The 576716-nt window shown below is 41.7% G+C and overlaps 3 protein-coding genes, 8 long non-coding RNA genes, 1 other non-coding gene and 1 pseudogene across 17 annotated transcripts; 8 read left to right on the top strand and 5 right to left on the bottom strand.

Annotated features, from left to right (window-relative positions):
- The first annotated feature begins 86825 nt into the window (after positions 1 to 86825).
- On the top strand, positions 86826 to 94617 carry LOC110741107. Its single transcript, XR_002516807.2, has 3 exons — positions 86826 to 87541; positions 90692 to 90834; positions 94528 to 94617. It is a non-coding gene; the product is annotated as an uncharacterized LOC110741107 (long non-coding RNA).
- Positions 94618 to 131383: 36766 nt separating this feature from the next.
- Positions 131384 to 133683, top strand: LOC103877183. Its single transcript, XR_636778.4, has 2 exons — positions 131384 to 131558; positions 132622 to 133683. It is a non-coding gene; the product is annotated as an uncharacterized LOC103877183 (long non-coding RNA).
- A 27468-nt stretch (positions 133684 to 161151) lies between these two features.
- Positions 161152 to 161280, top strand: LOC116270416. Its single transcript, XR_004178454.1, has one exon. It is a non-coding gene; the product is annotated as a small nucleolar RNA SNORA72 (small nucleolar RNA).
- Positions 161281 to 199202: 37922 nt separating this feature from the next.
- On the top strand, positions 199203 to 199899 carry LOC116270342 (annotated as a pseudogene).
- Positions 199900 to 235109: 35210 nt separating this feature from the next.
- LOC101011360 lies at positions 235110 to 281711 on the bottom strand. Of its 4 annotated transcripts, none has more exons than XR_636780.4 (3): positions 281619 to 281711; positions 239956 to 240141; positions 235110 to 235381 (listed from the first exon to the last, which is right to left on the bottom strand). It is a non-coding gene; the product is annotated as an uncharacterized LOC101011360 (long non-coding RNA). The 4 variants fall into 4 exon arrangements; XR_001894378.3 differs by lacking the exon at positions 281619 to 281711 and adding an exon at positions 279880 to 280145; XR_001894380.1 differs by lacking the exon at positions 281619 to 281711 and adding an exon at positions 271645 to 271713.
- A 2422-nt stretch (positions 281712 to 284133) lies between these two features.
- POU3F3 (POU class 3 homeobox 3) lies at positions 284134 to 287039 on the top strand. The gene is given in 2 exon segments (XM_031655507.1): positions 284134 to 284221; positions 284224 to 287039. Coding segments are annotated over 2 exon segments (1341 nt in total). The 3' UTR covers positions 285477 to 287039.
- Positions 287040 to 295198: 8159 nt separating this feature from the next.
- On the top strand, positions 295199 to 297341 carry LOC110741020. Its single transcript, XM_021924549.1, has 3 exons — positions 295199 to 295250; positions 295329 to 295800; positions 296929 to 297341. The coding sequence occupies exons 1-3, from the start codon at positions 295199 to 295201 to the stop codon at positions 297242 to 297244; spliced, it is 840 nt and encodes a 279-aa protein (XP_021780241.1). The 3' UTR covers positions 297245 to 297341.
- Positions 297342 to 310336: 12995 nt separating this feature from the next.
- Positions 310337 to 316564, bottom strand: LOC116270326. Its single transcript, XR_004178360.1, has 3 exons — positions 316460 to 316564; positions 313620 to 313784; positions 310337 to 310906 (listed from the first exon to the last, which is right to left on the bottom strand). It is a non-coding gene; the product is annotated as an uncharacterized LOC116270326 (long non-coding RNA).
- Positions 316565 to 320703: 4139 nt separating this feature from the next.
- On the bottom strand, positions 320704 to 469277 carry LOC103877189. 2 transcript variants are annotated; one of them, XR_004178359.1, is made up of 4 exons: positions 469208 to 469277; positions 367890 to 368034; positions 321874 to 321993; positions 320704 to 320781 (listed from the first exon to the last, which is right to left on the bottom strand). It is a non-coding gene; the product is annotated as an uncharacterized LOC103877189 (long non-coding RNA). The 2 variants fall into 2 exon arrangements; XR_636783.4 differs by lacking the exon at positions 469208 to 469277 and adding an exon at positions 401951 to 402246.
- On the top strand, positions 357896 to 367892 carry LOC103877187. Its single transcript, XR_636781.4, has 4 exons — positions 357896 to 357933; positions 360373 to 360456; positions 361776 to 361967; positions 365387 to 367892. It is a non-coding gene; the product is annotated as an uncharacterized LOC103877187 (long non-coding RNA).
- Positions 468250 to 525095, top strand: MRPS9 (mitochondrial ribosomal protein S9). Of its 2 annotated transcripts, none has more exons than XM_031655408.1 (11): positions 468250 to 468997; positions 479123 to 479302; positions 496590 to 496652; positions 496736 to 496766; positions 505233 to 505312; positions 514192 to 514277; positions 515118 to 515193; positions 517586 to 517754; positions 518719 to 518827; positions 522310 to 522479; positions 524808 to 525095. In XM_031655408.1, exons 1-11 carry the CDS (start codon positions 468863 to 468865, stop codon positions 524897 to 524899), a joined length of 1191 nt encoding a protein of 396 aa, XP_031511268.1. In that variant the 5' UTR covers positions 468250 to 468862; the 3' UTR covers positions 524900 to 525095. The 2 variants fall into 2 exon arrangements, with proteins under 2 accessions (XP_031511268.1, XP_031511267.1); XM_031655407.1 differs by lacking the exon at positions 468250 to 468997 and adding an exon at positions 469083 to 469259.
- Positions 525096 to 533347: 8252 nt separating this feature from the next.
- On the bottom strand, positions 533348 to 534639 carry LOC103877191. The gene is made up of 3 exons (XR_001894386.3): positions 534557 to 534639; positions 533706 to 533807; positions 533348 to 533439 (listed from the first exon to the last, which is right to left on the bottom strand). It is a non-coding gene; the product is annotated as an uncharacterized LOC103877191 (long non-coding RNA).
- Positions 534640 to 542755: 8116 nt separating this feature from the next.
- Positions 542756 to 544891, bottom strand: LOC108581717. Its single transcript, XR_001894385.3, has 2 exons — positions 544036 to 544891; positions 542756 to 542993 (listed from the first exon to the last, which is right to left on the bottom strand). It is a non-coding gene; the product is annotated as an uncharacterized LOC108581717 (long non-coding RNA).
- Between the last annotated feature and the right edge of the window lie 31825 nt (positions 544892 to 576716).

The raw sequence follows: 576716 nt of genomic DNA, 5'->3' as shown, positions 1-576716 counted from the left end.
TTATTTATTTATTTTAAGTAGACAAGGGGTTTCACCATGTTGGCCAGGCTGGTCTTGAACTCCTGACCTCAGGTGATCCACCTGCCTCAGCCTCCCAAAGTGCTGGGATTACAGGTATAAGCCACCACACCTGGTCAAGGATAACTGTTTATAAGCCAGCAAGAGTGGCCTCACCAGGAACTAAATTGGCCAGCACCTTGATCATGAACCTCCCAGCCTTCAGAACTGTGAGAAATAAATTTCTGTTGTTTAAGCCTCCAGCCTGTAGTCTTCTGTTCAGAAGCCTGAGTTTACTACGACAGGCAGTAAAGTCCAGCAGTTAAAGGCAAGCACAATGAAGTGGAGCTAACTTGCATTTGAATTCTGACTTGGACGCATTCTAGCAGTGTGACATTGGGCATAGCATTTGACACTAAGCCTTTTGTTTCCTCGCATACAAAATAGACATAGCATTGCCTGTCTTTTGGAATTGTGGTAAGAATTCAACATACCATATCCTACTGAGCCTAAGCATAGTTGTGGAATAATTATCCGTAGGTCCACATTCACTGTCAAAGTTTTCCTGGTTTGCATGAAATACTATACACCCATCCAATACTGAAAGTACTTAGCTTCAGGTCTCACACACAGCTATGAAGTACCACAGCTTAATATACTAACGTTTTCCTAAACTTTGCATTAATTTTTTTAAAAATGTGTACATTTTGAAATTATTTTTAGCATAGTGCCAAAAAAAACGATATCACAAAAAAGTTAAAGAATATGCCATGTTGTCATGCCATTTGGGCACCAGAGCCTGTGAAATAAAATGTCATTTTGGAAAAGGAAAGCACCCATAACACCATCTTCATTTGTGTGGTAATGATGGAATACTAACGCCTACATTGGGCTTTCTATGTGCCAGGAGCTGTTCAAAGTGTTTAACACTTATTAACACTTCCTAGTTCTCACACAACTCTCTAAGGGAGGCACTTGAATCGTCATCATTTTATGGAAAGGGAAACTGAGGCACGTAGGTCATCCATGTCAGCAGCAGAGCTAAGACTGGAACACGATCTGTCTGACTCCAAAGTCTGTGCTTTTGACTCTGCTGAATATGTTAACAAGGAAACTCTTACCCCGTTGGTTGTAACATTTCTTATCTGTCAAGGGCTGGGAAACCAGGTAAAATTAGGCACTCTTCAACAGGAGAAAAGCGCTTCTATGGAGCTCAGACTTTGCAACATCATTTTGACCCCTCGAGGTCTCTTTTTGTTGTTTCTTTCCAAGTACTCAACTGTGTTCTAAGTCAGTTAGGTTCTGGATAGGTAGAGTGATTGGCTGGAAGAAAGGATTAACTTTCCCTCTCAAAAAAATCAACATATTTTACCCAAGGGAGGATTCAGAATATCCTACCTCTCCATAAGGCTGATCATTTTTCTAATAACTACCTGGGTTTTTTTTTTTTTTTTTTCTCCAATCACACCTAGAGAAGACATGAGCTATACTCTAAGATAATAGGAATGGCTCAGATTCTACTCATTAATATAATGATTCCATAACACAATGACAGATAAAAGAACTCTCTTTTTATTCTACTCAAGGCTGGTTTTACATAAAAATAGACCATAACTCAGAGTCTGTAATGTCTATGAAAAGGTTATACTCGTTACCATCCAAATAGGCTGAGCTAATAAAAATTATATTTGTTACAATCCAAATAGATTAACCGGCCTTAAGGGCTTAGCTATGTATTACACTTTTCAATTTTCTTATAATTAAATTAACATAAAATAGTCTTCACAAATAAATGGCTGTTTCAGAAATAGTGAAGCTCTGTTTAACAAAAATAGCCCTTCTGTTTACATGTGCAGCCACTGAGGTAGACCTGAGAAGTGGAAGAAGTTCTTCTCTGTAGAGTGGACTCATGATCAAAAGATTAATAGACAGATCCCCTCTCACATGCCCTGCTGACGCCTCAGGCACCCCCAGAAGATGGCCCAAGGAGAAACCCAGGCTCCTCTCACATTCTCTTCTGGACCGAGGGCCTCCTGGACCACCCGCCTGTTCTTCCCTGGGTGCTCCCAGCCATGCACCACAGGGTGGAGCCTCAACTGGCTCACCTGTTAAATGGGAGACCCATGGCGGGTCTCCTCATTCCTAGTGCTCGGTTTCCTGCCAGCCTCGAAGCTCATGAATAAAGGTTCTGCTGAAATTTTCTCAGCTCATCCCCCACTTTCCTTCTCCGGAAGCCTGGTCTCTGGGTATTTGCCTTCCGGCTGGAAATCCTGTTGAAATGTTGCTTCTGTTTGTAAAATTCATGATTCAAAATGTTGATGTTTTTGTTGAGGTGCCATTTTGTAATTCTGTCCCAGAAGCATGCTGAACATTGAATAAAGAACGACTTAAGTCTCTCAGCTGAAGTGTTGAACAAAAGAATTGATGCCTTTAAATTAGTTGAATTCCTTAAATGTCATCATGCTCGAAAAACTAATTAGTTGTCGATCAGCTTTTGTTTTTTTCTATAAATGTCTTAAAGAATGGAAAGAAGTGGAACAAGTTATGTATCTGTTGCCATTTGAAACAATCAGAAGCTTGAGTTTCCTCAGTTCCTAAAGTCAAGAGGGAGAACACTCACAATGAAGAGACGGGAGCTCATGCTGGCTGTGAGCTCAGATGTCAGACATGGGGCTGGGTGCTGTGTTGAACAACTTTAATTGCTTCATCTCATTTAATCTACTCATCATCCTGAGAATTAGGGAAACTTACTCAATTTTGAAAGGAGGAAATAAAGGTCACAGAGCCAGTGTGAGTCAGAACAAGTCGTACAAATGCAGAAGCAAGGAGACAGATTGGTAGAGGTGGGAAGCCCAGTGCATGGAGAAGCCCCATCAGAGTATTACTAAAACCAGAAGCAGAGTGTCCATCCACGATCTCATCATATACAGGGGTTCTACAGATAGCCTAAGCTTGACAGTATGGTCAGTTCCCATCACTCTTGAATGTTCTTCTTTGACCTCAGTGGCTCAACTTTATCAATAGTAAAATGTAGTCTCATTGAGCTATGTGATTATATAATGTAAACCCTCACACCAGCAGCCCTTTGTTTATCATTGTGATTATTTCCTTGGAAGTAAATAGAACTTAGAGGATATCTTGATGGCGTTGGGGCAGATGGCAGCTCTGTCAATCTCTGTGAGCCCACAGCAACTGCCCACATTTTGGACAATCTAGTCCTTCCTCCTTGGCATCTCCACAAAAGGATGAGCAAGAAAAATAAAGATGAGGCTCAAATGAGTCCATTTTGCTGCATGTCACCAGCTTTTATTGAAGCTATGATAAGGGAGGAGGTCAAAAGTAATGATGCAATAAGATGCCTAAATTATCTGGGGATCACTCATTTATGGCACCCCTATTCCTCGTCATCATGGATGAACAAGACCTGGATGCACATTTAATAAGATTTTAATGCTTTCATTCAAAGCGTCCCTGTGAAGCAAGTAGGTGAGAAACATTGCAATCTGCATTTTGTAGCCTTTCCCCTTTCTTGCTGTAGACAGTAGTAAAGTTACTCATCTTTACCTCCCAAGTGCGTAGCCCAGAGTAGATTCTCAACAAATGTTATTTTGAAAGCACAGGTTTGTGATGTTGTATACAGGTTCTCAATGTTGGCTGCACATTGCTGTCCCCTAGGGAGCTTTCCTTAGAGATCCCCAGGAGACCATAACATGCAGCAAAGTTGGAGAACAATGAGAATTACCTGTGTTGCTGGAGGGCAGCTGTGACAGAGCGTCAGGGCTCAACTGCAGGGTCACATGCCTGTTACCCTTTCCCTATAAGGATCAGGAAACAGCACCCAACTGACAAGGCAGTTAGCTAGTGGGTGGGTTAAAAAATAAAACACCTGGGCCGGGCGTGGTGGCTCAAGCCTGTAATCCCAGCACTTTGGGAGGCCAAGATGGGCGGATCACGAGGTCAGGAGATCGAGACCATCCTAGCTAACACGGTGAAACCCCGTCTCTACTAAAAAAATTAAACAAAACAAAACAAAACAAAAAACTAGCCGGGCGAGGTGGCGGGCGCCTGTAGCCCCAGCTACTCGGGAGGCTGAGGCAGGAGAATGGCATGAACCCGGGAGGCGGAGCTTGCAGTGAGCCGAGATCCCGCCACTGCACTCCAGCCTGGGCGACAGAGCGAGACTCTGTCTCAAAAAAAATAAATAAATCAATAAATAAAAATAAAACACCTGGCACACTAAGACAAGAAAAGGGAGTGAGATAAAACTTACTTCAGAGGCTGAAGGCCAAGCTTTGTGCTGTTTCTGATGGACCTCAACACCCTCAGCATAAAACAGGTGCCTCCTAAGTGACAAGATTAGCCTCACCCTGGAGCACTGGAATGGATAAGTAGAAAGTGCATGGGCTTTAAAGACCAAGCCGTACTCCAATTCCACCCCTACTCTGCAAGCCTCGTGGCCTCAACGGGCTCATCTTTGAGATGGGGTCTCTCAGGGTTGTGGTGAGGTGGACTGAAGGGTCAGTCTGCATGAGGAACAGACACACAGTGGGCACCTGGTCTGATACATGTAAAAACACAGCATGTACATGTGTGTGCACACACACACACACACACACGTGTGTCCTTCCCAAGCTTGTGCTGGCAAAAAAATAAAAACCTCAAGAGATCATTTTGGCAGAAGTCATCCTTGCCAAAACTCCTTCCTTTTTCTACACATAAGCCAATGTAAAAATGTCTCCTGCAGGATCTCCCGGGGAATAGTTGGGAAGGAGCTGTTGCTGTGATCCCCAACAAAAGCAACCTCCTCACTGCCATCCTTGCACTTCTTAGCTCCTGCTGGCCCCAGCACATACCCTCAGGGCACTGGGACGGCAAAGCCCCTAGGAGTCCACTCTGAGCAGCTCCAGCCACGCCTGGTAGGAGCCCTCCCTTCCCACCACCCACTTTCCCTCTCAGCTTTTCTTCCACTCGCTTGCTGTGTGGTCCTTTCAGCCCATGCAGGGCTGACAGACAGGTCCCTGGCCTAAAGCATCTCAGTTTATCCCACTTATCAAAAGCTAAATGACTCACCCCTGGCTGGGCATTTTCTTTTTTGACTTTTTTTCCTTTTTTAACGGATTCAGTAATTCTCCGTTTCACCAGAGACCAAGCTCTCTGGGCAATTCAGCATCAGTCTCCTCATTCCCAGAGCTGAGATCGATGTGTCCACCCTGTCCTATTTTAAATGCACAATGTTCCTCGTGAGAATTACCGTGTGCCACAGACCCGCTCCTCACATGAAATTAGGCCACGCTGAAAACAAACAGCGTCACAGACAGCGTGGGAGGAAAACAGTGGCCTATATATTAAGAAACACTCGGAGCCTTCAATTTGAGATCTAAGCAGGATGAAATCCCTCCCCACACACCTGTGACATTTATCCTACGAATACTTGGTAAAAATCGATTGACAGAGTTAAAAAAGGCCCTTGGGATGACCTAGCCCAGGGATTATTAAGTCGGGACAGACATCAAAATCACCTGAGGAGGTTTTTCAACCTGAGCAAGAGATTCTGATTCACTAATTCGAGTTGGATTTTAAAGGCATTAAAATGTTGCCAGCAGATGCTGTATTTTGCATTCACTATTTGGGTGGGTGGCGGAAGGAGGTTATTTTTATCATTGTCATTTTCTGCAAAGGGAAAAAGCACAAATTGTTCATGAATGATGGTTGCTCCTTTCACTTTTATTTTGTCATATGAATTCCCTGCACCCTCACAATCTTCGATTAAGTAAAGGAGCCAGAAAGTGGAAGAATGGTGGGCACTCATATAGGAACAAAGGAAAGCCAACGAAGTTGAAATATTTGATCGTTTCCCCAGGTCTTTGATAGAGGCCCTGTAACATTTCCTCTCCTGCCGCTTCAATGGCTCATTCATGTCATTTCTTTGCTTCATTTGCCTTTCTCATCTTATAGATTTTTCCCCTTTGCGGACTTCTTTTGGTCCCATTTCCCTCTCACCTTCCCATTCCCCTACTCAAATCCGCCTGGATAAAAATGAAAATGACTGCCTCATGTCAGACACTTGGTATTTCATGATGTAGGACAAGGATCCACCCTTCAGGAAACTCAAAAATGTGACTTTGTCCTGAGGTCCCCTCCAGGCCACTCCCTGTATAAAGTATAGCTTGGTGGTTCTCAAACTTCCGCAAGCTTGAAAAAAGTCACCTTGGATAGCTTGTAGAAATGCAGACCCCCAGGCTTCACGGACAGAATTTGACTCAGTGAGTTTAAGGTGATGCCCAAAGGTTTAAAGAACACAAAGGGATTATAATGCAAGTAGCCTGAGGAAGAAACATCAAAGAAGGCTGATGTGGTCCCAGAGCCCTCGGGTTCCTGTTTGCAACCTTAGTACCAAAAGCTCAACCACTGGCTCTGAGCTCTTAATGTCTGCTTTGGTCCAGTGAGGATTCCTGTCACACCCGCCTCACGGGGCCAGGATACTGACTAGATGAGAGCATCATATAAAGCACCCACATAAGGCCTGGCCTGAACAGGCAGCCGCTTTATTATCATCTCAGCTGTTCCACACACATTCTCAAAAATCAAGCAATTGCTTCTGATGAGTGTGATTTCAAGAGAAAATAAACTCTTAAGAAAAACTTTTGCCTTAACGTCTATGATGTTCTTCCATGCAGTGCCAGACCTGAAACTCGGGAACTTTAAATGAGGGAAATGGTTTCCTTTAAGGCCTTCCTACCTCCAACATCACTTTTCTCTGTCAACTCTTCCGTGTGGGAAAGAGTCATCTTTGTTAAAGACAATAATACATTTGCATTTGGCCTTTAGTTCCGATCTTCTTCATCCGTTAAGGAATAAAGTCCAGGAAATGACCTCAATTCATCTGGCTAAGCTCCATTCCCCACCCCCCACCACCTATCTCCTTCCCAGATGCATTTCCCTTTGTGCTCAATGCCCAGCTCAAATATCTTGTGTAGATATCATCTCTAGCTCTTTTCCCCACAATTTTATATAACTTTGAGTTCCATTGTGGTTTTCACACATTCTCTAGTCTTTTGCTTTTCTTTTTTTTTTTTTTTTCTCAATGTACATATCCATCTCATCCCCTGGGCCTAGCATACTCTCTCTGTACTCTCTGGACAGGAAACACATCCACGGGAGCCCTCAACCCCCAGCTCCTGACCCACAGCATGATGGGCATTAGACCCTCAGTGATGTGTAAACAGGACCTGAACTTCTGACTCCTTAGGATCAGAAGTGAGAAATGAAAAAAGGACTGGAGAAATACCTAACGTTTGGATGAGGGCACCTGACACATAAAGCAAAAACAACACAACTCTTCTTTCATAGTTTTAGCCACATCTCCTCCCACTTCAGTCGTTGCAATGCTTAATTACAAATGCATGTTTGACTCCTCCCAGAGTTACAGAACAGACTGAAAAGAATCAAGCTCTTCAATGACTTGGAAAATGAAAGGTAGAAACAACTTCCCCAGATGTAGCTAGGCCTAATGTGTCCCTGTTTTGTGTGTGTGTGTTTGGGTTTTTTTGTTGTTTGTTTGTTGTTTTTGTTTTTGTTTTTGAGACGGAGTCTTACTCTGTCGCCCAGGCTGGAGTGCAATGGCACAATCTCGGCTCACTGCAACCTCTGCCTCTCAGGTTCAAGTGGTTTTCCTGCTCAGCCTCCCAAGTAGCTGGGATTACAGACACCTGCCACCACACCTGGCTAATTTTTGTATTTTTAGTAGAGACAGGGTTTCACCGTATTGGCCAGGCTGGTCTTGAACTCATGACCTCAGGTGATCTGCCCGCCTCGGCCTCCCAAAGTGCTGGGATTACAGGCGTGAGCCACCATGCCTGGCCTATGTCCCTGTTATACATAATTTCACTGCCCAGGATATTGCTTAGCACACCATGGGTACCCAATAGGTATTTATAAAACGAATAACCATGCATATTTGTCACTTTATTAGTATCCTTCCAAGCCTCAGCCATTGGTTACATGGTGTTGTTTGGGAACTTTTGCAATATGGGGGGCAATTAATTTATGCAAAATTTTATATATTGATTCCAAATATAAATAACTTGCGTTTGTGGTTTATTTAACTCTTGAACATTCTATTTGTTTCCCGGGGCTGGCATCATGAATTACCACCAGCTGGGTGGTCTAAAACAACAGAAAGGTATTCTGCATGGTTCTGGAAGCTGGAAGTCTGAAATTAAAATGCAGGGGGACCATGCTGTCTCTGAGGTCTCTAGGAAAGGGTACTTCTTGGATGCTTCTAGCTTCTGGTAGTTGCCAGCAATCCCTAGTGGCTGGCTGGTAGATGCAACACTTCAATCGACATCTCCAGTCTTCACGTGGCCTCCTCTCCTGCGTGTCTGTGTCCCAGTTTCCTTCTTCTTAGAACTCCAGTCGTATTGGAATAGGGCACACCTTGGGCCCTACAGGAAGTGGGGCCCTGCGCTTATGATCCCATTTAACCTGAATTACCTCCTAAAACCCTTGTCTCCAAATACATCTCTTCTTAGCTTGATTACATCTGCAAGACCCTATTTCCCAATAAGGTCATATTCACAGATTCCCAGTGAACATGAAGTTTGAGGGACACTGTAACACTATTAAACCCACTACAGACATCTTCTTGACCTGAGAACTGTGAATATGTAGTACACTGAAATTTTCCTCAGCCAGTCCTTTTATGGGGAAAAGCAGTTTTATTGCCTTGACCTTAACAGTTAATTGGAGGAAGGTGTTAGGGTAGGAGATGAATGAGATGACCATTCAAGAGTGTGTCCATCTGCACTGGGAGGAGGGTCTCATCACAGAGAGAAGACCCTCAAGTCATGGAGCCAAGACAGTCAGGGAAAGGGACAGGATAGAAAGGGTTAGGTCTCTACACCCTGGTGACCACCTTTAAAATTTCAGAGTTGGAAGGTTGCCGTAACAAACTACCATAGGCCACATGGCTTAAATAATGAAAACTTATTTTCTCAATATTTCTGAGGGCTGGAAGGACAGATCAGGGTGCCGGAATGGTTATTTCTGGTGAGGCTCCTCTCCTTTGCCGTAGACGGCGCCCTTCTTGCTGTGTCCGCACATGGCCTTTGCTCTGTGAGTGCCCATCCCTGGTATCTCTCTTCTTTTAGGAACATTAGTCCTGTAGGATTAGGGTCCTGCCTTTCTGATCCCATTTAACCTGAATTACCTCCTGAAGGCCCTGTCTCCAAATACAGTTACAATGGGGGTTAGGACTTCAACATATGAGTTTGGGGACGATGCAGTTCTGTCACAGCAGACAGAACCTGGAAGTCATTGCACAGACGAGGACCGTTCTGCCAGGTCCAGAAATTTGATAAAGGTCTCCCCAGTTGGAAAGGGCCTCATGTTCCTGATGCTGCTCCATTCTGCTAGAGCCTCGAGTTGAGTCTTTTGACTTTCCTTTTTGCTTTAGTCTTCTCAAAACACAGAAAAATAAGTAAATCTCTCTTAAATAAGCAAACATTGATGGCAACCCCTTCATTTTGACGTATGCCTAAAGATGATACATAGGAGTTTGAGCTAAAGTCTCCTTTGAGGCAGAAACCAAACAAAATGCGTAACCCACGTTGGATTCCTCATGAACCCAGCACTGGTCTTACACATAGTAGGCATGCATTAAGTACAGATACTAACAAAAAAATTGTATTTAGTACTTATACTAAGTACTTTACATATATTCAGTCATTTAATCCTCTCTAGAATTTAATAGGTAGGTTCTAGTATCAGTGGCATTTTGCAGATAGAAAAATCAAGGAGGCCAGGCTTGGTGGTTCACGCCTGTAATCCCAGCACTTTGGGAGGCCAACGTGGGCAGATCACGAGGTCAGGAGATGGAGACCATCCTGGCTAATACAGTGAAACCCTGTCTCTACTAAAAATACATAAAAAAAAAAAATTAGCCAGGCATGGTGGCAGGTGCCTGTAGTCCCACCTACTGGGGAGGCTGAGGCAGGAGAATGGCATGAACCCGGGAGGCAGAGCTTGCAGTGAGCCGAGATCACGCCACTGCACTCCAGCCTGGGTGACAGAGCAAGACTCTGTCTCAAAAAAAAAAAAAAAAAAACAATAAAAAATAAAAAATAAATCAAGGCACAGGGAGGTTTATTAATTTATTCAAGTTTCATTAATGTATAAATGAGTGAATGGATCAAGGTATTTAAAGACTGCTCTAAGTTCTATGCCTCAATGCTGCATAGCCATATCTTTTATTTTATTTATGATATTTGGATATAGATTTTTTTATGTATTTAGGAGGGGATGTTATTGTTTGATTACTGTTGTTAAAGGTAAGAGAATACCAGGCAAATCACACTAATAATAAAGTCACTAACTATAAATATTCAACTCTTTATGTCAGTGTATTTATATCATGACCCAGTATACATACTTACTTATACTAAAACAAGTTTCCCAAAAATAATATTTAGCCTCACTATATACAGTAATGTCTTCTGCTATTTTCTCTTGTATCCTATTTTAGTCTATTTAGTTTGACTATTCAATGTCTTTTTTTAATGCAGATCATGACCAACCAAGTAGATTCCAAGAGCGACAATCCAGTCACAGTCAGCTGTTTGAAAAACAACACTACTATGTATATACAGCATCAATTGTATCTCATATATAGCATCTATATTATATATTTATATACATATTACATTTTTCTCAACAACATACACGTGCATATATACACCTAATAAGTAGATTTTTCTTTTTCCCTCAGTTGCTGAAGTTCAGGAGTATAAAGATGTTATAATAGGTATACATTTTAAAGCTTTCAGAATGTTAAAAAAAAAAAATGCTTTGTTGTTACCCTGAAGTAAAAGGGACTAACATATTTCAGAGGTTTAGGCTTTGGAAAGTCATTTAATTTTTCCTCAGTCCTCTCTCACAGTATGTTTCCTTTTGTGGGATGTGACTTTCCTAATAGGAACATATTTTATAGTTAAACAATTCAGGTCAGACATCAGATTGTGTCTCCATTTAAGTACTAAATTGCATCAGACACCAAAATGCCTCCTAAGATTCTGGTGGTGAATCTGAGTTCCTGTGAATGTTTAGAACCGCAGAAAACCCTGTTTACTTAACATGAAATCGGTTACGTAATGAACTTCTGCAGAGGGTAAGATCCAAAGCTGAAAAAGTGATGTGGTTTGATACATTGTCAGAAGCAATAGTGCAACATGGAAGATTTGATCTTCCAATGCTGTGGAGAAAAGAATAAATAAAGGAACAAATTAAGATGTGTCTTGGAATGGTGTGCTCAGGAAAGGGATATATTAACAGGCAGGTATAGAACAGTAATAGCGTAGGAAGAGCTAATACATTAAAAGGGACGATAAAGAGATAGGTTTGAAGTCTTCCCTATTTATATATTATTTTTAAATATGCCAAAGAAAAAGAACCAGTGCACACCCAGTTGAACTGAAATGTTGTTTCCTGAAAATATTCAGATCTTATTTAGAGTAGTAAATGTTTTAAGAAGACCAGAGGCATACAAGTAAGCATATCACCACAGAATTTAAAAGTTGTGAGAACTCCTTTTTAAAGAGTCCTATTGATAGCAGTTTCCTTTCCCTCAAAAAAAAAAACGTTAGTTCCCTTGCCCTTTTTTCTTCCTAAAGCAAGTTACAGTTGTCTTTGGATGAGACATGCCGAGAGAGGCTTCTCCCGGCACTGGGTCATCCAACACGTTATTTGTACGCAGCACTGAGTCCACTTCATCAGAATAGTGCTCCTAAAGCTGGCAAATTTGTGCACTCCACTCCCTGAGGATCCTCCTGGAAGCCTGGGGTAAGTCAGGGAGGGGCCGACAAAAGATGCTAATACTGCAAATAGATCACCTGTTTGTGGTTTATCAAGACTTTAGTCCATTGATTCTCAAACTTGAACCGGCATCAAAAACACCTAGAGGGCTTGTGAAACCCCGGACTGTTGAGCCCATCCCCAGGCTTCTGATTCAGTGGGTCTGGGGTGGGACCAGAGACTTTGCGTATTCAACAGTTACCAGGTGCTGCCTGCTGTGCTCTGGAACACACTTGGAGAATCACTGCTCTGGTCCCATTCTGTGGAGTTAGGACACTTAATATCAAATTAAGGTGTAGCGCCTCCCTGATTTCTTTAGAGACACCAGCTACAAGCTGGGGATCCAATTGACTGAAGGCCAAAGATCACAGATGAAAATGACCAGCAAATAAGTACAAAAGGCAACTATTATAATCACAAAAATGCTGTGAGGGTCTCAAGGTTGTATCTTTCAAGAAAGGAAGGGAAAAGAAAGTTGCATGAGACTTAATGACCATACAAGTACATGGTGCGGAGCTCATTCTCCCTTTTCAATAAATAGCTGACATATCCTCGTGTCACCAAAGAGCAAGAGAGGTAGCACATGGATCATACAAGCAAAGTGTAATTTATCTGCAGCTAAAAATAAAGATGTCAGAGTACAAGTGCTGTGAAACACAGGAGATGTTAAAATAGAAAGAGAAAGAGAGATAAGGAGAGAAAAAGCGAGAGAAAGAAAGGAAAGTGGAGCAGGGTCATTGAAAGAAGCAGTCCTCTGGCGAAGACAGCCCTGTCTCTCTGAAATAGTTTATCAGCTGATTCGGGGGCAGGAGGCTGACTTGCAGCAAGCCTAAATGTGATTCCATTTCCCACAATGCCACAGGGTGGTTCACACAGAACAAAGCTCCGCTTCTTTACCTAAGAGTGCCAGGTAAGCCGTCGGAAACAGCCACCGTCAGTGGGAGGAAAGCAGATTGCTTTAAGAGAAAAAGGCTTTATTAAAATTCAAAGAAAAAAATAAGCTGAGATGATTTAGAAAGCATTATGCATTTATTGAACAAACACTGCTAAAGACATTTCAGCAAACTGTGTGTTTAAAAAGTAATAAATAGCTATTGTGCTTACTTCATAAACTTGTCAGACTGTCTTCATTTTATTTTCCTGAACAAACTGAATTTCTGTACTGCTCATCCCCAGCCAGTTAATAAATACATCACCCTAAAAAGTGCTGTGGTATTAAATTTACAGCAGATAAAATATGGATGAAGTTGCTGTGCCTCAGGTACGTCAAGTGTGATTTAATATCTCACACTCCTCTTATGAGGAGTAAAAGATTATTCGGCTGCCTCAACCGCCAGAGAGCGAGGTGACCTTTGCCCCCCAAGTAACAGCCACTCAGCAAATAGCACCAAATGAAGACGGAGAATAACACATACATTTGCCGTAAGAAAAAATTGATCTAAATCCATATATCAAATCTGCTGATCAGAGCTCTAGAGAAATGCTTCACAATCCTTAGCAAGCACTTGCTGGAACTTTGAGCAGAAAGAAGACCTTCCTGAAGGTATATAAGATATTTTGGTTTTTCAAATTTTTACTTTATTACTAGTATCCTTATTGGTCTTTCATATCATTGGAATAAAATCTCCTTAGAAGAAAATGCTCTTTGACTTAATGTCTTAGTGGTGAGTATTTTCTTCTCTCTGGAGAAACTGTAACCTCTTTGAGCATTTCAGAGATCCAGAGAATCTTATAAATGAAGGCGTTGTTCCCCAGCGAAATTTCTCAACAATCTGATTTAATTTATATCTTTTTTAAAAGTTCCATCTAAAATGATAAAAAAAAAAATCTCCAAGGAAAACATTTGTTAGCACAGAAAATAAATTCTTATCATTAACATTCTGCCATCCAAAAAGGCTGGTGACTGAGAGAGTCCTCTACACTTCAAAGGTAGGAGAGGAATGAGTTTTAAAATAAGGGTAAAAAAAAAAAAGAAGCAAATTACTGCTGAGCTATTTTTATTTCAAATATATAAAAGTAGAGTTGGTAAGTGCCATGTATAAATCTTCAAAGTGCGGATTGCCAAGGGTCTTCCTCTAAAGACTGCTGTGAAAAAATAAACTTCGGCAATTAAAGCGGCTTTTTCCTTTCGCCATGAAGTGAGGGAAGTGGCCGGGTGTCCCAGGGGCTCTCGGTATCCTCTATGTTCCCAGGCAGCGGTGAGCCTTTGCTAATTTCAAAAATCTCTTCAGCTCTGGGCCTTTGCAAATAAAAGCTTCTGTTGCCTCCCCTAAAATGTGACTGCACCACGGTTTGAGGTTTTGTGTTTGTTTATTTGTTTTTCACTGGGCACTTTTGTGCTCAGTTGGTAATTGGTTTTACTGAGCCAGAGGGGGCTGGGGACAAGGCTGTTTAGTTCAACTTCCTTCAGTGGTGAATAGTGAGGCATTGGCACTAGCGGATAGGTTCACACAAAAGCTATGATTCTTAAAATACATGAGTTTGGAGGGAAATCGTCCAAAAACAGGTAAGAGAGGGGATTGAGTAGGGTGGTTTGGTTGGGGGGTGGAGAGGGAGGTGTGTATTTGTGTTTGTGTGTAAGAACCTATTTATAACAGAAGCTTTCCTACCATAAGTGAACATTCTCTTGAAAGCAGATGTGCTGTACAAGCCTGCACCCCCTTCCCAGACTGGCCCAGATGTCAACAGCTGTTCATCTCTGCACCTTTCCAAATAAGCGCTTTCCCCATTCCAACTGTACAATGGATTGGTCAAGGCAGGGTGACATTTCTTGAGTGACAGATGTGCCTACTGCCATGGCAGCACCGGCCCTCCCACTTGCTGGCGATCTCTGGTTCCAGGAGGAGCAGTAATGTCTCCTTTGTTTGCCTCTGTGGGGAGAGGTGAACATGGCTGGCTCAGGGTGGGGTTTAAGAGAAACCACTGGGAAGAGAGGAAAACAGAGACCACCTCCTTATGCCAGGGATTATTTTCTTTTTAAAATATATATGTGCAAATTGCAAACATAGAAGAATTCAAGCCAACTGGCAAGGATCTAGAGGTTGTGCAGGGCTGGGAAGCTTTTAAAGGCATGCAGCTTCAAATCCCATGACAGAAAGCCTCCTCATGTCAGTCTTTTTCAAATTGACCAGACAGGGAAGGAAAATTGCAATGGGACCACCGATGAAAGGAAAATGATGTCCTGATTTCTAAATATCAAAACAGACTCCAAAGGCTAATTTCTCCTTTTCAAGCTGCTATTTTATTTTTATTTTTTGTTTCCCTCCTGTCCCCAGCTTATATTAATAAATCATCTTGTCAACTGTTTCTCAGTGTGGAATGTGTTCCTCAAAAATCTTCTGGGAAATCAGGCTCCCAGGGGATTTACATGCACCTTGTGCTGTGATGACCAGCAAGAGCCCGGCCTGAGTAGGTCCTGCAGGGAGTCTCTTCAATTAAGGGTCTTCCTTTTTCTTTTCATATAGGTTGAATAGATCTACATGTGAGCAATATTGACTGAGGTTCTGCCCTGTATTTGCAAAACTAGCTTTGGGAGGAATAAACTTGACTAACTGGAAATGATCCCATGGTACTCAATTAGCATTTCAAAACCAAAGTGGCCATTTATTTTCTAATTTTTTTAAAAAGCTAACAATACCATTAATTATTCCTTTTATGAGTCTTGATAATGGCTGTTTACTTCCAATAAATTAATATTACACTGACAGGGACGTAACACTCTTGCATATCACAGCATTGTTGCTTTCAACAGGCCACAACATCCATTTCTGAAGTTCTATCCTGAGAAACCCAAATACAGGTGTCACACAAAATCTTGCAACTCCTGGTGCTTCAGGTCAGAGGCACCAGTTTTGATTTTTGCCTACCTCTCCTCTGCTAAGGCCCTTCCCTGGAATGTGCCCTCTTCGCATCAACCCGTGACCGATAAGACATGATCTCAGCACTTAACGTTTCTAATCCAAAAACCTACTCCGGTCCTACTGTCAAATGAAGTTGCAACTAATCGTTTATTGTTTACAGTTTTGCTTTGTTTTTAATTCAACTTAAAACCCAGGTCACTTGCTGGTGTACTTTTTAGTAGGTTTTATTTTTTAGAACAGAACTTTAGAGTCTTCCTGGTACATTTTTAATATTGTCTTTAGATTTGTTTTGTCATTCAATCAATGTCACTGAATATATTTAGAAATTATAAATCATGACTTTTGAGCTGTATGGACGAGAATTTGCAGTCCTGAAGCAATGATGAAGGAAAAAATATCATTCAGAATTGTAACGATGCTATGATTAAAAAATATATATATGGAAAGCTAAAGAAAAGAACAGACATAGAAATAAAGATCCTTAAAATTTATAAAGAAACTACATTATTCAATGTTGTCCTTAGGGGGAAAAAAACCTTATAGATAAAATTAGTGGATGAAAAGGAAAAAGTATTTTTACAGTATTTACTATATGTGTATACACACACATCTACTGGCCCCTCTAAACTGTTGTACCAAATAATACCCTTCATATCCATTTAGGAGAGAACACCCACTTTCACAAATATGAAAAATGCTGATTATTCTCATTCTTTTAAATTTGTAATAATTTGTATCACGCTTTATGTTGTAATTAACTGATTTCTGATGTTTGAAGTTTTTTGCATGTATTTTTCTCTAGTGACCTTCTTCGTGACCTTATTTGTCTGTTGGGATATTCCTTTTCTTCTTATTGATGTAGAAAAGCTGTTTTATATTTAAGAATGAATGTTAACTTTTGTCATTTAATTACAAGAATGTTCTCCAAGTTTGTTATTTGCCTTCTATTTTTAAATTAATTTTGCTTTGTTAGTTGTTATTGTAATATAGAAACTAGGGGCGGGAGTTGCTTAATTTTTGTGAATTATAATATGGTAGAATGTATTAGACTTTCCTTTACACTTTCCGTCTCTAGTGTAATTCAGTGTAGGTTCTCCCATCCACTTCAATATTATGTATTCACCTTGTATTAGTCAGGATTCTCCAGAGGGACAGAACTAATGGAATACATATATAATCACAGCACTTTGGGAGGCTGAGGCAGGTGGATCACAAGGTCAGGAGATAGAGACCATCCTGGCTAACACAGTGAAACCCCATCTCTACTAAAATACAAAAAAATTAGCCAGGAGTGGTGGCGGGCGCCTGTAGTCCCAGCTACTCGGGAGGCTGAAGCAGGAGAATAGCGTGAACCCAGGAGGCGGAGCCTGCAGTGAGCTGAGATCGTGCCACTGCACTCCAGCCTGGGCGACAGACCGAGACTCCATCTCAAAAATAAATAAATAAATAAATAAATAATATGTATGTGTGTATATATATAAAGGGGAGTTTACTAAGTATTGACTCACACAATTATAAGGTCCCACAATAGTTTGTCTGCAGGCTGAGGAGCAAGGAGAGCCAGTCTGAGTTTCAAAACTGAAGAACTTGGAGTCTGATGTTCAAGGGGAGGAAGCATCCAGCACAGGAGAAAGATGTAGGCTGGGAGGCTAGGCTAGTCTCTCTATTTTCACATTTTTCTGCCTGCTTTTATTCTAGCTGCACTGGCAGTTGATTAGGTGGTGCCCACCTAGATTACAGGTGGGTCTGCCTTTCCCAGCCCACTGACTCAAATATTAATCTCCTTTGGCAACACTCTCACAGACACATCCAGGATCAATACTTTGTATCCTTCAATCCAATCAAGTTGACACTCAGTATTAACCATCACAAGTCCACCCCTTGTCAACTTGAACCATATACATTTCCTGAGATCATACATAATCTTCAAATAAAGACAATAATAAGGTCATAATTACACCTAACATAATACAGCTATGCTTTGTACAACCGGAAACATACCAATCCCCAACCCAAATATTATTACATAAAGTTAACAATACTTAAATGATGATGTGAACTCAATAAATTTTGTATCACATAATAGAGAAGAAAGGAAATAAAATATTTTCCTAGTCCAAGTGTATATATGCACAAACATATTTTTAACAAAAAAGGAAGGAAGAAATACTGACAATTACAGTCCTCACTTCTGCACTGGGTCACGCAGTCGTAGCTGATATTGATGACTACCTTCTTCTACCCATTCTGTATTCCCCTTTGCCTTCAGCAAGCATCTCAGCATGTCATGGTTTTTTTCCTGGTGGAGTGACCCAAATATTCATTCCTGAGGGGTCTGGGTCATTTATAGTCCTGCTGGATTGGGATATTGTAGTTCCCCATTGACCTTAATCACAGGGCATGGTAATACTAAGAGATGCCCTAATGGATCTCCTGTATTCAATGCATACCCTTCCTTATCTCTGTTGTGGAGTAGTAGACTGATTTCATCTTGATAGTCGGGTTGATCACCCCAACCAATACCGTAACTCCCTACTTAGCCTGTTGACTTAAAGGTAGGAGGAACCCAAAGCATCCAGGTGGTAATCTTATCTTCCAGTTTAATGGAATCGTTTTGTGTCTCCTGGTAGCAATGTTCATCCCTCTGGAACTAAGGCGTCTAGGCCAGCAGAATGTAATGTTGTGGAAACAGGAAGCAAAAATTTGCTAGTGGATCACTAGGGGTGATGGTGAGTGGTGCCACTTCCACTTCTACCCCTTGATTTCTGGACCTCTGAATCCTGGCTATGGGAGAAACAGTACCATATATTGGACACTGATTCAGAGCATACGTGGCCTTCTGGAGAACTTTGTCCCAGCCCTGAAAAGTATCATTACCTGGTTGGCATTGTAATTGTGACTTCAAAAGGCTATTCCACTGTTCTATCAATCCAGCTGCTTCAGGATGATGGGGAACATGGTAAGACCAGTGAATTCCATGAGCATGAGCCCACTGCTGCACTTCTTTAGCTATAAAGTCAGTGCCTTGGTCAGAGGCAATGCTGTGTGGAATACCATCACCATGGATAAGGCATTCCGTGAGTCCACAGACGGTAGTCTTGGCAGAAGCATTGCATGCAGGATACGCAAACCCATATCCACAGTAAGTATCTATTCCAGTGAGGACAAGTATCTGCCCTTTCCATGACGGAGGAGGTCCAATATAATCAACCTGCCACAAGGTAGCTGGCTGATCACCCTGAGGAATGGTGCCATACCAAGGGCTCAGTGTTGGTCTCTGCTGCAGGCAAACTGAACACTCAGCAGTGGCCATAACCAGGTCAGCTTTGGTGAGTGGATGTCCATTTTGCTGAGCCCATGTGTAATGTCCATCCCTGCTACCATGGCCATTTTGTTCATGGGCCCACTGGGGGATGACAGGGGTGGCTGGGGAAAGAGGTTGAGTTGTGTCCACAGAATGGTTCATCCTATCCACTTGATTATTAAAATCCTCCCCTGCTGAGGTCACCCACTTGTGAGCACTCACATGGGATACAAATATCTTCAGAATCTTTGACCTCTCAGAGAGGTCCATCCACATACCTCTTCCCCAGATTTCTTTGTCACCAATTTTCCAATCATGCATCTTCCAAGTCCCTGACCACCCAGCCAAACCATTGGCTACAGCCCATGAATCAATATATAACCGCTCATCTGGCCATTTCTCCTTTCATGCAAAGTGCACAACCAGGTGCACTGCGTGTAATTCTGCCCACTGGAAAGATTTCCCTTCCCCACTGCCCTTCAGGGACATCCTAGAAAGGGGCTGTAGTGTTGCAGCTGTCCAGTTTCAGGTGGTACCTGCCTATCGTGCAGAACCATCTGGGAACCAGGCCCTAGCCTTCTCTTCCTCTGTCAACTGATCATACAGAACTACCATTGAGGCCATCGGAGCAGGCTGGGGGAGAGAAGGCAGGGTGGCAGGAGTGGAGACCATGGGCATCTGAGCTATTTCCTCATGAAGCTTACTTGTGCCTTTGGGACTTGCTGGAGCCTGATCACATATATACCACCTCCATCTGATGATGGAATGCTGCTGTGCATGACCCACTTTATGGCTAGATGGGTCAGAAAGCACCCAGTTCATGATAGGCAGTTCAGGTCGCATGGTGACTTGATGACCCATAGTCAAACGCTCAGTTTCCACTAAAGCCCAGTAACAGGCCAAGAGCTGTCTCTCAAAAGGAGAACAGTTATCTGCAGAAGACGGCAGGGCCTTGCTGCAAAATCCTAGAGGCCTATGCTGTGATTCACCTATGGGAGCCTGCCAAAGGCTCCAAACAACATCCCTATCTGCCACTGACACTTCAAGTACCATTGGATCTGCTGGGTCATATGGCCCAAGTGGCAGAGCAGCTTGCGCAGCAGCCTGGACCTGTTGCAGAGCCTTCTCCTGCTCTGGACCCCACTCAAAACTGGCAACGTTTCAGGTCACTTGATAAATGGGCTGGAGCAACACACCCAGATGAGGAATGTGCTGCCTCCAAAATCCAAATAGGCCCACCAGGCATTATGCCTCTTTCTTGGTTGTAAGAGGGGCCAAATGCAGCAACTTATCCTTCACTTTAGAAGGAATATCTCAACAGGCCCCACACCACTGGATGCCTAGAAATTTTACTGAGGTAGAAGGCCCCTGAATTTTAGTTGGATTTATTTCCCATCCTCCAACACACAAATGTCTCACCAATAAGTCCGGTGTGTTTGCTACTTCTTGCTCACTGGATCCAATCAGCATAATGTCATCAATGTAATGGACCCGTGTGATATTTTGTGGAAGCGAAAAGCAATCAAGTCCTCTCCGAAAAAGATTATGACACAAAGCCAGAGAGTTAATATACCCCTGAGGTAGGGCAGTCAAGGCATATTGCTGGCCTTGCCAGCTGAAGGCAAATTGCTTCTGGTGGGCCTTGTTGACAGAAATGCAGAAAAAGGCATTTGCCAAGTCAATGGCTGCACACCAGGTCCCAGATGTGTTAATTTGCTCAAGCAATGAAACCACTTCTCGTACAGCAGCTGCAATTGGAGTCACAGCTTGGTTAACCTTACAATAATCCACGGTCATTCTTCAAGATCCATCTATCTTCTACACAGGCCAAATGGGACAGTTGAATGGGGATGTGGTGGGAATCACCACCCTTGTATCTTTCAAGTCCTTGATGGTGGCACTAATCTCCATAATCCCTCCAGGGATGCAATATTGTTTTTGATTTACTATTTTTCTAGGTAGAGGCAGCTCTAATGGCTTCCTTTTGGCCTTTCTCACCATAATAGACCTCACCCTACCAGTCAGGGAGCCAATGTGGTGGTTCTGCCAGCTGCTAAGTATGTCTATGCCAATTATGCATTCTGGCAGTGGGGAAATGACCACAGGATGAATCCAGGGACACACTGGACCCACTGTAAGTCAGACCTGAGCTAAAATTCCATTAATTAACTCAACCCCATAAGCCCCTACTTTAACTCAGGACCCCAATGATGTTTTGGGTTCCCCAGAATCAATGACTGCTCAGAGTCAGTGTCCAGTAGTCCCCAAAATATCTGGTAATTTTCCTTTCCCCAAAGCACAGATGCCCTGGTAAAAGGCCAAAGGTCTCCTTGGGGAAGGATGGGAGAAAGAGTAAATGCATAAATTGTGGGCAATGTAGTGGGGTCCTTCCTCAGGGAGACCTGGCCTCCCCTTCATTCAAAGGGTTCTAGCTCAAGTCTGGAAATTGATTGAGGGTCTGTGATTCTCTGTCATTATAATTTGAATTAGTCTTTTGTCCATTCAACCTAGAAGTTTTCTGCTTGTATAAATTAAGTAGGATTGCAGTAGACTTCTTATTGATTTCAGTTCTAAGAACACCATGATTAATTAGCCAGTGCCAGAGTTATACATGAGTCAGACTATTCTGATTATTCTGATTGCCACTTTGCTTCTGCTGTCCATTATGGTAGCTACGCCCACCTTGCCTTTGATGACTAAGTGCTGCCACTTGGCCCCTGCCACTTCAAGATCCAATTATTTCCATTGTATTTAAATTATACTGTTGAGTGACTGTGGTTCCCACTGTTAGATCTAACATACAGAGAAGAGCGATTACAGGGCTCTTCAAAGATGCATGTTCTGCCGTCGCAAATCTATTTTGCAAGGCATTGGGATGAGTAGCTCTAAAGTGACTAATCCACTCCACCATCCCAATCTCCCTAAGCCTTTGGATCCCTTCCTCTACATTAAACGAAGGGAGATAAGGCATTTCCAGCTCCCTCACAGTGGGCCACAATTTAATACATATTTCAGCTAACCAAGCAAATAAACTATTAGAACCTTTTTTTTTTAACTCCCCAAGCTGCAACATTAAATGCAGAGTCCCTACTTGGTGGGCCCAAATCAATAAATTCAGCCTGATCCAACTATATGTTCCTTCCACCATTATCCCAGATCCTTAATATCTATTCCCATGACTGTTCTCCGGATTTCTGTTCATATAAATTAGAAAACTCAAGCAGTTCTTATTGAGTGTAGCACATTTCCTCATGCATCACACTCTCATCCTCACCTCTAGGGGCCCACCAGGACTTTAGCCTAGTTATAGGTCTAGAAGCAAACAAGGGTGCTGTGGGTGGCTCCCGAGGAGAATCAACATTATCTTGCCTGGAAACTGCCTCAGGGGAGGCCATCATTGTTGCCTCAGGCAGCACAGGGTTGATCTCCTCAGACAAAGTTGTAAAAGCTGATGGCAGCATGGTTCAGGGAGGGGATGTTGCCAGTACTGGAGATGGGGAAGCTGTTCCTTCTTGCAAAAAGAGTTCCTCAGAGTTTACAAACTCAGTGTCCCCAGTTTCATCCAGGTCCTCCCACACATCTGCATTGCAAGTTGCAGGGTCCCATTCTTTTCCAATCAATGCCCTAACTTTAACAGTAGACACCTGGTGAGGCTGTGCATGAACCTTTTGTTGCAGGTTAGCCACTGGCATGATAAGAGTTTGTGTCTGTTTTTCCACAATTTCAGTTCTTTCTCTATAGGAGATAGGACTCTCACTCAGGGGCAATCTTAGCAGATTTGAGGCTTAGTATCTGCTTCTGAGGCCAGAAGATAGAATTCCTGAGTTCATCATTTTCTGTCATCAATTTGTCCACTGAACTTAGGAACAACCAACCAGCTTCATTATGTTCCTTGGTTCTCCGCATATGGTCAAAGGTATTATGTACAGAGTCACTAAACTCCTTGCTTCTCATGAGTGATGAATCAGGAGTGTCAAATGCATCTATTTTGCGTAACTCTCTGAACAGTTCATGCCAAGGACTATCAGTGTTCTCCATACTATTAGAAGTAGAGTCCTTAGCATTTGGGGGTCTACTTATATTAAGCAGCCAAATCCAGAAACCCAAAAACCAACAAAATAACTCCATCCTTAATATTCTGTTCCTCTAGAACCACTTCTGGTACCAAAATCTGTATTAGTCAGGGTTCTCTAGAGAGATAGAACTGATGGAATACATACATATATATATATATACACACACACACACATTCATAAAGGGGAGTTTATTAAGTATTAACTCTCATGATCACAGGGTCCCACAATAGGCCATCTGCAGGCTGAGGAGCAAGGAGAGCCACTCCAAGTTCCAAAACTGAAGAACGTGGAGTCCAATGTTCCAGGGCAGGAAGCATCCCTCACAGGAGAAAGATGTAGGCTGGGAGGCTAGGCCAGTCTCTCTTTTCACATTTTTCTGCCTGCTTTTTTTCTAGCTGCATTGGCAGATGATTAGATGGTGCCCACCCAGATTAACGGTGGGTCTGCCTTTCCCAGCCCACTGACTCAAATGTTAATCTCCTTTGGCAACACGCTCACAGACACATCCAGGATCAATACTTTGTATCTTTCAATCCCATCAAGTTGACACTCAGTATTGCCCATCACACACCTATATTTTCTTCTCATATTTGGTTGCAATAATCTGAATATTTTAGTGCCATTGTCATGCTGTTTTCATCCCTGTGGTATATTTTGATATCTGTTAAAGCAAATTTTTCCTCATGTATATTTTCAAGATTTCCTTTGCATTCTGGAGTATTTAGTCTTACAACTGGATGATTTAGAATAATGTTAGATTCCAAATTCTGATTGACAGTTTCACTAAAATTTTATGAAATTTGTTTTTTTACTCGAAAAATGTTAATGTTTTTGCCATTACTGGGTCTTCCCATCCAGGACACTGACATCTTTTTATTCATGCTGGCCTTTTTATCATATTATTCATTAGAGTTTTCATACCTTATTATCAGTCTAGTACTTTACTTTCCGAACATACTCCTGACTACAGGGTTTTATACTATTTTTAAAGAATTATTGTAATGATATTAACAGGGCACAGTGGTGTGCACCTATAGTCCCAGCTACTTGGGAGGCAGAGGAGGGAGGATTCCTTGAGCCCAAAATTTAGAACCTGCAGTGAGCTGTGATCACACCACTGCCCTCCAACCTGGGTAACAAAGCAAGACCTTATCTCTAAAGAAATTAATTTTTTTAAAGAATTACTGTAATTATGGGAGAAAGTTATCACTTTTTGTATTTATTTTCTTGCTAGCTGAAGTTTCTTTTTATTATTCCACATAGCTGTTCAGCTGCATCCTTTTTATTTCACAGGTCCATAGTCATATCATCTACAAATAATAATTTCATCTCTCTGTTCTTAATATTTACATACCATATTTTGCATTCTTATCTAATTGCATTGGCTGGCTTTTTCTGAAAAAATAAATTTTAAAATGAATTGAATAAATTTAAAAATTAAATAACAAGGTGTGTGTGTGCTTGCTTGCTTCTGCATTTAAAGAAATACTTTCACTATTTCACTGTAAAATAGGATGCTGTTTTTTGGTTTGAGATATTCTATATCCATTTTGCTGTAAGTTATAATCAAGAATGGAGGTTAAATATTGCTTAAATATTCATTAACTTTATTGAGATACTGTTTCTTTTTTTCTATAGATAAAATGAATGATACTAATAGATTTGAAGACATCTTTACATTTCTGAGATAAACTTTAATTGCGCAAGGTGGATTAAAATGAGTAAACACTGCTGAATTCAAGTGGCATCAATCAATGGTTTCCTCTTTTCTGATCAGTTCTTGGCAAGATTTGTTATCAGAATTTCTCTACCTTGATAAAAAATGTTGCAAAATGTGCTTTATTTTTATCCTATACAACAGTTTATATAATTTGAAAAATAATTGTTTCTTGAAGTTTTAAAGAGTCCCTCTGGGCCTAGAATCAGCTTTTTCCAAATGAATACTATTGGCATCATGACTGGATTTCTCATGTTTCCCAGACCTCGCTATATAATTTTTCTTCTGGGAATTTTATCCCGACTTACTATGATTCCATTATTATGTCTTTCTTCTTTTAGACTTTATAATATTTGTATTCCCTTGATCAAATCAGCAATTGTTGCTTACTGACTGATTTAAATGTTAATGTGGTGTGTATATTTGTCCCCTTCAAATCTCATGTTGAAATGTAATCCCCAGTGTTGAAAGTGGGGCCCAGTGGGAGGTATTTGGGCCATGGGGGCAGATTCCTCATGAATGACTTGATGACTTCCTCACAGTTATGAGGTCACAGGAGAGCTGGTTGTTTAAAAGAGCCTGACACCTCCCACTTCCCTCTCTTGCTCCCTCTCCCACCATGTGATGTACCAGCCCCACTTCAACTTCTGCCATGATTGTAAGCTTCCTGAGGTCTCACCAGAAGCCAGCATATTCTGGCACCATGCTTGTACAACCCACAAAACCATGAGTCAAATAAACCTCTTTTCTTTGTAAATTCCTCAGTCTCAGGTATTCCTTTATACTAACACAAATGGACTAACACAAAAGGTACTATGCTCACTACTGATTCTTTTACATTTAGACTTCCCAGCTCACGAGTTTCAAAACACATTGTTCACTTAGTAACTCAATTGACTTTATTATATCTGTAAATATATTTTTCAGAAATGAAACATTATTGCTTAATTTCCTCCTTGGCTCCTTCTACCTCTGATATCTTTCTGTGGTTTTCAGACATAAACATCATCTGCTTGGTATAGAATTTAAGGGACGTATCACTTTTTCCCCAAACTCTATAAATAATGCCTTATTGTTTTCTGGCGTGTAGTTTGTGTAAAACACAATGGCTAGCTTGAGTTTGTAAATATTTTTTCAAACCTGTATTTTAATCATATTTTACATTTTTGCCTGCCTGAGAGATTTGTATAGACTTAAAATTCAACTGTTTGAGCAAGATATTTCCAAATATTGGTGTTTACTTGATACCCAGAGAGTCTTTTTAATCAGGGTGACTAAAGAACAAAGAAGAGAAATCATAGCCCTTAGGAAATTCCAATGCCTTTTCTATCATTACAGTTCTGTTCTTATCATTAGATTCTTTTTAGGCATCTGTGTATTGTCTCATCTGGAGGAAAATGTATACTGTGGAAAAAAAATGTTTTACCTTCGTTTTCCAACTATAACTTTGAATAGTGTTTCTCTTCCAATTCTCCCATTTATTCTGCCACATTTCTTGTTTTGCCTTTTTATACGTAAGTTGGTTCTTTATTGCCTAGCTTCCATGTGCATTATTTTGTTTTATTATTTATTTTGTTTTGAGATGGAGTGTTGCTCTGTCACTCAGGCTGGGGTGCAGTGGCACAATCTCAGCTCACCGCAACCTCCATCTCCCAGGTTGAAGCAATTCTCCTGCCTCAGCCTCCCGAGTAGCTGGGATTACAGCCATATGCCACCATGCCTGGCTAATTTTTGCATTTTTAGTAGAGACGGGGTTTCACCATGTTGGCCAGGCTGGTCTTGAATTCCTGACCTCAGGTGATCCACTCACCTTGGCCTCCCAGAATGCTGGGATTACAGGCGTGAACCACTGCATCCAGCCACCCATGTGTGTTATACTTATTGTTTTCACCTGATTGTTCTTTACCTCTGAATTTTAAGAAATTTTCTCAAATTCATCTTCCAGAAGACTGATCAATTTTCTGCAATATCAATATTCTTTTTAACTCTTCTACATTCTACCATGGCAGAAAATTTTTCTTATTTTTTCTTAAATATTTTCTTTATCTCACTGGTATTAATTTTTATTTCAGTTTTTAAAATTACCCCATCTTTTGTTTCCTGTTTCATAGAACTATCATTTTAAATTGGCTGTTGCTATCCAAATTATACCTCTGTTTCTTGGAATAATACTTTTTCCCTCAAAAACCTTCTGTTTAGCTATCTCTTGCATATCCTATTATATTTTTCTTTAAGATTGCAGAACTTAAAAAATATCTAATTACTCATCTGCAATACCTTTTTTCTCATACCACTTCTGACACTAAATATGCAATTATTTTCAGACACTGAATACTTGTCATTTTCTACACCAGTTCTCCAATTCTCTGACACCAACTTGATGTTCAACAATTTAATTCAATTCAATTCTGACAGTAACCAATAGAGTTAGCACAAACCTAACAGGTAAAGGGCTCAGTCCCTCAAGATTGCCCTAACTTCAGATGATAGCTGGATGTCCCAGGAGCTACCCATCCTTCTGACTGACTGCCTATAGATTTCTGAGGTTTGATAATCCACTAGAACAATTAACAGAACTCAGGAAAGCACTTTACTTATTATTAGTGCATCATTCTAAAGGATACAAGTCAGGAAGAAACTAATGGAAGAGATGCAAGGGTCAAGGTATGGGAGAGGGGAGAAGCAGTTTCCACGCCCTCACTGGGTGCACCACCCCCTCAGCACCTCTGTGCATTCATCAACCAAAAAGATCTCCAAACCCCATCATTTTGGGGTTTTTATGGAGGTTTCATTTTGTAGGCATGATTGAAACTATCATTGGCCACTGGTGATTAAACTCAATCTCCAGCCCCACTCCCCTCTTCAAAGGTAGGAGACTGAGGTTGAAAGCTCCAGTCGTCTGTCATGGCTTGGTCTTTCTGGTGACCAACCCCCATTCTGAGGTCCTCAGCCAAGAGTCATCTCATTAGCATACAAAAGATACTCCTCACTCAGGAGATTCCAAGGGTTTCAGAAGCTCTGTGCCAGGAACCCTGAACAAAGATCAAATATATATGACATATGTAAATCATAGATAGCTGTATTTCTTATTAATAAATACACATATAAAATGTATGTAATATACAAATATTACATATAAATGTATAATATGGATAAATAGTGTATAAATAATAAATACATGTATTTATTTTACGCTACATCATCTTTAAATAAGAAATGTTTATTCTTATCCTCCTAGTTTCTAAAAATCAATATGGTTAGATTCTCCTAGGTCTCCCTTCTTGTTCAGCAGCAGTCTCCAACCTTTTTGGCACCAGGGACCAATTTCGTGGAAGACAATCTTTCCACAGACTGGGTAGGGAGGATGGTTTCAGGACGATTCAAACACATTACATTTATTGTGCATTTTATTTCTATTATTATTACATTGTAATATATAAGGAAATAATTATACAACTCACCATAATGTAGAATCAGTGGGAGCCCTGATCTTGTTTTCCTGCAACTAGGCAGTCCCATCTGGGGATGAGGGGAGACAGTGACAGATCATCAGGCATTAGATTCTCATAAACAGCATGCAACCTAGGTCCTTCAAATGAGCAGTTCACAGTAGGGTTTGCACTCTTATGAGAATGCTGATCTGACAGGAGGCAGAGCTCAGGCAGTGGTGTGAGTGATGAAGAGCAGCTGTAAATAGAGATAAAGCTTCGCTTAGTCAGCTGCCCACTGCTCACCTCCTGCTCTGCAGCCTGGTGCCTAACAGACCACAGACCAGTACTGGTCCATGGCCCAGGGGTTGGGGATTCCTGTTGTGCAGGATTACTCTCTTAACATTTGTATTTAAGGGCTAAAAGGGAGAATTTCTGTTTTCAATTAGCACTTTCCCCAGCTGGCAGCTGGAGAACAGTAACTGTGAAAGCTGGTCACCAGAAAGAGCCTGCCAGCGTCAGAGTTAACTGGTCCCCATGAACTGCCATCACTAACAGGTTGCAATCTTCAGTTTGGGAACACCAGCTTAAAAAGTAGAAGTCACAGAATCTGGTAACTGCTTGAATATGAAAAATATAAAGAAAGAAAAAATTAAAATTAGGATTTCTAGCTTGGGCATCTGGATGATGAAGGATGTCTTTAACCAAAATAGGAACAGATAAATAACTGGGAGTAGATACATTTTGATTTGTCGGTGTAGAAAAGTCTTATTTTGTGCACACTGCATTTGGAGTTACAGTGAGAGTTGAAAATGTTGGGTTTAGAGACCAGGAGGGAGGGAGAGGCTGGAGAAAGAGAACTTTTCGTGCTTAATGCAGTAGAAATGGAGGCTGTGGGATCAGGTGAGGTCAACCCACAAGAACACTTAAGGTGAGATGAGAAGAGCACCAAAGACAGGATCGAGATAACGCAAAGCTGTTAAGAAGACTGAAAAAGATGGGCAGAAAGTTAAAAGGAAAAGTAGAAATAGGCATGAATACTATTAATAACACTGGCTGATATTTAAAGAAATGGAGCAACTATGTGCCAGGCACTCTGTGACGCCTTTTAAATTTATTATCTCATTTAAACCTCTCGACTTAAGAAGTAAGTATTATTATGCCCATTTTGAAAATGAAGAAATAGAGGTTCAGAAAAGCTATGAGTCATTTCCACAGTTACACAACAACCTAGCAAAGAAGCCAGGATTCAAACGCTTTTAGCCTTAACTTGGAACTGTGACATAGCTGTGCTTGAAACGGAAAGACTTTATATGGTTTCTGTACAGCAGAGGCCCATCCCAGTGTGTGAACTGCTCAGAGTGCAGCATGAGCCCTAGTGGAATGGACTAGTATGGAGAAGGATGAAAAGCAGAGCCTGAGGCAAGTATCTCAGAGCAAGCAGTTTATTTGAGAGGTGCGAGAAACATGGGTCGGGGAATGGGGAAATGAGACAGAGAAGGGAAGGCAGCCAATATATTGTGCAATAACAGGCAAGCTATTACTGTGGGCAAATAAAACTTAACCCAGCATGAAAACTCTGGAAAATGAAATGCTTCAGAGTTACTCCAACAGGGTAAGGGAGTTGGGGTATTTACACAGCCCTTCCAGTCAGTTACTGTTTGAGGGCTGTTTCCATGGATTTTAATTCACTGGACTTCTGAGTAGAGAAGCCGACCATAACATGAGGAAAGCACTCTGGTGGAATGTGATGTTGACAATTACAGTAGAAGTCATCAGTGACACACCATGGCCATAACGCATGCCAGAGGGATGAGAGTGGGCACCTGAAAAAGTCTGCTAATGAAAGTACCTATCAGATCTGCTGACTGTAGTAACTAAGATAAGAAAAGAGGGCCACGTACATAACCAAGATAAGAAAAGAGGGCCAGGTACAATGGCTCACACTTGTAATCCCTACCCTTTGAGAGGCCGAGGCAAGAGGATCTCTTGAGGGCAGAAGTTCGAGACCAGCCTGGGCAACGTAACAAAACTCTATCTCTACAAAAATAAATAAAAGCAGAGAATTAGGAGGCGTGGTGGTGTGCGCTTGTAGTCCTGGCTACCCAGGAGGCTGCGGTGGGAGGATCCCTTGAGTCCATGAGTTCAAGATTACAGTGAACTGTGATCCAACCTAAATGACAGAGCAAGACCCAGTCTCTAAAAAGAAAATTAAAAAACAAACAAACAACAACAACAAAAATAAAACAGAAAGAAAGAAAGGAAGATAAGACAGCTTGCAGTCTTTTGACATTAAATCTCACTGGACAAAAGCAACCAAAGTTCTCAAACTTAAGTATACCTGAGAAAAAATTTTAAATGATATGGGGCTTCTGCTTGGAAAGATGGAATAAATGCATTCTCTTTATTTTTTCTGCCAAGTACAACTAAAAGCCCTTGATGTAAAACCAATCTCAGAAAAGTCTGAGAATTGCAGAAAGAATGCAGAATGGCAAGTGAACTTGGGACCAGAGGAAAGACACGATGATAGTCCTCTGGATTTTCTTTGTGCCTCATATACCCCAGACTTGGAGCTGAAGAAATTGGAAAAAAGGAAAAGTCAATAGATACAAACAAAATCCCCAAGAAAAGCCTATTCTTTCTAGCCAAAATGACCAGAAAAGGTGAAAATTATCAAGACTAAATTTTAGACAATAATCACTCTATTCCAGCCAAACACCACAAAAGAAACTATATCCCCAGGCCTATCCACACCAGCAAATGCTGAATGGGGAGTCTAGCCTTCCACCCTCAGCAGGCTGTAATGAATGCCCTAAATCTTCTGCCAGGGTGATATCAGAGAAGGCCAGTAAGGAGCTGGGCCTTTAAACCCTGCCAGCAAGTAACAGGGCACCTCTTCCTGCAGAGTCAGTGGTGACTACTTAGGGAGCCTGAACTTCTACACCTACCTGGTTGTAATGAGGCACCTTTCCCTTGTCTCACTGGGGTGATATTAGAAGAGGCCTGCTGGAGAGTCAGGACTTGTATTACTACCCAGCAGTAATAGGTCACCCCCTGTAGCAGTATCAGTAGAGAGAACACATGGGGAGCTAGAAATTTCAACCATAACCAACAGTGACAAGGACATCACCTTTGAGGATCAATAGAGGTCACATGAATAACCTGGATTTCTGCCTCCATCTGCAAGTAACAAAACTGCATATTCTTTTCTCCCCACTTTTTTTTTTTTTTTTTTTTTTTCTCCCCACTTTTTCTTGCCAGAGTAATATTCAAGAACATCAAGTAAAACAGAAAATTTAAATAAGATCCAGAATCTCATAATCTGACGTGAACTAAGAATGAGGATCTCAAATGAATGAAAAGAAAATCATCAATAGGCACCAAAACCAAGAATGGGAAAGATGTTAGAGTTGTCTGACAATGATTTTAAAGCAACTATATAACAGTGCTTTGAAGAGCAAATACGAGCATAATTGAAACAAATTCTTAAAAATAGAAACTCTCAGTAAGAAAGTAGAAGGCATGAAGAACCAAATGGATTCTTTTCCTTTTTTTTTTTTTGGAGATAAGATATCTCACTCTGTTGCCCAGGCTGGAGTGCAGTGGCTCAGTCATAGCTCACTGTAGCCTTGAACTTCTGGGTTCAAGAAATCCTCAATCCTCCTACCTCAGCCATTCAAGTAGCTAGGACTATAAGCATGTGGCACCACATCTGGCTAGTTTTTTCTGGTTTTTTGTTTGTCTGCTGTTGGTTTCTTTTTTTGTTTTGTTTTGTTTTTTTGTTTTTTGCAAAGATGGGGTCTCACTATCTTGCCCAGACTGGTCTCAAACTTCCGGTCTCAAGCAACCCTCCTACCTTGACCTCCCTAAGCACTGGAACTACAGGTGTAAGCCACTGAATCCAGTCCAAATTATAAAACTGAAAAACACAACAGCTGAAATAAAAGCCCAGTGAATGAGCTCAACAGCAGAATGGAAGGGACAGAGGAAAGAACCAGTGAATTAGAAAAAAAAATGTCTGATCTGGAAGATAGAGAGAAAATAGACTGAAAAAATAAGAGAAATTTAAGAATCTGTGGGAGTATAACAAAGGTTCTAACATTTGTGTCATTAGTGTTCTAGAAGAGTATAAGGCTAAAAAGTTTGTGAAGAAATAATGGCAGAAAATCCAAAATTTGCCAAGAGCCATTTGCCTACAGATTCCAGAAGCTGAGTGAAACCCAAACAGAAGAAACCCAAAGAAATCTACACTAAGGTAAATCATAATTAAATTTCTGAAAACTAAAGACATAGGAAAAGTGTTGAAATTAGTCAGAGTGAAATGACACTTTAACAGTAGGAGACAAGGAGAAGGAAAGCACATTTCTCAATAGAAACCACAGAGGCTGAAAGAAGTGCATGATATTTTTCGGGTACTACAAGAAAAGAACTGTTAACCCAGAATTCTATGTTCAGCAAAAATATCCTTCAGGAATGAAGAAGAAACCAAAATATCTTGGATGACGAAAAACTAAGATAATTTGTCACCAGCCAGACTCCCATAAAAGGATAACCAAAGGAAAATTCCTACACAGAAAAGGAAAGATAAAAGAAGGAAATTTGGAACATTGAGAAGGAACAAAATATGGTAAAGCAAAATGTGAGTAAATACAATTTCCTTCTCCCTGTGAGTTTTCTAGATAGTTTTTAACAGTAGAAACAAACATTATGATATTATCTGATTTTGTTCTATATATATATGTGAGGGAAATATTTAAGTACATTATATAATAAATGGGGAGAGAAAAGAAACAAAAGTGAGTTAAGATTTCTATAGTTTATTAAAAACTGACAAAATGATAACAAGAATAACGTGTGATAAGTTATATATATAACATAAGACCTAAAACAACCACTAACAAAGGTATATGAAGAGATACAGGCATACCTGGTTTTACTGTGCCTCATTTTATTGTACTTTGCAGATATTGCATTTTCTACAAATTAAAGGTTTGTGGCAATCCTGTGTCAAGCAAATCTATCAGTACTATCTTTTCCAACAACATACACTCATTCATGTCTCTGTGTTACATTTTGGTAATTCTCATAATATTTAAAACTTTATTATATTATTAGAACTATTGTGGAGATCTGCTGTCAGTAATCTTTGATGTTATTAATGTAATTGTTTTACATTACCACAAATGCACCCATATAAGATGGCAAACAATCTACAAATGTGTGTTCTGACTGCTCCCCTGGTTGACCATTACCCTCTCTCTCCTCTCTCTCCCTCTCTCTCCTCTCTCTCTCCCTCTCTCTCCTCTCTCTCTCCTCTCTCTCTCTCCTGTCTCTCTCCCTCTCTCTTCTCTCTCTCCCTCTCTCTTCTCTCTCTCCCTCTCTCTCCTCTCTCTCTCCTCTCTCTCTCTCATTTCACTGTTCCTTGAGAAACAATAATTTAACATTAGGCCAATATATAACCCTACAATGACCTCTATGGGTTCAAGTAAAAGAAAGGGTTACACATTCCTCATTTTAAATCAAAAGCTAAAAATGATTATGTTTAGTGAGAAAGGCATGTCAAAAGCTGAGATAAGTCAAAAGCTAGGCCTCTTGCACCAAACAGTCTCTTAGGTTGTGAATGCAAGGTGAAACAGCAAGTGGTGATGTAGAAGCTGCAGCAACTTATCCAGAAGATTTAGCTAAGATCATTGATGAAGGTGGCTACATATTCTTAATGCAGACAAAGCAGTCTTATTTTGGAAGAAGAGGCCATCTAAAACTGTCATAGCTAGAGAAGAGAAGTCAGTGCCTAGCTTCAAAGCTTCAAAAACACAGGCTTGACTCTCTTGTTAGAGGGTAATGTAGCTGATGTAGCTCTAAGATGAGCCAAGGCTCATTTGCCTTTCCAAAAATCCTAAGGCCCTTAATAATTATGCTAAATCTGCTCTGCCTGTGCTCTATAAATGGGACCACAAAGCCTGGATGATAGCACATTTATTTATAGTGTGGTTCACTGAATATTTGAAGTCCACTCTTAAGATCTGCTGCTCAGGGAAACAGATTCCTTGCAAAATATCACTGTTCACTGACAATGCACCTGGTCACCTAAGAACTCTGATGGAGATGTACAAAAAGATTAATGTTGTTATTACTTCTGTTAATAGAATGTCATGCATTCTGTAGCCTGTGTATCAAACAGCAATCTTGACTTTCATGTGTTATTATTTAAGAAATACGGCTGTGGCTTTCATAAGGCTGTGACTGCCATAGATAGTGATTCCTCTGGTGGATCTGGGTGGATGTAGTGGAAAGAGCAATAGAACTAGAATTACACCAGGCACAGTGGCTCACGCTTGTGATCCCAGCTCTTTGGGAGGCCGAGGTGGGCAGATCATTTGAAGTCAGGAGTTTGAGACCATCCTGACCAACATGGTGAAACCCCATCTCTACTAAAATAGAAAAATTAGCTTGGCATGGTGGTAGGAGCCTGTAATCCCAGCTACATGGGAGGCTGAGGCAGGAGAATTGCTTGAACCTAAGAGGTGGAGGTTGCAGTGAGCAGAAATGTCACTAATGCACTCCAGCTTAGGCAACAGAGTAAGACTCCCTCTCAAAAAACAAAACAGAGCAAAACAAAAAAACTGAAATTAGAAATGGAGCCTGAAGGTGTGACTGAATTGCTGCAATCTCATGATAAAACTTGAACAGATAAGAAGTTGCTTCATAGGGATGAGCAAAGAAAGTGGTTTTTTTAAGATGAAATCTACTCCTGGTGAAGATGCCATGAACATTGTTGAAATTCCAATGAAGGATTTCAACTATTACATAAATTTATTTGATAAAGCAGCAGGAAGTTTTGGAGAATTGACTCCAATTTTGAAAGAAGTTTCACCATGGATAAAATGCTATCAAACAGCATCACATGCTACAGATAAATCTTTCTTGAACAATGACAAACAACATGTCAAACTTCAAAACTTCATTGTTTCCTTATTTTAAGAAATTACTGGCCAGGCACATGGCTCACACCTGTAATCCCAGCACATTAATTCAGTTAATTCATAGTAAAGCGGGAAAAGGTAAATAGAAAAATGAAAAACAGAACAAAAGAAAACGAAAAACAAAATGGCAGACTTAAGTCCGAACATACTAGAAATTACCGTATGTGGGCCAGTTGTAGCGCTTTGGGAGACCGTGGCAGGCAGATCACTTGAGGTCAGGAGTTGCAGACCAGCCTGGCCATCATGGTGAAAACTCTTCTCCAACTACATGCTATCTACAATAAACTTATTTCAAATATAACAAAATAGGCAAACTGGAAGTTAAAACGTGTGAAAAAAGTCATGCCAACACTATTGAAGGAAAGCAGAAATGAATATATGAATATCAGATAATGTGAACTTCAGAGCAAAGAAAATTACAAGGACCAGAAAAAAATACTAAATAATGATAAAAGGTCAGTCCACATAGAAGACACAGCAATCCTAAGTGTATATGCCCCAAACAAAATATCTGCAAAATATGTAAAGCAAAACCTGGTAAAACTATAGGGAAATACATACAAATCCACTGTAGGAATTGGAGACTTTTTAACACCTTATTCTCAATAATTGACATAAAAGCATACAGAAAATCACAAGAACATAGAACTCAAAAAACCAAAAACAAAAACACGTACACACATCAACCACCAGGGTGGAAATATCATTTATAGAACACTACAAGGAATAACAGCAGGCAGGCAGCACATTCTTTTCAAGTGCCTGTGGAATGGAAAATATACCAAGATACAACGTATCTTGGGTGACAAAACAAACCTCAATAAATTTAAAAGAATTGAAATCATACAGTGTATTCTTTGACAACAATGTTCTCAAACTAAAATCAATAACAGAAAGATAGCAGGAAAAATCTCGACACTTGAAAATTAAACAATATACTTCTAAATAATCCATGGGTCAAAGTGAAAGTCTCAAGGAAAATTTTTAAAATACAAGAAACTACTTCCCTTCCAAGATGGCCGAATAGGAACAGCTCCAATCTGCAGCTCCCAGTGTGATCAACGCAGAAGATGGGTGATTTCTGCATTTCCAACTGAGGTACATGGTTTATCTCATTGGGACTGGTTGGACAGTTGGTGCAGCCCACGGAGGGCAAGCTGAAGCAGGGTGGGGCGTTGCCTTACCCAGGAAGTGCAAGTGGTCAGGGCATTTCCCTTTCCCAGCCAAGGGAAGCTGTGACAGACTGTACCTGGAACACTGGGACACTCCCGCCCAAATACTGTGCTTTTCCAATGGTCTTAGCAAACAGCACACCACGAGATTATATCCTGCATCTGGCTTGGCAGGTCCCACACCCACTGAGCCTTGCTCACTGCTAGTGCAGCAGTCTGAGATCGAACAGCAAGGCAGCAGCCTGCCTGGGGAAGGGACGTCCACCATTGCTGAGGCTTGTGTAGGTAAACAAAGCAGCCAGGGAAGCTCGAACTGGGTGGAGCTCACCGCAGTTCAGGAAGGACTGTTGCCTCTGTACATTCTGCCTCTGCAGACAGGGCATAGCTGAACAAAAGGCAGCAGAAATTCTGCAGACCTAACTGTCTGTGTCTGACAGCTCTGAAGAGAGCAGTGGTTCTCCCAGTACAGTGTTTGAGCTCTGAGAATAGACAGACTGCCTCCTCAAGTGGGTCCCTGACCCCCATGTAGCCTAACTGGGAGACACCTCCCAGTAGGGGCTGACACCTCATACAGGCAGGTTCCCCTCTGGGACAAACTTCCAGAGGAAGGATCAGGCAGCAATATTTGCTGTTCTGCAATATTTGCTGTTATGCAGCCTCCACTGGTGATACCCAGGCAAACAGGGTCTGGAGTGGACCTCCCGCAAACTCCAACACACCTGCAGTTGAGGGACCTGACTGTTAGATGGAAAACTAACAAACAGAAAGGAATAGCACCAACATCAACAAAAAGGACATCCACACCAAAACCCCATCTGTAGGTCACCAAAATCAAAGACCAAAGGTAGATAAATCCACAAAGATGGGGAGAAACCAGAGCAGAAAAGCTGAAAATTATAAAAACCAGAGCACCTCTTCTCCTCCAAAGGGTCACAGCTCCTTGCCAGCAATGGAACAAAGCTGGATAGAGAATGACTTTGACAGGCTGACAGAAGTAGGTTTCAGAAGGTTGGTAATAACAAACTTCTCTGAGCTAATGGAGGATGTTCGAACCCATCTCAAGGAAGATAAAAGCCTTGAAAAAAGATTAGACGAATGACTAACTAGAATAAACAGTGTAGAGAAGACCTTAAATGACCTGATGGAGCTGAAAACCATGGCATGAGAACTACATGACGCATGCAAAAGCTTCAATAGCTGATTCAATTGAGTCAAAGAAAGGGTATCAGTGATTGAAGATCAAATTAATGAAATAAAGTGAGAAGACAAGTTTAAAGAAAAAAGTGTAAAAAGAAAGGAACAAAGCCTCCAAGAAATATGAGACTATGTGAAAAGACCAAATCTACGTTTGATTGGTGTACCTAAAAGTGACAGGGAGAATGGAACCAAGTTGGAAAACATTCTTCAGGATATTATCCAGGAGAACTTCCCCAACCTAGCAAGACACCCCAACTTTCAAATTCCAGAAATACAGAGAACACCACAAAGATACTCCTCGAGAAAAGCAACCCCAAGACATATAATTGTCAGATTCACCAAGGTTGAAATGAAGGAAAAAATGTTAAGGGCAGCCAGAGAGAAAGGTTATGTTACCCACAAAGGAAAGCCCATCAGACTAACAGTGGATCTCTCAGCAGAAACCCTACAAGCCAGAAGAGAGTCGGGACTGATATTCAACATTCTTAAAGAAAAGAGTGTTCAACCCAGAATTTCATATCCAGCGAAACTAAGCTTCATAAGTGAAAGAGAAATAAAATCCTTTACAGACAAGCAAATGCTGAGAGATTTTTGTCACCAACAGGCCTGCCTTACAAGAGCTCCTGAAGGAAGCACTAAACGTGGAAAGGAGCAAACAGTACCAGCCACTGCAAAAACATGCCAGATTGTAAAGACCATTGATGCTAGAAAGAAACTGCGTCAACTAATGGGCAAAATAATCAGCTAACATTGTAATGATAGGATCAAATTCACACATAACAATATTAACCTTAAATGTAAATGGGCTAAATGCCCCAGTTAAAAGACACAGACTGGCAAATTGGATAAAGAGTCAAGACCCATCAGTGTTCTGTATTCAGGAGACCCATCTCACATGCAGAGACACACAAGGGCTCAAAATAAAGGGATGAAGGAAGATTTACCAAGCAAATGAAATGCAAAAAAAAAGGCAGGGGTTGCAATCCTAGTCTCTGATAAAACAGACTTTAAACCAACAACGATCAAAAGAGACAGAGAAGGCCATTACATAATGGTAAAGGGATCAATTCAACAAAAAAAGCTAACTATCCTAAATATATATGCACCCAATACAAGAGCACCCAGATTCATAAAGCAAGTCCTTAGAGATCTACAAAGAGACTTAGACTCCCACACAATAATAGTGGGAGATTTTAGCACCCCACTGTCAATATTAGACAGATCAGTGAGACAGAAGGTTAACAAGGATATCCAGGACTTGAAAAATACAAGAAACTGAAATAAAGAATATAAAGCAAAATTTATAGAATAAAGGTAAAGTACTTTTCAAAAGGAAATTTATAGTATTAATTGCATACATTAAGAAAGATATATATTTCTCAAATCAATAATTCAACTTCTCACTTCAAGAACCTTGGAAAAAGAGAGCAAAGTAAATCCAAAGCAAGCAGTAGGAAGAAAAAATAAAGATTAAAGCAGAAATCAATGAAACTGAAAACAGAAAAACAATAAAAAGAATCAATGAAACAAAGAGCAGGTTAATTGAAAAGATCAATACAATTAAACTTCTAACAAGGCTGACAAAAACAGAGAAGATACAAATTACTAGTATGAAGAATAAAATGTAATATCACTACAGAGACTGCCATATAAAAAGGACAATGTGGGAACAGTAAGAAAAACTGTACATATGCAAATTTGACAATTTAGATGAAATTGAACAGTTCTTCAAAAATTACATATTATCACAACTTGCCTACATAATATACATAATTTTAAAAACCTTATACTTTTCAAGAAAATTAATTTTGTATGTTAAATTCTGTAAAAAGAAATCTCTAGGCCCACATGATTTCACTGAGGATTTTGTTTCAAATATTTAAAGAATTAACACTGGGCACAGTGGCTCACACCTATAATCCCAACACTTTGGGATGCCAAGGTAGGAGGATCACTTGAACCTGGGAGTTTGAGACCAGCCTGGGCAACATAGTGAGAATCCCATCTCTACAAAAAAAAAAAAGTTTTTTAAAATGCCAGGCATGGTGGTGCACACCTGGGAGGTTGCGACTGGAGGATCACTTGAGCCTGGGAGATTGAGGCTTCAGGGAGTCATTGCACTCCAGCCTGGGCAATAAAGTAAGGCCCTATCTCAAAAAAAAAAAAAGAACGAATATTGATTTTGCACAATTTCTTCCAGAAAATAGAATTGGAGCAAATGCTTCTTAATTCACTTTTTGAAACTAATATTACTCTGATAACCAATCCAGATAAAGACAGTACCAAAAAAAAGACAAACCAAAAAATTATAGACCAACATTCCTTATGAATGTAGATGCAGAAGTTCTTAATAAAATGTTAACAAACAATTAGCAAACAAAATATTAACTAATCTTAACAAATATTAACAAAACAATATTTGTTAATATTGTAAAAGGCAATTAAATGGGTTTATTTCAGGGATGCAAGGCTAGTTTAGTATTTGAATATTAATCAATGTAATCTACCACATATTAACAGGGTAAAGAAGAAAAACCACATGATCACACCAATTGATATAGAAAAAATATTCAACAAAACTGAATATCCACCCATGATAAAACCTCTCAGAAAAAAATAGAAATAGATGAGGATTTCCTAAGCCAGGTAAAAAGCATCTACAAAATACCTATGGTTAACATTATACTTTTAGGTGAAAGACTGAATTATTTCTGAAAGACTGGAAACACAGCAAGGATGTGTCTAACCGTTGCTATTGAACATAATGTTGAAAGATCTAAACAGTGCAGTACGGCATGAAAAGGAAATAGTGGGCATGTTGATCAGAAAAGAAGAAATAAAACTGTCTCTATATGCAGAAACATAGTTGCCTGTGTAGACTACCCCAAGGAATCCACCCTCAAAAAACTTCTAGAACTAATAAGTGAACTAAGCTTGGTCACAGAATACAAGATAAATACCAGAAATCATTGTATTTTCATCCACTAGTAATAAATACTAAAAATGGAAGTTAAAAATGTAAGACCATTTGTGATTACTTAAAATGAAATACTTAGGTATAAACCTAACAAAACATGTATAGATCTTGCAAGCTGAAAACTGCAAATGCTGATAACGGGAAACAAAGAAGACCTACATAAAATGGAGAGATATACTTTGTTCACGATTGGAAGACTCAACCAGGTGAAGATATCAATTCTTTCCAAATTGATACACGGGCATAATAGTTGGATAGGGCTGTCATAACAAAACATCACAGGTTGGATAGCATAAACCATAGAAATTTATTTTCTCAGAGTTTTGAAGACTAAAAATTCAAGATCAAGGTGCCAACAGGGTTGGATTCCTCTGACGCCTCTCTCCTTGGTTTGCAGATGACCACCCTCTTCCTACCTTTTCACATGGTCATTCATTTGTTTGTGTTCATCCCTGATGTCTCTTCCTCTTATGAAGGCACCAGTCGTATTGGATTAGGGCCCCACCCTAACAGCATCATTTTAACTTAATTGCCCTTTAAATATCTTATCTCGAAGTATGATTACATTCTGAGGTACTAGGGGATCACAGAGTTAAACGTCACACATGAAAATATAAAACTTTTAGTAAAAAGATAAGAGGAAATCTTTAGGATCCAGGACTAGGCAAAATGTTCTTAGACTGGACATCAAAATCACAAGCTAAGAAAGAAAAATTGGAAAAATTGGATTTCATCAAAATGTATAACTTTTGCTCTGTGAGAGGTTTTTTAAGAAGATAAAAAGATAAACTACAGAGTGGGTGAAACTGTTTGCAAACCACATACATAACAAAAAAGAAACATCTAGAAGTTTTTGTTTAAAAACCCTCAAAACTCAACAAGTTAAAAAAGACAGATCGAGACCATCCTGGCTAACACAGTGAAACCCCGTCTCTACTAAAAAAATACCAAAAAATCCCACAAAAAACTAGCCGGGCGAGGTGGCGGGCACCTGTAGTCCCAGCTACTCGGGAGGCTGAGGCAGGAGAATGGCGTGAACCCAGGAGGTGGAGCTTGCAGTGAGCTGCGATCCGGCCCCGGCAACAGTGGGAGACTCCGTCTCAAACAAAAAAAAAACAACCAAAAAAAACCCAAAAAAACAAAAAACAAAAAAGACAATTAGGTCATGAACAAAAGACATGAAAAGACATTTTACCAAAGAAGATACAGTCATGTGTTGCATAAAGATGTTTGGGGCAATGTTGGATCACATATATGATGGTGCTCCCATAAGAGTATAATATGAATATTATGCTCCTAATTTTTGCCATTAAAAGTAATGGCAAAACCCGCAATTATTTTTGCACCAATCTATACCATATTTTTGCTGTATGTTTCCTATGTTTAGATTCACAAATACCATTGTGTTACAACTGTTTACAGTATTCAGTAGAGTAACATGATATATGGGTTTGTAGCCTAGGACCAATTAGACTGTACCAGACTTGTAGCCTAGGTATGTAGTAAGCTATACCATGTAGGTTTGTGTAAGTACACTATAATAATCCCATAATGACAAAATCACCTAACGATGCATTCCTCAGAATGTATCTGTGTTGTTAAGTAACTCATGACTGTATACAGATGGCAAATAAGCACATTAAAGTATCTTCAACATCATTAATTATTAAGGAAATGCCAATTAAAACCACAATAAGATACCACACTATACAGCTATCAGAATGGCTAAAACAAAAAATAGTGACAACACCAAGTGCTGATGAAGATACAGAGAAACTGGATCATAAATACATTGCTTAGTTTGCCTTAGTTTGGTGGATGCCAGTATAAGACATGAGATTCCTGAGTCAGCAACAAAGGGCAATGTGCTACTCACAGCTGTAGAAGTAGCCAGATTATCAGCATTTGGATACATTCTCTAAGCCTCAATTTCTACAATGTAACACCTGTATGCATCATGGACTGTGCTACAAGAGAGAACCTCTGAGCTTAGGGAATGTAAATCTTTTTTTAACAGGCACTGATCCTGCCTGTCCTTTGCTCCACAGTAAGACATGATCTTCATTATACTACCCACATCCACGAAACTACGGCAAACTAACTTGTTAGCTTACAAGTAAGGTAAAATCTCCTTTCCTCTCTCTGTCTTCCAGAGCTGCTTTGCTATCCAATGTCCTTGAAAAGATGATGCAGAACAAAAGCAGCCAGTGCCTCTGCTCACAAGATGCTTAGAAGCATGAGAGGCCTGTGGAGAACTGATCCTAACACTGGTATTCTGAATACAGAAACTTAAACTTTCCTTGTGCTCTGAAATATTGTTCAAATTATTTACCTTTTATGGGTGGAGAGGTATTTTTTGTTGTTGTTGTTATTGTGGTTGCTTAAAAAAAAAGAAAGAGAAAGAAAGAAAGAAAGAAGAGAAAAAGAAAGAAAGAAGATAAAAAGAAAGAAAGAAGAGAAAAAGAAGGAAAGAAAGAAAAGAAAAGAAAAGAGAAAAGAAAAGAAAGAAGAGGAAAAAGACAGCCCAGGAGAATGACCACTTCGGTTTTTTTGTTTGTTTATTTGTTTAGCTTTTGAGAATACATAAGATAGAAATTTAATGATGTTTTCAAAGGAAAATAGGAAAAACTTTATACATCCCTATTCTAGTTATCTATGGCTGCCTATCACATCACCCAAAACTTAATGATTTCAAACAATAATGTATTATGCTGTCTCATGGAGCTTGGCTTGGCTGGCTGGGTGTTGCTCGAGGTCTCTCCTGTGGCTGTTATTACATAGTGGCAAAGCCTGAGTTTTCTGGAAGCGTCTTCACCACCATTTCTGACACCTGGCCTGGGATGGCTGGAACAGCTGAGGCCTGTCAGCCACTTCTATCTGTGACCACTGAAGTGGCTGGGCTTCCTCCCAGCATGGTAATCTCAGTGTGGTCAAACTTCTGAATGGTAGCTGACTCACTAAACAATGAGAGTTCCATAGGACCAAGGCCCCACCTGCCAAGTATCCTTAGAATTTAGCCTAGATTCTAAGAAAAGTCACATGGCATTACTTCCATCTCCTTTGATTAGTGACAGAGGGCAGCCCAATTCTTGGTAAGAGGAAGCTGCAGAGCGTTGGGAAGGGATAGGTCATAATCCTGAAAGACACGATCCTGAACATCATAATCCCAAATTTTGCACTCTTGACAACAAAATCCTGAAAATCAAAATTACGAAAGATCAAAATCCCAAAAATATAATTCTGGAAGAAATAATTTTTAAAATTCTTTAAAAGATGTGTATTTACATTTTAAAAGTGGATTTATTTGAGAAACATAAAAACACAACAGAACACTTTATAAGCCACTTAACACAATGAAACAGGCAGTAATAACATACTAATAACAGTTAAAAGATTGATCCAAAATGAAGTGGGTCACCATTGCATACGTAAGTTGTCCAAAGGTCCGAGTTTTTGAGAAATTTTAATTTTCACAAATGCAAATGTACAAAAAGGATATGTCTTCATTTATTGGGGAAATTTCAACATTTTTACATACACACACAAAACACTTACATACAAAGTCAACATTGTGATAATGTACTTTGCGGAGTCAAGTTTGCAAAAAAAATACATAAAACGAACTAGAACTCTAAAAGTCTCTATATAATTTGTACCTCTAGTATTGGAAATGATGACAAAACGAAATATATGGGACAGTGAATTGTAAAAAATAATGTTGATAATTTAAAATACTGGGGAAAAAAGAGAAAAAAAAAAACGAACAAGAAAAAGAAAATTGAACATATGAAAGAGTATGTTACGGGGATAGATTACGGGCAATTGCATGGAGATAGTCCATAAGAGCTGGCTGACTCTCACTACCATCAACTGCATTTTGAAGTTTTGTATCTTGATGAAGAGCTGCTTTTTTTTTTTTTTTTTTTTTTTTTTGAGACGGAACCTTGCTCTGTCACCCAGGCTGGAGTGAAAGATTCTCGACTCACTGCAACCTCGGCTTCCTCGGTTCAAGCAATTCTCCTGCCTCAGCTTCCCAAGTAGCTGAGACTACAGGTACATGCCACCACCCACAGCTCCACAGCTAATTTTTTTGTATTTTTAGTAGAGATGGGGTTTGCCATGTTGGTCAGGCTAGTCTTGAACTCCTGACCTCAGGTGATCCACCCACCTCGGCCTCCTAAAGTGCTGGGATTACAGGAGTGAGCCACCATGCCCGGCCAGCTGCTTTTTATTTTTTCCTTTTAGGGTATGGCTCTCCTTGGAGAATATGTTCACATTCACTTTCTATGTGGCTCTGCTCTTGCTGAAATTCTTTTATGATTCAATATACACCAACATGAGCATTCTCTATTAAATTTTCCTATCTTCTGTGCCATGCTTCTAAGTTGTTTTGGGCATGCAGAGACCCATTTTGCATGCACGCCTGTGTAGACCACAAATTTAGCAGAAACAATCCTCGTGATTGAAAAGCACCACCGTTACTTAAGTGTCCTTTTATCCTACCATGCCCATAATTATTTTTGAACCAGTCAATAACTTCTCTGGCTTCTTCAAGCAAATGCAGCTTTAATTTATTAAAAGGTCTGGAATTTCAGCAGGTGGAAGGAACGCCAATGTAGACAAATGATGAATGTTTAAAGTGAAGTTTCATCATTGCTGTATCTTGTGACTAAGCCACTCATCTGAATTTTCCACCAAATGCATAGGACTGAATGGAAAAGAAAACAAACTTCACTGGTGGCAACTAGAAATTCACTTTTAGAAACCTTGATCACGCCTAATTCCAAATCTGTCATTGTAGTTTGGGATTCAGCTGGACATTACAGATTTTAGACTGTAGACTTTAGGGATTTTGATCTTTAGGAGTTTTAGCATTTGGGATTTTGGCTTCCGGGATTGTACCTTTCAGGTTTCTGATTGGTACCACTGCACAGGAGTGTGAGTAACAGAAGACGTTGTCCACTGGGGCCTTCACTTTTGAATCTGCCACTTTAATAACAGAGACTTTATCACTGTGTATATATACACATTTACATTTGTATACTTCATGTTAAACATGTAGAAGAGAAAAATTGGTGATCTGGAATCATAAGCTCCAAGTCTGAATCTTGAATTTTTACACTTAATGATTGTGTAATCGCAAACAAGTCATTTGTCTTCAAGCAAAGATAATATTACCCACTCACACCAGTAGACAGTGAAGGATGCTTAAGATGACATCAAAGTACTTTGAAAACCCAGCAGAAATATACGTGCTAATTCCCTAGCTTTATCCAGACCAAATTCTCTCACCTTGCCTATTTTTGAAATTTTGACTTTTCTTTTACAAAATGGAACACGCTTCTCTACTCAAATCACCCAAATGTAGTATGGAGAGTGCAAGTAAACGTGAATCTTGGTTACATTTCACAGGGTTTCAAATCTTTTTCAGGCTCACTGTATCTGCATCCAAGCGGGATACACAGTGCCCCACTGGACAGGTGATATGGCGCCTCTGTGTGTCACAGGGTGACCAAAGTGGGTGGTAGAATACAGGGGAAGGTGGCTTGCTCCCAAGTTGTGCTATTCAATTACAGTCTGTCCAAGGAGAGTGATCTCTTGTTTTGGCAGCAAGTACTAATTCTGGAAACTATAAAAAGCCCAAGCATTCAAAAATAGGCTGTCACATAGAAAACCATAAATTACTGCAGCCAAGTAGTCCATCACCCTCATTCATGCTGCTACCTTAAGCTAAGAAGAGTGGTCTGCCTGAGGGGGAAAAACACAAAACCAAACCTTCTTTCTGTTATCTTTTGATTCCCTTTCTTGCCCATTTCAGAAGAAGCTAGAAGACAGCTTTATTTAATTATGTAATACCTTTTTTTAGTTTTATGTGTTTAAAGGCTTCATGGAGCTGCTCGGCATAGAAAAAGGAATCTATTCCAGGAGCAAGAGTGAGATCATCATTCTTAGATGCCATACAGCTGAAAATGTCACAATAGTAAGGGATTCGTATGTCAAGCAAAATATAGAGAGACAAATATATTCTCACCTTGATTTCCATTATAATTTCTAATTTGAATACTCACGGGAAATTGATCTGAAATGCAATACAAATCACTTTTTAGAATAGTGCTGTCTATTCCAAGGCATGCTTTGCCTTTATGGGCATTTGCTCTGTGTACAAGGAAGTCCCCTCGGGCCACCTCTCCTAGAAGAGTTGGTCAAAGAAACACATGACCATCAGATTTTGACACACTCACTAAATGTAACATATATTTTCATGTATCCCTCGGTGAATATCCATTTGTTTGAAAGGTCTTAAATAGTCTATCAGTCTTACGTGTACAAGTACACAGCAGCCACACCATTGCTCCAGATATTCAATCACATGGAGGCTGCTTTGGACTGAACGTAGGCTAGACCACCTTGTTTTTATCACACAGTCATTAAAAAACCAGGACGGAGTGAAAGTGTCTCACCATCTGGTTACCGGATATTTCCTTTAAGTGTTTTCTATAGCAGAACCCATTCATGTAGAAGTTAATTACAATGGCCTTTCTAAGGTGAAGAAAGACAAGAGACGGGGAAGTAAACTGAAATATCATTTCTATAATTTTTCAAAGTTTATCTGCAACAAGGAGAAAAGTCAAGATAACTATCAGATTGCACTACAATATAGATAGATGATAGATACATAGATAGATACGTAGATACATAGATACATAGAGATAACAGGTAGAAATAGATAAGTGGAAGAACTTTCATTGTTCTTAACTACACAAAATAGAAGTTGTCCTAAGTTGATATGCACAGATCAAGGCGGACTTATACCAATGAGAAAGGAACTTGTCAGTTGCCAGAGTTTAATTCTAGTGACCCTGGCATTCACCCATACATTCATTTATTTGTCACACATTTATTGTGTCAGAAACTGAAGAGGAATTCAGGGATGTAAGGCTTAGTCCCTGTCTTCAAGTAGCTCGCGATCCAGAATGGGAGAAAGACATACAAGCGTATAATTATCTTGCAATGTGGTAAGCATGATGATGGCCACAGTGAGACGGTGGGTCCTGGGAGTGAGACTCACGTGGAGCATGAGGGGAGTGAGAATCAGAGAAGGTGGATTGCTAGGGAGATGAAGGTGAGTTATTAAAAAACCTCTCTCAGCCTAAAAGCACAGCATGGCAAAGTCGCAGAGTTCTGAAACAGCCTGAGGTCGTTCTGTAGATAGTTCAGGAAGACATAGACAGTGGGTGGGGGCTGGGGAAACATGGTAGAAGAAGGATGACCAGATAGGAGACTTGGGCCGGGCGCAGTGGCTCACACCTGTAATCCCAGCACTTTGGGAGGCTGAGGCAGGTGGATCACCTGAGGTCAGGAGTTTGAGATTAGCCTGGCCAACATGATGAAACTCCGTCTCTACTAAAAATACAAAATATTAGCAGGGCATGGTGGCGGGCTAGTAGTTCCAGCTACTTGGGAGACTGAGGCAGGAAATCGCTTGAACCTGGGAGGTAGAGGTTGCAGTGAGCCAAGGTCGCACCGCTGCACTCCAGCCTGGTCAGCAGAGCAAGATTCCGACTCAAAAAAAACAAAACAAACAAACAAACAAAAACCAGGGAGACTGGATGACGAGCCACGCCCAGCACACCAGTTGCTTCCTGGGCTCTGCCGTGGACTCAAGGCTTGAGCCTAACAATAATAGGAAGCCACTCATTGAGCAAACCCATCAAATGCCCCAAACAGAGCTTTCACCACTATTTGGACAAATAAGCTCTGATTTTAAAAAGCAATACTTTTTGAAGACCAAAAATTCCATCACGACCCTGGCCATGAAGCTCGCAGGCTCACAGACCTGACTGTCAGAGGGCGGGGTAAAAGAATGAGAGAGTCAGCACAGTGAGCACCGTTCCTGGCTGGTGGAAAATGACAGGGGTCCTCAAACTGCATGTGCTCTCAACTTTGAGGGGACATCAACTTTGTAGGTGAAGAAAAAGGCAAAATCATTGTCTTTTGTGGAGTAACTTCTTTTAAACATGGGAAAACGGAACACTCAAAGTGTTGAAACAATGTTTAAAGATGATAAACTCCTCATGTATTAATATTTTGTGAGAGTTCCTCCGGCCAATAGAGGGAAACAGTTTGTGTGTTGCATACGGCATTAATTCCATCAGAAAACTGCACAAAGAGCATGGAAGTCACTAATATGATGTGAAAATCCTAGAGTCTTCAATTATATTAGAGGCGTGAGTCCATTATATTAATCTCTTACACAGTTCCTTTCTATCAAATCAGATTAACAAATTTGGTTTAAACTAGTGTGCTATAAAAATCTTATCATTTGTATCAAGTATGAGAAAATTGTGGGGTTTTTTAATATTGAATGGTTGATCTAATTTATCCCTCTATGTCAGATTAATGATAAAGGAGACATTTGGTGGCCTGTGTTCCCTGTCTCTTAGTAATGAAGTCAAGAATGTTATTACTCTTGGAGCAACTTTGGATAAATACAAAGGGATGGTCCAGGCATGCTGGCACTTGCCTGTAATCCTAACACTTTGGGAGGCTGAGGCAAGAGAATCACTTGAGGCCAGGATTTCAAGACCAGCCTGGGCAATACAGCAAGACCCCATCTGCACAAAAAATGGTCAAGCACAGTAGCACGTGCTTGTAGTCCCAGCTACAAGTAGGCCCAGGTACTTGGGAGGCTGAGGTGGGATGATTGCTTGAGCCCAGGAGGTTGAGGCTGCAGTGAGCTCTGATCATTCCACTGCACTCCAGGCTGGGCAATAGGGTGAGACCTGGTCTCAATAAAAACAACATCAAACAAACAAAACAAACAAAGAAATGATAACAGGACACTTACATGAAAACTACAAGTTAGAGAAAGGAGTTTATGACTTTCCATTTTGTTTACTGTCCAGCTTCAAGCCAAACAAGGTATCGGTGCCTGTCATCATCTGAAGAATGTTACATGGTGATTCAGCCCATGGCAATCCCTAAGACATGTTACTTCCATTGAATTAAGACACAAAAAGTTGCTTGGTGGCTCTTCTCACCATGCTAACTGGAACGCCTGAGAAGAAAATCACTGCAGCCGGCACTCCCTACTTCCCCATCCTCACCCTTACCCCAGGACTGTGCCTCCTGCTTCCCTGAGAAAACTGAAGCTATCAGAGGAGAACTTCCACAAATTCCCACCACCGTAGATGCTCTCCAGATGGTTAAATCCAACTATACTTGGTGTAACTGCGTGGAGCACAGTGGATCACTCACTCCTCCTTGATACACGTGCTTCCCTGCCCCCTCTTGGGTTTCCACTTCCCTGTGGCTCTTTCTCAGTCCACACGACTTCTTCATCTCTTTCCCCAGATGCCTCTGTGTGTGACTTCCCCAGGCACAGTCCTTTCCCTTTTTCTGCTGCTACTCTCACTTCTTGGGTGACCTGGGCAGCACTTGCCGCCTGCTGCCCTATCACATGTGACATCAACTCTGTCCTCCCAACTGCTCAATTCTTAGCTATCTTTGACCCTTCCCTTTCTCTCACACCCACATCCAACCCATCAGGGATTCTGCCACACTGCCTTTAAAATGTATTCATGACCCAGTTTCTCATAGCTTCCATGGCTGCCCCCCTGGCAGAGCTGCCCCATGCTTACCCACGTCACCACACCGGGCTTCCTGCTAGACAGCCAGTGTCTGTCCCTGCCACTGCCACCTGAAAGCCCCTCAATGACCGCAGGAAGCCTTTAAAAGCAGAAGTCAATGATCTATTCAAAACTCTTTCCTGGTTCCTGTTTCCATTCAGAGTAAAAACCAAAGTACTTGCAATGGCCACCAAAGCTTGCTAATGCCTGTCCCAGCCCCCTGCGAGGGTCTCTCTGATCTTGTCTACTACACTGTCCATCACTCACTCTGCACTACCCCTCCCGGCCTCCCTGTTGCCCCCGCACTGCAACCCCTTGTCCAAGGGCTTTTGCTCTGGAAGTTCTTTCTGGCAGTAAAAAGAGGTCCTTTTCCCCAGGTATCCACATGGTTAATTTCCTCACCGGCAAATCATTACGCCTATGTCACTTTCCCAGTGAGGCCAGTTGCAATCACTTAACACCTCAACCTCTCTCCCTTACCCCCACACCCCTGCTTTATTTGATTTTTGATCCTTCTTATCCTATTTTTCTTTTTACTATAACACTCTTATCCTAACATACTATATAACTCACTTATTTGATATGCTTAGTGTTATTTTTCTGTCTCCCACTGCTACCATATAAGCCCCACATTGGTTGGGGGTGTGGTGGGGGGGGCTTTATTTTGTTCATTGACAAACCCTAAGCATATGGAACAATGTCTGATATATAATGGAAGTGAATAAACGTTTAATAATAAATTCTTACACTAAGCATTTCACCATCCATAAAAATTATTTGTAAATATGAAACTTTTATTTGGTATTTTCCTGACACTTAAAGTAATACAAACCCATTCGGAAAACGCATCACACATTAATGGAAAGAAGATATAAATAAAAATCATCAATAAGTTCACCAATCAGTTAAAAAAGTTATATTTTCATGCATTTTTCTATAAATGTTTAGATCATATTGTAGGCACAATTATGTATATTACTTTTTTGTTAAATACTACATCAGAATCATTTCTATTACATGAAGAATGTATCAAAACATCTTTTCCAAATAGCTGTATAATATCCCATCGTGCACATTACCATGTTTCATTTAACTACGGTCATTTAGATTGCTTTTACGTATTTCATATTATTTGCCATTGCAATGAACATTGTTGTATAGAGTCCTTATTCACAAATATGATTTTCCCGTGTGACTAATTCATTGAGAAGAGAGCCAATGACATGAATAGTTTTAAGGATATTTATCTATGCAGCCGATTTGCCTTTCAGAAAAGGGATGCCAATTTATACTTCCACCAGAAGCATATCTGTACCAATGAGAGGTTATGATAGAATTAAACATCATAAAAATATTTTTTTCTCAAAAAATTATAAATAGATTTTCCATATATTCCAATAATCCCACTTCTAGGTATATATCCAAAAGACTTGAAAGCAGTATCTCCAAGAGATATATGCATAACCATGTTCACAGCATCATTATTCACAATAGCCAAGAGGTGAAAGTAACCATATATCCACTGATGGATAAGAAGATAAACCAAATGTGATATATACCTGCAATGGACTATTATTCAGCCTTAAAAAGGAAGAAAAATCTCTCAGATGCAACAATATAGATGAACATCGATGACATTATGCTAAGTGAAACAGGCCAATCCACAAAAAGACAAATACTATATTATTCCGCTTATGTGAGGCACCTAAAGTACTGAAATTCATAGGAGCAGACATTAGAATAGTGATTACCAGAAGCTGGGGGAGAGAAGAAGGGGGAGCTGTTTAATGGGTATAGTGTTTCTGTCTTGCAAGATGAAAATGTTCTGGAGATCTGTTCCACAAAAAAAATGTCAAGATACTTAACACTACTGATCAATTACTGATTAAGATGATCAATTTTATGTGTTTTTACTATATTTACAAATAAATTTTTAAAAAATATTCCATAGGATGGGCGCGGTGGCTCACACTTGTAATCCCAGTACTTTGGGAGGCTGAAATGGGAGGATTGCTTGAGGTCAGGAGTTCAAGACTAGCATAGACAACCAAGTGACCTCATCTCTACATAAAAATTTAAAAATTAGCCATGGAAACAGTGCATGCTCGTAGTCCCAGATACTCCAGAGGCTGAGCCAGGAGGATTGCTTGATCCCAGGAGTTTGAGATTTCACTGAGTATGATCCCACCACTGCACTCCAGCCTGGGCAAGAGTGAGGCCCTATCTCTTAAAAAAGAAATTATTTAATCTTTACTAATTTTGCTAACTTTAGATAATTAAAACCGTAATCTCATGATTGCCTGATTGCCAGTAAAACTGAACATTGCTTGCTGTTAACTATTTATATTTTTCTTTTGAGTGTTATCTTTCCATTTTCTTTGCCAATCATCTATTGAAGTTTTCTTTTTTCTTTTATTTCAATGAGCTCTTCATATATTAGAGGTACTAATCTTTCACCTTTTATATTTGTTTCAAAGATTTTCCAGTGTTTTCTTTTCTTCAGATATATTTTTGCCATGCAATTATTCAATCTTTATGTAGCTAAATTTATTAATATTTTCCTTAGTGATCCTTTTTGTTTTTAAGCCCTTCTCCATTCAAAGGTCAAGTAGATGTTCATAATGATATTTGTATAAGTTTCACTCTTTAATTCCTCCAGAATTTGTCTGTTGATATAATGTGAGTTGAGACTTCAATGTGACTTTTCCCAAAAAACTACCTAATTGTCTTAGTATCTTTTTTTATATACATAAATTATACTTTAAGTTCTGGGATACATGCATGAATGTGCAGGTTTCTTACATAGGTATACACGTGCCATGGTAGTTTGCTGTACCCATCAACCCATCATCTACATTAGGTATTTCTCCTAATACTATCCCTCCCCTAGGACCCCATCCACTGACACACCCCAATATGTGATGTTCCCCTCCCTGTGTCCATGTGTTCTTGTTGTTCAACTCCCACTTATGAGTGAGAACATGCAGTGTTTGGTTTTCTATTCCTGGGTTAGTTTGCTGAGAATGATGATTTCCAGCTTCAACCATGTCCCTGCAAAGGACATGAACTCACCCTTTTAAATGGCTGCATGGTATTCAGTGGTGTATATGTGCCACATTTTCTTTAACCTGTCTATCTTTGATGAGCATTTGGATTAGTTCCAACTCTTTGTTATTGTGAACAGTGCTGCAATAAACACACGTGTGCATGTGTCTTTATAGTAGAATGATTTATAATCTTTTGGGTATATACCCCGTAATGGGATTGCTGGGTCAAGTGGTATTTCTGGTTCTGGATCCTTGAGGAATCGCCACACTGTCTTCCACAATGGTTGAACTAATTTACACTTCCACCAACAGTGTAAAAGCATTCCTATTTCTCCACATCCTCTCCAGCATCTGTTGTTTCCTGACGTTTTAATGATTGCCATTCTAACTGGCATGAGATGGTATCTCATTGTGGTTTTGATTTGCATTTCTCTAATGACCAGTGAGGATGAGCTTTTTTTCATATGTTTGTTGGCCACATAAATGTCTTCTTTTGAGAAGTGTCTGTTCCTATCCTTCACCCAATTTTGATGGGGTTTTTTGTTTTTTTCTTACTTGTAAATTCGTTTAAGTTCTTTGTAGAGTCTGGATATTAGCCCTTTGTCAGATGGATAGATTGCAAAAATTTTCTCCCATTCTGTAGGTTGCCTGTTCACTCTGATGATAGTTTCTTTTGCTGTGCAGAAGCTCTTTAGTTTAATTAGATCCCATTTGTCTATTCTGGCTTTTGTTGCAATTGATTTTGGTGTTTTAGTCATGAAATCTTTGTCCATGCCTATGTCCTGAATGGTATTGCCTAGGTTTTCTTCTAGGATTTTTATGGTTTTAGGTCTTAAGTTTAAATCTTTAACCCATCTTGAGTTAATTTTTGTATAAGGTGTAAGGAAGGAGTCTAGTTTCATTTTTCTGCATATGGCTAGCCAGTTTTCCCAGCACCATTTATTAAATAGAGAATCCTTTCCCCATTGCTTGTTTTTTCAGGTTTGTCAAACATCAGATGGTTGCAGATGTGTGGTATTATTTCTGGGGCCTCTGTTCTGTTCCATTGGTCTATATATCTGTTTTGGTACAAGTACCATGCAGTTTTGGTTACTGTAGTCTTGTAGTATAGTTTGAAGTCAGGTAGCATGATGCCTCCAGCTTTGTTCTTCTTGACCAGGATTGTCTTGGCTGTACAGGCTCTTTTTTGATTCCATATGAAATTTAAAGTAGTTCTTTCTAATTCTATGAAGAAAATCAGTGGTAGCTTGATGGGGATAGCACTGAATCTATAAATTACTTTGGGAAGGATGGCCATTTTCACGATATTGATTATTCCTATCCATGAGTGTGGAATGTTTTTCTATTTGTTTGTGTTCTCTCTTATTTCCTTGAGCAGTGGTTTGTAGTTCTTCTCGAAGAGGTCTTTCACATCTCTTGTAAGATGTATTCCTAGGTATTTTACTCTCTTTGTGGCATTTGTGAATGGAAGTTCACTCATGATTTGGCTCTCTGTTTGTCTATTATTGGTATATAGGAATGCCTGTGATTTTTGCACAATGATTTTTGTATCCTGAGACTTTGCTGAAGTTGCTTACCAGCTTAAGCAGATTTTGGGCTGAAATGATGGGATTTTCTAAATATACAATAATGTCATCTGCAAACAGAGATAATTTAACTTCCTCTCTTCCTATTTAAATACCTTTATTTCTTTCTCTTGCTTGATTGCCCTGGTCAGAACTTCCAATACTATGTTGAATAGGAGTGGTGAGAGACGGCATCCTTGTCTTTTGCCAGTTTCCAAAGGGAATGCTTCCAGCTTTTGCCAATTCCGTGTGATATTGGTCATGGGTTTGTCATAAATTGCTCTTATTATTTTGAGATACATTCCATCAATACCTAGTTTATTGAGAGTTTTTAGCATGAAGAAGTGTTGAATTTTATTGAAGGCCTTTTCTGCATCTATTGAGATAATCATGTGGTTTTTGTCATTGGTTCTGTTTATGTGATGGATTATGTTTATTGATTTGTGTATGTTGAACCAGGCTTGCATCCCAGGGATGAAACTGACTTGATCATGGCAGATAAGCTTTTTGATGTCCTACTGGATTCGGTTTGCCAGTATTTTATCGAGGATTTTCGCATTGATGTTCATCAGAGATGTTGGCCTGAAGTTTTCTTTTCTTGTTGTGTCTCTGCCAGGTTTTTGTATCAGGATGATACTGGCCTCATAAAATGAGTTAGGGAGGAGTCTCTTTTTTTGTATTGTTTGGAATAGTTTCAGAAGGAATAGTACCAACTTCTTTTTGTACCTCTGCGAGAATTCGGCTGTGAATCCGTCTGGTCCTGGGCTTTTTTTGGTTGGTAGGCTAGTAATTACTGCCTCAATTTCAGAACTTGTTATTGGTCTATTCAGAAATTCGGCTGCTTTGTGGTTTAGTCTTGGGAGGTGTTTGTGTCCAGGAATTTATCTATTTCTTCTAGATTCTCTAGTTTATTTGCGTAGAGGTATTTATAGTATTCTCTGATGGTAGTTTGTATTTCTGTGGGATCAGTGGTGATATCCCCTTTATCACTTTTTATTGTGTCTATTGGATTCTTCTCTGTTTTCTTCTTTATTTGTCTGGCTGGCAGTCTATTTTGTTAATTTTTTCAAAAAACCACCTCCTGGATTCATTGATTTTTTGAAGGGTTTTTTGTCTCTATCTCCTCAGTTCTGCTCTAATCTTAGTTATGTCTTCTGCTAGCTTTTGAATTTGTTTGCTCTTGCTTCTCTAGTTCTCTTAATTGTGATGTTAGGGTGTTGATTTTAGATCTTTCCCACTTTCTCCAGTGGGCATTTAGTGCTGTAAATTTCCCTCTAAATACTACTTTAGCTGTGTCCCAGAGATTCTGGTATGTTGTGTCTTTGTTCTCATTGGTTTCAAAGAACTTATTTATTTCTGCCTTCATTTTGTTATTTACCCAGTAGTCATTCAGGAGCAGGTTGTTCAGTTTCCACGTAGTTGTGCAATTTTGAATGAGTTTCTTAATCCTGAGTTCTAATGTGATTGCACTGTGGTCTGAGAGACCGTTTGTTATGATTTCCATTCGTTTGCATTTGCTGAGGAGTGTTTTACTTGCAATTATGTGGTCAATTTTATAATGAGTGTGATGTGGTGCTGAGAAGAATGTATATTCTGTTGATTTGGGGTAGAGAATTCTGTAGATGTCTATTAGGTCAGGTTGGTCCAGAGCTGAGTTCAGATCCTGAATATCTTTGTTAATTTTCTGTTTTGTTGATCTGTCTAATATTGACAGTTGGGGTCTTAAAGTCTCCCACTATTATTGTGTGGGAGTCTAAGTCTCTTTGTAGGTCTCTAAGAGCTTGCTTTATAAATCTGGATGCTCCTGTATTAGGTGCATATATATTTAGGATAGTTAGCTCTTCTTGTTGCATTGGTCCCTATACAATTATGTAATGCCCTTCTTTGTCTTTTTTTATCTTTGTTGGTTTAAAGTTGGTTTGGGGTTGCAACCCCTTCTTTTTTTTTTTTTTTTTTTTTTTTTTTCTTCTTTCTTTCCATTTGCTTGGTACATATTCCTCCATCCCTTTATTTTCAGCCTCTGTGTGTCTTTGCACATGAGATGGGCCTCCTGAATACAGCACACCAATAGGTCTTCACTCCATCCAATTTGCCAGTCTGTGTCTTTTAATTGGGGCATTTAGCCCATTTACATTTAAGGTTAATATTGTTGTGTGTGAATTTGATCCTGTCATTATGATGTTAGCTGGTTATTTTGCCTGTTAGTTGGTGCAGTTTCTTCATAGTGCTGATGATCTTTACAATTTTGTGTGTTTTTGCAGTGGCTGGTACCTGTTGTTCCTTCTCATGTATAGTGCTTCCTTCAGGTCTTGTAAGGCAGGCCTGGTGGTGACAAAATCTCTCAGCATTTGCTTGTCTGTAAAGGATTTTATTTCTCCTTCACTTATGAAGCTTAGTTTGGCTGGATATGAAATTCTGGGTTGAAAATTCTTTTCTTTAAGAATGTTGAATATTGGCCCCCACTCTCTTCTGCCATAGGGTTTCTGCAGAGAGATCCACTGTTAGTCTGATGGGCTTACCTTTGTGGGTAACCTAACCTTTCTCTCTGGCTGCCCTTAACACTTTTTCTTTCATTTCAACCTTGGTGAATCTGATGATTATATGTCTTGGGGCTGCTCTTCTCAAGGCGTATCTTTGTGGTGTTCTCTGTATTTCCTGAATTTAAATGTTGGGCTGTCTTGCCAGGTTGGGGAAGTTCTCCTGGATGATATCCTGAAGAGTGTTTTCCAACTTGGTTCCGTTTTCCCTGTCACTTTCAGGTACACCAATCAAACATAGGTTTGGTCTTTTCACATAGTCCCATATTTCTTGGAGGCTTCGTTCATTCCTTTTCATTCTTTTTTCTCTAATCTTGTCTTCACGCTTTATTTCATTAAGTTGATCTTCAGTCTCTGATATCCTTTCTTCCACTTGATCAATTTGGCTATTGATGCTTGTGTATGCTTCACAAAGTTCTTGTGCTGTGTTTTTTAGCTCCATCAGGTCATTCATGTTCTTCTCTAAACTGGTTATTCTAGTGAGCAATTCGTCTAACCTTTTTTCAAGGTTCTTAGCTTCCTTGCATTGGGTTAGAACATGCTCCTTTAGCTTGGAAGAGCTTGTTATTACCCACCTTCTGAAGCCTACTTCTGTCAATTCGTCAAACTCATTCTCTGTCCAGTTTTATTCCCTTGCTGGTGAGGAGTTGTGATCCTTTAGAGCAAAAGAGGCACTCTGGTTTTTGGAATTTTCAACCTTTTTGCACTGGTTTTTCCTCATCTTCACAGATTTATCTACCTGTGATCTTTGGTGTTGGTGACCTTCAGATGGGGTTTCTGTGTGGACGTCCTTTTTGTTGATGTTGATGCTATTCCTTTCTGTTTGTTAGTTTTCCTTTCAGTAGTCAGGCCCCTGTGCTGCAGGTCTGCTGGAGTTTGATAGAGGTCCACTCTAGACCCTGTTTGCCTGGGTATCACCAGTGGAGGCTGCAAAACAGCAAAGATTGCTGCCTGTTCCTTCCTCTGGAAGCTTCATCCCAGAGGAACACCCACCAGATGCAAGCCAGAGCTCTCCTGTATGAGGTGTCTGTGAACCACTGCTGGGAGATGTCTCCCAGTCAGGAGGCACAGGGGTCAGGGACCCACTTGAGGAGGCAGTCTGTCCCTTAGCAGAGCTCAAGCCCTGAGCACTGTGCTGGGAGATCTGCTGTTCTCTTCAGAGCAGGCAGGAATGTGTAAGCTGCACCCACAGCCACCTCTTCCCCTAGGTGCTCTGTCTCAGGGAGATGGGAGTTGTATCTATAAGCCCCTGACTGGGGCTGCTGCTTTTCTTTCAGAGATGCCCTGCCCAGAGAGGAGGAATCTAGAGAGGCAGTCTGGGTACAGCAGCTTTGCCAAGCTGTAGTGGGCTCTGTCCAGTTCCAACTTCCCGGTGGCTTTGTTTACACTGTGAGGGGAAACTTACCTACTCAAGTCTCAGTAATGGTGGACTCCCCTCCCCCCACCAAGCTAGAGCATCCCAGGTTGACTTCAGACTGCTGGGCTGGCAGTGAGAATTTCAAGCCAGTGGATCTTAATTTGCTGGGCTCCATGGGGTTAGGATCTACTGAACTAGACCACTTGGCTTCCTGGCTTCAGCCCTTTTTCCAAGGGAGTGAATGGTTCTGTCTTGCTGGCATTCCAGGTACCACTGGGGTATGGAAAAAAACTCCTGCAGCTAGCTCAGTGTCTGCCCAAACAGCCACTCACCCCCTTTTTGTGCTTGAAAGCCAGGGCTCTGATGGTGTAGGCTCCTGAGAGAATCTCCTGATCTGTGCATTGTGAAGAAAAGCATAGTATCTGGACTAGAGTGCACTGTTCCTCATGGCACTGTCCCTTATGGCTTCCCTTGGGTAGGGAAGGGAGTTCCCCGACCTCTTGCACTTCCCAGGTGCACCCTGCTTCTACTTGCCCTCTGTGGGCTGCACCCACTGTCTAACCAGTCCCAGTGTGATTAGCCACGTACCTTAGTTGGAAAGGCAGAAATCACCCACCTTCTGCCTTGATCTCGCTGTGAGCTGCAGACTGGAGCTGTTCCTATTTGGCCATCTTCCTAGTATCTTTTATTAACCTTCCTTTCCCCTTGACTCAGAAGACCATCTTTGTCACTTATCAGATCTTTATATGTAAATGTCACCTTAATGGCTGCATGATTTGCCATCCTATCGTCATTATATCAGATGTTACCTTAGCATTTTTACCTGATTTCTACCACAGCATTTGTTGTTCTGTATTATAACCATTTGCTTTTTCTTTGTCTCCTATTAGATTCTGAGCTTTCTGATTTTCTTTTTGTTCTGTATCCATTACAGCAGTTGATCTGCAGCAGCTGGTAAACAGAATTTTGGTGACTAGGTGACAATTCTAGACCCCACTGACAAAGAGCCAGGTAGACTGGATGAGGTGGGAGAATCAAAACCTTCCAGCTTTTCTGTCCTTGGGGGCTATAGAATGGGTTTCAGAAGCAAAACCATAGCATCTCAAGTTGGGAAGAAAATTAAGAAAAGTAGGAGACTTTCCACAGAGCAAATATCAGGAGGAGGTGTAATATTCAGATTTTAGGAAAGCTGTCTGGGTCCAAAATACAATTTTTAGTGTCTAAGTTTCAAATGTCTAAACTTCTACAGCTACATATATATTCCTTTGACTTTAGACTTTAACCTGGGCAAAAGCCATCTGCCTATTTAACTAGCTCTATCCCTTCTAGACTGCAAGTCACCATAAGATTGGCAGAAACCCTGACTGCCTTGTGTATTGTTGTATTCTGATAGTGATTCACATGTGATTAACACCCGGCAGACAATAAATAAAATTTTTCCTAGTGACACAACAAAGGATTAGAGATCAAAGCAATAAGCCTAAGCAACCATTTGACTTAATATGAATAAGTCTGTAGTACACTTTTTTCAGAAATAGATAAAGTCAAAATAAACATAACAAATTAATGATCTGAGGATGGAGGGGAGAAACTCAGTCAGCTGGAGAAAAACAGCACAGAAGAGCAGGAATGAGGGCTGGCTGTCACCTTAGATCATGAGCACTGTATCCAAGTGACCCCAGACAAGATAAATTATGCTAACTATTTGAGTCAGATATTGTTTATCATATTCATAATCTCCAGATAATGATATTTTACACTCCCAAGAGAATTTTTCCAAGTTTTAAAAGTACCTACTATTCCAGTTATCTATCACTGTATAACTAATCAGCACCAAATTTTGTGGTATGAGCCATCGATTAGCTGTTATCTCTCAGCTCTGACCAGCTCAGTTAGGTGATTCTCACTTGGGTCCCATACAGCTGCAGGTAGACGTGGCTGGGGGAGTGGATCAGTCCATTTTCACACTGCTCTAAAGAAATACCCAAGACTGGTAAATTTATAAAAGAAAGAGGTTTAATTTACTCACTTACAGTTCTGCATGGCTGGGGAAGCCTCAGGAAACTTACAAGATGGTGAAAGGGGAAGCAGGCACGTCTTACATGGTGGCAGGTCAGAGAGAACATGTGAAGGAGGAACTGTCAAACACTTATAAAAACCATCAGATCTCATGAGAACTCACTCACTATCACGAGGACAGCATGAGGGAAACCTCCCCCATGATCCGATCACCTCCCACCAGATCCCTCCCTTGACCCACAGGGATTAGGGGGATTACGATTTGAGATGAGATTTGCTTGGGGACAGAGTCAGACCATATCAGAGAGGATCATCTGAAGGCTTCTTTTTCACAGTCTGGCATCTCTCCACACAATTTCTCTCCATGGTTAGCTTGGGCTTCTTCACAGCGTGGTGCTATTGGGAGAACCAGGCTTTTGAAAACTCAAGCTCCAAAAATGACTATTCTCAGAGACCCAGGCAGAAGCAGAGAGGTTTCTTATGACTTAGCCTCAGAAGTTCCAAAGTGTCACCTCTACCACATTCTGTTTGGTCTATCAGGCCAGGGCAGATTCAAGGGGAAGGAATTACACTCTGCCTCTCAAAGGAAGGGATGTCAAAGAATTTTGAGCCATACTTAGTTCCTCATATCTTCCCTAAGAAAAAATGCCTTGTAGAGGCTGAACTTACACCTCTGTGAAATCTTTCTTGTAATCATAAGCTATTTTTCTTATTTTTGTCTTCTTAAAGATAGAAAAGAGATGACTAGAAAGCTTTCATTTGATAGCAATAATTTCTATAATTACAGACATTTACATCTTATCTTGGATTGGAGTTTTCCTTCCATAGTATGGGCATCTAGAACTTATATGGCACATTCCTACTTATGTGGAGCCCTTCACCCAAACTTTAGTCTTGTACAAAGAGTCTAAAAATGTTTCACAATAAACAGTTATTTTTCATGACTGAAACTCAACCACTCAAATTACTGACAAAACATTCCTTTCCCTCAATTGTTAGCTACTACTGAATTATTATTGTCCAGATAGGAACAGTTCTGAATTTACACATAAAAGATGAAGTTATTACAACATTTTGAAGAAAATCTTTGAAGCTAATTATCTAAAGATTAGAGAAAGGATATCTTTTAATTAATTTCAAACCCTGGATTGAGTGCTAAGCAGAAACATGAAAGAAAGATTTCCAATAGGAAGTGATAGTTACGGAGGAGCCCCCCAACCCTTGAGGATTACCATTTAATTTTCAATATTGATTTGAAATAAATGCTGGTATGATCTCCAAGGGAAGACTGTTGCAGTTATAAATCTAAAGGAGAAGCAAACGTAGAGTAAGCAAAATATATGCCGTGCTCTGTGTTAAACCACCTTCCACACTCTATGCTTTGGTTTCAAGAGGAATATTAGCTTCTTTATACTCACTGTCTCCATAGATGTGATGGACGGTGAACTTTAGAGGGACAGACCTCAGGCCTTTGCTGATCTGTTATTTGCCTTCTCTCCAACCAGCATCCAAATCACTACTTGGCACACTAATGTTTGATAAGTGAATTGCCACAAATATTTTTATTTTCCTTATATTATGGAATAAATGTAAAAAACTATTCAATTTAGATTTTGGAGAATGAGGCACACTTTGTGTCAGACTAATCTAAAAATTACCTACAAATTAAATAATGTATACTTTTCTGGACTTTTTTTTGTTTTTTGTTTTTTTTTGAGATGGAGCCTCGCTCTGTCACCCAGGCTGGAGTGCAATGGCACGATCTTGGCTCACTGCAACCTCTGCCTCTTGTGTCCAAGCAATTCTCCCACCTCAGTCTCCCAAGTAGCTGGGACTACAGGTACGCACCACCATGCCCAGAAAATTTTTGTGCTTTTAGTAGAGACGGGTTTTGACATGTTGCCCAGGCTTATCTTGAACTCCTGGCCTTAAGTGATCCACCCATCTTTACCTCCCAAAATTCGGGCATTTACAGGAGTGAGCCACTGCACTTGGTTGATTTTCTGAACTTTTTATGTATCTTAATTTCTCAATTATTTTAAATGTTTTTCTTAAAAACTCACACACACACACACACACACACACACACACACACACACACATTTACCAAGTACCTACAGGATGCCAGATACCAAGTAGAAAATAGTCTCTGGTCTCAAGGAACTTCCAGGATTCCTCAGGCTTTTGGAAACCAAAATTGCTTTTCCCCACTAGTCTGTGTAAATGCAAGTGTCTTCCCGACTTCTATTTCTTTCCTTTTCCTTTCAAGGTTGGTTTTTTTATATATACACTACTTTATCTTTAGAACTGATGTATAACCTATGCTCTTGCAGACATGATGCTTAAATTTTAAAAGCAATGGGAAACGGTTCTTTTCTTCAGCAGCCTTGGCCTTCCACAAACTCAACTGCAACCTCTGCAGAGCACTGCTTCTGTGTTCCATAGGCCAGACAGCCTGCCTAGACTGAAACAGTGTGCTTTGCACAAAGGGCAGAAATCTTCGAGACAGTCTCATAGCAATATAGTACATGCTGATAAGAAGTCCACACCATCAGTCCATCAAGTCCAGTATCAATATGGATAAGCAAAAAAATTCAGAGTGATAGAGCCATGCCCAAACTGAGCCACAAGAAATTTTCCAATCCAAATTAATCCCCACTTTGATTTCATGTCACTTTATTGACACAAACTAAATTCAGGTCCTCGTTCTTTCTCTCTTAGGCTATTAAATGATTCCTAACTGGACTCCCCTCTTTTATTAAGGCCCTCATTTATTTACTCATTCATTCAACATTTATTTTTTAACAGCAATGTTGCCATCATTTATTTATCCATGCTGGTTTTTTTGTTTTGTTTTGTTTTGTTTTTAAATCTGTCGACCCTGTATTTCCTAGGCATGAGTATCTAAAATTTGGATGAGGATAATTTGGATCCAGGAACATTCTGACTCTGCCTAAAAACCTAGTAACCCATATGTGTTTATTATCAGATAATGTACACAAGAGAAAGCCTCTGCTCATCCATGACTCTTGCTTCCACCTGACCCAGAGTCCCAGCATCTTGACATGCTACACTGGGGAAGCAGAAGACACCATCAGAGAGGTTTGTGGAGACAAAATCATGAACATCAGTAGATATCCTGCCAGTGCCATTCTGCAAACTGTGGGATCCACTGAAAGGTTTGAGCGGGAGGATCACGAGATTGGATAGGAGCTTGGATTGATGGAAGGAACGTTAAATAGTATGACTATTGCAGTCCCCCAGGATGCTGGGAGAAAGAGGGATGAAAAGAAGGCTGAGAACAGGGACTAAAGCCCTCAAAGGACAAGGGGAGGAGGACGTGAATGCGAAGGGATGGAGAGGGCCGAGCTGATGGCATGATTTTCAAAGGACAGCATTTTACAGGAGTTGTGGTGGCAACAAGGAGTTAGCAAACGCAATTGCATCCTCCTAGCACACTGCCTTCTCTACCCCACAGCTCCCAAAAGGCTAACACACTTATCTGTGCATGTGTCTCCACTTCGTAAAATTCCCCATGTCTCCCATTTCCTCTAGGTGAACACCATTTACGAGCTTTGCTTCCCTCCCCAACCCAGAACTGTTGGCTTCTATCAGCGTGACTGAGCCCCAGCACTCTGCCTGTGCACATGCTGGTCCTTCTGCCTGGGGCCTTCTTAGTAATCCTAACAGACTGCCCCTCAGCCCACCTGCAGCCTCCTGGAAGCCCATCCTGACCCTATGGCCTCACCCATTGTCTGCCGGATATGCCTGGGAGCCTCTGTCCTTAATATTCTTGCGGTACTTTCCCCATTGTAGTGATTAGTGATATAGGGGTCTCTTCTCCTACTAGACCGATCACTTTGAGAACAATAAATTTTTATCTGTTCTCTGTATCTCCAGACCATAACCTTGTGTCTGAAATGTAGCAAGAACTCGGTAAAGATTGACCAAAGTGGCATTTGCCTACCAAGCTGCTGAGTTGGTGCCTTTCATAAGAAGACTTTGATTTTATTTGATTCAGAATCTCAGAAAGTCACCTCTAACTCACACACGGTTTCCAAAAATGACTGTAAAGATCTCGTTCTCAAATGGACATATATAGATAACAGGTAGGGGCCCTCACCCTAATGCTTGCATGGAGGTAATAAAATGACACCTTTCCAGAAGCAAAAGGAAGAAACTTCTCCTACTTCACTCCCTTTAAGTGCCCTTGGCCTCCCCCAATAGTTACCCAGCAAAGAACTTTGCTTTACTTTCAGCTTCTACATTGAACTGGCCACGCCTCTGAGGGTGTGGTTGGTCACCTTCCATTATGTCTCTAGTAGCCCAGCCCTTGTTGATGATGGCCCTTTGGAGCCTGCTGAAATGACATATGCCTGTGTGGAAGGACAGGTGGAACACTCATACGTAAATAAGGAAAGAAGAAGACACCACCATCCTGCCCCACCTACCATCCCCAGCCTGCTTTTGTTATCTACATATTCTGTGTCAGATGAAGCTGTGTCCAATTCATTTGGTTGGTTTTTTTTTGTTTGTTTGTTAATTGGTTGGGGTTTTTTCTGTTTTGTTTTGTGTTTTTGAGATGGAGTCCTTCTCTGTTGTCCAGGCTGGAGTGTGGTGGCGCAACCTCGGCTCACTGCAACCTCTGCCTCCTGGATTCAAGCCATTCTTTTGCCTTAGCCTCCTGAATAGCTGGGACCACAAGTGCCCACCACCACGCCTGGCTAATTTTTGTGTTTTTTTTAGTAGAGTCGGGATTTCACCATGTTGGCCAGGCTGGTCTTGAACTCCTGACCTCAAGTGATCCGCCCACCTTGGCCTCCCAAAGTACTGGGATTACAGGCGTAAGCCACCGCACTAGGCTCAATTTATTGTTTTTAATTTGCCTCTACTATAGCTCCCTGGGTCCTTATCTCTCTGTTAAACTGCATTCACCAAGGTCTGGCTATCAAAATTACCACCAGTTAACTGGTCCTGGCATGGGTAGAAATCTCCTATTGGTGGGAGCAAAGAAAGTCATTACCTGAAAAAGCATTATTTTCTGGCACCTCTAGTGTTGCTGCTATATAGATTTCTAAATGCCATATCATAACTGTGCCCTATTTTAATACAAACATTAAAATGTAGTAAACATTTCTCCTCAAAGACAATTCCTCAATTGCCATATTTTATGATACAAAGAGGAGACATTCTTTGGAAGGGCCCTCATGTTTCATCAACTTTATCTAAAGAAAAGTATCAGCACAAAAAAAGCGAGATCAGTGTCAATGCTTACTTCGCATCCCAAAATGTCATGCCGTAATTATTTATTTTTTAAAGGATGGCTGTACTTTTGCGTTCTCTCACTGGGGACAACTTCATGGACCTTATTGTGTTAAGAGTCCAGGAAGTTGTCTTTTGCTCTTTCAACTTCTAAACTTAAAGCCAGATCCAGACACTTGAGGAGAGGCCTCTGAGGCAAGCGGCACCAAAGACTTTAGGAACACGTGTCCGGTCTCCTGGGCTTTCCTTTGCTGTGAGACATTAATACTTCATAGAGTTTTGACAATGGTTGTTTGGCCATGAAGGTATTTAATTGGGGTTAGCCACTGCCCTTTCGGCCAGAAGTTTTTGAAAAGGAAGACTGCTGAGAATAGGTTCATCAGAGCCTCCAGCCTTCTTTGTGGAAGGACTCTCTCCCTAAGGAGTTTGGTCTGTGCCCTTGAGCATTCCAGAGCCTGCAACTTCCCACGGCTACATATGGCCCATTGACAGTTAGCAGCTGTCAGGCGAACAGGCCGCGCACACCCAGCTGGTCAATTGAAGCCATGTCTAGACAAAATGAATGGACACAGCCCATCAGTTCCATTTGGCCATCACAGTAATTGATGCAGATCAACTGGGCTCATTGCAACTACAGAGATGAGCAAGGGAGCCTGGAGCTCATCAAAGTGAAGCAGACAGCCACACCGCAGTCCTGGCTGCAGGGCGGGCTCCACACACCTGTGCCGAGAAAGGGGAGGACCTGCTCCACAACTGTTGTTGTTCATCTTCCTTTTAGCCAGAGACTCATTGTGACCTCAAGTCCCCACCACCAAAGTCTCTCAAGAGGCATTTCCTAAAATGTCATTGCTGAACATCTGGTCTAGCAGAGGAAGCCAACTCGAGACTCCAAAGAGATCTCAAGAGACCATGAGTCTCTCCTTACCAAATGCAGGCTGTAGTGGAAAAGGAGAATATACCTTATTTCCTCCATCACATGTTAAATAATTGAAGAAAACAACTTGTAAAATGTAATATAGCCACACATGTAAAACAATCAAGGTGCTCATTCTCTCTAAAACAACCAAGGTCCCCATTCCCTCTACTGCCTAAAATTTACAAGATTTCAAAAGACCAAATCTCTTTTATAGAGTTAAAGAAAATCACATAATCCACCTGCAGGCATAAAATATTTTTCTATAAACTTATTAGCAGTTCTAGTGACAGGCTGGCCTTCGTGGTGAATAAAGAAAACTAGTCATCAAAATAGTTTCCGCATGTTTCAAAAGAGGAAAAAGACAGACGACACTTCAAAATCTGTTTGAGAAAACAAAAGTTGTATTGCATCCAACAACTCCAGGGCTGATGCGATGAGCTCCAAGCTTCTCCCCAAACATGTGGGCCCCTGCAGAAATAAGCCAAAACAACACAGTTTGGGCTCATTGTATCCTAATTAATACTATAATGAGTTTCCTTAGATAGCCAAATTCTTAATCAGCCCTATCAAAACTATGTCTGCCCAGAAAAAGATTCATGTTAATTCTGCTTAATGCCTAACAGTGGTTAAGCACCATTAATACGCCATAATTTCGTTGTATGTTATTGTAATCATATCAGCATATATCTCAGTGGCTATGCAAAGCTCAATAGGCTGCCTTGAATTATCAGTCACATGACTCTGCTTCACTAAGAGACTATCTTCCATCACAGCCAGACCTCCTTTTGCCCTCCCCGCAGTCAGTAGCCTAAGCAGGTATTAATAAAGGTCTCCTTTTTTAAATTGCACAGCTCTAAATGGTCTTTAAGGGACCCAGCAGTAATCTCAAGATCCCTATATTTTAGCAGGAAGGCAGGACAGAGGAATTAATAAGAGCCCTTTCTGTGTAAACTGCTCCCTGCTCTAAGGCTATATCGTGATGTCAGGGCGCTAAGAGAATTTTAAATGCACAGGATGGATTGTTTGTGTTGCAAAAGCGAAACAGGGGGCAAAGGCTAAGAGACTTGAGAAAATTGAAAGACTGCCAGGATGCTGGGATGCAAATAGCAACAAAACAGGGATAAATGCTCCTGCTCACATATGCAGGAGTCCTGCAGAAGGGGAAAAAAAAAAGGTTATTAATTTTCACCAGGCTGTATCTTACAGCTGGTGGCTCAGCATCAGTTTTTGGTGTAATGAAAATGGTCTGAGCAGAAGATAAATGGTTCATAAAGTGGACCATTTAGATGCAATCGAGGCTCAATCTGCCCAGTGACTAATCACATCCCCCCAGTAAAGCTGAATTCCACTAACAGACCTTTTTTTTTTTTCTTTTTTTTTTTTTTTTTTTTTTTCCGGCTGTACCAGTGAATTGTAGCCGGGTCTAAGTTCAAGGCAGGCAGAGAATTATCTTGATTTATTAGTGCACTCCCTAGCTGTGCCACTCGCTCGGCTGTGCCTTTGTGGGCTTCTGCCCTGTTGCTGTCGGAGTGTAATTTTTACTGTTCCCCTGTGACTAGTACACAGCATCATTTTCAGCTGCTAGAAAAATGGGCTGCTTTTCCACCTGTAATTTTTCTTCTTTTGCTGCTGAAGGTATATAATATATCTCTAAAGTGCGTAATAAGTTTCTGAAAAACGTGTTTTTAAAAGAAATTGATTCCAGTGGTTTATAAGCCTGGGCAAGGCCACATAAGGAAATGCACCAGATTGCAAAGGTATGCATGCTTGGCGAGGCAGCCATTTTTTCCTTTCTGTTTAGTAAATTCTGACTCCTAGTCCAGAGTGTAATTTCAGACATTTTTCTATACAGTAGTGCTTCTCATAATGAACTCTGATCAAATAAAAATGTTGTTTATATTGAGACTTTACAAGTCCTGATTACGTATAAAATAGAGTAGAATCCCTCATAATGACATTTAATTGTGAGAAAGAAAAGATTCCAATAGAAGAGCATTCAGCTGCATTTGTTCCATGTTCCTTTGCATAATGCCGTTTATAGATCGTTCAATTATGACATTATTATGAGCTGCGTAAGAGTAACTCACTGGTTCCCCATATTTTTAGACCTATGGAAAATAAACTTGGGTGCGATTTTCGCTATTTTGACTGAGACTTAGTCACAAAAGGCCCTTCGTTTTTAGAAGGACTAGCTGCACCCATTTGGCTAACGAACTCTGATGCTTCACCTTTGATCTTGCAAGCATCTCCAGAGAAGAACTCACATTGCTGAGGACACTCGGAAAAGTCAAGTCTCCTCCTCTTTGAGATTCCAAAGATTCTAACAAAACATTATGAATAACCCAACCAATGACATGGGGACTGTTCTGAGCTGGCTTGTGCTGAGCCTTCCAAGGTTATTTTTCTGTTTTCTGAAGGACCTGACAGATTTGATAGGTAAATTATCAGGCAATAAGCAGGGGAAAATGCTGCCTAAAACCTCAGTGATCATACATCTTCTCTAAAAGGAGCCCAGGTTCTCAGATACCGCCTCCGTGGTTTCATTCTTTCAATAACATCAGTTTTCTGAAGGTGGCAGAAAGTGTAATTCATTACTTTCCAAGCAGCCTCTCAGAACTGCAGGTCTATTTAGCAGTCTAGGCGTTCACCTGCCTTCTTCCCTTTTCCATGGAGCTTTGACCAATTCAGCCGGGAACTGGCTTTTGCAGCACAACAAATGGGCTTAGATGATGCTGACCACACCCACAGTCTGGCAGCAAAAAAGGTGGCGAAGCATTACAGTCCTCATTTGCAGCCACATGTATTAACAGCGCACATTTTGTAATGACACAAGCAGAACAACCAATGCTTTCTGTCATTCATATAACAAACACTCATTGCATGCTTAGTATATGTCAAATACTATGATAGGTTTGCAGAACACACAGATGAATGAGGCAAATCTCCTTCCCTCAAGAACTTGCCATCCTGAATGGCTAATGACTACATGACTGAATGGATGCATGCCTCTGGCCTGCACAATGCTCAACGAATTAGAAAGAATATAGTGAATGGTCAAGAAGCCTCTGTTCCTAGTCAGAGTCATCTAGGATGGGTGTGGCTTTGGGGGAGTCACTTAATTTCTCTATACCTTGCTCCCATAACTCTAAAATGAGGATAAGGATCTCTGCTCCATTCACTCAAGATTGCTCCAGGAATTAATGAGAAGGCATTTGTGCAATTGCTTTGATTCACCATGGAAAGATAGGGAATTACTATTATTGCCTGGAAGCTAAGAGGCTGTCACAGAGTTGTGGACATTGCTTGTCCAAGGACACTTGAAATACAGCCCACCCTGGGCTCACGAAGCCCTACGATTGGGCATGGGCCTGGGTCATTACTGGAGAAAGGAGCATGTTTTCCTAATTTGCGCAAAGGCACCAAATGGGCTAGTAACAGTGTGTGCAAATGTGCAAAGTATGTCAAAGCAATTCTTGGAGCCATTCCATCACTGAGCATTTCCGTAAGCTGTAACTGCTCGGGCCTCCACTTGCTCCTGTTACAATCTACGCTGGGCTCTGACACCAAGCTACGATATCTTGGAAAACTACTCCTCGGGTAAATGACGTGATTCTTTTTTATTTAGCCCATGCAAATAGAGCCTCGATTTTTAATTCACAAAAATATAAATGTCCATGGAATGAGAAGGTTTTCATAAGTACAAGCATGGTTGGTATAGTGGGTGGATAAAATTTCTTAGAAATAATCCTTGATTGATTCACACTGCTGAGAGTTAAATCAGTTTGTTTGGCCCTCATCACGGGATGCAATAAACTTGGAGCCAGAATGATCTTTGCTTTTTCTAAGCCTCCCCCAACAATCCAAACTCACAACCCCGCCACATCATTAACTCTATCCCAGGCCGCCTCATAGTTGTTATAGTGCTGATAAATGCTGAAATTGCATTTTTTGTTTTGTTTACATTTTTGTTTTTTATTTTCCCATTTAGAGAAATCCAGCAAATCGTGAACCTGCTTCCTTACCTGTCAAATAAAGATGCTGAGACCCAGCAGGACCACTAGGAGATGGGAAAGGTAAAGAATCAGATAAAGGCTAAGATGAGCCCTTGACAGTACCAGGCCAAGGGCCTCAAGAACACCTGAATCCTGCCAGAAACATAGCAAGTCTTACACACAGATCCCTGTGGGGCAGATAAACCTCAATGGCAAAGCAAATAAGATGAAAGTAGCTGCCCCCACCATGAGTCTGGAACAGTGGCAAGACCCCAAAACCAATCTGTTGGTTAAGTCTTCCTCCAAGAAGAGCAGTGGATACAAGAGATTAGAGTGTCTGGGCACAACCAAGAGAAGAGAAAGCAGAGTTCCCTGCTTGGCATCACACCAGCCACAGGAAATGGAGAAGGGCCGGGGGTTGTGTGTGATGGAGTGGCGATGGGGCTGTTGGAGGGAGAGGTAGACCAGCAGTCTGATTACCCTATCTGCAGCCAGCAGGAAAGGACAAACAGAGTACCAGAGAGAAGCAAACCCAGGAGCCTAATTTGAACTTACAGTGGCTTTACCCACTGCAAAAACAGCGTTCTACAGTAAAACCAACAAATAACAACTCCTTCTCAGAGGTGGTAAGTTGGAGGCTGGGAGATTAGATGCTGAAGTGGGTCTGGAGCACCTGACACCTACTAGGTACTCAGGATCCAACAGTGACTATGACCATGATGATCTCTGTGTGTGTGTGTGTGTGTGTGTGTGTGTGTCTGTGTTTTGTTTTTTGTTTTTGTTTTTGTTTCTTTTTTAAGACAAAGTATTGCTCTGTCACCCAAGCTGGAGTGCAGTGGCACAACGTCAGCTCACTTCAACCTCTGCCCCCCAGGTTCAAGCGATTCTCCGGCCTGCCTCCCAGGTAGCTAGGACTACAGGCGTGCACCACCATGCCTGGCTAATTTTTTGTATTTTTAGTAGAGACGGGGTTTCATCATGTTGGCAAGGCTGGTCTTGAACTCCTAACCTCAAGTGATCCGCCTGCCTCGGCTTCCCAAAGTGCTGGGATTACAGGCGTGAGCCACTGCACCCAGCCACGATGATCTTATAGAAGGTTTTCCAAAGAAAATGGACTACAAAGAATTCATCCCTTCTGAGTGACTAACTGAGGGTGACCCTCAAGACTGCAACACAGAGATATGTAGGTGGTGGTCCTCGGTGAAGCTGCCCCACCTCACTCCATGGTTGTCCCACAAGGGGGTGTTTTTGGTTTTTTGAATAAATCTTGTGTGCCCTGAAAGGACTGGCAATAATGAAAGACAGAGTTACATGACCTCAGAATTTCTATTATTTTTTAAAGCATCTGCAAAACAGAGAGTGGCCCAGGGACTCTTGGCTGCCATTTGTGTTGAAAGACAAGTCCTTATTGCTTCCACCATCTAAGTCTTCAGATGCTGAATGGGTTATGAGTTCCATGTTTACAAGTAAAATCAACACTTCTCTCTAGAAGTTATTGGCTTGTCTCTAATAACACTTGGATTAATCTAGTATCTGTTTGTCTCTATGCTAAGATAATCATGACGACTGGGTAAAATATTTATCAATAGAAACTTGAATCCAAATACACTAAAAAAATTCACTGAGCAAGTTTTACAAGCCAGTCGAAACTAGGTGTAAGACCTCCACTAATGGTGACAGCATCCTACATGATAAGTGTTGGAGACTAGGTTGCTACGTTGGATCTGAGGACAAAAATAGGGGGAAAGAATTCACATGGACAGAGACAGTACTGCCAGGACCTGGCACATTCGTAGATTCTTTATGTTTCTGTGAACCTCTTTATATATACTGGTGTGACAATATATTTGTCCTGTCAGTAGGGGAGTGTGTGTGTGAGAGAGAGAGAGAGAGAAGGAAGAGAAGAGTATGTGTTATTCATGCAAAGACACGAGTATGTTAATTGGCTAATTATTTATTGATTAGACAACGAAAGATGATGTTTAAAGCCCAATTGGCCACATATTATTGACTTTTTTCCTGTACTTAGGAAAACGTTCTCTAAGTGGAAAATTATATTAACAGTAATAATAAAAATAATAAGCATCATTCCAAAAGCTGACATCTTAATTTTGTCTTTACATAATGTCATGTTCTATTACAGTCAAATTTCTTAAAAATGGATCCATACATTGTTTCAAGTTTTTCTCCAGCTTGGCAAATGGTACAGTTTAGCCAAAGCCTGAAGGGCTCCATTCTCTCCTTACCTAGAATCAAGATGGACTGTAAGAACTGATTGATTGACCAGGCAGGAACTTAGAACACCCTCCAGGTTTCAGGTTCTGTTTTCCTTTGTGCTTTCTGCCAGAGCCTGGCTGAGACTTCCAATGGTGAAGGGCAGGATATGGAAGCTCCAGGGGGATTTATCTCAGAGGTGCTGCCTTAGCAGTTGATAATATTCAAAACGACTTCTCAGACACTGCTTTACCCCACGACGAACTTGGTGGGCAAGGGAAGAGCTTGGGCAGAATCCTACTTGCCAGTCACACTTACCCTTTCTACTGCCCTTTCGAATCACATGCTTGGCAAGAGGGTCCTCTGGTTAGGTTCAGAAACCAAGGTGGGTGCTCAGTCCCCATTTGTCCTTGTTTGGAATATAGCTTTTCCTGCTAGGCAGCAAAAGAAGGCAGGCATTGATCCGACACCTCACCTTTCTACTGAGATTTCCAAAGCACTGGCATGACCCATATCCCACACGTGATTGTCAACCACAAATATAAGATATAAGATTGTCAACCAAGATATAAGCTGACAAGGGAAAAAAATCATTATATCCCATCTCCAAAGTCTAACACCTGCATAGTGTAGGCATTGAAGACAGACTGGAAGAAGGAAGGACATGGGATCACGTGGTATTTTAACAGCATCAAGATCCAGGCCTTGGGTATGCCTTCTGAGGGTGAGAGGGTGCATTCTTTACTCACTAAGTACCCAGCAAGGGACCTGAAGTCTATAGGCCTCAGCGGGAATTTCAGTCCAGCCAAGCCATTCAAATGATGTGTAGAAAGAGCATCAGTGAAAGAACTAAACATTCTGGCATCTCTGAGTTTCAGTCAATATTTTTATGGACCTGATCGCTGTAACCTCATAAGGAAGTGTCACCATGGAGCTCCAAGATACCTAAGCAACTGCAAATACCAATTCCTAAAAAGTTTACAACCAGAAAGAAAAGAAGGCTTCCTTGTGTTAGCACTTGATTCTCCACAAGGGAGAATTTATCAAACATTGACGTGATGTTAGAGCAACCGTTGGAACCTGCTGCTCTCAAAAGAATATTTTACATAAGCAGGGTCAAAGAGTCAAAATAGGATCTGCCTGTGTAGACTCAAGTTTCTTTTTATGGACCAGGAGTAAAAAGGCTCAACTGCTTTAACGTATGGAAACAGAAGCCTTCAATTTCCAGTTCAGTGATGGTTGCTTGGGAAAAGCAATGCACATTTTAGGTTTAAAATCACTGTTCAAACAACTGATTCTTGCCTTCAGCCAACAGATCTTTGTTGAGTTTATATGATGTGCCTGCTACTGTTCTGGGTGCTAAAGATATGTCAGTAAACAAAACAGACAAAAATATCTGCCTTCGTGGAGCAAAAAATGCCTGTGTATTGATTTGATAAAAGGTCCCCACCCTCAAATATCCCCGCAAAGAGTGTGACCAAGACAACCCAATTTGGCTTTTTACAGTATTAATTTCCAAGCTTCACTTACAGTCAAAGACACTTTAATACATACACTTCGATGAGGCAATAAAAATGGCAGCAGTGGCATAGAACACTAAAGTCATCTGTTTCTGCAGGGTTGAAATTGTTGACGCAGTGAACTGGTAAAAATCCCAGGGTTATGTTTGGAGTGGTACTCAGCAATCCTACCCTGGACCAATTCCAGGAATGAAGTGTACAGGTCAGAGTTCAAAACCCTTCAGTCAGTCCTCACATGGGTCCCGGTTCTGAAGGAGAAGTCTGTCCCCTTGGGAATTTGACCTGAGCCCACCAACTCACCCCACAGTCCATGCCCATGCAAGGATGAAAAGTATCTCTTGGGGGCTTTGCAGGTTCTGATTGGATGTCAGCCAGTCATTCAGAGGTAAAAGTTGTCCAACTCTGACAACCCCCAGCCATCCAACTCCCTGCAAGGAAAATGGCTTGCCTGTGCTTGCCCCGTTCCTTTCTTCCTCCTTCATTTTTCATTTGTCTTTATCAGCGGACGTCTGGAAAACCTAATTGCTGTTATTTCCATCTTGAACAGGCTAATAGGTATCAGAGAGTCAGAGAAGGAAAAGCTTTTTTTTTTTCCTTCTGCATTTATAATAATAATAATAATAACAACAACAATACGATAAAAACCCACACTGATAAGGGAAATATAACTCAGTCTTTCACCTTAACAAAATTTGCTTTCATTCAAAAGGAATATGCAGCCCAGCTCCTTGATTACTTTGGTGCGTTGCATTCACCAGCGTAAATAAACCTACCGCGTTAGAGCTGGGAAGGCTGCTATTTTAAAGATGAAAAAATTTCAGCTTCTGGATGGCTGCTTTCATTTAACACAGCTTCAAATGAATTTATGAACTGTTCTATAATGTTTTCTGCATACACCAAATGGCAGACTTTAGGCAGAAACCCAATATATGTTTAGTTAGTATATAATAAACATAATATTTACATGGGCTATGCACTGTGTGAAGAATCAAGAGCAGTTGCTCTATAAACTGTTATTGAATTCTCTAACATAGAGACCTAAACCAAGGGGTCCATCAAGATTCCAGAAGAATTCTTAAGAAGAGGCCCTGACCTCCTCCCAACGCACACACGCACATGTGTGTTTGTTGGCACATACATGTGGGTGTGCAAACCTATGCCTCCTTCATTTAAAAATATCTCTTTAATCAAAATCTTGACAACAGACTCATTTTCTTCAGCCGCTAGGATGACAATGTAGTTTTAGACATTGCTTTTAACTCTAAAGGTGTCTCTGTGGTTTTGAAAAATGTTCCAGGAGCTTAAAAAAAAAAATTGTTAAAAAAAAATTAAATCCCAGTAGATAGAGAAGCCAGTTCATTTCTTAGGCAATAAACAGAAAGCCGGGGGAGGGGTGCTGAACAAGCATGCTGATACGGAATTTTTCCTTTGAAAACCCCACTAGTTAGGCATTATAACAGTTCAGTTGATATTTCTACAGTGCAAACACGATAGTGGAAATTAAGTTGCCCCAGAAAATTCAGTTTAGGGGAAATTTGTTATGAATAAAATGCTGCTGTTGGCCCTAGAACATTGAATTTATCCACCAAATAATATCTCAGAAATACCACTTCAGAAGAAATCAGCTCTAAATAATTGATAAATTTGGTTTGTTTAGAAACCTTTCGACCTCTGTAATAGAAAGTAAAAACACATTTCAGTTATTAAAGTCACATATATTCCCTCTGGCGGGGGAACTTTTAATTTTAAGCTGGACTCTGTAGGGGCCATTTGATAAAGCTCAGAGAAATTTTTCAACTGCTGCTGCCGGATTTGGGTCAGCCTCCTTTGGGAAAATGGCAAAAGATAAATCTGTAGTTTTTCATAACACACTAGAAAACTTCAGAGATTTTAAACATTAAGACCTATTGGAAGCAAAAGAGTTTTCTTGGTAGTCCCTTTTCTTGACTACCTTCCCCCATTCAAACTCTCTTTCTCTCTCTCTCTCTTCATTTTGTTTTGAAAGAAGGTTTAAATGTTCATGCTGTTAAAATAAAGGAACAGTGAATCAGCATATCCTATTAATGTAAGACATTTCTTTTTAGATAAGAGCTGTGTCTTTTATCTGCTGTATTTAGTGCAATTCTTCTGAAGTTTCATAGAGAAAATAGCAAGATACTATTTAAAGCGTTTTCTTTTTTGAATTTGTTTTCAAATATACTTATTAAATAATTTTATTGGCCATATCTATTTTATAATAAAAGCATAGCATAGTGAGTGCGCCCCAGCATGCCTTTCTATGTTGGAAAAAAATGCACAAGCGATACAAAGGATTTACATTTTGTAACATTATTATCAAGATCATTAAGACATACTTGAAAACACAGCCCTCTACAATATTTTTATGATGAAACTGTAGGAAAAATTCATCTCTCTCGTTATATTTACCTAAGATAATGTGTTCAAATAATATAGCTCAGGTAAGAGGATTTCTATGAGCACTTTATAAATGCTGTGTCTTAAGAGCATACATTTAAATTATGTCTCTACTATCCGTGTGTGTGTGTGTGTGTGTGTGTAGCATAGCCTCACTTGCATTTGGGCATTACTTTATTGCATTATAAAGGCAAAGGATTATATCTGATCTTTATTGTGTTTCCTAGGAAGCCAATTCACCCTTTGTACCCAATAGATGATTAAAAGTATTCACTGTTAGAAAACGTTATCCTGACTCAAATATCAGACATGACTAGTGATGCTTATAAAGCCCCTCCCCAGTAGCCCATTGCCTACTGGGAAAACATTAAATTTCCCATAATTCTTGATCCTGCTTTCCAACGTTCTCCTACTAGGAACTCCACGCTCCAGATTTCTTTGTTTCCATGAGTTCCATCCCCATGACACCCTGTCCACTCCCTCTGGCTCCTCTTAGTCACATCACAGGCCTGTGTGCTCTCTTCTGAGTAGCCTTCTTTCCTTCCACATGTACTGGGCACTGTGGCCAATCACAGGGGCTGGATTCTCAGGGCTTTTGGATAAAGATACAGATGTGGAGTTCCCAAAAGATGGGGAAAGGGTTCTTATCTTGAAGTGGTGAAACACAAGTGGCAGTTGACAATGACCTAGTCCTTCAGCTTGATTTGAAAGCCACCTGACTGAAGAGTATTGGGAGTTGGTTTAGAATTGATGCAAAAAAAAAAAAAAAGTATGTATAAAATATTGTGTGTATAAATAAGAGAAGTAACTTCTCTGTTTCTCAACTGAGTATGAAAGTGGAAGGTTTGAGAGGGAGGAAGAGAAATCGCTGGGAAAAAAAAGTGAGTATATATCTCAGTGTCTGAAGAAAGGAGAGTTCACCAAGCACCAGGTAATGCGATTGTCCTTAATAACAAATATCCTCATTTCTTTAGATTTCAAAGAGCTACTCAGAGAAGCTCTGAAATGAAACAAGACCATGCTAATCTAGTGCTTTAGTACCTTCAAGGCAATGGAAAGTCCTGCCTATGGGCTCTTTCCTCCACGCACGGGCACATATGACATCATGCTTGCATGACTACATCTTACTCTGTTGCAAAAGGAAAGAATCAAGTCTAGTCTTCATCATTTGGGATTTGTGCTTCCTCAACATACATTTAGATTTTTATCTTTAGGAAGAAATTGGCTGAAAATAAATGATGTGTTCCCCGATTCACACAGAAAGGAGGATTCTAAAGGACCAGGGCCTACACAGATGAGGATGGCTGTTATAAAGAAAGAAAAAGAAAAGAAAAGAAAAGAAAAGAAAAGAAAAGAAGAAAGAAAGAAAGAAAGAAAGAAAGAAAGAAAGAAAGAAAGAAAGAAAGAAAGAAAGAAAGGAAGGAAGGAAGGAAGGAAGGAAGGAAGGAAGGAAGGAAACAGGGAAGAGAAGGGAAGGGAAGTGAAGGGGAGGGAGGGGAGGGGAGGGATGGAGGGAATGAGGAAGGAGGGGGAGAGAGAGAGAGAGAGAAATAAGAAAGAGAGAAGGAAAGGAAAAAGAAAGAGAGAGAAAGAAAGAAAGAAAGAGAAAAGAGAGAGAGAGAGAAAGAAAGAAAAAGAAAGAAAGAAAGAAAGAAAGAAAGAAAGAAAGAAAGAAAGAAAGAAAGAAAGAGAGAAAGAGAGAAAGAGAGAGAAAGAAAATAGGGAAGAGAAGGGAAGGGAAGTGGAGGGGAGGGAGGGAGGGGAGGGGAGGGTTGGAGGGAAAGAGGAGGGAGGGAGAGAAAGAGACAGACAGAGAGAGAGACAAATAAGAGAGAAGGAAAGAAAGAAAAAGAAAGAAAGAGAGAGAAAGAGAGAGAGACAGAGAAAGAAAGAAAGAAAGAAAGAAAGAAAGAAAGAAAGAAAGAAAGAAAGAAAGAAAGAAAGAAAGAAAAAGAAAGAAAAGAAAGAGAGAGAGAAAGAAAGATGGATGTGAGGTTGTAGAAAAATTAGAGCCCTTTTTATTGCTGATGTGAGTGTAAAATGGTGTAGCTGATGTGGAAAACAGTATGGTGGCCTCAAAAAATTCACCGTAGATCTACCGTATGATCCAACAATCCCATCTCCGGGTACATACCGCAGAAATTGAAAGCAGGATCTCAAAAAGATATTTCCACACCCATGCCATTAGCAGCATTATTTGCAATAACTGAAAGGTGGAAGCAACTCGTATGTCGACAGCTGAATGGATAAACAAAATGTGGGCTACACAAAGAATGAAATGTTATCCTTGAAAAGGAAGATTCTGACACAGGCTACAACATGGATAAATCTTTGAGACATTATTCTAAGTGAAGTAAGATAGTCACAAAAAGAGAACTACCATATGATTCCACTTATATGAAGTTCCTAGAGTAGATTCACAGAGACAGAAAATAGAATGAGAGTTGCAAGAGGAGGGAGGGAGGAAGGAATGGGGAGTTAGTATTTAACAGGTACAGTGTGGTTTGGAAAGATGAAATCGTTCTAGAGATAGATGGTGGCAATGGTTGCCCAACAACTTGAATGTACAGTGTGAATGCCACTGAACTGTGAACTTAAAAATAGCTAAAAATGTAAATTTTGTGTTATGTGTACATAACCACAATTTTTAAAATAAGGACCGGTACATTTTCTTCTATTCTTAATTTCCTATGAATTCTTCTTAGGCATGAATAGTTTCTTCTATTACATTCACGGATGAAATTTGTTTGTTTCTCTTTGAGGATATCAGTATTCTTTGGCTTCATATAACTGTTTTTTGATTACAAAGATTTTTAGGATATTCATATGACCTCACACTTAAAATAAGCTCAAGGTTTAATAATTTGAAAGTGCTTTCAGTTAATCTCAGCAGGTCAGATGTCCTCATCTACTGTGTCATAGAATTTTAAATGAGCCCTAAGTGTTTTGTCACAAATATATTTTTCTTTCCTTTTTTATTTTGTTCTTGTGTCTATGTCTGGTAGGTCTCCCCTATTATAACTTTAGTTTTCCTATCATTAATTCACAAATAATTTAGAGTTCTTTCACCCAAGATCAGATCAAGCCTTCTGGAAAGGAGAGGACTGTCACTTATGACTCTATGCATTTGCTTTTAAAAGGGTTTCACGGTGTTATTATTATAACTAGTTTGTTGCTATTTTTCAGTTTTACTCAATATCAATTACTTCAGTCTTAAGTGGTGTCAGTTCAAATTAAAATTAAAACATTCTTTATACGAAATACTCTTTTCACAATGGAGCTGGCAATACTGTCAATAGCTAAATTTCCATTGTCATTAGAATGCTTGTCACATAAATAACTTTATATATTTTTTTCATTTCCTACTGTTAATTTTGGCAAAGATTGAAGTAAAGGTACTGTTTGAAAGAACATAGCTCTCCTAAACAAACCAGGCTTTGAGAAGCACCATGGTGCCTAGTTACATGCCTGAAATGTGTTGCCTGGTCATTTGACCCTGAGTGCTGCTTTTATTACATCAATCACTCACTCAACTCCTTTTTTCCTCAAAAAATGTTTTCCAGTGTTCATAAACTCCTAGTTGTGAAACATGAGTGAGTGTGGAGAACTTTCAGTATAGGGCACTTTGTTTAGCAGGATGAGATGTTGCATTTTTCACATTTCTCTGTCCACACATCTTTATGGTTTATTTTAAAAATGCTAAAATGGGATGAGTCTTTTACTCCCAAAAATATAATAATAGAGCCTGCTTCAGTCTAAAAAGATTTCATTTTGCTTATTTTAGATTACATACATTATATTTGTATGCTATTTCTATGCTACTTTAATCTGCATATACTACTTTCATAATTAAAAATAAAAAGTTATGTGACTAAATATAGCCTGTTCCTCTTCAAACCCAGATTAAATGCATGTAGATACAGGCTACATGCAGGATTTACTGATTAATATAAGATCTTCTTTTTTTTTTTTGAGACAGAGTTTTGCTCTTGTTGCCTAGGCTGGAGTGCAGTGTCGTGATCTCAGCTCACTGCAACCTCCGCCTCCCAGGTTCAAGTTATTCTCCTGCCTCAGCCTCCCAAGTAGCTGGGATTACAGGCATGTGCTACCACGCCCAGCTAATTTGGTGTTTTTAGTAGGGGCAGGGCTTCTCCACGTTGATCAGGCTGGTTTTGAACTCCCGACCTCAGGTGATCCACCCACCTTGGCCTCCCAAAGTGCTAGGATTACAGGCGTGAGCCACCACGCTCAAACGAATATAAGATCTTCATGACTTCACACAGGTATCTCCAGTTCTACTCTTTTAACCAAAATCTAGTCAATGTTTAACTTTCTATTGGATGTTTTACTTGAAATGTTTACAATTTCTTCCTCATACTTGCCCCAAATTGTGTACTTCTTCCCCAACCAAATCAGAAAATCCCCCCCTGCCAGTGGCACAACCATGATGTTAGTCTCCAAATCTGGGGCCATCTCATTTCCAGTACTCACATTAGTCTATCATCAACCTCGTTTTGACTGCCCACTGAGGGCCAGGCTTTTTTTGTCTCTGAAATTTCTGAAACATTCTCTTTTCTCATTTCCACTGTTATTCTATTTCAGGTTCTCATTATCTGTCACCTGATAACCGTAACCATTGCCTTTTTTGCAGTCTCCTGCCTGGGCTCCTTCCAGCCACATATACACACCCCAACAGACAGCAAGCCCACAGCTGTCTAAGCAGTATCTTGAAAAGGTCTCTTTCATTAAGCCATGCTACTGCCCAGAACTACTCATTGGTTTACATTCTACTGCCTCAAATCTCAGCTCATTTACTTAATCACTAGACATTTATTCAACATCTGGTATACCCATTAAAACTCTTCACAAGCTGGCCGCCTATCCTTCCACCTTGTTCCCATCACTACACGGTGCATAATATGGGTCCATCTCAAGACCATGGCGGAGTCATTCCTTCATTCACACCATCTCCTATGCTCTTTCTTCATCTCTAATCCTCTCCATTCTGATTTCCTTCAAACAAAATTATTTCTGTCTTTGACATCAACACTCTCCTGAAAAACACAGAGTCAGTTCAACCAATTTCATATTTACTCTTTACTCTTGAGCACAATTTCTTCCCAACCAATTTATGAGCTCTTTCCAGTAAAAGTCCATGTCTTCCATTCTTCTGTTACTGCTTTGGGGCTGATTAGCATGCTTTACATGCTGAAGAAACATGTTGGTTGATTAATTATGTAGCTCCCTTCCATCTGCCTACTGTATGCACTATGAAACAACCTAGAGAGCTTTATTCATAACTATATGTACTTTAGCTACTTCAAGAAAAGCAGAAACAAACAAATAAGGTTAATGGTTATTGAATAGGAACTGATTGTCTTAAGCAGAGAGAATGCAGCCAGCTAGCTCCCACGGAAAGTCATGTGGCCATATTTCTACGTAGTTTGGCACCCTCCCAAAATAAGGTACATTCTGGTAGACTATCATGTCTGGTATGAAAACACATTTCTGAAGCTTTGAAGTAGGGTACTTCTGATTAGTTGCGAATTCAAGATCAGAAGTATCTATAAATGTTTGCATTGATAGGGTGAGTGGGATTGTTGGAAATGTTCCTGTAATTAGGATCTTGGCCTCGCATCCCTTGATGATTTGCGTGCACAGACCCTGTCAATATGTTCCCAGAGAGCATAGTAAAAAAATGTTTAAAAAATATATATACAGGAATAAAAATCAGAATTGCATTTCCTGCTTGGATTAAACGAGGGGAGACTTGAAGGGTGGGAGTTGCCCTTGCCTTTGGCCATGAGACAATTGTATCAGGGTGTTCTGTTTTGTTCTGCCTGGATAGTGTCTACTTATCAAAAGCAGGAAATTGCATTTTAACTTGGATCTGTAGGAGGCTGGGGAGGGGCTGGTCTGGTTAGGAGGGTGGAGCTGGGAGGAGGACTGGGGCAGAGAACAGTCAGTACTAGACCACCATAGGGCCCGCAGCCATCAGGAGAGTGGCCGGAATGGAAACTGCATTTAGGGGGGGAGAAAAGACACGAGTTGAAGATAAGAGCAAGTTTGTCTTCTCCAGCTGTGAAAAAAATCGAGGACTTATTTCTCTGATCTGGAGGGAACATTGCTCCCACTGGAGGGTTGCAGCGTTCTTCCCAGCTACATAACATGAGTGCTGATTCCGCGAAAGCCCTGAAGAGGAAATAAGCGCAAAGTTTTCTGATGCCAGATTACAGGCATCATTGATATTGAGATAGGAATATCCACATTCCATGAAAGAGCTTGGGTAGGGGGAAAATGAAAGGAAAGCATATTTTGTGAGCAGTCTTTTGTTTGTGTTCAGTTTATAATGAATGCGGTGAGAGATTTGAGGACTAATTTTAGCTAATGAAAAGACAATGAGAGCTATTATGTAATTTTAATATACAGAAATATGAAAGCAAAATCACATTTATTCACTCTTCTGTAAACAAAAGCAAATAAATACTAATTGGACATTTAGCAATTAAAATTCGATCTAATAGCATGCATAAAACTAGTCGATTCTTACCTTTTAAGTAGGTGTTCAGAAACCACAGGATTCATCCATCTTCCAAGTAAAAGATGTGTGTGTTTTTGTGTATGTGTGTATGTTTCCCACGGAAATGAAAATGGCAACAACAGGGTTTAAATATAAAAGACTTGGCGCGCGTGCACACACACACACGCACACGCTCACACACAGAAATGTGGAATCTGTTAGAAAGACAACCTACATGAAAAAATATGACTAAAATCATAACTGAAAGTCTACACTGGAAGTTTTTCTTCTTAGACTTTTTATTCTTTTATATTCTTGTAACTCAGGCCACATCATAATTATCATTCTGACATTATATGTTAGTGCAAATAATAAACACACAAAAACATTGATATTTTTCTAAATCTTGGTTGCTTTATTTCTGCTTGTTATTATAATAGTCTTTCAATAAGAAAACCACCAGAGTTTTTTTAATGTTACTGCAAATGATATTCCATCTTCTATAATAACATTAAAGAATCAAATCAGAAAATAAACCAATTCAACTAAAGGTTTATCTTCATTTGAAAAGTTTTATATTTGAGAATGGTGTACACAGACTTGGAACTAGATATTTACTAGATAGACTTTGCAGAGAATATTTAATATAAAAAATATAGACAGAGGACATTTTGAAGGTAGAATCAAAAAAGAAAGATCAGAGAGAGAGAGAGAGAGGCCTTCCTAGGATTTAAAGCAGCTTTAGTGTCATTTAAAAAATGTTAATGTTTGTAAATTTACTTAATTACAGTGTTAAAGGTACAGGAATCTATTTTGTATTGTAATACCTATAGCAAGTAAAACCAATATCAACTTTGTGGTTATTTTAGGTGTTTTTCGTGGGACGTGCCTAGGCTTGCCTTATTTTTTGAATCTACTTAGATCCCAAACAGTTCTGGTTAAAACACAGTTAATGTACCAACTGCGATTAACCAACTGTCATAAGACTCAACTCCCAACCGTCGACAAGCTTCATTTAACTAATTTGAGAAGTAGAAGTTTGAATTTTTTTTTCCAGGACGGTAGCTTGTTTCCTTATTTCCTGTCAAGAGAGCCAAGTCCTGTGACCTATGGTTAAAAGGGCTCTTTGTAATTAGGACAGGGAGTCTCCAAGTGAACAGTTCTCACAGTAGGAGGGAAAAATTAAAAAAAAAAAAAAAAAAAAGAAGAAGAAGAAGCATGACACTGCTTAACGAAGTAATCGGAGCGCAGCCAATGCCGGTGGGCGCCCGCCGGGCCCTCTCCGCCGTCACTGGCTCTGTGTCCACTTTATGGAGCGCGGAGTCTATTAAGACCTGGGCGAGTGGTGGTGCTGCTCCCTCCGCCGTGCCTGCGCACAGACAACCAGAAACCGATCAACCGTGTTATATCAATAACATTCTCACACCAGGTTGTGTAAATTGATCTTTTACAATTTCTCTCGGTGACAGTCTCTGTAACCAACAAGATAAATCATTCCTCCTGTGGCTTTTTTATTGATTGCTGAGACCTGTATAAAAATTACACTGCTCAAGCTGCGAAGTGAACATCCTCATAAAAGAAGACTTTTCATTTACAATCAAAATATGTTTGGGCCCAGATCAAGTGCAGATATACTAGCTCAGAACTACAAGAACAGTGAAATTTAAAGACTCAGAGAAAACTCAAAGTTACAAAGAAACACTCCCCAAGACCATAAACCGGCCATCACAAACTTTAAGACTACACACAATGTACCTCAAATTAAGATCACTATTTTCTTTTAAATAAAAAGCTTTACACGTTTGATTTTAAAGTTAACAGTCGATAGAAAGCCATCTGCTAAAAACAAGAAAGGAAAACTGCCACAACCAAAATCATCTTTGCAATAGATTTTATAAACTCACACAAATTGTACCCTAGTTCTTGTTATAATATTAAACACGAGAACCTAAAACCCTTTTCACCCTGTCAAGAAAGCTTGGGACAAAATAACAGGACAACATGCACCTCAAAGATGAGACTTGGTCTTTTTTTAAGAAGCTTAATTCACATTATTTTTCCATCATGAAAATATCTTTAGTTCCGTTTTAAGAATAATTTAAAATTCTGGAGTACTTAGAATTTCTCAACCGTAGTTTAAATATAGACAATTGATATCTTTCGACATATTCTATACAAATCTTATCTTGAAATATAAACTCTTTTCTTTTCAATTCTAGCTTTATATTCTGTTAAAGGAATAAACACATTTCAATTCAAACACACAGTTTTGAGAAGAGTTTTAAAGTTAAAAGTCTGTGCACAGCATCCCTGAAACTTCTCGAAGTTTTCCTTTGGGTGTGCAATTTTGAATCACCTGCTAATAAATGTGGTGGCTTACGGCCTTAGCCCCAGAATTCACTTTTTTGAGAAAGTGCAAAGAAACGTTGAATCTTTTTGTATTAACTCATAAGAGGAGCTAATGATGTTTATAAAATAGAGAGAATCACCCTAAGTTATTGCCGCCTAAAATCACTTTCTATGCACGCCCTGTAGGCGGGTATTGTGTTTCAACTCAAATAGCATTTCACAGACCTAAGAATCTGAGCGTAGCTTTTTGTATACATCTAAGCGCCAGGACAGACAAGACAGAGATAGTCCTTTTTGTGCCTTCCCCTTGAGCCTTTGCCCGGTTTCTCTGAAGCTGTGCTCTTTATTTGCAGTTTTAGAGAAGGCCCTTTCAACGCAACAGGCCGGTGGAGGAGGGGGAGAGAGAAGGGCTGTCTGGGCAGTGTCCTCGCTTGGTCGGCCAGGAGGAAAAGTGAGAGCGTGGAAAGTGTGGTGTTCAGGGTGCCTCACCTCTCTGGGAGGCATTTTCACTGGGAAAGAACAGCAGCAACAGGCACAGTGGGGCAAAGAACACGAAAGCGAAAAGGATCAGCTGGCTCCTTCTAGAAGCAAGGCTGGAAAAGAGATTGCTACACTGCGGATGGCTCCTGCTTGTGAAGGCAGCCTGTGCCAGTGCTGATTGCCCTAGGCCTGCTTGACGGCCCCGCCCGCTTCCTTCCTGCTTTCTCCACGTGGCCGCAGCCCCGGCCCCCGAGAGTGCACAGTTCAGCCCCGCTTGCATCTGGGCACTTCTTGCCCCTGTGCACAGAGCTTTCCTCTGCCCAAGTTCACCGGCTGTCTGGCTCTTTGCAACTCTTGATTTAGGGGTGTGTGTGTGTGTGTGTGTGTGTGTGTGTGTGTGTTGGTTTGGTTTGTTTTTTTGTTGTCGTTGTTGTTTTGAGACAGGGTCTCACTCTGGGCCCCAGGCCTGGGTGCAGTGGTGCGATCACAGCTCACTGGAGCCTCGAACTCCTGGGCTCAAGCGTTGATTTAGTTCTTTGGAAGGCGCTGTGGAGTCTTCCCCTAGGGTATTTCCTGTGAGTCTTGACAGCCGCCACCAAAACCCCAGAAAAAAACTACACCACGCGGTGCAAGGTCTGCAGTTTGGATTTGGGTGTTTGAATGGTGGCTTTCTCCCCGTTCCTTGCGTGGGAATGCGATGTCCCTTGCGCCCCACTCGGTGGCACATCCTCTCCATTTCTCCTCGCCTGCGACTGTGACAAGCCTGCGGTCGCACATTGTCAGCGATTGTGGGAAAGGGCCGCGAGCCTTTCCGCCGCTCCCGGCCGCCCTAATGAGGGAACAATCGGGCTACACGGCGCTGGCGGCGGGGTCAGGCGCGGCGTCCCGCACAATGGGCGCGGCGCCCGAGCCCCTGACAGCGCCATAAATTGGCCGTGCAAAGCCGAGCGCTAGGTGGTCCCCCCTGGAGAAAAGAGCCGCCGCCGAGGGCGCGAAAAGGCGAGTCCGGGAGCCCGCCAGGGAGCGAGTGGCGCGTTTTCCAGATCACCTTGTTGGAACTTAGCGTAGCAGAGGTCAGACGAGAGGGACAATAGCAGGGTCCCGGGGTGAATTCCAGGAGGGAAGCTGAGCCCAGCTCCCAGGTCGAGCTGAATGAATGAGGTGAGAGCTGAAGTCGGAGAACCCAGGGGGCCCCAGAGTCAGAAGGTCGCGGGGTCTCAGAGCTGGAGCCCCAGGAAGCCCAGGCTGAGGCCCCCACCCTTGCCCCGGAGAGAAAGGAAAGGCCCCCGGCCTGAGGGAGAGATTTCTGCTGCTCCCAGTCAGCTTTTCCCCCACTTTTTTCTTTCTTATCTTTTTTTTTTTTTTCCTTTTTTAATATATTTTAGTACAGATCTTGTCAGACGGGGACAAGATGAGAAAATCACTAGATGTGGGTGGTGTTTCTCATGGAAGACATACATATAATGCAAAGTACCTTTTGAAGTGTTTTTATTTTAAACCAGAACAGTTTTCTAAGTGGAAAAAATGATTTTTTTTTTTCAATTTCAGAGAAATAAATGACATAAGGTTGCTCTTTCTGGTTTTTATTTAGCGTCAATATGCTCTTTTTTTTTTTTTTTTTTTTTTTTTTTTTTTTTTTTTTTAATTTCTCCAGGGAACAGACAGAGAAATAGAGGGAGAAGGAGGGCTGGAGAGAGAGGGACTCTTATATGAGGCTTTCAGTGAGATTTTAACTGGGAAAAAAATGTATGTTAAAAAGAGTTAGACAAAATAACATCGATAAATGTAGCCAGGTATCTGGTTTTCATAGTGTGGTTCAGGAGTTTCTGTTTATTGCAGGCTTGGGGCTGCCAAACTCCTTAGCCTGTCATATTCTCCCCAAACTCATGAATTTCAATCAAATGAGCCCAAAGAGTTGATTGCTAGACATGGTAACTATTTACCTCTGAAACTGTGTTTGCACATGCTGAGGTTGAAGGAGCTTCTCTTTTTCTTAATTATTTTGGAGGTCAGAATATGATCATGTAGAGGACAGAGCTGAACACAGGACAGGTGATGAGAGTGTGGGAGATTTACTACTACCCTAAGCAATAGCACATTCTGCTGGGTGCTGAGAATTTGAGGGGCCCCTGAGCTCCATATCCTCTTTAAGATTTCCAAATCACATCACACAAGGACTCGCACGAGGCCCAAGCTATGCTGTTAAAAATGAGAAGAGCCGGGGACGGTGGCTCAGGCCTGTAATCCCAGCACTTTGGGAGGCCGAGGCGGGTGCATCATGAGGTCAGGAGTTCGAGACCAGCCTGGTCAGCATGGTGAAACCCCATCTCTACTAAAAATAGAAAAATGAGCCAGGTATGGTGGCGCACACCTATAGTCCCAGCTACTCCGGAGGCTGAGGCAGGAGAATTACTTGAACCCAGGAGGCAGAGGTTGCAGTGAGCCAAGATCGCGCCACTGCACTCCAGCCTGGGCGATAGAGGGAGACTCCATCTCAAAAAAAAAAAAAGAGAGAAGAAAGACAGTGATTATAAAGCCTGCCTTCCTGGTCTACTCTACTGTGGCTGGACAGTTCGATTTCCACAGCTCCAAGGTACAAGGTGCAAGAGTTAAGGTGGTTGATTGGTCCCCAGCCTCAGCGACAAGAGGTGAGCAGAGGGGACACAGGCCAGTGACGTTGCTTGTTCAACCTGATTCCCTTCACCCTCCCAGAGGCAGGGGAACCGCCCCCCCACCCCACAGTGATAATGTCTCTCAAGCTTCCTCCTGTGTTGGGTAGAGAGGAAGTAGTCACACACAAAAGAAGAGGTGGTGGGTAGGTAGGGAAGGGGGAACTATAAATAATCCAAAGAGGTGGCTAGAAAGGCAGAGAGGAGATGATGGGAGAGAGAAAGGTTATGCTTCCATATAAAAGGCATGAGCCACTTGACTTGGGGTAATCTGAAGGATCTTTTGTTTGCTTCATTGATTTTCCTTTTTTATCATTCTCTGAAATCTGAAGCCTAGGGTTGCCTAAAAGACGGTGAGTTCTTCTTATCTCCAATTTTTCCTGAGGTAGGAAGAACACTGTGGAGTAAGGAGAAAGCAGATATGAGTAGCCTCTCCAGGAAGCAATGTGACTGAATACTCTATACAAAACCACAAAATTAGATAAATACGTATTTAAGTGTTATTCCTGAAAGCTGGAGAAAAAAATCTTACTTCTAAAGTAAGTCGGATTGAGTTTCTCTGTTAATCTGATTACGTTTGAATACACGTGACTTGCTTCCTGAGGGTGGGTAAGAATTGATAACTTCTTGGAGCAGAGGATTACTAAAAAGCCATTTGGAAGCAAAAAGAACATGATATATGTTCTAAATTAGGGTCCTAAATTAAGTTGAACAACAATTCTGTTCATATCCTTCATGTTCTTTCCAAAGATCCCTATTAAAATTATATTTTTAAATAATGTACATAAAATAGGAGCTAAAACTATATCTTTTAAAATGTAGGGAAATTATCCACAAACAGTATTCTAAATAGGACAAACACAAAATTTCTTTAAAATGGAAAATGGGGGCATGAGAGAAGGAGGAGATAGGAATTTCTAAGTTATAGCATGTTATTCTTTCTGAATACAGTATTGATTTGACATCCACAAAATCAATATGGAAACATATACACATGCAAAATTCCCAAACTCCCCCCAAAATTTGATCTTGAAAACAATACTAGTCTATACTTTAAGAAAACATTGCAAAGGATAATTCATTCTGTTCTTTGATTACTTAAAACTGGAAAATCCTTTTCCACTAATAACCTGTTATTTCAACAGTTTAATTAGTATAGTTTTATACCATTTAACAGTTTTATAGTACCTGGAGTGGTTAAAAAAATTGTAGTGCCAAAATAAGTTTGAAGGATCACTTGGAATTAATATCCCTACAGACTTTGCATTGTACACTGTTTAGTCACTCTGAAGAATTACAAAGACTTTGAAATCACAGCACTTATTTGTGATACTATTAATATTTCTTCTTCACCTCTTATTATGTAAACATACATGAGTGTACAAAAGTACACAGTTTTCCTTTTCACTTGAGTGCATTTCCCATCCCCTAAGGGAAAAGACAAGATACACTTTTGGATTCTTCAATGATGTCATTCAATTGTTTTCCATGTAAATAGCTTGAGTGACTTCTCTGTTTCCCACCTATTTCCAAGTTGTTGGAATAATACATTTAAGTAAGAGAAGGAAAAAATAGAAGAAAAGATATTATTATTCTAACCTTGTATTATAAGCAGGTCACATGTTCTTAAATAATTGTTTAGCAAAGGAATAAGAAAATGTGATGCTTGGAAGAAAGAACGCACTGCCGAGAGGCCTTGTTGCTGAGTGTGCTGAACAATAGACAACCTCTAAGGATGCCTGCCCGCAATTCCAGCTCTGCCATCAATTCACTGTATGCCTTTGGGTAAGTCACTTAACCTTTCTGGGTCTCAGTTTCCCCATGGGCAAAATGGTGGTTATTATAATAGCCCTCTTACCAGTATTTTGCAAAGAACAATGATTACAAATGAATGCAAATCATCTTGTGTGTGTTAAGAATGACATACAAGTGCTAAGAAATAGCATAAGCTTGTAGTTCACAATACATTTTTCCAGAAACAACAGGCACATGTTGCAAGCATAGAATGATAACAAGAATTAAGGACCACCAAGCCAATTACAACCAAGGGAATCCTTTAGAAAGAATTCTTGAGACACTGGACCAAAATGGCCAAGTGGGAAAGGAGAATTAACTCTCATTTTTTAATTTAAATTATTATCAGGAGTAATGTTGGTGTAACAAACCATAACATATACTTAGTTTGAGTTAGTCTAAATTTCTTCTAGAAATATTGATTGAGCATTACATGTTTTCTATGTAGAAAGCAAATACACAACTTAGAGAAGGTATTTCATGTAAAAAAAAATAGGATGTCTTGTTTAGGATTCATAGTGCATATCTTGTTCTGTAATGCAGGAAGATTTCACAGGTAGCTTTTTAAGAGAATGAAAGAACATGTAATGATTAACTAAAAATGTTCAGTAATGCTTTACTTTTGTTTGGACCTAAGTGGAGCAGTCTTTATTTGTACTGTATTTTTTATTAAAATTGAATATTTGACATGCAATAACCTATGCTTTTGCATTCACATTTACTTCTGAAGAATCAAAATTTTCAGGTTTAAAAACAAGTTGTATCTAAAAGCACGCTCAAAGTCATATGCAGTCATATATTCTTTTTAATTAAATCTCAAAGATGAAAAAATGACAAATGAAGAGCATATAATACTTATGATAGCAAAAGTTTCATAGTCTACACACAGACAGAATTATTACAAATCAATAAGACAAACAAGTCAGTAGGAAAAGACAGTTGGAATGAACAAGCAATTAGAAAAAATAATAAATACAATGTCTAACTCACATATGAAACAGTATTTAATCTAAATAATAAACTAACGTTAATATTCTGTGCTACACATCAGGTAGTAGATGAATACATTGATACTTTCTGAAGAAACAACCAGAAGTAACTATCATTCACTATAAAAAGTGCTCTGCCTTTATCCGGACCACTTTATTTCTTGGAATCTGTGGTTAAAAAAAAAAATCATCATCACTATTATTACTGTACCCTAAGATTTAACTATAGGGATAAATATTACAGTGTCATTAAATTAAGTAAACGGGAACAATTCTAAGTGTGTGACACTGGAGTAGTTGGCTAAATACAGTAGGATATGTGTATACCATGCAATGTTATAAAGCTGATAGAAAAGATGCTGTGATGGAGAGGAATGCATGACAAATAGAAGGATATTTAAAACGTGTTAGATGCAAAAACAAGTGAGAAACAACAGACAGTGCATGGTCCCATTTTGAAGAAAGAAAGAAGTATCAGGCAGGATAGGGTAGCGTATGCTGTAATATAACAAAAACACAAAAATGTTAGAGACTTAGAGCAACCAAGGTTTAGTGCTCATCATACTCCAGGTCCTCTTGGCAGCAGGGAGCCCTGCTCCGCATCCCCTCACTGTGTGATCCAAGAATACAACAGTCACTACCTCAAACATGGCCGCACTGCAGCAGAGTCAAACAGCACACCCGAACTGGCCTCCCCAGCCTAGTAGCCACTTGGCGCATGTTGCTATTGAGTACTTGAAATGGGGCTTGGGTGAATTGAGATGGGTATAAGTGCTAAATATATACCTGATTGCAAAGACTTTGTCCGAATTAAAACAGTAATTATAAAAGGATATAAAATACCTCAATAATTTTATATTGATTTCATGTTGAAATTATATTTTCAATATGTTAAAGAAGATATATTGTTAAAATTAATTTCACCTGTTTCTTGTACATTTTTAATGTGTTACCAGAAACTTTAAAATTACACACCTGACTCAAATCTATGGGAGCCACAGTGCCCTAGAGGGTCTTGCACTAGCAATTGAATGCTGTACCTCATTGGCTCGAATCTGTCACATGACCACACATGTGAGGCCAGAAAATGCAATCCCACAATGCAGCTGGAAGACCGCTAACTGGAAATCAATGGTGAAAAGTCCTAAGAAATGCCATAGAAAGAGAAAGAGGCAGGGGGCCGGCAGGGGCCAGAACCAATTTTGGAAAGTATATTTAAGATCATCTGGGTTAAATGTGTGTTACTTGACACCCAAAAATTTACTTGGAAAGCCCTTGAGAATACCTCCAGGATCTGAGCCGTCAACCTCTAAAGCAACCATTAATAAAATGGAGTCATGAGACTGCCCTATAACAGGTTGTGGAGCAAGAAATGTCTCCCATGTCACAATAGTGTGGACAAAGAAGAAGATTAGCAACAATTCGGGCAAAATACGTACACACACACACACATACACACACACACACACAAAGACAGACATTTGAAAACTTTGGTTTGCTGTTGAGCTGCTTCTTCTCTGGGCTACTCTGGGTGGAACACTCCATGGTGAGAAGCAACAGGGATTTATTGACTGATCAGTCAACGAGTATTGTTCTCCTGAGAAAAGCTGAGAGGTCGGCAAATGTACGCAAATGTGCAGGTATGTCCATAAGTATTGAAAACCCTGAAATACACATTCCAAAAACTACACCATCATTGTCATTGGATCCTGGAATCCCATGTCATTTTAAATTATTTTTCCTTATCTTTATTTTCAGATCATCTATAAGATATGAATGATGTTCAGAATTACTTGTCATGCCCTTTGCTTGGGGCTGGAAACAAGATGCAGTCACATAGATTTCAATGGAGTGTGTACTCTAGAGGCAGACTGCCTGGGATCAAAATGCTTGCACAATAACCATTGACAGCTTCCATAATTTATCTCTTCCCAGGTTAATCAACCTGTAAAATGGGGTAATATCTGTTCCTCCCTCATAGGGTTGTGCATAAAAATGTGATGAGATTATAGGTGTAAAGATGTGAGAGCCCGCAGACACCTTTCCATAAATGCTACCTATTATTATTAAATTCTAGCTTTCTTTCAGTTTTCAAATTTAAAGTAAAGACTAAAATCAGCTGAGATATACTCCAATCTCCAGCTAATGTTTGGAGAAGCATTAGTAATATTCCCTTCGTCTTTCCTCATCCTTCCTTTTAAAGAACTCTAACTGGGAACATGCATTTATTTCCCTCATATCTGTACAAGCCATTGATTAGTCAGGAGAGAAATACAAAGACTTTCACATTTTTGCTGCTCTCTCTCCTGAATTAACACTCCACTTCTGAATTTAAGGCAGCAAAACTCCATTCAGTGTTTTAAGAGTGGGTAAAATATATAGAAATGAGAAAAGGTTTGACAAGCATCAATGTGAATGAGACTAGAGAAATAGCATTCTGTATATGAGTGCTTTTCTTCTAAACAGTCTTACCAACTTTCAAGTGATTAGATAGTTTTGTTTCATTCCCTTCAAATTTACAAATTAATATTTTTAAGAGATGGAGTTAATAACCAGTTAAAAACTATAAAGGCTTCCTCAATTGAAGTTCGGAGTTTTGCTATCTGAAACTGACTTAGAGTTACAATAAAAATAGCAATATCATGCAATACTATATTTGTATTTCTCAGTTCAATTGCTTTTTATTTTCAAACAGTATGCAACTAAGACATGCCTGAGTGAAGTTTCCTAGGAGCCAAATAATTAATCCAACATTTATCTGAAATGCTGAACTAACTTGCACAATTCTTCAAATGACTATCACACCTTTGATGGGGATATACAAATTGTTTCAACCTGAGGCTTGAAAAGATGTGTCATAAAGCATTCTGATTAATCAAGAACACGTTGTAATTTGTTGCATTTGGAATGTAGCTACCTAACTTCCTGAATACTTTAATAAAATACCTGTAAAATTACACAATCAAAACTATACCTCCACCAAGCAAAGTGACAGAGATGGTATAACATTTACAAAAGGTAAGAGAAGGGTAAATTTCAAAAGGTTCTAGCTGTTTCTGTACTCTCTGTACTCTTACAGTGAAATCAAGAGCTGAAAAAGATTCTAGGTTTAAAATTCAATTAAAGCAAACACTTTTGACAATTATTTTACTAGTTGATGTAAAAAATACATTTTTTTGGTCTAGTGCTTTCGTTATTTGCCTCTTTTTAATTTTTTCCTATGTATGGTTTTATTTTAAAGTTCCACTGAGGCAATATACATATGCCAGCCAGAAAATGCAGATATTAAGGGATTTTATTCATAACAGGCTAAATTTGTCTCTTGTGAAAGATAAAAACACTTTAAAGTTGATGAGTCTATGATTTTAAGTAAAATCCTCATTCAAATGTGATTGCTTTATAGGTTTAACTCTGGTCAGAGTAATTTGTGTTCTTTCTATATATTACTCCAACTATAATAAAGCTGTTTATGCAAATGTGAAATTGTTGCTATTGCAGAATCTTTCCAACCATGTAAGGTTGTAATGTTAAATTCCCATTCACGATCAAAATTCCACATATTTACAACCTGCAAACATCCAAAATTCACACTTCAACATCTGTGTGGCTGCCAACTTCTCCTGAAATCTACAGCATGCTTTTTTAGAAGTGGAGGAAAAAGAATAAAAAACCTGAGGTAAGTGCAATTCAATAAGTACGCTAAATATTTACCAAATGTTTGTTATGAAATACATTTTATTAACTGATAACACTTAGAAACTGATTAGGGATGCAAAAGCCTTATGAAAAAGTTTGCAGAATTTTTATAGCAGACTCATGAATTTAAAGCATGCCAAAAACACACAGTATGCACAATTCTCGAACACGAGCCTTGGAAGTTTTTCATTTACAATCTTCAGTTTCTCCAAATTCCTTTTGTTCTGCTAACTTTGAAATTGTTCTGACAGTAAGTATTGCGGCACTCTTAATAAAACCTTTATCTTCTCATATTCTCTCTTATGGAAAAAGTCAAAAGTTTCTGTCATATCTAGTATGCTAAATACCTTCAAAGTAAATAACTTAAAATAATGTATAATATTTTCCCAGATCTTTTAAAAATAGTTTAAGTAATGTTTCATGTTTCTGCACATGTTAAGTGGATTATGAATTAGTATTTTAATGGGATTATGAATTATTAAAACTCAGACCATAGTAGGCATAGACAACCCAATTTCTTTTCGAACATCTTTCTTTTCTTTATCACATCTATTATTCCTTCAACCGTATTCTGGTCCCTCTGAATTTGGAGGTATTCGAGGAAGGTGATAGGTTTTGCAGGGAAAGTGCGTAAAACTGTACGCTGCTCCAACACAAGAGCCAGTTGCCGCCTTTTGGAGGAAAAGGAATTACAAGTTACACACAAAAAGTGACTATGTGCTACTCTGCCGCACATCTGGTCACTCTGGAGGGTCTCACTCTGTGTTGGAGCTTGCATCATGATGTCCTCAGTGACTACAGCTCTCTACCCTGGAATCTCTCTATTTTCTAGTCCGTTCCCTACAAGACTCAGATAGAGACATCTCCTCCATCAGGGCTGCCTTGTGTAACACCCCATACTTAACCACTGTGTTTCAAGGACAGCTATCATTTCCCCTGAATAGCATGTTGTAGTCTTATTTCTGCCATTAAATCTGTGTTGCCCTTCATCATGTGGCCTCAGTTTGCTCTTTTGTAAAACATGAATACGTTATAATAATAAGTAACATCTTCCTTGTTATTTGGTCATTATTGCTTCTGTAAATTCCACTGCACCTCCTTCGCTCGCAAGTAATTTTTGTCTAAATGACTAAATGCACATGGAATATTCATACAAGTAAGTTATATCACTGCATTCTGCTGAGGCACAGTTTTGTTATGTTTTGTTTTGATTTTTTTTTTTTTTTTTTGGTTGTATCTTCCAACCAAGTAAAAATAAATACCCCTGGGATGTTGAGGCCCAAAAGGTAAAATGCAGTAGAAATAAATACGAAGCTATGCATTTTAGTTTGAAAATCAGTTCCAGAGAACAGTATTTATGCATCTGACAGGCATTTGTATTAAGCACTCACTAGGTCCAGGCTGGGCTCTGAAGACACAAAGCTTTTTTTTTTGTAAAGTCCCCATAAGTAATAAGCTCACAGGCTTACAGTATTGGCAAGAGGGAAGAGACAGATGATGGACATTTAAAAAATGCAGTACACATTTCAATAAATACTATGAGAGACAAGTACCTATTCTATGAGAGCACAAAAAATGGAGAAATTAATTTTATTCCTGGGAGGGTGGGTGCAGGTTAGGGAAGCCTGAGAGGATTCTAAAAGGGGAGAAAGCTGTCAGGCATTTAGCTAGTAGTGGCTGCTAGCATTGATTCACCCAGCTTCTTGCTAAGATAATTATGAAGATGGAGAAGATAAGAATTCATACTATCACCAGCTAATAAGTTACAGATAGTAATTTGCAGAGCCTATCCAGCCAGGGGCATCCTACTTTTAACCAGGAAACGAAGCTGCCTCTCAGTCTAATAAATGACAGCATCCTGTTCCAGCTAAGCTGATGACACAATTGAAACACTAAGAGAACTATTAAATTACGAAAGCATTTTTTCTTCCAAGAAATATGTAAATAAAATAATGTGGTATTTTTGGCATTAGGGCATTTTTGTTGCCAAAAACTTGAGTAATGTTGTATTGCATCTTTAGAGGAATGACCTAAACCCTTTAGGATTGTTTTCTTTTAATCAATAAAGACTACTAAGGCACCCCGCGGCAGCTGTTACCTACCGCTAAACTCCCCCTTTACGTGCTCTTCCATGTAGAAGCTGTGACTATTCTTGTGCCAGGTGTTCCCAAGAATCATGCCAAAAGTATGCTCTTTAGATGCGCCTAGAAAAAAATGTCCTAAGGAAGTACATTGAAATGTAGGGTGAAATTCTAGGAAATATTTTCCTTTGGACCTTTCTATGTATTTTAAATATTCTACCAAGAAAACACTTTTAAAATCAATCAAAGAAATATCATGTGCTGTTGGGGATTTTTAAAAATTCTATAGGATTATGGCCGGGCAAGGTAGTTCACGCCTGTAATCCCACCACTTTGGGAGGCTGAGGCAGGTGGATCACGAGGTCAGGAGTTCAAGATCAGCCTGGCCAAGATGGTGAAACCCCATCTCTACTAAAAATAAAAAAAAATTAGCTGGACGTGGTGGCACATGCCTGTAATCCCAGCTACTCAGGAGGCCGAGGCAGAGAATTGTTTGATCTCAGGAGGTGGAGGTTGCAGTGAGCCGAGATCGCGCCACTGCACTCCAGCCTGGGCGACAGAGTGAGACTCCGTCTATATATATATATATATATATATATATATATATATATATATATATATGTATACACATACACACACACACACACACACACACTATAGGATTATGATTTTGCTTTTTAAAAACCTGGGGAGGGGGGGAAGTAACCTAAGATACATATAGAACTATAGTGACTTCAGTTTTATTGCATGGTTTGTTTTCTCATATTTTCTTTCCTTTCTTTTTTTTTTTGAGATGGAGCCTCACTCTGTGGCCCAGGCTGGAGTACAGTGGCATGATCTCAGTTCACTGCAACCTCCACCTCCCTGATTCAAGTGATTCTCTTGCCTCAGCCTCCCAAGTAGCTGCGATTACAGGCACACGCCACCATGCCCGGCTAATGTTTTGTATTTTTAGTAGAGACAGGGTCTCACCATGTTGGCCAAGCTGGTCTCATGACCTCAGGTGATCCTCCCACCTCGGCCTCCCAAAGAGCTGGGATTACAGGTGTGAGCCACTGCGCCCAACCTGTTTTCTTGTATTTTCTAAAAGGAGCTTTTACCACTCCTAAAATCGACTGTATGTACACTAACATATTAAGAGCAAATGTCAATGAATGACAATAGACACACAAAAGAAGAGGGAAGACCTAGCAGGGTTGCCCAGGCAGAGGATGGAGGCTGGAGCAGCCTTGGCACAGCACGGGGTACAGCCTGCCCAGAGAATGACTCAGTCCCAGCATCACGAGGGATGGAAAGAATCCTCACCCTTGAGGGCTGGAAGAGGATGGGATTGAGAGCCTAGCTGAAGGTATCTCTCCGAGAAAGGAATAGGGATGGCCCTCGCAGAGAGCGAGAGGACAGACGGGTGAAGATGCTCTGCCTAGAGGTACAGAGTGAGAAAGCTGAAGAAATGTGTACCTGCGCCAGGAGACAGAGAAGGGCAGAGTGGAAACTTGAGTGGTGCCGCAAATACCTCCAAATTCAGATGCACCAGAATAATAAATAAAAAATAAATAAATAATACAATAAATACTACAATAAATTAAAAAAACAAAGGCGGGACCAGAATAATAAATGAAAAATTGAACCAGCATGAGTTTAATACTCGGGGCCAGGATGTAACGTGATGGAATTGGTTGCTCCTTGGGCCGGCATGGTTGGCGAATGGATGCAGAATTGGGAAGCAGCATCCGGATGCTAGTCCTGATGGGCCACTCACCAACTGTGCAAATGTGATCAAGACAGTCCTCCCTGCCTGCAGCCTCTTCAGAGCCAGAGCCAGAGCCACTAGCTCTCTAATATATGAGAGAGCCTGCCTTGTTCTCACTCACTTTTTACTCACTTCTTGCCCTTATTCGAATTTGTGCAGTCATCCCTTAAACAAATGTAATTGAATGGATCAGGACCCCCCTGCCACCGTCCTAGAGGTGCTCACACAACAGCTGCCTCTTGAAGGCACTATGGATGGAATAAGAGATGTTGCATTCCAGAATTCCACGAATGAGTGACAATCCATGTGTGTTGCTGAACTCTGTCCAGCTCAGAGTTGACATACCCAATGTCTCCTCCGGAAGACAGGCAGAATCTTATCAATCCATGTCATTTTCACAGGACATTCACCTTCTCTCCCTTTTCAGGAAGATGGTTTCATAATTTCATCTGCAAATTTGTTTATGTATTGAATCGAAGAAACAGCTTACTTCATTTTTTTCTTTTAGGTAAACTGCTTATTCTTAATTTACCTGAATTTTCAAAACAGTCTGTAACTGAAAACCCCACTGTAGCCTGGTAGGAACGGGACTTCCTGAGCATTTTGCCAGGAGCAGTTGGCCTCTGACGGACTGGGAATTCTATAGTGCCCTTCATTACTAGGTTTCAGTATTTCCATTTCAAGCCCTGGTAAATACAGGGCTATGAGAGAAAAAAAAAATTAATGGGAATATTTTCAAACCTTTGGAAAAGTTAGGATTTGGTATTTGGCAGGAGGGCTAAGAGGGTGGTTAAAGAAAAAAAGTGCAAATGTTCAAAACGTTCTTTAAGGTTGCGTTTGAGTCCAATTTATTCTGTTCTTTTTTCACATTGGAGCTAGCAAGGTTGCATTTTTTTTTTCCCTCGCTAACAACTCTTTCCTTATTCTATGGAATGTTTAATTTGCCCTTTGAAAGAAAGTATGATTTGTTCCATTTTTCCATGTGTAATTTCTAAGCTATTTACAGACTAAGATAAGAATCAAGAAGGATTCATGTGCCAAAAGCACACATTCAAGCCTGGGAGAGGAAATCAGAGTCCTAAGCCCCAACTTGGAATGACTTACTAGATGATTGTAGTGACAGAGCCATCTCCACGCCGGGCTCTCATCTGAGTCAGTGATATACTCTGTGCTAACACAGACGATTATCCCAAGCAGCTAGTGAATCAAAGCACAGTCTAAACCAAAATCAAAGACTGTGTCTGGCAAAGCATCACAACTTCCAGAGGATTTGCTGAACAAAGCTACCAAAAACTTTAAAAACTGCAGTCTTAATCTAGTCACCCCTTACACCTAAATGATGACAGTGTGATATGAAAACACCAGTCATTATGCTTTACAAGTCAGCATGTTCATCAGCAAAGGATCTGAGTTAAAATTAATCCCTGTCAATACAGAAGACGGTATCAAACTGGGGCCTTTAAAAAAAAAGAGGAAATATGTAGACTGAACAAACTCAAACTTCTAACCAAAACCAAACTGATAAACCAGTTAATCAAGCTATGAGGAGAACCACTAAAATCTGATATGAAACCACCATTTTACTGGAGCAAACTCTTACTAAGCTCTGTTTACATCAGCTCTGCCTTTTTCTCTTTCTCGGTAGCTCAGCCATGGATTGTCTCGTGGACTCTCACCAACCGGAATGATTTGCTTTCTATTCCAGTCTGTTCTCAGCTGTCTGGCCCTGCACAAGTGTTCGCAGAACTTACTAATACCGACCACCTCCCTACCCGCCTCACCCCATCTGCTTTTTACTCTGAGCATGCAGGGCTCTAATCAGTTCTCCATAGCACAGAGACTACTTCTTGTTTTTACAGACAAACATGTTAATTGCCATCACACTCACAGGCAGAATGAAGGACTGTCTTTTTACCCTCCTCGGTCCAGCCGCCTGGATGCCACACAAACTACAATCTCCATCTCACGCAAGGACAAGCCCCCTCTTCTCTAAACAGCACAGATTATTTCAAGCCAAAAATCCCCACAGCTTAAACACGCACATACGCAATTAACAAACGTATGCATAGGAAGTGCACCATTGCAGTGATGGAGTAACTTATTACATTGGCCTTACTAGCTAAAGAGTAAGTGGTAAAAGGGATTCAAAAATAGGAGTTAGAGCATCTGGGCAAGTCCAGCATCTTCAGATGGGGGTCAGTATTGCTGAATTCTGTTTTCTTATCTGATCCTGTAACCAAACTCTTTCTCTGCCACTGACTCTTGGGATGAAGTGCATTTTAAACAAAAAAGGCCTCCCTTTGATCCCTCTTCAAATGTCAAGAGTAAGCCCTTACAAGCGCCCAGTAGTCAGTACCCAGAGTTGGTGCCCACGCGTGAAAGAGATTAGAAGAAGGTCTTGGTGTGGAAAAAGCCATGGACTCCTTTCACTTCTGGGGGACACGCTGTCCTCACCCACATTACAAGAAAGGTGAGGTTGCTAAACGATTATTGGGTGGCTGAGGACTCCAGATTAATTACCTTAAATAAATCGCATGATTTTTATCAATGTTTTCAAGCAGGTATAATATTTGTCTATAAAATGAGTGTCGAGAGCTGCATTTCACCTTTCATACGTGTATCTTGAAGACTTTCAAGTTCATTTCCATACTCTGGGGGTAGCCGCCTCTGGGAAATCGGCTCCTCAGATTTACTCTCCTGACATCACCCAAAAATCACTCATGCAACCAAAACCCGCCAGTGGAAAGTGCTGTAAAGTCTCCTTCATCGAAGAAACAGCCAGTTTCCAAAACGAGGTCTTGTGCATTATCCACCAGTGGCCAAGGTCTGGTGAAACAAAGGCTCTCTCCCATATTGAAGCAGAGAATATAAATGAGGGCAAACTTTCTGCAGAGCAGATTGACCACATAGATCAAGATTCTTACAAATGTTCTTATCCTTTGACCTAATAATTACAGTTCTTGGAATTTATCCCAAGGAAATTATCAGAGAAGCAAACAAAGAATTATGTACAAGGATGTTCACTGCAATGCTATTTATAATAGCAAAAAATTGCCACTGCCTAATTAAGCAACAATAGGGATTTAGTTAAGTAAATTATAGTAAATCCATAGAACAGAATGCTATTCAGGCATTAAAAACCATGTGTTCAAAGAATGCAAAATGGCTCAGGGAAATGCTGACAAGATAATGTTAAGTTAAAAAGGAGGCTACAGCATGTTAAATGCAACGTGACCCCAGTTTTATAAATATTACATATGCATATGACGTGTAATATGTGTATATAAAATTTGGAAGAAAGAAAAACTACATCGAAGTTTACTAAGTGCCAAGGAATGCAATAAAAACTTCACAGAATTATTTTACTCACTCATCAAAATAGTTCACAGAATGAACTATTTTGATCTCTATTTTAACAGTGAGAAAACCAGAGCAAAGAGAAATTAAGTTGTCTAAGATCATTCCACTAATACATTGGGTGGCCAGTGGTGTTTGATCCTAGATGATCTATGCCCTGCATAACATTATCCATTGTGTTGTTCTATGGGTTATTTTCTCCCTTGTGTTATTTGTGTATTTTTCCAATTTTTTTAGTAAACATATTACTGTTATAACCAGGTTTTTGAAGATTCTTAATAGTGTGCAAAGGGAGAGTAATTAGCATAAGTATTGAAATTAAACTCATATTCTTACTGAAATGAACAGGGTATTTTTGATTTGTTAAAAGCAGAACACAGTTTTGTTTTGTTTTGGTTTTTTTTATAAAGGATTTTATTTATATTTTTATTTTTTTATTTTTTTTTTTGAAATGGAGTCTCGCTCTGCCGCCCAGGCTGGAGTGCAGTGGCCGGATCTCAGCTCACTGCAAGCTCCGCCTCCCGGGTTCACGCTATTCTCCTGCCTCAGCCTCCCGAGTAGCTGGGACTACAGGCGCCTGCCACCTCACCCGGCTAGTTTTTTGTATTTTTTAGTAGAGACGGGGTTTCACCGTGTTAGCCAGGATGGTCTCGATCTCCTGACCTCGTGATCCGCCCGTCTTGGCCTCCCAAAGTGCTGGGATTACAGGCTTGAGCCACCGCGCCCGGCCTTGTTTTGTTTTTTAAATCTATTCATTAATTATTTAGATTCTGAAAATGTACCACTTGCTTTGCCTTTTATATGTTTTGGCACTTTTATGCTTAATATGGCATTTTGTGAAGCAGAAGGGGAGCACTGAAGTAGGGATTTCTTAAAAGATAAGTAAAAATACAGACAGGGATTTTCTAGGTGTCTTCAATCTTCCTAATAGAAGGTAAGGTAAGCTTTTAGGAGTGAGTTGAGCAGGGGTGGAAATTAAAATTAAGGAGCATAAAAACCACAATGAGATACCATCTCACACCAGTTAGAATGGCGATCATTAAAAAGTTAGGAAACAACAGGTGCTGGAGAGGCTGTGGAGAAATAGGAATACTTTTATACTGTTGGTGGGACTGTAAACTAGTTCAACCATTGTGGAAGACAGTGTGGCGATTCCTCAAGGATCTAGAACTAGAAATACCATTTGACCCAGCCATCCCATTACTGGGTATATACCCAAAAGATTATAAATCATGCTGCTATAAAGACACATGCACACGTATGTTTATTGCAGCACTATTCACAATAGCAAAGACTTGGAATCAACCCAAATGTCCATCAATGACAGACTGGATTAAGAAAATGTGGCACATATACATCATGGAATACTATGCAGCTGCAAAAATGGATGAGTTCGTGTCCTTTGTAGGGACATGGATGCAGCTGGAAACCATCATTCTCAGCAAACTATCACAAGAACAGAAAACCAAACACCACATGTTCTCACTCATAGGTGGGAATTGAACAATGAGAACACTTGGACACAGGAAGGGAAGCATCACACACCGGGGCCTGTTGTGGGGTCGGGGGAGGGGGGCAGGATAGCATTAGGAGATATACCTAATGTAAATGACGAGTTAATGGGTGCAGCACACCAACATGGCACATGTATACATATGTAACAAATCTGCACATTGTGCACATGTAACCTAAAACATAAAGTATAAAAAAAAATTAGAGAGTGAAAGATCTGAAATAACTGCTATGATATGAGCAATAATAAGTAAATAAAGGATGGAATATTATGGTTATTAATAATGATGACAAAGGATACATGAACAGGGAGAAGGCTCCAGGTTTGCGTGTGCTTGCATGGTGGGTGGAAGATGGGAAGTCTGGCCGAAGATGGATAGATTTCTTCACAGAGCATCACCTGTGCAGCAGTGTGGTTTTGGCCATGAAGCCTGTGATGGGCAGAGGAGCAGTGCCCATCCAGGAAGGGCCCGTGCCAAAGGCAGATGCAGGGCAGAGATGATGATGGGCAAGGAGAGCATGGTACCTGAGACCCTACAGACCATAGTTGGAACTGTTAGGTCGACTGGCAGTGTACAGAAGTGAAAGGACATCTAAGAGTGGACAGTGGAAATGCAGGAGCAGGGGAAGGAGCACCCATAGGTGGATCTGATGCCCTCGAGGAAGCTGGCTGTGGTCCAAGAGGGATCGGGGGCCCTGCTGCCATGAGTTTTTGTCAGGTGGCATGGATTTCCAGTAAGGAAAAGGAGTAAATTGGGGTATAATTGTGATGCATTATGAAAACAAGGGTTAGACAATGCATAATACAATTCCTTTTTAAAAGTTGAATGCTGAATGGCAGTACTACATCAACAGGCCACCCTAAAACAGAGTAAAATATATGTGAATTCTGGGATATTATAGAGCCATTAAAATTTTGCTGATTAAATGGTAAGAACATATGCAAGGAAATTTATACAAAGCTATACATGTGCAAATTTATATATAAATTTATAACACAAAAATTTATAATAAAGAAAATATTCAGAACATGTATATAATATCTTATTTGTCTCTCTTAAATTCATAAAGCAGAAATAAGCAGGAAACACCTCTGAAGATCAGTGGCAATTTCTATCAAGGTCGAAGGGTATCTTAGTCTGGGCTGCTTTAACACAACACCATAGACCAGGTGGCTTATAAACAACAGAAATTTGTTGGCCAGGCGCGGTGGCTCACACCTGTAATCCCACCACTTTGGGAAGCTGAGGCGGGTGGATCACCTGAGGTCAGGGGTTCAAGACCAGCCTGGTCAATGTGGTGAAACCCCATCTTTACTAAAAATACAAAAATTAGCTGGGCATGGTGGTGCACACTTGTAATCCCAGCTACTTGGGAGGCTGAGGCAGGAGAATTGCTTGAACGTGGGAGATGGAGATTGCAGTGAGAGGAGATCGTGCCACTGCACCCCAGACAGAGCAAGACTCTGTCTCAAAAAAAAAAAAAAGGCCAGGCGCGGTGGCTCAAGCCTGTAATCCCAGCACTTTGGGAGGCTGAGACGGGCAGATCACGACGTCAGGAGATCGAGACCATCCTGGCTAACGCGGTGAAACCCCGTCTCTACTAAAAAATACAAAAAAAAAACTAGTCGGGCGAGGTGGCGGGCACCTGTAGTCCCAGATACTCGGGAGGCTGAGGCAGGAGAATGGCTTAAACCCGGGAGGTGGAGCTTGCAATGAGCTGAGATCTGGCCACTGCACTCCAGCCTGGGCGACAGAGCGAGACTCCGTCTCAAAAAAAAAAAAAAAAAAGAAACTAAATTTGTGTCTCACTATTCTGGAGGCTGGAAAGGGAAGTCTAAGACCAAGGCACCAGCAAATCTACTGTCTGGTGAGGGCCTCCTTCCTGATTCATAAATGGCGCCTTCTCATTGTGTCCTCACAGAGTGGAACGGGCTCATTTAATAGCACGAATCCTATTCATCAGGGCTCCACCCTCAGGACCCAATCACCTTCCAAAGACCCCACCTCCGAATACCATCACCTTGGGGGTAAGGATCCCAACATATGAATTGGGGGCTGGTGGGGGAGAACAAGCATTCAGAACATAGAGGAGGGTTACAAGGGATATTTTTCTTCTTGATGCCTCTAAGTTGTTTCTGAATTTTCTCAGAAAATAAAATATTTGAAAAATCCTTTGACAGCTCTGATTGAGATCATAACCACCATCTGGGTCCACCACAATCAACCACCACCACACCCATCACCTCTCTCACAGCCCTTCTTCTTTCCCCACCAGTACGCACACACCCGCTCACATATGCATGTATGCACACATGTAGTCAGTGTCAGTGCCTGGGTCACCACTCCATGCATAGCATTTATCATCCTACTTGTTTCTGATTCCTGGTTGTTTTGGCCTTGGTGATCTTCCCCTGACACCCAACCTGTGATCTCTAATAACTGAATCCCAGCCACATTTCGAGGCCCATCAGAAGTACTACCACCCCCGTGAACTTTTCCTCCACCCTTTCATGGAGGATAATTTAGCTGCCTATTCTGTAGCTCTGCAGCACTTCAAATCTCTTTTCTATTCTCACATTGTGTCCCATACAGTGATTTGTGTGCATATAGCTTTTCTCCACCCAAGCCTAGCCTTCTCCATGGCTGGAACTCTCATCTCTGTATTTCCGTATCTACTTCCTTCCACCAGTCTCTAGCATCTAGTATCTGCAATATAATAAGCATGCAACAGGTATTTACTGAATTGATTTGAAAATCTTCCCCCAAAGAACAATGAGAGGTGTGGTTTCCTTCTTTCAGTTTGGCCCTTGGGGCTCTTGAATGTGGAAGCTGTAACCTCCCCAGGAAAATGAACAGAAACTAAAGTATCTTTGGAGAAAGACAAAGTCCAGTCTTGTTAAGAATTTAAAAGAAGAGACGAAAAATGTGTTTCTGATCTATAGGCTCTGCCCACCATGAGGCAGCGAGATTCCGGAAGACAGACCAGAGTCTGGGGAAGGGGATGATAGCAGGAATACAACTTCACCCCAGGACAGCAGGGTAAGAGAGGTGCATTTAACAAAGTGGTGCTGAAGGCCAAGAAGGAAGCTCCTTCCTCCCCCAGAGTTGAAGCCAAAGCAAAGGCTCTGATAGCCAAGAAGGCACTGCTGAAAAGCATCCACAGCAACACAGGCACACACACACACAAAAGATCCACATGTCACTCACCTTCCAGCAGCCCAAGACACCAATGCTCGAAAGGCAGCCCCAGGAGGAAGTAGCTTAACCATGCTTCCATCAAGTTCCCCCAGCCACTGAGTCTGCCATGAAGAAGCTAGATGAAAGAAGACACTTGTGTTCATTGCGGATGTTAAAGCCAGCAAGCACCAGATCAAACAGGCTGTGAAGAAGTTCTCTGACATTGATGTGGCCAAGTCCACATCCTGATCAGCCCTGATGGAGAGAAGAAGGCATATGTTCCACTGGCTCCTGATTAAGATGCTTCGGATGTTGCCAACAAAATCGAGATCATCTAAACCAAGTCCAGCTGGCTAATTCTAAATATGTATCTTTACACCATAAAAAAAAGAAATGTGCACTCAAGGCTTCTTCTCCACCACAGGATGATGTGCTAAGTGGAATGAAAATGAGTGAGAGAAGAGGAGAGGCACCTGTAGTGTTTTAGGAGATAACTAAGTCACTGAGAAGAAGGAGAAGGAATCACTGTGCATACTGGGTCCACAGTCAACACATGCAGGTAACCACAGCCCACTGAGTGGACCGCAGGAAGTAGAATGGAATGTACCTTTGGATCCAGAATCTTCCTCTCCTAACCAATATAATTTTAATCAGAATTTTTGGCAAATTATTTAAATCCAAATACTTAGTTTTATTTTCCCACAATTATTTCCTAATCTGGTTCTTCACAATCATATCTTAAGCAACCTATAGTCAATGCAGTCACTAAAATTCTAAGTGGGAAAATGATATCCAGCTTTTTTGTTTACCTATTATTTAAGACATACAGGGACTAAATGCTAACAGTAGTATCTTCTGTCATCCTGCAGCTGGTACTAGAGAGTCTATTTAACCACACTAACATTTTCCTAGGAAGCTACAGTTTTAATATGGAATAATTCAACATATTCATTATCGCCTATTTACACTCATGTAAACCAATGCTCCCTGAGTAACCAAACTTTAAAATGTTAATATAAACATTATGCCTCTTTTAATTGCAATAGACACATTCCTAAGTAACTTAATTCCAGCAAGACCCTTTACCAATAAACAAAAAACACATTTTGGGCAGCTTTCCTGTACAGTACGTAATAAGGAAGAAAGGAAATGATTTCCACAGCAAGGACCAGCAGGATGACTTGTACTCTCTGGATTCTAAGGCCAAAGTTGTAGATTTAAACTCTCTCCAATCACCAGTTCGTTCTCAGAACATCTAGAACCTAAGGGGAGGTTTGAACTTGGCTACCTATGGACTTACAGGTCAGATCTGGAAAGTTATAAAAAGGTGCAAGCCATCAGGGTTTATCTAAATGTTGGCCTCTCCAGAAATTATTTCCATCATGTTGGAGAAGGAAAGGCCCAGGCCATTTTCATGAAGGCCAGTTCCTGAACTGACCAACTTGGCTGGGACCACACAGCCTGCAGCAGGACAGACCCAGTCATCCCTGGGAGCCACCAAGCACAGGTTGAGGTGACTGGCGTTTATTTGGATCACTGAAATAATAAGCGATTCCAAAGGAATTTGTTCTTACTAACTAGTTGGATAATTTGATGTGACAGGGTTGCATTCCCACATAGAAAACTGAGAAGAATTCTTGGTGTCAACTGAAGAGACTGCTTGACTTTTTATTACAATGGATTTTCTTTCTCCAAAGCCCAAAGTCTTTTAAGTGTATGTGTATGTGTTCCAATTTAGGCTTTAGTTCACTAATTAGCCGACAGTTACCATAAAATTGCTTTCTTCCTTTCCAACCTTGATGAAGTTGTTACTAAGTCCATCATTACTCAAACCCCATTAAAGCTGCTAAGTTTACAGAAGAAAGAGATCTCGAAAAAGATAAGGCTTTATTAATATTTTAATCAGCGTTTTTGGTACAGTATTTATTCCTGAACACCAGCATTTATTCTCACAATACCAGTGTAGTTTAAGTATTTGGTTTTGAAGGTTTTTGCTTTGGGCACCAAAGCTACCACCATACTTGTTTTTGCTTTTGTTTTTGTGTTTCAGAAAGTGTATATGAAAACTACTAGACAGGTCTTCTTTCACTTGGAGACTTGTGTGCTACAGCACACACTTGATTTACGTGGGCAGAACCACTTAATCACTGGGTATGGGCTTTGGTAACTTTGTGTGGCCCAGCTGTCTTTTTAAACTGATCTTGGGAGTAGTTTCCTCTTCCCCTGCAATGGAAAGAAATTGAATCCTTGTCAATATGACATTCATGTCATCGTATTGAGTAACACAGAATAGATGAGGGTTGATCATGTTTCTCTAAACTTTGGAGAAAAATACAACAGTAAGAACTGTAAACATTGACTCTACAGGCACTTTGGTGTTCTCCTAAGTGGTCTTCAATTAACACTCTATGACAGTTGGTAAAATCCGTTCAAACATAATTTTTAAGATTGTGTTAACTACATACATGGAAATTTTAAATATTTATAAAGTGGCTTATATGTAGACTATAAACATTGTTAGGATAAAAATCCTATTATTTATGGAATTAATGAAATAAAGAACAAAATAGTATTTATTCTCTTACCAAGGTACTAACCTTAGAAAGGCAAATAGAGACATAGTTAATGTTAGGGCTGGGATTTCACTGAGAAGTTCTACAGTGGCAAACAAAGCTTCATTTAGAATTTGTAACAGTATACCATCCTTACGATTCTTTAATTTTTCTGTGGTTGCCATAAGGTACGTGGTGTTTGCCAGTAAGTAATTTTATGACAAGGCCAAAACTAAAATCCAAGCCCCAAGTGACTCTTAGTCCAAAGGCTGTGGAAGTTAATGTGGAACAGTGTCAAAAACCTCCGAACTGGAATTCAGAGAACTCAGATTGGGTGCCTATTTAGTCCCAATTTTTCTTTTTTTTTTTTTTTTTTTTTTTTTGAGACGGAGTCTCGCGCTGTGTCACCCAGGCTGGAGTGCAGTGGCGCGATCTCGGCTCACTGCAAGCTCCGCCTCCCGGGTTCACGCCATTCTCCTGCCTCAGCCTCCGAGTAGCTGGGACTACAGGCGCCCGCCACCACGCCCGGCTAGTTTTTTGTATTTTTAGTAGAGACGGGGTTTCACCATGTTGGCCAGGATGGTCTCGATCTCCTGACCTCGTGATCCACCTGCCTCGGCCTCCCAAAGTGCTGGGATTACAGGCTTGATAGTCCCAATTTTTCACATGGCTAATTTGATATGGATTTAGTAGTTACTAATTCACGCTTAATCATAGATAGTAATTATGAGGAAGCCAGATCCTCTCTGGGTCTGTTTCCTTAACGGAGCACCCAACGCTCCATTGCCCTTGAGCTCCTCTCAACAATGACGTCTTTGCAGCAGTCCAGATCGACAACCAGAGTGTGGCCCAAATGCTGCGTGTATCTTTAGAAGGTTTTTAAGACAAAGGGAATGGCCCTAGGAACTGAAAAGCATGAGGAGACCACTCTAGACCTCAAAGGAGATGCAAAGTTGATGGAAGATTAAAGCTGCTGAAAAGAAAGAAAGAAAAGATTCTTTCAGGGCACAGAACGTCAGAGTGTCATGAAGTAACCACCGGAATGAGAAAAATAACCAACAAGATAGACAGAACCATCGCCTTCCATCTGTTGTTGTCTGCTGAATGTCTGTATTTCACGATCATTTGCCGTTGATAATGATTAATTCATGTCACGTTATTTTCTCCATAGGCAAATGCCCTCCTATATTCAAGAAAAAGTGTCCTTGTGAAATTGAATTCGACTACATTCATTAAGATTTAAATGGGCCGGGCGCGGTGGCTCACGCCTGTAATCCCAGCACTTTGGGAGGCCGAGGCGGGCGGATCACAAGGTCAGGAGATCGAGACCACGGTGAAACCCCGTTTCTACTAAAAATACAAAAAATTAGCCGGGCGCGGTGGCGGGCGCCTGTAGTCCCAGCTACTCAGGAGGCTGAGGCAGGAGAATGGCGTGAACCCGGGAGGCGGAGCTTGCAGTGAGCCGAGATTGTGCCACTGCACTCCAGCGTGGGCAACAGAGCGAGACTCCGACTCAAAAAAAAAAAAAAAAAAAAAAAAAAAAAGATTTAAATGTATCTGTATCTTTTGATGTAACTATAAGCCTTCACTGAGCACTCACTGTGTCCCAAGAATTGCTTTAAATGTTTTCACTGCACTACTCTTCGCAACAGTTCTATGAGTGAACTTCATTATCGACCACATCCTGCAGAAGCACAGAGAAGGTCAGTAAGTCACCAAGCACTGCCCAGTTGGTGAATGATGGAGCCAGGATGCAAACACAGGCAGCTGGACTCTCTGGCTTGAACTTTTTCACAGCTACATGTTTATCACACGTATCTGCTCACATTTTATTTCTAACTGGAGTCTGGGAGTATGGGACATTTGGGCATAATGCAGTTCCTTTCAAGGACACAAGAATTAAAAATATAAAATGTCACCTGTGAATCAATGAAGAAAAATAATTGAGGAAGTGAGGTAATGTTTTTAATGTGCTATCTGCTGAGTTTGAAAATCAACGACAAAATTTTCAAGAATCTTTGCCTTGCCACGGATGTTACCATAGCGTGTTGTGAAGCTAGCAAGATGAGTTCCTTCTGTACTTGAAGTAGGTGGACCCTGTACCTCTGGACTTGATTCAGTAATAAATGGACTGCATGTCTGGATAGCAAATTGTGTGCTGTTGTTAGATATAAGGAGCAGAGACTAAAAGACTGAGCTGTCACCTTTCCCCCATGGCAGTGGCTCAGTGCCTTCATTCACGTGCTCTGGGAACTTTCCCTTACAGACAGTATCCTGTAAAAAACCTACTAGTGCTCTCCAGAGAATCATTTCTACGAGTCCAGTGTTTAATGTTTTTCAATGACAATAGGTGAATGTCAGCAGCAAGCCAAGTACCATTTCCTAGAATGGTGTGGCAAAAGATTACACTTGGATGCATTTTTTTTTCTGTTACATATCACATAGTGTAGGCTCTCTATAAATACTGGCTAAATTTAATAGATTTGATAAGCAGAAACGAAGAAGCATTTTCTATAGGAATCATCCTCAGACTTCAAGACATAATTTTTGAATATCTTTCTAATAGTTTAATTGATTTTCTTTCATTTTCCAAAATTCATATCTATTATTGGTCACCTATTGGTATAGATCTATAGACAGATCAAATTATTGTGATTTGGAGAGGAGCATTGACAATACAAACCCAGATTTTTATCCTATGAGAAAATATCCAATAAGTACTGATGTATTTTTTAAAAGGCCAATTTAACAACAAATCAAAATTCTGTTTTGTTTCAGAAAGAAGAAGCAGAATGATAATTCTCTTAAGGTAATTAAGAATTTTACAAATGAAAAGGTTCCTTCATAGTATCTGGATAAAAGAAGAAAGGGAAGGAGAGAAGAAGGGAGGGAAAATGAAAATGAAAACAAAAAGGAGAGGGGCAAACACAAATTTTCTTCCCAAGCAGCAACTGTGGAGGAAGGCCAGTGTCCTGACAGTGTCGATTGTGTGGATGTGTGCTAAACTTTGTTTTTATTTTTCACTTGTCTTGTTCAACATAATGGAAAATCTATGGCAAAACTTTAACCAGTGTTAATTCACGTCCACCAAAAGAATTGCACAACCTCTTTATCCATGTAAGATGGACCACATAACACTAAAATGCTCAATAATATCTCATTAAAATGTTTTGGGTTTTTTTCTTTCTGTTTTTGAGACAGAGAGTCACTCTGTCACCCCAGCTGGAGTGCAGTGGCACGATCTCTGCTCGCTGCAACCTCCAGCTCCTGGGCTCCAGCAATCCTCCCATCTCAGCGTCCTGAGTAGCTGGGACTACAGGTGCACACCACCATGCCTGGCTAATTTTTGTATTTCTTTGCAGAGATGGAGTTTCACCATGTTTCCCAGGCTAGTCTTGAACTCCTGGACTGAAGTGATCTGCCCACCCTGGCCTCCCAAAGTGCTGGGATTACAGGTGTGAGCCTCTGTTTGTTTTATTTCATTTTATTTTTTAAGAAAAGAAGAGCTACCATTAGCAGTAGAGTAGTATTTTCATTAAAGAATGTGCAAGAAAAAAATTAAAATAAGACCCAAAGTAAGCCTGAAAAACTCACATTCAAGGCTAGGGACTAGCAGAGAGAAAACATGTCAGGATTCCAATAGAAACCTCTAAACTAAAGAAGAAACACACTAGATTGCTTTCATTGATTGATTTTCGACAAACCATTTTTCCTAACTCACCCTTGTGTTCTAATAAAATTTGTAATTTGACATACCTAATACCCCTGGTTTGGCCCAGGCCTGTTATGCCGCCCTCTTCCCCAGTTGTACAGGTTTCTTATCACCTTCCCCATCTTCAAGCTCACAGAAATCCTGTAGAGAGGCCCGACCCAGGAAATATGCCTATTAAATAGGTGACTTTTTAAAATAGGAGAATTTGGTACCAATTCAGAAAAAGACTTGATGACAATGTTAGGTGTTGAACAAAGGTTATCCCAAACTAAGCAGATCAAACTGGAATGCAGAAAGGAGCAGGCTCCCCCTCTAGGAATTTCTGTTGGTTAGAATGTTCCTGAGCTTAGCATCTCTATGTACGGTCTCCAGAGTTAATGTACCATATTTTCCATGGTTTGATGAAGACTCCAGAGCCCTTAAGATATGAATTGCTATAATTCCTAAATCAAACAGCATTCAATTCAGTTCCAGACCATTTCAGGGTAATAAGACCGGTATTTCTTATTTTAATTAGTCATTTTATACTTCTAACAACTTCTTTGACAATCTTGGATTACTTGTTTGTTTATATGTGATAAAAGCCATGTTTCGCTAAAAATACGAATGCTACATTTGAATGTCCATTTACATTTTAGTAGTTATGGAAATAAACTATCGAGCCCTTTAGATTATGGCTTTTTATAGACACTGAATACAATCACCTAATCTATTTTAATATTATCCCTTTCAGCTGTCTCGTGAGCATCCCCCTAACACGGCAGAGATATCAAGTTGATAACATAAATTCAAGACAAAATGCCTGAACGCTCATCAGAAACTGTCTTTTAGTTTGCAGAGAAATTTGTGCCTGACATTTGAAATTTTCAAGATAAATAAAAAAAGTCATGTGGCCACATAGAAGTATTATGTTCTATTTCTAGATTTTAAACTCCTTCGGTGTGAAGAATATTTCTTCTCCTTGTATCCTGAATACAGTCTCTTTGTACACGATGCTTACCCAAGAAAAATTTTATTGCATTAATAAATACAAAGACAAGCGGGGTTCACGTTGTGATTAAAAACTATTTTTTCTCCAAGTCTTTATGCTAGTTAGTGAAAACATCCCCCAAGCACAAAAAACAACTAAAATAATATGAAAACGTATATAAACATATAGATGTGTGTCTAGATACATAGATCCAATGATATATATTCATCCTTTGATCACTGACAGTTACATATTTCCTATTGATTATATATCTACTATGTTTAATGTTCCACATCACATGTTTTTTAATAAATTAATTCCAGCTGGGCACGGTGGCTCATGGCTGTAATCCAGGTACTTGGGAGGTCATAGCAGAAGGATTGCTTGTGCTCAGGAGTTCGGGACCAGATTGGGAAACATGGTGAGACCCAATCTCTACAAAAAGTGGGGGAAAAAAATTAACCTGGCATGGTGGTGTTTCTGTAATCCTAGCTGCTCGGGAAGTTGAGGTGGGAGAATTGCTTGAGCCTGGGAGGTCGAGGCTGCACTGCACTGAAGCCTGGGTGACAGAGTGAGATCGTCTCAAAATTTTTATTGTTATATAAAATAAAATAAATTAATTCTTAGCATAGGCATACAAAGGGAATTACATTCTCCATGTCACAAAGAAGCAAAATAATGCTTCTTTTAAAGCTTCTTTGTGCATTATTTTGCATAGCTGAAATGCACCAGAGTCAGGATTTGGTCTAAACTATACCCGCCTATCTTCAGGTAGCACAATCACTCATTTCAGCCCTCGCTCCCATGGCTGGCAGAATGTTGGAGTGACTCATCCTGAGTGCAAGCTGAGCGGCCCCAGATGCCATGCCCGTGAAAGGGAGCTGAGACACTGATCCAGTCTCTCCAAGTCTTTCGGTGTTTGCTCAAAGGTTATTACTAAACTTTAAAACCAAAACAGCTCTAAATATACACGTTCCTCAAAATTAGATATGCTGGCAAGAGAAATGGAGACCAAGTTTTTAAAGCTCAAAATGAATTTCAGCGTTACAGAGTTCTATATGCATCGGGGCCATTTGGAAGCCCCAAGGAGGCAACCTGCGATGCGAATCAAAGCTCTCGTCGCCACTCCTCCAGCCCCCAGTGTGTGACCTTAACAAGTCACTTATGTTCCTTAGAATGCAGTGTCCTTCCTTCTGATGAAACTGTACATAAAATTAAAATGTAGAAAACAAATACAAGAGGAACTGCTGGTTGCCACCCAGGCAGCCTCCCTCCCGATGCCTCAGTCACAGCTTCTGGGCCTCTCGGTGAAACTCTGGGATCCTGAGTACTCAGGTACCTGTCAGTCTAAGCCATGTGATCATGAAACTCCTAACTACAGCCACGACTAATGTAATTTTTTAGAATTCCTATGGGAACCAGTTTACAAAAACAGAACCCGTGAGTCATGATCATGATCATATGGGTCACCAAGAAATATAACTTCCAGAATGTATTCTTGGTTTCTGTAACTGCAAGTCGCAAATGCCCTGAAAAGGTATGATTTTGTTCCAGATACAAAGAATAGATGTCGCTGCTTTATAAGCTTGAGAACCACAGATGCAGGCCCAACCTTGCTAGAATCGGCTAATGAAATGCTGGATGTGGAGGCGACCTCACGAGACATTGCAGGCCCAGAGAGGCGAATGTAGGGGCCGTGGTCATGAAATGGTGTCAGATCCGTAAGCTGAAGGGTCATCTAGGGAGTGCAGGCCAGTGAGAAGAGAGGAGCCCAGGATAGACCCCAGGGACCCAGGATGGACCCCAGAGACCTGAGGGAGCCTCCTGCTCACTCAGGAGCAGCCAGCCTGAGTGAGGCCAGCAGGAGAGGATGCTGTGTCAAAGGCCAGGAGTTCCAGAAGGAGGGAGCTTCCTGAGCTTCCAGAGTTGCTGAACGTGCTGAAGGCTGAGTAAGGGGGCGACAAAGCAGCCCAGCCTGTGGCAGCCTTGACAAGAACACAGGGAGAGCAGCAAGGGGCGGAAGCCTGGCCCCCATGGGTCCAGGAGGAGCCCGCAGGGAAGAAGCTGGTCTGGTGTGGTCAGTGCCACCAGCAGAGCTGCCTGCTCTGACACCCTGTGCTTGGAAGTCAGTGCCCCATGCCAGCCTAGACATTCTTATGACTTTGGTCTTTGAATTTGCTTTGTAAGTGAAGTATGATGGGACGATGGGCAGAAAAGCAGGCACTGGGGCCCTGGGCCCTCATGTCTGCATAGTCCCACCTCTTCCTTTGGCCTCCAGGGGAAGGGGCCTCCCCAACCCCCAACCCCCAACCCCGAACCCCAGGCTCTGCCCGGCCTCCTCCTCTCCCTCCTGCCCATCACCACCACCACTGCCACCCTCCACCACATGTTGACTAAGACAGACCACCATTCTGCAGTCATCCTCCACCCCGCCCCCTAATCCCCAGTGAGACCTGGGCCAGGATGTGTGAAGGCTGGGCTCAGTCGTGGGCCTCATGATATCTCGGGCAGGGGCCCACGGCCATCTCCGTCCCTCAGTGCATTTGGGGGCAGCTCTGTGGTGCTTTCTTGCCCACCCACGATCCAGGTCCAGAGCACATCTGGTGCAGAGGCTGCAATCTCTGGAGAGGTGTCCGCCACAGGGGTTGCACAGCCACCTGGGAAGGGAATATTAACTTCCCGCCTGAGCGGGCCCTACATTCTTGTTGTGCACGGGGTCCGGCAAGTTATGTAGCTAGTGAAGGCAGTAACTTCACCAGGTTCAACTTTGAAAAGGAGCAGAGAGGTGGCACAGAAACTGGCAGGAAATGTAAAATCAAACAACATTTCTCATTTTTTAGGGTGGGCAGTGCTGCGTATGTCTGTATGGTTTTGGGGATAAACGCGTAGGAGAGAAAGACTGAGGCAGCGAGAGGGGGATGGGAGGACAGCTACAGGTGGGAAGCCCTTTTGAAGCAACAAGAGCTAGCGGTGAGCCAGGTGGCCTTCGCCTAGCCACGCAGGAAGGAGAAAGGCAGAGGTTTGGTGACGGCAGGATGAGGAAAGGTGAGGCTGCCCCCTTCCATTTAACACATCACATCTAAGTAATTGCCCTGTCTGAGTGTGAAGGTGGAGGAGGCATGTGGAAATCAGTGGAGAGATGCCAGTCCGGGCAAGGGGAGAGCAGGAGAACCAGAGGGTCTAGTGGAATGGACGGCTTCCTCTGCACCACTTTTCACAATGTTTAGTTCTTTTGTCTCTTTACCTGTGTTATTTGCATTTTTGTCTCTCTCCCTGATAAGAATGTGAACTCTGTGAGAAGCCCTGCCCCCAGGCCCAGGGCCTGGCTCATGATGGAACTCAGCAAAGTTGTTAGTAGAAAAAGGGACCAAGGAAGGCAGGTGAGGAGGAGGTGTCAGGTCTCATAGCCTAATGTAATCATTATTCAGGTTTAGCCTATGTCTCCTAGAAAAAGGTGTGCATTTGACAAAAAGGTGTGCTCCTCTGAGGTGAACTGCAGGCCAGGATCATTTCCTCCCCATTTTAATGTAAAGAAACTGAGGAATATATGTGTGAAATGGATCACAGATTGATTGATTGATTGATTGAGATGGAGTTTTTGCTCTTGTCGCCCAGGCTGGAGTGCAACGGCACGATCTTGGCTCCCTGTAATCTCCGTCTCCTGGGTTCAAGCAATTCTCCTGCCTCAGCCTCCCAAGTACATGGGACTACAGGCATGTGCCACTATGCCCGGCCAATTTTTTTTTTTTTTTTTTTTTTTTTGCATTTTTAGTGGAGATGGGGTTTCACCATTTTGGCCAGGCTGGTCTCGAACTCCTGACCTCAGGCCTCAGGTAATCTGCCCGCCTTGGCCTCCCAAAGTGCTGAGATAACAGTTGTGAGCCACTGTGCCCTGCCCAGGTCTTTATATTGTAGAACACTTTCCAAATTTACAAAATACATTCACGTGTATTATTTTATTTTGCTTCCACAACAACTACAGCAGGTGACCTAGATGGTTATGACTATTCCCATTTTGTAGAATTCAGAGGGACTAATGTTGCACCATTGATTCATGGTAGATTTAGAGCCCAGGTCATTGGGTTTCTAGTTTTGTGCACTTTTGACCTCACTGCCCACCTTTATAACCAGATACTGGCCAGAGATAGTCACGGTTCTGCAGTCAGCTGCCCCAAATCCCTGAGGGAATTAACTGGGGTTAATTCCGAGTTCCCTGGGGACTAGGGATCTCTTACTCTTCTCTCCAGAACTGGGATCTGCTTCTCTCCACTCTAGCCCGAAAGGCTGGCTGGAAAGTAGGATACTAGCCTCAAAAGGGGAAGAAACTCAAATGATTTCATGATAACTGAGTGGCAAAGGGAAATGGCCACAATCCAAATCCTTCTTGCTCCATGCACATCTCCTAGATGGAAACAGTGAATTCAAAGAGATATATGGCCAAGGGAGAATGCCCAATTCCCCAGGGCTGCTTCTAGGACCCAGATGTCAGTAGCGGTGCTGGAGAGGGACGACTTATAACCATATGCCAATAACTTCAAACAGAACTTCAGATGGCTTTCATGGACCCCAGACACTTTTGCCTGTGTAAGTCCCTTCATCCATAAAAATAAGATTAAAAATAATATTTTCCAACTGTGTTGATATAAAACAAATATATTAATATTTTATATTAAATTTTTTTCTAACCTTAAACTGTATTTTTTTTTCTGAATTTATAAGAAATGAAAACATTTTTGTGCTCTACTAAAAGTATTGCAGACCTTAGGCGCTGCGCCCTTAGGCCTAATATGTTGGCCAGAGCTGGCTTCAGAATTCCAGGCCCTCCCCGAGCCACATGCTCTGCCTTCTCTCCCTGTTGTTTTTTGCTGTTGTGTTTTAGTTTTCAAAAATGATGACTAATCACAACCATGTCATAATAGAAGAGCAAAGAAGGAAAACTTGTATTTCTTCTCTATGATGTCAGAGAATTCTCAAATCTCTGGCTACGGTTTTAATCCTCTGCTTTTGTTAAGCTTCCAAGCATTGCGTTGTCACCAAATACGTTAGTGCTACAAAATATCATTAAGTCAGCTGAACTCACCCTTCCAGCTGTTACAATAAATGGGCAAAATAAAGGAAAACCAAAACCCCAAGCGGTTTTAACAACGTGATGATTGATGATTGAGTTCTATTTCTCTTTCCTCCTCCCCTGTATTTGGCTGCAAATGACTTACACCACCTCCCCAGCGTTTTTGGCCCTTGAGTAGGAGTGTGCCCTTGCCAATGTAGAGAAATCGAGCTAGGCTTTCATGCTTGGAATCCACTATGTACTCAACTCCCAAGCCTTTTGAGCTTCAGCCATAATTAGTTGTAATGTGTTTATGGGGCCAAGAGAATTTAAAACATGCAAGACATGAGTCAGGACAGGATGATATCAAAACCCTTATTTATTCTGGGTTTTAGTCTAATCTCATTGGGTTCCACACGCATCATTGTTTTTCTTGAATATTAGCGAGGTAGGGAAAGAGGGAAAATCCCCGCAGGATTTAGACATTCAGGCCCGTACCCAACCAATCCTTGTGGAAGGGTTTATGTTCCTTAAACTCATATCCTAGACAATGGGCTCAGCCCTGGAAGGTCATGTTTTGTTTTCCTTTCATTTGGCTAATAACCCAGTAAATATTTGCTCTCATGACCAAAAATCATCCTGAAATATATGCAAGCGTATTGAATGTCAAAAAAAAAAACCATGGGCATATGTTGAAAAGTCATGGAAGAGGAAGAAAGAATGACATTGCAAAGCTGCCTTCACTCTCTGCGGCCACTGAGCAGTTCTAAAGGAACTGCTAATACAGTGATGCAAAATCTGTGCAAGGACCCCTTGTAAATTCTTTCCATTTCCATGGCCCGTGCATTCGATGAACACTATTTGCTAAAGACGAAGCCTGGACTGGCTTCAGAGAGCAGCCAAGTAGGCAACACATTCCACAGTATTCCTTGAAAACCTTTAAGAAAGTACACTTCCCCTCAGAGAGATCCCAACCTACGCCCATCTCTAGCCCCACTCCTCAGACCTACCATCTTCTATCCTACTACTGTCCGTTCATTCATAAATGGACACTTGTGTTACTCCCGTCTTTTAGCTATTGTGAATAACGCTGCCATGAACATGGTGTACAAATAAGAGTTGTTAGTATTATCTTCATCTTGTAAAGGAGGACATGGACACAGAGAAGGAAGTCACTGTTAAAAGTCACACAACTGGTGGTAGTGGAACCAGGATTTGAACCCAGAGTGGTGGACCCCAAATCCCATACCAAGTACGTTTGTGCCTTGATCTATTTATTAAAAGCAAGCAGAGCAAGAGGGTCAAGAACTATCATATATATGTTAAATTTCTTTCTTCTTAGCCCATCAATGCCCAAAAAGTACTTACAACTTACTAAAATAGTTAAATAGATAACACGTAACATTGAAAACCATTACAAAAAGAATGAGCCAGAAGCAAGTAATAGGAGAATGTTGGGGGAAGGATATAAGAAGCCCTGGCTGCTTAGCTTAATGGAAATGGTGGCAGGTCTTTCTGGAACATCAATTTTTCTCCAATATTTGGGGAAAGATACTAGTTTATTTCATTGGTAATATAAAGTCATGCTTTTATATTAGAAGAGATACTGACATGACTTAAAAAAGAAGTTTACATAAATTTTCATATTTTGTAATTTTTTTTTTTTTAAGACAAGGTCTCGCTCTGTTGCCCAGGCTGGAGAGCAGTGGCATGATTATGTCTCATTGCAGCCTCCAACTCCTGGACTCGAGTGATCCTCCCACCTCAGCCTCCTGAGTAGCTGGGACTGCAGTCACACACCACCGCCCACCACTCCTGCCTAATTTTTTTGTAATTTTTGGAGAGATGGTGTTTCACCATGTTGCCCAGGATGGTTTCAATCTCCTGGGCTCAAGGTATCCTCCCACCTCTGCCTCCCAAAGTGTTGGGAGTACAGGCGTGAGCCACCAGGCCTGGAGAGTACATTTTTATTTTGCAAATTTTATCATAAAAATTTTCAACTATAAGCAAAAGTATAGAGATTTTAATATAGCGAGTCCCCGTATTGCCTCTCCAAACTTAACAATTAGTGAGATTTTTGTATCGTTTATTCCTATTTCTCTTTCTGCCTTCCTTCTCCCTTTCTTCTTTTCTTTTTAATTGGTAAAGTCATTTAAAATAAATTCCAACCTTCATGTCATTTCACACCTGTGTACTTAGCATATGTGTCTTTTAAAAAAAGACAGATATTTTGTTACATAACTAACATGCCATTACCACATCTTAAAAATTAAAAACTAATTTCTTCGTGAAATATTACACTCCTTCCATATTCAGACTTCGCTGAGTGTATCCGTTTGTCTATTGCCATTTGGCCTGTGTGAATCAGGATCTCAACAAGATTCGTATATTTTGTGGCTGATAGCCTCTTAAGACTCTTTTAATCCACAGCTGGTTCCACCCCGTTTTTGTGTCACTGGTTTTTGAAAGGTCAACCAGGTCAGTTGTCCCATAGAAGTCTCTCTCCCTGGGTGCTTCTGTTCTCTTCTTCTCGATGTCATTTAACTGATATTTCTGTCTCTGTATTTTCTGTAAATTGAAGGTTAGTGCTAAAGAATCCATTGGATTCTTCCAATTCAACTCTAAATCTTCCGTGTTTTGCTTTTTCTACAAGAATATTTCTCTTTTTTTGAGATGGAATTGCGCTTGTCACCCAGGCTGGAATGCAGTGTTGCGATCTCGGCTCACTGCAACCTCCGCCTCCTGGGTTCAAGCGATTCTCCTGCCTCAACCTCCTGAGTAGCTGGGATTACAAGCGTGCACTACCATGTCCAGCTAATTTTTATATTTTTTGAAAAGACAGGGTTTCACAACCTTAGCCGGGCTAGTCTTGAACTCCTGACCTCAGGTGACTCGCCCACCTTGGCCTCCCAAAGTGCTATAATAATATTTCATAAGTGAAACTGGGCACTCCTTATTACATCCTATCAAAAGACCCCTACTGCCAGGCTGTCCCTCTCTTAGTAAGGTTCAGATGGTGACAGCCACTTTTTCCAATATGAAAATCGCTACCAAACTTGCATTTATTGGTTTCCTCGTTGATCATTTGTGCCCCCCTGAAGCAGCTACTTCACGATAGTTCCAAAACAGTGACTTCTGAATTATGCAGTAGCTCTGCATAACAAACTATCCCAAAACTTGACGGCCTAAAACAATTATTTGTGCACAATTCCATAGGTCACAGTTTGGGTAGAGCTTTGCTGAGCAGTTTTTTCTGATACAGCCATGTGGCATTAGCTGGATTCCTTCATTCTACTGCATCCAGCTGGTACCTGGGCTGGCAAGTCCAACAAGGTCTTGCTCATGGGCCTGGCTCCTCAGTGGTCATCCTCTCTTTCCAAATGGTTAGTTTGGGCTTCCTTATAGCATGATGGTCTCCGGGTTGCTCTTGTGACTGGCTTTGAAGAGGGTGTTCTAGTGACAAAGGCAGAAGCTATGGGTCTCTTAAGGCCCAGCCTTGAGAGCTACAGAGGGTCCCATCCATCTCATTCAATTGGCCAGAACATGTCATAGGACCATTGTAGGTCAAAAGGATTTGAAATAGAGGCTACCTCTTGCTGGGGAGGTCACAAGGTCACAGTGCAAAAGAGGATGGGAAGTACCATTGTGGCCATCTTTGGGAGCACAATCGCAATTATGTCGGGGCACATGAGGTGGTGACAGTCTAATCGCTCCACCATAAAGTTCCCACCACACTTCCATCTCACTGTGTCCTCCACTTGTGTGCTTTGCAAAGTCAGATCATCCATTACAGGTCATAAAGGGTGACCTTCTAATTTGGTTTATTTTTCCACCTTTTTTAATAAATAATTTTCTTTCATTAACTAGGGCTATCACATTAGCCCTCGCAAGGCACGATAAATGGTTTGTTCCTTTCCTTCCATTGCCAACATTCAATTACCTACAATGGTCACCAGTGAATTTTTTTTTGTTTCATGTGTGCACTTTGTTTCGTTTTGTTGTTGTTTCTAAACTCCCCCTGTCAGTAGCATGGAGAGTTCATGTTTTTACACATTTAGTGTATTTTGGTAATTAAGCATCATTTTTTGATGCTCAACTTGCTCTGTCTTTGGCCAGTGGTCCCCTTGCATATTGTCTAGTGTGTTATTTTGACATATGCCCACTAGTCCTCTATAGCTTCCGTTTGTTTCTGACACACCAAAATGTCCCACTTCATTTACATATTTTCTGTACCACAACTGATTTCTTCCATTGGGAAATAGTATTTACAGACCACCCTTTAGGCACTAGGAGTAGTTAGTGCTGCAATGTTGCCTTTGCTTTCAGGTTGGGCCAGTAAAAAAAAAAAAAAAAAAAAAAAAAAAAATTAAATCATGAGTTAATCCTGATAGTTTCAATTACATTGCAGGAATTTTTCTTATCCCCTTTGGCTTTACACTTGTCCTTTTTTTTCTCTTATGTTAAAAATATTGGCTTCAAATTATTCATCTGCTGTATCATACAAACTATGTAGAATTAACACAAAGTATTATTACTAATGTTGCTACTAAAAGTAAGACTGCAGAATGGAATTGAACACTGTGTGGCAGCATTATTTGCTCCTATAAAATATTTCATCATGCATGCACAGGTTAAATAATGTCTTCTAAAGTCACTTGAAATCATTATTTTCTCTGTGTGACTATGTCACCAAATTGATGTAGAGCTGGCTCATTCATTTAAAATGTATGTTTTTTGAATCTACAAAACACTGACATGATTCAAAGGTGTCTTCTTTCCTTCTGTCCCCGTGCCCTCTTCTACAGATAATGATTTATATTTATTTTTTATTTATCTCTTCAGGGTTGCTTTTTGAAAATGTAAGCAAATCAGTAAATATATTTATATCATCTCTCTTTCTTACACGAAAGGTTTGTGTTCTACATTTCTCACTTTTTTTTTTTGCATCAACTTTCTTTGTGTAGATGCTCTATAGTTTATTCCCACAGTCCCCTATTAATGGAGACACCTGGGTTGATTCCAATCCTCTGCTAATACGAATATGCTGCAGTGAATAATTTTGTGCATATGCCTTATAGTATTTTTGGCTGTGTGTCTACAGGATGGATTCCTAGAAGTGAGAGCTCTGTTTCAAAGGGTCAAATCCTATGTAAGTTTTCTGGATGTTGCCTAATTTCCCTCCATAAGGGGTAATACCTTTTACACCTTTCCCAGCAATATAGAATAGGGCCTGTTTCCTCACAGGCTCATCCACAAATGATGCTGACAAACATGAGTTTTTGCCAATCTGGTGGCTAAGTGTACTCTTAATTTGCATTTCTTTCACTCTAGCATCTTTTCCTGTATTCCAGGGCCATTTCTTTTCTCCTGGCAACTGCCTGCTGATGTCCTTCACACATTTTTCCATCAGATTCTTCATCTTTTTCTTCATAAATCTTAGGAGCTCTTTATGATGAATGGCATTAGCCTTTATCCTACAAGTCTGCCAAGGTTTGCCTTTGGAATCTGTTTGTGGTGGTTTTTGCCCTCACAGATTTTGAGACAACACCTGACATCTTGAAGCAATTCCATGGTGACAGGGCCTCCCAGGCCAAGACTGCACACCAAGGTTCTGTGGAAACATCTGAGAAGTTGCTTCTCAGACTCAGTTAAGCTACTGAAATTTATAATCAGACTCAACTCTAAGTCTCCTGGATCCCACTTCACAAGTGAATCTGATCAGAAGTGTCTTACCACAAAGGGAGGCTGAGGCTTGTCCCTTTGCTTAGAAGCAATGGAAGTGTCAGGGAACCCTTAGAGAGGGCGGCGGCTTCAGAGACCTTCAGGAGGTGCCCTCATTCCTGCAGCTGCTCAGCTTAGATGGGACCTGTGGCTGTGGTTTTCGTGCACTGTCCCTGCCTGAGTCTGGGGGGAGAATCATGTCCTTCTGACACAATGCTCAACTGGAGTGCATTTTATTTACGCTATGAGGGCTCAGAAAACTGGTTCGTGGGAACATCACCATTTTATATGTCCAGGCATCCCATCAATTCAGTATGACACCTTCTCAGTGACTGACTCGCTCATGGGTCCCAGGACTAGAGAAAGCAGGGACCCATGACACGGGATAGAATACGGTGGTGGTTTTCGTTACGGAGAAGAACAAGATGGTCTATTCATGTGACCTGCTGCCCAACGAGGCTGAGAGGAGTATCGAGTCACTTCACTCTCAGGCAAGAGAAAGAAAAGTGAAGACAACATTGGATTGATGACGTCATGATCTTGTCTGTTCCCAATCCTAATCATGACCTAACAATTTAAAAGTAATAATGAAATAATGATATCCGAACACGTGATTTGACATCATATTCCGGAATTTACAAAGCACTGTTGCATTTTATGCTCACAAGCACCATACCAGTGTGTGGTAGAGCATGCTTGAAAGTCACAGAAAACCCAAGCTACGTGAGGTTAAGTTGCCAGGATCACACAGCTAAGAAAGGGGGAGCTTCAGCTGGAATCCAAACCAAGGCTGGCTGTGGGCGTGTGCCGTGCCTGCGGTCACACAGGACCCTGTGCCCAGGAGGGCCCGTGCTTGGTGTAATGCTCTGCTGTTGCAGTCATGAGATTCACTTTTACCATGTTTGTACAAGGGGAACTGTTCATTTTGCACAGAGCTCCTCAAATTGTGTAGCCAGTCCTGCCCAGACTACATGTGATTTTTCTCCTAAGAATTAAAGTAGCAAATCTAAACTTTTTGAAATACGATTTATTGAATAGTCTTTGTTTCAAGTGGAATTGATACTTAGGTTTTGTGTAAAGACAGGGGCCACGTTATTGAAGACCTTAACACCCACCAGATGAAGCTCTGGGGGCTTCATGTGTTAGCCCCTAGCCTAGGGCCATAAGACCACTTCAGATAACACTTTTTGGTGCCTAAGACATATAGGAAATAGCTGCTTTATTATTCAAATCAGGCCAAATTCCCCTGCAAAACAAATAAATGGAGTAGAAGGATTTGTTTTAAAAAAGACAGAGAGGGCCAGGAGCGGTGGCTCAAGCCTGTAATCCCAGCACTTTGGGAGGCCGAGACGGGCGGATCACGAGGTCAGGATATCGAGAACATCCTGGCTAACACGGTGGAACCCCGTCTCTTCTAAAATACAAAAAAAACTAGCCGGGCGAGGTGGCGGGCGCCTGTAGTCCCAGCTACTCGGGAGGCTGAGGCAGGAGAATGGCGTGAACCCGGGAGGAGGAGCTTGCAGTGAGCTGAGATCCGGCCACTGCACTCCAGCCCTGGCGACAGAGCGAGACTCCGTCTCAAAAAAAAAAAAAAAAAAAGACAGAGAGAAGAGAAATGTTTATTTTACTGGAATTTTATTATACCAAATATTGTTCCAATATGTAAGCCATGATGTGGAGCTCTAAAACCTATTTCTTGTAAAGAAATATATAAGAGTCATGTTTGTGTTAGTAAGATTTAATCATCAATCCCCTAGTGAGCCAGGGGAATTCTTGCCACTTTGAAAGACACCTGCCTTAACTCTAAGACCTATGGAAATCTCATTTGTAGTGTCATTCTGGGATCACAAAAGGCTTCCATTTAAAATGTATCTTTAATTTTTCTACAGAAATATATATAGATTGCCATCTAACATTTGGAAATTCATAGATTAATTAATTTAAAAGATGTTCAATGGAAGGAAAGAAGAGAAAATGAGCAGTGATAGCTAAAGATAAAGAAAGTCTGATCAATGTATATTCACTTTTTCAAAAAGCATTTAATAGGAAACCTCTTACACTCTGGGCCCCTTACTGACCACTGCAGTTCCGGGAGAAATGATGGAAACACAAAACGTTTTAGTAAATATAATTATAATGAGTTCCAATTACTTACAGAATATGTATTTTTCTTTGCATCATGGGTCATATGTGAAACTGTTGTATTAATTTTAAAAGAGAGAGAAATGCTTCCTAACACACATTAGTTGGAATAGCATAATGACCAGTATAACCAGTTTCTTAAACAAGTCAATTAGAGGAGACGATCTTTCAGGTATCCAATTTGATGTATTATTCACTTGGGAATTAACAGAGAATGGATCTTGATATAAATTCCTCTGTAGGTTTTATTATATTGGCATTTTGGTGGATAGATAATATATAGAACCCCTGGGCCTATCACTATCAAGGATGCTATTGATTGTATCAGCAACATTATCCTGCGATTTTCCCTCATAACTATTTATGCAACTCTCTGTGATTTGTAATTCAGCAGTAATCATTTTCTGTGGCTGCTGCAATTTTCTTTCCATGGGGTACTTAGGCTGTGTACTGAAACAAGGCTTGATTTTAAGCCCAAAGATTTGGGGTTTCGTTTTAGAATAATGGAGGGGAGATCAAAGAAGTTTTAGAATTAGAATTAATTGTTAAGGATGAGAAGGAAACATTAGTCCTTTATTTTATTAGTTCCATGGGTGGATCAGAGATAAGCAGTGGCAAAGTGGGAGAACACAGATAAAATCAGAGGTGATTTCATCAGGGTTGCAGGAGAGGAAATTAGCAGGAACCTGATGCTTGGACGAGGTTGAGTCTACTTTTCCCTGCTGGCTCCTTTCGGGGCTGCTTCTGAGCACTTCGTGGGCTTGGAAAGGGAGTAGAATCTTTTTAAAGCCCTGCTTATCCCCTCAGGCAGAAAAAAAAAAATCTCTGAGGGTCCTGGACTTGGGCTGAAACAGAGTTTCAAGAGGGTTGAAACCTTGCTCTGGGAAGAGGCACAGAGCAAGGTTGGGGAGGAAGGGCTAGCTTTTACTTGCTTAACTGAAGAGTGGCAACATGAAGGTGACGCACAAAACACACTTGTTTACTTTTCTCCATCCATAGTGAGGAAGAAACACACAGAAAAGAACGGTTGCAGCACCCAGGTTGCAGGTGCATCAGAAATAGAGAAATGTATTCACACCCTGAAGCTGATGCCAAGGCCTTCTTAAGGAAACTCTAGGGGATCAGAAAGGAGTACTTCGATTAGGTCTCCCTGACTCAGGATAACTAACACCAGAACTTTCACTCGTAATTTTGCTCCAACTTTGTCTCCAAGATCACACGTTCTCAGTCACAGAACCATGAGTCATTCTATTTCATCCAAAGATGACTTGCAATCCTGCCATGTTTTGCAGCTGCCACACCCACAGCAGTGCACCTGATTTTCTGTGGATTAAAATGGTCCAACAGCGGGCGCCCCTCCCCACTACCTCAGAAGAGCACCTATTTGTCCTTTAGAATCTACCTTGTGCAGGGCTTTTAGATGCCTGGCCTTTGAATCGATCATCAACTCTTTGTATCGTGACTAAGGGAGAGGCTTTCTGGCAAAATCTTGTCAGCGATGTTGATTTCTCCTCCACATTGCTGCTGAAACTGGGATGCAGTCTTCACATTGGCTTTCTTCTTCAGGAAATGCACAGGAGCCTCTTGCCTTGTAATACACAGTCTGTCTCATTCATAAAGTCTTGTCCTGGAAAATGCCTCATTCATCCCTGCAGAAGACCCGCCGTAGGGAGGGCAGGGGCGTTCGAAACCTTGGGAGACAGAAGACAATAGTGGAGTGCTTGGCAGCAGTGCCTGGGCTGCTTTAGCAACACGCACCCACGCCAGGGAGAGGATAAAACGCTGCAGTTGTTTACTTGCCTCTCTGGAGCAAAAGAGTCTCTTCGCCTACAATATAGATGCCAAATCCTCAGGTCCTGAGTGAGGAAATGATGAGCTTCACCGGGGATTGGCATGAAGTCCTGTGCTCCAAGATAGCACGGCGTTTTGCTTGAAAGCATTCGTTGTTTAAAGAGAAAAATGAGAATTGTGGGATTTTTTGTCAATCAAGAGTCAGCCAACTTCCTCTCCCACTGGCCACTCACGCAGAATGCCCACCGTGCCCTGCGGTGCCCTGCCACGGAGACAGGCTGGCCCGCTCTCTGACCACCAAAGGCATTTGCTTCCCTTTCAGAATCTGATCACAGGCAACTTAAATGTGCCAACGTTACCCGTATTAGTAATTGCAAAATAATAAACATGGCAAATTTCATATTAATAAGGCATCCAGTGTAACTCCTTTTGCAGAAAGAGCTCTCTGGAATCCTAAGCCTAATAGATCTGTGTTTATTGCTCCACCAGCAGCATAATGTGACTGATTTACAAGAGTTTAACTCAAGTGTTAGTCTGACAGTGACGAAGAGCTCCTCACTGGTGCAGTCACTTACACGATCATATTAGTTGCCTCCTCTATTAAAGCAGTGTGGTCGATAATTGGAATGCTTTTATGTCTAGTGGTTCTGACAAGCCTCTTCTTCAGGTCACATATGGGCGGTCTAGCTCTCCGCTCAGCCCAACAGTGGCAAATAATTTAAACTGAGAAAGTATTGTTCTCCTCGTATTGTGGAGCAAGGGCAGTTCAAGGGAAGTGAGACTGCACTGGCTACCTGCTGGTGTGCAGTAAAATAAGGTGGACATGATACAGGGTTGGGAGTACAATTAAATCTATTTTGCACCAATGTGTTGCTGGACAGATGAGTTTCCACATGGCAGAGCTTTATGATCTTTAAGGTAGACTGAACTAATAGATTGGTGTGGAGCGCACTGAAGTTACCAAGGATGAGAAAGCAGGCAGTAGTACATTTGAACTACAGGTTTCTCATATGCTCCACGTCATGCTGAGTTTTTATAGCTCCTGGCTTTCAAAAAGCCTGTTTCAAAGAGGTTTGCGCTAGACTGGGCATGCAGTTTTGCTCTGCAGATATTGTCGCTACCGATTTAGTGGAATGCAATTAGGAAGCCTAAATTAAGTGGTAATGGAGAACCAGCTCTTGAAACTGGGGTTTCCACGGCAACCACTGCTTACAATACAGCCTTCAGTTAGTTTTCCCACTTTATCTGCAAAATGCACAATTGAGCTTTAAAACAGCTCGGCGCTGAAAAACGCACTGTAAACAACTGTTTGCAATGAGAGTTTTACACTGTCTTTAAATACAACAAACTATCACATAAAATTTACTTGCCCTCCCTAATAAAGCAAAATCTGGGTTGCCAATCGGTTAGCGATTTTAAAATTTATTATTCCTTTCCCCTGTTTGGATTTATTTTTAAGGGAAGGTGTCATGAGTCATTAGATCTCTTAACTTTGGTCATTCTTGCTGCATTTTCAGCTCCCCTGACAATCTGCCTATCCCACGGTCCCTTGTTAAAATGTGTTTCATCTCAGCAAAGAATTGTTTCAAATAAACATACAATGTGCTCCTTTTCTAGGTTCTTTTCGTATTTTGGTAACATTTTACAGATTCTGCTTGTATTTTCCCTTTGTAACATGTCATAGATTTGCAAGACTTTCCTATTCACTAATTTGTTATTTGTCTTCTTTCCAGCTTACTACTCTTTTAAAAGTCCATGTTTCATTTCTCTATACATTCGGTGATTAACCATCGAGGCTGTCTTTTGCCAGCCTAAGTAGCAAGAGGAGACAGTTAAAAGACAATATGAAAGCAGGTGTATTGCTAAACACACAGTTGTTTAAAACAGCTATGAAGAACTTGTACTTTTGTAAAACTCATTTTCTTTCATGGCAGGAATTCATATTGTTTTATTGTCGAGTTGTCATTTTTGCTTAGGTGCATCAGAAATGCATACACTCAGGCACACGTATACAGCTACACTTACGCATGCATTTTTTTAGTGGCGAAAAAATCAAATTGGGTTCTGTAAAGAGGAGAAGAGGATGGCATCAAATTTGGGGTCTCCTAGCTGTAATACTCCATTTAATTGCCAGTCTTAACAGGATGAGCACTGGAACATGTCCGGACAGATCCAGGCAGCTGGTGAAAACTCATGAATTCTCCACAGCACAGAAGGTAATGTTTCCCAGCAGTTTGTGCTCTCTCAAGGTTGTCGCATTATACGTGTGTTATTTTCACTGCAAGAACATGCAGAGAGGGAGGGAGGCAGAGAGCATGTGTGTGTGTGTGTACGCGTGTGTGTCATTACAGTCCCTCCCATTTATGTGGCATTCGGTGAGAAAACTCGATTCTGGTGTCAGTGATCATGTCTGAGTCTCTGTCTGATAGGTTCTCTGTAGACGTGGAATATGTCAGGTGGGGAGTGTGCCCTTCACAGTAAGCATGTACCTTCAGCAGCGTGGCCTGGCTGTTCAAATTCTGATTTGTTTCAGAGTCGTTGGTTTTGGCCTAAAGCTGATTTAGGTGGTACCAAAGCTTTATGGGAAAACCCCGGTTTTCTTACTGCTCAGTGATGCTCTCGAGTGGTTCCTACACTTTTCACATTTTGGGAATATAAATGTTGAAGACAACCAAAGAGCCACATTAAAAAAAAAAAATGGTTGCTGTTTTAATTTTCGGCTCATGGTATTTTCAAAAGTGTCTTTATTACATATCTTGACATTGTTTTAAACACCACCAAGGCTTCATTGTAGATCTTTGTTATAAAAATATGTCTGTCATCTTAAATCTTTAAGAATTTAATCTTGGAGAAGTTATATACATCTTTTTGTTTAGTAATTGATAAACTTGAGAGATACTCTCCAATCTCATTTCAACTATTGATAAGGCACATTGCATATCTTTCCCGTGCCTTAAAATAAAATGTTAATTCAGTGAGTTCTAAATTTAAATCTTCTATGGGAAGAAACCTGGAGTAGTAATGTGCTCACAACTTTTGTAAGGCATCTTGTTTCAACACGACTGGCGTTTTCCACAAAATACACAAGGACACACAGAAATGGTCCTAGTCTGGCAACAACGTGCAGATTGATGTGTGTGCATTCAATTCCACTTGATAAATCTTTGGGGCAAAGAGAAGGTTCTACTGTAGGGAAATGTCTTAGCGCATTCCAAAAGTGCATTTTTTGCAAGCTATATTTTTAGACTAAACATATGTTCAATGATTTGCCCTCTCCAGGGAGCAGGTTTGCATTCAGGCCACTGAGAGGATGGAGGCTACATCACAGAAGAGGCCGTGGGAGGTCACAGGTTCGGCCTCTCCTTCTGACTGTACAAAGAACTCCGCAAGCTGTGTGGTCAGAATGCCAGGGACAGCCAGGAGCTGCTGTCATCGTTCCAGGTGGAGCTGACAGACTGTCTCTGAAGCGCCCACCTGCGCGTGCGCCCCCCTCTTCCCAGCACAGGCTAGAGATGCGCAGAATCCTAACCACGGCCACTGTTTCCTGCCTCAACGAGCCATGCCCTAAAAGAAACAAATGCATCGCCCCAGAATTCTTATAAAGTTACAATCATCTGCTTAATCCTTTTAATTGCCTTTTCCTTCACCTTAAACTTTAATTTCAGGTATCTTCTGTACAACACAGAAGTCACGTTCTGGATAGAATTAAAAGGAAATTAACTTGGGGTTTAGGGTGGACTTTTTTGCCTTATTTTGCTTCTTAGTAACTGAAAATGAAGTCTTAATAATCAGAATATTATTAATCCATCTCCATTTTTCTACTTTAAAGGCACAACATAGATTTTGGTTCCAGTTGGTGTTACTTTAATGAGAGTAATGAATATTCCATTTGAAGGCAGCGTGTATGAAAGTGTGCTGGGAAAGTTCTAGGGGTCCTTGTGTTTTGTTTCGGTTTTGAAGATTAAATGCAAGTTTAATTCTTTATGAATATATAAGTCTGTCGATGCCCTTTCTTGAGGAAGCTATGGTTAAATTATTGTGTCAAATCATTGTATTTCATTCTGTCTCCAGTGTGGGGGTAGCACAGAGAGGTGGTGGGTAGGGCTGGGGGTGAATATGTGTGCTTTTCTTAAGCGACACTAGTTTGGGAACATGTAAGGATTCCAAAGGTTAATGTGGATTAAAATGCTATCTGCCATGAACTTTAGAAATTCAAATAAATGTGGTTGGTAAAAGAAGATCTGTGTTTTGATTACACGGAAATGCTTTTGTAGGCCTTTTCTTTCAGGTGAAGTAAACATCTTAAAAATAAGCACAATAAATATGTTTCTAAGCACGGTGCATTGTAATTGTAATTAGCTCTTCCTCCTTTATGAGGTTGCATGCATCAGATTACCTCTAATTACTCCCAAGCAGTTTGCTGGTTTCCTAGTTTTGTGAAAAGTCTCACAATACATCTTTACAACCATAAAAACACTCATTTGCTTATACTGAGGCCTTTATGGGCAACTCGCTTTCTTTTTATTTGAGGGGAAAAATTAAAGGTGAGCATCATTAGGAATCTCTCTTTAAACCCAGCAATCTATGCACACTGCAAAGAATCAATGCCCAGTAGGCGAGCTGGAGTTCTACAATACATTCTTGCACTTACAGACTTCTCCTTGACCAGGTAGCTGGTAATGCCATAGAAATTGATTATTTGTGATATTCTTATCATTGTTTAAAACATCTCATTGCTTTTCCTCCACAGATTAGGATTTAGCTTGCCGGACACAGGATGACTAATGAAAGAAGTCCCTTAATTAGACAGACGTGTCCCAGAGCTCAAGGTGGTGTTGATAGGAAATCTGACCTGAATTGTGTCAAATTCTATTTCAATAGAATTTAAGGTCTCATTTTAGTAGAAATGAACACGGAACTGAGTTTTCTCTGACTCAAAAACTTCTTTTGATTAACTCTTTCAACCCTATAAAAAGTACTCAGGGTTTATAGCTTTACCTAGAACACTTAGACATTTTCAAATCCATTTTCCATAGATACATCTTAGCATTTTTATTTTGGTTAACATATGGAGGCATGTGACTTCAAATTCTATGGATGATCTTAAATGCCTAATATACAGGTTAACACAAGTTAAAACTAAATTAAAATAAAAAACAAAACTTGAGATACAAAGGACTAATTATCCAGAAAAAAAAAAGTAATCTTAAAGCAATAATCTAATAGTAGCTGCACTTAACCTCATGCATGTTTTTATCTAATTTTATAGTTCTGGATATTACTTGGTCTCCTGATTGGAGATATATCAATTCATAACCAAATATTGTTTCATATCCTTTTATGCCTTTAGACAAGCCTTTTTGTTAGAGCAGCATATGCTTAAAAAACCAAAAAAAAAAAAAAAGGCACAGCAATATGCTAAATTGGTGTCCAGATAATAGTTACTTTGAGTTCACCTTATTATAACACTCTGACAATTTTGGTTGAGCCAAACAAATTGTGGCTGAGCCAAACAAATTGTGGCTTCTGTCCTAATTGAAAATAGCTCTGTTGATCTCCCAACCTGAGCACACCCTGGGGGAGGACACTTAAGCCCTTGTTGAGCTCAAGTGAAAATTTTGCTCTTGCTAAAAACTACATGGACAAATCTTCAGGTAAGTTTTCCTAAAACATCCTGTCAGGCAAAGCCAGTTTGGTCTTTGTGAAAATGCCAAGTCTGCAAGCATCAATATGTTTCTCCTCATTGCACTGTTTCCTATGTAGTATACTGCTTTTTCAGAGCTCGGTTATTTCTGCAACTCCAGTTCCTTTGCACACGGTCTGTTGGCACTTAATAAGTATTTTCTGCATTTAATTGAAAAAAAACTAAATTAAAAGAGTTTCATAATAATCACATTGGCATATCTTACCGTCTCATAAAATTATTTGCTAAAGTAACTGTCTTCTGCCCGATTATACCGTAAGCCCTTGGAGAGTAGGGATTCTGTCTTATTTATTTTTATATCACCAACATCTAACAGAGTACCTAACATAAAGGTGCTGAGTGAGACTGGGGAATGAATCCCTGAGCGCGTGAAGAATGTGCTGGCCCGATAGCTAGTTCTGTCCCTACCTGAAGCAGAATGGGAACGTTTTCTTGAGGGTAGATGGTTGCATTAAGAATATAAAACTATGATATATTGAGAATGAATCATTTTCAGAGCCAAGTATGATTTTTGGAGCCCATGGGATTGCATGTTATTTGTCAAAGATATGTTTAGGATCTGCAACCAAACAGGGTAAGTTCACGCCTTCTCTCCAGCATATTCCAACTGGGTAAGCCCAGTTGGAATACAACTGGAGGAAGTTACCACCTCCTCCAATTCTCTGTTCTCTTCCATTAAGTGAAGAAGATAAAATCCTCCTCAAAGTTGAGAGTGAAGATTAAATAAGATTGAATATGGGCAACGCATAGATTATAAACACTATATACACGTTAGGTTTTTTCTTCTCTTCTGATTTTCAATGAACTGTAATCCCTGATTTTTATACTGAGAAATCGGGGACCCTGGACTTCATTAAAATGGTTTATTCTTATTTGTAACAAATGTTAAGTCTTTTATATTTTTCTATTATTTTGCTTAATTATTGCCTGGGCAGTCTTCCAGGATTATTTTTTTGTCTTATTTTCACACCCCTCATTTTCTGTATGCTTATTTCCACAAGGGTAGACCCTGAATTTCAGCATCTGATAATGACCTATGTATCTGGGTAACTTTTATGACACAAAATGCAACATAAAGATTTGGTTTCATTCATCCCACATCCACACATCATTTGGGAGAAGGGAACTATGCATCATATCTTGTGAAATATGTTCTCTTCCAGAACTTTTTTTTTTTTTTTTTTGAGACGGAGTCTCCCTGTGTTCCCCAGGCTACAGTGCAGTGACGCAATCTCAGCTTACTGCAACCTCCACCTCCCAGGTTCAAGCAATTCTCGTGCCTCAGCCTCCCAAGTAGCTGGGATTACAGGCAACCACCAAGCCCAGCTAATTTTTGCATTTTTAGTAGAGAGGGGATTTTGCCATGTTGGCCAGCCTGGTCTAGAACTCCTGACCTCAAGTGATCTGCCCACCTAGGCCTCCCAAAGTGCTGGGATTACAAACATAAGCCACTGTACCCGGCTCCCCCAGAATTTTTTGAGTCCCCATATCTGGGAAATTGCTTATAAAAAATAAGCTACCAAGTTGTTCTTTAGGTTTTCAGAAGTGTTTTAGGAGGGCAGGAATCTCTGTCTCCCAAGCATCTAGAACAGTGCCTGGCACACAGGAGGCACTCAATAGATACCTGTTGAATGACAGCTGAAGGAATATTAAAAAAATCAAATCTAAGATATCTTTTCAAAATTCAAATAAAATTAAATGAACAAAAGCATATGTTACTTCCTTCCTTATGAAATGTGTATTTCAACATTTAAACACTAGCAAAACTTAGACCCTATCATACCGAATTTCACAAAAAGTTAAAAGTAAGGGCCCGGTGTCAGTGCTTCTGAATATGTAAAAAGTCCTTATGTAATCGTAACCCTACACTGGAACAGAGCACAAAATTAATGGCAAGTACGATACATCAACTATTTATGTATGTATGATACATAAAATATGTACTATGCTAAATACATAATCTATACATAATAAGTTTATACCTAATAAAAATAAACAAAATAATAGCGGTCATATGGGCTCTGTGCTTTACAAATGTTAGTTCATTTCATCCTTGTTACAGCCCTGGTTTTACAGTCCCATTGCACCCGTGAGAAAACAGACTGAAAGATTTAGTCATTTGTCCCAGGAAGAGGTGGGACCAGAATTTGAAACCTGGCAGTAGACTCCACAGCTATGCGATACACCATGGAGTCTCACAGCCAAATGACAATGATAATAATAAAATAATATTAAAAAAAAACATATGTGCTTATTTCTCTGTCTTCATTGTGAAAGACTATAGATGTGTCAACCCCACCATGGGTGCTGTGGCTTTATAAGCCCTGTCTTGCCACTAGAAGATGAGAACCGTCACTTGTCCATGTGCTTCATCTGCCTCTCTTGGAGCCGTCCAGCCCGACGCGTGGGTCACCTTGACTATTCTGCCCACCTAAGACCCTCCTAGGTCCCTTTAAGCGATCTTCTGTTCTAAAACTGCCATCAACCACTGTCCCTTCCAAATACCTACCCCTAACATTTCCTCTGTTCTAATTTACCCCAATGTCCTCAGCTTCCAGTTGGAGGAACACTATTGTACTCTTTCTGCTGTGTCTCTAAAATAACCTATTATTGACAGCTGGATTTTTTTTTTCTATTGACTTGCTTAAACAATGTATTCACCTCTATTGGGGGAAAAGCTTTTAAAATATTAATAAAATAATATGTTAGATTGTCTTGTTCACTAAAACCTTGTCCTGAAAACTGAAGTTATATTTCATGAGTTATCTAACCTGCATTGATGCATTTCAGGAAAGGAAATGCCATCCCCATTTTCATAACTGTATGTGAAAGGAGACTCTGTATGATGCATCACGATGCTTATCCTCTGATTCCATTATCTGAAGGTGACAAAGCAGATGACCAAATACGCTCTTCAGTGCTGTGCATGATTTTTTTTCCTCCACTCACCCTTTTCTCTTAAGGAATTTCATCCTTTGTATAGTTGGCCCATGTTCTTCCAATATAGAAACTGCTTTCTTCTGCCATGTGCGGTGGCTCACACCTGTAATCCCAGCACTTTGGGAGGCCAAGGTGGGTGAATCACAAGGTCAGGAGTTCAAGACCAGCCCAACATGGTGAAACCCCGTGTCTACTAAAAATACAAAAATTAGCCATGCGTGGTGGCAGGCTTCTGTAATCCCAGCTACTCAGGAGGCTGAGGCAGGAGAATGGCTTCAACCCGGGAGGCAGAGGTTGCAGTGAACTGAGATCGTGCCACTGTACTCCAGCCACAAAGCGAGATTCCATGTCAAAAAAAAAAAAAAAAGAAATTGCTTTCTTCACATTTAAATCATGCCTAAAAACATTCAGTTTGCAACTTATACTTTTTTGGATTTTTTAAAATTTTTTAATTTTAATTTTGTGGAGACATAGTAGGTGTGTATATTTATGGGGTACATTAGATGTTTTGATACAGGCATGCAAAGAGTAACAATCACATTATGGAAAGTGGGGTATCCATCCCCTCAAGCATTTATCTTTTGGTTTACAAACAATCCATTTATACTCTTCCAGTTATTTTAAAATGTACAATGAAATTATTATTGACACACTATTGTGCCATCGAATACTAGGCCCTATTCATTCTTTCTGGTTTTTTTTTTTTTTTTGTACCCATTTAACCATCTTCAACTCCCCCACAATCCCCCACTCTTTTCCCAGCCTCTGGTAACCATCCTTCTACTCTATGTCCATGAGTTTGTTTTGATTTTTAGATCCCACAAATAATTGAGAATATGTGATGTTTGCTTTCTGTGCCTGGCTTATTTCACTATAGCATAGTGATCTCCAGTTCCATCCATGTTGTTGCAAATGAAAGGATCTCATTCTTTTTAACGGCTGAATTATACTCCATTGTGTATAACCGCTACATTTCTTTATTCATTCATCTTTTGATGGACACTTAGGCTGCTTTCAAATCTTACCTATTGTGAACAGTGCTGCAACACACATGGGAAATATCTCTTCCAATACTGATTTCCTTTCTTTTGGGTATATATCCAGCAGTGGGATTGCTGGATCATATGGTAGCTCTATTTTTAGTCTTTTGAGGAACCTCCCAACTGTTCTCCATAGTGGTTGTACTAATTTACATTCCCAAGAACGGTGTAGTGGCAGGGGCTTCCCTTTTCTCCACAGCCTCCCCAGCATTTGTGATTGCCTGCCTTTTGGCTATAAGCCATTTTAACTGGAAAGAGATTATATCACATTGTGGTTTCAATTTGCATTTCTCTGATGATCAACGATGTTGAGCACCTTTTCATATACCTGTTTGCCATTTGTATACCTTATTTTGAGAAATGTCTATTTAAATCTTTTGCCAATTTTTAAATAAATTTATCAGATTATTTTCTGATAGAATTGTTTGAGCTCCTTATATATTCTGGTTATTAATCCCTTGTGAGATGGGTAGTTTGCAAATATTTTCTCCAGTTCTGTGGGTTCTCTCTTCATTTTGCTAATTGTTTCCTTTGCTGTGCAGAAGCTTTTAAAGTTGATGTGACCCCATTTGTCCATTTTTGTTTTGGTTGCCTGTGCTTGTGGGGTATTACTCAAGAAATTTTTGCCAGACCAACGTCCTGGAGAGTTTCCTCAAGGTTTTCTTGCAGAAGTTTCATAGTTTGAGCTCTTAGATCTAAGGCTTTAATTCATTTTGATTTGATTTTTGTAGATGGTGAGAGATAGGAGTCTAGTTTCATTCTACTACATAAGGATATTCAGTTTTCCCACCATCATTTTTTGAAGACACTGTTTCCCAGTGTATGTTCTTGGCACCTTTGTCAAAAATGAGTTTCCTGTAGGTGCGTGGATTTGTATCTGAGTTCTCTATTCTGTTCCATTGGTTTTTGTGTCTGGTTTTACGCCAGCACCACGCTGCTTTGGTTACTATAGCTGTGTAATATAACTTGAAGTCAGCTAATGTGATTCCTTCAGTTTTGTTCTTTTTGCTTAGGATAGCTCTTGCTATTCTGTATCTTTTGTGGTTCCACATAAATTTTAGGATTTTTTTTCTATTTCTGAAAGAATGGCATTGGTATTTTGATAGGGATTGCACTGAATCTGTAGATTGCTTTGGGTAATATGGACATTTTAATGACTTGGACTCTTCCAAACCACGAACATAAAATATCTTTACATTTTTGATGTCTTCTTCAATTTCTTTCATTAGTGTTTTATAGTTGTTATTATAGAGATTGTTCACTTCTTTGATTAATTCCTAATTTTATTTGTGGCTATTATTAATGGGATTACTTTTTTTGTTTTTGTTTTCGTTTTTTGAGACGGAGTCTTGCACTGTCACCCAGGCTGGAGTGCAGTGGCGCAATCTTGGCTCACTGCAGCCTCCGCCTCCCGAGTTCAAGTGATTCTCCTGCCTTAGGCTCCTGAGTAGCTGGAATTACAGGCGCCCACGGCCACACCCAGCTAATTTTTTGTATTTTTAGTAGAGATGGGGTTTCACTATGTTGGTCAGGTTGGTCTCAAACTCCTGACCTCGCGATCCACCCTCCTCGACCTACCAAAGTGCTGGGATTACAGGCGTGAGCCACTGCGCCCGGCCGGGATTACTTTTATTTCTTTTTCAGATTGTTCACTGTTGGCATATAGAAATGCTATTGATTTTTGTATGTTGATTTTGTATCCTGCAACTTCACTGAATGTGTTTATCAGTCCTAATAGATTTTTTATGGTGACTTTAGTTTTTTTCAAATATAAGATCATATCATCTACAGAAAGGATAGTTTGGCTTCTTTCTTTCTAATTTGGATGCCCTTTATTTCTCTTGTCTGATTACTCCAGCTAGGACTTCCAGGACTATGTTGAATGACAGTGGACATCCTTGTTATGTTCCAAATCTTAGAGGACAGGATTTCAGTTTTTCCCCATTCTTGTTACTTGTTATTGGTCTGTTCAGATTTTGTATGTTTTCATGGCTCAATCCTGGTAGGTTGTATGTCTCTAGGAATTTGTCCATTTCTTCTGGACTTTTCAGTTTATTGACATATAGTCGCTCATAATAGCCTCTGATGATCCTTTGAATTTCTGCAGTATCAGTTGTGATGTCTCCCTTTTCATATCTGATTTTATTTATTTGGATCTTCTTGCTTTTTCTTAGTCTGCCTAAAGGTTCGTCAATTTTGTTGACCTTTTCAAGAAAACCAACTTTTGCTTTCATTGATCATTTTTATTGTTTCCTTTATTCCAATTTCATGTATTTCTGCTCTGATCTTTATTATTTCGTATCCTCTACTAATTATGGGTTTGGTTTGCTCTTGCTTTTCTAGTTCTTTAAGATGCATCACTGGATTGTTTATTTAAAGTTTTTCTCTTTTTTTGATGTAGGCACTTATAGCTATAAACTACTTAGTATTGCTTTTGCTGTAGCCCATAGGTTTTGGTATGTTGTATTTCCATTACCATTTGTTTCAAAACATTTTTCAATTTCCTTCTTAATTTCTTCATTGACCCACTGGTCATTCAGGAGCATATTGTTTGATTTCCACGTATTTGTATAGTTTCCAAAATTTTTCTTGTTATTGATCCCTAGTTTTATTCCATTGTGGTCAGAGAAGATGCTTGATACTATTTCAGATTTTTTTTTAATGTTTTAAGACTTATTTTATGACCAAACATATGCTCTATCCTTGAGAATGATCTATGTGCTGAGGAAATGAATGTGTAGTCTGTAGCTGTTGGATGAAATGTTCTGTAAATATCTGTAAGGTTCATTTGGTCTATAGTGCAGAACAAGTCCAGTGTTTCTTTGTTGATTTTCTATCTAGAAGATCTGTCCAGTGCTGCAAGTAGGGTGTTGAAGCCTCCAGCTATTACTGTATTGGGGCCTATCTCTCTCTTTAGCTCAAATAGTAATTGTTATGTCCTCTTGCTGAATTGACTCCTTTATCATTATGTAGTGACCTTCTTGCTCTCTTCTTACAGTTTCTATCTCAAAATCTATTTTGTCTGATATAAGTATAGCTACTGCTGCTTTTTATTGGTTTCCATTGCCATAGAACATATTTTTCCATCCCTTTATTTTCAAGCTGTATGTATCTTTGCAGGTGAAGTGTGTTTCCTATAAGCAACTGATAATTGGTTCTTCTTGTTGTTATCATTTATCCATTCAGCCACTCTGTCTTTTTGTTGTTGTTGTTGAGATGGAGTTGCACTCTTGTCGCCCAGGCTGGAGTGCAATGGCACGATCTCAGCTCACTGAAACTTTCGCCACCTGGGTTCAAGCAATCCTCCTGCCTCAGCCGCCAGAGTAGCTGGGATTACAGGCACCTGCCACCACGCCCAGCTAATTTTTATATTTTTTTAGTAGAGACGGGGTTTCACCATGTTGGCCATGCTAGTCTTGAGCTCCTGACCTCAGGTGATCCGGCCACCTTGGCCTCCCAAAGTGCTGGGATTACAGGCATGAGCCACCGTGCCCGGCCCACTCTGTCTTTTGATTGGAGAGTTTAGTCCATTCACATTCAATGTTATTATTGATAAGTAATGACTTACTCCTGCCATTTTGTTATGTGTTTTCTGGTTGTTTTGTGATCTATTCATCCTTCTTTCTTTCTTTCCTTTTTTCCTTGCAGTGAAGATGATTTTCTCAGGTTATATGATTTTGTTTCTTGCTTTTCATTTTTTGTGTACCTGTTATATGTTTTTTGGTGTTAGTTACCATGAGGTTTGCCAATACTATCTTATAACCCATTATTTTAAGCTGATAACAACTAAACACTGTCTGCATAAACAAACACATGAGCAAAAAGAAAAGTATTAATGAAGATTCTGTGCCTTAGGTTCATACCTCTGCTTTTTAACTTTTTGTTGTTTCTATTTATATCTTACTGTACTATGTCTTGAAACATTGTTGTAGTTATGATTTTTTATTGGTTCTTCTTTTGTCTTTCTACTTAAGATAAGAGTACTTAGGCTGGGCACGGTGGCTTATGCCTGTAATCCCAGCACTTTGGGAGGCCAAGGGGGGCGGATCATGAGGTCAGGAGATCAAGACCATCCTGGCTAACACAGTGAAATCCCGTCTCTACTAAAAATACAAAAAAATTAGCCAGGCGTGGTGGCAGGTGCCTGTAGTCCCAGCTACTTGGGAGGCTGAGGCAGGAGAATGGCGTGAACCCAGGAAGTGGAGCTTGCAGTGAGCCAAGATCACGCCACTGCACTCCAGCCTGGGCAACAGAGAGAGACTCCGTCTCAAAAAAAAAAAAAGATAAGAGTACTTTACACACTAGAGTTACAGTGTTATAATATTCAGTGTTTTTCTGTGTGCTTAGTATTATCAGTGAGTTTTGCACCTTCAGATGATTTCTTATTGTGGCCGGATCACCTGAGGTCAGGAGTTCAAGACTAGCATGGCCAACATGATGAAACCCTGTCTCTACTAAAAAATTCATTAACGTCTTTTTCTTTCTGACTGAAATACTCCCTTTAGCATTTCTTATAGGACAGGTCTGGTGTTGATGAAATTCTTCAGCTTTTATTTGTCTGGGAAAGTCTTCATTTCTTCTTCATGTTTGAAGGATATTTTCACCGGATATACTATTCTAGAGTAAAAGCTGTTTCTCTTCAGCACTTTAGATATGTCATGCCACTTTCTCCTGGCCTAAAACAGTTCCACCGAAATGTCTGCTGCCAGATGTATTGGAGTGAATCAATAGGTTATTTATTTATTTTTTCTTATTGCTTTTAGGATCCTTTCTGCATATTGACCTTTGGGAGTTTGATTATTAAATGCCTTTGGGTTAAATCTGCTTGGTGTTCTATAACCATCTTGTACTGGGACACCGATATCCTTCTCTAAGTTTGGGAAGATTTCTGTTATTATCCCTTTGAAGAACACCTGTCTTTTTCTCTACCTCCTCTTTAAAGCCAATAAGTCTTAGATTTGCCCTTTTGAGGCTTTCTAGATCCTGTAGACATGCTTCATTTTTTTAACTTTTTTTTTGTCTTTTCTGACTGTGTATTTTCAAATAGCCCATCTTCAAACTCACTAATTCTTTCTTCTGCTTGATCAAGTCTGCTACTAAAAAACTCTGATGCATTCTTCAGTATGCATATTGCATTTTTCAGCTCCAAAATTTCTGCTTGATTCTTTTTTAATTATTTCAAGCTCTTTGTTAAATTTATCTGATAGAAATCTGAATTCCTTCCCTCTGATACCTTGAATTTAATTGACTTTTCTCAAAACAGCTATTTCAAATTATCTGCCTGAAAGGTTACTTATTTCAGAGTCTCGGGGCCTTGCGAGAACATAATCCATAACCTGGGAGTGGTTACAGCAGGCTCTGGGCAAGACTCAGTGCTGTACTGGCTTCAAATGTGACCCAGCATAGTTCCAGTGGTGGTGGCCACATGGTGCTTGTGTCCCTCCACCCCCAGCTTCAGGTGGCTCAGCACAGACCGTGAGAGAGAGATTGCATTTGTTTCAGAGAAAGTAAGGGGAAAAAACCAAGAGTTTCTGCCTGTTAATCCAGAGAATTCTTTCAGATCTTGTCCAAGATTGGTCTCTGGTGCCTTGTTTAGTTCATTTGATGAGGTCATGTTTTCCTGGATGGCCTTGATACATGTAGATGTTCACCTGGGGATTGGATGAGTTTGGTATTTATTGTAGTCTTCACAGTCTAGGCTTGTTTGAACCTGTCCTTCTTGGGAAGACTTTTCAGATATTCAAAAAGACACGGGTGTTGTGATCTAAGCTGTATCTGATTTAGGGACATCCTAAGCCCAGTAATGCTGTGGTTCTTGCAGACTCATAGAAGTACAACCTTCATTGTCTTGGACAAGATCTGAAAGAATTATCTGTATTACTGGGCAGACTCTTTTCTTCTCTTACTTTCTCCCAAACAAATGGAGTCTCTCTCTCTCTCACTGTCTGCTCAGCCACCTGAAGCTGGGGGTGGAGTGAGACCAGCACCCTGTGGCCACCACCACTAGGACTATGTTGGGTCACGTTTGAAGCCAACATAGCACTGAGTCTTGTCCAGGGCCTCCTATAACCATTCCCAGGCTCAAAGCCCTGGGGCTCTACAATCAGCAGGTGGTAAAGCCATCTGGGCTTATGTCTTTCCCTTCAGGCTGGTGAGATCTCCTAGACCCCAGGTGGGTCCAGAGGTGCCACCAGGGAGTCAGGGGCTAGAATCAAAACCTTTAGAAATCTATCTGGTGTTCTATTGTACTGTGGTGGAACTGGCACTGAAACCAAAAGATGCAGTCTTTCTCATTCTTCCCTCCTCCTTCCAAAAGCAAAGGGGTCTCTACCTATGGCCACTGTCACCACAGGCCCACAGGGATACTGCCAGACTACCACCGATGTTCCCTTATGACCCAAAAGGCCTTCAGTCAGCTTGTGGTGAAGGCTGCCTGGTCTGGAACTCACCCTTCAGGGCAATGGGCTCCCCTCTGGCCCAGGGCAGGTCCAGAAATGCTGTCCAAGAGTCAAGACCTGGAATCAGAGAACACAAGAGCCTGCTTGGTGCTCTATCCCCCTGTGACCGAGTTGCTACCACAGGTGCAAGACAAGGACCCCTTTACTTTTCCTTCTGCCTTTCTCAAGTGGAAAGAGTCTCGCCCCATAGCCACCACAGCTGGGAATGTACTGAGTCTCACCTGAAGCCAGCAAGTCTCTGAGGCTCACCCAAGGCCCGTGACATGGTACCTGAGTGTCACTGCTGGTTATTCAAGGCCCAAGGGCTCTTCAGTTAACAGGTGATGAATGCTGCCAAGACTGGGTCCTTCCCTTCAAGGCAGTAGGTTCTCTTCTGGCCTAGGATGTGTCTATGTGTCTAGATATGTCATCCAGGAGCTAGGGCCTGGAAAGGGGCCTCGGGACTCTAACCAGTGCCCTATCCTGCTGTGGCTGAGCTGGTACCCAAGATGCAAGATGAAGCCTTCCTCAATCTTCCCTCTCCTCTCCTCTCCTCAAGCAGAGGGAGGTGGTATCTTTTAGAGCTATGAGCTGTGCAGCTTGAGGCTAGGGGAACGGTGATGCCAGCATTCCTTAGCTGCCCCAGCTGGTGTATCAGTAGGTCACGTGCCCCCTAGTCCACTGTCTATTGATCCAGTTCAGCACGAGGGCACTCCTAGGTGTTGCAGTCCCTGTGGCCCAGACTGTCTTTCAAGTTTATTTGCAGCCACAGAGCCCTTTAGCCCACAGTAGCAAGGCTTGTGGGAACTCACTTTCAGACCACTGGAATTGGTGATTCCGCTTTGTGTAGGGCTGGTTTCAATACTTCCTCCTTGGATGGGCCTCAGTTGAGTATGGCCCAGTTTTGTCTTCTGTTATAATAAGGCAGCATTGAGATTAATGCCTCACAGTTGCTGTGCTGTCCCTCTTCCCAGCACACAGAAACACTCTGCACCATGCTACTACTGTCGAGGGATGGGGGAAGGGTAGCACTGGTGATCCAAGACTCTTTTCTACCTCTACCTCTTCAGTGCCTCTTTCAGTAATAGAGAGTTAAAACCAGATACTGTGACTGTTCACCTGATTTTTCGTTCTTATGAAGGTGCTTTATTTTGTAGATAGTTGTTAAGTTGGTGTAATTGCCAGAGAGATGATCAGTGGAGCCTTGTATTCTGCCATCTTGCTCCAACCACTAGCAACTTGGGCTTTTTAACAAAACAATATGATCACTGGAATACAGTAGGCATTCTTCCTTTCTATTGCCACCTTGTAGGACTGCCTATTGTAGAATTTTAACTGTAAGAAAGTGTTCTGAGGAGACTATAAAAGAGTAGTATTGAAAATGTTTGCTCCCCTCTGAACCAGACAAATGTATCACCATTCTTAGTCCTCAGTCAAAGGGCAGAACTGAGCTTCATGCATTTATTCTATACCCATATGCCAGGAACTGTGCTGGGCAGAATCTACATGGGAAGGCAGATGTGGGCACACACAAATAAGGTTCAAAATCACCAAGAGGTCAACTGGAAAATGTTATCAGCCTAAGTGAGGGAGTGACTCACACTGCCAGTGACCCCTCTGGAAAGTTTTCTTGTGAAAAGTCTTTGGATGACAGTCTTCCAGTTGACAGAGAGGTACAAAGACCTGACACCAAGAAGAAATAGCATGTGAAAAGGCACAGAGGAATAAGTATCTTGGAGTGTTCAGGAAAGAACAAGAAGCTTGATGTAGCTGGAAGTCTGTAAAGGTGAGAAAAAAGAGGCAAATTAGATGCTTTTGAAGAGATGTCCAGGTGAAGCCATTTATTTGTTCATGCAAATATGTATTGAGCACATACTAGACCCAGGCCCACAGGGGACACATGGCAGTGGAAGAGGTCATAGCAGCCCAGGGAACTTGCAGCCCAGTGAAGAAGTAAGGCTTTAAAGAGACAATTAAGCATTGACCAGAATGTGGAGTTCTGAATAGTATTATCTTCTATTACTTTCAGGCTTCATAATGTAAGATAGATTAAAACTAAGATTTTCTAAACCAAAAACAGAGACATAATATAATTTATTGAACTTTTAATCTTATACATCTTCCAAAGTGTGGTGTTTTCTCTGCTATTTGGCACACAACAGCAATAACAAAATACCAAGAAATAAATGTACTGAAGAATTGTTCATCACCTGAATGAATGAAGATACAACATTCTACTGTATGCCTTTGATATGGTTTGGCTCTGCGTCCCCACCCAATAATCTTTACCTGTTGTGGGAGGGACCTGGTGGGAGGAGATGGAATTATGGGGGCAGGTTTTTCTCATGCTGTTTCATGATAGCAAATAAGTCTCATGAGTTCTGATGGTTTTATAAAGGGTAGTTCCCCCACACATCCCTCTCTTGCCTGCCACCATGTAAGACATGACTTGGCTCGTCATTCACCTTTAGTCATGATTGTGAGGCCTCCCCAACCGTGTGGAACTGTGAGTTAATTAAGCCTCTTTCTTTTACAAATTACCCAGTCTCAGGTAATTTATTAGCAGTGTGAGAACAGACTAATACAGTAAATTGGTACCAGTAGAGTGGGGTGCTACTGTCAAGACACCTGAAAATGTGAAAGCGACTTTGGAACTGGGTAACAGGCAGAGGATGGAACAGTTTGGAGGGCTCAGAAGAAGACAGGAAAATGTGGGAAAGTTTGGAACTTTCTAGAGACTTGTTGAATGGCTTTCACCAACATGCTGATAGTGATATGGACAATGAAGTCAAGGCTGAGGTGGTTTCAGATGGAGATGAGGGACTTTTTGGGAACTGGAGTATGTCTTTATTAGCAGCATGAGAACAGATTAATACTGTCTTAAAAATAGTATCATCATATTCATCAAGAATGTTGGCAGGACATGCTGGTACTACATTTTCAGCCTAACTTTGCTCCAGGTACTCTTCTGAGAGTTTTACAAGTACCCGTTCATTAATCCTCACCACAACTTTTTAGTAGCTGCAATATTTCTTCCCATGTTACAGATGAGAAAACTAACAATTAAAAAGATGCAGTACTTGCTGGAGACCTCACAGTATAAATCCTGGCAGAGCCGGAACCCAAATGGATGAGTTTCTCACACAGCTCATACCCTTAATCATCAAGCATTACCACCTCCCATATTCCTAAGAAAGAAAACATCAAATATGTATGGGTTGATCCACAGTTTTTGTTAATTTCCAAATCAAAATACTGATGGAATTTTTAAATTCTTGACAAAAAATTCCTAAATTGCATTGACACGAGTTAACCTATTAGTATAACCACAGCACATTTTAGAAACAAGAATGCTAAAGTGTGATACGGATCCAGAAACAGAAAGATCAACGAAAGAGAATAGGCGATTCAGACTCAGGTGCATATAGGAATTCAGCATATGATAAAGTAACACCTTCAGTCAGTGATAACGAACAGATGATTCAAATAGTGTGAGGACGATTGGATTACTATTTGGAAAACACAAAGTTGGACTCTGAATCCATATTATGTTCCAAAACACATTACAAATGGATTAAGTCCTTAATGTAAAAATAAAGCCAAAATCTGTACCCAAAAAATTATTGAATATTTCCATAATCATAAAGTAGAGAAGAACCTTTAAAATTAAACTCCAAAAGCACTAGCCATGACAGAAAAAAAGTAAAATGTTTGAGTATGTAAAAAAAATTTAAAACTTTGCCACGACCATCTTTCAAAAAGATAAAATATTTAAAAAGCTTTTATAAATCAATATGGTAGAAATAGACACACCTAAATAGAGAAAATGAACAGAGTTTAAAAAAAAAAAATAAGAAGAAACACCAGAATTGGATAAAGCATTCAACTAATAAAGTGCAAGTTAAAATAACAAGAAAATAGCTTCATTAACTAAACTCACCAAAATTTAAAGGATGCTAATATCTAATAAGGTGAAAGTTTGAGGAAACCCTAACTTCCAAACTCAAGGTAAAGGCTGTTGTTTGTTTCTTTCAGTATCCATGTCAACTCCCTCCTAGTGTTCCTTCCTCTACTGCAGAGGCTGCAAAGCTCAAAGTTGTGCCACCCGTATTCCTTGTAGCTAAGATATGAATGTGATTTAGGATCCACCAATCATATACACTCATCAGGTAAAGACATTAACCTGTGTGGCATCGACCTGGCTGTTGAAATAGACATTTGCTGCAGTGGTAAAAAAATGACTTTCTCAATCACAATGGAAAAATGGCAATCCTAGACCTTACAAATTATTCCTGGGAGCTTAGCTGGAACATCATCCACCACCATTATAATGATTTTGAAAGACACTTAACACAGTGATAAATACAATACCCTTCTGATTAATCTACCCGAGATGGCTTCTTTTGTCTGTAACTAAATGCTAATCTGTTGAGTAACTGGTCCTCACCAAGTACTGAGTAACACTCAGAGAGTGGGAATCTGGGATTAGATCCTGTTAATATAAAAGGACAAGACACTGTAGTTCACAGTAAGCCATGACAAAACATTCACATAAATTGTCATCTGTGGTCACCTGGGAAGGCAAAGCTCTGGACAACTGAATGCCTATTTACACAAGCCAGTGCCATCAGAAATAGGAATGCAGGGGCTGTGGGGTGATGGACTAGAGCCTTCTAATCAGCTAGAGAGCTTAAAGAAAGACATGCCGCATTCCGGGCATGGTCAGAGGACCCTAAAATAATCTCTTTTCTTGTAGCAGGCCTAGAATAACCCAAAATTGGAGCAGAATCTGGGCCTGATGGTTGTTAAATTATAGTAATTGACAGCCTCACAATGTCTCTTATATAAGTGTTAGAGAATTGACTGCAAATGGAGGAATCCCAAGAATCGGCATAGGGAATTTTGGGTGGACTTGAATGACTCCAAGTTACCTCAATCCCGAGAACCCTGGCCAAGAGATGTAGGTCCTCCTCCACTGTGGAGGGAGGCGGTTCCTGCCTTGATTGAGGACGCTGTAATGACCTCTCCCGGGGTTGTTATTTTGTAAGAAGATGCCAATTCTCCTCGCTCCCTGCCTACTATCTGTATTCCTTCCAAGGCTGTAAGTAGGTAATGGGGAAGAGTGGAGATGAGACGGGGAGCATCATCCCACCAAGGAGATGGAGGCTTACATGCCAAACGAATGGAAAAGAGTTAAAGAGTTGTAAGGTTTTCTAACTGAGACGATCAGAAACTTGGAGAAAAGTGTGGAAATGAACTGTGAGAGGGCCAGACCGTGGAGGGAGAGATATCACTTGATCTCGGGCCAGATTTACTAATATAAGTGCACTTGCCGAAGATTCATTGTACTGTCTCAAGCAGCTGGGCTGGTTGGTTCAGTCGTATACTAGGCAAAAACAAAAACAAAATAAAAACAAAAAAATGATTTTTGGTACACTGTGGAAAGAAATAGAAAGACATAAAAATATGGTAATCATGGAGTGGATTTATTGCATGAGACTCACCCAGCTCCCCTTTCACTACATTTCCAGAGAAACCCAGCAGAGTTCCCACTCACAAAGGCATTCAGACATGTATTGCCAAGGGACATTTCCAAAGCCTTAGAAAATGCTATATTGTAGTGACTGTATCTGCATGCGAGAAAGAAAAGTGAGGGATGCTGCCAACAAAATGGGCTAGCTGGTTTCACCAGGCATCATGAGATCTCAGATTTATAGAGGCCAAGCAACAGCCCTTCAACTGCTAAGTAAGAGGCGTGGCCACCATGATAACCAAATACAGCCAAGATGACAATCAAATTACTGTGACATGATGGGTTCTTTGGCAGGAGCTTATAAAGAAGGAGCCCCTCGGACTGAAATGAATTGGGAGCCCACTATGATCCTACTTATACTGTATGTCACTCCACCTCAAGCTCCAAGAAAACCCTCTAAATTTGGTTAACAGATGTCCAACTGGAGCAGCAAGATGTGGAGTCAGATCAGCTTTTTCCACTTTCAGACTAAATTTGTTCACAAAGCAAGAACCCTTGTATGCAGAGAATCTGGATACTCTGTATGCAAGAACCCTCATATGCAGGGAATCTGGATGCGGAAAGAGCCTATCATAATACACAAACATATGCTGTATACATTCTTCTTGCATCCCTTTGAAGAGCCTATAACTTCTGATTTAGTTAGCTGTGCATTGAGGAAAGAAATATCCTCAGGCCGAGCATGGTGGCTCATGCCTGTAATCCCAGCACTTTGGGAGGCAGAAGCAGGCAGATCACCTGAGGTCAAGAGTTTGAGACCAGCCTGGCCAACGTGGTGAAACCTCGTCTCTAGTAAAAATACAAAACTTAGCTGGATGTGGTGGTGCATGCCTGTAATCCCAGCTACTCGGAAGGCTGAGACAGAGGAATCTCTTGAACCTGACTGGCAGAAGTTGCAGTGAGCTAAGATTGCACCACTACATTCTCGCCTGGGTGACAAGGTGAGACTCTGTCTAAAGAAAAGAAAGAAGAGAAAAGAAAAGAAAAGAAAAATACATCTTTCAAGGATTATGAGATACTGGATCTGAGCTAAGATCAATTCCTGGAGACCCAGAATGCCATTGTGGTCCACCAATCAACAGAAGTGTAATGAAGATGAGGTGAGAGTAGGTCTTTAAGCCCATCCTGTGGTTAGGATCTCTATTCCCAAGCGTATAGCTGGAACAGATATGCTGGGAAATTGAACCACAGCATAAAGAAGGGCCAGGTGGGAACCTTTGGAACTGTATTCTCAAGCCGTGTCTTCATGGAAAATAACAAACCAAAAGTAATGCTACCATACATGACAGGTGGAATGATAGAGATAGGACCCACCATTACAAACCCAAAAGGTTCAAGAGGGTTTATTCTCACCTCATCCTTATTGGATTCACCTATTTATTCTATAAAAAAGGAAGATAGGCCTTGAAAAATGATGTTGGATTATTGCAAACTTGATCAGACGGTAATGTCAAATGCTCTTTCTGTTCCTAAAGTCATCTTGTTACTGAAGCAAACCAACAAATCCTGGTACCTAGTATACATCTGTCAATCTGACAAACTTTTTCTTTCTCAATAACTATAACTAACCAGAAGCAATTTGCTTTCACCTGGAAGAAGTACACCATCACCATCTGATCTCAGGGTTACATCTGTTCTCTGACTTTTTCATAATTTATCCCACAGAGACCTTGATCATTTCACCATGGAATAAGATGGAATGTTGATAGTAGTTACCCTAAGTCCCTTGGTAAGACACAGGAGTACCAGAGAATAGGAGATAAAAATCCAAAGACTTGCCCCCATATCCAAAGCTCATCCGCTCTAGTTTTCTGGGACGCATCAGAGAAGCCTCTCCCAAGTGCAAGGAAATGTGCTGCATCATGAACCCACTACCCCAAAGAATGTGGCTTCTTTGAACTTTAGAGACAATAGATACCATATTCATTTGTGCTGCTTAGATCCATTCACCATGTAACTCATAAGGGCACCACCTCTTAGGGAGGCCCAGAAAGAGAGAAGGCTCTTGAGATGGCCCAGCAGCTGCAAACATTTGGACCTTCAGATACAGCAGATCCCATTGTGCTTGAAGTGTCTAGGGCAGAGTGGAATATTGGACAGAGCCCATGGCAAACCCTGGTAGGGAAATAAACAGTCAAGGCTCATAGGACTTTGAAGCCAAGTTACATTCCCAAGAACATAATTACTGTTCTTTTGAGAAACAGATCTTGGCTTCCTTCTGGATCCTGGTAGACAAAAACCCTGATTATGGAGCAACAAGTAACCATGTGCCCTGAGTTGACCATCCAGAACCACATGTTGTCTGCATCATCGCACCATGAAGGTCCATGTGCCCAGTCTTCAAGTATGTCAGGCTCAAGCCTCATGGGGAGTTCAGTATGGACAGTTGGTTAAAAAGAAAATAACAAAAAAGTAACTTGGTTTACAGTCCATTCTACATGATAATGTAACAATCTTGAGTCAGCTTTTCCGATCGCAACAGCACCCCCCAAAAAATGATGGAAAAGGAAGCCCCCCATTAGGCAAAACTTCAAGTAGCACTTCTCATTTGGTTTGGTTTGGTTTTGCTTTGTACCTTGTCTAGAAAGAGAAATAACCAAAGGTACAGATCTATACTGATTCATGGGAGATGGTTAATCGTTCTGCCATATGGTCAAAAATTTGGAAAAACCAAGAGTGATGGATTAGTAACAAGGGAGTTTGGAGAGCAGGTATAGGAGTGCATACATTACAACAGACTCAGTGTGAGAAGTGAATCCTCTTCAAAAGGTCTTCTTGAGAAGGATGTTCTCAATAATCAGGAGAATAAGATGAGTATCCTGTGGGTGTCCATGATGCCTTTCCCCAACTACCCTAATGCTTTGCCATGGACTCATGAATTAAGTAGCCATAGTAGCATGAATGAAGATAACATATAGATTGCCTTTCCCAAGGCAGGTCTAGCTGGCCTCATAGCTCAAAGGAAGGGTCCAGCCAACCACTAAGTAGCAGATCAGTTAGAACTGGATCCCTTCCAAAATGGCAGGGGCAGCAATGTCTTCCCTGGCATGGAGACATATGGATCTGAATGTTTACTCTGCTGCCTACTTTGCTTCTGCCAACAACTCTCCATGACTTGATGAATGCAACAGTCACAAACGCAGTGTCCAACACAATGCTTCTGATTAAGAACTGATTTTATAGTAGAGCAAGTGAGACAATGGAACGCCACTTAAAGAATACCAGAATGTCCTATTGAAACCTCAGTTGTGGCACTAACTGATAAACAACAACCTTGTACAGTTAAGGTGCTATCCTACAGTTGCATTGTGTGCTCTGAACCACCAACTAATATAGGGCATTCTTTCTTTCTTACTAGAAAACATTGGTCCAGAATCCAAGGGCAGAAAGTGGAGCTGATATTCTCACTTTTCCACTGAAAAATGCCCCCCAAAAATCTGCTTCCTGTGCCTGCAGCTTTGGGCTTTTACTTTACTTTTCCAAAGTAAAGTACTTTTCCAAAGCCTTTAATATCCAGAAATGAATGCTTCCAGAGGGTAATTTAGCCTATGGCATAATGCTGTGGAACTTGAGACTGCTACCTTGCCACAACTCCAGGGGCCTCTATGCACCATCCTTGGTGACCGTGTCAAGGTATCTGTTTGGTGGTGTCGATTTTAGTGGAAGAAGTTAGGGTTTACTACCAGCAGTCTCCTGATATGGCAGAACTGGCTGCTTTCTTAATCATGGCAAGGTAATTAAATTCCAGGGACTAGTTGTTTCCATAGAAGCTTAGCCTAAAGACAGGTCCTCCAGCCCTCCAACAATTGTAAACACCAAAGAATTAGTAATAAATTCCTTTCTGTTTAAACTGGCCATGTTGGTTTTGGTTATTTGCAACTGATCAATAACCAAACGGTGGAAGTACATGTTCTAACATGTATCAAAAAACCCTTAAAATATGTATGCTTTTTATTGCAGAATTCTCTTCTAGAAATTTATCCAAAGAAAATAAGTGGACAAGCACACAAAATTCACATGCACAAATGTATCTTTTTCTAATTCCAAAAAAAGCTGAAGTCACTAACAAATGGTAATTGATAAATCAACGAGGGTAATCAGTATGATCAAAATCATCCCAGAAATGTCATAATATTTTACCTTTCAATAAAGAAGAAAAATCTCATGGAATGTAGAGTGAATATGTGTTTCTCAAAGAAGATGCAATCCATGAAGACATGTAGCTTAGCATTTAACTTTCCATAAATGGTTATTCTTTTGTCTTATATTTGGAGAAGAGGAGAAGAAATAGTGAATAGCAGGCAAGACTCTAAAATGCTTTGAATACAGCTTGCCAGATTCCCAATTAGAAAGTGAAATATGCATTTTTTGCCATTTAAATTAGGAACTAAAATTATAGCACACATTTTGGTCATTATCTATTTCACAACCACTTATTGAGTGCTGGGAAGACTAAGATGAAAAAGACATGGGTCTGTTTTCTGGAGAGAAGGGGGACTGAACTTAATGGTTAAATTTCAAAAGTTGGTCCTAAATACACTGGTGCTCTCCTGGCTCTCACCCCTTCTGCCCAGTGGGCATGTTATAAGGAAGCTGCAGGTAATATCAGATGTGGTCACAGTTCAACTGTAGCACATGACAAATGTCTTCAATTATTTTCCTCCTGCTACATTTTAGATCTAGTGATGTTGCCACATAAGACCTTGAAATATTTTCCTGGTCTTTATTTATTCATTATTTTTATAGCTCAGGACTTTATTCACATGTTTATAGCCTCAAACGCCCATCTTGTCTCACTCTGGAAGCTGACTGCCTTGGCACAGAGTAAATGCTAGTGCAATTTGGGCCATGTCCCCAGTTGTGAGCCCTTGGTCCAAGCGGGTTAGTTTCAGCTGACTGAAGCCTCCAATGCTGTATTCCATGGAATACATCCTCAACTTCCAGGCATGCCTGAAGCTGAACTGAGAGACATTGAAATCTACCTGTGCATTTGAAGGTGTAGAGGACCACTATAAACAAGGATTTTTCTAACTGTTTTTAGGTACTAAAATCTTCCCGGGTCAGATTTCCTCAGTCACTGATTCACAACCAAAATTTCATGAGATGAAGTAAAGAACTATGTCATCACTCTGTATTTGATTTTTAAAAAATTAACACTAAACAGTTGGAATGTGATATGGTTTGACTGTTTCCCTGCCCCAATCTCATCTTGATTTATATAGCTCCTCTAATCCCCAGGTGTCATGGGAGGGACCTGGTGGGAGGTAATTGAATCATGGGGGTGGGTTTTTCCCATGCTTTTCTCATGATAGTGAATAAGTCTCCTGAGATCTGATGGTTTTATAAAGAGGTGTTCCCCTGCATACACTCTTGCCTGCTGCCATGTAAGATGTGCCTTTGCTCCACCTTCACTTTCCACTATGATTGTGAGGCCTCCCCAGCCATGTGGAACTGTGAGTCTATTAAACCTTTTTCCTTTATAAATTACGCAGTCTCCAATATGTCTTTATTAGCAGCATGAGAACAGAATAATACAGGATGTATCAGAGAAGAGGCTGGTGCAACCATCCACATTCTCCTCATAAGAATTTGGGTGCTTCCAGAAATAAAAGTATTTCCTCTACATTCATAGCTCTATTTTTTTGAAGGACAACCAATTAGTATTTATTTTTCACATAGCCTGAACCCTGCCCCATCCAAGACATTATTCTTATGCTTGAAGACATTCTAGCAGCTTGAAGAGGACTGAGACACAGATTCTAACATTGCACACAATTATTAAATTCCAGGATAAGAAGGCTCAATCTAGATGAATCACAGAGATAGAGATGGAGAGATGGAGAGATGGAGAGAGCGATCAAGAAATCAATATGGAATAGAGATAAATGGGCTTGAGGGATAGACAAGGTATAGATAGGCAAAGAGAGGAAAGATGTCCAAGGCAGAGGGAGGCAACAACCTCAAAGATCCTGAACTGAACGTGATGCAGGGAGCAAGGAAACACATTGAAGAGAGTCTTCCTGACTTCCCTAAGTCTCTAAGCTTGAGACTCTGTCTTAAAATCCATTATTCAGAAATAGCCAGTATGCTGTAATTATGCCAGTCCCTGTGTTCTGTGCTTTACCCTTGTCCTAATTAATCCTCATACTAACACTTTGAAGTTGGCATTAGTACAAAAGAAAGAAACTGAGGCTCAGAGACACGAAGCAGTTTAGCCAGAAGAACTGAAATTCAGATGAGTCCCACTTCAAATCCTGGGCCATTTTCCCCTCTCTTCACTGCCTCTCCAGTGGCACCCTAACTTTCCATGCCATAAAACCCAAGTGTGAGAGGAATCTTTCTTGACTGTCATGGCTGAAATCAGAACCATCCTACTTTCACAGAAAGGTCCGGGTCTGCCCACATGATGAGAGTCTGCCCACTGCCAAGGTTGTCCAAGGGCAGAACTTGCAGGAAACACACCTGCTGATAATGTTTTCTAGGGCTAAGCCTGTCTCTCAGAGCTCAGTGTGGAAGTTGGAGATGCCTTCAGAGACACCTGCTTCAGTCTCTAAGCTACAAGAGAAGAACCACTTTCACTGCATCTCCCTCGGCACTTCAGGGAGCAAAGGAACTCATTAATGTTCATGGCTATGGTTTATACAGTTGTGGAAGTGCTAGGCACCCAGCTACCACTCTGGGCTCTAATGCTGATGTTTGCTTAGGAACTCCATGGACCAAGGGAGCCTTATGTCTCTCCGCACAGACATCAGGAAGGAAAATATTACCACATAGAGGAGATGTAGACAAGTTTAGTTATCTTATCACTCACTTTCAAAAAAGGACTCTAGTCCCCACCCTAAAAATCTGTAAAATGAGACAACCTAAAATAAATTGGTAGGATTTTTACCTTTAGCTAGGATGGCCATAAGACTTTTCCAAAGCTGGACAGTTCTAAGAGTGAAAGAGGGTAGCATAAATAAAACAACAGGTGTAAAATAGTCTTCCTTCTACTTCTCAGATTCTCTAGGAAAATTATCTTTAAAAAATGTACTCACACTTGTAATCCCAGCACTTTGGGAGGCTGAGGCGGGTGGATCACAAGGTCAGGAGATCAAAACCATCCTGGCTAACATGGTGAAACCCCATCTCTACTAAAAATACAAAAAATTAGCCAGGCATGGTGGCTGTCGCCTGTAGTCCCAGCTACTCAGGAGGCTGAGGCAGGAGAATGGCATGAACCCAGGAGGCAGAACTTGCAGAGAGCCGAGATCGCACAACTGCACTCCAGCCTGGGGGACAGAGCAAGACTCTGTCTCAAAAAAAAAAAAAAAAAGTATTAGTTGGCTACCTGATAACTGCTATTAATGCACTATAATGTGACTTAAAAAAAGGAATAGGATTTGGATACAGGAAATGGAGATAGGATAGTTCAGCCAAGAGAAGCAGCCACACTAAAGTTATAGTTCATGCATAAGTGTGTGATAGGTCTAAACAGTAGTAACATTGACAAGTGCAAGGAACAGAACACACAGAATAATTGATAGCACAAACAAGTATAATTTTGTCCAGATTCCTTTGCAAAGAGAATCTATTTTCACATGGGATGGTGGTTGCTACACTTCTGGGTTTTCATTATTTGCAGGTAATACAGCAGTCGGGTTGCCAACTCTATCAGCAATCCATTGCTGCATAACAAACTGCCCTAAACTTTAGTGGCTTAAAACATAAACATCTATTATTGCACAGGTCAGGAATTCAGGCCCAGCTGGATGGATCTGGCTCAGGGTGTCTCATAAAGTTGCAGCTGAGATGGTGGCTGAGGCTGTATCATCTGAAGGTTTGACTGGGGCTGGAAAGATTGTTTCCCACACCCACCCACACAGCTGTTGGCAATGGGCCTTGTTTCTTCCCCAGCTGTTCTTTACTGTGTGAACTTCATTACAGGACTGCACACAAAATGGCAGCTGATTTCTCCCAGATCCAGTAATCCAAGAGAGGGTGACCTCAATAGGAAATAATGCCTTTCAAAAACCAGTCTCAGAATTGACTACCATCACTTCTGCTATATTCTGTTGTTCACACAGACCAGCCCTTGTACCAATCCTATGTCTTTGGGCAAATACCACCACATAGGGATCATTGCAGACAATCTTGGAGCCCAGCTACCACACCAACTTTTAATTGTGTTAAATTTTTAATCATCATTTGATATAACAATTACAAATAAATATAAATAAAATTTTGATTCTAAAATGCTAAGAAATATATAATGTTGGCATAATGGCAATTTTTTACTTTAAAACTCCTATGATTACACAAAAAATATAATACATTTTCCTTATTTTTAAAATTTCACCAAGAATAATTATGTATCTGTTTGTTTTATTTACCATTGCTTATCTCCCCCAACTGGAACTGACATTTTATCTGTCTCACTGCTATCTCCAGTGACAATAACAGTAACTGACATAAACTAGGAGACATGTAAATATTTGTAGAATAAATGAATGATGAACACTTCACTTGGATTGGTCATTAATAGCAGACTAAGGCTTGGACATAAAGATCTTGGCACCCAATCCTGAAGACACGCTTTTTGTTCAAAATGGCAGAACTGGTTCTGTTGAATGTAAACATGAAGGGCAAAACCATGGCACACAGCCTCTATTTAGAGGAACAAGCTGCAGCAGAGGCAGAAAGAAAAGACACGCATGAGGTAACAAGAAGCAGAAACTTTTCTATGACTTAAAAGTGAACCCCCTTAGGAATAACGTTCATGAGATTAGTCTTTAGAGGGAACCGGGGTTAATGACAGGTGGAGATATTGAGAATGACAGTTTCTTGTCGTTGGCTGAATTTCCATGCCTGATGGTACAATTAAGGCTAGAATGGGTTTCAATCCTCACCCAGGGTCACAGAGCTGGAATCCAATGAGGTCAATGGTTTCTCCCCCTCAATGTTCTTTGATAGTCTTCACCACTGGAATAATTCCCATCCCCACCCCACCCCACTCCCACCTTCATTACTCCCACTCCAAGACAGAAAGGTTCAGCCCAGGACGGCCATGGGCTCCACAGTACATTCGACATCCCCTTGGCCCCACTCCCCAGTGGAAACCCAAGGAAGCTCATACCACCAGGACTTCCCCAGAGGCCCAGTCTCTTATTCCAGACAGGAAATGGAGCCAGTGCAAACATGAGCTCAGCATTTTTTGCTGACTAATTCTTCCTCCCATAAAAAGGTTTGGGAAATATGAGTTCTAATGTAACCTAAAGACTTGCTTAACAAAGGGGAAAACCCACCAGCATTTCTTAATTCTAACACACCTTATGTTATGCAACAGGTATGTTTCTTTTAAAAAAATGAACTAATTTTAAGACACACACACTAGTAATTTAAATTCACTAGAGAGTTAGCTATTTAGAGGAACCCTGTTGTAAATCCCTTCACAAACTGAAGAACATTTAAGTAATTACCCTCTAATTTATGTGCTCTGTAAGGTCAACTATTTAAATGTCTGGTTTTCTTAATTCGAGGCACACCCGCATTTATAGAATGTCTTTAAAACTCATTATGGCTGACAAATGTATTTCTTTGTTTTCTTTAACAGACAAAACTATATTTTGGTGAAATAGGCAGAAGATACTTATTATTCTGGAAACTGTTTAAATACTCGCTTATTGCAAAAAGGACTTCTGTGGAGGTGATGGAGAACTGATATGATCAAGAATCAAATTGTCTTACATTTAAGAACATATCGCGAACACATACATGTGAAGTCTTTGTAATTTGTATGCAGTCTGCAGTCTTTAAGCCTCTGTAATTTATATTCAATCTAGTCATAATTTATTTGATGGTTAACTATGTGTTTTTAATTCTCAGTGAACTTGACAAAAAAGCTATCAACTAGTATAGGTTAATAACATGAATTTTTTAAACGTTAGAAATATTTTGATATTGGGAAATATTCTTAAAAATATTTAATGAATAAGTTGTCTTTTACATGTTGTTAAGCCAAGATAAAACGACTCATTGAAAACTTTTCTCCTTATTGATGACAACATGGCTTTGCATGCTTGGTGTTTACTTGGTTGAAGCAAGTGTGCTGGGGAGCGGTATGCCAGAATTCACACGCTCAAAAGGATCACACCGGGGAGTCGGAGGAAGCTGCTCCTGAGAATATCTTGCTGTTCTGACTTTGTAATAGGACAGGCTCTAAAGATTGGCTATATTAAGGCCACGCATGTGTCCCCAGACCTCATTCTTTCCCTAGGTCTGGTTTTACAAACTCTGGTAATAAACCAGGTCAAGAAGAAGGTGTTGTGCTATCAGTGTGAATAGCTTGGAAAGAATGTCAACAGATAAGAGGCGGTGCTGCCAAGCTCTGAGAGCAGGGCTGCAAGTGCTGGGAGAGCTCAAACCTCCCCTGTGACCTGGCCAAGGGGCAGAGCCCCAGGCACCAGAGCAGGGCCACCACGCATGCCTACAGGAACCCCATTCACCCGGAGTCCAGCACGAATGGCGCCCTCTAGAGCACAGTGCAGGGATGACCTCTCGCATAGATAACCCGTGTCCCTGGATGCCCACCACAGCCTTGCTAGTCCCTCCTCACAGGTTCACTTCCACAATACTGTGGTCTAGATACAAGCTGAGGGAAGAGGATTGGCTTGACCCTTCCCAATTCAACCTGGCCATACTTGTTAACATAAAATGCTGGCTACCCTAGACAATAGAACTTTCTAACTCTTCTATGCCACCAGCAACTTCTCCACGCCAAATGTCAGGGCTGCCTAGTAGATGTCACCTTCCAGGGTGAACCCAAGAAGTAGCTGGCAAGGCTAGAGATCGTAGAAGGAGTAATAACCAAAGGGACAGTGCCTGTAATTTATATTAAATCTAGTCATAATGTATTTGATGGTTGACCATGTGTTTTTATTTCTCAGTGAACTTAACAAAAAAGCTATCAACTAGTATAGGTTAATAACATGAATTTTTTAAACGTTAGAAATATTTTGATATTGGGAAATATTCTTAAAAATATTTAATGAATAAGTTGTCTTTTACATGTTGTTAAGCCAAGATAAAAAGACTCAATGAAAAATTTGCTCCTTATTGGTGACAACATGGCTTTGCATGCTTGGTGTTTACTGGGTTGAAGCAAGTGTGCTGGGGAGGAGTATACCAGAATTCACACGTTCACCTGACTCAGGCAAAGCCATGTATTTTAAAAGTCTGAACTGTGCAGGGACCAGATTCAAACTAGGGGTTGCCAAAAACCGGCTGGTATCAGGGGACATCAGGGGTCCATCTATAATACATGACAGCTTCCTAAGAGAGAGACAAACATACTCAATCTTGTAGATGAGTATGTAGATGGCTGGTTGGTTCTTTTTGCTCCATATAATAATAATAATAATAATATCATCATCATCACCATCACAGTTGACAGATCTTTAGCGGTCACATATATCAGCAGTGTTCTGAGCACTTTACACCCATTCATTTTGTGTAAAATGCAAAATGATTTGCACACCAACCCTGTGAATTTCTACCTCTAATCCCCCCAACCTCCTGTCTCATTCCAACCACTGTTGCGTGATCAGCTCTGTACAGGCTGCAAGCATTTCTGCATGGGTACAGCCCTTCCTGACCGGCTCTGCTTCATGACTGCTCCTTGCGCTTCTTACCTCCTGCCCCAGGGATGCCCTGGTGTCACATGGGAACCCACGGAGTCCTGCTCAGCACTCCCACGTGGAGCTGGGAAGTGCAAGGGTATTGCCCACTGAAGATGAAAGGTGCACAGTTCTGAGGCATGTGTTGTAAGGTCCTAGGCACCAAGCAGCCCAGCCATACACCATGGTCACCTCAGTTAGTCCCTCCCTCCCTCCAGGTTTCTCTTTCCCAGCTCTTTACTCCTGTGCACTAAGATCTCATTCCCATAAACTACTCACATGTTAACCTTTGTCTTGTCCTCTACTTTCAGGGTATCTAAGTTAGGATATCTGGCATTATGGAATGAATGTTTATGTTACCCCAAAATTCAGGTATTGAAGTCTTAACATCCAACGCGACTGTGTTTGGAGACAAGGCCTTTACAGAGGTAATTAAGGTGAAACGAGAGCATGGGTGGGGCCCCAATCTGATAGGATTAGTGTTCTTATAAAAAGAGAACTCAAAAGGTGAACTCCTCTCTCTCTCTCTCTCTGCATCTCTCTCTCTCTCTCTCTCTCCCTGCTCCCACACACATGCACCAAAGAAGAGTTCATATGAGGACACAGTGAGAAGGCAGCTGTCACAGGAAACCAAGAAACCCATCCATCCTGGTAGCACCTTGGTCTTGGATCTCCAGCCTCCAGAACGGTCTGTTGTTTAAGCCACCCAGTCCGTGATATTTTGAATGGCAGTCCTAGGAGACTAAGGCAATTGGTAAAAGGATAGCCCTGGAAATAGCATGCTCAGAATAAAATACTAGAGCTGGGTCACTGACCAATCAATCAGATGGCCATAAAGATGTCACTGCTGGGGTGAGTGGGTTTGTAAAGTCAGTCTCTGCGACTCTTGTCTGTGATTGATTGGGATGGGGGACAGGTGATGGTGAAGCATTAGGTTAGTGACAATCATTAAAAAGGAAACCACACATGTCATTCATTCTGCATTTATCACACCCATAGAATAAGCAGCATCAACCTTGAACCCTGATGTAAAGTATGGACTTCAGTTCCTAACGATGTATCAATATTGGCTCATTCGGTTGTAATGAATGTACTCCCCTAATGTAAGACATTATTAATAAAAGAACTGTGCATGGGGGTAAAGGGAGGGGTACATGGGAACTCTCTGTGCTTTCCTCTCATTTTTCCTGTGAATGTAAAATTACCCTTAAAAAAGTCTATTAATTTAAAAGATAAAATATCTTTGAATATGAGGAAGTTAATAAGAAAGAGAATGACAGGCTCAGATGAGTCAACTCTCACCTCAATGTAGGCTCAAAATCATAGTCAAGGCCTTGTGAAGAGAGGCAGAGGTGCACAGCAGACTGTGTTCACAGCCAGGACGGGTCTGCTGTGTGGAAGTCAGGGCACTCATAGGAAAGCACAGGTCCCTGAGACCTTGTAGAGGCCAGGGAGGCTGGTGGATAAGCTGAGCCTGAGAATTTTGAACATCAGATCCCCTGAACTCTGCACTGGTACAAGCAATGCCCTGGTCTGGGGTAGAAGAGAGCAGCCTTCCCCACCTGGATCCCTGCAGACATCTCACCTAGAACATGCTTCTCAGATGACAATGCCTGTCCTCCTCAGGATCTGTTCCCACCCCACTCCCTTTGCCTCAGCAGAGCCTGCGCAGGAAAATAAAGCCTTTGATGTGAATGGAAATGACTCACACACTGAGTGAGTCAGGACTTGGTGGATATGTACCAGCAGAAACCAGAACGTAGAGGCACAGGGCAATCGGGTTGTAGGGCTGGTTGGGGAGGAATTGTTGACGTGGGCAATCACTTGTGAGTTCCCATATCTGCCTTTGATGATTCCTTGAAGTTAGGACAAGGTAGGTAGTGACATTCAGCAAAAAAAGGGAAAATGACCTAGTGCGGTGGCTCATTCATGCCTGTAATCCCAGCACTTTGGGAGGTTGAGAAGGAAGGGTCACTTGAGGCCAGGAACTTGAGACTAACCTGGGCAACATAAGGAGACTCCAACTCTACATAAAATAAATGAGCTGGGCAAGGGTGGTGCATGCCTGTAGTCCCAGGTACTGTTGCAAGCTACTCGTGAGGCTGTGCTGGGAGGATGGCTTGGGCCCAGCAGTTCAAGGCTGCAGTAAGCTATGATTGTGCCACTGCAGTCTAGCCTGAGTGACAGAGAAAGACCCTGAGAAGATAGAAAGGAAAAGGAAAAAGAAAGAAAGAAAAGAAAGAAAGAAAAAAGAAAGAAAAGAAAAGAAAAGAAAAGAAAGAAAGAAAAGAAAGAAAGAAAGAAAGAAAGAAAGAAAGAGAGAGAGAGAGGAGAAAGAAAGAAAGAAGAAAGAAAGAAAAGAAAAAAGAAAAGAAGAAAAGAAAAAAAGAGACTCAAGAAGACATGGAAGAACATGTGAAAAGGACACAGTGAGAACATTATGAAAGATTGATTAAAGTGAATGGTGCCATATGCAGTGTCTTCACAAGACAGACCAAGTCCTCAACATTGGAGCAATCTGTCACCCACAGCAGTGGCCATCCTAACACACATCCTTGAGTTGGCCTTCCTTCTGACCCTGTCCCACCTCCCCTGTCCCTCTCTCCTGCTATCTGAGATCCCTTTCTAAGATAAGCAACTCAGAGAGATAGATCCCTTTGTTCACACTCCACCTTGGGGAGAACCTGGGCTATGACAGATTCTGTCGTTATCCCCATTTTGCGGATAAGAAGCTGTAGCACAGAGAAGCTGACTAACTTGACTGAAGTCACACAGCTAATGAGTGGCTGAGCAGGGCTGTGACTCCAGGCCACCTGATTTTCAAATCTATACCTTTCACCATTATGCTTAGTTGGTCAAATAAGACAAGTTGGAGAAACATAGACCTCATTCCTGCATATCCTGACTCATAAATTCTGAAGTCTTGAAACAACTTTCTTAATCATCCCAGTCTAAAATTTTTCAACTAATTTTTAAAAAGTGGAACTCGTCTTAAATCATCTAAATAATTATTCCTTTGCGTCTCTTCTCTTTGACTCTATAGATCCAGTTTCTCTTATCTCTCTGATACTTTACCACATTCTCCTCAACAATGACAAAGTCATTAAAATTATTGCTAAAAAATTAGAACTTTAAAGCAGCTTGGAAAAAGTACTGTTCAAAGAGGCAGAGCAAGTATTTGGAGCAACTAGACCATCACAGGTAGCACTGGGTATATGACATGGGTATTTATTGATCTAAACCAAGCCCTAGGATCAAAGAATAAATTAATTTTTTTTCATTGAATTCCCTTTGAAAACTTCTTATTTCATAAGAAAAATTCTTACAGAAGAAAAATAAGAATTATTCTCATTTCAAAAAAAGACAGCAAAAAATGTAGTGGCAAATGTCTGTATCAATTGGAAACTTCTTCCTTGGCTTCCTGATACCACTTTCTCCAGCATTTGCTCCTTCATTATTTTCCTGGACTCTTTCCCCGCCTTACACTTTCTCTGACCATGACCATCCCTCAAATGTGAGTCCACCTTGGGAATCTGACCCCAGTGCTTATCCCTATTGTGCTCACTAAGAAGTCTTTCAGCTGGATGAAATGACTCACACTTGTAATCCCAGCACTTTGGGAGGCCGAGGCAGGAGGACTGCTTGAGCCCAGGAGTTCAAGACCAGCCTGGGCAAAATAGAGAGATTCTGTCCCTATCAAAAAACAAACAAAAAAAATAGCTAGGCATGGTGATGCATACTTGCAGTCCCAGCTACTTAGGAGGTTGAGGTAGGAGGACTGCTTGAGCCAGGGAGGTTGAGGATGAAATGAGCTATGATCAAACACTGCACTTCAACCTGGGTGACAGAGTGAGACCCTGCCTCAAAAAAAATTTAAATTTAAATTTAAAAAAGACGCCTCCTGTAATACACAAACACACACACACACTTACACACCCTTATACACTCATTTCAGCCAAATCCAACTACTTACTAAGACACCAAACTCCTCCATGTCTCAGTTCTACGCAAGGAAACAAAAAGAGATTTCTTTTCTTCTTCCTCTTTAATTCTTATGTATGAGCCCCAAGGTCTACATGCGATTTCAGGGAAAAAGTTCATTTTAAGGACAAAGAACGGTTTTCATCTCTCATACAGTAGTCCTGCACCTGCATGCTCAAAGCCAGTTGGTCTCCGGCTGCTCTGTAGTTAGGCACCAACCACAGGAAAGGCTGTGTGTCAGACCCGGGGCCTAGAAATGTCTCCTGTCCCTTCTGCTCACATTCCATTGGAAGGAACTCAGACACACACCTGCAAGTGGCTCTTGAAACATAGTCGCCAACTGAGAGGTCTCATATTGGGCTACAGCTAGATCATTACCTTGAGAGAATGGGAAGATAGATTTGCTGGGTAGCCAGCCATCTGGCCACTGGGATATGTCTACAATTCTTGGGTTCATGGTGCAGCAGAAACTTTAGTCCACTTCCCACAAAAGAAATAAGGAATAAAGGGGAAAGGAAGACCTGATTAATTCAAATACACAATAAACAAAAACTATTTTACCTATGTACAAGATTGTGAGCCTGAATGTTCCACATATTTTCTTTCGATCTCTGTTTTACTTACAACCACTTTTTTGAGAATGAAAGGCACAACACCTTTCTAAGCATATGGCCATGGGACTCATCTAAGAAGAGTAATAATGGATAACGAAAATGTTTCTGCGTGACACAGAGGGTCAAGGACATACCCAGGATGCCTCTAAATCTGAAAATGATGCCAAGTTGGAAATCAAAACAAAATCTAAGACTCTCCAAGGCAAAACATAAGGGCCTTAGACACACATATGGTTTCCATCTCTCGCTGAAAGAGCTGGATCTAAACGGAGTTTCAAAGCACATATGCAGTTTCATAAATAGAATTAGGTATATCAGGATACCTTCCAACCCAGAAGTTTAGCAATGTCCTTTGCACAACTAGAGATCTGCTGTTCTGAAATCTAGTCTTTACTAAAGTTTCCTGGCTGGTCTTGAATCCTCATAAAATTCGGTTTTCACATGTGTTGGGGAAGCTTTAAAGACTTGCTTTGTGAGAAGGCTAATGAGAATGCCAGAATTTTCATTTTGGGGCAAAGGGTATACACTAAGCCATCCATAATTTGAACATTTGAAAAAGATATCCAAAACATGTCTTTTGGGGGACTCACCTGTCAATAAAATGTCCTTTCTGTCCAAACAGTTTGACCAATGAGACAGTAATCACAGTTAAAACTAAGCCACCACCATAGTCAAGAAGAATTTACAAAATCTAGAGTTGTAGCTGCTTCAGATTCTATTGTCAAAATGCAATACCTGGCCTGCATTATGACCACAAATTTGAAAACATAAAAGAAAATTTAAAAAGTGTGAATCTGAAGTGAGAGCCTCATTGTTTCTGTTTTCTCCAAATTTATTGAGCCACTGGTCGAGTCTCAGTTTTATCAAGGTAATGGCACACACATGGGGAAGGTCCTCATTGAGAGATTTTTGTTTTCAGAAATTTCATATCCTGCCTATTTCATTTTATAAGATGTGCTATATATACACACTGCTTCCCATTAAACCTGTTTGAGGTGGGGTGTTGTGATGGTTTACTTTTCAAATACTTTCGGTTTGGGATTGGATGACTTATTTGCTCAAACTTATGACAAAATTCTTCTAATTGCTGTGGTCCTAGGGAAAAAAAAAATGAAGAAAGCTGGAATCATGTTTGTCCTTCAAATTGGTCAGTTGACCCAACTTTCGTAATTTTTGTAATTTTTTTTACCCAACCAGCACTAGATAAATAGAATAGTTACTTACATTATTCATGAAAACAATTCCACTTGAGGGCTCTCATTTTAATATATAAATTGTACAAAAAAAATAAGCTGTACAAAAAAAAAATTCCTCCAAGAATTTCCAACCTGCTCCTTTGTTTGACAGTAATTGTCTGGATTAGTTAATCTACTCTGTGAGGAGAAGGCTGGAAGTCAGCCAGTGTGCAAGCCTTGCGGTTAACTTCTTGAAATTGTGTTTTCCATATGAAATCAAGATAGTGCAATTGCTAGGTGAATTCAAAATTACTTCAGACTCATCTACAAAAACATGGTGAAGGATGTACAAATACTTTTTTTGCCAATGTACATGTTCTTCTCTGGAGCACAGCTTCTCTTGACTTACAGGGTTTGACAGCTGGAAGCATCCTTCATTCACTCTCTCACTTACAGTTGATGACAATGAGGTTGAGAGAGGTGAAGTCACTTGCCCTGTAGCGTTCACAGTGCTTTCTGACTCCCATTCCAGTGCTCCTTATCATACAGTCTGCTGCCAAACTAGTCCCAATATTCATCCTGAGGAAAGCTAGTTGTGGGAATCCTGAGATCACATTGCTAATGCCAGAATAACTTTAGTTTGCAGTTAAGCATTTGAAAAGCTGATAGGAGGTCACAGAAATGGAAAATGTGGCCATCACAAGACACTAATGAATGAAGAGGAAATTCTCAAGGGGAACAGGCTCATACACAGGCTGCTCTTCTTCTGAGTTAAGCTAGCAGGGATTTTCCTGGAGAGCATCCTGGAAAGAAAAGGAAAGATTTCTTTGCTCATTCTTTCCTTTCTCAATAAGACTAGTAAACGTTGGCAACCCACCAACACGGAAAATTGGCATAATAATTCCAGGACCCCTCACATATTCACCTGTCAGAGATGGGTTACTGAACACAGTTGGTAGTACCTGAAGTTCCTTGTTGAGGGAACAAGTCACGACCAACCTTTCCCTTTCTGAGAGGTTTCAGATGAAGGAGGATCCTCTCAGTCTTTGAAGATGAAGCTCCAAGAATCAGAGAAAGGTGGCATTTAGTTAGACAGGACCTCCGGCCCTTTGGTTGGGAGTATTAGAAAGAGGTTTTCTTTTAACAAAGCACATCCTCTTATATCCCAACGCTGGTTTCATGCTGCTTTCTAATAAAGGGGTTTTCTAGAAGCAGCACCTGTAATACACCAGAGCAGGACTTTCACTTGCATTTTCACAGTCTGGTTTCTTCAGGAGCCTCCAAATGTGAGCTGCTGTTCTGTGACTGGAGCGTCCGTGCCCACAGGAATTGGATCAGAGAATATGGAACAGAAGATTAAACTACACACATCATATGCAGACTTAGCTGCCCCAGACCTTGCCATGTGTGTGTCAGGTGGTGAGCTGCACTGGATGGTACTAACCACCTCTCTTTAGAGCCAGAATCTCCACTGACAACTGGTATGTTCAATATCTTAGCTTATTGTCACCATTGGTTCAATAAATATTCACTTTACGCTTTACTAGGCACTCTGTTGAGCACTCTTTAAGCTTCCAAGAGTAGAATACGCGAACTCTCTGCTTTCCAAAACTTGTTGGGGGTTTCCTTCCCTTCTCCTTCTTCTCCAACCTCTTGTCCCATTTTACCAATATTACAAACAGATTCAGAGTAGAACAGAATGGACACAAAGTATCTTCCAGGGATTTTTGAGCCTGGTGTGATATATGTTTAATTGTTATGTCTGGTGATGACTAACGGAGACAGAGCCTCAGATTCTCTGCTGCTTTGAAAGGTGGAATGGTAGCATATGGATTCCGCACCGCACTCTCCTTTTAACTAACCTGCGGGAGCACCTGTGTCAGGCTGAATTGTTCCAGAGCAGCATATCAATTAGGCAAGCAGAGGCTTGAGGGGTTTTTTGCAAACCATCCTACCGAATGCTTCTCTCCAATTTTGTCTGTTGGCATTTCTACTTCAGTACCTGTCACCCTATTACCTAGTCTTTTTGAAATAATGACCACTTAAGAAAAAAGCAACAGAAATAAGTAAAGAATACAGAAAATCATCCCTTTCTTCTTCCAAAACACCCCTTAACCAGCAAACCTTTGGAAGCTACTAAATATCCAGAAATATCCCAGTGGCTGAGCTGAGTAAAAGCTATATATATTTCCATATTATCTGTGTTTGTTGGAACACACTCTGCTATGCTGTAGTAACAAATAAAGTAGCAGGGGTTCAACCTAATAGAAGCTTATATCTTGCTCATGCAAAGTCTGATGCAGGTCAGCAGGGCTGTCCTCCGTCTGGTGTCTCAGGGATCTAAGGTCTTTCCATTCTGTGCCGCTACCATTTCAATACCTGGCTGCCAGGGATACAGCAAGCATGGGAGACTCTTAACTGCCTTAGAACAAAAATGATATGCTTTTTTACTCAAAGTCCACTGGGCAGTGTTGGTTAATTGATCTTGAACTACTTTTAGGGCAACTTGAGTCTTCCCATGTGCTCAGGAATGAATATCCAGATGTGGTAAGCATTAGGTAGGTATCTCTAGGGCTTTCATCAATGGCCCAACGCATACACTGTGAAGCAGGTGTTTTCATTACAACCATCTTCACAATTGTTAGCAACTGCCACATCTGACAAGTAGCCAGTCCCATTGCTTCAGAGCCAATGACCTCACCATAATCTCAAGGCCCTGCCTCCCAGGCCCACATGACGGACCAGCGTTTCTCATCACCACTTTCAACAGCATCATGGCATTGCTATTTGACCTGGAGATTTAGATTAACTTCTGCTGTACCAATACAGTCACCAAAACGTCAAGAGTAACAAGAAAAGGAAACTTAACTCTCCAGGATCTCTTACAGTGTAAGAAATCAGGTCTTGGTGAGAAAAATACTTTCATAAATTGGTTGCGTATAAAATTCACAAGTGTTGAGGAATCATGTGTTAGACATAAAACTGAAGTTATCCCAGAGGAGGGAGAGAAAAGGCAAAAAGGGTGGCATTTTCTAGTAAAAGACTGGGGGGATTCTAGAAGGGGGTCCTATCTCAGAGAATGATTCTCCGATAAAGCTGCTAAACTGAGAAACAGGCTTCAGAATGACCTTCCATGAAAAAAATGGCGTGGACTAGGGAGGTGACATTCAGGCACTGAGGCGAGGGGAGGCTGAAGGAAGAACGTACTAAGGAAAAGAAATTGCAGGAAGGACTCTGAGTTCTTCCAAGGCCATGGAATGAGGATTCTAGTCAAATTTGACCAGATCCTCCGGGGCAGGAGACCAGCTGACACCTGGCTCACATAGTAAGGACCTTAACTCGACTGGGTGTGGACTGGTGAAGCCCTCCAGCCACACCACAGGAAAGGAGGGGTAGCTGGGGCGGAGTAGTTGACTCGTTTCATGCCACCCTTTAGGTGTCTCAACCTTACATCTCCTGAACACCTGCAGTGAAAGTAACTTACTTTCACCTCTTAGAAAACATCCCAGTTGGCCTTATATCATAGGGGAATTGTGTGTAGCTTCCTCCAGCTCCCCTCCCCTCTGCTCTACACACATGCCTTGAGAACTAGGACCTAGAGAAATGTGCCTTCTCCCCACGATTCAGCACCATGTCTGGCCTACCATGGAAACTTACTCACCTTCTTCCCTAACCTATAAGGTGGGGGTGGCGACAGAGATCACACAGGATACAGGAGAGGTAGTGTGGCATAATGGTTGGCAGCAGGGCTAGAGCATAGGATCACACTGGTGTGTACCACAATTTCGACCCTAATTTCTAAGAAGAGCAATCATCTCAGGACTGTGCTAGAGACTACGTGAGAAAAAGAATATAAAACTGAGTGTAGGAGCTGGCATATCGTGAGCCTCAGTGAGTGCTGTCTGCTTGAACAGGTAACGCTCTCTGAGAGTGTGGACAGCAAAAAAAAAGTATCTTGGAGGTGAATCACCCGGAAATCAGCTCAGCTCAACTGAGGAAATACTGGGAAAAAAAACAAATCAGCACTGGGAACCCTCCAACTGACCTGGAGCAAGAAGGTCTCGGCACGAGAAAGTCCTCTTCGTCTTAGTGAGAGACTTAACAACTATTGAGAGATGCAGGGATCAGCTAAGTGGACTGGGAGATGTGGGAAGGTAGGGGAAGGCAGAGGCACTTCCCAGAAATCTGGAAATTACACAAATGGCAGAGATCATCAGTGGTAGCCAGCGTGCTTCCCACTTCTTTCATAGTACTTGTTTTTGCAGGTACAGGCTGACAGAATAGAGACAGCTAGGTATGGCCCTAGACCAAGGCCCAGCCCATGGGATGTAACTGAAAGTGTGTGACGCAGCTTCTGGGAACCTTCTTTAAGAGATAGCAGGTGTCTGCCTTTTGCCACATCTTCCTCATTCCTCTTTCTTGCTGGCGGGAATGCAGGCGTGATGGGCAGCGCTACAGCAGTCTTCTTGGACCTAGAGGTGTCCTGGGGAATGGAAGCCCATGTGGAACCACAAGAAAGAAGCAATGAGCAATGGAGGCCAGACACCCCAGCGTGCAGGGTGTTAGATAAGCAAAGTTGCCCTTACTCCAGAGGAGACAGAGAACAGAGGGAGGGTGGTGTCCAGATTTTTATGTAAGAAAGAAATAAACCTCTATCTAGTTAAAGCCACAGTTATTCTGGATCTCATTTTATGCTCAGTCCAACTCAATCCTCAAAGGTAGTAACTTACTCTACCTATGTGGCCGTTGATGACATTTCCACTTACCAGCCTTGGCTGTTCATTATATTTCTATTCAATTGTTCTGGGATGCTAGCATTTATTATAACATTAATCTTATTTTAACAGTGTTATAATCTCACTCCCATTTAACTGCTCTTCAAAATGAAGATTAAATGTCAGTTCTACTATTGTCCATCTTGCCTGGATATTGTAAGTTTTCACAGACCTTTTTTTTTTTTTTTTTTTTTTTTTTGAGATGGAGTCTCACTCTGTCCCCCAGGCTGGAGTGCACGAGGTCAGGAGATCGAGACCATCCTGGCTAACATGGTGAAACCCCGTCTCTACTAAAAAAAATTAAAAAAAAAAAAAAAAAAAAAAAAAAAAAAAAACTAGCTGGGCGAGGTGGCCGGCGCCTGCAGTCACAGACCTATTTTAAAACAAGGGGAGATTTGAGGCTGGGCGCGGTGGCTCAAGCCTGTAATCCCAGCACTTTGGGAGGCCGAGACGGGCGGATCACGAGGTCAGGAGATCGAGACCATCCTGGCGAACCCGGTGAAACCCCGTCTCTACTAAAAAAATACAAAAAACTAGCCAGGCGAGGTGGCGGGCGCCTGTAGTCCCAGCTACTCGGGAGGCTGAGGCAGCAGAATGGCATGAACCTGGGAGGCGGAGCTTGCAGTGAGCTGAGATCCAGTCACTGCACTCCAGCCTGGGCGGCAGAGCGAGACTCCGTCTCAAAAAACAAAACAAAACAAAAAAAAAACAAGGGGGGATTTGGGGAGCTGAAACGGAGCTTCAGAATTCTGCCTAGAGCTTCATCTCCTAACACGAAGTTGGCATTCTCTGTTACTCACCCAATGTAAATCGGTTTTCCTTCTGGGTGAGCACTGATTTGCAGAGATCACTGGGTGCAGGGCAGCTCCTGATCCCGAGCCGCGCTGACAGCGGCGGCTCTGCACGTTCAGACAGCTCCTCTGCCTCCGCACACTGGGAAAGGGCGCCTGCTGGCTCTCCGGACCGTGCTACCGACCCAGGCCGGACAAGGAGAAAGGAAGGCAGGAGGACTGATCCCAGCCAGGTGGTGCTCGGCACTGCCACATGCCATTGTCCTCCTGACTGATGGGAGGTCACCTGGTAAGGGCCGGGGCCCCCAGCCCTCTGCTGTGACTGCTGCTGTCCGTATGCTTGGGATTCGAACTCATCTACTAATTAGTTGGAAGGGAAGTTTTTTAACACCTTGTGTGTTTCCGCTGCTTTATTCTTTCACCAGCCTTCACAGGTATGAGTCTAGGTAATCTTCATAACAGCTTTTAGAAAGTAGGCATGGAAGACACTGTTCTCAGTATTTCAAATGCAGGAAATCAAGGCTCTGAGAGTCGCCTCCTATAACTTCTGTAGCTGGAGCCCTGCTACCTCTTGCCTGGCCCCAGGACAGCCGGGAAGCTACACAAGTGCATGGATAGCAGCTGGGACGGGAGGCTGGCAAGGGGCTCTGGGTTTCTCCCAGCAGGCTGCCTTCCCTGGCCCCGCCTCTGCTTGGAGTCCCCAACAGGCAACGTCAGCCCCACGCAAGACAGAGATCTGGGGCCTCACACTTCACCTTGCCTGCCCCTCCGAGGGCCCAGCAATTACTCGAGAATCTGACTTTGGTAATTTAATTGCTTTTCCCTTAAATATGAGAAATAGATGTAATTTCTCCTTTTGTTCTTTTCCTACAGCCGGAGTGGTAAAAGCTACCTACTGCCAACAAACACGGGCATCCACTCTCTCTTCAATGCCTCTTCCATGACACATTTGAACTACAATAAGAGGTGTATCATGTAGAATGAATAACCAAGGGGGCCAAGAAAGGCCTAGACTGAAGAAAGAAGTCAACATGTGAGTGTTCTCCGGCACAGGCCCCTCCATGGAGCCGGCAGTCGGCTATGCAGCCAGTGGACACGGATCCACAGCTCTCGGGCGGATTCAGGACTGCACAAGCACCGCAGAAGCCAGGGGGCTGGTGTCCTGGGCATCCTGGCAGTTCTTTTCATGTGGGCACAAATGAGCAACGCGCACCAAGCTGCGCCATCTCCTCTGCTGCGATTTCGCTGCCGAAGAGCCGAGGAAGGTTTAGGATGCAATTAACAGAGCAGAGTGACCTGCGACGGGGTTAACCTGCGGAACACAGGCAGCCATAAATCAGCATCCCGGCCTCACGCACGCGCCAGCAGAGGAAGTCAGGCAAGGGCTTTAAGTCAGCCAAATCGACAGCGTCAACAGATCTAGACGGTGTTTTCTTTTCTAGAACCTAGAATAGGTCTTTGGAGACAGATGGACGCTTGGTTTCCGAAAACTGTAAAGCAGGGAGGCAAGATGCAATATGCACAGAGAATTAACGTCAGTTGTGTTTATGGCTTTTTTTTTTTTCTTGCCAAAAAAGAGTAGATTCCTTATTCTCATGTGGTGAAAGATGTGCTCTGTTTTCTTTAAAATCTAATCATACTTTTGGTAACAAAACGGAAAAATATGAACATTCCTTTGGGGTTTTCTTGAGAATTGATAAAAGCTTATCTATGAACAGATATTAAATAACCATGATGTCAAAAAAGCAAGACCATTTGTTGAATGCTTATTATGTGCCAGGTATTAACCTACCTTACCTCTTTCATTTTTTCACACTTTTCAGAGGTAGGTTTAGTGGGGACCATTTTACAGATGATGAAACTGAGGCCCATAAAAATGAGATAGGTTTTCTAAAGTCACACAACTAATTAGTGTAAGAAATAGAATTCCAAAGCTCAGAAGATACAAACTGAAAAGTTACTATTTACCATGGAATTTTCATACTAGTTCACATCAGTATTGGTAAGAATTTTACACAGGGTAAAGGTGTCATGGTATAAACTACCTGTTTTTTTAGTTAGTTTGTTTGTTTGTTTGTTTTTTTGTTTGCTATAGGGCCTCACTCTGTCACCCAGGCTGCAGTGCAGTGGCACAATCTTAGTTCGCTGCAACCTCTGTTTCCTGGGTTCAAGTGATTCTCCAGCCTCAGCCTCCTGAGTAGCTGGGAATACAGGTGCCCACCACAATGCTCGGCTAATTTTTGTACTTTTAGTAGAGATGGGGTTTTGTCATGTTGGCCAGTCTGGTCTCGAACTCCCGGGCTCAAGTGAACCACCCACCTCAGCCTCCCAAAGTGTTGGGATTACAGGCATGAGCCACCATGCCCGGCCATCCTGACTGTTCTTGAGGACTGATCCTGTGTGGATTATCTGGCTTGCACTGTTTGAGACAGTCATCAAATCCTCACGGTGAGAACTCAGCATGTATTGTTCTTGCTACTCCTTCATGAATCCCTCTTAACACCCCTGCTGCCTCTGTATTTCCACACCCACTGTAGAGGTAAAGAAAGTAAGGCTCAGAGTATGTAACTTACCCATTATCTCATACAGCAAAGAAGTGCCAGAGCCAGGGACACACTGAAATGCTCTCGAATTCTAAAGCCCACATCTCTCCCACTTCTTCACACAGATTCCATCAATAATTAAAAACAGAAGAGAGCCTGTAACTGTGCCTTCCAGACTCCTTTATTTACTTATTTTAAAATAGAGTTAAGCCGGGTGCAGTAGCATGCACCAGTAGTCCTAGCTACTCAGGAGGCTGAGACAGCAGGATCATGTGAACCTAGGAGTTCAAGGCTGTAGTGAGCTATGATCACATCACTGCACTCTAGCCTGGGCAACAGAGTGAGACTGTCTTAAAAATAATAGTAATAATAATAACAATAATAATAATAGAGTTGACCAAAGTCAGAAGTAGGTAGGGAAGGTAGACTCCAGTCTTGTGAATGCCCAGTGGCTGAATGTCCAGGAGTTTCCACCACAAAGAAGGGAGGCCAGTACCTTGGGTGTTGAGGCTGCAAAAGGAATATCACAGCATTTCATGCAGAAAACTACACATGGATTTAGGGAAAGAAGATTTGGATAAAAAAGGATTGGACCTTTGACGTGAAACGTGAGCTCCGAAAGGCTCACAAGTGGCCAGGATTACTAAATAATTAATCAAGAGCAGGCGGGTGGCAGTTTGAAATGTAAATGGGATAGAGGAAGGTGTGATGCTGTCATTCAGCAGAGGCTGATATGGCTGGAGCGCTGAGCCACTGTACCAGCTCCTGGGAAGGCATGGGCACAAAGGAGCAGCGAGGCCGTCTGACAAAGGGCCCCAGAACCCCTAATTCTTGCCTTTGACCTGCAGTTCACTTTCATGTCCCTGTCCCCAAAGAGATGTAAAAAAATGATGAAGAACTGGCTAGGCATGAGGGAGGGGAAGCGAAGCCATCTAAAGAAATGTTACCTGTGTCAGGCAGCAGCCGACACACTTGAGAACACCTTCTATTTTCCTTACAATTTCCTGCTTCTTGGAAAAAAAAAAAAATGCACCTTTTGTCTGTCCTCTCCCCCTTTCTTCCCAAATTCTCTAGAGTTCTTCCTGCAAGTGGTTCTGTGTGACTCAAAGGCAGACCACAGCTGCAAGCAAAGGAACCAAAAAGAAGATTGACAATAGGAAAAGGGGCAGGTGAGAGAGACTCCCTTTACCTTATCAAACCAGAAAATGCCGTGGCTTAAATAGCAAGAAAATAAAGTCTGCAGAAGATGAAATATCTCTCTTCTGACTAAACAGTGATCAAAAATCTCTGTTCTAGAAAAAATATGACTGCTTGGCATTCAAATCACAGCATCTTAGATCCGGAAGTAACGCTCACGCCTAGCATAGCCTGATACTTACTGGGTGCTAGATGTATATTCATTCTTTTTCTGTGTCCCTTTCCTTGTCTATTACACCTTCCTGCACAGGCCAGCCGGCCTCCCCTTAAATCGACTAGTCTCTCCAAGCTTCAGTGTAAGCGCTGGAAAGCAGAGACAATCCTGCTGCCCACCTGGTAGGGCTGTGCATGTCAAGGGCTGAGCCCATGCCTGGCATGGGTATGAGGTGGAGTGGTGATTGTTGTGTGTGTTATTGCAGACTTAGGAAGCAAGATGTGCACTACTTGGTTTTTTTGGGGAAACTGCCAACACTTCTGGGCAGCAAAAGCACAGGGTTCCAGGCAGCGGGGGCAGGAGAGGCAGCTAGTGAGGAGAGGTGAGCCAGGGCATCTGCTATGTGAGAAGGGACTTGCTGAGGCCTGCGGAGGTTGGAGGGGGAGGCAAGGGTGGCACAGCCCATGCTTGAGGGTAGGCTCAGGAGGTCCTCACTAGGTGCCCTGAGGAAGGGCATGGAGGGAGGGAGTGGAGAATGTAAAGGACGCTGAGGAGTGGGGCCATTTGTGCTCCCCAGCGCCACCTCACTGCCTAGACCAGGTGCAAGGGGACTGGGAGGAGTAAGGGCCACACTGCCAGCTCCTACAGGGGCTGAGTCTACGGAGGAGGTTTTTAGCAGCCCGGAGGTAGGACTGGTGTTTACTGCTTCTTCTCCCTCCTGACAGCTGCTCCCTGCCTCCTGCCCCTTTCCTTCCTCTCCATTCCTCTCTCTCCCCGTCTCCCTTTCTCCTCTCCCTTGCTTTAGCTTTCTTACCTTCTCTTGCAGAACAAAATCAGAAATGAGTCCCTCCCCTAGAAGTCCCCACCCACCATATGGGCATTTCCATTCATTTTCCTGACATTTCTGCATTTTGCAGGAGGTTGTGACCATGCAGGCCAGGGCCGGGGGCAGGAGCAAGGGCAGATAAAGGAGGCAAGGGCAGCTCTGTATGGTTCCAGGGGGTTCTGCTCCCATCCCACCTCCCTCTCTTCACCCTGCTGCACCCATGCCCATTACTTCAGATATTGGCCAAATGGAAACCTGTTGACTTGCACAGCTTTGACTCCTTTCTGAATAGGATCTCATAGAAACACACAAAAGTAATCCATAATGGAAATAAACATAGAATAGAGCCAAGTGCTATAGCTTCTCCTCTTATGTAGTACAAATTGCTATGATGTAAACATTGTTCCAAATTTAAAATCCTAGTTCTTAATGCCTTTCCATTCAGGGAGACAGTATCACCTAACTCTTAAGCTCACGGACACTTCCTTTCCAAGAATTTATTACATGTGGTGTGTATTGCTTTAGGAAGTTTATCTACTTCATAATTTTAAGAGTCTATAGGCCAGGACTTCTAAAACTCAGTAATTTAACTATTTCTGCCATAAAATATACATACAGAAATTGTATCAGCTAGAAAAATATTAATTTTGAGAAATCAAAAGTTAAGTTAGATTTGATTGGGGGAATATTTTCCAAACAAAAGAAAATAATCCTGAAGTCAAAACTCTGAGCTTTTTATTATATTGCAAGGAAAGCATGTAGAGGAATTGGGTTGTTTAGTGTGTCTGTGTATGTGTGTGTGTGTGTGTGTGTGGGTGTCTACTCAAAGAACTGTAGATTTACACACAGAGCATTGTAACCAACTTCATCCCCATCTAGTAGGCATTGAGAAGTTTGCAGCTTAACCTTGAGTGAGGAGGATTTAAGTTCAATATCAGAAAAAGAGTTCTTGGCAATGAGGGTTGTAAGGACATTTGGAGAGGCGCCTAGAGGGACTGGCCCACCCTTCCTTGGAGAGCTGTGCCACTTGTGTAGATTCAGTCTAACATGAAAGCCAGGAGAAAATTTCCCAGGTTATCTTAACCCACAAACCCTCCCCAGGACTGCCTGGACTTCCACGTGGTTTAAAGGGCAGATTGAGTGCACCAAGGCCAAAGGCCAGCCCAGACACTTGCCAGCATGGGATCTTGAGCAAGTCATATGCTCAAAATCAATTTTTCAGTTACAGGAGAAACATGGTAAGAACCGTACATCCCTCCTAGGTTCTTGGTGAGGCTAATGAGGGTGGAAAAGTGCCTATCAGGGTGGAGCCTCCTGCAAGTGTTGGTCACTAGTAGGTGCTGCATGAAATTCACAGATGGAAGGCTGTGATGCCTGCCCCCAAAGGGATTAAAAATCTGCTGAGGTCCAAGGCAGGCGGATCACAAGGTCAGGAGTTCGAGACCAGCCTGGCCAATATGGTGAAACACCATCTCTACTAAAAATACAAAAATTAGCCGGATGTGTTGGCGGGAGCCTGTGGTCCCAGCTATTCAGGAGGCTGAGGCAGAGGTTGCAGTAAGCTGAGATGGTGCCACTACACTCCAGCCTGGGCGACAGAATGAGCCTCCATCTCAAAAACAAAAACAAAAAACCTGCAGAGGTACTAATAAAGTTTGCAAGTCCTTGGTCTAAGTTGCAAATTTTTTCCCCACACCTGAGAAATCTGTTAGTTGTACAAATAAGTAATTCAATGGCCGAAGTACCACATATCTCATCTTAAGTGATCGACAAGTTCACGCCAAACCCCAAAAGCCTAGCGCTAAGGAAGGCCACAGTGTCCATGTGAGCAGTGACTCCCAGCTAAACTTGGACTCAGTATCTGTCCATACAGAGGACAGAGTTCCACCCCAGAGTTCCACCAAACTTCCCTGACTGACCCCATGAGTAGGACCCCTCAGTGACATTCCCGCTGTGAGAAAGCCTGCCAGACCCATCAGGGTCTTCATGCCAGAAAGGATGGAGCTCCAGGAAGTCCTGGCTCTCGTGGCCAACTCTGAGGTGGCAACCCCTCAAAATCTGACCAGAGAAAAGGCCAGTGCAGCAGTGCAGGCCTCATGAGCAAACACCACCACCGACTCGCCTTTGGAATGCACTTCCTCTTTCTCCTCAACATCCCTGTCGTTAACTGACTGAAAGCCACACTCACAATGAGAACAAGATCTAGGTGTCTCTGGTCATCATTTCGCTTTCCTCTGAAGCTGGAATAATTATCCTACAGGTGTCAGCTGTGGCAGAAGGTGCAGGAGTTTGTGCTACAAGAATATTCCCAGGAGTTGCAGTGAGCCGAGATGACGTCACTTCACTCCAGCCTGGGAGACAGAGCAGGACTCCATCTCAAAAAAATTAAAAATAAAAAAAAAGAAAGACAAATATCACGTGTTCTCATTCACATGTGGGAGCTATAAAGGCCACCTACTGGAGGTAGAGGACAGATGACGGCTACCAGAGGCTGAGGCTGGGAAGGGTAGAGAGGAAGGAGGGATTAAAAATGGGTTGATTAAGGGGTACAAAACCACAATTAGATAGAAGAAATTAGACCTGGTGTTCCATAGCACAATAGGGTGACTATAGTTAACAATCATTTATTGCATATTTTGAAATAACTAGAAGAGTAGAACTGAATGTTCCTAACACAAGGAAATGATAAATGTTTAAGGTGATGGATATCCCAATTACTATGATTTGATCATTACACATTGTATGCTTGTATCAAAATATCACATGTATCCCATAAATATATACAACTAAGATGCATTCATAAAAATTAAATTAAAATAAAAGAATATGTCCAGGGATAGAACCTCAGAGGTAAGGTAGTATCTGGATGAGAACTTACTGGGCGCAATAAGTTCCCCGCCCGTCTTGAGGATGGAACTGAGGACAAAGCTGACCTAGCTTGTCCCCACTGACCATCTTTTCCCTGTTGCTGGTGTCTCTCCACCACATAAGGCTCAGGCCCCTGAGATGGCAAGAAACCTCCAATTTACAGGAGCCACAGGACACCCCTCCAACACCCAGTGGAATGAGCCCCCACCAATTCCCAGTGCATAGACACAGGGAGGCCTCACTTTCTGGAATCCAAGTATGGTACAACCTACCATCTTCCACCAGAGCCATCTCAGGTGTCTCACTCTCATCACTAAGAATTTAAAGTATGATGTCTTTTTTGCATAAAGTAAAATTCAGGACAAATAAAAATATTTACGGTCTACATATTTTTAGGAGTTATATGTAAAATACACATATGCAGAATGTCTTCAGTATATAGGAAGGAACAGTAGCAAAATGCTTCCTTGGTGGCATTGCCTCCTCCACCAACTGCTCACAAAATAGTGAAAAATGAACATCCTGCTAGATCCTTTCCTGAGGATATGTGTGGAAAGGATAGAGGACTATGTCTCTCTCTCAACCCCAATCCAGGACACCAGCTGCATGCACATGGCCTCAGATGCCATCTCTCTGGGTCGGCCTCTGTCTGTCCTGGGCTGGTAGATGGTTCCTCAGCCCCAGCCTGGCAGGGTCAGCTCCAGCTGGAGACACAGTCACTGCTCAAACTTGAACGAGGGCTCCACCACCTGAACTGAGGTTTTTGCCCCTGAACTTACTAGATCGATGTTTGCATTCCTAAAGCTTGATGACTGCATGTTGCCTATCACTGTTATAGACAAAAGATATTCCTGACACATGCCATAACCTACTTGAATGTGAGACATTTCCGTTTAGAAAGAGCCCATGAACTCAGCCCTGGCCCTCTCTCTACCTGGTACCTCTACCTTGAGCTTCCCCAAAATTCACACTCCTTTGCCAAAGTGCCTAAAAAGAGTGGAAAATGAAATCATTAAAACACAAGAACTCAGGAAGAGGGCGTGGGCCAGAATATAACATGTTCTGTACTCAGAATCCAAATATCAGAGCTCGAAAACCACACTCACCCATGACCAACGGTGCAATCAGGAACCAGCCTTTTTACCTGAGTCTCAGTTTTCCACGCTCATAGCACAGATGTTCCCAAATTCTCTCTGCCTTCCAAGGATCTAGGGGTAAGGCTTAGATAATGTAAAGCACTTGGTCCCCAGACCAGGCCACGCCCCTGCACAAAGTGCTCAGTGCAGGTTGATTGTAAAGTACTGAGGGAGCATCTGCTAAAATCACACCACTGATGACAGCAATCAGGGGTTTAACGCTGCTAAAAAGGCCACATCAACCTGTAAAAGAGATGGCAAGATCCTCGCTCTTCTCTGAAGCCACACACTTTGCCTGTCCCTGGAGCTTGCTCTCTGCGGGGGAACCTGGAGCTGGTCTCCAGAATACAACTTCTCTTACTTAGCCTTTAAAGCCAGGGCGCAGGGAGGAACTACCAGAACACCAGATTACTGGGGAGGCAGGGCAGCCGAGGCTCCAAAATGGAGGAGGAACCCCTTGCCCACAAACCAGGACCTGCTGCCTGCCTGGAAGGGCTCTAGCAAGAGATGAAACCCCTTAAGCCACAGTTGGGGAAAAGGATCAGACAAAGAGTTCCTCTCCGGCCCAAAGCGCAGTGAGGACAGGGACCACACAAGGATAGGAGTGCTCTCCTGTGACCAGGACAGAGCTTGGCACTAGGAGGTGCTCACCAAGTACTGATGAATGCCTGAATGCCCTAGGTAGAGGACGAGTCGCTTATGCCAGCCCCAGGGTACTAATGGAAGAGCCACAGAGAGCCCCAGGATGCAACTGTCCGCAGCAGTGGGCAGTAGAGGGAGCAGGGCCTCCAGGGGAGAGAAGTGGCCAGAGAGCCTCTGTCTGCTTCCTGCCACTGCCCACAGCCAGCCTTGCAGCAGCGTCCCTGGCTCCCTTCCTCAGCCACATTGCGGAACAGGCAGGCCCGGCTGTGGCACAGTCTGAAATGCCCAGGCACAGCACAACTGCTAAATTCTCGCACTCCCTGGACTCAGCTCAGCCCCACACCGCGCGTTCTTACTCTCCTGGGGACAGATTTTACAGCCCGTTCGCGTCTTCCCAAGCCTCGCTCAGATCTGGGCACATGGCACAGGAAAAAGTGCCGCTGAGCGGATCTAAAGAACAGCGGGTGTCGGGGAGCCGGAAAGCAGGAATCATCTCAACAATCCGTCTCTGGATTGGGAGGAAGAACATGTTCCTAAACACATTTGCTCACTGCTAGGGAGGCGGCGCCTCTTCTGAAGGAAGCCACTCCCTCTTCCCTCAGCCTGCTGCTGGCTTTACTGCTCCTCTCAGTCACTGCCGTTGCTGTCACCTCTCATCAAAATCTGCCCCCTTCTGTCTCTCTTATTCTCTCCCCTCAGTCCTGCCTACCTTATTAACACTTTCCAAACACGTCTCCCATCCACTCCTCTCCATCTCCCTCTCCCCAGCTCCAGGACACCCTCACAGCTGCATCTGTGGACTGCCTCAGTATCCTCCCTGCTGCTCCTGCGGCCCACAGCTCGCCAGCTTCTGTCCTTCCTTCTCATCCGTAGACCAAGATGTCCCAAAACGTTCTTTGTAAACAGTGAATCTAACAGTGCCTTCCGACGACTGAAGACCATTTGCGACTTTCCACGGCCCCTGTTCTCAGCCCAGGCTTCCCTTCCCCCAGCAACACCAAACTACCACCTTCTGAGCACTCATCAGAAACCCTGCTAAGCGCTTTCATGAAACTTCCCATTGAACCCTCACATCACTGGAAGGAGGCATTGCCGTCTGCATTTTACTTGTGAGGAAGCTGAGGCTGGAAGGGCTCCATCATTTGTAGACAGCAAGGCAGTAGCCCAGCTGGGATCCCCAGCCAGGCAGGCCCAGGCCTCCGGGCACTGGCCCTTCCCACCTCCAGTGGCTCCCAGGGCCACTTAGAAGTTTCAAGTCCTCCCCAGCTTCCCAAAGTGAACTGTAAGGAGTTCCTCACTCCCTTCCAGGTGTCCCCATAACTAAAGCACGTGTCCCTCTGCAGCTTAGTTGTACGTCTGTTTTTCTCCCCAGGCTGGATGCCTTGAAGATAAGAATCATCTGGAGTCCCTAATGCTTAGCACAGAGCTGTACTCAGGAGGGTTAGTCGAATTAATTAATGGTCAGCAAAATGAATGAGTGGATGAATGAATATCACACATTCAAGTGATCACATTTCCCCATCTCTTCCACAATCAGGCTCAACTGATTGGCTTGGCCATGTTAGGTATGTTGCAAATAGGTTTACTGGTTACAGAAGAGTATCAGGGCAAGGTGAAATTTTCAACATTTAAAGGTGGAATCGCCCTTACAATAAATGTGCTGTGTTTTTGTCAGCATTGTCACTGTTGTTGTTTACTACGGAATGTCACCATGCTTGAATCTTAAGCAGATGGGCTTGGGTTCCATTCATAATTTTCTTGCTTTAGAAAAACTTATGATCACAGAAGGGGACCTTAGTGCTTGCCAAGTGCAGAGCCCAACAGCAGCTTGTTCTCAGCACAGGTGGATGTGATTTTCTTTACCGGTGACCTGTCCACAAACTGCCTGTGCAGTTTGTCCCACTGACAATGTGGGTGAAAGATGAAGCCAGGGCTCACCCTTCTAAGGGGGACATTGAGATTCCTGGGCATTGTACCAATTCAGCCATATGTCACCCCAGAAAGTAACTGCTTTTTCCATATATGATCATAACTAATGTTGCAAAGCCTGTTTTGCCTGGATCCTTTTACAGAACCTATGCAAAATATGCTGTGCGCTTTCACTCCAGATTTCTTTCTTAGGATGAATGGCTCTGTGCATACACGGGAACAAGCTCTTATTCTGTTCATCAGGAATGATCATTATTCCATAGGCTAATTCCCTGTGCATTAGTTATACGGGGTGAAGTTCTGGCTTATACACACGAGCTGATGGAAACAGAGATCCTAGTGGCCAAATACATCCTAATATTCTCCTTTCAATTCTTTCATTTTTTCTGTCTTTACCTTTTAGAAAATGTTAATGTATTCCTGATGAATTCAGTGTGAAAAAAATATGTTTATCAGCTTGGGTTTAAAATTTTTATTCATAATAAGAATATAGTAGCACTGCCAAGACCCTCCAAAGTCAATCCTCAGATCTTCGCCAGCTCTTTGGGGGCATCGTAAACAAGCTGACCATGCCGAAGAGTTATAAGAAAGGGGTTCCCATGCCAAAACAATAGCAAGTGTGTTTTCCTTAGGTATTGATGCTTTGTTCTTGCCATGAGTGAGGGCTGAGGGAAGTGTGCTGTGGTAGCAATAACCCTGCAAGTTGTCATGTGGTAACTGCATAAGTTGTGCCTTTAGCCAGGGCCAAATGGATGATAAACTTGTCACTGTTAACCGGCTCTAGTTATTTGGAGCAAACCACCATTTTTCTTGCAAAATCACACACTCGATTTCTTGACTACGTTTCCTCATCTATAAAATGGGAGAGAGGTAAGATAAGCTCTGTGGCCCTTTTGCACTCTGCGATTCCGTAAGTGCCTTTGCACTTCCATCCAGCCCCGCCCCACCCCATCCCACCCGGACGGTGGATGCCCACAGTCCCCCACCCCAGCCCTGCCAGCATGGCAAAGCCTGCTGAGGATTTGCACAAGTAACCCCACCTCAGCAGCCTCACTGCTCCCCTTAGTAAATAACTGCATACAGAAACGCTGCAGGTTCTCAGGCTGCAGCCAGCGCCACAGCTGGGTTCTTTAGTTTGTTGTGAAAAGAATTCCAGCATGACACAGCTCCTCTCAGCACAAAGACACGCTGAAGCACTAGGAAAAAAAATTTTTTTAAAGAATGCTTCTGAAAGCCAGGCAGCCAGGAGAGAGATGTAGGCTCGGACCAGCCTCCTCCCTGCCGGGGCCTGGACCTGTTGCCTGGGCTCTGCTCCTCTCAACGGTAAACAGAGCCGTCCACAAATCACCGAGGCTCAGAACGGCAGGTCTGGCCACAGGGGTGCCTCGGACGCCTCCCAGGCATCTGCAGCAAACAGTGCCGCCTGCACTGTGGTCAGATCGGGGACAGTCAGTCCCCCCATTGTTTGATTTCTAAACCTGCCTCCACCTCCCCAAGGCCTCTGAGAGCTCAGGGCTTGCGAATCAACACAACATTTAATTAACTGCACATTAAAGTTTCCGTCTTTCAAAGAAGGGAATTAGGGACATTGCACTTTCTGAAGCACTCATTAATGAAAAAATAAATTGTAAAGCCTCCCGAGTTCAGGGTGGTCCTTACCATTCTAGGTGGCTTCCTGCCTTAATGCTCAGGGCTGGGCAAGTTTCCTCAGATGAGCTGCAGTCTTCAGGGTCCCCTTCCAGACAGGCGTTTTTAACCCTCTGAGAGCCAGCCTTGGTTTTCCCCACACCATGCAACTTGAATAATCCTTAAGAGTTTTCAGGAAATAGCCAGAAATATTGCCAATTATATTGAATTATGAATACTTTTTTATTACAATAAAAGGTATACAGATGTTACTTTTAAGAGAGGCATGAAAAATATAATTAAACAACTGTCTATACTACCTATGGAATGGTTGTAAGTTGCTATTGCCCTTGAGAATGACGGAGGCACATGCACTGCTGGCATGGAGGGACATGGCCATCAGTTTGACAGTGGGGAAGGAGACCAAGTGAAAGACAGACCCGGGCCAGGTGTGGTGGCTCATGTCTGTAATCCCATCATTTTGGAAGGCCGAAGTGGGTGGATCACTTGAAGCCAAGAGTTCGAGACCAGCCTGGCCAACATGGTGAAACCCCGTCTCTACTAAAAATACAAAAGTTAGCTGGGTATGGTGGAACATGCCTGTAATCCCAGCTACTAGAGAAGCTGAGGCAGGAGATTGGCTTGAACCTGGGAGGTGGAGGTTGCACTGAATCGAGATCATGCCTCTGCACTCCAGCCTGGATGAAAGAGTGAGACTCTTTCTCAAAGCAAAAACGAAAACAAAGACCCAAAGAAATCAAGTGCAACTCATCTCAACTCATCTCAAGCATAGCTCTCCATGTGCCAATTCAGGCTGTAGCTAGACACACACACACATACACACACACTCTCATCACTCACACATCCTGCCTGGAGGCAAAAACAAAAAACAACAACAAAAAAAAAAAAACAAAAAAAACAGTGAATGGGAAGAACTTTGCTCATGAGGCCATGGGTGCTGCTCCTGCTTCTACCACAAATCTACTCCCCGATTTTTCTACTCATCTGAAAAATCATGGTACCCCCCTGTACCTGTATCAAGATCATCTGCAGCTCTTTGTATGAGTTGCATCATTTTTCAAAGGAATTACGTTGCAATGCTTTCTTTTGTTACTTATCTGTGTACATGGCTCTTCCCAATATTGCCAAGTTTTGAGAAAAAGAAAGGGATCTGATTTCATCTTGTATTATGCCTTGTGTGTATTTAGTCACGCTACACATTTTGCTTCACTTCTATTATGTGCCAGACACTGCACGAAGCATCAAGGATATAGATGCTGGTCCTGCCCTTCTAGAGATGGCAAACAAATAGCAGATAAATGAATGGATTGCCAATTAGAATTATGGTTAGGTAGGGACAAGGTCCTGAGACAACAAATGATAGAGAAGAGACCAACTTCCAACGAGATGCTTCAGGACAGCCTCTGGAGGGAATGTTCTGGCTCATCCCATAGGAGGAAGAGAAAGTGCTAGCTATGCAGCAAGGACAGTGGCATCCCTGGTACAGGTATCTTGCACATGACAGACACACAGTCACATGATTTGTTGATAACAGTTAATATAATGCATCTAACACATTCAAATTACTAACACAATCTAACCACAGTAGGCTTGTGTATAGAAAAAGCACCCAGTGAATGAATTCTTTGTTATCCAGGAGGTGACAGAGCCTTTTGTAAACAATGGCCTCCCTCAAGGAAAGGGATCACTTAAGATCACTTAAGATGGGTTCACTTAAGACACCAAAACTCACCAAGCTCAGAGCCCTTGTACCCTCAACCTTTTCCTTTTCCTCTCATCTTAGCTCTCCGGTCAGTGCCCAGCATTAATTTACGCAGTAACTGGAACACCAGAGGATTCTAGGTGTTCATCCGTAATTCCCTTAAATTCACTATTTCTATCCTGTCTTTGGATTTTTCTCTCCAGTGTGATATCATGGAAGAGGCAGCATCTCAATTTCTTACACGTATTCCTCAAGTAGCCCGCAATGTCATCACACATTGCAAGAACACAGAGCGAGGGTGTGTCCTCATCAGACACCATAGCTTGTGCAGCTGGCTGTGGGTCATTGAAATGTGTGTCCCATCTTGTGATGAGAGAGGGAACTGAATGAGTCCAAACTGCTCAGCCACTTGGCTCTCAAGGCACAGGTGCTCCATTTCCCCAGCCTCCCATTAGGCTTTGTCAAAAGGAGAATGTAGGTGGAGGCAAGGCAGGAAATATCTAGTGAGGTGAGTTTTCCTGGCTGGACCCTGACTGATACAGCCACCCAGAAGATGAGAGCTCTTCTTATCTTTTCTCATTACTTAATAATTGTTGCCTGTGTGCCCAGGCTGTCATGTAGCCTTTGGGGTAGAAGAAGGAAGGCAGATAAAGACTAAAAAGTCTGTATCTGTAGTCACCTGATGTGCACAAGCAGCATCTGGCTGGAAGCTGTGCCCACCCACCCCTGGAAACAATCTGATGCTATTGTTCTCCTTCCCCATACCTTCCTTCCTGTCTGTCACCAACCCTTCCGGGGGCCTTCTCTGTGTCAAGCCCTGTGTTATACTGTTAGAACCACACATGTGATGATGGACACAGTCCTTACTCTCAAAATTCCAGTCTAGTGGAGATGCGTGAGCAGATGACGGGGACAGATTGAGAACTACTGTTATCGAGGTGGGCAAAGGGTATGAAGGGGACACAGGTAGTGGTCTCATTATGCAGCCCAGGGGGAGCTGATGGTGGGCTTCTCAGAGAAGTAGAGGCCAGAGTCAACTTGTGACTGATCAAGAGATAAGACTGACACTGAGTAAACAACAGGAAAATGTAAGAGGTGCTACATCAGCAGGCACATTACTGAAATGTATAGTCCTTATTGGTTCCCACACAGGCCTGGGGATTGGTGAAATGGATTCTGATGACTGCATCGGAATCAGGGAAAGTCCCCACTCCCATCCAGAGAATCTAGTCCAGTGGGTCCATGTTGAAGCTCAAGAATCTATTCACTTGTTTTAAGTCTCTAATAGCGGTTGTATAGGTGCCTGGTTATCTCATACTCGTAACATTCCTTTGAGAGTCAGGGAACTACTTCTCCCTATTGAAACCATGAGCAGGGATCAGCCAGTACAATGAATATGAGTCATTCAGACACCGGAATAGTATGATTGAACCCCACAAATGGTGGGCCAAATGCTTTCTGCTGCAAAATTGTGATGGATGATACTTCTTTAGCCTGGGCAGAGATTTAATTTGTGTTGCAACGGAACACTTTCAATTGTCAACGACAAAAAGCAATATTTCCAATACTCCTTGAGAATAGACTTCAAAGGCATCAGCTCTTTTTTAAAAAAGCATTTCAGCTTTATTTTGATGTGGCAGAAAAGTTTTGCATGCATCCTCGCATCCACTGTTGTGACAGCTGCGTTTAATGAGTGCAAAATGATCAGAAAAACATCCTTTGCTGTGGGCTGCCAGTTGGTGACAGGGGAGAGGTGATGCTGTAATCGGAGCAGTAAAGTCAGGTACACATCTGCGGAGGTGAAATTCTGCTGTCTGGTCTGTACTGGGCGGCTCAACGCATGGCCTCAAATCCAAATGAGACCCATAGACCCACGTCCCATGGTCCCCTTCCTCAAGCAGCAGGACAAAGACTCAACTGGACCACGTCTGGCTGTTTTTGCTGGAAGTTCATGCAAAGTCAGGTGTTTCTAAATCTTCTACATACTTTTCCTAAGGAGAGAAGATCTTTCTGGCTACTCATAACAAACTCAGAGGAAAACCGAAAAAAGCAGGAAGGGGCAAACTTGAAATAAGTCATGTGTAGAGGCCTACGTCAGAAAGTAAAGGACTTTCTTTAAATATAGTTGTGATAGATTAAATGATTGTTTAACAAATATTCAGTACCTCTCCTGCCCCCAACACAGAAACATACTGGCCTCCAATGGGAAGAGTTGACTTTCTCACCCTATTGATGTCAAGCTTGACTATGGGACTCTTTTGGCCAGTGAAATGCGGGCAGAAATGACCATATATCAATTTGGAACCTAGGCCTTAAGGCATTGCATGTTTACACATACCACTTTGAGAGCTGCTACTCGCAACTTAAAAAGGTTGTAAATCAGATAGCTCTATGCCCTGTGATGATCACTGCAGAATGAGACAGATAAAATAGATCTGAATACAAACTGTGGCTTGAAGGAGAGTTTTTCCAACTGACACGTGCACCTGCAAGGCATACCTGGAGGAGAGGTGCCACGCTGTACCCACGTAGATCACCCACGCCACAGCTGACCTGCAGCCCAGGAAGCATGAGCATAGATGATGGTTAATTTAAATCACTGAGATTTAGAATTGTTTGTTATTCAGCATCATTGTGTTGCTTCATAAGCTTTTGATAGAGATTACCAACAATGAATGCCTGATTATGTGCCAGAGAAATTTTCCCAGCTGTGCTAAATTCCTCCTACAGCTCTGTCGACATGGTGGGAGGGTGCTTTGGGTTAAATGCTTGTGTCCCCATCAAGTTGTATACGTTGAAGCCTTAACCCCCAATGTGATCGTATCAGGAGGTGGAGACTTTGGGAGGTGATTTGGGTTAAATGAGGTCATGAAGGTGTCACTGTCACTATGAGATTAATGACCTTATAAAAAGGGGAAGAAACCCGTCTGTCTGTCTGTCTCTCTCTCTCTCTCTCTCTCTGCAAACCAGTAAGAAAGTCCTCACCAGGAACCTTGATCAGCCAGCATCGTGATCTTGGACTTCTCAGCTTGCAGAACTGTGGAAATAAATCATCGTGTGAACCCCCACCCCGAGTCTACAGTGTTTGTTATAGCAGCCGAAACTAAAGCAGAGGGAAAGTAGAAGCAGCAAATACTCAAGTCAATCCATCAGATTTACACAAAGCAAGACAGGTAACAACTCCATGCTGAACTACATTTTTCAGCTTTTGGTTCCATTTTGGGGTCATGGAGTCAATCACACTTTACAATTAATGAAAGTGCAGCTTCAGGAAGGTTGCCAAGGCAGCTCCTTGGTACCAACATTCCTTACTGGTTATTACCTTCTTGCATCTTATCTTTTTAAATATTTTATTTAGAGACAAGCTCTTGCTCGCTCTTACCCAAGCTGGGGTGCAATGGTGCAGTCCTGGCTCACTGCAGCCTTGACCTCCTGGGCTCAAGAGATCCTCCAACTTTAACCTCCTGAATAGCTGGAACTTCAGGTGCACACCACTGCGATCAGCTATTTTTTTTTTTTTTTTTTTTTCATAGAGACAGGGTCTCTCTATATTGCTCAGGCTGGTCACAAACTCCTGGCTTCAAGCGATCTTCCCACTTCAGCCACCCAAAGTGCTGGGATTACAGGCGTGAGTCACCATGCCCAGCCCTTCTTCTTCCATCTTACAGATGAAAACTAAGAGTAACTACTTGTGTCCATCTCTTTCCCTTGAGTCTGTTTCATTTCTGTATGGCTTCAATCTTCTTTTTCTTCAGTCATGGAAAGACAACAAAAATAAACTGTCACTGAGAACCATCATGACAGTTTACTCTTGCAGGGAGAATCCTGTGGGTGTCTAAAAGCTTACGCTAAGTTATATTTGCTTCATGTATGCTTCTATTGACGAATAATTAGGGCAGCAATTAATTTTAAAATGCAAATGAGCAATGGGTCTCACTGTTTTGTTTTGTTTTGTTTGAAATATCCTTTGTCCTCAGTTCTACTGGTATCTGAATGGATTTAGTTTAGCAAAGGAATGAAATTATTTTTTCTAATGCTTTATTTACTTGATTGAATCGGGCTTTTTATCAAATATTGACTACAAATGTTTGTTCAAGATCATATGCCACAGAAGTTAATAGAAATTAAAACCTGGAGTAGAGAACCACCATTTTTTACATGTCTTGTGGGTGATCTGTCTGAATGATGATCAGTGACAGTCAGAAGAGGTGATGGCCTTGTGCCTGGCTATCTGAACTAATCGTTGTTTTGTAGTCAAAGGGAAAATTCTTTATCTTTGAAAATGTCTTATAGATATTTTTTGAGAAAACTTTCCAAACATAATGATAAGTAAAATTATTATTTATTTCTTTTATATCCTCCATTACTGGAAGGATTGGAAACATCATGAGAAGTCCACTAAATATGCCTTTCATTTGCTCATTCATTCAAGATTGACTGATGTGTAGTATATACTAACACTCCACTCTATGCTAGATTTACCATCTCTGCTTTCAAAAAGTTCCTAGTCTACGGGGAAAGTCAAACAAGAAAAACCTCTGTTGTATCTTTGTCATGGCACTTCCTGGCATCATTTCCCATGAACGTCTATCATCTTTCTCCTCACCTGGAATGTGAGCCTCAGGAGGGCAGGAACTGTGTCTGTATTCTCACCACGTGAGCAAAGACCTACCATGGAAGAAGCACTCGGTAAATATCTGTGGCTGTTGGAAAAGAAAATAAGTGATATTTTAGAGATGTAAATAGGAGAAAATGGAAGCTCAAAAGGCAGATACCTTTCTCAGCATAGACTGTGGTGGAAGGCGGGCTGATTGGAAAGGTATCAAGGAGTTGATGAGGATGGGAGCAGGGAGCCCCATGAGGGCGTATACAGGAGGTTGCCCAAGGAACAAAATCTGGAAGCACACAGCAGGTGTGAAGTCACGGAGGAGTGGGCCATCTGGATGAGACTGGGAATGCTGAGGAGGTTTCACTGGAGCATAGGATGTTGTGGGGAATGGCAGGATCTGGGGCTAGATGGGAAGCGAGGCCTGAAGTAGCAGTCATCTTATACCCAGGTGAAGACGCTGTTCTCTGTAATCAGTGTTGATTACCAATTGACTGAAACATTAAAATGCCAAATTATTAACTAGTGTGAGCATTTAAGGAAAAAAAGTCTGGGTGCAGGGATTCATGTCTGTCATCCCAACACTTTGGGAGGCCAAGGTGGGAGGATCACTCGAGCCCAGGAATTCAAGACCAGCCTGAACAACATAGTGAGACCACCCCCATCTCTACAAAAAAAAAAAAAAAAAAAAAAAAAAACCAAGAAAATTAACTGGTCATGGTGGCACAGGGCACACACCTGTAGTCCCAGATACTCAGGAGGCTGAGGCAGGAGGATCGATTGAGCTCAGAAGGTGGAGGCTGCAGTGAATTGTGATTATGTCATTGCATTCCAGCCTGAGTGACAGAGCAAGACCCTGGCTCAGAAAAACAAAGAAAAAGTTGTCCACCTTAGACAGAAATCTGAATCCCTCTTTTATAATAAACCTCGAATGCTTTCCACTGACATGGGACTTAGTTTGAGGGTACAGCCAAGACATCATCCACTATCCCAAAGAAAGCACTTGGTCACTAATCAGACACATCAGCTGTGGCTGTTTTTGTTCCATTATCTAAATATTTACAGAGAAACCAGCACTTTGGTCTGAATTATCTGAATAATTCCACAACTCACCATTTGTTTTTAGTAGAGATTCAAGGTTAAAATAGTAATAATAGGTATCTTTAAGACTAAACATTATTCATACGAAAGTCTATTTTTAAACAACATCCAAATTATTTGCCTCTGTTTTTCACCCATGTAAGAAAATATTTGATAATCAGGAATGAATAAAAGACCATCACATGGGTTGTTGTTTTTTTTGTTTGTTTGTTTTGGTTTTTTTTTTTTTGGATTGCTTTTTCTTGTTGTTTCATGGATTCTTCTGGTTTTTTAGGAAAAAACAATTTTTAGGAGCACATATGCAGATCCAATCACTGCCTCCCGCCTGCTGCAGGTGGAGGTCGTGAGGAAGTGGTGGCAGGTTACTTCTCATTTCATTACGAATTCCTCTCATGTGGACACAGACCTCAGCCGGGGATGACAAGGATTTTTGAACTTCAAAAAAAAAAAAAAAAAAAAAAGAGGAAGAATCATAATAAATATTTTACTGTCCAGTCAACCCAATTTATGAAACCTGATTATCTAGCTCAGCCACCGGAGATTGCTACCGGAAATCTCCCCAGATGTTCCCGCTTCTAACCCAACTCTCCACTGTCTGGCAGGAAGGCAGCCGGGCATCTGCATTCCGGAAGCCCAGCTGCCTCGGAAGAGAGAGGGGCCTGCACGTCACTCAACAGCCCTGCCTGCTAACCACTTAACCAGTTCTCAGTTGGGTTCACGGACCCATGAGCAACCCAACTTTCTTCCGCTCAGGTTGATACTGTGCTCCAAGCTGGGGTGCCCAGGGAGAGTGCCTGAGACAGCAGTGAGCTGATCACCCTCACTTCTGAAGTCAACCGGTATCCTGAAATGGCGCTGTTTGAACCACATTGGGCAAGAACATGACGAGTGCTTCTGGGGTTCTTTGTATGGTCCCAGACACGCTCATTTCTGTTTCTAAGTTACACAGCCCCAGGATTTTGAGGAACGATGGGATTCTGTTTATTTGTGTTATTTGTTGTTGGTGTAACTTTGACAATTCAGCTTATAATATAAATTTCATTATATTATATAAAATATATAGCATAATTCTTTTATATGGGCACTTGTTCTTCCTTTTTGGAACACACCTATATATTTTAGTTTGCCCTTCCACCATCTAGCCCTTGGCTGTGATCCCAGCAGCTATACTACAGTATACACTAGTGCCATGAAGAACTTGGACCTCATGTGAAATTCGGCAGAACCTATTACCCTTAGGAGGGATCATCCAATCACAAATAGCCCTTGGGAGTCAGACCAACCAAACTAGGATTCTTGAAAGAGCTGTTCCAGAAAATCTCTTGTTTGGGATTTTTTCAAGCCACAGAGCCAAAAGTTTGAAGGTGAATTTGATACTCTTATTGCCTGGCTGCATGAAATAAGTGCACAGTGACCTTGTGACAAAGAACATCATCCTTGCAGTGCCTCAGCAGGGTCTCTGAAGGCCATAACTAGAATCTGAAGGGCAGGTAACCTGAATTCACACTGGAGATCAGAGTCTCAGCAAATTCAGAGGGTTCACATTTGCTTGGCAATCTCTGAAAAGATGAGAATTTGGGGTTGTCCTGCATATTTCATTTTTTTCTAGCCCAGTTTTCAAAAGATGAGGAGATTTTAGTGCTGTATGTGATGATATATCACATATTATATACTGACCAAGGCTTCAAGGTACATTTGTGTCTGCTAATGATCAAGTTTCACCAAAAATAGAATTGAAACATGAATGAAATATAAATCATTTTATAAGACACTGGATTTCTGTGTGTGTTTCTCATAAGAAATTCTGCATAGACCCCATAACTTTGAATTATCAAAACCAGAATTTTATAATACTAGTACAAAAACTGAGCTACTTTACCCACAAAAATAAGTGTAAGGTAGACATTTATGTACTTGGACATTAATGAAGGAGAAAAAGCTTTTGATTAACAACAACTAAAAAAACCTTCTCAAAAGAAAAAGGTAGAAAAAGATCCAATTGCCAATTTACCTAATTAAAAGATGTCCAGGCCAGGCACGATGACTCATGCCTGTAATCCCAGGACTTTGGGAGGCCGCGGCAGGCGGATCACCTGAGGTCAGGAATTCAAGACCAACCTAGCCAACATGGTGAAACCTCCTCGTCTCCACTAAAAATACAAAAACTAGCTGGGTGTGGTAGCAGGGGGCTGTAATCCTAGCTACTCCAGAGGCTGAGACAGGAGAATTGCTTGAACCTGGAAGGCAGAGGTTGCAGTGAGCCCAGATTGTGCCACTGCACTCTAGCCTGGGCAACAGAGTGAGACTCTGTCTCAAAAAAAAAAAAAAAAAAAAAGTCCCAACTAGAGTTTTGAATTTTTTCAGCTAGCATTCACGACCCTCTAATACAAAACTTTATGCAAATTTTTGCTTTTAGACATGTCATTTTCATTAATACCACTGTGATATAAACCTATTAACAGCGAAATGTGATGATGACAGTATTTAGAAAATAATTGTGATGAGACAGCATTTCGTGGTTGACTTCATGCTACTCCTTTTGTGTTGCACGCTTTGTCTCTGCCCACTCACGACCTCTCCAGAAAGCAGAACTTAGGAATCACAAGTATTAGAAAGGACAAGACATTTCTCATGCTTTGCGTTCTTTCCATTTTGTTCCATGCTGTTTTCCCTTCATTTATGATCTAATTCTTTAGATATTTCTCTCTGAATGGAACTGATTACACCTATAAATAAAGCATTGATAAAATGGCCTGAAGTTTTAAAAATATGATTTGACTTTTAAAATAAAACTGCTACCCTGCCAAGTGTCTCCTAGGTCCAATTATCATTTTGTTCTGTTTTGTTGCTTGACTTTTTTTTGCACCAGTAACCAAGGCTATTCTTACGGCCTGCATCTAAGTTGCATAGGCTCAGAAAATATTCAAGATGAAGAGATGATATTGGCATGCGTGAGAATGTTGAGTTCTGGTTACTATTGTTTTAACATTGGCTCACTGTGAGTCATCATACTGAGAAATTTCACAGAAAAGAAAAAGGTTTCTGAATAAATTTTCTGGGGGACACAGAGGAGGTTACCTAGGGATTTAAGAGGAGACTAAAAATAGGAAAGAGGCAAAAGAGAACTCAGAGAAAAGTTTTATAAAATAAGGGCTACATGATCACACTTCTCTGAAACAAGGCTTAGAATGATGGGTGCTGGAAATATCAAATCTGTTCCAAAAATTAATATATCACAACGTATAAAATACTGATAAAAATCCTTACTGGATAATGAAATTATTGCCAAGGAGCTAAAGATTAGAAGGGAAAATTTAACAGGATTTAGGAACTATACAAAGAATGGCAGAATTATACCACATTAACAGAATGAAGAACCAAAAAGTTATTATTTTCTTTAATGATGCAGAAAAAGTATTTGACATATTCTGTACCTTTTCATGATTAAAAAAAATACTCAACAAACTAAGAATAGAAGGAAACTACCTCAACATCATAAAGGCAATATATGAAAAGCCCACAACTAACGTCATACTCAGTGATGAAAAACTGAAGTCTTTTTACCCTGAGATCAGGAAGAAGATAAGGATGGCTACTCTTGCTACTTCTCTTCAGTAGTACTGGATGTCCTAGCCAGAGCAATTAGGCAAGAAAAATAAACTAAAAGCACCCAAATTAAAAAGGGAGAATTAAAATTTTCTCTATTCACAGATGGCATCATGTTACACATAGAAAACGCTAAAGATAATACCAAAACTCATAACTTTTAGAACTAATAAACAAATTCAGCAGTTGCAGAAGGCAAAATCAACATACAAAAATCAGTTGCATTCCTATACACTAACAATGAACAATCTGAAAAGGAAATTAAGTAAACAATTCCATTTACAATAGCATCAAAATAATAAAATACTTAGGAATAAACCTAAATAAGAAGGTGAAAGGTTTATACACGGGAAACTACAAAACATTAATGAAAGCAATCAAAGAAGACTTTCAAATAAATGAAATGACACCTCATGTCCATGGATTGGAAGACTTAATATTTTCAAGATGTCTGTACTACCAAAGCAATCTATGTATTTGACGGAATTTCCACCAAAATCCAAACGGCAATTTTTGCAGAAATAGGAAAAAAATATTCTAAAATGAAATCTTAAGAAACTTCAAATAGCCAAAACAATTTTAAAAATGAAGAACAAAGTTGTTGTATTCACATTTCCTGATTTCAAAACATATTACAAAGCTACAGTAATCAAAACAGTATAGTAATGGCATAATGACAGACATATAAACCAAAATAATAATAATAAAAATAATAATAGAATAAAGAGCCCAGAAATAAGCACTTGCCTATATGGTTAAATGATCTTCTGCAAGGATGCCAAGACCACTCAACAGGGAAAGGTCAATCTCTTAAACAAATGGTGCTGGGACAACTGGATATCTACATACAAAATAAGTAAGTTGGACTCTTACCTTATATCTTACGCAAAATTAACTCAAAATGGAGGAAAGACCTAAACATAAGATGCAAAGCTAATAAAACTCCTAGAAGAGAACATAGAGGAAAATCTTCATGAAATCAGATTTGGCAATGATTTCTTGGATATGATGCTAACATCATAGACAACAAAGGCAAAAATAGATAAATAGTATTTTATCCAAACTCAAACAAAAACTTTCATGCACCCAATAATACAATCAACAGAACAAAAAGGTAACATACAGAATGGGAGAAAATATTTGCAAGTCATATATCTGATAAGGGGTTAATACCCAGAATACATAAAGAACTCCTACAATTCAACAACAACAACATCATTAAATAATCTGGTTAAAAATAAGCAAAGAAGAGGCTCTCATGGAGGCAGCCAGCCCGAGGCTAGGGAGCACTGAGCTGCGCGTTGTGCCCTGCGCTGCCCAGGCTAGTGAGCAATACAGTCAGGATGGCTAAATGTGATCCCAAGAAAGCAAAGGGCAAGATGTCTGTTTATGCCTTCTTTCTGCAGACGTGCAGAGAAGAACATAAGAAGAAAAACCCTGTCAATTTTGCAGCATTTTCCAAGAAGTGGTCTTAGAGGTAGAAGACAATGTCCGGACAAGATAAATCTAAATTTGCTGAAATGGCAGAGGCGGATAAAGTGCACTGTGATTGGGAAATGAAGGATTATGGACCAGCTAAGGGAGACAAGAGAAGAAGAATCCTAATGCCTTCCAAAGGCCACAGTCTGGATTCTTCCTGTTCTGCTCAGAATTCCACCCCAAGATCAAATCCACAAACCCTAGCATCTCTATTGGAGACGTGGCAAGAAAGCTAGTGAAATGTGGAATAACGTAAGTGACAGTGAAAAGCAGCCTTACATCACTAAGGCGGCAAAGCTGAAAGAGAATTAGGAGAAGGATGTTGCTGACTACAAGTTGAAAGGAAAGTTTGATGGAGCAAAGGATCCTGCTAAAGTTGCCCAGGTAAAGGTGGAAGAGGAAGATGAAGAAGATGAGGAGGAAGGGGAGGAGGAGAGGAGGAGAATGAATAAAGAAACTCTATCTGTCTCCTTGTGAATACCTTAGAGTAGGGGAGCACCATAATTGACACATCTCTTATTTGACAAGTATCTGTTGCCCTCATTAGGTTTAATTATAAAATTTGATCACAAGCCTATTGTAGTCTCTCAAAGTGCTCTAGAAATTCTCAGTGGTTTACGTCAAGTGGCCATGGGTGTCTGCAGCACCCTGAAACTGTATCAAAGTTGCACATATTTCCAAACATTTTTAAAATGAAAAGTCACTCTCATGTTCTCACTCTGTGCACTTTGCTGCTGGTGTGACAAGACATTTAAAGATGTTTCTTGCATTGTTTTTTATTATTATTTATAAGGTGGTGTTAACTACATGGTTATTGGCTGGAAAACCTGAGTTATCACCTGTATATATCTATCTATAGTTTGTAAAAATAACAAAACAAGCAAGACAAACTCTCGATGGTCCTTGCTCTGCGTTGAGGCTATGGGGAAGATGCCTTTTGGAGGGGCTGTAGCTCAGGGCGTGCACTATGAGGCTGGACCTGTTGACTCTGCAGTGGGCATCCATTTAGCTTCAGGTTGTCTTGTTTCTGTGTATAGTGACGTAGCATTCTGCTGCCATCTTAACTGTGGACAAAGGGGGTCAACTGGCATGAAAGGTTTTATTTTGTTTTTGTTCTTAGTTAAGTGCATTAGTTTTTAAACTGTTTGTTTTTAAACAAACTGTAGAACTCTTCATTGTCAGCAAAGCAAAGAGCTACTATGTTAATGAAAGTTCAAGAACCTTCTGTACTTAAACACGATTTGTAACGTTCTGGTTTTTTTGTATGTTTAGAATGCTGAAATGTTTTTGAAGTTAAATAAATAGTATTACATTTTTAAAAAAATAAGCAAAGGACTTGAATAGACGTTTCTTGCAAAGATGATATACAAATGGCCAGCAAGCATACGAAAAGATGTTTGACCTTGCTAGTCATTAGAGAGATGTTCACCAAAACCACAATGAGATATCATTTCACACCCATTAGGATGGTCACTACCAAAAATATGGAGGAGGAGAATAACAAGTATTGGGGAGGATACGGAGAAATTAAAAACTATGTACACTGTCAGTGGGAATGTCAAAAGGTACAGCTGCTATGAAAAATAGTATGGAGGTTCCTCAAAAAATTAAAAATACAGTGAAATATCACTTCACACACATTAGTATAGTCACTACCAAACAAACAAACAAAGGAAAATAACAAATGTTGAGGAAGAATCCTTGTGCACTATAATCCTTGAGGCTATAAAATGGTGCAACTGCAAAAAAAACTATAGTAGTTCCTCAATAAAATTAAAAATACAACCACCATATGACCCAGCAATTCCACTTCTGGGTATATATCCAAAAGACTGAATTAAAAGCAGGATTTTAAGACACAATTGCACACTCATGTTTATTGCACCATTATTTACAATAGCCAAGAGATGGAAGTATCCCAAGTGTTCATCAAAAGATGAATAACTAAAGAAAATATGGCATATATGTACAATTAAATATTATCCAGCCTTAAAAAGAAGGAAATCCTGGCACATGCTACAACATAGGTGAACCTTGAGGATATCATGCTAAGTAAAATAACCCAGTCACCAAAGGACAAATATTATATGACTCTACTTCTATGAGGTGCCTACAGTAGTCAAATTCACAGAGACAGAACGTAGTACGGGGGCTCCCAGCGGGAGAGAGAGTTGTTGTTCGATGGGTGCAGAATTTTAAGTTTGCAAGATCACAAAGTTCTGGAGATCCGTCTCGCAACAATGTGAATGTAATTAACACTATGAAACTGTACGCTTAAAAATGGCTAAGATGGTAAATTTTATGTCATGTATTTTTCACCAATTTTTTTTTTAATTTTTGAATTTCCTTTTTATAAAAGATGGGTGGCAGCGGGGAGAAAACCAGAGCAAGTGAAAGTTCATTTGTGGCAGCAGGGAGGGGGCCAGAGGAACTGACAGATTTTGAGGCAGTAAGAAAAAAGGAAAACTTGTGTCCAGCAATGAGGAAGCATCATGATGAAACAAAGTCCCAGGAAGGCTGGACCTCCTGCTGGGGACTAGCAAGGCTCCAAGTGTGCTGGATGGAGGAACTGCTAGAAATGGCATGAGGATGTTTTTGTCCAAAACTTCCAGTTTTCAATTTGAATAAATCAGTGAGACAATACACAAAAGCTGAGCCTTGGCTTCCCTCTATCCCTTCCCCCAGTTTGGAAGAAAATCCACCTGAGTGTGCACTAAAGTGCTATTTCAGACCCAAAAGCAGTGGAAGAGGTCCTCTGATTGGTACCAATCCATGACAAAATTTGTGTCACTCATTCATTCAACAAGCCTTTCATCTGTGCCAGGCACTGCCCTCAGTGCTGGTGTAGGGGTTGGTTGGAAGACTCTCTTCCCCCATGGGACTTGCATCTTAGAGGCGCCCATCAGGTGGGCTCCATTCTGTCACACATTTCTGCTGTGCAGATACACACTGGTTTAGTATCTCTGTCTCCTTGCTTTTCTGTACCTTTAAAGAATTGGAAAAGGCCTGGCATGGTGGCTCACATCTGTAATCCCAGCACTTTGGGAGGCTGAGGCAGGCAGATCAGGAGGTCAGGAGATCGAGACCATCCTGGCCAATATGGTGAAACCCCGTCTCCACTCAAAATGCAAAAATTAGCCGGGTGTGGTGGCACATGTCTGTAATCCCAGCTACTCGGGAGGCTGAGGTGGGAGAATCGCTTGAACCCAGGAGGCGGAGGTTGCAGTGAACCGAGGTCGTGCCACTACACTCCAGCCTGGTGACATAGTGAGATTCTGTCTCAAAAAAAAAAAAAAAAGGATTGGGAAACTCCTTGAGACCTTGGGTTCATCCTTTCAAGGCCATTCACTCTTGGCTATAAAAACCAAGTTTGTACAGCTGTGGGCAAAGAAGTCCAAGTCTCCAATGACTGAGGATGCTGTGGACTTCTAAGCAGGGGCCTAGCCCATGAAAGAGAGGAGAAGGGCTGGAACTTCAGGCATCACTTAGGACTTGGTCAGCCAAATATGAGTCCTAATCAAGAAGCAGAGATCACAGGAGGGCAAACAGAAGAGCCTGTCAGTGAAGAAAGACATGAAAGAAAGAGTGAAAGAAAAAAAAAATCTTTCAGATTATTTGCAGCACCACCGTATCTCCTGTGGACCTGGTGGGCAGCTGGCTGAACCTGGGCAGATCACCGTGGTAGGAAGCCTTGTCCTTGAGCAGGGCCAAAGAGTTTGTAGTGCTCTTGAGACTTTTAAAGTTAGACTTACGAAGCCTTCTCCATTTCTGGTCTACTAGTCATCAAATCACCTCCATGAAATGCAGAAAGAAAATATTAGAACCTCTATATGTATTTTTTAAATCTCATCTTTTTTAGTTTTTTACCTTTTGTTTATTTCATAACATATATAATCTACTAATACAATAGGAAGGGTGCACAACTTATAAACACATAAATATGTAAAATACATATGCACCTAGTTGCCAACCTAGTGAAAATGATGGACATTACATACCTTCAAAAATTTTACTTAGTTTTACTAGTTAGAGATATTAAATTTAACATTATAGCAATAAAGACTTGAAACAAATCCATATTTCAGAGCCATGGACTTAAGTATGCATAGGTTGGGACTTCATGATCAAAATATTTCAGTGATAAGGGTGAACAATCAGAAAAGTTTGGCAATCACAGCTCTAGGCAACTTATTCTTTCTTTAATTAACTTCTGTATCTGTAAGACCAAAAGCACCCAGCATTTTGAAATCTCCATTGCCTTTTGTATCAGACCAGCAGGATGGAAAGAGGGTGGAGGTAAAGTGAAGAGGGGGCAGGCAGGGGCATAGTTAGTGGGTGGAATTGGTTCTGAAGGAACAGAAGCAGTGGACAAAGCCCCAGGAAGAACAGGAAAGGAAGTGTGATAATTTGCAAAGTGTTTCGTAGTAATTGTAGGGTTTGTTGCCAAATAGCAAATTTCATCAGACTTATCTGGTTTCCCTTGGCATCCACATCCCATGCTGTCCCATTCAGAAGATAAAGGGATCCTACATGTGGAAAGGTTTTATCCTTAGGGAGAGAAAGATTATATCCTTACTTGCTTTATTAATTCCCTGAGTCTATCTTAAAAGGAAGCAGTAATTTCTCTAATAACTGGGGTGTGGCTGCATCTTCAGCTGGATGGTAAGCTCTCCTAGGATATTATGCTCACACACAGGCACTCACACATGTGTACGTGCATACAAACATGCATCTGCATGCATGCATATGTGCACATACATATGTGCAGGCACACATAGGTATACATGCACACAGGCTTATATATGTGGACACAAACTTAAGTCCATGGCTCTGAAATATGGATTTGTTTCAAATCTCTATTGCTATAATGTAAAATGCAATATATTTAACTAGTAAAACTAAATAAGTCAAATGTTGAAAGTATGTAATGCTGGCCAGGGATGGTGGCTCACGCCTGCAATCCCAGCACATTGGGAGGCTGAGGCAGGCAGATCACCTGAGGTCAGGAGTTCGAGACCAGCCTGGCCAACATGGTGAAACCCCATCTCTACTAAAAATACAAAAATTAACTGGGTATAGTGGCACACACCTGTAGTCCCAGCTACTCGAGAGGCTGAGGCAGGAGAATCACTGGAACCTGGGAGGCGGAGGTTGCATTGAGCCAAGATTATACCACTGCACTCCAGCCTGGGCAACAGAATGGGACTCCATCTAAAAAAAAAAAAAAAAAAAAAAAAAAAAAGTATGTAATGAAAATCATTTTCACTAGGTTGAAAACTAGGTGTATTATTTTACATCGTAATGGAACCAGGAAAAGTATTTTTAATAAAAGAGAAAAGCAAACATATTCACCAGCCTGATTAAGAACAAGGAGAGTACTTATAATCTACATTAAAGTTGAAAATTCTACCTCTTTTGCAACGGCTTCTTTGAGATTCATTGTATGGATATACCACTACTTGTTTCATCAAACCTACTGATAAACACTGAGATGGTTTCCAGGTTCTCACTGCAGCGAAAAACACCTTTATGTTAGTTTTCTGTAAGTTAAATGTCCAGAACGTGAAGCCGTGTGGTCAAAAGTCATATACATTTCAAAATGTGATCTCTACTGCCAGATTTCCCTCCAAAAATATTGAATCCAACAATGTGGAAAAAAAAAACAACCCTTTCTCCATATCCTTGCCCTCACTGGGGATTCTGAATTTTTTTTTAATCACCTCAGTCAAGTCAACAACAATAAAAATGACATCATGTTTAAATGTACAGTACATTTGTATCAGTTATTTACTAGATTGAACATTTATAGTATCATGCTTACTGCTCATTTGCAATCACTGCATTATTGCCGGTTTCCACATTTCCCCCTTAGTTTGGACTCTTCGGAGTCTCATTCACTGAAAAGAGGTTTTTACTGTTGAAGACACTAACTCTTTGCCCACAACAACAACAACAACAACAAAATACTTTTCCCAGGTTCATTTTGTTCTCTTTTAAGTTTTACTTATAGTGCTTTTGCCATACAAAAGTTTTACATTTCAAGAAATTGTATCAAATGGTAGCCATGGTAATAAAATTTTTGCTTTTTATTGTCTTTTTTGTCAAACTTAAAAGCATCTCTTTATACAAGATTATTAAGACAGTCATCAGTATTTTTTCTGGTATATCCACAGTTTCTTTTTTAAACATTTAAATATTTTATTCCTCTGAAATTTATTCTGAAGGAGTGGAGTAATCCATATCTTCTCAAATGGTCAGGAACACCACCTCTGTCCTATGTTTCTGTGCATTTCTCAGCCTTCCCATCGTTTCTATGACCTGCCTGCCTCAGCACTGGCGCCATATTCTTTCACTTTCATTGGTCCATGACATACTGTACTATCTCATAGGGCAAATCTTTCCCAATCACTCCTTTTTTTTTTTCAAAATCTGTGTAGCATTTCTATCGTATGTATTCATCCAGCTGAAGCTTAAAATTATATCATGATACAAAATAAATTTTTTTGAAACTTTAGAACTTCCACACTTTCATAATAAAGTTCCCCAAAAATATTATTTATGACGGGGATCAACAAACTTTTTCTGTAAAGGCCCAGACAGTGAATATTTTAGTCTTTCTTTGCAGGCTGTTATGATTTGTGCCACAACTACCCAGCTCAGCCATTGATATGCAAGGGCAGCCATAAATAGCATGTAAGTTAACGGGCATATCTATATAAAAAAAACTTTGGAGAGGTTCAATGGCCTATTACTCAGCCACGAAAAGAAACAAAGAAATATGTTGGTGCAAACCCCGCAATTACCTTTTCACCAACCGAATACGATATGAATGAACCTCAAAAACATTATGTGGAGTGAAAGAGGCCAGATACAAAAGGCCACATGTTGTATGGTTCCATTTACATAAAATATATAGAATTGGTAAATCCATACAGATAGAAAGCAGGTTAGTGATCACCAGTGGCTAGAGAGAGGGGAGAATAAGGAGTATTAACTTACTACATATTATACAAAGTAGTTTTCTGGGAGAGGTGATGGTTACATATCGTTGTGAATGTACTACTGGCTTGTGTACTTTAAAATGGTTAATTTTATGTTATATAAAATTCATTTCAATTAAAATGAAACAGCAGAGGGCTGAATTTGGCCCATGCGCCTTACTTTGCCAACTTTGATTTATAGGATAAACAAAATAATAGAACTTAAAAAAAGGAAGTTTCATAAAGAAGGAGCTTGCATTTGACAACATAATCACGTTGTCAGAAAAAATCATTTTTGTGTCTAATTTTTGCCCCATGGAAAATGCAGCGTACCCAAAAACGAGTTGACAGGAAGTTCCAGGTGAGAGTAGAGGTAGACACAGTTAAATGCAAACATCAGTGTGGATTCGTTAGCATAAGATAGGCTGAGTAACAAATAAACCCCCATGCTTTGGTGGCTCAGCACAACAGAAAGTTAGTTCTTGTTCATCTAACTGTCATGTAGAGGTATTCAAGTTGGTAGGGCAGTTCTCCACCACGTGGTCATTCAGGAACCCAAATCCTTCCATTTGATAACTACACCGTTCTCTGGGACTAGGCTATTTCTTCACAAACTTCAATGTGCGTCTTTTTAAAATGAAGATAATGAGTCAGTAGGTCTGGGTGGGACCTGAGAGGGTGCATCTCTAACACAATCCTGGGTGGTGTGGATGCCTCTGGTCTGGGAACCATACCTGAAGTAACAAGATAACAAGGACATTATTGCCAGCTGCATCCTAACAGCCGCAAAGAGAGCAGGACGACACACCTGCTCTCCTAAAAGGCTCAGCCTTGAAATGCATGCTGCATTTACCTTTACATTCTGTTGGCCAATCTGCATGATGCCACCTAACAGCAAGGGAGGCTGAGCGACAACCCCGACAACAGTTCTTTAGTGTGGAAAGAGAAAGCTAACTTCGGTAAACACTTAGCAGTCTCCACTCTACACATTTTAAATACATTAAAAGATAAAAGGCCGGGCGCAGTGGTTCATGCCTGTAATCCCAGCACTTTGGGAGGCCGAAGCAGGTGGATCACCTGAGGTCAGGATCTGGAGACAGGCCTGACCAATATAGTGAAACTCTGTCTCTACTAAAAATACAAAAATTAGGCAGGTGTGATGGTGTGCGCCTGTAATCCCAGCTACTCAGGAGGCTGAGGTGGGAGAATCGCTTGAACCTGGGAGGTGGGGGTTGCAGGGAGCCGAGATTGCGCCACTGCACTCCAGCCTGGGCCACAGAGGGAGACCCTGTCTCAAAAAAAAGACAATAATGTTGAGATTTAACCAGATTAGCTAGTGCTTCCTATCAAAATAGAATGGGTTTTTTGAGTTACAGGACCTTAGAGAAGTGCCAATCAGACCCCTGGCTGTATTAAAAGAACTGAAAATTACGTGGTGGAGGAGACACAAACTACAACGAACTAAGGGCTTTAAAAGATTTTATTTTGTTTTGTTTTTTCAAAGAAAAATTGGTTTAGGCAATAACTTAAACAAAAGAGGGTAAATGGATCCACAAGTAAAGATTTGAAAAATGGGTACATTCAAAGAAAGATCTGAAAACAAAAATGATGAGTAAATAGTAACTGAGTCTCAGAGAGGAAACTGAGTAAAAATTTATCCAAGATTTTTCTGCGCAGAGCCCAAAGGATACCAGCCAAACAGCCAAATCAGCAGGGCAAATGTATCCTGGGAGGGCATTAGTTTTCACCTGTGATAAAAGAAATGAATGTTAGACTCAAAAAGATCCCCTGCTTGAGAAGGGTACCAAGAGCACACAATGAGTAAGGTCAGTCTCTTCAACAAACAGTGATGAGGAAACTGGATATCCACATGTAACAGAATGAAGTTGGGCCCTTACTTTAGACTATATACAAACATTAACTCAAAATGGATTAAAGATCAAAATGTACAACCTAAAATTCTAAAACTCCCTAGAAGAAAACAGGGAGAAAACATCATGACATTGAGTTGAATAATGATTTCTTGGGTATGTCACCAAGAGCACAGAAAACAAAAGCAAAAATAAAGCAAATGGGACTATATCGAACTCAAAAATTTCTGTGCATCAAAGGAAACAGTCTACAAAGCAAAAATGAAACACACAGAATTGGCCGGGCACAGTGGCTCACACCTGTAATCCCAGCACTTTGGGAGGCCCAGGCAGGGAGATCACGAGGTCAGGAGATCCAGAACATCCTGGCTAACATGGTGAAACCCCATCTCTACTAAAAAATACAAAAAATTAGCCTGGCGTGATGGCAGGTGCCTGTAGTCCCAGCTACTCAGGAGGTTGAGGCAGGAGAATGGCGTGAGCCTGGGAGGCGGAGCTTGCAGTAAGCCGAGATTGCACCACTGCACTCCAGCCTGGGTGAGAGAGTGAGACTCTGTCTCAGAAAAAAAAAATTTTAAAAATAAAGAAAAATAAAGAAACATACAGAATGGGAGAAAATATTTGCAAGTCATATATCTGATAAGGAGTTAATATTCAGAATATATAAAGAACTCCTATAACTTAATAATAACAAAAATATACTTAATTTTAAAATGAGCAAAGGGCTTGAGTAGACATTTCTCCAGAGATTATATACAAATGGCTAATAAGCATATTAAAAGATGTTCAACATCACTAATCATCAGAAAAATGCAACTCAAAACCAGAATATCACCTCACAGCCATTAGGATGGCCACTATTAAAAAACAAAACAAAACAAAACAAACAAACCAAAATAAAGTGTTATGAGTGTTGGCAAGAATATAAAGACATTGGTACCCTTGTGCACTGTTGGTGGGATTGCAAAATGGTGCAGTATGGAGGTTCCTCAAAAAAATAAAAATAGAATTAGCATATGATCCGGCAATCTCACTTCTTGGTACATATGCAAAATAATTGATAGCAGAATGTCAAAGTGATATTTGCACTCCTATGTTCATTGTAGCATTATTCACAACAGCCAAGGGTGGAAGTAACCCAACTGTCCATCAAAAGATGAATGGATAAACAAAATGTGGTATATCTGTACAGTGGAATTTTATGTAGCTTTAAAAAGGAAATAAATTCTGACTCATGCTATGTGGATGAAACTTGAAGTCATTATGTGAGTAAAATAAACCAGTCACAAAAAGGATAGATGTATGATTCCTGTGGAGAAATAGGAACACTTTTACACTGTTCGTGGGACTATAAACTAGGTCAACTGTTGTGGAAGACACCGTAGTGATTCCTCAAGGATCTAGAACTAGAAATACCATTTGACCCAGCCATCCCATTACTGGGTATATATCCAAAGGATTACAAATCATGCTGCTATAAGGACACGTACACAAGTATGTTTATTGCTGTTTATTGCGGCACTATTCACAATAGCAAAGACTTGGAACCAACCCAAATGTCCATCAGTGATAGACTGGATTAAGAAAATGTGGCACATATACACCATGGAATACTATGCAGCCATAAAAAAGGATGAGCTCATGTCCTTTGTAGGGACATGGATGCAGTTGGAAACCATCATTCTCAGCAAACTATCACAAGGACAGAAAACCAAACACCTCATGTTCTCACTCATAGGTGGGAAATGAACAATGAGAACACTTGGACACAGGTCGGGGAACATCACACACCGGGGCCTGTCATGGGGTGGGGGGAGGGGGGAGGGATAGCATTAGGAGATATACCTAATGTAAATGACAAGTTAAAGGGGGCAGCAAACCAACATGGTACACGTATACATATGTAACAAACTTGCACGTTGTGCACATGTACCCTAGAACTTAAAGTATAATAATAATAATAAAGATAGCATATTATTCCACTTATATGAGGTACCTATGAGAAATCAAATTCAGAGGGAGAAAATAGTACAGTGGTTCCCAGGGGCTGGAAGGAGGGAGGAATGAGGAGTTGTAGCTCAGTAGGTATAGAGTTTCAATTTTGCAAAATGAAAAGTTCTAGACCTGTTGCATAACCATGTGAATATACTTAACACCACTGAACTCTACACTTAAAAATAGTTAAGATGGCAAATTTTATGTTATGTGTCTCTTTACAATTGAAAAGAAGAAAGAGGTTGGGTGTGGTGGCTCACGCCTATAATCCCAGCACTTTGGGAGGCCAAGGCAGAAGGATCACTCAAGGCCAAAAATCTGAGACCAGCCTGGGGAAAATCACAAGAGCCCATCTCTACAAAAAAGAAATAAATTATCTGGGCATGGTGACATGCGCCTGTAGTCTCGGCTACTCCAGAGGATGAGGTGGGAAGATCGCTTGAGCCCAGGAGGTGAAAGTTGCAATGAGCTGTGATTGCACCACTGCACTCCAGCCTGAGTGACAAAGTGAGACCCTGTCTCCAAAAAAAAGCAAAGAAAAAGATAAAGAAGAAACTCTTCAGGTCTTGGTGGATCAAAAATCTGTCCTAAGTCTGGATCATGAATATGAAGAGGACAAAAGAACTTAGGCAGGTACTAGAGCCAGACCTGTGTCCTTGAAAAGGAAGGGCCAAAACCCATGTTCACTGCTGTGTTGCCTGACGCCAGAACTGGGGTCTAACGCAGAGACAGAACAAGTCAACCAAGGTCCCCAGTCAATGAAAGGACTGAAGAGCAGGGCACAAGGTAGTGGGAAAGAATCTTCAGGAGAAAAGAAAGTATAGCAGGGGGTTACAAGGAAGAAAACTTCTCCACCTCTCTGAGGACCAGCAATGGTGATGGGTTCTCAGCTTCCTACCTCTGCCCACCCCAATCACCAGGGGAGCTCCTGAAACCGCTGCGCAGGCCACAACGCAGAACAAATCAATCAGCGTCTCTGCCAGTGGGGCCTAGGCTTCAGTATTTGTCAAGGCTGCCCTGGTGATGATTATGTTCAGTTACAGTTGCAACCCCGGGGCTTTAAAAATCCCATCCTCGGCGGGGATGGAGATGGATTTATTTCGATGGGAATAAAACATAAGCATCATGTCAGGGTCCCTCACTTGCATGGGTCCCAGGAGTGCTAGCGATTGCCAGGGGTTGGGGCAGCCAGCATGTGAGCAGGATGTGTCTTCATACAGGTGGCTCAGGCCAACTGCTCACCGAGAGAGAAAGGCCTGAGGAGACTGATTCTCAGTGTTCATTCCAGACCTATCGACTCAGGGAAGAAGCTGGCAATCAGGGAACTAGACAAGGTCCAAATTATTCTTATCAGTAAAGGTTGGGAAGCCCTGTACTAAAAATAGTTCACACCCAAAAAGCGAGCATTTCCCTTAGTGTGTACGTGTCTGTGAGACAGAGAAAGAAAGAGAAGAGAGCGAGAGAGAACTGCCTCTGTGCTCACACTTGGTACGGGCCAGGGATTACAAAAGACACATAAGGCATGATGTCTCCAAAGAGGACTGACCCTCATACAGCAAAAGAAAAACTCAAGCTGTCATTCGTCACTGCACTCATTGCACCACTGCACTCCAGCCTGAGTGACAAAGTGAGACATGCTTGCTCAGAGAGCACGCTGCAGCGTCCCCGCCATCTTGCTCCCCTGTGGCCCAGCTAGGTTGGGAGGGCTTTTCCAACTGCAGAGCTCAGAGCGTGTAACTAACTTGCATTCATTCCCCTAGTTAGTGGGTCAGCCAGAATCACACCCTGTATTTCACCTCCCGGACCAGTGCTCCCTCCACAAAACTGTGATACTTGGAGCCACAGTCACTGTACAGGACCTGGGCTCCCCTAAAATATTTTGCCATAGTTGAAATGAACATCAAAGAGAAACTTGCAGTGGGGAGAGCAAGCACGTACACACAAAGGCTGGGGGCTCTTGGTGATGGTCTGAAGTCTGCCTCAGGGCACAGATGCAGTGGACCCACCATTCTCCCCAACAGCCACTCCCCAGAAGCACCCTGACAGCTGTTCGCCCAACAGCACAGGGCCCAGTGAGGCAAGGGGCCAGTTCAGTGGCCAGAAGCTTCTGATCCAATCCAAAGTAAAACAGGAGACTGTGGATGCCGTCTGACCACGGGATCAGTACTCCTGGCTCACTCCTCTCTCAGAACAGGCGGCTTGCATTCATTTATGCAAACACAGGGTAACTGTGCACTCTGAGCCGGGCTGTGAAGACTCAGTAAGCAAAACAGGCCGATCATGGGGCTTCACTTAGCTTATAGTCTGAAGCCCGGTTTCTCCAGCCTTGCTACACTACCTGAGAGCTGTCGGAAAGGCAGGATCCAGGCCCCATGCCATATTTACTGAACCAGAATCTGCATTTTAACACGGCTCGACGAGATTTGAATGCACATTAAAGTTAGGGAGCACTGATTTCAATGCCTGTTTCAATGAGTGAGAATCAGAGCATGAACTCCGAGGAAACGCCATGTGAGTTCCCTTCCCTGGGCTTTCAGTGGGGGTGGGTATTGAAGAAAATAACTCTTCAGCTGTTAGTTCTCAAAAAGATCTGACAGTTCACCTAGTTCAACTTCGTCCTTTTACAGATAACTAAGTCAAAACCCAGAAAGGTAATACGGTTTCTAAGAGGAAAAGCTGGGATCGGAACCAAGGATTTTATTCCCAAATTCAATGTGCCCATCACATGCAAAGGCTCCTGCAGACCATCCAAATCTTGGGAAGGCGGATGATGGTCAGGTAGTAGTGTCTGTGAGAACAAGGGAGACGAGAATGAACCAGGGAAGATGGGGGGTTGCACCACTGCACATCCTGAGGGATCCCTCAGAAATGGAGGTGGGGTGGGGACAGGTCTGCTCCGCAGCCCATTTTCAAGTTGGCTTTTTCACTCACAAAGTTGGTCCTGATTGGTTGTGTTTTTTTTCTTCTTTTTTTTTTTTTTTTTTTTTTTTTGAGATGGAGTCTCGCTCTGTCGCCCAGACTGGAGCACAGTGGCGCGATCTCCACTGCGATCTCCGCCTCCCAGGTTCAAGCGATTTTCCTGCCTCAGCCTCCCGAGTAGCTGGGACTACTAGCATGTGCCACCACGCCTGGCTAACTTTTGTATTTTTAGTAGAGACAGGGTTTCACCCTGTTGGTCAGGCTGGTCTCAAACTCCTGACTTTAAATGATCCACCCGCCTCGGCCTTCCAAAGTGCAGGGATTACGGGCATGAGCCACCGCACCCAGCCCCCGATTTTAAAAATACTGAACAGGAGATCGAGACCATCCTGGCTAACACGGTGAAATCCCGTCTCTACTAAAAATGCAAAAAATTAGCCGGGCGAGGTGGCGATGCCTGTAGTCCCAGCTACTTGGGAGGCTGAGGCAGGAGAATGGCGTGAACCCGGGAGGCGGAGCTTGCAGTGAGCCCAGATCGCGCCACTGCACTCCAGCCTGGGCGACAGAGCGAGACTCCGTCTCAAAAAAAAATACTGATCCCCCTTGGCTTCCCATCATGAAAGTGCTGTGACATGAAGGAAGGTGTTCCAGCCCCTGAAACCCACAGCAGCACAGGAAGATGACCACTGAGTATCATTCTGCACACGCATTCCTCCAGCTGGGCTGGACCCCAGAGGCCAAGACATACTTTCTAAGGTTCACCCCAGGCCTTCAAAATGCTTGGCTGGATCGTTGAAAACTAAGCAATATCCACTTATTCAGAATGTGTATAAATTATAGCCCAATGTGTTAAGACAAGCTTCCCCACCAAAAGCGCCCCTTTAAGTCTCAGCAATTGAACAGATTGTCAAGGAAGCTGACGACTCCGTTCCTCCTCCTCTCTACTCATTTTAAGTATTCTGCACTGCACTGCTTTAAAACTCCAACTTAAATCAACTTGAAAGATTCTTCCCCAAGAACCAGCACATTTTGTCAAAAACCAGAGAGATTTAAAAGGAACACACACGCCCACTACCCCTCGAGTGGTACCAGAGCACAGTTGTCTGAGTCTCGGAGTGAGAGACGGGCAGATGGGGGCCAGGGGTGTGTGATCGGCCAGTGACTTCCTTTTCTTCCCACTCCAATAATAAATAATCAATTTCATAAAGTTGATAGAAAGAGGCAAGAGTGGAAAGTATGCATGGCACATTTCTAAGATGGATTTTTCCTGGGCTTCTTAAGTATAGTGTCTTGATTTTTCTCAGTTGTATTAAACATAGGAGAGAACACCTGTTTCATGTTATCCACCCACAACTCGGCTGTGTGATTAGATGGAGCACACACTATCAAGAACAAAAAATATTTGCGCGAAAGAATGGCTTGACAAGTTAACAAAATTTTTTATGTTCTTTCCAATTCAGAGAGAGAGAGAGAGAGAAAGGAGCTGAATTGCCAGAGGATAGAAACACTTTGTTTCTAGTTGAACTCTCATAAAAGGCTTCTGAATGCGGTTTTTGACATTGGAACGGAGGGTATTTTTATGATGGATTTTTTTAACCTTTTCCTCAAAAGCTGAGATTTTGCAATCACAGCCCTCTGTTTCCCAATGGTGATGACTTAAATAGAAGTAGCATTTCTCAGCCCCACAACCTGATGTTTCCACTGAAGCCAAAGGGGTTAAGGATTTGTTACTTGATCTAATGGCAATGACTTTCCAATAGACATGCACGGAATCATTGATCAGTGTGCCCTCTCCTTGTTTGCACTGGAACACTGTTCAATTTACACCAATTAAAGAATGCTTGGTTTGGGTATTGAAGAATAATTAAGAGATGCAAATCCCCAAGGGCTTCTAAAAATGACATCTGACTAGAATGGTGATTATGGCATGAAGCCGGCATTAGTATTTAAATAGTTTGACTGATATACAAAATCATTACAACGTCTCTCCAGGAAGAGTGACGTTAGGTCAATGTGTGTACTCGCCTGGTCACCCTAAACAAATTTGACAAGTCTAATTTTAAGTAATTGCTCAGAGTTTAGTGGCAGCCTCTGTCCCCACAAGGGCAGCTGTCCAGACCACATCATGTAATTGAGATGTGTCTTTAAACTATACGTGTCAACCCAACATGCAAATGTGCTCTCAAAAAAAATGTTAAGGGTTAGTGACACTCCAGTGAATTATTTTCCAGTCAAATTTCAACTTTACTGTAGCTTTTTGAACTTTACTGTAGCTATATGAAAACTTTACTGTAGCTATTTGTTAACTTATCAAGAAATTCTACCTCATCCCCCTATAGGGACGATTGGGTTTTCTAGCTAGATTGGGCTCTAGCGTTTATCCAGGAACCATTTCAAGGTGTGGTCCCTGGACCAGCATCCCGGGCAGTACCTGGGCACTGGGTAGAAAGGCAAAGTCCTTGGCCCCACCCCAGGCCCACTGAATCAGCAGTTCTGCAGATGAGGTCCCACAGTGATGCTTTAACAAGTGTCCCCAGTGACTCTGAAGCCCACAGATTCACTATCTGGGTGATTAAATGGAGGCCCAACAGTTTAGGTAATTTGCCTGAACCACACAGCTCACTTGAGAGTGGAGGCTGGGGTTGGTCATATCGTGTTCAAAATGTTTAATTCTTGAACCTTGGTCCAACTGAAATGTTCATCTTAGATTTGTATTGTAATAAAACTCCAGCCAACGAAGTAAGACTGATTTTTATTATTCAGCTAAAGTCTTGAAAATGTTTTGCTCGTCTGGTTCTTATTTAACTCCCTGGGTATCCCTGAGAAGGTGCGCAGCATCTGTAGCGATGGCTGGTTGTCGTCTTTCTCCTGGTCATCAGAGGCTGAGCCTGTGCGCAGGTGTAGTCATTGGATTCGTTGTAAGAGGAAGTATCTCCAGAGCCAGCGATTTGATGACCAGTGTGAGAGCCTCATGAGGTCCCCTCTTCAGTCCTTAGAGATCATCTATGCATATGTAGAGAGTGGTCCTCCCTTGCTCCAAGCTCCTGCATGACACTGATGAACAGGGCCCTTGCTGCCCCTTACTGGACATAGAGTGAGAGTGACAGACTTTGGTATATGAAGCCACTGATATTTGGGGAATGTTTGTTACCACTTTACAACCTGGTATATCAGAGGATCCTTTGGGACCTCCAGACCATCCCTTTGCACCATTAAAAACAGGCAATGGGTAGGACAGAGGGTAGGTGGAAGAAAAAAACTTCCCTATGTAGAATATAACTGAAGAGAATGATATATCCAAGAGGGCAGAAGAAAGTGAACTAAATTTGAGTTACCAGCCAAAAGATTTCTAATTTAATTTTCTGTTTTTCATCATCACCGTATCTTTTGCCACTTACCCCAGCCTGACAATCCTTGAGCCACATACAGCCTGTATTTACCTAACTACAAGTGAGTGAATCACATCAAAACTGAAAAATAAGAGTGGTCTCATTTGCAAGCTGCACAAGTTCGCCGTTTCCAGTGTCCTGCCAAGCAGCTCAGCCATACAACTGAAGTGTACAAAAAAGGCTCCTTCCCCTCTTGCCCAGACTCCCAACAGATGGAGAAAGCCTATCTCAGATGCCTGTCCCCCTCCCTCTCCCTACTCTCCTTTTCTTCCTGAGCACCCTCACCACGCAGGTGAGCCTGTGGACCCAGCACACCCCTTCTCGCCCCTCTTCCTCTCCATCTCTCTCCCTCCGTCCCTCTCTCGGCAGTGATGATGAGTCGTTCAGCCATTTCATCCCTGGGTTCTCTGTGCAGGGCGAGGGGTAAAATGTGCCTCTGAATGGGGAGGAGTAGACAGGGTGGATTAATGGCAGCAGCAGAAGAGTGATACAGCCGAGCAGAACAAAACGAGGGCGACCCGAACAAAACAAAGCGCCACAATAGATCATTTCTGAAAAGTCATCCGGGCAGCTTTGAAACCCAGGGTTGTGTGTTCCAACGCAGTGTCACATCCACCGGCTTTCAAGAGACATGAATGGAAACGGAACAGTAACTCTTTTTCATGCCTCTTTTCAGGGCTCTTGTCAGCAGAGAAGGATTTACCATTCAATTCCCATACTTTATGTGGGAAATTAGGAATTTGCTCCTTAAAAAGAAATTGCCTTTTAAACTCTCATAAATTGTGGCGATTTTATAGATTTACCAAAACTTCTTCCTCCTTTTCCTCTTTCCACTTACATTTCAGTTTTAAAAATACTCATAAACACCAATATGCACATACATACACACAATTCCTATCTTCTCCACTTTTCTTAGGAATCTTCTATTCAGAAAATCTTTAGCTAAAGAGCTATTTCATCTTTCTGCTTGATAAAGTACTTGGTTTCTGTCCTTCATGATTTCATTTTGTCACATTTCATCATACATTCAACTTCTTTTCAGAATGAAGAGACATGCGTTAGAAATTATTTATCACTGTGTATTGGAAAGATTGGCATTTGTTGGGCTAAGGCGGTGAAAAGGTCAGAGGCAAAATAAAATATGACCCTCATTCATTCACTGATCAGCAGGAGTTAACTAAGTAGCCACTGGTGAAACTTCCTCTGACTAGCCCTGAATACATCCTACTTTTGAATTGTCTAATAAAAATAATCAGGTTTTACTGGAAGAGAGCTCGATAAAACGTCCCCAGCTGGAATGGACTGGCCCGTAGTTTCCCCGTGGACAGCACGTATCTGGCCCCTTCCTTCTCAGAAGCGCACAGCGTTTTGCCATGTTAATCTCATTAACCTTCCCTATCAGTTTCAACGGGACAGAAATGAAGACTTGAGAACGTAGAGTTCCTGGCCGGAGAAGTCAACCTTGGCTCGGAACCAGTACATTTGATCTGGCTCCCCAGGCCTCTTCCAGGGGCTTTTTTTTTGGAGCAGAGGAAGAAAGCACAAACAAGGGAACCTTGCCATAGGAAACCCAGCCATGTGTGATTCCTCGCTGCCGTCTTCCCTCTGCCTGCCCCCAGGAGAGTCCCCATTCCCGTGGAAGGGAGCAGAGCGCAGCTGAGCTGACGACGGGCCATTCTCCAGGGGCGGTCAAGCATGCCCAGATCCCCGGCCCATTCCCTCCGAGGAGGCTTTGGGGCAGGCAAGAGATAGAAAGGAGGAACAGGGCAGGGGGAGGGAAGAGAAAAGAAGGTTTTCCTCCTCAGCAGGTCTGTAAGGCGAGACTGGGGCACGCTAACCATTTCCTGATGTGCAAACGCAGAAACTTGGACTTCTTTTCTTGTTAGATTTCTTAGATATGCAAAAACCTAACCCAACAAAAGCAAGTCTTGAAATAGATTTAACTTGGACCGGTTCAGACCGTGGTGTCACTTCTCTGACCAAAAAAAAAAAGATAAAAATCAATTTCCTATTTCTAAGGGCAATATTTAAAACCTTAGAAAGAAAACCCCAATACTAACTTCATCAGACTCCGCAAATCTGGGAACGGCGTCATTTCCTTCCCTGTCAATAGTTATGTCAAAGAGAGTCAGGATGTTGCTCTTTAGGAAAGCAAATCCCCGTTAGGAATTAATATTTGAAGGGATGGTGGTTCTTAAACACGGACCTCACTTGCTTGAAAAACAGAGGCAGCTTTAATGATCTGGGAAGGTTTACTTTATAATTAAAATATTTAACTATATTTCATTTAAATGTATATTTAAACTATCAGTATATATTCAAATTACATTTAAATATTTAATTTAAAATTAAAATATTTCCAATTCCTTCTTTGCTATCTCTAAATGAAGAGTAGAAATTCCAAAGACCAGGCCGCTCATGAGCTTTCTAAAGCCCCATGGCAACAACTCTTACAAGCCCCAGAAAGAGCTGTGCCCAGTGCCTCTGGGGAGACGTCCTTTTCAACAGCCTCACCCACAACCAAAAACTACAAATACTGACAAGATGACAGCACTAACCTCCAAACCAGCGATTCCCAGCCTGTTTGGAATTAGGGCAGCATACTATTTAAGAAACTCTCTTCCTACTTAACTCTTCAAAAACAACTGACTTACATTTATTTTTAAAAACTTAAATTGCTTTCAAATATTATTACGTGATTAGAAAAATGTTTTCTGTGATTTTTCTTAAAACCTGTTCCAACCTCCACTGCCAGGATCACTAAGGCCTGTGGCAACTATATAAACTCTTACCTTTTCCCTGTCCTTTCTCCATCAAGCGGTGAAAGTTATCCTGAAATAATTAAGTGAATTATCCCACCTCCCACCTCCATCACTGGCTTAAAACTCTTCCACCAGGGAGCTTCCTGATGCACTGAGGGTGAAACTAAGACCTGGCTCCCATCTACAATGTCAGTCTTCTGAGGTGCTTCTCTCCCCGCTTCATTCTTGTGTTCAGTTCCTTGTGCTCAACTTGCCCCAGGACCTTTGCACATGCTCCCCTCTGCTTGGACTAGTGTACTCCCACTCCTGGCATCCCTGGCTTCTTCTCTTCCATTAAGGCTCAACTAAAACACCACCTCTTCACAGGGACTTGCCCTGACTGTGCTATCTAAAGTAGCCTTCTCTCCCCCATTCACATCTGTCCCAGCCCAAGTTTTTGTCCTTTGCAACACATATTCCAGTCTATAGATGTTTTAATTTTATGTGTGTCTACTTGTTTTTGTCTGCTTCTTCTTACTAGAATGTAGGCTCCATGAGAGAGGAACGTGGCTTTTTTGTTTACCATCACCGGCAACTAGCATATTGCCTGGTACAGAGTCGATGCATGTAAATATTTGTGGGAGGAAGGAAAAAAGGAAAGAAGACAAAATAGTGACTTGAAGTCAGTGTTCTACTTTCTAGCCTGGAGCTATTGTGCATTATTCAGGGTCAAACTTAAGCTCTTATATTAAACCAACCCCAAAATAGAGTAGCTCATAAGGTCAAATTGAGTTTGTTTGTTTGTTTTGAGATGGAGTCTTGCTCTGTTGCCCAGGCTGGATTGCAATAGCGCAATCTTGGCTCACTGCAACCTCTACCTTCCAGGTTTTAGTGATTCTCCTGCCTCAGCCTCCCAAGTAGTTGGGATTATAGGCACCCACCACCACGCCTGGCTAATTTTTGGATTTTTAGTAGAGATGAGGTTTCGCCATGTTAGCCAGGCTGGTCTTGAACTGCTGACCGCAAGGGACCCACCCACCTCAGCCTCCCAAAATGCTGGGATTACAGGGTGAGCCACCTCGCCCAGCCCGAATTGATTTTTCTTTCACATATATTATGGAGTTGTTTGCTTTAGGCTGGCAGGATGTTCTGTCACACATAATAATTAAGAGATCTAGATTCTTTCTCTTGCTCCTCTGTCCTGCGGGGCAGTACTCATCTGCTTGGTACAATGGGATTGCCAGCACATCAGGTGCCCACCTGTTGGAGGGGAGAAAGAGAGCACGTCCAAGAAGAGTGATTTCCATTTCAGAGGGGAAACAGGAGTTGCACATATCGCCTGTGCCCACATTTCAAAAGCAACAGTTTAGTCGCATAGCCTGCAAGGGAGGCTGGGAAGTATAGTCTCTAGCCGAATGGTTTCATACCCAGGAAGAAAGGAAAGATGGATTTGGAGGAAACTAGCCATTTGCCACATATTCCTAGACTTCTCTTTGGGTATAAAACATTCTGTCACCTGCCCCGGAGGAGTGGAGCCTGTGCATAGACTCTGTCCTTAATTGGACAAGGAAGACCTCCACCCAGGTTCCCTCTCTAGCACACTGCAGAGCTCATGGAGCCAGAAAGGCAGCACAACTTAAGGGTGGCAAATGGTTGCAGCCACGTTGAATACTGAGACTCCAACATACTCAACCTTTCCCTTCCTCTCTTAGCTCTAAGCTTAGAAAATATCCAGATGCATTTTTGTCTTAGCACCTATATTCTCCCAGTCAGTTCTTCACTCACAGTGTAAGAAGAACATGCAAAATGCAATTGCCCAGAGTACCAGTGATTTTCATTTGTAAGGAACAAAACAGATAGGCAGACCTCTTCCGTATCCCCAAAACAATCCCAGCTCAGTGGTTTCCTTCTGGGTGATCTTCAGCAGGTTACCGAACGTCCTTAAGACTCAGTTTGCTCACTTCCAAAATGGGAGCCAGAATACCTGTGTCATATGGTTATTAAAATGTAAAGTCATGAATGCATGTAAAGTTCTTTGTTTTTTAAAAAGAAATGCATGGCCAGGCTTGGTGACTCATGCCTGTAATCCCAGCACTTTGGGAGGCCAAGGCAGGAGAATTGCTTGAAGACAAGAGCCTCCACAACATAAATGAGACCCCATCTCTACAAAAAATAAAAATAAAAACATTAGTTGGGTGTGGTGGTTTGAAACTGTGGTCCTAGCTACTTGGGCAGGAGGTTGAGGTGGGACGATGACTTGAGCCCAGGAGTTTGAGAGTGCAGTGAGCCATGATTGCTCTGCTGCACTCCAGCCTGGGAGATAGAATGAGACTCTGTCTCTAAATAAATAAATAAGTCAATAGAAATACCTGAGAGATATGTATTTTCTTACAATTAGTGACTTTTCTTTTGCCAATTTCCAGCCTGGTAAACTATCTCTCTTCCTCAAACTAATCAAATTCCTCCGCACTATATTCAATTCCCCTGATGCGTAAAGTCTTCTCGGAAGATGTCCCGTAGTCCTTGTCTCTCTCTGTTTACTCGATTCCTGTCCCATGAATATTCACATATTTATGCAATGTCCCGGACTATCCTCTGATTGTTTCATAAGTATTTACCTCATTGCCAAGACTGCACCGTCTGTGAAAGTAATAGGAACCACGTTGGTGGATTCTGGTAGCTCCTAGCGTCTAACACAATGGGGGCTACATCATATCCATGCAACAGACACTCTGTTGAGTTATTGAAATGGAGACATCAACAAATTAAAGTTAAGTCTACATGATCCTAGAGAAACAAATTAATTTAGCAGATTAGTCCCAAATATTGGTTGATTCCAGATTTCTTTTTTTAAATAGTTAAATCTGCTGCTTATCTGAACTGAATGACTAACTTACTATCCCAGTGTAGAAGAAGCTGAAAATGTTGCCTAAAATTATATTACACACGGGGACTTCTGGTAACTCACGATACTGCCTTCTGGGTGGTGTTTATTCTATGCCACAAACACCTGAATTACTGAAATTGAAATCCATCCAGGTTCTCTGTTTAGGGTTCCAGCACTTTGTGGACTGGCACATGTGCCTGACAAAAATCTGGGGAATGCTTGGCCTTTCATTCCTCTGAGAATTATGCCATTTTCCAAGAAAAGCTAAATAGCTCATTCATGTTTCACCCTCTGTTCTTCCAGGCTGGTTTCCTGAGGATATTTTTTAGCCAGACTGGTGTGTTTTCTCTCTTTTTTTTTTTTTTTAAATAGGCTGCTATACATTGAGAATTTTCAACTTAAACTGATACTGAATGGTTCTTAAGTACATAGTTAAATGACGAATATTATCCTTATTTCATCGATTGCAGATGAAAACAATATACACATTCGTGGTGTCCACTCAGTGACGTGTGTTGACAAATTCTCCCAGAGTATAACTCAAAGGCACATGAAATCTCTCAGTACTGCTTCTGAGGGGAGCTAACTCATAAGTACCATCAGGTAATGAAACTGTTATTTTTTTCTTTCTGCATCACTTTTATCATCAAGAGAAGTGAGGAATTTCACATTTCAAGGGCTTTTTGCTCAGGAAATTCTAGTGTGGCCTTAACACAGATTGACGTCTCTAGGGGGGAAGTAATGGACTAACCTGAAAAACTTGAACAGAGGAGCAAAGCTCCTTGACCGGATGGCATCCATCTGGGGCTTCCAGAAGGAAACTGGTAAGTCTATATACCACCCGCAAACATGGAGCAAGCTCCAGACCATCTGAATCCTTGGAACGTATTTTCAAAATGGGAAGATGCATGAACTGCAGAGCTCTGAGCCCAGGTTCACTCCCCAAAGCTAAGCAATAAGCTTAAATGCAGACAAGGAAAATACTGGGTTTGGCTTACCTAGCCGGTTCAGGCCAGTGTGACCTGGACAGGGGAAATAGCCCAAGAATCTATAAAAGTTACTTAGAAAACAAAAAGGCCATCAACTGAGATGGCCTGGTGATATACAAATGTGTGTCTCCCAAAGGTAAAGGGAAAGGCCCCCCACTTCTTTGAAATGATGAAACCAACGGAGGTTTCAGAGAAGAGGACACTTGAACTGGGTCTTTACTCACAGCCAAATAAGATCACGAAGTAGACTAGGAATGTACTACCTCGTGGCCCCGTGAGCACAGAGCAAGGGCTGGACTGACAGGGACAGGAAGCAGAGCTGGGCAGGAAGGTTCTCGGGAAACATGTTAAGGTGCTGGGACACCACCTTGTATAGACTGCTGGGAGTTTGTTGAACTGGGCTGTGGATAAATAGGTCTTTATCTCCCCTCACACTACATGAGGAGCTGAGGATTCACCAAGCGTCACAGAACATGGTTGCTGCCTTCAGGATGCATGCAATGAAGGTTCCCTTGCTTTAGAATGTACAATGATGGTGAATTGTGCAGCTTATCAGCATGTAATTGAACCACAGGACAGCAATGCAACCTGATGCTAGATGACACTTAGTCCAAACGTGGCAGGTAAGAACAAGTAATATTACTGCTGAACTGGGGATGGGGGGACAAAATGACATTTTTCCATAGCATTTATCACCATCTAAGCTACTGTGGCAGTCAGCACCCCTGTGGGAAACAGGTGGCTCATTCAAATGGTAAACTGGGGTGACACTAATGAAGGATCTGTTTACAGAGGTGGAGTGAGGGTTAAGAACACCAAAACGGTGGTGAGCAGTTGTCACTCCTAAGCTTGAAGTACCACTGTTAAGGGCCAACTCCCTCCATTGTGGAGATTGAAAGGAACTGGCCCTTCCCAGTGGCACTTCTCCACAATTGGAGAGGGCTGACTTCCTCCACTGGGAAGGGCTGATTCCCACCTTTGGGGAGGGCAAGTTTCCACCATTAGGAAATACCAATTCCCACCATTAAGGAAAACTGACTCTGACCATTCGGGAGGGTCGATTCCCTAAATTGCAGAAGACTCATTTCCTCCCTTGGGGAGACCTGATTCCCTCCACTGGCGAGGGCTGATTCCCACCACTGGAGAGAGCTGATTCCCACCATTAGGGAGGACTGATTCCTACCACTGGGGAGGGTAAATACCCACCATTAAGGAGAGCTGATTCCCTCCATTAGGGAGAGTGGATTCCCACCTTTAGGGAGGACTGATTCCCACCACTGGGGAGGGTAAATACCCACCATCAGGGAGAGCTGATCCCCACCAATGGGGAGAGCTAATTCCCCCCAGTGGGTAGAGCTGATTCCCATCATTGGGACAGCTGATTCCCACCACTGGGGAGAGCTGATTCCTGCCATTAGGGAGGGCTGATTCCCACCACTGGGGAGAGCTGATTCCTGCCATTAGGGAGGGCTGATTCCCACCACTGGGGAGTGCTGATTCCCACCATTAGGGAAAACGGATTCTCACCATTAGGAAGGGCTGATTCCCACCACTGGGGAGAGCTGATTCCCATCATTAGGGAAAACGGATTTTCACCATTAGGGAGGGCTGATTCCCACCACTGGGGAGGGTAAATACCCACCATTCCCAATATTGGGGAGAACTGATTCCTACCAAAAGGGAGAGCTGATTCCCAACACTGGGGAAGACTAAGTCCCACTATTAGGGAAGACTGATTCTCATCATTGCACAGGACTTACTCCTAACTCTGGGGAGGGCTGATTCTCACCATTAGGGAGGGCTGACTCTCAACATCGGGGAGGATTGATATGCAACATGTGGGGAGAGCTAATTCCCAACATTAGGAAGGGCTGATTCCCAACACTGGGCAAGGCTGACCTCACCGTTAGGGAGGACTGATTCCCAACACTGGGGAGGACTCATTCTCAATATTGGAGTGGGCTGAGTTCCTCCCAAAAAGAAGGCAACTGTGTTACCCTTAGGCCATCAGGAGGGACAGAGCCATCGGGAGGCTGAGCTCACTGTTGTGCTCTTCAGTCTCAGGTTACTGACCCAGGTGGATTCTGAAAGGCAAGGAAACCATTGATTCCCTCTTTAATGACCTATGCCCCACAGGTTCTCTACAAAGCAGGGCAGAAAAGGGTATAGAGGAGGTATGGGGAGGCAAATGGAAAGTGGCCAGCCCACATGCTGTGTACTTTACTTTTAGATGTTCATTGACTACCTTCCCCTATTAGAAAATGAGATTCTGGAGGACAGCAATTTAGCCAGTTTCATCCCCTGCTGTGTCCCAAGTATCTGCAAGCCATGAGCATGCAAAGGATATTCGTTGAAAGACTGAAGAGGACCAAAGAAGAAAACTGTTTGCCCAATATTTAACAGGAATTAAGTAATAAGAGACAAGCAGTATTTTTTATAATGAAAATATTTCTTAACAGAATGTTTCCCTATGGTATACTGGGTCTTATTTTGGCCATTCTGCCCAAAGCAATATAGCCAAGATATATAAGAAGGAAAATATAATGGGGTACCAAATTTGCTGAAAAGATTGTATTTATGCTTTGCTTGGAGTGAAGAAATGTTGAGACTGAAGTATTTTAAATTGCCTTTTAAAAAAATACAAGAAATACATCTTTCTCCCAACTTTTCAGACCTGTGGTCTAAGAATGAGGGATCGTTGCCAGGATTATTAAAGAAACTGTGTTCAACAGGAGAAAGATGTCAGGTTGTGGGATTTTCTGCCAGGAGAGGTTTTAGAGACCAACATTGTCTGGATTTGATGACAGGTAATGACATTAACTAATTATAAAACTAATCACATTTGGAGCAGTGGAAGCTGAGATCATGATAAGCGTAATCAAATCCCTGACTTCAGGGCTTTGGGAATCGGAGGATAAGCTTTCTTCTATTGCAAAGCTTGACCAGATGACTTTCAGGGCTGTTGGTCTGAATATTTTGGAAGCTGCTGATACCAATGGAAGTCTGAACGAGGGCGCTGAATTGCAGCACTCCGTAGCCTGATTGGCAGTCAGCGAGGGGACTGCGCTATAGGGACTCCGTGTGAGTCCCCACTGGCTGAAGATGAGTCCTGCCCACTCCGTTGTCAGGAGTTCCATCAAGGTAAATTCCTGGCCCCATTTCTCTTCCCCTAAAAGCCTGAAGACCTGTACGTCCACACCCATATCTCTGGTTGGGTTGCCTTGAACTAATACAATCCGCAAGCGGCTCCGTTTCTACCTCTACAAGTAGAGAGAAAAATATCTTTCCCATTGGCCTCAACACATGGATGTAAGAATCTGGTGAAACGTAGTCTACTTTCCATGCTATAAACCTCTCTAAATAGAAAACATATTGTGAGTCTTAAGCCAAAGTAAAGGCCCAAGTGCCTATATTATGGGTCCCTCAATCACCAAAAAGGTAGGAAACTATTCCAGTTAAGAAGCTGGCTACCTTCTAATGGTCAGTTCCTCTGCCATGTTGTCCCCTCTTCCTTCTTGTTGTCTCTGGCCTCCTGGGAGGAAAGGGATGAAGTCCAGCTCCTTCAGAGCCTTTCCAGCCCTTTAAGGAGACAATAAGGCATGGAGCTGTGCTGTGGAAATGCCCTGGTCATTCTTCCCGTCTACTCACATTCCTTCAGCCCCTGATGTAAAACTTGAAAGGAAATGAAATCCTAAATGTAAACATTATCTTTCAGTCACTTGGAAAATTATCTACCTCTCCTTTCTCTCTCTTACCAATTCACTCACCCTCAATTAAAGCCGTCCTTTGAGTTCAGCCTCACTTTTCAGAAACCAAGCAATCACTTAAGAAAGAGAAAAACATTAAGAGATCCAGATTTCAATTAACTCTGCCATTGATTTTTGTGTAATTCTGGGGGAGGCATTATTCTTTTGGCAAAGTGGGGGCGAAGAACTCAAAGATTAATGAAGGTTCTAATGACAGCAGTGGACAAGGACTGAGACATTTGCAATCCTGTCCCTCAGGCCCTGCTGAAAAGCAGAAGCAAAACGAGGAGGAAAATGGCCTGGAAGTGAGGCCTGCGAATAGTCCACCACAATGTCTGTCATTCAGGTGGAAAGGCTTTGGTGGTCAGTGGATACAGCGTTTTCTTTCTCTCTCTCTCTTTTTTTCTTTTCGTTTTTGTTTTTGTTTTTTGAGATGGAGTTTTGCTTTCATTGCCCAGGCTGGAGTGCAATGGTACGATCACTGCAACTTCCACCTCCCAGGTACAAGTGATTCTCCTGTCTCAGCCTCCCAAGTAGCTTGGATTACAGGCATGCGCCACCACGCCCAGTTAATTTTTTTGTATTTAGTAGAGATGGGGTTTCACCATGTTAGGCTGGTCGTGAACTCCTGACTTCAGGTGATCCACCTGCCTCAGCCTCTGAAAGTGCTGGGATTACACTGTGCCCAGCTGGATACAGTGTTTTCTTGTACTTTTTCATGTTAATGTAATTTGTGTATTTGGTGTTTTACATAATTGTGCCTGGGTTTTTTTTTAACTGATCAATAAAATATATATATCCAACCTTGCCTTTTTAAAAGCTGCAATTATTTCATAATTTTGAATATATATTGATCATAACCAGGAACCAGTGGGTTAGCACAAAAGAGCATGCATGTACACGCACACACATACATACCACATAAATACAATGGAGGAAACCACTGATACAGATATAATTTTTAATGTGTTATGTCATTGGATGTCTATCAGAGGAAAAATTCTCTGCAAAAATAGATTCAAAACAACAGGTAGTTTAATCAGATAAGTACACGGCATTCATCTTTGTCCACTAGCAATATGATTGTAGCATAATGAATGAAGGGTGGGAGCTCATCGGAATATGTCTCTTCTGAGCAACAGAGTGAAACCAACTGTCATTGAGAATCCTTTCCTGTGGTGGGAGCTGGAGTAGAATCTGCTGCTGTGATCATTATCATCATCATCATCGATAGCTAAACTATCAGACTTGAACAAAGAAAATAAATGATGCAATTTGGGATTTTATGTTAAAAGGTTTATTCCAACTTTATGCAATGTCCTAATGGGGAATTTAGGGTTGCAACACAACTCACCAACTTTTGGAAGCCCCAACTAAGGTGGAGCAAGGGGTCCCTTCTGTGGGGAATCAGTGAAGAGAAACTACCTTTCAAGAAAGTGTAAAGGGAGTGAACTGGAACAAACATCCTCCTCTCAAACCAAATGCAAAGAGTGAGGCTATTCAGTTACAAGGCAGCCTAGGTAAAGCTATGCACTTGTTGCTTGCTGCTCTGCTGCTCTTGTGCAAAATAAATAAATAAATAAATAAATGTTAGATTTGTGCCTGGCTCTGTAGCTCAGTCAGAGTAAGGCTGATGGCCGCTGTCTCCCAGGGAACAATAGGGTTGGTGAGGGAACCTGAGGGAGCCAGCACACCCCGTGGCCCATGGGAATGCCCATGCATTCATTGACTACCTGCTATGAGCCAGCCCCGTTGAGGGCTTTATCCCTCACATGACCTTGTGACCCTGTGAGGCAGGTCCTGTTATTCCCTCCATTTTCCAGACAACGCAGAGAGACATGAAATGGGTTATTGGGTTTTAAAGATGCATTCAAAGCCATACAGCCAGTACTGAGAGTACCAGGTAACCACTACGTAGCTGCTCAAAGGAATCGAATTTAATGGAATGAAAAATCAGAGAAGTGGTGGGCTGAAAAGAAGACAGGGAATCATTTGGCTTAATTGTAATCATCTCCAAAATAAAAACTGATTTGCCCAGTTCCCCCTCCATATCAGCAGTGTTCAGCAGCATTTCCATGAGTGCCACCAACAGACAAGTGTCCCGTCCCTGCCCTGCCTTCCAGAATCCCTTTCTACCACCATGCCTCCAGAATCCACCTGCATGTGTAAAACCAGTCCCAGGACTGATACATGCCTCATAGATTGCTAGAGAGAATGGTGCCAGGAATGGAGGTCAGTCAAGACCCTGGAACTGTGAACCCAGCAGCTACGCCCCATCACCCAGTCCTCAGGTTGGTTCACTCAAACTGCCTTGGACACCCTCTTGTTCCACCCATGTGGCCTTTGCCCTGGTACCTGGAGAACAAGGACAAGGCTGTTTCTCTCTTGAGACCCCACCATCATGACCATCACTTCCCTGCAGACCTGCCTACTGCCCTGGGTGTGTGCTCTTATGTGCTCAGCTGGGCTCTGAGGCCTCTTTGCTCCCCTAAGGTGGATAATGCTCATGCAATATTATGCCACCTCATGGGTTCAAGAACACTGCGGTCTGGGTAGGCGGCCCAGAGAGAGCTCACAAGCTGTGTGTGGGTCCACCACAGAACCCAGACTGGGAGTAAGACACCAACACCTCCGATTCCGACCCCTGCCACTCACTCATGGGCACCATGACCTACACCAAGAGTCTCTATTTTTCCACTCTGACCCTGGCTTGGCCTAAAAGACCCAACAGGCACTTAGTGAATACATACCAAGCCAATGAAGCTCCCACGTTTGTGAATGGAAGAGGCTGGACCAGAACACTGCAGGGCCTTGCTTCCCTGACATAAATGACTCCAGGAGGCCTAGTCACCTAGCGGAACCACAGAGGCCCAGCCATTCTGTAAAAACTGTGTGCTACTCAGCTCTTTAAGGGACTTCAGAAGGGTCTGTTCCAGGTTCGGTTCAACTGCAGAGATCCAAGGCGCCCTCCAACCCATTGAGCTCCACGTTCATTCTGGCTGCTACCTGGTGTGGCAGAAAGTCTGACGTGCTGAGCCCATCTCTTCATCTGTAAAATGAAGACAGTAATGCCTACCTCACAGGGCTGTATGCAGATGAGAGATGATGGATGCCTGCCCACCCAGGCCTTTTTAGTCTGCAGTATTGGCTCTTCTCACAGAAGACCCTGGGGACGTGGACTGGACCAAGAACAGAATCCAAATCAGTGCTGACTGCTAGAGATGTGAAAGGGAACATTCCCACCTGGGTAAATCTACCTCCAGAAGCTCCTTCAGAAGTTGGTTTTTTATGGGGAAGGGTTGGTGGTAGGCAGGGTTGACTGAGAATGCTCCCCAGGCTGGCATGGCTGATTGGTTCCAAACTGTGGGAATCGCCTACTGACCTCAATTCAGCATAAAACTGTGAATGTTGATGTGCCCTGATGTGGGGTGGCATTTTCTTCTTTTACCTATAATTATAGCATCTGCAAATAGACTAACTCTTTCAGGCTCTTTGGGTACCTTTAAAACTATGAGCTTCTATATAGGTATCTATACCCAAGTATAAAAGAGCATTTTAATCAACACTCAGCATAAAACAAATAAAAATGATGTGTTTGGCAAAAATAAATAAAATAAAATAAAATCCATCTCTGGCAACATTCATGAAGTCAAAGTACTGTGTGTTTGAGCAGACCATACCCGAATTTCTGGTGCATTCTGTGAGCTGCCTTGTAAGGTGAGAGGAAGGCAAACTACAGCTTATCCAGAGGAGGGGGCTGGTGTGGCCACCAGACACAAAAAGAAAACTCCTCCACAAAGCCAAGTTGAAAAAACTAGGACTGTTTTGCCTGGGGGGAAAAAAACAACAGATAAAAACAATCTTCAAATATTTGGAGAGAGCTTTCATGTATAAGAATGAGCCTTATTTTATGTACATCAAGAAGGAAAGCTACGCCTGTAATCCCAGCACTATGGGAGGCCAAGGTGGGCAGATCACTTGAGGTCAGGAGTTCGAGACCAGCCTGGCAAATATGGTGAAACTCCATCTCTACTAAAAATACAAAAATTAGTTGGGCATGGTGGTGCATGCCTGTAATCCCAGCTACTAGGGACTGAGGCAGGAGAATCACTTCAGCCCGGGAAGCAGAGGTTGCAGTGAGCCGAGATCACATCACTGCACTCCAGCCTGGGCGACAGCAAGACTCTGTTTCAAAAAAAAAAAAAGAAAGAAAGAAGGAAAACTAGAGTCAATCATAGAGCTACAAGAAGACAAGTTTTTACTCCAGTGGGAGTCGAAAGTGTAGCCCTGAGGGGCAGCAGGATCCACAAGCTAGCAGGATTCAAGACTTTAAGATGAAAGCCTGTTGAAGACATCTTATCCCCCTGCCTTGTGAAGTTGTGGTGCCAACTAAGAAGACCATTGTCTCAGACCCCCCTGCCAGCTATCTCTCAGGTGCCAACTCTGCCACATTGCCCAGGGCCATTGACCAGTTGTTCACCGCAGCTGCCTTGCAATAGACTGTAGAGCACATGATCCCGCAGAGCCTCTCCTTGGGTACCTTGCCTGGCTTCTCTCCTCCCACCCTGGGGCTTCTCTGTTGCCCCTGAAGCATGAGATATCCCAGCAAAATTCAGTGCACAACCATGCTCAGTCCAGAGGTAAGAGGAGGAAATAAAGGAAGATTAATAACCCATGGCAAAAGCCACTTACCAATCAATCAGAGGCTGAAGCTGGCAAACAAATTCTTTTCCCTTCGTCACTCTCCCTCCACCCAATCAGTCTGTCCTGAGATTTAGTCACTTATGCTCTGGGAGGATGGTCCCTGTATTAGTTTCCTGTAGCTGCTGTAACAAATTACCACTAACTTGGTGGTTAAAAACAATATAAATGTATTATCTTATAGTTCTGGAGGCTAGAAGTGTGAAATCAGTATCACTGGGCTCACAGCAAGGCACTGGCGGGGGGTGTGCTCCCTCCAGAGGCCCTAGGAGAGAATTCCTTCCTTGCCTACTCTGGCCTCTGGTGACTGTGGCTTGGCTTATGACCACATCACTCAGATCTCTGTCTCCTTGATCACACTGCCCTCTCCTCTTCTGTGTATCAAACCTGCCTTTGCATCCTTCTTGCAAGGACATTTGTGTTGGGCTGTAGCAATCACCCAGAAAACCCAGGGTAATCTTGCATCTCGAGATCCTAAATGGCATCTGCAAAGTCTTTGCCATATAAGGTAACATTCACAGGATCCAGGGATTAGGATGTGGATATTTCTTTAGGGGCCAATGTTTAGCTTACCACAGCCCCAGGTGATGGAGCAGTCAGCTACATGTCATTTGATGACAGCTACATGTCATCAAATACATCAATAACACACCATTGTATTTGCTCCTTGCATTTCAGCCACACTACCCTTTCTTCCGAACTCCTACTACTCTGGGATGGAACTCTCCACGAAAGAGGCAGCACATGAGATTTTCCTCAAGCTCTACTTTCTGGGAAACTCAGTGTAATAGACTTAAGCCATTAAGAACAGTGCACACAGTAATGATAGTCATAGTCATAGTCATAGTAGTAACACAGTACAGTTTTCAAAGAGGTTTAACTTTCTTCCACAGTATTGTGCAATCATTAAAAACAGACTTACACACATTCCATTGCAGTGGAATCTTACACTCTGTTGAAAAATCTATTTCCCCTCTACAAAACATTGCCAATGTGGTGACAATTTTTTCAGTAGAATACCTGCTAAGTGAATAGAATTAGAAAGAAGTGTACTCCACAGCAAATGGAAGAAAATTCACTCTGTTAGAAGAAAGTTAAATAAATTAATGTTGATGACTTCCTTACAGACAAAATGTCTTATCTGTAGCAGCACTAAGTCCTGCTAAGGATATGCCTTTTGTATGATGAAACAAATTATGTTTCTTAAAACAGCAGTGTCCTGGGTCCTAGGAATATCTGAGAGGTGGCATACTTTATGGATGAATCACAGAATTGATACTATCACCTCCATATTCAGTCAGCAAAGCTGAAACTGCCTTTTGTGGGGGAAACAAGGAGAGTAAGGCAGAACTTTCTACAGGACCGCTCAGAGGTCTTTGTAGGTGACAACTGTATAATGGAAGATTCTGGAAGGTTGTTTTTTCCATTAGGCAACTTCATTGGCACCTTTGTTTTAGAGAATCATATGACTTTTAGGTTCACCAATAAATCTGATAAGAACAAGTGATACAGTTTATGTCCCCACCATAGCCCATTGTAGTTCCCATAATCCCCATGTATCATGGGGGGGGACACATGGTGGGAGGCAACTGAATCATGGGTGCAGTTGCCCTCATGCTGTTCTCATGATAGTGAGTGAGTTCTCATGAGATCTGATGGTTTTTAAGGGGCTTTTCCCCCTTTGCTCAGCACTTGTCTCTCCTGCCACCATGTGAAGAGGGACATACCTGCTTCATCTTCCACCATGATTGTGAGTTTCCTGAGGTCTCCCCAGCCACGCAGAACTGTGAGTCAATTAAACCTCTTTTCTTTATAAATTACCAAGTCTGGAGTATCTCTTCATAGCAGTGTAAGAACAAACTCATACAACAAGTATCTAGTAACGTTGAATATAAGGAAAATATTGGCAAACTTCCCCCACTAAAAGGGCAAATATCAAAATCAGAAACCTTTAAGTACTTCTCTTACTATGACACGGCAAATCCAATATTTTGGCCGAAGCTGCTTCCTCCAGCAGGTTATCATCTCATCTCAAAAATTACAAGACACATCATTGAATAAATATAATCTGAATGAAGAACTGTATTGAACGGTATGATAAAATAAGCGTATATCTGCCGCACTCTTGTTTAATATATGTTGCTTAGCTGGGTAATTCACATCTGAAATTTCTTTGATATGGATTCACTTGGACTTTATGTACAAAATCTTAGCTTTCACATTTCCCAAGCCTGGATCATTTTCATATTTTAGTTGCTGGAACAATGTGCTATCAACATTTCAGTATCTCTCTTTCTCTCTCCTTTCATGGTATGTGCACTCAAGAGACATGCAGATGCACACAATGTAAAACAAGGTGTCAGGCAACATTTTTAGAACAATAGGATTACTCTCCCTCTCCAAGTTCATCTACTTTCTCTTTCTTCATGGCACAAATAAAAGCCAACTCCTTGGACAGCACAGAAAAAACCAGAAGAAGAATCTATGGACTTCTGGAGGATTCCAGCCACAGGAGTCTAAGAGCAAAACAACTGAAGCGTTACAACTCATCTTTATACAGTCATCACTCCCTGGAAAATTTCAGCTCTTTTTCTAGCTCATACAAGTCTCCTAAATGATGTTAAATAGCAGATGAATGAGTGAACCAATGAACTAAAAGACTGAACATTTCCAAAACTATAGAAAAAGACATGATGTAAAGAAGCATTATGGTATACCGGAAAGAGCAGTGACTTAAAGCCAGGAGAAGTAACTGCCAGCTGTTCTACTGGCTTACTATATGATCTCGGGCATGCTACCTAAATCACATTTCCTCGCATGCCAAATAGGGATGATAATTTATTCTAAAGTTTTATAGATAGCATCTATACCACAAATACAGTACCTATATGATTTAGAAAACACATGGATTCACATTCTCTCACTTGATCCTCCCAACCACCAAATGGTGGGAAAGGATGTTCATCTTTTGTCCTGGAAGCAGAAGTCCACAATGTTGACCATAATGCCTTGATGTAGTTAATAAAGGTGCGCTCCAAGCTAGAAATCCCAGATATGTGTACACCTTCTTCTCCAGAGAGCAGGCAGAGAAAAAGATGGCCATAATCAGTGATTTACCCCTGAGACAATAATGGCAGAATCTTATCTCTAATCATGACTTCTTACCTTAAATCATTCTTGCTGCCTGTCTTCCATATACCTGCTCCGAATACTCATAAAATTAACTCACAGCCAAAGGCCCTGAGCATTTCTTCAAATAAGTACTACGTAAAAATACCTACAAATTTATTTCTCATTATGGAGAAGGTATTGGTAATGAACTGGATGGAGAACATCAGGAATTGGCAAACTTTTCCTGTCAAGAGCCAGAGAGTAAATATCTTAGGCTTTGTCGGCCATATGGTCTCTTTCACAACTACTCCATGTTGTGGAGCGAAAGCAGCCATAGATAATACAAAACAAATGGGTGTGTCTGTGAGCCAATAAAACTTTATTTACGAAAGCAGGCGACAAGTCGCACCTAGCCTGATTGGGACTTGTTTTCCAACCCTTAGACTGCATCCACTTTGAGAAAAGTCTTGTCAAAAGCATCATTTTAGCACTTTCTTTTAGAGGCAGGGTCCTGACAACTCTTGATTAACACACACATCCAGGCACTTTGTCTCTCTTCCTCCATCGTCCTTTGATAAATACCAACCAGCAGAGGGGACACGGAGCATTTTTCCTTCAACTGCAGTGATTCTGAAAGACAAAGCCGGGGCAGAGATTAAAACCAGACCCAAGGTCTTTATGCCATGCTCAGCATATCAAGTGCCCCTCTTCAAATTGTACTGAGCTAGTTGTATACCTTAATAAAGAAAATAGAACTATTCTTTCACTTAATAGTCTTTTAGTGAGGGTATGGGGGCCAGGTTTACGAAAGCCCTTATAAAATACCGGCTGAAAGGAAATAATGCTCCTTGGCACCACAGAATCTTTTTCATGTGAAGCTACATGATCACTTTTCATTTTGTTTCTCAAGCACTCCGTGGCACCCATCCATGTATTAGGCTAATAACTGCATGAATCTAGTTAAAAGGAGCCAAGCAATTATTTTAATTAGAAGAGAACAAAAATAATGCTCCTGGCTTCTGTTTTAAGGGGCAAGAAGGAAGTAGTCAGGGTTCAAAAAGATCCCACAAAATATTTTTGTGAAAGGAAAAATAATTAAGGCCAAATTTAGAATGTACTTGCAATAAATGGGCCAAATAAAATGAATGGCATCACTGTGCAGCTAGAACCCATTCATAGATAAGAGCCCCAGAAAGTCCGTTTCTACGTGATACCATTTTGAGGGTATAGCCAATTTTACAAAGTGAAAGTGAATGACTAGCCGAGACTTAATGATCCTTGTGAATCTCTCACATGATTTCATAAAGAGTGTCTGTGTAAACTCTTTTATTAATAAGAGATGGGGGGAGGATATTGGTCAATTTGCTTCTTGGGCAGGATTTTTTTTTTTTTTTTCCATTTAAATTCTTAAATTGCTCAAATTTGTTTCTCTGGAAAAATCTATCTTCACAGCAAATCCTTGTTGCTAATCCATTCTATAAAAAGCAGATTCCACCATAAGAGGATTTTAATCAGCTAGACTGAACTCAGTTATACAGGAAGAGATTGTATCTACAGATCTTCCCGAGCCTTTGCCTTCCTGCCTCCCTTCTGGTCATGGCATTTTGACCATTTTATTCCATCTCAGCCTTCCAAAAAGAAATGAAATTAGACTCAAAATAGTCAATTAGTCACCATTCTTCCTTCTGTTTGGATCTATCATTGTTTATTGAGCACTTGTTATCTACCAGCAAACAGGAAATTATGGGTGTACATAAGTGACTAAAATCCAGACCTTGCCTGCAAAGAGCTCACAGTCCAGTCTGACAGACAGACACATGGGCAGAAAGGAGAGGCAAGGAGCCCAGCTGGGTGGAGGGCAAGGTTACCTACCCTGAGCTGGCTGTTAAAGAATGGATTGTCCAGAAGGATATGGATAGTCTATTCCAGGGAGAAAGGTCAGCACAGGAAAAGGCACAGGCACAGAGAACCACAGGGAGCACACACAGTTGAACCAGAAGACAGAGTTGCAGGAATGTAAAGCCAAAGACTAGAGTGAGACAAGAGAGCAGACTGAAGAGGTGAGCAAGAGCCAGGTACTATGGTCTGAATGCTGGTATCCTTCCAAAACTCATGTTGGAACCGAATACCTGATGGGATCGTATTAAGAGGTAGGGCCTTTGGGAAGTGATTCAGTCATGGGGGCTCCCCCATCATGAGTAAGACTGGTGCCCTTATAAAAGAAGATCCAGGGGACTTCCTTGCCCCTTCCACCATGTAAGAATGCAGCAACAAGGTGCCATCTATGGAGTCCTACCAGACACCAAATCTGCTGATGCCTGGATCTTGGACTCCCCCGCCTCCAGAACTACCAGCAATATATTTCTATTGTTTATAAATTACCCAATCTAAGATATTCTGTTAAGCAACCTGAATGGACTAAGACACCAGATCATGCAAGAACCTGCACCACATTGATAAACCTGAACTTCATCTTGCAGAACAATACAGAAATCACCTAGTTTTCAGCAAAGGACTGAGATGGTTAGCTTTCTATTTCAGAGTCAGCACCCGCATGGCTGAGAAGAAGATGAAATGGAGAATAGTATCCCACAGATGCCATTGCCCAGGCAAGAGGTGACAAGGCCTTGAACTGGGACAATACTAAGTAGAAAAGGAGATCTGGGATGAGGAATGAGATGCATGCTACTAAAGGATATTTTAAAAATAAAAATTAAAAAGTCTGTGGAGCAGTAACTGATAAGGTCAAAAGTCAGAGATTAAATTGGCCTAGAAAATTCTTGGCAGGGATCAGATATTTTATCTGAACACTTGTCATATGTCCAAAAAGGTTTCTCAACTGATGAGCCTTGATTATGGGTTTGAGGATTGAGATGCAGTAACAAATTTCAGCCTTGGGCACATGAACATACTGCTGAGTGCCATATGGAAACTCCTAGAAGATAGCCTAATTCCTATTTATTTTCCCATGCAAAACTCATGCAAAATCAGCTTCTTGCTAAAAGTCTAAGTTAAAACACACAGGAACATAGAAAGACAGAAAACTGTAGTGAGTCCTTCGCAGGATAAACTACATATATGTTTAATTACTATATGAGATTAGACTCTAAAAGACTATATACTTCTCAACTTGTTTTATGAGCCAATGGAACCTTGATAACACATTTGACAAAGACATTACAATAAAAGAAAGTAACAGGTAAATTTCATTCATAAACATTTCTATAAATTTTTTTTTAAATATGACCAAAGTACATGCAGCAATACGTAAGATAAGTATTACATCACACCCAAGTTGAGTTTAATCCAGAAATGCAAGATTGGTTTAACATTCAAAAACCCATTGAATAACTCACCATGCTAACAGAATAAAGGAAAAAAGTAAAATGATCATTCTATAAAGAAGTGGGTGCTTAATTTATGACAAAAGTGTCTCTGCATAGCAATGGAGAAAGGAAGTCTTTCCCATTCATCATGAAGGGTAAGTAGATATCATGGAGTAAAGAACCAAACTTGATCCCAACCTCACACCATATACAAAAATCAATGTCATGTGGATTGTAGATCCAATTGTGAAAGGTGAAACAACACAACTTACAAAAGATAATATGAAAGGATATTATCATGGCCTTGAAGTAAGCAAAGCTCTCCTAAATAGGACACAGAAAACATTAACCATCAAGGAAAATAGACTATATTAACATTAACATTAACATTAAAATCAGCTGGGCACAGTGGTTCATACTTGTAATCCTAGCATTTTGGGAGGCTGAGTTAGGAGGATCACTTGAGGAGTCCAGGAGCTCAAAACCAGCCTGGGCAACATGGCAAAACCCCGTATCTATAACAACAATAACAACAAAATACAAAAATTAGATAGGCATGGTGGCACATTCCTGTAGTCCTAGCTACTAAGGAGGCTAAGGTAAGAGAATCACTTGAGCCCTGGGGATTGAGGCTGCATTGAGCCATGATTGAGCCACTGCACTCCAGCCTGAGCAACAGTGCAAGACTCCTATCTCAAAAAGCAAAACAAAACAAAAGAAAAGAGTTAAGATTTTCTATTCATCCAAAGACACCACAAACAGAACGAAAAGTCAAGCTCAGAGTGGTACATATTTTTAACATATATAACCAAAAAGCTATATCCAGAATATATATCTCCTACAAATCAATAAGAAAAGATGAAAAGTCCAATAGAAAAATAGACTTAATATGACCATTTACAAAAGAGAATATCCAAATAGCCACTATACATGAAAAATATGCTCAGTGTAATAATAATCCAAGAAAATAGAATTAAAACCACAGTGAGACTCTATACATACCACCAGAATGACCAAAATCAAGAAGACTGAGAATGCCAAGTGCTAGCAGGGATGTAGAACATCACTCACTGCTGGTAAGAGTGGAAATTGACACAATCTCTTTGGAAAACTGTTTGGCATTATTTATTAAAGTTGAGCATAGTCATGTTCTACAATTTGGTAACTTCCCCTTTAGTCTATGTATAGACTAAACATAATGCATATACACAAGCATTGAAGACATGCACAAGAAAGTTTCTGGCTGTACTCTCTGAAAATAGCCTAAAACTCAAAACAACTCAAATGTTCATCAAGGGTAAAATGGATAAACTGCCGAGCATGGTGGTGTACTCCTGTAATCCTAGCACTTTGGGAGGACAAAATGGACAGATCACTTGAGTCTAAGAGTTTGAAAGCAACCTGAGCAACATGGCAAAACCCTGTCTCTTAAAAAAAAAAAAAAAAAAATGAAAATTAGCCGGGCAGGGCATAGTGGCATGAGCCTGTAGTCCCAGCTACTCTGGTCTGAGGATCACTTGAGCCCAGGAGGTCAGGGCTGCCATGAGCCAAGATCATGCCACTGTACTCCAGCCTAGGTGACAGAAGGAGACCCTATCTCAAAAAAAAGAAATGATAAATTGTACTATATTACTTATATAAGGATATAAGGGAAGAAAATATAACAAGGAAAACATGCTGTTAGTACACCCAACAACATAGACACAAAAATAATGTTGAGAGAATGAAGACAGACAAAAGAACACCTATCCATGTTTAATGTTCTTATCACAATAAAGATGAAATTTAAAAAAGAATACCTATCATATGATTCCATTTACATGAACTTCAAAAAAAGCAAAACAAATATATGGTGTCAGAAGTCAGGCCAATGGTTACCTTTGAGGGAAAGGGGCCTTCAGGAGCATTGTTCACATTCTCCTTCTTGTCCTGGGAGAAAGTTAGAGGATGTGGTCACTCCAGATTAATTTATCAAGTCACACACTTCTGCTATTTGCAGTTTTCCATATGTGGAACCCCAATAAAGCTTCCATTTAAAAGTTTCAAATGTTGATTTCCATTTTCCTTTAAGTAAATAAAGAGAATAAGAAAATATTATAGAATATCTTCATTAAAATCAATCAATTTTAATTTGCTAACCAAGCTGGCTCTTACTTGTGTTCAGTTTGCTCCCCTGATATCAGCTACAGAGCAGGAAAGAGGAAAAACCACACATATGATTTTCAGGCCGCTGGAGGAAGAGGAAGTGAATGCCTTCCCTGTGAGGGAGAATGAATGAAACTGGGACCCTCTGCAATTTAGCTAAGAGGTGAGTAATGCATAGAGAGGAAAAAGAAAAAGAGAGAGAGAGAGAGAGAGAGAGAGAGCTGAAGGTCCAATGTATAAAATAATGACAATAATAACGGGCCTGCTGGAGGCTCATATATTTCTAGCCTTATATAAATGGGATTAAAACGTAACAAATTTAGACTGGCTACAAGAAATGCTTTGTGTGAAATGTATAATTAACCTGTAGCCAACGGTTTAGTAAAATCCAACTCCTCCCATCCTCCAAAAAAAAAAAAAAAAGCTATTTATAGCAGCCAAACCAGCAACATTGACAAGTATTGTATTACAAAGACTCCCCTGCTTCCAGGCAAAAACTGATCACCAGCTGGGGTCAGGAAGAAAATTTTCCCTTTGGTGTAGTATTTCATGGCTCTGTTATCTAATATTGAACAACTCTCCCGGGCTGAGTAGCATTTGCACCTCCATTCACGGCACCTGGCTCTGGGATCCAGGATGGAATATTGAAATAGGCTATTGTTTTAATCCCCGGATGGCAACACCTGTATGCCTGTATTTAGGCAACACCTTGTGTTTCCAAAAAGTAAACACAATGAATATAATCAAAATTGTTCCTAACACTACTGTTTTTATATCAACAATCTATAAATACATGGAAGAACTCAATATATGTGAGAAATAAACAGAAAGCATGCCTACATTGAGGTAATTCAAAAGATGGCTCTATAATTTACCAGCTTGAATTTCAATTGTTGCATTTTTAGGTATGAAACATTACGAAAAAAGAGATACTATTCATCAAAGTGATTGTCCTGTGCACTTGTATACCTTATATAATTTATTTTTTTCGGGGCTTTTTACTTCAAAGAAATCACCAGCTAATGACATTTCAGACTTTAGAAATTTTTCTGATAGCACATCGGAATTCCCCCAGGGACAGAATTGTGAATAAGTGGATTTTTTTAAAGATCATTAACAGATATTACAAACCAATTCAAACTGAGCATTTTCTTTGCAAATTACCTTTAACTTTTAAAGCCATTGGAAAAAAGAAAAAGACAGTGAGTGATTTAATTTACTTAACCTGTCTACAAATTGCAGCTTTGTGCTCCATCGGCGATTGCATTTTCAACCAAAAAAGAAAAAAAGAAAAAGAAAAAACGTCCCTAACTATCTCTAATAGGGATATTTTTCTAAATTATCACACCCAATGAGTGATATTTCAAAAGAAAGTAATGTTTATTTTTTTTTTCATTTAGCAAGTTGCCCTGGAATTGAGAATGTTTATTCTATTGATATGTTTAAAGTAAAAACACAGCCCTACACTGTCTCTATCTGTTGCTTAATTAAAACTCTCCAGCAATTAGCAGGTTTATCATCTCCAGAGCAAATGGATGGTGGAGCTTTGGTGGTGGATTGTGAGAGGAGGGGAGTGCTCTTTTATTTAATGATCAAACCATAGTTTCTGGGCTAAAGAGCTAATATTTGGGGTGAGAAGCACCTTTATTCCTCGCATACATCAGGCCTGATTCTTATTGGCATCAACACCCCGTTGTGTATGTTTTCCATTCAAAGAGTTCCCATGGACTTCAAAGGGAGTTGCCTGCAAGGATGGGATATGTGGGAGTCCTGACAGGCCCCAGAACAGGCCCAGAGCTGGAAGAAACCATGCCAAGAGTACCTCACATTAGAGCCCCCCCAAACCATGTCACAAAATTAAAGGGTATCCCCTGCCTATGCCATGCCACAGCGCACATGGGAAATGTCCTCAGGTTTGCCAAGCACTGCTCCGACTCTGCAGGCTACTAACTTATACATATTTGATCAGTAGAGCTCCATTTATAAGAAAGTATATTAATAAGAATATTCTTTGACAATGGTGTCCAGCGCAGACTTTAAAAGGGTCATTGTTTGAGGTACCAGAGGTTTCCTTTTTCCCCTTTTAAAGTGCAAAGTCAACTTATTAAACACCAAACAAAAGAACTGCACATCCCTTTGGATGTCCCATCAACAACAAATGGGTAGGAGTCTATTCTGAAGAATGTTCTATTTTTGGAGTGATTAATTAAATCATTAAGAGTAAAGGGGCAGATAAACTAATATTTCTTGAGTGTTTCTTATGTGCCAGGTATTTTAATTCCTCTCTTTTAATCCTCACAAATATATTATGAGGTAGATGGTATTATCCCCCATTTAAAAGGTGATAAAAATGGGCTTTAGTGAGATCATGAAAATTGTCCACTCCAAAGTCCCATGACAGCAAGTGAAAAGCCTGTGGAACCCAGCCCTCCCCATATCCAAATCCCATGTTTGTCTCTTTACATTACACTAACTCCTCATTGTCTGCTGATTTCAAATGCCAAGTTCACATCTTATGGCAACTGCCATTTTTCTAAATGGCTAGAAGTCACAGACTGTGGGTTCTTTCCATTCAAGCTCAGACAAGAGATACTGTATTCCAAATGCTGAAGATTAAGTTGCAAAAGTATTGTTTTGCTTCAAAGAATTACCAGTGGACTCCTGCCAGGAAACATAGAATGGAAGGTGGTTGAAGATCTATACTAGCTATTCTGAATGTCACACGTGTCCCCAAATGCTGACACACCTAAATGAATCTCACATGATAAGGGGTGATCCTAGTGATCACAGTAGACTCCCTTGGAAACAAGTCCAAGGAGGAGACTGGGCCAGGACTTCAGGATACCAGAGGACCAAGATGCTCATCAGTAGACAGTTAGCATATCCAGAATCATTCCAGTCACAAACATTTAAGTGTAGGGATTGGAGAGACAGCCAGAACTTCTACTGATCTTTTTGGTCCCTCCCCAACCTCAGGACTTCAGAGTCCTAATGAAGTTTAGGATGTGGACACCCAGTGGGCACAGAGTGTGGTTAGGGAGATGGAGTCTCCTGTCCACCTGATGAGCAGGCACCAACCAAGGACTTAACTGTGTGGAAGTGGTAAGGGGAGTGGGGATGGTCTATCAGAGCCACCCCTAAGCTCCTTCCCGCTCACCACAGACTCCTCCAGCAAAGGCCTCTGAGGCCACTGCTAGGAGCCCAAGTAATTGTGAATGTGGCCACCATTTGCCTCAGGCTCACAGAAAGCTCACCAGAACACAGGCACATGTTCCAGAGACCTTGCCAAGTCTTTTCCATTCTCCCAGGCTCTGCATCCTTACTTTCAAAGTGGAGACTATATGAATACCTGCTCAGCCTAGCATGTCTGGTGACGACAAAGGGGACAGATTGGTTCATGAAAGCACTTCATGAGGTCCAGGCAGTGGGAGGGCATCTCAAGCTGCGTCCCTCTAGCTGCAGGCACGTGGCTACACACCAGACCCTGTTCTCCCCACTGTAGCTTGGTCTTGCAGTGAAAACAAATCTAAATGGAAGTGACTTTTTATATAATAGAAATCAAAACCAAAGTTTAAAAATAAAATAAAATGGAATGTTTCTGAGCATGCAACATCCATCTACTGTATTTGTTTTTTGCTCATTCAGCACATTTGTAGTAGGCGCTGAGTGGAGGCAGAGACGCTCCATCGCTGGATTTCTGAGCACACTACCTACCCTTTGCATTTGGGAGAAGGTCAAACTCCTGAACGGGAAGCCAGCCTCTCACACCCCACCCTTACCCAGCAGCCCAGCTCATGGCTCTGCAGGCGAACAGGACACGCGCCAGGCCCACCTCCTGGGCCTCCTTCATCCCACTATTCACTGTCAGCCCCTCTGCTTCATCCTTGACTTGCCTGAAATATCCTCTGCTCAGAAAGACCTGCCAGAGAGCGCCTCTGGTCCAAAGCGGTCCTAGCCCTGATCTTCACCCTCATGCCTAGTGGGTTTCCTGTGGAGCCTTCACTGCCACGTGTGGCGACACTCTGTTGGTCCGGGATCTCCTGTACCATCTGTCTCCCCAGCTCAACTGTGACCTTCAGAAGGGCAGAGGCCACCTCAGCCTTATTTCTACACTTCAAGCCCCCACACAGTGTCTGGCCCATGAAGGACACAGGAAACAGGGTTTTGCCTCAAAGCAGCTCACCTAATATAAAGCAACACAAAACCCCACACAGCCAGGGCTTTGTTTCACCTGCTGCAATGGCAGCCCTTGAACTGAAGGAGAAGAAAGGTTTTTCCCTCCTCCACCAAGCTCATTTTTTTTTTTTTTTTGAGACAGAGTTTCACTCTGTCATCCAGGTTGGAGTGCAGTGGCATCATCTTGGCTCACTGCAACCTCTGCCTCCTGGGTTCAAATGATTCTCCTGCCTCAGCCTCCAAAGGAGCTGGGATTATATGCACAAACCGCCACCCCCAGCTGATTTTTGTATTTTCAGATTTTGTATTTTAGCAAACTCCTGACCTCCGGTGATCCATCTGCCTCAGCCTTCCAAAGTGCTGGGATTACAGGCGTGAGCCACCGCACCTGGTCCCAAGCTCAAATTCTTTCCCCTGCAATTGATTTGTGCCTCCTCCCTGCAAGGTGGCCACCCTCACCTGATCTGGCAGGAAGACCTCTGTTTGCTCCCAGCCCACAGAAATGTCCCACCTGTTGGTCAGGGTCCTTCCCGCCAAGGAGGCACAGCTTCCCTTATTACCTAAGTGTCCTCTTATCTAAGTGTAAGATGGTGATAAGCCTGGTGCCCTGAGAGGCACAGGTGTGACTGTCAGATGGTCCCTAGGACTCCCCTGCCAGAGTTAGCCTGGGCTCCAGTGACGGCCCAGAAATTTAGCTCCCATTGCCTCGTGAATTCCCCACGCTGTGTGCTGCAGAGTGGATGACGGCAAGCAACACTCACAGCATAGTTTACATTCCTTTAATTTTTCTTTATTTTCAAACTAGAAAAGTAATATGTACCTACCGTAACAAGCAAAACAATACTTAAAAAGGTGAATAAAAGCAAATATAATTATTTCTTCCTATCCCACTTCATTATCACTATCTCAAGAATACCAAGGGCATGTGTGTATATGCCTGTATCCGTGTATAATATATAAAGAATAAGCCAGGCACAGTGGCTCATGCCTGCAATCCCAGCCCTTTGGGAGGCCAAGGCGGGCGGATCACCTGAGGTCAGGAGTTTGAGACCAGCCTGGCCAATGTGGTGAAGCCCCGTCTCTACTAAAAATATAAAAATTAGCCAGGCGTGGTGGTACACGTGCCTGTAATCCCAGCTACTCGGGAGGCTGAGGAGGAAAATCGCTTGAATCTGGGCGGCAGAGGTTGCAGTGAGCCAAGATCATGCCCTTGCACTCCAGCCTGGGCAACAGAGCGAGACTCCATCTCAATAAATAAATAAATAAATAAATAAATAAATAAATAAATAATAAAATACATATCTAATATATAGCATATATAATATATACTCTACACATATCTTATGTATCATTTTACATAAGTGGGATCATACACAAGCTGGGGGAATTTTAGTGCCATATTTTGTCTTTATTTAATTATCTATTTTGTGTGCCTTTTGTAGGTGTGATTCCTCCAGGGACTCGTTGAAAAGCGTGGACGTCCTGTGGCCATGGGACCACACCTGTCTTCAGTGGCACTGTTTCCCTATTTGTTCTTGAACACGCCTGCTGCCTTGGTTACACTGGCCTACTGGTGAGTCTTCAGAGAAGTCGCACTGCAGTTTTTTTCTTTTCTCCGTTGGTGGTTTTGGGACATTTGAGATGTCTCCTACTCCCACTCAGTCTCTTTTATTTTCTGCAGTTCCTCTGGCCTGTCTTGTTCCCTGCTCTTTCTAACTGGCTCTCATTTCCAGCCGCCAGACCCTGCATTGCTTCTGACCTTGTCTATTTCCAGAGACCTTCCCAAAGTCACAAATCTCTTGACAAAAGGCCCCTTTCCCTTTCTGAACAGGTGCCTCTCCCTATCCCTCCTCCAACAAATCTTACGCAAGCCTTCCCCCAGTACTCAGCTCATCTGTCAGTAGAGACCATTCTTCCTGACCCTTCCTCTACCAGGTCACACATGTGATCAATACATTGGTGTATTGCTTTGTAGATTTCAAACACATTCAAATAGATTGCTTCAACAAATTCTTACAACAGCCCTATGAAACAGAAAGGGGTAAGTCTATTGCCTCTCCAAATATATAGGTCTTAAAGAACATTAACTGACAATTTGCACTTTGCAATCTGCAAAGAAGACATTAAAATGACCAGACTTTTTAAAAACTCAGTTTCATTATTAGTAAAAGAAATATAAAGTATAAGAACACTGATATACTTTTGCCTATGAAATTAGCAAATATTTAAAAGGATGATAATACTGTTTGGCAAAGGAGGATAGTGGTGGTACACTAGATTTTTGCAAATAGGAGTGAAAATTGGTGGCCCCTCTTTGATTAATACCTTGCCAACACATATTAAATTAGAAAACCATGGAGCCAGGCATTTCCTCTTATAGAAATTTATCCCAAGGAAATAAACAAAGCTACGTAGAACATTTTTGCTACAAGTATAATTTAATACGCAACTGATTAAGTTGAAGTCCAGTCATGCAATGAAATGCTCTAAAACATGTTTTAATGATAATGTGGAAGAATATATAATATCATGCAAAGCATTTTGATATAATGAATAAAAACATTATACAATGACACACACTGTCAAGCTATATGATAGAGATATATATATGGATATCGATATCATGCACTCCAAAATGGCAAGGAAGGTTATCTCTAAGAGATGGTGTTATGGGTGATTTTTATCTTCTAAATTTTGTTTTTCTCTACTTTCTAAGTTATTTTCAATAATCACATATGCTTTTGTAAAAAGAAAAACAAGAAAATTATAACATTAAAAGATGATTCTCGTTTAAATGGAACCAGTTCTACATTTGGTTCTTTAATCCACTCACTCATTCATTCGACAAATATTTTTTAACTCCCACTATACACAAAGCACTCTGCTAGAGGAAAGGGGTATAGTAATTAAAAATTTTTAAATTTTTTAAAAAAGAACTAGTGTCTACCCTGGAGAAGGGGTTCTTGGTAACTGGGAGAAAGCCAGTGGAGCTCATTAGGCATTACTCTTCCCTAAATCCAAGAAATGGCCTCAGAGGATGTCACTGCATCCAGTCATGCTTAACTGAGACTTGGCATTGGAACTGGACCTGAAAAAGTGGTTTCTGAGAAAGGGTTGGGAGTGCAAAATGGAAAGAATACATGAGAACGAGAATCACCCTCACTCTGAGTGCTCCCAGCTACTGCGTCTCCTGGCAGCTTGAGACAAATGGTTGGAGTGGCCTGGCAGTGGTAGAAATGGCCCCATGGGTTGCATAACTTCAGATGTTAATCAGAAGGCCCAAAATGATTCTTATTTTAGGTAAGTGACTAGCAAAAATTCAACAAAATTCTACTAAAGTGTCCCTCTGAGTCTGCATTTTGAATAAGCATTCAGCCTCCTACTGTTATTAGTTGGCACTCCCCTTTAACTGGTAGGATTGGAACCTCCCACACACGTCAATCAATTTTCCCAGCAAGGAAGCCACCCCCACGAAGTGTGGCACTTGGCACAGTCTGCAAGAAGTCCTTACAGCCTCTGGGGTACCATTTTGTTACCCCATAGGATCGTTGTCATATTCCAAATTAACTCAAGTCATCTGCTTTGAGTTGTTTTTCCCATAAATGGTGAAAAATTTTGTTGATTCTTTCTGAAAAGGCCATTTGTGACCAGTGGCCATTTGGAGACCTGACTGGGGCTTGGAGGGGGACCACAATGAATGAAGCAGCCCTCTTGGGGACTGAACCCATGACCTCATTAGCACAAGGTTCTAATCAACAGAGCCACCAGGCACATACCTCATTTAAGACACTGAGGCAGTAATTTGCTAAATGTTAATTCTTAGATTAACTACAGATGAGTAGAGTTCCTAGGGGGAAAAAATGAGAAAGATTTGTTCATTCTTGAAAGGAAATTTAGGTCATCAGTTTTGGATCCCTTTGGTTAGTTTTATGGTATAGTTCCAGAATCCTAAGATGATGTCCATCAGGGTCTATGCCCCATGATTTTTAAAAAATCAATATCTTGGTCAGGAGACTTTCAAAGAAAATGCAAATCGTGTCACTTCTGCACCCGCAAAACACCACACAATGCTTTTCGATAGACACCTCTACAGCTTCTATTTCTCATGCACAACACAGGTGGCAAAATAAAGAAATGAGATTCATATCTGAGTCAGAGATGGTCCTCCCAGAGCAGGAAGGGCTGGACCCCATTACCACCACCACCGCTCAAAATCCTAAGTCCTGTGGATACAAGATCCCCTTCCATGGAGAAGGGGAGCCCTGACCTCCAGACCTTTCTCAAGGCATGCAGGAACCCAACCCACTCGCCTTCTCACCTTATCCCCCAGCCAGTCCCTGAGGAGCCAGTTTTACAAACAGCAAATATGGTTTGGAACCAAGTTTTGACACTGACTTGGTATCTTGTGCTCATATTACGTTTCTATGAATATTCCACCGACTTTTCAACTCCAAAGAAAAGTTTCCGCTCGAAGGCTACATTTAACATTCAGACTATTTCAACTTCAGTTGCTCCCACCCCAACAGCGATCTTTGAAACTGATATGGCCCTGAAAGCAGCCAGAATAGCTTTGTAAAAATGTTAATAATAATGGGCTAGGTTCCCAGTCTTTGTAATCTTGTGGAAGAACCTCTGTGAGAAAGCACCCTGGGAATTGAATTGAGTGTGTGCCCACGCTAGCTTTTCCATGGAAAGCCTGCTTGAAATGCATGGTTGTTTTGCAGGAGCATTTCTACCAAAGTGGAGCAGAATGGGAATGTAGCCTTGCATTGGTCACCTTTCATCCCAGGAGCTTTAAGACCACAATGAAATACCCAGCCTGCTGCCTGTTGAGGGAGAGGTCCCCTACATTTGGTGGCAAGACCCAGCCATGCCATGTCAGGAGTATACCATTCTGCCACTGTTGGTTAGGGGCCTGTGGGAAAGCTAGGTATCCTCTCTGAGTTGTCAGTTTTCTCACCTGCAAAACGATGGTAATTGTAGTTACTACAAAATAGGGTTGCTGTCTCCACACAAAATAATGGACATAAAATCCTTTAGATTATTGCCTGGAATATAGCACTTAGTAAGCACTCATTAAAACTTAACTATTTCTGTTGCTACTATCTGCCTCCTGAGAAAAACATAGCCATCTCAGTGTAATGGGTTGCATTCCAAATATCGCTTCCTTTATAAATCCAAAATGAAAATTAAATAGGTACTACAGTTGTGCATCCACGAAGAAGCTCCTAACCGTAAGCTGAACACAAACAAGCTTTAACAGCATGCGCTGATCACAGTGGCTAAGAGGGAGCAACCTAAAATGAAAATAGCCAGCTAGCCCTGATTTCTAAATAATTCTTAACATTCTTAGAATGTGTTCTTATGAAATGCATTGTAAAATGGCACAAGGAACTTTCCAAACTCGCATGACCAAAATATATGATCTTAAAATCACAAAGCTCTACAACACAACAATTTTTTAGCCAACCTACATTCACAGGAATTTCAAATTCTGAATGGGTTAAAAAAAAAATCTCCACTAACTCAAATAATCAAACCAAGTACATTTTTATCTAAAATTACAATCTGAGGCAACTCCATCTTATAATCAAGAAACACTCACAGCATTTAGTAAGCTACAATGTTGAACTTCTATTCAAGTTGAAGTTGACAGTTAGGAGCAAAACAAATAGAAATTAAACTTCTGAATTGTTATCTCTCTTGTAGTTACGGGCTCAATTACTACTTTAATCTCCAGCAGGGACAGCTATTAGTTCAATAAAATAAATATTTTTAATTTCCTCTATGCATTTCCTCAAACCATGCCAATGCACTTATCTATGGCTCACTTAAAGAGTTTGGTTAAGCAGCCTCCGCTTACTTAAAAGACAATGTTTGATTTTCCTATGAAATGAAGAAATGGACGTGGGTGCTCGTTGCTCTAATGCACTGAGCCCTTAATCACTTCCAGTTTTGATTCATCAGAAAAGTTGTACTCTTGAGGGTTTGGGGGACTTTTTTGGTCACTAAATATTGTCTTTCATTTTGAGATATTTATTCCTTGCCAGAAAATGATACTGTATTTTCCCCTAATGATGAAGGATGAAAGATGGAGCAAATTCCATTTGGTGATTATTGAACCACAGAGAAGTAAACTGATTCAGAAAACAAATCCCCAAAAGAAAAATAAATGTATTATGTGAGGTAGGAGCATGGGATTCTTGGCAAATATTCAATTGGAGCCAGGATTGGTAATTTAATAGCATCCTTGTCTTATTAATATTTGAAGGGGGAAGGGTAAAGCTCTTGGGCTTTTAGCCATGGGCCAGAATCTCCCTATTCTTTACCTCTCCACTGCTACCCGAGCCTGCATGGATGTAAAGATGCAAATGCCTGGGAGTCTTGCTAAGAGTTGTTAAAACTGCATAGGCCATAAGCAGGGGTCCAAGATGCCATCGCTCCTTACATAAGCCACAGGAAATAACACAACCTTAACGTCTACAGCTCAATGGGCAACGCGAATAACCTCCAAGCCCACTCTGAACACTGTTTCCAGAGGCCTGGAGCATCAGACCCAAATCGGAGCAGACAGGTGAGTTCATAAAGTGACATCTGCCAAAGATGATTCTGCCAAATCACGCCAATTTGGTAAATGCATCATTCTACTTTCAGCTGGTCCTTCTAGTTTCCCCTTGCTGATTGGCAGAGTTTGGCAGGAAAAAAAATAAAAATAAAAATAAAGCCCTTCCTTTGGAAATCCTGGCCACATCTTTGTACTACAAAGGGTCATCCCCAAGTGGTATAGATAGGAAAGGGGTTAGAAGTCAGCACGGTAGTAACACACAGCCGCTTTCTAGGACTGCATGTTATGAAGTGTAGCATTTTTGAGCTTTGGTTCTCTTTCAAGTTTAAAGGAGGAGAGAAGGATATTGAAAAACAAAAAAAGAGGCTGGGCACAGTGGCTCATGCCTGTAATCCCAGCACTTTGGGAGGCCGAGGTGGGCAGATTATGAGGTCAGGAGTTTTAAACCAGCCTGTCCAATATGGTGAAACCCCGTTTCTACTAAAAATACAAAAAAAAAAAAAAAAATTAGCTGGGTGTGGTAGCATGCGCCTGTAGTCCCAGCTACTCAGATGGCTGAGGCAGAAGAATCACTTGAACCAGGGAGGTGGAGGTTGCAGTGAGCTGAGATCATGTCACTGCACTCCAGCCTGGGCAACAGAGCAAGGCTCCGTCTCAAAAAAAAAAAAAAAAAAATGAAAAAGACAAAGAAGGAGAAAGACAAGTTTAGTCCAAACCCAGTCCCCAAGACAGCTCTGAATTGCCAATTTTCTGCCATAAACCTTTTTAATTCTTGGATAATGAAATGTGTAGAAAAAACAAATTTAATTGCTAACAATCTTACCCAATTTTATGGTCCCCATTGGCATCTGAAAAGAAACATTATATGGGTCACACAAGTGTGTGAGAGATGGTGGTATTAGTGGTGATGGTGATGGTGATGGTGGCAGTAGTGGGGTTAAATAAATTACTAACAACAAAGTAATGTAGTAAAGTATGGTAGTAGTATGAACAATTAGTGACAGCAGTATGGTAGTAGTATGATAGTATTGTCAAGTGCCACAGTATAAATGAAAATATGGAGTACTGTGATATGGTAACAATGATATTAAATGCAGTAAATAAGTGATAAAATGTGTGTGTGTAATATGGTAATGCAGTAGTAGGTATTAGTAATGTGTGTAGATTGTGTGAAGTATTAAGTAGAAATGAAATATTAATTAGTAAATGAAATAGTGAAGTAGTAGTAAGTAGTAGTAAATTAGCGTAAGTGATGAAGTAGTGATGGTAATGAGAAATAGTAATGAAGTACCTCATAGATTATAATGGGAATATAATGTAAATCCATAAGTAATAAATCTGTCGTATGTCACTGTGAAATGAAATGTCACCAATAAATATAAATAATAAAATGTCATTAAATGGCATGTGAAAGTAGTAAATAAAGAAATAAAATAAAAAAAAAAAATAAATATATAATATGTCATTATATAAATAAATATATATATAAATGGCATGTCGTAAATATAATAAATGTAAATGTAAATATATATAAGTAAATGTGTGTCTCATAAATAGTAAATATAAATGTAAATGTAAATAATAAAATATAGTAAATGTACAGTAAATATAAATAAATAAAAATATGTAAATAAATATAAATATAATATGTAAATGTCTCGTAAATGTGTGTCATGTCATCTCAAATAAATATAAATTAAATATAAATTGTCATCAAATAAATATAAATAATATCGTAAATAGCCGTAGAAGTAATAAATAAATAAATATAATATATATAAATGAAATGAAATATATAAATAAATAAATGAAATAGTAAATGTAAATAATAAATAAAAATAAAATATGAAAGCATGTGTAATAAATATAAAAAATATATATATAAATGAAAAATAAATATAAATAAAATAAAATAATAAACAAATGTAAATATAAATATAAAATAAAAGAAATATAAATAAAATATATAAACAATAAACAATAGTAAATAAAATAAAAGAAGAGAGATAAATAGTAAAAATATATCATCTTAAGTAAATAGTAATATATAAAATAATAATATAAATATAAATATAAATATAAATATAAATATAAAAAGTAAAATGATATAAAATGAAAATAGTAAATGTATTAATAAAAAATATATAAATGAAATAAATAAAAATATAAATGAAAAAATAAATAAATAAATAATGTGATGGTGTGGTTGTGGTGGTGTGGTGGTGGTGGTGAGTGGTGATGATGATGTGGTGATGGTGTGGTGGTGATGTGGGCTGATCTTGTGGTGGTGATGGTCATCATGGTGACGGTGGTGTGATGGTGTGGTGATGGTGGTGGTGGTGGTGATGGTGGTGGTGACACTGATGATGAGGGTGGTGGTAATGGTAGTGGTGATGTTGGTGGTGGTGATGGGGATAATGGCGGTGATGGCAGTCATGGTGGTGATGATTGTGATGGTGACAGTGGTATGGTGATGGTGATGATGTTGATGGTGGTGGTGATGTTGGTAATGATGGTGATGGTAATGGCGATTGCACTCAAATCCCAAAATATGAATTAAAGACTTTAACTGGTATGTTAGACACTTGAGAAATCTACTCCACCTATCTTCTCTGAGTCTTAATTCCTATCCCTCAAATGTTGATTAATATGATTACAATGATGTTGTTCTTTGATTAACACTTGAAAGCACATTGGAAAGAAAGAAAAAGAAGTGAAGTTAAAACAGCTGCTTGAGGGATGTATTTCTCTCCATGGGTGAGTTTTTAATTCTTTATTATTATTTTCATCACAGTCCTTGTCACTTAAAGGATTTCAAAGTATCAATAGTCCTTGAGGCTGCTGTATTATAAAATTCCAAGGATGTAGGAATTTCAGTTCATGGAGGCTATTGTGAAGCTAGATGACAACACTTTTTTCTACCAATGTAGAAACGTCTGGGGCAGAGAATTTCACACTAGCAGCATTAATTATCATAAACACAGAGAAACCCCTTCCCTGTGCAGTTATGTCTGAAAGATGGTGGGACACAGAACAGTTTCCCAATGCTTTGCAGTTAGGCCTGGTCATGTGACTTTCTTTGACCAATATAATGTGAGTAGCAGGGACAGGTGTCACTGCTGGACAGAGGCTTTAGGAGCCAGTGTGAACCTCATCATGTTGCCTTCCTCCTGTTATGGTGAATATGGAAGCAGGTGGAGAGGGGGCCTCTATCACCCTAGTTTTCTAAGTGTCTATGACAGGTAAACCCCCTTCCAACCCATAGTGGACATGCAGCAAGAGCAAAAAATAAACTCCTGTTGTTTTAAGCCACTGCAATTTTGGTGGTTCTTTTCTACCACATCATAACCTACCCTATCCTAATAGATACAGATGGCAAAGAGCCAAAACAAGGAAGTTAGAAGTCACCTGTGGTCACTTTGGGGAAAAAGGAATCTACATATCTCCTGTAATAAACCAAATCCTCAAGGCTTCCTGTTATCCAATCACGAATTCCAAGACATTTAATCATTCTCCAGTGAAGATCAAAAAGTGTTTCTGGACAAAAAGTGCCTAGGAAAAAGGTATTCCATGACCTGCAAGGAACTGAAAGTCACTCACCCACACAAGCTCTGCAAGAATTTGGAGATCTCTTTTGGCCGAGTTCTATTTCAGACAATAAACCACCTTCTTACCATTATCCAGGCAGACAGGCATAGATCTCCTTATCATTTGCAGAACTGTTCATTTCAAAATTGCACTGCTGAAGGTATAAGCCTCCTTAAAGAACTCTACTTTTAAGAAAACCAAATCTCATAAAAGTTAGTATATTTCCACATTCAAAGTGGGGCAGCAAATGTGAAAAGCCCATCTGTGCCCACCCTCCCCTCCACCCCACAAACTCTACCACCACCCAGAGCTGTAGCTGGGCATGAAAAATCTAACACATGCAAAGTACAGAGGCTCTTTGAAAATTTGGCCCAGGGTGTCTTATATGTGAGTTGCAGCCTTACAGAGTCTTGCCAAAAACAACAAAGAGGAAAGAAAAGGAAAGGTTTTCTTTTCTCCGGACTTGGGAATGAAACATAAAACTCTTCTTTTCTGCAAGGCCGAATGGCTCCAATTTTCCACACTCAGGATGAGCTCTTACTGGCCATTACCTTCATAATACCCTAGTGGTTTTTTAGTGGGCATTTCTTTCCTCCCAAATGAATCGCGTGGCAGCAGTGGCCCAAAGAGATGCCCCAGCTCCCTACTGAGAAGCCTGTGGTCCTCACACATCCCCCGGGTTGTTGTGAAGACAAAATGAAATGGATGATATGAGTGTGCTTTCAGGTATTCAAAGTGTTACGTTAATGGTATTATTTCTACCATTCCTAGCTTCTGCTGCATCTACCATGTCTATTGGGTCTAACTTATACAGTTTTAGGTTTTTCTGGGGTCTCTACCCAGGTAAGAACATAGAGGATTAACAGTCACTGGCTCTAACTGCAAAATTCCGCAAAACCCTATGAGGTGAGCACTAGTGAGTCCAGGAATGCAGAGAGGTGCAGAGAATTAAGTGGTTTACCCAGGGGGACACAAACAGTGGTAAGTGGAGAGCCCCTGTTTGATCACTGTCTGAGTGCCCAGAGACACAGACGGTGCCAACACACACATGATGCCAACCTCCCATCTAAGCAGTCTTGCTGCTCCCAGACAAGTCTGCTCCAAAAAGAGTGACTGTGAAGGTGCCACCTATTCGGTTGCTGAGAATGTACTAAGCTCCCAGGTTCAGTTGGGGAGGCAGGACTCTCAACCTAGATTTTCTTAGATGTGACCAAATCCTACCTTACAAAGAAAGAGCAAAACAAGCAAGTGAGGAAGAACAGATGACCTCTGCTTAGGAAGACAAGGCAAGACTGAGCAACTGGGGAAAAGAAATTCAGGAGCAACTCCAATTAGTAAGATAATGAAAACTGTATAAAAAATGTGTTGTTCATCAACATTGGTTTGAAATTTCCAGTAGCTTTATATAGAAATCTCTATAGGAAAAGCACAATGTACGATAGCTACAGAAGCAAAGAGAATAGGGAGGCACTAGGGCAACATGGACAAAGGATAATCCGTAGATGCTTAAGAAATAGGGAGAAGGGGACCGGGCGCGGTGGCTCACGCCTGTAATCCTAGCACTTTGGGAGACCGAGGCAGGCGGATCATGAGGTCAGGAGTTCGAGACCAGCCTGGACAACATGGTGAAACCCTGTCTCTACTAAAAAACTAAAAATAAAAATAAAATAACAATAATAATAATAAAATTAGCTGGGCATGGGGCACGTGCCTTTAATCCCAGCTACTCTGTAGGCTAAGGCAGGATAATTGCTTGAACCTGGGAAGCAGAGGTTTCAGTGAGCCAAGATTGTGCCACTGCACTCTAGCCTGGGCGACAGAGCAAGACTCCGACTCGAAAAAAAAAATCAAGAAATATGGAGAAGGAAAGGGAATGTGAGGTCGAGAAGAAATTCCAGCAGTATCACTGGAAAGAAGGGAACCAAAGAGTGAAGCAAAGAAGAAAAAGCCTGGAAATGGGAGATTAGTTTTAAATGCAAAGAGGGAAAAAGGACAAAAGAGAAGAAAATCCAAGGAGCGAAAAGCAATAAACCAAAACTGAAAGACTGGAAGGAGTCAACATTATTTCTGCAAAAAGTAAATAAATACTATCTCCTTAGAAAACAAGTTGAAATTGGCATCAGAGGCACCAGAAGAACCATCAAAGACCAGCTCATCTGACTCAGGTTACGAATGCTGATAAATATATTAGCTACTTAAAAAAAGTGTAACCAAAATAAAAGAAAGGAAAGCCTTTCATTATTCAAAACACATGTAGGCTTCTAAAAAATATTTTTGTTGTAAGCCTCCAGATTTTTACTGAAGACTTTTTCTCCATTTATTTTCCTACTTTATATTCCAAGAAAAGTTACATATTCATCTCAAATAATTACAAAAGATGTTCTGTGACATCTTTGCAAATGGCCTCACAAGAAATTCTTCATTTCGGGGGCTACATCCATATTCCTTTACAGCAATCTTTGATTTTGATCTATCTACTCGAACGATCCAATTCATTTTTTAAAATTTAGAACTACTTAATTCGTTTACTGAGTTAACTGGTTCACCAACTTAACTGGAATTTATAGCTGAATATATCATTCATTTCAGTCCAAATGGGCCAGCCATTTAAGCATACAGACACATAATGTGCTTTCTTCAATATTAATTAATTTGCACTGCTTCCTCACAGCGGATTATTGGCAAAATGGCTTTTCTTAAGATCTGGATCTACAATATGAACATTCATTATTGCACTCACCAACCCATAAATTCCCAAAGTTAGAGGGATAATTCTGTAGCTCATGTATTTTCTTATGGAGAATTATACCTTTAAGAGAACACTTCCTGATCTCCTTCAGTAATTATTTCCATCAGCAAAATCTTCCTATTGACAATATGATGAAAACAGGAAATTTGAGAACTTCTATAGTATTCTTAGAACAACTAGTGAAAAAAAAAAGGAATTGTTCCTACAATTTAAAATGATAACATTTTCCAGCCCCAAACAAAAATACAGCTTACTGAAACTGTGTTGGCTCATTTTTGTAATGCTGTGGTCATATTTTCTAAATAGCATCTGTAGAAGAATCGTTTCGAGTTCTGGTCTCACAGATTTTGCTAGAGAGGAGTAAGGTGACAGAACATTTAATTTTTTTTCCCATTCAGACAGGATATTTCATATTTACTTCATAGTTAGCAAAACTGCCCTGGAATTCACATAAATAATGAATTAATGAAATAACTGTGAAAGTTCATGAGACATAAGAAAGTATTCTCTGGGCATATCCCAAAGTAGAAATCTGAGTTTAAGGCTCTCAATTCTCACCTATGCAAATACATAACCTCTCCAAGGTAAAGTTCCCAGTTCTCAATCATAATATTCAACCAAAAAAAATTATCACGATACACAAATGGTATTTCCAAATTAAAATAATTTAGTGCAGCAGGAAACGCCAGGGCCCTAGCAAAGGGACTTGGAAAATTTGAATAAGGTGCATGGCGAAAGAGTGTGTCTGAGATCTTCTTTTGTTTGTTTATTTCTATAATTTCTATATCACCTTCCATTTCATGGGATGTCTTATGATCTCCAGCTGTGGCACAGCAACACTGAGTCACTGTGAAAGTAATAATAGTTTTGACTTATAAAGCAGTTTTTTCTAAGGAGCTTCTGATAAACTTATTTCATTTCTTCTCCCAAAGTCTTTATGATACTGAAGTCCAGTGGTACTACCCTTGTATACATGCATGTGGATAAAGAGATATATTGTTGACTGACAGGGTCATGGTTAAACCTAAGCCAGCTACCATTATTGATGGCATGCCATTCCACTTTATTGTGGATGCTTTATCAATGATATGCTCAAAAAGCTTCTCAACCCAAGAATATTCCTAGGTAGAAAGCCGGAGTGTAGTTTACCCAGCAACAGAAGAGCTGCACTCGTGTTGACTGCCAAACAGGAGAAACTCTGCTGGGGTGGCTGGAGAGAAACAAAGAGCCACAGGACCTAGAGCTCTCACGGGACAGGTCATTTCACATCTCTCCTAATGGAGACAAAATGGCATCAAAAGTCAGCATTCTTTTACTGCCTCTCCTACCAAAGATGAAAACACAGTATCATTACCCAAATTTACTCTGAACTTTTCCACCTCCTCAGGTTGAGTCAATGTATCTTTTCATCAAGGTCAATAATGTAAGAGGCAGATTGGTAACTGAACTGCTTAAGGAAAAATTCAGGGCAGGATGTATTTCTGGTTTTGACAAGGCTTTGGATCATTAGAAATATGGTCCTTCAGGGAAAAAAAGGTACATATTGGCCGGGTGTGGTGGCTCATGCCTGTAATCCCAGCGCTTTGGGAGGCTGAGGTGGGTGGATCACAAGGTCAAGAGATTGAGGCAATCCTGGCCAACACGGTGAAACCCCGCCTCTACTAAAAATACAAAAATTAGCTGTGCGTGGTTGCGGTCACCTGTAGTCCCAGGAGGCTGAGGCAAGAGAATCACTTGAACCTGGGAGGCGTAGGATACAGTCAGCCGAGATAGCGCCACTGCACTCCAGCCTGGTGAGAGAGAGACTCCATCTCAAAAAAAAAGAAAAAGAAAAAGAAAAAGATAAAGGTATGTATAAGCTCCGGGGTTTTTTTGTTTGGTTTGGTTTGGTGTTTTTGTGACAGTCTCACTCTGTCACCCAGTCTGGAGTACAGTGGCACGATCTCATCTCACTGCAACCTCCGTCTCCCAGGTTCAAGTGATTCTCCTGCCTCAGCCTCCTGAGTAGCTGGGACTACAGGCGCGTGCCACCACACCCAGCTACTTTTTGTATTTTTAGTAGAGACCAGGTTTCACTATGTTGACCAGGCTGGTCTCGAACTCCTGACCTCAGGTGATCCACTCGCCTTGGCCTCCCAAAGTGCTGGGATTACAGGCATGAGCCACCACATCCAGCCTCATATTAGCTCTTTATTCTTTTTCCTTCCTCACTGAAATTTGGTTTGTGGTACTCCAATCCTTAATCTTTTTTTTTATCATTTCAATTGGTCATGAAAAGTCTTGTCAAGCATTAGAAATATGAATTGGTAAGAAATAAATAGATTAATAATTTTAAAAAAACTCAGCATCCCCAGGCTCCCAAGGTTCATCAGTATAAATTATAATGTATGTGATTTAAGTTGGACTTCATAGAAAGTTCATGACTACAAACATCTTAGCCCTGTGGAACCCTTTCAGACCATTCTTTCTGAAAAATAGTCTCTCTGGGGGTTTGAACTCAAAACGGCACCACCCCATGTTATACTGAAAGAGTTTTGATAAATCTGCAATATAATTAGATATCTGGGGAAAGGGAAAAGGAAAGAAAGGTGGGGTGAGAGCCTACCTCTGAAGTTAGAATTGAGTTTGTAGCATGCATGTGAAGTTAGTGCATACGCACAACTACCACACAGACATGAAGGACTGTAAGGGTGAGAATCTTTTCAATTGATATCTCTCAAGTGAAGCATTTTTGCACAATAGATCATCTCAGCATTGGAGGTTGGGTCTATATGGCACCCTAATAACTAAGGTGAAAAACTTACAAAGCCTTAGAGATGTTGGAGCTACACCATGTCAAATATATGACAATGTAGAAGTATCTCATAGCCTGAGGCCTGCAGGACCCACCAGAGCAATATTCTACTTGTTAAAGGTGGGTGCCTCCTGGCTGGCCACATTGCCAAAGCCTGTTGAGGTGCTGGCACTCCCGGCAGGATAACTAGAGATTCCCTGGACACCTTTGCTATTCTTCATTTGCCCCTCTGAGGAATTCTCTCTAACCTCTGGGGTTGAACTATCAAGCTGAACCTTTTGGAATGTTTCATAAGCCTGTCATCTGTGCTCAGCAGTAGAGCCTCCGAATTCAAAACAGGACTGTTTCCTGGCTCAGAACTTTAGCTCCAAATTCCTCAGGCTCAGAACTGATGGGAAAACAGATCTTCAGCATTCTTCTGATTTAGAAATCATTCAGCTAAGAAATTGACAGATAAGAAATTGACAAGGAGGTACAAAATCCTTAATTTACATAGCTGTCTCGTTTTTTCTTCTCCATGGTAAAGAACAGAGCGTCCTTAACCTTGATTTTCTCACTTCTCTCAGTTTAAAGCACAGCCCATAACATTAATTAAAGTGTGTGTGAGCTGGAGGGTAGAAGTTACATTTCATATGCCGTAACACATGGCATTCTAGAAGAGCTGTATGATTTTTAGGTGTGCTTTTTTTCTCAACTTGATACATATGTAGTCCTACAACTATTCGGCATAACCTCTCCCATACTCCACCCAGGACCTCCACAATAACGATTTTAAGATAAACGCAGTCCCAAAGAACAAACGCTGAAGGCACTGGTGGCTTAAGGATTTAGGTAGATGAAGGTAAATTTCTGACTCAGAGCTCCAGAATGCTAAAGCTGGGAATCGCACTGAGATTATCAGTTTTTAATACTGGTAATCTACAGAAGTTCAGAGATGAGGCTTACAGAAGGTAGGTGGCTTAGGTACTTCAGGGTAAAACAACACATCAGGAGTAACCCCAGATATTTCTTATAACTCCAGGTTTGAGGGCCATAAACCACTTTGAGATACTGATGTAAGTTAGGTATTTTCTAGGAAAAAAAAAAAGTCACACACACATATACATACAATGCTAGCGTATAAACTCAGGAGGCTCGCAGAACCCTGATGCCCATCCTTGAATGTTTAAGAAGTCTCTGATCTCCAGGTTAAGAACTCTTGCGCCTAAAAAAGCAGCTTTTCTAAATATGAAGTGTTACTTTTAATCCCTTTGAAAACTTATCATCTTCAGCATATAAACTTAGATTTAATGACGTAATCTATAAAATTCAACGGAAAAGCAATTCCCACAACTCAAATAGATGATTTAATCCCTAATCAATATTTCCATATTTTTAACATGTGTCAACGAAAAAAATGTGCAAGAGAAATTTAAACCTACATGTATTTTATCACCAATTTCACATATGGACACGGAATATCTTTTCTCCTAATATGGAGATGGCTCAGCAGTATTTAAATGATTCCTTATTCCAAGTCATATAAATATGCACCAGATGTATCTTTTGTAAATGTTATGTTTTTCAACTTCTCAGCATTTGCAAGCAGTTGAAAGCTATGTCAAGCATGCTTTAATGGGGCATAAAAGTGTATTGTATTCAAAGAGATGGCACAGCTCTGTAATAGGTGAAAATACAAATGTTGTCAATGGATACATTTTCATTTTATTGATTTACACTGCATAATGGAATGCCCTGTATTCTTCTTTACATGCAAGTTCTATAACAATTGAAATATAACCAGATATAAAAAATCATGCTTACATTAATGGATTCTCTAGATGACAGAAAATTCAAAACACAGAATTTTATGACTAGAAAGCAACTTAAAGATCAACTAAATCCCACACCCTTATTTTACAGATGAGAAAACTGAAACCAAGAGGGTTATGGGAGGCCACCAAGTCGCTAGGCTGGTTGTGGCAGAGGACACATGAATTTTTATACCCCTAAATATTAGGAACCTTTCTGAGCTCTTCGTATTTATCTGCCTCTTGACTACCTAAACAAAAAATAGAGGAGGTAGTAAAACATACCATTTATTGATTTCCTGGGATTTACTGGGAAGAAGCAGAACAGGACCCATATTTTGCAGAGTATCAAAGTAAGTATAGAAAGTAAAATGCCAATTGCTAGCATTAAAGGTTGTCAAAGAATATCATAAAGACCTTTCTCCAATGTAAAATTCCAACAGACTTCAAGATTGGCTTTCTTATTGTGAATACAAACGATGTAGCAAATTCCCCTATGAAGACTTTTCTTTGGGGTTAAAGATATCAAAGAGGTTTAGGAAACATTTTCAAGTAACATGTAATTGATAGTCCACCTTGAAAACGGTGTCTTTTTTCTTTTTTTAGACAGAAGTTAGCATAGATTAACCCCTTATTGTTCAGCTTTTTAAAATTTTTTCCTTCTTCTTTTATTTTTTTTCCTTTGGAGAAAACAAAACTCAATCTCACGTCATTTTCTGTGGTTCTGGAATATCTCTAAGCACTTAGGCCCTTACGGACATACAGTGGAGGACGCTCACTTTACGCTGGCTCCCTTTTCCCAACTTCGTTTCTTACCGACCTGCATTTTTATAAACTGCCTCACATTCTTCTTTGGAATGAGGTAGAATATTAATTAATTAATTAGGTGAAAGTTATTTTCTAAAAGCCAAATAACTTTTTCACTTCAACCTTTACGAATAACACTTTGCCCTTTGGGGTCCAGCGGCAGCAGTGAAGATTTCATTTCATATAAAATCACTAGGGAAGTTTTTTCCAACTTTATGTCATCGTTGCCATGAGTGGAGTGCCCGTGTCTCAGAGTTCCCTAGCTGATCATTTGTCCTCACAGGCTCAAAGCAAAAGCACAAATTTTTTCTCTTGCCAAGAACCAGCGTTCGCCTGTTCTGCTTGCTTTCTGGTCAATGTGCAGAGTAGCAGTCACCAGAGTCCCAGATTTCCCTCGAGGGGCAGGGCCTGGCTTGGAGTCCGGCCTCCCTGATTGATGCTTGGTGTGCCTGAAACAGCTTCATTGTTTTTCCAACAATGCCAACGCCAACGAGAACGTTTGGATGGTGGCCCTGCCTGTGTTCAGTGAGGCATCCACACGGTGCCTTTCTAAGGTGTGCGTGAGCTGAACACAGTGACGACCAAAAAAGCCAAACCAGCCCTCTGGGCTCTTCCCTCAGCACTGACTGGGTGTCCCTCGCAGCCCAGAAACAGGGATAAGCTCCTGAGTCAATAGTCAACGTCGTGGTTAGAACATTACTTCCCATTAATAGCTGTTTTCTTCCCCAGGGTGTTCATATACAGAGAAACAGACATACTCCTATACTTATATTTAGCACAAGAGAGTTTAAAGATACACACACATGCACTTTGTGAGTCCCCTCTCCTAACGCGCCGTGCTTCATTGTAAATGGAGCATCCAAACCAAATTGTAATCATCATTTCAGGTTACTATGTCCAGCCTTATTCTGTTCTCATCCTCATGAAGGGCTGGGAGATGTGGCAAAGAGTGCAGTCATGGGGTGTGAAGAGGCCTTAGGAGCCTTGGCCATCTTTGTTTTCACCGGAGACGGGGTTAGGGAGATGGCAGGGGATGCATTCACCAAATGTCACAGAACTGCTTTGCAAGCCAGCACAGACTAGGCCCTAAAGGGGCAATGTTTGGGGAGTTCCCAGAAAGGTAGAAAGCAGCAGAGTCTCCCAGAGTTTAAGAGACAAAACTCAGGTTCAAAACCCGGTGCCACCATCATGTGACCTTGGGCAGGTGACTCAGCCCCACAGGCCTCAGCGGGCTCATCAACCTAGATACAGATGATCCTTCAGAGGGCTTTCAGGAGCTTAAATAGGATAACATAAAACCTGAGGGGCGTGTTTCAATACCTGGTACGTGGTAAGTCTTTAGTACAATTTTATCATTATTATTACTTTTGCCATCATCATCGTTGTTACAGAAATTCTCCTTTGAGTTATTACGCTTGGAAATGGAAATTAGAAGAACTCACTTTTTCTCTTCTCCCTACACTCCGAGAGTGAGTACATCTGCTGAATTCAGGTGGGCAATTCCCCCTCCATCCCATTCAGGGAAGCTCAAAATGGAAAAGAGGAGAGAGTGCCCAGGGCCCAAGCCCTAACCCATGTGGAGTCCAGCCACCTGGGCCTCTCCATGGATTTGGTACCCTGCTGACAAATCTAGGCAGGGTGTGGGGAAGTAGGGGGTATCAACAACATTTTCACAGGGACCTGAGTGAAAATCTCCTGTGAAAATACTCCCTCTGGTTCCCCTCCTGGTTTATTGTGAAGATAGTGGAATTACTTATGTTCCAGTTCCTGCTAAAGTGATGGTAAAGAGTTTTCTGGTGGGGAAAGGGGTAGAATCAGTCCAATCTCATTCCTCTCCAGGAGGCAGCTTCGCATTCCACCCCTATTCTCCCTAAAGAACCCACCCATGCTGAAACTGATGGCCAGTGGCCATGGCTGGTAACACGGTTGTTTCTTTGAAATATCACCACCAACCCCACCACCTCAGTCCTTGTCTTCGCTAAGTTTTTCCAACGCCTTGAGAAACCCGTTCCTTGCTTTCTCAACCCCCGTTGTACAAAACTGTAACATCCTTAATGCGTAAGGCTTGGCTCAGGAAATTTAAAAATAGAAAACAAATTTATCTTCAATGGTTAATGCACCTATCCCTTAAGAAAATATATACAAAATTTTCTTTTTCTCCTCTCCACAAAAAACAATTTGGCTGTTACCCAATGCCATTGACCTTCCTAAGACAGCAAGCTAAAATCAGTTCATTGGCACACTGGACCTGCGCCCAGAGTGCAAGCAAATGTGCTACCAGGGGCCTGTGTGGAGCTCTCTCTGAGTGAGGAACTTTCTTTAACTTGCACAGCGGCCTCCCCCCTCCCACATACGGAGCTGGAGCTGGGCCTGGTGGGCTGGTCATGTTTAATGTGCTTAACGGAGGAGGGAGCTCTGTACGGCCTGGGAAAGGGGAAAAAGATGGAGACCTGGTCACACTCAAGCTCTCTGAAGGGGTTTGGATGCAGCTGCAACTTATTTCTCCTTGTGCACTGATCTTACTACAAAAGTGTCCCATTACACTGGGTCTAAGAGCCTCACAAGTGGGACCTTTGCTTCTGACTAACGCATAGCTGTTAATGTACCCAGTTCACCAAAGTCAGTTTTGGAAAAGAGCATTATTTTCAAGATGCTTTTATATTTATAATTAAGGGCATTTCTTAAGATCCCATCCCAACTGTTTTGGATGTCTTGGTTTGTTTGTTTGTTTTTTTTTTTTGGTTTTGTTTTTTTGTGTTTTTTTCTTTAAAGACTCTGAGTTTTGAGCTAAGGGCAGTTAATAGTAGCCAGTCCTGATTGGCCAACATCTGTTTCTTTAGAGGAACCTTACTTGCCAAGTAGCTGGACAGCAATACTCATTTGGTATTCATGGGAAGTACTTGCCGAACAATAATGACAATAATTGCCTCTGATTCTTGTGTTTACAACACTGCCAAAGTATCATTAGGGCCTTATTTATAGATAATAATGCTTATTAATCACAAGTATTTGAATTTTGGAATGTATTAGATTAATATTCTTTTGTACCTCAGTTCTGTACTAATGCTGTGAAAAGACATTTACTGAATGCAACTCATTGGGAATGCTTATTTTGAGCTGCAAAATAATGTGTGTAATTTGTAGGTGAAAGATAAAGAAATTACATGGCTACCTCTCAACAGCCTCCATCAAGATCAACGGCCAACATGGAGAATTAGACCCTACCTCTAAAATGAGGAAGGAAAAAAGCAAAATAAATGTCCCTATAGGTATTATTTTTTTAGAAAATCTTGTAAATACTTATGCCAGGAGAAATTCCTGATAATAAGTCTATTATTCTGTTTTGCCTTAAATCTTCCATGGATGGCATCGCTTTATTGAAAAGGGTCTGGGGTGAAGAATAATTAGTGATTCTGGAACAATTTCACACTGTATAAGTTTTTTAAGGCTCAATGAAAAAAAAATAGTATAGGATGACTAATAGTTGTAACCAGCAAAATACAATCTTAGGACTAAATGCCTAGTTGTTTAACATCCTTTATTCACTTATTCACTAATATCTTTGTATATGTTTAATTTCTGTACAAACAAACATTAAAGCTATTAAGTAGCTTTCTATTTTTATGTGCATCTAGAAATAGGAATCATTAAAAATTTCAAAAATTTAGCATACTTTTTCTAAGGTTAATCTGGAAACATAATTTCTGTTAACATAATAAAACAACTTTTTAAATAAATAAAAACCATTACTAACCCACAGGTTTCACTTAGCTACTCTCTCTCTTGAAATTATAGAAAAAATGAAATCAGCAAATTTTTTAATCTAGCACACATTTTTACTTATTCTTGGAATACTCATGCTTTATGTTTTAGAACAATATTTCAGCTTATTTAATTAGATGAATATAAAATGAAGTGACATAATTTGCCAGAGATTTTCAAGAAAAGAAGAAAGTTTATTAATATAAAGTCTAGGTGCTCTTTCGAAAGTCATATTTGCAACTAGGTATATTTTTAAATGGCCTGTAATTATTGTTTACTGTTGTCCTTTAGATTAAATCCAAATGATGTTCAATCTTATTTTGTTCTACCAAAAAGACTACTTTAAAATAGTCAACGGGCCTAATTACCACCTATAATTTTTAATCTTGTCCTTTCTTATTATCTTTGGCCCGCCACAGAAAGTAAAGAGACTGCATCTTTCAAGCCACCAAATTACACTGAGAAACTTGTCCTCCCTAAAATACTCATGGAGATTTGTTCAGCAAATGTTTCCAAGTCAGAGCACACAAGGAGAATAAGATCCTAATTCAATAAATGTATAATGCTAACATTGTAATCCATTGCTAAATGTAAATAAACTTTAGTGATCCCAGTTGGACTATTTAACATGTTTAAAGTATTTCATAATATAGCATTGTCTCCTCTCGTGGGGCAAAGTAGAAAGGTGAAAAATTATCTAATAAATTCTGTCAATGTACTCAGCAAAACCTGACAAGTCATGCCCCTCAACTCCCTTTATTTAGATCTGGGGTAAATGTCTTAACCCATATAATGACCTCCACTGGAGGTCCATTCAGGTGTGCACATCCATCTCTGTTAACATCGATAGAATGAAGAATCAAGCAACAGCTTATAGAATTAGTTGATATCTTACGCATTTAATCACAGATAGCCAGTCCAAATTGTTCAAATTTCAATGTCTTTTTTTTTTTTTTTTTTTCTTAGCAGCTAGAAGGGAGAGCAACAATGCCTGGATTATCCAAATGATTAATTCAATTCTCTATTTTGCCTTCAGTAGACATCGTCTGCCTTTCTCTTTAAAAGAAACTGGTATTTGCATGAGGAAAGGAAATAAATGTGTTTTAAGAGGGCACCAATATACCTCAGTACACTCGATGTGTATCATTGATAATGTCTAACCACTGAGGCTGAGGACCTTCAATCCCCCTAGGGTGTCTCTCCAAGCCTTTCTAAAGAGCCAGGCCAACTGCTTACACACTTGGAGGTGGGGGAAAGGAAAGAAAGAAGGGAAGGAGGGAGGGACAGACATGGAGAGAAAGAAAGAATGAGGGAAAGAGAAAGAAAGAAAGAGAGAAAGAAAAAGACAGAGAAAATGGTTAGTCATGAAGCTGGAGTTTAAATTTGAGGGTATTGAAAAAAATAATTAACTACGAAAAATGGTTTGACAGAACAACTTATACTCCACCAATATCCCAGCAGTTTTCTAAGAGCCTAGTTGGATATGAAACTTGAGATCTGTCAACATTTTATAGTTGCCCTGATTTAATAAGCATTTTTCCTTCTTTTCTTTAACTGCCAAATTTTTTAATGAAATTGAATCTTGGATGCCTACATTCTGGGGAGTTTTATTTGCTATATTATAGTTCTGTCTGCTTTTAGGCCACAGAATGCCAAAGTATTTATTCTTACAAATCTTTCTACATATGTAATTTGAGTCTACTAAAATAGTCCTTTACCCACTTCATTAATTAAGTTGACAGAAAAGATTATTTTACAATTTTGTAGCAAATGACTCTTCATCCAAATTTTTGAATCAACGTTGTGCATTTTTATGTTATTTTATAGCCTATGCCTCCTCAAATCACTTCACGCCATCAGATATAAAACTTTCTAACATAAAAGATTAACTTTTGCAGTTGATCTGAAACCTCAACTACAGTAAAATATTTTTACCTCTTTCCAAGTAATAGTTGTTTTTGTTTTGTTTTTGTTTTGTTTTGTTTTTTAATTTTCACTTGCGGTATTTCTATCAATTCAACCTCAGACTTTTAGGAGATTAAGAAACAAACCTCAAAAAGTAGTTAGGCTAAACTGATTTCTATTTTCACAAGTTCATCACTAATATTTAGACACCACCAATGAGTCATCAGTCTTTTAAATGCTCTCTGAAATCAACAAGCAATAAATCAAATGTAGGAATAAATGTCATCATAAACATCATGTATGTTTTTTGTAAAGAAATATACATTTACATAAACGTGAATAAACAAAATATTTTATAATTCAGTACAAATAACTCTCATTACATGAAAGAGCCCTTTTTATCATGATCTTCCATAAAACTTCAAAATTTCATCATTTTGATTCCTTTATCAACTAGGACAAATAACACTTAAAGTATAAAATTCTGGTATATCATTTCTTTGCATTTTCTTAAAACAAATGAGCATTTGGACTCTTGCCAATGAATGCCAATGTATTCATTTTAACTGTAGTTCTTATTTTAACCAGAAAAGGCCTCTGAAAATCCAAAGATTCAAAATACCATTTCAAGAAAGCAAATAAGTAACATGGCATCCCATATTATACAAATCAAATACAATATATGCCTCAAATTTGCTTTTACATTTCAAATTATCACTAGATTACTGAATGTCTTTTAATGCATATAGAGGACCATAAGATCAACTAGTTAAAAATACTTTCTTTACAATAGAACAGAAAATAAAACTACTGATCTCTTTCATTGCCTCTAAAATTTAATTTTTGTTCTAAGACAGCAGTATGTAATGTGTGAAAAAAAAAGACAAAAAAAATAGGTACTCGGCTTTAGATGGAACGTTTATATTTTAAATATGCTGTCCATTTTATTTTATGTAAAACAAGTTATTTAAGTTCATATTACTTTTAAAGGGGGTGTGCATAAAATATTAATACTATGAACCTATTATTTACTGATTTCTGTGGTGTCATCTACAGTTAGCACAATTCGGATTTCAAAACAAATTTTGAAATTTTTTCAATATGAATTAAGATTCACTCACTTCTTATTTTAAGACTATCTGTTATAGAACGTATTGTTAATCATAGAAGTTTGCTATATTACACATGGGCATGTTATATGCAAATGTATTCAGTTGGGGTATGTATATATTTTGTTATGTTATGTACATAAACATCTACCCTTGTGCATATGTATATTTACATCATGTATAAATATGTGTAGTATATTACCAAACTGTACTATACTTAAGGAGGAGGAGGAGCTTCCAAGGATTGCCATACAATATTTTAGTTAACTGAGTACTGTTTCCTGTGAAAGTAATTAGGTTGTTTTTTGTTTTTTGCTTTTCACAGTCCCAAAGGTGGGTGTTTACAGACATAGTTTAGTAATTTGCTGTTTTCCAAAAGGCTAGTTTTAAAAATGTTATGTCAACATATGCTTTAAATAAATAAAAGTGATCTCCTCCTCTTCACCTTTCCCTTCTTTTAGGAAGGCCTATGGGCAAACAGCTTGATAAATAATTCAAAGAAAAGCTAAACCTTGATTCTAAAAACAAAAGCTCATCGAGTTAAATACTCACATTTTACCATTAACATTCTTGGCTAAAATTTACCTGCCTATAAATTATCTTTTGAAAAACAGTGATTGAAATTGTGTGAAGGCAGTAGCTGGGGAAGGCCTTTGGCAGAAGCTAGTGAGTGTGTCTAAATGTTACTTAGAACCTTTCTCTAGGACAACAGGTCCTATAAAGAATTATGGCTAACAGTAAAACCATCTAATATTAATAAATCCAAGACAGAAAAAATACATATCACAGGTATTTCCAAATTCGTGAAAATCATTAGATGCAAACAGTAGGGTAATCAAGGGGACAACTAAAAGCATGTGCTCTGTTTCTTTTTAGAATCCCTCTGAATCTCAGGTTATCAAAAATATATTTTGGCAACTGGGTTCATGGTCTCAGTGAGGGAGAGGAATGTTTAACCTTTTTCTGAATTTTTCTGTCCTGTTTCCCCTTGAGAGCAGAACAAACTTGGTGGGACCAGGGAGGGAGGGAGGCCTTGGTTAATGTTTTAAGAAGGAGGAATTTAATTTGGTCCAAGTTTTCTTCTGCTAGTTGCCTTTTCTCTTACAGAGAGATCCTTGACAGCCCTTGTTTTGTATGAAATTATGGAAATCACAGACTGGGAAAGGGGAGTCATTTTCAGAATTGAAAAGGTATGAGTGTCTTTACTGGAACCCCCTCCCCCCAAATTTCCCATTACTGGAAAGAAGCCAGTAAGTTGGAAAGGTGCATAAGAGGGCTAACACTGGTCAGGTAAATAAGGAGAAGCCCCAAAAGTGATTTGCAGTTGGTTTCTACCTCCTTCCTATCCCTCCAAAACTAAAAAGAGCCTCTGCGCAGCAATTTTTAAGGCCAAGACAGAGAGAAAGCAGATACCCAAGTCCCCAAACGTGGCTTCCTGGTGCGTGAAATCCAGATTAACTAGCAGGCTGGATGATGGACATGCCCTCGGCTAACATTGTCCCTTCCAGCCTGGCTCACGTGGGTCAGGGGTGTCCATGAAAATCCCCGGACCACGAGGGGGATCTCTTTGGGAATCTGATTGGGAAGACTCAGGCGAAAGAGGGAAATGCCTGTGTAGAGAACCGAGGAGGGGGGCTGGGGGAGAGTAATCAGCTCTAAGGTTGCAGATTTAGATCTCAAGGCTGAAAAGGATATGCTTCCACCAGAGCATCCTGTAGCGCCTCCTGTCCTGCCCTGCCCTGCCCTGCGCGCGCACCGCACTCACACGCACACCCGTCCTCGCACGCGCACACACTCACACTGCTCCCCGCCGCTCTACCCTCTAGACTGCACGGGAAACGGCTCCTCCGGGGCGCGCTCACCGGAGGTGAGGCGACCCGCCCGGCCCAGCCCGGCCCAGCCCAGCCTGGTACCCAGCGCTGGTCCCTGCCCCTGTGGGGAGGCAGCGCGGCCTTCTGGGCTCCGGAGCGCGCGGGTCGGGAACCAGGCGCGCGGCCGCTGGCACATGCGGGGACGGCCCAGGGCGGACCGGAGAAGGGGCGCGAAGGGGTTGGGGAGAGGGTGACGCCGGCTGCCCCCACCCCGCTCCGCGCCTCCCTCTGTAGCCCTCTTTCCCTTCTTCCCCTCCCACCCTGCCGCTCCCCGCGGCGTTTGGAACTCGCGTTTGGAAAAGGCACCGAGAGCCTGCAGGCTGGCAGCTGTGCGTGTGCGCGCCGGCGGCCTCGGACGCGGCCAGCGCGGGGACCTCGGCGCGGCGGGAGCGCCCGGGCGGGCCCTCCAAGTGCCGGCCTGCAGGGGGCGCCGGCGCGCTGGCGCCCCTCGGGGTCTCCGCCGCCCGCCTTCGCCTGGCCAGGAAGGGTTGGAAGGAGGACCCGGACGGGAGCTGGTTCCCCGCGCGCCTCTCTGGAGGGTCGGCGGGGCCCTGAGGCTGGTGCTCACCCGTAGGACCGGGACGGTGCTGTCACACTTGTCACCAACGACGGCCGGCGGGGCGTTGCAGTCCGCTTTCCTGTCTCCGCGGCTGGAGGAGGCCTCGGGGCGGCAGGGGGAGTTTGCCTCCCGGCGGGCTGGCTTCGCTAAACTCAGTCATTACTAAGGCGTTGGGAGGGGGAGCTTGTATCTTCTCTCCTGGCAGAGCCGCGGGAGGCGTCGGGAAGTTTCCTACCACTCGAGGGACGAAGGCGGATGGATCGAGAGCCTTGCTTCCCTGCTGGGATGGCCCGAAAGTACCAGAAGTCTCGCTGGCTAGCAGCGCCCTCGGCTTCGCGGGCAATCATCCCAAACGCACACCCTTCCCCTGGCTGAAGGAACCCCAGGCTGCCTAGGAAACGGCCCGGCGGACCTGGCGGGCCCTAGGGTGGAGACCCGGGCGGGGTTGGGGGCTACTCGCGAATCTGCTGCGGGCGCAGCGTCGGGGTGTCTGGTCCCTGCCCAGCCGGTAGGCCGCGTCCGCCTTCCCACTCGGTGGGGCTTTGCGCCCCCACCCATGGGAGTTGCCTGTTCTGCAGCAGAGTTCGAAGGGGAAAGTGGGGGCCACGTTCCCAGAGGAACAGAGTTCCAGACCTCTCAGGGCACTGATGGGGACTCCGTCGGACCCACGGGTTCCGCAAATACTCCAGAGGGGTGCCCAGGGCCGAAGGTGCCTCCTGAGCAGACCTGAGCTTGTGAAACTCCGAATGGGTGTCCAGCTTCTTTTCTCACTTCAGAAGTTCAACTGAGCTTCGTGTAGTGTCTGTCCCCCACCCTGACCCGAACCCACCAGCCAAGCCGAGGCCAGACGTGTGCGGATTTTTTTTAAGACCCACATCTTGTAAATGTGAGATTTTTATCAGGCAGCACAGATTACTTAAAGCGTTCCATTTCTTCGCGATCCAATTTTATTAGGATTTACTCTCATTTGTGCTCCGCTTCTCTGGGGAAATAATGCTTTGATTAATGTAATCCTGGCCCGGGATCCGCCACATGCCCCTCGACCCTCTCCCAAGAGAAGGACCCTATTTGACAAACAATAACAGAGCAGTAACTCTTGCAATCTGCCCACACCTTTGGGGGTGGCTGGGGAGAGGGTGATACACGTTCACACGCTGTTTGCTAAATGCAATGGCGAGAGGAGGGAGCAGGGTCTACATGAAGTGAACTTTTCAGGCTCAAAGCCCTGACTCCCAGCCGCGGGGGCTCACCGGGAGGGGCCCGGGCGAGAGAGCGCGTGGGTGCGTGGGTGCCTGTGCGCGCCTGCCCTTTGGTTGTTCGGGGTGTCCGCCTTTGTCCCCCCGCCGCAGGCCTCCACGGCGGCATCTGCGCGCGGCCGGTGGGCAGCCTCGACCCGGGGCGCGTCCACAGCGCCCACGCGCGACCCCAAACACCTCGAGAGCAGATCTTAGGGGTTAACCAGGCACCGACCTGAGGCGCCCTGCAGCTGCCAAAAGCTCGACCGGAAACCTAGAACATGGGACCCAATTCACCGGTTTTCCTCATCCATACATGCATCCATCCATCCCTGCATGCGTACATGCATGCAATACAAATCCCGGGACGCCGGCACGGAGAGCTGCGCCTCGCCCTTGCTGCGGGCTGAGAGCGGGTACCACCCTTCCAGCCCTTCCTCCTCCCGCGCAGCCCCGGCCCCCTCCCCGAAGGGAGAACAGCTCAATTACGAACAGGAGCCAAGGAACGAAATCCCAGGCTCAGAGGCGCCCGCCGTTGCTCCTCTGTTCCCGGTCCCTGTCGCGCAGTCCCCACCCCCACCGTCCCCAGCTCTGGGAGGGCGGGGACGCGGCGGTGCGAGGGGTCCTGCCCTGCTCCGCCGGAACAAAGCCCGCCGCGGGAGCCCGCGGCCGCGCACCGAATCAGTGACAAAGACAAGCGGGCGGCGCCGAGCTCCAAGCCTGCGCTCCTTCGGCTTGGCGGGAAGGAGGCCCAGAAGATGGGGTGCGATTTGCACCCGGATTTTCCTGGGCTGCGGCATCTCGCTCCTGTGTACTCAATGACCTGTTAGGGTGACTCAGCGTTTATCTCTTCGCCTCCCTGCTGCCCCATCTCCTCTCTTGTCCTTTTCTGTCCCCAGTCTCCTTCACCGCTCCCTGCATTTTTTAATCCACCTCATTCCTTGTACCTTACCCGCTTCTCACTTTGCCCTATTTACCTCTTTCCCTTTTTCTTTCCCATAGAAAAGCAATGCTAATTTGACTTCTGAAGGCCGCTCTAGATGTTCAAATAACAGTCTGAAAGACCTTGTTGGGCAGTGCTCAGGGAGAAAAGGGGAGTAATGGGATCCTTTTAATTTTATTATGCAAACTGTGCTCTAAATAAAATAAAACGCCGTTAGAATGCTATCTAAGGAAGCCGAGCTTAGCCCTGGGGCCCCCAAAATCGCCAGGGATTCGGAAGAAGTCGCTTCTGGTGCCCACAAATCACAGGAACTGGGGGGGGGGGGTGGTGAGAGGAGGACCCAGCAGCTGTGGAATCGGGACCTCAGCGCTGGAGACTCCAAAGCAAACCTTTCTGGGAAAAGTTCTCCTCTTACTTTCTAACCCTGAAAAGGAATTGCTTGCCAGATCCCTCCAATATAATCATGGTATTTTTGAATTTAGGATACTTTAATAGTCAGTGTTTTTCCAAGTGAAGTTTTACTTGTTTGTTTTTGTGATGTGAATTAAAAATGAAGGGAATGCAGCCATTTGAACAATATATGCCTTGACTTCTAGAGGCTTTTTGCACCCTGATTTAATACTAAATTAACATTTGACGTGTATTAAATGGCACTGAAAGCCTGAGCTCCTTCCCTTGGGCTTTATTGAGTAGCCAGGCTCCCTACCAAAAATTCGGGGAGAGAGGTGAGCGTTCAAAGCAACATCAGACGCGTAACTTTTAACTTGAGACTAACAAACTCCAAGCTGCCTGAAGCTACAGTGAGCAAGGTCACTTAGCTCTACCACCAAAGCGTCTACCAGATATGTTTATGCTGAAAGTGCATCACTGCAAACCATGGTATTCGTAGTATCAAATATCAACGAATACATTCGGCACTGTATTTTCAAGGCGAACAACAATAAACACATTTTCTTGAAAACACCCCTGAGGCTGGCCATCCAGGGCCGGCACTGGGGTGTCTTAGGGCCTAGGGGAAGAAGCGAGATAGTGAACTGGGTGTTTCAGCATTCACTGGAGAGAAGAGACCACAGAAGCACAGTTTGAGAGGAATGCCGAAAAGAGCAGCCGTCAGCCTGACATGCTGCATCTGCACCCAGCTTCTCAGACAATAGCTAAGTTCAAATGTCAAAAAAAAAATCTAATAATAATAATAATAATAATAATAATAAACAGAGGTGCCAAAGTGCAAGAATTGTTTTCTGGGATGTATGCCATATGAATCTCTTATCCACCTCCAGACTACCCTGTTCGACCCAGAAAGGCGATGCTGTATAATAATGTATGAGGAATGTTTGGCATAAGGAGTGTCCTCAAGACAGAGAAAGCTGTTCAGCTCTGTTAGGACCACCACAACCTCAAAGAATGAAACCACTTTTCTGGTAAAGCTGAGTTAATATTTCTGGATGTTGTTTTTACACACGTACAAATACACACAAAACCCACCAAGCTGACCTTGGAATATTTTTCTAGCTAAGAAATGACCAAATTTTGTTAATGAATCATCATCATCATCATCATCATCTCTGGTCAATCAGCCCCGCTGTATGTTATCCAGCCCTATGAATTTAAATTTGAAGAGCACTGCACTCAGCAGGGAGGCAGAGAGGGTGGTGAGGGTACAGGCAGGAGCAGTCCATCACACTATGTCAGCTCCAGCTTCCCTGGCAATTGGTAGCTTTCATTACCAGACTTGTCAGGTGCATGCCCGCATGCAGCTCGAATGGGCAAACTGTTGGAAATGGGTTGTTTTAAAAGCATTCACTCGATTACCAACTTACTGTGCTTTCTTAGTTTATTTCCCCCAATCTGAAATGCCCTGTAGTTTAAAGCTGTCCTGTAAGTATCAGAAAGAAAGCTTCTTGCTTTCGGGTGAAAAATCATAATGTCTTTGAATGTATTACTATTTGAAACCATCTAAAAACCTATGTACTTGCTCCTTTCCTGCAGATCAGACAAATCAGTTATCAAAATGATACAAATAATTAGGGGAAGAAACACTTCAGAAAACTTAGCAAGACCAAGAAACAACTCATCCACTGCCAAGACGACAAATACTTTTTTCCACCCAAAAGCTACCGTGGAAGAGTCATCTCCTTTGTATATAACACAGAGTATGGGTTGACAGTATGCTTAACATTTTAATTTGTAAATGCTAATGGCAAATGTGCTTCTGAACCGCAGCGATATCAGAGCTCCTTATCATTCTCAAATGGAAACAAATGAGTAAATACCCACTTTGTGTTTTGCACATTTGACCCAGGTAATGTTCTTCATTCTCTCGTTTGGCAAAAGCAATTTCGCCATCCCCAACAATTAAAAGTCTGTAGCTTCGCCCAGCACTTTGAATCTTAATTCATACCCAGCTTGATCACTTCCACCCTCAAATCATTATAAAATACTAAAGCCATCTCTATAATGCGTTAGTTCTTGTCAAATTGACTTGTTGCTCTACCCAGATTTCTTATTTTCTGTTTCTTTTACATTAAGGAACCTAGGACTATAGATATCATGAGGGGCAAGCATTTTATCTTTCTGTTTATTGTTTAATTACATTTTCAAAAAAAGGAAAGTAAGTAGCAGCAAGACAGGAACAATCACAGATCTCATGAAAAGTGGCACACAAAAATTATGCTCTAAATATAGATAATGATTGCCTCACCAATGTTTTTTGCAGAATGTCTGGCTGAATTGAAAAGTTTCCTTTCTCCTTAATAATTTTTAAATGCATTCGGCAGCCCTGGGCATGCAAAGTAAGCTAGAGCTTTGAGACATTCGTCCACTTCATGTGGATCTGCCCCAGAAGTCTTTTGTCTGAAATGTCCCAAAAGCCAAAGAGAAAGCAATGTTTGGGCTCAAGTTACAGTTTTCTCATTTCTCCCTGTTTTATTAGCGCAAACCTGAGAGTACCTTTCCTGACTCTAAATGTGAGAGCTCGGGGTGAAAATCACAGATTTAAATGTGTTTGAGTGTGTGCCCCTTTTGCTTATACTGTTCCCAGAATCTCTTGACCCTCCTAGAAAACACACCACTTAGATCCAAACCCTGACTTACTAAAGTTAGTGGCAAAGAAAACTTCTCCTGGTTGGAACCCGGTTGACTTGGAGCTGGGTTAGAAAGAATAAAGTGTCTTTTCCTCTCTTGCACAGGAACCTGAGAGCCATCACATAATGTGGCCCTTCCTAACAGGCTCTGTGACACATTCACAGGTGTGTTCGGCTATTGAACCGTGGAAGCCAGCTTCTCACTTCCAGTCACTCCCGGCTTCCCTTTCCTAGTCACACTCTCTGAATCTCCTTGGGAAAATTCTTAATGACAAACTGACTAATTCTGAACCAGTCAGGATCTGCCCTTCACTACTTTAGGAAGTTTTCCACGTATCTTTTTTGTCCTTTACCACAATAAAGTTTAGTCTTCACTGGCAGTATGTAAATATCTTTGAGGCAGAAACCTTGTGGCTCTGTTGAAACTTTTCTTCAACTGGGTTAAGTAATGCACTAAAAAGTTTCAAGCCCACAGTTACCTCTAACCCGTGGCTATTTTGTATTTTCTTTTCCCTGCCAAGCCTTTCAAGGATAAATCCAAAATCTTTCTAAAACCATAAGTGGTAACAAGAATGAAAGTAGCCACTACATATCAAATAGAGTAAAAGTGATCCTGGGCCAGTGGACTAAATCTCTAGGACCCAGAGTTGCATTTAGAAGTCAAAGCATGTATCAGGTTGAAGAACTTTCATTATTTAAACAGATAATACCTTAGGATGCATTTCGTTTTCTTGACTGTTAAAACAACAACAACAAAAACAACAAAAAAACCCTGAAAGGTAGCTTCTTAAGAGTAGCCTATTAAATCCCCTTAATAATAATTTTCAAAAACTATTCTTGCCTTCACATCTCATTTCTGTTTTCCAGCCCAGAATACACTTCACTGAAATGGAGGAATAGTTTTTGAACTGTATTTCTTTCTGGGCCATTTCACAGACGTGGGCAGGTGGGGGATGGGGAAGTCATTGTCCTCATATTTTAAAACCCTGTGTTATGCAATGAATTCCCTCCTCATTGTGAATATGCATAGAAAGGTAGGGGTATTTGTTCCTTTGGCAAGTTTGGAAGAGCAGATTTGCTTTTGAAACAGCTACATTTTACTCAGTACTCGCTAAGATGAGTCAGTGCGCCCCCTGCTGACGAGCCAATAGTGCGACTCCTGAGCAAAGTTTATTTTGTTCAGTAAACCGTGTCATATAAAATTAACAACAGCCAATAAAATTAGCTTATATGTTTCAACTGTAAAAGTCCAAAACAAAATAAAGCTAGTTTTAGTGGCACTAGAAATCTCTAGTTTGGCTTCTTCTCTTTGGCTGAACCAAGGTTCTTTTATCTAAAGCCCAGTGCACAAACATATAGCTTAATGTGACTAGTGTTCTTCCTTTTATTTCTTTCTCTATGGCAACCAATATGCTCTGCTCAGAAATGTTCCCCATCAAGGAAACAAATGATCTTCAGGGAGCAGCTCTATATGGCATCTGGTCCAATGGAGCACACAGAGTTAACCCCAGTCAAAAGCAACGCTGCCAAGCACGTAAACAAGGAGTGGAAAACTGGCGATTCTTAGCCCCCTCCCCAACTGAAACTTCTTCCTCCCTCGTTACAAACCGTTTCATTGATTCGGCATCAACTGTTTCCAAATAAATTACCAATTCTAAATTGCAAGGTGTTCTGTGTAAAAAAGTGCAATAAAATTCCAGCCATTGGATTCTCCCCCCTCATCATCACAGACGCAGCTTCCTTTAAAAGAACAAAACCAAGAAGATTTTAAAATTTTCTCCGGCCTATTTCACTAAGGTAAGGCACTCAAATGGGCCTGGACTTGGCCTAGCTATGTCCTCCGGCCATGTTTATCTAATTAACTGCACCTAGCAAGTAACTGCACCCTCAATTTTTACAAAACCCAGGAACAGTGGCAAGGAGGGGACAAGTGAGGCTGTCAAAAATAGAAAACAAAGTGAAATCGAGTCTGCGATGCTAAAGCTCCAGCCTCCGTTGGGAATGAAGTATAGGGATGTCCTGGTTAGTTTTGATTGATCACCCTCTTTCTGATGGGCTTTCACTACCGAGCTGGGAGGCTGCAGCTCCCCGCCTGCTCCCCAGACACAGCATTAACCAGGGGTGCCCTGACTTCCTGCCTCGCTTCCTCCTCCTCCAGCTCTCTGCCTTCCCTTTGCCAAGTCCCCCTCCTCACTCCATCCTCCTGCTCCCAGCATGAGTCCCCCCACCTCAATCCAGGCAGGCACACACAATTCAGGACATCACCACTGGCTACAGAAATAGGGTTTCTTCCCCTCTAGTCCTGATTCTCTGGGGGAAAAAAAAAATCCCAATCAAGAAATATTTATATACTGCATGCTTAATAATCACTTCTTTTCCAAGGTTTCTTCCCCCTCGACCCGCACCCCACCTTCACGATCAACAATTACAATGAATAGCATTTCCCCCCCACCCCTCCAAAGTAAAGTGGCTTTTGCTGTGTGGGGCTTTGGACTGAGTCCATCTTTTTATGTAATATTTTAGCAGGGTTGGATTTTTTTAACTCCCCCCCCAACATATCTTCCCTTCCTTCCTTCCTTCCTTCAAACAGTTGCTCTGTGAACCCTCTCTTGTCCCAAGCAATGAAAATAAGCTCCCAAACCTACAATAACATAAATAAATAAGCCAAAATGGAGGGGGAAAAGAAGAGAAAGCAGGGAAAGAAAATGAAAAAACACTTACCGAGCAAACTTCCAGGGTTAGGTTTTTAAATAAAATGTGTTTTTTAATTTTTTTTTCAAATAAGGTGACTGGGTTGGGAGTGGAGGGGAAGGCATATTCTCAACTCTCCAGCACCGATGCGTCCTTAGCCTTCCCTTCACACTGACGCCTCGAAGCCCAGCTCTCCACTAGTCTATTATTTTCACCAAAATATATGAAAATGTATGCAAATGAAAATCAGCACTAACTGTTCTCCCCTTGTTATATACTTTGGATTTTTTTTTTCCAGACAAAACAATCACACTCGCAAAGGGAGGGGGCGGATGGGGTGGGGCAGCGTGGAGGGGGGAGAGAGGCCGGGGAGCGATTCGAGAATTAAGTACGACGAAAGGGGGGAGGAAGAAGGGGACAGACCTCAGAACAGAAGTGTATTTCTGTTATCGAGGAGCACAACGTTTTGGGGGGCTTCCCATACGCGCACACACACCCTCCTTGAAAAGAAAGAAAGTGGATCTGTTTGCAGAGGCGCTATCACGTTTCATCAGGCCACCTGAGACTGCTTTTGAAAGCGTGTACTGTGAAATTCATAGCAGTAATTTAGACAAAATCCTCACTGTATATTAATGAAAGGCGGCCCCATGGCTCTGTTCCTATCCTCCCCATTCAGTGTAAACAAAACCACGAGACTCTCTTGGTTTTTGAGCCGGATCCAAGCAAAATCGGCAGGAAAGGAAAACATGGGGTGCTGGCACCGACTATTCAAACGTCTGCACCTGGAGATCTCAGATTTATTCAATGAAATCTGTGTTCCATCTTTTATATATACATATACGCATACATAAATATAAAAAGCAACCTTTGGGGGACGCAGAGGAAAAAAATCCGTTCTGTTTGGGGTTTGGTTACCACCGCCTTTGGTATCTATACCTTGGCAATAATGGCTTTGCTAAAACCTACCTACGACGGTATCTCACCCGGCAAGCAGGAGCTGGACGAGAGCCTACATAAATTCTACGCGTCTAGTGTTAATCTTGAGATCACGCAGGGGCTGCCTGGCTGAGGCTGGGCAGGAGAACTCCTGCTTTCACTGAGTTCACTTAACTGCGCTCGGCAGAGGCACGATACAGCGGGAGAGAAGGGCAGGCCCGTTCACATTTTAATCGGAGCGCACCGGCGGCCGCTCCTCGTCTGCGTTCTGGGCCGCCGCTCTGGCTCGGGACTGCCAGATGCAGGCGCTGGCTGGGGGCGGCGGGCGCAAGGCGAGCGCACCCGCAGCTAGGGGTGCGGGGTGCACGCACACGCACGCTCATTAAGAGCCATGTATTTATTGAATGTCCGAGTTGGGTTAGTTCATTGGAAATCCCCGAGGAGGGTTCAATTTGCCCTTGTTTTCATTGCCACTTTCTCTTTTTTCTTGGTTCGCTGAGGTTCCTCTGTGCAACGTTTCCGCTTGGCCGCGTCCCCCCACCCCACCCCACCCCACCCCCGCTTCTCTCGCCCACCGGGTGCACTCCCCCTCCCGTCCCCCTTAACTCTTTCAGCTGGGTTGGAGCTGAGAAAGCGTTTGTCGCCGCCAGCCCCATCCACCACGCAAATCCATCTGAGACACACACACACACACACACACACACACACACACACACACACACACACGAGGAAGCGGTGGAGCAGAGAAGGGCGCGGCTAGCCGATTCCGGTTCTTTCGCCCGGCTTCTGCTGCCGCGGGAATTCCTAAAGCCATCGGGGTCGAATACACTTACGATGAATCTATGGGGGAAGGTCGGACTGATTGCTTTTCAAATACATCGCACGGCTCCGCTGACCGGCACCCTCCAAACTCACAAGGGCACGCACGCTACTTGCACGAATCCCAGAGGAGGGAGGAGGGAGGAAGGGAGGGAGAGCGAAGGAGGGAGAGAGGGGGTGGAGGAACGAGCAAGCGGCGGCAGCGAGCGGTCCGTCTCGCACGCGCGGGCACCGCGCTGGTCCTGGGCTGCAGGTTTCCCAGATGATGGCATCCGAGAACTTAAACAAAGGGGGCCGCCGCCGGCGCGCAGCGGCTGCGGAAAGTTGCGGTGGCGGATTTCCAAGGAGCGCGGCCACGACCCGAGCTCTTGGCGATGCGAGCCCCCGCTTCCCACCCCCGCCGATCAGAGATGGGGGCCGGCTGGTGAAGGGAAGAGGAAACTTTGAAACCACAGGGGACACATCTGTCTATAGGTATTAGCTTGAATGGTACATCCGTGCCGCGCGCTTTACAAATCTCTGGCGGGGCGGGGGTAAGGGGGTGAGCAATCCGACGCGTACTAGGTGGGGTGGGCAGGTTGCTATTTTTCATGTTTCCCTCTTCGTTTTCCTTCTGATTCTCTTCCCCTCTCCCGTCCCTCCCTCCCTTTTATCTCCCCTTTCTTCCCCCCGCCCAGACCTATTGCGAACACCCAGAGCCGCCGAGGGAACGCCAACGTCTGGGCCGGACACTAAGAGTTAAGATGTGGCGGAGGGGGCGGCGGGGGAGGGGCGGGGAGGGGAAAGTGGCGAGGGGGAGGGAGGCTGGGGGACCACAGATTTCCAGCTTCTACGACGCTCTGCCTAAATTAAAAAGCAACCAATCGGAACGGCCGGAAGGGGGGCCTCGCGTCCTGAGCCCGTCATTCCGAGCCTGCCAATCACCCAGCGGGTAGCCAATCAGCGGGGGCCCTGGTGCTCGACTTCCTTGTATTTGGGAAAGTGTGGTGGTGGGTGCGCGCTCGCGGCGGAGGGTAAACATTCGACAGTCCCCGCTCTGAGAGGGAGGGACAGAGAGCGAACTGTCAGATCGGAGCGAGAGCGGGCGCCCGAGAGAGGGAGAGAGAGAGAGGGAGGGAGAAGGAAAGTGAGAGAGGGAAAGAGAGCGCGAACGAGGGCACAGAGCGAGCTCCTGCTGCAACTCTGCTCCAGCACGGCCAGCGCCAGCGCCCGCCGTCGGTGCACTCTACGAGCAGTGCAACGTGCCCACTGGAGTTGTTGTGTATCAAGGATCGATCCCCTATATGCACACACACACCTCCACCTCCACCAATGCACTCTTCTTCCTCCTCCTTCTCCAGACAACTGCTGGGAAAAAAATAAAACACCAACCCCAACCGTCAGCAACAAGGTAACAGAGCGATTCGACATCATTTTTTTTCCTGTTCAATTTTTTCCTTGTTATATTTGTTTCCTAATTTCTGCCCAAAAGGAAAGATGTCGCATCAGACTGTGACTGTTGCGAGGAGAATGAAAAAGGACTCTTGTTTCAGAGGCAACCAAGAGCTCGGGCAATAGCAACTTCAGAGAAATGCACCATCGCAAGAAGTTTTCCTAGGACAGAACAAAACTTGAAACGAGAGGACCAGAGGGGGAGAGCAGGAGCCAGCCTCCCCTCTCCGCATTCGCGAGCAGCCAGCAGCACCACGCCTTCAAGGACGAAAAAGTTTTACTACTCTAAGGGAAAACGAGTGAAATGTGTTCCTGAGGAGGAGAGGAGAGAGCGCACAAGGGAAGGAGCGGACCGGTTGCTGGTCATCCGTAATTTGGCTAAGGAAGAAAGGAGCAGCTTCTTTCTTTGTTATCTCCCGTGAAACCTTCATTTAGCAGGTGGACGGAGCCCCGCGACCGGGCAGAGTCCGGGCTCGCCCGAGGACAGGAGGAGGAGCGGCAACCCGCGCGTCCCGGGAGAGCGCCCCGAGTGCAGGTCCCCGCCCCGCCCGGAGAGCCCCGCTGGAGCGAGCCCAGCGCGCCCAGGAGGCGGGGGCGACCCGGCCTGAAGGGGTGGCAGGCGCAGGCGACCCCCCACTCCCCAGAGCGCTGCTCCTGCGGCTGCGGCTGCTGCTGCTGCTGGTGACCAAGGCCGGCCGGCGACCCCCGCGCCCTGCCGAGCGGCCTTGCAGCTGCAGCCGGGGACCGCGGCGGCGGCGGCGGCGGCGGGGGCGGAGGCGGCGGCGGAGGAAGGCAGCAGCAAGGCAGCAGAACCAGCAGGGGAGCCAGGGCAGGGCAGGAAGGAGGAGGCAGGAGGCAGAGACGCAACGGCGGCAGCGGCGGCTGGCAGCCACCGGCACTGCTGCAACGGCAGCAGTGGTAGCAACGGTAAAGGGTAACAGGAGCGAACAGCATAGCCACAGCAGCTTCGCCTGCCGAGAACAACCTGGCTCGCAGCCGGCTCAATGTGCCTCGGACGCAGCAGGGAGCCTAACGGCGGCAGGGGTGGCGGCTGGCGCAGTGGCAGCGGGAGGCACCTGAAAGGGCAGGGTGAGTGGCATGCAGCCAGACGCGCCGCCGAGCCTCAGGCACCAGGGACCGTCCTCTGTCAAGATGGTCAAACGACTTATAATACAGAGACCCATGACTTCAGCAACGGCGGCCATATGCTGAGCCACGCGCACCAGTGGGTCACAGCCCTGCCCCACGCCGCCGCCGCCGCCGCCGCTGCCGCCGCCGCCGCCGTGGAGGCGAGCTCGCCGTGGTCGGGCAGCGCCGTGGGCATGGCTGGCAGCCCCCAGCAGCCACCGCAGCCGCCGCCACCACCGCCGCAGGGCCCCGACGTGAAGGGCGGCGCCGGGCGCGACGACCTGCACGCGGGCACAGCGTTGCACCACCGCGGGCCGCCGCACCTCGGACCCCCGCCGCCGCCCCCACACCAGGGCCACCCTGGGGGCTGGGGGGCGGCCGCCGCTGCCGCCGCCGCCGCCGCCGCCGCAGCCGCCGCCGCGCACCTCCCGTCCATGGCCGGGGGCCAGCAGCCGCCACCGCAGAGTCTGCTCTACTCGCAGCCCGGGGGCTTCACGGTGAACGGCATGCTGAGCGCGCCCCCAGGGCCCGGCGGCGGCGGCGGCGGCGCGGGCGGTGGAGCCCAGAGCTTGGTGCACCCGGGGCTGGTGCGCGGGGACACGCCGGAGCTAGCCGAGCACCATCACCACCACCACCACCACGCGCACCCGCACCCGCCGCACCCGCACCACGCGCAGGGACCCCCGCACCACGGCGGCGGCGGCGGCGGCGCGGGGCCTGGACTCAACAGCCACGACCCGCACTCGGACGAGGACACGCCGACGTCGGACGACCTGGAGCAGTTCGCCAAGCAGTTCAAGCAACGGCGCATCAAGCTGGGCTTCACGCAGGCCGACGTGGGGCTGGCGCTGGGCACGCTCTACGGCAACGTGTTCTCGCAGACCACCATCTGCCGCTTCGAGGCCCTGCAGCTGAGCTTCAAGAACATGTGCAAGCTCAAGCCGCTGCTGAACAAGTGGCTGGAGGAGGCGGACTCAAGCACCGGCAGCCCCACAAGCATCGACAAGATCGCGGCGCAGGGCCGGAAGCGCAAGAAGCGGACCTCTATCGAGGTGAGCGTCAAGGGCGCGCTGGAGAGCCACTTCCTCAAGTGCCCCAAGCCCTCCGCGCAGGAGATCACCAACCTGGCCGACAGCCTGCAGCTCGAGAAGGAGGTGGTGCGGGTCTGGTTCTGCAATCGGCGCCAAAAGGAGAAGCGCATGACGCCGCCCGGGATCCAACAGCAGACGCCCGACGACGTCTACTCGCAGGTGGGCACCGTGAGCGCCGACACGCCGCCGCCGCACCACGGGCTGCAGACGAGCGTGCAGTGAAGCCAGGGCGCAGCGCGAAGAGGGCCGCCGCCGCCGCCTCCGCAGCCGCCGTCAGCACCGCCGCCGCCCCCGCCGCCGCCGCCGCCGCCGCCGCCGCCGTTGCCGCTGCCACTGCGCCGACCCTGCACCTGGGCCGCTCCGGGCTCCAGCCCAGGCCCATCCTCCGCCCTCCCCTCCACCCAGAGACAGGCATGCCCGCCCTTGGAGGAGAGAACGCGGAAGAGACAGACCAAGGAGGCATTTTTGCAGTGCAAGGAAGGAGGGGCCAAAAAGTAAAAAGCATAATAAACACCCAGACTGTTTTATATACATGTATAACAAACAAAACCGGAAGAGAAAAAGGGGGCGATCATGAGATCTCGTTTATACTGTGGTGGTGTTTCGTTTTTGTTTTTGTTTTTAAAGAAGGGTGAAGATGCCCGACGCACCAAAACTGCACTCGTGAGGTTTTACCACCCTGAGATGACCTACACGGCAGCGGTGGACAGCACCTGCCTCGTCTTCTCCTCTTTGATAAAAAGAGAGAGAGAGTCCCCTTTCCTTTCACTTTCTCTCCCCAAAATAGCTGCCTAAAGAGATCCACGGAAACTTTATTTCCTGGGAGCGACCTGAGAGAAAACAGAGGCACCAGGTTCCATCAGGGGACGACACCGTGCTCTGGGACCCTGTTTTTCTTGGCCATATTAAAGTCATTTGGAAACAAACAAATCAACTCTGAAATGGGAAGGAGGGGGAAAGAAAACAGTCTCCAGGAAAAAAATAATTATATTGACAGCTTCTGAAACTAACAGACTGAATAGCAAAGCCAAAAGAAAAGTATCCTCAAAGTAACCTTGGAAATAAAAGCATCGGGAAGGAGCAGAGGGAGAGGGGGACGTCCGCTGAGGAGTGGCGAGAGGCCCGGGCCGAGTCGGGTCGCGGGCGGGCGGGCGGACTGGGAGCAGATCGGGGGCCCAGCCAACAAGGCCGCCGAGCCAGGCCCGGCCGCGTACCCAGGCTTTGACGGCTGCCATTCAGGGTGGACGATGCCTAAAGATTCCACCGCTAATATTTTTTTTATTAATATTTTTATTTTTTATTTCTGGACTGACTCAGATAAAGGAATTTAGAAAGACTGAGCACCAGCCGCTGCACTTCTCTGGACTTCTCTCCTCAATCCGTTGCCAACTTTGATTGAATGGGTGCTGTGGATGTGATTATATAATACTGCCATTTCCAAGCAGTGTTTTTGGTAGGTTTTAATAAACAGACTTTTCAAAAGACGGCAATATAGAATTGTTAGATCCGTTGTTGATCTAAAAATATTTGCTTTATATTTTCATTAAATGACTTCTTTTAATATTTTATTCAGAATACTTATGAACTGCTGCAAAACGGTAATTTATTTTTCCCCAGATCTTGTATTACGTGTTTTTTTCAGACGAGCACAAATCAAAATGAAATGAAAATATGGACAGTTGTTAGGTAATAAGGGTATCTTTTGATGTGATCATTTGATTGTAATTTAATTTGAGTAGTGATTCCGTAAGAGCTGATCGAGAAAATAAATTTGTTAGAATGAAATAGTCTGTGTCTGATGCGTAAACACTGTGTGGGAAGAAAAGAATTCTTTAAGAAATATTTTTTTACTAATGAAAATCCTTAAGTAATAGCGTTGAGGAAGTAGAGCCTGCTCCACTTAAGGTACTTTTGGAAATCTAGAGTAAAGCATAGGCATTGCTGAGACAGCTAGTATTTTAACATAGTAGTCACTCCTCGTTAATCCATAAATTCACAGTATTTTTCTCTCCCTTAATTTTAGTGGATGTCTTTAGTATTTTTAGGTGAGATTGCCTAAATATTAACCCTTTTCTTGGAGATACCTGTGTTTCTTATCGGAAGATTGAACGATATCACCAGTAAAAAGGAGCCAACTGGTTATTAATGGTTAACACAGCCCCTCCCCCCAAGTTCAGCTTCTTTTTTCTTCTCCTGCCCCCCTTCCAACATGTTCCTCTTTTCTCTTTTTCTCAAGACTATAGTGGTTAAGAGTTGCCTATAAGTCTTATAAAATATTTTGATATCAATTACTTCCCGTCAATAACTATATGTAATTAAATTTAAATTATTAAGCTTTTGGGGATTTTTTTTCCCCCTGTAATGAAAGAATATAGTTCTAAAATCCTGATTATGGTCCACACTGCATATCGTCTGTGCAATCACCAACTCAGACTTAAGGTTCTATATTTCTGTGTTTTTTTCTCTCCCCAGTATGATTCTAGATCTTCTTTACTGGTGCTGGGGATTTTAGTTTTTAGGTCACCTTTTACCTAAACCCTGCAGAGTGGTCACATTGATCAAGTTAATGTTTCAATATTTACAATGTGGGGAAATGAAAGTGTAATGCCTCAGGTTGTGAGTACTTAAGACGCTAAAGGCTCTGCTTAGTTGAGTCCCTATATATTGTACTTAAAAAAAAAAAAAAGTATTTAGCAGTGATAGAGCAATGATTTTATAGACCAATTTCCCCCAATCTCACTTAGCTGTCACTCACTTTTTTTCCTCCTTCTCTCATCTTCACTCCCTCTCCCTGTGATACCAATGCAGGGGTTAAAAAACCCTGAAAACTGTGAGACCAGCAAGGAACAGTTATTTCTCCCAGACAGGCCCTGTGTCACTTTCATAAATCAAGCCCAGCCAGATGGCCATGTATTGGGTTGCATTATTTTAAACACCAAATCCTACTAAAAATCACAATCATTTTGATTTGTGAAATCTGAAAAAGGCCACATATATTAAACAGAGAGAAGAAAAAAAATGAAGACAAGAAACCACAATTTACTTTTCTCTGCCTTCTTGTTCCCTATTTCTCTTGCTGCTGTAATCCCTATGCCCAGCAAATTTACAACCTGGAGTGGGGGTGGGGGAGAAGTTCACCATTTTGGGGGTGTCTAGAGAGGCAAGCAAAGAAGTCCTCGTGGAAAGCCGAGGACTGGTCAGGTTGTTTTTATGTGGTGGATACTACTGGCACGTGAGATGGAATCTTGTTTTTCCTATGGGAATGGTGGTGGTTGATTAGACAAGTAATGGGTCTATTAAAAAAATTTTGGGAGGTATCTACTTACTTGATTTAGCTGACAACAAAAGAGCTAACATTAGATTTCACACTGTTTTCTATTAAAAAGCAAACTTTGCTGATTACTTTGGAAGAATCCCTGATTTGGGGGTAGCAGAGTAACTTTTAATTGGAGAAGCTAGGAAAGCAAACCCATTTTGTTTCATTATTTGCATTTTATAAAGTGAGCTAATGCTTGCACTCCATTTTTTTAATCAACCCTTTGAATGTAATTACAAAATGAAATTCATGGTTGAAAAACAAAAGAGGGCAGATATAACTGAGAGGTTTTGTGCTAAGGCTTATATTGTTACACATGTAAATAATGAAAATATTGTTATATATCACCAGATCTTTTTAATGAATTTGGTCATTGTGTTCCTTTGCAGCGCAAGTGTCTTGTGCTTCGTAAAGCGCCCATTTGTTTCCTCCATTTCAATCCAACCCCCCCTCCCCTTCCAACCCAAAGGAAAGTGACAAAGTTCTGTTCCATCAGCCTTGCTAATCCCAAGCTAGGCCCACTTACAGTTTACAGTCTCCTGTGTCTCTTGATCAGTTGTCCAAGCCTCCGTCGGTCACCTCACCGCCACAACCATTTTCCCCTGGCAAGTTTGTGCGATAAATCATTCAAGGTGTATTGAAAATAGTCACTTTGCTGTTGTTGCTCTGAAATTTTTTTTTTTTTTTTTTTTTTAGTACTTAGCCAAGGACTACTTCTTTGTTCCAGGTAGAACTGTTCATTATTGATCTTAGCGATTGCCTCTGCTGCCCTATAGCCTCCAGTGTTTGCTCATGACCATGCTCATAATCTGTTTTGTATGAATGGTTTTGAACATTCAGAGAATAATTGGTTCTAATATTAAATGCAGTATATACTATTGATAGTTTTATCGATAAGTGTAATATTTTAAATAATTTTAACAATTAAATTTGTTTTTTAAATTATATATTTGTAAAGTATTTATCCTGTTGAAAGCAACAATATATTGTTGTATTTATTCGTTTATTTTTGTAATAAATGATCAACCTCTTCAAGCTAAATCAAAAATGATACTTTTATATATTTATACAAAAATGTACTTTAAGAGATGGGCATATTTGCACTAATTTGTATGTAAATTGAGTAAAATCCATTAATAACTTGTAGCTTTCAGTACTAAATTGAAGGAAGAAACATTCTCTCCACATGAAGTGTAGTTTGCCCAAGTTCCAGGGTAATTAATCAACTCTAAAATGGATGCAACAAGTACTGGCACTGGATGCAGACTTGAAATTAATTATTTGAAAGGTGGACCTGATTGTTTTTTTAAGGCAGAAAGACAGAAATTAAAGAATTTGCTTCTTTCATGAAATGCACGTGACTGGCTGCAACCATTAGAGCAGATGCTGTGTTTCAGTGATATCCTAATACCTGACTGTGCTCAGACATCTATGTTGGGAAAGGGAGTTGTAATAAGAGTTGGGAGTTTGCGGTGACCCAGAAGCAGGTGATGTGAAAAAAGAAGAGTTGTGCTATACTGAAGAAAAAACTTTAGATGATCCGTAAAATGACTGTGAGTGGAGAAGCCCTTTGTCCTAGTCCAGCTACTAACAGCATAAGCAATCAGCACAGGTGTTGTTGTTGTTGTTGTTGTTGTGGCTGCTGCTGCTGCTGCTGTTGTTAAGAGTGATGCATTTGAGAAGTGTGAGGCAACCCCTCAGGCTCTCCAAGTTCTATAGGTCAGTTGGTCATCTCAGCTCCTCAGGGCTGCTGATCTGAGGGCCTGAAGTTCACCCATGTGACCTCCTGGGTGCGGGATCCCCATGGCAGGCTTGACATTGATTTCAATAAGGAAAGCAGAGGGCTCTGCGTTTGCATCCTGAACTTTGTAGCCTAGGAAAGGAAATAGTGCGCAGGCTGGAGGAGCTGGGGGTGGGGGCGGCGGAGATAGCAGGACGGGTACTTGTGTAATCAGATTCTTTGATTTTGTTAGCCTGGCTCATGGCCTATTAATTAGATTACTCTCTCTTTCATTCTTGATTTCACATCCGTGTTTGTTCCTGTATCCTAAAATGTGGGCGCGAGCTTGGCGAGCAGGAGCCTATGATGTCACTGCCGGCCAGAGGCGGCCGCCTGGCCTTCTGGCGGGCTGTGGGCTGCGTTCTTGATGAGTCCGGTCTTCCTCAAGGAAGAGTTGGCTCTGGAAGTGACCTCAGAGGGGTCTGGGAAGAGGGCAACAGTCATTCTCGTGGCGGCACGATGTGTGCGCTGGTGTGTGCGCGCGCGTGCCGTGTGCATGTGGGTGCGCGTGAGCGGAGGGGAATGCGGAAATTCGCAGTCTGGACCCCGAAGCCCTACGGGTACGGGCGACTGGGTCAGGTGGAAGGCCTGCCTCCGGTGAAAATCCGGGATCAGAAGAGGCGGAGGGGGAGGGGTACCCGAGGCAGCCGGGCGTCCAAAGCTCGGTTCTCTCCGGGAGGGAGGGCAGGGCTGGGCGCGGAGGTGGGGCGGTGGCGGTCGCGGTGGGGCGGCCGGGTCCCTGCTCGGCCCGGCACGGCCGGGCGGCCAGACTGTGGCAGCTGCTGCGGGTCCCACAAGTTGTTTTCCTCGTGGCGACCATTCAGCAAAACGCACGAACCTTTCTCAAAGATTTAAATTTCGCGGATGAATTACCATACACCGGTTGCTTAGCAACTAAATTCAAGCAGGGCTAAGAATATGCAAGCTTTTTGTATTCTCATTAATAAAAATGCCACTCTGACACAGCAACCCGACTTTGGATCACTGCAACTTCTGTAAAAGCCGTAGGAGAATACAAACCGATCCTGCCTTTCAATTACAGATCAAAATGGCTTGAAACGCGATGTTTTGTTCATCTATCTTCCTAAAAAGCGATGTAAAAAATAACGGCTTTCAAGAGCAGTAGTAAATTCTTTTTTTTTTTTTAATGGAGTTGTCTATCGGGGTTACTGATAATTGTCAACTGAACCCTTTTGAAACACAGGTTTAAATAAACCTTTTCATAAACGTTTCCACTCTCTCCCTCAGTCCCTCCTACCCTCTGATCCTGTTCTTCCCCAGCCTCGTAATAACAATTATTATTATTATTATTCTGGAAACACTCAGGCCTGGGGAACCCTAGAGACTAAAGGGCAGTCAGCAGAGTAATAAGCAAACCTGGGGGCTGGAGAAAGTCCAAGGAATTGAGGAGCCAGGGAAAGGGAAACTTCTGAAAGTTTCCTTGGAAGGTTGAGGGAGTTGCTGGAGGCTGGAGTCGGCTCAGGTCCCAGAGGTTCTGGCGATAACTTTCTGGGGGGCTTGTGGAAAGAAAGGTAGAAATGCTTGTGGGTCTCTGCGCGACGTTTGCGGATTTTCCGTTCTGGGGGTGCATCCTCCTCCCGGGAGAGTTGAGTTGCCGCCCCCGCTGCTGACGGTGGAGTTCAGAGGGGCTGAGTTCAAGGCCTGGCTGACCCGGACTCTCTCTGAAATCCACCTCTCTGCTGCCCAGGGCCCTGGAGTCCTGGAGCGGAGGACCAAGTAAAGACGGATCTGGACCCGTGACCCCTTGGGTCTTCCAGGACTGTGGCCCAGCCCACAGACCAGGGCCTGAAATTGATGTGGGGGACGTACTCTGTTTGTCTTCCCGAAGGATGCGCCGCGTGGAAGGAGATGCGCAGACTGGGTTCCAACCCGTAACCTTTCGCTGGGGTCCCCATGTGCTGGCAGAAGAAGTCAGAGCGGAACAGTCTAGTGCACTGGCTGGGCTCATTGTTTGGGAAGACACCGAGGTCTAGGCAGCTGGGATTGCGTAGCGGAGGCAAGGCCGGAGGCGGCCGGTGGCTTTGTGGAAGTTTCGCGCCGCCAGGCCCTGCGCGTCTCACTGGGCGGTGGAGTTCTTGGGTAGCCCCCGGCGTTTGGCCCACGCCTCCGCTTCCCGCGTGTGGGAAACTCGAGCACCCTACAGGCACCGGGGTAGACTGCCTGTGCCTGGCCCGGTGACGGTCACTCCCCCAGGCCCCGTCTCCGCCCAAGGACTGCAGGCCTAGGCCTACGGGGAAATCCTGAGACCGCGGTGTGCGGGCTCCGGCAGCAGGGCAAGGCAGGGACTGTGCCCAGTCCTCCCGCCAAGGAGATCGCACGCCAGCTTCGCTTCTGAAGCTGCAAACGGAGGCAGTGGTCAGCCTTAGAAAGATCCCGGGACAAAGACGAAACCCCAGATTCATCCCCATAAGATTCCTGGGGAGCCATTTCCCCTTCCCCCCTCACTTTGGCAAACAGGAGAACTTTAGAGGTGCCGCGTCCCCAAGTCAGCCTGGACTTTTAAACCCCACAACTGACTCCATTTAACCCGATTTCTTTCTAGTGTGTACCAAGAAACAGTGGAACTTAAACCATAAGTGGAGATATTTGATGTATTATAACATGCTCAGAGGCATTAGAGTTCCTTTTTTTTTCTTCCAGTAAAACATACATAATAAACAGGGAGCCATTTATTTACAAATACAAATGTCCTAGACAAGTCACATTCCATGTATGTAATTCATTAATGGAATTTGTTCCTTTTTCTTCCTTTGGAAACAGAAATTTTAGCTTTTAAAAATGGCTTGGGTCTTGGGGAGAGGGGTGGGTAGGAGAGTAGTTTACCTGTTCTTCGAAAAGGGAGCAGAAGTGTCCAGCCAATTCCTGCTTTGAAAGAATGCTAAACAATATAAAATAACCTTTTAAAATAGAGAGGCTTTTGTTTTCTTTTTTACTCCTCAGAAAAGAAGTTTCTTAGTTGTAGTTGCTGTTACCAGAATTGCCCAGTGGAAATGGGTTGGTAATATCCCCCTAGTTGACAAGTGCGTGTGGTGTATGTGTGCACGCACGTGCATGTGAACAAAATTGCATTTTAAATGCCTTAAGCTGGATGGGAATATACGAAAACTGTATCTGTAAAATGTATTCAGTTGTCACAGTTTTAGAAATGTCTGTGGAAATGTGCCCACCAGCCTGCCTCCTTCCTGAGAGTTTATATCTAGGTAGAGTGTTAGGTGATGACTTCCTAGTCACCGGTATGGCCAGGATCAGTTACCTGGTGAAACTGAGTCTGGTTTTTAATTCAAGAAGTTTTCTCTAAGGGAATCTCCTTTCCCTATAAGTTGATAGAGGGGTGTTGTTTGAAGGAGAGTTGTCCAGAGGAAGGTGGAATCAAGTGTGAATTATCTGTGTGACCCAATGAGCAGTGAATAAATATGAAAAGTGCAGAATACACCTGAGGTATGTCTGGGGCTTTGTAAGGTCCCAGCACTAGACATGATTACATAGTACAAAAAGAATGATCGCTGCTGCCCATGTTTCATTATTGTAGCTACAAAATAATGGAATGAACATTGAGAGGGAAGCAAAAACTTTTTTAAATTGTTTTTTCTTTTAAAGAAAAGGAACAAGAGGTGTTCTGATGAGCTTCCTGGGAGACCACCCATTAGCTCTGTCCTCCAGGACTGTCTCTCCGCATAAGGCAAGCCCATTTAGTCGGCTGGAACATTGCACACTGAAATAGAATAGGTGTTCATTTCAAAGAATTTTCCTTGAGCCAGCAAGAAAATAAACGGTGTCAAAACCCACCACCCTCACTGTATCCAGGTTTAGACAGGGAAACTTTGAGGTGTGAGTGGGGCTAGCCAGATTTGTTCCTTTCTGGCCCTATCAACGTCTCAGAAGGAGGGTGAGTCTGTTTCACTTACATTTCCAAGGTTGAATACTCTCCTGCAGAGTTAAAAAATAAATTAAATAGGTCTAATCAGAAAGGATAGTATCACCCAGAAACTGACCAAATGAAAAGAAATGTCTTAGTAGCTTAGTCTTGAGAATCTTTAGGTGACAATAGTGAAAACACCGTCGTAGAACAAAACAACATCTACGAACTATTTTAAATTACCATTTCATGGGAAGAAATCTTTCAAATTTCAAAATCGCTCAGGCAAGCCTACTGATTCGACTTTGTACGCCTTAAAGATTTCTGCCAAGCAGGGCTTTAAAAACGTTTCCCTACTGAAAGAAGGTCTTTAACTCTTCCAGGAACTATTTAATAGTTGTCCTGAATGTTTTTAACAAGAGAGGGAGGTTAAGTGAGCAGCCTTGAGTCCCACACAGCCTGGGGGAGTAGAAGTGGTGGACACTCAAAGGCACGGAGCAGCCTGCACCTGAAACGGGCTTTCTGCTTTTCAGTGAGGAGGGGAGGCCAAGGTCAGCAGTATTTACATATGTACCTGATCCCAAAGGCTTTCCTCTATTTATCAAAGAGGAGGGACTGCAGGTGAGGGGGTGGAAGTGAGGGGAGAGAAAGACCAAAAGAGAGATCAGTTACCTTTCCCCTTTGTTCCTGGGCCTTGAACTGGGGCTTCAAGGAGGGGAATAAAAGCCCCCAGGGAATGATGCTTCCATCTCCATTTGCATCATCCTGACACCCCCGCCAGAAAACCAAGTGCTGGCTGATTTGGGGCAAAATGGTAACTTGAGGAATCCCAGTGTGAGTGTGTTACATAACATACAGAATCCTCTGTGGGGAGAGGTGCACTCACTTGATTTTCTCCAAATGACTGTGTGCAGGCGGAAAGCCCTAGAAAGAAGGAATGAAGACAGGTTAAATAGGAAGACTGTGGGGAAATGGGGAAACGTGTAGCCATATATGACAGGGCACATGTAAGCTTGTGTGCAGGTAAAGTTATACCTCCACCATCCGTGTGCCAGAGCATCCTTCAGAGATCCTGCCTAGAGCTGCACCTTGGCTAAGTAGGAGTCCGTACTTTACAATGGTGGTATGGTGGGGGCAGTGGTACCCAAGACTACTGGGACCTGGTTGTCTTGTGGGGCAGTAGGAGCCAGGTTTGTTCACGACTGTGTCATCCTCAACCAGCTCTTTTTGTCAGAACCCTCAAATCCTTAGCCTGGGCGGGCAGGTTACCCCCTCCTCTGTGCGCCCTGCTGTGCCCACCGCAGTCGCCCTGCGGTGGCAGGAGAGCTACTCATTCAGCAGTAGCAGTATTGCGCCGCTGCAGCATCCCGAGGTCACATTCAGAAAGCCGGTTCTTCCAGGACAGCATCGCCCCAATACTGCAGGCGGGGCTAACCGTGCTTATCTGCCCCAGGCACGGAGGGGAGATTGTCACCAACGGAAAAGAGCCTTGCAGAAGGGGAGCTGAAAGAGGGCGGTTGATCCTGGGCAGAACCCCTGCGCCAGGCCCTCTCCGCTGGGGGCGAGCCGGGAGGTAATCGAGGGGTCCGGGAGGGGGAGCTGCTGAAAGCGCGCAGGCTGACAAGGCTATAACAAAGGCTTCCTGCAAAACTAGTACTAAGGATCTTTAAAGGATCACACACCTTGCAGGCGTGTCCCCAGCTCCCTGGACGCAGAGCCCGCTGATTGTTCTCCCGGGCTCCGCAGATGTGCCCGGGTCGTCAGAGGTGTGGGGCTGGATGTCCAGCGTCTCGGCCTCGGCCCCTGCGCTCGCACAGGCCTGCGCGGGTAGGGGTAGGTGCCCGCGCCTGGGCCCGCGGGTCTTTGGTCATGGCTGTTCCCCGGGAGGCTCAGTTACGCGGCAGCCTTGCTGGGCAACATGCCTTGCCCTTGGTTAATCCGGGAAGGTCGCGGGCTGCAATCTGGCCTGACGAGGCAGGCCCTGAAGTTTCCCCGCTGGGCGAGCAGAAGAGCGTTCGAGAAGCCGGGAGCTGGTGGGGCTGGCGGGGCGTCTGAGTCACCTGAGCTGCAGAACGGACGCCCCCACGACAAGCTGTGAGCACTCACAGCGGCTAGTTGGGCATTTCCCAGCAGCCAAGGCTGCGAACTCCGCCCCCGCTGAGGTCCCCTTTGGTTCCCGAGGACCCAGCTCCTCCCGTCCCTCTACTCGGCGCCCCTTGCCGCCATAGAATCCTGGGGCGACCCTGGGCCGGGACCTCCAGCTGATGGGTAGGAATTGGTGGGAAAGGATTGGCGCCCCAGCACCGGGAGACTGGAAGAGTTGAAATGAATGCAGGAGAACAATTGGGAAAAAGTAAGAAAAAATCACCCGGATGACCTCCAACTTCACCCCCACACCCCCACGGGATTCTGAAGGCTCCTGCGCAGGTCCTACAGGCGTCTAGGAGTTGGTGGGAGAGGCGCTGTTCTGGCACCTCGCGGTCTCAGGAGTGGGGCTCAGTACAGAGCAGGCGGCAGTGAGAAGCTCAGGGCCCGAGTTCAGGTCTAGGAGCAGGTGCAGGAACCCATCAGGCAGGAGTGTTTCTCGTCCGCCGACAAAGTGGGTGGTGAGAACACAACTCTGGGAAAGGGGTAGGCGTGGATGTAAAATATAGTCAGTGACTGTTCCCCTACTTCTTGGTGTCCCCTTTCTTGAACTCAGCCCAGGAGAAGCTCAGAAGCATGGCTGCAGACCTGCAACTTCCAGCCGCGGGCACCCACCGGCCAAGCTTCCCAGAGCCCAGGTCTGCCAAAGCTGGTTCAAGCCCTCAGGCCAGACCTCCAGACAACTTCCCTATCCACCCCCTACCCCCGCTGACCTGGGGTGGGCTAGGGCTTCCACCTCCCTAATGGCTGCTGCCTTGGGGCCTGCTCTGAAATTCCAGCCGGCTGGTCTGGCTTCGGCGGAGGAGGGGGAGGCAATGAGTGACACAAGCCCCCACCCCTGGCTACAAACAGTGCAAATGAGATGCATTTAGGCTGATCACGCTACTGTATTTTATGCAACTTAATGTGTCTATGTCTTGTCAACTCTTCTAGTCAGGAAGAATAGCAGAAAAAAAACTTCAAAGATTTTCTATGTGTGTGTGCTTTCCAACTATAATTCCATACAGGGCGGTGGGGTGAGGGTGGGGCTGCTGACATGAACAACATTATATAAACCCTCCTAAAATGCAATCTTAAGACACAAAGAAAGAAGTGAAAACAGGTGGGGATGGTGGTAGTATTATCTTAGACACCTAAGGGGTCAAAAACCTCAGTGGAGTGAAATGGGCCTGGGGTATTCTCCCCTTGGTGCCTCCCTAGGGACAAGCCTCTTTGGCCTGGGTTATGGCTGCTGGCAAGAGACCTTGATGAAATTAAGTGGATTCTGGCTGGGAAAAGTTTAAAGATGTAATATTTCTTTTAAAGAAACAAACTCATTTATATTTATTTGGGGACAGGGGACAGGTCCTGAACAATGTGTAGGTCCACCTAGGGGAGTGTCAAGGGTGCCCTGGGAGGGGATAGGTTTTCTGACACAAAAGAGGCCCTGTATGGGCGATGGAGTGTCTGTTCTCCTCTTTATGTCCATTTTCAAACAAGTTGTAAGTAGAGGAAGCTTGCCTCCAACTCTCACCAGACTCTCCCACCAGGTGTCCTGGGAACTGAGTGATGTGGGTCTCCTGTTAGGTAAGTGGAGCGGGTGCCAGGTTCTAGGAGACAAATAGCTTCTGGTATTGTGCCCCAGTCCTGCTTGTGCAGTTCCCCATGCACTTTGGGAGAGCTCTGGAACTCCCTGTAGGACAGCTGGACAGGATCACAGAGTCAATAAACCCAGAGCCAGCACCACCGCCAGCCCTTCAGGCTTCTTTGCCTCTGACACCAGAAAGGGGAACAACTGATTGTCTCTGCCCTGTTCAGGGACTCTGCCTCCCCTCACCCCCATAAAGGCTTAGTGGTAGGCAGAGCCCAAGCTGAACTTGTTTGCTGGGAGTCCTTGCTGGGAGTCCTTGCTGGAGGCAGCCTCTTGCCCCCTCTTTCAAGGGGTGTCCAGGGTCAGCAGGGAATTTGCTTGAGGGGAGCCTCTGGGTCCTCTGAGTTCTCAGGGTGCCTCTTGGTGCCCCAGAACAGAAACGAAATTGTTGTGGACACCTGAGGCTCTCCTCTTTAGAACTGCCTCTGGAGTCGACTGTCCACTTAGAGAAAGTGACCAGCTTCACCTTCAGGACTCAGGGCCATCATACATAAGCTGCCCACAGTCTGGGCCAGGCCAAAGAGGCTTGTCCCTAGGTAGGCACCAAAGGGAGAGTACCCCAGGCCCATGTCATTCCACTGAGGTTTTTGAATCCCTATGTGTCTAAGGTAACACCATGCCATCCTGTTACCTGTGCAGGATTCCTTCCCTGTTGTATTTCTTGGCACTGCCTGAAGTGTGAGCTGCTCCACTGCAGGGCAATTAACGCTGACAAATAGAAATGAGGAGGGGGGATCATGTGCTTCACATCAAGAGAAGAGGCCACCCAGTGCTCAAAAAGTATCAAAACTTTTCGCTGCTTAGCAGAGGAGTGTGCTTGTCACTAGCAGCTCAGGTTTCTGCCATGCAGCCTGGGCATTTCCATACCAGCCTGGTAAACACATCAGAACCAGATGCTGCTGCTGCTGCTGTAGGCTTCCACCTAGGAGGGAGGTGAAGGGGCAAGATCCCAAGCCAGGGACTTGAAGTTCATTGTTCCAAACACTTCTTGTGTCCTGAAGAGCTGAACTATGGGACAATGAACAGAGATGACCTACATCAAGATGAGCTGCTGGCTCCTCCAAGAGCCCAGCTGCCCCCTGCCTGCTTCATGGTGACTAAAGAATTCCTACTAACTGCCCCCTCCTTTCTTCTCATGGACTCCAGCAGGAATTTATTCCCTTCCTCCCTCCAGGCCTTCTCCTCCTATCCCGGAATGAACGGGACTTCCATGTGGGATAAGAAAGGGTGTCAATCAACAGGCAAGGAGGGTTGGCAAATCATCTTCAGTAATAAATAAACCCGGCTACACAGTAGCCTTTACACCAATATACTGTTCTCAGTAACCTTTTCTTTTCAGTCACGTAACTGATGGCAAGCTAAAGGCATTTCAACTCATGAGCAAAAAGAAAATTCAAAACATAGGCCTAATTCCTTCTTTCTCTTTGCTGTCTGGATTCCCCATTCTTCATTTCCTCACCTTCGAAACATCCCAATAGCCATTACCCCATCTGAAGAATTAAAACACTTGTTCCTTAAAATCTTCCAGGGTCTGCCAGATTGTCAGAGTAACTGAAGAAAGCACCCCTGCCCCATCCTAGTTCTGCATCCAAACCAAGTACCATATATTGTGTAACCACCATCATCAATTACACTTTGCATAACTTGGCAGAGCCAGAAAGGAAGACTCCATTATTTACCAGCAGTAGCAATACACTTTACTGAGAAAAATAAGTTCAACATTGACCATGAATACCTACTGGAGAACTCTTTGAAAACATAACTTCTGTCTTTTTTAACCTCTTATTTTGGGGAAGGAGTGCGGTAAAAATCTTAGGTAGCAGAATTTTAAAACAGCTTGATTACCTCAATCGGGTTTGGAGTCCTCAACTCCAGTCATTAGTAATAAAGTCATTAATAGTCATAATTGGTATTTAATTGCTTGATCTGATTGGTGCTTTATTCCTGACTCCATTTAGTTTCACGGAGAGGTACAGGTGGTGCAGTCAGTAAACGGAAGCCAGCCATTTGCAGGCAACTTTTCAAGCACAAGGGAAAGTACTTTTGTTATATTTGCAGACATGTGTCTCACACATTTCCCCCCTGCTTTTGGTAAACTATCTAAGAATAAACATTACAGATCTGGGTTTTAATTTCTCCAGATGGGATCATAAAGTACCTAGGAGGTGTGTGTGTGTGTGTGTGTGTGTGTGTGTGTGTGTGTGTGTGTCATATAGAATTGAGGTCACATGGCTGCTGTTCACACTGCCAGTCAAAAAGAAACTCAGTGCTCAATGCGAACGCAGAAAGAACTGAACAATTGAACCGCTAGTGGAATCCAGTATCTGGGCAAGTTCACTTTATTCCTTCGCAGGAAGAGGGTCAGCAGCGGCCAGCGAAAGTTTCCCCCGCTCTTTGAAGAGGGAGGTGATGAGACCTGCCAGACCTTCCCACGCGCGGGCCGCCTGGGTTCTGGGGCTTTCGTGACCTCTTCCCTCATCGTGTTCCCCACCCCCGAACACACACACACACACACACACACACACACACACACACACACAATCTTCCTTACTCGGGAAACTTGGTTTCAACCTGGCTTCCCTTTTCAAACCCCCCCCCCCAAGAACCTCCCCTGCAGAGATGCCCTGCGCCCACCAGCTGCGCCCTCCCTCTCCTATGCCCAGAGCCTCCTGTCCGCTCCCCGGTGCTCTGGACTCACCCGGCACGGTCCTTCCATTCCACACACAGACAGGAAACCGGCCTCTTCGGGACAACATTTGAAACCACATTTTATCAACATCATCAAAGACCAGAGCACACACTTCGGGTTCTGAGCTCCGGAGCCCGCTTCTTGCAGAAAACCGGGTATGGGGGAAGGGCCGCAGGGGCGAGAAATCCTGCTTCCAACTGCGATTTCAGCTTTCTTATGGAAATGAACACGACGGCCCGTTCGCCCCGAGCCCCCCTCCCGTTCCCAGCTCCTCTTCAGTCTACCCTTTCCTCCCGCTAACCCCCGCCCTCCCGGTCCCCGAGTTCCCGCGGCGGTCAGGCTGGTGGGGACGCCCTCGCTCTGCGCCCGGGTCTCGGCGCGCGCGGAAACCCGGACCGTGGGCTCCCCTCCGCCCCGCTGGCCCGCGCCCTGCATTGAATATTCATAGGGATGCTACTTTCTTAAAGGAGAACCTACCGCGCAGGAAAGTTCACAGCCAAGGAGAGGCACAAAAGAAGGTCTCCGCGCTGGTTCTCGAGGGAGAGGAGACGCATCCCTTCTCCTGGACAGTGCGCGTCCAGACTGGCATTAAGGAGAGGACTAGGGGATGGGATCAGCTATCGTCAAGTCACTTATTTTAGAGGGGGTGGGAGAAGAGGTGAACTTGGTGCTGGAGAGAAAGCGTGCTCCTTAATCACCCGTTATTTTAAAATTAGCTGTCGCATCTGACGCCCTAGGGTCCCCAAGGGCCTTTTCATAAGAGAGTCTGTTTAATGTAATTGGCTCTGGGAGCGAGAAAGTTTGCCCTGTGTTTCTGGAAACACGCCCACGCAGTACGCTTAGGAAACTTTACACTGAACGATTGCCTTGGAGCGGCGAAAACCGCTACAACCAAACCTGCACCTGCCCCATTCTCTTAAAAACAGAGCAGCGGCTGTGAGCGCTGGGGCGGTAAGGGCGGAGAAGGGGGCTGTCGTGTGCGTCCCAGCTCTCCAACCCGCACGTCCGGGACCCCTTTCCGCCCGCGCACCGCGGTCACTTGCAGCCAGCGCTGGCTGCTTGAGCCCGCGGCCGGGTCGCCCGGCTTCTCTCCGGGATAGTGGCCAGGGCCTAGGCGCGAGCCCAAGAAGGAGAGCGAAGGGAAAAGAAGGAAGTTCTCCGCCGGCCGCGCAGCTCCTCCAGTGAGCGCTCTCCAGCCCTGGGCCGGGCCGACCCGCGACGGGGCCAAGCGTAATGCCAGGCGACTCCCGTGCCCTGTGCCCAGCCCCGCGCGCGCACTCGCATTCACACACATTCAGACTCACACCCCACGGTTCTTTTTGTTCCGGGCCAGGAGCACTTTCACAAGTGGTTAGAAAGTCTTGGGCGCCATCTAACGGGAGCAGCAAAAAGTTGACGCTGGGTGGAGGTTAGGATCAACCAGGAGCCCAGGATGGGCGGAGGAGGTCCTCTCTCTCACTCTCTGCACTCCCGGTCTTGACCCCCTGCCTCCCAATTACCACCACCAAAAACATACACACACACTCGAGAACTGCGGAGCTTCGGAAAACCTCCTTGCCAGGGCCTGGGGGCAGCCTTGACTGCCCGCTCAGGGACCATCCCCTGAGCCCCAGGCTTGCCTGCCTTCAGGCGTTCCCTAAGGCGCACAGAAGAGGAAGGGTCGTTTTGCGCCTGTCTGAATACGGCCCCGGTGTCCTGCAAGCTCTCTCTGGTTTTCCTTTGGCCTGTGATGGAAAGTCCGAAGATGCCCGGGGCAGGCGCACCTGCTTTTGGAAAGGAGCAGCCACGGAATTAAGGAGTCTGCAGCCAGAGGGGCTTTTAGAGGAGAGAGAGGGAGTTCAAAGAGGATAATGGCAAGGAAGCAATTGAGGACTTGGTCCAGCCGTGGCCCCAGGAGAGCTGAAACCTGCGGGTCTCCTGGGAGGAAGGGTTTGTGTCCTGAAGAGCTGTCCTGGGGATTGGGAGCTGCTATTTGGAGGAGCATCACCAGTGGTGAAGCGCAGGAGGGACCTCTGGAGAGGACAAAGGAAGCTGGACACAGGACAGAAGCACCGAGGGAGTTACTCGCCCATCCAGAGGGGGCTGGAGCTTGAGGAGGTGCAGGCCGCCCCACCAGGATACCCAGCCACTGTGAGGGCCAGTGGTCATGGGAGGGAATCGCGACCATGCACTCCTGTTGGGTCAGGGGCACTGGGTGGAGTCTGAGAAGTTAGCAGAACGGGAGTGTCCCTGGCCAGATGTGAAAGCAGGAGAAGGGCGGAGAGGTGCCAGTAAGGCCCAAACCCCTTCTCCTGGGACCCCGCAGCTGCCATTGGCCCTGGAGTTGAACACTATGGGGGACTTATCTTTATACCTCCAAGCAAAGGGTGAGGCATCCGGAGGTGGCTGGGCAGGTGGTTTATTCCTGGGGAAGATGATAGATCTCACCAGTCCATGCTCAAAGCTGTTAGAGGGCTGAGGCCTTCTATCTGTCTTCCTGTGTTTATACACAGATTAGAATACCTATTCTTCCTCCGTCACAAATGTTATGGGGGTAGAACACGATGTCAGATGTTCAAAACACTTTTTTATAGTAGTAAAATATATATGACATGTAATTTACCATTTTTACCCTTTTATGTGCATAGTTCAGGGGCATTAAGTACATTTACATTGTTGTGCAACCATCACCATCATCCATCTCCAGACCTTTTTTGTCTTACAGATCTGAAACTCGCTACTCATTAAGTAATAATTATAATTCCCACTTTCCCCTGCCCCCAGCCCTTGGCAACCACCATTCTACTTTCTGTCTCTGTGAATCTCACTACTCTAGGGACCCCATGTTAGTGGAATCACACAATACTCATCCTTTTGTGACTGGCTTATTTCACTTAACATCTTCCAGGTTCATCCATATTGTAGCATGTAGCAGAATTTCCTTCCCTTTTAAGGCTGAATAAGACCTCATTGTGTGTATTTACTACGTTTGGTTTACCCATTCATCTGTCCACGGACACTTGGGTTAGTTCCCACCTTTTGGCCATTGTGAATGATGCTGCTGTGAATGAGGGAGTGCAAATGTCTCTTGGAGTTCTTGCTTTCCATTCTTTTCAGCATATACCCAGGAGTAGAATTGCTGAATCATAAGGTAATTTTCTTTTTTGTTTTTTGAGGAACTTCCTTAGTTTCCCCCAGAAGCAGCACCATTTTTCATTATCATCAGCTATGCACGGGAGTTGTAATTTCTCCACATTCTCACCAACACACCAATATTTGTTATTTTTTGTTTCTTTAGTAACAGCCATTCCATTTGGTGTAAAGTGATATCTCATTATGGTTTTGAAACATTTTTTTATAAGAGCAAGTGTACAAATACAATGAAATAAGACTTGGCAAATTAGCTACAAGTTTTAGCAGAATGGATACATCCCAATACTTATTATAAATCTTAACTTTTGTTTTGTTGTGTTGTGTTTTTGGTTTGTTTTGTGTTTTTTTGAGACGGAGTCTTGCTCTGTCATCCAGGCTGGAGTGCAGTGGTGCAATCTCGGCTCATTGCAACCTCTGTCTCCTGGGTTCAAGCGATTCTCCTGCCTCAGCCTCCCAAGTAGCAGGAACTACAGGTGCACACCACCACGCCCGGCTAATTTTTTGTATTTTTAGTAGAGATGGGGTTTCACCATGTTGGCCAGGCTGGTCTGGAACTCCTGACCTCAGGTGATCTGCACACCTCAGTCTCCAAAGTGCTGGGATTACAGGCATAAGCCACCGTACCCAGCCACTTTCAACTTTTGAATCTAGCTTTAGAAACAGGAAGAAGAGAAATGACAAAGATGGAGGGGTACACAGAACAAACACTATTGGAGGATTATGTCTAAGCCCCTGGTTCTAATCAGAAGCTGGAAGTTCAAAGGGCTATATTATTAGTGAGTGCTCTTCCTTCCTTTATTTCTAGAAAGTGACCAGAGACTCACCCTCTCTTAAGTGGAGAAGAGAGAAAAAAACTGTTCCTTGTCTTCTTCCTGGATTCCTTGTTGTATTCAAATTGAAATGGTGCCTTAGACAGTGGCCATGTGGGTGATTGGTGGAAATCTTTGAAGTCCTTTTTCCTAGAAAAGGGCCGAGTAACAGCAACTGTGCAAGCAGGAAGGTTGTCATTCTACGCCTGGAATTCCCTGGTTTTGGAGCTCTCTCAGGGACAAAGTGCCCCTCTACCTCCTCACATGGCTGTATTTGCCAATACCCCACACCAGGCTTACTTAGGATTTATGGGTAGTGTATCTACAAAATGCTCTATGATCCTTTTTCCCCTTTTTTATATTAGTCATTGCTTTTTATAGCCTTGGGAGACAGGTTTGTGTTTTTATTTCCCACATTTTAAGTGAAAGTATCCAGAGCGGGCACAAAATAATAAATGTAAACGACTGTGGAGACGGGGTCGTGGCTGCGGCTCCCAGCCTGAGCTTTGACTTGGCGCATGGAACCACACTGTTTCTTTCATCTGACAGGATGGTTGGCACAGGCCAGAGATGAGAGAAACCAGAGCAGCAAGCCTTGGCAGAGACCTCGACCTCCCTTCTGCCACCAGGCCAGCTTTGCCACTTGCTGAACCGCTAGAGCTCTGTGCTGCTTTCACTCTTCGGGGTTCAGGGGGCTTGAAGGAAGGGGATTGGGAACACCTTTGGACAAGGTGTTGCAGAAGCAGCACCCAGCACTTCAGTCTGGCCCTCCCCTGTAATTGTTGCATCTGCCTCCAAGGGAGAAGGGTGAACTGCACATCAGGAGGGCCATAACTTAAGACAAAAGGAAAAATCGTGACTGTGGCATACACATACATACACAGTCATTGCCTCTTCCCTTGTTAAAGCTACTTCCACAAGAAAGAGAACCACACAAAAGGGTTATGTTTGGGGGCACTGGGACCCGGAGACCCTCTCAGCTTTCTGAAAGGGCTTTGTAGTGCTTGGATCCAAGCCATTTGTTTCTAGAGAGAATCACGGTGGGTAGGAACTTGCTTTTTCCATTTGCAATGGCTTATTAAGTATAAGCATCTCTCTTCTCTCTGTTTACTGAGCGATTAGCTCTCCCTCCAACTGACCCTGCCAGGGGAGTGTATCCTTAACACACAGTTACCCTGCAAAATGCCCTTCCCATAAACCCAGAGACCACAGGCAGGACTTTGCAGTTCATTTTGGTGTCTTGTTTTCATATCAGTGGAGGATCTCCACCGACGGTGGAGTGTGCACTAATGCCACCCATATTTATACAGCTCCATTCTAGTCACAGTGCAGATAGAGTGGGACCTAGCTGAGACAAAACCAAGAGAGTGATGTGCGCAGTGTGTGTGGCCTGGCTCGGAGGCCAGTCTCTGGGCTCAATTGCCATCCCTGATTCTTTTCTTTTTTTTTTTTTTTTTTGTTTTGAGACGGAGTCTCGCTCTGTCGCCAGGCTGGAGTGCAGTGGTGCAATCTCAGCTCACTGCAAGCTCCGCCTCCTGGGTTCACACCATTCTCCTGCCTCAGGCTCCTGAGTAGCTGGGATTACAGGCGCCCACAACCACGCCCAACTAATTTTTGTAGTTTTGGTAGAGACGGGGTTTCACCATGTTGGTTGTTGGTTGGGATGGTCTCAGTCTCCTGACCTTGTGATCCGTCCACCTCGGCCTCCCAAAGTGTTGGGATTACAAGCGTGAACCACCATGCCCAGCCACCGATTCTTTTCTAAATTGTACAATGACCCTTCTTCCTGCAGGAGACTGTCCTTCCTGTCCTCATGGGAATAAGGACAGGTTCCTTCACCCCCCCGGATGCTGGCAGTTAAGTAATCTGGGAATTTGTAAGCAGTACAGATTAACCAGAAGCTGGCTGATTAGTAGCTGGTTGTGGGATTGAATTGGCTGGTTTCTAGCAGGTCAGCTTGGTGGAAGGAGAGACCAGCTGTGCTAGCAGACCCAGCCTTAATCAGCCAGATTCCAAAGGTCAGAGTGGAAACAAAATCATGCAATTTACCCAAATTTTAGAGGCTGAATTCAATTGTAGAGTTTGGTCTGGAAATAAGAATGAATTATTTCCAGTGGAGTGGATCCTTTTTCCCTCCCTGCCAATTTCTCTACTATGCTATAGGGAAAGCCTAAGATATATCATTGATATTGTTATATAAATATTGTCTACCTGCACATACTACAGCATAGGCTGTAATGAAATAATTAAATTGAACTACTTGCAACCTTCTGCATATCCTCAATGGAAACTTGGTGCTTTTATTCCACATTATGCTTTTGTGAAAAGACTGCACTCTTACTATTCTAGTTAGAATTACTGTGTGACTGTTATATTTATTGTATGAATTTAGTGTTATTTAACACTTGGTAGCCTACAAGGCTGAGGCAAATCCTGTATATAGAAGTTGGCATCTTCCCTAAGTGTTGGGATTATTTAACCTGCCAGTCACCCCATCCTTGCCACCTCCTGGTGAAGAATGAACTTCCCCTGTGAAATTACTGAGGGGGGCATTCTGGGTGGGTGGCAAAGATAGGTTAGAGCTCTGTTTGGTCCTAGGATTCACTGCATTATGTCCAGATTTGTGTATGTGTGTCTCACACAATACACAGCATACAACCCAGCACACAAATGCAACACACACACAGCACACAACACACTTACAACATGCACACAGCACACAAATGCAACACACAAATACAACACATAACACACTCACACGACATGGCACACACAACACACAACATACACAACACGAAACATAGACAGCACACACAACATATACGTACAACCCACATACAACACACAGCAGATCCAGCATACACTACACACACACACACCACACAGAGCACACCACACACTCAAAACACACATAATCTTCAGTACCTACTCACACAATACACACATGGCACACAACATATGCAGTACACACACCACACACATATAGATGGAGAGAGAGGGACAGAGGGAGAAGAAATTGAGAAAGGAGCCTATGTCTTAAGCTGCGATTGGGCTCTGACCACAGTTCCTTCTCGGGATGTTTGGGAGACTAGCCCTGGCTCGGGCATGTGAGCTGGTGCTGGGTAAAACAGCTGCACAGCCTTCCAGTCATCTGAGGTAACGTGTGCCTGTCACAGGGGAGGGTACATGGAGAAGGAAGAAAGCTGGTTTTTTATTTTCCTTGTACTTGTTTTCCTATTTCTCCTTATTTTTTTCTCAATTTCTTTTTTTTTTTTTTTTTTTTTTTTTTTTGAGACGGAGTCTCGCTGTGTCGCCCAGGCTGGAGTGCAGTGGCCGGATCTCAGCTCACTGCAAGCTCCGCCTCCCAGGTTTACGCCATTCTCCTGCCTCAGCCTCCCGAGTAGCTGGGACTACAGGCGCCCGCCACCTCGCCCGGCTAGTTTTTTGTATTTTTTTTAGTAGAGACGGGGTTTCACCGTGTTAGCCAGGATGGTCTCGATCTCCTGACCTCGTGATCCGCCCGTCTCGGCCTCCCAAAGTGCTGGGATTACAGGCTTGAGCCACCGCGCCCGGCCTTCTCAATTTCTTTGAAAAAAAAATTACCTGTCTCAGCTAGGTTAAGAGAAACAATCAGAAGTAAGTTGTTTCCACATTTGGGCTGGGGCGTGTAAAGATGGCTGGTGGTTGAGTCCTCTGGTGAGCACAACGGGGTGGCCCTGAAGTGGGGTGCCCTGAGGGGCAGGGCACTGGCTGCTTTGATTTCCCCTCCTTCCTTGCTGTGTGACCTCCTTCTGCCACTGTGGCCTCTCTCTGTTTCAGGAGCAGATCTCCTGTTCCCTAGCTGTGCTTGTGAAATTCATACCTACCAAGAGGTGCAGGGGATGTATCCAGGTTGCAGAAACCAAGTCACAGAACAAGTATGGGGTGTCTTCCCGGAGCATCTCTTTACCACGTGGTTCTTTGGGGAACAAGCTAAGTAACTTAACTGAGAACCTCATACTATACGTTTATATTAAAACAATCACAGATCTACTATACAAGAGAATACAAAATCACCATATGATTTAAAAACAAAAGCTAAGACTTCACATGCATTTTGTGACTAGAGAGGGTGGCTTTGGGCCAATACCTCCTCCTTCTTATCCAAGCGTAAGCAATTTCTTCTGATATTTCGGTCGAAATTTTTGGGAGTGCTACCTTAAAGCTTATTCTTCCTCCTTTATGTGGTTCAGATTTAAGTTTCAGGACATTATATTTTCAGATTCATCCTCTCCCTACCCGCCTCCGCCCCCCACCACATAGACAGATTTGGGGCCACCTGTTCACTCCACAGCCAGGAGGGTAGAAAGATTCCTCGTGCCAGATTCTCCTTCATTCACGTAGTCTACAACAATGCCCTCTCCAACGTGAGAGGAGGAGAAAACCCTCCCTTGGCTCCACTTCCAGGTTCTGTGCTTGGACAGAGTGCAGTCTGTACAACGATGAGCTCAGCTGGGGCCAGCTGGAGTGGAGACAGTGAGACCTGTTCTTCTCGGGGAGCAGCCTAGGGCTCCCCAACATGCTCACAAATCCTGCCTGATCCCAGACCTGCCCTGTGCCCAACCATGCTGCCGTGGAGATCCTTGGCCGCATCTGTAAGTGTTGCTGGTGACTGCCTCCCTGTAAGTGTCCACCTCAGTCCACTCTTACTTTCTCAAGTCCATTCTGACTTGTTTGCCTTTCCGTGCCAATGGATAGGTGCCAGCACACAGAAGAGAGAAAGACCCCTTCACTCCATTTTCCTCTTCTGTCCTAAAGGTCAGGTTGTGTTTTGTCGGCCCAGTCCTCTGGGGGTTCTGTGCTGTCCCGGTGTTCTCTCAGCAATGCCTGAGAGCACTGTGTCACATCTTCTGTGGGCCAAGAGTTTGGGACAGGTTTTCTTTACCCTGGGCAGGGATGGGTTAGGAATGGTGGGCTATTCCACTAGATAAACCCATTCAAGGCTGCCGTGTACCCCTAGGCAGAACTTGTGGAATTAGATTCATCACCTAAATGCTCTAAAGAGTCCGTAAGACAAAGGCAGTGTATCAAAAATAACTTATTACATTCATCAGGTGAACATATTATTTCTTAAAGACTTTAGACCCTTAGAGGGATGAATAACATACCATTTATTTCACATATAAACTTCTTTTACTCATATATATTCTTTTCTTTCTCTTTCTTTCTTCCTTTCCTTCCTTCCCGCTTTCTTTCTCTTTCTCTCTCTCTTTCTTTCTCTTTCTCTCTTTCTTTCTTTTTCTTTCTCCTTCCTTCCTTCCTTCCTCTCTCTCTCTTTCTTTCTTTCTTTCTTTCTTTCATTCTTTCTTTCTTTCTTCCTTCCTTCCTTTCTTTCTTCCTTTCTTTCTTTTCTTTCTCCTTCCTTCCTTCCTTCTTTCCTTCTTTCCTTCTTTCCTTCCTTCCTTCCTTCCTTCCTTCCTTCCTTCCTTCCTTCCTTCCTTCCTCCTAGATAAGGTCTCTCTCTGTTGCCCAGGCTGGAGGGAGTGGTGTAATCATGGCTCTTGGCAGCTTTGAACTCCTGTGCTCAAGCAATCCTCCTACCTCCACCCCTTCAGTGACTGAGACTTCAGGTGTATGCCACCACACTCACCTAACTTAAAAAAAAATTTTTTTTTTTTTGTAGAGATGGGTATCACTAAGTATCACTAAGTTGCCTGGGCTGTTCTTGAACTCCTGGCATCAAGCAGTCCTCTTGCCTCAACCTCCCAAAGTGTTGGGATTACAGGCATGAGCCCCCACACTCATCCTAATCTTTTTAATATGCAATGGTTACACAGAGGTTCAAAGCATTCTCTCTCTTTCTGTCCTCTCTCTTTCTCTCTGTTGCTGTCTCTCTGTCTCCATTTCTCTCCCTCTCTCTCTACACACATACACACACGTAGGTGTTCTTTCAAATCGGCTTTTCAATGGATTGTCTTGATTTTCATTAGACATAGACATTGGTGTATCTATAAAAACTAATAGATTTACCTAAATTCAGGAAAATAATCTTGATTAAAGTTTTAAACGATGGTGATTTGTTAGGAGGGTTCCGATGGAGGGTTCCACGTGGCTCACGGGAACCCATGTGCTTCTCTGCAGCTTGAGGTGGTGCTGCATGAACACATAGCCAGTGAGAACTGTCCCTTGGCCTCAGACATTGGTGATCCCACTCTTCTACCCCGATATCTGTCACTAGATAATTATCAGTGTTTCCACTCCACCGCCTCTCTTGGTTGCTCTTCTTTTCTTCTCTCTTTGAAAATGGAGAAAGATGAGTAAAACTTGGATTTTAAAGAAAATAATGAAGCAAGTTGTTATTTTGCCTATTGCCTAGTTGGTAGAGTTGGGAGAGTTATTGACTTACTAAAAGATTATTACAGCAGATAAAATCTGTTAAGGAATAGGTTTCTAAAAATACATACAGAGTGTTACAAAGTGAAAGGTTGTTTGTATGTTTTTCAAGTCTTATCTGAGTTTAAAATTTCAGGTATTGGCCTGACAAAATCAGCTTTCTGATTGGAAAATATTTCTGGTTGGGAAGAAAACCTGATTTTTTTTTTTTTTTTTTTTTTGAGATGGAGTCTCACTCAGTTGCCCAGGCTGGAGTGCAGTGGCGTGATCTCGGCTCACTGCAACATTCGCCTCCGGGATTCAGGCAATTTCTCCTGTCTCAGCCTCCCAAGTAGCTGGGACTATAGGCACCTACCACCATGCCCAGCAAATTTTTGTATTTTTAGTAAAGACGGGGTTTCACCTTGTTAGTCAGGCTGGTCTCGAACACCTGACCTCAGGTGATCCACCGCCTCAGTCTCCGAAAATGCTGGGATTACAAGTGTGAGACACCGTGCCCTGAATATTTTTAACTGTGCTTTTCTTCCTTCAGCCTCACCTAGGTTCTCCATAGAGTGAATATTGGAATTAAAAGCTGTCCTGACTTTTAAGATCTCAAACATTGATGGTCAGAGTAATCCATGAATTCTATCATCTTCGTATCTGACACTGTGTGACTAAAACACTTGAAATCTGAATTCAGAAACAAATTCACACTCTAAGTGTTTCGAGAGTTACGTACACCTTCCCACATGATTATTTTCTTTCCTCTTTAAATTTTAATTTTACTTTCTTCCTCCAGAAAGAACCAAGAAATATCAAAGAACAAAGTGGAAGCTTTGCAAAGAGTATTAGGATTAGAATTGAATACCAGAATAATAGGTGAAAATGACAGGTGGTAGTAAGAGGAATATTGAATATGAGAAAATAATAACCATCTAAATGTAATTCTGCAACTAGATAGGTCCTAGGGGGGAAAAGTCATTCCCACAGCAGTTTGTAAGGCAAACTCTCCTGGCAGAGAGAGGAGATGACCAGCTTGGTTTCCTTGTGGAAAACTAGTCTTCGCTATGGAGAGTTGCCGGGATTAAGGAGAAGTACTGCAGAAAAGGAGTCTACATTTCTGATCTGTGTTCAGGGAGAAGCCCACTACAAGTGCCCAGGGCCATTAGCAGGGCAGGATTGTCCTGGTGGGTAACACAGCAGCACGACACCATGTGTGAGCTGCACCTCTCCCCCAGGCACATCGCAGCCTTGGCCCTGGGGCTTCATGAAACAGCTTAAGAGCCTGGATTTGCTTTGGGCAATAGAAGCCGCACAGCTACAGTTTTGGTTGTGTTTTGCTTTTGTTTTTGTTTTTTTCCCTTCTTCTTCGAATTGGCCATGCACACACGTTGGTCTCTCATTAGACAGGGCTGAAACCAGCAGCTCTTTCCTCTGTGGGAGCTCTGTGCACAGTGTGCTATCATACATGGAGGAGCTGGCCAAGGAAGAGTCAGAGAGATTACACAGCAGCTTTGGACTCTGTCCAGCTCACCATTCTCAGCCCATTTCTCTTCTTTTAGCACCTGGGAGACTCTGACAAACGCAATTCCCTACTCCCAGTACAGAGGGGGGAACATATTTCTAGAACTCTCTCATAGCCGTTGGTGTGTTTAATGTCAGAAAATCAGTGTGTTGTGTTCTAAAGTTGCAAACATCCAGAATAAATATCATTAAGGTTCTGAATGCTGGGAGGCTATAGAGGGTAGGAGTCGGGGGATGTTTGCAAAAGGCTCCTTCACTGGTAGGAAGTCAGCATGTGCTTGGGATAGTGAGTAGCCTGGTTCCTAGGGAGATCCCTTCTCAGAATGGCTGAGCTTGCCAGTAACTTATGGACAGAACTGGGAAAGGGCAGGAAATGGGAGGAAGATGGAAAAAAGAATGTTTCTGCAACTCTTGCTTCCCCAGATGAGTTTCCAGGGGTCCCTTTCAAATTGCTGCAGATGAGGTAGAATTGGTCTTACCTGTGGGGACTGATAAGCATAGAGACCATGCTCATTAAGTTACAGATGACACCAATCTGGCGTGATCTGTAGAGTGGACCATGGAAGGGGGGACAGGGAAGAGTGTGACTCTACCGGATAGAATGTGACTAGAATTCAGAATTACTTCGGAGTAGTGGTGAAATTCAAAACACATTTGTCTGGGGGTGGTATCAAAAGAAGTCTTTCTGAACAAACACAGGGTAATACCAGAGGTTAGATGCACCCAGCAGCAGCGGATGTCTGATCGAGTGTAGGATGAGAACTCGTGGAACTGGAGCTGCTGGCAGAGGAGCCCTTCCCTCAGCCCTGCACTGACTCTCTAAGAAGGCTGGGCTCACGTCGACACCACAGGGGACCACTGTGATCTCCCCAGGCATCCAACTAATGGCTGTACATCAACTTAAGAAAAGCTTCTCTGTGAGCCTCAAGCCAACTGAAGAAGAAATCTGGAAGCTGGTTTTCTGAGGAAGCCAGAATGCACCGCTCCACTTCCGTACATCTGGCACTGCAGCTAACGGGGATAATTGCAGGGCACCCACGTCTCAGTTGAATTAGGCAAACCCTCTAGCCCTGTAAAAACCCACCAAAGGTGTGGTGTTGTAAACTTACAAGGACTCTTCTCTGACTCAGAAGGGCCCACAGCAGTCAGTCATGTAGTCTCGTATTGTGGCAGAAGCACCAAGCCCCTTTGTGAGATGAGTTGGGCTTGAAGGTTGGACGTCTTAGTGATCCTCTTATTGGAGAGGGACTTCTGTTTTGGAAAACCTAGGTGTTCTGAGGGACAGATAAGGGGAGAAGGAGAGGTTATTTCATTGGGAATGTGGAGGTGTGGGGTCATTGAAAACAGAGCCACTCAAGGCGTCTGATATGGCTCCTCACACACTTAGTGTGCACTGAGACCTGTCTGGTGGGACGGGCAAGGGGCAAGAGGGCAGCATTTTTACACAAAATGTAGGGTGCACATCCCAGTCTGTGACAAAAAAAAAAAAAAATGTGATCGTCCATCCATAACCAGGGTAGGAAGGGGGAAATTGACTTAAACATTAAGCATAAGGATTTTAGGTTAAACTCTGTGTTACTGAAAAAATGTCTGTCCAGCGATCTAAACAGTAGAATACTCTCAGCTGTGCAATCAATCCAAGCATTTTTTTGGTGAACACCACAGTTTATATGACTGAAGAAAGTCTGCCGACTTTCCTACCTGCTACTAATGGTATAAACAGTTGTTAGAGGCGTTTGAACCAGAGTGACTCCATCTTGAATAGAGGCTGGATAAAGTAAGGTTGACACCTACGTTGCTACATTCCCAGGAGGTTAGACTTTCTAGGTCACAGGAAGAGATAGGAGATCAGCACCAGGTACAATCTACAAAGACCTTGCTGATAAAACGATGCAGTAAAGAAGCCAGCCAAAACCTGCCAAAACCAAGATGGCGATGAAAGTGACCTCTGGTCCTCCTCACTGCCCGCTATATGCTAATTATAATGCATTCACACTCTAAAAGACACTCCCACCAGCACCATGACAGTTTACAAATGCCATGGCAACCCAAGGAAGTTACCCTATATGGTGTAAAAAGGAAAGGAACCCTCAGTTCTGGAAATTGCTCACCCCTCTCCCAGAAAACTCATGAATGATCCACCCCTTGTTTAGCATATAACCAATAAATAACCAAAAAACGGGTAACCAGCAGCCCTCAGCTGCTCTGCCTATGAAGTAGCCATTCTTTTCTTTCTTTCTTTCTTGTTTTTTTTTTTTTTGTTTTTTTTTTTTTTGAGACAATGTTTCACTTTTGCCCCCCAGGCTGGAGTGCAACGGTGCAATCTCAGCTCACTGCAACCTCTGCCTCTCGGGTTCAAGTGATTCTCCTGCCTCCGCCCCCGGAGTAGCTGGGATTACAGGTGCCTGCCACCATGCCTGGCTAACTTTTGTATTTTTAGTTGAGACGGGGTTTCGCCACGTTGGCCAAGCTGGTCTCGAACTTCTGACCTCAGGTGATCCACCTGCCTCGGCCTCCCAAAGTGCTGGAATTACAGGCGTAAGCCGCTGTGCCTGGCCTGTTCCTTTACTTTCTTAATAAACTTGCTTTCACTTTACTCTAAGGACTCACCCTGAATGCTTTCTTGTGCAATGTCCAAGAACAGTCATGTGCTGTGTAACAATATTTTGGTCAACGTCAGGCCACATATACAATATTGGTTGTACAAGATTATAGTATATTTTTATGGTACTTTTTCTGTGTTTGGATATGTGTAGTTAAACCCTTTGGTTACTGTTGCCTACAGTATTCACTACAGTGACATGTTGTACAGGTCTGCAGCCTGGGAGCAATAGGCCATTCCATAGCGCCTAGGCGTGTAACAGGCTATACCATCTAGGTTTGTGTAAGTCCACTCTGTGATGTTTGCACAACAAGAAAATCACATAACGGTTACAGGAAAGGGGTCCCGATCCAGACCCCAAGAGAGAGTTCTTCAGTCTCGCACAAGAAAGAATTCAGGGCAAGTTTGTAAAGTGAAAGCAAGTTTATGAAGAAAGTAAAAGAACAGGCTGGGCGCAGTGGCTCACACCCATAATCCCAGCACTTTGGGAGGTTGAGGTAGGTAGATTACCTGAGGTCAGGAGTTCGAGATCAGCCTGGCCAACATGGTGAAACCCCATTCTACTAAAAAATACAAAATTAGCTGGGCATGGTGGTGCATGCCTGTAATCCCAGCTATTGGGGAGGCTGAGGCAGGAGAATCACTTGAACCCGGGAGGTGGAGGTTGCAGTGAGCCAAGATCACGCCATTGCACTCCAGACTGGGTGACAAGAGTGAAACTCCATCCCCAAAAATAAAAAAAAAAATTTAAAAAACAAAAGCAAAGGAACAACAACAACAAAAAATGGCTACATCACAAACAGAGCAGCCCCAAGGGCTGCTGGCTGCCCATTTTTATGGTTATTTCTTGATGATATGCTAAACAAGGTGTGAATTATTCATGCCTTCCCTTTTTAGACCATATGGGGTAACTTCCTGACATTGCCATGGCCTTTGTAAACTGTCATGGCACTGGTGGGAGTGTAGCAGCGAGGATGACCAGAGGTCACTCTCATCGCCATCTTGATTTTGGCGGGTTTTGGCCAGCTTCTTTACTGCAACCTGTTTTATCAGCAAGGTCTTTATGACCTGTATCTTGTGCCAACCTCCTATCTCATCCTGTGACTTAGAACACCATAACTGCCTGGGAATGCAGCCCAGTAGGTTTCAGCCTCATTTTACCTAGCCCCTACTCAAGATGGAGTTGCTCTGGTTTACATGCCTCTGACATGACGACACATTTCTTAGAATGCATCTCCATCATTTGATCAAGGCATGTCTTGCGTTGCGTAGATAAGGCTTAAAGGAAGAATCATGGAATAATGCACGATCTCTGGAAACTTTCTTCCAAGAGGACTTTAAACTTACCCTGGCGTCTACCAGTGTGGGGTGATTTTAGGTGTGGAATTGCTCACTGTCCCCAGCCCAGAGCGGGGGACACTTGGATGGAATGGTTCTACCTGCCAAAAAAAAAAAAAGAAACTTTAAATTTCTAAAGTTTGGGCAGAAAATCTCATTCATTTGTGACCTCTAGAGAGCCGCGAAGCATGCCAGCTCGTAAGGCCTTGCCTAGTCCCAGGTGCACTCCAAAGAGAGTAGCGTAAGCTGTGCAAGAGCTTTGGAGCCCACGCCCAGCCGCAAGGACGGATGCCTCCATGGTCCGTGAACTTACAGCAACCCATTCACATGCAAAAGCATTTTATTTTCAGGCTTTAAATGGAGGTACTAAAAACAGTGTTAAAAGCGGGGAACACTTAAGAAGTGCAACCTTTTATTCTGAATAACAATTAGGAGCAGTTAGGTATTTAAATCATCTCAAATTTTTCTTTTGTAGGAACACTGCAAATGCTATACAGCACGTGCTTTTAAGAAGAGTGATGGGTGGGTACCAACAATAAGGAAGTGCTATCATTCATTATCTTTCAAGAGTGCATCCATTTCAGATATAATGCACCTGCAGTAACAATGCTGCGCTTAAAAAAGACATCTTTCATCTGAAAAACACACACCTCGCTCTTTCTGAAGGCAGCCTTGCTCTGTGTGTGTGAAATGGACATATTTTTACAGGTTCTTGGGGGGCAAACATTAGATACCCTTTAAAGGGTTAGCATTTATTACTAAGGTCTGACAGAGTAGTTTCTGTTGTGCAAGAAATCGAGAAGCTGGTGTGGGTTTTGAACAGGGTGCATGTGAAGCTCTGAGTGGTGAGATGAGAACATTTCTGGATAGAAGGGCAGCTGGGACCCCAGGCTGGTGGTAGGGTCTGCCATCTCCTCGTTCTTCATTCTGCCGTGCTTTGGAAGGCTTTCAGAACACGGTGAGGACATTTTCTGTTGTTGTTGATCAAGGATCTCTGAATCTTGGAAGGTACCAGCCTTGATTATGGGCAGAAAAAGTGAAATGTCTTTCAAGGCATGGTTTTGTTATCTGGACCCAAGAAAATGCTTATGTAAATCCCACCCCCAGGAGAAGGAAGGAAATTTGAGGGAGTATCTGTTAAGATGCATCATATGGAGTCCTTGGTTTCGGGCCTGATTTTGCCACTCCTACCCCACCCATCCACCCACTCACTTCCTTCCCCACTCTCAGGAGAGTCACAGTAACCAATTTGGGGTTTGTATTTAACACCTGCAAATCTTGGCTAAGAGGCCTCCCTCTTTTCTCCTTCACCACCACCCTCCCTCTCACCGATCCAAACACTTTAGTCAGTGCTTCCCAAATCATACCACTGAAAAGAGGGGAAACCCTTTTTGCATCCATACTGCAAAGACCTAAAATGTTTGTTTTCAGCTGTCCTACTTGTAACCTTTCATCACATCTTGATGATGCTTTTTAAAATAAGCTGAACCTAGCTTCTCACAAATGTGTTGAGCCTTGCTCTGCCACGCACGAGTGGAACTCCATGTAGAAGGCCCACCTCCTTAGCTGCAATAACAGTGAGAGCCTACTAGGAGCCAGAGGCTGCGCTACTGAATGTTTTCCATGATGCGATTTAAACTTCAAATGTACTCGCAAAAAAGAGATAGTATTGCAGGACTTTTTCCTTAGTTCAGCGAAGAGCCGGGTCCTTGTCACATGGCCATGAAATATTAGGCTCACAGACACTTTGAAGGGTGAGAATAATGGAATTTACAGAGCAGAAAAGAAAAAAGGGACACCGGGACTCCCTGCAAAGCCAAGGTCCTGCTAGTGCGGCTTCCCGCCCCGCAGATTGAATCCCAGGTTCCACCCAGGAAGAGGACGGGCCAGGCTCCTCCCAGCTGCAAATAGGGAACTTCCCCATGCTCCACCCCAGTGCGCATTCCTCCCAGTGTGCCCGTCGGTTGCAGGTTCTGCCAGGGAGCCCCTCCCACCTGGCTGTCTCAGTAGTATTTATATACCTTACAAATAGGAAAACCGAAGGTCAGAGGAACTGAGTAACTCAGCCAAGGTCCCGGAGCTGGTCAATGGGGCCAGCACCTCCAAAGCCTACTCTTCCCCTCTGATAAGGGCCACCTCTTTAAGATGACACAGAGTGTCCAACCCTGAGACCCACAGTGGAAGGGGCACTATCGTAGTTAAATTGTCAGGTAACAGTTCTTCATGTTCCTACCTGGCATCGTTCAAGAAGGCACATAGCAAGTGCCAGGCAAACGCTTGTTAACTTGAGTGAGTTTACAACTTTCATAAACATTATAAAGTCTGGCATGAGGAAGAAGTTCAACATGCCTAATTAACAGCTGTTTCTGATATATAGCAAATCTGTTTTAAAATAATCATTTCTTGTAAGTTTTTGTTTTTACTCACTGGCTTATCAGAACCCAAAGGGCAAGGAACAAATTGAACCTGGATGGCCTGCCTGGATGCCTTTCCTTCCTCAACCTGCAGCTCGCGACCTCAAGGTTTAACCCTCGGTATCTTACTGTGGCTGACGCTCACGGAACTCTCAGGTCCCAAGTGAGAGAGCCAAGTGAAAAGGGCTCTCCGCAGAATCTCTGACCAGCCTGTGCACTGGGAGGACAGGGTGGAGCCACGGGAAGTTTGCACCACTTGCAGTGGGGAGGAGCCTGGTCTCTCCTGTCCCTGGGTGGGGACCTGGGATTCAGTCCGTGAGGTGCAAAGGCTGTTAGCAGTGCTCCATCTCACTTTGCTGCATTGCTTTTCCTTTTTCCTTCTTGCCCAATAAATTCTTCTCCTCACCCTTCTATGTGTCCGTGAGCCTGATTTTTCTCAGTCGTGTGACAAGAACCTGACTTTTTCTGCAACACAAGGTTTGTCCTTCTTTTATTCTCTTTCATCTCCATGGCCACAATAACATCTCAGAGGAGAGCGACCTCATTAGCCCAACTCCCTGTGCGAGGAGCAGCCTGTGTCTGATAAGAGAGGGGAAGTGGCATCAAGCATTCCTGTGCACAAGAAAAAGTGCCACCCCCAGAATGTTTCCAAGTACGTAAGTGTTTGGTGAAAAACACCTGCGTTGTTCACTCCTTCTTCTTTCTGGCTATCCTGGGTCTCCTGGCCCCTGCGTCAGTGCTTTTCAATTATGGTGGGAGGTGAGGGTCCTATCATGTCAAACCTGCTGGGCCTTAGCAGGCATGCAGGGGCATAGTCAGCCCATCTGATATGTTCCTCCTTACTCGGGTGAAAGAGGCAGAAAGATTCCCACCCCACCTGTTCCACCGCGGGCCACATGGGTGCATGTTAATCATGGACCTTTGCAATTCTGCTTTCTAATCTTGGCAAGTGCGCCCAGTGGTAGAATTTTCCAGGCAGAGTCGGGATGACTACGGGAACCCTATAAGGGAGCAGGTTCGAGGGAGCAAAACGGGGTGAAGCCACGGCCTATGGAACCAGACTGGTCTAGATTATAACTTTCAAGCTGCTCCGGCTACTAGCTGTGCAGCCCTGAGCGAGTTCCCTCACTTATCTGAACCTTGAGGCTTCCTATCTGTAAGCTGGAGAAAGTAGGCTCTTACCTGCTGAGTTTCTGTGAAGATTAAAAGAGATCATTTAGGAAGCAACTCTCACCACGCCTAGCACCTACTTCATATTCAGTAAATATTAGCTCCTCTTTCCATCCAGGGTCTTGTAGCTCTTTGAATCAGATCATTTTATTTACCCGTATATATTAGCCTTGAGGGATATCATTCAATTTAATATATTTTATATTCTTAATTATACATTCATTTATATCAATATTTTATTACTAGATAACATACAGTAATTATATGTTAATATTTTAGTATATTAAAATTAATAAATATTTAATATTGATAGAATATATACCTAATGAATATAAGTTGGGTGTCTATTATGTGCAAGTCAGGAAATCAGTCTTGCTGTACTTTTTGCAACCCAGGTGACTTAAATATTTTGACCAAATATTCAGGCTTGTTTATTCAAAACTACAGCAGCCAGATAGCACAAATCAATCAGAAGAGTAATTCTAAAATGTGATAGAAGGGTTTGAAGGCAACTGAATCCTGAAGAGGGGATTAGGTGGGCAGGTTCCCAGGTGGCAGAGCGCGGCCATGAGTTTGGAAATGGGCCTTTGGTTGGTGTGGGGGCAGAGAAGGCACATATCTTCCATCACCAAATTTCTGTTCATAGTAATTCAATGAAACATAAAATATTTATAGGAGAAAACTTTTATAGAAATCTTCTTTCCTCAGAGGATTTTAAAGGCGCAGTCTCCCCGACATCAAACATTCCTGTGAAAAATTAAAAATCCAGTCAATCACCCAGCTGTTTCTAAATATACAAAAATATGGCACAAACCATCTGAGTTTTTGCTTCTTGGTTGGAGAAATACATTATTCAGACACAGCCTAAAGCGCATTATGCTTATAGCTCACTGAAGAAGCAACATTCTTGAGGTATAAACAGGGAGATAATTTGTAGCAAAATTTTTCCATCAGGCGACACAAGCGCACACCTGGGCTCTGATCAAATCCCCTGATGATGTGAGCTGGACACAGTGCCTGAGGGGGAGACCTGGAGACCTGAGCAGCATGCCCTGAACCTTCTGCACACTGCTGGCCAGGCACCCTTCACCTATCAAGTGACAGGATGGGAGAGAGTGAGTCATACTTTCTAACTCCATGATTTTGTCCTGCGGTGAAGATGGCCCATCACAGAGAGAGCAAGAGCATGGGAACACCTATTGGCCTCCATGTGGGACAAGGACAGCCAACTGCATTGCCCCGGGATGACGCCCTCAGGCTTATTCACTTCATTAGTGGCAGAATCAGTGAGAAGCTGCGGCTTTCAAGCAACTGAGTCATTTTAGTATTTAACAATCTCAGTCATGAACATGTGACCATGTGAGATATTCATCTTTATTTATTTATTTATTTTGAGACAGAGTCTCACTCTGTCACCCAGGCTGGAGTGCAGTGGTGTGATCACAGCTTACTGCAGCCTCAACCTCCCGGACTCAAGCAATCCTCCTGCCTCAGCCTCCCAAGTCGCTGGGACTACAAGTGTGTGCCACCATGCCTGGCTGATTTTATATATACATGTATATACATATATATATAGAGAGAGAGAGAGACAGAGAGGCAGAGAGACAGAGAGACAGAGAGAGAGATAGACAGAGAGACAGAGAGAGAGAGTCTCAATTTGTTCCCCTTTGAACTGCCTGGTTTGAAACTCCTAGGCTTCAATGCTCTTCTGGCCTCATTCTCTCAAAGTGCTGGGATTACAGATGTGAGCCACTGGGGCAGGCCGATTCATGCTTTAGATTGAGAGGATGGAAGGTGAGTAAGAAGACTGAAGAGGACAGCTCTCTTTGAGAGGCTTACCTGTACCAAGGCCTGTACAATTCGACTCAGGGGTTGGCCAAGGGCATTCGTGTTATTTCACTAGATTCGACCAGCAGGCTTATTCACAGAAAACCCCAAATGTGTAAGGAGAGGGCAGCTCTGCAAAATTAAGTTTTATGGACGATTAGCAACATATATATATGTGTGTGTGTGTGTGTGTATGTATATATATATATATATATACCATTTTCATGTGCATGAGCATAAGGTTAGAATTTCAGAACCCTCCGAGTCACTCAGTCACTCAATGGTGTGCTCAGGGCCCCAGCTAACACTCTTCTGAAAACAAAACAAACACAGGTTGACAAAGATGGGTTAGAAACTCTCCAATGGTGGGCCGGGCGCGGTGGCTCAAGCCTGTAATCCCAGTACTTTGGGAGGCCGAGGCGGGTGGATCACGAGGTCAGGAGATCGAGACCATCCTGGCTAACACGGTGAAACCCCGTCTCTACTAAAAATACAAAAAACTAGCCAGGCGAGGTGGCGGGCGCCTGTAGTCCCAGCTACTCAGAGGCTGAGGCAGGAGAATGGCGTGAACTCGGGAGGCGGAGCTTGCAGTGAGCCCAGATCGCGCCACTGCACTCCAGCCTGGGAGACACAGCGAGACTCCGTCTCAAAAAAAAAAAAAAGAAAAGAAAAGAAACTCTCCAATGGTGAGGGCGGTCCCCAGTGTGACGGGTCCCTTGTCATTGGGCCAGCTTCCTCTTGTGCTCAACCTGGGTCTGGATGTCACCTTGAAAAAGCCTGGGCCAGTGTCCTGAGCAATGAGCTACTTGGATCAGCTCTTTGGACTGCAGAGAAGGCAAAATCCACCACTGGGTTCTGTGGCCCCACAAGGGAAAGGAAGCAGTCTCGGGGTATCTGCAGAGGGCAATGGTTGACCTACCTAAGGAAAAGAAATGACTTGGACCAGAACTATCTATACAGATGCTGCATTGTTTTCAGTGAGGATGGTGATTGCACTGACTTTACTGAGTTGGATGATGATTAAAAGATGCAGCTGGGCTCAGTGGCTCACGCCTGTAATCCCAGCGCTTTGGGAGGCTGAGGCGGGCGGATCACCTGAGGTCAGGAGTTGGAGACCAGCCTGCCCAACATGGCGAAACCCTGCTTCTACTAAAAATACAAAAAATGAGCTGGGTGTGGTGGCGGGTGCCTATAATCCCAGCTACTCAGGAGGCTGAGGCAGGAGAATTGCTTGAACCTGGGAGGTGGAAGTTGCAGTGAGCCGAGATCGCACCACTGCACTCCAGCCTAGGTAACAAGAGTGAAACTCCATCTCAAAAACAAAAAAAAAAAAAAAAGATGCAGTGCACGCCAAGGGGTTTGTACTAAGTGCAAGTAGGTGCTTCAATCGTGTTCGCTCCTATGGCATAGCTACGTACACACCATATTGTATGAAATTACATAAATATGGCAGGATGGAGGGTGAGCCGATGGGCCTCAGAATTTGACTGTTGCGGTTAAGATCCTGGTTCTGCTAGTCAGCTTCATGGGCTTGGCCCATTCCTCAGCCTCTCTGTGCCTTAGTGTCCTTGTGTGTCCAGTGGGGTTTTGTGAAAGTCTCTGTGAGGATTAAACAGGATCAAATATGCACCGCACACAAGCTGTACCTGTTGCACAGCAAATGTTAGGCATTATCACTATTAAATTAAGAATTTTAGCCGGGCGCGGTGGCTCAAGCCTGTAATCCCAGCACTTTGGGAGGCCGAGATGGGCGGATCACGAGGTCAGGAGATCGAGACCATCCTGGCTAACATGGTGAAACCCCATCTCTACTAAAAATACAAAAAACTAGCTGGGCGAGGTGGCGGGCGCCTGTAGTCCCAGCTACTCGGGAGGCTGAGGCAGGAGAATGGCGTGAACCCGGGAGGCGGAGCTTGCAGTGAGCTGAGGTCCGGCCACTGTACTCCAGCCTGGGCGGCAGAGCAAGACTCCGTCTAAAAAAAAAAAAAAAAAAGAATTTTATATAGAATAGCCTTTTTCTGCATTGAGCACACTGACATACCACTTTAATCTAATGGTCTGCCTTTAAAAACTGCTTCCACATCGTTATATGAAAGCATTAGTTAAGCTTTGTCCTATGATTCGTGTGAGATATACGTTGACAAGAACTTCCATTTATAGGTGAAAAAAAACAAGATGGTGAGTTCCGGAGGGTTCCTGGTCACAGCCCCATGGGTGATAGGTCTGCACCTAACAGTTCAGCTCATGCTCCCTCTTCCTCCCCTGAAGCCTTCACGAGTGCTGGGTCTGCATCCACCACGGGGTGAGGAAAGGGGATTAGTCCACCTGAGCTGTGTGGTCACCTCCTGACCCATGGAGTCAACCGGTAGCCAGACTGTGCCTTTCAGGACAGAATTCAAAAGAAACAGATAGACAGTAAGAGTTCCCTTACCAAGATCACCGCTATTTCAGTGAAAAGCAGACTGTCCAAAAAACCTGCATAGAGATCATTATGAACGACCCTACAATATAGACATGCTAAGGGGAGCTGGTCTTTCTCCCGTGTTGTTCTGGAGACTCAGACTCAGCCCTGCTCCCTGCACCCACAGGGGTATGAACAAGCAGGGAGCTCCCAGGTCTCCCCTAGGGCCGCCTTGTCTATTTTCTGGGCCTGGTGTTCCCTTTTTTTTTCTATGCATGTGCTCATCTTTTCCTTCACTGTACTGTTTTCCTGAGGGATTTTATCTAGAGCTTTACAAAAAATCCAAATAAATCAGACCTCCAAGCCCAGACTGGGGCATCTTCACCATGTGTGTGCGCAGGGGTGTGTGTGTGTGTGTGTGTGCGTGTGTGTGTGTGTTTTCACTGGCCCTATCCCTCAAGCGTCGTCCATACTTCACAGACAGCTGCACCTTTTTGTACTGAGCAGTCCTCAAAGCCTTTGCTGTGTTTATTTCTCTACAGGGGCCTGACAATTTCAAAGCCAATCAAACATGATGGAAACTCGAGGGGTATTTTTAAAAAATCTTCACTACCAGTTGCCTACATATTTTAGGTAAACAACAAAATACAAGCAAGCTCTGCGACTCTCTTCACCTGGTTCAGTTCCTTTGGATGCTGTAATTTACAGGACTTTGCTTTCTACCTTATGGCTGTTTATTTTCCTTAATAGCCTTTTAGGAAGGACCTTATCAGAAGCTTTCTGAAAAGTACAGTAAATTATGTCTACTGGGTCAACTTTGTCTCCAGTTTTATTAATCTAGAAATTATAACTGTAATATTTCCTGAAAGTGTCTGATACTACGGAAGCCACAAATGCAGTAATTAACATGCAATTTGAAAAATGTATTCCCAGAGATCCAAACACAGTGAAAAACAGAAGAGCCACAAGAGACAAACAAACGCAAATGAGAAATAATTCTGCACCCTATTCCTGCTGCTACTTATGTTACTTTCCACTTCCTACGCCGCAGTTTTTCTATTTAACCTCAGAGGTAATCGTTGGGTCTATTGGATAAAATATTGAAGAGAAAGTTTGTTCATCTGGGAGTTTGGAGCATTTGTGTAACTACTTAGGATTTGTTTGCTGGGTCAGAAATGGGCATAATCGAGCAAAGAAGCATCTGACTTGGAAGGCCATGGGCTGAAGGCCAGCTAGCCCTAGGGAGAATGAGTTCTCTCCAGGAAGCTTCTAGAGTCATCTCCAAGAAGGGCCAGCACTGCCCTGCAGGTGGGCAGCTGGGGCAGATGACCAGGGACTCTGTTTCAGCACACAAGGGCTGGTTAGCTGGGCAGTCAGCACTGGGAAGCCTGAGCGGCGGGGAGCAGGAACTCAAATGTGGAGACCAGGGTTTAGGATCCAAGAATAAGGCAGGATTGAGTAAAAGGGTGTGGTGCTGGAAGCTTCCTCCCAGCTCCAAGGAAGCCGGAAGGACTCCAGAGTCTCTAGTTGTGTGTTGCTTGGCCCTCTCATCCCCATACCTGTTAGACCCAAACCTGGCTGGGTGGCGGTCCCTGCATGGACCTTCTGCTCTCATCCCTGTGTCTTGGGGGAATGAGGGCCCCAGCCACCTGCACCCCCAGGCCACCTGGTGCAATCCAAAGGACGTGGACTTGAGGCCAGACTGGGATCTAATTCCAGATGAACTAAAGAGCCCTGCAGGATCCTAAGCCAAAAATTCCTGAAACCCTAGAAGCTTGTGAGGGAGTTTCCATGAGATAACACGGCATCTTTCAAAGTTCAGCCCAGTTCTAACACCTGCATTGTTCCCCCATACTTTTGTAATAACTCTATTTTAAGTAGGTTTCTAAAATCCCCTCACAACCCCATCCACGAGTAGCACACGAGGCATCTTTAGGAAAGGCTGAGGTTGTGTGGCTGAATCATGTGGCTGAGAGCCTGGCTTGCAGCCAGACCGTCCCCTCTGCTCAGTTTCCTCATGACACTCCACTTCCCAGTCCCTTTCTCCTCATTCCCTCATCGAAACTGGGTGAAGCCTGAGTGCTGACACCTGCACCCAGCATCTCCTGGAGAAGCCTGTTTGAGTGAAGATGGACCGATGTGGGATCACGATGGTCTCATATCCCACAGCGGTGTTCCCTTCATCTGTGGGATCTGGATGCCTGCTTGGCTCACCAGGTCAGGCCCCTTGACATGGGTGCAACACAGATTGGTCCTCGGAGCTTCAAATCAAGAGACTCTGGCTGTTGGATGCCCTTTTTCAGGGGCAGTCCTAAATTTGCATTGCACCTTTGAATCCCTGCCCTAAATAGTCCAGTTTCCTCCTCTCTCCTTACAAGCTTACCATTAAAATCCCAGCACACCTGTGTCAGGAATACCTGATAGTCCAGGAGTAGAGGAATTGGGAAGGGGAGTTAACCTCAGATCAGGAGTGAGATGCCAAGGTTGGTGTTGCATTTTAGAGTTGAAAGGACCTGACTTTAGGGCTAAAGAAGGAGAAGCCAGCAGCATAAAGTAAGCTGCCGAAGATCACACAGCTAGTAAGAGTCAGAATGAAGAACCAGACCCTCAGTTGTACTGAGTCTTTATTCCTACAGAAGCTGCCCGGAGCCCTTCCATCCAGAACTGGGGACCCGGGTCTCTGCTCCCCAACCCTGGCAGGTGTTTAGGAATTGTTCATTTTGGTAGAGCCACACCTGGGAGAAAGGAAAACAGAGCATCCCTTTGCTCATCCACTTTTACCTTCCCACCTGGAATAGGGAGAAGAGGGAAGGGCACAAAGCCTCCTCTTCCTACAGCCCACCCAGCCAATCCCCAGGAGCACTGCCAGCCAGCTCACAAGCCCACTTAGTGGTGAGTGGCGCAAACTCCCACTCCAAGGCCCAGGATGAACCCCAGCCCCATGCGGGGAACACAGATACCCCTGCTCTCAGGCAAAGCATTCATCAATGCTGGAAAGGAACGGAGAATCAGTCAGTGATGACTCAGAAGTCAGTCTTTTTGTCTGCGCACTGCTGAAGTGTTTAGATAAAAAGTGAGACAGCACCTCAAACCAGATGTTTATACGCATTTCAACCAAGGTTTAGATATTTGGAAATGCTGGGTGGATACGACATTTCAGTAACCCTTCAAAGACCAACACATGGAAGCCAATACAGGCTTTCTTTCTAGGGCCTTATGAAGATAGATTAAGAGATAAGCTTGGCTGGGTTCAAAACCACAACTCATGTGGCTACTGAAATATCCGAGAAAAAATTGTTTTCCTAAGTGATATAAGGGACTGAATGTTCTTGTCCCCCCAGAATTCCTATGTTGAAATCAAATCCCCAGTGTAATGAAATTTGGAAGTGGGGCTTTTGGGAGATGATAGTCACAAGGGTGGAGGCTTCAAGAATGTTGTGAATGGGATTAGTGCCCGCTTAAGAAGAGGGTGGAGAGCCAGCTCCATCTCTCTCCACCCACTGAGGACACATGGAGAGGTAGGCAGTCTGTAGCCCAGAAGGAGCACCTCACCAGGTCCCAGCCATGCTGGTCCTCTGATTTCAGACCTCTGGCTTCCAGAACTGTGAGAAATACATTTCTGCTGTTTGTACATCACCCAGTCTATAATGCTTTGTCATAGCAGCCTGAACTAAGACGCTTAAATGAACATACCTTTTCCTGGGGATGTTATTATTTAGATTAGAGGCACAAAAATATGATTCTAGAATAAAATAAAATAAGTCTTCAAGCCAGTGTGATCAATTATGCTGTCAAGTTTAATGGCAATAATTGTTAAGTAAAATTCCCATGTAGAATAGAAATTCTAGTGTCAAAAATGTAAAATATTTGGTACTGAGGTTCTATTACATATAAAGAGTTAATTAAAGACAGTCATATTTTATGATTATGAAGTAAAGCATACCATAGTGGTCCTTTGGTAAGCCTTACTAACAAAATGTACAGATAAAAAGTGTTTTTAAAAAGTAAGACACTTTGAATTTTTCTGCTTGAATTTTTGAATATTTTCCTTAGATGCCAGATTCAGAGTAAGATCACTTCCCATTCTTTTTGTACCTTTTTCTGCCTGAGTTAAAATGCTCACTAAAAGGTAAGCATTTTGAAGGCTGTTACCACAGGATAAGGAAAGAATGCGTTCCAGTAGTCCACTTTGGGGAATCAACATTTTGTTTTCCTGTTTAATTTTTCATGGAATCCCTGCTAATAGTATGACAGGTATCTGACAGCAGAACCAGAAGACAAAATAGATACAGAAAGTTATTCGATGAGTGATTGGAAGGAAGGAGGCCAGACAGTATTCACTGACTCCTGAAAATTCTCCCTCTAGAGTGAATGCCAGTGAGATGAAACCAATAAGATATGACCAAAGGAAGAAATCTGAATTCTAATCCAAGGAGCATGGTGAGCATGAAGTGCCACTGAGGCACTCAAAAGGATGATTCCTCCCTGACACAGGAAAATTCACAGAACCAACACATAAGCGACGGATGGGCAGCGTGGGTTGTGAGTGCCTGGTGTGCCTGGGTGTGTGTGTTTCCACACCCACAGAGGAACTCCGGGGCGGCAGCATGAGCACAGTGTGAGCCCAGAGCAGAGCTTCGGGACAGCCCTGATTCTTTCCTTTCCCCTTTCCGGTGAAGGAGAGAAACTAGAAAGAGACCCATTTTTCCCCTCTGTGCCTGAGGATATGGCATTTCTGGCACAATAGACAGGATCAGATCCTTAAGCCTGAAACACAGCTCTCTCTATAGAATTTATCTATATGTGATGTGTCATAGTCTATTATGGGTTTGTGTGGGGCCGGATCAGATTAATACCCTGAATCCAAGTCCTCTTTCCAAATGAATCCAAATGCAAATATTGGCTTGGAGAAGATTTCTCGGTAATGAATATAATGCAGAATAATGAACAGTAGCCAAAAAGAGAGAGGATGTAGAACCAATCAAAGGAAGGGCAGATGTTTAAAATGTCTTTTGCTGTTCAGGACTGTGATCCAACAAAAGCAATTATGTTTGTGCTTTCTCAATTTCCACACAGGAGAGAGGCACTTTGAGGTTTTCCAGGTTCTCGTCGTATCTACACTTTGGGCGCTGAACAGGGAGGGGACCGCGATGTCATGCTTGGTCAACAGCAATGGATGCCCAGCAAGGCCCGTGGCAAAAGACAGACTTGAGGTGAGGGCACTCCCGACCACGCAGGTGAAATACACACATTCGAAGACTGCCCTTGTGCGTGTGTGTCTAAGTGGAGAAGCACACAGCAGGGAGTCCTCTTAAATCCTCCTCTCCAGGATCACAAGAATCACAAGATGCCATAGTTCCAAATTGAAATGGAGACGATGTCAGGTAGCTTGTCTACACACTGAGGGAGGGAGGGAGGTGGCCTAGGCCTTTGTTGAAAATGGGCAGAGCAGCAAGATAGAGTTTCTAGAGACTCTATGATGGGAGACTGGGTGACCTCCAATTCTTTTCACCAGTGGAGGGCTGGATAAAATAAAAATGCTATGGTTTGAGTGTATCTCAGTCAAGGGCCATAAACGATGTACACTGCCCATGTTTAGGTGACAGTTTGACAACTGACCCTTGCAGATCAAATGAAGGCATCCTTATGCTGCACAGCGATATGGAAAAATATGGAATGGTAAAGAAGAAAGAAGAACCGTGAGCAGGAGAACCATTCCATTTTATTCCTTATATGTACAAACATGAATAATTTGACATGATGTTTAGACAGTTTCCCCCTAACTTAAGTCTTTTAATTAAAATGAGAGGAAGAAAATACGCTTTAAATATGAATGCGAGAAGGTGTCAGTTGACAGCCCCCAGTCTTCCTACTCTTCTCTCTCTGTTGTTAGCGAGCACAATAAAATCTCATCTTCTCCTGTCATCTTTTCATAATGTTTATGGTTGTTTTAGGTAACACGTAAACCATACTGAATGTGATATTCCCCTTATTACATGTCAGGGGCCCATATTAAACTAGAGCCTGTCCCTTATTCTGCTGTTTACTTTTGTGGCAAATCAATGTATTTTCCTTGACTCACCGGGCAATATTGCAGGGCTGCCTGTGGCCAGGAAGGTAAATGCTAACTTTTCAGCCCGTGCCAAGTGGCACACCCTCGGCTCACTACCGAGTGAATGAGAGCAGTATATTCTGGACTGAAAAATGGGCTCGGATGTTGGCCCTAATAAATTACATGATTATTAAAATGCTGTGCAGTTCCTGCCCATATTATGTTATTTTACCTCTTGCTGTCTCCCCTGGTTGCCTGCTCCACTTTACCTCTGTTTTCTGGGTGCTTAACTTGTAAAATGCTAAAGAAGTTTTGATATTTACCTGTTTATGATTAAATTGCAAAATGATCTGCTTAGTTCTGTTCTAAATTAAGGTCTGCATGAAATGTCATAGCATTTATCTTTCATAAAATGAGACAGCAAGGACACTAATTTCCTAGGTATTCAATCACTGCCCTGTGCCACTGGAGAGACAACCCAGGAGCGAGCCTGCCCACAGTTCACAGCTCACTGACAGCCCTGAGATGGAATCATAAAAGTCAATTAATCATTAAAAGCTGTTACAAGCACATATCGAACCAGTCTGGCACAAAATGTTAATCAGTCCAATATCAATATAATAAATTCCTGCAAATTGGAGCGATCGATATGTTTAGGGCCTAATGAATCAATTTGAGGGCACTGAGCTGCTCCTTGGGGTCCCCATGACACGGCAGCCGGGTGAGTGCTACATCTCTAGGCGCACTGCCAACAGAGGTCACCTATCCTAACAGGCTGTTCACTTCAGCCGCAGTTACCACGGTGACAGCATGTCACCGTTGCCCTAGTGTCCTTCTAGGTAAGGTGGAAACCAATGCATCACTGCCCTTGATGGATTTGTCAATAATACTTAGCAGGGGAGGGGGACTGCTCACATAACACGCGCAGGTCTCCAGTCCCCGAGCAGTTTGGTGTGATTTAATTGTCTGAAGAGGTGTGTGCTTCTGCATATATGCAGGAACTAAGCAGTGGTCACAGGCAGAGGGAGTTAGCAGTGGAGCTGACTGCATTTGAAAACCTTGGGAAAACAGTACAGAAAATAACAGGCAGCCAGAGCCATGGCCAGGCTGGTGTTCCATTAACCAAGTCACTGTGTAAGTAAGAAGTAACCTGGAGCTTCTCAGATTAAGAATTTATTAGCTACAAAATTTTAATACATTACTCATGAGTGGAAATGGAGTTGCGTATTAATGCCCCAAGGCTTAGACTCAGCAGCAACATTTCTAGACACCTGCTTACAGACTGTAGATGTTCACCAGGAAGAGTCCATCAGGGGAAATTGGGGGAGTCAGGAATGATTGGCGAAGCTCCCTCCCTCTTTCCCTTCTCCTACCTCCCTCTCCCTATCTCTCCCTCTCTTCCTTCTCTCGCCCCCTCTCCCATCACTCCCTATTACCTGCAACCTTCTCCTTGCCCAACAGAGCCACGACTCCAAAAGTGTGAAGCAAATAGGACACTCAGAAGGGGGATTTTAAGCCAGTCTCTTCATCATCTGTTTTTAAAAACCAGAGTTTTCATGTTTTAAAATATTTTATCTTTTGTTGCACCTATTAAAACTGACCAGTGAAGAGGGAGCAAGAGCATTTCGGCATTGCAGAGTGGAATGACGCCCCTTTAGAGATCAAAGAAATCTCAACTCCTGAGACTCTGGAGAATCACCGTGTTCCAGAACCTTCACTGTCACTTAACATAAAACATAAAAGTTGGCCGGGCGCGGTGGCTCAAGCCTGTAATCCCAGCACTTTGGGAGGCCGAGACGGGCGGATCACGAGGTCAGGAGATCGAGACCATCCTGGCTAACACGGTGAAACCCCGTCTCTACTAAAAAAAATACAAGAAACTAGCCGGGCGATGTGGCGGGCGCCTGTAGTCCCAGCTACTCGGGAGGCTGAGGCAGGAGAATGGCGTGAACCCGGGAGGCAGAGCTTGCAGTGAGCTGAGATCCGGCCACTGCACTCCAGCCTGGGCGACAGAGCGAGACTCCGTCTCAAAAAAAAAAAAACAAAACAAAACAACAAAAAAAAAAACATAAAGGTTAACACTGAATAAAATAATACCCTGGCTGATTATTTTAATAGTCTCAAAGTACAACTTTTTCCCCTGGATTGCTGTTACAGAACATGTGGACGGTACACGCTTTGGGGTGGTTTCCCACCGTTCTGCTATACCGATAGGAGAGTAGCGGTCAGTCGAATTCCCAGCAGTGACTGTGTGCATCTCCCTTGCAGTCATTCATTCCCTTATAGCAAAAAAAAAAAAAAAAAAAAAAAAAAAATGGCAGCTATGGCAATCTGAAGAAATGTTAATTTCTACTAGCTAGTTATGTTTAATGATTTTTTTCTCACCTGAGAAAAAAAGGGAGAAAAAAACATTTTTATAATGGTGGTCTGAATTATAAGAAACATCAAAATAAATTACAAATTCTCCACTAAAGAAATAACTATTCACCACATTGAGACAGGGTGATGTTAAGGGTGTGCAGACAAAGGTAATCCAGGGCCTCCGCTTAATTGCCCTGACATCGCGCTTAGTTCCTCCAGCGATACTGTGAGAGCTCAAAATCTCTCATTGTTATTAATTGTATTCCTTTTAGAATGTAATGTCATATCGCTGCAGGCTGAGCTAATGAAACATACCCACATTACCAAAATAGGCATATTTCTTTTTGTTCAACGCGTTCTATCAAAACTGTCTGCTAAAGACATTGTGTTAAAGATCCTTTCACAGTGTAATATAAAGAATATCTCAACTACCTCAACATTTCTATTACACAATTACTAAAATGCCCAGGAGGACTAAACAATATAGTGTGAATTCAGTTATCCTATAAGACTTTAGAAATATTGCTAATTCCTGCCTCTGATTTATGTTAATATTAATGCTAGATTACATGCTATGGCTTCTGAACAGCCACTGCATACCAATTTGTACAAAGGCAGGGTGCTCCCATGCACCGGTGCTATATGGCTCTATTATAATGAGAATCTGAATTATTTATCTCTATTTATCCTACAGGAGTTCACCTGACCCTAGTCCCATTTTCTTTTCCTACTGCACATCAATGCGTGTAAACATGACTTCAGAGCTGCTGCACGCTTTATATGTGCTGTTCTGTTTCAGCCACAAGGCAGAGCAATAGGCAATAGACAAAACGTTACACCACTAAGAGAATTCATTTAAGCATTTATTTGAGGTAAACTCTCCTAATTAAGTCAACTTTAACACAGACACGCAAATGGCACCAGGCATACGTGTCTGGCGCCTAAACATTGTCTGGTGAGCCCAAAGGAAGTCAGGCAGTGGCAGGACAAGGAGACGGTTAATAAATTCAGCCTCTCCTTCCTATAACCTTTCTGTTAGAAAAACGTTTGTCTGCGGGGGTTAAGAGGCTCTACAAGTTCTGGCAGGAAGATGGCCTTTTCATTCTTTGGCTTGTACATACATCAGCTATATTAAGATTTGGTTCTGATTTTGCTATGATACTCACTCAAGTTGGTCTGCTGAATGACCAGCAAGCTCCTTTCCTTGCTCAAGGAAAGGCCAAGGTGAGTTGGAATGATTGGAAGTCATAGGTAAGATTCAGATTCTTAGCTGAATGGCCTTAGTTTTCTGAGGTGGGGAAGGTTCCAGAGGGCCTAGAGTACAAAACAGGACTTTCATGGTAGGTACTGTGGAGATGAAGCATTTGCAAAGCACCACAAAGCCGGAATTTCCATCAGGAGAAGAGCAAGTTGCCAGCAATTGGATTTGCAATATTTTAGGTAGCCCAAAGTAGCACATTAAAGTGGCACCGTCTCCTCTGCAGCTGTGGGGAACGGTTGGAGGGTCAAATACTTAGAGCTAATTATCTGAGAGTGAACCATTAAAACCCTCTTAGGTGATCAAATGATGTACCTTTAGTTCATCTGAACCTATTACAGTATAGTCTATCATATGTCACCAACAGGGCCACAGTAAAGTGTACATAAAGTAGGAGTGAAATGGGTATAGCAAAAAGTCCTGGAAATGTGAGTTCGTATTTACATTAAAAAATCAACCAAAAGATCAAGAAATAAAGTATTAATGAGTATGTACTGTAAAGGGCAATCCAGTGGAATGAATCCAGTTAATAACCAATAATCTGTGAAACGTGAATCTCAAACAAGAATATGAAAACATTAGGATGGTGAGACTCGGGCTTTGAGTCATGTAGGATATGATAACATCATTTATAGTGTTCCTTATCTAAATCATGGTGTAATCTATGATATGGCACCACACTTCTTTAATACACCCTGTAGAAAGGCAAATTCAAATGTATACTGAGGCACATCAGTTCCTGACCTTTACACGTCTGGTATATAGGATGATGTATATCAGTTCCTGTCCTTTACACATTCCAAGCCCTCCAAGGCTGAAGCCCTTAAGGCTGTGGTACCTGGGGTGCAAGAGAGGGGCGTGGAGGGGATGAGACCAGGCAGGTGAATAATGCAGTTTGGGAAGAGAAAGGCAGAGAGTGGGTCTCTGGGTCTGCTGAATTCCCAAGGCCAGGCTTCCCAGTGAGCTCATGAAACACGTAGGAAATGGAGCCGTTATTCCAGAGATGCTAGCCAGCCCCAAGACCCGGTATCAACCCCATGGGTATTTAACCAGCACAGACAACCGCCATCGCAGCAACAAGGTCCAACTGGGATGAGGATGGATTTGGAAATGAGCATCTGGACACCTGGAACTCCTCGCTGGCTGGCTGCTCATGTGCATCCTGGTCTGTTAGCTCAATAACATGACCTTTCATCTCACACAATTGATTTTGTTGGATCCCACTCATAGCATCATGGCAGACTTCTACTACCTATTTTCTTTCTTTTAAAATTTCATTCTATTATAAGAGTAACACATGCAATTTTTTAAATAGACCATAGCATTTAGTACGTAGACTATTTTATAAACTGCATACTTCCACTTTATGCATATAGTGGAAGTCCCCTTATTCTTACCCTCCACGGTTAACTACTGTAACTGTCTGCTGAATGGTATGTCAGATTTTACTTACACATATATTAATATGGAACTGAAGAAGAGTTTTGTTTTAACAAAGTTAAGTTCAGTGTCTTATTAGACATTAATGTGTGTATTCGTTTTCTGGGGTTGCTGTAACAAATTACCACAAACTGCGTGGTTTAAAACAACAGAAATGTATTCTGCAAGCCAGAAGTTCAAAATCAAGGGGTCAGCAGAGCCATGCCTCTAAGGTTTTAAGAGGGGATGTGTTCCAGCCCTCTTTTCTAGTTTCTAATGGCTTCCAGCGATCCTCAGCCTCCTTAGCTTATAACTTCATTGCTCCAATTTCTGCTTTCCTCTGCAGGACGCCATCTTCCCTCTGTGTGTCTGTGTCCAAAATACTCTCTTATAAAGACACTGGTTCTTGGATTAGGGCCCACTCTAATTCAGTATGACCATCTTAACTTGATTGCATCTGCAAAGATCCTGTTTCCAAATGTGGTCACATTCTCAGGTTTTGGGAGTTTGGACTTGAACATACCTTTTGAGGGGACACATTTCAACCCACAGCAATGGGAACATGTTTGGCTGGTGATAGCCTTTGAAAGTCATGAACAAATAGACGGAAGAGTTTTTGGTTGGCTTGCTTGCTTGCTTCATTGGCATACAAACAATTTTCTATATTCATGCAGTTCCAGTTGGCAATCATTCCTCAAACAGCTTCTAATTTTTGTTTGATGCATAGAAAGGTCTTCCTCACTTTAAGATTATAGAAATAGAGCATATTCATTTTTTTCCTGGTGCATCTTTGACCCATTTGAATTTATTTTCATGAGAAGTAAAACAGAGAACCACTTTTATTTTTTTGAAGGGCTAGTTGACTAGTTCACAATCTGCATGTAATACCCCTGCTTTTCTGCATGGAATGCCCTTTTTATAATACAGACAATGGATCAGTAGCTGGGTTTATTTCTAGACTGTCCATTGGATCTATTAATCTGCTTGTTAATTCCTGTCCCTGTACAATGTCTCCCAGTTTTCATTATTGCAGTTTTATGGTGCATTTTAGCGTCTGGTAGAGATTATTTTCTGTTGTTGCTCTTCTTTTCTCCTTCTAGAATTGTCCTGGTTAATCCCAAATAAATGTTTATTCTTCCAGATAAACCTTGGTGTCCTTTTGGTGGCGTTAAAACAGAAACTTCTATTGGGATTGCGCTGGGAAGGACTGACTTCTTCAACCTGTCGATATCTGCCCTGTCCCAGCAAAGTTGTTTCTCCATTATGCGATTTTTTAAAGTCCTTCAGCAGATTTTTAGTTTTCTCCATATAGATTTTGGACATTGCCTGTGTAATTTATTCTTAGGCATGTCGTGTTTTTGTTTGTTTTTCTATTGTGAATGGAATCTCTGAATTACTCCTCCTCCTCATTCTCCACATCAATTTCTCCTCCTCCTCATTTCTCCTCCTCCTCATTCTCCACATCTATCTGTTAGCAAGTACTGGTAGTTCTTTCCGCATCTGAAATATACGTCAAACCTGTCACCACCCCACCGCCATCTCTCTCTCTCTCTCTCTCTCTCATCTGGGCCACAGCTTTCCACCAATACTTTCGACAATCTATTTTCTGCATATCTGCCAGGGTTGGCTTTCTCAGCAGTCCACAAAATCATACCAACACCCCTACCTTCCAGACCTTCCGTGGCATACTGCACATGAAAAAAGACCCAGCAGGCATCCTGTGGGATCCTGCCCCAGCCCCTCCTCGTCATCCTAGCTCTTTCCCCCATCTCTCAAACATGCCAAGCTCCTGTTCCACAGATCTTTCGCTGTTTCCTTTGTACTTGCTTCTCCGCCTTCCTCTGACTCTTTGCATGAGTGGATACTTCTCATCCATTACATCTCAGCTCCTATTCCACCTTCTAGGAGAGGCCTTCCTGGGCCACTCTAGAGAATGCAGGACTTCTGGCCGGGCGCAGTGGCTCAAGCCTGTAATCCCAGCACTTTGGGAGGTCGAGACGGGGGAATCACGAGGTCAGGAGATCGAGACCATCCTGGCTAACCCGGTGAAACCCCGTCTCTACTAAAAAAATACAAAAAACTAGCTGGGCGAGATGGTGGGCGCCTATAGTCCCAGCTACTCGGGAGGCTGAGGCAGGAGAATGGTGTGAACCTGGGAGGCGGAGCTTGCAGTGAGCTGAGATCTGGCCACTGCACTCCAGCCTGGGCGACAGAGTGAGACTCCGTCTCAAAAAAAAAAAAAAAAAAAAAAAAAAGAGAGAATGCAGGACTTCCTCAACCATTTGTCCCTAACCTTTCTAATTCCAGCATCCCACCGCTTATTCTCCTGAATTCCTTCACAGCATTTGCCACTGCCTGAAAAGCCTTGTGTATCTACTTGTGTATTTGCTTTTTAGTGTATTGCTTGTTTCCTTTAATTACGAAGCAACTGATTGGAGAATAACTACTCTCCTATTTTAGCTCTGTCCCTAGGGCTTGGCACAAAGGAGCTTCTCAAGTAAAAAAGCATTGAGCAAATAAATGGATGTTGCCTCTGCTTTTTTCTCCTGTCTTATATTTGCAGAATAAGAAGCTATTATTATTACTATTTTTTGAAGTAGCTATCTATTCCTTTTGCTTTTGACTAAGGCTTGGTTTAATCCTTACCGAATTTTCCAGGTATACAATCCTATTACATAATTTGCAAGTAATAAAAATTTTACCTCCTTCTTTCTACTATTTATATTTCTTATTTTGTTATTTTAATTACTTTGACTAGTACTTCTAGAACAATTTTAAATAATATTGGTGATAACGGGGCCCCTTGACTTGCTATTGACTTTAGTAGAAACACTTCTCTTGTAGGGTTTTACTATAAAGCATGATACTATGATACCGATATTCGAATGAATGTGTGATTGTGTGTGATTTTATCATGTTAAGAATGTATACACCTAGACCTATTATAGAAAGGTTTCTAGAAGTCAGGATTGGATATTGTCTTTATTAAGACACATTTCAGTACTTGTTCAGGTTAACAAATGATTGGTGATTAATTTATTAATATGGCAAATTGCATGAATAGATTTCTTAATATTAAACTATTATTTCCTTCTGAGGTGAAGTCCATTTAGTCTTTTTCAAGTGTACCCTGCCATTTCTTTTTGCTAATATTTTATTCAGGATCTTTGCAGCAACGTACATGAGTACCCCCAGACATGGATGGTTCACTTTCTGGGGCTGTCATTGATGAAAATGCTTTGGGATGAGGACATCTCTAGAAGCAAAGTTAAAAAAGAAGAGAAAAAAGAAACCAAGATTCAGAACTCATATCTTCACACAGGTTTATAACATGGTAAAACAGTGATAATTTTGTAGAAATAGTTCTGGATGAGAAGATGAGAGAGTACAATCATTATGAGTAAGAAGTAAAGAATTGTAGAAGAAAGATGAGTGAATTTTATTTTATTTATTTTTTTTTTGAGACGGAGTCTCGCTCTGTCGCCCAAGCTGGAGTGCAGTGGCGCGATCCTGGCTCACTGCAAGCTCCGCCTCTTGGGTTCACGCCATTCTCCTGCCTCAGCCTCCCGAGTAGCTGGAACTATAGGCGCCCGCCACCGCGCCCGGCTCATTTTTTGTATTTTTAGTAGAGACAGGGTTTCACCATGGTCTCGATCTCCTGACCTTGTGTTCTGCCTGCCTCGGCCTCCCAAAGTGCTGGGATTACAGGCGTGAGCCACCGCGCCCGGCCAGATGAGTGAATTTTCAAGAGCACATGACCACCTTGTCCAAGGGGAAAGGAGCAGCTGAGGAATCTCCCACTGTCTTCACTCATCGCTGTGACCTCATGATCCTCTATGATCTAATGATACATAAGCGGAGTAGGAGAAGCTGAGATCAACTCTATTCGAGCAAGAGTGCAGAAGATTTCCCTGTCTCCCAGCTGGGAAACCACTCAGGTTTATTTAAATCCACTTTAAATATGGTTTCATTAATGATTTTCCAATGGTCTACAGCAAAGAATGTTAAGAATCAATCCTTAAGCTAGGCAATGCATGGAGACATCAATTATGCTAAAATATTTAAATTATTTCATAAGAGTAGATAATGATGCATAGTAAATTGTGTCCTGCTGATAATACTAGAAAATACTTAGGCAAGATGGACATACGTGTATATTTTAAAACAATTCTCTTTCTTTCTTTCTTACTCTTTTCTTTTTTAAGTACTTGCACTTTTTAAAGATTCCTAGAGAACCAGATGGGTGATGAAAAGTCTCAAAATACCAGGTTTCACTTGAGATACTAATACTGGGAGAAAAAAGTGACACTAGAAATTATTTAGTTATTCTGAAATCTGTCACTTCTTGAAAACAGCACCAGAATTAAGAAATAAAATTAATTGTGTAACATTGTGTTCTCACATTTTCAATTCAACTAGTGAATCATGAGGCCAAAATTCCTTAAGACAGTTACCCCAGGGCCTTAGTCGGCACCCAAGCCTCTGCCTTTCACCTGAGAAAGAATTTCCAAACTGCCTGATGAGAGAGAAAACCATGTCCATGGTCCCAACGGTCCAGAGGATCCTAAGAATCTGGATGGGAATCCAGAAGATATGCCAGAAAAGACCCACAGATGGTACCCTGGGACACAAAAGGAAGACTCCTTCAATGCCAACCAAGGGATGTGTGTGTTACTGTAAGAAGCCAGTGTCATGAGATGAAGCTCTAAGGTGCCTGTGATCCAGGAGTCTCACTTGGTGCTTCCTGCTGCCCCTGTTCCGGCTGGTCATGGCCCTCTGTGTCTGTGCCTGCCCGTCAGCCTCTGCCCATGTCTGGCTGTGCCCCTCACAGCTGCCTGTGCCAGGGCACTGGCTGCGGGCTGGGCCAGGTCAGGTTGCCTCCCAGTTGGGCTCCCCACAGCCACAGTCAACTCCCATTTTGACATGAAGCCATTTAAATGGAAATCCAGTTTTACAAAGCGCAAGTGACTGGTAATGAAGACGTGACTGATGCTTATGCGAATTTTATTTAATTTTAAATCAATTGTGGATTCTAATTCATTAATAAGGGGGAAAAAGCATGCAGGAATGCCTAATCTCTTGTCATTATTCAAATACAAGAGAGCACTTCTTCATATATAATTCTTAGGGAAATTGTCAATTTCCCATTTTCCCTGAAAATCTATTTTTACAGAAAAATGTGGGCCCAACTCATTCTGTAAAAAATTAGATTTGGCTTTATTGGACATTACATAAACAAGGAAAAAAAAAGGTTCAACCAAGCACTTGACTGAATTTTTCACCATTTCATCATTTTTGTTATTATATAGATGGTCTAAAAATCACATTATGATCAACCAACAACTTGGCTTTGGTGATAATTAAGTATCTGAGGAAAATATGGTAGCCCTTATGACAGACTCAAGCACTAAAAATGGGGTACGATAGAGGGGCTTGGGGTTCTTTATGGGGTTCAAGCTCTTCAGCCCATGTCTTCTTTGGGCTGCTCAACTTTCCCTGGGGTCAAATGAAGGTCAAGTTTGGGCAACGGTGATTGTTATAGCTCCCTTTGGCTCCCCTAAGACTTAGAAAAGCAAAATATCTACAAGCAGCGTCTTCTCTACTCTGTAAATTAAGCGGAAAGGAAAGAAATGCTATGTCTGAATTCTCTTTTCCTCCACTCAACGTGCCTTTGCATTCTCCTTATTCCACTGACAGCCACGCAACTACAGGCAGATCGCACAACCTCTCCAGGTCTTATTTCACTCATCTGTAAAATAACAATACCTACCTCATAGGACTAATGTGAGAGTCAATTGAGAGATGATATATCAACTATTGTGACGGTGAAGTGCTTAGTAAGCTTCTAAAGACATAGTAAGTACTCCAAAACGGTTAGCTAATTTTACTATTGTACTTGAAGGAGATCATAAAGCTCTCCACATGGAAGAATGGTTTCAGATTTACTGAGAGTTTAACAAATAGTTGGAGTTTTTGCAAAATGAGAGTAAGTTGACTTTAAGAAAGAGGATAACTGTATACAGTCGGTCCTCTGTATCCATGGATTCCACATCCACGGATTAAGTCAACTATGGATGTAAAATGCTCAGGAGAAAAAGAAAGAAAAAAATAACAACAAAAAATAAATACAACAATAAAAAATACAAATTTAAAAATACAGTATAACAACTACTGACATAGTATTTACATTGTATTAGGTATTATAAGTAACCTAGAGATGATTTAAAGTATTCAGGAAGGTGTGAGTAGGTCATATACACAAAACTGGTAATTTTATATCAGGGACTTGAGCATTCAAGGATTTTCATAGCCCAAAGGGTCCTGGACCCAAATGCCCATGGATGCTGAGGGACAACTGTATGGTCAAAATGTGATACACGGGCCAGGCACCATGGCTCACACCTGTAATCTCAGCACTTTGGGAGGCCAAGGCAGGCGGATCACCTGAGGTCAGGAGTTCAAGACCAGCCTGGCCGATATGGCAAAACCCCGTCTCTACTAAAAAGTACACACACACAAAAAAATAGCCAGATGTGGTGGCAGGCACCTGTAATCCCGGCTACTCGGGAGGCCGAGGCAGGGAGAATTGCTTGAACTGGAAGGCGGAGGTTGCAGTGAGCTGAGATCACACCACTGCCCTCCAGCCTGGGCAACAGAGCAAGACTCTGTCTCAAAAAAAAAAAAAAAAAAAAAAAAAGTGCTCCATGGCCACAAACAGTCATAAGACATTGCAAGGGATGTGCTGAAAGGGAGATGCTGCCTGTGATGAGCCAGGCAGCGGACAGAGTGGAACAGCAGAGTGGAACATAAAGCTGCACGTTGGGAAGAGAAGTGTGGTGGGAACCATGTCCTGAAAGCCTGGGAGAAGAGCATCTCCCAGCAGGTTCATGGCTGGCTTTGAGGACTTGGAAAGCCCTACATTACACAGAGAAAATGAAAAGCATGCATTTATCCATGAGTGTTTCAAGTCAAGTTGAAAAACAAAGATAAGGAGGAGAGTAGAGGAAAAGACGTGGAAGAGAAAGGACAACTGCAAAGAGAGGAGCCATCCGAGACTTGGAAGCACGAAAAGCTGATTCAGGAAACTCCACCTACCCCAGACCCAAACAAGTGGTCTCGGCAGAGAGAGAGATGGGAGAGAGGGGGAGAAGCTGTAAGCGACACGGAAAAGTTATGTTGTGTAAATAAATAAGCAAATACAAGCTGATATCTAATAATATTATATTAAAAATTTAAGAGCCAATTTTCAAAAAGTCTTTATCCTGAAATCAAGCCTATCAATAAAAGTGTACCTCTGACTGCAACACACCTGTTGATAGCTCTTTGGGTGTTTATGCCACCCACAGGCCCAAACCTGGAGCCCCACAGGCCCTCTCTGCCTCCAGCACCCTGGGCGCAGTCACGGGAGCCATCTCCTCCAGGGATTCGGAGCAGCGTGTTTGATTGCTATCACTGCACAGAGCAGTGCCGAGTTTGTTCATGCTGGTCAGGCAAACATCAAGCACAGAATCTAGCGCATTGTAGGTGCTTGACAAGTGTTTCTTGAATAAACAAAGGAAGAGGGAAGGAGGGAGTTTGGGGCTGGGGAAGCCTCCATCGTAGCTGAGATCACTCACCGGCATCACTGGCCTCTCCACCCTCACAGAAGCCAGCTCTGCTTCTACTCTTGCTTGCTCTTTGCATTTCCAACCCCAAAACTGTTGAGCATCATTTAAAAGCATGCTTAAAAAAATCACTATGTGGTGTATGTGGAGGGGCAGGGAGCGGGCACAGGAGTTGCTAACAGATGGATAAAGATAATCTGCTCAGATTCGATACCTGAGTAGCTTGACTATTTTCTCTTTCACATTTCCAAAGAGCCACTTTTTCTCTCTTATCGTTAGGGTTTGAAGACAAGACTCAAGATGTGTACTTTACTTATTTTCTTATTTTCTCTTATTTTTTTTCCATGTAAGGGTGCTCCAAGCCTGAACATTGAGCACAACCCAGGTCATATGCACAATATGACAGGTTGGGCATCTATGGGCGGCTACTGGTTTTGCTGGGGATGCCTCTTGCCTGCCAGGGTGAGCACACACGGCAGTGAGCAGCCCTGTGCGACCCCACGGGATGAGGATGCCATGATGTCAGCTCCCTTCTGACTTTGAGGTGTGCGACATTCACCGTGCCAATGCCACTGTCACCTTGCGGATCAGTCTGGGTTTGCTTCAGACAGAAGATTCTGGAATGCGTTCAAGCATTACTCATCTCCCGACTTTTTCAACCCAATAAATTTTCATACTGCTTGAATTATTACTCTCAAGATGCATGTTTTTATTTCATTTACCTAGATTGCAAAGAAGAATGTAGTGGGCTTACTGACTACATAGCCACAGGATTGCAAACCACTTGGATGCAGGGCAATTGAAAGGCAGCTTTGTTGGGCCTTGTTCTCCAGCCCGCAGCCAATGGCAGCGCTTGTGGCTGTGAAAGGCCATGCAGACAAGGGCCTGTTGGGTTTGTTTTTTGTTTTTTGTTTTTTTTTTTAAAGAATAGAATCCCCAGCTGGCTTCTTGCAGTATTACATACATCCCTTGGCTGGTGTTGAAGGAGTCTTCCTTTTGCATCCCAGGGTATCATCTGTGGGTCTTTTCTGGCACATCTTCTGGATTCCTATCCAGATTCTCAGGGGGTCCTCTGGACTCTGTTGGGACCATGGACATGGTTTTCTCCCTCATCAGGCAGTTTGGAAATTCCTTCTCAGGTGAAAGGCAGAGGCTTGGGCACTGACGAAGGCCCTGGGGTAACTGTCTTAATGTTCCTGACATCATCCTCTGTGTCTATCAGAGCTCAAAATGCAGGTCTATCAGAAGACTCAGGTGGCCAGTGCTGAAGTCGCCACTTGGTCCAGGAATCGTGCAATCAAAGGCTCTGCTGTAGGATTTAACACCAGACAGAGCACTCAGGAAAATGTATGTGAATAAGGTTGGTTCACCAAGGCCCAGACGAGAGCTACGATCTTCAGCACTGGCATTTTTAAAACCTTTCCATTGAAGTATAACACACATACAGAAAACGTACCCCTACCTATGCACCCTCAATATAGAGCCTGATATGTCTTCACATCGTTATTTTTACATTCTTGTTATTGGGATGAATGGCTCTGTATATACTTCGAAAATAAACAAAAGCTAAGCACATTTGATTATCTATTGTTAAAATGAAAAAAAAAAACAACAACATAGAAGTATACATAGCTTTTGCCTTTTAGGGGAGGCTCATTCAAAGTGAATGTCCAGTTGCTGGATCTGGGCAACCCCTGGAAGATACAGAAAAGGCAGCTAGCTTTTCTATTGTCTCTCACGTTCTGTTTTCTTTCCAACTCTCTGTCAAAGCCACATACTTATTTCTACTCTCTGCATATGTTCTCGGGATATTTCTATTTAGTAAGAAAGCAATATCAGTGAGCATCTCTGTTTTATTAAGTGTGTCAGACAACAGAATATCCGGTCTGTTGGCCAGAATTTGTTCATCTGTTCTCACGGCTCCATCCCAATACATCTTGGAGAGGCTGTTTTCCAGGACATTCTTGGGTTCATACTTATAAATGGTGTTAATCCACTTGTTACCTCAACAGAGGACTAATTGTTGATGTAAAATCTTATTGCCACTTTCTGTATGTTCTTACATTTGCCAGGAAAACATCCCCTCCACCTTCCAGCTCCTCTGCTGGGTTGATTTAGGATAGGAGCTCATCATTTCTTCCCAAGCTGCAGAAGCCAAGACTGTGAGAGCTGGAGGAAGAAACTGAGGAGTGAGACTTCTTTTTTCATGAGGACAGAGTAGGGGGAAAATTCCCTATCTTCACCCAACCAAGAGCCCTCTTGGACCTGATGTTTTTAAAGTATTGCTATGAAATTACATTAATTAAGTAGCCAAGATCCCAGCTGGAGCCTGTCAGTGTCCGTGGTGAGGGTGTGGGTATATCTGGTGTGTCTGGCGGTTGGAAGACTGGCTGACTCAGAACCAGACGGCTTAGGGACTTTTGCTTTAGCAGGAGGAGGAGGGAGAGGGTGATAGCATGATGTTCCCTGCAGAAGGGGATGTAGAGAGAAAAGGGAAAGAGACAAGGTTTATCTCCTGTCCCTTCTCCCTGCAAGGAGAAGATCTGACCCTGACAGTCGGTGTGCCATTGGCACAAGCTGCAATCTGGGAGAGACTCCCTGAGACTGTGGTAAAGCAGGGATATTTCAGGGCTAGAGTGACAGAGGGTGACAAAGAGTTGCGGGGAGCAAGGACAGTCTGCCAACCTCTCTGTGGAGCCCTGAAGGCCTCACAGGTGCCTGCAGGACCTATATTCATAGGCAGCAGCAGACACAGCTGGGCATGTGAGGTAGCACAGGATCACTCAGAAGGTCACGCTGTGACAAGCTGGAGACCTGCACGAAGGCGTGGCAAGAGCCTGGAGACCTGAGTTATTTCTAGCAAATTGATTCCCATCAGAATTCTCCAGCTGGGGAGACCTAAGGCAAATCGGATTAATTAAATAGTAATTGTATTGGTCTTTCTGAGTTTTGACCGAGTGCCCTGTTTCAGGTAGCAGACAATGTGGCCACGGTAAGTCCTGAAGTTCAGGAAGCGCCTACGGATACTTGCTTTTGTGAGCTAGCCTGAGACAACCGAGAGGTTCAACCGCATCAGGTTGTTCAGCTGAATTCGAGTAATGGCCATGAATTGAAGGTAGATAAATGCTATTCGTCTCCCGCCCCACAACCCTTTGTTACACACAGAGCAAGTCTCTGGCAAAATTATGCCACACAAATGAAAAAAGAATCGTGGGGACCCACTCTGAGAAGTTTAGGGAAGTCCCACTCTGTCTTGCACTCTGAATGAAAGGCTGGCTCCGTGGCCCACACAGTGGTGTCTGTGGCAGCCTGGCAGGCCTCCTCTAGTGGGGACTGGGCCAAAACTACACCAGCTCCTTACAGACATAAGGGTAGTGAGGATCCCCAAATCCCTTAAGCCAACCACTGATCTTCACTGCCGTTTATTTCATCAGTGAGAGGTTGTTTCTAACATCTCGGATGCAAATGGTTGGACTCTCCAGGGCACATTTAGAGAATGATACTTGAAGCACTTCCTTTGGAGTGTGGGTTCCTGGTGAAAATCTTTCACCTATAACTCCTCACCCCTGAGGTGTGGGTTCTGCTTAGGTTCTTTTAGATGCTGATTGCCATTCCTAGGATGTCCTTTAAAGCAAAGGTGAACACACACTTCACATCCATGGTTGACTGTGAAGTATTTAAAGTAAGCAATATGATATGCTGTATGCATCTCCAGCAAGGGTGGCCCTTCATAGAAAATAAAACCATCGGTGCCCTCAGATCACTTCTTGAACATACAGCAAACATACATGATGAAACAATTTTAATATTTGTGCCATCCCTTATAGTTTATAAGATACTCTAACGCAGAAGACCGTCTACTTCTCATTTAAAGATAAATATAACTCATTTTAATAACAAAGAGCTCAAGATTTAAGAGAGCCTGAGAGCTTATGATTAGTTAATCCCTTAATTTATACATTATCTATTTAACTAGATTTATCAACAGCCTACTCTGTGCCAAACATTAGGATAGGTGCTTAGATGCAGTGATGAACAAGTGTATTTGTCACTTCTTGCTGGGTAAGAAATGAACCCAGTACTTAGCAGATTATTATCTCATGGTTCCTGTGGTTCAGGAGTCTGGGCGTGGCTTACCTGGGTGCCTCTGATTCAAAATCTCTCATGAGGTTACAGTCCAACTGTCAGCTGAGGCTCCATTTGTCTCAAAACACAACAAGGGCTGGAGAATCTGCTCCCAAGCTCACCCCTGTGGGCCTCTCTCCACAGGGCTGCCTTATGACATGGTGTTTGGCATCCCCCAGCAGAAGGGATCCAAGAGGTATACCCTAGTTAGAAGCCACAGCCTTTTTCTTAGTCTCACAAATGACCTCTGATTCTCTCTCCCATATTCTAGCAGAGCAAGTCAATAAGGTGGGCCCACACTCAAGGGGAGGGGATGGGAGTCCCAGGTCGCACGGATGATCTGGGGCCCTCTTAGAGGCTGCCTAACAGACAGAGCAAGTCCTACGCTGCTGCGAAGGTTAATCTTATGGGCCAACTTGACTGCACTAAGGGATGCCCAGATAGTTGGCAAAACACCATTTCTGAGTGTGTCTGGGAGGGTGTTTCCAAAAAAGATTAGCATTTGGATCAGTAGCCTGAGTAAAGAAGATCAGCTGTCACCAGTGTGGGTGGGCACCATCCAATCTGCTGAAGGCACAGACAGAATAAAAAGGCAGCAGAAAGGTGATTTCGCTCCCTCTCTTCTTGAGCTGAGACATCCGTCTTCTTCTGCTCTCAGTCATTGGTGCTCCTGGTTCTCAGGCCTTCAGGCTCAAACCAGAACTTACACCACTGGCTCCCCTGGTTGGGATGAGACCCACACCACCAGCTTTCCTGGGCCAGCTTGCAGATGGCAGCTTGTGGAACTTCTCAGCCTCCATAATTGCATAAGCCATAATTGCATAAGCCAGTGTGCAATCTAAATTTCCTCTATCATCTATGCATAGGTATGGCTCCATTTATCCTATGGGTTCTGTTTCTTTTCTTTTTTTTTTTTTTTTTTTGAGACGGAGTCTCGCTCTGTTGCCGAGGCTGGAGTGCAGTGGCATGATCTCCACTCACTGCAAGCTCCACCGCCTCCCGGGTTAACACCATTCTCCTGCCTCAGCCTCCCTAGAAGCTGGGACTACAGGCGCCCGCCACCATGCCCAGCTAATTTCTTTGGCTTTTCAGTAGAGATGGGGTTTCACCGTGTTTGCCAGGATGGTCTCGATCTCCTGATCACGTAATCCGCCCGCCTCGGCCTCCCACTTTGTAATCCAAAGTGCTGGGATTACAGGCGTGAGCCACCGCACCCGGCAACTATGGGTTCTCTTTCTTTGGAGAACCCTGACTAATACAACTGCCCTGCTCCCAGGAGCTTGAGATGACTATTGTCATAGAGACAACAACTATGGCTGTGGAGACAATTTTTAATCAAATAATTCCACTGTGTTGAGTTAGAATTGATTGATATGCTATAGAGGCAAGGCATAGGATGTTACAAGGGTATATAAGAGAGAGGCCTGAGCAAGTCTGAAGGTAACAGGTTCTTCTGAAGAAGTGATGTTTGAATGAAATTTTGGGGGATGGGAGTTCGAGAAGGGGGCAGCAGGGAAGAGGAAGTGGGCACAGTCTGTGCAAAGGCTCCAAAGTGCAAAGAAATTCTAACTTGGCTTTGTAAAGAAGTAAGGGAAGGTCAGTGTCTTCATGAAACTATCCACTTGGTTTCAGGTAGCATAGAAGTCATTTTCTCTCCAGGAACATGACATGAATAAGCAGCCTGGGACTAGGATGGTGATTCAGCTCCGTGTCCAAGAAGCCAGGATTCTTCTTTCTTATCCCTCCCTTGCTGGGGAGTTGCCCTTGTCCTCAGAGTTTACATCAGCTACCCCCACATCTGTGTTCTAAGCAGCAGAGTTGGGGAATGGGGCAAGAGAAGGAAGAAACATATATTATCCTCTTCCTTTCAGGATACGACCTAGAAGGTGCACCCTAGCCTGAGTTTAGTTATATGACCAAACCTAGCTGCAAGAGAGCCTGGAAATATGGACTCCATTCTGGGCATCCATGTATCTAGATAAAAACTGAAGATTCTGTTCAATTAGAGCATAAGAATAACCTCTGCTATGGTTTGTTCCTTTGTCCCTGCAAAGAGTTCTGCATATCTCCCTTTGGAACATACTCACTGACTTCCCAAATCATAAAATCCCAAGCCTACATCTGGATACTGCATCTGGTTCAAAGCTTCAGGATTTCTTGCCAGTAAAATTCTTTCAATTTGGAATTCCCTCCAGCAGGCCCAGATGTAGAACTCTATTCTAGTGACCCATGAACTAAGAGACAAGTTGTCTATCCTTGACATACCCATTATACAATGGAAGAGAAGGAATTGAGCGTTATGGGTTGAATTGGGTCTCCCCAAAATTCATATGTTGAAGTTCTAACCTTCAGTCACTCAGAACTTGATCTTATTTGGAAATAGAGTCATTGCAGCTGTAATTAGTTAAGATGAGGCCATACTGGTGGAGGGCAGTCCTTATGCAAGGTGACTGGTGTCCTTATAACATGAGGACACCTGGACACAGGTACACACAGGGAGAACATCATGTGAACAAGGAAGACAGACATGGTGTATGCCACTACAAACCAGGGAACGCCCAAGGTCACCAGCAAACCACCAGACGCCAGGAGAGAGGCTTGGAGCAGATTCTCCCTCACAGTCTCTGAAGGAGCCAATCCTGCCAACAGCTGGATCTCAGGCTTCCAGCTTCCAGAACTGGGAGATGACACTAAACCACATAGTTTGTGGCACTTTGTTAGGGTAGCCCTAGTAGGCTAATACATAGAGTAATTATAACACTCTCCTGCCCCAATCTGTAAAGAGAAAGATGAAAAATTTCCAGTGACCGCTCATTCAGGAAAACATTTTATGGTAGCTTCCCTGTGGAGTACAGCGTGCATTGTGTGTGCGTGCACATTGGACCATCTGGTAGCTCCACATCCTGCCCTCTGGGAGCAACTTCCCTGCACATTGTCTTCAGAGTTCCTGGACTCTGCCTTCTGGACTTAAGACATTCCCCTCTTTGGCAACATCTGAGATGAGCACTGGTGGGTTTGTCCTTCTTGGCAGCTGTCCAGCTTTCAGAGCCCATTCCTGCCAGTGCCGCTTCAGAGGCCCAGGAGTGGCCTTAGAGGTTCAGTGTTCACAGGCTTGGGCAGGCCAAACATCCAACTTATTTGGCAATGTAATTGCCTCAAAAATTCAGTCATCTCCTGGCCTATCAATCCCATGTGCAAATAACTTCAGCCAATTAACAACAGTTTTTAAGCCTGAAGCTTTGGTTTTCTATTTACTGACCCTGTGTTCTATTTACTTTTCTTTCTCTTAACTGCATGACAGCATTTGGAGACTCCTGAAATGACAGGCTTGAGAAAGGAAGCCATACAATGTATTTGACACTGGACTGCCATTTACTCTCTCTTCTCCTTCCCTTTCCCCTCGCCTCTTCTCCTCCCTTGTCTCTTTCCCTTCCCTCTTCGCCCCTTCTCCTCTCCTCTTCCTCTTCTTCTTCCTCCTTTCTCTCTCTCTCTTTTTCTCTCTCATTGTCTGGCAAAAAGGAAAAATCACACACACACAGAGGTGGCCAAAAAAGACTTTGGATCACTAACTTATCTCCTCCTAATCAAGTAGCTTTACTTACAATGGCTTTATTTCAGGGCACAGGAACAGCTGACTTTTTATTTATTTATTATTATTATTATTATTATTATTATTTGAGACGAAGTCTTCCTCTATTGCTTAGGCTGGAGTGCAGTGGTGCAATCTCAGCTAACTGCAACCTCTACCTCCCGGGTTCAAGGGATTCTCCTGCCTCAATCTCCTGAGTAGCTGGAATTACAGGTGCATGCCACCATGCCCAGCTAACTTTTGTGTTTTTAGCAGAGATGGGGTTTCACTGTGTTGACCAGGCTGGTCTTGAACTCCTGACCTCAGGTGATCCACCTGCCTTGGCCTCCCAAAGTACTGGGATTACAGGCATGAGCCGCCGTACCCAGCCACAGCTGACTTTTTAAAGCAGTCTCTCAGTCAACCTAGATTTTATGCTACAGACACTGAGTTCTGCCCTTTGCAGCACAAAATCCCCTTCCATCACTGCTTGCCAACTGACTATCTCCACTGTGAGTTTCTCTCTCCCTTTTAGGCCTTTTGCAAAAAGCAGCAAGAAGCAGCCAGCACCCAACAGAATTTTAAATTTACCCGACCAATTTTCCCTAGAGCTAAGTGTGGTCAGTATGTGATCTGGCTTCCGGGTTATTGCAGAAGATGGTTTTACCAAGCATTTTACCATACCATAAAAAGGGGAAATTGTCTTCCAGCCTGCAATTTCTGAGTCTTTGAAGCTGGCTTCCGCCTTGAAGTCAATACCACATATTTTAGGCACTTCTAGTATCAGATTCTATTTTACTTGGGTATACTATACATGTAGCTATATGTAAAAGGGTTCTAAAATAAATGTGACATAAAGTAAATAGGCATTCATTTTCACTTATATAACAGTCCAACAGTAGGTCATCCAGAGCTGCTATGTAGCTCTGCACCATTAATTCATTTGCAGTTGTCTTACAATCTCTAAGGTAAACTCTCAGCTCTACGGTTCAAGAAGTCTCCGTCCACATTCATGTTCCAAGCAGCAGGATTAGGAAGAGGGAGGAAGGACACATCTCCTCCCTTTAAAGGCTTTATTCAAACTTACATCCATCATTTTTGCATACACTCTTTTGTCTAATACTTAGTCCAGGGCCACACCTAGTTGCTAAGGAGGCTGAGAAATCATCTTTACTCCGTGAGATAGGGGCTCAGCTAACAATTGAGAGGTCTACTATTAAGAGAAAGAAGAGGACCACACAATGGGAGCAACCAGCTGTGTATCTGGCCAGCAGTGATGGAGGTGAGGAGGCCATGATATGAGTCTGGTGGTGCAGACAAGCCAGTGTCCAAACTGGATGGTCATATGCATGAAGGGGGTGCTGTCAAAAATCATACCAGGAATAGACAGAATTCTGGAAAGGTGGCAGAGTAGAAAGTCCCAGGAATCTGTTTCCCCACTTAGACAATAATTGCACTGGCAGAATCTGTCTGATGTAACTATTTTGAAACTCTGGAGTACATTTGAAGGCTTGCAATTTCCTGGGGGAAAGCTTGCAATTTCCTGGGGGAAAGCTTGGACAGTAAATTATGGCAAGTTTTGATCAATTTCCACTCATAACAGCTACTCAGCCCCCAGTCCCAAGTCAGGCAGCCATACATGGGTTCCTGGAGCAGCTTGCCAGCAGCTTCCAGGATCCAGGGAGGGCAAAAAGGACCCTTTTCCTCTGCCTGAAGCAACTTCCAGGGGATTTAATAGGCTAGTGCCCTCCTCTCACTTCATTTTTCTTGTTTTTCCTATTTTGGGAGCCAAACATTCAGACTCTAGGACATTCAAAAGTGACCACATAGCTGGGCGCAGTGGCTCACACCTGTAATCCCAGCACTTTGGGAGGTTGAGGCAGGTGGATCGTGAGGTCAGGAGTTTGAGACCAGCCTGGCTAATATGATGAAACCCTGTCTCTACTAAAAAATACAAAAATTAGCCAGGTGTGGTGGCACATGCCTGTAGTACTAGCTACTTGGAGGCTGAGGCAGGAGAATCACTGGAACAAGGAGGCGGAGGTTGCAGTGAGCTGAGATCGTGCCACTGCACTCCAAATAACAAGACTCCATCTCAAAGAAAAAAAAAATGACCACATATTCAGGAATTTCGAAAGTCACAGTGCATGCTCAAGGATAGATGGAGGCCTTTAAAAAGACCTGAAAAGACTTTAAGTTTATACCTCATGCTAATCCCTGGTACAGAGACAGCCTACAACAATCACGGGACAAAAACAAAAATAGAAATCAATAAACTCTGAGTAAGGGGGAGAATCTGATTTCCCGAGTTACTACATTATTAGATTCAAATGTCCTGTTTTCAATTTAATAAAAAATCATAAGGCACACAAAGAAACAGGAAAGTATGGTTCATTCAAAAAGAAAAAATAAACCAAGAGAAACCATCCTGGAGAAAGACCAGATGACAGACTTGCTAGACAAAAACTTTAAAACAATTGTCTTGAAGATGCTAAAAAAAAAAAAAAAACTAAAGGAAATCATGGAAAAAGTCAAGATAATGATACATGAACAAAAAGAAACTATCAATAGAAGAAACTAAAAAGACATTCTGGAGCTGAAAACACAATAATTAAAATGAAAAATTTACTAGAGGAATTTGAAGGTAGAAGGTAGAAGGCAGAAGAAAAAAGGATCAGTTAACTTGAAGTTAAAACAATTGAAATTATTGAGCCTTAAAAACACAAAGAAAAGTAAACAGAGCCTCAGAGGCCCATGGGACACTTTCAAATGGACCAACATACATCGTGGGAGTTTCAGAAGGAGAAAAGAGAGAGAATGGGGCAAAGAGATTTTTGGAAGAAATAATGGCCAAAAACTTCCCAAATCTGATGGAAGACATAAACATCCAAGAAGCTCAATGAACTCCAAGTAGGATGAACTCCATGAGACTCACATCAAGACATATTATAATCAGGCTGTCAAAGGCCAAAGACAGAGAGAATCTTGAAAGCTACAAGAGAGAAGTAACTTATCACATACAAGGGATCTTCAATAAAATTATCAACAGATTTCTCATCAGAAATTCTGGAGGCCAGAAGGCAATGAGTTGATATACTCAAAGTGCCGAAAGGAAAAAAAACTGTCAAGCAAGAATCCTATATCCAGCAAAACTATTCTTTAAAAGTGAGGAATAGGCTGGGCACAGTGGCTCACACCTGTAATCCCAGCACTCTGGGAGGCTAAGGCGGGTGGATCATGAGGTCAGGAGATCAAGACCATCCTGGCTAACACAGTGAAACCCTGTCTCTACTAAAAAATACACAAAATTAGCTGGACTTAGTGGTGGGCACCTGTAGTCCCAGCTACTGGGGAGGCTGAAGCAGGAAAATGGTGTGAACCTGGGAGGTGGAGTTTGCAGTGAGCTGAGATCATGCCACTGCACTCCAGCCTGGGCGACAGAGCCAGACTCCATCTCAAAAAAAAAAAAAAAAAAAGTGAGGAATAAATTAAGACATTTCCAGATAGACAAGAGTTTAAGGAATTCATTACCACTAGACCTACCCTGAAAGAACTGCTGAAAGGAGTCCTTAAAGTTGAAATGAAAGGACACTGGAAAGTAACATGAAGCAGCATGATGAAATAAAGAACTCAGTAAAGGTAAATACATAGGAAATTGTAAAAGCTGGTATTATTGTAATTTTGGTTTGTAACTCCAATTTTGTTTTCTACATAATGTAAGACATTAATGCATTTAAAAAATTATTTGTTTGGTTTTGGCCATGCAATATTTAAGCATTTAATTTTGTAACACCAATACCTGAAAGGGTGTAGGGAAGGGACTATATAGAAGCAGAGTTTTTTGTTTTTTTTTAATTGAAATTAAGCTGCTATAAATTCAAATCACACTGTTATAACCTTAGGATGTTAAGGGTAATCTTCAGGGTAACTGCAAAAAAATATGGTTGTAGAGTATACACAAAAGGAAATGAGATGGGAATTTAAACATTTTACTATAAAAAATCAATTAGCACAAAATAGTAATGCAAGAAATGAAGTACAAAAAAACTATATGGCATATAGAAAACAAATAGCAATATGACATAACTAAGCTTCTCCGTATCAGTAATTACTTCAAGTGTAAATATTTTAAAATCTCCCATCAAAAGACAAAGATTGAGAGAATAGATTTTTTAAAAAAATACATGATTCAACTACGCACAAGAGACTCGCTTTAGCTCCAGGGACCAAACAGGTTGAAAGTCAAAGGACAAGAAGATATTCTATACAAATAGTAACCAGAAGAGAGCAGCAGTGGTTAAAAACAAGGTAGTCACAAAAAGACAAATACTGTAGGGTTCCATTTCTATGAGGTGGGTAGAGTAGTCAAATTCTGAGAGACAAAATAGAATGGTGCTTGCCAGTGGCTGGGGAGAGAGGAGAAGGGGGAGTTAGTGTTTAAGGGATACAGAGTTTCAGTTTTGCAAGATAAGAATTTTAGAGATGGACAATAGTGATGATTGCACAACAATATAAATGTACTTAATACCACTGAACTGTGAACCTAAAAATTGAAAAGATGGTAAATTTTATGTTATGTGTATTTTACCATGATTTAAAAAAAAATATGTTATTTAAAAAATCACTCCAGAACAAGCAGCACAAACCAGACAGTCCCAGGCAAGCCTGGACACAGACCACCTATGGAAAGATGATGTTACAGGTTTTGGATTTTGAGAATGACGAGAAGCTACTGACCAATTCTAAGGAAGGACATGATGATATTTGAGTTGTTTAGAAAAGCATTTTGACTGCTATGCAGAACTGATGGGGAGGGGAGTAAACTCAAACCCCAATCTTCTGTCTGCAAAGACATTTGGTTATTTAAGGTTATGTAAAGACTCATTTGCTCCCAAGCAGCTCTCCCTCGGCCCACTCTGATACTTTTGTTCTCGTTACTTCCAATTAATTGCAAGATCTATCTCCAAGAAGTATCACATTTCACAACTTTGGACTCATATTAACAAGATTTTCAACACTGTGAAATAATTATCGATCCTTCTCCTTTATAACCTCTAACCAAAACAGTTTTCAAATTCATTTTCCACTTCCAACTCTTCATAACCTCATCGCTTCATCTTTTGATCTATTCATCCTCTCTTTTTCTGAATTGATTTTACTCTTTGTCTGAAATCTTGCATCTCACTTTTGAGCTTTGTATAACTGTTTGATGAAATGTAACCTCTACTGGCTACACTATTCACTAGTTCCATTAAGCAGTCCCGAAATTTTGCTAGTTTGTAAAAGGTGATTAGTTTCACTTCTTCCTCTGTGAATCTAGGGTACTATGAAAATATCCCTGTGTATCTATTAATTGCACCAGATTTCAAAAATAAGGTAGGGAGCATTATAGACATGGCAATTTTTATACTGCAAAGATATTTCAATCCAGCAACTTTCAGTGCAATTTAAGGAATCTGCAATTTAGGTTCTATCATGAAGCCCTTTAATGAGAAGACAATCTTTGGGAAAATGAATATTCACTCCTAGCCTACCTTGGAGCAATCTAGTGTCTTCTTATTCACACCTACAAGTGATTAGAGGAACTGGGAAACCAACTTATCCACCAGCAAATCCAGTCTTCACTTTGATGGGCATTGTTGGATATCATTTGTGCCTGGGAAAGGTAGCCCTTTATATCTTCATTTGAGAACACTTTTGTTGATTTGTATGTCAGATCATTACATGAGAATAAGATGAGAAGGGAATTAAATGGGAATGAACATAGAATTGATTCTAGGTTTGGAAGGATGTGCTTGTGAGACTGGAAATAAGAGAAGAAGGAAACTGAGTGGGTAAGAAATTCCCAAGGTTTCCTCTTACTCTCCTGACTTGTGTCCCTTACAATAACCCTCAAATACAAGCAAAAGAGGGTGGGGAGGAGGCCACTGGACCAACCAAATAGACTCTGTCTGGATTATGCAGAACTGGGTGCTACAACTGTGAGCCATGCAGAACCTAGAGAAGGTGTAAGAGAAACATCTTCAAATGCAAAAAATAGTTTTAAAGTAAGACCACAATGGAAAGCTAAATGATTAGTGATTATTTAGCCTAGAATAAAGGCTAAGGAGAAAAAACCTATTAATTTTCCTCAGCGTTAGAGAGAAGAATAGCTTCTGGCTGAACTTCCACTCTGACAGAATCAGAGAAAATTAGCCCAGCCATAAAGTGCTTAGACTCTGAGCCAGAATTTCCCAGTCGGGAGTTATTTTGTATATTTGTTTAAGAACCCATTTTGGATGAGTGTCTTAGTCAGTTCATGTTGCTATAACAAAATACCATAAACTGGGTTGTGTTAACAGCACATGTTTATTTCTTACAGTTCTGGAGACTGGGAAGTCCAAGATCAGGGTGCTGCCAGATTTGGTTCTTGTCCTGGTTTATAGAAGATTGTCCTCACCATAGGCATGGGTAAAGACTTCATGACTGAAACACCAAAAGCAATTGCAACAAAAGCCAAAATTGACAAATGAGATCTAATTAAACTAAAGAGCTTCTGCACAGCAAAAGAAACTATCATTGGAGTGAACAGGCAACCTACAGAATGGGAGAAATTTTTTGCAATCTATCCATCTGACAAAAGGTTAATATCCAAAACCTACAAAGAAATTCAACAAATATACAAGAAAAAAACAACCCCATCAAAAACTGGGCAAAGGATATGAACAGACACTTGTCAAAAGAAGACATTTCTGTGGCCAACAAACATGAAAAAAGCTCATCATCACTGGTCATTAGAGAAAAGCAAATCAAACCACAATGAGATACCATCTCACGCCAGTTAGAATGGCAATCATTAAAAAGTCAAGAAACAACAGATGCTTAAGAGGATGTGGATAAATAGGAACACTTTTACACTGTTGGTGGGAGTGTAAGTTAGTTCAACCATTGTGGAAGAAGTATGGCAGTTCCTCAAGGATCTAGAACTAGAAATGCTGTTTGACCCAGCCATCTCATTACTGGGTGTATACCCAAAGGGTTATAAATCATGCTACTATAAAGACACATGTACATGTACATTTATTGCAGCACTGTTCACAATAGCAAAGACTTGGAACCAACCCAAATGCCCATCAATGATAGACTGGATAAATAAAATGTGGCACATATATACCATGGAATACTATGCAGCCATTAAAAAAGGATGAGTTCATGTCCTTTGCAGGGACATGGATGAAGCTGGAAACCATCATTCTCAGCAAACTAACACAAGAACAGAAAAGCAAACACTGCATGTTCTCACTCGTAAGTGGGAGTTGAACAATGAGAACACATGGACATAGGGAGGGGAACATCACACACTGGGGCCTGTCAGGGGGTGGGGGGCTAGGGGAGGGACAGCATTAGAAGAAGTACCTAATGTAGATGATGGGTGGATGGGTGCAACAAACCACCATGGCATGTGTATACCTATGTAACAACCCTGCACATTCAGCACATGTATCCCAGAACTTAAAGTATATATATAAAAATTGGCCTCACTATGCCCCAACATGGTGGGAAAGGCAAGGAATCTCTCCGGGGTCTCTTTTATAAGGGCACTAATCCCACCCATTAGGGCTCTGCCTTCAAAATCTAACCACCTCTTAACACCTTCGTTTTGGGCATTAGAATTTCAACACATGGCGTTTGGGGGCACACGGACATCCAGTTCATCACAACAAGGTCAGGAAAGCTTCCTTCTGGTGAGTTTTTAAGGACACACACAAACAAAGATGAGAAGGCAGGGAGAAAGAAAAGGAGAGAGGGTAGAGAGAGAGAAAAGGATGGGGATTTAACTCTCTGATAAATATTAACACGTTTACAATTTTTTAAAAATGGGTCAGTGCAGTGGCTCATGCCTCTAATCCCAGCACTTTGAGAGGTCAAGGCATTAGAATTGCTTGAGCCAAAGAGTTTGAGACCACCCTGGGCAACACAGTGAGACATCCATCTCCAGAAAATTTTTTTAAAATTAGTCAGGTGCTGTGGTGTGCACCTGTAAGTCTGAAAGCTGGGGCAGGAGGATTGTTCAAGCCCAAGAGTTTAAGGCTGCAGTAAGTTATAATTGTGCCACTGTACTCCAGCCTGAGTGACAGAGTGAGACCTTGTCTCAAAAAAAAAAAAAAAAAAAAAAAAAAGTTGACTGGACAAGGAGTTAGGGGAGGGAAAGAAGAGCCAAGATTTGTTAACTTTCCCCACACCCTACACTAGGCCAGAACTTACATAGTATTCACAACACACTTAGACATAGAGAAATGAAAGTAGACATTATGATCCTCCTTTTAAAAAGATATCCAGTGAGGAAATTGCTGTACAGAGAAATTAAGCAACTTCCCTAAGGCCACACAGATCACTGATGAACAGACCAATGTTCAACATCAGGTCTGACTGAGCCCAAATCCTATGTGCTTTCATGCCTGCATTAGGGCATGCTGAGGTCAGCAATGGCGTCTGTGGCCCAGGATTGCTCAGTGGCCCAGGATGTCCCAGTGATACCCTAAGGTGGGCCGTGGGCTCGTCTGTACTCCCTGCACTGCTCCTTCACTTTCACCTCCGGTCTTTCAGAATCCTGTACTCCACTAGTTAATTTAAATGTTTATTTCCACTTATGGGTTAATGAGTATTGTAATAGGCAATGTAAAAGACATATCCATGCACAGTAAAAATTCAAATGCTACAGAAAAATATAAAAGGTAAAAGTTTTCCTTCCTTCTCCCAACTCTCCCTTTCCACAGAGGAAATCGCTATTAAGAGTTTTGTGTGTGCCCTTCTTGAAAAATATCCTAAGCATAAAACCAGGTCCATATTTAGTACATCTAGCTGGGTAGAGGAACTTGTCTTTATTAATTATGAAGAAAAGAGGAATCTTAATGCCTCTCTTACATTAGAATCTTTCTGATGTTACTATTTTTTAAATGTGTTTCAGGAAAACCTTATGCCTTAATATCTTAAAGAAGTGATCACTATTATGAGAATTTGAGGCATAATAATCATGAGAAAGTAATTTATTTTTGTGTTTTTATAATCTTTTAAATGCAACTAATCAATGGTGATTCTTTTGGATTGGGCAATGTAAAAACTTCTTTATATATATATCTTACATAATCTTCACAATAGCCTTACCATTACAGTTTCATAGAGAGGACCCATGGAGTCCTTGGTGAAGACAAGCTTTTCTTTTTTTTGAGATGGAATCTCACTCTGTCGCCCAGGCTGGAGTGCAGTGGCATGATCTCAGCATCTCAGCTCACTGCATCCTCTGCCTCCCGGGTTCAAGCGATTCTCCTGCCTCAGCCTCTCAAGTAGCTGAGACTAGAGGCAGGCACCACCACGCCTGGCTAATTTTTGTATTTTTAGTAGAGACAGGGTTTCTCCATGTTGGCCAGGCTGGTCTTGAACTCCTGATCTCCAGGGAGCCACCCACCTTGGCCTCCCAAGTGCGAGGATCACCAGTGTGAGCCGCTGGTGTCCAGCTGAAGATAAGTCCCTCAAAGTCTTACAGCAATACAGGATTAAGCCAGGAATTGAACTCGGGCAGCAGGATCTCTGATCCTGCATTTCTAACCACAACACAGATCACTATTCATTGCAGAGATGTTACATTCACCTTGGAAAAATGGAGAAAAGAAGAAAAATGACACTCAGAGATTATTCACCCAAATAAAATTCATATTCACATTTACTCTGATCTGTTTCCTACAGTGATTTTCTTTTCAGAACTCCAGATCTAGAAATAGAACCCTGTAACTGATGTTGTTGCCTGGTTTATGAACAGATTCACAACAGGTAAGGAATTCAGTCACTGTTGGTTACACAGCAAATAATAAACTCACCTGAAAAAAAGGACTGTTCTGAAAAATCCAGAACTTGCTCTGTCACTAAGTGGAGGAGGGGACTGAGTGGTGCATTTGCTCATAGCTCTCTCCCTAGGACCAGTTCCCAGCAGGGACCTCAAACTGGGGACAGTGGAGGAGCCAGCCAGTCATCAGACCTTTGGGAGCTGGGATGGCAGCCGGATGCCAGTGGCCAAGCCTCTTTCAGCCCCTGACAGCCAGCTGACCCTGCCCTGCTCCCAAAAGACAAAGAGTGCTCAGTGACACAATCACCAACCACCACCACCTCCTGTTTTGGGTTGACTAAGAACCACAGGGCTGCTGTGTGGCTAAATACAACACAGTCATATTTTGAGTCCTTACCAAGAAAAAAATACTTGCTATACCTGAGCAGCACTGTGTTTATAATTGAATCACTATTCAGGTGGTGGTGGCAGCTAGAGAAATTGATTTACAAACTGTCTAGTTGGGTCTAGGGATTTGTTTTTATTAATTATGAAGAAAACAAGAATCTTAATATCACTCTTAGAGTCTTACGGATGTTACTATTTTTTAAATGGGTTTAAGGAAAACTGACTGAAAAGCGTGAGTTGCAAATAGCATTCTGAGAAAGCTGCTAAGCAATACATATTTCATACCACTCCTGAACGTGGTCAGATATAAATAGCAGCACAAACATTTAAGAGCTATTCTCGCTGAAAAAAATAAAAAAAATAATTAATTGGTGTTACACACAAAGGACTTCTCTATTTATTTATTTATTTTTTTGGTAACCAGCACAGCTTTAATTACAAGTAATTGTTCTCAAAATCAGGCTGCTCGTAAGTTCTGCATTCTAGACAGTGATTATGCATCAATACCCTAATCTATCACTTTCATTATTTTAGTCATTTGGGTGTGTAAATTTGTATTTAATTCAGACAACAAACTCCGCAGTTCCCACTGTTACTTTCTATGAACATGTGCCTTTTTAAGGCACAATAGCGTTGGATGATTTAGATTTACATTCATTTACTTTTACTTAGGAAAATAATGGTACATTATTGTGGGTTTTGCTGACTTCTAGGTAAATACAGTGGCATTAGATGTACAAGGAGCCAGGTTTGTCCCTAGTTAATCAGGAATTTTAGTAGGTGTCTCTATAGAACTGCATTTGTTACTGCGTCGTAATGAGCTGGAGTTTGCAGAAATTCCCCTGCAGAAATCTCCTAGTAAAGTAATAGGGGCCTATTCTTTACCTCATTCAGAATTTGTGCATTTCTTCTCTCCCAGGTTAGGCACTAGAAATGTTGCCTGGATTACTGAACTCCAGTACGCTGTTTACTCTCTACCCGGGCTTTGTATGTCTGAGTAAATTTCAAAACAAAACTCAAAAGCCTTGCCAGGACATCTGACGGGGATACATTAGCTCCACCTTGTCCTTGTGGATGACACCACCATTTTGTTTCTGATCTCTTAACGCAGGTAGATATTCTTTATTTCCTATGAAATATGTTTCCTTGAATGCAAAACAAATGGCTATGCCCTTTGTTCCCTTTCTAACTTGCTTTTTGGTGTGATGGTCTAATTGCCATGCCACACAGTTTTAAATGAAAAAAAAAAAAATTGAGTTAAAAATTCTATCCATACTTATAAAAAACAAAACAATAAAATGATATCTTTGGTAATCACTTATTTGGTTGAATAACTCTCATAAAACACACACACCCACAAATGTTTTAAGCTACACAAATATAAAATTCTGTGGAGGAAGAGATTATTTACAATGTTAGAAAACAATGCCGTTGCCAGAGAAATTTTCTTGGAATTGCAAGGTAGGTCCGATAAGGGAAAATACATTGTATGATGACAAACTATGCTTTATGTATTTCAAAACCTATTTAAAATTAGAAATTTTGAACAAAATTTACATTTAAAACTACTCATTTTCTTTAATTATTTTTTAATAAGCTTCCTTGTTAAATGGGTATAATATAGATTTCAACTAGCTCGGAATTATACTGCTTTGTCTGCTCTATCCTATCTTTCTTTTTCAGGTAAAGTTTTTTATTGACATCATGGGAATTTTGCCTAAGCACAAAACTGCCAGTAACTTTACAACATTTATTGAGGGACTTCTGCGATTATAGATATTCAGTGAGTATAGGACTCATGATGAAAAGAGAAAAAAAATAAGAAAAAGAAGATGATGACGATAAAGGATATGTTCCTGTCCTCCTGAAAGAATTCACAATCCACACAACAACACATGCACACACAATAACACATGCACAAGCACACGGAGCATTTGTTTCAGATAAGTACACGAATATAATAAAACTGGAAAACTGAGATTTTTACAAGCCAAAGGCCCTCTGAAGGTGGAAGGACCAGATTTACATGGAGATTAATCTGGAGGGTTTCTAGAAACATCACAAAATGAATAACATAGATTGTCATCAGATAAAGAAGTCCCAAATTCGATTACATATTTTTTATTTCACAAAGGTTATTTAACCAGTGCTTACCAGTGTTTTACTAGTTTTTACTTAAATGAAAACTTTAGAAAGTTGTTTGGGGATGAGGTGGAAGAGACTCCGGGGTAACTGAATGACAAGTAAAGTTCCCAGGCCAGAATGGAGAAATCTAGAGTGAAAGGAAGCTGAGACTGGTGAGAAGACACAGTGCCTGTCTGAACTAGTGAAAACCAAGGCAGGAAGTTCCAGGAGGAGAAGGGATGGAGGAGGGAGAAACTTGTAAAAGTGGGGAGGCCAGGCGCGGTGGCTCAAGCCTGTAATCCCAGCACTTTGGGAGGCCGAGACGGGCGGATCACGAGGTCAGGAGATCGAGACCATCCTGGCTAACATGGTGAAACCCCGTCTCTACTAAAAAATACAAAAAACTAGCCGGGCGAGGTGGCGGGCGCCTGTAGTCCCAGCTACTCGGGAGGCTGAGGCAGGAGAATGGTGTAAACCTGGGAGGCAGAGCTTGCAGTGAGCGGAGATTTAGCCACTGCACTCCAGCCTGGGCGACAGAGCCAGACTCCGTCTCAAAAAAAAAAAAAAAAAAAAAGGCGGGTGGAATTGCTCCAATAGGCCATAGGGCACTAGGGGTCTCACTGGCATTTTCACATTGTGATTACTCTCACTTTCCATACCTTCTTGCTTACGTCACTTAAATCCAGTCACCCAAACCAAAGATTAGTAAAAACGAGACATATGATAATATTCGTAATAGGTGTTTAGCCTCTGCCTACAGAACCTCAAAGCACATTAATTTAGAGGAAAATAAGCAGTTATCTGACATATTTGGGGGTAGGGAACCCAAGCACTTATTTACATTTTTAATTTCCATTACCCTGTTAGTGAACATTAGCGTGCTGTCTAAAACTGCAGTAATCCGGGGATGATCCCGCCTTTGAACAGGGAGGGAACCATTAAGGGAAACAGCACCTGAGTTGTGGGAGTGCGACGCACTGACTCTGTTTCCAATTATTTACATGAGCAAGAAGCTGAACACGACCACATTCCCAACTGATGTGCTTTTTTGTGTAGCTTTTCTGTCACTGGTGTTGCATATAGTGGGTACTAAGTAAATGATTTTGTATTAAAGAGATTAATTTGCCTCTTTCCAATATGATTTGTACCATATGCAAAAAACAAAACAAAACAACAACACAAAACAAAAAATAATTCCGGTGACATATCCGTGAACCGAGAGAGTTAATGGGTGAGAGCTTTACCTTTCAAGGCACAGGGAGAGCTAAGACAGAGGTTTTGATTGCATGGGCAGCCCCAGATCAGCCCTTAGCTGGACTAAACACACTTCTAGATATTGTGTTTTTTGCTATTTTGTTGTAAGCAATAGGAGGTCCCTTTGGTAAACATTAAAGAATTATAAGCAAAACAATAAATAGATGTTGTTGGGACTCAGAGAATCTAATTTACAAGTACCCACTTAAGGTCTTCAACTATAAAATTCAGATATCCACATTTATTTTTATCATGGCCATGCAAAATTATGTAGAAGGAGAGATGATTTACAATGTCAGAAAACAATGCTGTTGCTAGAGAAATTTTCTTGGGGTTTCAAGATAGGTCACACCATATTTTGGCCATGAAACGAACAGCATGTATAAGTTCTGACAGACACAAAGCAGCTGAAATAATGGTCATACCAAACATAAATGAAAATGATCCATCCTGCATGTACAATTCCAGTGCTTTCAGAGAAATGAGGGTTTTACTACTTTTCCAGATACTGGCAAGTTTTACCCTAATAAAGCCCAGGGACAGTGAGGCAGTGAATCAGGAGAATTGGGGGATAGAAGAATCCAAGTCCCCACACTCTCAGTGGATTTCGGGAACTCCAGGGGAACCGTGGGTCTGTAAAACACATGCTGTCTTTCTGAAGAGGCGTTCTTTCGATCATTCCATAGGTAGAGGCTGCTTTGAGCAATACTTTTGGCGTTACTTTGAGTCACACCAAACACACTTTGCATCCTTGATTAAGACTTGCACCTCTACGCACTTTCCTGGGCATGGTCTATTCTGTTTCATTATCATGCACCCAGCAACAGACCCATTTCTACTGAACAATTAGAAGGTCACAGACCTGATCAGGAAGACTGTGGCCTACACCTTCAGGAAGCTTACAATCTACTTAGAAACATAACACACACACACCCATAAAGAGATCACAAACCTTAGCAGGGCGTGGCGTGCCACTGCAGTCCTGGCTACTTGGCAGGCTGAGGTGGGGGAACAGCTTGAACCCAGGTGTTTGAGGTTGTCGCACCCTGCATCCAACATGGGCAACAGAGCGAGACCCTGTCTCTAAAAACACTAACAATAAATAATAATAATTTTATAAAACTAAAAAGAGACCATAAACTCACTTTCTAGGTGGCCAAGTATATCCACACAAGCAATGGAGAGTACTCACTTTTCAGAGAGCCTCCAGAAAAGGGAGAGAGCTTTTTTCAGACCCAGTGGCCGGGGCACTTTGCAATAGTGCAGAATTTGACACACCACAACGGCTATTATGGATGGACAAGGAGCAGCCAAGAGAAGGAAAGAGGCAGATCTGTGACCCAAGCTGCAGCCCTTGCAATGGGAATAATCCTCATCCTCCCTGTGTGCTGTGTGTGACACGGGCTTCCCCAGCAGGGCACTGGCCCAGCCCCTGCTCTACCGGAGGGGACTGTAGCTTTGCTTCACTCTCCCTCCCTGCTTAATTACTGGCTCAGATGACAATCCACCCCAGGCAAACAATGCTCATGCAGAGAAGAAGACAGCCAGGCCAAGATCAAATTTTTCTAAAAGTTTTCTTTCTTTTTTTTTTCTACATCATCTCAACCTTGCTTTTTAAATAAGTGGACTTGCAAATAGACCTAACTTCAAAGATCTCATTGGTCAGTCTTCACGGTTTATGTACCCGGGCAGGGAACCATTCAAGATATTATTCTTATTTTTTAAAATCTTCTTTTTCTATCTCTTCAATAGCATCTGGACAATCTTTCCATTCTTGTCTGGTGATAATGAAATCATTAAAAAACATACCAGAACCCTTTTTGCTTATCTCTGTGCCATTTGGAACATATGTGAATAAATTGAACACCACTTGCTCATTGATTTTCTTTTTTTTTCCCCTCTTCCCTTGTTTTTAAAAGCCCTGTTTGAAATCCGTCTCTGAAAGACCCAGCATCTGAGTTACGTCTGACGCTGGGAGGTATGCCTCCACGTCGTCCACATGGCCTTGATCTAGACAGCGACCCACAATCTACCCAGCACATTTTTGTGGCTTAAGTGACCTGGAGTCTGGGGCTTTTCTTTGTTGAAGATTTTCTTCAGGTTTCAAGTTGATTTTACACCAATAATGGTCACTCCAGCTTGGGCATTGCACAAATAGTTCATAGATGACCATGGGGAATCCAGCTGTGCTGTTGGGTCTAGTAGCTAAACTCTCTTGGAGGGCTTGACTTAGATCAAAGAGCATCTTTCCCTTTCTTGGAAACCACATTGCCAGCCTTTTCCAGCCAAGGGCCTGCTTGTGTTAAATGAGAAGAGAGAGACTCTGGCTCATCCCAAAAGAGACCGCCCTGGAAGAGATGGAAAAGGCTTTTCCAGGAGGAGTCTGCTCAAAAGCATAAAAGGGTCAGCCTCCAGCTTATCACTCAAAAAAGTTTTTAAAGCCTTTTTAAGGAAACAATTTTAACCCAGCTGCACTTATCGATCAGTGATTTGATTTTGCTTTGTTAGGAGAGACTCGTAATCTGCTTTTAAATGTTTTTTGTTCCTGGCCTTCTTTGATAGCAAGTTCTGCCTAAGGCTACTTCTCAAACCTCGTCACTGGAGCTTTCAAGTCTATGTGAATAACTAGAATAATTTTAATCTGGACCTTTCTTTATCCCCTACTCCCTACCCACTCCTGTTTGCAGCAGAAAATGTTAGGGGGTTGTAAGAATTTTTTTTTTATAATCAAATTCTGCCAAACCTAAAACCTATAAAAAGGAATCATTTGTCCTTTAAAAGAGAGAGAGAAAGCAAGGGAGCAAACTCTATTTACAAAGTCAGAGGGAGTTAATCTGATTTTATTTTCTCAAGTACATTCAGTGAGTCTCAAAAAGAATGCAAGTTCTCGAGTCTTGTCTCTGCTTGGTATAAGCCACAATTAAAAAATACATTTCAGAAATATATCTGAATCACTGTAGAACGTACTTTTTTTGCAACAGATAGGTTTCATAGAAGCTTTTTTACTTGTAACTTGCAAAGATCGTAATCAGTAATCATGCCTTTCATGACATTGTGAACTATAATTTTATCTCACTAAGCTACCATAAAAGACTGCTTGTTTTATTATTATAGTATGCATTAAAAAACAGAACCTATGCTCCTCATTTAACTAATCACTTCTGATATTTCTCAAGCTAATGGGAACCAAAAACACTTACAAGATATCTGTTCGTTGATTTTCTTAATGAAATGCACACCTTTTTTTAAAATGTAAGCATATGCGTACACATGTATGAACTTTACAAGTTTATTTAGCGAGAAACCAAATATGTGAGGAAAGCAGACTTTTCAAGTGGCGCTTTAATTGTCATTCATGCATGTTCTATAGATCATTACCGAATGTTTACAGGTCCTGCATGGAATGACTTTACACCCAAGAAGAGGGTAACATATCCTCATTGTTTATAAAAATGACAGCTCCTAATGGACCATATTAGCTTTAACACAAACTATTAAATCTCCTTCATTACTTTTTGCTGTGTTCTGTATTGGCGTCTCGTTAGCTCTGAGAAGTGGGTGCAAACTCCTAAGGAAACCTGAGCACACATTGAGACGATTAGAGATCATGGTTATTAGATAAGCCTGGGGAGGATGTTTTCCTTGGGTTACTCACAAGCATTTTGAAAGAGTCGTGTTCCAGGTTTGAGGTCCCGTGTTTCTTCCTCTCAAACTATGAGCAGCTGTAGCACATGACCTACTTCTGTAGGGCCCTGTAATGATTTCCTTCCTTCGGAGGCTTCAGGAGTCCTCCTTCTGCCCTGTGAAAAAAAAGGGACAAATATTTTAATCCAAGCAAAATGCTGAAGCAGGTTTTGTTGGTTTCAGGGAAGAAACTCAATACAGCTCCAGCACTGAATGTAGGCCTCAAATTGGAACCATCTGGGCCGCAGAAGGGCTCAGAGACCTTTGGGGAAGGCAGAGACAGTCTTGCCTAGGGCCGCAGCCCATACACCTGCAGAGATGGCCGACGTCTGGGCAGGCCCTGGGCTCACCCAGGAACTGGAGCCGCTCCCACGGTGGCAAAGCCCCCACCGCCTAGCATTGCAGTTGGGAATACCACGTAAGAAAAGGTGACAACTGCTCAGAGGACGACTTCCTCCATGAATACTCCTTATAGTGAAAGGAAAACCCCATGATTCTTTGGAACATATTTGACACAAATCAGACATAATTTCCTAATTTTTGCTTTTCAGCAGACTGGCAAGAAAGTCCTCAGGAAACCATAGGTGGGTATACACAATATTTTTAGAGTTATCCTTAACTAGGGAAAGAAAAAGGCTTTTACAACGCAATGCATGCCTGTTCGGTATTCTCCGTATTCTTTTTTTTGTTTAAAGGGTTGTTATGATTATTATTGACTAGGTTTCCTTTTTAACTAAGTGAAAGTGCTTTTCAAGTGTTTTCTAATATCTAAACATAGAAGACTAGGCCAGCTGTTGGAAGGTTATTTTAAATAAAGTATTTTAAAAATTTTTATATTGTGAACTTCCCATGGGTGAGGGATAAGAGTATCAACCCATTTCCAAACATAAAGGATGAGGACTTTTGCCCAAAGATTAGAAATCTTGTCATGTGATTTTAAAACCAGTGCAGAATATGTTTTCTGGAAAGAAAATAGGACATAAAGAACAGATAGAAATTGTACAAAACTTGTGCATTTAATAAATATATTTTCCAAATATTGGTTGTTGAGGAATATATCATTTCCAGTCTGGGTTTTAAATTATTTCCTGTGGTTAGAAGTGCAATGTGGCCATGATAGAATCCTAAATAATATGACCAAATCTGACATCCTGAGAGTAGAAGCCCCATGACAATCTCAACACCAAGGTCAGAGGATGATTTATTGAGAAAGGATCAGTCCCTGGAAAAGGTGACAATTCAGAAAAAATAGAGGTGCTTGAAATTTTGAGCTTAAATTCCTAGAAGTGTACATTTATCTGGTTTCTTCTAACTAATCTTTTTCAATAAGCCAGTGGACCACAGTTTTTTGCTTATTGTAAGTATATTTATTAATTTATTATAATTAAATCTGTTGACTGATGGAAATTACACAGTGAAGACATAGATTATATGTATGATTAAAATGTTTAATTTTTTTTAAAATTAAGAATTGTCAGCAAGAATACTTTTTTTTTAAAATCCCTGAATAGAAAATAAGTCCAAAAAAATAGTATTTGGACTGAAGGCTCACAGAATGTCTCTCATTTTTAAAAGTTCTAAGGATATATCTGTTGCAAGGTTTCCCAGCACATCGTTAGGGGTGACATGAGTGTACAGTGTTTCGTTCTGAGCTGTTCTCACATGCACACTTCACCACAAGCCAACTGGAAGGGGTGCGGGAGGGTTGTGTGCGTTGGGCTTACTTTTTTTTGCCCTGTTCCAAATTTATATGCATGAATCTAAATTTTTAACCAAATCTTTGTTCTCTTTCCTCTTGAGGCTGCTTCACACTCCTGCCTACGCACCCAGCTGCACCCAGATAGCTCTTCCTCCCTCCCCACCCCAACAGCCTGCACCGCTGCTCAGCTACAGGGTGAGACTTAATGGAGCTGAGCAGAGCACTTCCTAGCGAGCTTCCTGCAGAGCAGTCAGCCGAGACTGGGAAAGGCCCACCACCAAATGGCAGGAGCCAGGTGAAAATCAGAGGGTCAGCCCTCTGCAGGGGCAGCCTCCAAAAAGCGTCTTGCTGTCATTTAAGGGTATTAGTTTGATACCTTTAGGAAGGCTTTGGGTTTCTCTAGAACACAGCCACTGTCTCATTCATATCGCTCTGCGAGAATGCCTGTATTCAGTATCGGGGCTAAGCTGACCCACCAACTCCATCAAGTTGCGAATTTCTGAAAAGCATCAATACCCAGCCTCAGAAAAGTAAGAAATTCTGCTGTGTGTCTTCACACATATTTTTATTTTTACTTTATTATTACTCTTATTATTTTTAGAGAGAGTGCCTTGTTCTGTTGCCCGGGCTGGAGTCCTGTGGCAATATCCTAGCTCACTGCAGCCTCAAACTCCTGGGCTCAAGTGATTCTCCCGCCTCAGCCTCCTGAGTAGCTAGGACTACAGGCGTACCACCATGCCCGGCTAATGTTTCATTATTTTAGAGATGGGGATCTCATTATGTTGGCTAGGCTGGACTCAAACGCCTGGTCCCAAGTGATCCTCCTGCCTTGGCCTCCAAAAGTTCTAGGGCTACAGGCATGAGCCACTGCACCCAGCCTTCCTGAGTATATTTTTAAATAAGGGTTTCGTATCTTCAACATAGCCCCTAAATTAAAGCAGTGATTATAACAATCACACGGCAACTAAAGCCAACGTTCTGATGGTTTTATTTGAAAAGCACCATTCTCTACAAATGGGAGCTAATCAATAAAAAATACACATATATTTGAGAGAAAAGCCCACCCTGTCCTCAGGAAAAGCAACCCGTAGAGAATGGGCAATTTCAGATTGATTTATGAACTGGGAAAGTACTTCTGATTGTGTTTTAATTTTGTCTTTGGCCAAACTGGTCAGGAGGTGATGAAGACTGACTTCCCAGCCCTTGGCTGCCAAATCTTAACTGCCTGAAAACTTACAGAAATGCTTGATTAAAACTAGAATAAAAATCTCCAGTTGCCTTCAGCAAACCACAGCACAAGGGTGGGAAAAACAGTGCCAGGTTGCAGTTTAAGTATAGTTACTTGGCGCCTGCTGAAAGTACTGCTCCCTTCCTGTTTAATAATTAATTCAACTTTAAAGCCCCAAGGATCTGGACTCAGCACCAGCTTCACAAAGCAGTACAGAAACAAAATGCTTCCAGAACTGGAGGGGGGGATAGAGGAAGAAAGAATCTAACATTTCAAGAAACATCACCACATGGGGCCGGCAAGCAGGGGGTGGGGTTTGGAGGTGGAAAGATCCAGGGTGGAGAAATTCAAAATAAAATAAATACACACAAAAGCAAGGTTATTCACGGCCACTGGCACCAGGACCGGGAGCGGCGTAGTGAGCCGGAAGTCATCCATTTGGGAGGCAGGCTGGGTGCCTGTAGGCTAGTGGGGCCGAGAGGGTAATGGGCTCAGTCTCCGGAAAAGGAGACCCAGCCTTGCTCTTCAGCAGTGGCCTCTGCTCATTAGTCAGCGCATCGTGCTGGAAAAGGCATCCAAGGTGGGCAGTCATCCCTGCCTTCACGCTCCTCTCCCTCCACCCCACCCCACCCGCACAAGTCACCCTCCAGGGAAAGGCCAGATAATGCCCGATGTGAGGGCGAAAACCAAGAAAGTTCCCAGGCTTAAATATTCAGTCACAGAAGTTAACACCCAACACAGCAACAGATAACTGCAAAAGTGTGTCCCCTCCATCCAGTGGGGCAACTGCACTGTGCTTTGTGATTTTTCTAAGTCGTTTGCTTTCTCTAAGCTGGTAAGTCCAGCCAGGAAAGTGATGCACTGTAGATGCCGAAAACAGGCAGAAGCTGCCTAAGAGCTGATTAAATCTCTTATCACACACAAGATAGGAGGAGGAATGTGTCCAGAACGACTGCAGCAGACCCCCCTCCAACCGCACAGTTCAGTATGAAACCACACGGACTGTTCTTCTGTACTCCAGGAAACCTAAGTATCCCAAAGCATTGCCAAGAGATGGTCTCACCAGAAATGAACAGATTAATTAAACAAAACGAAGGCCCAAGTGGCCAGAGGAAAGAGGAAAGCTATTTAAACCCAAATTGTATTTACTTTTTGCTTATTTTTATTATTATAAAGAGTCATGAGATAGAACACTCACACACATCCCCTGAGATTCCGGTTGGGTATTTTGAAATAGACATTCACATAATTAACTGGTTGAGTTGAACAAATAATAACCTGAATACTTTCCGTAATCCTTAAAAATGGATGTTTTTAATACTCTGCGATTGCTAAAACTAAACAAATTTTCTTTATATTTTACTTTATACATCCATTAGTTATAAAACATTTGAAGTACATTTCCTTTGTATGTTTCCCTCCACTGCAGATTGATGGTGTTGCCTTAAAAATGTAGCAGCTGTATTTTAAAAATAGGGTTTTGCATTCCTCTTGACTGAGTTCTTAAAACTATGCCAAACTCAAGTTTGAAACTAGCTTCCAGTTATTAAACAATTTCAAAACCAGAAGGTCAATGTGCTTTTCTCTATTTTTGAGGTAGTGAATGTCTAGTTGCTGCTTTTTATTTTTCAATTTCAAGTTTGGTTTCAAGCTCATGCCCCTGTTTTCTTATGAAGCTCATTGTCCTAGACAGTGAATCCTTCCTCACAGTAACATATTCCTTTGTGATGAGAATAATTATCTACCAGTGTATCTTTTTTTTTTTCTTTTTTTTTTTCTGAGACAGAGTTTTGCTCTGTCGCCCAGGCTTGAGTGCAGTGGCGTGATCTTGGCTCACTGCAAACTCCACTTCCCAGGTTCATGCCATTCTCCTGCCTCAGCCTCCCGAGTGGCTGGGACTACAGGCGCCCGCCACCACGCCCGGCTAGTTTTTTGTATTTTTAGTAGAGACGGAGTTTCACCGTGTTAGCCAGGATGGTCTCGATCTCCTGACCTCGTGATCCACCCAAAGTGCTGGGATTACAGGCGTGAGCCACTGTGCCCAGCCCAGTGTATCTTTTTAAAAAAATAAATTTGGATATTTCTATGAGACAGTGTGTTGTCATGGAAACAGCACTGGACTATGAGCCAAGCCAGCCTCTGGGCTGGTCCAGCACTAGCTGTACATCCTGGCAAGTCACAAACCCAAGGACACATCCCTGAGTGTCAGTGTGTACTGCTGCTAAAGGAGGAGTTCTTGGTGCTTCTCTCCCTGCACTGTGTCTGCAGGGAACCCCTTTTCAGGGGTGGGAAGGGAAGACTCACACACACACAGCCCACTCTAAATCAGTCCAGACTGTTATGAGTGCTGAAATGGAACCACGAATTAAATGAACCAGAAGATCTATAAGGCCTGCCCAGCTCCACAGATCTCTGATTCCATGTGAATCATGGATTCACCAACTGGGTTATGCCCAGTCACTGGCCTCACTCACTCAATGCTCACCGTGTCCTGCTCGCCCCTGTCCAGCCTGGCCTTCTTCATACAATCCACGGGGATTTGGCGGTAGTAGCTAATTTGGAAGATTAGATTAAATAATTTGGAATATACCCATGGATATAGATGTGCCCTAAAAAAGGGAAAAGATGTGGCCCCATGATTAAAGAGTGGAAATCAAGCTTAACTCTTGGGTAATCAGCATATGTGTAGGGCAAGTGTATTCTATTCAAGATTTACCCACAAGAGGCAAAAATACTGTGTCAGAAGTTAGCAGATAAAACAGGAATATGAAGAAAATAGCCCAATTTTTTTTCTACCTTTTTGTGATCCTCCCTCCCCATGGTTTGGAAGGTTTTGTGCTAGTCCTCAAGTGTGGGCCCTAGAGGCTGATGGGACAGGGGTGCTTACCTCAGTTTTCTCATCTGAAAAATGGGGATTTCAACCTCAGAAGGTTGCCTTGATGATTATCTGAGTTAATATATGTAAATCTCTTGGTAGAATACGCAGAATTTACCAAGTTCTAAGTTGATGTCAGCCATTATTATTGAGTTAGGAGAGCTTTGTATTTTGTTGTTTTGTTTTTGTTTCTGTTTTTGAGACAGAGTCTCACTCTGTTGGCCAGGCTGGAGTGCAGTGGCACAATCTTGGCTCACTGCAACCTCTGTCTCCTAGGCTCAAGCAATTCTCCTGCCGCAGCCTCCTGAGTAGCTGGGATTACAGGCGTGCAGCACCACACCCAGCTAATTTTTGTATTTTTAGTAGAGATGGTCTTGAACTCCTGACCTGAGGTAATCCTCCCACCTTGGCCTCTCAAAGTGTTGGGATTACAGGTGTGAGCCACTGTGCCTGGCCTAGGAGAGCTGTGTTTAACCAAAGAGCTAGTGACTAATAATACATAACTAGTACTACCATACTGAAATGTTTTGCCTCTATATGCATTTGCTAGGGCTGCCATGACAAAGTGCCACAGGGTGAGTGGCTTAAACAACAGAGATTTATTTCCTCACAATTCTGGAGGCTCCAAGTCAGAGATTAAGGTGTGGGCAGGGTCGATTCCTCTGAGGCCCCTCTCCTTGGCTTGTAGATGCCACCTTCTCCCTATGTCCTCACATGGTCTTCCTTCTGTGCATGTCTGTGCCCTAATCTCCTCTTTTTATAAGGACACCAGTCACATTGGATTAGGGCCTATGCCAATGACAAGCTTTAACCTTAGCTTGTTAAAGACCGTATCCCCAAATACCATCACATTCTGAAGTACTGGGGGTTAGGACTTCAACGTGGGAATTTGGTGAAATACAATTCAGCTCATAACAGCCTCCACATCAGTAGAAGCACGGCTTCCATCAAGAGTTTTAAAATAACAGAAGTTCAGATTTGTATACACAGGTATGTAAATGAAAGGGATCAACCTGGAGGACATTATTAAGTGAAATAAGCCAGGCACAGAAAGACAAATATTGCATGATCTCACTCATAAGTGGAATCTCAAAAAGTTGCGTTAATAGAAATAGAGAGTAGAATAGTGGTTATCAGAGCCTGGAGACGGGAGGGGTAAGGGGAAACAAAAGAGGTTGATCAATAGATACAGAGTTGTAGTTAGAATGGAAGAATATATTGCGGTGTTCTATTACATAGTATGGTGACTATAGCAAATAGCAATGTTCTGTATATTTCAAGATGGCTAGAAGAGAACATTTTGAATGTTATCACTACAAAAAAATGATAAATGTTTAAAGTGATGAATATGGTAATTATCCTGACTTAATCATTTATACAATGTATACATGCACTGAAACATCACACTGTATCCCATAAATATGTTCACTTATTATGTCAATTATACATAAAAAGTAATTAATTAAAAAAGAAAAAAATGGGAAACAGACTCTATCCAGACCCTTGAATACTTTCACTGAGGTGAAGCTGCATGCTCTGTGACTGTTCCCCAGTACAGAATAGACACTCACAGTCTGTAGACAAGTTCAAATCAAGCAGAGGTGAGGGCTATTATACCACCAGTGGAATTGATCAGTGTGATATACTTGTTGACTCAACTCACGAAGGTTGGATAACATAAACCAACAGAAATCTGCTTGAACCTGGGATCATCCAGGCCAGAGAGGAGGATGACGAGTCGCCGTGGTCCTTGGGTGACTTGACCTAGCACTGAACTCTGTGACCTATCAATCCATGAAAAGACAGAAGGAAATATTTCACACACGCAGTTCCACACCATGCCTCCATGAGTTCAGTGACAGATAGAGCTGCCCTTTCCCACTGCCTTCCCTGGGAATCTTCTGTGAAATACCTAGTCGATAGCTGCTTTTTTGCACCGTGGCTATGTCACCCCTGCCCTTGTGCCAGAGCAGATTGAGTTAAATATTTAACTCATTTCTATTTTAAAATGTGTTAACTCAATAAGTTTAGATGCATATTCATGATTCTTTCAAATATTTTCTCTTTTGGGCTCCTTCAGACTCTCGTTTTGGGATTTGCTAAATATGTCAGCCCGAGGAAGGTATTTGAGCAGCGTAGTTTCATTAGATATTGGTCACCACGTCGCTTGAGCATGAAGCTTTCAAAGAAAATTAAAGTGAAAGAAAAAAAAGATCTAGTATTGGTTATTAACTCCACCTCAGGGTGACTTCTCTTCAGGGGCAATTAAATAGCAGCTCTGGGCTGTTAAGTTTAGTGGCTTTACTTGTAGGTGGCACACTCTTCTTCAAGGACAACCTCCATTCAGATCTGCTTTGATTTTTATCTGATGACACTGAGGCTGCCTCTGCAAAACCAGATTTTGTTTGAAATTGTAGATGTGACCACATCTACGTGCTCTGACCTTTCTTCTTTAAGAATCAAGTTTTGCATTACCAGGTAAATGCCCTTTCAGTGGAATTTTCATGGAACACTGGGGACATCCTGTGGTCAGCTTGGTTTAAGGCAGCCAGTCTTTTCAGCAACAATTGTAGGGAATGAAGAAATAAATGTCCCACACAAATCCTAGTTTATTTTGCAAGAACAAGAAGATAAAAGAAAAAGAAAAGAGAAAAGAAATACATTCTTGTTCTTAATAATCTTTGCAATATAAACCTCTCTTTTTTTGAGCAACGCAGTTTTTCAGTGAACGTGGATTGAGCAATTATTTTTGTTAAGGACAGATATTTTCCTGAAACAAAATACAGCTTCATCAGAATAGAGGAAGAATGCCATGACATCAGGCGTTGCTCCGCGATCATACCTGGTTCTTACCATCTGCTACTGTAGGTTCCCTGTGCCTTGGCTCAACTTCTGGTCCTCGCAGGAGACAGCCTTCTGCAAAAACGCACACAGCATGGCTTAAAGGGAAAACAGTGGGTATTTTGGCAGTTTTACACCACAGATAGTGCACCAGTGACACTAAATTGAAGTCGTTTAGTTGTAGATGTGATATTACATTTGACGGTTTCCACTGGCAAAGCACTGAGCTGCCCACGTTGAACAGAGGCAAAGAAATGGAACTTGGGGAGCAAAGACAGTCACCAGAGTAGCAGACCAAAGGGGCTTGTAAAAGCGTTTGTCAAGTCATTTAGAATCATAACTCAACTCAACACACACGGTACCAGGAACAGCCAGCTCAGTTTCAGCAGTGGAAGGCAGGCAATGGAGTTTATGTTGTTCTTCTGTTTATTAAAGACGGATGGGAGCACTTGACAGAAAAATCAAACTTCTGGTCATGGCTCATTAATCCCTGTTGTATCTGTCAGGGGTATGTGTTTGGAGTTCCAACAAGCCTCTAGAAGGAAGATCACGGCTGAGCTTTGGTATTTTCTCTAATTTTGAATGGAAAGAGACGCCAGTCACCCAGAAGGAGAAATAGAATACGAGGTTATTTTTAACTCACCTACTTCAGTGGTTATTAAACATAAGTGAGTTGGTTTAAGATAAAAATGATTATGGTTAATAATTTTATTGCCAATTTTTGTCATAGGGCTTTCTTCAGGAGAAGCAGCAAGGTAAAAACAAATGTGGAATAAAGCCAGATATTATGGCTGTTTTAGGAAAAGCTCAGCTTTTGGAGATAGATCTTTGGGTGAACCTGTGCAGACTCTCTGTGTGTGCCTGTGGTCACTGAAGTGCAGCTTCTATCAAATTGTCTCCGGCCTCCTCAGCTGTAGATGGAGATAAGACCCTGGTCTACCCAGACTGTTTACATCAACCCAGAAGACAGGAGCAGCGCTATTCTGATCCCTCTGTTGGAAACAATGGTTCTTTGTGAGAAGATGTATGTTTCAAAGCCTCCACCCTGTGCTGGCTGCACCAGCACAGCTGATCAAGACCACAGGACCGGAAGTGTAGGTTTTCCTGCTGACTCAGGGCCTGGGCTCTAAGATCCACATTTCTGATTCTCCCAAAGCCTCAGGTTTCTTGTGTGTAAAAGGTGCATCATTGACACTCATTTAGCACATACCTTGGAGGATTTCTTAAGGATTAAATGAGATAAGGCACGTAAGTACTTAAACACAGCACATGGTCCATAGGTGGAAGCACTTGTAAACGTTGTTCTTGGGGTTGCTATTAGTAATATCACCATCTCCATCATCAGAGACAGTGTCGTTTGCTCTAGGTTGTGATCCTCCACACAATATCCTCAATCCGCTTGGCAGGAGTAGCTGGGAGGGACAAGGAGAGGTTGGAGAAGGGTCCTGCCAGCTCAGTTTATCCCACTGGTTGGGGCAATGATTGAATTAATACTTTTGAACTCCATTCTGGGCTAGGTGCTGTGAATGATACAGAGAAGTTTTAAATGTCATCTCTGCACTCAATAAACTTAAATCTAATCCATGTTAGTGGGTACAGGAAATTATCTGCACAGGCAATCTTAGGTCAATAGCTTTCAAGTAAAGTAGGTGAAACCCCTAAAGGGAGACTAGTGCTGAGTGGATCAAGAATTCAGGAGTAAGCGGGGAATCAAACCAAGCACCTGCTACACATTTGGGTTCACCCCTGGAAGCTAAGGATTAGCTGGAGTCATGCCTCTGAGGGCTTCCAACAGGGTCCAGGCCCTCCTTGCATATTCATGGTTCTTTTCAAATTTGGTTTTTTTATTTAGAAACACACACGGTTGGTTGGGCACAGTAACTCATGCCTGTAATCCCAGCACTTTGGGAGGTCGAGGCGGATCACGAGGTCAAGAGATCAAGACCATCCTAGCCAACATGGTGAAACCCTGTCTCTATTAAAAACACAAAAATTAGCCGGGCATGGTGGTGTGTGCCTGTAGTCCCAGCTACTCGGGAGGCTGAGGCAGGATAATCGCTTCAACCCAGGAGGAGGAGGTTGCAGCCAGCCGAGATCGTGCCACTGCACTCCAGCTTGGTGACAGAGCAAGACTGTCTCAAAAAAAGAAAGAAAGAAAGAAAGAGAGAGAGAGAGAGAGAGAGAGAAAGAAAGAAAGAAAGAAAGAAAGAAAGAAAGAAAGAAAGAGAGAGAGAGAGAAAGAAAACACACACACACACAACAGGTCCCTTCCTTTACCTAATGGCCTAATGTTCCCTACCGATGAAGAACGGAGACCAAATTGAGCATGAAGCCAGTCTGACATAGAAGTTAGAAGCTCTCATAGCCTCTCCCATTATAGTCTTTTCTTCATTCACGACCTAAACTCCAAGGAAATCCTTCTAGAAATAACTTCTGAGCACCCACAATGATGTGTATAAACCATGACACCAGAACTTGTGGTGTCATACCCAGAGAGCATGGCTTCTCCATCAGGCAGCCTACATTCCAGGCAGCAAGGAGCTGAGTGTACACACATGAGTCTGATGTAAGGCAGGAAATGTTAGGTGACGTACGCGAAAAACCAGCAAAACAGGACAGGGTTCAGAGCAGGAGACAGTGCTTCTCTTGACATCAGTCAGGAAAGCTGTCTGAATTAAGGGATTGTGTTTTAACCGGACCTCGGACGACAGTAAAGAGCCAGATGTGTGATAGAAATGTCTACCAGAGGGCTTCCAAGTGGAGGAACCAGCAGAGCAGAGGCTTGGCACCGAAACACTGTGTGTTAATGCAAGACGGAATACTGGGAAACCTACTAAAAGTCCGCTGGAAATCTTTGCTTGGTAAGGACAAACAAAAATATTTCAAGGAATGCTTTGTTCATCGTGTCCTGCTAATCTTGTCGGGACCATTTCATTCCACATGAAGAGGTGAATCCAGATTTGGGAATCTAATTGACCTTGTGGGTTTTCTTTATGTTGCAGCTCAAGTCTGCTTACGCCCCCACCCTGCTTACCCCCCCCACCCCACTCCCACTCTCCCAAAGCCAGGGAACCTGAGGACTGTGAGAGCAGCCGCCTCTTAAAGGAGCATCTCGGCTGTGAGCCGTATTTTCAATTTTTATTAGCGTTTCTTATTTGCCCACAGCCCGATTTCTTTTAGGCTTGACATAATTTGCATGATTGAGTTAATCCAAGTGTGAAATGCAGTAGGGACCCGATTCAATGGATGGTCAGAACGGCAGCATTATTAGGACATAAAAGAGATGGGGCAGGGTGCTGCCCCGTCATCTCCAGGTGCAAACAGACTACCACGGGGGACTCGCAGTGATCCTCAGGGCAGGAAAGCGCTCCAAAAGAATGAACTGTGTGCGCTCGGCACAGGAGATGCATTCTTCAACGTCCTGCCCACAAAGTATTTATCAGGCCAGGTGCCGTATTTGAGATCGGCAAGCAGATCTCCCTCCATGTGGCATCAAAATCTCTCAGCCTAACTCCTCTAGAACTCCTTGTAAAAGAAATATTTGCACATATATATTAAATATATATGTACTTTTTATTTTAAAATAATTTTAGACTGCAGAAGGGTCATACGGAGAATCCCCATATACTCCCCACCCACCTTCCCATGATGAGAACATCTTACACTACTATAGTACATTCGTCAAAACGTATAAATTAAAATCAATTCAGTGCTGTTAACTAAACTGCAGACTTCATTCAGATCTCCCCAGTTTTTTCACTGTCACTTTGTTCATTTTGAGAGATGTCACCCTACTCATTTTGGTAATTATCTTTAACCAACAGAAAACGTCATTATTGATTTCATTTTGCAACCTGCTGGCCTTGCTTGACCTCTGAGCTCATCAGGGTGCAAAACACGCTCCCCACACAGCCAAGGGGAGCCTCGGAGCCCCGGTGTGCACTTCACATCCTTGCTGGAATCTCTGGGGAGAACAGGCTTTCTGCTCAGCCCTTCCTGGAGCATTGAGAAGTCCCGAAAGCCAGTTCCAGGGAGCAGCTGTGAATTTGCCAGCAATCAGCAGCTTCTGGCTGTGGCGTGCTAGCTGTCCTCAGAGATCTTCACACCAAAAGAAAGACCTCCCAGGGTGGCACCAGAACATCACAAACGGGGCATTTGGTGAGGATCTTACCAAGCAACGGTCCTTGCCTTTTCCTTTTTTATTGTAAACTCTTTCAATAGCAATAATTTAATCCCCTAGATCTTCTTAGTAATTGTTCCAAATAGTTCCACTGTTTCTGGTAAAATTTTGTTTAAAAATTTGATGTCAATGTTACTAAAATGTTGTCTTAGAATTCATGTTTAATAATCTTTAAATATTCTTGCCTATAAAATATACCTTATTTATATCAAGAAATAAATGACATAGGACATTTCATTCACATTAAAGTCTTTAGAAAAAAGAATATTTTGTTGACCAATTTCCTTTAAAATGATATATTGTCTCATCTTTGGAGACTGAATGTATGTTAAAACACAATACAACAATTACACATTACTATGTCAAATATACAAGAATGCCTTTTTTATTCCTTGATATACAGAAACCTTGCATGTTGCCCTTAAAACATCAGGAGCTTTATTTTTATAATTTTTGCTTTTTTTGTTTCTCAATGACAAACTATGGGAGAAAGTTCATACTGATATTCGCTAAAACTTTGCAACTAACACATTGAGAGTATAGTTTGACATTTTAAATTCCCAATAAGTAATAAACCACGTTGGATACATTTAATCTGTTTCACATTGAATTTGGAAATACTAGTGACATGGTTGTGTGTGGATCAATGCCGATAGCTTTAAGAGGAATTTGCAGATGTGACCATTTTTATGCTGCTTTTTTTTTTTTTTTTTTTTTTTTGAGACGGAGTCTTGCTCTGTTGCCCGGGCTGGAGTGCGGTGGCCAGATCTCAGCTCACTGCAAGCTCCGCCTCCCGGGTTTACACCATTCTCCTGCCTCAGCCTCCCAAGTAGCTGGGACTACAGGCACCCGCCACCTCGCCCGGCTAGTTTTTTTTGTACTTTTAGTAGAGACGGGGTTTCACCGGGTTCGCCAGGATGGTCTCGATCTCCTGACCTCGTGATCCGCCCGTCTCGGCCTCCCAAAGTGCTGGGATTACAGGCTTGAGCCACCGCGCCCGGCCCATTTTTATGCTTCTTGTTAACTACTTTACAACATCAGTGTCCTTTGTGCTTCTGTCTCTAGCCAAATGGACACATATAAGTTTAAACTTCACAATATGTAACTAAGAAGAAAAGTAAGTTAAATCTGCATACTGGTGAACACCACCCAGCCAGCAGTGGGGCATGTCTTGTCATTAGCGCATCCGTGCGACCCAAAACTTCCCCAGACGCGCTCACTAGATAACTACTGGAGGGCTCACAAATTGTTTAAGGGAAAACATATTCAAAGAGTTATTTTATCTTTACATCCACTGAACAATCTGGTATTTCAAATTCTAGACTGCGGGAACGCCTGCAGAGAAGGGCCTTTGGACACCAGAGAAGAAGGAAGGGAAGAAACTGAAACAGGAGAGACACAAACTGGACGTTTAATCCCTGGCTGCTGATGCACTCTCTTCGATTTCATCACCTTTGACTCCCTTTACTCCTGTGCTTCCTGTATCTGAACAGCCTTGCCCTCTAAATTTACGAAGGTTTTCTACCAAAACTTTCTGACAGATCACTCCCTGTGGGGAAGACAGGTGGCCAGGTGAGGTGGAAAAGAGAACAGAGCAAAACTGATGTACTCAGGGAAAAAATCATACCATAGACTCTATTCCATAAGGAAAAAGTATAACCCACTTAGTCTGCTGGGACTAAGGCTGGAACATACGTGGGACTCTGGATACGGAAGATTACTTTATCCCTTGTGATAGATACAATCCTACAACAATAAGCAGGGTTACAGTTTGGCATTTTGATTTTGTTTGTTTTTTTCATTTAATCCACAGAGAAGCCTGGGCTCTTATCTCAGTTCTGCTTTCCTGTTTCCAAAGACACAAATGAATAGTTGATTTTCCAGGTCTTACTGTGATCAAATTGTTAAAAACTATCTGGCATATTAGCATGTGATACAATTGTTGGCAAAAGGTACAATTTATCTTATAGGAGCTTATCTTCAACTTCTAGGGAGAGGAAGTGAATGGGAAAACATGTTTTAGAACAAACTGTAAAAGGAAGTTTTTATATTATGCACTGGCTAATTCTCAATAGACAGGTGACTTTGTGAAGTTCGGGTCTGATGGTCAATTTCCATCTGGTTTCGGAGCTGAGGTTGGGCTGTGGGTAGGAAGACAAATCATGGGCTCTGTCAGGAGACTGATGGGATCTGAACTTCCCAGGACTACCCCGCACTCTTCTATGACCTCCTTACTCCTCCATTACTTTAGGTTTGGGGCTAAAGCATTTTTAAGAGAACACAGCCCTTGCCTGTTAGCAGAAAGAACTATTAATAGCAGCAAGGCCTGCACCCTTCGCAAATCAGTCAACTCATAAACTCAGACCTATAAATGCTATTAAAAATTAAAAGCACACAAGAAAGAAGAATATTTCCTTTCTTTTTCAAAAAAACTACTTTTATTATGGAAATATGAAATATATACAAAATTAGAAAGAGGAACAGGATGAGTCCCCATGTACCCATCTCTCAGCTTCAGTGATTGATTATCCATGTAAGGCCAGACATCTGCACCCCACTCACTCATCAGCCCCCTAACCTGCACTGGATTATTATCTTTTAGTTGTGGCAAAACCACATGTAACATCAAATTTACCCTAGCAGTGATTTTCAAGTGAACAGGACAATATTGTCAACCACATGCACACTGCTGTGCAACAGATCGCAGAACCCTCCATCTTGCGTCTACACCCATGAACAGCGCCCCTCCCACCCCTCCTCCTCCCCTTAGCCCCGGCAACTGCCATTGCACTCTCTGTTTATGAATTTGACTCTTTAAGAAACACTCATATAAGTAGAATCTTGAAGTATTTGCCTTTTGGTGTCTGGCTAATTTCACTTAGCCAGTGTCTTCAAGGTTCATTCATGTCATATGTGACAGAATTTTCTTCTTTTCAAAGGCTCAATAATATCCCATTGCATGGAATATCTCACACACACACACACACACACACACACACACACACACACACACCATCATTTCTGTATCCATTCATCTGAGTATGGACATTTAGGGTGCTTCCACCTTTCAGCTATTATGAATAATGCTGCAATAAACACGGGTGTGCAAATACGTCTTCGTGTTCCTCCTCCCTTCAATTCTTTTAGGCACATACTCAGAAGTGGGATTTCTGGATCATATGGTAATTCTATTTTTAATTTTTTTAATGTGCCAATAAAATTTTATTTACGAAAACAGGGAGCAACTCCTAACTTAAAAGAGACAAAACAATTTTGAAGAAGAACAAAATTGGCCGGGCGCGGTGGCTCAAGCCTGTAATCCCAGCACTTTGGGAGGCCGAGACAGGCGGATCACGAGGTCAGGAGATCGAGACCATCCTGGCGAACACGGTGAAACCCCGTCTCTACTAAAAAATAAAAAAAAAAAACTAGCCAGGCGAGGTGGCGGGCGCCTGTAGTCCCAGCTGCTCGGGAGGCTGAGGCAGGAGAATGGCGTAAACCCGGGAGGCGGAACTTGCACTGAGCTGAGATCCGGCCACTGCACTCCAGCCTGGGTGACAGAGCCAGACTCCATCTTAAAAAAAAAAAAAAAAAAAAAAAAAGAAGAAGAACAAAATTGGGTGACTTACACTAACTGATTTCCATATTTGTTATAAAGATGCAATAATCAAGACTGTGATACTGGTGTAATGATGGACATATGGGTCAGTGAAACAAAGAGTCCCAAAATAGACTCATACATATGTGATCAACTAATTTTCAATGAAAGTGTCAGTGTAATTCAATGGCAGAAACGATAGAATATCTGCATGCAAAAAAAAAAAAAAAAAAACCCTCCAATAAACCTTGATCCTTACCTCACATCATGCATAAAAATAAACATGAAATGGAACATAGACCTAAATATAAGAACAAAAATGGCCGAGCACAGTGGCTCACACTTGTAATCTCAGCACTTTGGGAGCCTGAGGCAGGCAGATCACCTCAGGTTGGAAGTTTGAGACCAGCCTGGCCAATATGGTAAAACTCTGTTTCTACTAAAAATACAAAACTTAGCCTGGTTTGTGGTACATGCCTGTAATCCCGGGTGCTCGGGAGGCTGAGGCAAGAGAAGCACTTGAACCCAGGAGGTGGAGGCTGCAGTGAGCCGAGATCACGCCACTGTACTCCAGCCTGAGTGCGACAGGGTGAGACTCTGTCGTCAAAAAAAGAAACAAAAACAAAAACAAAAACAAAAAACAGAAAAACAAAAACTGTAACTTTCTAGAAAAAAAAAACAAGAAAATATATCACTGAAACATGATCCATAATAGAAAAAATCAGTAAATTGTATTTCATCAAAATTAAAAATGTTCCTTTTCAAAAGACACAAGAAAATGAAAAGGTTAGCCATTGGCCAGGAGAAAATATTTGCAAAACGTATGTCTGATCAAAGATTTGTATCCAGAATATATAACAAACTATTACAATTCAAATATAAGCGCTTTTTCAAATCAATAATAGAACAAAAAGAGGGGGTGGTGGAAGATTTGGATAGACATTTGCCAAAGGAGATATGCAAATGGAAAGTAAGTACATAAAAAGATGATCACATCATTAGTCATAAAGGAAATGCAAAGTAAAACCACAATGAGCTACTGGTAACACTCACCAGAATAGCTAATATTAAAAAGACTGACAATAGCAAGTGTTGTTAGGAATGTGAAGAAACTGGAACGCTCTTACATGGATGGTAGAAATGTAATATGATACAACCACTTTGGAAAACTATTTGGCAATATCTAAAAGATTAAATGTACACTTACAATACAACCCATTAATTTTACTCCCAGGCGTCTACCTAAAGAGAAGTGAAAATGTATGTGCACACAAAAGCTTCTATTCAAATGTTCACAGCAGCATTATTTATAATTGTAAAAACTAGAAATACTCCAAATGTCTATCAGCTGGGGAATAGATAAACAAAATATGGTCTATCAATATCAGTACAATTTTTTTTCTACTATGGATCATACTTCGGATATATATTTTCTTGTGATTTTTCTAGAAATTTATAGTTTTGTTCTTTTTTTAATTATACTTTAAGTTCTAGGGTACATGTGCACAACGTGCAAGTTTGTTACATAGGTGTACATGTGCCATGTTGGTTTGCTGCACCCATTAACTCGTCATTTACGTTAGGTATTTCTCCTAATGCTATCCCTCCCCCTGCCCCCAACCCCACAACAGGTGTGATGTTCCCTGCCCTGTGTCCAAGTGTTCTCATTGTTCAAATCCCACCTACGAGTGAGAACATGCGGTGTTTGATTTTCTGTTCTTGTGATAGTTTGCTCAGAATGATGGTTTCCAGCTGCATCCATGTCCCTGCAAAGGACATGAACTCATCCTTTTTTATGACTGCATAGTATTCCATGGTGTATATGTGCCACACTTTCTTAATCCAGTCTGTCATTGATGGACATTTGGGTTGGTTCCAAGTCTTTGCTATTGTGAATACTGCTGCAGTAAACATACGTGTGCATGTGGCTTTATAGTAGCATGATTTATAATCCTTTGGGTATACACCCAGTAATGGGATGGCTGGGTCAAACAGCATTTCTAGTTCTAGATCCTTGAGGAATTGCCACACTGTCTTCTACAATGGTTGAACTAGTTTACAGTCCCACCAACAGTGTAAAAGCGTTCTTATTTCTCCACATCCTCTCCAGTATCTGTTGTTTCTTGACTTTTTAATTACTGCCATTCTAACTGGTGTGAGATGATATCTCATTGTGGTTTTGATTTGCATTTCTCTGATGACCAGTGATGGATGAGCATTTTTTCATGTGTCTGATGGCTGCAAAAATGTCTTCTTTTGAGAAGTGTCTGTTCATTCCTTTGCCCACTTTTTGATGGGGTTGTTTATTTTTTTCTTGTAAATTTGTTTAAGTTATTTGTAGACTCTGGATAGTAGCCCTTTGTCAGATGGGTAGATTGCAAAAATTTTCTCCCATTCTGTAGGTTGCTTGTTCACTCTGATGGTAGTTTCTTTTGCAGTGCAGAAACTCTTTAGTTTAATTAGATCCCATTTGTCAATTTTGGCTTTTGTTGTCATTGCTTTTGGTGTTTTAGTCATGAAATCCTTGCCCATGCCTATGTCCTGAATGGTATTGCCTAGGTTTTCTTCTAGGGTTTTAATGGTTTCAGGTCTAACATTTAGATCTTTAATCCATCTTGAATTAATTTTTGTATGAGGTATAAGGAAAGGATCCAGTTTCAGCTTTCTACATATGGCTAGCCAGTTTTCCCAGCACTGTGTATTAAATAGGGGATCCTTTCCCCATTTCTTGTTTTTGTCAGGTTAGTCAAATATCAAATGGTTGTAGATGTGTGGTGTTATTTCTGAGGCCTCTGTTCTGTTCCATTGGTCTATGTATCTGTTTTGGTACCAGTACCATGCAGTTTTGGTTACTGTAGCCTTGTAGTATAGTTTGAAGTCAGGTAGCATGATGCCTCCAGCTTTGTTCTTTTTGCTTAGGATTGTCTTGGCAATGTGGGCTCTTTTTTTGTTCCATATGTACTTCAAAGTAGTTTTTTCCAATTCTGTGAAGAAAGTCATCAGTAGCTTCATGGGGACAGCATTGAATCTATAAATTACCTTGGGCAGTATGGCCATTTTCACGATATTGATTCTTCCTATCCATGGGCATGGAATGTTCTTCCATTTGTTTCTGTCCTCTTTTATTTCACTGAGCAGTGGTTTGTAGTTCTCCTTGAAGAGGTCCTTTACATCCCTTGTAAGTTGGATTCCTAGGTATTTTATTCTCTTTGTAGCAATTGTGAATGGGAGTTCACTCATGATTTAGCTCTCTGTCTGTTTTGGTGTGTGTATAGGAATACTTGCGATTTTTATTTTACATTGATTTTTTGTATCCTGAGGCTTTGCTTTGAAGCACATCAGCTTGGAGATTTTGGGCTGAGATGATGGGGTTTTTCTAAATATACAATCATGTCATCTGCAAACAGGGACAGGTGACATGCCTATTAGATGCAGCTTTCTTTTCTCTTGCACGTTTACCTGGCCAGAACTTCAACACTATGTTGAATAGGGTGGTGAGAGAGGGAGCATCCTGTCTTGTGCCGGTTTCAAAGGGAATGCTTCTAGTTCTGCCCATTTGAAGTATGATACTGGCTGTGGATGTCATAATAGCTCTTATTATTTTTTGGGGCCTTCATCAATACCCCTCATTATTAGCGAGAGTTTTTTAGCATGAAAGGGCTGTTGGACTTTGTCAAAGGCCTTTTCTGCATCTATTGAGACAATCACATGGTTTTTGTCATTGGTTCAGTTTATGTGATGGATTATGTTTTTGATTTACATATGTTGAACCAACCCTGCATCCCAGGGATGAAGCCAACTTGATTGTGGTGGATAAGATTTTTGATGTGCTGCTGGATTCAGTTTTCCAGTATTTGTGGAAGGATTTTTCTAGCATCAATGTTCATCAGGGATACTGGAGCTAAAACTCTTTTTCTTTGTTATTGTCTCTGCCAGGCTTTGGTATCCAGGATGATGTTGGCCTCATAAATGAGTTGGGAGGTTCCTCCTTTCTATTGCTGGAATAGTTTCAAGAAGGAATGGTACCAGCTCTCAGAGTGGGAATTTGGCTGTGAAGCTGTCTGGTCCTGGACTTTTTTTGGTTGATAGGCTATTAAATATTGCCTCAATTTCAGAGCCTGTTATTGGTCGATTCAGAGATTCAACTTCTTCCTGGTTTAGTCTTGGGAGGGTGTATGTTTCTAGGAATTTATCCATTTCTTCTAGATTTTCTAGTTTATTTGCATAGAGATGTTTATAGTATTCTCTGATGATAGTTTGTATTTCTGTGGGATCAGTGTTGATATCCACTTCATCATTTTTTATTGTGTCTATTTGATTCTTCTCTGTTTTCTTCTTTATTAGTCTTGCTAGTGGTCAATCAATTTTGTTGATTGTTTCAAAAAATCAGCTCCTGGATTCATTGATTTTCTGAAGGGTTTTTTGTGTCTCTATCTCTTTTAGTTCTGCTCTGATCTTAGTTATTTCTTGCCTTCTGCTAGCTTTTGAATGTGTTTGCTCTTGCTTCTCTAGTTCTTTTAATTGTGATGTTAGGGTGTCAATTTTAGATCTTTCCTGCTTTCTTTTATGGGCATTTAATGCTATAAATTTCCCTCTACACACACTTTAAATGTGTCCCAGAGATTCTAGTAAGTTGTGTCTTTATTATTCTCATTGGTTTCAAATAACATCTTTATTTCTGCCTTCATTTCATTATTTACCCAGTAGTCATTCAGGAGCGTGTTGTTCAATTTCTATGTAATTGTGCAGTTTTGAGTGAGTTTCTTAATCCTGAGTTCTAATTTGATTGCACTGTGATCTGAGAGATAGTTTGCTGTGATTTCTGTTCTTTTACATTTGCTGAGAAGTGCTTTACTTCCAACTATGTGGTCAATTTTGGAATAAATGAGATGTGGTGTTGAGAAGAATGTATATTCTGTTGATTAGGATGTAGAGTTCTGTAGATGTCGATTAGGTCTCCTTGGTGCAGAGCTGAGTTCAAGTCCTGGATATCCTTGTTAACTTTCTGTCTCATTGATCTGTCTAATATTGACAGTGGGGTGTTAAAGTCTCCTATTATTATTGTATGGGAGTCTAAGTCTCTTTGTAGGTCTCTAAGGACTTGCTTTATGAATCTGGATGCTCCTGTATTGGGTGCATATATATTTAGGATAGTTAGCTCTTCTTGTTGAATTGATCCCTATACCATTATGTGATGGCCTTCTTTGCCTCTTTTGCTCTTTGTTGGTTTAAAGTCTGTTTTTTTAGAGACTAGGATTGCAACCCCAGCTTTTTTTTTTGCTTTCCATTTGCTTGGTAGATCTTCCTCCATCCCTTGATTTTGAGCCCATGTGTGTCTCTGCACGTGAGATGGGTCTCCTGAATACAGCACACCGATAGGTCTTGACTCTTTACCCAATTTGCCAGTCTGCATCTTTTAATTGGGGCATTTAGTCCATTTACATTTAAGGTTAACATTATTATGTGTGAATGTGATCCTGTCATTATGATGTTAGCTGGTTATTTTGCCCGTTAGTTGATGCAGTTTCTTCCTAGCATTGATGTTTGGTATGTTTTTGCAGTGGCTGCTACCGGTTGTTCCTTTCCATGTTTAGTGCTTCCTTCAGGAGCTCTTGTAAGGCAGGCCTGGTGGTGACAAAATCTCTCAGCGTTTGCTTGTCTGTAAAGGATTTTATTTCACCTTCACGTATGAAGCTTAGTTTGGCTGGATATGAAATTCTGGGTCGAAAATTCTTTTCTTTCAGAATGTTGAATATTGGCCCCCACTTTCTTCTGGCTTGCAGAGTTTCTTCCAAGAGATCCACTGTTGGTCTGGTGGGATTCCCTTTGTGGGTAACCCGACCTTTCTCTCTGGCTGCCCTTAACATTTTTTCCTTCATTTCAGCCTTGGTGAATCTGACAATTATGTGCCTTGAGGTTGCTCCTCTCGAGGATTATCTTTGTGGCGTTCTCTGTATTTCCTGAATTTGAATGCTGGCCTGCCTTGCTACGCTGGGGAAGTTCTCCTGGATAATATCCTGAAGAGTGTTTTCCAACTTGGTTTCATTCTCCCTGTCACTTTCAGGTACACCAATCAAACATAGATTTGGTCTTTTCACATAGTCCCATATTTCTTGGAGGCTTTGTTCATTTCTTTTTACTCTTTTCTCTCTAAACTTGTCTTCTCACTTTATTTCCTTAATTTGATCTTCAATCACTGATACCCTTTCTTCCACTTGATTGAATCGGCTATTGAAGCTTATGCATGTGTCACATAGTTCTCGTGCCATGGTTTTCAGCTCCATCAAGTCATTTAAGGTCTTCTCTACACTGTTCTTTCTAGTTAGTCATTTGTCTAATCTTTTTTCAAGGTTTTTAGCTTCCTTCCAATGGGTTCGAACATCCTCTTTTAGCTCAGAGAAGTTTGTTATTACCGACCTTCTGAAGCCTACTTCTGTCAGCTCATCAAAGTCATTCTCCATCCAGCTTTGTTCTGTTGCTGGTGTGGGGCTGTGATCCTTTGGAGGAGAAGAGGTGCTCTGGTTTTTAGAATTTTCAGCTTTTCTGCTCTGGTTTCTCCCCATCTTCATGGTTTTATCTACCTTTGGTCTTTGATATTGGTAACCTACAGATGGGGTACTGGTGTGGATGTCCTTTTTGTTGATGTTGATGCTATTCCTTTCTGTTTGTTAGTTTTCCTTCAAACAGTCAGGTCCCTCAACTGCAGATCTGTTGGATTTTGCTGGAGATCCACTCCAGACCCTGTTTGCCTGGGTATCACCAGCGGAGGCTGCAGAACAGCAAATATTGCAGAACAGTAAATATTGCTGCCTGATCCTTCCTCTGGAAGCTTCATCCCAGAGGGGAACCTGCATGTATGAGGTGTCAGTCACTCCCTATTGGGAGGTGTCTCCCAGTTAGGCTACATGGGTGTCAGGGACCCACTTGAGGAGGCAATCTGTCCATTCTCCAAGCTCAAACATTGTGCTGGGAGAATGACTGCTCTCTTCAGAGCCGTCAGACAGGGACGTTTAAGTCTGCAGAGGTTTCTGCTGCCTTTTATTCAGCTATGCCCTGCTCCCAGAGGTGGAGACTACAGAGGTAGCTGACCTTGCTGAACTGCGGTGGGCTCCACCCAGTTTGAGCTTCCCCAGCTGCTTTGTTTACCTACTCAAGCCTCAGCAATGGTGGATGCCCCTCCTCCTGCCAGGCTGCTGCATCGCAGGTTGATTTTAGACTGCTGTGCTAGCAGTAAGCAAGGCTCCATGGGTGTGGGACCTGCCATGCCAGGCGCGGGATATAATCTCCTGGTGTGCCATTTGCTAAGACCATTGGAAAAGCGCAGTATTTGGGCAGAAGTGTCCCATTTTTCCAGGTAACGTCTGTCATGGCTTCCTTTGGCTAGGAAAGGGAAATCTCCAGACCCCTTGTGCTTCCTGGGTGAGGCAATGCCCTGCCCTGCTTTGGCTCACCCTCCATGGGTGGCACCCACTGTCCAATCAGTCCCAATGAGATGAACCAGGTACCTCGGCTGGAAATGCAGAAATCACTCATCTTCTGTGTCGATCACACTGGGAGCTACAGACCGGAGCTGTTCCTATTTGGCCATCTTGGGATGGAATCCTCTATTTTTAATTTTTGATGAAACTCCATGTTGTTTTCCACAGTGACTGCAACATTTTACATCTAACCAAAAGTGCATGAGGATTCCAACTTCTCCACATCCTCTCCAACATGTGTTATTTTCTGTTTTGTTTTAATAGTATCCATCCTAACAGGCATAAAGTGATATATCTTTGTGGTTTTGATTTACTTTTCCCTTGTAATTAATGATGTTGAACATCTCTTTCATATGCTTCTTGGCCATTTGTATATCTTCTTTGGAGAAATGCCCATTTAGGTCATTTGCCCATTTTTAAATCAAGCTTTTTGTTGTTATTGGGTTGTCAGAGTTTTTAAAATATATTCCAGTTATCATCCCCTTTTCAGATATGTGGTTGGCAAATATTTCCTCCCATTCTGCAGGTTGCCTTTCCACGCTGCTGATTTCTTCCTTTGTTGAACAGAAGTTTTAAAGTTTGATGTAGTCCCATTTATTTTTACTTTTGTTGCCTGTGCTTTTGGTGTCATATTCTTAAATTGTTGCCAAATCCAGTGGCATGAAAGTTTCCTCCTATGTTTTCTTCTAAGAGTTTTATAGTTTCAGGTCTTACCTCCAGGTTTTTAACTAATTTCAAGTTAATTTTTGTGTATGGTATAGGAAAAGGGTCTAACTTTTTCCTTTTACATATGAATATATAATTTTCCTAACCAAATTTGTTAGAGAAATTATCCATTCCCCATTGTGTAGTCTTGGTATCTTTGTCAAGGATTATTTGACCACAGATGTGAAGGGAACATTTCTGGGCTCTCTATTCTGTTATATTGGTCTATATGTCTGTCTTTATGCCAGTACCATACTCTTTTGATTGGCGTAACATTGTAATATGTTTTGAAAACATTATGTATGAGGCCTCCAGCTTTTTTCTTCTTTCTCAGGATTATTATGGCTATTCAGGGTGTTTTGCAATTCCATTTGAATTTCAGGATTGTTCTTTCTGTTTCCGCAAAAAGTGACATTGGGATTTAGGTAGCAATTTTCTTTATGTTTATTCCTACATGTTTTGCTCTTTTTAATGAAATTGTAAATGTAATTGTTTTCTTATTTTCTTTTTTGGATTTTTCATTGTGAGTGCATAGAAATACAACCAATTTTTGTGTGTTGATTTTGTATTTTGCAGCTTTGCTAAATTTGTTTATCTGTTCTAACAATTTTTGTATGTGTGTATGTGTGTAATCTTTAGAGTTTCTACAAATTTGATCATATCATCTGTGAACAGAGGTAATTTTGCTTCTTTTTTTTACAATTTGGATGCCTTTTGTTTCTTTTTCTTGCCTAATTGCTCTATAAGACTTCTAGTACAATGTTGAATAGGAGAGGTGAGAGTAAGTATCTTTGCCTTGCTCCTAACCTTAAAGGAAAGTTTTCCATGTTTCACCATTGAGTATGATCTCAGCTTTAGTTTTTTCATATATACTCTTTATTATATTTATATATTCCTTCCATTCATATATAAGTGTTTTGTCATAAAAGTGTTGAATTTTGCCAAATGCATTTTCTACATCAATTGAGATCATCATGTGATTTTTATTGTTCATTCTGTTAATGTGGTATATTACATGGATTGATTTGTGTATGTTGAACCATCCTTGCATACTAGAGATAACTCCCACATGGTTTTGATGTATAATCCTTTTAATGTGCTGTTAAATTTAGCTTGTAAATATTTTGTTGAGGATCTTTGCATCAATATGCATCAACAATATTGGTCTGCAGCTTTCTTTTCTTGCACTATCTGCCTAGCTTTGGTGTCAGGTAATGCTGGCCTCATAAAATGAGTTTAGTAGTGTTCTCTTCTCTTCAATGTTTTTTGGAAAAAATTGAGAAGGATTGGTATGAATTCTTCTTTAAGTGTGTGTAGAATTCTCCAGTAAAACCATATGGTCCATATGGCTTCACTTTGTGGGGAGCTATTTGATCAATGATTCAATCTTTTTACCAGTTATAAGTCTGTTCAGATTTAATATTACATCATGCTTCAGTCTTGGTATGTTATATTTTTCTAGGAATTTATTCATTTCTTCTATGTTATCCTATTTTGTTGTCATATAATTGTCCATAGTAGTCTCTTATTATCATTTTATTTCTGTGGTATCAGTTGTAATGTCTCTTTCATTTCTAATTTAAATTGGTTGAGTCTTCTCTCTTTTTTCTTAGCCTAGCTACAGGCTTGTCAATTTTGTTGATCTTCTCAAAAAACAAACTCATTTTTTAATTTTCCTGTTGTTATTCTATTCTCTATTTCATTTCTTTCTGCTCTAATCTTTATTATTTCATTTTTTCTTCTAATTTTGGATTTAATTTGCTTGCCTACTTCTAGTTTCTTGAGGTGTAAAGTTAGTTTATTTGCAAGTTTTGTTATTTCTTAATGTAGGTGTTTACCACTATAAACTTTCCTGTTAGTACTGCTATTGCTGCATTCCACAAGTTTTAGTATGCTGTGGTTTTATTTTTATTTGTTTCAAGATACTTCTAATTTCTCTTGTGATTTCTTCTTTGACTCATTCGTTGTTCAAGAGTGTGTTGCTTAATTCTCACATATTTGTGAGTTTCCCGGTTTTCCTTTTGCTATTAATTTTTAGTTTCATTCCATTGTGGTTGAAAAAGATACTTGATATGATTTAAGTCTTCTTAAATTTCTTAAGGCTTGCTTTGTGACCAAACATGTGATCTATCTGGGACAATGTCCTATGTGTGCTTAAGAAGAAAGTGTATTCTGGTTCTGGTGGATGGAGTGTCTGCATAGGTCTGTTAGGTCTAATTGATCTACAATATTGTTCAAGTCCTCTGCTTCCTTATTGATCTTTTGTCTGGTTGATCTATCCATTATTGAAAGTGTGGTATTGAAATGTATAATTATTGTGTTACTGTCTATTTTCTCAAGTCTGTCTGTCAATGTTTGCTTCATATATTTGGTTGCTCTGAAGTTAGATGCATACATATTTGTGATTGTTATATCTCCATGGAGAATTGACCCTTTTATCATTACATAATATTCTTTGCCTCTTGTGACAAATTTTGACATAAAGTCTATTTTGTCTGATATAAATATGTTCACACTTGCTCTATTTTGGTTACTATTTGCATAGAAATATTTTTGCCATCTTTTCACTTCAGCCTAGGTGCATTCTTAAATGTAAAGTGAATCTCTATAGAAAATACATAGTGGCATCTTATTTTTTTAATCCATTCAGCCACTCCATGTGTTTTGATTGGAGAATGTAATTTATTTATTTATTTATTTATTAGTTTAGTTTAGTTTTGGAGATGGAGTCTCACTCGGTCACCCAGGCTGGAGTGCAGTGGTGCCATCTCAGCTCACTGCAACCTTCTCCTCCCAGGTTCAAGTAATTCTCCTGCCTCAGCCTCCCAAGTAGCTGAGACTACAGGTGAGCCCCACCACACCCATCTTATTTTTTGTATTTTTAGTAGAGACAAGGTTTCACCATGTTAGCTAGGATGGTCTCGATCTCCTGACCTCATGATCCGCCTACCTCAGCCTCCAAAAATGCTGGGATTACAGGCATGAGCCACTGAGCCCAGCCAATTCATTTACATTTAAAGTAATTATTGATTGGAATGACTTACTATTTCCATTTTGTCAATTGTCTTTTGTCTGTTTTGTAGTTATTTTGTCTCCTTTTTCCTCTCTTGCTGCTTTCATTTGTGTTTTGTTGATTTTTTTTAATGCTTGGATTATTTTCTCGTTTTCTTTTGTGTATCTACCATATGTATTTCCTTTGTGATTACTATGGGGCCCAAAAAAACATCTTACAGTTATCACAATCTATTTTAAGCTGATAACAGTTCCAGTTGCATACAAAAACTCAACTCTTTTTCATCCCTCTCAACTTTATGTTGTTGATGACACAAATTAGCACCATCATCCCTCTGCATTTGTGGGTTCCACATCTATGCATTCAACCAACTATAGGTCAAAAACACCTCCACAACAATAAAAATAAAATACAACAATAAAAATAATACAAATATTAAAACAATACAATATAGCAACTGTTTACAAAGCATTTACATGTAGTAGATTTAAGTAATAAGTAATCTATTAACATATAGGTAATCTAGAGATAACATAAATCACACTGGAGGATGTGCATATATATGCAGTACTATACCAGTTTAAATAAGGGACATGAGCATTTATGGATTTTGATATCTGCAAGGGTTCCTGGAACCAATTTCCTGTGGCTACTGAGGGATGACTGTATTTTTATATTTTGTGTTTATTAACATAGTTTATAGTTGTAGCTATTTTTTATGCTTTCATATTTTAAATTCTATACCAGAATTTAAAGTGATTTATGTACCACCATTACAGTGTTATAGTATTCTGTATTTGTGTCTATATTTCTTTACTTGCAAGCTTTATATTTTTGTATGCTTTCATGTTGCCATCTTATGTCCTTTCATTTCAACCTGAAGGATGCCCTTTAGCCTTTATTATAAGGCAGCTCTAGTGGTGATGAACTTTCTTGGTTTCTGTTTATCTGAGAAAATCTATTTCTCCTTTACTTTTGAAGGACATTTTTACAGTAAATAGTATTCTTGGTTGACAGTTTTATTCCTTCAGCACTTGGACTATATATCATCCTATTCCCTTCTGGCCTCTAAAGTTTCTGCTGAGAAATCCACTGATAATCTTATGGGAGCTCCCTCATATCTAACAAGTCACTGTTTTCTTCCTGCTTGCAAGATTCTCTTTCTGATTTTTGACAGTTTGATCATAATGTGTCTCAGTATAGGCCTCTTTTGTTCATCTTATTTAGAGTCCTTTGAGCTCCTTCAATTTTAATGTCCATTTTTTTCCTTCAGATTTGGGAAGTTTTCAGCCACTATATTTTAAAATAAGCTCACTGTCTACTTCTCTCTCACTGCTCCTTCTGAAACTCCCATTATTCATATATCTGTCAACTTGATCACGTGCCATAAGTCCCTTTTGCTTTCTTCACTTTAATTTTGTGTTTTGATCTTCTGACTCAATAATTTCAAATGGCTTGTCTTCAGGTTTGTTGTTTCTTACTTATGCTTGATCAAGTCTGTTGTTGACTCCCTCTAGTGAATTTTTCAATTCAGTTATCAAATTCTTCACCTCCAGAATTTTATTTATTTATTTATTCATTTATTTATTTATTGAGACAAGGTCTCACTCTGCCACCCAGACTGGAGTGCAGTGGCACAATCACAGTTCACTGCAGCTCTAACCTCCCAGGCTTAAGCAATACTCCACCTCGGCCTCTTGAATAGCTAGGACTATAGGTGCATGCCACCATGCCTGGGTAATTTGTTTTTTAATAGTTTGTAGAAATGGAATCTTCCTATGTTGCATAGGCTCAGAATTTCTTTTTGTTTTTTCTTCATAGTTTCCATCACTTTATTAATTTCTCATTTTTTCATGCATTGTTTTCTTGTTTTTGTTTAGTTAATCTGTCTGTGCTCCCTTTTAATTTATTGAGCATTTTTACGACAGTTAAGTTATTCATATATCTCTATTTCTTATTAAGTTTTTCTTTTTTGTTGTTGTTGTCGTTATTTGTTTGTTTGTTTTAGATATGGGGCTCACTATGTTGCTACCCAGGCCGGTCTCAAATTCCTGGGCTCAACTGATCCTCCTGCCTCAGCCTCCCAAGTAGTTGGGACTACAAGCATGTGTCACTATGCTTGGTTTATCTCTGTTTCTTTAGGGTCAGTTTCTGGAGGTTTAATGTTCTCCTTTGATTGAGTGTGTTTCCCTGATCTTTGTATGCCTTGTTATCTTCTGTTGAGACCTTGGCATTTGAAAAATCAGCCACCTCTCCTAGTCTATGTGGTCTGGTTTGTACAGGGAAATCTTTCACCATTTGACCCAGCTGGATGTTCTAGAGATCTTGCAAGGCTTTTCTGTGATATGTTCCTTCTGGGCTTGTGCATGTGTGTCATCTCCTAATTGAAGAGGTTTGCTGGTCGTGCTATTGCCTATCTGTGGCAGTGCAGACTCTCATGCTGGACCAAGCCACGATTATTGTCTTTGTTCTCAGTGGTCCCTAACCCAGTGCCCTGTTCCAGTCACCACTTTGATCCAGACAAGACAAAAAGCAGTCTCTCAGGCAGTTCCCTCCAAAAGTCAGACTTGTTGGACACATATTCTGCTCTTCTCTTTCTCTCCCTGGGGAGAACTTGGGATTTGGAAGTTTTCTTCAAATCATACAGTGCTGTGTGGAGAGGAGGGACTTTAGTGAGTGAGTGCCACGAATTTTCCTGCTGTGCTTTGATTCAGTTGGCTTCATGTTTTCCTGGAGTTCAGGAGCCTCTTAAATTGTTTTTGGATTTTTCACAAAGGCAGCTGGTGTGTGTGGTGTTGTGTCAGTGTCTCTGAAGAGGAAGGAGGGCCTGGGACTTCACATTCTTCCATATTGTTGATGCCATTCTTTTGACCTGAATTATTTGAAAGCAAATCCCAGACATTGTATAATTTCATTCATAAACATTTCAGAATGTATCCCTAAAAGGAAATTATTATTGGTATATGCAACAGAATTAACAAAAATTTCATAATACTATCAAATTTCCACCTACCATGAAAATTTTCCACTTTTTCCACGATTGTTTATTAAAACTTAGTTTGTTCAAATCACACTCTAAACAAGGTCTTAATTGCATTTAGCTGACATGTCCTTTAAGCCTCTTTTGATCTTTTGGTTCCTCCTGACTCTCTTTTTCTCTTATAATGTATCTACTGAAGAAATCAAATTATTACATAAAATTTACATAATTATGTAAATGTTTATGTAAAATTTCCCACACTCTGGATTTTTATTGCATTCCTATAATGTCTTTTAATGTATTCCTCTGTCCCCTGTATTTTCTATAAACTGTTAGTGAGATTTAGAGGCTTGATGAAATTCAGGTTTAGGTACTACCTATTATATCACATCAGGAGATCGAATTATCTGACTACCCCTCTTTTCTGTGATGTTAGGTTTGATTAATAGGTCTAGGCATTGTCAGACAGATCTGTTCATTATAATGTATCCCATCGGCTACTCATCTGATAGTTTAGCAGACATTAATAATCATTGGCTCCACTGATTGTTTTATTTGGGATTTTCAAATGGCGACATGCTACTCTACCATTCCTTGCAGAAGCACATTCATAAGAACAAGGTAATATTCTATAAGCTTCCATCATCTTATATAAAATGGGGATGATAACACCACCGTACCTTACCTTATACCTTGGATGGATGCATAAAGCATTTGGTAAGCTGATATCACTACATAAATGTATGGTAGACACCATAGTTGATCCCCCAAGATGCATTCTGCTTTAGAGGGTGCACAGAAATCAATCATGCTAGTAATTGATCTGAGAATGGGCTTGTGACCCTACCCTCATGGCTGAGTCATGAGGGGATGCTCCTGAGAAGCTCCTGGAGAAAGGTCTTTTCTTGCTAGATAAAGCCATAGGAAGAGACAAATAACTTTTCTTTTCTTGGAATAATGCTGTATCTGGAAATGTCGCTACCAACCTTACTACTACACCAAGGAGATACTCAATGACACTAGTAATCTGATGAATCAACTAACTCTAAAGCCCATCATTTTAAGGAATCTCCCGTCATGAGAGGAGAAAATATTCATTGCTGCTAGCTAGTTTGAGTTGGGGTTTCTGTTGCAATGGAAAACATTCTAATCAGTACAAAAAATCAAGAATGATAATGGTGGTAATGGTGATGAATATAGCATTATTTTAAAAACCATCAGGATAGATACTGACATTAGAGATGTTCAGTAAAATTTGAACTGGTTAACATTTACTGTCAGTCAATCCTTCTTCTGCATGTACCCTGTATAAAGCATCATACAAAATGCTAATGAAATTTTGCACAGAGAGCTTTCTAAGAATGAGCTGTATATGACTTCTAATTTAAAGCCATCAGTTCTGCTTTCTGTGCTGGGAAAAGGTACCAGCTCATAACTTTATGGTCTTTCCTGAGTTTGGTTTTCTCTTTTATGTGGGACAATCTTGAAATTTCTTTGTAGGGTAATAACATTTATGAGTGGAGGAAGCACTGAATTCACTCGCAACTCAGGAAAGTTTACATGACTTCCCAAAATTGTAACTCCCCATACATGGCTTGTGAGACACTGTCAAAAGCATTTTTAAAATGTACAGTGTCTTTCTCATTTGAGGAATATTTTTTGAAACATAAAATAATGTGACGCATCCTAAAAAATACATTTAAATCCCAGCAATATCCTGTATGCATGCAATCTTACATATTCGATGAAGCAGCTCCTCATCTTAGATTTGAATAGAAAACTGCAAAATGTAAGAGAATGAATCAGAAAGTCTTTAAGATAATTCTTAAACCTCTAAAATGCTACCGAGAGGTATCATTGTTAAGAGCCAGGCTGGATATGGGGAGTGCTAGAAATTACCACCTAGCAGAAAATATTAAAATTCATCTCCTTGTCTGGGGAGGGGAATAGTAGAGACACAGCTCAAATCAAGAGAAAGAGCTGAATCAGGAAAGGGCAGTAGATATGAATGTAGAAAATGGAAAAGAAAGGTGGGAGTGGGAACCAGGTCTTGGCTCCAGAGAATGTCAACCTGCAGGGTTGAGAAACAGGTGAAACATTAAAATAGACATTTGGAGTCTCTAGAAAAAAATCAAACTAAAGACTAAATGCAGGGCACATTACCCAGGATACATCAAGAGAGAAGAAAAGCCTTATGTTTAGTACAGGGGGATAGAGGCAAACAGGGTTAACAGGGTTACAGTGAGAAGGTCGGGGAAACCCAGCTAGGATGAGGAAGTGGCTCTATGATAGGTATGGATTTTACTTTAAACCAGTATGGTGATCCTGGGACACTTAAGGAAATGGCCTTACTTTCCAAAACCCTGGCACTGGGGTGACTAAGAAAAGGTAACGAGTGTAGGAATGGGTGAATCCTGGGATGAGTCAAAACTCCCAAAGCATAAAGTCTGCAGACAGAAAGGCGCTGTCTTTGTATTTAAGATGGAATCAATCCAGTTAGCATGCAGAAATGGGAGTGCTAGAGTCAGGTTCCAGGAGAGCAAGGTATCAGACCAATGTTTAATGGCAGAAGGAATGTGGGTAGGGTCAAGAACTCAAATAACCAACTAGAAGTCAAATCCTTGTAAGAGTAATCTTAAGTAAAGGTCCAGGGAGAAATCTTAAGTCATGGTCATTAAGCATTAACAAGAGAGAAAGGGCCAGTGTTGCTCCTCTGTCAGAACAGGTAACGGCTATGGATGGATGTCTACCTGCCAGAGGACCTCCTTCGGAGGCATGGTACCCCCTCATGGGTGCCTTCCTGTCAACCCTAAAGTCCTGGGTGTTAAGAAGAGTAGATAGCATTTTGGACCCCTAAATCATTATGCAAAGAACACACATGGGATTGGCCTTGGAAATTCTGGCAAATGTGACAAAGTATCCGGCTAGGACTGGGCAGGGAAATCCTTCATTTGGGCCTCAAGGTCCACTCCTCACCCGCCTCGGACCTGCTGGGTGATCAGGGAGGGTGACTGATATAAATGGCATCCATTGTCCTCTGGCTTCTGGTTGGTTCAGTCATTAAAAGATGCCAGCAGGAGGGTAAAGAGTGAAGGAAGGGTATTTAATCCCTCAGCGTCTTCCCTGCTGAGTCACTGTCTCTACAGAAGGCCACAATCCACATCAGACAACTCACACTTGTACTTCCTATGTGTTCCCCACCCCACACCCACTCAACACACACCTGGGCATCACTCCCTCCCCTTGCTCCCATTCAAGTCCAGGTGTGGTCAAGCTCCTGCTGTTAAGAGCCACAGGTACTGCGCCAGGCCTTATGGTTTTTCCTAAACTCTGTCCTCACCTTTGTAAAGAATCCCTTCGTTAAACTCTGTTCAGTCACCCAGCACTGAATGGGCCATGAGACAGGATTCCGACTGATACACCGACTAAACTCACCATTGGCAGTAAAGTTGTTTTTGTATTTCTTTACTTGCAGGCAGATTTTTAAGAGGAATTGGTGTAGTGGTTTCCCAGCTTGTGACGAAAAAGAAAGGGCAAGATGACCTCCTTGTAGGAGTCAGTGAGCAGCAGTGATTGAAGGTGGAGAGGAAAACCAGGGCCCTCTGCCTCCACATCCTGCCATGGTGATAACAAGAAAAAGCAGCCCAGGTCAGGCATGGTGGCTCATGCCTGTAATCCCAGGACTTTGGGAGGCCAAGGCGGGCAGATCACTTGAGGTTGGGAGTCCAAGACCAGCCTGGCCAACATGGTGAAACCCCGTCTCCATTAAAAATACAAAAATTAGCCAGGCGTGGTGGCAGGTGCCTGCAATCCCAGCTTCTCAGGAAGCTGAGGCGGACGATCACTTGAACCTGGGAGGTGGAGGTTACAGTGAGCCGAAATCGCACCACTGCACTCCAGCCTGGGTGACAGAACGAGGCTCTGTCTCAAAAAGAAAAAAAGAAAAGAAAAAGAAAAAGCAGCCTAGAGACACGGCACAGACTCGGGAGACTGCCATCTCTCTGCCAGGCAGGCCCACTCCTGCCCCCAACGCCTGTGTCACTGGCACTGCTGTAGCCAGAACACTGGAGCCCCAGCACTGCTGGGAGTGCAGAAAGCAGCAGCAAGTTGTGAGTGAACGGAGACGTGTTTTGTTGCTGCTTTTACACAACCTGTTAGAGCTACTCTTTGGCAAAACTCTGTTACTAGGAGAGATGGATTCTCTGCTGCCAGCAACCACATGCATTCAGAAAATCAACTCAGGGAAAAAGAACCAGAGGCCAGTAGTGGACTCTGTCTTCTCACAGCCGTCTTCATCTTTACATTCTAGAATCTGGATTTCTGCTGGAGATCGGCACACCCTGACTCCCTGATATTTAGCAAGACTCCCTTGTGTCTCTTCAGTGGCGTCCACAAGAAACTTCATTGCTATAAAAGGAGATCAATGACTCAGTGGTGAACATACATCAATAAATATTCCTCAAGCTTAATTAGAAGCAACATCTTATGTATGGATCATTCTACAGTCAGCTTGGTTCTCAAAGATCTGCTCTGAGGATTCCTGTCCACTCTTCCTAACCTAAACTTCCCAACCTAAATTATCTAATCTTTTCAGATAGCCCACATCTACTAGCTGACTGTCAGGTTACTTTATACTGCGTAGACCATTCTTCCATCTATCCATTCATTGATTCATTCATTCAACGAATATGCATAGTTTGCTAAGTACTGGGTCTGTATCCAGTTATAAGAAGAAATAAAGCCACCGGTTCCTGACTGGAAGAGCTCCAATCATGTTTGGGAAAAGGACAAGTCAGTAAATGCCTGGAACCCAGGGAGCCTTTGAACAAAGGGCTGACAGAGGAGGAAGCAACTGACTCTGCTGGGTTGGGGATGGGGCCGGTGTGGTCAGCAAAAGCTCACATGGAGCCTGGTTGAGATAGTGTGTCAACAATGGAGTGATGCCATTTGAACTGGGTTATGAAAGATGAATGAGATCTTACCAGTCAAAGAAAGGGAAGGAGAACACTAAAGACAACAGGAATAGCATGAGTGAAGGTGTAAAAATATGCTTCACCAACTCATCCCTAGTCCTTTGCTTCCCTAACAGCCTCCAAACAGTGGGGACCTTGGGCCTTGGTCCTGGGTTCCTGTGTGTCTTGCATAATGTGTTCTCATTAGTGAACACATCGATCTTGTGCATTAAATCTCTGTGCTGGCACCTCCAGAACGCTCCTCTGTGTTCCAGGCTCATGTATGCAATTGTTGAGTTGCCTTTTCCGCTTGGATGTCTGTAGGCATCTTATCCCATCAATAAGGGGCAACACGGTTCTGAAGAAATCTGAGTCTTCTTTTGTTCTTCCCTCAATTTACCTGTGGGTCCTGTTGGCAATACTGCCAAAATACGCCTCAAATCCATTTATTTTCCTTCCACTTTCACTGGCACTCCTCACGTCTAAGCCATCTTCCTATGTTGTCTGGACTACTGAATGAGTATGAAGACTGGTTTCCCCAGTTCTATTTTGTTCTCCATACAGTATATAGGCTGAAGGTTTTAAAGCATAATTATTTTACTCTCCTTCTTAAAACCCTTTAATGACTTCCTATTGTCCTTAAAATACCCCTCAAGCTGTCTCGTGAAGGCTGCAGGATCTCACTCTGTCCACCTCTGTCAGGTACCTAGGACCTACCAGGTGCTGCATCTCCTCCTCCAGAGCTCTCTCTGGCTGCCTCCTCCTCACCCCTCATGTTTTAACTGTAATATGTCATCCTCAGAAGGGTTTGACCATGTTGCCTAAAATACTGTCCTGTCCACTGACTCTCCATGATATCTCCTTGTTGATTCCTTTATAAGTATCACGCGGATTTTTAGCTTAAAACATGTGTGCCCCCCTCACTGAAATGTAAGCTCCCCAAGGGTGGGAACCCCAACTGTCTAGTGCTCCATCGTATTCCTAGGGCCTAGCTCAGTGCCTGGCACAGGGCAGGTTGTACATAGATGTTGGTGAATAAAATGACGGTTTTCCCTCTCTTGGCTAGCCCTAGATCCTCATCACTGAATCCTTACTCCCTTCCAGGAGCACCCTCCTGTAACTTCAATCCTGCACCAGGTTCCACACAAACGGACTGAGGCAGGAACTAGTTTCTTTCCAGGTTCAGATGTGGGACAAACATCACAACATTTGGAGCTCAAAACTTCTCCCTTTGCTGCAAATTGAGAAAAGATCCAGTGACCATGGGAATGTCTCCTAGATTTTTTTGAATCTCAATTGAAACTTTTCTCCATTTTTCTGCTCCCCAATTCTCCTCTCTCCCATGGACAAGGGTTCATGATGGCTCAGGGCAGTACTGACCTACTGCCTTGGCTTATATTTCTGACAGGTTGGGTCAAAGTGCTTTCAGTAAGAGAAAAAGAAGAACTGGTGATTTAACTGTCAACTGAGGAAGGCCACAGCCTGACTCCTGCTCTCACCTGACCCAGCTCAGTAGAAAAGGAAGGCAAAAATAAAGATAAAACATGAGTGGGCAGATAGGACGGAATAACAAATGTTAATATTATTTGCTCCCCTAGCAACACTATGAGTAGCCTTCTGCTGGTTCCATTTCTACTTCTAAATTTTAAATAATTATTTTTAATTTTCAGAATGATTTGAATAGACTTGAGAAGAGGGAGATAGCTGTTTCGGTAACGTGTCATTCAATACCATGTTCAGTCCAACCATTAGCTGATATTCTACTTTCTCAATTCATGTTCATCACAATCCATTGACTGTACGTGTGCACAGTGTAGTTTATGGTGGTTCATCCTTTTTATTTATTTTTTTTATTTTTGAGACAGAGTCTTGCGCTTTAGCCCAGGCTGGAGTGAAGTGGTGTGATCTTGGCTTACTGTAACCTCCACCTCACCAGGTTCAAGTGATTCTCCTGCCTCAGCCTCCCGAGTGGTTGGGATTACAGGTGCCTGCCACCACACCTGGCTAATTTTTTGTATTTTTCTAAGTAGAGACAGCATGTTGGCCAGGCTGGTCTCGAACTCCTGACCTCAGGTGATCCACCTGCCTCGGCCTCCCAAAGGGTTAGGATTACAGGCAGGAGCCACCATGCCCGGCCTAGTGGTTCATCCTTCACTGGGTAATATTATATGCTGTGTAATAAGCATAGCAGGCACAAGGGAATTAAGGATGAATTTGACACCCTATCTGTTTCTAGGGAAGTTCAAAATGCAGGCAAACATGTAAATGACTAATTAAAACAGTATCGTGCCTGCAATGGTAGGAATGTGTGCAAGGAAGAAAAAGGGCGAGTGTACTTTGCACACGAGAGAAAGATAAGTAATTTTTGGCCAGAGATAGGACTGAAACACTTTGTAACGTGGTCTCTGAATTCTTTGAGACTTCTCCCCTCGAGAGAGCATGTCTGAGTCCCCTGTCCTTGAGCCTGGATCTTGTGACTGCTTGACTGATAGAATATGACAGAAGTGATGCCATGTTGGTTTCTAAGCCTGGGAAGGCCCAAGGAACTGTCAACTTCCAATTCCTGCTTCTTAGGTCACTCGCTCTTGGAAGCCACCACGTGATTGGAGGAAGCCCAACGTAGCCCACCTGGGGTGAACACACGGTGAAGCTGAGACATTGTGAAGACAGGGATGTGGCCGGTCTCCACCTGTTCCAGCTCCTCACTGTTCCAGCTTCAACCACTGTCTGACTGGGCCCCACCGAGGCGTTCTTCTGCTGGTCTCACTGGGGTGTCTCGTACAAATGCACTCAGTGGGTGGCAGGGCTGGAGTCATGTGAAGGCTGGACTGGAACAGAGGGACAGCTGGCTTCTCTCCATCTCCATGCAGACTCTGTGCCTTCCATGTGGCTACCCCTGTCTTCCTCACAGCATAGAGGTATCAGGCTAATTGGGCTTTTTCACAGTAGCTGGCTTCTCCAAAGTGAGAGTTGCAAGGAACAGGACAGAAGCTGCGAAGTCCCATGCCCTAGACTTGAAAGCCTCTCTGCCAGCCCAGATTCAATGCTGAGGGCGCTATACAAGGGCGTGGCTACCAGGAGACGTGGTTCAGTGAAAGGGGCATCTTGGAAGATTAGATGGCAGCTAAACTATTATCCTGTAGATAAGGAGGAGTCATTGATGCTTTTAAGCAGGAGAAGGATTTGATTTCAGTTTGGTTTCAATCATTCTGGGACCAAGTGAACTAGATTGGGAAGGAATGACCCATTTCCTTTCTGGGTGACACCAAAGATACCTGGGGAGGCCTGGAGACCTCTCAAATGCCTGGAGGGGGTACAGAGCCCACATCCCTGTGGTCCCAAAGCAGTGAGTCTCCCATCCATATAAATAGAGCAGCAAGTGCTACATCAAGAGAGAAGCTTCACATGATTTAAGTTCTCTCGGCCACACTCCGACATAACTCCCTAATGTCCCAGAGGAAGCAAAGAAATGGGAAACTATTAAAAACAGGGTCGGGGCCGGGCGCAGTGGCTCACGTCTGTAATCCCAGCACTCTGGGAGGCCAAGGTGGGCAGATCACAAGGTCAGGAGATTGAGACCACCCTGGCTAACACAGTGAAATCCTGTTTCTACTAAAAATTACAAAACAATAGCCGGGAGTGGTGGCGGGCACCTGTAGTCCCAGCTATTCAGGAGGCTGAGGCAGGAGAATGTCGTGAACCCAGGGGGCGGAGCTTGCAGTGAACCGAGGTGGTGCCACTGTACTCCAGCCTGGGCGACACAGCAAGACTCCATCTCAAAATGACAACAACGACAACAACAACAACAACAAAAACAAAACAGGGTCAGTAGAACGTGAAACCAGCTATATAAATTGTACACCATATGTCTTGGCTCTATTTGTTGCACAACAGTGTGGATGTGGTAATGGGGGGGGTGGAAGGTGGTGCTAAACTAGAAACTAAAAGCAAGAAACAACTGTGACTCCTATCCCATGACAGGAGTCTGCACCTCATCTTTACACCAAGCTGGCAGGTTGTGCTTTTGAGGAGGAGTCAGCCCAACTGGGACTTAGAGTTACTTAGGAGTACTTAGCCCAACTGGGACTTAGGGTTACTTAGGAGTACTTAGCCCAACTGGGACTTAGGGGTACTTAGGAGTACTTAGCCCAACTGGGACTTAGGAGTACTTAGGAGTACTTAGCCCAATAAGGACTTAAGAGAGCAGACATTGGCGGGAGTGGAAAGGCTGCCCACATCATCACACACCTGTTGGATACCAAGCCCTGGCTCACTTCATTACAAATATTATTTTGTTTAATTCTCAAAAGAGCCATCCAGGGCAGAAATCACCGTTGTGTTTTTCGAGATGAGGAAGCTGGAACGTAACTCCCCCAGATCTCTCCCCTTACAGGAACAGAAACGCTGGCTTCTGACCCCACATCCATGCTATCTCCTACATGGTTTTGTTATAAGCTCCTTTTCAGCATTTTGTTGTCAGGGTGTTTGCAAATGAAGAATAAAAGGACTTAACAGCTGAGGGTAGTTCCCTGACTACCATATTGTCACCCTGGCCACAAGAAGTCTAATGACAGCTTTGAGCTACAGGGATGCAAGCCCAGAACTTAAAATTCTTTTATTTTATCAGCTCCCTTTAGGGAAATAAATCCTTCTAATCTTCTATATAAGAATTTTCGGTGGACGTCAGCTGGAAAAACTGGCAAGTGCTACTTTTATGGCTTCGATTTCTCTTTTTTCTCCAAATGTCTCTATTGCGTGGACTTTTGCATAAAACAAAGTTGGCAGGACCAGAGGTTTTCAGCAGTACCAGTTGCACTAGGCTGCAGTGGGTGTTCATCGCCATGAAACTGGGGCATTTACAGCCCAGCAACACTAAGTCTTGTTCAATGCAGCTCAGAATTCTCAGAGAGGCTGGAAAGCCACACAAGTGTTAGTCATTCATAGTGGCTTCAGGGTTCCTTGCATATCATTCAGTGTCCAGCCAGGAGACTGAAGCCACACCAGCTATTTTAACAGAGACCATTTAGCATAAAGACCCGTTAACTAGAAACCGAGGAACTGAAAAAGCAAAAAGGGAACACTAAGATATCACAGAGGTAACAACAGCAGGAAGCAGCTCCCTCCCCTAGGACTAGAGGTGGAGGTTATTGAAGCCTAGAAGCTTGAAGAAGAGGCCCCACGGCGCTGGGATGCAGACTTCTGAGGAGGGGCACCAGCTGACTGGTGCAGGCATCTCTCACGGGGCAAGATGAAGCTGGTTCTGAGTGCTGGAAAAGTTGCAAACTAGGTCCAGCTGTTACTACTGCAATGAACTGCTGCTGCCTGCGTGAAGAGATGAGGCTGAAATGACATGGCAGGAAGAGGAAGCAAACTAGAAGGAAACAGGAAGGAGCCAGGTCCCCTTTTCCACCTCCAAAGCACAACCTCCCTCTAGCATCATCTATTGGCAAAGTCCATCAGCGAAGTCTCTGGCAAGGTAAAGTGTGGTTTGCAGAGTCCCAGCCCCAGCAACACAAAACTACATAGAAGTGGGTTTGAAGTTGACAGACAATCGCCTAATAACTGGCATCTTTAGCAAGATTTTAAAAATAAATTTGACACCATAAACAACAAAAAAAATTATAGCAGTAAAAGACACTCATGTGGGAAAATGTTTTGAATTTAACCACTTGCTTTTTATATTAAGCTATTGCTTTAGTACTGGGAGGAGGAAAAGTGTTACATTATTATTGGAAACACTGAATTCAAGTAATGCAAATCTGTCTTCAAGTTCATTTAACAAAGTGACATTTAAATTACTAAGAAGAATGGAATAAACTCTATGTTATTTGCACTCTCCCAATATACTGGGATGAAATTGTCCTGGGATCAGCAACTGATTAAGCTGATTATATACTTCATACATGGAGGATGTGGTTTTCAACCGGCCACAATCAAAATACAATTTACTTCTGTTAGTATAATAATGTAGATGCTATAAAAGGCATCTCTCGGTAAGTGTTTTTCATTTACATTTCTGCTACTATTAGCACGGTATTTTCACAGCCTCGCTCTATCTTCTCCCTCCTTTTAACTCCAAACTCTAACCATAGAATTTTTCAGACTTCTCGGAATAGATACAGCAAGGGAACCCTGACACATGGTGAGGAGGAAGGGGGCCACACGGGGGCTGCTGGGAAAACAGACATACACATGCTGGCATGAAAAACAGCACTCAAACATGGGTGGCTCATGAAAAGGTGTAAGGCAAAATGTCAGCCAGGCCAACAGAGCAGCTGGAAACAGAGCCAATAGAAAGGGATCTACCAACCAAACAAAAGGCATTGTCTGCGTGCACCTGTTCTGAAAAGAAATAATCATGAGGGCAATGGTTCCCACGAGCAGTGGTTCATCCAAAAGGAAATAACTTACTTCCTTACTCACTATTTGGATGCCCAGACTGATGCCTGGTGTCTCTCCTCTACTCAGCGTGCTAGCGATTAACGTACTGCACACCTCCTCAGCCAGATTCTGTAGAGGAGATGCTGCAGGCACTCATGAAGGTGTGAGGCAGCTATTCTGACTCACTTCTTGTGGTCGTGCCTAAACATATGTGTAGCCCTGTGCTTCCTCTCCATTTCTACTGCAACACCTCTGTCCATTCTGTCATCATTCTTGCCTGGGCTTCTGCAGTTGTCTTTCACCTGGTTGTATTACTTAGGGTCTTCCAGAGAAACAGAATCAATAGGAGATGTATATATGTCTTTCGCTATATCTATCTATCTATCTACCTATCTGTCTGTCTGTCTGTCCGTCCGTCCGTCCGTCTGTCCATCTATCTATCTATCTATCTATCTATCTATCTATCTGTCTGTCTGTCCGTCCATCCGTCCGTCCATCTATCTATCTATCTATCTATCTATCCAGCTGACTAGCTAGCTATATGTCTCTCTCTTTGTGCGTATGTGTGTGTGTGTGTACTTATATATATATGGAGAGAGAGAGACAGAGAGAGGAGATGTGCATCTATTTCTACATATATAGAGAGACAGAGAGGATATATATATAAAATCAATAGAAGTATAATCGATAGGATATATATAGAGAGAGAGGGAGAGAAGAGATATCTATCTATATATAGATAGAAAGGATATATATATATAAAATCAATAAGAGTATAATCATTAGGATGTATGTATGTATGTATGTGTATATATATATATATAGAGAGAGAGATTTACTGTAAAAGACTGGCTCATGCTATTATGGGGGGTTGAGAAGTCCCACGATTTGCCATCTGCAAATTGGAGAACCAGGAAAGCTGGTGGTGCAGTTCCAATTTAAGCCCAAGTCCTGAGAAGCAGGAGAGTCAGTGGTGTAAGCCCCAGTCTGAATCTAAAGGCCCCCAACCAGGATCTCTAGTATCCGAGGACAGGAGAAGCTGGATGTCTCGCCTCAGAAAAAGAGTGAACTGGATCGCCTTTTTGTCTTGTCCAGGCTCTCAATGGGTTCGAGGATGCCCATCCACATTCGTGAGAACAAATCTTTGTTGCTCGGTCTGTGAATTCAAATGCTAATCTCTTCTGGAAACACCCTCACTGGCACACCCCCAAATGATATAGTACCAGCTATCTGGCCATTCCTTAGCCCAGTCAAGTGGACACACAAAATTAACCATAAGGCTGGTCTTTCCAATCCTATTCTTACCCCCTTTCAATCTATTCTCCATAAAGGAGACAGAGTGAGTCCTTAGGAACTCAAATTGGACCATGCCCTTCCCTTATCGAAAAGCTTTCAGAAGTTTCCATTTCACTTACAGGAAAATAAAAAATTGTTTAGCAAAAATTACAAGGCCCTCTGTGATCTCATCTCTGGGTAGCCCAGTAGGTTCAGTTGGCGCCATCCTCCTTGTTCACTCTGCTCTTGCTGGTGCCTGCTGCTCTTCCTCCTTGCCTCTCTCTGAAATGTTCTCTTCCCCATGTCTTGCATATACAACTCTGGCTCATTCTTCATCCCTGGGCTCAGGAGTCACTTCCTCAGAAGATCCCTGCCTTGCTCTCCCCTTCCCTTTTCCCCAGCCTAGAGAAGGTCCTCACATTGTTCATTTCTTTTCAGATCCTAATCATAACTTATAATCCAAGTGCGCTTATTTAGTTAATATCCTGCTCCCCTCTAGAGAGTAAGCCCCAGGAAAGTAGGGATATTGAATTTTTCTTTTTGCAACTAGCTGTTGTATTCCTTGTGCCTAACACAGGGCCTGACAAATAATACGTACTCAATAAAGGTCTGCTGAATGAATTAGCAGTGCAATAAAATGTTGTTAGACATAGCTGTCCTCAAAATCCATTGCCATCCCCTGACATTTTTGTTAGCTAATTTTGTCCCTTTGGGCCCAATTTGTTGCCATCTTTCAAGCCACTTTCCCTCTCATGTTCCCTTTTCTCTCTCACTACCTGCTGGCTGCTGACATCCAAAGTCACTAGTTCATCCTCTGCCTCAGGTAAGCTTTGCACCGCAGTGGACCCTAAACTAAGCACTATGCCTGCCCTTCCACACTCTTGAAATTCACTGAGGTGATCTGTCAGACCAAGGACTCACTCATCTGGTCTCCACCTTTAACATCACAGGAGGACCTGTCTTTGGGCCCAGGTTCCTCCAACACTAGTTTCTATAAGTAAAGAGAATATTGTTTGTTTAAAGTTATTTTCCTTTTCCAACCTCCTGAACAACTTCTTAGAGCCATTAAAATTTTACTTCCCATCACATATGTGGTCTGTGTGTAATGTGGTCATAGGACAGGGATTTTGTCCCAGAATTGAGTAAAGCTTAGCCACTTTAAGGGGGAGTCAGGTGCCAGACACAATTCTGGCTAACCAGACACACCCTGCCCTGGCGGTGTGGAGCAAGCGTTCCAGTGGACAATGGAATAAGGGGCGGGGCTTCCCTTCCCACGTACTCAATAAACACTGAAATGTTGATTTTCAGCAAGTTCATCTCATTGGTTAAGTTCCCAAAATATGCCAAAATATTTTAAAATGCAGGGCTGTAGGCTTTATATTATGAATATTTCATTTCTCATTTTCAAATATTCTAGTTAACATAGATGTTGTAGAGAGTATTTTACACTAGATAAGGAAGGATTACATTTGCATGCATACTCACTGTCTTAGTCCATTCAGACTGCTAGAGCAAAATAACGTAAACTAGGTGGCTTATAAACAACAGGAATGTATTACTCACAGTCCTGGAGGCAGGGAAATCTGGGATCAAGGGACTGGCATTCAGTGTCTGGTGAGGGCCTCCTTCCTGGATCATAGATGGCACCTTCCCTCTATGTCCTCACATGGAGAAAGTGGTAGACAGACTCTCTGGGGCCTCCTTTATAAGGGCACTAATCCTGTTCATGAGGGCTCCACCCCCATGACTTAATCACCCTCCAAAGGCCCATCTCCTAATACCATCACCTTGGGAGTTAGGTTTTCAACATATAAATTTAGGATGGGGGTTAGGATTTTAACATAGAAATTTTAGGGAGGAGACACAAAAATTCAGACCATAGCACCCGTGAAGAAAAAATACCAAATACGCTCAAGGGAGCCTACATTATCTTTCCAATGATAACAGTTTATCTAGCTCTGAAAAACCGAAAGGAGGTGGCAGGATGACTTTACCTCCAAAAGAAGAGTTTAAAGTACACTGAAAGGTTTTATAAATTAATGGTTTATGCAGAATTAACATTTCAGTGTGAACCAGTAAAAATCCCTTCAGCAAGGATCAAATTCTGCTTTTTTTCTGCCAACCACAATCAGATAAAATGGTCTCAAATGGAAGACACCCCTCCACAGTGACATGAGCAGACCCCTCCATGGGAAATCTGCGGGTGTGACTGCTGTGCTGGGAGCCAGATACTAAATGCAGCACTCACAATGGCAGAAGCCATCAGGCCTAAAGACAGAGAAAAAATACGCTTTGTTGTTGTTGTTGTTGTTGTTGTTGAGATGGAGTATTGCTCTTGTCGCCCAGGCTGGAGTGCAATGGCATGATCTTGGCTCACTGCAACCTCTGCCTCCTGGGTGCAAGCAATTCTCCTGCCTCAGCCTTCCAAGTAGCTGGAATTACAGGTGCCCACCACCATGCCCGGCTAATTTTTGTATTTTTAGTAGAGACGAGGTTTCGCCATGTTGGTCAGGATGGTCTCGAACTCCTGACCTCATGATCTGCCCGCCTCGGCCTCCCAAAGTGCTGGGATTACAGGTGTGAGCCACCGCGCCCGGCCAGAATATGCATTATTAAAGCACTATCAGATGCGAATGTTTGACACAAGAATGATGGAAAAGCCTGTGAGTTTTCACTCTGGCCAACTATAAGCAGTTTGGCTTAGTTTTTTAGTTTAAATGATTAAAACAAAATATAATCCAAATAGAACAATTAGACGTGGAACTTCCATGAGCACCTTCCCTTCATAGCTCTTTGCTATTTGATGTCATGGAGGCATTTTTGCTATGTCGAGCTCTAGGTAGGAAGCAGGAACAGAGAGATAACCAGCAATCCATCCCAGGTCGTGCAGCTGGTAGCCGAGTTTGAGGCAGGCCCTTGGCTTCTCACAGATCCCTTGGCCACTGTCACTGCATCTGCATTCTCTGACCTCCTGCCATTCAGGGAGAAAGGGGGCTTTTCAGGATTAAGCCTAGGAGGGGGCTCCATGGTGTATAGAGACTGGCTGGTTCACATTCTATAATTTAAAAAATGTTTAAAAGGTTTTATTAGGGGGATTCTTGATTTAAAGAGGTACTTCAGGAAGTAATCAACTGTTTTACTGTCATATTGAGATAATAGCTACTTCTCAGCCTGTAGAAGCTCAAATAATATTAACATCTCAGCTGAAGCACAGAAGAATGGAACTTGTGAGAACAGACTGAGGTGGGGGCCTTCCCAGCTAAAACCCACAAGACTCTCTGACCGGGATGGAACACATATTGATTAAGGAGGTGAGATGCGGGCAAATTTTATTGACATCAGTTTATTTCTCATTACTTGATAAAGAGAAAGAGAAAAGGAGAGTAAGTAAAACAAGGCAAGAGAGAGAAAGAATAACAAAGAATGTGGGTGTAAGAAAAGCAGCCCACTGGTGTCTAACACAAAACAGATCTTTGTTGTTCTGGGACCTCCAGTTAATTCACCAATTTCCTGAATTAAAAGAAAGTCATTTAAAAGTAGTTTTGTGGCTGGGTGCGATGGCTCACGCCTGTAATCCCAGCACTTTGGGAGGTCGAGGTGGGCGGATTACCTGAGGTCAGGAGTTCAAGACCAGCCTGGCCAAAGTGATAAAACCCTGTCTCTACTAAAAATATAAAATTAGTCAGGCATGGTGGTGCATGCCTGCAATCCCAGCTACTTGGGAGGCTGAAGCAGGAGAATTGCTTGAACCCAGGAGGCGGAGATTGCAGTGAGCCAAGATTGTGCCACTGCACTCCAGTCTGGGAAACAAAGTGAGACGCCATCTCAAAAAATAAAAATAAAAAATAGTACTGTAAATATGCCCCACTCCTGACACCTGAACCACCTTTCACAAGTAATGGGAAGAGAATGGGGGAGGGGTCAAGGGACCTGATTTAGAATCTCCTGAACCAGGGAGGCGGAGGTTGTAGTGAGCCGAGATTGTACCACTGCTGCACTCCATCCTGCACCAGAAGAGTGAAACTCCATCTCAAAAAAACAAAAACAAACAAAAAATACTACTTTTGTTATTATGAATCTTTTGCTGATGATTTAATTTTCTATCCATTTCTAAAACCTGTAAAAATATTGAGACCCAGCGTTTGGGCTCCTATGTTCAGTCATTCATTTAAAGCCAGCACTTTAAGATGGAGCCAGATCACTTTGGTGAACCCATTGGGCCATAATAAACACACCACCACTGTCATTCCTAGCACCACCAGCACTACCACTACCAGCAGGATCGCCATCACCACCCACCTCACCTCACCATCATCACCACCACTCTCACTATCGTCACTATCACCACCAACACCACCACCAGATCCCAGCCTACCATGCTGTTTCCGGACCTTTCTCCCAACTCTCTTCAGTGTGTCTTGGGACCCAGGACAACTTCCACATCTCTAACAGCCAGACGACAAATTCTAGGTTATTTCTACTCTATTATGTTCTGTTAAGACAGATTCAACTGCCAGGAAGAAAGAACACCTAATTAAAACTACATGTTGCCTGCTTAATCAGAAGTTTGAATATTAAGTTATCTCAGGGTTGGTTCCCACAGCTCGACCACATCATGAAAGATCATGGTTATTTCTTCTTTCTAGTCCAACATCCTTAGAGTACTGGCTTTTCACTCTATTATGGGCTGAATGTTTCTGTACCCCCAAAATTCCTATGTTGAAATCCTAACCCCCAAGATGATGGTATAGGAGGTGGGACCTCTGGGAGGTAATCAGGTCACGAGGGGGTGGAGCCCTTGTGAATGAGATTAGTGGTCTTGTAGAAGATACCCCCAAGACTTCTGTCACCCTGCTTCTGCCATGTGAGAATAAAATGAGAAGTCAGCAGTGTGGAATCTAGAAGTGGGCCCTCACCAGAACCCAGGCATTGTGGCACTCTGATCTCAGGCTTCCAGCTTCTAGAACTGTGAGAAATAAATTTCTGTATTTTATAAGCCATCCAGGCTCTAGAACCTTGTTATCATAGCGCAGCCTTGCTAAGGCACACCTTCATGCTGGTGGCCTTCTGTTGCAGGGTGGCTGCTGTGGCTCCAGCCATCTCATCCATGTTTTAGACAGGGAAAGAAGCAGCACCAAGTAACTCTCCTCTTATGCCAATCTTATCACGAAAGGAGAGCTTTCCAGGACATTTTCTATTGGATAGAACAGGGTCATATGACTCTGGGAAACTGTGTGCCTGCCAAAGGAAAGCAGGATTGTCATAATGGCTCATTTCTGCCCTAAACAAAATATAGAATCTAGTAGCAAACAAAATAGGGAGTGGGACAATCACCGATGTTTGGCCTAGGGACTATGCCTTCATCAGCACAAAGGACAACTGGGATTTGTACCAGTCAATACCTTTCATGTTTCCTCTGCCTCTCATTTCCTTTCCCTCTGTGTGTTGCCTTCCTTAGTTCTTACTACTGACCAGCTTCCTCTACTTCATGAAACACGCTCCCTGATTTTACATCTCATGCTTCTGCCACAGGAGAAAGGGACTACTCTCCTCAGAACTAAATAAAACAAACAAAAGAAAATAACAGGAAGGACTCGGCTTGGGCCAACCCTAGACCAATCAAGTGCCATGGGGGTGGGAGCAGGATTAAGAGTCAACAGCTCAAATTAGGTGCATGACTCATTTTGCAGGGGCCTGAGAGGTGGGACCATAGAAGAAAGCAGAAGCTCCTGAGATGGGCTTGTGAGAGGGGACCAGTTTCCAGAAGGAGGAGAGAAGGCTGCCAGGAGTCAACCCCCTAGAAATCCATCACAAGCTGCCTCCCACTCCCTTACCCCACAAACCAAAGGGAACCACTGTCAGCACTGCTCAAAATAGTGTCCTGGCCAGGGTTCCCTAGAAAGCAGAGACCGAGATCAAAGCGTTTGAGTAGCCACTTTATTAGGGAGTATAGTCCTAGGGAAGTAAGACGATGGAAAGAGAGCACGAAGAAAGGAAGATGGAGAGCTGATCTGAGAGGATGCTGTCAGAATGGACTGCTTCATCTCACAGAAGCATCTTCTGAAAATCCCATGAACTACAGTCTCCAACTGGGAAGGGGAGGGAAGGAGAAGAATGCATGCACAGCTCCTAGCTCCTGTCTATGAAGGTTTGGCCCAAGAATGTTAACCGCCTGCACTGGACTTTGGTACCACGTGGGTCCTTCCACCTCCCAGGCCTCGGAGGCAGGAGGGGATCAATACCGGGAAGGTAGCACGAGGTCCACCCCTGGGAAGTCTGCAATGTTGGGGCTGCTGGTGGAGCCCCATCTGAGCTGGTGGACATGGCTGCTGTGAGAGAAAACAAGCTGCAAAGAGTCCTAAAGGTATCGGGGAGGCTGGGAGCATCCGAGGAAGTGCCTATGAGGGGTCAGAGGCGGATACTCATCTCTCTTTCCATTTCGAGTCAATGTTCACTATAAACATGCTGTGTGCACAATGCTCCCCAAGGACGGAAATACCAAGAACAGGACAGTGTTCCTGGCCTCAAAAATGAAAATCTAGTTAGGAAGGCCAGATAGGCACTCAAGCAAAGATAACGAACAACATAGGCTAGCACATGGAAAAGATACATTTACGCAAATAATGAATACAGAAATACTTGCGCTTATTCATTTGTACATTCAAAAACATCTATTGAGTGCCTATTATTTACCAGATAATGGGGAATTTGAAGATACATGGTTTCAGAGATCTTAGAGTATAATCATACTTTCTAATAACACAAGTTATTTTAAAACATTTCCATTGGAATTCGTGCATCTGTATAAGATCTATGTTCATTTCTCTTGAAGGGCATGAAAAGATGGTTTTTCAAGAACACCAAATAGTACATGTTAATTTTTTTCAGATTTTCCTTTTGAAATATTTAAAATTCTGATAGAAAAAACAGGATAATATTTTATCAATATAAATAGTACTGTAAGGCCGGGCATGGTGGCTCACTCCTGTAATCCCAGCGCTTTGGGAGGCCAAAGTGGGCAGATTACCTGAGGTCAGGAGTTGAGACCAGCCTGGCCAACATGGTAAAACCCTGTCTCTACTAAAAACACAAAAATTAACTGGGCATGATGGCACAAGCCTGTAATCCCAGCTACTCAGGAGGCTGAGGCAGGAGAATTGCTTGAACCCAGGAGGCGGAGGTTGCAGTGAGCTGAGATCATGCCACTGCACTCCAGGCTGGGCAACAAAGTGAGACGCCATCTCAAAAAATAAAAATAAAAAATAGTACTGTAAATATGCCCCACTCCTGACACCTGAACCACCTTTCATGAGTAATGGGAAGAGAATGGGGGAGGGATCAAGAGGACTGATTTAGAATCTCCACTATTCCACTTGCCAGCTATGTGACTTCACACACATCTCAACCTTGTGAACCCTCAATATCCTTGTGTAAGATATGGGAATATGTCACGCCTGCTTCACAGAATTGTATTATGATAGCATCTCACATCTGTGCAAATTACTTACAGTTTAAAATGCTGCCGGGCGCGGTGGCTCACGCCTGTAATCCCAGCACTTTGGGAGGTCGAGACAGGCGGATCACGAGGTCAGGAGATCGAGACCATCCTGGCTAACATGGTGAAACCCCGTCTCTACTGAAAATACAAAAATTAGCCAGGTGTGGTGGCGGGCACCTGTAGTCCAAGCTACACGGGAGGCTGAGGCAGGAGAATGGCGTGAACCTGGGAGGCGGAGCTTGCAGTGAGTGGAGATTGCGCCACTGCACTCCAGCCTGGGCGACAGAGTGAGACTCCGTCTCAAAAAAAAAAAAAAAAAAAAAAATGCTTTCCCAAAATTTAGGCCAACACAGTCATTATTGCTCTTGATTCTCTCAAGCATGAAAGATATTAATATAACATAAAGTGTTGCATAAATGTTGAGGTCCATTGTCTATCAAGGAGTTCTTCTAAAGTAGAAAATAATTTAATTTAATAATATAATATTATAATGATATAATATTCTACTATAAAGACATATGTACACATATGTTTATTGCAGCACTATTTACAATAGCAAAGATTTGAAACCAACCGAAATGCCCATCAATGATAGACTGGATAAATAAAATGTGGCACATATATACCATGGAATACTATGCAGCCTTAAAGAAGAATGAGTTCATGTCCTTTGCAGGGACATGGATGAAGCTGGAAACCATCATCCTCAGCAAACCAACACAGGAACAGAAAACCAAACACTGCATGTTCTCACTCATAAGTGGGAGTTGAACAATGAGAACACATGGACACAGGGAGGGGGTGGGGGTGGGGTGAAAGGGGAGGGAAAGCATTAGAACAAATACCTAATGCAAGTAGGGTTTAAAACCTGGATGATGGGTTGACAGGTGCAGCAAACCACCATGGCACATGTATACTTATGTAACGAACCTGCACGTTCAGCACATGTATCCCAGAATTTAAAGTAAATAATTAAAAAAAAAAAAAAAGAGAAAGTGCATTTAGTCAAAAGAATGGTTGCTATAGTAGATGAACAGTTCAGACATTATAAGAAGTATGTGAAAAAAGCAAACTGAGGCTTTCCATATTTTCAAAACTTTTCATTAAACTTGTCTGACTATAAGAAAAAAATAATAATAGAATACCTTGCATTTTTGTAAAAAAAAATTGTAAACTGTACAGATTTGGAGATGGATTCAGGCCTCCCTGTGGACAAGGGTGGCATATGGTGGAGACGTTCCCAGCAGAAGTCTTTGATCATTGTGTTCATGTTATTAGACTCAAAAAGTACCTTTCCATTCACCTGGTGAATGTATAATACCACCTTAAACTTAAACTATGAAAATGTCTAAGCACGGTGGCTCATACCTGTAATTCTAGCTCTTTGGGTGGCTAAGGCAGAAAGATTTCCAGAGGCTAGGAGTTCAAGACCAGCCTGGGCAACACAGTGAGATCCAGTCTCTACAAAAAGTAAAAAAAATGAGTTGGGTGTGGTTGTGCGTGCCTATAGTCCTAGCTACTTGGGAAGATGAGGCAGGAGGATTCCTTGAGCTCAGGAGTTCAAGGCTGCTGTGAGCTAGGTGACAGAACGAGACCCTGTTTCTAAAAAATAAAAATAAATACATTGTGAATTCTTCCTCAGATTTTAAAGTACTTTTACCTTAACTGACATTAGTTTATAAAACATTACAATATTCTTGTAAAAGGGTAGTAATTTTTCTTCTTCATATTTCTCAGCCTGAAAACAGAAAAGTAATGAGAGTTCCTTGAAATTTCACCGCAAATAATTGGCAAAGGTAGAAGGGGAAAAACCCGAAAAAAAGCAAACAAAAATTCCTTTCCACCAGATCACATTGCTTACCAATTCTTAATAGCATCACTGAAATTCCTTCCAATCTGAATTCAACTCTATATATATGGAGAGCTTTAAAAAATCAAGACACATTTCTTACTAAATTTTAAAACTTCCTCAGTGCAAGGAATTACAAAGCTAAATATTTTAGCTCATTTTTCATTCAGTGAGTAATAAAAGTAGAAATATGACAAATTGACATAATCAAGCCATTGACTCAAAAATAAGACTTCTCTTGCCTTTCAGCTTCTACAGAGGGCATGTGCCCCTTCAGTTACCCTTCGGCACCTAGGTAAGCAAGAGTTTAGTGCAAGTAAATAGCTTTCTTTCTGTTAAAATAGTGTTTATCTTACATTTCAAGCTGCAGCATAATACGTTGGCTATATTTACAACAATAATCCTTTTAGAGATTCTGGCTTAATTTTTTTTTTTCTTAGCATTGGAAAGGTCTTCAAGAGCAGTTAAATACTTATTCCTCATTTGCATGAGGAAGAACTATCACTTCAGAGGGAATGTATGCTTTCATTCACTAATCCATCCATTCTTGTATCGGTGGAGTGCCTACCATGTGTTCTAGGCACTGGGGGATACAGCTGCAGGGGTGAAAATCACGTACCCTCACAAGTTTCACGCCCTACCTTCTAGCTGGGGGAGAGAGACAATAAATACAATGAATAACTGTACTCCAAGAAGGCATCAATACTTTGAAGAAAAATGAAATGATGAAGGAGGATAAACCCTGGAGGCTGCCAATTAAATAAATAATGTGATCCAGGAAAGCCTCATTGAGAAGGGAACATTCTAACACATTCTTTTTTTTGTTGTTTTTTGTTTGTTTGTTTGTTTAGATGGAGTCTCAGTCTGTTGCCCTTGCTGGAGTGCAGTGGCACGATCTCAGCTCACTGCAACCTCTACCTCCCAGGTTCAAGTCATCCTCCTGTCTCAGCCTCTCAAGTAGCTGGGACTACAAGCATGCGCCACCATGCCCGGGTAATTTTTGTATTTTTAGCAGAGACGGGGTTTCACCATGTTGACCAGGCTGATCTCAAACTCTTGACCTCGTGATCTGCCTGCCTCGGCCTCCCAAAGTGCTGGGATTACTAACGTGAGCCACCTTGCCCGGCCTTGAACACATTCTTGAGGGAATAAACTGGCCGCATGAATATCTGAGGCCAGATGTGAATATCTGTGGTAAGGGGAACTCAGAAAGAGGGAGAGGAGAGAGCAAAAGTCCTGCAGAGAAGCATGTCTGACATATTTCAGAAACAGAACAATAACAACAACAAAAAAAAACGAGCATGGCTGGAGCAGAGTGAGTAAGGCAGTCCTGGTAGGAGATGAGGTTGGAGGGTAAGCGCAGTTTTGGGGAGATGGGTAGGTTGATCTCGTAGGGCCTTTGTAGATGATTGTAAAGACTTTTCTTTCACTCTGTGTGAGGTGGGTTTTGAGTAGAAGAATAATATGTTCCGACCAACATCTTGAGACAGCAAGAACAGAAGCAGAGCAGTCACTTAGGAGGTGATGGCAACCGTCCAGATGAGAGACAAGAGTGGCTTAAACCAGATTGGTGAGCAGTGGAGGTGATGAGAAAGGAGTGGATTCCAGATCTACTTTTAAGACAGACTCAACAGGAATTCTTGATGGGCTGGATTTGGGGTGTGAGACAAGGGAGAGGGAGTCAAAGATGACTCCACATTTTGGTCTGTGCACTGGAAAGGCAGAGTTGCCATTACTGATAGGAGGAAGAATGAGGGTTCAGCAGGGATGGGAGAGGGGGCCACAGATCATCAGTTCACTTTGTGTAGTCAGGTCTACTAGGCACCCAAGTGGGGATGGGGGGCTTGCAGGTAATAAGATTTCCTAGTCTGTAGTTCAGAGGGGTAATCATGACTGAAGATTTAAATTTGGAATTTGAAGCTGTAACAGTGCATGAAATTATCAAGGGGGTGAGTGTGGTTTGAAATGAGAGGTTCCATGACTATGCTGTGAGCACTCGAAGATAAAGAAGTAGAGGAGTGCCCAGCGCCTGGGACCCGGTAGTTCTGGGGCTGCATTGACATATCATTAATACCCAAAGCTCATAATTTACTTAAAGGTTCACTCTTGGTGTTGCACATTCCATGGGTTTTCGACAAATGTTCTAACAACATTTTTAAATAATTTAAAATTAATTAATGTAATAACTTTTTACGATGGTAAAAACACTTAACGTGAGATCTGCTCTCTTAAATTTGTAGGTGCACAATACAATATTAATAAGAATAAGTACTGGCTGGGTGCGGTGGCTCACACGTGTAATCCCAGCACTTTGGGAGGCTGAGGCAGGTGGATCACATGAGGTCAGGAGTTCGAGACCAGCCTGCCAACGTGGAAAAACCCTGTCTCAACTAAAAATACAAAAATTAGCCAGGTATGGTGGCGGGCACCTGTAATCCCAGCTACTAGGGAGGCTGAGGCAGAAGAATTGCTTGAACCCAGGGGGTAGAGGTTGCTGTGAGCTGAGATCGTGCCACTGCACTCCAGCCTGGCCAACAGAGCAAGACTCTGCCCCAAAAACTAACACACAAACAAAAAAGGAATAGGTACTATGCTGAACAGTAGATCTCTAGACATTATTATTATTCATCTTGCAAACTTATACTTGGTGAACAACTTCCCACATCCTCCTCCACCAGCCTCTGCAACCACCATTCTATTCTCTGTTTCTATGAGTTTCACTATAATTAAAAAAAAATTATAATAAGTATTGGTGAGAATGTGAAGAAATTGGAATCCTTGTGCACTGTTGGGAGTGTAAAACATGCCACTGCTGTGGAGAACAGTATGGGGGTTTCTAAAAAGTTAAAAAGAAAACTAATAGATGATCCAGCAACCCCATTTCTGGGTATATAAAAAGTAAAGTAAAATTAGTATGTTGAAGAGATATCTGAACTCTCATGTTCGTTGCAGAATTATTCACAGTAGCCAAAATATGGAAACAATTTAATTGTTCATCATTGGATGAATAAAGAAAATACCATGTTTTATTGTGCTTCACAGACACTGCATTTTTTTTTGTTTTTTGTTGTTTTTTGCAAATTCAAAGTGTGGCAACCCTGAATCTAGCAAGTCTATGCGCATCATATTCCAAAGGCATATGACCACTTCTTGAATCTGTGTCACATGTAGTAAGTATTTCTTACAATATTTCAAACTTTTTTATTATTATTATGTCTGTTATAGTGATTTGTGATCAGTGTTACTATTGTAATTGTTTTGGAGTGCCACAAGTCTCACCTTATAAGATGGCAAATTCAATTGATAGATATTGTATGTTTTCTGAATGTTTCAACAATAGGCTGTTCCCTCATCTCTCTCCCTCTCCTTGGGCCTCGCTATTCTCTGAGACACAACAAGATTGAAATTAGGTTAATTCATAACCCTACAATGACCTCTAAGTGTTTAAGTGAAAGGAAGAGTCGCACATCTCTCACTTTAAATCAAAAGCTACAAATGATTAAGCTTAGTGAGGAAGGCATGTTGAAAGTCAATATAGGCCAAGAGCTTGGCATTTTGTACCAAATAGCTCGCCAAGTTGTGAATGCAAAGGAAAAGTTCTCGAAGAAAGTTAAAAGTGCTGCTCCAGTGATCCCAGGAATGATAAGAAAGCAAACAGACTTATTGCTGATCTGGAGAAAGTCTTAGTGATCTGGATAGATCAAATCAGACGTACGATTTCCTTAAGCCAAAGCCGGAGCCTTTTCAACTGTATGAAGGCTGAGAGAGGGGAAGAAGCTGCATAGGGGAACTTTAAAGCTAGCAGCTGTTGGTTCATGAGAGTTAAGGAAAGAAGCCATCTCCATAAAAATGCAAGGTAAAGCAGCAAGTGCTGATGTAGAAGCTGCAAGAAGTTATCCGGAAGATCTAGCTAAGATCACTGATGAAGGTGGTTACACAAAACAGCCTTATATTGGAAGAAGATGTCATCTAGGATTTTCATAGACAGAGAAAAGAGGTCAATGCCTGGCTTCAAAGCTTCAAAAGACAGACTGATTCTCTTGTTAGGGGCTAATTGCCTTTAAGTTGAAGCCATCTCATTTACCATTCTAAAAATCCTAGGGCCCTTAAGAATTATGCTAAATCTACTCTGCCTATGCTCTGTAAGTGGAACAACAAAACCTGGATGACAGCACATCTCTTTGCAGCATGGTTTACGGAATATTTTGAGCTCACTGTCGAGACCTACTGCTCAGAAGAAAAAAAAAAGATTATTTTCAAGATATTGACAGTCCACCTCATTGACAATGTACCTGGTCCCCCAAAAGTTCTAATGGAGTTGTACAAGGAGATTAACGTTGTTTCCATGCCTGCTAACACAGAGTCCATTCTGCAGCCCATGGATCAAGGAATAATTTTGATTTTTAAGAAATCCATTTCATAAGGCTATACCAGCCATAGATAGTGATTACTCTGATGGGTCTGGGCAAAGTAAATTTAAAACCTTCTGGAAAGAATTCATCATTCAAATGCCATTAGGGTGTAAGGACGGAGAGGATCAGGAAAAATGGGTACTAGGCTTAATGGGTAATAGCCTAATGGGTACTAGGCTTAATACCTGGCTGATGAGATAATCTGTGCAACATATCCCCATGACACAAGTTTATCTATGTAACAAACCTGCACAGTACCCCTGAACTTAAAAGTTTTTTTTAAAAAAAGAACATTTGTGATTCATGAGAGAAGGTCAAAATAGCAACATTAACAGGAGTTTGGGAAAAGCTGATTCCGACCATCTTGAATATCTTTTAGGGATGAAGATTTCAATGGAAGAAGTAACTGCAGATGTAGTTAAAACAGCAAGAGAACTGGAAGTGGAAGTAGAGCCTGAAGCTGTGACTGAATTACTGCAATCTCATGGTAAAACTTGAATGGATGAGGAGTTGCTTGTTATGGATGAGTAAAGAAAATGATTTATTTAAATGGAATCTACTCCTGGAGAAGAGGCTATGAACAGTGTTGAAATGACAACAAAGGATATAGAATATCACATTAACTTAGTTGAGAAAGCAGTGACAGAGTTTGAGAGAACTGACTGCAATTTTGAAACAAATTCTATTGTGGGTAAAATGCTATCAAAAATCATCACATGCTACAGAAAACTCTTTGTGAAAGGATGAGTCAATCACAAACTTCGTTGTTGTGTTATTTTAAGAAATTGTCATAGTCAACTCAGCCTTCAGTGGCCACCATCCCGATCTGTCAGCAGCTGTCAACATCAAGGCATGGTTCTCCATTAGCATAAAGATTACTAGTCGCTGAAGACTCGGATGACCTTTAGCATTTTTTATCAATAAAATATTTTAAAATTAAGGTATGTACTTTTTTTTAGATATAATGCTATTGCATACTTAAAAGATGACAGTGTAGGGTAAACTTTTATATGCACTGAGAAACCAAAACATTTGTGTGACTTGCTTTATTGTGATATTTGCTTTACTGTGGTGGTCTGGAACTAAATTTGCAGTATCTTTGAGGTATGCGTGTGTGTGTGTGTGTGTGTGTGTGTGTGTGTGTAAAATGGATGTAATAGATCCACATATATGTAATGGATGTTTTAGTTCAAGCTGCTGTAAGAAATTAACATGGACTGAGTGGTTTAAATAACAAACATTTATTTCTCGTTGTTACGGAGGCTGGGAAGTCTAAGATCAAGGTGCTGGCAGATTCGGTGTTTATTGAGGCCCCACTTTCTGGTTGTAGATGGCCATATTCTTGTTGCAGCCTCACACAGTGGAGAGGAGACAGAGGGAGAGGAAGCTCTCTGGCCTCTTCTTATAAGGGTACTAATCCCCATTTCTGAGTGCTCCATCCTCATGACCTAACCACCTCCCAAAGGCCCTACCTTCTAATACCATCACATTAGGGATTAGGGTTCAACATATGAATTTTGCAGGGGGTTGGGAGAATAAAAATTCAGTCCATAACAATGTAATACTATTCAACCTTAAAAAAAAAAAAAAAAAAAAAAAAAAACGAAAATCATACCATTTACTACAACATGGATGAATCTTGGGGACATTATCCTAAGTGAAATAAGCTAGCCACAGAAGGACACAGTATGATTCCACTTGAATGAGATCTAAAACAGTAACATTTCCACAGTAGTGGCTATATTAATCTATTTTCACGCTGCTGATACATACCTGGGAATGGGAAGAATACACACCTGAGACTGGGGAAAAAAAGAGGTTTAATTGGACTTACAGTTCCACATGGCTGGGGAGGCCTCAGAATCATGGTGGTAGGTGAAAGGCACTTCTTACATGGCAGCGGCAAAAGAAAATGGGCAAGAAGCAAAAGCAGAAACCCCTGATAAACCCATCAGATATCATGAGACTTAATTCACTATCCTGAGAATAGCATGAGAAAGACCAGTCCTCATGATTCAATTACCTCTCCCTGGGTCCCTCCCACAACACATGGGAATTCTGGGAGATACAATTCAAGTTGAAATTTGGGTGGGGACACAGCCAAACCATACCAGTGGCATTGTTTTACATTCTCAGCAGTGCACAAAGATTCCGATTTCTCCACATTCTCAGCAATACTTATTATAACTTTTTCAAAAATTATAGTCAAACTCATAGAAACAGAATAATTTAAAATAATATATAAAGTATTAAAAATAATTTAAGATAGTTTTAAAAATAATAACATTTTTAAAATGGTCATATTTCATCAAATATAACCACATGGACCACTCAGGGTAAAAACTATCAACTGGAGTTAATAGTTTCCCAAAGCAAAGTAGCAGCCTCCAGCCTCTGAAAGCAATGCTTTCCCCATGACACCATATAGAGAGCAGACAGCTCAGAGCTCAGTCCCCAGTGAGCCCATGTATGTCTCCAGTTGAGGTAAGTGCTGCTGGTGAAGCCATGATCAGGAATACGAGTGTGCATTATGGAACATGGAAACTGGTAGAATGTATAAACTAAATGTTTTAATAGTAAAAGAAAAATGTGAAGTACATAACTAAGAGATAAACTACAGATATAAACACAATCATGTTCTAATAGTGCAAAGTATAGTTATAACAATATCTATGATCTATAACACACCTACTATCTGCTAAGACATGTACATACCTTATCACTAATTATTACCAACCACTTGCATAGTTGGGACTATTGTCCTATACACACAGAGATAGGTTCACAGAGGTTTGGAACTAAACAGTGGCCGTTACCAAACTGTTGTCATCTGACAGCAATGCCCATGTTTTTTTCCTTTGCACCTTGATACCTTACGAAAAAAGGCCCACAAATACGTAGCTTTATGTTTACTATACACAAAAATATTCCTGGGAAAAATAAGTATTGTGCATCTCAAGAATATGATGTTACTTAAAAGAAATGGATAAAGGTAATTCAGAAGTCTGCAGCATTGAATGCATTCTGTTCTGTCTGAAGAATATTGAGAAAGCTCAAAAGAAGCCCCAGAAACAGTGGCCAGCAAGAGGAGATGTTCAAATACTTTCTCAACTCAGCTGGTAAGATTGTGGATATTTGAACAGGTCCCTTCTGAGATCATTATGAAATGTTACTATGTTGTGGCCAAAACAGCAAGTGTCCTTGTTATATAGTTCTCAAGAATTTGCACAATTCTGTCCTATACTCAGAGATACAGACACAGACAATACTCAGCAAATTACCGAAATCTAAACTGGATGGGTCAAGTTTCCATCACCAACTTATATCACATCATATTGCTATTTCAGCAGTAATGTTAGGAATATATATTAGCTACACACCTAAATGCTGGCTTGCATCTATAATTTAAATATATATCATACTAAATAGCGTAATTGTGCAAGAGCCGAGAGGTATTCAGTGATTGGTGTTTTCCCCCTTCCTGAAACACAAAGAGGCTCATTCCATTCTCCAGTATGCAGGTGTAACATTGGGAAATGCCTTGAAAATCCCACCGATGCATTTGCCTGAGAAAAATAACTGATGTTTTAAAGTTATAAAAATATACTTTCTCTTCCATCTGAGTGGGTGGATAAATATGGGTAGAAATGTATCATTTTCAGCGGACATGTTTATGCATTGAAACTTTGAAAACATTTCAACATAAACAGTCCTAGTTAGGCTAATTTCAATTTTGCCCCGAAATCTTTGTCAAACTTATTGTTTTGCATTGAACCTTCACTTGTACCCATGAAAATTAGCTTGAGTTTATTTCACTACATTTTGAACTTGTCTTTTCAAAGAGTTGCTTACTGCAAAGTCAAGAACATCTCAAATATCTTCTTAAACTCTTAAGTGCGGGCTGGGCGCAGTGGCTCAAGCCTGTAATCCCAGCACTTTGGGAGGTCAAGATGGGCGGATCACAAGGTCAGGAGATCGAGACCATCCTGGCTAACACGGTGAAACCCCGTCGCTACTAAAAAATACAAAGAAAAACAAAAAACAAAAAACTAGACAGGCGAGGTGGCAGGCACCTCAGCTACTCGGGAGGCTGAGGCAGGAGAATGGCGTAACTGCACTCCAGCCTGGGCAACAGAGCGAGACTCCATCTCAAACAAACAAACAAACAAACAAACAAAAAAACAACTCTTAAGTGCAATAACTTCACGAAAAGAACCTGGATGGGAGACGATAATGATCATACACACACATCTCCCCTACCCACACTGAGTGTCAGATAAACATGGAGCATTATGCAGCATCTGTACACAGTATCTGCAGTTGAACTTGAACTTCATTGTGTTCACTACTGCAAAATGGCCTCAGTAACAGATTGGGTTATTTACAGAAAGCCTATTTCAGTTCCCCTGAAGCCAAGTTAAACAGTCCTAGAATATGGTACTTATAAAAGGAAATTTAAAAGACCGATTTATTTCATATTGTTGACAAAAAGAAAAGATATAAATGGCCTTAATTGCCCATCTTTCTAGTCTCACTCCTCTGCTCCAAAGTAGCAGTGTCTCATTCTCCGAACATTCTTACTCTGCATGGGTGTAGGTGGTCAAAGAAGTGATGTTAATGCTCTCTCTTATAGACTGACATGGTGATTGCTAATCCCCTATTTCCTGTTCCTGGCTTATGCCCTGTTCAAAGCATCATGGCCAGTTACTAGAAGTAGGCACAAATTATTTGTAGCTTTTCTCATTTCCCCACCATTTAAATCTGGGATGCCTCATGACCTGCTTTGAACAAGAGAACGCAGGTTCTAATAACCCCAAGCTTTCCTCTTTGTTCCTTCAGTACTAGAAGTATTAGCTGCCTCCTGCAGTTACTATCTCTGGGTTAACTTGGTGATCACTTTTTACTTTTGCTTTGCCCCCAAAATCTGTTTAATCAATTTATTATATTAAATTTGCTGTGCTAAAATAACTGGTGGAGTTCTGTTTTCCCAAGTGGACTCTAATATGAAAATCACCATTCTCAGAAGGAAGAAACACACCCTGAAGGGCAAAGTTAATAGTGCCTGAGGGCTGGTTGATGGAATTTCCCTGGATGTGGACTGATGGGAAGCTTCCAGAAGCAGGAAGGGTGATGCTGGATAGACCATCACACAGGCAGACAACAAGTGCAGCAGGATGTGCCCTAACGAAGTGGGAGGGAAGGAAGGAGGCTCAGCCCTATGAACCAGCTGCAGTACTTATGTTCATTGTCCAGGGAGAGGTCACATATAAGAGAACACCACACAAAGCTCTCTGTTTTTTGTTGGTGCTTTTTGTTTTTTATTTTCATTTTTATTTCAATAGCGTTTGGCATTGAAAAAAGCTATATATGGGTTTTTGGTTACATAAATGAATTATATAGTGGTAAGTTCTGAGATTTTAGTGCGCCCATCACCTGAGTAGTGCACATTGCACCTAATGTGTTGTTTTCTATCCCTGGCTCCCCTGTGGCCTCCTCCTTCTGAGTCTCTAGAGCCCATTATATCGCTGTCTGCACAAGCCTCTCTGTTGCAGGAATTCTTGCCAACCTGGAGCATGACCCTGCCTGCTCCCTGCCGTGTACCTCCTATAGATAACTGGTCCAGGAAGAGCTCATCTTCTTTAAAGGAGAACAAAAGTCCAAAGGGAATGTGATATAAATCATATGGAGGTACATGCTATGTCCTAGATGAGGAAAGAATAACTTAAGAATCTATCTGAAATTAGCAAATAAACGTGGAATGGATGGGAAGATTAAGCAGGAGATGAAGAACCATGAAGCAGAAAAATGTCGCTGCAGAGCAGACGAAAACTGTAACTAAACATTTTTAAATTCGTGATTATATAATAAAAATTGCATTTTTATCATAATATGAAAAGGCAAAGAAAAGTAATACAAGTTCAAGAAGAAGAGACAATATGAGCTGGCAGTTGTCAGAAATTAAGTGGAGGGAAAATAAATGAAAACAAAATTGAAAGCAGCACTAAGGAGATTAAACACTGCTTCAAATACAGAGAATAGACAATAAGACTGTAGAAGGGGAGTAAAATGAGATGGAAATTAACAAGGAGATAAAATAATCAGATAAAAATGATAGATTTCATGTTACTGAAAAAAAATGGGGGAAAGGCCGGGCATCGTGGCTCACACCTGTAATCTCAGCACTTTGGGAGGCTGAGGGAGGTGGATCACTTGAGGTCAGGAGTTCAAGAACAACCTGGTCAACATGGTGAAACCCCATCTCCACTAAAAATACAAAAATTAGCCAATCGTGGTACCCATGCCTGTAGTCCCAGCTACTCAGGAGGTAGAGGCAGGAGAATCACTTGAACCGAGGAGACAGAGGTTTCAGTGAGCCAAGATCATGCCACTGCACTCCAGCCTGGGTGACAGAGTGAGATTCTACCTCAAAAAAAAAAAAAAAAAAAGGAAAGAAATCAAATAATATAATTCAAGAAAAACTTTAACACTTTTTAAAAAGTCAATGAAATCTACAGGTTTAAGAGTTATACAACATCCCTCAAAAAACTAAAAGGAGATTATCAACAAAGAGACATATCCTAGTGGAATCACTGAACCTAAAAAGAAATAAAAAAATTGTTTTTGAATTTTCTGGCAAAAAGGACCAGTCACATTTAAGCAAAAGAACATAGTTTCAACTTCTTCACAGTTTCTCTGGAATTGCACTTTGGGACTTTTTGCTTATGCAGGATGATATATTTCATCTTTACTGGAGCCTTGTTTTAGTTACTTGTTTATGTCCTGTGATACAAAATGACCAAATTTCTAAGAATAAGTAACTAACGAATAATAATAAATAACCAAAATTCTTTAAAAAACTAGCATACACAATGAAGCAGTATATTTTAAAATGGTATAAAATAACTAAATCGGATGCCTTCTTGCCTTAACAAGGTGCTTCAGCATTCAAAAAGTGGAAACATAGTATGTTACATTGATAAATCAAAACTAAAAGCCAAATGGCTGGTGGTGATTGAGTTTTTTCAATAGATATAAAATATTTAATAGAATTCTTTTTCCATTATAAAAATGTTTGGTAAAATAAAAATAAAAGAATATTTCTTAAACATTTTAAACACTATTTATCAGAAATTAGTAGTAAACTTTGTGTTAAATTCACAACGTTTAAAAGCATTCTGACTAAAACCAGGAACAAGATAAGTATGCTTACTATTTGTATTATTAAGTACTACTTTGTATAGTCTATAGAATGGAGTAAATACAACAAATAAATGAGGAAAAAATTGAAGAAAAGACAGCATTTACCTAAGATATGATCGAAACTGCAAAAATTCAAGAGTGATCACTTTTAAAACTCCATAAATATTTACAAATTAGTATTTTTTCTTTCCAACTACTCGTAACTAGTTAGAAATGAAATAAAAAATAAAACCTCATTCACAAAAATGGCAACTAAAAAAATTCAACTGCCAGGCATGGTGGCTTATGCCTGTAATCCCAACACTTTGGGAGGCTGAGGCAGGCGGATCACCTGAGGTCAAGAGTTCGAGACCAGCCTGGCCAACATGGTGAAATCCTGTCTCTACTAAAAATAAAAAAAATTAACCGGGCATGGTGGTGCATGCCTGTAATCCCAGCTACTCAGGAGGCTGAGGCAGGAGAATCACTTGATTAACCTATACCAGGAGGCGGAGGTTATGGTAAGTAGAGATCATGCCACTGCACTCCAGCCTGGGCAACAGCGCAAGACTCTGTCTCAAAAAAAAAAAAAAAAAAAAAAAATCAACCAGAAAATGGTATGTAAAGGTATAAAGAAAACTATGCAAATGTACAACCAAGCATAAAATGAGGCCCCAAATGAATGAGGAAAATACTATTCTCCTAGATAGGAAGGCTCAAATTGCATAAAGAAGTCGATCTCCCAAAAGCAATGGATAAACATGGTGTTTTTTCAATGAGAATGTCAAAGGAATTTTGAAGGAATTTAATTGATTCTAAACTTCATCTGGAATAATAATGATTGTTGTCAATTATGTGTTAATCTGGAACAATAATTGTTGTTGTTAATTGCCCCAGGCTCCAGGCCAGCCCCCTTAACTCTAGGCACCAGTCTAATACCTGTGGACCCAAATCCAAACCAGCCCCTGCAGACCTAGACTTCATACTTGCCCCAACACCAGGCTAGTCCGAGGCTCCAGTGGGTCCTGGGTCCAGGGTCTAAGCCCATTCCAATAGAGCCCAGCACCAGGCCAGTCCTCATGGACCAAAGCTCCAATAACATACTTGTAGATCCAGGCTGTAGACTGACCTCCACAAACCAAGGACTAAGGCCCACCCCAGCACTAGGCTGCCCCATGGACCCCAAAATCAGGCTAGTCCCTGCAGATATGGGCTCCAGGTCTGCCCTGATAGTCTTAGGCCCAACACCTACCTGTATAGCCCTCTTATCCAGGCACATCCCATCAGACCCAAGTTCAAAGCCCACCCCAATGGACCCAGGCTCCAGGCTCAACCCTGCAGACCCAGATGCCATGTCCTGTCCACACACCTGCTGACCCTGACACTGGGCCAGCCTGCCCAAGGACTCCAGTGGCAAGCCTGCTGATGGATCACAGTAAACAGCTTATGTGAATCTCTGATGAAGGGCTTTCCCTGCCTAAGCCAGTATGTAAAGACTAGAATAAGTGTCTACTTCTTCAAATGTGCAGATACCAATGCATAGCCACAAGGATCACAAACCATTAGGGAAATATGACACCACCAAAGGAACAAAATAAAGCACAAGTAACCAAACCTAAAGAAATAGAGATTTATAAACTGCCTGACAAATAATTCCAAATGGTCATCTTAAAGAAGCTCAGTGAGTTATATGTATGTATTTTACATTTGTATGTATTTTTATAAATGGTATAGAATGGAGTACAGAGGCATAAAGAAGAGAAAACATTAAACAGGGGTTAAAAGATATGAAGCAGAGACTAAATATATGTTCTATATTCCAAAATCTATGTAAAGAATTTTTTAAAACACCTAAATGATATAATTAATAGAATTGAACTAATGTGTACACATTGAACTCTGTATTCAACAAACAGACATCCAAAGTCACAGAGGCCCTTTCCTGGGCACAAAACTGGCAAGCTACAAGCACTTGAAAGAACTCCAACTTTGAGCCCATTGCCATCCAACAAAAGATAGGGGCCATAGCATAGCAAAGGCTGAAGGTAGAAAGGTAGGCAAGTGAGCCTGCAGCATTGCTAGAAAACAGCAAGAAAAAAACAGAGTCAGGAAGAATAAGGGCAGACAGGCAGAAAGCCTAAATGGGTTGTTTAAAACATTGCATTAGACTGAGGCTTACTAGGGATTTTTATTTTCATTACTTTTAACAAATAAACATGAGAACTATCAAATTTCAATTAGGCTTAAAGGGAAGTGACAGACTAAGAGGCTTGGTCTTTTATTATAAGAGAATTTAAGACATATATTTACTAATAAACTGGAGAGTATAGGTTAACAGTTTTTCATCATAAGCAATGAGTACCAATCGTACTTTCAAACAGTATTAATTTACAATATGCAGGCTTTCTTTGCTTTAGAAAGTATATGTTTAAAATTAACATCTAATTATAATGAAAAATAAAAAGTCTTATAAAACCAAAAACAGGCTTCTATCTCCTGGACATGATAAAGAATATCTAACTCAAAACAATGCCAACATCACAAACCACCCAGAGAGTACCACTTTCACAAACCACCCAAGAGATTACCACTAAATAAAGAACAGGTCTACAATGGCTACTATCTGTAGATTATTTACACTCTTTTGAGAATAAAGCAAAGAAAGTACACTGAACAACTCTCCCAAATGAATATACAGATCGTGAACATTTAAAAGAAATAGAACAGAACTGGTAAATAACTTTTTCCTTTGTCTTTGAGTTTCTTCAATTTTACTATACTGTATTTAAATGTAAGATTTTATTATCTACCCTGTGAACTCTTTCAACCTCAGGTCTTTGAACTCTTCTCTCTGAAGTCTTTCATGTTTCCTTTATTCCTGGAAATAGTTTACTATGTTCTACTTAATACTATGCAAATATATATATATTTAAAAAACCCAGCCGGGTAAAGTGGTTTCCCAACATTTTGGGATGCTGAAGTGTGAGGCTTGCTTGAGGCCAAGAGTTTGAGACAAGCCTGGGCAACATAGGAAGACCTCATCTCTGCAAAAGGTTTAAAAAGTTAGCCAGTCACAGTGGCAGTGCCTATAGTTGCAGCTACTTAGGAGGCTGAAGAAGGAGGATTGCTTGAGTCCAGGGATCTGAGGCTACCGTGAGCTATGATCACACCACTGCACTCCTGCCTGAGAAACAGAGAGAGACCCAGTCTCTAAAAAAAAGAAGGAAAGAAAACAAGTAGAAATACTGATTACAAACTGTAATTAATGAAATAAAGAACTTGGGTTGATGGTACGCACATCAGAATGGATTCCACAGAAGGAAGATTTCATGAGCAGAAGAGCAGGTCAACGAATCTTCCCAGAAAGCATCGGAAATAATAATAAGTCGACATCCAGGTAATAGGAGTGCCAAAAGAAGAGGGGAAAGCAAACAGAGAGGAGAAAGCACTTGCAAAAAATTCATAATGACTTAAAATTCCTAAAACTTTCAGAGAGAAAAAGCAAATTATATACAATAGACCAAAAGACATCAGGCTTCTCAACAGTATTATTGGCACCAAGAAGACATCAGTAAGACTTGTTTTTTTGTTTGGTTGGTTGTTTTTGTTTTTGTTTTAAGCAAGATCTGGCTCAACTGCCCAGGCTGGAGTATACTGGTGCATTCATGGCTCACTACAGCCACAACCTCCCAGCCTCAACCAACCCTCACACCTCAGCCCCCTTGAGTAGCTCAGTTTACAAGCAAGTGCCATAACACCCAGTTAATTTTTTAAATTTTTTTGTAGAGACAGGGGTCTCACTATGTTGCCCAGACTGGTCTTGAACTCCTGGGCTCAGATGGTCCTCATGCCCCCACCTCCCAAAGTGCTACAATTACAGACATGAGCCACTGCACCCGGCACAGCAGTGAAACTTTAAAGAGACCCAAAGAGGCTGGCTAAATGGGTCTGTATAAAACATGGGGAGGAATTTCTTCTTGCTTCTGAGATACAGGTAGATTAAACAGAAGAAAGAAATGGGGAGAGAAGGTAGTTTTGGAGAGTGAGAAGGTCTGAGGCTGGAGACTTTATGTGGTGAGATACAGCCACAAGAAATTTCCCAGTGGTGAAGTAGCCAAAGGAGATTTAAGGATAAAAAAAAATGCAAAACTTAATTTAAGGTGATTTATATCGCTACAACATAAACTACTTTCTCATGCTCCCACAAACCTCAGAAACTGATAGTAAAATATTTTGTGCCCCTGAATACTTTCTATGAGTATGTGTAAGAGTGTGTGTGTGCATGTGTGTTTGTGTTTGTGTGTGCACAAAATTCATGGAAGGGGTTAAGTGTAACATGTAGGTTGATGTATCTGGACTAGAGGCAGTCTCACCAAAATGAGGAAGCTGGAGGCAGAGACAACGGAAAGGATGAAAGTCCAGCGTTTGTAGAAATCTTGGGAGGGAGAGAAGGTTAGACTTCCACAAAGTTTTGAGCCAAGCCCATCTGGATAGCCATGGCCTGGAAAACTTCATTCCAGCTGACACCTGGGTCACAAAGTACTTCCACCTCTAGAACAAAACCATTCTCTCCAGGATGCCTCCTGCACCTTGGGTTCTTCCTGTATGAACCCTCTGATAAATATGCCTCCCTTCCTTCCAGGTTCTCAGACCTCCCCCTCCCCTGCCTTTTACTCAGCCTTTCATCTCCATTAGCATGACTTGATGCTTTTTCATTGTCAAATCCAACATAAGTTTCCCAAGTACATCTCTTCTGATTTCCCCAGGCCACTGACCCTTGGGGTTACCCCCACTACTCTCACAGTTTCATTGTAAGTATATAACACTACCCTGAACTCCAGGTGCCTGAACATCAGCAAACTCATCATGTGCTTGAAAGGAAGGAGCACTTTATTGTAATATTCACTTCATTTCAAACTTTCAAACTTTTTCTGTTACGTTTAGTAACTGTTTTAGATTTTGCAAGCCATATGGCCTCTGTCGCAATTATTCAGCTCTGCCATTACAGCAAGAAAGCAGCATAGATGATATGTAAACAAATGGGCAGGGCTGTGTGCCAGCAACATTTTATTTACAAAAGGCAGTGAGCAGGATGAGGCACACAGGCCTTAGTTTGCCAATACCTAATCTAAATAAGCACTTGCCAAGATGAATCTGACTCCCCTAGGTGATTAAGTATAGCTAAGGCCTGTGGTCAGCTGGATCTGGGTAACGTTGACCTAATATTCCTGTGAGTGTCCAAATCTCTCCTCAAACTTTGTAAAGATTTTGAGATTTCTTAAAATAGATTTCTAGACTTCTGCTTTGGCCTGAGTTGCCTCTGGTCCATACTTGGTCTACTCTGATTTATTCATGTAAGCTGTGCACTGATTTACACACTTCCTAAACTACTTATACTACATTTTGGTGAGTGTCTTAGTTGGCTTGGGCTACCCTAACAAAGCACCACAGACTGAGTGGTTTAAGCAGCAGAAAATTATTTCCTCACAATTCTGAAGAATGGAAGTCCATCATCAAAGTGTCAGCAGGGTGGGTTTCTCTGGAGGCTTCTCTCCTTGGCTTGCAGACAGCCACCTTCTCCCTGTATCTTCATGTGCTTGCCCTGCTGTGCATATCCATGTCCTAATCTCCTCTTCTTATAAGGACACCAGTCATATTGAACTGTAGCCCACTCTCATGACCCTATTTTAATCAACTACCTCTTTAAAGACCCTGTCTCCAAATACAGTCAAATTCTGAGATACTGGGAGCTAGGATGTTTGTTCAGTACAAATTTGAGGAGAGTGCAACTCAGCCCATAACAGTGAGAATTTAAGCTTTTATAAAGACCATGGTTATAGTAAAGAGTTGCCATGCATACCACGTAACAAAACTTTAAAAATTGCTTGTTAGCTGTTCTTATTGTTAGACTTTTTGTATCTGCCACCGTAGGCTCTAATCAGTCTCTATATCCCAAGAAGTATCCAGAGTTCCCCCACTTAACCAACATCCCTCTATTCTACCCCTTTTCTCAAATATTTACCTCTGTCCCTCTGGATTGCAGTCACACTGTGTCAGTTGGCCTTAAGACTGAGGTCAAGCACTCAATCAATCCATAATGTCTATGTGATGAAGACCCAAGAAGAACTCTGGACACTGAAGCTTGGGTGAGTGTTCATGGTTGGCAATCCTCTATGAACGTTATCACACATTGATGGTGGAGGATGAATGCAACCTGACTACACACAGAGAAGACAACAGAAGCTCCACTTCCTCCTGGATTCTGCCTGAAGTGCTTCTTCCTGGCTGATTTTTATCTATACCCCTTCCCTGTAATAAACTGTAACCATGAGTATAACAGCCTTTTAGTGAGTTTTGTGAATCTCTTAAGAAATTATTGAACTTGAGAGTGCTTTTAGGGACCCTTTTAAATTTGCAATTGATGTCACAAATGAGGGAGATCTTGTGTGGACTAAGTTTTTTTTGTGTGTAATACCACTCATATTTCTTTTAGACCCAGCTCAAAAAGAATTTGTTCCAAGTTCTTCAAAAGAAGACACACAAAATAATGAGAGGGATACCGTCAGAAACTGAGATGCAAAAACCTTACTGGTACCTCTGAGAGAGAAGAGAGCCCACTAACTTCCCCAACCCTCTAACTCTGGAAACAGATTCATCAGTTGCCATGCAACTAGACACTACAATGCAAAGTAGAACCAATACACAACCCTGAGAGCGAAGTTATTTCTTTCAGAAAATCAATAAAATTGATAAATCACTAGCTAAGCCGATCAGAACAAAAAAGAGAACACAAAAAAAATCAGTATCAGAAAGGAGAAAGGGGACAATTATTACAGACCCTAAAGGTAGGGAATGATATTAGGTTGGTGCAAAAGTAGTCGTGGTTTTTGCCATTGCCTTCAATTTAAACTTTGAGCCAATAAATTCACTAACTTCTAGAAAACAGAGTGATTTTTGAAAGACATAAACTACAAAAACTCACTCTAGATTTACAAGCTTGTCCAACCCACCTTATTTTTGTAGTTGTTGTTTTTCTGTTTTGTTTTATTTTAGGCTTTTAGCAGCCTGAAGCCATGGTTTTTAGTTTCTGCCTGTAGTGATAAGTGGAAAACAGGGATGAGGAAGGGGCTTCACTGGCTGAACCAGAAACAGAAACTAAGAACCCATAACTATATTCTGTCCCTTGGACATCCCTGCAAAAAAAAAAAAGGGGGGGGGAGATAATCTGAATATTTCTTTATCTATTAAATAAATTACATTCGTAGTTAAAACTCCAGACCCACAGGGCTTCAATGGTAATATCCCAAACATTTAAGGACAAAATTCACCAAATCTAAACAAATTCTTCCAAAAACTTGAAGAGAAATGATTACTTCTTAAATCATTCTATGAAGCCAGAATCACCCAAATACCAAAACCAACCAAAGACATTGAAAAAAGAAAACCCCTAAAGAACAATATATCCATTATGATCATTATGAACATTATATCCAAAGAATTATAAAATTCTTTATAAATTTTTAGAAAATCAAATTGAACTCTCTCTCTTTCCCTCTCTCTCTCTTTCTCTCTCTCTCTCAACTAGAGCTCATTCCAAGAAAGCAAGATTGGTTGAACATTAAAATCAACCAATAATTCACCAAATTATCCATCTAGAAAGGAAAACTATATTAACATCTCCACAGATTCAGGAAAAGCAATGAAAGAATCCAACATCTATTTCAGATAAATTACAAACTAAAAATAGAAGGAAATGTTCTCAGACTGATACAATAAGTCTTTGAAAAGTCTCCAGCTAACATTATGAAAGATTGAATGCTTTCACTATAATATCGTAAGCAAGGCGAGACTGCTCACTATCTTCTATTTAACAACATAGTGGAGGTTCTAACTGATGTGATAAGTAAAGAAAAAAAAGACATCTATATTTCAAAGAAAGAATTAAAATTGTTTTTATTGTCAGATGGCATGATCAGACATATAGCTAAGCATGTGGAATCTACAAAATGCCTTCTAGAATTAATATGTAAGTTCAGCAAGACTGCACCATACAAGATCAATAAACAAAAATCAGTTGTATTTCTACATAATAGCAATGAACAATCATAAATTGAAATTTAAAAAAGAAATACCATTTATAATAGCATAAAAAATATAAAATACGGGAGGCCAAGGTGGGTGGATCATGAGGTCGGGAGACTTGAGACCATCCTGGCTAACACAATGAAACGTGAAACCCCGTCTCTACTAAAAATACAAAAAATTAGCTGGGTGTGGTGGTGGGTGCCTGTAGTCTCAGCTACTCAGGAGGATGAGGCAGGAGAATGGTGTGAACCCGGGAGGCAGAGCTTGCAGTGAGCCGAGATTGTGCCACTGCACTCCAGCCTGGGCGACAGCAAGACTCGTCTCACAAAAAACAACAACAACAACAACAAAAATATATATAAAATAGTTGGGAATAATTTGACAAAATATTTCCAAGGCCAGTGTACTTAACACTACAAAGCATTGCTGATAAAAATGAAAGAATACATAAATAAATGAGAAAATATACCTTGCTCATAGATAAGAGTTAATATTGTTAAAATATAGAGTCTTCTAACTGGTATACAAAATCAGTGAAATTCCAGGCAAAATTCAACTGCCTTTTTTTATAGAAATTGAAAAAGCTCATTTTAAACTTTATATGGAGGTGCATGGGACCTAGAAGAATCAAAATGATGCTGAAAAAGAATAACAAAGATGACTAACTCAAATATCTGTATGTAAGCTTTACAATAAAGCTACAATAATCAAGACAGTGTGGTATTGGTGTAAAACTGAATAAACTGATCAATGGGATAGATTCTAGAACATAGACTAACATATGTATGGTAAATTTATTTTCAACAATAGTGCTAAGTTAATTCAGTAGGAAAAGGACAATCTATTCGCCAAATAGTTGTTAGAGCAATTGGATAGCCGTACACAAAAAATAACCTTTTCTTCACATTCCCATCATATAATTAATTAGCTGGATTCTGCTGAGCAGTCAAGGGAGGAAACAAATTAACTTGAAATGGATCATATATATAAATATAAGAGCAAAAACTTAAAAACATCCAAAATAGAATACAAAACAAAATCATAGTAACCTTGGATTCAGCAAAGAGTTCTTTTTGTTGTTGCATTTCCCTTCTTTCTTTTTTTTAGATATGGGGTCTTGCTGTGTTGCCTAGGCTGGACTTGAACTCCTGGGCTCAAGTGATCCTCCCCACTCTGCCTCCCAGGTAGCTGCAGACTACAGGCACATGTCACCAGACCCAGCTAGAATTTGTAAATATGACACAGAATGTATAAACTATAAAAAGAAAAATGAGAACAAGTGGATTTCATCAAAATTTAAAACTTTTCCCCTGCAAAAGACAATGTTAAGAAAATTAAAAGGCAAGCCACATACTAGAAGAAATTATTTGAAAAAAATGTCTTACAAAGAACTTCTATATGAAATACATAAAAAACTTACGACTCAGAAATAAGAAGACAAACCATTTTTTAATGGGCAAAAGATTTAAACAGATACTTAGCCAAATAAGGTACACAGATGGTAAATAAGCACATGAAAGGATGTTCAACATCGTTAGTTATTAGGGAATTACTAATTAAAACAATAAGATACCCCTACACACTCACTAGAATGGCTAAAAGTGAAAAGATTGACTACATCAAGTGTTAACAAGGATCTAGGGCAACTCTCACACACTGCTGTTAGGAGTGTAAAATGTCACAACTACTTTGGAAAACAGTTTGACAATTTCTTAAAAAGTTAAACATACATTTGCCATATGACCCAGCTATTCCACTTGTGGGTACTTATCGAATTAGGAGTAATGAAAGCTCGTGTCTACACAAAAACTTGTACACAAATGTTCTTAGTAGCTTTATTGATAATAACCCCAAGCTGGGAACAACCCAAGTGCCCATTAACTATTAAATGGATAAACCAAATGTGATTAATCCATGCCAAGTAATACTACTCAGTAATAAAAACAAATAAACTATTGATACAAAAGTATACGGATTAATTTTGAAATAATTATCAAGCTAAAGCAACCAGATACCCTCCCTGCCACCACCAAAAATGAGTATGTACCACATAATTTCATTTATACAAAATTCTAGAAAAGGCAAACTAATCCACAGTGAGAGAAAGCAGCTCAGTGATTGCCTGGGACCAGGGCTGGATGGAGGGAACTACAAAGGGGTATGAGGAAATTTGGAGGCATGGTGGACATATTCATTATCATAATGGTGGTGAGGGTTTCACAGGTGTATTGCATATAAGTTTATGTCAATTATACCTCAATTAAGTTATAAAAAAAGAACTATGAATTAGTCACTAACGTCAGGTAAAAATGAAAATAAATACATGTGTCACACACAAAAATGAAAAATATTATAGCTCATTGTCAGGGATAACGAAGGAGATTATTTCTGCCTGTGAAAACTTCACGCCCTGCAGGACAGCAACTCTGTGAGAGAGGTACTTGTGGTCTGGAAGACTGGAGGAAGCCAGAGCCCAATAAGTGTATTAGAGAAATTCGAAGAAAAGAGATCAGTCCAAGGAGGAGAAGGGACACCTCCTCTGAGAACTAGAGGAAGGGAAGATGCAAGATTAAATTTTTTTTTTTTTTAATTTTCATGGGGTTTTGGGGAACAGGTGGTATTTGGTTACATCAGTAAGTTCTTCAGTGGTGATTTGTGAGATTTTGGCCCACCCTTCTCCTGAGCAGTATACACTGAATCCAATTTGTAGTCTTTTCTCCCTAGAGTCCATTGTGTCATTCTTATGTCTGCATCCTCATAACTTAGCTCTCTCTTATGAGTGAGAACATATGATGTTTGGTTTTCCACTCCTGAGTTATTTCACTTAGAATAACAGTCTCCAATTTCATCCAGGTTGCTGTGAATGACATAATTCATACCTTTTTATGGCTGAGTAGTATTCCATCATATGTATATACCACAGTTTCTTTATCCCCTTGTTGATTGATGGGCATTTGGGTAGGTTCCACATTTTTACAATTGTAAATTGTGCTGCTGTATACATGAGTGAGCAAGTATCTTTTTCATATAATGACTTCTTTTCCTCTGGATAGACAACCAGTAGTGGGATTGCTGGAACCAATGGTAGTTTTACTTTTAGTTCTTTAATGAATCTCCACACTGTTTTTCAGAGTGGTTGTACTAGTTCATATTCCCACCAGCAGTGTAAATGTGTTCCTTTTCACTGGATCCTCACCAACATCTATTTTTTTTTATTTTTTGATTATGGCTATTCTTGCAGGCATAAGGTGGTATTGCATTGTGTTTTTGATTTGCCTTTCCCTGATCATTAGTGATGTTGAGCATCTTTTCATGTTTGTTTGCCATTTGTATATCTTCTTTTGAGAATTGTCTATTCATGTCCTTAGCGTGTGTTTTGATGTGATTGTTTGCTTTTTTTTTTTTCTTGCTAATTTGTTTGAGTTCATTGTAGATTCTGGATATTACTCCTTTGTTAGATGTATAGTTTGTGAAGATTTTCTCCCACTCTGTGGGTTGTCTGTTTACTCTGCTGACTGTTCCTTTTGCTGTGCAAAAGCTCTTTAGTTTATTAAGTTCCAGCTATTTAACTTTGTTTTTATTTCATTTGCTTTTGGGTTATTGGTCATGAAATCCTTGCCTAAGTCAACATCTAGAAGGGTTTTTTCGATGTTATCTTCTAGAATTTTTATAGTTTCCGGTCTTAGATTTAAGTCCTTAATCCATCTTGAGTTGATTTTCGTATAAGGTGAGAGATGAGGATCCAGTTTCATTCTTCTATATGTGGTTTGCCAATTATCTCAGCACCATTTGTTGAATAGGGTGTCCTTTCCCCACTTTATGTTTTTGCTTGCTTTGTCGAAGATCAGCTGGCTGTAAGTATTTGGGTTTATTTCTGGGTTCTCTATTCTGTTCCATTGGTCTATGTGCCTATTTTTATACCAGTACCATGCTGTTTTGGTGACTATGGCCTTATAGTATAGTTTGAAATCAGGTAATGTGATGCCTCCAGGTTTTTTTCCTTTTGGTTAGTTTTGCTCTGGCTATGAGGGCTCTATTTTGGTTTCATATCAATTTTAGGATTGTTTTTCCAGCTCTGTGAAGAATGAGGGTGGAATTTTGATGGGAATTGCATTGAATTTGTAGATTTCTTTTGGCAGTATGGTCATTTTCACAATATTGATTCTACCCATCCATGAGCATGGGATGTGTTTCCATTGTGTCATCTGTGATTTCTTTCAGCACTGTTTTGTAGTTTTCCTTGTGGAGGTCTTTCACCTCCTTGGTTAGGTATATTTCTAAGTATTTTAATATTTTTGCCGCTATTGTAAAAGGAGTTGAGTTCTTGATTTGATTCTCAGCGTGGTCACTGTTGGTGTATAGGAGAGCTACTGATTTGTGGACATTAATTTTGTTTGTTTTGTGTGTGTGTGTGTGTGTGTGTGTATGTTAATTTTGTATCCTGAAACTTTGCAAAATTCTTTTATCAGACCTAGGAGCTTTTTGGAGGAGTCTAGGGTTTTCTAGGTATACAATCATATTATCAGCAAACAGAATCAGTTTAACTGCCTCTTTACCAGTTTGGATGTCCTTTATTTCTTTCTCTTGTCTGACTACTCTGGCTAGTACTTCCAGTACTAAGTTGAATATAAGTGGTGAGAGTGGGCATTCTTTTCTTGTTCCGGTTCTCAGAGGGAATGCTTTCAACTTTTCCCCATTCAGTATTATGTTGGCTGTGGTTTGTCATAAATGACTTTAATTACATAGAGGTATGTCCCTTGTATGCCAATTTTGCTGAGAGTTTTAATCATAAAGAGATGCTGGATTTTGTCAAATGCTTTTTCTGCATCTATGGACACAAACATGTGATTTTCATTTTCAATTGTTTATGTGGTGTATCACATTTGTTGACTTGCATATGTTAAACTATCCCTGCATTCCTGGTATGAAACCCACTTGATCATGGTGGATTATCTTTTTTATATATTGTTGGATTTGGTTAGCTAGTATTTTGTTAAGGGTTTTTGCATCTATATTTATCAGGGATATTGGCCTATAGTTTTCCTTTATGGTTATGTCTTTGCCTGGTTTTGGTATTAGGGTGATACTGGGATTTATAGAATGATTTAGAAAGGATTCCTGCTTTCTCTATCTTGTGGAATAGTGTCAGCAGGATTGGAACCAATTCTTCTTTGAATGTCTGGTAGAATTTAGCTGTGAATCCATCTGGTCCTGGATTTTTTTTTTCTTGGTATTTTTTTTTATTACCATTTCAATCTTGCTGCTTGTTATTGACCTGTTCAGGGTACCTAATTCTTCCTGATTTAATATAGGAGGTTTGTATCTTTCCGGGAATTTATCCATCTCCTCTAGATTTTCTAGTTTATGTGCATAAAAGTGCTCATAGTAGCCTTGAATAATCTTTTGTATTTCTGTTCAGTTGTAATATTTCCCATTTCATTTCTAATGGAGCTTATTTGGATTTTCTCTCTTCTTTTGTTGGTCAATCTTGCTAATGGTGTATCAATTTTATTTATCTTTTCAAATAACCAGCTTTTTGTTTCACTTAACTTGTGTATTTTTCTTGTTCCGATTTCATTTAGTTCAGCTCTGATCATAGCTATTTCCTTTCTTCTACTGGGTTTGAGTTTTGTTTGTTCTTGTTTCTCTTTTTTCTTGAGGTGTGACCTTTGATTGTCTACCTGTCCTCTTTCAGACTTTTTATACAGGTACTTAGGGCTATGAACTTTCACCTTAGCACTGCCTTTGCCATATCCCATAGGTTTTGATAGGTTGTATCAGTATCGTCATTCAGTTCAAAGAATTTTTTAATTTCCATATTGATTTCATTGTAGACCTAATGATCATTCAGGAGCAGTTTATTTATTTTTTATTTTTTGAGATGGAGTCTCACTCTGTCACCCAGGCTGGAGTGCAGTGGTGTGATCTCAGCTCACTGCAACCCCTGCCTCCCAGGTTCAAGCAATTCTCCTGCCTCAGCCTCCCAAGTAGCTAGGTTTACAAGCATGGGCCACCACACCTGGCTAATTTTTGTATTTTTAGTAGAGATGGGGCTTCACCATGTTGGCCAGGCTGGTCTCAAATCCCTGATCTCGGGTGATCCAATCACCTTGGCCTCCCAAAGTGCTGGAATGACAGGCATGAGCCACCATACCCAGCCAGGAGCAGGTTATTTAATTTCCATGTATTTGCATGGTTTTGAAGGTTCCTTTTGGAGTTGATTTCTAGTTTTACTGCACTGTGGTCTGAAAGAGTACTAGATATAATTTCAATTTTCTTAAATTTATTGAGACTTATTTTGTGGCCTATCATATGGTCTATCTTTGAGAAAGTTCCATGCACCGATGAACAGAATGTAGATTCTGTGGTTGTTGGGTAGAATGTTCTGTAAATATGTTAAGTCCATTTGTTCCAAAGTGTAGTTTAAATTCATTGCTTCTTTGTTAACTTTCTGTCTTGATGACCTGTCTAATGCTGTCAGTGGAGTATTGAAGTCCCCCACTATTATTGTGTTGCTATCTCATTTCTTAGGTCTAGTAGTAATTGTTTTATAAATTTCGGAGCTCCAGTGTTAGGTGCATATATATTTAGCATTATGATATTTTCCCATTGGACAAGGCCTTTTATTGTTATATAGTGTCCCTCTTTGTCTTTTTAAACTGTTGTTGCTTTAAAGTTTCTTTTATCTGATACAAGAATAGCTACTCCTGCTCACTTTTAGTGTCCATTTGCATAGAATGTCTTTTTCTACCCCTTTACCTTAAGTTTATGTGAGTCCTCATGTGTTAGATGAGTCTCCAGAAGGCAGCAGATACTTGGTTGGTGAATTCTTTTCTATTCTGCAATTTTGTATCTTTTAAGTGGAGCGTTTAAGCCATTTACATTCAATGTTAGTATTGAGATGTGAGGTACTATTCCATTAATTGTGCTATTTGTTACCTTGTGGGTTTTTTTTTTTTCTTTAATTGTATTTTTGTTTCATAGGTCCTGTGAGATTTATGCTTTAAAAAGGTTCTGTTTTCAGGATTTGTTTCAAGATTTAGAGCTCCTTTTAGCAGTTCTTGTAGTGCTGGCTTGGTAGTGGTGAGTTCTCCCAGCATTTGTTTATCTGAAAAAGACTGTATCTTTCCTTCATTTATGAAGCTTAGTTTCGCTGGATACAAAATTATTGGCTGATAATTGTTTTGTTTGAGGAGGCTGAAGATAGGGCCCTAATCCCTCCTAGCTTGTGGGGTTTCTGCTGAGAAATCTACTGTTAATCGGATAGATTTTCTCATACTTTTGACTCACAGCTCTTAAGATTCTTTCCTTCATCTTAACTTAGATAACCTGATGACAATGTGCCTAGGCGATGATCTTTTGCAATAAATTTCCCAGGTGTTCTTTGAGCTTCTTGTATTTGGATGTCTAGGTCTCTAGCAAGGTTGGGGAAGTTTTCCTCAATTATTCCCCAAAATATGTTTTCCAATTATTCTAAGGTTTAGTTGTTTAACATAATCCCAGACTTCTTGGAGGCTTTGTTCATTTTCTCTTATTCTTTTTTCTTTGTCTTTGTTGGACTGGGTTAATTCAAAAACCTTGTCTTCAAGCTCTGAACTTCTTTCTTCTACTTGTTCAATTTTATTGCTGAGACTGTCCAGAGCATTTTGCGTTTCTCTAAGTGCATCCATTATTTTCTGAAGTTTTGATTGTTTTTATTTATGTTATCTATTTCACTGAAGATTTCTCCTGTCATTTCTTGTATCCTTTTTTTTTTTTTTATTTCCTTAAATTGGATTTCACCTGCAAGCATGGTACCTCCAAGCAAGGTGCCCCCTTGCTTAGCTGAATAACTGACCTTCTGAATTCTTTTTCAGGTAAATTGGGGATTTCATCTTGGTTTGGATCCATTGTTGGTGAGATGGTGTGATTCTTTTGGGGGTGTTAAAGAACCTTGTTTTGTCACATTACCAGAATTGTTTTTCTGGTTCCTTCTCATTTGAGTAGGCTCTGTCAGAGGGAAGGTCTAGGGTTCAAGGCTGCTGTTCAGATTATTTTGTCCCACAGGTTGTTCCCTTGATGTAGTACTCTCCCCATTCTCCTATGGATGTGTTCCTGAGAGCTGAGCTGTAGTGATTGTTATCCTTCTTCTGGATCTAGCCACCCAGCAGGTCTACCAGGCTCTGTGCTGGTACTGGGGGTTGTCTGCATAGTCTTGTGATATGAACCATCTGCAGGTCTCTCAGTCATGGACACCAGCACAGTATTTGGGATGTCTCCTGAGTCCCGCAGGAGCAATCTGCTTCCTTCAGAGGGTCTGTGGGTTCTCTCAGCTTTCCTGGTTTATTTCTGCAGTAGCTCTGGAGCAAAAGTTCACGATGCAAGTCTCCACACACTGCTCTGTACATCACAGTGGGAGCTGCAACCCATGTACACAAACACTTTCAAGAAGCAAGATTTAAAACAGACCCTAAGGGATTTAAATAGGATGGTAAGGAAGGAAATTTCTAGTAGACTGAGTTGGTGAACAAATGCACAGATTTGGAAATACTTACAGGTGGTCTTGAAAAGCAGTATCCCTTCTTCCAGGTCTCTAAAGTTTTGCTCCATGGATATTCAGATTTGCAGTCATATTTCTAATATCAAATATAATCATGTATTTTTAAATGTGAGTCTATGTTTGAGTATCTTTATTCTTTGTAGGACACTAGTCTTTTCATAGGTACTGAAATATTTATGCAACAAACAGTGTATGATCTGTTTATCTATCTGTAGGAACCTCGTCCCTTAGGAAGTTCCTTTTAAACTGAAGATGCTTTCAAGAGGTTTAAGTAGACCAGTGGTTTCCTTGGCTCTGAAGGTATGCTTGTACTTCCCTCAGGTACTCAAAGCACTCTAATATAAAGTTTATTTTTTCAATTATATAAGAATTACATGCTCAAATAATATATTTACAATATATAGGAAGAAGAAAAAGTCTTTTATATTCATGCTACGCTGAGCAACAATCACTGATATTTGGGTGTTTACCTCTAGGATTTTATTGCACTTCTTAATATAGTGGTGATTAAAATACATAAACATTTTCATGTTCTACTAAGACTATTTTTTATGTACATAAGGGTAATTAATTAGGTGACAAGGTTTATTTTCACCTTATACCTGGGGAATTACATATGCTCACGTACACAGGATTTATCAGTGCATTATATCATTAAGAGATCATCACACACCACGATGAGTTATCATCTTTTTTTATTTTTGTGTGTGATATATGTATTTATGTTAATTTTTTACCTGATATCAGTCTCACATGGATGAGTGTCTAGATGGACAAAGGACAAAAATTAAAGCAGTGTTAGTTACAGACAGCATTTAATATTAAATTATTTAGTAGTAAATACAGTAATATGCTCCATCGAAAATCAGCTAATGGAGGGTTAAGCATTAGCAAGTCCTGTTTGGAGACTTAGCAAGAATTATCAGCTTCCTGATAGTCAACTTTTGGGTTGAAGAGGTTTTTCAATGGAAATGTGTGCATTTGATGAATGCTAATTACATGGTTCGAAATCTTTAGCCAATCCATTTGCAGCTGTTATCCAAGTTATTTTATAAATGTCTGAAACAGCTGTCAACATTCTGAGGGGAAGCTCTTCAATCAATGAATTGACAGAAATGCAATACTTAGATTTTTCTGAGCAGAAGGCAAGAGAACATAATATACACATCTTTAGTGATGTAGCCAGCAATGAAAGGGAACGATTGATACTGCCATTGTGTTTTAAAGTGTTGAAGAAAATGTTCATGCTCATGGGCATGGAAAAGACATTATAAGACTTGGATGGGAGACCCACAAAGTCAAATGGGGTGTTTGAGTGTCCTAAGGATACAAGCAAAGCAATCTTATTTTCCATCAATAAGAAAGATTCTAGTGGTGTATAGCAACATTGTAAATCATATTTTAATTAAAATTTTAGTACTTGCTGATGTTATTTGTTTATTGTCTCAATAAAGCATTTTTAACAGATGACATCTGGACATTTTGCTTAATTTCTCTCTCTCTCTCTTTTTTCTCTATAAAATTCTTTAGTAAATCTAATTGTTGAGAAAGGCACCAGACTGACAGCTCTGGAAAATGAAGCCTTTTATTCAGCTTCAGAATTAGTGTATGCAGAAAAGCGCTGCCTTGATGCAGCTATTGGCCTCCATTTCGCACTAGAGAGACTACTCCTTAAAAGACGACTTAGGTTACTTTTATTCTTGACCCAGTATTTGCTTCTTGGCTCAGGTTGCAGCCTTAAGTGGAAAAATGAGCAATTGTTAGGGAGTGCTTTCTGGATCCTCATGGATCAGAAATTACACTGAACCCACTATGTCATTCCATCTGCAAGTGATCCCCAAACGATTCTTGAACCACCATGACCTACTTAAAAATAACCCAAAATTTTCCTTGCGAGAATGGAAGAATACCTTGTCTGTTCACATAAAATGTATGGCATGTGACAATATGCCTGGAATTATAATATAAGGATAAATGTGCATGCAGAAATCATGAGCTCTGTCATAAAGGAAAAATATTTAAAAATCTGAGCATCATATGTTAAGTAGCATGCTCATGGCCATCAGAGAAAAAAAGGCATAGAGCAGAGATTCCTATGCCCATTAGAATTATTTGGGAAACATTTAGAAATCCCAAAGCCCAAGTCACACCCCAGATCATTCAACCAGAATCTCTAGGCCTGGGACCACACATGTCTCTTTTCAACATGTGTCTTTTCAGCCTGTACATGTAGCCAATGTTAAGAAACTTTGGCATAGAGAACAGTCTCAATATTGATAGCACTTGCAAAAAGATGTAGTTCCTTTGTTAAGATGGCTTTTGCTTATGATCTGGAAAACAAAACATTCTGCCTCTCAATACAATAACATGTTAATAGAAAAAATGTCTTGCTTTCGGCAAAAAAAAAGTCATCCTTTTTTCCCTATTAATATATTACTTGGTGTTTATTGAAAAATTATTTAACTGGTGCAGGGATAAGCTATTAAGAATTTTGCAGAGATTTACATGGAGAATATTTTATTGTTTTGAAATATGAAACAGGAGGTTACAGTGAGCCAAGATCACATCACTGCACTCCAGCCTGGGTGACAGAGTGAGACTCTGTCTCAAATAAATAAATAAATAAATAAATGAAAAAGAAAAAAGAAAAATTCACTAGGAGCTGGGCTCAGTGGCTCATGCCTGTAATCCCAGCACTTTGGGAGGCCAAGGTGGGCGTATTGCCCAAGCTCAGGAGTTCGAGACCAGCCTAGGCAACATGGTGAGACCCTGTCTCTACTAAAAATACAAAAGATTAGCCAGGCATGGTAGCTCATGCCTGTAATTCCAGCTACTTAGGAGGCTGAGGCAGGCAGGAGACTCACTTGAACCCGGGAGGCGGAGGTTGCAGAGAGCTGGGATTGCACCACCGCACTCTAGCCTGAGCGCACTCTAGCCTGAGCCACCGAGCAAGACCTTGTCAAAAAAAAAAAAAAAAAAAAAAAAGAATTCCCTTGGGATTCAAAGGCAGATTTGAGCAAGAAGAAGAAAGAATAAGTGAACCTGAAGGTGGCGCAATTGAAATTATTGAGTCTGAGCAACAGGAAAAAAAAGATTCATGAAAACTGAACAGATTCTAAGGGTCCTGTGGGGCATCTAGCAGACCAACATATGTATTGTGGGAGACTAAAAGAAGAAGAGAATGTGGCAGAGAAATTATTCAAAGAAATAGCGGATGAACTCTTCCTAAAGGTGACACAAATATAAATATTATATTTAGACATGAAAATAAATATTCAAGAAGCTTGACAAACTCCAAATAGATGAACAGAGACCCACACCAAGGCAAACTATAATCAAACTGTAGAAAGCCAAAGGCAAAGAGAATCCTGAAAGCAGCAAAAGAGAAGCAATTTGTCAAATATAAGTATCCTCAATAAGATGGTCAGCAGATTTCTCATTGGAAACTTCAGAGGCCAGAAGTCAGTGGGCTGATATATTCAAAGGGCTGAAAGAAAGATTGCCAACAGAATCCTATCTTTAGCAAAAATGTCCTTCAAAAATGTAGGAGAAAGTAAGAGATTTCCAGATAAACAAAAGTGAGGAGTTTGTAATCACTAGACCTGCCCTTCAAGAACTGCTATAAAGACTACTGCGGGTTGAAATAAAGGACACCAGACAGGATCTCAAAGCTGTATGGAGAAATAAAGATGTCAGTGAAGGTAAATACGTGGGCAATTATAAAAGCTAGTGTTGTAACACCAGTTTGTAACTCTACTTTTTGTTTTTGTACATGATTTAAGGGACTCATACATATTTAAAAATTATTAGTATAAAAGTTAGTGTAATTGTAACTTTGATTTGTAACTCCACACTTTGTTTTCTAAATAATTTAAGAGGCTAATGCATAACAACACAATTATCGGTTTGTGTTTTTGAATACATAACATACAAAGATGTAATTTGTTATATCAATCACTATAAAAGGGTGGGGACTGAGCAGTTAAAGGAGAAGAGCTTTATTTGTTATTGAAGCTAACCTGGTATAAATTCAAACAAGTGGATTATAACTTTAGGATGTTAAATGTAATCTACATGGTAACCGTAAGGAAAATATCTATAGAATATACACACAAAAGAAAATGAGAGGACAATTAAAATGTTTCACTACAAAAAAATCAATTAAAAACAAAAAAAGACAGCAATCTGGGAAATGAGGAACCAAAGAATCTATAAGACATATAGAAAATAGGTTGGGTGCAGTGGCTCACGCCTGTAATCCCAGCACTTTGGGAGGCCAAGGCAGGTAGATCACTTGAGGTCAGGAGTTCAAGTCCAGCCTGGCCAACATGGTGAAACCCTGTCTCTACTAAAAAATACAAAAATTAACCAGGTGCGGCGGCAGGTCCCTGTAATGCCAGCTACTCAGGAGGCTGTGGCAGGAGAATCGCTTGAACCTGGGAGGCAGAGGTTTCAGTGAGCTGAGATCATATCACTGCAGTCCAGCCTAGGTGACAGAGTAAGACTTTGTCTCAAAAAAAATAAAAATAAAAATAAAAAAGAAAACAAAGAAAAATGACAGAAGTCCCTCCTTATCAGTAACTACTTTGAATGTAAATGGATTAAATTAAATTGATCTCCAGTCAAAAGACAGAGATTAGCAGAATACAGAAAAATAAAACAATCCAACTATACGCTGTTTATAAGAGACTCACTTTAACTCTAGAGACACAAATAGGTTGAAAGTGAAAGGCTGGAAAAATATTTTTGATGCAAATAGTAACCACATAGCAGCATTATTCACAATAGCCCAAATGTGGAAATGACCCAAGAGTCCTTCAATAGATGAATGGATAAAAAATATATGGCATATCCATACAATGGAATATTATTCAGCCCGAAAAAAGAAGGAAATTCTGATACATGCTACAACATGGATGGACCTTGAGGAATCAAGCTAAGCAAACTAAGCCAGTCACAAAAATACAACTACTGTCTGATTTCACTTGTATAAGTTTCCTTGAGTTGTCAAACTGAAAGAGACACAAAGTAGAATGATAGTTGCCAAGGACTGAGAGGAAAGGGGGAATGGTGAATTTTTGTTTAATGGGCTCAGAGTTTCAGTTTTGTAAAATAAAAAGAGTTCCAGGAGGAACTCTTGGAAGGTGATAATGGTTGCACAACAATATGAAAGTGCTTAATAGTACTAAATGTGCACTTCAAGACAGGTAAAATGGGAGATTTTATGTTTCGTATATTTTACCACAATTTTTTAAAAAGATAAAATTAAAGAGACATCACTATCAAGCTGAGAGAGAAATGGTTTATGTGGAGAGGATAATAAGCCAAGCAAGGAAAATGGCAAGGAAATGATAGAAGGAATATCTCAGCAAATTGTTTTTTTTCTAAATCCTCATTCACTCACTCTTATTCTGAATTTGAAGAATAAACTTGATCCATCTGGCCAAAGGAACATTCCATGAAATGTGGATACCAATCCTTAGGGCAAATTAGTGTTTGTGGTGATGAAATTATTTCAAAAACTTTTAAAAGATTTTCTCATATTATTGAGAGTATTTTAGATTTTTTTTCTCTCTCTGTCTCTCTGTCTCCCTCTGTGTGTGTGTGTGTGTGTGTGTGTGCGTGTGTGTGTGAAGAAATTAAGAACATCTAAGAAATTTAAGAAGTTATTCTGTTTTCTCGACCAATCTAGATAACATTTTTGTTTTCTTTTGAAGTATTTAATTTTCACAATATAAATAGGTAGCACTTTTTCTCTTTTTTGATGTTAAAATAACACCTTTCCATTGTTTTTAGTGTTTAAAACATGCAAGCCAGTGTATCCAAACTTAACAGTTTCTGGTATGTTTTAAATCTAATTAGGTCATTGTGAGACTCAAGGTAAACTATGAAAAACATAAATTATTGAATAATAAAAGTATGAATTTAGTTCTTAGTTATAAATCTAATTTTGACAAAAAATCTTACACAGTAGAAGCCTGTAAAATAAAACATGGAGCTGTGTGTAATGTGCAAGAAATTCACTTTAATTCTTAAAGGTGCTGAACTTTGGATATTTCAATTAAATAATCATTATAATACTTCGTTTATAGAAATACACAGATGCTGGCTCTGCACGCAAAATAAAATGGAGGTTTCTACACATATCTGAACAGAAAGTAAAACACCAATGAATTTTTTTTTAGGAAAGGAAAAAAATCGGTTGTTCTTTATAAGTAAAAAATATGTAGGAAAAAACCCCTATTGTGAATATGGTCATAAGGGACCACGGGCCAAACAACCGGCACTTCTCCTTGTTAAGCCCGATATCTCAGACACAAAGCTGAATCAAGGACTTGCTCCTTCGAAAACTGTCATTATGACCATTGTAATCCAATTAATCATGCTGCGTTTGCCTTCCTTCGAGAGCTAAGGTACCATTTTCTTTTTTTTTTTTCCTTTTGTTTTGATTGGATATGACATCATTTTATTGATTACAAAATCCATTTAAAATATGACATTAAATATATAAGCTATGAAAGTATTATTTTATAAACATGACTTTTAAAAATTTACTCTTTCTTCAGAGTAAATGATGTTAATTTTTCTTTTTTTAAAAAAATGCTATTTTTTTATTATTATTATACTTTAAGTTCTAGGGTACATGTGCATAATGTGCAGGTTTGTTACATATATATACTTGTGCCATGTTGGTGTGCTGCTAAGGTACCATTTTCTAAGGTTAAAAGGAAGACATCTTCTGTGAGGGTAAAAATATTCAATGATAATTTTCTGTGCAGTAAAAACAGACATGAACCCATTAGACAACCACACACAGTCCCTGTAACAGCCAGTCCTTCCCTGAGTTAACTAAGCACCAAAATAAAGTTAGCTGTCGGTATAGAGAAAGTGCACAAAAACATATAAATTCTCAATGTGTACACATCCTCAAATTAGAAAGAGGAAACTCAATGATAAAATTATAAAAGATAATATTTGGTTTGTGCAAAAGTCATTGCAGTTTTTGCCACTGAAAATAATGACAAAATATAATACGAATATATTTTGTCATAAATATCTATATGACACCAAAAAAATGGAAGAATATAGGAGAAAAAGGCAACTTACGTGTTACACAGTCACTCATTCTACCAAGTGTTTATTGATTGCCTTGTATATGCCAGGCATGTTTTGGATTGGGGATACAATATAAACAAAACAGACATGGATCCTGCCCTCAAAGCATTTGAAAATGACCTCAAATTCCTCTCATCGAAACCATCTAGTAGACATTTAAGACCCCTCTGCAATATCCTCATTAAGCGGTTGTTACAAAAACTGTGGATTAGCTTGCTCAACATCCATTCCAATTCACTCCTTCAAAAACATTTATGTCCCAGGTTCTAGGCACTGGATACTGTTTGGAAAACTGTTAGGAATTACAGCAATGAGTAAAACAGTTAAAAAAAAAAACTTTCCTACTATACACTTAATGGTGAAAAGTTAAAGACTCTTGTGAGCTAGAGTTCTAGACTTGATTTAGTTTCTACTGACAGAGACACACGAGACTTGGATTTGGAACTGAATTAAGTAGGAATAGGTGGGCAGAGAATAAGATATCCCTTGGTTGGTGCAGTTCATGGCAGAGGCCGTGTCATTTCAGGGACTACAGGTGTTCCCAAAGTTCAGCTAAGGCATGACCCAGCTTCCCTTACTATAATTTTGTATAGTTAATACCTGGTATAAATTCCTTTCACTGAAACCAGTTAGAGCTCCTTCCATTGCCTGCAACTGACCACAATGGATGTGCTGTTTCTGAGCCAATGCTTGTGCCTACTATTTAGTGGGAATCTCTCTCTGTTGCTAGGATGGTGTGCATCTAAAATACTGATGATTTTTTGTGTGATTACAGCACACACAAGAAATAAAAGATGGCAAAAGCTACAATTCCACTGCTTTTTTAACATTCTCTCTTTCCAATAATGAGCCAAATGTATATACATATAAATCTAGAAGTTATGCTAATTTGTCCTATCAGTTTTAACTTCCCTGCTATAAACTGCACGAGTTTGTTGAATTTCTACAGTGAACTCTAATTTTGACAACATAAAGAAACACTTTGCCGACTGGATAAGAAGTTACTGAGAATATGAATATTTGACAAGTGCATGCCCTGAGGTCAGCAATCTATATCTAAATAGCGCTGGACACATAATTTAGATGACAGGAAAACATGGATTTGCCATATAAACACAAATGTTTCTAAGCTTCAAAGGTCATTAAGAATGTAATGCTAATAGAAAACTGATATGCTTGTTTCAGGAAGTCTGTATTTCCCAGGATAAAATGTTCCTTTGAGTCTAAAGTCAAAATAACATCATGCAGGTGTTTACAATTTAATCACAGCAAACTCTGTTCATAAAGAGATGAGATAGTTTAATCACACACTAGGCTGTGATATGCTCATTGAAATTGGACACAATTTTAAATATCAGATATGATACTTGATTTTGGAAAACACTTGGAAAATGGGCCAAGAATGTTTCTCCAGTGGAAATAAGAAAGGTGGCATGCAAATGCTTAAGAATCATTTAAGGTTACTGAAGAATAATTGTTAATCATATGATTTGATAAATTGAGATAGAAGATTCTACTTTGTAGGTACTATAAAATGGGATGAGTTAATTGCTTTCAGAGAGCATTTAGAAGTGGTTCCGCATAAGAGTAAAAAAATGAATTACACAGTTTCTTTATTTTGATTTGCAACTCTATAAAACATTTAGGAAATAAAACCATCTTGAACCATTTGGCAGGAAGTAATGTTTTCCTTCTTGAACTCCCAACTTACTTTGCAATTTTTTCTTGACTCTATCATGGTCTTCCTAGAATTATCATATTCATGTAAATATCTTTTCTTTTTCTATAAGCTAATAAGCCTCTCAAAGGCAGGTATCATCTTAACACCTAGATGGTTCTTGACAACAGAGCCTTGCAAAGCATGTGTCACTAAATATTGGTTGATAGAGATAAAATCACCTTTGTATAGATTAAATTCTTACTTTAATTCCTAAAGTACCAAATTTCTACTTTCCAGCAGGGCAGCAAAGTCAGCAGGAATGCTGGGCAGGATTGTCCACGTCTCCAAATTGTGAAATATCCAGTCTCCCAGTTGACCTTCCTGGAAGAATCCCGGGGGTCTTTTAGCCCCAGCACTCCAATCCCTCATGGAGTAGGCAAAGCCTGAACAATTCTGGGGTTCATGCTTGCATCTGCCAAGTGTGCATGTGTTGAACTCATGATAGGCACTGTAGAATGCAAGGCTGTCTTGTTAATGTGGGAACACCACGGGTGCTGGGGACATGGTGAAGGGACGTTGTGTGATCAATCATAGCACCCACGTTTAAATTTCACACACACCCCCAACACTGTTCAGGCCATAGAAACCATAGCTGAAGGGTTGCCAGATTTTCAGTTCCAAAGAGCAACCTAGACAAATAGAATCTCATGTCCTTACACAGGAGATGGCATAGGTGATAACTGTGAGAACAGCAGGCAGAGTTAACCAGTGGGGCTTGAGTGCTGAAGTAGGAGGACAAGTAAGCTGGGTCCCTAAAGAGAAGGGCTACAGAGGGCAGATGACATGGATAAAGGCGAGGATGAGGTGCTAGGACTAGGAGACGCTTCAGCTTCATTATGTCTAATGCGAGGATACTAACAGTACCTTCCTCACAGGGATGGTATTTTATGACTAACAGAGATAAAACCTTTAAGGTACTCAGTACTCAATTAATGCCATTGAATTTTTTCTTTCTTTCTTTTTTTTTTTTTTTTGAGACTGAGTTTCACTCTTGTTGACCATACTGGAGTTCAATGTCGCAATCTCAGCTCACTGCAACCTCCGCCTTCCAGGTTCAAGTGATTCTCCTGCCTCAGCCTCCTAAGTAGCTGGGATTACAGGAATGTACCACCACACCAGCTAATGTTGTATTTTTAGTAGAGACGGTGTTTCACTTTGTTGGCCAGACTGGTCTTGAACTCCTGACCTCAGGTGATCCACCTGCCTCGGCCTCCCAAATTGCTGGAATTACAGGCGTGAGCCACCATGCCTAGCCATTGAATGTTACATAATGTTCTTTAAAATTTTTAATGTTAAATATAATGTGTGTTGTTTATATGCACATATATGTATAATTTATGTTATTCTCTATTGTATTTCTTAGAATTGCATCCCATGGTACATTTCAATCAATACTCTTTCTCTGATAGACACACAAGAGATATGTCGCTCTTACCTTTGCTTCCTCAAAAGATCAAGAATGAGGCCAGGCACGGTGGCTCACGCCTGTAATCCCGACACTTTGGGAGAACAAGGCAGGTGAATCACCTAAGGACAGGAGTTTGAGACCAGCCTGGCCAACGTGGTGAAACCCCTTCTCTACTGAAAATACAAAAAGAAAAAAAAAAAAAGATTAGCTGGCCGTGGTGGCATGTGCCTGTAATTCCAGCTACTCGGGAGGCTGAAGCAGGAGAATTGCTTGAACCCTGGAGGTGGAGGTGGTAGTGAGCTGAGATTGCACCACTGCACTCCAGCCTGCGTGACGGAGCAAGGCTCCATCTAAAAATAAAAATAAATAAATAAATTTTAAAAAAAGATTAAGAATGAAAATTGAATTGGCTGGGTGCAGTGGGTCACGCCTGTAATCCCAGCACTTTTGGAGGCCAAGGTGGGCAGATCACCTGAGGTCAGGAGTTTGAGACCAGCCTGGCCAACGTGGTGAAACCCAATCTCTACTACAGATACAAAAATTAGCTGGCTATAGTGGTGAGCACCTATAACCCCAGCTACTTGGGAGGCTGAGGCAAGAGAATTGCTGAAACCTGGAAGGTGGAGGTTGCAGTGAGCCGAGATCATGCCATTACTCCAGCCTGGGCAACGAAAGCGAGACTCCCATCTCAAAAAAAAAAAAAAAAAAAAAAAAGAATGAAAATTACCCACTTCAGAATGTTTCTCATTTTTGGGTTCTGAATCACCATCTTCTGCTTATATTTTCAGGCTGCATCCACTTCTTAGGGACAATGTGATTTTTAAGTTGCCTCCCTGCTGTGTAAAGTGGTACTTCCTCTCTTTTATGCTTGAAGCAGCTTCACTTTGGTTCTAGTTTCTGAAATTTGATTAAGTCTTATTTATTTTCACTACGCCCTTCATGATTTTATTGATTTTAGTTATGTTCCTTATTCACATTCATTTCTTTCATTCAGAAAGTCCTGGTATCCTGAATAAATCCAGTCTGCAATTGTGGTCATTTAGTTCTCTTCTGCCAGATTTCCTTTACCTCTACTGTGTTCATCACAAGGTAGTCCTACATTGACTCCAAATCCATGTGTGAAAGAGATGTCCATAACACCATAGAAATTGTCTACACACTATTATTTCAAATAGGGAGGCACTACAATCCCATCACCATTTCACAACAACTACTTTCATTGTCTACATGCACTTTTAGGGGGCTTTTTGTTTGTTTGTTTTTTGAGATGGGATCCCACTATGTTGCCCAGGCTGCTTTCAAACCCCTGGAGTCAAGCCTTCTTAAGTAGCTGGAACTACAGATGCACACTACTGTGCCTGGCCTCCACTTTAAAAAATAATGATAACAAAGTCTATGTAAAATAATTACAAACATGGCCAAAGAAACACTGACCTTAAGCATATTGTCTCTGAACCTGGGGACTTTCGAAGACATTTTCAATGCACAGCAAGCGGTGCGATCAATCTACCTTTAGGTCTCATGTAAATTTGTTTTATTTTTGACAGCTAAACTTGGAGAAATGATGCTTCAAGCATCACAACAGCATTGACTGACAGCTCCCTAAGTGTTGCATCTTTTATAGCAAACCTAATTGACAGCTCACAGCTAAAGAGCTGCACATGTGTATGGATTTGGTCCATACCGAACACAGTGAAAAAAAATCAAAGAAGATACTTGCTCTATTTGTTATGTATTAAGATTCAATTAATACGGTAAAATATACGCATCTTGGGATAGATTTACTTGTGGGCTAGGACAGGTTCCATTTTGAATAGTATAGAAGCTTAATATATAGCAATTATGTACTAAAATTTCCTCTAATAAGTATTTTTAAATTTCAGTGAAATTTACATGACTTGTTTTCTTACCCCATATATATTTATTTAGCTGGGAGTGGTCTAGATCAGCGGTTTCCAACCTTTTGGGCACTAGGAACCGGTTTCATGGAAGACAATTTTTCCACCACTGGGGTTTGGGGGATGGTTTCAGGATGAAACTGTTCCACTTCAGATTAGGCATTAGTTAGATTCTCACAAGGAGCATGCAACACAGGTCCCTCGCATGTGCAGTTCACAATAGGGTTCTCACTCCCATGAGAATCTAATGCCACCACTGATCTGACAGGAGGCAAATCTCAGGCAGTAATGCTGGCTCACCTGCCACTGGCCCCCTTCTGTGTGGCCCGGTTCCTAACAGGCCACGGACCAGTACCGGTCCACGGCCCAGGGGTTGGGGACCCCTGGTCTAGATAATTAGAGACTTTTCAAGTTGTAGATTTAAATACCACTCAAGCTATCTTTTGTGGGTATCTGGCTGTGAGGATTAAGTTTAAAAATCTGGCCATATTAAAAACAAGAATTCTGAAATTCCATTTCTAGGTATATACCCCACAGAACAGAAAGCAGGGGCTTGAACAGATATTTGTACATCTATGTTCATAACAGCATAATTCGCAATAGCCAAAAGGTAGAAACAACCCCAGTGACTATCGATGGATGACTAAGTAGACAAATGTGTATATCTATACAATGGAATATTACTCAGGCTTCAAAAGGAAGAAAATTCTGACAAATGCTACAACATGGATGAACCTTGAATACATTGTGCTAAAAATAACAAAGCTGGAGGCAGCACATTACCTGACTTCAAACTATACTACAAGGCTACAGTAACCAAAACAGTATAGTACTGGTACTAAAACAGACACATAGACCGATGGAACAAAATAGTGAACCCAGAAATAAAACCACACACCTACAACTATCTAATCTTCAACAAAGCCAACAAAAATAAGCAATGGAGAAAGGAATCCCTCTTCAAGAACTGGTGCTGGGATAACTGGCTAGCCATATGCAGAAGAATAAAATTGGACTCCTACCTTTCACCATATACAAAAATTAACTCAAGATGGATTAACGATTTAAGTGTAACACCTCAAACTATAAAAATCCTAAAAGAAAACCTAGAAAATACCATTTTGGACATCGGCCTCGGCTAAGAATTTATCTCTAAGTCCTCAAAAGCAATTGCACCAAAACAAAAATTGACAAATAGGACCTAAATAAACTAAAGAGTTTCTGTACAGCAAAATAAACTAACAACAGAGTGAACAGACAACTTACAGAATGGGAAAAATTTTCACAAACTGCACCTGACAAAGGACTAATATCCAAAATCTATAAGAAACATAATTCAGCAAGCAAAAAACAAATAACCACATCAAAAAGCGGGCAAAAGCATAACAGCCACTTCCCAGAGGAAGACATACAACTGGTCAACAAATATGTGAAAAAATGCTCAACATCACTAATCATCAGAGAAATGCAAATCAAAACGACAATGAGATACCATCTCATGCCAGTCAGAATGGTTATTATTAAAAACTCAAAAAAATAACAGATGTTGGTGAGGCTGCAGAGAAAAGGGAATGCTTATACCCTGTTGGTGGGAATGTAAATTTGTTTAGCCACTGTGGAAAGCAGTTTAGAGATTTCTCAAAGAATTAAATATAGAACTATAATGTGACCCAGTACTCCCATTACTGGGTATATATCAAAACGAAAAGAAATCATTCTACCAAAAAGACAGTATGTTAATTGCAGTACTTTTTACAATAGCAAAGACATGGAGTCAATCTGGACACCTGCCAACAGTGGAGGGATAAAGAAAATGTGGTACATGTACACCATGGAATACTATGCAGCCATAAAAGAGGAACAAAATCATGTCCTTTGCAGCACCATGGATGCAGCTGGAAGCCATTATCCTAAGTGAACTAACAGAGAAACAGAAAACCAAATACTTCATGTTCTCACCTATAAGTAGAAGCTAAACATTGAGTACACACGGACATAAAGTTGGGAACAATAGACACTGGGGACTACTAGAGGGAGGAAAGAGGAAAGGGGGTAAGGACTGAAAAATTACCTATTAGGAACTATGCTCAGTGCCTGGGTGATGGGATTATTCATACCTCAGGCCTCAGCATCACATGATATATCCATATATCAAACCTGCACATGTACCCCCAGATCTAAATAAAAGTTGGGAAAAAAATGGCAAAATGAAAAAAATTATGCAAAGTGAAACAAGTCAGATACAAAAGGACAAATATTGGATATGATTCCACTTATAAAAGGCACATAAAACAGTCAAACTCATAGAGACAGAAAGTAGAATGGTGGGTGTGAGGGGCTGGAGGAAGGAGTTTGGGGAGTGAAAGATCTCACTTGTCTGTGGAAACCATTAAATCTTTGTATTTTTTTCCAGGCTTAGATTTTTGTATAGATCCACAAAGTTCTGCAGCTCCAGGGATGCTTTCCAGGAATCCTGTAATGCAGGGCAGAGCAGGGGCACATCAATTTTTTGAGGACTACATCATTTAGCTATGCTCACTAGGTAGGAAGAGGGGAGGAGGATGGGGAAGAGGTGATAAAGGAATAAGGAAACGAGGTATGCGGAACACAGGAGAAAGAAATTACAATTGTGCCAATTTACACTGGTGCCACAGCCTGCCATACCTTTCAGTGTGAGTCAGAGAGAGATGGAAGGTGAAAATCAAGTCTTCTCGTCAGAAGTATATAAAACAAGTATGTAGCATTTCAAGAATAATGGTAAGTTGCACACCTATTTATCCACCAGTCATCTAAAGATAAAATACATTGGCACCTCCTGTACCCTTCTGAAGGCATTCTTCTCCCTCCTCCCAGAGGTATTTACTATCCTGAATTTTGTGTTTTCATTGTCTTGCTTTTCTTTACAGTTTTACTATGTAGGGATAAACCCTTAAACAGTATCTTGCTTACTTTTGCCTATTTTTTGTAAATGGAATCCTACTGTGGCTATGCATATGTGACTTCCTAGTTTTTGCTGTACTGGTGAAACTCAACCATATTCATATGTATAGTTAAAGTTCATTCATTCTCATTGCTGTATGGTGCTCTTTTGTCCATCCATCCTCCTATCAACAGACAGGTTATTTTTGTTGTTACCAAAATAAAAATGTTGCTATGAACATCCTGATACATGTCTCCTGATGCACTGTGCAAGACCTTCTGCAGGGTATGTATCTAGGAATGTAATTGATGAATTGTTGGGTGTGCTCATCTTAAGTTGAATAGGTTACTAATTACCTGGTTGATTTCATGAGTTGTACCAATTTACACTCCTATCAGCAGCATCTAATAGTTCCTGCTATCCCACATCTCAGCAACACTTGGTGTTAGTACAACACTGATTTTCCTGATGTTCATCTAACAAGCTGACTTTAGAACAAAACCCTCACATTAGACATGACCCCACTATATTGCATTTTTAGGACCTAGGATTCCTGATGCCTACAATAGGTGCTCAAAAAGTGAGAACAAAATGAAAAGAATCTAAGCTTTAGCCATTTGGTAAAGTACATGAGTACATTTCTTTTCTTTTTTGTTTTTTTTGAGACAGAGTCTCGCTCTGTCACCCAGGCTGGAGTGCAATGGTGCAATCTCGGCTCACTGCAACTTCTGCCTCCTGGACTCAAGTGATTCTCCTGCCTCAGCCTCCTGAGAAGCTGGGATTACAAGCACGTTCCACCGCTCCTAGCTAATTTTTGTATTTGTAGTAGAGACGGGGTTTCACCATGTTGCCCAGGCTGGTCTTGAACTCCTGACCTCAGGTGATCCACCCGCCTCAGCCTCCCAAAGTGCTGGGATTACAGGTGTGAGCCACCATGCCCGGCCTCCTTTTTTTGTTTTTTTTTTTTCATATTTTAAAGATTAATCAGCACATTTCAATCTTTCCTATGTCTCCAAATTATGAACCTAATGTGAACATTTAGCAGTGCATTTGTTCCCAAATTCAAAGGCTACACAGGAAATTTAATGCAGGAGTACAAGCATTGCCCCTAGAGACGGAAAATGTACTACATTCGCTTTACTGTACAATCTGCAATCATGCATTCTGAGAAATGTGTCGTTAGGTGATTCCGTCACTGTGCAAACATCATTGAGTGTAGTTACACACATCTCAATGGTGTAGCCTTCTATACATCTTGGCTGTATGGTACAGCCTATTATTCCCAGGAAACAAATCTGCACAGCATGTTACTGGAATACTGTAGGCAACTGTAACTCAATGGTAAGTAAATGTGTATCTAAACATAGAAAAGGTACAGTAAAAATACTGGATAAAAGGTAAAAATGGTACATTTGCATAGGACACTAACCATGGACAGAGCTTGCAAGGCTGTAAGTTGCTCTGGGTGAGTCAGTGAGTGAGTGGTAAGTGAATGTGAAGGCCTAGAACATTGCTGTTTACTACTGTAGACTTTACAAACACAATACACTTAGGCTACAATAAATTTATTAAAAAACTGTCTTTCTTCAATAAGAAATTCACCTTAGCTTACTATAACTTTTTAACTTCATAAACTTTTTAATATTTTAAAAGTTTTTGACTCTTTTATAGTAACACAGCTTAAAACATAAGCACACTGTACAGGCATACAAAAACATTTTCTTTCTTTAAATTCCTTTTCTTTCTTTATATCCTTATTCTTCTATAAGCTTTTTTTATTCTTTAATATATTTTTTAGCTTTTTAAACTTGCCTGTTAAAAATAAAGACACAAATACACACATTATCCTACACAGGGTCAGGATCACCAATGTCACCGTCTTCCACCTCCACAGTGTGTCCCACTGGAAGGTCTTCAGGAGCAGTAACACGTATGGAGCTCCTATGACAATAACGCCTTCTAGAATATCTCCTGAAGGATCTACCTGAGTTTGTTTTACAGCTAACTTTTTATTTTTATAAGTAGAAGGAGTACACTCCAAATTAACAATAAAAACTATAAGGTATAGCCTGGTAAATAAATAAACCAGTAACATAGTTCCTTATCATGTATTATGTATTGTACATAATTGTATGTCCTTTAATAGGACTGGCTGTGCATAGATTTGTTTACACTATCATCACCACAAACGGGTAAACAATGCATTGTACTATTGTAGCAGGACGAGCTGCAGACAAGAACCCCTCAGACACTGAGCTGTAGAAGGAAAGGGCTTTATTCAGCTGGGAGCATTGGCGGACTCACATCTCCGAAAACCGAGCTCCCCGAGTGAGCAATTCCTATCCCTTTTAAGGGCTGACTACTCTAAGGTGGTCCACATGAGAGGGTCATGATCGATTCAGCAAGCAGGGGGTATGTGAGTGGGGGCTGCATGCACCAGTCATCAGAACGGAACAGAACAGGACAGGGATTTTCACGATGCTTTTCCATACAATGTCTGAAATCTATGGATAATACAAGCAGTTAGGTTAGGGGTTGATTTTCAACTACCAGGCGCAGGGCACAGTGCTGGGCTATCTGCCTGTGGATTCCATTTCTGCCTTTTAGTTTTTACTTCTTCTTTCTTTGGAGGTACAAATTGGGCATAAGACAATATGAGGGGTGGTCTCCTCCCTTACTATGATGTCTTGATGGCTATAACGTCATTAGGAGATAGCAACTTTTTAGCTGTGTTATAATTTTATGGGACCACTCTCTTATGTGAAGGTCATTGTTGACCAAAACTGCATAATGCAGTGCATGACAGCATTCTAGTAAAGAACTGCGACATGAATTTCAGAAAAAGGAAAAATCTCCACCACTCCTAGTTTTTATATGGTTTAATATCAATAATTTTTTAATAGTATAAATCCTGCTTCCACATACTTACTGTTTTCTATTTGGTTAAATTTCCACAATTAAAATTTTTAAAAAAATTTAAAATAATCTCACAATGTGTAGGAACTACTGTTTAAAGACATCTATTTTAATGAGCTATAAAGTCTTGGTTCTCAGCTGGGCTCATGCCTGTAATCCCAGCACTTTGGGAGGCCAAGGTGGGTGGATCATGTGAGTTCAGGAGTTCGAGACCAGCCTGGCCAACATGGCAAAACCTCATCTGTACTAAAAATACAAAAATTAGCTGGGCATGGTGGTGGCCACCTGTAATCCCAGCTACTCAGGAGGCTGAGGCAGGAGAATTGCTTGAACATGGGAGGCAGAAGGTGCAGTGAGCCGAGATCACACCACTGCACTGCAGCCTGGGCGACAACAGCGAAATTCCATCTCAAAATAAATAAATAAAATAAATAAATAAAGTCTTGATTCCCAAAAGCTAGTTTATCCATCTGTCGACAAAAAGAGTCAAACTCTGTAAAATATTTTGAAGAGACTTATTCTGAGTCAAATATGAGTGATCATGGCCTGTGACATAGCCCTCAGGAGGTCCTGAGAACATGTGCCCAAGGTGGTTGGGGCACAGCTTGGTTTTATACATTTTAGGGAGGCATGAGACATCAATCAAATACATTTAAGAAATACATTGGTTTGGTCCAGAAAGACCTGGGACTGATAGAAAGGGAATGTTCAGTTTAAGATAAAGATTGTGGAGACCAAAGTTCTTTAGAAGTCTTATAGTGGCTGCCCTTAGAGACAATGGATGACCAATGTTTCCTATTCAGATCTTAGTTAATCTCTTTAGGATTGGGAGGGTCTGGAAGAAAAAGATCTAGCTATGTTAACAGAGATTCTTTACAGATGCATATCCCACCCCTCCAAGGACAGCTTTGCAGGGCCATTTCAAGATATGGCAAAGAAACATGTTTTGGGGTAAAATATTTTGATTTTCTTCCTTGTCTCGTAATGTTATGCCAGAGTCAGGTTGGAAAGTAAGTCACCATATATAGGGTTAAGTAAAACCCATCTGATAAGAATTTATGATTTGTAGGGCATGACTCCCCAAACCCCATAGATAGGAATTTGGGCAGGATAAAAAAATCAGAGTTTAGTCCTCCGACCTCTGCCAATTTCTCATGATATTTTTTGCTAGTCTAAAAGCTAATAACAGAAAGAACAACAGGATGAGCATTTTATACAAGTAAATGTATTCCATTTAAAAGATTTTTATTTATTGTGAAATTATGTCATTCTACCTTTTTAATGTTAAAAAGTTGTTTCGTGAAATGATGGTGATAGTACAGGGTGTTTGCTTGACAACTTTATACGATCTCCGATTTTCTGTGTTTTACTTTTACTGACCCTTCAAATCTAAGTGTTTGTAAACCCTTTTAAAATGTGTTACTACATCATTTAATATGTGTTTCGTAGAAAGCGCCCTGGGAGTTAACCGTCAGGAGCACGCAAGTTTCAGAAAGCAAGACATACTCATCTCTAACAATTGATCAGTTCTGATTGGCTTTCAAGTAAGGCTTAGTACCAACGCTTAGGTAGCGACGTGCAAAAACGAGAAAGGTAGTGTTTGACCTCACCGGTTTAAGGTTTATCCTGTACAGTTAAGAAACAACGCAGGAAAGTGCCAGTTTGACAGCTGCTGCAGGAGAGTCTTGACTTGGATCCAGAAGAACGTGGAAAGTTCGAGGAGGGGAAAACCCCTACTAGGATAAGACACACAGGAAGCAATGCTTGGAATCCATCTGGGGCCCCGGCCGCCCTGCCAAGGTGGAGGAAGAGCCCGCTCGAGATGCAGCAAGGGGGCTGGGAGGGAAGGGCTGGCTAAAGTGCCACGTGGAAGTGAGCGCCAAAGAGACTAGGAGAGCGTGGAAGTGAGTTCCTAAGAGACAGAATTCAGGACGTGAAGAGAAAGCGGCCGCGATAAACTACCCACTAGCGCTCCTTCTTGAGGGCGACACCAGCCAGGGGTGGAGTCGGATACGGCCCGCGCACTCCATGCACCCAATCAGCGACTTGCCGTCTCGGGTCGCGGGACACGCCCCCCGATCCAAAGGCCCTAGAAGCTCTTGCTCAGGACAGCCTCTGGAGCCCCGCGCCCATTAGCGCCTGCGCCGTCTCTAGGCCCCGCCCCGTCACCCCTGCGGCCCTGGATCTCCCACAGCTAACATGGCGGCCCCCTGTGTGTCCTACGGCGGAGCAGTTTCCTACTGGTTTCTTCTCTGGGGTAGGGGTACCCTCGTCCGGAAGCAAAGCCTCTGGAAAACCGCGGCAGCTGAGTTGCAAACAAATGTCAGATCCCAGGTAAGGCCTGGGAGGACTGGAAGCGGTTTATCTCTGCCGCGCGAGGATGTGGAGCCAGCGCGGACACCCCCCCAGCGTCTCGTGCCTTCAGGCAGGGTAGATGTTTAGTGGAGATCTGAGGTTGGGGGTGGGGAGGTGGGTGTTGGCTTGCAGCGGCCGCTCTGGAGATTGTTACTTGTTTTTTCGCGGGTTGCAGCGAGGGGAACTTACCTGCAGGTGGAAGTGGAGCGACCTCTTCTTTCATTTGGCGGCTGAGCTAAAGGTCGGTGCCTAGGTCTGGTGTTGGGTCCAGTCCTGCCCTGCCCTGCTGTCCAGAGAGGAGGAGGGCCGCGCCAGAGAAGAATGTTGGGAATTGGATTCCTGCAGGGGCCTGGAAGACAATGGAGAAAGTCACGTTCTGTAGAGGACAGTGACTTTTTAGAAGTGCCTTCAATCTGCGCAATATCTGTCTTCTTAATTTTCCCGAATCTTTCTCTATGGAAAGATGCAGGCCAGAACTTGTACATTTCGTTTAATCCAGAGGGAAGTGGGGAGTCAACAGCTGGTAGGCTGATGATGCCAATTTACTGACATGCGATCTCAGAGGAGGAAAAAGATTTGAGAGGGAAGAAACGAGTTTAGTTTGGGATTATGTTTTAGGCATCTAGGATTTCCAGTAGGTCTATAAATAGGCAAGTCTAAAGCTCAGGAGAAGAACTGATTTCGAAGTGCCCTGTTATCTTGTAGATGGTAATTGAGGCCTTGTAAACAAATTAAATTACCTAGGGAGAGTGTACTGAGGAGTAGGCAGAGGGACAGGGCCCTGAAGGACAAATAAGAAATAGGAGGCCCCAAGAGATTGAGAATGAGGGACCAAACAAGCAGGGGAGAAACCAGCCAGTGTGGTATCATGGAAAACAGGTGAATGTTTCAAGGAGGGAGAGTGATAACCAGTACCAATTATTGCAGGGAAATCAAATACCATGCTTTAAAAACTATATTGAAAAAAAAAAACCATCTTTTTATATGTTCTTTGTTTTATATTTTAACCTAGATCAACTAATCCATTCTATCTATTCATGTGGATATTTATTTTTACTTTTTTTCTTACTGGAAAATGTGCTAGAAATTTTTATTTTTTCATGCATCTCTTTGAGTGTATCTTTGCTGTATACACATGATTATGAGAGGGACTGTGTCATACAGAGTATTTTTATTGTTGACATTTAATGTGTGTATTAGGGGATGGCTACCTTTCTGTCCCTCCTAGTATCTATTCTATGCTTTTTCCATGTTCTTATAATTGTGTATAAACATACATGCACAGGTGTACTTTACAAAAAATGGGACCATATTTGATTGCATTTTACTTTTTTGCTTTTCTCTTCTACATATGCAGTATATTGTAAAGTAGAAATCCTTCAGGGTCTCCTATTATGTTTTTAAAAGCATTTTTAACTGCTGCATACTATTCCATGATAAGAATATATAAAAGTTAATGTAACAATTGATGGACTTTTGCTTTGTTTCTACTTTCTTTGCACCAATAAAGTTTCAGTAAACATCTGGTCTAGTTGTTAAGTACTGGTTTAGTAAAATGGATGAAGAATGATTTCTCCTTGTTACTTTAATTTTCATCTCCTTGACCAGTCTTGAAACAACCCCTTTCTCCCATATGGCAGATGTTTACTGAGCACTTTGCCAGGCACTGTGAAGTAAACAATTTAAAGTCGAACAATTACAAGACAGTATTCACCCTTAGCACTCTTAAGGGATGGTCCTGAAATGGCTGAATCCCCAGATTCCTGAATACTACTACAGCATGTGTTTTACCACATGAAGTACAGCTCAGCTATAACTGAAACACTTAGCTGACTCCCCTTTAGATTCTTATGATTGCATACATATACCTAAAGACGTTGATAAAGATTTTTGTTTATCCTGGCACAGAGCTTATCTGTCTTAAATATTAACATTTTTTCACTTCTGCCTACAACATTAATAGTTAGATTTCTCTTGGTAGCCCAAGAGAAGTTTTTTATTATTTTATAAAATAATAAAATAATAAAAATTTTAATCACTTAATGAGTGACAAAACACTATACCTGGTCTTTTGTTTGTTCAAAGTTTAATTTCCTTAATTAGAAAATCTCTTCAGAGGTTACAGCAAACTTGAAGGGTGTAGGAGAACAGAATAATAATAAAGTGCATTTCCTGCAGAGTATTTTTGCATTTTGTTTATATATGTAAATGTATACTAGGTGGTGATATAAACAGTAGATATTACTATGGGTCACAGTTTAAAAAGTTTGAGAAACACTGATTCAAAAAGGAAAAAGAGCGAGTTTTGTTAAGCTATTCCTGGGTTCTCAGTTGAGACCTTCACTAGCAGACTACCTCTTGCATACCAGTCTTGTGGTATGCATGTTTTGTGTTAATACCTCAGTACAATTGCAAATGTCTGAGTGTCCCAAATTTGGGGCGGAAGAGGCAGTCTTACTCATGAATGGCCAAACTTTTCAGATTATATATCCATGAATATCAGGGATCTACAGTGTATTGTGATATTTACAGAGGTATATACAGAAGAGCACAGAAATGATATGCCTGAGTCAGACTAGAGTTTTTGACCAGGTAGAGGATCGTCATGGGCAGCTTCCCCGAGGAAGCAAAGGAAAATAGCGTCTTTAGCAGCAATTAGAAGTTATATGAAAACAGAAAGCTATTCTCTTCAAGGAAGACATAATAGGTGCACAAGGCTATAGAGATGTACTGAGTGATAGTGGGTTTTGTCAGCAACAATTGGTTATAGCATAGGGTTTTGGTGAGAGAATGGTGAGAGACAGGACTGGAAAGTTTGGCAGGAATCAGTATGGTCTGTTTTGCTATGCTTAGGTAGCTGATTTTTTTACCTGTCACAAATGCAAATAGTGTTAGCATTATTATGCGCAGTTGACAGTTCCCTTCTATGCTGTACTACAAAGTTTACCCATGAATTCATAAATCGTCTATCAATGTGGCTAATACAGGAATGCTAATTTGACTTTCTATAATATTTATGATTTTTATAATAAGGAAAAGCAAAAGCAATTGCTATTTTGAGAAGTATTTCTACAACACAATAGGATGCCTCTTAATTATTCTCTACTACTGAACACTTTCCTGGTGCTTAAACATTTAGTTTTTGCCAAGCCAAGATTCCTTTGTTGATTTAGACCATCTGCCAGAGAAGTGATCAATGACATTAAATGGCTTGGTCCTTTGTATTTTGGTTTCACTGTAAACACATTTCTGTCTCTGTCTAAAGTATCTGTTTTTTTGTTTTGTTTTGTTTTGTTTTTTCATCTCCCATGATCCTGGAGGTTATAATAACCTGTATTTATCACAGCATTCTGTTGGTCTACTTTAGTAGGGGCTTCATAAATTTTTTTTGACAAATGACTAAAAAACGCTTTGGAAAACAAATGGTATAATTGACTTGAATTTGTATCAGATGCTCTATACAGCTCTGTAAATTAGTTATGCCCCCACCCCTAATAATTTTTGAATATATTTATTTTGAATCCCAGTTTATTAGCAACGGAAAAGAAAAACGCTTTGGTAGGGTAAGCTATTGCCTTTGAGATCTAATCCTGTCCTTGTAAGCATAGAATTGAGTGTGTTCCTCATTGTTTTAATTACAAAAAATACCTCTACTTTAAAATTTACACTTTCCTTATTTGGCAATTTATAAGTTTCTTATTTAATAAGAGCTTGATAATAAATGCTACTGTCATTCCCACCTCTCTTTCCCTTATAAAACAAGATAAGTAAACTTTCTTGTACTATGCTTCGTTGTTGTAATTAGGATGATGAATGTATCAGTTCTTTATTGCTACATAACTAATTATCCTAAAACTTAGCAGCTTAACCAACAGACATTTGTTTTCTACAGTTTATGTGGGTCAGGGTTCTCCAGGCACACCTTGCTGGGTCCTCTTGCTCAGGGTCTCTGGTAAGGCAACAGTCCAGGTATTGGCTGGGGCTGCAGTCATCTCAAGGCTCCACTGTGGGTGGGGAGAGTCTGCTTCTAGGCTCACTCAGTGTTGTCATTAGCAGGATTTAGATTCTTGCAGGCTGTCAGACTGAAGGCCCCAGGTCCTTGCTGACTGTTGGCCAGAGCCCTCCCTCAGCTCCTGCCACATGTGCCTCTAGGGCAGCTCTGCACATCTGGCTTCCCTCAGGCTGATGAAGAAAAGGTAAGCAAGAGAGCAGAACAGCAGGCGGCAGATTCACTGGAAGCCATCTTGCAAGCTGCCTACAACAGTGGAAAACCCACATATACTTCTTTTCTTGTTATCTCAGTGTCTCTCTCATGTATTTAGGTCTTTCCTCTACGGTTCTGATGTGCAGGCATATATGAGTGCCTATGTGTGTGCACATGTGGGTACATCTGAACACCTGCTGTGTCATTCTTTCTGTCAGATAGGATTATTAGCTTAAAGAAAATTGCATCTTTACTATGTTTTGTTTTCTTATCTCATTATGGCAACATTCTCATTTTAATATCACTCATTTCTTTACAATTTTTTCTGTTAACACTTAATACAGAGCCTGGTCTATAATAATTGCCCAAATTTGTTAAATGAACTAGTAAAGTAGTTTATTTTTAGAATTTTATTCTGCAAAACCAAGCATATAAAAAATAGAATAATATAATGAACTCCACAGATCTGTCAACCAGCTTCAACAATTATTAGTATTTTCCCAGTCTTGTTTTTATTTCTCCCCTCCCACCCCCCAGAGTCATTTAATGTAAACCCCAAACATTCTGTTGTTTTACTTATAGGTACTTGAATATGCATCTCTAACAGAAAGGTTTTTTAAAAAAAAAAAAATGGATTCCTTGCCCCCACCGTATCTAACAGAAGGAACAGTAGTTTCTTATCATCTATTACCTATTTCATGTTCAAATTTCTCTGAATTGTCCCAATGGTAGCTTTTTATAGTTGGTTTATTTTAATTGGGAGTTAAACAGGGTTTATGCATTTTATTTGATTGATAAGTATATTAAGTGTTTTAATTTATAACAGGTTGTGGAATTAACATAAATGGTAAATTTTGTTTAAATAAGTGGATTTCCTTATTTACTTAACATAGTATCCATTTCCCCTTCATAGTAGCATCCCGATTTCCCCAGGAGGAATTAGTTCTTTTTCATTGGTTATAGTTGAGAAGATCTGGCTATAGTCCGGAATAAATCTGGGACACCTGACTCAAAGTAATCCTATCAGATGTTCCTCCTCCTGAGATCCTGAGCATACAGGCAGGACAGCTGGAATACCATTTTGTCTTAATGGACACATTCTGATTGAACCTGCATGGATAACTTTTAGTTGATAGACATCCATTGGACCCTGCCTGCTTTCTTTTCTTTTCTTTTTTCTTTTTTAAATTTTTATTTATTTTTATTTTTAATTTTTTGAGACAGAGTCTCACTCTGTCACCCAGGCTGGAGTGTGCAGTGGCGCTCTCTCGGCTCACTGCAACCTCCACCTCCCGGGTTTAAGCGATTCTCCTGCCTCAGCCTCCCAAGGAGCTGGGATTACAAGTGCCCACCAGCTCACCTGGCTAATTTTTGTATTTTTATTAGAGACAAGGTTTCACTATGTTGGCCAGGCCGGTCTCAAACTCCTGAACTCGTGATCTCCTTGGCCTCCCGAAGTGCTGGGATTACAGGTGTGAGCCACTGCACCTGGCCGCAAATTGTTCTTAACAGTGGCAAAGCAAATTCCCTTCAAGAATTCTTGGTGTTTTTAGGTAAAGATCTGTTTTTTTCACACTCTTAACCTCACCTTGTTTAATGGATTATACCAATGAATAATGGACTCCTTTGAATGTAAATATTTTTGTGTGAATTCATTGCTGGAATAATTCTGGACATTTAATAAACATATTCAATATCCAGATACTGATGCTGTGATAACTTTGTAAATTTAATGTTACAAATTTCCAGAATGTCATACTCTTAAGCAATATGTAGAAATGTCTTTGAAAAAGATCTTAAAGACTTTTTATGAAAAATAGCAAATTAGGGCAATTTTTTAAACCCTAAGTGAACAACAGTGAAAATGTTTATATATATGTTTAAACCTCAATCATGTTAAAAGTAGGAAAGCCGCCACCTTATGTCACAAACTCTGGAGACTATAGACAGATGCAATTTTAAATCAAGTGAAAAACCGAGTCTTCAATAATCAACTCTTTTGCTTGAGAAGATGCTAAACCGTTGTAGGAGCAAAAGGAACAGTGTGGAAGAGACAGCTGAAGAAAATACAAAGGGATATTTACCTAACAAAATGGAAGAATTATTTTACCACAGCTACTTCACACTGTCAAGAACATTTAAAAATCAGTTGAGTGAGGAAGAGCTCTATGAGATAGGATAAGACAAGAAGATGTGATTAAAAGAAACTGTTGAGGCGAGAATTTTGAGGATAGACCAATGATATAAAAAGCTAAAAATGCATAGTGGCTGCAGTAAGCAGAATTGACACTGCAGAAAGAGGGAAAAAACCATAGAGTCAAGATTTCAAAATCATACGGAATGCAGAAACAAGGGATAAGAAATAAGACTAAGAGAAGCTGATCTAAACTGTGGAGAACAGAAGAACAGATAATTGCTGTGGCTGAAAAAGAGAGCTGAATAAGTCAGTCAGAATTCATTGGATATTTATTTTTGAAGTTGATAGGAGTACATTTAAACATTTTATTCAGAGACACATGTATTGTCACTGGTAAAATGAGAGCAAGCTGTATATGGTCCAAATTGCCAGCTCAAAAGCCATAAAAAAGAAAACCCAATTTTTTTTTCCTATAGCAAAAGAGAGAAAATAGGAAGGAAGCATAAAAAATATAAAGATTAAATAAGATGAATGACAAGACAGAATAGCTGTTAAACCCCATGTGACTTGGGTATTCTCATCTACTAAAATCTCAGATTGGGTTAAAAAAACAAAACCTAAAATTGTCTAAAACTTAAATGAAAAAGATGGGCAGTGATATTCCAGGGAAATGTAAATAGGAGGTAGAAAGGGTTACAATATTATGACCCAACAGAGTTGAAGAAAAAAAAATATTACTTAGGAGTAGAAAACTTTGTAATGCTGAACGGTACAATCTACCCTAAGATATAACTCTCTAGAACTAAATAGCACATTGAATAGACCACTGAAACATACAAAAGAAACCAACCATAGGGAAAGAAAATTGACAAAAGATTACAGACATTGTATGAATATAGATTCCTGTCTGTTTGGAATTATTCTCCTGGCTCACTAGTAATGAGAATTTTCTCTTAGTATGAATGGATACTTAAAATTTTTTTCTCTAGTTTCTTTCTTTCTTTCTTTCTTTCTTTCTTTCTTTCTTTCTTTCTTTCTTTCTTTCCTTTCTTTCCTTTCTTTCCTTTCTTTCTTTCTTTTTCTTTCTTTTTCTTTCTTTCTTTCTTTCTTTTTTTTTTTTTTTTTGGGAGACAGAGTCTCCCTCTGTTGCCCAGGCTGGAGTGCAGTGGCGTGATCTTGGCTCACTGCAACCTCTGCCTCCCTGGTTCAAGCAATTCTACTGCCTCAGCTTCCTGGGTAGCTGGGATAACAGGCACCCACCACCACACCCTGCTAATTTTTGTGATTTTTTGTAGAGATGGGGTCTCACAATGTTGGCCAGGCTGGTCTCAAACTCCTGACCTCAAGTGATCCACCCACCTCGGCCTCCCAAAGTGCTAGAATTACAGGCACGAGCCACCGTATGTAGCCGTCTCTAATTTCTTTCTTACAGTTTTCCTGTCTTTACAACCACTGCATCACAGTTCTTTGAATATGTGGTATTCCATCTGTTAAACCTACCACCTTTTGGTCTCAGCAGACCATCCTCTATTTCACAGAGAAAATAGTGGGCGTAAGACATAAGTAACCTTGCCTTTCTGCCTACCTTCCCTCACCTACAAACAATTTGTTTCATTACTAGTAGAAGACTGTTTTTTGTCCTAGCACTAATGCTTGCCATTTTTTCTGCTTCTCTTTGAGTGTCAACCTCATGTCTCAGGTATGGATTATTAACAGACCTGTATCTGAAGCTCAGGTCTGTCCATGCTCACACCCACAAGGCCACCTGCCTCCTGGACATCTGTCTTCCTGGGATGTCTATCAATATATCTCACACACATTCTCAAATCTGAACGCATCACTTTCCTCCCTGATCTTGCTCCTCGTCTGGAATGCCTTCAGTGAGAGGAGCCATATGCTCCAGGAGGCACACTTCTCCTCCTGAGGGCTGTGCTTGGTGATTGGCAGGGAGTGTGGTTGTAGTGACCTGAAAGAAAGTCTTTGTGGGTTCACCTGTATTAAGATTGTTTTAGCTGTGAACAAAAACATTTTGTCATGTTATGTATAAAAACCAGCAATATAATCATCCTTTTGGCAATGGAACATTTGGGAGAATTATCTCTACTATGTGATTGCTACTTTTCGGCCCCCTAATCACACCTTTGCTATGATTCTTGAGGTAGAAAGATAATTTCTCTTCACTTTGAATATGTGAAGCAACATTCTCCATTGCCTAAAGAAGACGTAGACTCATAAAGAACACATTTTAAAATCCCCTGGAAAACAGTAAAAACGTGAGATGGGAACCACTATGGTGGGGAGTTGGTGCTGGTGGTGCTGGCCTGTGGCAAGGGGAGCAGGGGTGTACAGACAGGCTGTGCCTGTAAAAGAAGGGACCATGCATTAGCCAGTTGTGGTCATGCTTTTACTCATTGACGGCAACACTGTATCTTCACAAAGCATTGTAAGAAATGATAATGATTGGCTAGTAGTATGTTTTAGAAGGATGTGATCTCCTAAGTAAAAATAAACTCAAGTTTCAGATAATTTTGAATTGCCCTTTTCTTACTCATTAAAGAGTAAGAAGAAACTATATTTTTACTATCTTAATTCGGAAGAGTTTAAAAACATACTTTTTTTCATTAATTGGGTATTGTTACATTTCTGCTGTATTTTTTCTTGTATTTTCTAGTGTAACTTTAGTGACAAATTACTGTAGAGGCATCTGAATTTATTTAGGATTCTTGGAAGGGAAGGGGATGGAGATAGGAGGGATGGTGCCGGTGAATGATGTCTGTCTGAGTGAGATTTATGTTTATGAAAAAGGAAGTGAGTGGATTGCTAAGATTGTGGTTTTAAAGTCTGAATATTGCTTTAATAGTGTTTAGAATTGTTGGGGCCAGGATGAAGGTTGAGAACTACAGGTTTAAGATCTTAAGAAAAGCCAGGACCAGAAAGATCTGTTCTAGTTATTTCCAGCTACCGGATGCAGCTGAATGGCATTTGAAAACATTTTTCTTGTTCTTTAGCATCTTTGATTGAAGGCGAAATCTTAATGCCTTTGAGGGAAATTCCTAGTACCACAGCATAAAAGGACCAGCAGCAGCAAGTGTGATATAATTACTGATGCCTTTAAAAGATATGCGAGCCCTTATTTCTGCAGTTAGCATGTGGAACCAAATTAATAATAATAAATCTTCCCAATGTTTAGTCAAGCAATTTTTTCTTTTTATCACTTTAATATAAGGACCATGGAATAAAGTCTTAAGCTAAGCCAAAAGATGGTTAAAGATAGGCCGGATTTTTACCCACAAGTAAGGTGAATACCTACAGTGTAAGGTGCTCTTCCCTAGGCCATGCCATTTGCTCTCATGTTTTCTGCTTGCTGGTTTCTGGTGCATCGGTATTTGCTTTTTTAAGGGAGTGGCCTTTTACTCTTTATCCCATGTGCCAAATATCAAAACTCACTGACATTGACCAATCATTATCAAAAGTGGATGTTTAAAAGAGATCAGGAGGTAGCATACCTCTTACAGGTATTTTTGGTTTTAATGCATTGAAATGCTAGTAGCTTAAACTACGTTGTAAGCAAGCTTTTGAGCAGGGGACAGAGTCTAACAACTTTTTTAGCAGACCTTTTAAACTTTTTTTTTGGACTCCTGTCACTTGACTACCATAATAAAAAAAGGCAATTATTCACATATATTATTTTATTTAAGGACAGTGGCCTAGAAGATCACAGTCTAATTTATTTTCTTTTCTTTCCATCTGTATTTTCTGTTAGATATTAAGGCTAAGACATACTGCAGTTAGAACAACAAAGAAAAATGTTCCCGCCTCAAAACGTGAAACTTACACAGAGGATTTTATTAAAAAGCAGATTGAAGAGTTCAACATAGGAAAGAGACATTTAGCCAACATGATGGGAGAAGATCCAGAGACTTTCACTCAAGAAGATATTGATGTAAGTACAGTTACTCTGTTGGAAAAGTAATTGCTGTAGAGTTTTAGATATTAAAAGCACTTTTCTTCATGAGCCCCTTAGCTCTGTGTTTTAATCAAGCTGTCAGAATAAAGAAAAATGCTGCTATCCATTGCAAGTTGGAGCCACAGTTTAAAAGACAAATGTGCAGGATTTACATAGTATGGTGAGTTTTAGGTGTTACCTAGAAATGAGTCTATAAATGCTCATACACTATTGGGAAATGTTTAAATTTGTGTAGTCTTAGACTCAGCTTTCTTACAAAATGATAAAACAGATGATAATGAAAATAGAGTCAAATTTATATCAAGTCCTATAAGTAAACCTTGGCCTAGTGTTTTTGTCAACTTAAATATATATCTGAACTTTCAAAATGGGGGCATAGTCTAAGTGATTTGAAAATTAGGATCAGAATTCTATTCACTCTTGAATTATTATATTCCTGATAAAAGCAATAATTGTCGATAGTATTTTTGCTGGACATCCTAGAGTAGCTAGCAAAGGAAGTTGAATTTAACAACTTCGAATCTTGTCCTTATTTTTAAAAAGTAACATCTAATATCCCATGATGTTTTATATTTAACCGTAGAACAACAACTTTGTATAGATAATAACATTCTTATATGATTTTAATATTATTTTTAGTCATTTTGTGCACTTTAGTTTAATTTCAATCTTTTTGTATACCTTTCCTATTTATAAATGGTACTGAAGTATCAGTTTCAGGCCCCAGAGCAACATTTTTTATTCAACCAGAAGGATTTCTTTCTTTCTTTTTTTTTTTTTTTTTGGAGACGGAGTCTTGCTCTGTTGCCCAGGCTAGAGTGCAGTGGCACAATCTTGGCTCACTGCAACCTTTGCCTCCCGGGTTCAAGCAATTCTCCTGCCTCAGCCTCCTGAGTAGCTGGGCTTACACGCATGTGCCACCACACCCAGCTAATTTTTGTATTTTTAGTACAGATGGGGTTTCAACATGTTGGTCAGGCTGGTCTTGAACTCCTGACCTCTGGTGATCCACCCACCTCAGCCTCCCAAAGTGTTGGAATTACAGGCATTAGCCACTGGGCCTGGTCCAGAAGGATTTCTTATTGCTCTTCTAGGTTACGTGATTTGTAGTTAGGGATTTTGTAGCTGCTGTCCTCTTTTTGAATTTTATGGTAATCTGGACAATATTGGGGGTATTATCTGTGAAGAGATGCTATTCTTCAGTTGTGTATAAAATATGAGATGTTAGATATTACTTTTTAAAAATTAGAACAAGGTTCAAAGTTCTTAAATTTAAGTTTCTTTGCTAGCTATCCTGGGACATTTAGCAAAAAAAAAAATTATTGACCGTTACTGCTTTTATCAGGAATGTAATAATTGAAGAGTGCAACAGGAATAGAATTCAGGTCCTAATTTTCAAATCACCTAGAACATAGACTCTCTAGACTCGAGGTTTGCCTACCCCAGACTTTCATATAAGTAGAATCATATAGTATTTGGTCTTTAGTAACTGGCTTCTTTCACTTAGCACAATGTTTTCATGTTTATCTACATTGTGGCATGTGTCAGTACTTCATTCCTTTTTAATACTGAATAGTTTTTGATTGTATGGATATACCACATTTTACAAATTCAGTCATCAGTTGATGGGTGTTTGGGTTTCCATTTTTGGTTATGAATAATGCTACCATGAATGTGCATGCTGTAAAGTTCTTGTGCAGACGTATGTTTTTATTTCTGTTATGTATATACCTTAGAAACCATTGCTAATCCAAGGTCATGAAAATTCACTCCTATATTTTCTTCTACTAGTTTTGTAGTTTTAGCTCTTAACATTTAGGTGTTTGATCCATTTTAAGGTTATTTTTGTGTGTGATATGAGGCAGGGGTCTAGCTTTGTTCTTTTACATGTGGACATTCAGTTGTTACAGCATCATTTGTTGGAAAGACTATTTTTTCCCATTGAATTATTTTGTCACTCATATTGAATATCAGTGTAACTATAGGGTTTATTTCTGGACCCTATTTTATTCCATTGATCTATACATTTATCCTTATGCCAGTACCACTTTGTCTTGATTACTGTAGCTTTATAGTAAGTTTTGAAATTGGGAAGTGTAAGTACTCTTCTTTCCTTCTTGCTTTTCAAGATTATTTTGGTTGTTCTTTGCTCCTTGAATTTTCATATGAAATTTTAGGATCAGCTTGTCAGTTCCTGCAAGGAGCCACCTAAGATTTGGATAGGGATTGTACTGAATCTCTAGATTGATTCTGAGAGTACTCCCATCTTTATGTTAATTAAGTCTTCTGATCTCTGAACATGGAGTGTCCTTCTGTAGATACAGATCCTCTTTAATTTCTCAGTGATGTTTTGTAGTTTTCAGAGTCTAAATTTGGCACTTTTTTGTTAAATTTATTCCTAAGTATTAATGCCTTAGAAACTTCTCTGTTGTAAATAGAATTGTTCTCTTTTATAATATTTTTGGGTTTCGTATTGCAACTGAATACAGTTGATTTTTGTTTATTTTTGATTTTGAATCTACATCCTTGCTGAACGTACTAATTCTCATAGTTCTTAGTGAATTCCTTGGGATTTTCTAAATACAGGATATAGCAAGATAGCCCATATATAGAAGAGTGTAGCAGGATATCCCATATATTTATGAATCCCAAAGAATCCACTAAAAACTACGAGAATTAGTAGGATATTTCACCTGCAAATGGAAATAGTTTTACTTCATTTTTCCTAATCTGGATACCTCTATTTCTTTTTCTTACCTAATTGCCTTGGCTTAGAACCTCTAACAATGTTGAGTAGAAATGGCAAGAGTGGGCATCCTAATTTTGTTCCTGATCTTGGGGAAAAGCATTCAGTCATTCACCATTAAATATGATGTTGGCTGTGAGTTTTTCATGGATGCTCTATCAGATTCAGTAAGTTTTTTTCCATACCTAGTTTGTTGAACTTTTTTGTTGTTGTGGTTAGTGTTTTTGTCACGAAATGGTATTGGATATTGTCAGATTCTCTTCCATTTTGATGATTTGGTTTTGTCTTTTGTTCTGTTGGTATGATGTATCACACAAATTGATTTTTGTATGTTGAATCAAACTTGTGTTCATGAAATAAATCCCACTACTTTGGTGCATATACTCTTTTTTGTGTGTTTCTGGATTTGGTTTGCTAGCATTTTCTTGAGGATTTTTATGTCTAATTGATATTGGTCTGTAGTTTTCTTAAAGTGTTTGTCTAGTTTTGATATCGGTAATACTGGCCTCATCGAATGAATTGGGAAGTGTTCTCTCCTCTTCTATTTTTGGAAGTTTGTCAAGAATTTGTATTGATTCCTCTTGAAGTATTTGGTTGAATTCCCCAGTGAAGCTGTCTGGGCCTGGGCTTTTCTTTGTGCGTTGTTGTTGTTGTTGTTGGGTTTAACTGCTTGCTTTTTAAAATGGTCCTACCTCTCTCCTTGTGGTTTATGTGTCCCTGAGTAACTGTTCTCAGCAGTAGGATTTCATTACCCAACTAAGTTTACCACTAACATGTTTTTGAGCAACTCTTAACTACCTTTTTGGTTTGTCTGTTTGTTTGATTGATAAAGGCAAGGTCTTGCTATTTTGTTGACAGCCTGGTTTGGAACTCTTGGCATCAAGTCATCCTCTGACCTTGGCCTCCCAAAGTGCTGGGAGATTAAAGGCATGAGCCACCATGCCTAGCCCCACTTAACTACCTTTTGGGATGCACATTGGGCATATGTAGCTTATTGAAAACAGAATCATTCAACAATTTTGTAATTTTGTCTGAGGGGATAAGTATTTTCACAGTGTAAGTATTAAACATGAATTTTGTTGTTTGGAGTAGTTTGTTCATTGCTTGGATGTTTACCCAGAATATTAGTTTGGGATGTTAATATTATTTTCATGAGGACTTAATTTATATAGAGTAGCCATGGTCTATAATTGATTCAAGTACATAGTTAAAAGTCTAGGCTCACTATAATTTTCACATAGACAAATTATGCACCATTGTATTCAGATTAAGCTATTAGTTATATATTTTAGAAACTAGTTTTTTCATACTAGTTACCCAATTACTAAATGATCATGAAGACCATTTTTTAATTGCATTTGAGCAAAATATTTAAGATTTAAAACAGTTATTTCATATATTAAAATATCTTTAAAAATTTTATTTGAGTATTTACAAAAGATAAAAGATAAAAACTGGTGATTCCATCTAGAATACATTTTTAATAGTTAGAGAAATCTAAAAGGATCCTGTAGCTTAGTGAATACATTATCATTCAATCAGGTAGAAACAGATTTTAAACAATGTATTTAGTTCCGGTTCTCAAAATATAGAATTATTTTCAGAGTCTAAATTTGGCACTTTTTTGTGATGGAGAAGAGATATTTAACATCACTATGTAAAGATAAGTGGTGGCAGCTATTCTATACTTTTAAAACTGTGCGTGTGTATATATGGTAAAAGCAACTTGATGTCATCTTGTGTGATTGTGTTAACCGAATATTATAAAAATCTACCTTTAGATTTAGCCAATTAAGTAATCAAATCATGAATTAATAGGAAAAAACATCCAATTGCTTCTTTAAAATATATAGACTCTTCTAAAATGAAGTTGAATTTCTTGTGAGGAATGTAAATGCAGAACATATAGAAAGCTTTATTAGATGGATTTTTTTCTGTCTTTTTATTAAAAATTCACTGTAGTTGAAATCTTGTAGAAAAATACAGGACCTGGGATTAGGAGATTCCTTGCGATGTCACTAACTAGTGTCGTTGAGCAAGTCAGCGCTCTCTGTCACTTGATTTTCTTATCTCTAAAATAATAATACCAACTTGCCTACCTCAGAATATATCTAAAAGGCATGAGATTAATGCAATGTGTTATTATTCCTGTTACTATTAACAGTAATAAATACCATCTGCCATAACTGGAATCGTTCCCTAGTTCTCTGCTTTGTCACACAAGTCTTCCATGCCACCTGAGAATGAGTGCTGGGGAGAATCATCTGAAACACTGTTGGGTACATTGATTTATCACTGATTGACTAAAGGGGAGATTGCTTTATCTCCTGTAGGTTGACATTGTCTCACCTAGCTTGGTATCTAAAAAGACCTTATGGAAGTTAGCGTTAACCATTTTCCTTGACACCAGTGACATAATTCTGCTGTGCTAGACTTTGCTGCAGGTGATTGATCGGCTTCACTGACTCTTGTGGTATTTTATTAAATGTAGTGCACCCCTTTTGGTATTGCATTTTATTAAATTTAGTGGACCCCCTCCACCTTTGTGGCACCTGAGTAGATGTAAAAGCAAAAGAGGACTGTGACAACCGTTACCAAAGAATTAAAATTAAGTACTCATATGGTTTTCTGTTTTCATTTATGTTTTTTAAACTATTGTTTTTATAAGTGGCTCAACAGTGTATATCAACTGAAAGAGACACTATGGCTGATGAGTCAGCATTTCCAGGCTGCAACAATCGGTTATTTCTGAAAACAAAAATAATTTATCTAAAATCAAGAAAATATTCTAAGCTTCCGTTGCAATTGCTGTTACATATTTAGAAGTTATAATGCTTTTAAAATATTTGGCTTTTAACATATTAATTAAGACTAGGTGCAGTAACTTTTCTCTAATTATTTAGTGTGATCAGGAAATTAGATATTCCACAAAAGTGAATTTTCCAGATAAGGGAAACCTATTTTTAAGTGTTATTTGTAATGAACATTACTACCATATACTAAAACCCTTCTATGTTATGTGTGAAATGCAATCTGGGAGCCTGATATACATTGCCACATTTTATCTTTGTAAAAACCTTATGGGGCAGGTATCTTTTTTTTTTTTTTTTAAAGCAATACTAAGGCTATACAAGGTCTTTCTGTATCCAAAGACTGTTCTTTCTACACTTTCAGATTAATCTTTTAGGTGACATTTTCTAAAATAAATTTCAGTCTCCCCAACCTTATTTAGTAGGATATAGTGAGTATAATTTAATCTTACAGGATTTTCCTTTTTAGTATGGCTGTTAGCCCCTGACTGTGGCTCGTGGAGCACGACTGTCCCTGCGATGAATGGCCCGGCTATGCTGTATTACTGATTCTTGTCATCTCCCTTGCTGTCCAGATGTCTTAGTCTATGTGTCTGCCTCTAGCCACCCTCACCTGTCTTCCAACCTTCTGGCATAACTAAACTTGTTAAGTGTGTGAATGAAAACTAAAAGCCTTTGGACTCTGAATGAGGACCTATGTGCCCTCCTAGTAAGTAAATCCATGAATTTATGTCAGCTATTGCAATTCTTTATAGGTCATTTTCATTGATTTCTAGTTTTACAACTTTACTTCAGAGGGTTAAGTTTGAATAGAAATCTGGCCTCACCGAATACAGCATATATAATTTATGTGTGTAAATTACACCTAGCTAATCTAATATGCTAATGCTTCCTTAATAAGGTTTATTAAAGAGTACAATGTGAGTTGGTAAAAAGGAATATGACGGATAAAACTTTTGAATGAAAATAATTCTGCTTGTCACTGGTGGTACTTATTTTAAAGTTTTATCACTTAGAAGATTTATCATTATTAGGGCTACAGGATTCTATATATTTTGGAATTTTTTTTTTCCAGGATTACTTAGCTTAAATTGGTGCTCAATCTTTTTATTAAATTTACAAGAAAAATATTATTTTTATTGGTGAAAAAGTAAAGTGCTATAACTAAAAAGGAAGTCGTCATTGGCAGGTATAGAATTTCATTTCAAGGTAGTTTAATTTTTGCCCAGTTTCTTAAATTATATTGAAACAAAATAAACTACCTATTGTTCGTACTCACTGAACCATGATGGTGCTACTGATAACCTTGGAAGATCTAACAGGAGGAAAAGCAGGTAGCCTCTAACAAAATTAGTAGTGTATATGGTGTTATGCTGAAAGGACTTTAAATGCAGACTAAATATTTAGCAAATAGACCTTAATGCTGTTACCCTTAACTCCTGTTTCATAAATCTTTCACAGGTTACTGCCAAATGTTGATCAGTGTGTACAAATTATTTTTGGCTGTAAGAGTATACATAACTGTTAGGAGGAATCTGTCAGATGGAAACTTGAGCTGAGTGAGTCTTGTTTTTTAGTGTAAAGAAAATTTGGTGTGTATGGAAACTGAAGCACTAAGCCCATGAGTGAGTAACAGAGGCAGCAGGAACAGTTTTCCTTATTGACCCCAAGACTAAAGAACAACCAGGTGAGGAGGGCAGCAAGTGCCCATCTAACTTTATAGACCTTGTAACACCTCCTTGTGCTAGAGTGGACGTGGGGTAGCAGTGATTGCTAACCTGTTCAGTGAAGTTTCTTAATCCTGTCATGTGCACCATCAAAAATTCTTTTACTCCAAATCATACTGTAAACACCAAAAAGTTGAGGACCAGTGATATTTGCATTTTCCTTTTCCAATGAAGCATGTAGTTGTTATAAAGTTTAGTTTGGAGACCTTTCAGTTATATTAAATATTATGAATACAGACTTGCACTTGCATTTCCTAATGTCTTTATTTGGGAATTAAAAGTTAAGTTCTACATTACTATACAATTTCAGGAAAAATGCCAGCAAATTGATATATAGCACTGCTGAAGTCTACCAATTACTTTTTAATTGGTATTATAGACCTCGTTCTGAAACCAGAATGTTTTATTCTCCTAAGTGTGAATATGCTATATGAAGTTTCTCTAATTGATTTGCTGTGCCCATTCCATTTGATGTATCATTTTTCACAATATTTCATAATTTGTGCTCACTTCTAATGAACAGAGTCGTTAGGACAGGCATGTCTAAGTACAACTGACAGCTAACATTAGGTGCCAGATGCAGTTTATAAAGCTATGTAGAACTGTAGAGAACAGTTTAAATAAATTAGCACCTGTACATTAGTCTCACTTGCTGGTAATTTATAAGCGAATCAGTAGAGATGACATTTAGGTAAGTCATTGATCAAGTTAACAGCTGCAAACCCACTGCCCAGCTGGGATGCCTAATTAATAGAGATTGCATTCCTGACCCAGTGCTTCTGGGTGGAGTCTGCAATCCTTTTATACTTTGCCTTAAGCCTAAGAATATACTCAAATACTTTGCTTTCATCTTAGGGAACTGTTGAATATCAGTATTCTAGTTAAAACCTAAAAATGGAAGAAATGTGTTTACTAATGAGGATTACCTTATTCCATTTCTTATTTGGATTAAATTTTTAAAATGTACATTCTTACCTTTTCTGTCTTTTCTCTCAGCACTTTTTTGTTTTGGATTCATATTAAGTATAGATGACATGCTGTAGTTCAATGGCCATTATTACCAGCTTTGTTGTAGAAATCCCCTATTCGGAGACCACTTGGTTGTTAATATTCTGTCTTGTAACAATAGATATGTTTGTTAATTTAGATCAATAACAATACAATACAGACTTTAACCTTGTAACCATTTAATGAAGTTTAAAAAACCTTGCTGAAATACATCTCAGTAACGTTAGTACAGTGCTGAGTTGCACGATTAAAATTAATTGACAGTAAATAAAATGAAATTGATAGTAAACAAAATGAAAATTTACTTCCTCAGTTGCACCAACCACATGACACTGGGCATAGTATCCACATAGGCTACTGGCTATCATTTTGGACAGCACAGGTTACAGAGTATTTCCATTATCAGAGGAAGTTCTGCTGGACGTGTTAGGATTGCTCCTTCATTTCTTCCCATATAAGAATTTGTAATTTTTGCCTTGTGTTACTTACAGGAAAGAGAATACTTGGAAGTATAAGTAATATTGGTTTACAGTTTCTCTTTTGTCTTTCATTGAAACAGTTAAAAACATCTGAAGAATTGGCTTTGTAAACAGTTCAAAAATACTACAAAAGAGAAAAAAGAAATTTAGAAGTATAGAACATGGTTGCTTTTATCTGAATAAAACAGCAATGGACAAGGTGCCATGGCACATGCTGTAGTCTCAGCTTCTTGGGAGTCTGAGGCAGGAGGATTTCTTGAGCCCAGGAGTCAAGGCTGTAGTGCGCCATGATCACTTCTGTGAATAGCCACTGCTCTTCTGGTCAACATAGTAAGACCCAATCTCTAAAAAACAAACAAAAATTTATTAAAATAGGCACAAATTGTAGAAGAACAAAAGGTTTATATGACTTTCATATGTATATACATACGTATTTATGTATTAATATGTATATTGCATGGATGTTGGAACCAGAATTGAGAAACATCAAAACACCCTAGTCTAATAGCAACAGCAGTCAATACTAATTTGTGTACTTTTTCTTATGAAAAATTTCATTCAGACAGAAAAAGAGAAATTCTACAATGCATACCCATATGACTGTCACCTGGATTAACTTCTTAACATTTTGCTGTATTTGCTTCAACTTTATGTTTTTTTGGCTGCACTATTTTATTTTAAAGTAAAATACAATTACAAACATCATGATGCTTCCCTCCTAAATATATCTTCAAAAAATTAGGACATTTGCCTGTATAACCACAATATCATTATCACACCTAAGAAAATTAATCTGAATATAGTCTGTAGCAGGAGGTGGAAAATTTTGTCTATGAGTTTGTATTTACATTTCCCTAGTTGTCTATAAAAGAGTTTTTATAGTTGGTTCTCTCAAGCGCCCTGCAATCCATTTGGTTGTTGATTTATTCTTTGAGTATCTGCTATGTTCTAATTCTGGAGTGAGAAATTATTGACTAAGACAAGGTCTTTTGCCTTCAAAAACACACCTGCAGACATGACCAAGGTAAAATCAAAGATTTGGTAACAGCGCATGGGAGAAAAAAGAACTGGTAGAAAGCAAAATAAGTTATTTGAGGAACAGTTTTGGATGTGCTGTTTGGATACGTAAATGGAAAAATCCCTAAGGAAGTTGACAAATAGTTTAGAACTACAGAAATAGATTTGGTCTCTCTCCCTACATAAATTTGCTTGAAAGGAAGAGAATCAAAGATGGAACTCTGAGGAAACAGCACTTAAGGGATGAACAGAGGTGTGTTTAGGAGACATCAAGAGGAAACTTGCAGAGAGGTCGGAGGGGAATGTGGCTACAAGAAGGAAGGGAGCCAGCAGCCTCGTGCGGATGAGACCTGAAAGAAGGCCACAGGATTTGAAAAAAGGCCTCAGTGACCCCTGACAAAGTAATTGCAGGACCAGAATTATGGTTAGGCCAGATTGAAATCTGGGGAGGAAAGCAGTGGGTACTTAGGGGAGTGGGTGATTGCTTCTCAGGACAGGAATGCGAGTGAGAATTGAGTTGTTTATGGGCCTGGATGCCACCAGGAGCACAGTCTTGTTTAGATGGGTGCTTCACATGATCCTTGAGGTTGTTCACAAATGTGGCATCATTGGTATGGAAGGGAGAAAGGTGGGCCTCACCCCTTCATGAGTGCTGTGAGCAATGTGGAGGCTGAAGGCAGTGACAAGGATGGGGAGGGAATGGAATGGCCAGATGGTGTGGACCTTGAAAGAGGCTCGTTCTCTGTTTGACTGAGGTGGCACCAAGAGGAGTAATGGAGAGCCCAGTGGAATAGGGAGGACTTCCAGATAAGGCTGCATTTGATCTATGATCTTGAAAGATCTTGAAAGACAAACAGCAATATGTTAAGTGGAGAAGAACAACAGCAGTATTCCAGGCAGACAAAACAATTTGCAAAGGCATTTGTTTAGAAAGCAATAAATGACTGGATGACTGGTAAAAAGAGACAGATGCAAAGTATCACTGAAAAGAGTAGATGACCACTCCCCTTTGTACCGTCTGTGTAACCTGTAAATATTTCTCTCATAGGTCCTGTGTGTATTATTTTATCATGCCGTGTTGTTTTTATGTGTACTATTACAGCAGCCCCTGTATTTGAGACTATGTGTGCATCTGTCTCCACTGATAGAATGAGGTCAGGAGCCATATCTTAATATGTATCTTTCTAAACTAGCAGAGTACCTAGAACTCAGGTGGGATAAATATTTGTTGAGTAAAATTTATTTAGGTAAATAATCTATTTCTTTAAGCACATTTGGCTTTTTATCCTAATTTTACTACTAAATAGCTGGATGTCCTTGATGTCAGTGAAAAAGCGAATCTGTTACCTGAGAGAAGATTGGTTCCCTGGTATGAACAAAGGAGCGTATGTTATGAAATTAAATTTCAGAAGGTTCAGGTTCTGGCTTTGCCATTTATTTCAGTGTAAGCTACTTAACTGCTACTTCTTGGTCTGTAAAGTAGAGCTCATGAATGCATGCTATTTTATGTCATAAAATAATATGGGAAATAATGTGTTTTACATAAACTGAACATTTTTGTATAGTTAATTAATATGTATTGAATGACTACTGTGTTGTATTTTTACAAATACCTTTGTAAATCCTCACAACAACTAGATAAAGTTGATATCCTCGCACATCAGAATCACTGGGAGTGGTAGTATTTGAAAAGTCTTATTATGGTTATAAGACACAATAAGGATTATGTTATTACTTACACTTTCATCATGTTTTCATGTTCACCGCTTCCTTTCTTTTGAACTCTGCAGTGTTTAGTGAAAGTAAAGATTTTCCTGTTTTATAGCACATAATACTCTGCCCAAAACATATCTGTAAGGCTGTTCAACTCAGTACTAACACTCAAGATTGTCTTGTTATGTGTATTTGCTGTTTATCTCAAAAGGATATTCATCTACTTGTGTTTTAACAACTGTGGTAACTGAAAGTTAAGCAGACACAGAAAGCAACACAATTTTTTTTTCGTAATAGCCAGGTAGTCCTTTGTTTGCTTCAGAATTTGTAAAAAAAAAAAAAAAAAAAAAAACAGAGAAAAAGAAAAAGAAAAAATTCTGCATAGAATGCCCATAGGAGATAAATGGAAGTAATAGGTTAGGTTGTGTTAGTACTGTTCCACACATACTAAACAGATGGCAGATCGCGTGCCGGGAATATGCCTTTTCTGTTTTGTGTGTTTTGTTATTTGGTTTAAAAACAACTGGCCTATTTTATTTCCTATTCCCTCTTTTGTTCGTTTTTCTTTCATCTTTTGTTTTTCATTGTTTTCATCGAATGTGCAATATTGCTTTTTATCTGACATGATATCTTTTGCTTTGTGGACCTTTTCACAGTATTTGGTATAGTACCTAATATAGTGAAGGATTATAATTTAGTAAGTGTGTATTAATTTCCTTTTAGCTGAGAAAAAGTTTTAAAGGCAAAACCACATTTTCCGATACTTTCAAAAGACTTCTAGCAAATTCTTTGTTGGCTTATTTCGTCTTTTTAAAAGAGAGATTGCCCGTAAGCCCTAGACATCCTTTGCAATCGATGCTTTCTTTTCAGTTTCCACCCATTAGCTTCCTCCTGACTTTTCTGTCTTAGTCTTCGTGACAAATCCAGCTGTAGGTTGCAATTCTTCAATTTTCGTTTCCCTCTAGGATTCTATTCTTTGGTCACGTAAGTTAACAGTAATTTTCATATTTGGAAATGATGCCAATGACAGTTTGAAACTTGATTGAATTGTCTCCTTTGTGGTTACAGTGTGTTCACTCTAAGTTGAAGAATTGTGCTTAGTCTTCCACGCCGTCTAGTGTTCTGATCCAGGCCCTGGCTTCAGTGGTCCCTTTGCTAAGAAGCCAACCAGCCTTGGGCTGCCCTGTATGACTGAGAACGAGGCCTGAGGTCTAGATGGGCCACAAGTGCTGTAGGCTACTGTTGGCTTTACTGAGACAGGTTGCGTTTGGGAAAATCTTATTTATTTTTAAATATTTTTAAATTTTTAACATTTTTTCCCACCTTTAGATTTTGAAACTTTTCAAATTTCCAGAAAACTTCAATATTCATTGAATAAATATAAACACATACCCCCATCACCTAGATTTGCCAGATTTTAACATTTCGCCACATTTTCTTTGTCTCTTTGTATATGTAAAACATTTTTTATTGAAAATTGCACATAAACTTAGCCCCGAAATATATCAATATGTATAGGTACATTCTTCATACCGTTCTAAATGCGTACATTCCTCATACCATTATCTCCCACAATATCATTATCACATCTGATAGAATGATAATAATTCTATATGCCACATATATAATCTTCGTGAACATTTCCTCAGTTTTCCCCAGAATGTCTTTATAGCTGACTAGTTGTTTTGTAGAATCCAGGCCACTTGTCTTGTACAATTGTGTCACATCCTGGCTTTCTGCTTGCTTTCTCATGATCAGATTTAGAATGTATAAAGGATACTACTTAGGTGATATCGTATACTTCTCATTGCATCCACAAAGTCTAAGAGGTACATAGTCAGTTTGTCCTGCTGTGACTGATCCCTCTAGTGGTGACCACTAGACCTCTTTATTGTAGAAGTAGCCTTTTCCCTTTGTAACCAATCCATAGGGTAATATTTTGAGTTCATGTGAATTTGCCATTCTTCAGTAACCTTTCAGCCAGTGGCTTTAGCATTTGTTGGTGATCCTTGCCTGAAATTGATGGTTAATTTGGAAGTTGTAAAATGGTGATTTTCTACTTCTGTCATTACTTTTATTTTTATAACATATTGTTCTGTAAAGTAGTTTTCTTTTTCTTCTTGCCCCTCCTCCCAAGTGTGCGTGTGTGTGTATGTGTAGGTATGTGCGTGCACATGAACGTGCATGTCACATATTGAGTGTGTTGTGAAGCATTATCATTATTCTTTTATTTTTAGAGACAGGGTCTTGCTCTACCACCCAGGCTGTAGTGTAGTGACGCTGTCATAGCTCACTGCAGACTTGAACCCCTGGGCTCAAGCATTCCTCTCGCTTCAGCTTCCTAAGTAGCTGGGACTACAGTCATGTGCCACCACACTTCTAAAAATTTTTTTTGTAGAGCTGGGATCTCACTGTCTCTAAAAAGGGATCAGACTCATTTTGTGCTTTGTCTGCCTTATGCCTAGAATCAGCCATTTCTCCAAGGTACTTGGTTCCTTATACTGGGATGTATGTAGAAACCAGTTGATCCTCCCACTGCTCCTAAAGTTCCATTGCTTTATGCTTTTTCAGGGGACAGAACTAGGAAATAATATTTTTTGAATATTACAAGAAACAGTTTTTAAGATAAGAGTTTATATTACTTAACATTATAGGGTTTTCCCTTTTACATTTGGATCTCTTCTATAATAAAATATTGGTCTCCATAAAATTAATATATTTACTTATTTGCTTTATGCTGCAGTATACATAAAATATTTCAGAATTATAATATCCATGTTCTGACTGGCCATAAGCCTGCCAAGTAAAGATGAAGATTTCTTTGCAATTATTTTGTTGTTGTTATTTGTTTCTGGTTATATTTTTAATTTCTTTATAAACATGATTCTTTAATATATAAAACATTTATATGCTTCAGAGCTTAACTATATGAGGGATGCCCACAGGAGTTTGCCCTCATCCCTGTGCCCCTCCCTCTACTCTCACCCAGCCCTTGAGAAATGATTTTTATTGGTTTCTACTTATCTTTTTTTGTGTTTATGTTGCAAAAAGAAGCTTATGCGTATTTTCCCCCTATACTTACATGCCTTTTCTTTTTCTATTTCTTACACCAAAGCAGCGTTCTAGGTACATTTCTTTTGTATCTTGGCTTTTCTCTGTTTTACAGCTCTATAGTACTAGATTGCACAGATGTGCCCTCATTTATTCAACCAACCTCTTATGTATGGGGATTTGGTTGTTTTCAGTATTTTGTTCTCATAAATCAGTGAATAACGCGTGCTTATATTCTTTTGTATTCATAGGGGTGTATCTTCTGGGTAAATTCATCGAGTCAGATGGCTAGGGAAATATGTATGTCATTTTGTTAGAAAGCTCCCACCTTCCCACTGAAGAGGTTATAGCACTTGGTTGGCATTCCCACCAGCAAGGTGGCAGGGTGTTTTTTATAGCCTCACCAATGGTTCCCACCAGCAAGGTGGCAGGGTGTTTTTTATAGCCTCACCAATGGTGTGCTGTCAGACTTTTGAACTTTTGCTAGTCCTGTTAGATAAAAAGTGTTCTCTCAGTGGTTTTAATTGCACTTATCTTGTTATGAGCCATATATTTCTTTTAAAAATATAATTTAATTGGTCAATCTTTTTTTTTTTTTTTTTTTGAGACCAAGTTTTGCCCTGTAGCCCAGGCTGGAGTGCAATGGGGTGATCTTGGCTCACTGCAACCTCCACCTTCCAGGTTCAAACGATTCTCGTGCCTCAGCCTCCTAAGTAGCTGGGATTACAGGTGCCCGCCACCATGCCCAGCTAATTTTTGTATTTTTAGTAGAGACGGGGTTTCACCATGTTGGCTAGGCTGGTCTCGAATTCCTGACCTGGTGATACACTCGCCTCGGCCTCCCAAAGTGCTGGGATTACAGATGTGAGCCACCAAGCCTGGCCTGTCAATCTTTTTTTAAAAATTACTTATAAATTTTGAGTCATAGTTATGAAAGACTCTCCTGTTTCTTAGTTATAAAGGAATTCGCCCGTGTCGTATGTATTTGTTTTTATTTTGTATGTGTAGCCCTCTCACTCATTTGGAGTTTACTCTGCTATGTGATGTGAGGTTTGGATTTCAGTTGTATCTTTTTTTCCCAAATGGCAATCAGTCGCAGTATCACTTATTAAGGCTCATGTGCGTAATCCCAATACTGGTAGGCCAAGGCCAGAGGATCATTTGAGCTCAGGAGTTCAAGACCAGCCTGAGCAACATGGTAAGACCCTCGTCTCTTAAAAAAAAAAAAAAAAAAAAGAAAAAGAAAAAAAAAATTAGCTGGGTGTGGTAGTGCAAGCCTATAGCCCCAGCTACTCCTGAGGCTGGGGTGGGAAGACTGCTTGAGCCTGGGAGGTCAAGGCTGCAGTAAGCATGATTGTGCCACTGCACTCCGGCCTCAGCGACAGAGTGAGGTCCTGTCTCTAATAAAAGAAAAAGTCTACCTTTTTTCCCTGCAGCGAAGGAAGGGGGTGGCTGGAGAGGGACCTAGTTAAAACAAAAAAGTTTGCTAAAGGGGCACACTGATGTTTGATCAAAGTTTTTTATTTGTTTGTTTATTTTGCACTTGAGCCTGCGTGACAAAGCATGTTGCCCAGGCTGGTTTATAACACCTGGCCTCATCCACCCACGTCAGTCTCCCTCAGCACTGGGATTACCGGCGTGAGCCACCGTGCCTGACCTAGGTTTTTTGTTTTGTTTGAAGTGTAATTTTGTTCTGAAAAAAGCTGAATGAGAGAATGAAGCTTGACCCAGAGACACAATTAGGCTTCCTAATATGACTGAATTTATACCTCCAAATTATAGACCTCTCCTGTCGGGGGCAAAGTCTGATCCAACACATTTACTATGTGGGCGGGCAGAGAAGGCCCACTCAGAACAGGCTCTCTAAACGAGCAGAAGTGTATTTAAATGCACTACCGGGTCCCAGGCCGTGGACTCTTCCTCTGGCACTGTTCAACAAGAAGGAAAGTGTACATTTTGTTGTTAATGGTGAGGCAGGGTATTGGAGAAGACACTATACAGGCTTAAGCTATTGTTCTCAGCTGGGAGGCAGTGCTGCTCCCTAGGATGTAGGGGCATTTGGAAAGGTGTGGGGGTGAGATTTATCACGAGCACTGGGTATTACTGGTGTCAACTGGAAAAAAGCCAGGAATATTCAATGACCTGCAGTATGGGAGAAGGGTGCCTATGATGGAGCTGTCACACCCACAATGCCAGCAGCATCCCTATTGAAAAACAGACATGGAAGAAGAACTTGTTTGGAAAGAGTGTAGTTTAAAAACTCTGGAAAAAGTTGAAAGACCATCTGAAGACATCAGGGGTGTCATAGTGGGTGAGACTTAGAGCCTGCTCTTTGCAGCCTGCTCTTTGATATGTGCACGACCAGCTGGGAGCTGGAACAATTGCTCTTAAGCACATTTCCACAGAAGCTGGACAGGAGCATCTCTAAGTGATCCTTTAAAAATAAAAGAGAGATTATTTGTGCTTTCATATTCAAGGAATGACACATTTAAAGCTCACACTTGAAAATTGTCAATAACCAGTTTAATCGTTAAAATTTTTTCTTTTTGGATGAATGTGTAGTAATTTTATCATCCCATTGAAACAATTATGCAATAAGATAATGCTTTGAAACTCTAATTCAATGTTCAGCCTTTAGAAAGCACTCTATAACTATTAGTTCTAACCTTTTTTATGTAACAGTTGTTAACTAACCTTTGTGTATATTTTCAGAGAGCTATTGCTTACCTTTTCCCAAGTGGTTTGTTTGAGAAACGAGCCAGGCCAATAATGAAGGTAGTTATTTTAATTACTATTTTAAAAATTTCACTTTTATATGTTACGATAATTATCTAATACATTATTAATTTATTTTACAGCATCCTGAACAGATTTTTCCAAAACAAAGAGGTAAGTTGGTTCAAGAATGAGATCAGCCGGGCGCGGTGGCTCACGCCTGTAATCCCTGCACTTTGGGAGGCCGAGGCGGGCGGATCACGAGGTCAGGAGATCGAGACCATCCTGGCTAACACGGTGAAACCCCGTCTCTACTAAAACACAAAAAATTAGCCGGGCGCGGTGGCAGGCGCCTGTAGTCCCAGCTACTTGGGAGGCTGAGGCAGGAGAATGGCGCGGACCCGGGAGGCGGAGCTTGCAGTGAGCCGAGATCGTGCCACTGCACTCCAGCCTGGGCGACAGAGTGAAGACTCCGCCTCAAAAAAAAAAAAAAAAAAAAAAAAAAAAGAATGAGATCAACAGTTTTTTCTTTACCGTAGTTCCGTGTCAGGTTATGTATCAGCAGTTGCTCACATATTGTAGGGTGGCCCTCCTGTGTCATGGTAGTTGTGAAGTAGGTCAGAAAATTTTGTAACTAACAATGAATGAGTGAAGTTTGCAAACCATATCTTTTAAATTAAATACTAAAATTAGAGGGGGTTAGAGCTTATGACTATACGAATGTCACTAATTATTTGCTTTCCAACATGTCCTTTTGAGGGAGAGTTTGGTACAGAGCTGCTGGCAACTAATTCAACTTCTGTTTCTAAGAAAATTTAAAACTTTCCTTGATTTTGGAAGCACATTTTCACTGACTATAGATTTTCTTTTCTGTTCTCTCAATACTTTAATGATGTAATTCCATTGGCTTGTCTTACATGCTTCTAGTGAGCAGTTAGCCATCTTCTCATTGTGTCTCCTGTTTTCTCTGGCTTCTATTAAGATGTTCTCTTTGTCTTTTAAATGTGTAAAAAAAAAATCTTGAAAAAAATACACAGCAAGCTTTAAGGTTGCCAAGAAATTGATTAATATATTTACTATACATTAGAAGCCTCTTATCCAGTGAGGACCAGTAGTTCTCTGTTAACTTAAAAAGTATTAAAGCTAGAAATCATTTCTTTAAAAAAACACTCAAAATGTAACTTGCTTACCCATCAAGCTTTTGCTGTGACCCTAGAGGTTTGGTGGTTGTGTGTCTGCTCCTCCCCGCAGCTTTTATATAACTATGCCGCTGATGCATCATCGCAGTCTTTCACTTTTGATTTTCTTGCAGTGGAGCAGTGAACTTACACTTCCTAAGAAATCTGAGTGCAGAGTATTTTTGTATTTCTATAAATTCTTCCCATCAACCTCACTGAAGTTGGCATGACTTTTTTTTTTTTTAGCAACTTGCCTTTCTAGAGCATTCAACCTAGTTTTCCTAGAAGTAGGAACTTTATGTTTGCACTCATATTTCATTTATTTATGTAATACTTAATTCATGTATTTATAGAAATAAGTACAACTGCAATAAAGTAGGCTTGGGAGTAAACACAACTACTAGTAAGCATGAAACTCAGCGGCAAAAATGTGTGGATCTACTTGAGAACAGCTGGGTGGCCACAGGTGCTCAATGTGCAGGCCGCTTTATCAGTGTGTTTAGAATTAAATAAAAATTGGTAAGATAGCAGATATTTCCATAGAAGACTTATTTATTTTGCAGTGGTATTTCTGCTAAGTCCTATTTTCATTCAAAGCTAGGAATTTATTCTCTCACTCGAGTTCACTCTTGGAAATGATAACTTTTAGTTTGAATCTTGTTATAAATGTTTTGAATCTTTTTATAAATATGCTCTATCATTGGCATTTCCTCGATTCTTAGACATAGTTGATTATAAATTATACCATCAATCTAACAATAGCTTTTGGGGAAATAATAAATGAAGACTATGTTAAAAGTGCACATCACTTTTGCAGATACAACTCAAGTGTTACAGAAATAAAACTATGCACAGGGCACAGTAACTTATATTAAACACCTAGTAACTTTTCAGTAAATGTTTGTAATGACAGTGATTTTTTTCTTCTTCTTCTTTACTAACTCTTATATTTTTTTAACCTCTCAGGCTCCCCACCTATTTCTCTGTCTCTCTCTTCGTTCTTTATATCTCTGCTAGTTGCATCTCTTCTTATACATCTGCCCCCTAAGACTGGTTTGTTCTTTCAAATTGTACCAGCTTCTCAGTATTAGAAGTTTATTGTTATTAGCAGCCAGGTTGTAACAACTGAAACTTCTATATATCCCTGCAAAATGCCCATGTATTATTTTGAAAATATGTCACTTCTGGTAGGATTATCTTAAGTTGTAGTTTACTATATGTAGCTATATGTAAACAGTACTCCTTGAGAATTAGTAAAATATTTTTTGTTGCTTATGTACCTACCTCCCAATTTTGTTGTATTTCGTAAATAAAGGATAAACTGATTTTTTTGTATGCTAAAAAAGTACCAGTGAATTTTAGATTTGGGTAGATTATGACACTTATAGCGTACTAATACTTTACTTATTAAAAGATGGAAGCTTCTAGATTGAGTTAACATAAAAGTCTTGCTCTTTATGATTTAAAGCAAGTGATAAAAATATTAGGTGAAACAAAGATAACTACTGGGTCAACAGGAGCAAAGAGTAGCACCTCATATTAGACAAAATGGAATTCAAGGAGTGTGAATAATACTTCAATGAAACAAGAATGTTAATTTATGTTGATAAAACCTTATCTCCATTGAGTAGATTTGATGACCACAAACCTTTTTGCACCAACATTTAGCATTGAAATATTTAAAGCAAAAGCTGTTTAACTAAGGCTCTAACGAATTTGAATAACACAGCATGATTTTATAGTTACAGATACAAAGAATACATTTTCTATGCAGAGGCCTATGGACTATTACTAGAATTATGATGTAATTGGCCATAAAGAAAACCTAACGAATTCGAAGTAGTAAAAATCATATCGTTAGATTTTTCTGAGTTAAAATCAGTAAAACCATATTACTGTTGAATTAAAGAGAAAATCAAAATTGAGGTTACAGACATGACAATGAAAACAGTTCCTATTAAATCCTATGGAATATGGACATTGTATTATACAGAGACAAGCATATATTTGTTAGAAATTAAGAAAGAATGAATATAAATGAACTGAATTTTCAGTTCAGGAAGCCAGAAAAAGGAAAATCGAATAGAGGAGCGTAGCAAAGAAATTTAAAAGAAGGGGTATGATAAACAAAACCATGTCATCCTTTGAAAAAGCTAGTGAAGTCAATCAACTTCTGGCAAATCTGGCCAGGGAAAAAAGAGAAAACGTAAGAGGGCAATATTAAGAATTGTAAATAATAATATTCAGAGGGTAATTTTAAAGTATACAATTGTTATGGGTAACTTTCTTCTAACTTGAAAAATCTCTCAAGTAAGAATTGTTAGCGTTTATTGAAACAGAGTAGACCAGGCATAATTCTAAGTGCTTCGTATGTGTTAACTTACACTCTTCACAATAGGTTTATTAAGTAGATACTGTAATTTCCCCCACTGCACAAATGTAGGAATGAAAAGCACATGTAGTTTAACTTACCAAGGACATAACAGCCAGGAAATAGTTGAGCCAGAATGTAAAGAGGCCCAGGCAGTTGTGGCACACACATATATGTATGACCACCAGACTCAACTGACTCTCAGTCATGTAGTTGAAAGAATAATATAATTGCCACAGATGTCTTAATCAGGAGAGTATTGGTTAAACTGGTGGTCCCCAACCTTTTTGGCACTAGGGACCAGTTTTGTGAAGGACGATTTCACGGACCAGGGGTTGGGGGATGGTTTCGGGATGATTCAAGCTCATTACATTTATTGTGAGCTTTATTTCTATTATTACATTGTAAGATTCAATGAAATAATTATACAACTCACTATAATGTAGAATCAGTGTGAGGCCTGGGCTTGTTTTTATGCAACTACATGGCCCCATGTGGGGGTGATGGGAGACAGTGACGGATCATCAGGCCTTAGATTCTCATAAGGAACACGCAACATAGATCTCTTGCGTGTGCTGTTCACAATAGGGTTTGCGCTCCTATGAGAATCTAATGGCACCGTTGATCTGACAGGATGTGGCGCTCAGGCGGTAATGTGAGCAATGGGGAACGTCTATAAATACAGATGAAGCTATGCTGGTCTGTGGCCTAGGGGCTGGGGACGCTTGCTATAGAACCAAGTGCTCTTATTGTGAAACACTCACTCTGGTCCCAGTTGACCAGTCATGACAGCAAATAAAAATCAGTAGGAAAAAAAAAAAAATCAGTAGAACCTGGTACCTGTCCGTGGTCCAGGGGTTGGGTACCCCTGTGTTAATCTAAAAGCTGCAGAAGTTATCAAAGGGCACCAAAGGTCTAATGAAAGAAGCCCAGGCCCAGAAGGTTTTGTCAGGAAGTTCTGACATACTTTGAAGGAGGATGTAACTATTGTTATCATTTAAACTGTTATAGAGCAGAAGAAAAGAATGAAACTTCCAAATTCCCTTCAGAGGCTCACACAATTATCAAATCTGGACACAAATTTCATGAAAAAGAAACCTATAGTCTATTGTCACCAAATCAAACACTAGCAAACCAAGTAAACTTTATATTAAGAGATATACCAGAGGGCCTTTTTTCTCTCCGGGAAAATAAAAATGATTTATCTAGTTCTCTGTGTTGAGTCAAGATTAAAACATTTCAATAAATAAAAGTTAACAAAATTGAGCATTAATTTTTTTGGTAAAAACACAAACTAGAAATAAAAAGAAACTTTCTAGTTTGAGAAAGCCTATCATGACAAACAGAAACACATCAAATTTAAAATATATCAATAGATCCTGGTTCAGGAATAAGACAGGTACGTGCATACTCACCTTTGTTATTTGGCATTGTTTTGGAAGTTTTAACTAGCATGGTTAAAAAAAAGTGTGGCTTGAAAAGGAAAAAAGTATGAATTAGAAAACTGAAAGAAATTAGGAAAATTGATGATTATTCACAGATGTTATGACTGCCTGCTTAGAAAATGGAAAACCTACACTAAAAACTGTATTAGAATTTCACTAGACTACCATTATTTGGGTCCCTGAATTCAAAACATTTAAACCATGAATTGTTCTAAAAATTTACAAAATGATACCCTCTTATACAAGCAGGCCACAGTGTAGTTACAGGGTGAAATGCTGATCCTGCAGAGATCATATGAGCATCCTGTCAGTTCATGACTCTGTGGCGGCCACATCTACACACAAAGAAATCAGTATGGGATGGCATGTAATGATGATCTAAGTAACATGATGGTCTTATTGGTAGCAAATGAATTGCAATCTTTCACTTCCTTTATGTATTTTGGCAGACAAGAACTGTTTTAAAAACACTGAATTCCAACTATACGAATACATATCTACATATTCATACAGACACATTCGTATGTATATGCATGCATGTACTGCCTTTTCTCAATTCATTTAATGGTATGCTGAAAAATAGGCTGTATAAAGAAGATAACAGAGTTTGGTCAAGACTTTAAAAATTATTGTGTGTTTTTGGAGTTAAGAAATTCAAACTCTAGAACAGAAATAAAGTGGCTAGTTGAAGAATATACATACAGCTTTCAATACTTTTAAAGTAACAGATATTATGTCCTTAAATCACAAAAACTAAAGGACAGAGATGATAAATTATTTATGTTGAAGTTAAAAATTTCTCTTTGACAAAGACACCAGAAAATTTGAAATGTGCCGGAGGCCTGATACCTAGAATAAATTACTCATAAATTAACAAAAACAGCTTACTAGAGAAATGAGCAAAGGAAAATAAGCAATTCATAAATGGAAAAAATTAAACTACCAGTAAACATTTGAAAATATCAGAGGTCAGAAATAACATCTTGTAAAACAATAATGAGAGGCAATTATCACCCATCAGATTGGAAATTGTAAATATTGTATCAGCAACAAATTGGAAAGAGTCTAAATGTTCATCACAGGGTGGCTAAATAAACTCATGCTGTGGAATAATATATAGGCCGTAAAAAGAGTGAGATAGAGCTAGTTGTGCTAGTAGAGGTGTAACATTGTTGAGTTGAAAAAGCAAGTAAAAATGGTGTATGTAGCATAAATACAGTTTAATACCACTTTTATCTTTAAAAGACCCACACAGACAATCCTATTTCATGCAGGCATACATACGTAAATGCACAGAGAGTCCAGAACAATAAGCTCCCGCCTTGCTCTGGCAAAAGAATTTTAACATATGATCTGGGAAGTATGTGTTACTTGTGTAAAGTTACTTTTGTATTATAGATAACTGAATAGGGGAGGGCAGTATCAAGAGAAACAGAAACTAAAATACACAAATAAGACTTGCAAAATATATGAGATTTATATGGAGAATTATGATACTCAGTTAAAGATCAGAAGTGAAAATCTGAATAGTTGGAAAACTTCCATGGTTCTCTAAGGGAAGACAATATTCCAAAATTGCTGCTTTCTAAATTATTGATAAATTGAATATAATTTTACTTAAAGTTTTGGTACAGCTTTTGGGAGAAACTTGTCAAGTCTAATTGTGCAAGAAGCAGTGGTTAAAAAATTTTTTTTAAGTAATGAAGGGAGCTCATCATACCTGGTATCAAAACCCAGCAAAAAGCTCTGCTAATTAAAATGGCGGTTACTGACGCAGAGTAGACAGACCAATGAGCAGAGTACTGGCAGCATATGTTTGTGCCTTACTTAGTTAATTCTAGGACTTTTTTTTTTCCTCAAATTTTAATGTCTGACAGCAGGAAACACTTTACAATTTTTGTGAATATGATACATATCGTGGTTTGACAGTATTTTTTCTCTTTCTTTGTGATATATAGGATACATGATGCGGCATCTTAAAATCTATGATACCGTAGGTTCAGTGAAGTCAAGAGTGTGTGTGTGTGTGTGTGTGTGTGTGTGTATACACATTCACATATGTAATGAAATCAATCCCATGATATGAGACTCAACTCAAGCATATCTCCAAGCTTACCAGTAGAGTCTTGTCTGCAGCCATGATGTTTGTCTTTTTTTTTATCACTTTCTGACAGACTAACTATACAGTGAAAATCAATTACATAAGAAAAGAAAAATATTAGAAAATATGCTGGATTTGATTCATGAAGTCTATGACAATGATTTTGGAAAAGTGCTGAAATCATCCATAAGCCATTAGCAAATAAGAATTTGGTTTTTCAAGCTAAGTAGCCAAGCAAGACTTTCTTTTCAACATTTATTATGAAAATGTGGTCTTTGTTTCAGAAGAAAGACATCCTCCTTTATAATATAGGTGGTATTTCAATAGAAAAGCCTGTCCTATTCAAAAAACTGTAGAGAGATAATGACTCTTTGCTGGACAAAATAGTTCTTGGATTTCTGCCTCACAAACATAAATTCCAATAGATTAAATATTTGAACATGAAAATAAATAAAAATTCCAGAAGAAATACAAGAAAATAATTTTAGAGAGCCCAAAGCCTTAAAGCATGTTTCCTCAGTGGGGGCAAAGATTGGTTCACGGGGGTGGGGAAACCTAGCTGTTACAATGGTTTGTGGCCCTCCAGTGGGCCACAGTATACATCAGCAGATGTGTAGTGTGCCTGTGGTATTAACATTTCATGGGGGGGCTGCAATTAGGGAGAAAATGCCTATAAAGGATTCCTTCATGGGATGAATCATGAAAAAAACAAGTCACACTGCCATAGAGGAAAAGCGACAGATTTGACTATTTACATATTTTAAACTTCTCAATTATGAAAGGTAACGTAAGTAAAAGTAAAAGGCAAGTGACGGCCTGGGGGAAAATAGTTTACAACTTCTGTAATGGACCAAGGAGTATAATCTGCTTCAGAGAAGCATCTCAACAGAGATAGCATGGGCAGAGGACACAGAGTTAGCATTTGTCTTGTTTCTTAGACTAACACCACTTCTCAGTTTGCTTGGTGGTGGTTAGTTAGATGTGAATGGTCATGTGTATTCCAGAAGGAATTGCACCCAACACCTTTTTGAGGCCCTTCTGTTGTCGATGTTTTACACTCGGAGGTGGATGACCACAGGGTTGAAACAAATGATGTAGCATAGAAAAATACATTTGTTAGTTTTCATCTTTGTTTGCCTGTTTTAGATTCTCTGAATGTACTGCGTTGTTTACTTTATCAGTTTTCCCTTCTAAAAATATGGGAGGGCATTATGTGTATAGCCAAGCCTAAATTTTTTTATTCTAACAAGATGATTTTGGCTATTTTATAAGCTTTTATTTGAAACAAATTACAGAAATTCTCATAATTAATATTTAGTAATTTTTAAATTAAATGTAAACATTGTTTTATGTTAATGGTATGAAATATTAAATATCCTAAATATTTGCATATAAATATGCTAAACTAAATATCAAAATTCTAAATGTTGGTGATTTTTGTATTTTTTGTTAATTATAAATGTGTCTCCTAACTGTGGTTAAATGCAGCTATTTGGTCTGTCTCTGTGTATATTTTTATTTGTTTTCATCTGGCTATTTTATCAGCAATCCAGTGGGGAGAAGATGGCCGTCCATTTCACTATCTCTTCTATACTGGCAAACAGTCATACTATTCATTAATGCATGTAAGTATATTGCATTTATGATCAATAATACAAGCTGTAAGCTACAAAACTAGTTATACTGGATACTGTTCTCAGCTTCAGAATTTACCTAGTATTTTATAATGGGCAAAAATAAGACTTCTAGAGGTAAGACAGTGTGTTGATGAAATGATTTATATTAATTCATTTTGCTAAAGGTAAACTTTATAGAATTTATATCAGAATGGTTTGTCTTTAAAATGCTTTTACTTACAAATTGAAATCATGTTGGAAGATAGATGTTCAGCTCAATTATATAGTGTGTGCATGTGCTTCCAGGGTATGGAAGGAGGAGGCCAAGTGTATGATGCTGTCAGGGGCTCTGAGGCATTTGCCTTGAAAAAGAATCAAATGGTTACTTCTCATTTGTTTTTTATTATTTATACACAATTTTTGCCTTTCATAGATTAATGCAGTGGACGAGCCTAGAATTTGGGCCCCGAAACAACCTAAGAAATGATTTTATTACAGTTTGACTTCCAACTGCATTTAGGGTGCTGTGAACAATTTTCGTTTTGTTTTCAGAGCTATAAGTATCTGATAGTGTGCAAATTTGGAAGAGTTCCCCAGAATTGCTGTGGAAAAAAAGGCCGGATGCCAATATTCTGTTTTTATTTTTAGAACATGATATCAAGTTCTATTTTACTCGTTATATGATTTTTTTTAAAGTTTCAGAAATATTTATTGGGCTTCCCCCATCTACAGTCAGATTGCAGTGGCTTGAATCAGTGCACACATTTACTCTGCTTTTAAGAATTATCTGCTGTTTATTTGTGCTCCACAAACCCAAAGGACAAAATTCCCACTTGTCAGGTACATTTATTTCTTGGGGAAAAAAAAGAAAACCTTCTTTTCGCTTTTTGTTGACCTTGGGCAAATGAGCTTCTTGCCCTGGCAGAAATGAAATGAATGATAAATGTAGAGTGTGTCTTTGCTGAGTAATGGAGCTGCGGCTGGGGCTCCGGCTCGTAGAGGTTCTCTCCCGCACAGCCCGAGGCTGCCCGAGGACCCCTGCTGTTCATTTAAATAGGTATGTCAAATCTGCCTCCAAACGCCGCCGGTTTGATCTGTGGTAATATTTGTGAAGGTTCCATATGGACTTGAGCCCCCTGCAGTGCTAAGAAATAATGTACAACGCTTCATGGTGCAGACGCAAATTTTCTCTGAAAAGGGATGCAATGCTGCGTTTTAGCTGTCGGAGGGGATGATGGAGCTGACGCGCTAGGCCTGTCAACTTGTTACACGGATGGGTTGCACGCAGCGAAGCTGTGGAAAATCTGTGCCTTTTAACTTTTCTACTTAATCACGGTTGTAGCATTGCCTTTAGACTGTATGCTACATTAATTCTCTTCCTGCCTTCTGCCTTTCATTCCAAGTTTCACGGAAAAAAGTAAAGCATGCAGGTCTTGTAGAGGAGCCTTATCAAACAGCTGTCATCTGACATGCCATTTGCATTTGTTTCGGCTGAAACTGAGCAACCCAAGGGCAAGATATTTTGTTGCATTCCATCATAATGAGGAAATTACACATCCTATAAGAGACCTAACTTTTTTTTTTTTAAGTTTGTTTTTATGTTTTAAAAAGTATTGTTCAAGAAACTGATCAGTTTCTAAGTGGATAAAATGTTACCATACTCTCTGACTAAAATGTCAAATGATATCTGATTAATAAACATTCTTTGTTTTTGAGTAATTTAAGTTTTGTTATGGATCAATAGAAGAGTCCTTTGGACTTTTCTATTTTAGTGCAATGCAGTAATTTCTAAATGTATGCCCTATGCATACATTTCAGCATTATGTATAGCAGGTGTTATTAATTACAACTGCAGTCACACCAGCCTAGTTTCCCAGATAACACATATCACGATCACCTGCCAGAGATACTGAGACTTTGAAATAGTGACGAAATGTTCATCATTCACCCTACAGAAGCGTTTTTGTAGCAGCCAGGCACTGCGTAGAAAGTCCAGCTATAACACTAGGAGCCATCTCGCCTGTCTGCACTCTCTTTGTTCTGCCTGGTCTTGATGGTGAGGGGAGCCGTCCCCTTCCCACCGTGAGTGATCACAGGACGGCCGTCCCCACTGCGGCACGGGAGGTCGCCCCTGAAGACTGTGGCAAGCTCTAAAGACTTGGAAATGAATCCTTGTTGCTACCATTTATTTTCGTTGATAGAATTTTTTCCCTATGTGACAGGGTAACAGACACTAAGCCAAACTGTTTTTCCCACGTCGTTGCCCAACTGTAATTGTGTGAGGCCCGGATGCCATTGGCCAGGAGTTGTGACAGGAAAACACATCTAGAGCCTGCATGCAGTTGGCGTGAGGAGACCCTTCTAATGCCGATTAACCTTTCTTATCCTCCTTAAAGATGCCAAATCTTCTTTTGAGTATTTGGTGACTGTTTGCATACGAAGCATATATATTACGTTATAGCGGTTAATAAAAGATGGTGCTGATGCACCTTGCAGTTAAGATCAGTGTATGATGCTTTAGTGGGTCCTGTTTCCAGTTGACCTGTATTTAGTCTGTCCACTTTCTGTGGAGAAATGGGGAGGTTTTTGAGGAAAAATGGCCATGAAATATAAGATACAGTTTATTGTTCCTGCCCAGAAATGAAGCGTGATAGGAAAGTATAAAGTGAAGGGGGATGTGCTGATCCGTGATGTTCTCACGTTTTGGAAACGTGCCACACTCCACAGGTTCACTTGCAGGGCACTTGGGCCCCCATTTTCCTATGGATATAATGATCCGCATGTCTTCAGGTTCCTGGGAAAGTCGATTAAAAACTCATTTATTTTACACTAATAAGATGTATGTATATAATGAAAAAAGTATAAAACCATAGTAACAAATAATTTCTTAATAAAAAGTAATTTAAGAAGAAATAAGAAACTTCCTGAGTTTCTGAAAGCATCATTGAGTACCATGAAGGGATCCCCTGCATGGTGGCACTGGCTTGGCTGGCTTTTTCGCCAAAAATGGATGGCTTCCCATTTCCTTAATGTCCATTTAACTAGTAGAACTTGTTTGCTTTTCTGACATGATTTAGGGTTTTAGGTTTCAAGAAAGAGAGAAAGAATAAAGTTTCCTGAAACAATTGAGCAAAGGTGTAAAGGAGAGGGAAGAATGTTAAAGAGGATATAGATGTCTGTGTAAAAAATAAAATGCTATACAGCAAGATAACCGAGTTGTGGCTAGCCTAGGTGAAGACTGTGGGGATTGGAGAAAGGACTAGGCTAGAGAGTGGGCTGCCCGTTGGATCCAAGGCTGTAAACCCCACCAGTGTTACCCCCTTTCCCACAGCAGCTTGGGCCTGTCCAGGACAACCAAGCTGGTGACAAAGGCCGCAGCCTTGGTGGTCATGGTTCAATTTCTGAAGGTCCTTTAATTTGAAGAAAAAAACATTTACCAATATGTATGTTTCTGGAAAAAAAAAATTAAAATTCACTCACTAAAAGTAAGTTGAAAATCCTTTAAAACTCATAATGGGAGGGGATTATTTAACTCTGAAGTGGTAACCCTTTTGTAAAACGTGACCCATTAAGTCAAGGCATGTCTGTAACCCAGCTCTTCCCAAAGTGCTTTCTGCAGAATACAAACTGTGAAATATTCTTCAAGAAAGAGGCTCTGAAGTGTTCGTTTAGGAATGTTACATATTGTGTACTGGGGAACTCTAACAAGGAGACACTTAGTAGAACCCAAGCTCTGTGAAGTCCTTAAGTAAAGAAACACATTACTTTCACACTCTGCTGCTCAAACCGAGTGGACTGTAGAACACTTTCTACTCCAAACCCCTTTTGATGTCCCACGAGACCAGTGCTTGGGGAGGACCGTAGTACAGAATATTGAAAACTCTATACATTGTCATTGTAGGCATTACTCGCATTAGATAAATACATTTTCTCAAAAGAGAGGTTAATAAAGTCCCAGTTTTAAGACTGATATCAGCCCCAATACCTTAAGCATTTATTGACGTTTTACAAAAGCTCCCCTCATCTCAGTCTTTAAGAAAAGGAAGGTATGCAACTCTAAACACTGCACTAGGAACTTAGCATTGTGTAGAAACTTCATTTATGTTTTAGAACCAGTTTTACAGTAAGCAATTCAATATTTTCAAACTTTTTCTTTAAACTGAAGGAGTTACATAGCCACAGATGAAATTTATACCAAATATATATATATATATGTAAAATGAAGGGATAAGTAGTAAAGTTTAAAATGTGAGAGAAAACCAGGTAATTCTAATCCTTATAACTTATTAGGTTCATTTGTAAACAGGGTTCATTTGCCTTGTGAACGAAGCTCCTGGCATATTTGGAGAATCTCTGGTTCATTTTAAAGGACTTCAGTAACCTACTCGGTTCTTAAAGCCTGGAAGCAGCCCCAGAAGTGTGCTGCTTCGTTATGTGAAGATTCCAGACTCTTAGCAGAAGTCCTGGAGTCCGAGTATCACAGAATTCTTACTTAGTTCAGATGTCTCTAGATCGTCTTTGTGACCTTGCTGAAAACTCTTGGATGTAGTGCTGTCTTTTAAAATGGAATTAAAATAGTGACCCTTCCCACAGCGAGGTCTTGCGGAATAACTACAACTATGTAAAGTGCTTATTTTTTAAAAAGCTACAAACTGGTGCTAAAACATATTTGCATGCTGTTTTAAGACTTTCCTTGACAGCAGGAGTTAATTCAGTAATTAATTCAGCAGTCGAAATTGCTGTTCTAGAGATATCTTTAATGTACATTTTCCTCCCATATGAATAATTACCATTGTATATCTGGTATGCTCCAAGTGTACCAATTAAGAAAATAAATTTTTTAGAAAAGGATTCAGCATATTATTGTCTCTATGTTGGTTTTAATTAGATTACCTCTTTGTAATGGTATAATTATTATAATATATGATGGGGCTTTAATTTGAATAGTAAAAATATATGCTGTCTGAGTTACAAGAACTTTCAGGTCATCACTCCTGCGTGTGGCCTTCCCCAGAGTCCTTTTTCATATGATCCATCTTGAGATGACTTTCTTTGTATGTTGAATGGCATTTACATGATGTGCAATCTATATAGTATATTGTACTGTATTCACAAAGTAATACCAAGAGTCTACAACAGAAGTATGTCACTTGGAACTTGAGATATATAGCGTAAACCTCTCTTAGTTAATGATAAACGGATTATATTTATATTTGTTGATTTGATTTTGTATATGCCAGCAGCCAAAAAATCGAGGAGATTATTTAAGAAATGATTTTCTGTGATTTCTTTAACAAACACAAATTTTAAGTCAGTTACTTTACTGTTACTATATAGTATCTAAGATAATTACTATTAGTTACTATTTATGTTGTGTACCAAAATACAACAGACTTTTTCTATATCACCTCCCCATGAAATGTTACTTGTTTACACTTCCTAAAATTGGAATTTCCACATGATTTAATAGAACCAAAACAGATTTCAGAAGGATACTAAAAATCATAGTGCTCATGCTCTCAGAAGGGTTTAGATTAAGCATTTCTTTTCTGTAACCTGAGCATCTGGTATTTTCAAATTAGGCACCTTCTAAATTTGACTCATACATTATGGAAATCTGATGACACGAGGGGTGGATAGGCTTGCTTTGATTTTATGAAATATTAATCATAGCTGTGATTAATGATTCAGCATTTCACATCTGGGTTATTTCTGTCATATTTGAAAATTACACTGTTAAATACAGTATATAAACTTAGTGTAGGTGGGTCATACTAATTCTCTAGTGTCCCTTAAAAATTAAGTGGAAACTTAACAATATACCAGAAGCTACCAGTGGTAATCTGTGATGTTGACAGTTCTTGGCATATTTTATACCCTTAAGGATTTTTTTGATGTAAATTAGTACACCTCTCTTCAGGGAGTTGAAGCTATAGAATCTACTTTCCAGAGAACTGTTGTCTCTAACTAACCAAGGTAGAATCTTAAGAGTGGTTTTATTATGCAAAATAGAAAGAATAAATGGAAATGGTGCACCAGTAAAATTGTTTATTTGACTCTTGAAAGCCATACCTCACCCCCGCTATCAGTCTTGACCATTACTATAGGTCAGGCACTGTGCTAAGTACGTACTTTACATATATTTTCCTATTTAAAGAAGTGTATGGAGTGGTTTAATGGGCATTATGTGATTTGATGGGTTACAATCATCAAATTGTAAACATTTGCCGCAAATGAATCGAATTCACCGTGTTTGAAATCTGACATGTCCTTTTCATGGGTTGTTTTCTCCTCTTCCACATTTTTTTCTGACGGTTTTATTTGTACCATTTATACATTGTTATGGATCTCAGTACAACATTAGAAGGAAACGGCATCATGGAAGAATACTTTAAGAAAAATAAGGATTTAGAGTAAAAATTGCTCAAAAGTCTTTGGGAGATGACAGCCTATCCTTTGACTTAAAACTTACGTACAAGATAGGTTGGTTGTTGTTATTTTAGTTGACTTAATTATTTCAGAAAATTAAGTAAGCCCTTGTAAGCAGAGGAGGGTAGTAAATTACTCAGCAGTTTACTACTATTGCTGTTCTTTTAAGTTCATATATTCTTCACTAGTTTGAAAGATAGACTTGCACTCTCTGAATCTCAGGACTCTGGACCCGGCAGCTGAGAGGCTCACTGTAGTGTCCTTACCAGAGCGCCCCGATGGAGCCACAGTGTCCTGTGGTCCAGCCTGCTGACAGGCTGTGCTGGGTGCATAGTGGCGTGCTGTTTGCCTGAGTCTGTCCATTTCATATAAGTGGGGAGCATTCATTTTTTTGGGGGGTGGTGGGGGAGTTCTTTATTTGTTCAGCTCATTTGAGAATTGCTTCTAGAAACAGGTGCATTGAAATTTTTCTGATATACTATCCATTTGAAGTCCCAACCCATTATTTTAGCCTTTAAAAGTGAGTTAAAAGTACCCTAACCACAGTCAACAAGGCTTACCAATTCTTGGGAGATAAATTGGAAACTTGTACTTTCAGTTGAGTGACAGGGATATATGTATGTGGATATATACCCCTGTTTTTCTATATGTGGATGGTTTGTGGTTTTGCTTTAGGGTGGACAGTTGGCTTTTGTTTGCTTTTTAATTGTCAAATACATTCCTCTGCTGCTGCAGGTGATGGATGTGTACTTGGAATGTAGTTGTAGGGACAGTTACACTTAATATGAATACTAGGATTAAATTAACTTCATTTGACCCTTTGCTATTGTGTTGAACTAGATTCTCTATAGTTCTTAGAATGTACATTTCTAGCCAGTCTAGGCTTGGATGCTGCTGCTGCTGCTGCTGCTGATCTAGGGACTGCACTTTTAGAATTGCTGAGCTAGAGTGATGGATTTACTTTCAATTTGAGATACTCACGTCCACTGGTAATGTCTAGCTCACCACCAGTTTTGTAGCTTCTAAGTGCTGTTTCTTCTTTTTGTCTCTGCTTCTTTTTTTCTTTTCTCTTCTAAACTATCAATTCTACTACCCTTAATGAAAAACAAAGCCAAAAACACTTCCCTGAATCTCCCCAGCCAAAAGGAATGAATTTTTACGTCCTTATTCACTGAGGAGTCCTACCCATTGAGTATTATATCAGCTTTTCTCACCTATGTTACAAAAATTCAAAGGCTTAGTCTGTCCTCCCTCCCTCCCTCCCTCCCTCCCTCCTTCCCTCCTTCCTTCCTTTGATTCCTTCCTTCAGTTCCTGAAAACAGGTTGCAGAGTGAAGACCGTGATGAAATGCAAGCACTAGTAAATATGATGACGGGGCAAAGAGACGTTTCTCCTACACTTAGATAAAACTTTATCAGCAACATTATGAGGTAATATGGCAGTCTAATCAGAGCCCACAAGAAGTTGCCCCTGAAAACTTGAAATTATTAAGACTGTTTGAAATATGGATTGACATCTCTTATCAGTAACAAGGTGTATCTTCTGAGATTTGCCGATACTAGAAGGTATCATGATTAGCAAAAAAAAAACAAAAACAAAAAGTAAATTTATGTCATCTCTAGCTCATTCTTTTAAAATGCCTATCTGCTCATTGGGTATTAGTATGGTAGGTTATGTGTAAATTATAAATGAATAAATACAAATGTATTGAGTGTTTCAAAAAGTTAAGTTTGCTCAGGCAAAAGCTGTACTGTTTTGCTTATTGTAAACTCATTGCCTAGAAAATACATTTCATTGATGATCCTTATTGCTGGATTATTGCTTTTTGCAAGTTCTAACAAAATGGCAAACTTCTACTTCCATTGTAATTTAACAAGTGACATACATTCACAGATTTTTTTAGGAAGTAAATTAATAGGAAGAAATCAAATAACAAATATAATAGAAGCTCTTTTTAAGATAAAAACTATATGATAAGGACTTAAATATTATTTAAATATTAAATAAGTAGTAAGTTGTATTAAATAATACATAAGTACCTGTAAATACCATGTATTTTACTGGATAATTCTCTAAGTTTAACGTGCACATTGCCATATAAATTAATGATTTTTCCGAAGGAAAGGGAAAATCGTTTAAGGTTTTTGGTTTTTTTTAACCAACCTCACTGAAGTAGAGTTGTAAAATTTTTATAGAGTTATTTTAAAATCAGCTAAAGTTAAGTGTGCTGTGATGTATGACACTAAATTCTCATTGAAATTACTCTATCATCCTTTAGTTTAAATGAGAAATAGTGTTATTAAAAGCATTTTCAGTTTTATTTACTCTGCAGCTTGATTCTCTGAAGAGGAGGACACCTTAGGAAGTACTTACAGGAGAAAACTATAAAATATATCAGAAGTTATAATGTATCGTTGCTCTTAATTTTTAGTATGTACTGTATATTTTATTTGCCATAGGATGTATATGGAATGTTACTCAATTTAGAAAAACATCAAAGTCAGTTGCAAGCCAAAGATCTGCTTCCAGAAAAAACTGAAATCAGGTAAGCTCTTTTCTTGCGTTAAAATATAAATAAAATTTGAACTAAAAACATGCCACTCATTGGTTTTTTTTTAGACATACCTGAAGCCTAAAATTTGTTCAGTATTTTATCATTAAGCATTAAGATTAGGGTTCAAAATAATAGGTGGTTTTTATTTAGGAGAAAGCATGACTTGAAGTTATTTTTATGTCATTTTTATCCCAGATTTATATATGATAGGATATTTAATTACTAGACCTGGATATGATGACCTCAGAATTTTTATGTTTATAGCTACACATTTATTTAGCATTTGCATGCTTTAATTTTTTACATTTTATTTTTATGTTTTGGTTTCTGCTTCCATTTGGCAAACAGCAATAGATCAGATCCATCCAACTGATCAGCCAGTGTGAAACTTTGGCCTATCTATTCAAGATTTCTTCCATAAAGGAAGAACACCTTGTTTAAGTTAAGTTAAATGCACTCCTGTCCCTTTAGTTGGACTTGCTACCGCATTAGTCTGTTGACAGGTTAACGTTGTATCCATAACATCTTCTTTGAAGTAAGTTATACGGGCACAATTTTAATCTTTAAGAAATCTGGTGGGCTTTTAATACCAAATGAGTTCCATAGTGGCATATTTAACTCTTAAAACATTTGCTAGAGTAGATACCTTTTCTAAAGTAGATTGAGGAAATGGAACGTATGTCAAAAATAGTTTAGTTGGGTAAAATTACTGCTATATAATATAAAAACTTATTTCCAAATCACAAAATTGCTACTATATGTGGGATCTTTTGTGATATAACTCTAATTGCATGACTAATTAAAAAGAGAATATATGTGATATTTTAACAGAAACCTGATTGGCAGCAGATGGCTGATTAAGGAGGAACTAGAAGAAATGTTAGTGGAAAACCTGTCAGATCAAGATGTAAGTAATTAATCTTTTTAATTTAAGGGGACCTGTGCCATAAGAATGCAGACAATTGCTGTATTTAGGATCCTAATAGTAGTGTTCCTCAAAGCAGGTGTTCCTAAGATGATTTTTCTTTCTATCTTTAAAAAAAAAAAAAAAAAATTCATCACTGATTTCTGCCTTGGGATGACCTTATCTGTGGTCAGGAGGTGCCTTGTCGAGTCTCCAGGTCCTCCTCTCATAAGTGCCCTCATGTCCTGTGCCAGTTGTTTTAGGGAAGCACAGCAGATGTTGTTTGATCTCCTTCTGTAAGGCCAGTAGCTAATTTTACAAGCTGATAGTAAGTGTAAGGAGTCATTATTGGTTAAGTTGAAAAGGGATGCAGCACATGGTTACCTTCACGCAATTTACTGTTTACCTTGTGCGCCATATCTGTAAGGTCAGTGGTTTTTATCTTGGGATCTGCAAACCACCTCTATCGGAATCCCTTGAAATGCTGGTTACAAACTACAGAGTCCTAAGCCTCACCCCAGATCTAGCGCAGTCTCTAAGGGGTTACCCAGGAATCTTTTTAACAAACTTTCCAGATGAATCTTATACCCTATAAAGTTTGTGACCCCCTGCTTTAGGTCTTATTTTGTTAAATGTTCTACTATATCAACATTATCACAGGACAGTTGATGTCTTAAACATTTCGATGTTCCAAATTTATTACTTTCTGGAAGATTGGGTAAATCTTCCAGAAATTTTTCAATTTCATAAATTTTTCCAAGATGGAGTTTTTCTTTGATGGTGGTGGCTAACATTGTTAGTACTTTGCCACCATATATAGATTTTAAGTCATGTACTTGAATTGTTCTTTTTCTCATTTAATGTATTATAGAAATTAATGATTTGGAGAAGTTGCAGTTTGCTTAAACAAAGTGTTGGACATTTGGTTAGTGGTGGATCCAGCGTTAATTTCTAATATCCTAACTTCCAAGTACTGCTGTACTTGAATTCAACTGAAAAATCTCATTTTTCGTTACGGAGTAATTTCATTACTTCCTCTGTTTCTGGCTGCTTTGATTTTTTTTTTTTTTTTTTAATAACTTAGGTATTCTTTTTTCTGCTTTGTAATATCCCAAGAACTTTAATGCAGGTGTACAAGTATGAAAACAAAGGAAACAAGTTATATATGATACTTTGTACTTTGGGGTATTGGATATCAGAAGAAATCCTGATGTTTATGGCTGGTATCGAGATGAGGGATGTGGAGGTGGTCAGTGACTTCTTAACCTAGTTCAGAAGCAAGGCTGAGTTCCACCCGTAGTGCCCCTTTGTAGGTGCAAAAGTAGTCATTGAGAGTCTGTGAGATGGAATCGAGAGAGTAGCTAAGCACAGAACGTCCAGATGGGTGACTGGAGAGGAGCATGGAACTCCGTCCACCCAATATCCTAGGTAGCTAAATGTTTCACCCTTACTAGAAGAGTGCCTTCTCTTTCATTACGTCATAGGAAGCTGGAGTCGAAGTAGTTCTTTTAATATTAATCTTACTGGTGAGATTTTTAAAAATTTCAAACTATTAATGGCAGATTTTTACAATAAAGGCAATAGTGACAAAGATGAGTATGATATTTAAGGCTGACAAAAAACATAAAGAAGGCTATCAAAGACTGAGTTTCACAATCCATATTAACTAAGAATCTCAAGCATTAGTTGTTTCCTTCTCCATAAACACTTTAGAGTGATTATTCTGGCTTCTAATTTTAAGGGGTTAATTCCAAGTTGTTTACTTTCTAATCACATGTTCAAGAACTATTAAAAAAAAATGCACACAGGAGCAAGGATAATTTATTTCAAGAGGTTGCCCTTTAAGTCAAGTATCTCTTGAATTTTTAAATAGCTTGATTGTTCGGTTTTAAAGGAAATCATAAACATTAAAGTAACACAGCTTGAACAGCCAAAGATATATTTGCCAAATGTATTATGAAATATAATTTAAGAGGTACATTTTCTCAAAATCAAACTCTTTCCATATTACTATACATAACTTACTTGAAATTATTTATAAAGCTCCACTTGATACAGTTCTAATAAAAGAGTGGAAATTACACTTGAAGATCATCTAAATACTTTTTGAAAGTGAATTTAAATCTAAATTTCATAATCATAATACAGAGAAATTGATTTTTCTTTGAATGATAAATCTCTTTGTTTCTTGAAAGAAAAGATTTGGCACTAAAGATACGCAGGAAAAGTGATGCATCTGCATGCTGTTTTAAAAGCAGCGTGAAGATGCAGAAGTGTCATCCTGTCAAAATTCATCAGGAAAAGCAACATTGGAAAGATCAAGGATGCAAAAATAGAAAAAATTTAGCAAATGCAATTACACTTGCACCTTCTAATGAATTTTTATTGTCTGCAGTATGTGAAACTCATTCAGCTGCTAGAAAAGTTATTGACATCGCGGTGCGGTGCTGCTGAGGAAGAATTTGTGCAGAGGTTTCGAAAAAATATAGCTGTTGGATCAAGAAAACAGCTGATTGAACCTGTACAGTATGACGAGCAAGGAATGGCCTTTAGCAAAAGCGAAGGTAATGACGTTCTGTGGAGAGAAAATAAATTCAGTGAAGGTTGAAAAACTACAATTATTTTTTATTTGCTGTTGCTCTCTGTTATCCGTTAGATTTTTTATTTATTTATTTTTGCTACTGTTACATTGGATTTCCTAATTTTTAAGATTCTATTGAAGTTTTCAAACTGAACTTTATAATATCCCAAGAAAAAAAATGTGGATGCATACCTATACAGTCATATTAACACTTTTTATTTTCACACATTTATATTATTAAATCTTTTAATTTTCACATTTTAAGCTGCTAGAATTGGCACAATATTTATAATAAAGTTTTCCTTGCAAAAAATGAAAATGCTCAGTGAATCTGCATATCAAATGCCAAAACTATGTAATATGAAAACTTCACATCCCTAACTCACATTATTCTTGTTCAGAGCCGTTAGACGTAGTCCAGCTTTGAAGACTTGACCTATTAAAATGTTTACAACTCTTAAAAGATTTCTCATCATTGTCGTTTTTAACTACTGTGGTGTTTTCAAAGAAATGTGACCTTTCCTGAGTATTTTTCTATTTCTACTAGTAATATTTCATCGTACTATTTATATATTTCTAAAACTTATGTTGTTAGATATATTCTTACTGTTTCTGAAAGAAGAACGCTGTGTAAATTGGTTGTGGATTCTCGTAAGTAAGCGAAATGAATATAAATTACTTTCTTGGTTGTTCAAACTAATTTAAAATCATTGTAGTGTTTCTAAAATGGAATTGAAGAACAAAATTACCCCACAGTGAGCTTTATTGCATCTGTTGTGGTGTAGTTTACCTGCTTTATTTTGGTTTGACTTGAAATAATAGTTATAGGACCTGCTTATATACAGTGTTGTATATTATTTTGGGGAAACAAATTCTAATGTAGTTTTACCTGTCTCAAAGCACAGGTCTTCAAGATATTTACTAATAGGAATTTTATATTTTTGAAGGTAAAAGAAAGACTGCAAAAGCAGAAGCAATTGTTTATGAACATGGAAGTGGGAGAATAAAAGTAAATGGAATTGATTACCAGCATTACTTCCCCGTCACACAGGACAGGTTCGTTTTGGGTTTTGGTTTTTTTGTTTTTAAAGGAAACATGCTTTATGATACATCATGATCATTTAAGAACGCTTGTGATCTTCTAATTCTGTTTATCTGAATGATTATTTCTCTTTACCAATGTAACATATCAAACTAACTAATTGAAGCTATTTTTTAAAGCAGCTTCCTGATTTTTTAAAAAGCATCTCTAGAATTCCTCATTAATTGACTCTTACTCCCCTTTTCATCAGATCCTACTGCAGTTTGAGTAGTCTTATATGTAGCTTATGTTCTGAAGTGCAGACTGTGCCAAAACATAAGAAAGGTAGATTTCCACCTTCTAGTTTGGGGACAGGTGTGCACAAAACAATCACCACAAAACCAGCCTTGGCACTTAAAACTGACCTAACCCACTAGGCAAGGAAAAGTGCAAGTAATTTCTTGTGGCTTGTGTTTGTTTTTCTGATCATAAATATTGGAAAAATTCTGCGTTATCATTTTGGATTTTTTTCCTATTCAGAGGAATGTGATTATATGTATTGAGCAAGCAAAGAAACCTGGCATTTATGGGTTAAAGTAAGAACTCATCAGGCTTTTCTTAGTTCTGGGTGCTAAATATGGCAGTTTTAATTTTTAAACTTTGTATCCTATGGAGAAACAGGCATTAATCATACATAGATACTACAGCTCTTCTAATGTAAATATACTCATCTCAGAACTCACTCTGACTTGCTATGTAAAGGCCTCTTCTTGATATGGTTATTATTTTTCCAGTAGTTACTGTCATTATCCATGAGTAACAGAAGTTTGGTATGATTAGTTCCTCCTTTCCTAATCCTTCTCCTGTTTCCCGCATGTCTCATGGTATTTAAGGTCAAAAGGGCTAAAGCTCTTTTGATACCAATGCTGATGTAGGCAAAAGAGGAACCTCCTAATACAGTGTAAGCCTCTGGACGCAATCATTACTTTAGGATGTGTATGTTTATTTTATTTGTGTGTGCCTGTGTCAACAAGCAGTGGATTCTTAACTCCATTTAAGATGAATTAGTTCTGCTATTATCCTCACAGGGCAGGGGATGGAGGAAGCTTTTGTTTCCCTTAGGAAAAGCCAGAGAGAAACCCATACTCCGGGGGCTGATAACTTTAGCATTGGGAACTGTAGGAGGAATGTCCTTTAACCAATAACCTGTCTGTTGATTTGTATTCAGACATAACTCCTGATGATTTAACAGCAAGTCTCAGTTATGGCTTGATCTCATAATGAAATTACATTCTTAGATCTTATTCTTTGATTTGAATTCAGCAGCTATTTACTAAGGATCATCTGTTTCTCCGGTCTTGTTCTGGGCATTGTGAAGATATCAGAGATATTTGAGATATGATTCCTATTGGCAAGAAACTTCCTACATGGTTGGGAAGCCTAAGGCTAGTCTTGGTGGGAATGGGCACCTACAACTATTTTAAAGTAGTTGTTGGGATTTAGGGCAGCCACGTCAGGAACTTACAAATCAGCAGTGAGTTGACCATTGACTAATAGGAAGACTTGCAAACCCGGAATCAGGGATCTTGATCGGAGTTCTCTCATCACCTAACACACAGTTAAGCGGGTTAGCCATGTAAGTGAAGTTACAAGGGAGGCTTCTGGACAGCCGTTTGTTTGGGAGGTTAAACGCTTACCCGGCTTCATTTTTAAAATTTTATGATTCTTTAGCAAATGCTTATGTAAATAAAGATAAATAAAGAGACCTCAATTAAAATCTAGAAAAATAGATTTCATGATGTAATTACTAGGTACATAACTGAGTCATGGACCCAGATGGTTACGTAAATGCAATAGTGGAATTAGATTCTCCGTCTGTAAATTCTCTTTTCTTTTTTTTTTTTTTTTGAGACGGAGTTTCACTCTTGTTGCCCAGGCTGGAGTGCAATGGCGCAATCTTGGCCCACCATAACCTCTGTCTCCCAGGTTCAAGCGATTCTCCTGCCTCGGCCTCCTGAGTAGCTGGACAGGCATGCACCACTATGCCCGGCTAATTTTGTATTTTTAGTAGAGACGGCATTTCTCCATGTTGGTCAGACTGGTCTCAAACTCCCAACCTCAGGTGATCCGCCCGCCTCGACCTCCCAAAGTGCTGGGATTACAGGCATGAGCCACCGCACTCAGCCTAAATTTTCTTTTATATTCACTTTTTTTTTTTTTTTTTTTTAAGAGACAAGTCTCTTTATGTCACCCAGGCTGGACTCAAGCTCCTGGGCTCAAGCAGTCCTCCCACCTCAGCCTCTTGACAGCTTGGACTGCAGGTCCCCAGCTGAAATTTTCTTTAGTTATCATAGTATATTAATAGCTACTACTTATAATACTGTTTTTATAACTTATGGCTACTTTTTATTTGGTTTCTTGGAAGCATTTGTTCAAAAAGACAGTATAGGTTTATGGGTTTTTTTGTTGTTGTAGGAGTTATGTCATCCCTAGATCGTATTGTTATTAATTCCGATTTGCTGTGGCTTTTGAAAGTCATCTTTTGCCCATCTGCATGTGATTATTTTACTAGTGTGGTATGAAGAATAGCACTTGCATGTCCTGTCCACACCTGTGTCTCAGCTTAACTGTGTTATATAAACTTTATTTTGGGTCCAGAAGCTACAGTGTCAAAGAAAGCAAATACAATATAATTGAGCTTTTCTGAATAAAAGTGTAGCAAGATATTAAGGCAAAATAGCAAAATCAAAGTGCTTGACAAAGGTAATGGTGAACATCTTCCCTAGCGTGAAAATGGTATTCAACAAATACTTGTTGAGTTGAGCAAGAGCAAGTCCAGGGCCATGTTCTGTCTGTGGTGCCTGCCCCAGGGTCTCGTGGGCCCTGACCAACCCTGAGAGAGCAGGCCTGCCAGGGGTTGTGTAGAATGTCAGCCTGGCCCCAGGAAGGTAGCAGGACCCTGTGATTTAGAGAACTGTAAGAATATTGGGAATATGCGTTTGGTGTCAGGGAAGTGCAAGGTCGAATACAGTTTTAGAAACTTTAAAAACTAACCATATCAAGATGAGCATTATACAGATATATTTATAGTATATTTAGGGAATCCAAATGACATTTGATAATTGTTTGGGAAGGCCTATTGATTTTATATCTGATCATTCAATCCAGAGACATTAAATTCAGTTGATTAATGGAGTTCCCCAACTGTAAGACTTCTTTACGAAGTTATTTTCAAGCTTTGCAAAGATCTTCTGAGATAAAGGGGATCAGCAAACAGTAAGATAGAGTGTACTGCTATACCCAAGAAAAAGAAAGAAACCTTACAACTCTCAGCAAATCATTCGAAATGTCAGAAATGTGTTTCTATATCTTGGTAAAATGGATTGATTGAGAAGTATGGAAAGTATAACAGTGGCATGCAGAATATTGTTTTTATGAATATTCAGAATTTCAGTTGTTTACATAATTATGTATCTTTATAGTAAATGTAACCACATTTTCTTGTGCTGTGCTTTAGAGAACAGCTGATGTTCCCTTTCCACTTTGTGGACCGGCTGGGAAAGCACGATGTGACCTGCACAGTCTCAGGGGGCGGGAGGTCGGCGCAGGCTGGAGCGATACGATTGGCAATGGCAAAAGCTTTGTGCAGCTTTGTCACCGAGGACGAGGTCGAGTGGATGAGACAAGGTATGAGTCTAGGTGGGACGGGCATGGTGGCCCAATACTGGCTATACATGTTCATCTGCTTCCTATACTAGTGCCTGAAGTTCGTGAGAAAATACATAGTTACATATGTAATATTTCCCTTCGCTATCTTCTTTCTTGCTACAGAACCAACAGTATTTCTCAGGTTTGATTTCTACAAGGTGAGCTTGAATTAGAAAAAGGGGAGAACTGCCCGCACTGATTATTTGAGCCCTGCTAAAATGTTCAGTTCCAAGCTCAGGGAAAAGTTAATTTTGTCCTTAATGCATAACCTTTTGTCCAGCTTAACAAAGTGCTTAGCTTAGTTATATTTAAGAGACAAATTGCTTGTTTTTGTTTTATCAAGAAAAGTGTGGGTGTTTTGTTTTTGAAACAGTCTCTCTGTGTCACCCAGGCTGGAGTGCAGTGGTATAATCATAGCTAGCTGCAGCCTCAAGCTTCTGGGCTCGAGCAGTCCTCCTGCCTCGGCCTCCCAGATAGTTAGGACTATGACGTGCACTAGCAAACCTGGATAATTTTGTGTATTTTGTAGAGACTGCGTTTTGCTATGTTGCCCAGGCTGTTTTCGAACTCCTGGCCTCAAGCAATCCTGCCTTGGCCTCCCAAAGCACTGACATTACGTAGCATGAGCTACCACACCTGGTCTGTCATCGAAATGTGTAATAATTGTTTGGTTAATGATAAAGTTCTTTGGGTATTTTGTTTTTGTAAGTTATTGGAGGTTTCAGTTTTTTCCCATTGCGGTGTTTGAATTTTCTTTTACCCTACTCTGTGTAACCCTGTTACCTGAGCATGAATACAAGAGTCCCTGTGTAATGTGAAAAAGGATGGGCAGTTAATTCTTTCATTAGGGTACTGCTTTAGCAGTTAGAATAAATCAGGGAAGTTTGAGCTGAAGACTATCTTCGCACTGTATATGAGAAGAGGAAAACACTGTGTGCTGTCAGCCAGCTGCATGGTCCTGGGCAAGTCACTTAGCACCTAAGTTCATAAGCTCCTCCTCTGGGCAAGTAAGATGGTCTCTGTGCATCAGACCTGCTAGTACAAGCCACTGGGGTTCAATAAAAACACTACCTATGGCTTAGGCTACTTAATTGCTTAAGGCTCTTAACAATCCATTTGCTTATAAGCAATTTGTCATCATATGGGATTCATATCTAGTCATTGAAGTAATTTGCTAGAACCTTAACAATTTGATTAGTTTAAGCTCCTGTGCATATCTGAAAGTAATAAAGCATTCTTACTTACAATTGAAGCTAGAACTTAGGTCTTGTCTGTATTTTGTCAAATACCGCTGTTTTATTCCATGTATGTCCTTTAAGTACAAGCAAGTGTAAAAGCTTACGGGCATGTAATAAATAATTGAAGTGTTGCTATATGTACATTAAATGGTCCTTAATAAAATACCCAAGCCTTGTGTACAGTAAGAGGAGTGCTAACGTTGGAAGAGTGAAAAAGACAAGGAAAAAGTACATTTACGTATTTATAAAAGCAATGTAAGAGCTTTCCCATCAGTGGTATTCTTGGAATCTGTGGTCCTTACTAACTTACTATAGCTGCAGCCACTGCTGGGCTCTTCCATGTGGGCCATAGCTAGGAGTCACCGCAGCAGTTGCCTAGAAACATACTCACTCCTGATGACTGGGAGAATGACAGTTTCCTGTTTCAACTGACTTTATTCTTCTAGAAGAAACTGCCTGTGCTGAGAATACAACTCTAAAATTTATCTTTTAGATTCTAAAACAAACAAACAAAAAAACAGGGAATATTATGGCATAAATTAAAATAATAAGTTTCCTTTTTTAAATGTTTGACAAGTCATATTTGTATGTATATGCATATTCATGTAAACTGTTAATAGATGATATCTAAGTACTTTCTCATACTTCACCTTTACAGTAAGTTTTTCTTCTCTGCCTCTTGTCTCCATTAAAACTCTGTCCTCTGCAATAGTAAGTGTGCAGGTTAAGTTCCTTTACAGTGAATAGTGACCGCCCCCACAAGAGCAGCTTTATCTCGCTTAGATGAGGCCAGCTGAAAAGCCAAAAGGGAACCATGATTCTTATGAGATAAGGAAAGCAGGTTTAAATAACGGAACTGGTGTTTGTCTCAGAGTTTGGAAAAATATCCTCAAAGAGTGGAAGCAAACTGCCGTCACAAGGTTGATACTGGGCTGGTAAATTACTGGGCTGGTTGCTTTCCTCTAATTTTTTTTCTCAGACAACAGTACGTATAAATTCACGAACCTGCTTTTCTTCCTGGCAGCGTGCATATTAATGGTTCCTAAAGGCTTCTGTTTTTATGCTGCAGCTGGACTCCTCACTACTGATCCACGTGTGAGAGAACGGAAGAAGCCAGGCCAAGAGGGATCCCGCAGAAAGTTTACCTGGAAGAAGCGCTAAGGGTTTGTTTGCTCCCAGGAAAGAAGAGGAAGAGCTGTGTATGTGCGCTGGCACGTGGCAGACACAGAGGAAACAGTGACTGCCCAGCATGAGGGCAGTACTGTCAGAAATTTCTTTGAGTTGTGAGATGGATTTATTTTTAAATGCTACTTTGTAAAGGTGACCTTTAAAAAATAAAAGAAAAAGAAGAATGTTAGTCTTATTCTGCCACTTTATTTTTCTTAACTTTTTCAGAAGATAGTTTTAAGAAGCATAATTCATAGAATCTGGCATATTAGACCTGAAAGGAATATTCAGCAATATATAGTTGAGTTACCTCATTTTGCAGACAAGAAGGCTAAGCCCCCAAAATTAAGCAACCAACCAGAGCCATACTGTTGGTACTTTTCGTGCTAGAGCTAGACTAGCACTCACTTCCCCTGATTCTGTTGCTTTCCCACTTGGCAATTGTCACCGCATATTCTTCAAAATGAGAGGTGAGAGTGCTCGCTCAGAAGAATGAAGTAACTGGAGTCGGTCAGGAGCTCAGCGGAGCCAGGGAGCTGAGCTGCCAGGTGTGGGAGGTGCTGGTGCAGACAACAGCCAAGTGAAAGGCACAGCCGAGCCTGTCTGTGCTCACTCGCTGCAGGAATACGAGCAAGGCTACAGCAGAGAAGGCACCCCTGCCCCCTATTTTGGATCAGTTTTGTTTTGGGGGTATTCAAAAGTTGTTTTATTGTGTATATTTAAGGTATACAACAGGATGTTTTGATACACATTTACAGAGTGAAGTGATTACTGCAGTCAAGCAAACTAGCATAGCCCTCATACAGTTTCCTATGTGGGGGTGTGTGGAAAGAGCACCTAAGGTCTCTTCTCATTTCCAGCATACAATAGAGTGTGATTCACTGTCGTCCTCATGTTGTACGTTACGTCTCTAGACTCACTCGTCTTACGTAACTGCAGCTTCGTACCTTTTAACCTGCATCTCGCCCTCCTCCACCCCCTGCCTCTGGTAATTACAGTGCTACTCTGTGCTTCTATACATTTGACTTTTTAAGACCCCACAGCTAAGTGAGATCTTGCACTACTTATCTTTCTGTTCCTGGCTTACATCCTAGTGTCCTCTAGGTTCATCCATGTTGTGGCAAATGGCTACATCTCCTTTTTCAAGGTTGAATAGTATTCCATTGTGTATCTATATGCCACAGTTTATTGAAATAATTGTGGATTCCATTTTGGATCAGCACAGATGTGGAGAAAAGTGGCTTCAAGCTCCCATTCCCCAGGAAGTCTCAGCTGAGGTGCCTGAGGGAGGACTGGCTGAAGGGAACAGATCCCTCTGAATGAAGGCACCCAGCCAGGAGTGCACATAGCTCTGGAAGAGCATGGACTGCGGGAAGTGGGCTGAGTCCTTGACTGCAGCCCCCAGAACCTGTCGTGCACTGGCTATGCACAAGTCAGGGCTAGGGAGTGTAGCTTGCCCCCGTGAGGCCCACCAGGCAGTCTTTATGATTGACCATGGTTTGGCATGAAGGATCACACATCGGTGTTCGACCAGGAGCTAGACTCCTCAGTCATAGCTAAGCGTTCAACTGCGTTTTGCTCTAGGATTTCTAAAGTACCTTAAAACGAAGAAGCTTTGGCATTTTGACTCTAATGCAATTGTGCAGTAGGTTTTTGAGGGGGGAAAGAGGCAGTTGGTGACGGGTACTTTAAAATCCATTTCAGGCCAGGTTTGGTGACTCATGCCTGTAATCGCAGCACTTTGGGAGGCTGAGGCAGGTGGATCACTTGAGGCCAGGAGTTCAAGACCAGCCTGGCTAACATGGTGAAACCCCATCTCTACCAAAAAATACAAAAATTAGCTGGCTGTGGTGGCATGTGCCAATAGTCCCAGCTACTCAGGAGGCTGAGGTGGGAGAATCGCTGGAACCTGGGAGGCAGAGGCTGCAGTAAGCCGAGATTGCACCACTGCACTCCAGCCTGGGTAACAGAGTCAGATCCTGTCTCAAAAAAAATTCATTTCAATGCAGTTATTTTAAGTAAAAATATTGCTTCAAGAATTAGACCCCCCTCAATGCTCAATTATCCACTGATTTCTTCATAAGTGTCTATTTTTAAATAATCTTGAATAAGTTCTGAGACATGTATATACACATCAAACCCTTTATGTGGTAAAATAAAATAACGTGATGATGAACAAGTGAGAGTGAGTACCATCATGCGGTACCCAGTGCCCTTTTCATTCCAGATGAAACTATAGAAAATACTTTCTGGGGTTCTTTCTGTGTGGCAGTCATTCTCTAGTGAAATTGTCTGTGGCAGGTTTGATCGGTGGTGTTGATTTAGCCTGTATCTGTTGGAGCATACTTTTTACCACTTTGACAAGAGAGAAGTGATAAGTGGTTCCCCCACGTCACGTGGGTGTGCTGAGATGGAATGGCGGGTGGCCCTGTCAGCACCGATCGCCCATTTGCTGAGCTCTTGCCATACCTGGTGTCCTCCAGGGCAGTGCAGAGTTGCCTGGAGTATATGCAGTCTGGCCCTGCATCAGCTACTGTTGGTGACGTGGAAGAGACCAAGTTCTCAAGTCTAATGGGAGACCTGCTCCTACGATGCCACAGGAGGAGAGCTGAGGAAGGGGGCCTTAAGGACGGTAGCACCCTGAGGAGGAGGCGGTGGGGAAAAAAGAGGCCATGGGAGGAGAGGTGGGGAGTACAGATAGAGGAAATGGCAAGAAAGGAGGAAGGAAAGTTCAGGAAGTGTGCAGGGAGTGAAGGCAGGCAAGCCAGGACATTGCTGGGGAGGGAGGAGAGCCCTGTGGAAACCAGCTGGGAAGGAGGCTGAGGCAGGTTTGTGGAGGGCCTGAAATTCGTGGTGACGTTCCTGCACTGCCAAAGGGGAATCACTTAGTCTTTTTTTCTCTTTTGAGAGTACAGATGAGGGTTGAAATTAGAACTATGTTTTTAAACTGTATTTTAGCAACCCTTTAAAAATATATATATTAAGTAGAGTAGCACATAATATAACAACAAAATCAGAGCCTTAAGTCTCACCTTCTGGGTCTCAGGAACCCCGAACTCCTGGGAAAAGGCTTTGAGGATCTCCCCATCAGGAAGGAAACGGAGGGATTGCAGGAGCAGGGAGTCACTAGAAGGAGACCTGCCAGGCAGCCATTGTACACGGAGGGGATGGGACCCAGCACCGGGAACAGAAAGGAGGTAGGTGTGAGAAACGTCGCCACTCTCGCCTGGACGGAGTGTGATAGCTGATTGGCTGCGGGAGAGCTGGGGGCGGGTATTTGGTATGAGATCCACAGGCTGTGGGAATGCAAAGAGCCAGGAAGACTGGAAGAAAAGTTGGTGGGAGGAGGAGGAGACACCAGAGGGGGTTGGCTTGGGTGTCCTTGAGTTTCAGGTGTTTGGGGCCACCTCAAATGAAACGCTTGAAACACAGTTGGAAACGAGGGCTGTGACTCAGGCGATGGGTCAGCCTGCTGACAGATTTGGGAGGCTGCTGTATGGAAGGGGAATTTGAAACATGGGCTGGATCAGCAGGGAGGATTGGGCAGGGAAAAGGCCAAGGCTCAACTAGAGAAAGAACCATCAAGTTTAAAGTAGGAAGGAGGGAAGAGCCAGCAAAGGGAGTGGTGGGCGGTGATAGGAAGACAGCAAGCCAAGCACAGCGGTCAGGGACGTCAGTGACGACCCAGAAGCAGCCTTCAGGAGAGGCGGATGTTACAGGTGCCTTTCCCGGTGATGTCGGGAGGAAACACTGGCTTGTAACCTCGCAGGCCACTGTACCCCTTGAGTCTCAATTTCTTTGAGTCAAATTGGGATCATTCTCTGCCCTACCAGCCCCATCTGCCCTTGTGTGACGATCAAGTAAGATAAGTGTAAAACCACCGGCCATCTGCTCCATTCCAGCTGTCACAGGAACTAGACTGTGGACAGTGTTGATGTGAGACCTCCAGGGAAGAGGATTAAAGTATATCGGAGCCCTTGTTCCTTTGTTCAGACTTGACACAGGCTCCTTTGTCACCAGGTTTGTTACCACAGGAGCACTTAGCTTCTCAGACATCCCATACCTTTGTGGGAAATACCTGTTGGGAAGTATTTTTGACACACACTGTGTGCACATGTTGGGAAGGGCTCTCTAGGGGCTATTTTTTTTAAACAGGCATTTGACAATATTATTGCCTTAAGGTGACAGTGAGAGCTGATGCTTCTATAGCTCCTATTCTGTTCCAGATACTGTTCTAAATACAAGTAACACATTCGATCCTCTCAGCCAACCCTATGAGGTAGATATTGAGAAAATTAGTGCTCAAAGAGTTTCAGTAACTTGCCCAAAGTCCTAAAGCTAGTGAGTGTCCAAGCCAGGTTGGAACCTAGAATCCCGGCTCCAGAGCCAGTGCTCTGAACCACTGTGGAGGAATACCAGGCCGGCTATGATAGCACGTAAGCCAGGCACACAGCCTGTGCTCAAACCGCCTGCGAAAGGAGAGAGTACGGCATTGGTACAGTCAGAAGACTTGATGGGAGAGGTGGATGTCAGCTAGATCCTAATGGATGGGTGTTGATTAGTAAGCATTATACTATGCTCTCCAACCAAGCTAGAACCCTCATCTTATTTAGGAAGGCGATGTCATAACCACTCCATCAAGCCGGGATCATTACGAGGACAGTCAGTGGGCCATATGTTTGGAGGAGAGCATTCCGGGCACTGTGATGGAAGAACTACGAGAGTCCAGGGATGAAGTAAAGGTGACTGTGCCACTTGTTTGCCCAGGAGGGCCCCACCATCCTGCTATCCCAGTGTGACTACTAGATAGTTCCCCCTTTTACTTCCAAGCGTCCCAGTTTGAATGATAAATCATGAGTTTGAAGAAGTCTGCCACACATTGAAGTCATTTCCAGAGTGTCATAGACATGTGCGTTATTTCTTGGCATAGGTCCTTTGTTCAGAACCTGCCCTAAGGGGGCCACGTCCATGGCCTAAGGAGTTTGGTTTTTGTTTTTGTTGTTGTTGTTGTTTTTAAGGACAATGAGCCTAGCCTTTGCAGCACAGAATCCAGTGGGGGAAGTGCAGCAGGTGTTGGTAGGAGGCTCTGGAGATAAGACCTGTACCAGGTGGGAGTGGAAGGCGGGCCCGCAAGACTGCAGAGGTATTGGTGGTGATGTTTATCTGAAGCTGGTAGGTGGTTACCTGAGTGTCCACTTTATTATACCTTCCAAATATGACTCACGTGCTTATTGTGCACTACGGTATCATACAAGTAGATGAAAAGCCACCTGAAGAAGCACGTACATGGTTCAGAACACGGGCTCTGGAGCTCCTGTGTGACTTTGGACAAGTTGATCACCTTAAACCTCTACTGCTCATTTGTGAAGAAGGGAGAATAGTAGCACCTGTCCAAGGATTTCGAGGATTCGGAGCAATCCACGTGAGCCGCTTAGTCTATAGGAAGAGGTCTATAAACGTTGGTTATGATTCTCTTCCCCCCGCAGAAAATCCCTTCTTAACCTCTGTCATAGGGCTGAACCAGGGTGCACAGAGACCCGAGAGTGTGGAAGAGGAAGCCATAGAGTGACGGAATAAATAAGTAGTTTCCTTGAAAATGAATGACAAAGTCACTTGGTACATTTTCCGTCCTTTTTTAGCGCTAAGTTCATTGACCTAACTACTCAGAAAAAATTAAAACGGAATGGTATCAATGTTGGAGAGATTTGATGTTGTAGACCAGGTGTTTTTATGCCAGTTAAAATACCTCAGCTAGTCTCCATTCAGGAAACCCCACAGACATTAAGTGTGTTCAGCCTCTCACAGAACTATCAGAACCATATTAGGTAGCTCCTGCTAAGAACTTATTAATATTTATAAGAAAGGATCAGTACATCGTTTTTATAAATATTGAAGTTTAATAGAAAGGCTGTAATGCATTCTCCAAAATTAAGAGGCAAGGCGTAATAATAATAATCAGGCAAACAATTATTACTACCTTTCCTCAATAACTTTGTGGGCTACAGAAGTGTAGCTTAAGCCTTTCTTCTTATTCTAAGTCTTCGATTAAAACACTTTAAAGGCAATAAACTCGTTACTAAAAATTGAAAGTAATCTTTGAACACTAAGCTATAAAAACTACTGAACCTCAACACAAAATCAAAATGAATACAAAAGCAAAATCGTACATTTATTTTTCTGTCATTTCACAGAAAATACAGATTAATACTGAGGTACAAAATATTAAAATATATTTTAAAAAGAATTCAAGTCATGTTACTGTATGACCTTTCCTTCAACATAGGCCATTAGCCTTTTAAACTAAGTAATCAATAAAATTAATGTCATAGCCAAGAAAAAAGAACAATAGAATTAATAATTATATTAGAATTAGAGGATAATTAAAGAGCATAATTTTTATGGAGCAAAGGCCTGTATTTAGCCATGGTTTTCTGATGCTTTGACAAAATTCTGGGGCCTTGCTGACCCTGGAGGGACTGGCCCTCCCAGAGCTAGCCAATGTTTAAAAATAGTAAATTTTCTAGAGATAGTGAAGAACTAGCCTGCAAGTACACCTTTCCTATACAAACCAGCCAATCTAGAGCCACGCCCAGCCACCTCCTTTATAGGCCGTCACACCCCAGGCAGAAATTCCCCAGCCCTAATCACCCCAGGGCATCGAAGAATTAAGGACAATCCCCACATGCCAGAGCCTGCTGAAATGAATGCAAGCAGCCAATCCTAAATCCACTGAAATTACTCACAGTAGCCCATCCTAAACCCACTGAATTTAATGCAAAGTAGCCAATTCTAAACCCACTGAAATTATGCAAGCAGTTCATCCTAAACCTGAAGTGATGCATAGTAGCCAATCCTAAATGCACAGAAATGATTCGAAGTAGCCAATCCTGAACCCACTGAAATTACTCAAAGTAGCCAATCCTAAACCCCCTGAATTTAATGCAAAGTAGCCAATTCTAAACCCGCTGAAATTATGCAAAATAGTTCAAACTAAACCTGTTGAAACTATGCATAGTGGCCAATCCTAAACGCACAGAAATGATTCAAAGTAGCCAATCCTAACCCACTGGAATTACTCAAAGTAGCCAGTCCTAAAGCCACTGAAATTATGCAAAGTAGCTAATCCTAAAATCACTGAAATGATTCAAAGTAGCCAATCCTAAACCTACTGAAATTATTCAAAGTAGCTAATTCTAAACCCCCTGGAATTATTCAACATAGCTCATCATAAACCAAATGAAATGATTCAATGTAGCCAATCCTAAAAGGAAAAGCCACAGTCAAGGCTCTTGCCCATGTGTACCCTCACTCCTGCCTCCCCACGTGGTCCTGCACGGCGTGGCTGCCCCCTCCTGGGGTCTGTGAAAAATAAGCTGTCTTTTCAATAGCAGTCGTCTCCTGATGGGTTGACCTCCCCATACAAATAATAATAATAATGTCTGGCACTGTTACTATAGCAGTAAAATAGATCAGAGTATAACTTGCCTGTGTTTGTGTCTTTTTGTATTTGATTTTCATTCACTCATCAAATATTTATCTACTAAGGTGATAAGCATCAGCCAGCCAAAGTTCCTTCTAGAAAACTTTTTGAAAAGGAAGAAGGAAGACCCCTTTATTAGAGTGATGAGTTCATATCACTTTTCATTAAATCACTGCCATGGAAGCTTTAACAAAAGTTACAGCCGCTGTTGGATCTTCTATGAAAACTGTTCAGGAGAACTTCAAATTTATTCCTTTTTCATTTTCCCAGGACTTGATTGTACTTTCTGAGAAAGATTGAAACCTCTCCAGGGGAGCCAGCCTCGCAGTAAGAGGTCTGTCCCTCCATGGCAGGAATGAAAGATTCATCCGAACTCTCCATAATTGTATCTAACCTCACGGCAAACCTTCTCCACCGAGGTTGCCATCATTACTTTTGCGGAGTAAACTGTTCCCTCACAGCATCCCCCTCTATCAAGTTGAATCTCTTTTTTGTAATTTCAGAATATTGCTTCTTTGAAGTGAGGGGAGGAAGTGGTGGAGGGAAGGTGTTTTTTCATAGTGGTGTTTAATAGATAAAATAAAGGACGCTGAGGACTGTATTTCAGTCAGGGGTTGTATTCGGTGATATTAGGACACTCTTGGTTGCAGGCTGCAAAAGTCCAACTTGTTCTATCTTTTAATTGAAAGGAGGAAGCTCTTTCAGTTTATTGAGAAGCTCTTGGGGTGTCTAGCGTTCTTGAGAGAAGAGTTGAACAGCCGACCCGCAGGCAGGGTAGCAGCATCTGGGTCTCACAGCTGAAATGCCCCCGAAGTGCCCGTCGCCACCGTGTCTGCATTCTTCCCTCCTAGGCAGAACTGCTTCTCAGGATTCTTCCAAAAGATGTCAGGAAATCAGCCACTGGCTTATCTGGAGCTGGCTCTAGGGAGCTGGGATCACGCTGGAATGATGGCAGCTCCAGTTGAAGTTCGTGGTTGGAGCAGAAGGAATAATTCCTAGAAGACAGCAGGTCCGCTTCCCAGAAGGCAGTGAGTCGCACAGACGAAAGCGCCATCTTGAAGTAGAAGTTGTCATTTCAGCTTGTAGAATGCAGTCTGAAGCCTCTCTCTACCACAGGGTATTGGGGGCCCCTCACGAAATGTCTTTCTGCCCCATCTTTCATTCCGGCTTGTTTCCTCCTCCCCACAGTACCCTCCCATCCGCCATCCCAGATGGCTGAGCCCACACAGGCCCTAGCACCTCCCTCTGCCTCTGCCCACAGGGGAGGCCTGGCCCCTTCCCACCTCCACCCCGCATCTCCTCATGCCCCGCAGCACCTACCTGGGGCACTTATGAGGGTGCTTCTGGGGCTCAGTCATGTGTGTGTTCTCCTCCCCCCAGACACACAGGGATCCTGTTCCACCCATCCTTGGTCCCCAGGGCCTGGCACACAGAAAGCACAGAAATCAGTATTTGCCTAGTAGTTGGAGGACCTCATGACCAATGCCTCATAATGGTGTTCAGGTAATTTGGAAGGTGGCCATCTGCCCACCCGTCTGCCTTGTGCAGTCTGGATTCTTCTGTCAGTCAATCCATATTTACTAATAACGCCTTTGGGTCCAGCAGTCAGGGTTACAAAATACAGTCAAGTCAGAGTTTTTGTCCTGAGAGCTTCGAGTCTAATTACAGAAAAACAACAAACAGAGAAAACAATTAGAAAGCAATTAAATCCTGGCTGTGAGGTGCTGACTGTGAGTGCCAGGGTAATGACTCAATGCTGAGGGCTTGTCCCCACATGGTGGGGACGCGACCTCACCTGTCAGATCAGACTGGGAGCAGGTAACAGCCTTGTGGGGTCTTGGGCTCTCGCTGGGAGAGGCCTGGCATGGTGCCGGGCACATCTTAGGTGCTCAGGTGCCACGCCTCTCTTTGAGTCTCTGTGAGCCTCCGTTTTCCTGCCTGAAAAATGTTGACAAAACCATACCCTCCAGGGCTCTGGGCCACTCGAGGACTTAGACGCAACACGAGCAGAGTTTCTGACAGAGGATGGGCCCTGGGTAAACAGGTGTGATGGCATCGACAGCAAAAGCAAGGCTGTCCCAAGGGGAAAGTGAAGCCCGAGTCACAGGGAGCGTTTAGAGAGGCAGACCTTTTCTCCCTGAGAAAAGAATTCATCGGAAAACGATACTCACTTGCTGTTGTACTGGGTCTGGGAGTCCCAGGCCACGGTTGTTTCTCCGTCTGTGAGTTGGTTTGGCTTGCACTGGCTGGTCTGGAGTTCGCGGTGATGTTCTTTCTTCCGGGGGCCCTGCTTGGTCCTCACGTCTCTCCCTGCACCTTGCCTGCTCCAGCACGGTAGTCACAGGGTGAGCAGCTGCAGCCGGCTCAAAGGTCAGGAGGGCTTTCTCCATAGACATCTTTGCACACAAAGAACATCAAAGCTAGAGGCCATTGTGCACACGGTCGGCACTTTGGCCTTCTGTCGGAATAAGGTGAATTTAAACGACCCCAGAATTCCCGTAAGCCACGTTGGGGTAATGGAGTCAGATGAAAGCAAAGGACTCTCACCCTGGCCAGCAGCATGGACAAGCCGTGCTGAACGGCAGCGAGGGACTCTCAGTGCCCCTGACACACACCATGGGCTGGGGTCCACATCCCACCAGCTTCAGAACTCCTGTTCAGTTCATTACTATGATGGCACACATTCACAATTTTTATTTATTTTGAGATGTGGTCTCACTCTGTTGCCCAGGCTGGAGTGCAGTGATGCAATCCTAAAGCACCAAACTCCTGGGCTCACTGCAGCATCAAACTCCTGGGCTCAAGTGATCCCCCACCTCAGCCTCCCGAGTGGCTGGGACTCTAGGTGTGTGCCACCATGCCCAGCTAACTTTTTAAATGTTTTATTGCGATGGGGTCTCTCTATGTTGCCCAGGCTGGTCTCAGACTCCTGGCATCAAGTGATCCTCCTACCTTGGCCTCTCAATTGTAATTGAGATTATAGACGTGAGCCTCCGTGCCCAGCCTTCAACATTTTGTAGTCAAATTTGATCCCAATTTATTTAGTTTCCAATTTTCTTGCTCCTGCCATTAAAATAATTGTTTAAAAAGCATCGTGGATTAATTTTGATTGATTTTGTACATAATTTCCCTAAACATAAGCCCCGAGTATCGTGTGGGCTGTGACGGGTGTTTCTAGCTGCCTGTGGGGCCTCCCCATGTGGGTACTCTCCCTGCTCAGACTGACTCTCGTTCCCTCCCTTCTCTCTGCTCCCAGCCTTCCTGCCTCGGCATGTGGGACCTGCAGGGCAGCAGGGGGCTATGCTGGGCGGGCGGGGGCAGCCCATAATCACAGAGCTGCCTGGGTCTCCACTCGCCACTGCTGAGGCTGCCCTGCTTATTGGTAGAAACCTTTGTGGGTTTCTTGGGTCGAGGAAGCAGCAGGAGAATTTGGTAACCTCTAACAAGCCACCCCAAACTCCAATCAGATCTTGAACTTGCAAACTCAGCTCCCCTGAGAGAATGGAACCACTCCTGGGTCACTTAGAAGGAGAGCCACGATATCCTGTTGTCCAGGGAGCGTGCCTCGATGCTTGTGAGGCTGCAAGGATAACAAGATGAAAATGGCTCTGAAGAAAGTATTGAGTATTTCTCGTTTCTTTTTTTTCTTTTCCTCTTTTTTTTTTTTTTTTTTTTGAGACAGTATCTCACTCTGTTGCCCAGATTGGAGTGCAGTGGCACAATCTCAGCTCACTGCAACCCCTGCCTCCCAGATTCAAGCGATTCTCCTGCCTCAGCCTCCTGAGTAGCTAGGATTGCAGGTGCGCACCACCACGCCTGGCTAATTTTTGTATTTTTGGTTGAGACTGGGTTTCACCATGTTGGCCAGGCTGATCTCAAACTCCTGACCTCAAGTGATCCGCCCACCTCAGCCTCCCAAAGTGCTGGGATTACAGGCATGAGCCATTGTGCCTGGCCTGGTATTTCTCATTTCTAACACACTTAGTATGTGGCTGTGACCCATTTCATTATATTAATAGCTCTAAAGTCTTTTAGAATAATCTTAAGCTATTTGATTAACTTCTGAGCTCAATAAGCACACAGTAACTGTTAGATCTGAGTCTCCTTCATATTCTATATTTTAAATCTAACCTCAAAATAGATTCCTAGCCTCCCTGTGAAGGTGTTGGGAGCCTCCAGAAAGGAGCGCAGCCTGCCCACACCTGCTGTTAGCCCAGCAAGGCTGCACCTACGGTGTCATCGGATCAGACATCGTGCTGGTTTCAGCCACTAAGCCTGGGGTAATCCATCACAGCAGCCATAGAAGCTGCTACAGGTGTTTATAGAGTACCGGTTGTTACTTTTACACCAGAGAGAATGGAGACTGGTGGTTTTATGTTTCAGAACAGATAAAAAGAATGACGAGATCAGGCTGGTGCGACAAATCAAGGTGCCTGGGAGATAGATGTTCCAGATACAAACCAAATACTAAAATTTCTTTTCCTCTACGTATGACGAAGCCTCTCACTGGCCAAGTCTTGGGCCTTGCCCATGGATGGGTTAACCGGGTGTGGTAGCCTGGAGCCCGTGCTGGGACAACTCAGAATGTGAGTTTCGCTGGACCGGAAAGAGCCCTGTGGGACTTGAGGTAACCTCAGTGGGGCAGGGGCTCTGAGAGCGTCTCCCGTGCCCTCCTGGGTGATCCAAGCATACACAGGTGGTGAAGCAAGATACAAGCTGGCCAAAGCATGGGAGTGGGGTTGCCCTCAGTCACGGGCCCCCCACGTCAGGGCGCACATGCCCCTAATAAGCATCTGTTTCTTTCATTCATCTAGCAAATGCTTATTGATCACTGCCCCACGCAGCCCTGTGCTAGGCACTGAGGATGTCCCTGGAGCGGATCAAAAGCCTAGCCCTCATGGGACTCACGTGCCAGCTGGGGAAATAAGCCTTAAACGGAGCCAAGTACCTGATGTTCCCCCTGGTAGGAAGCACCAGGAAGGAGGGAAAGGGGTGCTAGTCCAGGGACCCCACTTTGAGAACCACTTCTCTAGTTTATTAAGAGTTCTCAAGATAGAAGAGATTGCAACTTAAATAGGATGATCACGGGGGCCTCGACACCACAGTGGTGTTTGAGGAGAGACGTGAAGGCAGCGAGAGGGCAAGCAACACGCACATATGAGACCTGAGGGCTCTCCGTGGGGAGCTCGGCTAATGCAAAGGTCCTGTGGTGGGATGAGGATGAGGCAAATGTATCTCAAGCAGAGAGAACAGGGGAATAGTAGGAGATGAGGTCAGAGAGGCCAAAGGGCAGCCGATAAGGCCCTGGCATGATTTAAGGCAGCCGTGTTTCCTGGGCTGAGAGGGAAGCCATGGGAGCGTTCTGAGTGGAGCTAACTGCAGCGGGTGGGAATGGAAGCAGGAAGCCCAGGGTGGTGGCTGCTGCGAGTCAGGTGACAGATGGCAGTGGCTTGGCCCACGGTGCTAACAGGGGAGCTGGAGGAAAGGAGCCGGACTCTGGACTTATTGTATTGTGGTCAGTTGAATTGCAGTAGCCTCATCTGTGTAGAGATAAGATGGTGAAAATCAGTGGTGAGAGGGTGAAAGATACATGAATAAGAAAGGGGTGATCTCATTGGTGTTCTGCATCCATGGTTCTGGAAGTTACCTGTGCACCGCAATCACCTGGGGGGCCCAAGACGCGTGGCTGGTCCCACCCCCAGGTCATTCAGGACACCCGAGAGAAAGCCTGAGAATCTGCATTTCTCACTACTTTCCAGTTGATGCTGATCCTGCTGGTCCAGGGACCCCACGTTGAGAATCACTTCTCTAGTTTACTAAATGTTCTCAGGACAAGAACAGCATCAACTGAATGTCTCAAGTGGCGGGGAATTTAGGGATCATTTAATCCCACTGTTGCAAGCCAAATGCTTCCCCAGGCAGGCAACAAATGCAGGGAGCACTGTAAGACCCAGGGCACCCTGGAGGCCAGAAGGTGTGCGGGGGGGATTTGGGGTCCACTGGTGTGCAATCTCTGACACCCGCCCCTCATCCCCTTTAACGGATCAGGAGGCCCAGGCCCAAGGAGACTGTAGTTAACCCTAACTGCTATGAACATATGTAGAGTGAGAATTAAAAATAAAACCCTAAGCCCCCCAGCCAGCTGAATAACTTCCTCTTGGCCAAGGGGACCCCAGAGGAACCTTAATGAAAATTCTGGGCCATAACAGGACAGGAGGACAGACGTGTCATTATATAATACCTTCCCCCTTTTGCCGTTTAGACACAACGGACCGGCATTAATATTATAACAGAGACCATAAGACTGACAGAACAAACTCTTTGTGGCAATAAGGTACAAAATTATAAACAAGACCTAAGGCCATGGCAGGGAAGGGTTAAGCCACGCACCCAACATTTAAAGAATAAACTAGGTTCTAACTGCCAGAGTTTGTTCTCTCTAGCAGCTGAACGAGCACTGGCCTTGACATAAGCAGTGTTCAACTAGTTGCAGCTCATCCACCGCCAGACACTGACTAACTCACTCCCTTTCCACCAGCCGCAATTACAGCTTTGATTGGACAAGAGACTGACTTCTGTAACTTTCTCCTGATAAGAGACCACAGGCCATGGACTGGTTCTGGCTGGTTTACAGAGGCTGCCCACTTGAGTGTGTTGACGCCCTGCTTCACCTTTCGACATATAAGGCCTAATTATAATTCATTTAAATGTTACATCTCCAACCCAAGGAGAACCTGGGATGTACACAACATGCATGTTTGCTTATTACACGTGTGCAAGACCCCCTTTCATGAATATTCATGGATCTTCCTACATCCTGTTGAATATGTATACCTGGCCAAACCCTTCAGCTGACATTCCTGTCTTATCCTTCCCTCTCTCCAAGTGCCTTCCTTTATGGCTTTGGCTGGAGGCTACACTTCCCAGCGTATTGGAATGTGTACCTTACAGTCTGTAACCCTTTATAAGAAATAAAGCTCTCCTGCCCAAAGTTACACATTTCCTGATTGTTCCGTTTACCATAGCAACTAGAAAGTTCAACCTGTTAATTTCAAATACTGACCAGCCCTCATTCCTGAATTGTATTAACATAATGATTCATTTGAAGTGAAAAAAAGACAAATTGTAACTAGTTCTCATGTAAAGCAGTATGCATGTTATGTGCCTGTATTTGCCTAAAAATATATGCCTGTGTGGATAAGTCTAGATAACGAGATTTTGGATTATGTTTACTTTCTGCACTTATATATGCTTGGAATTTTTTAAAGCTTGTTCATATTTCTTAAATGGCTTGGATTTCTTAAAGTCTATGCATAACTTTTAAGAGGGGAAAACGGATTTTCAGTGTGAAAATAAGAGCACCTCGATCTCGATTAGTACCCTTGTTTAGCCACAAGATGGAGTAGTTTACAACCGAATAAGCAACTAGGCGCACAGAGACCAGGAGGAAGAGAATGTAATTCCTGCCCCACTCCTGGATGTAATCTAGTGATTCATGCGCATTTTAATGCCTCTTGAAAACATCAGGCGTATTAATTATCCTTTTTAATCCATCTTTTGCAGATGAATCTCTAAATTCTGATTTTTTCTTATGCTTACATTGAGCCTACAATTATCTTACCTATTAAATTGATTCCTTTCAATGAAAGAGGTAAATTATTACAGACTAGAAGCCAGAGCTAGGGTACTTAGCAGCAGCAGCTTTCTTTCTTTCTTTCTTTTATGAGATGGGGTCTCACTCTGTCACCCAGAGTGGAGTTCAGTGCCGCCGTCACAGCTCACTGTAACCTCGATCTGCTGCTCCCAAGCGATCCGCCAACCTCAGCCTCCCAAGTAGCTGGGACCACAGACGTGCACCACTACTTTCAGCTAATTTGTATCTTTTGTAGAGATGAGGTTTCGCCATGTTGCCCAGGCTGGTCTCGAACTCCTGAGCTCCAGCAATCCACCTGCCTCGGCCTCCCAAAGCACTGGAATTATAGGCATGAGCTACTGCTACCAGCCAACAGCAGCTTCTTCTAATGAAGGGAAATTCTTGCAGATAGGAGGCTGGGATCCACTTCTTCCACCCCACGTTGCCCTGTCTCTAGCATCGAATGGCTACCATTTGATTTTTGAGTTGCCATTTTAAAATGCCTATTTGTATCAATATTTTGAACCACTCATAAGCTCTCTAAATATTAGTGTACCCAAAAAAGAGAAAAATAGAGACAATTTAACTCAAAATAGAAGAAAAATATTAAGAGGTTGAGGCTTAGGACGGCAGTCTATCCTAAGACTTGGGCGCGAGGGAGGTAGGGGTTCTATGAAAAGCCGCTCGCGGGCTCCTCCAGGGATGAACCCCAATAGAATGAAAGCTACGTACCTGTGTGCTGGATACAGGACTGGCAAGGACGTCTGTCTCTGCCCTGCCTGCCATTTGCAACCCATCCCAGCATGGCGCCTGGGCTGGGAATGTTCAAGGTTTAGCGAGCATCTTTTCTATTAGAAGCATCCAAGTACGCTTTGGACTGCAGGAAGGAGACTCCCATTACCATCAGCACTCAATCTCAACATCAGAGGTGAGGAACTTTGAATGGAATGGCCATGCCACATAAAATCTATCCTATTAGGCCTCGATAGTGTCAGGTAGAAAGAAAAAAATTCCAGTGATGTTCTGTTTAAATAGGGTAATAGCTAATAAAATATAAGGCTACTTTTTGTTGTTGTTGTTGTTATTGTTTTAATGAGAACTGTAGCATTAGGATTCAAAACAAGCTTTCCAAATGGAAAAAGAAAAAATAATGTCAACCATAATCTTACCATTATGTCCAGCCAACAGCTAGTATCAGTTTAGGGATTCTCTTATAATGTATTTTCATGGGAAAGCATACTTCACATAGTTGCAATTAGAGTATACATACAATTTTAGGACGGATTTTCCATTTACTATCATAACCATGTTTCTGTATAGCTATAAGCTGCGTAATTATAACTTTAATGATCTCATAATATTCCATCCATTGAGCATATGTTCCATAATTTACTTAACTCGTTTCCATACCATTAGCCACATGTGCTTTTTAAAAATAATATTGTAAATAATGTGCCGGGAGCATATTTGTACGGATGCTTTTTCTTTCATTTATCCTTTGGGTAAACTCCCCAGACTAACTTTATATCCATTGCCAAATGATTTCCCAAAGGACTTTGCCATTTCCGACGTGTGTGTCCCAGCCCCACTGTGTCAAGATCAGCCTTGAGCGCTCGCATTTTCCAAAGGCTCTGGCTTCCCCACGGCCTCTGCGCAGTGCCTGCCCAGCCGCTCTCCTCTCCGGTCTCAGGCAGCCCTCCTCTACTGAAATGGAATGCTCGTAAACATGAGCTCCTCCTCTTGTCCTCTGACCTCCCAGTCCTGATCCCCCTGACCACCTTTCTGCACTGGTTTTTGTCCCCCTATCTGTGAATGAGCTCAAGATCTTCCATTGGTCTCCCACAGGCCAGGACTTAGGAGCTACTGCCTGTTCCCCTAACCCCCAGTTGCACACTTCTCCTGACGTCTATACTCCATATACACCCATACTCTCCTTTATGCCTCAGTCCAGGGCAAGCTAGCCCCTTTTCCTACCCTTTCCACAGAATGTCCCTTTGTAAGGTCACCAGCAATGTTACCTGTAGAAGTCAGTGTGTACTTTTTTTGGTCCCAATTAATTTGATCTCTTTGAGGCATTTGATACTATCCTTCCAGAAATATTTCCCCCACCATGGCTTCCACATACTCCTACCCTTCTGATGCTTCCCACCAAATGCCTGCTGTCCCCTCTTCATTGACCCAGCCCCTAACCATTGGTTTCCCCCCAGAAGGGAGCACAGTGTGGGTTAATGCACATGGGGCAATGCAGTGGGGCCTCACCCTCTCTCTGCTGTCATGTCAGTTCTGAAATTATAAGCCCTAGTGTGTTCCCACTGCCCCATCTTTCAAGTCCCCATTCCTGGGTTTCAATTTCCACTTCTTCTTTTCAGTTCCACACACATGATCTACAGACAAGCTCATCTACTTCCAAGATTCCGACTCTCCCCTATGCTAATGACTTCCCAATCTGTGTCTCCAACAAGATCTTTCTATTGAGTTTGACTCATACCATATGAGTTGGGCACCTGTATCCAAATGTGCTGTGGAATCTCAGATTCAGCAGGTACTGAATAGAATCATTCTTTTCCCCTCCCACAACACCTGCCAATTTACCCATGTTCTCTTAGTCAGTGGCACCACTCTCCACCCAGGTGATCAAGTTCAAAAGCTGTCTGTCATCCTAGACCCCTCCCCTTCCTCACACCCACAGTCACTCCGGGGAACTTGTCCATCTCACTCCCTAAGAATCTCAAGTCTCTGGCCACATGCCTGTTCTTTATTGCTTCCTGAGCTCAGTTCACATCTCTTGTCAGCTCTTGCCTGGATTATTCCCATGGCTCAGCAACTGCCTCCATGCATTAGCTCACCCCTCCCAGTCCACCAGGAGAGGCCATGTGGTGCAGCCTGAGTGCCGAGGCTCTACAAGCTGACTGTTCAGATGCAGTTCCTGGCTCTGTCTTCTGCTATCTGCAAGCTCGGGTAGGTTCCACTGGTTCCTAAGATGGAGATAATAACAACATCAACCTCAAAAAAGTAAGTGTGAGGATGAGGCGGTCGTGAGGATTAAATGAGTTGATGCATGTCAAGTACTCCGCACAGCACCTAGCACACATTGAGTATTAGTTGTGTTATCATCATCATCATCATCTTCTGCACCAACAGGGAGCTCTTTCTAAAGGGTTTTTCCAACCACTACTCTGCTCAAAACCCAGCCATTTGAAGAGATATTTGTACACCGTGTTCTTAGCAGCATTATTCACAACAGCCAAAAGTGAAAACAACCCGATGACTATCGAGGGACAAGTGGATAAGCAAAACGTGGCGTATCACACAATGGAATGTCATCCAGCCTTTAAAGGGAAGGAGGTCTGACACATGCTGCGGTGTGGACGCTGTGCTGTGGGGGACAGGCCAGTCACAGAAAGGCAAAGACTGTGTGATCCTACTCACAGGAAATACCTAGAGTGGTCAGTTCATAGAGACAGAAAGTAGAATTGTGATTGCCAGAGGCTGAGGAGAGGGGAGTAGGGAGTTATTGTATAATGGTTACATTTAGTTGAATTACAATGGTTGAATTTAGTTGAGGAAGATGAAAAAATTCTGGAGACGGATGATGGCGATGGTAGTGTGACAATGTGAATGTACTTAATGCCACAGAGCTGTGTGCTTAAAATGGTTAAAACGGTAAATTTTATGTTATATATATATACGTTTATACGTTTTTATAACATAAAATATATATTTATATATACAAATTGTATATTATATATAATATTCTATATTTTATATTAATATTAAATATTTTATATATATTTGCTTAACACGAAATATATATAAAACAAAATTTATATATGATATATGGTTTTATATATTAAATATGCACACATGTATATTTTATGTGTGTATGTATATATTTTTTAAACCACAATAAGAAAAATGCAATAGAATAAAAAACCCTTCAGTGTCTCCTCTGTGCCTACAGACACAGCTGAGAGGCCAGGGCATGTGCCGAGCCCTGGGGGATCTGTCTCAGTTTACCTTTCAGGCCTTGTCGCCTGCTCTCCCTGGCTGCAGCGACACAATGCTACTGTGGTCTCTGGGGCCGTGACCTTGACCAACACCCGGCCTCTGGCAGGGCGCTCCCCTGGTCCCGGGCCTGGCCCTCCGCGTCCGTGGGACTGGATCCACAGCGCCGCCTTCAGGAAGCAAGGCCTCCATGCAGCCCCAGGGGGGCCCTGAGCACGCGCCCTCACTGCTCATGTCCACCCCAGACGTGGGCGTCCACTGTGCCGTCTCCCTTACGTGACTCAGTTGTCATCTCTGCCTCAGCCCAGTCTGTGATGGAGAGTAAAACATCAACTCATATTTGCCAAATGAGGAAATGAAGAAATGAATCTTTTCTCAAGACAAGAGCCATACATAGCAAGGCAGTCATATTCCTTGGTTTCATTATGTCCCTTGGTTGTGGAATAAATGGCAGTTTTTAATCTCTCTAAATGCTAATCATAGTAATTTTCCTCTAGTCCGTCTACCTAAGCTTCCTTCTCACCCTAACAACTTCTGACAGTGTTTCACTGTGGAAATGTTTTTGAGGAGGGTGTGCCTGCAGGACGGTCCTGGCTGCCTCCTCGTTAGGAAGACTGGTTTAGATGAAGCTGTCTCGAGGGTGAACACTGGGCAAAAGTTGAAAGTACAAGATAATCTGATGCGCCCTCCTCAATACATTGTCTCTCCAGCACTAGTGGATATTTGAAACAATTATAGCCATTACCCTAAATTCAGCAGTAAGCCCAGAAACTGAAGAACCGTTCACCAGGGAATGCCCTGTGTCACTTGTGAAGTGGGCAGCATGCCATGTGCTGTGCTCGGGCTCTCAGACAACCTCAACACCACTCAGTTCCTACTAATGGGAAGAACCAGGGGATCGGGACGAATGCAGAGAATTTACACGTGTTCATGCCCCTGTTAACTGAAAAACAGAACTAACTTCTCTCTTTCAGGCTTGAATCACCCATAGAGATAAGAAGCAAAACTTTTTTTTTTTTTTTTTTTTTTGAGACGGAGTCTTACTCTGTCGCCCAGGCTGGAGCGCAGTGGTGGGATCTCAGCTCACTGCAAGCTCCGCCTCCCGGGTTCATGCCATTCTCCTGCCTCAGCCTCCCGAGTAGCTGGGACTACAGGCGCCCGCCACCTCGCCCGGCTAGTTTTGTGTACTTTTTAGTAGAGATGGGGTTTCACCGTGTTAGCCAGGATGGTCTCCATCTCCTGACCTCGTGATCCGCCCCTCTCGGCCTCCCAAAGTGCTGGGATTACAGGCTTGAGCCACCGCACCCGGCCAAGAAGCAAAACTTTTATAACAGAAAAATGGCAAAGTCAAACTGGATGGACTTCAGGGAAAAGCCATTTGTATTTGAAGATCTATGGAGATGTTTGCAGCAAGATTACTGGAGTACTGTTCCCAATCACTGAAACCCACGCAGATGATGAATACTTCTGTGAGGACACCTGGTTTCATAGAATGAATGGAGCTATCTGACTGTAAATTCCCCTTTTGTAAAATGAACCAGGTTTTCTCTGGGGCATTATTAAACTTTTGAAGGTGTAATTTCACACTCTCTATAATTCCTACTTTGTACAGAGTTCTGCTTCAGCTCTGAAGACAGGGCGATCTAACCAAGCATTCACTTTTATCCTTCACTTATTAAACTCAACAGTCAACACAAGTTGACTCTCAAGTTGCGAGGTGAATATACATGTCTACAGTACATAGACTGTAACCTGCCCATATAAAACCTGTTCATGGAGACCACTTAGAGGCCTGAGGCCCCGTGCTTTCTTATGTGGGGATGAGGATGTTCTCCAAAATCAGTCTCAAAATCAGAGCTGGACTTTTCTAGCCTTGCCAATAGACTTCCACTCGGACAAGCCAGCGTATGGCATTGTGGAATGTTAGAAATGATTCTTGCTGAACTCTCTCATTTAGGGAAGGGGAAATAGGTCATTGATTCCCCTGAGAACACACAGAAACTTGGTTGGTGCTGCCAAAACAAGAAGGCAGGGATTCCCGCCTCCCAACTCTGAACTGATACTACATTTCAGCAACCATAACATTCATGGAAAAGCGAGTCCTGGCCAGGAAGAAGGCCACAGGTCCCAGATAGGCCCCAGGCACCATGGAGCTCCCGGGCTGGTGGGATCCTCCCCACACCTTAGGCCACATGGGACAAACTTGTTTATTTGTTGACTCAATCATCCACATATTCATGCGCTCTCCAGTCATTCACTCTTTCATTCAACTGGGAGGTAGCACAGCCTGAGTCCAGATCTGAAACACTTGGCCTGAATCCAGACTCTGCCACCTACTTGTGTGATCTTGGGCATGTTATTTGCCTCCCCTTGCCTCACTTTTCTTAACTGTAAAATGAGGATAACAATATTATTTACCATATTGTTGTTGTTTACAATACAATGCAGTGGTTATAAGAAATACATTAATTAGCATATATAAAATGCTTAGAACGGTGCCTGGCACACAGCAAGTTGTAGAGCAGTCTCTAATCCAGCACTAAGTTGTAGGAGAAATACCTCCAGTTGTGGAAGGAATGCATAGGCTGGTCTGTTTGAGGCCGCTCTCTCAGCATCTTTGGCACTGCCAGCAGCAGTGTTGATGAAAGCAGCTACCTGTCAGTCAGAGGCCTAAGTTTCACAGAGCGGAGGAATTTAGGGGTCACAGGAGGTTTTGGCTTGTCTCAGTGCTCACGTATGTCTGAGACTGAAATGAACCAACATAAATGAATATAAGATTTCAAACAATATTTTGATATTATGCACATAAGATTGAAAGGTTTGTTTAAAAACATTAGCATAAGTAGAATATAAGTTTTATGGGTTTTTCTAATGAGAGAGACAAGAAATGAAGCCAAGTGCTAATTTCTGCCGATTCATCGAAATGATAAGAGGCGTTAAAATGTTGTTAGGAGGAAGTTTGCTGCTCTCCGCCGGGGTCTGGCAGAGTCTCTGCATTTAAACAGAGAAATTTCTCTCTACTTCTATTCTCAAAAGGCATTTCAGGTGTGAGAGAATCTTCTTGAAATATTAATAAATTAAATAGAAAACAGCTTATCATAACAAGAACTTTTCCTGATTATCCACTGATCGCATTATCTACAAAGCAGGAAATAATTTCATAGAAGGCTTTTATTTTTAATTTTGTAAAGTGTGGGGCGGTTATTTTTGCAAGTGCAGATGAATATGGCTGATTTTTTACATTTTCTTTAACTTAAAATATTTTTTATTGCAATTTGGGAATGACTGAAGCTGCTGTGAACATCCACGTACCTGTCTGGGAGTGAGCATAGGTCTTCGTTTCTCTGGAATAAATGCCCCAGAGCACAACTGTGTGGTAAGAAACTACCAAACTGTTTCCCAGTTGGCTGTGCCATTTTACATTCCCACCAGCAATGTATGAGTGGCCCAGTTTCACCGCATCCTCACTAGCCTTTGGTGTCATCACTATTTTTTATTTTAGTCATTCTTCCAGGTGTATATTGATATCTGATTGTGGCTTAATTTGCATTTCCCTAGTGGTCAGTGATGTTGAACATCCTTCCACTAGCCTGTTGGCCATCTGTATCCTCTTCAGTGAAGGTGTGTTATATCTCTGTCCATATCTTTTGCCCATTTTCTAACTGGATTGCTTTTGGTTGTGTTTTGTTGTTGAGTATTGAGGATTCTATATTCCAGATACTAGTCTCTTATCAGAAGTGGGATTAGCAAGTATTTCCTCCCACTCTGTAGCTCGTCTTTTCATCCTCTTGCCAGGATCTCTCGTAGAGCAAAAGTTGTTCATTTTGATTGTCTATTTTTTCCTTTTATGAATTGTGCTTTTGGAATCAAGTCTGAGCTCCAACTCCTAGTCCTAAGTCCAGAAAATGTTCTACATTTTTCTAAAAGGTTGATGGTTTGACATTTTGCATTTTTAAAAGCTTGTGATTCGTTTTCATTTGATTTTAGTTGTATAAGTTGTGATGTTTAAGTCAAAATTCATTTTTCCGCCAGTAAAATTGAGCACACCAAGCCCCAATCCCAATTTCTAAATACTCATGTTTGTTTTAAAGAAATCCTGACTCCTTGGAGAAATGCCAGGAGTGTCTAGGTCAGCAACTGTGCAAAGGGAGCATGGTCGTCTTGTGCTAATGTCTTGTAAAGTTAACCACACACTTGCCATACGACCCAGCGATCCCACACCTGTGAAAACTATAAGTCCACACAAACACTGCAAATTTCATAGCAGCTTTATTCTCACAAACCCCAAACTGAAACAGCCCAAATGTCTGTCAACAGGGGAATGAATAAACAAATCTGGTATATGTTACAGTGCAGGGCTACTGAGAAAAAACAAAGACCCGACCACAAATACGCACAAAAGTGTAGATAAATCTCGAAAACATGATGCCAGTGAAAAAATAACAGACACAAAAGAACACGTACTGTATGATTTAATTGAGACGAAAACTGAGAAAGACAAAATGAATCAGTGGTGATGAAAGTAGATTGTGGTGCCAAAACTCACCCAAAAGGGGCACGAGAAAACTGGTAGGATGATGAAAATTCTGTGTCTTGATAATGGTGGGATCACACAAGTATTTACCTTTGTCAAAAACCTCCGAACTCCACAGAAGTCAGAATGATTGCATTTTATTTTTTATAACTAATATTGCACTTAAATTGATGCTTTAAAAAAAAAAGATTAAACTGGGAAGTCAAGAGGACACAGAAGCCACCTTGAAGGGCTTCCTCTGGTCAGATCAGGACAATTTGAACATCCAAAAAAAATCATCACTTTTAAATAAGGACGAGGAGGCTGGGTGTGATGGCTCAACACTTTGGGGGCGAAGGTGTTCATCTGGGATCATTTGACACGGGAGTTCAAGACCATCCTGGGCAACATAGTGAGGCTCAGTCTCTACAAAAAAAAAAAAAAAAATGTGATTAACCAGGTGTGGTGACCTGTGCCTGTAGTCCCTGCTACTTGAGGCTGAGGCAGGAGGACTGCTTGAGTCCAGGAGTTTGAGGCTGCAGTCACCTGTGATCGGGCCACTGCACTCCAGCCTGGGCAACAGAGAAAGACCTTGTCTCTAAAAATAAAAAATAAAAATACAATAAGGAATAAACAAAAATCTGGGGGACCATAATGAGTGTATGAAGAGAGAAGTGCAGGGAGAGAGAAATTTGTCTTTAGGGATCCATATCTAGGAAGTAAACATATAAGAAGAAGGAAGGAGATGGTCGCCAGCAAAGTCAGGGTTGTGGCTGAGGCAGCGAGCACAGGGTGCGATTTTGGGGTGCTGGCAATGTTCTAGTTCTTGATCTAGGTAGTGGATCTATCTAGTGTTCCCTTCAGAATTACTAAGCTGTGCGTGTCTACATGCACGTCATATTTCACAGTAAAAAGTGCATCGTCTGTATTCAGAGAAGCAAAAATCTAAGTAGCCTCTTTAAAAATATGATTTCAAGCCGTGGATTCCATTTCTCTAATCCAAGCACCTATTAAATTTGACAAGGGGAGATCTGTGTGTAATTAAAAATAGAGCTAATTCTTGCATAAATGTTATCAAGAAAGCCTTTTTTACAACTACAGATAGGCCTTCTTGGAGAACCCAAGATGAGAAATATCAAGTTGTCAGAAGAGAAACAGCTTTATAATAAATTATCTCTCTTCAATTTAGAAGGGTTTGAAAATTCCTCAAGCGATAAAATGTCTACTCTTTTCTAAAAATGGGAAGAGGAAACAGAATGGAGAATCTCCTTAATCTGAATGAACATCCAGCCTACTGAGGGTCTTAGGTGGGCTGTTTTCTCAAGCTCTCTCTGAAAATATTAATTAAGTTTATCAAATGAAATTTGATTTTCATGAAAAAGGAATTTGATTAGGACCTTGAGGAGAACTGATTGGAATCTAATGTGTTCAGAGGTTGGTGTTGGGGGCTCCAGCAGTGCCTGCTTGGGGCTAATTGATGAGCACTGCGGGTTCATTTTTGCTTCCTTTCCTCCCCTCCACAATGGCTCCACTCCCCTATCATTACCTTGATTAAAAAAAAGCTGGATGATAAAAATTGAAAATAACAGGCATATTCCATCTCTCTGAGCTCAATCTTGGGTGAAAACCTTTTCATCTCCAGAGGTTTCATCTTCTTCTTCTTCTTCTTCATTTTAACACATTTGTTCTGCTTTGCCCAGAAAATTATTTTGGTTTGAGACTACTCTTATTTATTCATTCTTGTGGATGAAAGCAGAGGCCTGGATCATGCAAAATGATACAAATCCAGGAATCTTTTCTATTTGACTTTCAAATGTGGGCTTGTACTTATGTTTCATTATGCGTATGTTTAATATTCTTGGGGCATTCAATTTAGACAAAATAACATAGTTGCAGGATAAGCATCTACCTGGGAAAAGTCTGAGAGGCCACCCCGGGTTCTGAACCCACTCCTTCACCAGCATCTAGGCTCAGAGCACAGACAGCCTTACCCCTCGACAGAGGGCAGATTAAAGCCCGCCCCCACCCCCAAGCCCACCAACTTTTCACCCTCTTCCCTGAAGCAAGGAAAGCCCAGGGCTTCCGGGTGCTATGTGCACCCAGACACTGCTCATCATCTTAGATGCAAACATGGCCTGTGCTGCTGATATCTGGGAAGGGAGCTTTGCCTTCAAGGAGATGGCTTCTTGAAAGTCCAAATATCACCTTTTCTAGTCTTTCCTTCTGGGCCAATCTTAAGGTTAGTTGTTGGCTGGGTCCCCTTACACTCAAGGGGAGGAGATTAACATGAGGAAGAGACAGGATCACAGGAGCCCCCTACAGTGCTTCTAACTTAACTGCTGCATTTATAGCCATCTGTCCACCAGAACAGGCTAATCAGGTGACACAAACATACAAGCAAGCAAGCAAGCGCTGAAGCCGTTTGAAGCAGCCTGTTCACAGCTAGCATCTCTGGGTCTTCCCTCCTGACCATGTTATACTCCCTGCTCACGACTGGCTAATTTAGAAAGAGGAAGGAGGAAGAGAGGAAGGAAGGATGAAAGGGAGGGAGGGAAGGAGAGGTGGAGGGAGGAAAGAAGGAAAGGAGGAAGGGAAGAAGGAAGGAAGGAGGGAAGGAGGGAAGGAAGGAAGAAAGGAGGGAAGGAGGGAGGGAAGGAGGGAGGGAGGGATTCTGTAGTTGATGGCCTCTGCCCAAAGGATAGAGATGAAACCCTCCCTGTCCTGAGGTTTCCTTCAAAGCTGTCTAGAAGTTTCAGGTGGGCATGGACATGGGTGTGGGTGTGGGCGGGTCAACCCCAGGCAAAACCAGAGTCCTCCTCTCTGCATCCTTGCCTGCCTTCTCTCCTGTAGTTCCTCCTCTCAACTCCAGAGGGGCTCCCTTTGGTCCCCTCAGTGGGGAATCTCCTTGTACTGCTACTCCGTGTCCTCAGCAAACTGTGCTCAGGACTCTCCACTTGGCTCCTGATGTGCAAAGGAATGCTCTTGAAACATAGAAGGAAATAAAAACAAATAAACCTTTTTCTTACTCCAGCCAGGTCTACAGAATACACTCCTGCCATGGACTCAAAATACCTGATTTGTCATCAAACCTGAGCAGGTATCCCTTTTTCTAGGCATTTGCAGTCTTCCTCCCAAGCTCTGCCTGCCACGGATTCCATACAAGGGTAACCTACATCATCTACAAGAAAGGAAAACACAGCAGTTTAATAGCACAAAAACATTATGCCTGCAGAGTTCTTCAGAAAGATCACTCAGGCTGCAGCACAGGAAATGAATTGAACATACACAGGACAGGAGACAGTGAGGCCATTGAGGATGCTGTTGCAAAAATCCAGGCAAGGCATGGTGGTGAATTTAACTAAGGCAGGGCAGTGGAATGGCAAAGAGGCAAATTAAAGAAATATTAATATTTAGGCTGCTCTGCCTATGGAGTAGCCATTAGTTGTTCCTTTACTTTCATAATAAACTTACTTCCAAAAAATAAAATAAAATAAAGAAATACTTAGTATTGATATTAAGATGTTAAGGCTTCTTACTCAATTGTTTGCTCCAGGAGGAGACAGCATTTACACCGACTGAAGGAGCAATGCAGGAGTGTAGATGGGTGCATGATAAGGATTGTGGACCAGAAGGGAGGACACAGAAGACTAGATCAGGCTAGGCCTGTTAGCATCAGGAATCAGGACTTTGTCCGTTGGCTTGGAGTCCCTGGCTGGGTTTTCTAGAAGCAGATGCTGAGATGGAGCTTGGGTACAAGATGTTCACTGGAGGTTTAAATGGGCCGAATTACGTCTTCCCATTATTCACATGTTGAAGCCCTAACCCCCAGTACCTCAGAATGTGACTGTATTTGCGGAGGTCTCTACAGAGGTGATTAAGTTAAAATGAGGCCCTTAGGGTGGGCTTCATCCAATAGGACTGGTGTCCTTCCAAGAGGAAAAGGAGATTAGAACACAGACACACTCAGAGGAGAGACTGTGTGAGGACACAGCAGGAAGGTAGCCATCTGCAAGCCAAAGAGCGAGGCCTCAGAAGAAACCAACCCTGCTGACACCTTGATGTTGGACTTTCAGCCTCCAGAATTCTTAGAAAATAAATTTATGTTGTTTAAGGCCACAGGCCTATGGTACTTTGCTATGCAGTCCAAGATGACTAACACAGAGATCAGAACCTGTGAAGGGAAAGGGCAGAGGAAAGAGTGGACAGAGAAGGACACTGTACTGTGACATGCACCCCCACAAAGCTGTAGCCAATCTGGCAGGAGGCTTTGGGGCAAGAACGGCTCCCCAGAATCACAAGACAGCTGTGCCTTCCTCCTCTCCCTCACTCAGTCTGTAGATGTGAGTGGCCCTTGTATGAGTGTGGTATCGGGCAAGGCAGCTCTCTGCAGCTCGAAGGACCAGAAGGAGCTGATGAGTGGAGGTGCCTGTGGCCCGTGCTTCCTGCGCTGGGCAGGGCGGTGCTGCCTCATAGAAAGTGGCACAGCTCCATGTCTATCCCAGCCCACCCCTCGCCCTGTTCAGGTAACTGCATCTTCTCCTGGATCCCAGAGACCTCCATCTCTGAGAGAAAACATGTCTGTGATACAACTAGTGTGTCCATGGTCAGGAGCTCACTGCACACCTCCTTTGCTGTCATTGTAAACTGGTCCTCTAGTTTGAGGCTGTGTGGGGCCTGTTATTTACAATGAGGATTTTGTTATTATGTAAGTATGGTGAGACCAGCAGATTAGGAGATGACTGCCTTTGAAAAGATAGTTTGTTACTCACAGTTCCCAAGACGAGGGGGGCAGTCATGCCATGCAAAGACACATGAGGAAACACCAGGGTCAGTCAGGAGGTAGAGGGGACGGATGCTGGGTAGTACGGGCAAGAACATTCATTGCGGCTTCTACAGGAAGGAACGAGTGAGGCATGGTTTGCAGATTTAGGATTGGCTCGTTTGAGTAATTTCAGCAGGCCCTGAGGTGCAGGGGCTTCCCTAGTTATCTGGTACCTGGCCCTGGGGTATGAAGGGCAGGGAAATACTGGCCCAGAGTGTGAGACCTTCATAAAGGAAGTGGTCAGTGTGTGGGCTCTGGATTGGTGCATATGAAAAGTACGCTCACAGGTAAGTCGTCTACTGTCTCCAGGAACTGGCTAGCCCTAAGAAGGGCAGCTTTGCCGGATGCGGTGGCTCACGCCTGTAATCCCAGCACTTTGGGGGGCTGAGGCGGGCAGATCACCTGAGGTCAGGAGTTCTAGACCAGCCTGACCAACATGGAGAAACGCCGTCACTACTAAAAATCCAAAAAATTAGGTGGGCGTGGTGGCAGATGCCCTGTAATCCCAGCTACTCGGCAGGCTGAAGCAGGAGAATCGCTTGAACCCGGGAGGCGGAGGTTGCAGTGAGTCGAGATTGCACCATTGCACTCCAGCCTGGGTGACAAGACCAAAACTCCGTCTCAAAAAAAAAAAAAAAAAAAAAAAGGCAGCTTCCCTAGGGTCAACAAGGCCCCACATGACAAAGCATCAGAATAAAAAGATATGCACAATACAGGCTCACGTGCCAGTGGCTCAAACACCAGGTAAGCCTGTGGATGGTGGTGCTGAGGCCGCATGAATGGCAAAGGCAAACCTCGATCCAGAATGTGTATCTTTCCTGTGAAAATGAACCACTGAGGCTTTCGGAAAGAAAGACGTCCAGTGTAATCATCTTGCCAACTGACCAATTGGACGCTTTGAGGAATGGTGCCATATTGGGGCCTATTGTCCGTCTCTGTTGCTGACAGGTCAAGTATCTGGCAGAGATTGTGGCAAGAACAGCCTTGGTAAGCAGGAATCTATGCTATTGTACCCATGTGTGCCCTCCATTTCTGCTGCCATGGCCATTTAATTCATGTGCTCACCATGCCGGCACTAGTGGTTAGTGATAGAGACTGCCTGGCCATCAAATATTTGAGTCATTTTGTCTATTTGGTTGTTTAGCGCAATGATTCTCAATGGAGACAATTTTGCCCACCCCTCTTTTGAAGGCATTTAGTAATGCCTAAGACATTTTTGGTTGTCACAAGTGGGAGGGTGCTAGCGGCGTCTAGTTGATAGAGACGAAAGATGCTGCTAAACATCCTACAATGCACAGGACAGTCCCCACAACAAAGAATTATATGGCCCAAAGTATCAATAATGTTGACAAGTTAGTGTCTCTTCCAAGGTGGATGCACTCTTGTGGATGACAACATGTTTTACAATTATCTTCATTCTTCATGATCCCTCCCACACATCCATCCACATGACTTCACCCTAGACTTCTTTGTACATGATATTCCAATCTTATTCCTAACCTTATTCCATTCCTTACTCCCAGCCAGTCAACCAGACCATTCACCGTTGCCCAAGAGTCCATATATATTCTAACTCATGCTACTTCCCTTCTCATATAATGTCAGTGATCAAGTATACTGCTCAAAGCTCTGGCCTTTGCAAATATTTTCCCTTGCCATTGTCTTTCAAGGTCACCCTTGAAAGTACTCTAGTTGTTGTAGCATAGGCTGTAGTGTACTTGATGTCCATTTGCAACTTCCACCCACATGCCAAGCCAACCCATTTGCAACCCCAGCTCAGGCTTTCTCTTCCTCCTTCTTCTGGTTGTAAAGGACCCACACAAACACACATGGCCATGAATGTGAATTGAGATTAGGGGAACTGGTACAACAGAGGTAGACGTCATTGAGGTCTGGAACACTTGTGCATGCATTCCCTTGAGTCTGGAATGCCTGAATGCATCAATTTCATCTAACATCTTACAGAGGATTGCTTGTGAGTCAACCCAACCTTATGACTTGGGGAGTCTGCCAGGAAACAGCTCGTGATAAGTAATTCTCCCTGCCTGGTCACTGGTCACTTGCTGTTTTGTGGTCAGGAGACGTAACTCTACAAGGATCTGGCAGCATGGCAGAAGTTGCTTGTCAAAAGATAGCATGGCCTCATTACAGAACCTCAGGGTCTTGTGACAAGATTCTTCCACTGGGCCCTGTCACAGACTCAATGTCAGGCCTCTGAGCCCAAGCCAAGCCATCACATCCCCTGTGACTTGCAAGTATATGCCCAGATGGCCTGAAGTAACTGAAGAATCACAAAAGAAGTGAAAATGCCCTGTCCCGCCTTAACTGATGACATTCCACCACAAAAGAAGTGAAAATGGCCGGTCCTTGCCTTAAGCGATGACATTATCTTGTGCCTGGCTCATCCTGGCTCAAAAACCTCCCCCACTGAGCACCTTGTGACCCGTACTCCTGCCCGCCAGAGAACAACCCCTCTTTGACTGTAATTTTCCTTTACCTACCCAAGTCCTAAGAAATGGCCCCACCTTATCTCCCTTGGCTGACTCTCTTTTCGGACTCAGCCCACCTGCACCCAGGTGATTAAAAAGCTTTATTGCTCACACGAAGCCTGTTTGGTGGTCTCTTCACACGCATGTGCATGACGCTCCACATGTCATCTTTTCCTACATTGATATTTCCAATACCATAAGTTCCAAGTGGCATAAATGCTTGCCCTGAAGCCTAGACCCACTGCAGGGCCATTTCTCATTCTGGGCCCCACTCAAAGCTGGGAGACATTTATGTTACTAGTACATGGGCAGAAGTAGTATAGAAGATGCTGTGACGCAGTCCCCCTCCAAAAACTAGAGAGGTCCACCATGCATTGTACTTCCTTCTTCATCATGAGAGGTGCAACATGGAATAATTTGTCTTTCATTTTGAAGGGGATGTTCCAGCATGTTTCTGTCCATAGAGCCCCTAAAAATGTTACCAATGTGGCCAGTCCTCAAATCTCTGTAGGGGTTTTTCTCCCACCTTCTGGAGCACATGTGCCTTAGCAGGGCCTCCAGTGTCCTAGCCACCTCCTGCTTATCTAGCCCAGTCAACCTGATGTCATCCATGTAACGGATCAGTGCAGGTGGTCCAGATAGTGCAGATATTTTCAGACAACATTACAACAGAGAGTGAGTTGACATAACCTCAGGGGAAACTGTATATGTATATTGTTGCCTGTTCCATGTGAGAGTGAACTACCTCTGATCCTCTTCTTCTAATTGTGATAGAAAATAACACATTTTCTGGATCAATGGCTGCATAGCATGTGCCTCAGGCTGAATCACTGCTGTATTCTGAATGTTTGTGTCTACCCAAAGTTCATATGTTGAAATCCTAACACCCAAAGTGACGGTATTAGGAGGTACAGCCATTGGGAGGGGATTAGGTCATGAAGGCAGAGCCCTCATGAATGAGATTAGTTAGTGCCCTAATAAAAGAAGCTTGAGAGAGACTCCTTGCCTCTTCCACCATGTGCAGATACAGTGAGAAGCGCCATCTATGGACCAGAAAGTGAATCGACACCAAATCTGCCAGTGCTTGATCTCGGACTGCTCAGCCTCCAGAACTGTGAGAAATACATTTCTGTTCTTGCAAGCCACCCAGTTTAAAGTATTTTGTTAAAGCAGCTCAAAGAGTCTAAGGCAATCACCCTGCTTTAGCAAAGCCACCTCACCTAGTGCAGCAGCTGCAATCAGGGCATGACTTTGTTGAGCCTGTGATGTATCTATAGTCTTCCTCCAGGATCCAACCAGTTTAACTGGTGATCAAAAGGAGGTATGATAGGGCTTACTGTCTCTGCATCTTTTACACTCTTAAAAGTGTCCATAATGTCTGCATTGCCACCACCCCATGCAATGTTGTTTACGACCAACTATCTTGTCTAGGTAGAAGGGTGGGCAGTTTCAGAGGTTTCCACTTGGCCATTCTCACAGTACCTCTTACCCCACAGTCCAAGTACCCAATGTGAGGGCTGCATCAACTGCTAAATATGTTGATCTAATTACACACTTTGGAAATAAAAGGCATCCAAATTGCAAGGGAAGAAGTAAAACTGTTTCTATTTTCAGATAACATAATTCTACATTTAGAAAATTCCAAAAGAATCTACACTGAAGCTACTAGAGCAAATAAATACATTCAGCAAAGCTTCATGGTACAAGATCAACATATAAAAATCAGTTGTGTTTCTAAACGCTTGCCATGAACAATCCAAAAAGAAAATTAAGAAGATGGTTTCACTTATAATGACCTAAAAGAATAATATACCAGAGAATAAATTTAACCAAGGAAGTGAAAGGCTTGTACAGTGAAAACTAAAAAACATGTTGAAAGATGGGAGATCGATATAGATGAAAAGACATCCCGTGTTCTGGATAGAAAGACTTAAGATTGTTAAGATAATAACACCACCCAAAGCAATCTACAGATTTAACACCATCCTTGTTCAAATTCCAACAATGTTCTTTGCAGAACTGGGAGAGCCAACCCTCAAATTTATGTGTAATTGCAAGGGACCCCCAATGGCCACACAATCTTGGAAAAAATGAACAAAGCTGGAAGACTCACATCTCTGGATTTCAAAACTTACTATAAAGCTAAAGTAATCAAAGCATATGGTACTGGCAAAAAGATAGACACATAGACCAATGGAATAGAATTGAGTGTCCTGAAATTAATCATACGTGTGTGGCCAATTGATTTTTGATAAGGGTGCCAAGTCTGTCAATGGGGAAAGAACAGTCTCTCCAACAAATGGTGCTGGAACAACTGGATTTCCACATTCAGAAGAATGAAGTTAGACCCCTACCTCACATATAAATAAAAATTAGCTCAAAATAGATCAATGACCTAAAAATAAGAAAGAAAACTATAAAAATCCTAGAAGAAAACATAGGGATGAGTCTTCATAACCTTGGATTGGGCACTGGGCTTTTAGGGGAGAATCCGTTCCTTGTATTCTTCAACTTCTAGAGGCATCTGCTTTCTTCTGCTCGTGACCCTTTCCCAGGACTGGTATCACTCCAACCTTGGCTTCTGTCATCACAGCTTCTTCTCTAACTGACCAAAAGCATGAGTGACAAATGAAAAAATACACTGGACTGCATCAAACTGTAAAACTTTTTCTATCTAAGGACGATTGTTAAGCGGGTAAAAAACCAGCCTATGGAATAGGAGAAAATATTTGGAAATCATTTATCTGATGAGGATTAATATCCTGAATATATAAAGAACTCTTAACACTCAACAACAAAAACACAAACAACACCATTAAAAAACAGCAAAGGAGTTGAATAGACATTTCTCCAAAGAAATATACATATGGCCAACAAGCACATGAAAAGATACCCAATATCTTAAGTCATTAGGGAAACACAAATCAAAACCACAATGAGATACTCATGCCTACGAGGATGACTATAATAATAATAATCAGAATGTAACAAGTGTTGGCAAGGATATGGAGATATTAGAACTCTTGTACATTGTGAGTGGTATGGAAAACAGTTTGGCACTTCCTTAAAATGCCGAACATATAATCATCCAACGACTCAGCAGTTTCACTCCTTTGGTTTATACCCAAAAGAATTCAGAACAAGGACTCAAACAGATACTGGTACAGTGATATTCATAGCAGCATTATTTACAATAGCCAAAAGGTGGAAGCAACTCAAGTGTTCATCAATGGATGAATGGATGCACAAAACGCTGCGTATACATGTAGTGGAATGTTATCTGGCCAGAATAAGGAATGAAGTTCTCACACGTGCTACAATGTGGCTGAACTTTGAAGATATTATGTTGAATGAAATAAGCTAGACACAAAAGGACAAATATTGTATAATTCCACTTTTATGATCTTTCTAGATTAGGCAAATTCATAGAGACAGAATATATATTAGAGGTCAGCAGCAGCTGCAGGGAGGGGAATATGGGCAGTTACTGCTTAATGGTTCCAGAATTTTGGTTTGTGATCATGAAAAAGTTTTGGAAATAGGTAGTGATGATGTTTGCAAAACACTGTGAATGGAATTAATGCCACTGAATTTTCTACTTATAAATGGTTAACATACCAAATTTTATGTTTGATTGTTTTACCAGAATTTTTTTTTAAATTATTTTCAAAGCAAGAAGAAGCAGGATTGGAGGATTGGGCTGAGAAGGAAATCAAACTGCAAGGCAGGGCTGATAAAGCCCCAGCCCATCTGGTGGGAACTCTGGAACGAGTGTATCCTATCAGAGGAGTGTCATGACAGATCAGAATATCTGGGCTATTCTGAGACACAAATATCCCCACCTGACTTAATCACAAGATGTGGCCTTGAAAGGGCATGATCCAGGTGAGGCAGCTCTAGACAGCTAGAAGCTCTCTACTGACTGTACTTCCCAGAGCTGGATGACAAGTCCTTCCCTAAAGTGGAAATAAGGCAGCCCACCTTTGTGCCTCTCATACATGCAAGCACCCAGAGAGAGTACGCATTCATAGTATGCTGGTTAGCTACTTGAAGCCTGGATTCAGTCACGGCTTACAGTTTCCAAACTCAAAATTCCTGAATGCCCCAGGTATTCCATAGGGGAAGAGTTCACAGGCTTAATGAGGTAGGTATGTTAGGTCAGCATGGATTTATTATGTGCCATCTGTACATTTACCTTGTAAGCATACTCCCTGGAAGGGTCTAAATGACATCCCCCTCACCAAGGAATTAAGAAATGGGCACCTGTATCATTGTATGAGTTTTTGCATGAAAAAGTGAGATTTTGCGTGTCCCTCTTTAGAGACCATGAGTATTTCTTAGCTGAACTCTGTGGCTGCGTCCTCTGAAGGTGAGGTCAGGGTGGGAGATACTGCAACAGAATAGGTTCCCTGATCTCAGTAGGAATAACTGGGACCTGGGCTGGTAGAGGCAGATGGCAGTGCAGTCACAGTCAGGGACAGTGGTGAAGGGAAATCTTCCCAAAACTTCAGGTCATACATCAGGATGTCCGCTTGTGAGGAAGAACAGGTCTGGATCTACACGGATTCACAAGCGGTGACTTACGGGATGAAAGAATAAAATTAGAGAGCTGGTGGCAAGGAGCTCTTGGAGAAAGGAATGTGAATAAAGCTCTTGGAATGTGAAGTAATTCACAATCCAAGGGAATCCTCCCAAGAGACCAGAATCAAGGCTCTCATACAATAATCAGGTTCACAAGATGTCATGTCCTGTAGCTGTCAGTCAGCCCCTTTCCCTACCACACTGTACAAGTACAAAGTGGCCCTGGGGGCAGGATGGGAGTCATGCAGGACTGAGCAACAGGGCCTTCTCCCTACTAATGTGGATCCGGGCACTTCCAGTAGTACCCAGTTGAGCCCCTGATATGGTGCCATTCTCTTGGGGAGTTGGAGCATACGGTGGGCAAGGTGCTACCTCTTGAGGGGTTTATTACGCTGGCCTCTGTCATCATAGAGGGGACAATCTGTCTTCAAAAGGATAAACTGTCTTCAAAAGGATAAACTCGTAATCTAGGTATGAATTTGCCTCCCCTGTCCTCAAGGTTCTGACCAGACCCTCAGAGTGTGGACTTCAAGAATTCCTTATTCATAAACAAATAGCCAGGAGACACCATGTATGATGATGAAAGTTCATGAAATGCACTGGTCTTACCCCACGCCCCCATTACCTGGAAGCAGCATTTATACAATGGTAGGATGGTCTGCTGGAGGCTCAGTTATGGTAGCAGATGGGAGGCGGCAACCTCAGAGTTGCTGGAGGCTGTCTTAGGACAATCAGCAAGTACCTCAAACCAATGGCCAGTATTTTGGTTGATCTCCCCAGGAGCCAGACACATGGGTCTAAGAATCAAAGGGTTGAAGTGGCTGTGTTTCTGAGCCTGTGATACCTAAAAACTCATTGGAAGAATTTTTGCTTCTCATTCTGTTGTCTTGGAATGGGTGATTGTGGAAGTCCCAGAAGGAACACAACCATGGCACTGTGTTAAGTTAGAAGCTGAGACTGGCCCTTGGCCATTTGGGGTTCCTCAGCTTCTGAACCAAAAGGCCTGGAAAGGGTCACTGAACTGAGAGGGTGACATATCTTAGTTACCAGGAAAAACAAACAAACAAACAAACAAAAACTGCATTATTGCTATCCCATGGGGACAGGGAGGATTGCATAGGTAGCCCAGGGATTCTCAAGAGCCACAGCCTTCTAGTACTTTCTTGCCCAGCAGTCCTCATCCACAGAAAACTGCAGTGAACTGAGGATTCAAACCTATTCAGATTGGAGGTTTGGGTCAGCACCGTACAACAGAGACCCTTGCCCAGCTAAGGGCTGCAGAGAGTAAGAGGAACATAGCATAAAATCAGCCGCAGTTCCCGGGTGGGCCTCAGAACCAGCTATGGAAGAGGAGACGGCAGCAGATACGTTTGTGTTCATTGTTTTCATTCTTCCTTTTTTCTCATCACCCCTGCTACATGGCAGGAAAAGCACTGTTAGGGCTAAAGTGTCAGATTTCACAGTGCCTATGGCTGAACTGACATCACCTGCAATGATGCAATACCTAGCGAGATTTTGCGTGTCCCTCTTTAGAGACCATAAGTATTTTTTAGCTGAACAGAAGACAAGAGGAGAGAGACTCTACAGGATATTTGGCATCAGCCCATCCAGATCCACTTTCCATCCTTCTCCTGCTTCGTGGCTGGGCAGGAGATTCTCAGGGTGACATCGACCAGGTCCCTTGCACTCTGGTTTCTGGCTGGGACCAGCCAATGGTGGCACCATTAGGAGCCTGAGGTCACCACCCCCACAGTGATTTCTCTACTGACAGCTCCTGTCTGCCTGGAGCTGCTTCTCTAGGTTTTGCTAGCCATCCTCTCCCTTGGCCTCTGCAGGGCCAGGAGGGGTCACCGCCTCCCACCATTGCTAGTCTCAGGATTCTGCACTGGTTTTTGTTTCCTTCCCTAACCCCTGGCCACAGCTTGTCAATATCCCTTCTTTAAACTCTTCTCAATTCCGTTGGACAGTCTGATTTACTTCCTGCAGGATCTCAGACTTGTCTGAAAACAACAAAATAAAATAAAAGATAAAAAATCCATTGAAACTCTTTTTAAAATTGTGAAATATAATTTACACGAAGAAAAGCATATATAACATGGTTCTAATGTTGAATAGGTCGTTATAAATGGAACACCCATGCTACCACCACCCAAAAATGAAAACTGGACTGTGGTCAGCATTTCCGAAGTCCACCAACTCTCTGTATTCCTTTCTCCATTCAGAGATGTGTCCTATGGCTGCTGTCACAATTTACCACAAGCTTAGTGGCTTAAAACAACACAAACTTATTATCTTACAGTTCTGGTGATCAGAAGTCTACACATGAGTTTTGCAGGCTAAAATCCAGGTGTCGGCAGAGTTGCGTTCTTTCCAGAGACTCTGGGGGAGAATCAGGCTCTTGTCTATTCTGGCTTCTAGAGGTACCAGCATTCCTCTCTGTTCCTGGCCTTTCCCAGCAATGGCATCTCCTCTGACCCTCCCGCTACCCTTTTAGAAGGACCCTTGTGATTACTCTGTGCTCACCCGGAACCTGGGAATATGTTGCCTTAAAAGGTAAAAAGGGCTTTGACCCCTTCCACCTCAGGATCCTTAACTTACTCACATCTGCAAAGCGCTTTTAACATATAATGTAACTTATTCACACGTTCCTGGGATTAGGATACGGACGTCTTTGGGGCCATTATTCTGACTGCCATACCGACTGTCTGGATTTTTCTGATAATCATTTCTTTGAATAAAGTTATTTTTAAAGATGAATTGACTGGGCCCATTTATCACTGGTGACTTTCTATTTAGGCCATAGCCTGGTCACTGGTCAGCCCGTAGTGGGCTGCTTTTGGCTCAGCCATCAGCCCTGGCCTCTTCTGTTTTAGTCAGGAAGACATGGTACAAGGCAGGCATTCTTCATATGACCAAGGAATGGCTTCTGGCCACTTTTTGTTCATGAGCTTTTCTCTAGTACTATGACCTGGAGAGGTATAATGCTATCCCCACCTTACAAATAAGGAGACTGAGGCTTCAGGAGCTAAGGTAACAGGCTTCCAGTTGCTCAGCTAATAAATGGCAGAGCTGCAATTCAATGCCAAATTTGGTGTGACATCAAACCCACTCTCTACCCCATCACACTGCTACCCTTGAAGAGAAAGCAATTCTCTCCATCTGAGGCCATGGCATTCAGGTGGCCTTCATTAATGTGACAGCCCCATGAAAATACACTCTTGATAACAGCAGCCCAAGAGCAGAAAAAAGTGTTTTGAACTATGAGCCCTGAAAACTCAAGAGCAGCTATAATTTACATTTCTGTAAAATTACCACTTTATGTAGAAAAACAAGCAAACAAACAAAAACAAAACAACCTGTCCACAAGTCGCCTTAGCAGATACGTGGCTTCCTTCATGTGAGCAGAATGGCGTGTTGATTAATGGTTCTCATAACAAAATATGTCCTAGGGTCATTATTTCTAATAGGCAGCAACATCAACCCATAACAAAGCTGGCGTGCAGCAATAGACAGTGTAAAATTTTAATGGGAGGCATTTTCTGGATTTTGATTTTAAATGCCTTGTTGTTACAAAATGAAAACAGCTTTCAAGAAGGATAGGCATCATGTTGGAGGTGAGCAGGTAGAACTCCTCAAGTATGTTTGCTTGAGACACCACAGTAAAGAAGCCTGGCCAAATCGCTTCTCCCTGACACTTAAATTACATCATCATCAATAATAACATCAAATTACACAGCATCTGAGAACAGCTAACTGCTTAGCACACACATAACGTGAGCAGAAAAATACTGGTGAGTATTCCCATGCCAAGATCCACTCAGAAGAACCTGTCTGACACCTACTATGTACTGGGTATGGTGCTAGGGACTGTGGAAACAGTAGGAATGCATCTGATACAGTAACCATGACATCAAACAGCTTGACATCCAGCACCACCACGTGGGACAGATCCACGATTCTGCCAGAACTCAGAACTGTCAGTTGTGCTGGGGAGGCAACAGACTGGCGGTCATGGAGGGGCAGGACTTACAGAAAGTGGAGAAGAGTTAGGCAAACAAGGGCAAAAGCAACACAAAGTTTAGGGCAAGGAATCTGTGTTCATCCGGGTTCTACAGGGAAACAGGACCCATAGACTGTATAGAGATTTATACAAAGAGACTGCGTATACGGTATTGGCTTACGTGATTATGGAGGCTGAGAAGTCCCATGATGTGCCATCTTTGAGCTGGAGGCTCAGGAAAGCTGGTGGTTTGGTTCTAGCCCAGGCCCGAAGGCCTCAGAGTGAGGGTAGCCAGTGGTGTAAGTCCCAGTCCTAGTTTAAACGCCCAAGAACCTGGAGTTCTAATGTCCAGGACCAGGAGAAGATGGATGCTCCCGTTAAAGAAGAAAGACAGCGAAACTGCCCTTCTCTCTGCTCTTTGTTCTATTTGAGCCCTCAAGGGATGGGGTGATGCCCACCCATGCTGGTGACTGTGATCTTCTGACTCAGTCCACTGATTCAAATGCTCATCTCTTCCAGAAATGCCTCACAGACACACACAGAAACAATGTTTTGCCAGTTATCTGGGCATCTCCTCGCCCAGTCAAGTTGACACATGAGATGGACCATCACAGAAACCATATAAAAAGTATTATTTATTGCATGGCTTTCAAATTGCAGGTTTTGACTCGTTTGTGTATTGTGAAATCAATTTAGTGGATTTTGAAGAGTGCCATGGGAAAAGATAGAAAACAGAGTATGTTGCACATAGTAAGGGCAAGTATTATTTTATAAAAATTTTAATATAGTTTTATATGGGCAGATACATGGTCACAATGTGAAATGTATTTCTTACTGCAGGTGACAGTCCAGAAGAGATGATAAAACTCTGATTGAAGAGAAGCTGTTGTGAACTCATTATAAAACTCTGGGGCCTGTTAATCAAACCCATTACAGGAATCTACTTTTCTTGAAACACAGATCACCCAGTGATATGGTCAGGGTTCAGGAGCCATTTCTCCTGCATGTGCCACGGAATAAATGTGCCTGGAGCATAATAATATTAACGATGGACTGGCACTTATGGAGTGGCACCATGTCCTAAGTGCTCCACGCGTATTCTTTCTTCACAAGCCCCCATGCAGGAGGTACTATTGTTATGCTTAGTTTACAGATGGGGACACTGGGCACAAAAGCCAACACCTTCCCAGGGCTGTGCATCTAGAAAGGGCAGAAAACAGCCTGGAATTCAGCATGATCCCTTCATGTTTAGCTTATTTCACACTGATTCCTGCTAAGACTGTAAGCTTTTTGAAGGCAAAATCTGTCTCATTCCACCTGACATATGCTTGTTTATTGTTTGGTATTCGTGTTATCTCTTGTTACATAACAACTACCCACACTTAATGGCATTAAACAATCATATTTTATTATGCTCATGGATTCCCTGGGTCAGGAATTTGCATGGGATACAGAGCGGATGACTAATCTCTTTTCTACAATGCTGCGGTCACAGCTAGAAAGATTCAAACAGCTGGAGGTAACTTGAAGACAGACATTGGAATCATCACATGTATTCTTACATCTGGGGCCTGGGCTGAGATGCCTCAAAGGCTGAGACTGTTGACCTGAGCACCTCTCTACGACCTCTCCCTGTGGCTTAGACCTCTCCCAGGCTGAGTTCTGAGTGGGTGTCTCCCAGGAGGGAATATTGGAAGGTAAGCATTCCAAGTGAGCCAGAGGGTACATGCCTGTTATGATCTAGTCCCAGGAGACCACTTATCAGCTCTTCTAGTATTCCCCATTGGCAAGCCCATCCAGGGGTCCACAGGGAGGGGACATGGACCCCTGATATTTTAGAACCACCCCATATGACATTCTCAACTTTTTTTTAGTTTCCAACTAGGATATGAAAGTTTCCTTGTCGAGACAACTGGATTTCCTCTGATGTGGGAGCGTGACTGGCTCAAATTCCTTGTGATGCATAGGGCGCTCTGTGGTTAATAATCTACTGTTCATTAGAATGATCTGTCGTCTCTATAATAGTAAATGGGCTGGAACCACAGATATATTTACTGCCTTAATTTAGTTGCTAGCATTAGGCTTATTTTAAAGTATTTTCTCTCCATTTGGACTAAATATCTTTTATCTAAGCTTATCTTCAATGTCAATAAGCTTAGCATTCCTCAACAGCTGGAAGCCCAGATATTATACATCTCCCCTTCCATTAATCTTCCGTAAGTTGATCTTTATAGTCATCTAATCCATTCATCACCGCAAGCTGTCCTTTCCACACTTGTATAGTCTTCCATTTAGCTAAACCAAACTCTATTTCTTTATCAAGACTGAAGTTCTTTGTCATTTTAATAGTTTATAGAGTTCTCTCTTAGAGCTGGTTTGAAGTGTCAGATTGTCCACAAAGAACAAATGGGTCCTCATAATGTTCTTCACTGTGTTTCATCTGAACACACTACCAGACATTTTTGGTAAAAATTATTTCCCGAAAGAATCAGAAGGTCTGAGTATCCCCCAAATATTTCATTCTGCAAGAAGACCTACAATTTGAGAGTCCTCCCATGAGCAGAACCAGACACCACATATTTCACTTGTTCATCTCATTCCACAACAGCGTTAGACTCAATTTTACATTATGGCTACATTATGTCTAATTGATACAAAGCATACCAAAAGGTTTCTTTAAAGATCACCATAATCCATATTACAAGAGAGGGAAGGAAAAGAGAGTTGCAAGTGAGGGAATGAAAATGGCAGAAACGTACAAGGAAAAGGGAAAGGTTTATTCTTTTCAGAACAAGGTCACTGAAATTCAGGACCATGCCAGGGCAAGTAACTGCGCTTCCCCTTTTGGGGATGAGAATATACAGCAACTAGGAGGTGAAGATACAAAATCAGAGACTCATCATCGTGGCCCTTGAATATGCCTCACAGAGGCAGGTCTCTTCCTCCCCAGGCCCTGCCCACCCCAGGGAAGTGCTGGCAGGTGAGCAGGTTTGAGTCACCTGGGCTAGTTGCTGGGCTGGCTACAGAACATGGAAATCCTGGCCTGGGCCACACTCCTTGGGAGGACAGCCTATTATTTGTGTGTATGTTATATGAAGTATTGTTTGTACCAGTACCAGGTCGGGCAATGGACAGGATGTTATGGGGAACACTGAGACTTGATAACAGTTCCAGCTCTCAGTACGTGCAGTCTAGAGAGGCTGATACAATGCACACAGCAACCAACAGCTCTCATCACAACCAACGGCTCTAATCACAAATGCAGCGCAGGCCCAGGGACTCAGACTGAAGAGACCTTCCTCTGCCTGAGGTTGTCAGGGACAGATTCATAAGAAGAGGTAAGGCGTGGGGAGGCAGGAGAGGGAACATTGTGTTCCATTAACTGAGACCAGTTCGACTGGGATGAGGGGACAGACTGAGCCCTTCCCTTCAGCATCCCAAGGATCATTTCCTGGATTCATGGTAGTAGGGAAACCCATGGTGTCCAGGAATCCCACTGAGGCCGGCAGTAGGCATCCTCACCCACTCTCTGGCCTTTGGCGAGGAGAGAAGAGCCATTTTCTCTTCTGCACATTCTGCTTCTACTGCAGCAGAAAGCAGGCATGGGCCCTGTTTGTTTGCTTAAAGCAAGGCTGTGTGGCTCCTTCGGGGCAGTCATCCCTCTGGGCTTCAGTCACTGTGGTCTCCCATGTAGGGGGTGCCAGCAGCGTGAATGCTCCAAGCACCTTGCCAGCCGTTTTGTGCCAGGCACTGTACACATATAAATGCCCCTGGCAGCCCCAACATACAGGTTCGATCCACAACCCCAATTTTTCCTGATGAGGTAACTGAGGCACACAGATGCCAAGTAATTCAGCCGAGGTCACACGGCTAGCAAGAGGTTTGGGATTGAAAGCCAGGTGGTCTGAATCCAGAGCCTGCCTCTTGGCCACTCTGCCCTGCCACCTCTTAACACTGCCCTTCAAGCCACTTACCAACAGCCAGCCTCGGCTCTGCCACTAGGGGAGTTCAGGGAAGCTGACTGTCCAGGTGCCCTTGCCACAGCCTGAGCCGAGCCCCTTCATCTTCTTCAGATGCTCTTCTAAGGTACAGCCGAGCATCCATTTCCATCTCACACCTGCACGGGTCTTAAATATAGCATAAAGCTGGCACGCTAACTTCCCTGTCTTGCTGTGCTCGGGCCTCAGGACACAGGGAAACCAGTGGCGAAGGCAGCTGTCCTGCTGGGAGCCAGACCCTGCAGAGCCTTCAAGAGCCCACCCATGGGACTCCAAGGGGCTGCAGGTTACACTTCAACCCACGTCTGTAGTTTGTAACCTGCACTAGGGTTCAGACAGTTTGTGTGAATTGAATGGAAACCCTTATAATTCAAATCAAAGTTCTGTGCATGCGTTTTTCTGGAAGGATAGGCTTCAGTCAAAAATTTCAAGAGGACAGGGACAGGGTAATGAGTGCTTGGCCCTTGATGGATCACGTTCTCTAGTTCGTGGTCCCTCGGTGACTGCAGGCCAGCAACAGGTTTGCAGGACTCTTGTCCACCAGCAGCTTTGGACAAAATTCCGGCCCAACCAAAGCCGAGCAGCACAGTCAAAGTGCTAAACACAGACCTGGAAGATAACTGTTCAGTGAATAACTATCAGCTGTTTAGTGATAGTCGGAGGGCATTGGGAATTATTGTTAATTTTGTAAAGTGGCATAATAATATTGTAATTATGTTTTTAAAAAGTCCTTAGCCTCTTCTATGGGGAAGGGAAGGAGTAGATAAAAGAATGGAAAATGCTGACAATCTTGGAAGCCGAGCACTTGTGGGTTCATGATACTATTCTACTTTAACATTTTTAAATTTCACAATAAAAAGTTTTTTAAATAAAAATGAATCAAAGCTACTCTTTATACCAAGATGCAAATGTCTGAGTCAAGCAAATGACTGAGAATCTTACTTCTCCCAGAAAGGAAGCCTAGGAGTCTCCTGGCAGGCCCAGGCAGGACTGCACCTGCTTGTCCCACTCCCAGCCTGGACCCATCCCCACGGCTGCTGGGCATCCAGCCCAGGGCAGAACAGGTAGCATCTGGGTCCTCCTCTTAAAGGACTCAGATCCGGCATTCTCCTCTCAGCCTGCCACTCAGTATCCCTGCGTCCTCGGGCATTTCAACTCCCAGGTCTCAGTTTTGCTGTTCATGAAATGGTTGGACCATCCAGAGGCGAGGTGTGCGGGCGGATGGAAGGAGGAAGGTGAAGGTGCTTCCCAGAGGTGACCAGGTAAGGCCGGGAATCGAGCATTTTCATAAGATTGCTGGCGGACGCGGGGGTGGGTGGAGAGCATCACGATTAAGAAGGAACACACACACACACGCACACACACTCCTCCTTCCTCCTTCCCCTCCTCTTCCTCTCACCCCACCCCCCGGGGGGCGGTACCCTAGTCTCCCGGGGGAGGTTTTGGGGCGGAGGACCGGGGAGGACTGCGCCCAGGAGGGTGGCCGGCCACAGGAGGAGGGCTTGGGTTCGAGCTGCTGCAGCTGGGTGGCCGGCGCCGCGGCGGCCCCTCCCCCGCTCTCCCTGGCCGCCGCCCCCTCCTCCTCCCGTCCTCCTCCTCCTCTTCCTCCTCCCTGTCCCCCATCCTCCTCCCGGCCCCCGGCAGCTGCGGCTCAGGGAGCAGCCGGCGGCGGCGCCGCGGCCGCGCAGCCTTTGTCTCGGGCCGCCCGGCGCGCGGGGCCCAGCGCAGGCGTAAGTGACCGGTGGCCCGGCCTCTAGGGGCTGGGCGGGGAGCGGGCTGGGGGTCGCAGGCGCTTCCTGCAGTGGGGGGCGGGGTGGGGGCCAGGCCGGCCAGATCCTCCAGCCGCTGGTGTCCCGGGATGCTCGGGCGGTGCCGGCGCACGGGGGCGCGAGGAGAGCCCAGCGGGGCCACAGCCGAGGAGGGCACCGGGCGCAGAGAGGGGCGCGGGGCCCAGAGAGGGGCGCGGGGCCCGCCGGGCCGCGGGGCCGGGGGAGGGGTTGCGGGCTCGCGGGGCGCCGCAGCTTGGCGCCCACAGACGTGCGGCTTGGGTGCAAATCCTGTTTCTCTGGGCAGAGGCCACGCGGGGACGGAGGAGGCAGAGAGGACGGGCAGTGATGGAGAAACGGGAGAGGAGCCGGCCAAGCGCCACCGTCACCACCATCACCAACCACCACTACCATCACCATCACTGACTGTCGCCCATCCCAGCTTCCCTGCCTCACTTCCCATCTCATATCCCTGTGCAGTGCCAACTTTATCAGATCATCTCCTTTTCACTGGGTGCTACTTTGGAAAAGCGACAGAGTGCGCCAAGTCAGGGATAAGTACATCCGCTGTGGGACATTTATCTTCCTCTTTCCATGTAGCTACCTCAATTTTCCCGTCAGGAAAGGGGGCACAGTGGCATTTCCTTCCTCTCAATCACACTGAGATGGCTGGGTAGCCTCCAGTTTTTCCAGTCCTGGTACTGGACGGTTTTAGATGCTTGGTGATGATGATGATGATGATGATAAAGTAATGTCTTCATTAAATTGGACAGTTGGGAGTTTTCAAACTTACTCTTCTTTGACTTCTGAGTGTGGGTATACCAGTAGCAAATAGAAACATAAGGAAAGTGAAACTTTGATTAACATAATACCAAGAATAGACGCAAAACAGGCACTTTTGTAGGGACATCACCCAAGTGAGCTGCAGGTAATGGTTTTCATTTGCAGTGTAGAAAGCACCCCGCCAGTGCCAAGTGGCTGTGGGGAGCTCCTCAGTCTGGATGCACAGTTTTTTCCATGGGGTTTTCACCCTACCTACAGAATGCTTTAATTGCTGTTTTTCAAAATTGGCTTTCACGAGGCCCCAGGCACGGCTGACCAGTCAGAACAAACACAGCGACAGAGCCCCGGGACTGTTGGGAAGCCCAGCACCAGAGGGCACGAACCTTCTTAGGAGAAGTAAAACCTACAAAAAACAAGCTCTTAAACCCCCCGCCTTTTCCCCTATTGGTTAGAAAGTGAATCTTGAACTTCTGTGTTTTGTGTTCTAGTCTAATAAAAGACAGCTAGAAAAGCCTACGTTTCTTGACAAGCTGGGAAAATCTTCTTCCCGAGAAGTCATGTAGCAGGGCTTTTTTTTTTTTTTTTTTTTTTTTTTTTTTTTTGACTGAGTCTCACTCTGCCTCTCAGGCTGGAGTGCAGTGGTGTGATCTCAGCTCACTGCAACCTCCGCCTCTCGGGTTCAAGTGATTCTCCTGCCTCAGCCTCCGGAGTAGCTGGGATTACAGGTGTGAGCCACTATGCCTGGCTAATTTTTGTATTTTTAGTAGAGACGGAGTTTTACCATGTTGGCCAGGCTGGTCTGGAACTCCTGACCTCAGGTGATTCGCCCGCCTCGGCCTCCCAAAGTGTTGGGATTATAGGCGTGAGTCACCATGCCCAGTCAGGGCTCCTTTTTAATAGGGCTATGGAGTCCCCTACCTGGTGTTTTTTTGCTGTGTCCTGTTTTTACAATTCAAGAAGGAAAGTGATCATATTAAAAATAATGTGAACCCAGCTGAGCTGCATTTGTCATTACCATAGTTTAAGATTTCTCAAATGTCGAGGTATAATTACATGTCATTAACTCAAACCTCTCTAATTTGTGAAGCAGGGTTTTAAATAGGGTATGTAATTCTGTGGAGAATGACTCTGAAACCATTCTGAGGACCTGAAATGTAAGTAAGGCATAGTCAGTCTAAAACAATGACATTTTCAGAACAAAGACTTAAAGAATTACTTTGCTATGTTTTTAATTCTGGATCTTTAGGAAATAATTAGCATCTCAAGGAAGCTTCATGCCAACGATAGTGTCTTAGTCTTTTGGGTCTGCTATCACAAAATGCCTTAGACTGGGTGATTCCGAACAAGAGAAAAGTATTGCTCACAGTTCTTGAGTGTGGCAAGTCGTGGATCCAGGTGCTGTGGATTCAGTGTCTGGGGAGGGCTAGCTCTCTGCTTCATAGATGGCACCTTCTATGTGTCCTCACATGGTACATGGGGCACACAGGCTCCCTTGGGCCTCTTTTGTAAGGGCACTAATCCCATTCATGACATCGGGCGTTCGGAAGCTAATCTCCTAAAGTTCCACCTCTTGATACTGTTGCATTGGGGATTAGGTTTCAACATATGAGTCTGTGGGGACACCAATATTCAGACTGCAGCAGGCTGGCGTTGAGTTCCAATGTTACCTCCAACACACATTGTTTTAGCCCATACAAATTGTTATAGCCTATACTAATTCTATGTTAATTTAAAAACAATTCATTTGCTTTTGTTGAGATACGATATTTACATACATAAAATGCACAACTCTTCAGTGGACAGCTTGATGAATTTTTGCCTATGTGTCCCCTGGTGTAACCTCTACCAGCAATAAGATACAGACTATTTCCACAGGCCTAGGGGATCCCCTGGTGCCCTTTCTAGTCGGTACCCCCTCAACAGAGCCACTATCCCCTCAATGGAGCCACTACCAGACTTCTATCAACATAGAAAAATAATTTCTTTTAAAATAATTTCTAAGTAATTTATTTTACATTTCACTCCATTAAATGCAATTGGCCTGTTCCTTAAATGCATTTGGCCTATTCCATTTATGACCAAATCCGGGGGCCCTGAGCCCAGTGCTGTGTAGACATGAGACTGTATAGACATGAGACATGGTATTTTTAGCACATAAGGCAAAAAATTCAACAAGCAGAAACAATATCTTGTGTGCAGAATAGAGAGTTAGGGGAACCCACGAGAGTCTGGGTCGAACCCAGTTTTGTTTTGTTTGTGGGGGAAAGGGAAGGCTTTTTGGAGGAAGTGAATTTTAAGTTGAAAATGGAAAATTGAGTAGAAGTGATCCAGCTAAAACATGGTAGGGAGAAAACGAAAGCCTATTCTAGGTGGAAGGAACATCTTAAATTCCAGCCTCAGAAATAAGAAAGCATGCAGTGTTCGAAGAACAAAGCTAAGTTGAAAATGGTTGGAGTATAGGGCTGTGGGAGAAAAGTGGGAAATAATGCTGGAAAGGCCGTAGGGACCCTTTCAGATTGACACAAAGACCCTGCTGAGGGGTGGGGCTTGGCTGTAAGAGCTAGGAGAGCTCTAGGACAGGCTTGCGTGGTGGGCATGGCAGGAGGAGACTTGAGGACTCAGCCGGCGGCTGTGGGGTTGGGAGATTACAGGAGGAGTGGGTGAGGGGCCAAGTGGGCATTCGGGTGAGAGACAGTGGTGACCTGGACTGGGCAGGGGCAACAGGAATGGGGAGAAATGAATGAAACTGCAAGAATTATGGGGTAAAATGAACACAAGTTGATATTCGCCAGATGAGAATTCAAGGATAGCCCTTCGGTTTCTTGGGTCTTACAAAATGGATGGTTAATGGTACTCTTGGAAAGATGGGAGAAGAATCTTGTATCTATAATATCCTCCTTTGGTATGTTTCTTTCTGTGTGGACTTAGTTTCGGTTGCAAGTTAGTGTGTGATGCATTCAGGTAGAAATACCTACTGGGGAGTTGTAACTCATACCGACTGAGCACACTCCATATGCCAAGCATGCTCTGTCACTTGGGATGCAGTCATGAACAAGACGATGAAAACTCTGCCTTTGTGAAACACAGGTGGGAGCTGCAGCCTGGAGACCCACAAGGTTTAAGTGGTGACAGAAAGCTTCAGAGTGAATGAGATGGCTCAGTCAGATTTCAGTGAAAGAGCAGCAGCTCAGGATAAAATCCCAAGAATGCTAAGAGGCTAAAAAGGAACAGAGGAGAGATGGCAAGGAAAGCAAGAGAAGCTGGGCTTCACAGGTCTAGGGAGTGATCCCTAGTGTCATACAACAACTGTAAAGTTAAGGGAGATGAGGGCTGGAGATGGTCTATTGCAGCGTTTCTCAAAGTGGGGTCCCCAGACCAGCAGCAGCAGCACCAAGAGCTTGCTGCAATTGCAGATTCTTGAGATCTACTCCAGACCTGGTGACTTGGGAGCTCTGAGGGAAGGGCCTAGCAATCTATGTTTTAACAGGGTTTTCCAGTGATCCTGATGCGTGCTAAGGTTTGAGCACCACAGCTCTATTGTGTTAATTGATATAAGTCATTGGTGATGCAGAAACTTGGTGAAAGTAACTTCATAAAATTTACACTCTGTTTGGGCAAATTTTAAAAATGTTTCATGGGACTGTTACCATTTTATTCTATTTGTTTAGAAATTTCAAATGTTTTATTTTCTTTTGCAATAAAAATGTTTTTATTTTCTTTTGCACAGTTTGGGGTTTTTTTTCCCTCTTTGATTACTCATTGATAGTTGATCCATATGTTTTTCCCATCTGTTCTGATTTGTGAAGTTTCGTTCCTATCTCCTTTGAAACACATCACTTTACAGGGTCTCAACATGTTAGGGCACCTGCATCATTGATATTGGTTCACTGCCCAAAACAGAGTGCAATCATGAAGATAAGTGAGTCTCAACTCTGAATGGCAGCCTGAGAAAACACCTAGATGGTTAATTTAGCTCTTCCAAAAAGTTCCAAGACCCTATTAAGGATATATTTCTAATTATTTGAACTTGTTACTCATGAGAAGTAATTGGAAGTATGCCCTTTTCATCTCAAGTGATCCAACAACATAACCATAATTATTGTACTTCTAATGCACTTATAAAGGAAAGAACTCTTACTAACTAGGTCTTTTCCTGGTCCTTTTGTTGCCATCCTCCCAAGTACTTTATTGCATTTGACAGGAAGAATTAGAGCACAATATTTTGTTTTGCTGTCATCAGGGAAAACCTATGGTAAATGAGAAGAAGCTGATGCAGATACTACCCTTGTAGCTATCCCTGTTTACTGAAAACATTGCCTTTTATAAGAACAAAAACTGGTAAGTAGTTCCTGTACTCTGTATAGTAACAAGCACAAAGAAGGACCACAAATGTTGAGTGAATGGATGGATGGGTGGGTGGATAGATGAATGAATCAGTGGGTGGATAGGAAGATAAATGGATAGATATAGATACACACACAGAGAGCAGACAAAAGAATGGATATGTGGATGGATGGGTGGGTGGACAGATCAATAAATGGATGGATGGATGGATGGATGGATGGATGGATGCAAGGATGGATGCATGGATGGATGCATGGATGGACAGATGAGTAGATGGATGAATCAGTGGATATATGGACGGGGTAGATGGATGGGTAAATAAATAGGGAGGTGGAAGAGTGAATGGATAAAAGATAGTGTAAGAGACTTTTACCTAAAGAGGCAAAAACAGTCTTTTAAAAAAATATTACTTCACCTGAGGAAGGTACAGTACAATGAGCTGAACTGAGCTGAAGACTTGGATGGCTTAGTGACGTTGTCTCTTATTTCTAATGTGGTCTTGTTCAAATTCTCTAACATCTCTGTGTTCCTTATGTGAAAGGATAGTATCACCTACCCCACCTGCTGCCAGGTTTGTGGTCAGAACCAAATTGAATAATGGCCATGAATGTGTTGTTAAAATTGTAAAGTGCTATAGGAATGTAAATAATTCATGTTATATGTGGTTAGATAATGGATTGTCATTTGGGGTTGCTTTTAAATATGTTAGGACTGCACTTTTGCTCTGTTTTGGGGATGTCTCATTCATTTGTGCACACACATTTGTCATTGGTAAGCTTAATGTATCCAAGTGTGGGGTGCATACCAGCCTGACCAACACGGAGAAACCTTATCTCAAGTAAAAATACCAAATTAGCCAGGTGTGGTGGCATGTGCCTGTAATCCCAGCTACTCGGGAGGCTGAGGCAGGAGAATTGCTTGAACCCAGGAGGCAGTGGTTGCAGTGAGCTGAGATTGCACCATTGCACGCCAGCCTGGGCAACAAGAGCAAAACTCTGTCAAAAAAAAAAAAAAAAGGCCGGGCGCAGTGGCTCAAGCCTGTAATCCCAGCACTTTGGGAGGCCGAGGCGGGTGGATCACGAGGTCAGGAGATCGAGACCATCCTGGCTAACATGGTGAAACCTCGTCTCTACTAAAAATACAAAAAACTAGCCGGGCGTGGTGGCGGGCACCTGTAGTCCCAGCGACTCGGAGGCTGAGGCGGGAGAATGGCGTGAACCCGGGAGGCGGAGCTTGCAGTGAGCCGAGATCCCGCCACTGCACTCCAGCCGGGGTGACACAGCGAGACTCCGTCTAAAAAATAATAATAATAATAATCTGAAGTTACTTGCTATTGAGAATATATCATGAGTGATTTATTTTCCAAGTCAAGAGCAAACCAGTGGCACACAATGAGC

The sequence above is a fragment of the Papio anubis genome, chromosome 14, assembly GCF_008728515.1.
Source record: "Papio anubis isolate 15944 chromosome 14, Panubis1.0, whole genome shotgun sequence".
Lineage (NCBI taxonomy): Eukaryota > Metazoa > Chordata > Mammalia > Primates > Cercopithecidae > Papio > Papio anubis.
Note: the sequence above shows the minus strand (reverse complement) of the source record. Positions and strands in the feature narration are given on the sequence as shown.

Excerpts from the sequence above, each read along its gene's own strand:
- MRPS9 (XM_031655407.1), top strand. The coding sequence starts at position 469,098 with ATGTTTAGTGGAGATCTGAGGTTGGGGGTGGGGAGGTGGGTGTTGGCT. Across the intron at positions 496,653-496,735 it reads GAGCCAGGCCAATAATGAAG|CATCCTGAACAGATTTTTCC; the intron begins GTAGTTATTTTA and ends TTTATTTTACAG. Across the intron at positions 518,828-522,309 it reads TTCCCCGTCACACAGGACAG|AGAACAGCTGATGTTCCCTT; the intron begins GTTCGTTTTGGG and ends GCTGTGCTTTAG.
- LOC110741020 (XM_021924549.1), top strand. The coding sequence starts at position 295,199 with ATGGGGAAACGTGTAGCCATATATGACAGGGCACATGTAAGCTTGTGT. Across the intron at positions 295,251-295,328 it reads ACATGTAAGCTTGTGTGCAG|GAGTCCGTACTTTACAATGG; the intron begins GTAAAGTTATAC and ends TTGGCTAAGTAG. Across the intron at positions 295,801-296,928 it reads CGCTGGGGGCGAGCCGGGAG|CCCAGGAGAAGCTCAGAAGC; the intron begins GTAATCGAGGGG and ends TCTTGAACTCAG.